The sequence below is a fragment of the Sinohyriopsis cumingii genome, chromosome 6 (genome assembly GCF_028554795.1).
Source record: "Sinohyriopsis cumingii isolate HCF-2022 chromosome 6, ASM2855479v2, whole genome shotgun sequence".
Taxonomy (NCBI): Eukaryota; Metazoa; Mollusca; class Bivalvia; order Unionida; family Unionidae; genus Sinohyriopsis; species Sinohyriopsis cumingii.
In genome coordinates, this window is record NC_142966.1 from 44,006,943 (window position 1) to 44,471,753 (window position 464,811).

At 36.5% G+C, this 464,811-nt stretch overlaps 4 protein-coding genes and 1 long non-coding RNA gene across 8 annotated transcripts; 2 read left to right on the plus strand and 3 right to left on the minus strand.

Moving 5' to 3' along the window:
* Positions 1 to 23,697: 23,697 nt before the first annotated feature.
* Positions 23,698 to 36,420, minus strand: LOC149796824 (glyoxylate reductase/hydroxypyruvate reductase-like). Its single transcript, XM_089960651.1, has 3 exons — positions 36,264 to 36,420; positions 26,529 to 26,804; positions 23,698 to 23,885 (listed from the first exon to the last, which is right to left on the minus strand). The coding sequence occupies exons 1-3, from the start codon at positions 36,418 to 36,420 to the stop codon at positions 23,698 to 23,700; spliced, it is 621 nt and encodes a 206-aa protein (XP_089816777.1).
* Positions 36,421 to 42,448: 6,028 nt separating this feature from the next.
* LOC149796825 (glyoxylate reductase/hydroxypyruvate reductase-like) lies at positions 42,449 to 54,493 on the minus strand. The gene is made up of 3 exons (XM_089960652.1): positions 54,463 to 54,493; positions 53,334 to 53,504; positions 42,449 to 43,296 (listed from the first exon to the last, which is right to left on the minus strand). Exons 1-3 carry the CDS (start codon positions 54,491 to 54,493, stop codon positions 42,650 to 42,652), a joined length of 849 nt encoding a protein of 282 aa, XP_089816778.1. The 3' UTR covers positions 42,449 to 42,649.
* Positions 54,494 to 60,487: 5,994 nt separating this feature from the next.
* Positions 60,488 to 74,048, plus strand: LOC149796826 (uncharacterized). Its single transcript, XR_016421737.1, has 2 exons — positions 60,488 to 60,606; positions 73,226 to 74,048. It is a non-coding gene; the product is annotated as an uncharacterized LOC149796826 (long non-coding RNA).
* A 21,015-nt stretch (positions 74,049 to 95,063) lies between these two features.
* On the minus strand, positions 95,064 to 123,684 carry LOC149796827 (glyoxylate reductase/hydroxypyruvate reductase-like). Of its 4 annotated transcripts, none has more exons than XM_089961472.1 (4): positions 123,620 to 123,684; positions 99,486 to 99,699; positions 98,056 to 98,226; positions 95,064 to 95,694 (listed from the first exon to the last, which is right to left on the minus strand). In XM_089961472.1, the coding sequence occupies exons 2-4, from the start codon at positions 99,691 to 99,693 to the stop codon at positions 95,093 to 95,095; spliced, it is 981 nt and encodes a 326-aa protein (XP_089817598.1). In that variant the 5' UTR covers positions 99,694 to 99,699; positions 123,620 to 123,684; the 3' UTR covers positions 95,064 to 95,092. The 4 variants fall into 4 exon arrangements, with proteins under 4 accessions (XP_089817598.1, XP_089817596.1, XP_089817595.1 ...); XM_089961470.1 differs by lacking the exon at positions 123,620 to 123,684 and adding an exon at positions 104,248 to 104,319; XM_089961469.1 differs by lacking the exon at positions 123,620 to 123,684 and adding an exon at positions 103,976 to 104,152.
* Positions 123,685 to 161,063: 37,379 nt separating this feature from the next.
* LOC149796828 (uncharacterized) lies at positions 161,064 to 436,312 on the plus strand. The gene is made up of 38 exons (XM_089960653.1): positions 161,064 to 161,160; positions 170,143 to 170,238; positions 172,333 to 172,410; positions 175,741 to 175,802; positions 185,618 to 185,775; positions 186,123 to 186,164; positions 192,210 to 192,370; positions 200,911 to 200,969; positions 201,581 to 201,670; positions 203,291 to 203,353; positions 210,892 to 211,010; positions 212,264 to 212,369; positions 214,022 to 214,201; positions 216,764 to 216,900; positions 217,550 to 217,670; positions 220,361 to 220,486; positions 223,488 to 225,555; positions 254,869 to 254,900; positions 254,996 to 255,093; positions 272,671 to 272,716; positions 296,111 to 296,196; positions 339,597 to 339,741; positions 345,316 to 345,452; positions 348,452 to 348,515; positions 351,176 to 351,304; positions 358,892 to 359,014; positions 359,387 to 359,482; positions 368,548 to 368,688; positions 369,314 to 369,397; positions 371,786 to 371,837; positions 376,993 to 377,096; positions 377,757 to 377,918; positions 381,159 to 381,242; positions 384,862 to 385,162; positions 390,003 to 390,202; positions 406,236 to 406,353; positions 423,147 to 423,190; positions 425,750 to 436,312. Exons 2-38 carry the CDS (start codon positions 170,190 to 170,192, stop codon positions 425,864 to 425,866), a joined length of 5,982 nt encoding a protein of 1,993 aa, XP_089816779.1. The 5' UTR covers positions 161,064 to 161,160; positions 170,143 to 170,189; the 3' UTR covers positions 425,867 to 436,312.
* Positions 436,313 to 464,811: the final 28,499 nt, after the last annotated feature.

The window sequence follows — 464,811 nt, forward strand, 5'->3', positions numbered from 1 at the left end:
TTGAAGCGACGAGAACAGGTGAATTAATGCACTGAACTTCGCTTATTTATAGGCGGAGGTAGGATTGAAACGGATTGAGTTCATTCACCAATCCGAACACGCGTTACAGAATTCAGTCAGCCCGCATCCAATCCGAAGAGAGCAGTCTGTGACGTCACGTAGTCTATATAGATTCGCTAGCGCTTGTGTGCAGTCAATCTATGCGACAGTGATTCAACATGACGGAAACTCAGAAAACGATCCAATGGGGTGCACCAGCAGGGGAGACCGCCCAAGGGAACCCGGACTTACTTTCAGAAGAGGTGAATTGGGATTTTGTGGATTTTCTTTCCTCGCAAGAATTTGTTCCGGAACCTTCGTTACCTTCTTCATTACCGCAAGTGGAGAATTTTAGACAGAGACAGAAAGAAGAATTGGAGAAATTTATACAACGACAAAAGGAAGCGGAACAGGCTTTTCTCCTACAGCAACAGCAACAAGAAGAAGAGGTAAGAAAAAAACAACAGCAACAACAGCAAGAAGAAGTAGCAGCAAAGAAACAAGAGGGTGAAAATCAAACGGTCACGGTACTGTTGGACATTTTAGCGGAGTTAAGAAGTCTGAAACAAATGTATCAGACTTCTTTATCACGACCGAAGAGAATACGACCTTCCCGAGCTAAACACGTCAACCCTGTGACTAAGCCTACCGTACCACCCTTAGTGATTTCAACCCAATCATTATCATCATCAACATTACGCAGTCCAGAAGTAGGCCTTGGCCGTGGCAAAGGCATAAGGCAGTTAAAGTTGATTGCTTAAACTCACCCCTTCACCATGAAGAAAAAAGGCCCTTTTCAGGGCCACCCACATTTCTCGAAAAGAAATACAATTTCAATTTGCCAATAACTCAAAAAATAAACCCCACCCATTTTACCCTTATAGTACGTGTCTGTGTATGAGTGCGTGAGTGTACGTTCTTATTTTAAAATCATAACTCAAAGACACTTACCTTATATCATTCATTTATTCTTTTATCCATTTTTTTACAATTCAATTCACAATTCACAACACAACACTTTAATGAAAAGTTCATTGACTTCTTCTTTCTCCTTGTTTAGTCTGTCTGTTTTTTGAATTTCTTCACCGTCTTTTCCTCATTTTCTTCCCTTCTTCTTTTCTTCTTCTCCTGTTTCTTTGCCTCTTGTAAATAGAATTGTCTTTTTTCTTCCTCTTCTTCCTCTGAAGAATCCCTCTCTTCTTCCGAAGAATCCCTCTCTTCTTCTGAAGAATCCTTCTTTTCTTCTGACTCCTCTTGTTTCTTTTTTGGGCAATCTGGAGACCAATGTCCTTTCTCTTTACAATAATAACAGGTATCTTGACTTTTGTCTTTTTTAGTCCCTGTTTTTGTTTTTTTTGACGGTCTGGACACTCTGAAGACCAATGCCCTTTCTTCTGACAGATATAGCAAGTATCTTGACTTTTATCTCGAAAGGAAGGAGAGTAGTCCGTAGGCTGGTCTGAAGAGAATTTTCTAATGACCCCTCGCAAAGCTCTGACGAAACGTTCCATCTGGTTAGTCTCTTCCATCGTTGTGCTCGGCTTGAGAGTGAAATGAATAGTGAAAGGATAAGACACACACCCTTTTATATACGCTGGTCTGCTATGACTATAAAGTAGCTCATGGTGTTTGAACTTGAGTCATTTGACTTTTTGCTTTCAAGATGAAACGATCCCATTCATTCGAGAAGAAAGAAGAAAGTAAGAGGCAGAAACATGATCTATCGCCTCGAACCAGGGCTGAAATCTTGGCACAAATTCATGCCAGTGATTTTGAAGAGGACATGAGTGAACCAGAATTTGAAACCTCTAAACCAAGTTCACCACCCTTAGTCAACCCTGAAAAATACTATTCCATTCGAGAGACGGAAAAGCACTCCTCTAGAAAATTTAGAACCACGGCTTACAAATACACGGTGAAGTTTAAAGATTTCAAGTCCGAAGTACCGTTAGAGAAAGCAGAAGGGTTCATCACCGGAGTGTGGCATTCTCTGCTCACTGCACTCAAGCGACAATGTCAACCCAAAGAAGACGACCGCTTGAGACTTTCCATACAACACGACGGTTTGAAATCCCCTGTTTGGATCGAGTTTAGCACCCCTGCAGAATTGACCGCTTCCAAAGTCATGGACAAGATTCAACACGTGCAACAATCTAATGACCAGTTTGACATCACCGATGGAAAAGCCACATTGGACATGACCCACGTCTCTCCTCCTCAAGGGACCGGACGCAAAAAGATGTTATTGGTGGACGACCTTCGCAACACCAAAACGAGTCTCGTCCGAATTAACAACCCTCATGACCAGATGTGTTTAGCCCGTGCCATCGTGGTGGGACGAACCTATGCCAACAAGAACGACACGGTAGAATGGAAAAGAACCTGGAACACTATTCAACGTTCCGACCGAGCCAAACAACGAAACGAAGCAGAACTCCTGTTACAACAAGCCGGACTGCCCAAAGACACACCCTGTGGCATTCCCGAGATGCAAAAATTGCAAGATGTCCTAGCTCCACGATACACCTTGAAAGTGCACCCTCAAGAAATGCGCGGGCCTCTATTGTTTCGAGGCCAAGATTTTAAGGACGGAAAATACATTCACCTTTATCATCACGATGACCATTTCGATACCATTACCAGTATCACTGGATTCCTGGGATATGTTTATTATTGTGAGAAATGTGACTATGGTTATAATAATCGAGAGCAACACAAACATTGTGGATGGAAATGCTCAGGATGTTTGGCCTCTCCACCCTGTCTGAGCGAAGAACCAGTGCCTTGTTCAACTTGTCTGCGCACGTTTGTCAGCCCTACCTGTTACCAACAACATTTGAAGACGCAAGGTTCACAGAAGAAATGCGCTTGTCAACTGCTGAGATTGTGCCCTACGTGTGGACAAGGCATACTTACCAATAATGCCAAGGCACACGTATGTCGAGGAAAGAAAAAATGTCACATTTGTCACCACATCGTGGACTTGGAACACCAATGCTACGTGCAAAAATACCAACCCCCACCAGAGAAAGAGGACGGTCACAAGAAGAAAGGCAATTTCATCTTTTTCGATTTCGAATGCATGCAAGAGACCGGCATTCACATTCCTAATTTTTGCGTGGCTCATCGAGCGTGCGAGAAGTGCATTCAAGAACCTATCTTCAGTCATTGCCCTCACTGCAGCAAGATTCCTGGAGGACGTGAAAAAATCTTTCGGGGACCGAACACGTTAGCCGATTTTGCACAATGGGTCTTAGACCCCATCGACAAGACGTGGAGCCAAGAGGACATCGAACGTTACGGAGATTGTCATCGTCATGCCACGGTGATGGCTCACAATTTCTCCGGATACGATGGACAGTTTCTTTTGAGGTACTATACGGAACAAGGCACCGAGCGTCCTAAAGTGACTTTGAACGGAGCCAAAATCATTTTCATGCAAGTGGGACAAGTACAGTTTAAAGATTCGATGAGCTATTTGGCCATGCCTTTGAGTCGAATGCCTAAAACGTTTGGAATGACAGAAATGGCTAAAGGGTACTTTCCACACTTTTTCAATACGGAAGCCAATCAACACGCCGTTCTACCCCATTTACCTGAGGCTCACTATTACGACCCCGACAACATGCGTACCGAACAACGAGAAGCTTTCTACGCTTGGTACCAGGCTCACGCTTCGGACCCTTTCGACTTTCAGGAAGAAATGCTAAAGTATTGTCGTTCCGACGTGGACATTTTACGGCGTTGCTGTGGAAAATTTCGAGAACTGTTCATGGAACACGGAGGGGTCGATCCTTTGAAAGAAGCTTGCACCATTGCCAAAGCGTGTTCCTTAGTGTATCGACAACGATTCATGCCTGAAAACACCGTGGCTGTCATCAGTCCTCAAACGACCCACTTTGTCAAACGTCAATACTCGGTCAAAGCCCTACGTTGGTTACATTACTTGTGCGACAAGGAAGACAAGTGGATTCAGCATGCCCGCAACGGAGGGGGCGAAAAGACCATCGGAACATATTCGGTAGATGGCTGGGACTTAGAAAACCACAAGATCGTGTACGAGTTTAACGGTTGCTTATTTCACGGATGTCCCGTCTGTTACCCTGACCGTGGTACTAAAAATCAGTTTTTGCAACGAACCATGGAAGACTTGTACCAGGACACTTGTCAGCGACGCCTAAAGTTAGAACAGGAAGGATACCAAGTGGTGGAAATGTGGGAACACGAGTACGATCACCGTATGAAAACCGATCCCGAGTTTAAACGTCTCGTGGAAAGTTACCAGTTCATGGACCCGCTGAACCCGAGGGATAGTTTGTACGGAGGAAGGACCAATGCCACCTGTTTGCTGTACCAAGCCGACGAAGAGAAAGGAGAAGAAATCAAATACTTGGACGTGTGTTCGCTGTATCCCTACGTGTGCAAATATTGTCGCTTTCCTGTAGGGCACCCGCAATTGCTTACGGAACACATCGACCTGGTCAACATTCGACAATACGAAGGCTTGATCAAGTGCAAAGTTTTGCCTCCCACGAACCTATACCATCCCGTCTTACCTCACCATTGTCAAGGCAAACTGATGTTTCCCTTGTGCCGTACTTGTGCCGAAACGTGCAACCAAGACCAGCCTTGTCAGCACAGCCAGGAAGAACGGGCCTTGACGGGAACCTGGGTCAGCGTGGAATTGTTCAAAGCTCTGGACATGGGATACCAACTGTTAGAAGTGTACGAAATTTGCCACTTTCCCAAGACACAACAGTACCGCAAGGGTGACCCCACGCAGAAAGGCATTTTCGCAGACTACGTGGATGCCTTTTTGAAACTGAAACAAGAAGCCAGCGGCTATCCTTCCTGGTGTCACACTCCCGAAGACCAAATACAATTCAAAGAGAAATACTATGAACAAGAAGGCATCTCTTTAGACCACATCGAGAAAAACGAAGGCAGGCGATCGTTTGCCAAAGTGATGTTAAATTGCTTGTGGGGTAAAATGGCACAACGACCGTGTTTACCCAAGACGGAATATTTGACAGAACCTTCCCGCTACTTCCAGATGATTCACGACAAAACCAAATACATGAAACACGTGGACGTCGTTCGAGAGAATTTGATCTTGGTCAATTACGAAGAAGATCTGGACTTTGTACAAGACGACCCTTTTGGAAATGTCATCATTGCGGCTTACGTGACAGCCCATGCTCGCTTAAAATTGTACGAAGCTTTAGAACTGTTAGAAGAACGCGTCCTGTACTTTGACACGGACAGTTGCATTTACATCCATCACCCGATTCAACATCACCCTAGCATCGAAGGAGACCGTTTAGGAGCCTGGACAGACGAGCATCCCGACGACAAGATTCTAAGTTTTGTCAGTGGCGGTCCCAAAAATTACGGCTACCAATACCGTGACAAACAAGGAGAAGTGCACACGACGTGCAAAGTGAAAGGACTGACTCTGAATTATCGTACCAGTCGAGTGGTCAACTTTGGGGTATTGAAAGAAGCCTTGCAATCGGGAGAGGATGGAAACTTTAAAGTGACCACCTATCAACCGAACAAGATTGTACGTTTACCCACTCACCACATCGTCAGTCGACCCTTGGAAAAAGTCTATCAAATCGTGTACCAGAAGCGAGTTCGACTTCCCAATCATTTCACCTTACCGTATGGACACGTTGGTATAAAACATTGGTTGTAAGATAGTTACCCCACCAGAAAGATGACTTCGCCACAGCAAGAATCGAGTGAGAAACCCGATGAGAACTCCAAGTTCAAACCCTACCATTTTCCAGTCTTCTTACCTGACTATTGTGATTGTGCCCGTCGATTGGACACGTTTCAGAAATGGCCTACGGATAGGGAAGGATTACCTTCTTCGCATGTTTTAGCTAGAACAGGATTTGTCTACTTGGGACCTGAGTCAGGATTGGGATACGAGGTACAGTGTTTTGCTTGCGGACTGAAGTTACGAATGGATCTATGTATCTATAAAGATTCAGCTATTCTGGAACATACTCGATGGTCTCCGCACTGCCCTTACCTTTCTATGGCCTTTCCACCCATCACACTACGGTACAATGTTGACGGTACCTTAGAGACGGTACCTTCCGAAACAAGACATAAAAAACGTAAAAAAGGAAAGATGTACAAGCTGGAGACTGCATTGCGACTAGTATAAAAAGGGGGCTATGGTCAAGATCGATAGTTCATTGTGACTACCAAGACCGAGCGAACAAGATGAATACTTTGAAAAAGACATCGTTTCAGTTTGGGGATTGTAAAAAAGTTGTATCTTCCTCTAGTGTGACTAATATTGGATAGATAAGACCCAGGCATTGCGACGGAAAATGTCCGGAAGGAAACTGCGATTGTCCATGTGGTTACCATTGTAATTGCGTAACGGAGTTTGCAGACGAGTGCGATTGTGAGCCTTGCGATGGGACCGATGCTGTACGTTGTGACCTGAGCGATGCCGTAAAGCATCATGGGAACTTTGTTCTCACTGCCCCTGTCATGGAAAGTGATGCTGTGCGTGTCAAACCTGAGGGATGCGAAAGCGATGCCGCTCGTCCTCTTCGACATTTTACTGGGTTTAAAGGGGAATGTCAACCTTCACGTTTACCTCCCTACGGATGTCATCCAGCCCTGAGCAAACTCCTGTTCCTGTCACCCAACCCTCATCGAAACGAACCTGTGAAAGACGAATATTCGTTCCCTGTGCGTTTGTCGGAATACTGCGACTTTGAAAATCGTCTTCAATCGTTCAAAGGAAAATGGCCAAAGTATCTGGGAGGACCGACCCCCGAAGAATTAGCCAGAGCCGGATTTTTCTACTTGGGCGAAGGAGATAAAGTCAAGTGTTTCAGTTGCGGTGTGTCACTTCACCACTGGGAACCGCAAGATTCGGCCTGCGTAGAACATGCTCGATGGTCACCGAATTGTCATTACTTACCTTTAGTGGGACCGAGACATTGAAGTAACTTCTTACCATAATAATCTGTTCATGGATACTTTACAAGAGAACATTCGTGCTTTGCCTGTGGAGTTGAGAGAACGCATTTACCGAGAGCTGGTCAAAATACAAGTGAAACGTAAAGAACAATTGCATCCGTTACGTCACCGGTGTTTGAACCACTGGTACCTGAAGGCTATACAAGGACTGATTGAGTTGAAAGTGTTCCATTGGACAGACATTGATCAACGACCTCCTGGTTATAAAAAGGAATGGTTTGGTATTGACGATTCTATCTACTACATTGTAAACGTACTGCATCGAATTCCAGAGGAAGAGTTAACGAATTACCAACATCTTGAACACAATGTCAACTTGGTGAAAGAGGAAACTTCTGAACGAATTGTAATGTGTAGATTAGTGACTCAACGATTTAAATTCGACACTGAAGTGAAACCATGTTTGTGCAAAGAGTACATTTCTTGTGTCAGACCAAAGAGGATTTAGTATGACCTATTCATGGATACTTTACAAGAGAACATTCGTGCTTTGCCTGTGGAGTTGAGAGAACGCATTTACCGAGAGCTGGTCAAAATACAAGTGAAACGTAAAGAACAATTGCATCCGATACGTCACCAGATCTTTAACCACTGGTACCTGAAGGGTATAAGAGAACTGATTCGTCAGAAATTCTTTCAATGGTCAGACATTGTTCAAAACTTTGAGGTCGCTAATGATCGACATGTTCATGATTATGGTTACTTCGAGATTCACCTAGTGCAATGCATTGAGGAAGACAAGTTAAAGGATTACCAACATATTTTACGTGGAATCTACTTAGAGGAAGAGGAAACACCTAAACGAACTCTGACGTTTCGGTTACAGTATGCAAGATTTAGATTCCCTACTGGAGAACGAAGATCTCTGGCTAGAAAGTACGTCTATTGCATCCGAAAAAAAGAGAATATAAAAACAGGCTGCCATGCCACGGTTTATGTCACATGTCATCCAACAGATTCCGTGGAAGGAACTCAATGACCATATTCAAACCGTGGATCATTACCATCAATTATTACAAGAACTTTATCCATTCAATTTTGGACGACAAGTGGTGTGTGTCTTAGTGACTTGTTTTCTGGGATTTCGTTTACCAGCCGATTCTTTGTGGACTCTTTACGATCAGTACTTACCACCTCCATGGCCTTAAATGGTCACGAAAAACTCCTTTTGTTCAAAGCCTTGCGTTTTCATCTGGATACTTCTCGACCTCAACAGGAAAAAAAGATTCGTCAACTTTTAGCGACCCAAGACGTGTATGACGATGTGTGTGTAGCTTGTGACTTACACCCTCATTGGACAGATGTTCGTGATTGGAAAAAGGGGGGTTTTGAGGCTTGGACCCAAGAAGTGGCCCAGTATGCACAAGAGTTGTTCAAGGAAAAAAGTTACTTTTCAACCCGTGTTAGTGACGGTGCCAGAAGAACCCGTCACCGAGAACAACCACTCGCTTCAGGACAGGACTGTCATGGACATGCCTGAAAGGTCATTCCGGGAGGACACTTGTGTGACAATACCTCATGTAGAGACTGTAAGAACATTACACACTGTCCCTAGGACATCTTGGTTAACCAAAACATGTTGTACAGACACTTGTTTATATTCCACTTTGATCGCTTTGCTGTGTTTTATATTCCTGTACATCACTATTTGGGTTGTATGTATTTTTGTCTTTCGTGTTCATATTTGAAAAAAAAACATTCAATAAACGTGTTCTGAAAAAGTATATAAACTCTTGTCTTGTTTGTTTTTTCGTGTCACAAGTGACATTTCTCATACCATGGCTACCTCTGCTGTCTCTGCTCCCTCTTCCTCTACTGTCAAAGTCATCGACGAACACTTAGATCGTGCCAGTTGGGAGGCTTTGTATCTTCGCCATCCCTTTAACATGCTCATTGCTGGACCTAGCGGTTCAGGCAAAACCGAATTCGTCAAACGTTTGATCGAACATAAACATCATTTGATCGATCGGCCCCCTCAACGGATCGTGTGGTGTTACAAAGAGTGGCAATCGGCGTACAACCTCTTGCGAGAAAGTCAAGGCGATTCCATCGTGTTTGTGGAAGGCATTCCTAAAGAAGACGATGGCATCGTCTCTGACTCCCGTCTAACCCATTTGGTCATTTTCGACGACATGTTAGGAGAAGACGAAGAAGAAATTAAATTGTGGTTCACGCGCAAAGGGCATCACCGTAATGCCAGTGTCGTTTACATCACCCAAAATTTGTTTCAACAAAGTAAAGCCCATCGCACCATCAGTCTCAATGCGCATTACGTGGTCTTGTTTAAAAGCCCTCGAGATAAATCGCAAGTGCAAGTCTTAGCCAAACAGTTAGGAACGCCTTGGCTGACTCAGGCGTACGACGATGCCACTCAAACTCCACACGCCTATTTACTCGTCGATTTGAAACCTACGACTCCCGAGGATTTGCGATTTCGTACCCACTTGTTTCACCACTGGTGCCAAGACGGAGGGCCTGTCCTGTACACGTCTCCGTCCTCGACTTCATTTCACTCCCCATGAAAAAAATCTATAAAAACCTCAGACCCTTTTTCGTCTGTCTCACACAGTGTGAACATGACGTCCCTTCAGTCGCATCTTCCCGTCAAATTGATTCGTGCCTTGTATGGCATCAGCCGAGAAAAAGATCCACAAACACGAGCCCGTGTCTTAGAAGCTAGTCTCAAAGAAGTCTTACGATGGTTCACGGTGACGGCACGTCAATTACTCCAAGGAATCATTCAGATTCCTCATCAAACCAAACGCTTTTTCGATCGAAACAAAGTCGCTTTGGTCCAACTGGCCGATCCCCGCATCGACACTCAAACCAAAAAACAAATCATTTTGAAACCTGGAGGGAGCGGTACTCTAGGAGGGGTCATCATTCGCTCACTCTTAAGATGGGATCCTAATGCCCCCAAAGTTATCCCCAAGACAAAAGTCCAAGGAAGCCCCAAGAAGAAAAAGAAAAAGACCAGGTCCCCAAGAAGAATAACTTCTCCAGTGGCAGGACCCTCCTCTTACCAGACACCACCACCCCGGAAAAAGAAAAGAAGCCCCCAGAAAAAGAAACAGAGAAAAAGTCCCCAGAAAAAGAAAAGTCCACAGAAAAAAACTAGTCGCAAGAGAGGCACTTCGGCCAGGACGCAACCTTACACTCGCAAACCACGACCTGCCACAGCGGTGACTGCGTCTCCGACAGCCTCACGTTTGTCCACTTCTCCGTTGATGTCACCAGGAACTGAAGAGTACTTGGAGACGTTGATTACACCAAGAACTTCTCCGTTGATGACCCCCAAAAGAACTTCCCCAGTGGCAGGACCTTCCAATTTAGCGGTAGTGGCTGCTGCTCACAAAGTACCTTCTCCCAAAATCAAAGTCCATGAAAGATCGGGCATGTTACAAAGTTTACTGGATTTGTCCAAGCAAGAACTGGCTCGATTTAGTCCGTTACGTACCCCTGCACGACGTGTCATGCCTGTCCTCAAACTGATAAAACGTAAAGACAATCAGTGGCGACGCGTTCCAGTATAAAAAGACCTGTGACCAAGTCGGGGGTATCAGTGAACTTGTAAAAGATGTCACCTCCAAGAAGCCACAAAAGAAAGAGACAAAGGCAGACGCGTCATCCGACAAAGCGCTTAGCCAAGCATCGACGTTACCCTAAAAAAAGACACAGTCGTTCCAAGAAAAAGAGGCGTCAACAAAGGGGAGGATTCCTTGGCGATTTTCGGAAAAACATTGTCACCTTTATGACAAAGCGATAGTCCCAGAAAAAAAGATAAAAGGGTGTGCGTTAAGTCATCGACGTTAGTGTCTGTTCGGTGAATGTCCCGGAACCCACAAGCAAAAATGTCACCCTCCAGAAAACCCCAAGGAAAAAAAAGGAAAGGACTGCCACCACGTTTAGCCAAACATGGGGACATGTTATCTGTCCTGTCCAAAGCTTCTCCACCCCTACGAAAAAAACTCATTCAAACGGCCTCCAAAGAGGTCATCGATACCGTGTGCGAATGTTGTTTGAACGTTTTGAAAGGCACGATCCCTTTGTCCAAACACCAGAAACAATGCTTAGGCAAACATCGTCACGTTCTTCGGAAAATGGTTCAAAAGAAAATTCCCATTCGTCAAAAAAAGAAGATGTTGGTCCAACGTGGAGGCATTTTACCTCTCTTGTTAGGCCCCATACTAAAAGGAGTCTTGGGAACCATGTTGGGAGGACTGATGGGAGCAAGATAAAAAGGCCTTCGGAAGTCCCAAGATCTCAGAATTCATCCCTGACAACCCCATGGAAGGACGAAAACTAGCTTTAGTGCCTTACAAACGATGGATGGAATACCATCGGTGGCAAGAACAACGCACCCCGCATTTACCTCCCAATCCCAATTTGAGCGAGATGTCCCAGTTACAACACGAATTGCAATCCTTGATGGATCGCCAAGATTTGTCCGAAACAGAAAAATCGCAAAAGTACGGTCAACTCTTGCAACGACTGCAACTCTTTCACCAGAAAGCTTTAGACGAAACAGCTCTACCCACTTTGAAAGATTTTAAGACCTTGATGAAAAGTCCAGCACCATCACCAGTACCAGTACCGGTACCAGTGGTCAAGACAGAAAAAGGAAAAGAAGAAGAAGAGGAAGGGTTTCAAACTCCACCAGAAAAAGTACGCAAGTTAACAACACCACCTACCTCCAGAATTGGATGGATTAAAAAGATGATGGCCACCCCTTCTTCCTCACAAGAGAAAAAGAAAGTGAAGACAGAAGTGAAGACAGAAGTGAAACAAGAACCGATATCCCCCGCTCAGACATCCTTCTCCTCTTCGACACCTATTGCCGGTCGCACACGCAAAGCCTTGCAATCCAAGAAAATACCCCAAGAGAAAAAGAGTAGCCTCTTCCAAGAGTGGGTGCCTTATTAACACACAAACACAAAAATGGAAAAAGTCTTAGCCAGCATTTACTACGATCCCTCGCATCCTGCAGGTTACGCAGGAGTTCAAAAATTGTATCGTGCTGCCAAAACGCGGCTGAAAAGTCTCCGTTTACCTCAAGTGCAACGATGGTTACAAGAACAAGCTATCTACACTTTACACAAACCCATTCGACGCAAGTTTGCCAGAAGTCGCACCCGAGTGGAAGGCATCGATCATCAATGGCAAGCCGATTTAGCCGATGTCTCTCATTTGGCCAGCTACAATCGCGGCTACAAATATTTGTTTTGTGTCATCGACGTCTTTTCCAAATTTGCCTGGGTTGTGCCCTTGACTTCCAAATCGAGCAGCGAGTTAGTGCGAGCCCTGCAACGGGTGCTGAAACAAAGCGGTCGTCACCCTCTTCGATGGCAAACGGACAAAGGTACCGAATTTCTGAACCAAGCTTTCCAAAAAGAATTAAAGAAACGTGACATTCATTTTTTTACCACCGAGAATCCCGAAACCAAAGCCAGCATCGTGGAACGTTTTCAACGCACTTTGAAAGAACGCATGTGGAAATATTTTACGCATCACCACACTCTGAAGTACATCGACATCTTACCGCACCTGGTGCAAGCGTACAACCAATCTTACCATCGAAGCATCGGACGTGCCCCGCAAGACGTGACTCCCGACAACGAAGTGCTGGTGTTTGAGCGCCTGTTCGGTACGTCCCCGACGAGGGCTGTCCCCAAGAAAAGTGGAGAGTTGGCCGTAGGAGATTGGGTGCGCATTGGCAAAACCAAACGCACTTTCGACAAAGGTTACTTACCTAACTGGACGACCGAATTGTTTCGCGTCACTGGACGAGTGCATGGCCGTCATCCTGCCGTCTATAAATTGGAAGACATGAACGGAGAAGTACTCAAAGGAACGTTTTATTTGCCCGAGTTACAACGTGTCACCAAAAAAGAAGACGACGTGTACGACATCGAAAGCATTCTCGAACGCAGAACCCGTAAAGTGGTCAAACGACGTGTCAAAGAAGTCAAAGTACGTTGGAAAGGATATCCACCCAGTTTCGATTCTTGGATCGACGCTTCGCAAGTCATCGACTATAAAAAGAAGAAGTGACCATCATGCCCTTTCACACAGCAGACGCAGCTACGTCGACCACTCCTTCTTCCCCTAGTTCTTCTGTGCAAGATTTACAAAAACAACCCTTGTGGGTGTGGTGTGGAGAACGTGTGCCTAAAACGCAAATCGTCTTTTTCTGCCAAATCTTCGTGGTGTATTGTGTCATCGGGGCAGCCATTGCCAATTTGAGTTTGCAACAAGGAGACAAACAATTGTGGACCATTTTATTGAGCAGCTGCATCGGTTACCTGCTTCCTAATCCTTCCCTGAAATTCTCCTCGAACGGGAACCAGGGGAACCTCGTGTCCAGTGCCAGTGTCAGTCACCACTCCAATAACAACCAGAACCCCATTTTGGGCGGAGACACGCCTCTGACGTCCAGTAATATCCCCTCGGACAGCCACAGAACTCTGGAATTATGAGTCACCAAAACCAATTTTACTTGACCTTACCCAGTGACAGTTCCATGGAGGTGTTTCCCCACAACACGTTGTGCTGTTACACGGCCAAATTACCTCAGGCCATCCCCTTAGATCACGAAGCCCATTGGGAAGTGGCTTTAGTGGAAATCATTCACCCAACCCAAGTCCTCAATGTCCTTCCCAATCAAAATTTTTTTCATGTGGAAGTTCATGACGAGCCATTGCAACAGGAGTTGAATAAGAAAGTCATATATGACAATAAAACCTATAATGAGAAAACTCAAAAGTGGACCTACCACTTTTTCATTTCCCCAGGCTATTATTTTAGTGGTCAACATTTGGTCAGCACCATAGCCTCCAGGTTTAATGCCGTGTTTGGGAAAGCTTTGGAGCATGTTAACAAAAGTGTCACCATGGAGTACCACAAAACAGCTCGTCGCTTCTCGATGAAATTTGAGCGGAGTAAAATCATGTCCATTTTATTTTGTCCTGAATTGTTTGACATGTTGGGCGGAGACATGAACCTGAGAATGAGCATACTCAAGAACAACGAATTACCCATCGTTTACGACAACGAGTCTTTTAGCAAGTTATTTCGTACCCCAGTAGAACTGAACCAAGGACTGAATTTGATGTTCGTGTACTCCGATGTGGTGGAGTATAACGTGGTGGGACACACCTCCGTACCGTTACTGCGTGTCATTCCTTTCAAAGTGGATTCTGCCGCGAACGCTGACGAGGAAGGTGGAAACACTTACCACGTCCACCGCGAATTTGTCCATCCTCACTATTTGCCAGTCAGCAAGTCGTATTTGGACACGGTCAACATTACTATAAAAGGAGATCTGGGACAAAATATTCCATTTACCAAAGGAAAAGTCACGGTGAAACTCCATTTTCGAAAACGGTTCTCTCACGATTCGTAAGTAAGTCATGTATCCAGTGTACCAAGGGGTTGCACGACAGCGAGGACACGGTTTAGGAGACATGTTAAAATCGGCCTTTCGTTCGGTGGCCCCGGTGTTGAAACCGATGGTGACACGCGGATTGCACGCCTTGAAAGATGCGGCACTGACGCAAGGCAAAGAATTTCTCCAAAATGTCATCATCGACAAACAAAACCCTAAAGAAGCCTTCATGAGGGCAGGCAAAAATGTCCTGCTGCAAACGGGTAAAGACATTTTAGGCCGACGAAACACACCTATAAATGCCCTGCACGCTACCGAGTCAGGCATTCAGCAAGGACAAGGCAGAAAGAGACGACGAAGAAAACACCCTTTCACCAGACTTCAAGCTAGAAAAGCCAAGAAAAGAAGAACCGTTCGAGACTTAGACGTTTTCGATTATTGAGACACAGAAAAAATGATGCACCGAGAGTCATGTGCTTGTTCCAAGACGGAACTGGATATGTTTGCCATGCCCCCCACCATGATGACGATGCAAGAATCCCAGTGGGTGGAATTTCATCCCGTCTCCTCTTTGACGGATTCCGCTCCCATCGAGTTCGAAATCAAAGGACAACCCGAAGATTACATCGATCTGAATAGCAGTTACCTGTATTTGAAAGTCAAAGTGATCAAAACTGACAACACCAATCCTGGAGCCAATGATAGGGTAGCGCCCGTCAACAATTTCATGCATTCCTTGTTCAGCGAAGTGGACTTGTACTTGAATAACAAACTGGTCAGCAGCAGCATGGATACTTACCCATATCGTGCCTACTTGGAAAATCTCTTGACGTACGGAAAAGAAGCCAAGAATACTCATCTGGATGCTTGCGTGGTATGGAAACCTGACACGGCAGGTGCAGGCACGTTTAGCGACACAGCCCTGACAGAAGATGACAATCCTCACAATGTGGGGTTTAACACACGTAGAACTAAAATTTTGCAAGGACGTAGTTTAGAACTGATGGATCGTTTGCATTTGGACATGTGGTTACAAGAAAAGTATTTACTGAACGGAGTTGATATTCGCCTGAGACTGAATCGTAGCACTGCCGCTTTCCATTTGATGGCCCATGCCAACGAATACAAAACTGTTATCCAAGAAGCCAGACTTTACGTACGCCGTGTGGAAGTGTTACCTAAAGTGGGAAACGACATCAGTCAGACGTTGAGCAGAACGACCGCCAAGTATCCCATACGACGTGTGGAAGTGAAAACGTTCACCATTCCTGTTGGACAGCGATCCATGATCGAAGATCATCTGTTCCAAGGACAGTTACCCAAGCGTTTGATCGTTGGTATCGTCAGGAATTCAGCTTTCAATGGACTTCATAACGAAAATCCTTTTGAGTTTCGACACTCTAGCGTGTCCAAAATCGAAGTCAGTCGTGACGGCAAGACCTTGTGTACACGACCCTTTGAGCCTAACTTTGCCCAGAACAATTACTTGAGATCGTACTTGTCCCTGTACGAAGCCACCGGACAGTTAGGAACCAATACCAGTCACGGTATTACGTACGAAGATTATGCAGGAGGCTACGCTTTGTGGGCTTTCGATTTCACTCCAGACCAAGGCAGCGACGAGGGACATTTCCACCCTATAAAATCTGGCCAGATTCGTGTGGAAATTCAGTTTGCAAATCGAGACCCTGCTGATCCAACGTTGAACGTGATCCTGTATGCAGAATTTGACAATACGATAGAAATCAACAGTTTGAGAGAAGTCATTCTAGATTACTAGAAGCCATGGAAGACTGTTATCCCTCTTTACCTAGTGAAGAAACTTTGGACATGAAATGTGAGGAGACCGTGGAAGGAGAATCCCAAGACAAAGACGAAGAAATTGTCATGATGAAGTCGAGATGGCCAGAACAAGAAGCCCATTTAGTCTCCTGTTTTGCCAAACACTTGGTCGACAAAATGACGGAATTGATCAAGAAAAATTGTTATGGATGTCAAAACGATCATCCCAGTCAAATTCAACACGATAAATGCCTGATGTAGAGTCAAGAAGAAAAATTGGACGAGTATCTGGACGAAGCTTGGAGTCTCATCTCAAACAAAGACGTGTTGCACCAGTGGTATAAAGACTTGCGTGAACATTCTTGTCCACCATTAACCACTCAAGAGATCCATCGTATCGAAGCTCTCCTGAATCAGAGTGAGGAAACAGAACGAATAACCGTTTATTCGTCAGACATTTTCAAGCAAAAAGTCAGGATCGAATTGACGACTTATTATTACCTGTGAAGAAGAAAAAAAACACAAATCAATGGATACCTGGGAACTTTATTACCTTTTGAACCATAGTTCGTATACGGCTTCTTGGAATCCTGTCGTCTGTGCTAAAGATGAACTCCCTCATCGCAAACCTAAAGACCATCAAGCTTACGTGATCAACACGGACGAAAGTCATCTCCCAGGAACCCACTGGGTAGCCGTCTACTTTCCTCAAGAAGGATGTGTGGAATATTTCGATTCGTACGGATTGCCCCCTTTGGAAGACGATATCATCGACTTTATGAGAAGAAATGCTCAAACCACCCGATTCAATAACGTGAAATTACAAGGCACAGATTCCTTGGTGTGTGGACAGTACTGTGTGTATTTTCTGCATCATCGCAGCCTGGGCTATTCCTTAGAACATTTAGTGACTCATTTTGATCCTCGTTCTTCTGCTAGAAACGATGTGAAAGTAGATCGATGGTTTTGTGACCATTATGCTTATCTTTTGTCTCAAGCTAGGAAACGTAGTGTCCATCAATGGCCTAATGATTTCCAACAGTGGAAATCACAATTTCATTCACAACGTTGTCAGCCCTGTTTAAAGTAGATTGTATTTGAAAAAAATTGTTTGATGTTATAGTGTTGGATTATTGTTAAAAATGTTGTTGTTTAGTGTTAAGTGATTTTTGAATAAAAATGTTGTGTTTAGAAAAAATGCCTTTGTCTTTTGTTTAGCTATAAGAATGTTGGATTGATGCTCTTTCATTTCTTACTATCCCTCTCATGAACGTTGCGGCTCGAAAACCGTGTGGGGGATGTTTTCCTTCACGTCCGCGCTTTAACTTTAAGAACCGGGTTGTTCCCAGTCTAGCCATCCATTGTCGACTCATCCTCCTAAGAAGATGTGCTCCAAACTAGCTAAGCTCAACGAAGCCTACGTGAATTTGCATAGGGTCAGACACAGTCTGATACCGAAACCAGAAGAAATAGAGAATGTGAGAATGTTAAAAATCACTGAAGACCTGATAGAAGAGCTCTTCAGAGAAGAAATGAACAGGGAGAAAGAAGAATGGACAGAGAAGTACAGACTTCAGAGACAGCAGCAACAGCAGCAACAACAGCAACAGCAGCAGCAACCTGAAGCTGACAGAGGCTTTGTCGATTGTCGTATCGACACCAAAGAATTCTTCTTCTCTTTCCGAAGAAGCAGACCTATTGCCAGAAAGTCTATCCTCAGAGGACATCGCATTCTTAGAAACTGAAAAAAGAATGCCATAGCAAAACAAAAAACAACCCTTTTCAGGGCTACCCCAATACTCTAGAAAAGAAGTAATGATCCATTTGCCAATGTGTGTAGGTAGAGTAGTGTGAAAATAAACACTAACTCTCTCTTAAAAATGTGAGGGTATGAGTTTGTGTGTTAGTGTTTGTAAGTGATAAAGTAGGTTGGTGTGGATAGTAGATTAAAATGATGTTAGTTTTTTTTTGGCTGTTTGAGGTGTATATTTGGGGTTAGATTGGATTGCCTTGCATATGTGGATAGTCTATTGAAGTGATTTATAAAAAATTTTACAATAGTGATGGGTAGCATAAAAAAGTGAGTGAGTGTTTCTTTTAGGTCCGCGCGTTGTTGTTTTTTTTTTTTGGTTCATGATCTAGGTAATATGAATTTTATGTTATTAGGGGGATGTTTTCCTTCACGTCCGCGCTTTCACTATAAATTGAAACTCGTTCGGCAGTCCAGCTACCCTTGTTGATTGATCAACACCAAAAATGAACACGAGACTGGAGAAACTGTTGGAGCTTCATGTGCATCTGGAATATGCCAGGCGCATATTAAATGAACTGGCCGCGGAAGCCATTGTCGAGGAGGGAAGGATAAGAGAGGAGGAGAGAAGATATAAAGAAGAAGAAGAAAGAAGATATAAAGAGGAAAGAAGAAACAAAGAAGAGGAGGAGGAAAAGGAGAGAAGAAATTTCAAAATCCCAGAGAGCGAAAATTGGGATTCTGAAGCGACATATCCTGCCTCTGCTCTCTCCCCCCAAAAGGTAAAAAGTAACTGGGGGATAAAATGTGTATGTGGCGCCAGGCCTGGAAGGTGCCACCATTAACCAGGTGTCCATGAAGTTCCAAACAAAACAGCCCTTTTCAGGGCTACCCAATACTCTAGAAAAGAAATAACGATCGATTTGCCAATGTGTGTAGGTAGAGTAGTGTGAATATAAACACTAACTCTTTTTTTAATAGTGGAAGGGTATGTGTTTGTGTGATTGTGGGTTTGTGTGAATAGTAGATTATGGGTTTTTTTTACTGTTTCTTAGCGTATGTGAAGAGTATAGTTAGGGTTTTATTATATGAAATGAAAAAAGTAGGGGGATGTTTTCCTTCACGTCCGCGCGTTGTTAGGTCATGATCTAGGTAAGATCAATTTTATGTTTTAGGGGGATGTTTTCCTTCACGTCCGCGCTTTCACTATAAGGACCCACAGTGTTGGTCGTTCGCACCATTCTACGGAATAACGGAAAGAAAATGGTAGCTGTATCTGACCTGTTCAACAACTTGAGACACTGTTATTACTGGATAGTAGATGGAGTATATGTTGTAGAAAGAGTAGAAAAGGAATGGAAATATCCAGTTACAAGGGATTTTGTGACCAGACAAGTGAGGAGTCTGAAACTAGCTATGGATCTCCTTGACGGTATGTTACAAGAAGAAGTGAAGAAAATAAGAGGATTAATTAACCCTCCCTATGTAAGAGTAGGTAGCTTGAAGGAAGCTCTAGATAATACAACATTAGTAAGATGCTTCCTACAAGATATCTTAGTTTGGAGTGAGTGGTCTTTTGTGAAATGGGGTGTTGACCAACTTATAAAAACCGAGGAACTTATGAAACTAGTGCTGACCCAAGAAGTAGAGAACATAAAGGAAAGGTGGACTAAAGAAAGAAAGGAAGAACAGAATAAGAAGAAGAAATTAGAATTCGACCAACTGAATAACAACTGGATGAAAATACAGGCCAAGTTCCGAGCCATGGGTCACCCGGACTGGATACCAGAAACAGAAAAGAAAAAGAAGAAAGGAATGATGGATAAAATAAGAGGATGGTGGAAAAAGTTAAGAAGTTAAAAGAAGAAGAAAAACCCAAAGGCCCTTTTCAGGGCCAGCCATATTTCTCGAAAAGAGATAGCCTTTGAATTGCCTACCCCTTTTTTTTAAAAAATTTTTTTAAAATTTAAAAAAAATCCCATGTTAAATTCCCCTTGTACGTAGAGTGACCCACGATTTATTCCCATGTTAAATTCCCCTTGTACGTAGAGTGACCCACGATTTATTCCCATGTTAAATTCCCCTTGTACGTAGATTGACCCACGATTTTTCGCCATGTTAAATTTCCATTGTACGTAGATTGACCCAGGGGTCCCTGTAATGCTAATTCCCATTGTACGTAGGGTGCCCCACTTCACTACTCTCGGTCGTCTTTAATTACCGCCACTTTAACCCCTAAAAGACAGGGAATCAGTCAAATCTCAGCGCTATCTCGAAGGAGTGATACATCGATAGAAGGGGAAATTGGCTGAAAACTGACGGAGAATTCAGTCATAGCTAAAGGAGGAAAGGTAACATACATTTATGTCTAAAGTATTTTCATACCTTTCAGGAATTCTTTGCACAAATTCCTAGTTTTTCAATTCACAACGGAACATTGGATTTACTAAACGTGTGCACGTTTTTCGATGATAACTTATTTTTTATTTACAATCTGGCAGAAAAGCGCCAGTGACTCAAGCCAACGTTCATCACATGCACTTTACTCTTAAATCATGAATAAAGACGTCGTCGCCTAAAAACATGTCAAAACGTATTTATACTGAGCGAGACAGCCCGCCCATAATTAGCTAGTGTTGGCAGGAAAATCATAGTGCACGTGCTTTAATTGGTCCAGTTTCGCTATCAGATGACTTGTGCCAGACCTAAATTATATTCTGGTAAATAAATTATATCATACTTAATCACCACCCAATACTAACAGCTGAGCTTAGCGCATGTTCAAGTCTGAGGAAAAGATAGCCTCGTTTTCAAAATCTCAACGTCATTGACCAGAATAAATATTCACACTCCTTGGTTTCCTAAAATCTACACAAACCAAATCCGATAATCTGTGTGGATTTTGGTTTTAGTTGCGAAGTACACGTGTGCATTGCTACAAATGATCTACTTTTATCAAATGGAAGACTAACTTGATATACAAAGTTATATATTATATGTGGAACTATTTATTTTTTAAAGAAAGTACGAACTGGAAAACTTTATTACACATGTCATACATCAAACAAAATCAGGAAGGTGTCAGATTTTGAAAAATGAGTGTTTCCCAGTATATTCTTCATCGTACCTTTCTCGCTTTAAAAAAAGAATACGCCTTATAAGCTGTATTAAGCAATCGTCAAACATGAACGAACAAAATAGCTGCTATATCTGTACTTATTCGCACTGGTTCAGGGGTTTTGTTCTGACACCAAGTACACCTAATCTGTGAAAACGAAATTTATTACATGGCTCATGAGCTGTGTCATTTTTGGCTGCTGCATGGACGAGAAGAAAGAATTTGGAAAATCTTATTCATAACTTAGTTTGTCAGCATTCACACAAAATAAACTAAATATTTTATTTCTTTCTGACAGTCTGTTTATCTTTTTCTATCATTCCTTTCTTCCATGTTCCATTTTTTGTCTTCCTTCTAGAATTCCAGGCTAGTAATTCATAGAACATAATGACGGAAACTTTCATCGGAGAGTCAGACGATTGAAATCTCATTTCATCCAAGCTAATTCGTATAAACATTTTATATCAAGAAAAATATAATTCGAAGTTAACTACTTTGGAGACACGGAACCTCGATTTATTCTTCAAAGTCAAACACGTGTCACTGAAAACGTTGCACACTGTCACATCTTTACGTTTATTTGGAAAAATGTGTATTCCTCAAGTGTTTCTTTTTTTTGTACTTCTTTTCCTGCACACTTTTAAAACTTACATTTTAATCGGCACCATATGGCATGCAAATGGTAAGTCCTGTACTAACGTTCCGTTAAATTCTACACACACACCAACACACACACACGTACGGACGGACATACATACATACATACATACATACATACATACATACATACATACATACATGCATACATACATACATACATACATACATACATACATACATACATACATACATACATACATACAGACATTGTTGGCTTGGCTTCGCTTGCGATGATTAGGAAGGGGAATGTCCATGTCTATTGCACGAGCGCTAGTGGCTGACGAGCCCTAAACGTGACAGGCACGTCCGTCCACAGAGGCTGCAGGGGAATGTCTGGGTTGTGGTGGGTGCTGCCGATGGTTCCCGGGATTTTCTTCGCCATCGTTTGTCCTCCACGATCACCCGTCTGTTTTGTTCAAAAGTGGCAGCAGCCTGGTGAACTGTACGTCGCCAGCTTTCACGGTCAGCAGCTTGTGATGCCCATTTGAAGCGATCGATGCCACAGGTGGTAAGGGTCTTTTTCAAGGAGTCTTTATATCTCTTTCGAGGTGCCCCTCTATCACGGTGGCCAGTTGACAGCTCATCATACAGTGCGATCTTTGGCAGGCGATGATCCTCCATTCTGGACACGTGCCCTGCCCATTGAAGCTGTATCTTCATGTGCTTGGCCTCAACGCTGGTGATCCCTGCTTGTTTGAGGACTTCAGTGTTGGTGACGAAGTCACTCGAGTGGATGTTAAGGATGGTGCGGAGGCAGGCGGCTGTAGGTGACCCAGGATTTGGTGCCATATAGGAGGGTGGTCAGTACGACAGCTCTGTAGGCGCTGATCTTTGTATCTCTCTTCAGAGCTGGCGTTGTGTCAGACTCGTTTATAGAGTCTGCCGAATGCGCTGTTTGCCTTGGTCAGTCTGTTGTCTATTTCTTTGTCGATCTTGGCATCAGAGGATATCACACAGCCCAGGTAGGTGAACTGGTGGACTACGTTCAGCTCTGTCTGGTCAATGAAGATGCTTGGTGGTCGGTACTCTTCCTTGGGAGCAGGATGGTGAAGTACTCAGTTTTCTTTAGGTTGACATCAAGTCCAAAGAGCTGGCAAGCTTCTGCAAAGCAGGATGTTACACGCTGTAAGGCAGCTTATGTGTGGGCAGCAAGGGCGTCGTCATCTGCAAAGAGAAGTTCTCTAATCAGTTTTTCCAAGGTCTTGGTGTGGGCATGAAGTCGCCTTAAGTTGAAGAGGTTGCCATCAGTCCGAAGTCGAATATAGATGCCATTTTCGTCATCAAGGTCTTATGCTGCTTTTTGGAGCATCATGCTGAAGAAGATTGAGAACAATGTGGGGGGCTAAAATGCAGCCCTGTTTCACGCCGTTTGCAATGGGGAAGGTCTGTGACAGGTCGTTATTGTTTCTGATTTGACCAAGCTGGTCTTCATGTAGTTGGATAACCATGGTTGGGAATTTAGGAGGACAGCCAAGCTTTTCAAGGATTTTCCAAAGTCCAGTTCTGCTCACCGTATCAAATGCCTTCGTCAGGTCCACAAATGTAATGTACAGTCCTTTGTTTTGTTCTCGGCATTTTTCCTGGATCTATCTCATGACGAACATTATGTCAGTTGTGCCCCTATTGGCTCTGAAGCCACATTAACTCTCTGGAGCATGTTCTTCTGCAATGGTGAGCACCGGTCTGTTTAGCAACACTCTAGCAAGGATTTTGCCTGCAATGGAAAGCAGAATTATCCCACGGTAGTTTGAGCAGTCAGACACGTCCCTCGTGTTTTTGTACAAGGTGATGATGACTGCATCTCAGAGGTCTTGTGGAAGTTTCCCTCGCTCCCAGCAGCAAACGAAGAACTCGTGGAGTTTGGTGTGCAATGCTAGGCCTCCTCTCTTCCATATATCTGGTGGGATACTATTTTTTCCTGTAGCCTTTACTGTCTTCAGCTGTTCTGTGGCTTTAAGTCTCTTGCAGTGTGGGTGCCTCATCAAGTTCCATCTTAGGAGGCTGTTGTGGGATGCGATCAATAGCTGCCTCCTGGACTGTATGGCTAGTGCTGAGGATGGTGTGGAAGAGCTTTGACCAGCGGTTCAGGATTGATTCGTTGTCAGTGAGTAGCTCTTGGCAATCTGCACTCCATAGGGGCTCTGCATTTGGAAGGAAGGACCATATAATGATTTCAGCGCTTCATAGAACCCCTTGTAGTCACCAGTGTCAGCGTACGGCTGGGTTCTTTCTGCCCCCTATACCCCACATACATACATACATACGTACATACATACATACATACATACATACATACATACATACATACATACATACATACAGTGCTACCTCGAAGGTAAGCTAACAATGGAAACAGTTCTATTTGACCATCGTCACGGAATAAATTCATAGTAATTTTGCAGACATCCAGTCACAAATGTTCAGTTTGGAGAGTATGGCAGATTTTATGTACGAATATTTCATATAATAAACAGGAGACTGTGCATCAGTATGGCGGCCGGGTTTCTTTTCTGTTCTTTTTTGTACCTCTGAGTATGATCTCTGGTTCGGATAAGTACAAAGAGATGTGGGGTGCCCATCCAATTATAGATATACAACCAACTCATCCCAAACATCTCTATCCATGACCAATATGGATTCCGGTCAGAGTTATTACTTGCGGTTCAGTACCCTTCCGGTTTAGTATGTAGTCCCAGTCAATTTTAGAGCACATTTTCCTCCCTCTTTTTGTAGGTGATACAAGAGTTAGATTGATGCATTATTGGTATTGATTTAAAGGTAACTGTTTATTCTTGAGAATATGAGTATTATGGGATAGCTGCCTATGTGTATTTTGGCGACAGAACACAGTGAGCAATCAGACATTGATGCTGAACCGGAAATGAAACCTATGACCAGTTGCACGCTGCTTTGTCTAGGGGCGCTTACCAGTAATAATGTACTTTTGAGAGAGTGACGTATGTAAGGTGAAGTTGTTTGCATTTAAAACATTCACAGTGGAGAGTATGTTGGCATACCTCTATGCTACTTTGGTGTAATGTGGCTGACTTTGAATATTGTACTTGTGGAAATTGTACATGATCTAACTAAAATGACTGCTCCCTTGTGCTAAAAGAATAAATTCGGCTAAAGTACACTATCTTTTGCAGCTATTAAAATAGGGAAAATGAATTTTGCCACATTAGACAATACCAGCTTCTGAAAGTGCAATGAATGAATTACCAAATATATAAAATGTAAAAAATGCTATCGGCTCATTTTTACAATTAACTCTGATGTTCAGGAAGTGAAAATGACCGAGTGGAGCTAGCACTTTTTTGAAAGATGCACATCTGGAGTAATGCCAAGCTGTATACTGTAAAACCCATATTACACTCACCAATCATGCACCAAAAAAAAAAGGGAATGATAGGTTCTTTGAACAATATCTAAGATATGCAAGGTCTTTTATAAATAGCCAGTATAACCAGTGAGGAAACCCGGGGAAATTCTTTTTCTTTAAAATTCTAACCATATGCAAAATACAAAACTGTAGAGTGCCACCTTAGAGTCCAGCCTCTGAAAAAGGCCGCATAAAACCTATGACAAGAACTTCACCGTGAGTTCATCTTTGAAGTTATTTTATATTAACAATGCTTTATTAGGATTTGGACACAGCAGAAAGTTCACTACTAAGAAACAAATGTAAAGAATATATAGTAAAAAAGATCGTGGTCTGAGTTCAATAAGCATGTCTAACAGTTGATGTCTGACGTAACTAAATCTTGTACATAACAATCGTCATACACTCGGATCTTTCCGCCAATGATCGGAAAAGATACACGTTTCAAATAATACAGTAGCCGCCATTGAATATACATATCACATATAATCACAGCTTTCATTTCGTCTTTCAAAACGAATTTACTAAACTCTTTGTTTGACTGAACTTGTACAAGTAACTTTTTTATGAAAAAGTCACGAGGTGTTTCATTTGTGAACATTACTATATACCGCAGGTTGTTGGGTCACAAACAGAAGTGATCCCAAAAGTTAGCTACAACAAAAAAGAAGAAAAAATTACCAGAACAAGGTAACTCTGAGTTACGGTAACTCAGAAAGTATTATTAATATTAATTTAAAACTCTATGAGTTAGAATATTTTCATTTTAAAAAAATCAGTCTGATAACTTATCTCTATCGTTCTCTATCACATCTTTCGACTCCTACTTGTCCAGTTAGAAATGATCAAGTACATTTCTGTTTGCTTTTATATCATTCTATATCACACACACACACACACACACACACATACATATACACACACACACACACACACACACAGACTGAACTAAACTAATATATGTTATGTTTAAAGATGTGAAGTTTGACAAAGCTTCAATATTATAGAAATCTGTACATTTCCTATTTAACAGTGGTGTCATTCCGGTGACACAGAGGTGTAAAACTAGAATGTTTGCAAGTCGGCTGAAGAACTGGATATTTCAGAACACTGAAACAGGCAATTTCTCCCCTTTCAGACCGGCAATTATGTTTCGGGCAGTTAGTTCCGTCATGGCGTTTCGGGTGTTCTCTGAAGCACTGGCCATATGTGGGGATATTGTGCATTTCGGGAGGGAGCGGTTCTGGGGTCGTCACATCCAATCCTGCCGCACGTATCTGACCAGTCGTCAAGGCAGTATAAAGGTCATCCTGACTGACCACGGCTCCTCGGGTTGTATTGATGAAGATCGCAGAGGGCTTCATTTTCTTGAACGCCTCCGCGTCAAAGAGACCTATCGTACCATTGGTGAGAGACACGCTGACGATTAAAATGTCAGAGTTCTGTAGCAATTCTTCAAAGGACGCAAATTCTGCACCAGTTTCTTCGGCATATTCCAGTGGCCCAATGTCCCAATAGAGGATCTTCGATGGTTCAAATGCTTTCAGTCTCTTGCCTGTGGCGAATCCAATGCAGCCGAACCCGGCTATCCCAATAACCGACTCCTTTATCTCGACTCCAGGCAGATAAAGTGCGTTTTCCCATCTTCCCCATCCACCGTTTATTACAGCATTAATGCCTGTAAAAAAAAGAGTCATCTTTAAATATCTTAACTTTTAAAACGGATGTCATCGTAAATCGGTATATTTACATGTACTTGCTGTCAGAGAGAGAGAGAGAGAGACTACTTTGGAATTTGCCCTGAGACAAGGAAATCCAGGTGAAAGGGGATTACAATATTTGTTTCTCACGTAATCACCGCCTATTAATACGATTATTTTAATGAGGGCAGTGGGGGACAGGGACGTCATGGGGGGGGGGGGGGGGGGGCTAGGGTATTTGTCGCCCCCCCCCCGCTCGAATTTGCATGTGCTGTAAAATGTAAAATTGATGTTGCCTATATACGAAAATTAACAAGCCCATCAAGTTCCCCCACCTCAAGTTTTGCCCTCTCCCCCCCCCCACACACACAATCAAGGTCTCCCTCCCCCACCGGAAAAAGTTGAATTGACGTCCCTGGTGGTATGACCTGTCGACCCAAAGTTGGCATGTTCTACGCATGAGAAAATAGAAACATGGAGTATTTGATAGTATTACTGTATTGTCAAATTTAATCGATGGATGTCATACGAAAATAACGATAAGTAATTAATATTTTTATAAGAATAACTTATATCCCTCAACAGTGCTACTTTGGAAAAGTTCTGTGGTACGATTTAAGTGCTGGAATATTCTTGGAGAATTAAAGAGCTGTGTTCCTACCATATGTGGTTCACCTTTTCTTCGAAAGAGTTGCAACTGCATATGACAATCTGGTATTGTAATTGATATTGGTTGTAAAATGACCACCATGACCCATCAAACACAATATCCAGCTGAGAACATCGCGAGGAGTCTTCTACTTCGTGATTTTCTTGGAATATTTTATTTTTTGTCCTGGAAATATGGCAAGTGTTGCTATTTTGTGTAGTGAACCATGAGCTAAAGGGAAAAGCGCTTGGACTGAAGAATGAACCACGCTGATTGGTAAGCGAAGACAGTTTCATTGACAATTGCATTATTATGTTTGATTTTTGATTCAATAGGTGCGGATCTGGGTGTTTGACAAAGTTTAAAAAAGACAAGTCTGACATAACACATTTCTGGTTATTGGAACATTTGCCGAAGTTGTTTGGAGAGTTTGGATTTTTGTGGCCAGTGATATTTATATCATGTGCATGGAACGTTTTTTCTTTCAACTTCTTATTTTCTGATATGAATAATAATGGCGGTTTTATAATATGTTTTGAAGTCAAGGTCAAGTTGTTATCGTGGTTTATATATATATATATATATATATATATATATATATATATATATATATATATATATATATATATATATATATATATATATATATATATATATATATATATATATATATATATATATATATATATAAGGTACTCAGCTTTCTTGCCCCAAATGGTGACCGTAAAACTCCATTGCTCTTTAGGCCTAGGTACATCCACATGGGTTATATAGGTTAGGTAGAATGTATGGTCAGGTCACAAAAATCACTGGGACGTTTGTTCTTATCACATTTATAGATACAGGATAACTATCTGCAAATATTGGGTTATGGTACATTCTTCATGTTTCATTGCATGTGTTTTTTAGTTCTCCCCAGGGACGTCATTTCAACTTTTTTCGGGCGGGGGGGGGTGCAAAACTTGACGGGCTTGTTAATTTTCGTATATAGGCAACAGCAATTTTACATTTTACAGCACATGCAAATTCGGTGGGGGTGGGGGGCAAATCCCCTGCCCCCACCCCCATGACGTCCTGGTTCTCCCCTGTCTTTGCAGGGGCGTCAGAGCTGGGGCGGCAGGGGCAGCTGTCGCCGCTCCAATAATTCGGCTAGAAAAAAATATATATACTTAATTTCCACTATATACCTGGTACGAATACATAGGAAATATGCACAAATATGACATGTTATTTGTCTCCTTGGTGATGCGCCTCGGATGCGGGAGGTCGTGGGTTTGATCGCCGGCCGAGTCATACCAAAGACTTACAAAAATGGTACTAACAGCTGCCTCGCCTGGCGCTCAGCATTAAGATGTTAGTGTTGGGACTGGTCGGCCTTGTGTCAGGTTAATGTGACTGGGTGGGACATCATGCTACATGATCTGCGGCATGATGCGCCAGTGCTAGACATCACTATAAATTGCCACATTGCAGACATCGTAGCGATATGACTGGAAAATTGTTAAAGCTACGTTAAAAATCCAAATCACATCACATCACATCCTTGGTGATGAGGGTCGATATTTAAAAACGGACAGTGTATGCGGGCCGTGTTAAACAATGCATGGCCAATTATTGGATTATTGGAAGTGATTAATAATGTTGACCAACGATAAGTAAGGTGAGTTAAACATCGTTCTTCTGTTAAACTGGTTACCACCCGTCCTTTATTTTGGAGACAAAAGAAAGTTGTACCATCCTTACATAAAAGGTTTTACCTTACTTTGATCATGCGTCACTTGATACAACAATCTAAAATTAAGATTCATTCCTTAAATTGCTCTTGCGATGTTAACATGGGTAGTCCGAATCATCCGTTCAGCTTCAATTTCCCTAATAACCGTCCATTTAAAGCTGAATGGTTTAAACTAAAATACCTGGCTTCACTATGATGACGTCATTATATTACCGGGAAACTTGATAACTTGAATGTCAAAGAGCCTACCTTCCCACGCCTCCAAAAGATGCCAATACGTTTTGAGACTGGAGACGCGCCGAATGAATACCCCAAAACGGATACAGATCTTCTGTATCGGCGGAAATACTTTGAGGCAATGGATCTGACTGTTAGTTGTGTCAAAGACAGACTTTACCAATCACGGTAACAGTCTTACCGGCATCTTCTGAAATGTGTTACTGACGATGCAACGTTCACTGAAGATATGGACTATGTCGTTGCCTTACAAAAGGACGACGTTGATAAGATCAACCTTGCAACACAACTAGTCATTATAAGCGTTCGTCAAAAGTGAAGTTGAGGATGTGAATTGACTCGCTGTAAAGAACATTGTTGAAATGATACAAGAGATGAAACCAGCCTCTCGCCAACTCTTCTCAGAAGTTGTAACTGTGCTGACGTTGACCTTAGTATTGCCCGCTATAAATGCCACAAGTGAAAGATCGTTTTCCGCGTTAGGAAGAATAAAAACATATCTACACACCAGCATGACTCAGGAACGCCTTAACGCATTAATGACGATATACATTCCCATACAGGTCACAGACAGCATGGAAATACGTCCCGTCGCAAATGACTTTGTGAAATCTAAGGAAACACGCCAGGTAATTTTTGAGATGTTTTATTTAAATCAGAAGTGAATTGCTAATGTGCTAATGTAAATGTATTGTTTCGATTAAATTTTTCATCAATGTTATTATATGGTTTAATGTATTAAATGAAATAAAACAAAAGAACCGATAAAGTTTTAATTTGAATATGCTCAGAAAGCTCTTAAATGTTCTCTATCCTGTGCTATTTTTTAAGAAAAAAAAAACATTCCTGGGGGAGGACCCAGACCCCCATCCCTAGCAGGAGTGGGAAACCCCCTCCCGAATCCACTCTCTGTCCGTCATTGCCCCAATCTCAAAACTGCTTCGGCACCGCTGGAGTTTGTCTTCGTCTGTCTCTTGTTAATATCTAAAACTTCTAACTTTAGCTCATATCATCCTTCAAAGAGATATCTCCATACATTGTTGTTTCTGTGTTCTTCACACACACACACACACCTCCAATACCCCTAAGTACACGTATTCTTGAAACATAAAGTGTTTAATCAAGTTAATAATGTTAGGATACAAGCGATGATTCATATAGTTTACATGTTTTGTGATCAGCACTGATGGCTTTAGCCGTTCTAGTTTGGATGATACACTTTCATTGACGAGTTCTATTACACAGGTAGACTTCGTGCGTGTCTCTCTGTCTTTGAAGATGTATTTTATGATATGTTACCAATGGCAGAGAGACCTTGAGTTGCTTTACGAGTTATGGGATATGTTACCAATGGCAGAGAGACCTTGAGTTGCTTTACGAGTTATGGAATATGTTACCAATGGCAGAGAGACCTTGAGTTGCTTTACGAGTTATGGAATATGTTACCAATGGCAGAGAGACCTTGAGTTGCTTTACGAGTTATGGAATATGTTACCAATGGCAGAGAGACCTTGAGTTGCTTTACGAGTTATGGGATATGTTACCAATGGCAGAGAGACCTTGAGTTGCTTTACGAGTTATGGAATATGTTATGTCTCTGTCGTTAATGTTTCATTTTAAAACAACTCCGTCAGACACAGCAGAAGACATTATGGGTTTCTTCCCTTCATAAGTAGTTCCTAGGGCATTGACACCATGACTAATAATAATAATAATAATAATGAGGACTTTGTATAGCGCCTAATCTTTAGAAGCTCTAAGCGCTTTACAACATTAGATAACACCTATAAGATAAAAAAACAAAATAATATTATTACAAACACAAACACCATGAAATTAGAAAAACATTAAAAAATAAATATAAAAACATGCTGAGAATATTTCAGGTAGGAAACTTTATTAGGTCTTTAAGTTTGTTCTTGCAGTCGAAATAAGTGAGTTTTGAGAGCCCTCTTGAATGTGATCACTGTGTCTTTGTGTCTAAGTTCAGTGGGCAATTCTTTCCACGTTGCTGGGTCCTGGTATGCAAAAGAACGCTGTCCATATGACTTTGTTTTCATAGTGGGAATAATGAGTATACGATTGTCAGAAGAGGAGCGTAAATGATACAACTGAGCTGAGAAAACCAAACTGAGATAAGAAAAGTAATATTGGCAAATCAGCTAGATTTCTCTGTCACATGGGTGATGTAGTGAATAAGAGACAGAACGCCAATAGTTGTTAAAATATCAGTGGTTACATATTACATTTGAAAACTGAGTTAATGCGGGCTTGACTCAACGCTTCTAAATTACAAGATGTATACCTTATCTTCAAAAGCAACGATACGCCCAAAAGCGTATTGTGAACTATATCATAATACCAAACCCATATTGCAATACGTATTGCAATACAGTAACTCTTAAAGAAAACAATAAAATAATCACTGTAACATTTGCTACTTGGAAAATACAGCATCTAAGTGGTGCTGCCTTTTAAGACTTCAAATAGTATTCAACTGAATATATAAAATTAACATAGAAATGAACGAAGTCTATAAACATCTGAAAGCAGTAAAATTATCAGCAAATAAAACTCTGACTACCATTTCAAGTCTGTGTTTTAATTTGAACTTCACAGTAGCATTGTTCTAAATGTCCCAAAGCATTTGAACTATCTTTTTTATATAAACAAGCCACTGCATATTTTTTGTTTTTGAAAAAAAACAAATTGACATATCGACAATGACTGAACTCAAAGCAGCCCTCTGTGGTAACAGCGTCTTCTGCTGTATTAAAGACTCTTTCCGATGACACGGACGTTGCAGGAGTGCATAACCCTTCCTGGAAAGGAGTGGAAACTTGTACTGCTGAGCTTTCTATCTTTTAAAATGATCCTCATCCAACATTATCAAGGACTCATTCCTGAACAAGACAACTTCAAGTTTCACTCTGTGAAGTCTGGGTTGAGTGCTGTTCATTTAGTATCATTAGGAGCACGACATAAACATCTTATGCAAAGTGAAGTTTATAAATTATTAACTGGATAAATATACCCCGCTCTTTACTTGCCGCACCACCACCACCCCTTAAACTTTGCCCGAATACCCAAAAATGGTACAACGCATCGCGTTTTAGATTATCTTACAATCTCGTGGTACGTGTGTATCCAGGAGAAAAAGAAAATATGGTTCTTGAATTAAATTGGAAAAATCGTGATTCATACACAGATTTGTAAGATGAAAGCAAGACCGCGAAAAATTCGCAGTACAGAGCGGTATGCATTGCTCGAAGGGCAAACCGCAGTATACCGGTATATAGGTATATCATTGCACTACTATTCTACAGTATCCGTACTTAATACCGTCACTATTACCACTAATACGGTTCCAGATAAGCTTGTCAACAACACCTTTTCTGTGTTCTAAATAATGGAAATCCACAGCCAGGCCATGCTATCATTTCGCTGGTATTCCACAGACGGGGTGTTACCCAGTGCGATTCCAGTCTCCAGTGTAACATATCTAGATCACAGTTGGGGGGGGGGGGGGATTTATGGTGCCATCTTGTATACGAACAAAGAAGTAAATTATGAAATAGCGAAAGGATAACAAAAGCGGAATTAATTATTACAGAGGTCACCTCTAAGAAGATTTTCGCAGCTATCAGCAGCCACTTTAAAGATAAATTATCAAGCAGAAAAAGAGTTCAGACTAAAGTTATCTTCTTAACAAATTGTTATCTACTTTCCTCATCAAAGCAGTTTTGTACATTTTTTAAACTTTACATTTTAACTTTTGCCAATACTAAATAAAATTGTATCGGAACTGGAAACTACCTATCTACCAAACTGTCCCCCAGCCACCACTTTCCCACATACCGACCTAACTGTCCCCCAACTACCACTTTCCTACCTACCTACCTAACTGTCCCCAACCACTACTTTCCTACATACCTACCTTACTGTCCCCCAACTACCACTTTCCTACCTACCTACCTAACTGTCCCCAACCACCACTTTCCTACATACCTACCTAACTGTCCCCCAATCACCACTTTCCTACCTACCTACCTACCTACCTACCTACCTAACTGTCCCCCAACCACCACTTTCCTACATACCTACCTAACGGTCCCCCAACCACCACTTTCCTAGCTACCTACCTAACTGTCCCCCAACCACCACCTTCCTACATACCTACGTAACTGTCCCCCAACCACTACTTTCCTACCTACCTACGTAACTGTCCCCCAACCACCACTTTCCTACCTACCTACCTAACGGTCCCCCAACCACCACTTTCCTACCTACCAACCTAACTGTCCCCCAACCACCACTTTCCTACCTACCTACCTACCTAACTGTCCCCCAACCACCACTTTCCTACATACCTACTGTGACAGGGCATAAGAAATATAAAACAATATAAAAGAACACTCTTTTAATTATTTAAGTATGAGATCCTATATAAATTTAATAGAAATCAGATATTGATTCTGTTTTAATTATTTTAAACCGTTGTTCTCCATAAAATGTTAAAGAAGCTAGTATCATTTTCAACTCATAAAGACCAGATTTTTCCGGGTGAAAGTCACGGGCTTCAATTAACTTTGGACTCAGAGCAGAAAAACAGTCCAAACGGACTGTGTGGGTACATTTGATTAATTATGTGAATTTATTTGAATGGTCGATAGCACAATACACAACAGTGTATCATAGTAAGAAACAAAATTCCATAAGCATCCAGATTCAGATCAATGGAAATTAAATAATCCCAAAATATCTCTGAAGGGAGAGTGAGATCTCTATTATTAATGGTATTATTATTAAGGGTAATACAATGAAGAGATCACTATATTATTAAGGGTAATACAATGAATAGATCACTAAATTATTAAGGGTAATACAATGAAGAGATCACTATATTATTAGGGGAAATGCAATGAAGAGATCACTAAATTGTTAAAGGTAATACAATGATGAAATTATACTATTAAGGGTAATACAATGAAGAGATCATCATAGGGTAAACAATGAAGAGATCACTATGATATTAAGGGTAATACAATGAAGAGATCATTTTATTATTAAGGGTAATACAATGAAGAGATCACTAAATTATTAAGGGTAATACAATGAAGAGATCATCATATTAGTAAGGGTAATACAGCGAATAGATCACTATGATAATAAGGGTAATACAATGAAAAGATCACTAAATTATTAAGGGTAATAAAATGAAGAGATCACTAAATTGTTATAGGTAATACAATGAAGAGATCATCATATCATTAAGGGTAATACAATGAAGAGATCATCATATTATTAAGGGTAATACAATGAAGAGATCACTATATTATTAAGGGTAATACAACGAAGAGATCGCTATATTATTAAGGGTAATACATTGAAGAGATCACTATATTATTAAGGGTAATGCCATGAAGAGATCACTATATTATTAAGGGTAATACAATGAAATCACTATATTAATAAGGGTAATACAATGAAGAAATTACTATACTATTAAGGGTAATACAATGAAGAGATCACTATACTATTAAGGGTAATACAATGAAGAGATCATCATATTATTAAGGGTAATACAATGAAGAGATCACTAAATTATTAAGGGTAATACAACGAAGAGATCGATATATTATTAAGGGTAATACATTGAAGAGATCACTATATTATTAAGGATAATGCCATGAAGAGATCACTATATTCTTAAGGGTAATACAATGAAGAGATCATTATATTATTAAGGGTAATACAATGAAGAGATCACTATATTATTAAGGGTAATACCATGAAGAGATCACTAATTATATGGGTGATAGAATGAAGATGTCGCTATATTCTTAAGGGTAATGCAATGAAAAGATCACTATATTTTTAAGTGTGATACAATGAAGAGATCACTATGCTATTAAGGGTAATACAATGAAGAGATCACTATATTATTAAGGGTAATACAATGAAGATATCACTATATTAATAAGGGTAATACAACGAAGAGATCGCTATATTATTAAGCGTAATACAATGAAGATCACTATACTATTAAGAGTAATACAATGAAGAGATCACTATACTATTAAGGGTAATACAATGAAGAGAAGATCAGTATCATTTGAATTCATGGTCAAGCAATGGTCAGTCAGAATATTTACCAGAGATCTGAATACACGACACTATTTCTATGACTACAAGATTTACAACAGATTAATGAAATTCGTGTATTTTAAAGACAGACGACAGTGCCCTTCAATACCGCCTCTCTCCCAGCGTACGTATCGTTTAGATTCATCATATCTCTAGAACAATGTAAAGGAGACTGTTCCAGAGTATGAAAGGCTATGTGGTTGGCCATTCAATTTTGATTGCGATCGTTTCCTAATATATATATATATATATATATATATATATATATATATATATATATATATATATATATATATAGGGAGAGAGAAAGAGAGAGGGAGGCTCAAACATGATTGGTTCGTATACTTGAGATCAGTCAAACTGTCCTTATTCATGAAATCTTTGGAATGGTATACTCAAGCTCATGTTTTAAACCCCGATATTGAATGTTCTTGGGATACATGCAGAAGTTAAGCCAGAAGAAGAGGGACCGCGTTATGATTCAAACTTTGTTCTAATTTAGGCTAGCGACTGTCAAAATTGTAGGACTCGGAACATGAGCTTGAGGGACGCGTATTATTAAACTACCTCAAAAGTCATGATTCAAACTTTATTCTAATTAGACTATCACTGTCTCAAACTGATTCACTAAGACCCTCGGATATTCCAGCTAACAAGCTTGTACTTTACCTTCTTTGAGTCTCTTGCAGACGGCCAGTGTAAGCGCCACATTATACTCAGCCACAGAGACTGTCGAGCTTCCGGGAGTATAGCCAATCTGCACGCCTCTTTTGGCGCACTCTTCCAGATCAATTATGATCCAGACCGACAGACATGGTACCGACATCCTTAAGTTGGGGACCTAATAATAATAATAATAATAATAATATATTCCAAGTTACTGCAGGAACTGACTATATGAAAGTTTACGATTAGAGGTTTTTGTATCGCAGGTTGTTAAGTTATAGGATTAATTGAAATTGTTATAAGATCTTCCTTACAGTATATTGTCTTCACTTCACTGAGACGACTTTCTTTAGAAAATTGAAAAAAAAATAAAAATAAAGATAAACTTTCATTTTGTCCCTCGTCTTGTCGGCTTAAATTAAATGTATGTAATACAAAACAAATTTTGAATGATAGCGATAAACGAAATCTTATCTGAGCTGAAGATACACAATCACTTTTCAGAAGAGCATTCAAACAAACATGTATATGTAAGATTTGCATATAAGGTATACTCATGGAGTTGTCTTGGGTAAAGGAAATTAAAATGTCTTATTTGGTGTTTGAAACGTTACCAATAAGGATATCCAACATTTCAGCCAAACTCAATGTAACTGATTTCAATATTAAGTTCGACCTCTACAATATTATATTTGCTTGACAAGGACTGGAGTGGTATTTGAGCATTATATTTTAGAATCGCTATCTTCAATTTAGAGAGAGAGGACATTTAAAGCTATGCAAAAGAGGAACCACACATGCTTATAAAACAGTGAATTGTCCGATGCAAACTGATATCTCTTTTCTTACGTATAAAACTCAAGAGTCGAAGTTTATAACTTTTCTATTGTTATATTTGAAACTTATTCGCGAATTCGGAACATCTAACTCCTACGCATTGTGTGAATTAAAGTCATATTTACCAGAACATACATTTCAGTCAACATGTTTTATATTCATAATTACAAAGAGCTCATTGATTTGCGTTTTGGACTAAAACGCTACTTTGAGATTATTGTGAATTCGTTGAAAGACATTCTGGATTATACCAGTATGATACACCAAGACAATTCGGCCTATTCAATATTGGAATTCTTTCGGAACACTCTATTCTTTTTGGACTTGTTATAGAACATTTATTATTATTTAGGCTTTAATTAACACAATTGTAAGTTCCTTCTTAAATTTTCACTATGTATCTTAGGACAATAAATGACATGTTAATTTTACTAAACCTTTTGGTTTTACTTCATTCTTTGACTTAATCTGAGACCATCAAGTCCTAACAGATGTGAAAACATCCTTATTAGAAATTTTTAGCAACAAATAAACAATGTACTGAAAACCATAAGTCATTTGTTTATCTAGAAAAAAGTAAAACGAACAGGATCTATTCTGCCAGGTGAATAATGCAACGAAAAAGAAAGTTTGATCCTTGGGTCTGGATCTGGAGACCTCTGTTAAACAATTCGATCGCTCTACCGACTGAACTGGTCTGAGCACGAATTTTTTCCTTATTATGACCGAATACAATCAAAAATATGGAATACGCGTTTAAAATATGCTCAGAAAGTGTATGGGGGGGGGGTCTTACGGGATTTCTCTATAAAATTATATAATTTTGTTAGGTAATTATTCGGAATAAACTGTACATAGTACTCCCTTGCGCTCCCGAGTAAATGTTGCCTTTAGAAAGGGAAGATAACCTATACAATTCAAAAATTGTGCAAGGTGTCTTTTAAGTACAGTTTGTAAATTTTAATTATGTCAGCAATTTCACTTTTAAAACTCTTTAAGAAATTTAGACATGATTCGTGAAAATTATATGAGAATATTTTTACCTATTAAAGATTAATTACGGTGATAAAAACCGACCTTGATAAGTACAACAACACATAAATACTGGCGTTGGCCGTTAAACGTTTAAAAAGAGATGTCCGATTTCCTTGAACAACTCAATTTATGGACTGCACTCATGGTCCGTCTTCTGCAAAGCCCGAATAGTCCCTCTCACAAATGAACCCATTTAGCGTAACAATATGCATGAGAAACTAACCATAGTGAATAGGTTTCATTTAAACAAATTTAAGTTTAAAAGAATACGATTCTTCTGCATTATATTTGCAGCACATTATCAATCGTTAGCGATTCTTTCAAACAGGTTTCGTTTATTCATGAAACTTGTATGCTATACATAAACAGAGAGTAATATCAAAGAATTCTGCGTACAGTGTGAATGGCGCAATTGTGTTACTTGCTGCGTCCAGTAATGCCTGATCTACTCGGTCAGGTGGGTGTACCTTCCGCTCCCCTCACCGCCTCCAGCATCTTGTGTCTTGGCATAAAACAGTTGCCTTCCCATACATGGAAATCGCACGATTCCTTTAACATATTTGCACCCCGACCGTCGGGCGGTATGCCACGGGTAGCATAAACAAAAAGACGTGTATCAAACATATCGAAGAGTAAAGTACTCGCCCTATCTATTATGATTCAAGGTTACGTAAGGGACTATGATAATATGTAAAATCACGAACTAATATATAAACTGAATGTAATGAAAACGTACAGATGATTAAATGTAGGTCGAGGAACCTATGTATGTTGCTTTAATAATGTAGGAACCGTACTTTTCATTGTATGGAGCCTGACGCATATCGGCACACCACAAACTAATCTTGCTCTGCGGTGGCTCAGTATTTCGCGCGCCAGATTGCCATGAAAGCAGTGCGGGTCGAATGTTGCTAAATTCAGGCCGGTTCGGCGACAGTGATACGTCTCGGGACAAGTCACTTTACTTCTGTTTCCGAGGCACGGTATATCTTGTTATGTGCTTTTGTCTCTGTCCCGCTAACACTAATCAACTAATCAATAATCGTCTTTTAATTTCTTCAAATTTTGATAACATGAAAATGGTCTCTTACAATTTAATCCAGTTAATTAATTCGTTCTCGCGCAGCACACAGAACTGAATCTGGACAAGACTGTTGAAAATGGAAACTATTTATTAATGGAAGAAAAAGTCACGGCTAGCAGCGTCTATATATACTTTCTCAACGAACACTGAAAACCAAATATCAGAAAATGAAAATTTTAAATGTTAGACATAAGTGGAAAAATTGCAAAAAGATATTAAAAAGGAACATTTAAAACTTAATTAGAGAAAAGAAAATTTAAAATTGAAAGCATTAGAAATATAAGCTAAAAAAAGGATTGTGAATGAAGAATGAAATTGAAAAATTGAGAAAAAGCTACCAAATGAAACTTTAAAATGAAAAATGCAAAGACTGAAAACGAAAGTTTAAAAACAAATATCTGAAAATGAAATTTGAAAATGAAAAAATTGAGAATGAAATATATAAAAATGCAAATGAAAACTAAACATGAAACTTAAATATAAAAAATGAAAAATTGAGGAACAAAATTTGAAAATAAAAATTAACATTGAAAATAAAAATGAAGTTGAAAATTATAAAATGAAATGGAAAAATTAAACACTGGAAATTAGAAAATTAGAAATGAGAATTTAATATTAAAATCAAGAAATGAGAAATGTAAGCTTAAATTGAAAATAAATTTTGAAAATCTCAGTAGCCAAATTTGTGAAGAAAATGTTAATGAAAGATTAACAAATAAAATTAGAGAACTGAATTTGAAAAGATAATTTGAAGAAGAAAATTTTTTAAAAATTTAAATTAGAAAAATGAAATTTGTAAAACAAAATTTGATTAAAAAAATAATACATGAAAGGTAAAAGAAGAACTTTGATTTCTCAAACAAGTTGAGAGTTAGTGTCATGTTTAATATGAGCTAAACATCAGAATAATTAACAGCTCTTTGATGCCAAAGATGCCATGACACTGAATTGTTTAACCACCCATATGTTTCTTGTTGGATATCGTATAAGTAAATGTGTGGGTATATAGTGTGCAAGAACTCTTACATTTGGTGTGGGTGATAGTGTGTATGCGATTTAATTCCTCTTCTTTTACATCATAGCTTCTTGAGTGATAGTATAATTGTGTTTGTAAGTATAGTTCGTATATATGCCTACCCTTCTTTGTTGGCAAGTGAATGTGGTGTTGATGGATAGTAAGTAACTAAGTATTAGTTGGTCTGACAGCGTATTGGATTGTAAGTATAGGGTATTGGTCGCTCCAACGGAGTGTTAATGATATAGTGTTTGTGTTGAACAGCAAGCAGGTAGCTGGCTACTGGACGGTAAACAATCGGGTGTTGGGAGTCTTGGTGGTATAGTACAGGCTTTGGATAGTAGATAAAACTGCGCGATTGATAGTTTATAGGTGAGACTGGGTCACTTGAAATGGCATATTCGTTCGTAAGTGTAGTTTAAACATTACATTTTCAGCCTGACGGCATGGAGACACAAAGTTAAAGATATGGACATATTTTAACATTACAGTTAATGTTAGTGACCATAGGGACCCCAAACCAAGCATTACATCCTCAATGATAAATTCTTGTCTTTTAAATTAACTTTTGGTCAATAATTATTATATATTAACTACTTACTAGATTTTCGCAAATCAATTCAAGTGGACTAAATATTTTGTATGTTCAATCTTTTTTATCTTTTTATCGACCTTTATACCCTCTAAGGTTTGGCCACAAACAGTGTTGCCATTATATCTGGTTTACAGTTTAGAATTGATGTATATGTTTTACCAGTAATACATATTGTACTACAGGTTAGGCGCAGTATTTTTTTGAAAATAATAGCAACAAAAAATGGTCCTTGATGTGTGGTATTTGAAAAGTTACTGGTTACTAAAAGAACAATTCAATCGTCAACGCCATATATAATTTAATCACTGATATCTTTATGAAGTGCAAATTAGTTTGAAAATTTGCATATGGTCAGATGACGTTCTTGTATATGGACATTTTACAGTAGTACATTCTGTGTCTACCTCAAGAGCTCCAAAAACGCATTTACAACTACTTTGTACAGACTCAAGGGAAACGCAAAGAACAATGGATCTGAATCGGCATAGACTGAATGTTATATGAACACTAATTACTTCGAAATAGCTCACATGGTCAGAGATGGATCAGCTGCAAAGACGTTATAAGATTTGCCATGCCAGATTTCCGTCAACAGTGTCACACCAAATTCCAAGAAAGTCGATTACATTGTTCAAGACTTAGTGGATTATTAAATACTTCTACAAGAACTAATCCCACAGGATTAAAAGAATCCTTTGTATTTTGAACGCCATTTCGTGTGTGTGTGTGTGTGTGTGTGTGTGTGTTAGTATTTGCTTTTTTACCGATAGATCATTTGTGGCAAATTTAGGAACAGTGTATGCAAGGACATGACAACCATTGGGACTTGGACTTTTGAAATTTAACAATTTAACAATTTAAGTACAAGCTGTCGTTCTAGATTTTCTGGAAGTAACTTTGTGGATAGCTAGATAGTGTAAATAATATTCATGAGCTACCTAACGAATCTCTCTCTCTCTCTCTCTCTCTCTCTCTCGTGCAGGTAAATGGTGTTGCATATAGAGCAATCATGTTTTCTTCGAAAAATGTGTCTACCTACATTTCTTGGATAGTTTTGAATGCACTTGTTGCTTGGCATCTGGGTTTTTTCCTTAGAAATTTGTGAATGTTTCATGGCATTTCATAATTAAAATTTAATTTTACTAGGTTGCATCTTTCTCCGAACATGAAAAGCACCCCCCTTTTGTCGGTCAGAACAGACTTTGTATGTCTCTAACAGATAATCGCCCGTGAAAAAAAAAGTTGCTCAGGACGATTCACGCTAACTTTAGGCTCAAACACTTTTCTGTCTGGATACAAGTAAAATGTTCATGGCCGAAAAACGTGCCAGAATATACTTTTCCTGAGCTAGATACAAGCCCTCCAATAATTAAACAGACTATTGGAAAGAAAGGCGTAGATCACGTGATCTAATCCGTTCAACATTTAGTATTTATTTTGATTGTGAAAATATTCAGAAATGTTCCCAAAAGGTAGGCTACAAAGAATGGACCAGAATAAAATTAGTAACTTTGAATTTTGTTAACTTATACAGCAATAGTTATATTTAACACATATGTATGAGTTTGACTATATTCATTTAAAACAATCAATCAATAAACTTTTCTCTATTATTCTTTATTTTTACTTATATTGATCCAATTATAAATGAATGAGTAAATTTCCGTATCAATTTATATCGTTCTATATCACATACACATAATTAAATTCATATCTGTCCCGAATAAAAATGGGAAGTTTGATTAAGATCTAATCCTGTGCAAATCTACCGCCCCTCTACATTTGTTGTTTAAAAGTGGCGTGATTTTGGTGACTGCGAGGTGTCACAACCGAATATTTTCCTTGTCGGGGGCAGAACTCCTGGATATTTCAATACACATTGGAGCAGGCATTTTCTCCCCTTTCAGACCAGCAATTATGTTTCGGGCAGTTATTTCCGCCATGGCGTATCGGGTGTTAACTGAAACACTGGCAATATGTGGAGATATAGTACAGTTCGGGAGGGAAAGCAAAGGACTGTCTCGTGGGAGAGGTTCTGGGGTCGTCACATCCAATCCTGCCGCACGTATCTGACCAGTCGTCAAGGCAGTATAAAGGTCATCCTGATTGACCACGGCTCCTCGGGAGGTATTGATGAAGATCGCAGATTGCTTCATTTTCTTGAAAGCCTCTGCGTTAAAGAGACCTTTCGTACCATTGGTAAGAGACACGCAGACGATTATGAAATCAGAGTTCTGTAGCAATTCTTCAAAGGACGCAAACTCTGCACCGATTTCTTTGGCATATTCCAGTGGCCCAACGTCCCAATACAGGATCTTAGATGGTTCAAACGCTTTCAGTCTCTTGGCTGTAGCAAATCCAATGCGGCCGAACCCGGCTATCCCAATAACCGACTCCTTTATTTCGACTCCTGAGAGATAAAGGGCGTTTTCCCATCTTCCCCATCCACCGTTTATTACAGCATCAATGCCTGTAAAAAAAATAATTAATCATTAATTTTAACTTTCAAAACATATGTCAGGGAGTCAGATAGACAGAGGACGCCCACAGTTGTTGGTTATAATCACTGGTCACATCTGATATTTGAAATCCGAGTTATGGAAGACTGGACCCTAAAGCTTCAAAATTACAAGATGTCTATCTATCTTCCACAGTATTCATACTTGATATCCACCAGTATCATGGCGACTACGATTCAGAATCAGCTTTACAACAGCGAATTATTTGCAATTTAATATATGGTGGCACCTTCCTCTCTTGATCTTTCCTGTGTTCTAACTCTGGAAATCCACAACCAAGCCATGGTCTAATTTTGGGTTGTATTCCACAGATGGAGTGCGATATAAATTAGTGACAAACGACGCTATCTATAATCTTCAGTGGAATAGATCAAGATCACAGTGTGTGTGTGTGTGTGTGAGAGAGAGAGAGAGAGAGAGAGAGAGAGGAAGTTTTCGAAATCGAGTAACTTAGCGATTAAAATAAAAAGCTTCAGACTGAAAGGTTCTCGTATTTATGGTGCCATCTTGCTATTTTGTGTATGAAGAAAAGAACACATGAAATTGCGAAAAGGCAACAAGAACGGAATATACAACTGACCTCCGCAAAAAATTTCATACTTTTTAGCAGTCACTGCAAATACAAATTATCAAGCAGAGAATAAAGCTAGTTCAGATGAAAATTATCTTATCAATGAAATTATTGGTTTCCTTTATATTCAAATCATCCACTTTTGCAATTTGTTTTCTCTTTCTTTATAATATTCCAAACAAAACATTTGATTGGAACTGCAAACCACCTACCTTCCTAACTGTCCACACACACACACACACACACACACACTTCTCTACCTACATACTATGACAGGGCAAAATAAACATAAAGCAATGTAAACGAACACTATCATCTATTACATGAAAGTTTATACTATTTAAACAAAATGTGATACAAAATCAGCGATTAATACCATTTCTTTAATTTTTCTATTAAAAAAATCGTTGTTCTTTAAGACTACGTAAGAATCTAATAAATCTAATATCATTTTCCATTCATTTTCCACTCATAAAAACCAGATTTTACTTGATGAAAGTCACAGGCTTCGATTAATCTTGGACTGACAGGAGAAGAGTCCAAAAGGTCTGTGTGGATAAATCTGTACAAGTGTGTGAATTGAATTCATTGGGTGGATAGTACAACAGACAACAAGATGTCATCATATTACATGTATTGTATAAGTTAAAATGGTAAACATAGTAAGAAACTAAACTACCTATGCATGCAGGTCAATACAAGTTAAATAATCACATAATATCCCCGTGGGAAGAAAGAGATCTCTACATTATTAATGTAATTCTGTGAAGATAAAATGGGAATTTGTATAATTCGAATTCATGTTTAAGGAATACTCAGTGAGAATATTTACAAGATATGTGAATATACGATGCTATTTCCATGACTAAAAGCTTGATAAATTTAAGTGGCCAAATTATTCAAATTTCTAGTACTCTGGTATTCATAAGATCTATGAAACGAAACATGTCTTTTGTTTGTCTTAAATCTGTCTCTACAAAGATGACTCTTTGACCTTGATGCAATACGGGATTGAAGGACAAAATGATATTCATGTTCAAGGAGGTTACAGAGAAAATGAAGTCTATCATGAATTCGTTTATGCGGTGTTACCTACCTATAGGCTTCAACATAGAGTCTGTCAAAGAATGCTCAAAATTGATCAATTTCATTTCTAGATTTAAAAATAGAGATGCTGTCGAGGTAAAAAAATTATCCAAAATTTGCAATATTTAAATAAAATAATGCTCCATTACGGCTTTTAAGAAAATCCATCCAACTTTGAATAAAATTGTCTAATAGTCTTAATTTAATCTAAATTTTACCCCAAAAAATGTCAGTATTTCCGATACCTTCCTTAACCTCAACTACATGGAATCATTCTCAAGGCAATAATATACCCAGTTGACTTTATTCTTTTAAATCGTTTGATAAAATTCATATAACACACACACATACACACACACACACACACACACATCCATACATCCATACATACACACACACACACGCACGCACACACAGTTATATATATATATATATATATATATATATATATATATATATATATATATATATATATATATATATATATATATATATATATATATATATAAGGTGTTTGTCCTTTTTTGCGTCTAATTTCATAACCAATATTTCAATGTTGTAAATCTGTTTACTATCATTGTCGTACGCCCTCAATGCCCATAAGTAAGATTATTTTATTATTTTGTGTTGTCCTCTTCACTTTTATATCTTTTTTTTTTTAAATGTCAGTGACTCTTTCAATGTATTTAATAGGACTAAAGCCCCAACTTTAACATAAGCAGTATAATTTATAACGTAGCAAACAGTGTCCTTCATTTGTTGTAAGTGGGCGGTTACTGACAGAGATACATACAATCATCGACTTTAATGATTCGAGCATGGGCAGAGATTGCAAAATAAATTTAATACACAAACGAAGAACTATCCAGTGTAAGTGAATAGCAAAATACGGTCCAGTGACCAATCTTTTTGAGGGTGTAGTGCCCAACACGATGTATCAATTCATGAACCTCTGTATAACACCTTATCTACATTGTGCATAACACCTATAGGGTCGTGAAGTAAAGGCACAAACTTAATCTATGCACATTAAATGATACATATAGGTTGAAATAAATACATTTGTTGTATAAGTGTGGTAATAACAGAGATGCACATAAAGTCACCAAGCTGAAACGAACATGAACGAAGTTTCAGCAATAACCCAAATTTAACATAAATCAATGAAGCGTGAAATATGGGTCACATTGACCTGATTTTGTATGAGGGTGTAGTACTCATGTTGCGTCTCCTCAACAAGTTTCTAGATTTCATGTATAAATGTATTTGTACACTGTGCACAAAAACCGAGTTAACGCAAAAACGTCACCAAATATGTACAAGTATATGTATATGCAAATTAAGTCCCCAGGGCCCTCCCTGGGTGCGTGTGCTCTGAAACCCATCTAAACTGTTATCTATGACCTAGAAGATAGACTCTGAGGACGCCAACTCCGACGCAATGGACAGTACAACAGCTGTTCTCTATGTGGGGAAAAAATAAATTGATTGCAATGAGAAACAGAGAAAGAAACAGCGAGAGAGGGGGAGAGAGGGGAGGGTGGGAAATAAATACACTACATTTTAAATGACTGAGCAGATAAAATGAGATGCTATTTATTACATCTTTTTAGATTTATCATGCTAAACTGTATATGTACAATGAAAAAAAGCATGGACGTGCGAGCAGACAAAATTAATCAACGGGGGGGGGGGGGGACCACATTAACCTTCTTAACCACCGCTCCACGGATACTATCCAGTATAGTCGTCCGTATTCAGATTGAAATATATTGGTAGGTATACATTCCAAAACACTACACAATTCCTGCACAATATAAATATGTCCCCCAAAAAAGTAAAGCAACATCATATATGAAGGCAAATTTAGGTTGGACTTTTCTGCATTACGAATGCAGTTTAATTCAGCGGTGGAAAATCTATGAAGATACAGTCGAAGTTACATGTAAAAATGTCCCAGATGGTTCCATACATACGGTATGCATTTCCATCAGCAAGATCCGTTAACAACAGTAACTATTTTGACTTCCCAATCTGCCTTCAGAATGGTCCAATGCGTGTAACAAAATGATCTAGTATTTATTGTTCAAATAACATCACTGCATCGCAGATGACAAGGGTAATGGGGTTGAATAAGCAAGAGTATGAATATATTAGCATAATTAGTTGTAATCATGTTATCTTAATAGACCAGAAACATTTCAGTTTAATGAAACCAGGGTAGAGAAAGATGAGCATAAGGGAAATTTAAGTGGCATTGCGGAACATGACATCGTTATTTAAAACTCGACAACAAAGCCAAATAAAATAGGATGCTCTGCGTGTGATGCTTAGGTGTTAAAAATAGTATGAAGAACTCGGAGGTTATTGATAGAAAGAAGAATAAAACCCAAGCAACTCAAACGCTAAAGCATCTTCTATATTTCTATAAATACCCTATTTGTTGCATATATATATATATATATATATATATATATATATATATATATATATATATATATATATATATATATATATATATATATATATATATATATATATATATATGGTAATTTTCCACAGTACGTCGACTATATTAGCTGGCTTAAACACTCAAATTATTTTAGAATTTTAGTCATTCTGGTCATTATTGTGTGTGTGTGATTTGGATTTTTAACGTAGCTTGAACATTCATATCGCTACGATGTCTGCAGTATGGCAGTTCAAAGTGATGTCTAGCACTGGGGCATCATGCCGCAGACATGTAGCATGATGTCCCACCCAGTCACATTATCCTGACACCAGGCCGACCAGTCCTAACACTAACATGTTAATCCTGAGCGCCAAGCGAGGCAGCTGTTAGTACCGTTTTTGAAAGTCTTTGGTATGACACGGCCAGGGATCGAACCCACGACCTCCCGAATCCGAGGCGGACGCTCTAACCACTAGGGCACCGGAGCGGTTGTGTTCATTATTGTAATTAATTCCTATGATAGCAGCATAAATGTAAACTCATATGTTAAGAAAGTTCGAAGTATATTGAAATATATTCACAGGACAACAGCACTACGTTGAAATGTGGTTGGAATTACCCGCCAAAAACCACGCAGGCGACAAAAAAAAAAAGAAGAAAAAAAAAAAAAAAAAAAAACCGACACAATTAGGTAGAGAAAACTGGAAACAAAAGCTCTGGGGTCGCCAGGTCAAGTCCAGCTGCACTAACTTCGCAAGTTGCCAATGTACTGTACAGATTGTCTTGTTTAACTAAATTTCCCATTGGATGTACTGATCAAGACTGCAACCAACTTCATTCTCCTTAGCGCAAGCATGTGCGTTAAAGAGTCCAATAGTACCAGGATTTGGGCAGAGATGCATTCAATATTAATGTGGGACATTTTCAGGAGATCACTTCTTCGCTGGCCAGGGTTCTGACATGATAACCCAATATCTACCCTGTAGATAGGGTTATCGTATCGCACCCATGGCTATCGAAGATGAAGAGATCACTGAAAAATGCAAACTCTGAGAAGACGTTTGGTGGGCAAAGTCCACTGCATCAACGTCCCAATATATGAAGTTTTACGCTTAAAAATCTTTTGAGTTCCTTGTCGTCCCGGGACCCAAATGCTGTCGAATTCAGCTATCCCAATGACTAACAAAATAATTTCCGTCCCCGATAGATAAAGTTTATTTCCCCATGTCGTTGTTTGTGTATAAATCTGCATGTATGTCGATCAGATTAGTGAGGTGGTTGGTGTTGAGCCCTTAAGTCTCGCTCAAATTTGAAGTGGCATTCAGCGGGAAAGATAAAACCGCTGTAGACGAACGTGTTTGACATCTTGATGTGCTTTATTGGTCCAACTACGCTTACACAGCTTAGCTAGAAAAGCTTCCATTATCATAACCCTATGTACGCCTTGGAGGATCTATCAGATATAGGCCTACTGCTGCTTTTCCCAGCGTCGTCTATTGGATTTCATGCGTTGCCTCCTTAATATGTAATCCCAACTAACCATTAGCGTGGTACATTGTACATCGGCTGAAAATGGTGGGGCAATTGACCTAAACAAGAATACTTTGCAAGTTTAACATCGAAAGTATGGATATGTACCAGAGGGACGCAATTACAGGTGTATTTCAATTAACGGTATTTTTTGTGCAAACACGGACAAGCACTCTCGATCATGTAGGAACAGTGTTCAAATTTAACAACTTAATTTTTAATTTTTAAATGAAATTCACAGACCCAAAGCACAAAAATATCTGCTCGACACGCCAATGTGTAGATAGGGTTATCGCATCTGAACATCGGCTAGCGAAGATGACGCTTAACAGATTCTAAACTGTTACCACTGGCAAGTCTTCCTTGCTGATTTTCAGATGTGTCAGCACGTGTTTTGTGCGGAACCGATTAGAATTTGCTAAACTTATAAATTTCTCCAATCTCCCGCCCCTTCTCTCTCTCTCTCTCTCTCTCTCTCTCTCTCTCTCTCTCTCTCTCTCTCTCTCGTTAAACATAAGCCAGTTTAAATTACTGTTCAAGATTAAATTACGTTTTTATTAATTGTAAATATGAAAGGGGTGCCAACGATATTAATGGAAATATGTATTTGATTTTCAGTTTATTATTCGAAACAGCAGATATTAATGTATACCTCAGAAATGTCCCACGCTAATAAACAAATTAAGTTCTAACCCTATATTTTTATGAAGTGAAGCTTGAAAAGAATTTCGGCCGAAAATGGTGGGGGCAATTGACCAAAACAGGGTATTTTGTAAGTTTAACATCGCAATTATGACTATGTACAAGAGGAAGCCATTACATGCAGCGAAATCAGCCCACTACACTACTAAGATCATGGAAAGTTCCAGCTGCAAAGAGCTTTTCTAGATTACTAACAAGCTAATGTCAAGGAACAAATCAACACCACTTCCAACTACCTTCTCTCCAGTCGACCTTCCGGACATGTTTGCAAATTTTTTCCATGACAAAGTACAAACCATTAGAGATAAGCTTGACACCACAATTTATATTGACTCGTCGTCACCACACAGCTGGGATACAGAATTTGAGAGGCAACCATTATCAGCATTTGAACCTGTCTCTATGGATTTCGTACGTACAATCCTGGTGAAGAATGCACCAAAGTCATGTGAACTTGATCCAATTCCAACATCACTGCTGCTTGAGTGCTTAGATCCAGTATTGCCTTCACTAACTGATGCTATTAATACCTCTCTCATTCATCCGGGGAATTCCCATCATTTTTCAAAACTGCCATTGTAAAACCTCTGCTGAAGAAACCAACACTAGACCATAATGATTTAAACAACTACCGCCCAGTTTCTAATCTCTTATTCATATAAAAAATCTTAGAAAAGGTTGTTCTATCCCAGCTTGTATCACATCTAAATTCAAACATTCATTTTAGTAATGTACAATCTGCATATCGCCCTTGCCACAGTACTGAAACTACTCTTCTAAAAGTAGTTAATGACATTCTCTCTGCGTTGGAAAGCGGAAAGATTACAGTCCTCACCCTCCTTGATTTGCCTGCAGCATTTGACATAATAGACCATGATATATTACTTCACCGTCTCCAGCATGTATTTGGCATTCATGATACAGCCTTACTGTGGTTCAAGTCCTACTTGGTCAACAGGACACAAATTGTATCTGCAAATGGAATACACTCCAGCCCATTTGATCTATTTTGTGGTGTTCCACAGGGGTCTGGTCTTGGACCTGTTCTCTTCATTCTGTAGACTCAGTCGCTCTCAAGTGTCATAGATCATCATCCAGTGTCTCACCAATTGTACGCTGATGACACCCAAATATACAAATGTAGCCACCCAACTGAAGTTGATGCTACCATCCAAGGTGTAGAGAGGTGAATTTCTGATGTGAAATCATGGATGACATGTAACAAGCTGCAGATGAGTGATGATAAAACTGAGGCCATTCTGATCACAACAAAAAGATTTTCTCATTCACATCTTTTACCTCAAACAATACATATCAGCAACGCCAACATTAAATTCACACAATCAGTACGAAACATAGGTGTTACTCTGGACAGCACTCTCACATTGCACCAACATGTCATGAACATGTGCAAGGCTGCATATCTTGAGCTGAGACGCATCAGCTCAGTTCGCAAATATCTTTCAGTTGATGCCACTAAAACACTTGTGTGTTCGTTAGTACTTTCAAGACTGGACTATTGCAACTCAATTCTGTCTGGTTCATCTCAGTATCTACTCCAGAAACTTCAGAAAGTTCAAAACACAGCTGCTCGGATCATACTTAGAGTACCACAATCAGAGCACACCTCCCCGCTGCTCTGTACCCTACACTGGCTATCCTTACGATCCAGAATCAAAAACAAAATTTGTTCTCTGTGCTACGTTTCACTGTCGGACTCTAGTCCAACATACCCATCCGACCTCACCCATGTGTACACACCAGCAAGATACTTACGCTCCTCTTCTGACAATCGTATACTCATTATTCCCACTATGAAAACAAAGTCATATGGACAGCGTTCTTTTGCATACCAGGGCCCGGTAACGTGGAATGAATTGTCCACTAAACTTAGACACAAAGACACAGTGATCACATGCAAGACGGCTCTCAAAACTCACTTATTTAGACTGCAAGAACAAACTTAAAAACCTAATAATGTTTCCTACCTGAAATATTCTCAGCATGTTTTTTATTTTTTAATTTTTTTCTAATTTCATGGTGTTTGTTTTTGTAATAATATTATTATATGTTTTTTATGTTATAAATGTTGTCTATTGTTGTAAAGCGCTTAGAGCTTCTAAAGATTAGACGCTATACAAAGTCCTCATTATTATTATTACATGTGTGTTTGAATGAAAGGTATTTGTTCAAACTCGGACCAGCACTGGAAAATGGTGAATGGTGAATGTGACATCCTGTGCTGTGAAGATGTTTTAAGAAGATTGAAACTTTCAAAAGAGACGATTATTTTTTTTTTTTATAGATTTAATGAATCAGTGTATTGTAAGTCAGGACGCAGCTCCCCTTTTATACCGCCATACTCCCAGCATACTCACAATATGTTCATCTTATCACTATAACATTGAAAAGGAGACTGATCTAGAGTATAAAGAGTTGTGTGGCTGCCATCTAAGTACGAATGTGATCTTTGGATTCATGGTATCCTAATGGAGAGAGAGAGAGAGAGAGAGAGAGAACACGATTGGTTCGAACACTTGAGATCGCTCAAACTGTCCTTATTCATGAAACATTTCATTTAAACTCCAACTTTAAATCCTGAAATCGAATAATATTCTTGGGTTACCTGCACGTAATTAAGTTAAGTCAGAAGAATGTGAAAATCGTACAAATGTCATGATTCAAACTTTATTATAACTGAGACGACTATTTACTATTTACTGTCACAATTGTAGGACTCGGAGCATGAACTTAAGCCTAAAAAGTAAAAGGCGACGTGTCTAAGACCCGGCAAAATATAACCATGTTTTCCTTTTTGACTTAAACTACCACTGTCTCAAACTGATTCGCTAGGACCCTTAGAAATTTCAGTTACCAAGATTGTACTGTACTATTTCTACATGTAAGACCTCGACGCTGATATTTATGTTTTGGGCGTCGGGGTCTTACGGCCTAACTAACAATGCTGTGTAGTGTCTTTTGATGTCGACTAACAGCGTAACGAAAGTAAAATTTTCAGGAATATCTCACACAACTGGCAACTAAAATAACGACGCTTTTCTGTAAAGTCATATTGTTTTAGTCAAACTCTACTTACTCTGATGTCTTTTCTCTATTAAATTCAAATTGTCGCACAAGAAAGGGACCTGTTTTCAAGTTTCGTTAGCCTACATTTCAGTTGTCTGGAAAGGAATGAAATCGGGTTACATTGAAATATTATTCTTTAACGAAACGAATAAAAATGTAACCTGTCTATTGGAGTTGTAAGCAAAGTTTCGTTTCGTTCAAGAAACAAATCACCCACACGAACCCACTGAATATACTTCGGCATTCCTCAACTACCGTCGCATTTCAACAAATTCAAATGTATATCAACGGAACATGAACACGCGTCCATTTGCTAGTGTCAGATTTTGATTCCACCAGAATAAAAACAGCACAATAAGAGTATTATTAACATATCAATTTGCTTAAGAGTGTTGATATCGGCTGCCAAGTGTGTGAGCTATTCCTTAAACATTGACTTCTCGTTCCGATGTCAACCGACATCGGAACACGCTATACAAGCCCGTTGCGTGGATAGTAAGACATAGCACTAAAACAAAATAGCATGTGCTATGTCTTACATTGTAGGACTAACACTGTACCTTCTTTGATTCTTCTGCAGACGGCCAGTGCAAGCGCCACATTAAACTCCGCCACTGAGTCTGAAGCCGATCCGGGAGTATAGCCAACCTGCACGCCTCTTTTGGCGCACTCTTCCAGATCGATATGATCCACACCTACAGACATGGTACCGACAACCTTAAGCTGAGGACCTGAAAATAATAATAATAATAATAATAATAATAATAAAAATAAAAATAAAAGAAACGAAGAAACCAAGTCACTGTATGAACTAACGATATGACAGTCTTCTCTATAGGATTATCTGGAATGTATATACGATCTACCTGACAACCTAATGTCTTCACTTTTCTGAGAATACTTTATCTAAAAATAAACTTTTAATTCAAATTCAAAATAAAGATTTGACTTCTATTTGGTCCTTAGTTATGTCTGTTTAATTGAAAATTATGTAGTAGAAAGCATATCGTCTTTAATTATAGCGATAAACACAATTATCATAACTTACGATTCGAGGTCTTAAACTATGAAATAAAAAGAAGCGAAATCAACAAGTGTAGTAATATATACAATTAATTTATTTCTCTAAGTTACAAAGTGAAAATTTAAGAGACATTTACAGTATTGTATGTTAAATCCCAAATAGTTCTAAATGTCCAATCACAAGTCGAAAAGTATAGAACATTCCAACTGAATCCCAACAGTCTTGAATGTCCTTATGTACCAATAGTTTTTTAATATCCTGATGAACCAATAGTCTTGACTGTCGTGATGTACCACAATGCCACAATCGAGAATGACCTTTAATGAGTTCTCAATGATCTCAAAGTACTGTTTTAGTCCAAAAAGTCAATGAGGACTTTGTAATACCAATGAATAATTTAAATAAATAATTCTTATATAATAATACCTGAATACAACTACAAACTCTGATCATAGATTCCCAAAGACTGATATGAATCAGGAATGAGTGACTGTTTCCCATGTCTGGTTTATATACAAATACTCACTTCACCTTCGACGAAATAGATTTTAAGCTGAAAAAACCACTAACTCGTAACACAATTGTCAGGTCTTGAACTCAAATTTAAGAAAACATATTGTTTACTTCTAAAAGGATGACACGATTCATGTAGACAAAACCTCTACCTTCAATCACGGAAACAAGATAAGCACACATTATAGATATCCATAAAATATATCTGAGCCGAAGACATGCACAAACACTTTATATATAAACCATTCACATATGATTCTCAGTATAATGTCTTCCTTTTTTATTGTTTAAGAATATACACATGGAAATATTTCAATAAAGCAACATTTATTGTTTCCGCCTGCTCATGCCGTATGTATGGTCTCATACAATGTTGATAGGCAATGCAATACTGAGGTAGCAGATCATCAGGATGTTTTCACATTAGAGTGTACCTTGTCCTTTTAAGAATTGAAGAATGTTACCGTACTCCTTTGTCACTTATTTTTGTTATCTCTGTACAAATTTGCTATATTCTGATTTGTGGCATCACCATTTATCGTGAAGTGAAGTCATATCTGATTGACATTGAATATGCATGAGAGATATCAGATATGTATATGAAACACGTTTGCTTAAATGCACATTCTGGTAGGTATGGTTTGTTTCAAACCATGTAGAGGCGCCAAATGTTTTAGTAACGAAGACACGCATCACAAAATATGCTCTGTGGAAAAGAAAAACAAACATCTGTACAGACTGGATTTGTTTTATGAAGGAGACGGAGAAATAGGAAATGGAAGTATATTATATACAACTGATCTGAACACTTCAAAACTACGTGTCTCAAAACAGCGTCTCAAAAGCTCGAACCCACGCAGACAGAGGTGAGATGGCAGTGATCCGTAAAGGAGAGCGCTTTAGACCACTCGGCCACTCGGGGCCCCCAACTATTAATAACCAAGATGATAGAATCATTTTTTTTAATGCACGTGCCAACGTGCAATGCACGTGCTATTATGGTCAACAGCATTCTTTCACTCACTCTAAAACTTACATATGCATGAGACGATCTCCACAAACGTATTTTACTAAAAATAGTATTGCAGTCTAGCAGACTGTCAAATGTAAACACGTGTATGTGTGATTTGGATTTTTAACGTAGCTGTACACATTTTTCAGTCATATCGCTACGATGTCTGCAGCGTGGCAGTTTACAGTGATGTCTAGTACTGGGGCATCATGCCGCAGACATGTAGCATGATGTCCCACCCAGTCACATTATCCTGACACCAGTCCGACCAGTCCTAACACTAACCTCTTAATGCTGAGCGCCAGGCGAGGCAGCTGTTAGTACCATTTTTGTTTGTAAGTCTTTGGTATGACTCGGTCAGGGATCGAACCTACGACCTTCCGCATCCGAGGCGGACGCTCTAACCACTAAGCCATCGGAGCGGTAAAACTGTAAACATAATGCCAAGACAACGCATACAACATATATAACATTTATGCTCAATATAACACTGGCTACAACAGGTTTGATTGGAAATTTAAAAAAAACCAAGTTTTACAGAATTAAGAACGCTTCATTTTCAGAAACAAAATCCCGGAAGTGCAAATTCAGGAACAGGAAAAAGGGACACAGGTGCAGAGAGAGAGAGAGATCGAGATCAAAAGGTGGAACCTTTGGAAAATGCTGCTTGCAATGCTGATGAATATTCCTCATCTGCCAATAAATCTTCATTGCAGCAGGATTTTTTGTTAAAATAAAACATTTTTTTTCTATAAAATCCAAGTTTCATTGGTCTGTGATAATCCATGATCAGAGTTTATAGTTGTGTTATTGACATTTCGTAAAAACAAAATATTTATTTCAAGTATTCATTGGAATTGCCAAGTGCTCATCGACTTTAGGTTTTCCTGTGAACTCATTCAAAGACATTCTGAACTGCATCATTGTGTTACGTCAATACATTCAAGACGATTGGAATTCTGTATTTTCGGATTTGTGACAGGACATTTAGGATAATTTGATATCTAGTTCATAATATTGTGTTTCTGGAATTTTCGCTTTGCATTGTACAGAAATATATAACTTCTTGATTTTACTTAAATTGTTGCTTCACTTCTTTCTGGTTACATATTTTAGGACCAATCATTCTAACAAGGTAACTGCATGAACAAAAATATTACGGGCCTATTTTGTGACATCCTGAGATATACTTGTGAAATAGTCTGCAGTTTCCTGTTTTTAAAATAATCTAATACATCCTGAACTTAGGAGTTATCAAGATATGGATATTCCTGTGGTAATCTCTCGTGATTTCTCGTGACGTTTTTCTCTGCAAGTTTCACGACCAAATCGTGAGCGCCTGCAGATTTTTAGCATGTAATAAACAATAAAACTGGAATTTCTTTCATTCAGGACTTTTTTTCTTACACATACATTCTCAATATTTAGAATTCTGTCATTCCCATCTGTGCATAAGGTATGTACATTTGTAAGAAAATAAATTTTAAAAAAATATTTAAAAGGCAGAGTATTGCTATGAAATATATGCAACATGAGTAGGCTAAACTGAGAACATAATAAACTGAAAGTAGCAATTATAGAGCTCCAATTTTGTGGAAAGTATACCTTTTTACTAATATTTTAAATACCTTAAAGGTTTAAATAAAACGTGTATATTATCTTTTAATTTCCCATAAATCTCCTTTTTATACGTAATATTATTACCAGATATATGCTACTACTACTACTACTACTACTAGAGAGAGAGAGAGAGAGAGAGAGAGAGTGTCGTCCCATTCTTCCATTGTTCTATACAAAAAATTAACGTACATCAATTTTATTTTTAAAAAAGAATTCAAAATAAAAAATAAAATAGCATAAGTCGAAGTGTAGTTTTCAGCGATATAGGCCTAATTCGTTATCAAGAAATTAACAGCAGTTATTTCGGGCATGATTGAAACACACAATGGAAAAAGGGAACGCAAAGGTAGTAAAATATGCAAAGGTGTGTGTGTGTGTGTGTGTGATTTAGATTTTTAACGTAGCTTTAACAGTTTTAATCATATCGTTACGATGTCTGTAGTGTAGAAATTTATAGTGATGCCGAGAGCTAAGCGAGGCGGCTGCTACTAGCACTTTTAAACTACGCAGTGGAAATCAACAAACTGTACATTAAAAATGTGTCGTCACTATTTGAACTAAATATGATTTCTGGTGACAAATTTATATAAAAAAAATTAAAAAATATGAATACTTAATTTAAATATCTTATGTTACGTGTTTAGGCTCAAATAAACAGTAACGCAAGAAAGAGTGAAAAATACAATAATTTATTTCCCTGTAAAAATTCTGTAAAAAGGAAAAAATACGAACTTACGGTTTTATAGAATTAAATCCAAAAATAATCCAAGAATAATCCACGAATAAAATTTTAGTAGTCCTAATAACAAAATGTTCTAATGATTTAAAGTTCGAGTCCCGACGAAGAATCCAAGATGGAAGACGATGACGTATGCTGTAATCTGTAGTGCTGCAGTCTACAGTTCCTTGTAGAAACAAGAATTATCACTTCGGTTTTGGAAATCTGAATAAATTTTTATAAAAACTGTCCTTCTTCAACAATTTCACATGAGCACACGTATTTTCCAGGAAAAAAGAATTAATACTTTTGAATCCAAGTAATCTGAAATAACTCCAATCCAAGTAATTTGAAATAACTCCAAACAGCACAAAATACAACTAACAGTGTAAAAGCCCAGATAACTGATAATTTCTCTCAAAAACAAAGGCTATATCGTATTCTAAAACGCAGAACGGGAGTCAGGTGATCGTGTTCCAGAACTTCGTCGAGATTATGTACTTGTTAAAGATCACGTACATCCGGTGTGTCCCTGACGAAAACCAATCATTTTACTCTAAGGAAAAAAAGAAGAAGAAAATGTTTACATCTTAAACACGTTGTCCCATCATGACATCGACAACAACCAATAATTTTAAAATAAAAACAGAACTTATTTACGTGATTGCTAGTAATTTTGAATCAAGGTCAGGATCTAGATCAACACCTGGTGTTTATAAAACGAACAGTCAAGGTTAAACTATTTTCTGGAAAAAGTATTATCTCCAGTGAACAAATTTACATTACAATAGCATGTAATGAAAAATTTAAAAAAAATGTAAAGCTGACAAACAATTGAAATAAATATATATATTAAATCAGATATAATTAAATTACATACACATAACAAATAATAATGCAAATTTAATATAGAAAAAACCGACCTGCTGCGCAATGAAACTTAACATACCCAATGGAGATTTCAGAAGTTAGTAATTTTATTTAGTGGTCATTATCTCAAAATACGGATAAATAATTTAATCGTTATTTTTATTTTATTAATTTAATTGAAAATTGTGATGTTTATGACAGTGACCGACCTGATGCGAAATGGAAATCGGCAAACTCCGACGTACATTAAGTTAAGAAGTATAATTTGAATATATTTACGTTGCGGTTTCTTGTAGAGAAAATTCTACAAATGAAAATGATAACTCATGAAATAATGTTCATTTCTGAACTTTTTGTTAGCATGAAGCTTTGGCGCAATGAAAACAAAGTACGAAGTGGAAAATATTTATTTTTGATGAGTTAATTAAAGTACGCAGTGGAAATGATTTATTTTAGTGAGTTAATTAAAGTACGCAATGGAAACGATTTATTTTTAGTGAATTAATTAAAGTACGCAATGGAAACGATTTATTTTTAGTGAGTCAGTTAAAGTACGCAATGGAAATGATTTATTTTGATTTGAAATGAGTAAATTTACAACAAAATAAAAAATGTGGAACAAAGATTTAATGTATTTCAAGTTTTTATTTTAAACAATGAACAATATGTAAAGTAAAATGTCATTGATTTTTATTTATTTAGTGTCATGTTCCTTAAACTCAGTTTTAAAGTAATTATATGTCGGTCTCCATTTAAGCACAGGCAGATATTTGTAACTAAATTTAAAAAATAATTTCAAAGATATTTTGGAATTAATAAAATAGTGTAACACAATTCCTTGCCTAATCATCATCATCATCATCATCAACAACAACAACAACACACACAAATAAAAAGAAGAGAACATAGTTTAAAGCTAAATGTTCAAAGGAGCATTTTATTTAACTAAGTCAATTATGAACTTTAATGCAAAATTATGTTTTATATTATGCATAACACCTTGAATATACATCTTTTGATGAAATGTTTTTGTTAAACTTCCTTAATTAAACAATCACTTTAATACAAAATAAATTCATTGTCTACTTTGTTTCCATTGCGCTAAAGCTACATACTTTAACCCCAAAAATCGGTAATGAACATTATTTCATGAGTAATTCCGTTGCAGAATTTTCCCCACAAGAATCCGCAACATAAATATATTCAAACCATGCTTCTTAACTTAAAGACGCACTTCTTATCATATATTTCGTAGCAGGATCATACGATAATATAGTTCCATTACGTTTAGTTCAAATAGTGACGAAACATTGTTAATATACAATTTGTTAATTTCTATTGCGTATTATGCTTCCACTGCGTTTCATTTTTAAATTTAGTTACACTGGTTATTTCCCTTGACTACAGCCTTGATGCTTGTTTGCTGAAACCTTCCCATGACTTATCTAAGGCTAATGACATTAACTACAGCAGCTGCCTTGTCTTCAAACTGGCTTAGTTCTTTAGTTTGAATGGTCATACTTTGCTCGTTAATTGTCTTTGCAATCAAATTCAGATAATACCAGTATGTTTAGCTAGGGGCCATCCATTTAGTACGTACGCACAAATCTGGCAAACCTTGGACCCTCCCCCTCCCTTACACATGCGTACTTTTTTTACACGCACCCCATCTGCGTACGTACGCTTGATGCCCCCGCCCCTTCTATAGAATAGCCTAAATTTAATCCACGCAGAAACGATCAAGGATTAATAATATTAACGTGTTTAATAAACAGTCCACCGACGTTTAACGTCTGGCTGCATCAAAAGAAATAACCTGCGTAACTTTTAAACGTTTGTCATGTGTCCGCTAAAATGCAAACGCTGACCTAACCCAGTCGAGCAGGTTACACATATTAGTCAAATTAGTATTGAGCCCCACCCCACCCCCCGTTTCCTATGCGTACGTACATTATCAGTAGCCTCCCCCCCCCCCGCAAGCGTATCCATGCGTACGTATTAAATGGACGGTCCCCTACTGATCATCCACCCTGGAGAGAATTATTGCGAACGCAAAATCATGGAGCTGTCATGTTGGTGAGTATAAACAAGATCGTATTGCATTTTGCCAGATTACGGGACTGCAGTTTGGTGGTAACCACTTGTATAACGATGTCATTAAGAACAAAAGCTGCTTATAGGGGGAAAGGTTTGCAATGTCTGTTTTTACGGTGGTTTTAAGTTGTGAGTGACTAAATGCACATTATGCAGGGTTACTATATAGAAACACAGAAATACACATGTATTTACATGTTCTTGGTGTATATATCGAAGTACACACAGGAATTATGATTTGTTTTTGTTTGAATAATAATATAAAGCAAACTAAAATATGAGTTAAGTGATTATGACACGAATTATTCACTTTTTTCCTATTCATAGGAAAATTCATGTAATGGCGCCAATCGGGCGTACTTGATTTAACAGAAGATTCGACGACATTATATTATATATTTACTTTAACTTTTAATGATACGGTTTTTGATACGTACATATGAATTAAACCGAATTACACTGTCCATTTAAATTTAAGTTGGCTCTATTCCTATATTCAGTAAGACTTTTTCCCCATAATTAAGGTTACTACTCACACAAACATGCCTCAAGGCATACTACGTAAGCAAGAGCAAAATAAGCCTAAGTAGCTTATTTCCAGGCATAACATCAATGTAATGTACCATTTTGTTCAGAACATCACACATAATGATATGAAAATAAGAAAAGTAATTGCATCCATTTTTATATTTGTTTTACGGTAACTCTCTACAGTTCTATATTTTGCATAGAGTTAGAATTTTAAAGAAAAAGAATTTCTCCTTGTTTCCTCACTGGTTATATTGGCTATTTAAAAAAAGATTTTGTATATCTTAGGTATTGTCCTGTTCAAAGAACCTTTGATTGTTGTTGTTGTTGTTGTAGGGTTTAACGCCATTTTTCAGCAAATGATAGGCTGTATTAGTGGTTGAGGAAGAACCCGGGAAATCCCTGGAAAGAACCACCGACCCTTGAGAAGCTACTGGCAAGCTTTCTCACATACCCACATTGGCCGAATCCGAGACATGAACCTGCGCAGACAGAGGTGAGATGGCAGTGATCCGTAATGGAGAGCGCTTTAGACCACTCGGCCACTCAGGGCCCCAAAGAACCTTTAATTCCCTTTATTTTGGTATATGATTGATGGGTTTAATATGAGTTATTAAGTACACAGCTTGGCCTTGCTCCAGATATGCGCCTTTCAGAAAAATGCTAGCTTCATTTGGTCATTTTCACTCATTAAACTTAGAGGTAAATTGTATGAAAAAAAGAGCCTATAACTTTTTTTACATTTTATATTTTTGGTAATTTATTCATAACTTTCAGAAGCTGGTATTGTCCAGTCTGGCAAAATTCATTTTCCTTTGATTATCTGCTAAGGAAATTGTACTTAACACTAATTCAGGCTAAATTTTTTTAGCACAAGGGAAGAGCCATTTTATCTAGCAATGTATTTATGTACAGTTTCCAAAAGTACAGTATCCAAAGAAATGTCAGCCACATTACATCAAAGAAGCAAAGAGGTATGCCAACATAATCTCTACTGTGCATGTTTTAAATGCAAACAACTTCACATTACATCTATCACTCGCTCAAAAGTATGTAATAACTGGTGAGCACCCCTTTATCATACCACCTATGTTCCAGAACAGAATGATCAGCCGTTCATGATACCTGTCCAGCAAAGTACAACCTATTGACAAATGCTATAACAGAGAAAAGTAAATAATCTGTATCAAAATCACTCAGATCATTTTTAATTTTGTTCTATATTACTATTCAAACAAAAAAACAAATAATAATTCCTCTGTGTACACTGATATATATATATATATATATATATATATATATATATATATATATATATACAGAGATGTAAATGCATGTGGATTTCAGTGTGAATTTCAGTCTGTTTTGGTTTTTCAGTGCATTTTGGTGTTTCTATGGCACCCATGAAATGTAGTTATAGGTTATAGCTGAAGACAGTTACCATGGAGTAATTGAGGTACAGGCACATGATAATAGCAACGGGATGAACTTTTTATCTTCAGAATTTTAGAATAAACAAAAATTAAATGTTTATTGCAGAATTCAAATGTGCTGACTTTAAAAATGAATTCCTACTCCTCATATCTTTTCAGATGTATTCACAGGAAGCAAACGCATGTACCGTCCACCATTTTTCATTTTGGTCTGTTTTCAGTGTTTCAGTAGTAACCGCTAAATGCAGATATATGTCATAGCTTAAGACAATTACCACAGAGTACGGGCACATGATAATAGCAACAAGATTTTTTTTTTATTCCTTCAGAATTTTAGAATAAATAAAAAGGAATGTTTGCTGCATAATTTGAGTGTGTTAAGTTTAAAAATGAATTCCTCTTCATCATACCTTTTAAGATAAATTCACAGGAAGCATACTCATGCACTGTCCACCATTTTTAATATAGGTCTATAGGTCTTGGTCACTTTTTGCAAAATATTGACCTCATGTTAATTCAAGCTGAAATTTGCATATTTCTTACATATGGTTATATAAAAATGTTGAGTGAACATTCAACTATAAAAATAAATAGACTTTTCTTATGTTCCAGATACTTCGGAATCCTTTTCTGTGCCTTTTTATCAAGTACCCCTGTGAAGTTCTATATGACTTCCTGTTAGTCGTTGGGGTGGGATGCTCCCAATATTTATTTGAATTACTGAGGAATTCCCACCCTGGCTCGTTTTTGTAGGAAGTGAAATTAGTGATAGAGAGAGGTAAAGCTCCGAGCCCCCAGTCAGCAATACCAACAATTAAATTATTAAGAACACAAGGGTGAAATCCAAAAGAATAACAGTTTAATACATAATACAAATTAAACGATATTAAGTTCTCAACCAATCTACTTCCTCTCGACCATGTGACAACCTATTTCATCACGTGATTTTAGTGTGAGATGGCTTTCCCCTGTACTTGATTTCTACTCATCTGAGTTTACTATGCCAACTGCTTTCCTCCTTCCGGTGTTCTCCGATTCTTCTTGTCCTCCTCCCCTTTTGTCTTCCTTTCTTATCCTCCTTTTCTTTCTCTCTTTCCTTCAACGAGGCTTGTTACCCGCCTAATTCTATTCTCTATTTCTCCTTCCGGCGTTCTCCGCCTATTTCTATCCTGTCTCTCTGAGACTCGGGACTTCTACTCTGTCCCCAAAAGCTTCCTACGAAAAACACAAGGACGTTAGTATTTGTGTTAGCCATTTCGCTCACACTAAATCAACAATCAATTAATCGTCAGATCAAGGTTATCTACATCTTTGGTCACGCATTCATGCACATCGAAAAACTCACGTTCTTATAGAAACAACGTTGCAATAAGAGCGGTATCCTACTTATCAAACAGAAATCACTAAATTGCGTCACATATATATATATATATATATATATATATATATATATATATATATATATATATATATATATATTCTTAATCTCATTATTCTCAACAATATCACAATAATCCGACGCATTTCTGTACTTTACACTCCCACAAGTGTACACAAATATTCAAATATTCATATTATTTAAATTTACACGCTGCAGCCATTTTACAAGCTACCATTTAATTCACAATGGCAAAATCTAGAATATCACATGAATAAATATACTAGTTTACTACGAAGTAACTAAATAGCGAAATACAGTACTAATTCTGACGAGCGAGCAATCTACATAATCTCAGCTCATTTCTCAAGTGCGCATGTAAATTAAACAATACAAGCGTAATTCTACGTGCTAACGATTCTAGTAGGTAAATATACATACTGCACTTAATTACAGTTACAATGCCATAACATTCTGCAACAATTGAGCAAATAACTCACTGACCTTTACGAAGCTTTCTGTCCTTAGAATGTACTAAGAGTTTTCCTGCCAAACCACGAGTGGCTCCCTCGGAGTGAGTATATTCTGCTTTACCAGTACGACGGCTTACAAATCACTAATTCGTTATCAGTTCAAATGACTGTTAAGTTCTGATTCGAATTGATGGCCCCTCCCTTCCTCAGTTCTGATTAGATATCAATTCTACCCCCAGTCAGTCCAGCTTAACAGACGAGCCTCAGGCCATCTGTCAAGCGGAGAGATTTACAATAGCACCGAGGGTCCTTTGTTCTTAGAACAAAGCTTTTAACATCTATATGCGAGCGATAACACCTAACGAAGGGTTCTTGTACAAACAAAATCGCCGTAACAGTGCAGGGTCAACAAACTCATTGCACTAACCCATTCCTTTGTTCCTGACTTACGTAATCACGGGCAGGCAAACGTGACAACCCCCCCCCCCCCATGTTTGTATGAAATACTATATTCTCGAGTCACACACATGTTGAAATTATATGTTGCTGTCACAATTCATGTTGTGTACGAAATTCAAAATAGAACTCATCTTAATATCTTTTCAATTAAATTCACAGCAGGCATTTAAACACATGCACTGTCCATTTTAACATTGGTCTTTGGTCACTTTTTGCAAAATCTTGACCTCATGGTTATTTCAAGCTGAAATTTGCATGTTTCTTTCATATGGTAATATAAAAAACATTTTGTGAACATTCAGCTTTAATAATAAATTTACTTCTTCATTGCTTCTGGTACTTAAGCCTCTCTGTGCCTTTTTCAAGTACACCCCCCCCCCAATCATTTTTGAATGAAATACCATAATGACTAGTCATCAACAAGTTGAAATGATATTTTTCTGTTAAAATAGTTCATAATCATTGCATTCTTGTATATACACTGTACATACATACATACATGCATACATACATACATACATACATACCTACATACATACCTGAAATCACAGTTTAGTAAACAACAATTGCCACTTTGGAATTATAAGATAATTTTGGTCAATTTTCATATCTGTAAATTAGTGTAAATAAGCAAACAGAAATGTAATGATTTACATTTGACCTCTTTTTGCATTTTTTTTAAACCTCTAAACATCAAAATTTTTAATTAAATAGGCCTACCAATGCATCTAGATATCACCTGTCATTTGTAAATACAAGTCCGAGTCAAATCTTGAAAATACATTACACACCAAAAATTTTGTAACACATTTAGTGTAATGAATGAAAATAAGTTTGTATGATCTGATTCTTTGGTATAATTGTCCGCTTTGTCATACAGTGAAGTTTTTGTGTGTTTTGCAACTCAGTTTATGCCGTATTGATGCCATTGTTTACATTTTTTGTACCCACATGTCAGAGTTACTGTTCTTGATAGCATGGGTGACCTATTAAAAGACTAATTCAGGGGCTTTCCGAAAATATTCTCACACATTGTAGCATTATGTTTGTAAAATGATCTTCCAAGTATTTAAAAAGTATTCATATCTCCATGCATGTATTGATTTATTTAGTTTTACTACATTTTCAAAAATGATGTTCTCATTTATTTCCCCAGAATATGTTGTACAAAAGGCCCAATGTCATATTCATGAAGATACCTTAGGGACAATGGGACCTTAATGTTAAAATAGGGTGTCAGTACTATAGGGACAATGGAAATTCAACATGGGTGGGACTGTAGAGGGACAAGCTAAAGTTTAACATAGGTTGGGACTATTGAGGGACAAGGGAAATCGAACAAAGGTTGGGACTATTGAGGGACAAAGGGAAATTGTTATTGTTATAGTGTTTAACGCCATTTTTCAGTGCAAGATAGGCTATACATGGCGGCCAGTATTATTGATGGAGGAAGAACCCAGGAAAACCCCGGAAAGAACCACCGATCCACGAGAAGCTACTGGCAAGCTTTCTCACATATCCACATTGGCTGAGCCCGAGACTCAAACCCACGAAGACAGAGGTGAGATGGCAGTGATCCGTGACAGAGAGCGCTTTAGACCACTCGGGGGCCCCAACAAAGTGAAATGAATAGGGACAATAGGAATTGAACAGGGGTGATGTCAGGGTACTGGACACTGGCAACAAGGTGGCAAGGGGTTGACAAGAATACACATTTCTGTAGGGACAAATAGAGACATGGTTAGAGATAGGGTTAGAGACATATTACACATACATAGATTTATGAACATAAATCAATCACACAAACAACTATACAACTGACTAAAAATTAGGCAAGAGAGAAATAGATATCTTTTCAAGGCAGTGGAGTGGCCCTGAAATGGGCCTTTGTTTTGTTTTTTTTTATTAAAGAGAAAAAATGTTGCACCAAGGGTCTTTCGCATGTTCCATGTCTGATCTGCATCTCTTTGCCTTGCCACCCACCATGGTGATGATGCAAGAATCCCAGTGGGTAGAAGTTTGAAATCAAAGGACAGCCCAAAGATTACATTGATCTGAATAGGAGTTGATTGAAACGGCAGACAATACCAATCTAGAGGACGATGATAATGTAGCCCCCAACAATTTCATGCATTCCTTGTTCAGTGAAGTACATTGTATTTGAATAAGAAACTGGTCAGCAGCAGCATGGATGTTACCCTTACTGAGCATACCTTGAAAATCTCTTGTTGTACAGCAAAGAAGACAGGAACACCAATCTGGATGCTGGCATGGTATGGAAACCTGTCACAAGAGACAAGTTCAACAAAATATCAGAAGAAAATGTGGGATTTAAAGATTGTTGAAGCAAAATTACACCACCCAACAGCAGTTTAAAACTGATGGATCGCTTGCATTTGGACATTGCAAGAAAAGTATTTGCTGAATGGGGTGGATATCTGATAAGACTGAATCGCAGCAGTACTGCTTTCCATTTGATAACTTGTGATGTTACCAAATACAAAACCATCATCCAAGAATCCCGACTCTACGTATGACGCGTGGAAGTGTTACCTAAACTGGGAAACTACATCAGTCACACTTCGAGCAGAACGATTGGCAAGCATCTGATATGACGTGTGGAAGTGAAAACCTTCACCATTCCCTAGAATCAGCGATCCATGAACGAAGATCATCTTTTCCAAGGACATTTACCCAAACGTTTAATCATTGTTATCGTCAGTAATGCAGCCTTCAACGGAGTCTCTCAAAAAGATCCTTTCTTCTTTCAACACTTTGGTGCGTCTAAGATTGAAGTCAGTTGCAATGGCAGTACCTTGTGTACCAGACCCTTTGAACCTAACTTTGACAAGAAGAATTTAGGCCGTACTTGTCCCTGTACAAAGCCACCAGACAGTTAGGGACCAACAGCAGTCATGGCATTTCATACGATGATTATGCAAGAGGTTATGCTTTGTGGGCTTTTGATTTCACTACAGACCAAGGCAGCGACGAGGGTCATTTTCACCCTCTAAAATCAGGCTAAATTCGTGTGGAACTTCAGTTTACAAAACAACTGGAGGAGACCGTGAACGTCATCTTATATAACAAATTCGACAATAGAAATCAACAGTTTGACAGAAGTCATTCTAGACTATTAGAGTATGGATGACTCTTATCCTTCTTTGAATGGTGAATGGGAGGATATCTTGGAAGCAGAACCAAAAGACAAAGACGAAAAGGTGATGGTGATGGCCAGAACTAGAACAACATTTAGTCTCCTTTTTTTTTCCAAACGCCTGGCAGGAACAATTACAGGGTTGACCAAGAAAGATTGCTGTGGATGTCAAAACGATCATCACAGTCAAATTCAACATGATAATGTCTGATGATGAGTCAAGAAGAAAAATTGGATGAGTATCTGGACGAAGCTTGGAGTCTCATCTCAGAAGAAGCCATGTTGCATCAGTGGTATAAAGACTTGCGTGATCATTCCTCCCCTCCATTGACTGCTTTAGAGATCCATCTCATTGAATCTCTCTTGGCACAGAGTACGGAGATGAAGTGAAGAGATGATTACTTGACAGAGATTTTCAAGCAAAAAGTTAGGGTTGAATTGATGACTTATCATTACCTGTGAAAGAAGAAGAAAAAAATGGATACCTGGGAACTTTATTACCTTTTGAAAAACAGTTTGTACACCACTTCCTGGAATCCTGTCTTGTGCGCTAAAGATGAACTTCCTCATCATAAACCTAAAGACTGAAGCTTATCAACACAGATGACAGTCATCTCCCAGGAACCCACTACTTTCCCCACGATGCTTGCGTGGAGTACTTTGATTTGTATGGATTACCACCTTTGGAAGATGACATCATTAACTTTATGAGAAGAAATGACCAGATGACACAAATCAATAATGTGAAATTACAAGGCACAGATTCCATGGTGTGTGGACCATATTGTGTGTGTTTTCATCATCAGTGCAGCCTTGGATATCCCTTAGAACATTTAGTAACTTATTTTGATTGTGACCCTTCTAGAAACAATGATAAAGTAGATAGATGGTTTTGTGACCATTATGGATATCTCTTGTCTTTAGCTAGGAAACATAGTGTACATCACTGGCCAGATGATCTCCATCAGTGGAAGTCTAACTTGACTTCACAACATTGTCAAGCTTGTAAAAAAAAAAATTATTTAAAAAATGTGTTTATGTTATATGTTGGTTATTGGTTGGTTGAATAAAAATGTTATTAAAAAATTATTCTTTGTGGTTTGTTTTAAAACACTTTTATCACTATACATGCTTTTTGACTTCTGTCTATCCCTCGCCATGAGATGAGCTATAGCTTTCCTATCCAAAAACCATAGGGATGTTTTCTATCACGTCTGCACTTGAGCCATATAAAGCAGTGAGGTCTCCAGTCTGACCATCCATTGTTGACTTGTAAACCTGTGAAGATGACTTCTAATTTAGCTAAACTGAATGAAGCCCATGTGAATTTACATCATGTGAGTCAAAACCTGATACCCAAGCCTATCCTGTTGGATAGCCTGCAGCCAGACAGGAACACAATCTTAGACGATAAGTGATTGCCACAACTCCAAACAAAACAGCCCTTTTCAGGGCTACCCCAACAATCTAGAAAAGACACTACTCTATTGTCAAATGTCTATGTTTGTAGGTTAAAAACTAAAAGTGTGCCTATAAACACTGTTTCTCTGGCTTTGTCAAATAGTGTGTGTGTGTGTGTGTGTGTGTGTGTGTGTGTGTGTGTAATGGGATAGAAATGTGCCTATAAACACTTCGTTTTCCAGACTTGTAAGATAGTCTATGTGTTTTTTTGTATGTATGACTGGCAATAAAGTGTGTAGGTTAAAAGGGAACATGAGTGTTTCTGTTAGGTTAGCACATTCCTTATTTTTGGTTATGGTGTGGGTATTGTTAGTTTGTGTGTAAGGGAGATGTTTTCCTTCATGTCCATGCTTGAAGTATATAAAGTGTAACCAGTCTGGCTACCCATCATTCACTAATTAACTTCAAAGAAGATGAGCAGAAGCAGCAAATTGTTGGAACTCCATGCCAGGCGACTCCTGGATGAGCTGGCCATGGAGACCGTTGCAGATAGTGCCAGACTTGAGAAAGAGGAGGAAAAAAAGAAGAAAGAAGATAAATGATAAAGGAGGAAAAAAGAAGAAAAGGAGGATAAATAAGTAAAAGAAAGATAAGATGATGGAATGAGAAAATAATGAGGAAGAAGAAAATGAGAAGAGGAAAAGAGGAGGTAGTGAAGGAGGACAAAGATGACAAAAAGGAGAGGATGAATGTAGTGGAGAAGATAAGGTGTTGGTGGAAAAGAGGAAGAGAAGACAGAAATTAGAAGAACAAGAAGAAACCCAAAGGCCCTTTTCAGGGCCCCTCCATTGCCTCAAAAAGATATCTATTCTCCCTTGCCTAAAACGTTTTTGTTGATTTTTGTGTGTATTAGATTTATGTTCATAAATCTATGTATGTGTAATATGTCTATGTCTCTAATGCTATCTCTAACCATGTCTCTATGTCTCTTTTTGTCCTTAGAGTAACATATTATCAGGTAAACCCCTTGTCACACTGTTCCGCCCAATTGAGGTCAGCTCCTTGCAACAACGTTGCTAGTGTTCAGTACTGTGACATCACCCCTGTTCAATTCCTATTGTCCTTAGACAGTCCCTATACATTTCTTTTGTCCATCAATAGTCCCAACTTATTTCCCCATGTTAAATTCGCATTGTCCCGATAGTACAAACACCCTATTTTAACATTAAGGTCCCATTGTCCTTAAGGTATCCCCATTCACTATTTATACACTAAATATAGACATTTGGATTTGGATTTTTTTTTTTAACATAGCTTTTAAAAAATTTTCAGTCATATCACTATGATATCTGCAGTGTGGCAGTTTATAGTGATATCTAGCATTGAGGCAAAATGCCGCAGACATGTAGCATGATGTACCACCCAGTCACTTTATCCTGACACCAGGCCGACCATTCCTAACACTAACCTCTTGATACTAAGCGCCAAGCGAGGCAGCTGTTAGTACCATTTTTGTAAGTCTTTGGCATGACTTGGCCAGGGATCGAACCCACGACCTCCCACATCAGAGGCGGACACTCTAAGCACTAGGCCACTGGAGCCTAAATATAAACAGTTTACATTTAAACCATGAATACATTAGGATGTAACAATGTCGGCATTTTACATAGGAAAGTGGAGAAAGTTCCAAGGGTATTGCGGTTGCCATTTTGAGAAAATCTATTGATTGCATATGCCCTCTAGCATCATCCCCAGTTCCTACAATTAATACAGGGTAATGAATCTCTCAGGACACTTTCTGACCCTTGTTGACTCTGATCTAATTTTTTTATATTATCTGCGCATTTAGTCACTCATAATTTTCACCACAGTAAATAAGATATTCCACATTTTTCATCCATGTACCTTTAAGTACATTGCTTATTTTGAATAGCCATTTTTACTCATAGTTTATCCATTGCTTTGTGTCAAGTATACCTTGGCAAACAAGTCCACCAGTAAACTTCTGGTCTGTACCGTCTACTTGGGAGTGAATTAAATTATTGGGAATTATGTATATAAACAATGAATACCTAAAAATAAGAACAATTCAAATTCAGAAGTTTATTTTCTTTCGTGATCATTTGGAAAATAAAATTTCATACATTTTTTCAACTAATCAGTTTATTTGCTATATTGTATGTGTATCATAGTGGTCATGACCCTTAACTATTTGCATAAAAGAAACAACTTGGTAGAAATGACTTAAGATGTACCGATTGCATGTTTGCCAGGTTAGGTGGAGATATATTATTGATACCGATGTTTGAAAGACTTGCTCTGTAGAATAACTATTCACTTAAGCTATCACCATCCATTGTAAAGTAGACCAGAAATTTACTGGTGGACCTGTGTGCCAAAGTATACATGACACAAAGCTACGCATAAACTTATAACCATTCAAAGTCAATAATGTACATGTACTTAAATGATACACAGAAGAAAGGTATGGAATGTCTTCTTTACTATGGTGTAAGTTATGAGTGACTAAATGCACAGATAGTATTGAAAAATTAGAGCAGTGTCATCGCGGGGTCAGAGAGTGACCTGCATTAGTAAGTTACCTTGTGTAAATTGGTGAGTGTACACAGTAGTACTCCAAAATCAAGTGCCTGTGGATTGAGAGGTCAGGTTTCAAACCACAAGAGTTGTGTAAGTTGGTTCATTCCTTACAGCATTGTGAATTATATCAGTGTCTCACACTCAGTGAATGTTCCGGTTAGCATCATTATATGTAAGTAAAAGTTAAGCAATTCGTTTTGCGCATGAAGTATTTCAACACCATTCAAATCATCATAGAGTGTAACGTATCTCATTAAATATATGCTAAAGCAGAGTTTTTTATGTTGCCATGACCTGTGGAAGAGATATGTTTTTTAAAAAGTGATCAGCTTTCCTATTTGGCTAAAATCAGCCATTATGTAGTTGCCTCCCTTTGATTTCTTTGTAATATAAAAAATGGAGTCTTCCAGAACTCGGGACAGACATACATGTACACAGACCAGTCTTTTTCAGCATGTATTAACTGAATGGTGTTGTGCTGTATGTTAATATGAGTTGTGTTTAAGAGAGACAAATTCGGTGATTTTAGCTACATTTCCAGACACATGAAAATTCAATGAGATATTGATATCATTCATGATACTGTGTGAAAAAAAGCTACAATCACAAGAGTCTGACAAGCATCTTTCTGACCCCAGAATTTCAAGAAGACTGAAAATGCTACAAATATCTATTGAACAGACACATCTTGCAAGCTTGTCTGAATCAGATTCCTGTTTTTCCAGGGACTTTTTTCTTCCCAGATATCAAACTGTATCAGCTGATTTTGTTCAGTGAACTTTGAGGAAAGTAATGAGGTTGTATAAATGTAGGCAATTTTCTCAAGAATTTATACTTGTGTTTTCATTTTTTTATAAATTGCCATTGATTCTGCTTCAGAGGTCTTGAGGAATCAAGTAATTTTATTGTCTGTTAGTTTTTAAGAAGTACTATTATGATGTCACAACCCTTTGAAAATAGATTGTGACAGCTGTTTGTGACAGTCTTTTGAAAATGGATTGTAAAGCTGAAATTTAGGATCTCTTTTAAGGATGATCATGAACAAAACTTAGATTTGTTTCTAACACTTGTCAAGTGATTTTGGAATGTTGAACTTAAATGCTTATGTTGTATTGCCAAACAGGTAAATAGCCCAATTTGTGTCCATGTTACATGTTGTAATCTTTTTCAGTGGATGGTATCTGAATCATACAAGAGGCAGGGAAGGACGAAGGTTTTTTCTGAGATGATTTGTTTAGAAGATGCGGTTCACTGTACTTCAAGATGGCTAACATTCTTGTTTGTCAACTGAAAATGTGCTATTTTAACAAATGTGGCGAGGGTGGAACCTAACCATCTGACATCATTGACTCCCTCCCAACACCATCTGGATTTCTATACTGAAGTGGAGTAAAATACATCTAAAGCCAAAAGGGGAACAAATGTGGAGATTTTGTCTTACTGGAGGAAATGGCTGTGAGAAATTCTTTATTCTGAAGACCTTGCATTTCTGTGAATCTGCCTGAATTTCTGTATATTATTAGGCCAAACACAAAAATATGTTAACTTTGTTTATATTTACTGTGATTTTTTTGTAAAAATAATAATTTTTATCTATGGGTGAAAGTGTGCTAGGGTTTGCAATGAGAAACAGAGACAATTGAGAACACATTTTTTTGTTTCAACACATTGGGTATGAGTCAGATCATAAACCCACTAATTCTTTTTTATTTGCTACATGCAACAATTTTGCAAGGAAAGCAGAATGCTTTATTTAAAATAAGACCAAACATAACAACTTTGATTTTCCACACCGTAGACCTAAAAATGTATTGTCTTGCTTCATTCTGTCTTAACAAGTTACTGATTGCAAGAAATATGGGCTAAATGATAATTTTGGATCATTTAAACAATTTCACTTCATCATTGTTGTACCACATAAAAGGTATTTTGTATTATTGTTTAGAAAGTTGCCAGCTTTGTTATGTTTGAGATAAAACTCACCATCAAAGATATCCTCATTATTATCAGGGTGTTTTCTTTCCCCCCCCCCTTAATTTATGCAAAAACATCTGATAAAATCAGTCTTTTAAATAATTGTTCTATTTGGTGAACTAATGGAATCTTTTCAAAATATGATACACTATTCTTCCCAGTCCAACCATGGTCACATATTGGACATCATCATTTCTTTCAAGAGAAATTCACATTTTGCACAGTATTTACGACATCAGTGGTGCCTAAAGATTACTAAAATAAGCTTTCAACTGGTAAAGAGATTGATGAATAATATTTTCTGCCAGGCAGACAGAAATTAATGTGAGTTGATCAGCTAAACATGTGCAGGTGATATTGTACCTTAATGCAAATGACAATACGGAAAATGCACTTTGAGTGAAAGTTATGAAGCAACCATTGTATATTGGCTTGTCAGTATGATTGTGTTCATCCTGATACTCATATGTGACTTATTTTCCATCCCATTGTTGAAGATATGTACATACATGTATTTATTTGACTTTAATACTTGGGTTATTAAGTTTTACAGGCATATCCAACCCTATGGGCCACATTATGCTGCTCGCGACCATATAGTCATTTTGAAAATATCCATTTTAATGAATCATTGCATCAGATGATGCCAGGATTCTGGAAGTTGACAGGTGTGAAAAAGATTTTTTTTGTGGGCTTGGTTGGATCTATATGTTGATATCTTAATAAATCATGAAGTTGTTGAAATTGTCAGTTTGTAACAGATGTAGACATAGCAGGAAAAGCAATGTGCTCACTGTGTGTATACCTGATTAGTTATGGAGGCAAGCACATTGTATAAATTAAAAAAAGCATAAGAATAAGGCAAAAGCAAAAGCGACAAACTATTCATTGGATTATCTTGTGAAAGATAAAGATACTAAATCTAGTCTGGCTCCAGACAATACTGTCCCTGCAACTGCTGCTGTAGTTATGAAGATGATCATCATAATGCTGGTGATCACATTTATAAGCTTTAAGGGGCTTTAAGAGCCCCCTGAGTTCCTACTAAGCTTTGCCCTGTACTGATTTGGAACTTAAGTAGCCTGCAAACCCCCAGCAAACATTTTAGGGATTTTCAACACAGTCCATTCTCATCCCATATTAGTGATAAGGAATGTTCTTGCTCAGTGGCCCATGACCTTAAGCATTTTATCTGTTTTGATCCAAAGCGAAATATGGTTGGATGCCCCTTTAATGCTTTGGTTATTTAGCTATGTAATTTTACTTTCTTTTAGCATGGTTTTAAAACTTTTTTTACTTTTCAGAGGCTGTAAGGTTCAGAATATTGTTGTGTATATTTATCTTGTGTGCTTGACCTTTTTTGTCTATGATTGAGGGTTGAGTTCTGACCTCCCTGACTATTGTCTTGTCTGATTATTGTGTCTATCTAACTTTTGTCCTTTTTAAAAAAAATGATGAAACAGATGTTACTTCAGTTTGAGTTCAAGGCCTAATCTTATTTACAAACTCACAATGTTCTGGAAGTAAACTTGTAACCCTTATCCTGCGAATTTTATTGCATCTTAGGTCAAGTGAAAGTAGTAAATAAATGATTCATTCCTGTTTTAAGTTCAGTATATGGAATCATTTACTGTTGTGTTCAGATGTAATTTGAGACAAAACATTTATTTAAAATTATTCAGTGGATTATAAAGTGCTCATTGACTCTTGTACTAAACACTACTTTGGGATTATTGTGAATTGATTCAACGATACTCTGGATTATATAATTATGATACATCAAGACAGTTCATACATCAACATGTTCAAGACTAGAGGTATATCAGCATGTTCAAGATTAAAGGAATTCATTTGGAACATTCTTTACTTATGGACTTGTGATAGAACATATAGAATTTATTCACAATAGTATAAGTTTCGCTTACATATGGAACTTTGAGAATAATTTTTTTTATTGATTTTACTAAACTTTTTGGTTTTACTTCTTTCTCTTATTTTGTTCAAAAAACGATCAAGTTGTTTTTTGTAAATAAATTTATTTCAGAAATAGTTTTAAAAAATTCTCATGTATTTAGATTGATATTACATGTTACCTCTTTTTTAATGCAACTCCAACATCTTTATTGTCACAACGGGTATTCTTGAATTGTCAGCTGTTAATCTTGCATGCAATATTTTTACAGTGATGAAATTTGCATCAAATTGATAGCTTGTGCAAGCTTGTTTTCAGGGGCCTGGAGTGGCCAAGTGGTCTAAGGCCTTTGCTTTTATTGATCACTACCTTCTAACCTCTGTCGACATGGATCTATGTTTCTGGTTTGCTCAAGGTGGGTATGTGAAAAAGCTTAACTGGCTTTTCTTGGGCCAGTGGTCCTTGTCTGTGTTTTCTCAGGTTCTTCTTCAACCATATATAGCCCATCATGTGATGGAAGTTGGTGGTAACCCCACAAGAAGCTTGTTTTCTACTTGACTATGGTTGCATAAACTTGGCCATTACAATATTTAGGACTCTGCAGGCTTGCAGTATAGACCCTCACAAGATTGTCAGCTTAATGCAGGCATGCCTCAAGGTTCCAAATACTAGCTTGCATGGTAACACTTTCTGTGCCAGCTTCATACAAGCTTATGTTGTCTCAAGCTCATATGAAGAGCTTGCAGTTTCAGTTTGGGTGGAATCTTTATTTGTGTCATTGTGTCTGTTTGGATACTTGTGTTGATGATAAGTTAATTTTGTGGGACTTTCGTTTGTGTTGATTTGTATGCATATTTTATTCTTACATATACATGTAAGTACAAAAGCTTTCTTAGTACTTTAACTGTTTGACACTAAATATTGAAGTGGATGTTTCAGTGTCATGTAGTATTTCTTTCATAAGGCTATATTGCATGTTGCATTTCTTTTCCCTCACTCTCATTGACATTAAGAGGTTAGTGTTAGGACTGTTCGGCCTGGTGTCAGGATAATGTGACTGGGTGGGACATCGTGTTACATGTCTGCAGTATGATGCCTCAGAGCTAGACATCACTATAAACTGCCACACTGCAGACATTGTAGCAATATGACTGAAAAATGTGTACAGCTACGTTAAAAATCCAAATCACACACACACACTCTTTTTGAAGTGTGATTTTCATGGACTCTGACAGTTTAGAAGATTATATGATAAGATCCTAGTCATTTATTATTGAATGGGTCTCTCTTGCTTTTTCAATTTGCATTTGGTTTTTTCTTCACATTTTTTTAATTTTTACCAGGGTATGTCAGCATTATGAGGCAGTGGCATAACCACAACAACATCCCATTGCTCGTCCATTTCTAAATGCAGTGGATGATTTATGCCAGGCAAGTTTCAGAATTACTCAGGTAACAGAAAATATTCCCATCATACTTAGGGAACTCTGCCTTATACATACATTCTAGTCATAGATATATGTACATTTCCTCTAATCCTCTCACCCCCACCCCCACCCCACCCACCCACACACTATATGCCTGGTTTACACTTGATTTTCCATATGATTCTATATGGGGGAAAAATGATGCCTGGTAATTATATTTTGATTCCTTTTTTTAACTGTTAGAGAGTTTTTTGAGAAAATATCTGAATTACAGTCATATCAATTTTGTGTTAGACATGCAAATTTGTCTTCTAAAAAATTAACAGATGATTTGTTTTGAATTTCAAGGAACTTATGATTTTGTTGTTGAATGTAAATTGTTTAAAGTCTGTTTAATTTTTCTTTGTTACTGCAGTTAATTGTAGTCCTTATGTTGATCTTGCAGTCCAGTTTTCTTTTACCATTTTCTTTTTAAATCATTAAAGACATAAATCGTTATTTACTCGTTGGCCAATCGAACCATTTATATTCCATATTTTGTTCCAATGCCAGTTCAATGCATTTCTTTGCGAAGGGTTAGCCGTCACTTGTAACCACCTATATTTATCTAGCTCCAAACTGTATCATGCAGCTGGTAGGTTTGGAGTTCTAAGATCAAGGTAGTTGGTAGAAAAATGCCATAAGATGGGCATATAATGTGCTCTGTGGTACTCTTGTTGTTTTATACCTGGAGTAACTGTCACATATCACTATTTTGGGGCCATCTTCAAAATTAAAACTGTGGACTTTTGAGAGCGTCATTCTACATGCTTTTACCATAAACCCATGTGGCACTAATAGGAAATTTTGGGGGCTTTGAGTATGCATCTTAGCCACCCTTGTATATAAATTTCATGAATCTTCAGTGCATGCAGTAATAGCAGTATGGATTTCATAGTGCACAGAGAAAAGAGTGTTTAGGCATGCTACTTTGCATAAGATTTCTTTCTGAAAATAACTATCGGTTTTACTCCAAAATTGTTTTAACAGGAGCAAACAGCAAATTTGTGAAATAGTCTAAGAATTTACGGAGTGTTCCAACTGCTTGGAGCTTCCCAGAAAATGAGACTTTACATGTACAAATCTCATACTTTATTTATTTATCATGTCTTTCATGAACTTAAGAAGTGACAGAAACTTTACAAGGGCTTTTCATTTTCTGCAATAGTAACTTATATCCGTTGAAAAACTAGAAACTGCTAAGGTACCTACTTCCAGACATTTCTTTTCACAGAGTGGAATTTTCTGTAAAGCCAGAATTTCTTCAATTAGAAAAAAAAATGTGTTTGCGTTACTAACCCTAGCACTCCCCCTCCCCCACCGGTTTAAAAAAAGTCATTTTTTAAAAAATCCCGAAATTGATTTGTAGTTTGATCCAGTGCAATAGGAAATGTAATTTTTTTTTGTTTTGGCGTTACCACGGGCTATTTAATTTTTTTCATTTATATAATGGATGTGATAAGTTTTCTTGTCCACATGCCAGAGTGAGAATTTATTCAAGCTATATGTTTTTGGGAGCATGAAATTTTATTTATTTTGGGAGTAAAATATTCCAGACCTCACCCTATTCTGAAAATTGAATGTGCAGTCACTTAGTTCAATGCAACAATTTCTGAACTCATTTTAACCTGCAAATTACTATTGTTTTAAGTTTTACTTTATTTCACTATTTGCCCAGTAAGCCTTACTTGATTTTTTTTAAAAGCTTGTTTCATTAACCCCAATAAACTTAACTTTATTCCTTTAAAAGTAGCTAAGAGTTGTGACCTGTTTAAAATATTTACTTTCATAGTTTCATGTCAATAACCTGGCAGTAAATGGGATTTACTTTGTCCATCAAAGTGTGTGTGATCAGTCTTCTCTGTCCACGCTGAAACACCTTTATAGCTTAACATATTAAAATTAAATTTGCACTATAGATGAACTTTGGATTAGTATGTGTTTACCATACAGATATAGAGATAAGGAACTCGTCCTTGTATTATTTTATTTTACAAGAGAGAGAGAGAGAGAGAGAGAGAGAGATGGAGGGAGGGGTGATAACGTCAACCTTTAAACGATAACTCTGAGATGACCCCCACAAACCAAACAAAAAATTACGCGTTTTATCCACTGCTCCAAAACTGCTTTACTTAAAGGAGAATACATCACTATGTAATAAAACAATTGCATCTCAGTGACGACAGCAGTATTTATTCTTTAATTATCACAAATTAATGTGAAAACATTAACATCTGCTTAAGCCGTTTACGTCTCAAACTGCAATTTTTTTATTTTTTCTGGTGACCTTATTACGCGACAACGAGTTTAATTTTTAAACGACGTAGGTCATAGGTATGTCGAAGTTTGGCCGTTTTTAAACGTGATTTTCAACTTTTTGAGATTTAACATAAACTTAATTTCATCAACGAAAGCGAAGTAAATATTTGAAAATATATGCAGTAGTGCTTCTTAAAACGGTAACGAATCTCCCGACTTAGTATGTGCATCACTATACAATCATTAGTCATTCTTTGAAACCGGGTTTCTTGCTTCCATCAAACTCATATCTTATAGAAAGTAATAGGCGAGATGTATGCACGCAGTAACGATGATATGTTTGTGTTACCTGCTGTGTCCAGTAATTCCCGATCTACTCGGTCTTGCGGGAATACCAACAGACCTTCCGCTCCCCTCACCGCCTCTAGCATCTCGTCTCTTGGCATAACACTGTTACCTCCCCATACATGGAAATTGCACGATTCCTTTAGCATATCTTCACCCCGACCGCCGGGCGGTATGCTACGGGTAGCATAAACAAAAGGACGTGTATCACCCATAGCGAAGTGTAAAGCACTTTCCTCAACTTGTACTCATCAAGGTTACCAAGGTCGCAGATTCACTAAGTAATCGGTCAACCGAATGTAAAATGACACGGTACAGGTGAGTTGATATAGGTCGAGAAACCATAGATGTATGTTGCTTTAAGAATGAAAGAACTGTATTAGTCATTATATGGTGTCTGACACGTATCGGCACACCACAGACTGTTCTGTGCAAATGCTGAAAAAAAGAGGCGAAAATCATGAAATTATATTCACGGAATATTTACCACAACATAGGTACAAGATTACAGTTTTCTTCTTTTTCTTCATATCGATCCGTGGTGGTACCGTGATTTGCGTATATATATATATATATATATATATATATATATATATATATATATATATATATATATATATATAATGTTTACAAAAAATAATAATAAAAATCCCAACCTTTCACTTTCATTTTAAAACCAATGCAATAGGAAATGTAATTTTTTTATGTTTTGGCGTTACCACGGGCTATTTAATTCTTTTCATTTATATAATAGATGTGATAAGTTTTTGTCCACATGCCAGAGTGAGAATTTATTCAAGCTATATGTTTTTGGGAGCATGAAATTTTATTTATTTTGGGAGTAAAATATTCCAGACCTCACCCTATTCTGACAATTAAATGTGCACTCACTTAGTTTAATGCAACAATTTCTGAACTCATTTTAACCTGCAAATTACTATTGTTTTAAGTTTTACTTTATTTCACTATTTGCCCAGTAAGCCTTACTTGATTTTTTTGTAGCTTGTTTCATTTACCGCAATAACCTTAACTTCATTCCTTTAAAAGTAGCTAAGAGTTGTGACCTGTTTAAAATGATTACTTTCATAGTTTCATGTCAATAACCTGGCAGTAAATGGGATTTACTTTGTCCATCAAAGTGTGTGTGATCTTCTCTGTCCACGCTGAAACACCATTTTAATTTGCACTATAGTTGAACTTTGGATTAGTATGTGTTTACCATACAGATATAGAGATAAGGAACTCGTCCTTGTATTATTTTATTTTACAAGAGAGAGAGAGAGGAGGGTGATAACGTCAACCTTTAAATGATAACTCTTTGAGATGACTCCCACAATCCAAACAAAAAATTACGCGTTTTATCCACTGCTCCAAAACTGCTTTTCTTAAAGTAGAATACATCACTATGTATTAAAACAATTGCATCTCAGTGACGACAGCAGTATTTATTCTTTAATTATTACAAATTAATGTGAAAACATGAACTTCTGCTTAAGCCGTTTACGTCTCAAACTGCCATTTTTTATTTTGTTCTGGTGACCTTATTACGCGTCAACGAGTTTAATTTTTAAACGAGGTAGGTCATATGTATGTCGAAGTTTGGCCGTTTTTTAAACGCGATTTTCAACTTTTTGAGATTTAACATAAACTTAATTTCATCAACGAAAGCGAAGTAAATATTTGAAAATATATACAGTAGTGCTTCTTAAAACGGTAACGAATCTCCCGACTTCGTATGTGCATCACTATGCAAATCATTAGTCATTCTTTGAGACCGGGGCTCTTGCTTACATCAAACTCGTATCTTATAGAAAGTAATGGGCGAGATGTGTGCACGCAGTAGCGATGATGTTTGTGTTACCTGCTGTGTCCAGTAATTCCCGATCTACTCAGTCTTGCGGGAATACCAACAGGCCTTCCGCTCCCCTCTCCGCCTCTAGCATCTCGTCTCTTGGCATAACACTGTTACCTCCCCATACATGGAAATTGCACGATTCCTTTAGCATATCTTCACCCCGACCGCCGGGCGGTATGCTACGGGTAGCATAAACAAAAGAACGTGTATCACCCATAGCGAAGTGTAAAGCACTTTCCTCAACTTCGTACTCATCAAGGTTACCAAGGTCGCAGATTCACTAAGTAATCGGTCAACCGAATGTAAAATGACATGGTACAGGTGAGTTGATATAGGTCGAGAAACCATAGATGTATGTTGCTTTAATAATGAAAGAACTGTACTAGTCATTATATGGTGTCTGACACGTATCGGCACACCACAGACTGTTCTGTGCAAATGCTGAAAAAAAGAGGCGAAAATCATGAAATTATATTCACTGAATATTTACCACAACATAGGTACAAGATTACAGTTTTCTTCTTTTTCTTCATATCTATCCGAGGTGGTACCGTGATTTGCATGCTATACTCACGATGCAACATGTGCGGGGTTGAATCATCCATATATATATATATATATATATATATATATATATATATATATATATATATATATATATAATCATGAGAGAGAGAGAGCAGGACGTCGCATAAGCACAATAATGAATCCTTGAAATTTGGGGGATAATTTAAGATAAATATTGAAGTTTAGTTTAGCTACTCATTCGGATAGAAGACTTACCTTTTACAGTTGTATAAAACCAGCCTTGTTGCGGTGCAGGTTTCGTTGAAAACAAAGATTTGTGTTCAAAGTCGGTATTTCGGGCAATTTTCGTGAATGTAGTTATGTACTGTATTCGTCTTCAAACACTCCTCTCATTTCATCCACATGTTTCATAATTTTTTATATTCCATGTACACTATTCCTATTTCAGTACGAATTCTATTTGACATGGTATTAGCCCTCTTGTTAAATTGTCATACGGAAAGACAGCTTTGAGAGAGAGAGAGAGAGAGAGCCAGTATGTACAGTGTCCAGCTTTAATATTTCTCAAAAGAATATTGAACAAAATAAAAAGGTGAGTGGTTTAACTCTCATGTACATGGGTTCAAAAGGATGTAACGCCCAAAAGTGACGAAAATTTACGGAATTATTTGACACTTGTCGCCGATGATGAACACAATCACTCCTGTTGTCTGAAAAGAACACGTCCAACCAAACACGGTGGCAGTGTTAGGAAACTGCCATTAGGAAAAAAGATCAGGTTGTACATTATACATTGTTGAATTAAATGACGACGTTTTGTGCATTTTGTTTCTATCCTTCGTCCTTTTCCTTTTTAAAATTGGAGGGAGGGTTCAAACAAACACTATACATACCATGAATTGTAAGACCCAAGAGACATTGATGCTTAATGTGGAAACAATAGAGCCACTTCCACCAATCCACTAAAATAAGTAACCAGCAAATGGTAACATTTCGTGGAGCTGCGAAAATTGATACCCATCAAAATATATGAATTTAGAGTACAGTAATGTCTCTGCTGTTGTAGGCGCCAAACTAGTATGTTGCTCGACGTTAGATTCGGGAGACCATTCACGCCTCCGAGTTATGGTATTATAGCGAGTGATCTAAAGCGCTCTCCGCTACGGATCACTGCCATCTCACATTTGTCTGCGTAGGTTCGAGTCTCATATTCTCGAGGGTCGGTGGTTCTTTTTGGGGTTTTCCCGAGTTTTTCCTCCACCATTAATACTGGCCGCCATGTATAGCTACCGTGTGCTGAAAAATGGCGTTAAACACTACAGCAACAATATAGTATTATAGTACTTTGAGTCACCGAATTGTACACAAAAATTATTAATAAAAAGCAAATCATCTTTGCTGAACTCGTAAAACAAAAATAATGCATCGCTAAGTTTGCCGAGAACGGAAACACAACAATAATCTTATTACATGCACGTGTAAACATTAGATAAACGTGTCCATGTATGACATGATTTCTTGTATGAACGAATAACTGTATACATAATTGTATGACTTATTTTTAAGTATTTGTGATTGTATAACTGAAATTAGCATTTTTATTCGTTAACAAAATATTTGTGATTTCTCTTTTGGGAACAACTTGAAAATTAACAAATTTGTGAACCGGGACTTCAAGCTTGGAATAATGTTTTGACAACAGCAACAAACAAACAAAACTCACAAAATAAGCAAGAGGTTTTAAAGGTAAATCTACTAAAGTAAACAACAGCGATACAACTTTCTTCATGAAGAAAAGAAATACTCGGCAAACTGTTGTCACCCGCGAAGTAAACATATCCAGGAGGTTGGTGCCCTCTCCCCTTTGAACTGGATAAAATATTGAAGACTGGTGTAAAGCATATTCTCTTATGAACTCTAATTAAGCAAGCTATTATAACCTGTTAACTCTAATTAAGCAAGCTATTATAACCTGTTAACTCTAAGCAAGCTGTTATAATCTGTGAACTCTAATTAAGCAAGCTATTATAATCTGTGAACTCTAATTAAGCAAGCTATTATAATCTGTGAACTCTAATTAAGCAAGCTATTATAACCTGTTAACTCTAATTAAGCAAGCTATTATAACCTGTTAACTCTAATTAAGCAAGCTCTTATAACCTGTGAACTCTAATTAAGCAAGCTGTTATAATCTGTGAACTCTAATTAAGCTAGCTATTATAATCTGTGAACTCTAATTAAGCAAGCTATTATAATCTGTGAACTCTAATTAAGCAAGCTATTATAATCTGTGAACTCTAATTAAGCAAGCTATTATAACCTGTTAACTCTAATTAAGCAAGCTATTATAATCTGTGAACTCTAATTAAGCAAGCTATTAGAATCTGTGAACTCTAATTAAGCAAGCTATTATATAATATGTTAACTTTCAAATATAAAAGTCTTGCTTGAACTGAATATTATCTGCACGTTTTTTTAACGTCAAAACTTCATGAAAACAAAACTTAATTTGTATTGGTCGATATATCTACTGTCGCAAATCTACGTAGTGTAAACATTATTTTCCCGCTGAAATATTTGACACACTAGACAATTTGCAGTCTCTTTTTTTATATATTTGTTTTGTACTATATCACATGGTCGATGACTGAGTGAGCCGTTGCTACAATCTATCTTCTGCGTCCGTTTCTTGCTACAAATTTAGGTTTGTTATGTTTACTAGCCTAGCATTTGCGTTTGTGAACAGAACATAACGAAATATAACACAATTAAATATAGAGCTACAAAATATTGATCTTGAGGAAAATTATCGTACACAAATTTTTGGGTGTAACGTTAGTATTAATAGTAGTACCCTTACTCGTACCTCGTGGACAGGGTACTAACATGAGCATATACGTCTTAATGGAGCAAGCCGGGTGTGATTCACACCCGGCACTCTTTTAGCCTAATAATAACACTTTAAACGTATTCCTTGCATATAATCCAATAAATTGAGTAGTCCTCTTATTTAATACCGGAAGTATCGAAAATCTTTGCAGAAATAGTTGTAAAATCTCGTTTACCTTTTTTAGCCGATATTTTCGTTTAGATCGTCCGCCATGTTATTTCAAATAATGATTACTTCCGTTCTCAGCCTCATTTGTTTGTGTGCCATATAAGGACAATGACGCCTTATTTGGAAATGTAAACAAATCGTAGTAAAAATTTGGCGCCGTTTGGGTCAGAAATTCTGCGCATTAAAAGTAAATACGGTTTATCTGCAACTTTGAAATTCCACCAAGAAGCTATTATTCGCACTTGATTGATAATAATATAGCGTAGAATATCAAAAGTATGGTCTGGCAAGCCTTAGATAGAAAAAGGGTCACGGCGAGAGTCTCGCGTTATCTGTCATGGCGGACAGGACAGGATAAGGTTAGAGTAACCATGCCAATTTATTTTATCGTGTAAAGGCTTAATAAATTCAAAATAAGCCAAACTTATTATACTTACGTAGTTGATTTGTACACTGTTTGTTTTTCTGACTTTAGTGATGATTTTTTTTATTGCTCCATTACATGATATGAGGTCAGTTCGTAGCCTCAACCACAACAAATCAAGTTGAGGCTACGACATCCAACACACCACATACAAGAGTACATACGTTTTGATTACTATCCAAACATACAGCTCACAATCCAACACCCTCTTTTTGATTCCTTTCGAAATTCACACACCACCCCCACAATCCAATGAAATGGGTAGGGGTGTTTACACACACAATATAGATACTATCACACAAGCGGACGGGTAAATATGTAAAAGAGGGGGGATGTAATAGACATAAATTCTCTCAAAAAGAAAAATTAGGGTTTTATGGCCCGTATGGGAAATAAGATATTAAAAGTTTGGGAATTACTATTGATCTACTACTACAAACTGAATTTACACAAGAAAGTTTTCCAGGTGTGGAGTGAAATCAGATCCCAACAAAGCATACCTACTTGCATAATCGTCGTACGAAATGACGTGACTGTTGTTGGTACCTAAATGGCACGTGGCTTCAAGAAGTGCAAAGCTAGAGCTCAAAAAACAATATCTGGACAAAGTTAGGTTCAAAGGTTCGAGTAAAGAACGCTTGGCCAGTTCGGGTGGCGTATTTTTGGACACGTTGTAGTGTTGGAACTAGAAAAGTGTTTTTACCCTGGGCCGCTTTGTTGTCTATGTCAATGAACAAACATTGGGGAAACTGTCATTGGAAAGCATGATCTTGGATCGTTGTCCAGAGGGAATGGTGAAAGTTTTCAGTTCCACTCGTCTTAGAGGATTCTTAAATGTTGTTTTGCCCAGAGTGTGAATGTTGTCGTATCCCGCTTTGGGTTATGCGATGATTGTTTTGTGCTCGTTAGAGGTAGCCATCAATTGGAGCACGGCAATACTTGGAATCAGTCTCATACGTACATCTACACCCTACTATATTTTTGTCGATAGACGTTAAATCCGACTTTGTGAGGATCGTCAACTTCTGCCCACACTGTCAAAAAAGACATCCAATGTGTCAGGTTTTTGTGGCATGTATACATCCAGATGGGTGTTCATCCCTTCTTTTCTGTATGTCAAGAGATTTTCCAGGAACGCTTGGTAAGTGTACGTATCGATGATATTGCTGCCTAGTTTGATATTCAAGTACGAATCCACTTCGCTGAACAACGAATGTATCTTTCCCGTAGATTGGTTTTCTCCACTTGAGAACTTTGATGTTCAGGTACAAGTTAATGTTATTCACCTTGGTGTAAGTTTCGGTTTGTCCTTTGATTTCAAATTTTATTTTGACTGTAGTGGTTAAAGACGACACAGGATGAAGCTCTACCGACTTGGAAGTTTGCATTGTCAACATGGTCAGTGGTATGACAATTGGATCGAGTTCTGATTTAGAACATTCGTAAGAATCTTGGTGCATCAGTGCTATCTTTCTTAGTTGTTTATTAAAAAAGCATAATTTCTGAAGGTTGCTCTTTTTTTTATTCGTCTTAAGAGCAGGTCTAAGAGATACGAAAAGTTTTCGATGTGTCTCTCTACATTGCTCTCCGTTATTGTTGTTGCAGTTTTGTGGTTCTTGAGAAGGTGACTTCTTAGAAGGAGAGAGGTCTGCAGTGTTCCATGGCATGGTGGTCACGTCTACATTTTTTTCACTCGACGACTTGTGAACAGGCAGTCCAAGAATCGAAAAGATATCCTTATTGTAGGATGTCCTTTCCAGCGAACTGTCATTTCTTGGAGTCGATGTTTGGGCACTTTACGTGTTCTTCATAGGAGAATGCGTTCGATATTATACACGTAACGTTCTTTCTTAGTCGCTGGTTGTATCTGAGGCAAATAAACAAAAAGTTTATTTTAACACTTCTCCTCTCGTATCTTCATATTTTATAGTTTTATTTTACCAGTCCGATTAAATCTGTGCTTAGAATTATGTCGTCTAGGATGATTCCTCAAGCTTTCAAAACAACCGCATTGCTTACATATACTATAGACACATATATACTTATACAGTATCAGTCAAGAAAGTTAATTAAAATGGAGAGGTTTGGTTTTTATTTCGACTGGCCGTCATTTAAGTTGACCGCTCCGGTGGCCTAGTGGTTAGAGCGTCTGCCTCGGATGCGGAAGATCGCGTGTTTGAACCCCGGCCGAGTCATACCAAAGACTTATAAAAATAGCACTTGCAGCTGCCTCGCTTGGAGCTCAACATTGAAGGTAATTGTTTGGCTGGTCGGCCTGGCGTCAGGATAATGTGCCTGGGTGGGACATGATGCTACATGTCTGCGGAAAGATGCCCCAGTGCTAGACATCACTATAAATTGCCACACTGCAAACATCGTAGCGATATGACTGAAAAATTATTAAAGCTACGTTAAAAAGAAAATTTTACATGCACACACACACAAAATCATTTGAGTGCTATCTCTTATCCAACTGATCTGTGCAGTTGTACAATGGGAAGTGTATATTTATTACACTCACAAAATACTTAACCTTTAAACGTTTCTTGTCTAATAGTGTACAAGTACATTTGTGGGTATGGTATATGAAAGCACTCCTACATTTGATTGTGTGTGACACTGAGTAGGTGTGGTTTCATTCTGATTCTTTTGCATTCAAGCATCCTTGGGCGTATATATTTATATCCATTTTCGTCGGCTAATAAATGTGCGGATGTTGGATAGTAGAAACTGAGTATTAGTTGCTGTAACATAGTATTTGATTGTAAATTTTTTTTATTTGTTTGTTTTATTTGTTGTTATTTTGTTGGGTTTTTTTTGTTTTGTTTTTTTTTTGTCGCTCCAGCGACGTGTTGATGATATAATGTTAGCATTGAGCAGCAGGTAAACGACTTCTGGAAGTTAAATAACTGGGTGTTTGTTACGCCAACTGCAGTGTTGATTGTATTGTTTGAGTTTTGGATAGTAGATAACTGCGTGATTGATAGTAGGTAAATGAGTGTTGTTCACTTGGTTAGTAAGTGTAGTTTCAACATTAACATTTAGCTAGCGAGCATAGAGACTCACAAAGTTAAACATATGGTCCGTTTTGCATACGGTTCATGTTAGAGGTCATGGAGACCCCAAGTTTTGCATACGGCTCATGTTACAGGTCAGTTTTGCATACGGTTCATGTTAGAGGTCAGTTTTGCATACGGTTCATGTTAGAGGTCATAGAGACCTCCAAAATTCTCATCTTTTAAAGTAACTGTTGGTCAAGAAATTTTATATATTACCTATTTACAAGAATTCTGATTTTCGCAAAGCAGTTTCCGTTTTCGAAATTTTTTGCATGTCCCTCTTTTTAATTTTCTCGAGCTACGTCCCCTGTAAGGTTTGTCCCAGAGCAGTCGTGGCACTATATCTAATTTATAGCTCAGAATTTATAGACTCTTTGTTACGTTTAATAAATATTGTGTTACGAGTCGGACGCGGAATATTTTTCCATAAATTTCTTCTTTTTATTAAGACAATTGTTTGGTAGTAGGTTATACCTGCGCTAGAGCTAGTGGGTAACATGCCAGTACCAATAAGAAAAAAATATTTCACGTTTGTGAGGTTTACTAAAAGAACAATATTGCTTCCTCTAAGACACTGATATTTTAATCACTGGTATCTGAGTGCTATAGAAAAGCCGATTACTATGAAAATGTTAGCATGGTCAAACGATATTCCTGTATATGAACAGTCTAGAAAAGCACATCACGAGTCTGCTCTCTGAGCTGCGTGAACGCATTTACTATTTTCTGCTGATTCGAGTGAAACGCAAAGAAAAACGAATCCGAAACGGCATAATGTTTTCATAATTGGTATCTGAATGTTATAAGAAGATTGGCTGCTTTGATAATGTTCAAATGCTCAGAGATTGATCAGCTCCAACGACGCTGTAAGACTTGCCATACCACGACTTCTGTCATCAGTGTTATACCAAGTTCCATAGAAGAAAGTCGATGACTTTTTTAAGGTTTAGTGGGTTACCAGGTATTTATAAAAGAATTGTTTTCACAAGATCAGAAGATTATTTTGACCTTTGGCACGCCATTTCGTGTGTTAGCTTTCGCTTACAGAGAGATTATTCGTATTAAATTTTTAAACAGTACCCCCAATAACATGACAATCGTTGGGACGTAAACTATTTACATTTAGCATTCGAGGTAGATGATGTTGGATATGGGCCAGTCATAATTTCTTTAAACTCATCGTCATGAAGTCCTACCAACACGACTTGGAGACTGTTTGGTTAATCAGAACGTCTTCGTCGCTTGGCTTCTCGTTTCTACTTGGAAATGTGTGATCATTTCATGGCTAGAGTTCAAATCCAAAACCGCGCAATTTTTTTCTTCTTAATGTGCTATTTTATTTTGAACTGGGAAGGAGGATTATGTGACTGCTTATATTTTTCTGTGTGAATAATCATAAAACACAGCAGTACCTAAAACAATGAATAATGGATACATTTCATCCCGTCGGTGACAAATTTACATATATACTGAGTTTTTCACCACTCTATAAAATACATCCATTATTCACTTGTTTCAAGCTAATATCAGATATATATATATATATATATATATATATATATATATATATATATATATATATATATATATATATATATATATATATATATATAAAACATGGCTTTTAAAGTGTTGGTATAAAGTAATTTGAATTGCTAATACTAATATTGTTGGTATCAAATTGTGATCCGCCCAATGCGCATTAATACACATATAAATATTGTTGCAACAATAGGTTATGCTGCGACAGTAGGACTAATCATAAGCAAAGAAAACAACGAAAACAATATGAACAATCCCTGTTGTCTTAATGAATGAAACATGTTACAAAATTTCATCATAATCATCTTTGCTCCCGTTCCCCTTCTCTCTCTCATAAAAGACAGATACGGGCAAATCTGTGGAGTGAGAGAAAAAGAAAAACTTGCACGAAGTCGGTGTTTTTTTCCGGGGTTTTCCCTGCTTCTTCCTCCACCATTTATACTAGCCGCCATGTATAGCCTATCTTGTGCTGAAAATGGAGTTAAACCCTATGACAACAACAACAACAACATAATCCTTATAATTCCAATTTCGTTCTTTCTTTCGTCAGATCAACTTATTCCATCAACAATGCATTCCAATTTAAGTAGCGCGTAGTTTCCTTTCATTAGCCGCTTCACATTGCCCCATAATACATAACCTGTACAGAATCACAAAAACATATTGACTAGACTCACCATCACATTTATTCAGAAATTTCATACTTTACATCTTAGGTAATGACCTTACATAATAACAGCTGATACGGATTGAACAAGTGTCCTAGATTAAATTTCCAATCAAACCTTAAATCATAATGGATTTTATCAATGAACAACATGGAAATATGAACAAGATGATGCTATCCCTTACTAAAATAAAGGTAACAATTAAATAAATTGTATACAGGAAAAACATTTTATAGCATTCTCAACAGTGTTAATACCTAACAAGATCCGTACAGTGATCTAATGTGAAATTAAACCTGATTACTGTCGCAGTTACGTTTATTCGCAACTTCATACTTGACATCTTAGGCAATGGCTACCCGTGGTGTCAGCACATTTCTTTTCATATAAAAAGTAACAACATTCTTTTTTAATTATAGTCAGTCCTATACAGGAATAACATTTTATATCTTTTCATCAGCGTTAATACAAGACCCTTGCAGCTCGCAAAACCGGCCATATGTTTTGTTTGGTTGCATAGTTGAGTGCTGGAGTGCTCGAAGGACTGTGCGATTAGATCATTGGTTGCTGACATTTATCTGAAGTGAAAGGGGGTTGGTGTTAGAGTCTGATACAGACAGAGCTCGACCACCATTAGCTATATTTTCCAAAACTGAACCAATGAGTTGTTTTGTTCAGTGCTAGGTCTTTGAGTGTAAGTTTTGAGAGACTCCTCACGTTTGTGGTCTGTCATAAACAAAATATTTCTGGTTGCAAACTCAGCATCACTCATAGCTTGACTTGTTGTGAAAAGAGGGAGTGACCAGTATAGCGCTGCAATCCTGATTTCTTGCGGATGTCTGGCATGAATGAGGAGAATTGCTTTGGTTTGACCGGTTTACAAGTATACCATTTGTCATAAGTTCAGATCTTAGTGATTCTTTATGCATAGCGTAAATAAGGCCTTTGCTACTTTGTCGCATTTTGGAAAGTTTTTTTTACAGACTTCACTGGACAAATGTTTGTGCAAGTTGCATACTTTCTTTTGTCTGATGTTTCTTCAAGCTTATCATGAACACCACCTTGATGTTTTTAAAAAACTGTTTCATGATTAAGAGTAATGTACTCCATGCCAGATTCATTTTCAAATTTTAAGGAAGTTGGGGTCAGTTGATGGTGAAATTCTATACCTCTGGTCACAAAACGAACAGCCAGCAGATACCATATTCTGAATCGAAGGGCAACAGAGTCAAATCTTTGAAGATACGCATTGATTTTTCCTAATTCTTCCAGTGAAATCACTTGGTAGTGCTGGTTTGGCCTTAAAATACCTGACTGTAAATTCAATTTCAGTTTTGCATTTAACATTGAATAAGTATTTGTTGAATTCTTTGTCTTTGACAATGTCAGTATCTTTTCCATTGTCCTTCAAGTATCTGTTTATGGCTGCACGAAAGTTTTTCAAGGAATTCTTGTGATATTTTTGCGCCTGATAGGCTGGCATTTTTATGATCCTGGATGAAAAAAAATTGGGTTGGGCCTCTGCGTAGAACTTTTCTAGGTGGCCATTCAGCTCGTCTGGTCTGATTGTGTTGAAGTCAGGTGTGTATCCAATAATTTCAATGCACCGAGCTGTGAGTAAATAGAACAATACTCATAGGAATACAGTTCTTATACTTGGCAAAATCATTTTGAAATAAACATAAAGACAACATGTCCAGCAATTTGTATTGTATACTTATGGTTGGGATTTATGTATGTAATATGGTTACATTAATAATTATATCTTTCAACATTTAAAGTCTTTCAAATTTATACAGAAGCTTTATTTCTTGAGAATAAGAATGGCAACGCAAAAAGTTATGTAATTTCTTTTTCAGTAAAATTAATGACTACACATCCAAAATAATTTAAATTAAGAAAATAATCACTTTTATGGATTGTTATATACATTTTTTAATGCTGTTAAGTCACATTGGTGGAGATGGTAGTTTTACCATTTAAAAACTTTATTCAGTCTTTGAATAATGGTCTCATAAATATTTGTTTGTATTTTTGTGTAAGTCGTCATATTCACACCATGCCACCAACATGTACGCGTTTTTTAAATAAGCAAACAAAATTAAAATAAAAAAATTAAAAACATTTACCACTGAAAACGCCAATGCCCCATTTTGTGTTTCGTTTAGTAGCCTCTGAGTATTTATTTATTTCATTAACTTTTAATTCTTCCTCAGATAATTTCTTGAATCATAGTTTATACCCCCCAGCAGCCTCAAAACTGACTGGCCCAGTTCCCACGCTACTGTTGCTGTGGTGTGATCTGTGAGTGAATTGTTCAATCGCTGTTATTCTGTTTCATTTTCAGTGCTTGTAACATCCATCGCTATATCGTCAAATCCATCTCCATCTGCTTCAATCGCTGCTACTATTTCCTTTAACTCCTTGTCATCTAATTGTTCGAAAACCTCCGCAGAAAACTGCAGCGAAAAATCACCGTAATCGACCATTTTGCTCGACTATGTAACAGGCAGACGAACGCCAAATTGTATAGTACAGTATGCATTTCAGTCAAAGAATATTGGAAAAAGTATTTTAAAAAAGGGTATAATTTATGTTTATTTGCTGAATAAAAAAAATTTAAAAGATGAAACAATATTTTCATAATGACGTGTCTGCAATGTTTATTTATATTGCAAACATTACAAAAACCGAAAGTAGTCCCAGAATGTATCGATGTGTAAAACAATTCCTGATCAGTATCACGTGACCGTTTACAGCCAACTGTATTGCAGAAAATCTGTTTCATTTATAAAAATATGAATAATTTAATATTCAAATGTGTCACTGACTGTGTTGGTGGTAAGGCAGTAGGCAGACCAGGCCTAATCGAAAAACAAAGATGGAGATGGGCAATACATAAATGTATCTATGGTAAATCTTCCTAACAACGCCATAACCTCTCTCTCTCTCTCTCTCTCTGAACCGGACCGCTCTGATGGCCTATGTGTTTAGAGCGTCCGCCTCGGATACGGGAAGTCGCGGGTTCAAACCCCGATCGAGTTATACCAGAGACTTTTTGACTGTTGTGCAATGATGTCTGTGAGTAAAATTTACGGAACGTGGACCAACGGAAGGGGGAAAGAAAGAAATGGAGGACATATAAACAGCAGTATGGTCTGTAGCAATGCCATTAAACCACAATAATGACCTGCTAATTAAATCATAATAATAACTACATTACCAGTAAATACATTTAAATGTTTGTTTTACCTCTTGATGGTTCGTCATTTCGTTTAGTTTATATTTACCACTCGCCAGTAAGTGAATGGATGTGCGTTCAGTGTTCAAGCAGCTAGCCTAACCCTGCTGTGTTTTGTGGTAATCTACTTTCTTCAGTTAAACCGTCTTTCATACTTAAATATGGTGTGTGTTTTATATTTATTTAATCAGTACGAATAAAAATAGGAGTTAAAAAAATAAAGAAACAATTTATCAATTTGCAAAGAAGATTGTAATTTGCCGCATAAGGTTAACAAACTATGTTTGAGCGAACACGCTGTGAAGAGTTCATTCATTCTGTCAATACACAGTATTCTGCATCTATAATTCTTTTGCGTACTCTTTCGGACCATTTCCGGAACAGAGAATCTTAACTGCTTTGGAAATGCAAGTATGTGTAATTGTATGTGATATAAATAAAATATATGTAAAGTATGTACTCTGCATCTTTTATAAGCCACTCGTTCTATAATGATTTTATTACAACGAAACTCGGCAAGCTTCATTTCCTCTTAATGAAACATTTATAAATCTCTGGTTTATTAATGATACATCATACAAAGTAACTATATATATATATATATATATATATATATATATATATATATATATATATAAAGAGAGAGAGAGAGAGAGAGAAATGATATAATGACGTTGATTACCATCGATATTATTTATTCAGACAAGTTATATGTGGACCGGTGAGGGCAAAATATCGCCCTTAATACCAGCAAGAATATTTTTAGCCGTAAGTTCAGCCATTGCACTTCTAGCTCTTTCGGTAGCGGTGCCAATATGTGGCGTTATGATGACGTTTGGTAACGTCAATAACGGATTGTCTTGAGGTAAAGGTTCCGGCGTCGTTACATCCAACCCCGCTGCATAGATCTGTCCTAGCGTTAGGGCCTTGTACAGATCGTTCTGATTCACTACCACACCTCTAGAAGTGTTAATAAAAATAGCCGATTTCTTCATCTTCTTGAAAGTTTCTGCATTAAACAATCCAACGTTCCCTGGATTTACCGAAAGGCAAACAATTACAAAGTCGGATTCCCTAAGCAGATCATCGAAGGTCACATATTCTGCATCTAATTCTTTTGTGTGCTCTTTCGGACCTTTTCCGGAATAGAGAATCCTGGAAGGTTTGAATGCCTTGAGCCTCTGAGCCGTTGCGAACCCTATTCTCCCCATTCCTACCATCCCGATGACAGAGTTTTTCACTTCCTTCCCACACAAGTATTGGGCATTGTCCCACGTTCCCCATCCGCCATTCACAACAGCATCGAATGCTATAGGAAAGTGAATGCACATTAACAAGGTGATACTGATTTATATACAGAATGATAATACGAGTACATCGTCATCCTAACGTGCAGATATTGCATTGTGAAATCTTTCTAATCACGACTGGATACGTATTTGATAAGCAGTGTAAGATAAAATGTTAAAAAGGGAATATCATTTTTATTTAACACAACACATAATTCTGCACAGATCAAAGTTTGTTCATGAAAAATAGCAAATACAATAAAAGTAACAATTCTGTGTAATTCTGACTAGAAATATGATCAGAAATTTATGGGGTTCAGCTGTCTCTTAATTTGGTACCCTGCCCTTCATTCTTCTCTTACCCCTTTCAAATGGAGCTAAACAGAAGCATAATAAAGATCCGGGTACTGGACTAAAGTCGATAACAAACAATCCAATACCAGCTATTTCTCTGGTCTAATGCACTTCGCTACAAAAATTGGAAACTAAGTTGACTCATATGACTGATCACGTGCAATAAAAGAAAACGATGACCACGACGCTCTTAAGAACATCTACAACTGGTACTTTTGAAGCCAAGCAATCAATAAACTATGAAAAATGACAAATGACGTCCAAAAAAAGCATTTTTAAAAAAACAATTCTTGACAGATCTTTGTACCTAGGCATTACTTCCTACACTATATACAAATCAGTGAACACTGTTACGAGTGTGATAAGTATGAAAATGGTATTCTGACAGTATACGTATATAAGTATTTATGTGCACTTGAAAAAATCGCATAAAACTGTTTGGTGAAAAAATCGCATAAAACTGTTTGGTGAAAAAATCGCATAAAACTGTTTGGTTAGGTTGTGATGTAAAAATAACAAGAAGAAAATCAGCAAATATATGCATAATTGGAAAATTATTTTCGCAAAAAAAGTTGGGGTTTTTTGCGATTTGCGAAGAAAAAATCCAAACGCGAAGCCAGTATACTATATTGGTGCTTTCGGACATAAAAAGTGAACAAATTTCATACATTATTTGTTGGGAACATTATAGTCTTAACCTTCTTGGATATTGTACATAAGTACATAAGTACAATATATATCGAAAGTTAATGGTAACATGGGATAAAACGTATAGATTTATATACCATATACTTTATCCAGAGAAAATACTATCTCAACCATCTCCAGGTACTAAACGTCTAGGCCATGAACTCAGATTAAACTCTTCAGTGTATACTTTCCGTTTGCATTCATTTGATGCAATGCATCTAATAAACATAAGAATTCTTGGGTTAATACGCCCATAAAGTCACATACCATTTCATACGTTTATGAACAATATCATTTTCCGTTGCGGGTGTCGGAAATGGTGGTGGTGGCCGAGGGCGAAGGGGTAAGATTTGGGATTTTTCTTTATGACCTGGATGTCTTTCTCTATATTATCTCGGTATATTTTTTCAATTATTATAATAAGTAGTATAACTTACAGATCTTTCCACAAATCAAAGCAAAAGCAATTTTTCAAGCTATTAGAGATCGGAAAATTTTCGACCCAAAACACCCATCTGCCCCATCCCCCGCCAATTAAAAGGTCTGTCCACTGTGACCTTGACCTCTCCAGGCATGTAAACAAATAAGTGCCCGTAAACATCTCGTTCGAAAATTGTGATCAGAAAATGTGCCTCCAACAAGCATAATGCAAACTAGCTGAAATAAAAACGTTGAGCCCCATCAGTGACAGGCAACAGAAAATCTATTGAAATATGCTAAGCAATATTTACTAATCAGTCCACACATTTCAAATTCCTCCGGAAATACAGTCACATTCCCCGAGTTTCAATGTCCCCTCGAAAACTTAAGATTCATAGCTAGCCACATTTCATTTTTCTTTTCTTTTTTATTTTCTTGTAACACTCCATGTGCAAAACAGTAACATTTACACAAAAAATAAACCACATGTTGAGACACATAATCCTGTTCGAGTGCCTGTCCAACTGAATCAACAATTTGGTTTGCTGGAGGACCGTGTGCTTGCCCTTCGGAGAATACTATTTTGGAACTTATAAATTTCTTTCAATGACCATTCAGTTAGAAAAATTAATTAATTATTTTGTTCATTGTTTTGTTAAATTTGTGGTCACAAGTAATTCAATGACATGGGGGGGGGGGGCAGATTTTGAAAAACTTTCGGACAAACTACCACATCTCTAATAGACTTAAAGAATACTGGAAGATAATGCTTTGTACACAATATATACCAGTATCGGTTTGTAGTTACATTGTCGGCAAGATTTGGAAACGGTTTCGTACTTCTTTCATAATCACACACACACACACACACACACACACACACACATGCATACGTTTATACCCCTCTACAAACTTGCCTTCTTTAAATCGTCTGCAAGTACTTAGGGTCAGGGCCACAGTGAGCTCTGCCGCTGCATCCGTCAAAACATCTGGGGTGTAGCCAACTGCTATTTTCCGCGAAGCACACTCTCTGAGATCTATATGATCCAGCCCCACCGACATAGTGCCGACGACCTTCAACTGTGGGCCTGTTAAAAGAGTAGTAACGTTAACAGATACAGAAAATAAAGAAAGATTTCCCTTCGTATCTCCCTCAACCCATTAAACAAAAATCCCAAACCCTAACACCTGACCCTGACCCAAATATTTTCTATTTCAATATTTATTTATTTTATTTTTTTTACAAATTAAACATTCCATTCTTTGAACATCAGTACTGAGTACCATCCATATTTAGACGCCATTTGATTCCTATCAAAAACATTTTTTTCCTCCAAGTTTTAGCAAAATCTACTCGTTTCATCCATCAGAAGATTTTGACCTCTCTGCAAAGATGTATTTAAGTCACACCTAGATCTATAGCGCTGTTGAGTTGATTGCTTGCATCAAAAGGCCGCTTGCCTTTTTCCTGGACAATATTTCCTTTTCTAGACCAGGACACCTAGCTATTTCTTGAGAATATGTTCTTTTTCGTAAGCTTACACCTCTTTATTACACTGAATGTCTGTTATTATCCGATGAGGAACATTCATGCTTTAAGCCGAAAAGTAAGGAAACTTATTTACACACACGCGCACACACATACACACACACACACACACACACACACACACATATATATATATATATATATATATATATATATATATATATATATATATATATATATATATATATATATTACCACATACATTAAAAATAACATGGCATTTAAAGTGTTGGTATAAAGCAATTTGATATATCGATGCTATCGGTATATCAAATTGTCATCCTAAAAAATAATACGCATACATAAACATTCTAGCGACGTCTGCAGTTGATTCCAGATAAATGATGAATTTTCACACATTAGTCATTAGTGACGTATGAAAATAAAGATAAAAAGTATTTATAATCCTCGTTTTCTAAAAGAATTTAATATGCTACACATTTTTATCACAATCCTTTCTAATTTCTGTACCCCCCCCCCTCCGCCCCCATGCATAACGGACAAACTACGCAGAAATGAGGAGTGAGAGAGAAAAGAAATTTTGGCTGGATTTAAAACTTGAAATAGAAATTACACCAAGTAACGTACACGAATATGGTTCGTCGTAACGATACGTGTGCACTTTCCTTGGGATTTATCTACAGTGTTTATCAACGATACAAAATTGCAAACCTACAGGCCTAATCTTCGTTCTGACTATCGAAAGAGAAGAGATACATGAACACAAAGATAGACAGAAGGAAGAAAAGAGAAAGGAAGGATGGGAAGGATATTCGTATTGGTACAAACGTGTATAACCTGCAGCGTCCAGTACTGCCTTGTCCACCCTGGTTGGTGGATGTACCAGCAGACCATGAATACCCGGTACAGCTTGGCGGATTTCTTCTGGCGTCATCTCCCTCTCTTGACTCCATACCCGTAGTTCAACATGCTCCCTCAGTAGGTCGGCCGCTCGGAGCGGTATGCCCCTAGTTACGAATACTGTAGGCCTTGGTATGGTGCTCATTTTTAACTGCAATATGGCGAAACACTTGATGATTTAACGACTGACAAAACGAGAATTTGTTTAGGGGATTTGATGTCTTCAGATGACTATCACTAGGCTTAAAGAGATTGTCCTCTCTGCCCTGGACTTTGCACAAGATGATTGTTCAAATCGAATGCAGATAACAGGCAATGTTACACATGTGGCATCTGAGCTAAAATAAACACAACTTGTACACAGCGACTAGACTATAACTGAATAAATCGTACGCACTCAGTAATAGAACACGACACTAGCGGTGTACGTTTCGTAAGTTTCCGTTACCAATGTCCTCGTATCATTTACCATGAAAATACGTTGAAAAAGATTTTTTGCTACTTTCAGTCGTTATCATCACCTTGTCGTCTTTTCTATAGAGTAACGTTAAGACAATGCAATCGGTAGATAACTCCTATTTATTTAAAGGATGTCGTTTTGATCACGCGTGATATACTATTAACTAAATACCTCTCTCAATTTTTTTTTATATAAATAAAGTGGTGTAAAGGACAGTGCAATTTTGTATTTAACCAAATACAGGAAAGGCCGAAACTACATAAGCTGTTAACACCTTTTTTTATAAATCTTTGGTGTGACTCGGCCGGAGTTCGAACCCCGCGACCTCCAGCACCCCAGCACACACACACACACACACACACACACACACACACACATATATATATATATATATATATATATATATATATATATATATATATATATATATATATATATATATATATATATATATATATATATATATATACTTGAACTACTAACCGCTCCGGTGGCCTAGTGGTTAGAGCGGTCCGCCTCGGATGGGTTCGATCCCCGGCCTAGTCAAACCAGGCTTACAAAAATGGTACTAACAGCTGCCTCGCTGCGCGTTCATCATTAACAGGTCAGTGTTAGGACTGGTCGGCCGGGTGTCAGGATAATGTGACTGGGTGGGACATCATGCTACATGTCTGCGGCATGATGCCCCAGTACTAGCCATCACTATAAACTGCCACACTGCAGGCATCAAAGCGATATGACTGAAACATTGTTAAAGCTACGTTACAAATCCTAATCACATCACATATACTTGATCTATACAAATAATGATCATGCAGTATAAAAATATAAGTAAAAATCATACACAGTCCAAATGGATTTAATAATGTGCGAAAGTGTAAATTAAAAAATATGCATGTTTTCCTTTGATCCCATATATTCGACTTTGTTTTGGGTACAAAAATGGCACGACGGGGTTAAGGGAAATTATTACTGGTGCTATACGTGATGCCTTAAATTATGGCCTTGCGTCGTCAAAAGAGGAACTGTCATGTAGAACCAAACTACTAACCAATATGCCTTCTGGACTGAACATCACCCATGCTACCTATGTTACAGAAAGTACCCCGCAGTGGTGCAAACAGGATATATAGATGTAAAGATGCACTGAAAGTTTTCTTTACGAAGGTACACTGAGGAGGACTATGCTATGATTCCACACCTGTTATGTTGCTTTGGTTATCGTTATCTAGATCATCGCCCACGATGTTATCAAAATGAAACTATTTAATGGAATAACATATATCTGAGTAAAGATATAGAATAGAACAGCACGAGCCCCGTATGTAAAAAATATCAATTTAACCAATTACATAAACAAAATTAATTATACACTTTCACTTAGAAATATAATTGCAAAATGTATGCAAAATGCAATTAGCCATTCTGGTATACCGATCAAGCAAATTTCATCATAGAATCGAGTAACTGATATAAACTCAAATTGCCGGCATGTCAGCATAACCTGATTGTTTCCGGTTCTTTCCAAATCACAGTTAGTGACCGGTCGGACTTGCCATATTTCTTTTGCTTTTCTCTCTCTCTCTCTCTCTCCAACCTCTTCTGAGCATCAATCGTAATTTGGTCATAGTCTGCACTCCTTCCCATAGTGTATCACAGGTATTGAGCTTTTTGTCCATTTGTGCCTTTTCGAGACTCGCTTTTTGTATACAGCCGAATCTCTCTCTTGACGACTTAACGAGAAATACTCGTTATTTTCCGGAGCTAAAGTTTGGCTCCCCACAGAAACTTTTAGCAGTTTATCGAGGGAGAATACTTAAAACCTTGAATTTCGTCTGGAAAACAACCCGCCTCGTTTATTTTAGTTAATCAGACTTAATTTTTTCTAACCGCCAAAAAGTTTACATAGAATAATTATCTCTAGTCCGCCTTTATTAATAACTATTCCTGGACAATTTCATTTTATGACACCTATTTCCAATGTCCCAAGACTGTCTCTGAATTGTGTCAACTTTGTCATCTTCAGCTAATTTACCTTACGATAACATTTTCTTATGCCCCTCCCAAACAAGAAGTTGAGATCAAGCCACTAATTCATTGCGAGCCTAGCCCATATGTCAATCTTTGTGGTTACTTGTCGCACTGACCACGACAAAATGTGCTGCGACAAACATCAAAAAAATGTTTGCGCCATTATATAGGCCTCCTTTCGAAAAGTAAAATCCAGGATTTTCACTCTCCAGAAATTTTGTTGATGTAACCCGAGTTACCACCTAAACGTCCTCAGGTGAACCCTTTACCTCAGACTTCCCTAGTCTGCTTAAACAATCCAGCCCTGCATTCGCGCTTCCTTTGATATACGTACCTCTACCTGGTACTGCTGAAGAAAAAATTACCCTCTCATTAACCATCCATTTGTCAACTTAGCTTGGGCTAAATATGCAAGTGGTTGGTGGTCGGTTTCCGAAATACTTTTTCGTCCATGCAAGTAACGTTGGAACTTAAATATCCAAAACAATAAACTACCAATCATTCTTTCTGAGAGACCGAATAATTGCGTTCTGTAGTCGATAACTTCCCACAATCATATTCAATCAGAAATAAGTTTCCATTTTCCTTGCAATAGCACTGCCCCTAAACCTCTGCTAGAAGCGTCAGTACGTAATACAAAGTCTTTCGTCACGTTTGGTAACTTCACTATTGCGTCTGACGTCAGCCTGCCCTCTCACGCCTGAAATGCGCGTTCACATGCGCCTGTTCATATAACCTTCGTCGGAGCCTTCTTCCTAATCAAGTCGGTCAATAGGCTAGCTATGGCACTGAAGTTAGCAACATACCGACGATAATACTGTACCCTGCCAGTCCCAAGAAAGTTCGAACTTCGATCTTAGTATTCGGTCATACTGAGTCCCTAAGTTGGTCAATTTTAGAGCTATCTAGGGTTAAAGGGTGTGACCTAGGCAGGTTAGTTCCCTGGACCGTACATGGCACATAGACGGTCATGCAGTAAGTCTCGTCTGTCTAAGTCGTTGTAAAACCTTTCTCAGCAAAATAATAAGATCGTCCCAGGCAACTGTCGTTAATAGTAAGTCGTCCATAAAGTTCGAAACTCCCATTCCCCTTAATGGTTCGAATAATTTTTTAATCACGCGGGTGAAGACACTTAGCGCATTCTGGACCCCGCATAGCATGACTACCCAATGGTACGTTCCATCTGGAGTTGCAGAGGCAAATTTTGCTCTGTCTACACATCGGACTGGAATTTGCCAACACCCCTTTGACAGATCGATTTTCGAAAAATATTTCGCGTTGGTCACTCCGGCAAATACAGATTCTGGATCTCATTACATTTTTACCTGAAACTATGGTATCCTGTTTAATTTCCTATTATCGACACAAAATCTGTGAGTGCCGTCCCTTTTCTGTGAGTGCCGTCCCTTTTCTGCACCAAAACAACAGGTGAGCTGTGTGCTGAATAACTTTCGTTTCAATTTCGGACAGTTTCTAATTTCGAATATGGTAGTGCATATGGTTTCAGTTTCACCGGCTTTTAATCCTGTAGCTTAAAAATGAACTCTTCCAAATCCGTCTAGCCAGGTCGTTCTGTCAAGACGCTCGAGTAATCATGGACTCCATCTCCTTATGTTGCTCTCATGATAACGTATCGTCAATAACAACGTCGATGTAGGTTTCTTCCCTCATCAAAGGACAACTAGGAAGTACTTCCGCCTTACCTCCGTTGTTCTTCAGTCACAACTGCAACCACGAACTCTGTGTCTCCCTTTCGCTGAAGTTAATGTGAAACAGTTTCTCTTTGTCTCCTACCCTGATACGGTAGTTCTGTCCGCCCTTTTCATCTGTTACAACGAACGATCCCCTCCAAAACACTTGGAGTTCGTTGTGCTATAACTTTGTCACCCACCTCGAACTGTTGTTATTCCTTCAACTATCTATTGTAATACTTAACTTGATGTCCCCGTGCGTCTTGGAGATTCTTCTGAACCATGTTACAAACTTCATTCAGCTTGTTGCGGAGTTCACCAACATGCTGATATGTTGTTCGTACTTCCTCTGATGCATTTTTATCCGCCCATAACTGTTTCAATACAGGGTTTCCCGGTTGCAACATAGTTACTGAAGGGGCGCTCACCAGTTATTGTGTATATTTGAGAGCGTGACGTATGTAAGGTGAAGTTGTTGGCATTTAAAACATGCACAGTGGAGAGAATGATGACATACCTCTATGCTACGTTGATGTAATGTGGCTGACATTTCTTTGGATTTTGTACTTATGGAAATTGTACATGATCTAAGCACACTGGTAGCTAAAATGACCGCTCCCTTCTGCTAAACAAATCAGCCTGAATTAGTCTAAAGTACACCATCTTTCGCACCTATTAAAATAGGGAAAATTAATTTTGCCTAGCTTGACAATACCAGCTTCTGAATGTGCAATGGATGAATTACCACATATATAAAATGTTTAAAAAAAAGTCATCGGTTCTTTTTTTTTACAATTTACCTCTGAAAGCCAGAAAGTGAAAATGACCAAGCGGAGCTAGCAGTTTTTGAAAGATGAACATATGCAGTAAGGCCAAGCTGTATACTCTATAACCCATATTATACCCATCAATCATACACCAAAATAAAGGGAAATAAAGGTTCTGTGAACAATACCTAAGATATACAAGGTATTTGTTAAGTAGCCAGTATAACCAGTCAGGAAACCCGGGGAAATGTTTTTTTCTTTAAAATTCTAACTCTAAATGCAAAATATAAAACTGTAGTGAGGTACCTTAAAACAAATATGAAAATTTATGCAACTATTTTTCTTATTTTCTCTTTAAAATTCTAACCTTATGCAAACTACGAAACTGATGAGCGCCACCTGACCGTAGCGCTTAAAATTACCTCCTTTATTTCTAATGCGCATGCTCAAGAAAAAATTTCAGTTCCGGATAGTTCAGAATTTGACACCGTTTTACGCTTGGTTAGCGAAACATAACGTCAACAAAGGAAGGACTCTTAGCTTTGCTGCAGATCATTATGGTTAAACCAAATAAATTATGTGTCCAACATCTTTTTTCATACTAGGAAAATAATTATAGACAGTTTCTCTTTGTCTCCTACCCTGATACGGTAGTTCTGTCCGACCTTTTCAATTGTTACAAAGATTTTGTGTCCATACTTACATTATATCAGATAATTAAATATTTACAGTCCCTACTCAAATGATATCAACTAATTAAATTAAATACACTGTCGTATTTATATTATACCATATATTATCCATAATATCAGAGACATTTGAAGAAACATTTCACTTTGCTCTCCGATTCTAAACATTTATTGCACATTTTGGGCTGCATAACTTTAATGAAAACGATCTCAACAATTTGCATTTTTCATAAGTTGATATATCCTTCTTTCTCAGTTATTTTCTCAAGGCTAATAGTTTGTTTGTAACATGAGTTAAGAAAGTTATAGCACGAGTTCGATATGAAAATTATAACACGAGTTCGATACGTCAGCTGATTTGTGATGACGAATATTTTAAACCAGAAAAGTTTTTGTTTTAAAAATGGAACACAGTATTTTAATGTATTCAGAGGAACTTAACAAAGCAATGATTACATTAGTTATCATAATGATAAATGAGTGTAATTAATGCAGATGGAACATTTATTCATTTTTGTCTGTAAATATCGTACAATATTCAGATTAATTAACATACCCAATGACTTTTTATCTTTGTTTCATTTTCATTTTGGTGAGGGGAGGGGTTCTCCCATCTTTAAACAATCAACAAAGTAATTCCTCATATACATATTTTTCTTGCTATGTCCAGTCAAATATATAGCCATGCATTCATTCAGCCTAATATTTAATTGTTTACATTCATTGCTGGTTTTCTCAAAACTTGAAACATCAAGTATCGGACAGTGAATGCAATAACTTTCAGCGTGATTTTTCTTTGCTTATGCTGATTTTTCTTTGCTTATACTGACACGTTGTAATAACTCTCAAATTTGCTGGGGTCTAAAGATAACATTTCTGATTGGCACCAGCAAATTCATCTGGAATAGCCTTCTTCATTATATACTCGTTTTAACCAGAAAAATGTCTATGTAAGATACGTACGCGAACACACATTCATTCAAGCATATACATACCCATGCACCAGATGAAATGAGACAGACAGACAGACAGGCAGATAGGTGAAAACCACAAATGTCATATACATGCATAATGTGTCAAACATCTATATTTCTCCAAATTGGGTACTCTAAAAATTCCAGCCGTTCAAGGAAATAAAATTAAAATAATCATCAAGGAGACTCGTATGTTCGCCTCTCTGTTCAAGTGCGGATGACATTTGTGCATTTGGAGAAAAAAATATAACATTCCTAGATATAACTCAAGTTATTTCATAAAAAAAATATAATGAACATTAATAGAAATGCACCAGTCTAAATCAATAATAAAAGAACCTTAAGAAGTTACAATTTTTTTTCTCGTTATCATTCAACCTCCAGTAACTGCTATGATTAAATCTGTATTCAAAAAAAAAATAAACATAGTTTCATTATTCTTAAAGCGAGATAAATTGCAGTAACAATCTTGTTACGCAGTGATACACTTTCGCACAATCAAATAATACAAACTAGAGCATGATGTAGTAATGGAAAGATGATGAAGTTCTGAAATGGGCAGAGAACATTTATTTGAAAGCTGGGAACAGCGCAAGTTAGTGAAGAAAATAATAATGTAAAAACAATTAATCAAATATTGATAATCTAAAAACAATTAATCAAATATAGATAGACTTTCTTTTCAAGATAGTGAAATGTCGATCTTGCTTGCGGAATGTGAGCGGTCTGTCACATTTTCTTGATCTACATCTGCCATCTTTATTGATTGAACTATCTGGAAATGAGTCGGACTGAGGCGACCTCTGGTGTTTTCAAGGGGAGATAATAACCGTGAAATGGTCTATACCCGTAAACTAATTCAAAAGGTGAAAGTCCTAAACTAGCCTGTGGTACTTCGCGTACGCTAAAAGTATCGCGGGAAGGTATCGGTCCCAATCCCTTGGTCGACCTTCACAAAGCTTTCGTATAGCTTGCTTGAGAGTCCCATTAAAACGCTCTACTAGACCATTGCACTACGGATGATACGGGTCTTAGTCAGGTGTCAAATGGGACAGTAACCGGTCTACATCATACGTCACCTGGCTCACAAACTGCGACCCTGGTTAGTTAATATCTCTTCAAGAACAACAACTCTTCACCAAACTCCTAAAAATCCTCCTCACGTCTACAATAATACCTGGCCATTAGAACTCCCTCACTAACCTGTCTCTTGTCCTCGCCATGCCCATGTGGCACCCAAGTAGACCCTCATGTGCCAGCCTAGGCACTTCTGATCAATTAGCTCTTGACACGGTAACCGGTTTAAACCCTTTCCTTACGTACTGGTACAAGATACCCAGTTTAAACACAAACTTCAATTCGTCGTCTGGCAGTTTCCGTATGGACTACACAATGCTTATCTGCGTACATTGATGAGTGACAAATGTTCCTCTTTAAGTTTTCCCAACTAGCCAGGTGTGTGTGTGTGTGTTTTTTGGATTTGTAACGTAGACATATCGCTACGATATCTGCAGTGAGGCAGTTTGTAATGATGTCTAGCGCTGGGACATCATGCCGCAGACATGTAGCATCATGTCTCCACCCAGTCACATTATCCTGACACTAGGCCGATCCGTCCTAACACAAACCTCTTAATACTGAGCGCCTAGAGAGACAGCTGTTAGTACCATTCTTATAAGTCTCTGGTATGACTCTGCCGGGGTTCGAACACGCGACCTCCCGCATCCGAGGCAGAAGCTCTAATCAATATGCCACCGGAGCGGTCAACTTAAATGATTGCCAGTTGAAACAAAAACCAAACCTCTCCATTTTAATTACCTTTCTTGACTGATACTGTATAAGTATGCGTATGTATATAGTATATGTAAGAACGTTTGTGGAATCATCCTAGACGACATCATTCTAAACACAGATTTAATCGGACTGGTAAAATAAAACTAAAAAATATGAAGATACGAGAGGAGAAGTGTTAAAATAAACTTTCTGTTTATTTGCCTCAAGCAGCAGAGAGGGCGAACAGCCTCTAACTGACTTACTCTCAAATCGTAAAAATAAGCCTTCCTGAAAATCGAAAAAAAAGATCGCGGCAGTCACTGGGGGTGCTGAGACAGCGCCCTCGTTGCTGCTATAATTAAATAAAAATTGTATCAGATAATGCCGCCAGCGCAGGAATCTTACACAGCTAGATTAGCTCGAGAGCGACTAGAAGCAATTAAGAAATATATTCCCTTGAGAGATCCTGTTAAGCAAAAACTACAAGCGCGTCAAGAAGCACAAGTTGAATTCGCTACAGGCACAGGACAATTATTTAAGCCTATCACAACAGTTACTGAAAGAGTTGCATCGGCTACTGAAAAAACAACAGAAAGAACTAAAAACAACAAAAGATTTTACGATATATTCCAGCTGATATAGCTGCAGATCAACTTCCACCTCAGCATCCACCTCAACCACCTCCTCAACTTAAAGGTGCAGAAGAACCAAAAAAGGGGAGGGGGTAATTTCATAGAGAAATTTACTGAAAATGGTATAAAAGAAATAAAAAGATATCAACTAATGAAAACTAGTGATATAGACGAGTTTGGTATGTATGCTGCCGCAAGTTATCCTTCGAGAAATAATTTTTTTAAAACCTGAATATGCTAAGCGTGTAAGTCGTGACGTGCGGAATGATTGGGTGTATAAAATAAACCAGAGTATTAATCAAATAGACAAACAAGACTTGCGTTATAAAGCTTTTTTAGACAGAGTAGACAGATATGATAAAATACAACAACAAAAACAGAACGACGACGACAAGAAAAAGAACAACAAAAACAACAACGACAACAAAAACGAGAACAACAACGACTACAAAAAGAACAACAAATAATAGAACGGGAAAAACAAGTTCGAGTTCCCCTCCCAAGGCGTCCTTCATATACAGAACTGAAAAGAAGGGAACTGGCAGAACAACAACGACAAAAAGAACAACAAATACAAAAAAACTCCACAGCAAAAGTCTTATCAACTTCCACCACCTCTGCAACAAGAAGAAGAAATGTATTATTCAGAAGAAGAGTTTTACGATGCACCTGGCACCGGTGCAACTGGAAGTGGTATTTGAAGTGGTCTTGTTGTTTGTCCTAACAATATCATCGATGACGTGCAACGACTAGAAGTTCTCATAGGAGGAAAACGAGCCGGTAATAATTCTCCGGAAATAATTAATGAAGCAGCTGATATCTGTCGACGATTATTTCAAGGCGGTATCATGGATATTAATGTTTATCGGGAGCTAATTGATGAAATCGCGGACGGCTACCACAGCGATTAAACGAATAACTAACAAATAAGATGATCATACATGACACTCACCGCAAACCCAAGATGGTCTGAGTAGTAAACTCACGATACCTGTTTACAGCGCGTATTACGGGGATGGACATGGCGATGTTGTTCAGGGATTATATACAAGGATAGCTACCAAAGCAGGACCAATCGCAAAACAATTATCAATGAAAGCCATTTATGTTATTCGGGAAAAAGCTCCCGGTGCAACCAGCGACGTTGCTGGTAAAGCGTTCTCAGCAGTCAATGACAGAATAGCACGATTAATACGCAGACGAAAGGTGGTTCAGTAACAAACAGTGAAATTACCGAGAACTGTGGTTATGACCGCGGTTGTCAATAAAATAATAAATTAGGCCAAAAACATATAAAAAACTAGCAGAGTTGGCTGCTGTACCTTCCGCCAAAGAAATAGAAAAAAAATATAACTGCAAGTCTGATAGGAGGAAGTGGTCTTCGTGTTAGACGATAACAACTATAATACAAATGTTCAAGCGTATATCCGACACAGCATTTGACATGGACGCACCAGTTCCCAAAGATGAGTCTGTGCGTGATTATCAGTATTATTCTTATGATGCGTGCACACCAGACGCACGTGGAAGAATTGAATTACAAGTTCAGGACACAAGTAGATATTTCCTACCCTCTGAGGCATTTATCGAAGTTGAAGGTAAACTCACAAAAGCAAATGATACAGCATACGGAGATAACGATTGAGTTGGTCTTGTTAACAACAGCATAATGGCGTTATTTAACAGAGCCACATACTTGATTGATGGAAAGGATATTGAATCATGTTTTGAAAATGTCGATGTTGCCACGATGATACTTGGTCTTGCAAGATACTCCGACGACTATACGAGATCGACTGATCCAACAATGATGCTTGCAAAAGACACAAATGCTCATCCAGAGCACAGAAACGCAACCACGGGTGGTGTAAGAAGTGCGGCTGGAAACGCAGAAACACCTGCAGTAATATCAATGAATGAAAATTATAACCTTGGTTTTGCTACACGCAGAGAAATGTTAAACGACAATGAAGAGTTCTCATGCGTGATTCCACTGACTCATATTTTTGGATTTTGCAGAGATGTTAGAAAGGTTATATTTAGCGCCAAGCACACAGTAGTACTTGTCAGAAAACCCAATGACAAAGATGCGATATGGCATCCTGATCGAGTTAATGATGGTAAAGTAACACTAACAAAACTGTCACTGTGGATGCCAGTAATGACTCCATCAATCGCTGAAGAACAGCGATTACTTTCTTTTATGAACACAGGCGGTAAGTCGTTGTTATCATGGTTTACAATGGCTACAGATAGTGCCCCCGTTAACGCCGCTGGGATGTTTACGTGGCAAATAGCATCACAGCAGGGAGTGACAGCACCTCGACATATATTTATCGCGCTTCAGGCAAATGCAATAGTAAACAATCAACAAAGAAATCCAGTGGTATTTTACACCCTTGGAGTTTCTGATGTTGATTTAAGGATAAAAGGACATCAAGAACCATCTGAAGAAATATTGCTGAATTTTGAGCATAATCATGTTGCACGTGCATATCATCGATTAATGTCGTATATAGGACGTGTTCAAAACATCGATACTGGTTTATAAATATCTCAGCGCGATTTTACAACACTGCATCCGATGTATTACTTCTCGCTGGAACATCTTGATTTATTCAGGCAATCTGTCGTTGATGTACACTTTCGAGCTCGTATAGGAGCTGGTGATGCCAGAGCAATCGCGGTTATACCCAGCGACAAGGCAATGTTGCTTGAAGGCGCTGGTGGCAGAATGAAAATCGTTGACGCACCAGTGGAAAATATGTAATGATTTAAAAACACGATTATTTTATAAATGTCATTATACCATCATGTTAGTGTCAGTCTGACTCCTGCTCAGATTAAAAAACTACAATCCGCATCAATAAAAATCCGGAACCACAGCAACGTTAAAAAACAATCAAATCACAGGCGGTGAAAATAAACTGTCGTTGACGGAACGCCAGCGCAAACATCTTGATAAAGTCAAACAATCCTAAACTGGAATACGACTTAAACTTTCCATCGGAGCCATCAGCGACGCCACTAAAACCGAATGAATCTTTCCGTTACTCGCGAAAATAGCAGCGCTGATATCCGCTAAAGCCCCAGCCGTTGCAAAAGCGGCCGCGTTGGGTGCTGTTGGAACCGCTGCTGTAATGGCATTCAAAAAGCAACGGGAAAGGGCTTAAGGCTTCCAGGAATTCATCCTCGGGGAAAGGGTCTAAGACTTCCAGGAACAATTCGTTTATGGAACCGCTAGCGGTCCTACCGATGTCAAATTTTGATTTACTTGATGCTGCTAAGCAACTAAAAATAACAAAATTTAGAGGCGTTTTATGCGCGATCAGTTACCGCAGCGACCAAACAACACACAGAAGGGTATTATTAATCTCGAAAATAGTACCGTTGCAGGAACTCATTGGGTAGCATACGCGATTGATCCCCGTGGAATTATTTATTTTGACTCGTATGGGCTATCTCCACCGCAGGAATTCATCAGCTATGTCACGCCGTACAAAAGCCCGGTTTGGTATTCAACGCTAACAACACAAATACTAACCGATCCACCAATATGCAGCCGTGAAGCAATCGCTGTACTTGACGCTATTTCAAAGACGCCATCGTTACCACCTCACAAAGTTGTGCACAATTATATAAGTGCGTCGTTTGTGAATAATGGTAGATATTTACGGAAGATCCCGCGGTGATACTACTAAGAGTAAAACAAAAGTTCGACGAAATGGATCTGTCAAATTACGCGACCAAAGATGAACTCGCTGATATCATGAACCTCTCTGGGGTTGACCGAGATGAAGTAGATGTTTTTCAGGATAAATACGGCGTTTTGAAAACGAGCAATATCAAATGGAATGATATAATTCGTAGAGTTATCGGTGCTACCACGGATAATATTCCTGTGTTTACTGAGGGCGGTAGAATCAGAGACTCAAATATATCGTTTATAGCCATCAGAGATGAAATTGCAAGAAGCGTTGCTAATAGTTTGAATAATACCGGCGACACAATGACAGGTGAACTCAGCATGACCGGAAATAAGTGGAATTCCTGATATGGTTAACAAAATTAATCTGATTAAAATTCCTCACAAACAGATCACCTACGTAGCATACACAGTGTCATCAGGATTCTCAACATGGTCACAGCAAAATAATACTATTAAACATACCTCGGAAGTCACTGGTGTGTACAGGTTGTCTGTGTTCAGCGCTACAAAATTTAGTATATACTCTACATATCCCGGGCGGCATTCAACCGATAAGTTTTCTGGGGTTGTGTCAATTGTGTTAAATAGCGGAGACGAAGAAACATTTATACTGGAAGCAGCTGATAAGAAATTAATCGCAACATCTTACTGGTGGTGTCTGGAATTTGTTGCTGAAACGCCTCAATTGGTTACTGTGTAAAGCATAATGGCCGTTCAAAAGATTAGATATGATCAGGTACATCAATGGCAAACAGCGCTAAAAACCATCGTTGACAAGTATACAACGAAACTAAAAAAAAAATACCGAAGACGTGCAGTTCTCATCGATGTTGTTGTATACTCGGTATCTACACTCGTTGCGTCCACCGGCGTAGTGTTATCAGCGCTAAAACCAGTGACAAAATCAGTAATAACAATATGTGTTTCATCATCAGCAACAATTGCTGAGATTTTTAATATTATCGCAAAAAAGATATCCACGTGCACGAGCACAAAATTGCACGATTATGCTTTAAAATTACACACGGCAGCGTACGCGTATTCTAAATTATCGTCGCTGATTTCACCAAGCCTTGACGATACGATAATATCATATTCTCAATTTGACATAATGCTTAAGACATACAATGAAGTAATTGATTTAGATAACTATGATTTGAAAAATGGGAGTTTAAATAATGACAGAACTACTTCAGCAGATAGTCGCAAATACAAATCCGCTGAAAACCACGAAGATATCAGTAAGCTAAACCAACCCTGAATTACTACAGTTGGCCAAATATCAGGTCAAGATCATTTGGCGGTCTACAATCGAATAATTCGTTGGCATTTGCAAATCAAAATAAACCAGATGGAACACCCGATTGGCATGTTGTTGGAATACCCACGGGAAATTATGAGCTCGAACAAATCAATGAAGAATTCCAGCGTAGAACTAAATCTGTTACGGGGAAAAAATCCAAGATAGCCATAAGGGTTCATGAACCAACGCAATTAGCCGCGATAGAGATAAATTCCCCTGATTACGTCGTTGATATATATCAGTCATCGATCAGATCAGTGTTATGATGGCCTCAAGATTCCCCGCCGATACCAGCGGCATTACCTGAACCAACACGTGCTGATTTTACATCGGCGAATCGTTCGTATCATGGAATTACTCCGGAATATATACATTCATATCAGACGCGGAGTTAGGGTAAACGGGACGCGTTTACGGTTAAACCTGATGGCAGACATGTTTGGGTGTTAAACAGCAATGTAGAAAGAGGGTGGAATTATTACGAAAACCAAGTTAAGACAGCTTTTGATTTTATAAACCATCTCCATAAAAACAAAAAGAAAAAATAAGTCAGCGTTTTACCGAGTATCTTATTGATTGACATCTACGCGGGAAGAAATTATCAAACAAATAGAAATTTTAAATCAGATCATTGATGATATTGAATATTTTCACAACAGACTTATAAGTTTAGTTTTTGAAGCATGAAGTGAGCATAGAAAATCTTTCAATGATAAACATAAAATAACATAAGCTGATCTACCGACATTTAAATTTCCTGGATATAACCCAGACGAGTTTTTAAAAAAATCTATCATTGATATGATTGATGAAATTTTCCCTAAATTACTCGCTGAACAGAGAAAGATAACGCCGAAACAGGATAACATTCTCAGATACAACAATGGACAACACAGATAAGGCCGTCATATTTCGCCGGGAATTGTAAATATAACCTCAACAAAATCGCGGTCAATCTCGTATGTGGCGTAATTGATGGCAGCTATCAGACAAGCACAGAAATTCCAATCAGACGCAGCAAGGATATATCTTATATACTTTTACCCCGCAAGTTCCGCCCGAGTATCTGATTGTGCAAGAACCGATTAATCCGGTTTATCTGCGTTATCATAACCCGCTATAATCGCGAACAAATATTAAACTAACTGACCAGCACGGGCACCTGCTTGATTTACGAAATAAAATGCTAAGTCTGAATTTATATGTGAAATCCTAAAAATCTACGATTTTCGAGGATTTTTAATCGTAGAGTGTTGTTCCCCTTGATTTTATCAACGCAAAGTGAACATTACATACCTGAAAAATGCCTCTGACGCGTGATAGATATCAGGCACATTAAAAACAGTAAAAAAAGAATAACCCCCGTCCTTGATTTTTGTCCCCCTGATTTTATCAAAGGGGTGGATATTTTTTAATTGACAAATCGACTAAAATCAGTGAGAAAAAGAGACTAAAATCTGACATACTTTCACTTTCATTTCCACGAATGAGTATAACTTTCATTTTCATTACCACTGACAGTTTCTGACATAATTTTTCTTAATTGTCTTATGCGAGTATTGATGGGGGGGGGGTGCCTCATATTCACGAGTCTGATCTAATTTTTTCTATTGCGAGAGAGAGGGACGAATTCCCTCACTTCACTTTCTTTTACTGTAGCCAACGATTGAAAACAAGGAATTTTGAATTCGTTTTACGAACCTGTATTCTGTTTACGTTCTTGTAATGTTTCAAAATCAGAAATAATTTTATCAGGATTTAGTTTATCAGATATATTTATGCCGTCTTTTTCTAATTTTTTAATAGCAGAAATAATATCTTTGATATTTTCATAGTTCATTATACAGTATATATCTTTAAATTATATTTCTCAACCATATAACACAATTGTGCAAAAGATTACTGAAGAAAATATTTTACTCACCCCTGTAAACTTCAGTCCAGACTGACTAGAAAGTCGCTGATTCTCCGTCTTTATAGTTATACACACAATATTTCCAGTGAGTTATTTTGGGAACTCACACGATGATTCACTGGAAAGTCCAGACTGACTAGGAAGTCGAAATTTTCCGTCTTTACAGTTATACACACAATATTTCCAGTGACTTATTTTGGTAACTCACACACGATGATTCACTGGAAATATTGTGTGTATAACTATAAAGACGGAGAATCAGAGACTTTCTAGTCAGTCTGGACTGAAGTTTACAGGGGTAATTAAAATATTTTCTGTCAATTATCACGTAGACATTTAAATTGTATGATTGCAGCGGTACATAACACAAAAAAAAACAATATTTAATTACAAGCATTCTGAAATCTATCTCCGTTGATAAAATCAAAGATAAAATCAAGAGAACAAAGATAACTCTATCAACCACATTACATATCAGCGGCAGAGTTATTTCCGTTGATCTTTATCAAGGAAGTTGTCCATATCTAACACGATTTGGAACATAACAAAATGAAATCCATCGTTCATACTTGTGTGAAAAAGCCAAATTGGTTATTTTATCTACAACATGTTATACCCCGCGTGACTTAACACCGAAATACTTATCAGCCGTGGTCATTGACTGAAATATTATTTCTTTACCGGTCTCAATATTTATGGATTTAACCGCCCTCCTTGAAAAGGTTTTACATCTACCAGAATTCCCACGTGCAGAATTCTCGCTCCGTGTAATAGCTTGAAGGTTGTTTAAAGAGTTATTGAGTTTTTGTCCGTCAATATGATAGATCACAAGACCGTTTTTGATCCAACCGTGAAAAGTCTCGTACACAAACCTGTGACAGTAATACCTCTTTCCTCCAGCGTTGAATCTAAGATGATTACACCATCACAAAATGCTTCATAATTCTTGATGATTGGATGTAAGGTTTCTGAAAAACAGTCATTTTCAAAAAACAGCTGTTTACTGTTTTCAATTTTCAAAACAACAGCTGTTAACAGCTGTTTTTACTGTTTTTTCCATATTTTCACTAATTTTACAGTCAATAGCTTATTTTTTTGATGAACACCGTTTTATTGTATATCTTTCGTGATAAGTCTAAATCAATATATTTTTACTTCTTATAATAATATTTCAAGAATACAGGTGCATTAAGCGACTTGTCTGAGAGACGCGATCTTAATTTTGTACAGAAATTCGTACAGACCGAAAAAAACTCTTTCACAGTCCGTTGATGTCGGTTTAATGGATAGAATTGCGTTGTACAATTTCTGGAGATTTTCAGTGCGCTGGCCAGAGTTCCTGAAGAGCGTGAATTCGGACTTGAGCCTCCAACTGCAATTGATGATCCATCTTTTTGAAGCAACAAATTTAATTCATCTTGAAGAGACAAGTTCACACTTTCAGCATCATTTGACGATTGTTCGACGACATCTTCTACATCGTTGACTTCAAACAGACGACACGCTAGATTTCCTGCGAAAGTAGACCTGCACACCTGCATTCTGCAGTATGCGCCAAGCCAATGACAGGTCCTGCACTCCACGTGCAGAATGCAGACCGCGATGACTAGCAACCCGAGCAACCCGATGGCCAAGCCCGGCACAACGGTGAAGCCGGCCACGACCACAGAACGTTGGAGCTTCAGTTGTAGTATATTTTTGTTTACAAATTTCCGTTAGAAACAGTAAAACAGTTAGAAAAAAACAGCTGTTTACTGTTTTTTGATTTTGGACGAAAAACAGCTGTTTTACTGTTACTGTTAAACAGTTACCAGAAACCCTAATTGGATGTCGGACAAATTCTTTTTACTCCATTATATATAATATTATTTGTCTAAATTATAATTTGACTTTACAAATCTAGCTATATAATCTTCAGGGTTTCTTATAACTTTATCAAGAGCAGAGTCAACGTTTTTTTAATCGTAATATCTTTTTAGTTCTCTATATCTTTTACCACCATACTGCACACACAGCTGTGTTTTTCCTCTAACTCCAACACCACACCTTAAATGGGTGTTTGGACCAAGACTTCCTCGACGCACGCTTTGTAAATGTTGTCCGCAGAATTCATTTACGCAAGATTTGTTACAAGGAGTTAAAGACCCTATCATCAACCACCTGGATTTATTTCTTTTTTGAGTCATTGTATATATAATATCTTAATTTAAATACTTGTTTTAATATAATATGGAAGAGTTTGGGAGATTATCTAAAATCAAGCCTTGGAAAACTTCGATTCATGAATCCAGATTCGATCTTGACAGAAGAACTCCTGACTTGCAGAGGCGAGCTCTGGCTGATCCGATGAATAATCTGATTAATATTATTCGGGATGCTAAAAAAGAATTTCGCGACGACGGGGCATCTCACGTATTATCAACATTCAAAAGTATACGCGACGACAAAGTCATTGATGCTACAATGAACGATGAGCGAGCGAAAACGATTATCGATTATATCAACGATCAGAAATATTTTTTCAGAATAAAATTTGTTGTATTATCAGAAACAGATTCCGCTGAGTGGATTATCCGTGACAAACGTGACCCTGTCCTTGCTAATGGAGTAACCGCTGTGCTAAGTTAAAATTCCAAGCCAGGAATGCTGACTGGAATTGACAGACCATATTACGCTCGAGCGTATCCTATGACCGCGGTTTTTTTATGGAATTTATCAGCTAAATGATAACCCCAACATTGATGATCTTGCACCAATGAGATTTTCAAAGCTGAACTGTGTAGCCGAAGGAGTAATCGAACATTTTACAAACGCGATGCGTGGAAATGGGTTAACGAACCTACGATGTGAAAAAATAAACAAATGGGCTGAATCGGTTAAGGATACCGGAGCTAAAATAAATGATGTCGCCGAGTTAGGAAGTAAATCAAAATTTCCAATAATAGTAAAACCGATAACTGCAGAGATTTTATACGAATCAAAGAATAAGTCGAAGGGAGCTCCAATTGAAATTATTGATCATAATGCACACGCGTGGACCAGTGCAGTAACAATATTTCCACGAGATCGAATCGTAAGATTTTACTTCGGAGACATGTTTGATTTTATTCACGAAAAAAGTAAAATCGATCCTGTATCAGTATGGCTATTTAAGAGTTCCGATAATGAAAAATATGATCAATTTGTACGACCTAACGGCGAAATATATCGTAAAGAATCTCTTCATGAAGAAATGAAACATCTTGCGCAGAAATTTTCAACATAGAATACTGAGTAATTATTAAATAGTCGTTTTACAGTTCCATCTGTTGCAGCTCACTTTGCAAGAGAGAAAAATTCGTGGAAGCCAACACGATTTGAATTTCTCGAAGACGTGCAGCTAAGCTGCTGTGAATACGGACACGGTGGATTGTGGAATACCAAGTATGACCGCAACGACTTTATCTCGGTTGATATGTTCGCGTGTTATCCATGAAGTTTCCTTGGTTACGGAGAGTGTTCTGGGTATTTTGAAAGATTTGGACACCTAATACACGAGATGACAAGAGTATCGATAAATGGACCCCTACCCGATTTTACTCTGACCGGATTCGCCCGTATTGAGTCATTCCAGTTTGCTAAATGTCTTCATCCTATTTGTTATATTTGGTTTGGTAGGCATTTTTGAGAAAAACGTTGGGCACCAATAGTGCTGTTACGATATATGCTTGATTGTAAAATATTAATATCGTTGACTGTAAGTGAAGCAATTATATCATACCGTCCTCAGACCGAAGTTTGGTTACCACCACCTGATGAAAATAAAATCGCAAAGGATCTTGGCAGAAGAATAATCGGTAAATTTACTCAAGGCGGGGCATATGATCATAAACGACATTATGCACGATTGATCATAGACGATGTTGAATATGATTTTATAATTGTTGATGCAACGAAGAGAAAGATATTTGTAAGTCAAGAAAACGCTTACTTGTCTAATGGAACACGATTAGGTAAAATTGTTGGTTATATTGATGGCGAGTCACTTTCAGTTTACTCATTTAAGATCTTCAATGTTTGCTTATGTTTCTATAAAATTATTATCGATGATAAATAGATTCCCTGACACCGCGGTAAGAGCTGCTACGGATTCATTCCATATCGAAAGAAAATATTCAGAATTACTGACTCAGTTTACAAGTACTGATGCATTATGGGGTGAATGGAGAATAAAACAAGAAATGTTATATAATTATTCTGAATCCGCAGATGTTGCGGTTAAAGATATTTATTACAAAAATAATCAGATATCAGAATTATCGTCTGCGGCATCCGTGTATGATGCAGTATCCAGACGCAAGACGGTCTATCTAAAAGGACCGGGGTTCTGATAAAACAACGCGAGTTACTGAATTATTTCGGCAGAGTTCGGATAACATGGTTGTTTTAACACCTACAAACAGACTCGCAAGAGAAATGAAACAACGAGAAGTGCGATCATGTACTTATCATGGCTTTTTTCGATGGAAGGGTGACATTTGGACTCCTGACCGAATGGACGAGAAATACATTCCAAGGGATAAAGTATGCACAGTATCTAAAGATACATTAAAAATGTTTCTCGATTGGCTGTTATTGAAAAATACAGCTGTGGTCATGTGCGGCGATCATGGTCAACCACCAACGTCTGCTGGGATATCTCCACACGGGTGGCTAAAGAATTTTGTAGATTATTACGAGGAGATAACTGATGATCATAGATTTCTTGATTTAAAATTAAGGGAGTTTAAAAAATTAATCAGACTACAACCTAATAAAATTCAATGTGAAATAATGCGTAAATAATTTCAGAAACTTTTATGATCGATTTTCTGCAAACGTGGAGACCAAATGATTTGATAGTGGCAAGTAGAAATATAGTTTGTGATACACTTCAACAGCGGTTATTTCAGCTGCATAAAGAAAAGTTTCAGATCTACGTGTACCATTGTGTTATAGACCAGCTGATACACGACGACAGAATATCGAAGTTGATATACCAAGACAGACTGAGAAACAATCTCGTATTAAATGATGTTGTCGTAGTTGATGCTAGTGTTTTTGAGGATGCGCTGAGCGCGAAGAAGACTCCATGGACGCTGGGATATGCAATGACAATTCACTCATCTCAGGGGTTAACTATTTCTGATACAGTTGTTGGGATCATCGATGATCGTGTCGAATGGTCAAACTTAGTTTATCTCGCAGTGTCTCGAGTCAAAAGAATATCTCAGCTGCGGAGAATTGTCATAACGTTACAGAAACCCTCGATAAATGTCAAAGTGATAATGATATAGTAAGAAAATATAGCTGGTTATAAACAAAGTGACCAAACAAAAATAATTGAGAATTTGATCTCGATATTGAATTTGTAATAGCGCGAAAACAGCAGCAGAATAATCTTTGTGCTAGCTGTAATTGTATAATGTTGTGGCGATATTCAAATAATGATCCAAGACAATTTACCATGGATAGAAAAAAAAAGTAGTCTTGGTCATACACGCGAAAATGTGATGCTGATCCGTCTTGAATGTAATCGACGTAACGGCGCTAGTTAAGTGATCGCGGTGGTAACTGTGTGTCTTCAGGAATTACTTGTAATTGTTCACGTGTAAATCCCTGTTGAGGAGCAGTTGAATCTAATCTGTAGATTGCGGGTCTACCCGTGGATCTTGCACGCTGGAAATTGTATGTGTCGTATTGTTCCAGATAGGATCAGTCGCTCTTTTTTTACCACCTTCAAGTTCACCGGGTTCATATAAATATCTTACAGTAACATTACCCAATGCTAGTTCTTTTGAAAATTCACGTCATTGTACGGGTATATGTTGTTTTGTGATCGATCTCATAGGTTTCATGTTGGTTGTTCGAGTAATTTCATTATTTAATGCAGCTATTACACTTGGTAATCTTGCAACCCATTCACGAGATCTTTAGTCTTTAATTATTTTCTTCGCATACTGATATCCAAATAACCGCTCAGCAACTGTTCGATTAAATCGCTCAACAATTTCCTGATCACGATGAATTTCAGTATGTCCTCGTCGTATTTTGACGTTATGTTGCTTCATCAACGATGATACTGCGCCCTGAAATTCTTTGCCAGGATCAACTTGTAGCAGCTGTGGCCATCGTAGACCACCACGTTGATAAATTCGTTCAAACGCAGAAGGTACTTCAGTTGCTGTCTTTGTTAATAGCAGCTCTGCTTCCTTGTATTTACTTGCAACATCAACGACAGTTAGCGCGTATTTTTATGTTAACTGACGTCTTCCAATTTTAATAGTATCATGTGGTAAAAATAAAATATCTGCTGATGAACTTTATTTGGCACGCTAACATCAAAATGTGCATGCTGCATTGTTTTAGGCGGTGGTAGATATATTTGCCATATTGCCTGTCGTGCTAACCATTTTCAGCAGTAGAACATTCGTCACCTGCTGCTTCAGCGAGTTTACTAATCGCTGCTCTACCCGTCCAGTATCCTATTGGGCTATAACAAATAGACTCCATTATAATAATAATCGGTTGATTAATTACCAGCTCGGGAAATTTTCAATTTCCTAATGCTAGTTTACCCTTCATCGCAGATCTTACTAACCAATTAGCTAATGATTCTTTGAAAGATTTATTTTTTTATGGAATTTAACGCATGAATTAATTTTACATCTGCAATATGTCTATCTTGTAGATTTTTTCTTTCATAAGCTACATCATGAGCGTGACACGCTTTATCAATGGCATTTGCTGGATACTCACCAGGCCTTTGGTGATCTTGGTTATCAAGTCGGGTACCAGGATCACAATGATTATATCCTGGAAGGTGTTTTTCTCCTGGGTACTTACCCCATGGTGTTCCTGGTAACTTTGTTAACTGCGCGGCAATATCACCTTCCTTTTTTTTAAAACTCCGTCTGTTGAAATAAACTTAATTTTTTGGTACCACATCGTTCACACTTACCCGTAACTGCTGATCTGTTACTTTTTTGTTGTAATAATTGTTAGTCCACTTGTGGGGATACGCGTCCTGCATTTTACACAATATAAATCCATATTATTTATTATATTTCTACAACATGGATGTAATTGATTTGTCAGCGACACGAAAGCAAGAGCCGGTCAAGCATCATGCTGCGCTAACAAATTCTGTCCGAATGATCATAATAGGTCCATCTGGGGGTGGTAAAACGCAACTACTGCTTAATTTGATAATGAGATGGATCAAATGGGACAAGTTGTACTTAGTTGCACCATCAGTTGATGATCAACGATGTTACGATGTACATAATAACTTCAATGAAAACGCAAAGTTGTTGGATGAAAACGGTGATGATGTTATTGAATTTATTACTGACATTGGTGAAGCACCATCTGTAAACGATATTGATGGATTTATTAATAATTTAGTTGTATATGACGATGTAATGCTAGACAGTCAAATCAAGCTCGATTATTTTCTCGAGGAAGGCAAAAAACACAGATGTGATTTATGTCACTCAACGATACACACAAATACCTAAAGTGATCAAACTGCATTATTTTAGCTGTATTTAATGGTGTTGATACACATATTTTGAGAAATATTCATCATACTTGGTACAGCGGAGATATGGACATAATTAAGTTTAGAAATTTATTTAGTCAGGCTCAGTCAACCCCACATGGATTTATAACAATAAACTTACATGACCCACGATCGCGTTATCGTATAGGTCTTGATAAAAAATTTGGATAGTAGCAGCAGCGAGGGTGTTGACTCGGCACCCCCAGTCATCGCCGCGATCTTTTTTTTTGTTGTTGCGATTTTCAGGATGGCTTATTTTTGCTATTCGAGAGTAAGTCAATTAGAGGCTGTTCGCCCTCTCTGCTGCTCCTCAGATACAACCAGTGACTAAGAAAGAACGTTACTTGTATAATATTGAACGCATTCTCCTTTGAACAGCACTAACCACTAGGTCACCGGAGCGGTTAACTAGCTAGGTAGAAAACTATTTATGGGTGAAGTCGTGGGTCTCAGCGGCATCGACCCTGTATTTCCCTTCATTGACCTCGTCTCAACACACGTACATAGGTGCACAGTTCACAGGGTTAGGATGTGGCAATGCATACCTACACTCTTGGATCACATCCTGCGACAACTCCGACAAACATGCTGCTTCTTTCATATACAGCGTGTCCAAGTCAATGTTCACTACCGAGAGCGAATGCTAGCAACTAGACTTCCGCCGTCTCGCCTGTGTGATCTCTAGCCTTCAGGCATGACCTATTTACTATCTACCAAGACCGAATAACTACAGTCAGTAGCACACAGCAGGAGTGGCAACTCACCATTTACCGTACTGATATAAACTTTACTACATTCCACATTTCTACATTATAGCATAAATGTATATCGAAGCAGAAGTGATCATTTTACTGCTAGGTATATATGAAAATCTTGTTGCAAGTCATTTTCAAACATAGTTATTGTAGAGATGGAACAAAAATGTATATTTGCAGCTGAACCCCTTACTTTATACTGTATTTTAGTACGTATTTGCTGATGTGCTTCTTTGTAAATAGTTATTTTGATGAGAACATACATATATATATATATATATATATATATATATATATATATATATATATATATATATATATATATATATATATATATATATATATATATATATGGGGGGGGGGCCGAGTGGCCGAGTGGTCTAAAGCGCTCTCCGTTACGGATCACTGCCATCTCACCTCTGTCTGCGAAGGTTCGAGTCTCGGATTCGGCCAGTGTGGGTATGTGAGAAAGCTTGCCAGTAGCTTCTCGAAGGTCGGTGGTTCTTTCCGGGGATTTCCTGGGTTCTTCCTCCACCATTAATACTGGCCGCCATGTATAGCCTATCTTGTGCTGAAAAATGGCGTTAAACCCTACAACAACAACAAATGTACATATATATGGGGGTGGCGGGGTGGGATTTGGATTTTACACGTAGCTTTAACAATTTTTCAATTATATCTCTACGATGTCTGCAGTGTGACAGTTTATAGTGATGTCTAGCATTGAGGCATCATGCCGTAGCAGGGGCGGATTAAGGCTCACTGGTGCCCTAAGCACTGACAAATCTTGGTGCCCCCCTCCTTTCCACGTACACCTGCGAAGATAACTCTAGGGTGCACCATGATCAAGAAACAGAACATTATGATCAATTTGCACTAGTTTTATCATTTTTTTTTTACAAATCTTCATTCGTTTTTTTTTTTTTCTTTTCACCCTTTTCTCAACTTTGTGGTGCCCCCTTTGGCCCTGGTGCCCTAAGCACGTGCTTAGTCTGCTTAATGATTAATACGCCCCTGTGCCGTAGACATGTAGCATGATGTCCCACCCAGTCATATTATCCTGACACCAGACCAACCAATACGAACACGAACCTCTGAACTTTATCAATAAATAAACAGTTGTATTAATTTTGTATTATGTATCACGACTTTTGTATGTATTCATGATATAATTTGACTTTATAAAATATAAGATTGTACATTATATTTCAGATTTCACTTTTTTTTCAATTTCTTTAAAATTTATCTGTCAGTAGTTAATTAGCAAATGCAAAATGTGTATCCTCTTGCATATTTATTTAAGAATAATTTATACACAACAAAACACAGATCCATTTAAGGTTTTTTTTAATTTTATTATAATTATACTGTTTGCCTAGGAGGACTGTCTGCTGCTACTTATGAAACTGTTTTGGTTCATTCTGTCAGTGAGTAATTCAGTGGCTACTGAATGGCACAACGTGGCTGTACAGAGGTCACAGCTGGTCTGTGAAACTCCCTGACAGAATGTTATGGATAACCCTTGAGTAAAGTTTCTTCAGCGGAAACTGAAGGAGCCCAGCGAAGACTGGGCTGTCAAACGAAGGTTGGGATGACAGCGGCAACTGTGTGGACTTCACTCAATGGTTTAGTTTGAATACACCATATAGTGCTGAGATTAGATTCTTGGGTGAATAAATGGAATGGAATGAAGTGAATGCCCAAAGAAAACATATGTGCAGCAGATGTTATCCCCCAAGAATGTAATAAGTTGGGGAAGCCTTTAGTGTTCAATGAAGAAAAAGAGAACAAAAAATATGTGTACACAACATCAGCATATCAACAGTAATGTAAAAGAAAGGTATACATGTACGTAGCAATAAGTCTATGAATTAGGATAAAATGTCAAGAATGTCCCGGAGTGGTTCCATGCGTGTCTTGGAATATGGCAAAGATGAACTACGGGAATTTGAGAATGGAAACTACTAAGTTATCACATCCAGTTCAGATGAGAAACAATATGATCACATCCATGAAATGGGTAGAAGAATACCACGAGAATACAATAACACATCCAGGAATAATGAAACTGAATGCATGTATGGTTATGAAAATATGGATATGCACAAGTGCCACACAAAGAACACTGGTATCATACGCGTGCAGAACTCCACACATAATGGATAGGCACAAGTGCCACACAAATAGCACTGGTATCACACGCATGCAGAACTCCCAACATAATGAATACAGACACACAATGAACGATTATGGAAACTGGAACCCCACCAATTACATCACATGGTACAGTAGCAACGAACTGGATCCAGAAAAACACATCCAGGATGGAAAAACAGTGTCAGTGTGAGACCTTCTATCCCTGTATGTTGAATGCAGTATGATCACGGTCCCTGTGTATTAATATCCACATCCATGACCATGACCCTCTGCGCTGCCCGAGTAGTACTAAGAGGTGCTAAGAGGTGTGCGAATGTATCTTGTGTAACAATCTGAAGACCACCGGCCCAGAACTTTGATTATATGGTCTTCCAGCCGGGCCGCTGCCGTTGAAGTAGCTGCATCTATACGGAATGAACGGCCACTATACTGGGAAGTGTCCAGTCCCATCTTACAGTAGACAAGTCGCATATGATTAAGGAGCACAACTCTTGATAACGCTTGACCTGTAGCCGTAATGAAAAGTGGGATATATAGCTGAGATGATGAACGTCTCCTGAATGGCATGAAAGTCTTCAGAGCAGAATATGGACATACAGCACGTCCTGTGGCATGTAACTGAATGATCACACCCCTACCAAACGGGTTTGTTTTTGATGATTTTAACTTTAGGAATGCAGTTTCTAGATAGAAGTGCACATCGCCCACGCAGAGATGAATGGTTGGATTGAAGGAATCCCGAATAGTAAATTCCCCACATCTCAGAAATCCGAAGAAAGCAACTGTGCAGACAGTGAACAACAACAAATCTCTGTGTGTGCCAAATACTCCTCCTCGCAGAATCGTACAAATGCTTGTCAGGATATTGTATGTAACAGGCTTGAGCAGTTTTGCAGACGAACCTTGGTTTTGTTTTTATGGCCTGTAGGATTGTGGCAATACACGGCATATTATATCTGTTTGTGGTGAATGGTGATTGCATACCAGCCTGCATATACTTGAAACTAATACCACAGAGGTACAATTTTATTGTAGAATGCTTCAAGTTGAGGGCTCTTGCGCAATGTGTCACAAAGTATATTAAGGTGTTCTCCGTAATATCTGGCAAAAGTTACATGTTTGAGGCAAAACCACACATCAGCATGAAGGTCCTAAAAGCGTTGAATGCAGTGTTATAGGCGATTTGTGCAGCAGAGCTTAAAGCCTGGTTCCATAAAAAGTTTACCTCTTTTTTGAGGTCCATAAGACCTCCTAGGGTGGGGGGTCATTTGCAGGGTTGTAGATCTGCATCAGGAGCCAGTGCATGAAATTTCTGAAATTGAAGGCGGGACAAGGCGTCAGCTTTATTTTTGATAATTCCCGGAGTGTGTTTGGCAGAAAAATGAAAGTTCCAAGAAGCCGCACCCCATGTAAGTTTACGCATTAATTTAAATTATATGCATACATTTTGATCTCCCCTTTTGAAGTATATTCATGTATAGTTCCTCTCTGCAATTTGCATCTAAGTGTATGTAATGATCGAGTCCCCTGACTTTGGTAGATAATCGTATGAGAAATGACACAAACGCACGCCCTGGTAGGATAACACGAGTAGCAAAATTTATGTGGCCCAGTAACTGGAGCAGTTCTCGCTTGCGGACACTTCGTTTGTTAAGAAATTGTTTAATGTAGTTCACAATACGCTCCACTTTATCCTGCGGTAAACGTCTTTGCATTTGCTCCGAGTCCAGAATTATTCCCAAATATTCTGTAACTGTACATGGGCCAATGGTCTTGTTTGGAACTGTAGGAATCTTCAATCTGTTGAAAATAAGAGTCAACAGAGCCATCGTTCTCTCGCCACATGCAGAAGGATGATCTATTGTAAGAAAGTCATCAAGGAGGTGCAAGATGACGTCAATACCATAATTATGTTTTGCTATCCAACAAATCGCCTGAGATAAGGTATCAAATAATTTTGGACTTGAACGTGACCCGAAAGGGAGGCGAACACAAACATAATAATGTCCTCTCCATTTTACGCAGAACAAGTGCCATTGTAAAGGTGCAATGGGAATCTGTTTGAAAGCGTCTGAAATGTCAGTTTTTGCACATAATAGCTCCCTTACCATAACTCTGAATAATTCGAATGGCATCATCAATCTTGACGTAGCTTAGGGAGCATATATCCTTGTCAATAAGTTCATTGATACTTGCATATACATGATCGCCATGGGGAGAGGTCAGGTAAATGATAAGTCTCTTCTTTTTTGAATATTTTCCTTCTGCGATGCCGATAGGACTGACTCTATATTCTTGATATGATGGAGATGGGAAAGGGCCAAGCATGAAACCTTTGGCACATTCCTTTGCCAATAACGGATCCACAATATACGGTTGTTTAGAAGCAGAAAGCAAGTTTTTGCACTCTTTTGTAGGCAAGCGAGTTTTTTGCACCATAGTGTCGAAACCGTGTTTCAGACCGGAAGACAGATATTGAACGAAGTTCTGATCTGGATGATTAAGGAGCTCATGCTGCAATCTGTTAATATCAATGGGGGTGAAAGCATGTGGCGAGAAAGTAGGTCAGATTTGTTGCATCTTATCTGGCACTGATTTGCGAGGGGTGTTGACATTGCGTGTACCAGTGCTGGAAAAACTTTGTAATGGATTATTTGGGCATGCGGCTGCCCCATGCGTTTTGGCCCTGTACTGATTGCAGGTATGTAATAACTGGCAAGTAGTACGGTGGCAACTGCGTATAGAGTTAAAATTGTTACAGAGTTCTTTTCCATCCATCATCTGTCTAGGCCGGCCGTACTTGTCAATATCAGGTTTTTTATGTTGGCTATATTCACTATGGGCGCGGCAGTGCACGTTTTTTTGTGGGCAAAGTCGGTTGGGTGAGCGACAGAATTGCAGATGTTACATGACGTTGTTTTTCGGCCTCCAATCAATAGCTGAAGAGTCGCCTTATCCCTCACAGCCCAGTTTACTTTTAGTTTGTAGTCACGCAGGGCAATAGCAGCTTGGCTGGAGTAGACATTATGGTAGTCATAGAAAATGCCCCCATATACATTGGCAATTTGTATAATGTCGGCCTCGTACATGTCCGATTTATGTCGTCTGTTGGGATAAACTGAACAGATGATTCGTTTAACTTTTCAGAAAGCCGTTACGAACTCACTCAGACTGAGACGCTTAAGTAATCGGGGATCATTCTTCCCAGCCTTGTCATTCTGATTTGATAGATCTGATTCAAAATGTGGTAGCAAAAGAGTAGCAAGATTGACGTGCTTACCCTCGAGAATCTACTTCGGCTGGCTTTCGGATACCACGTCGATTGCTGGTAGTATTTCCGGCGAAACTCCATGGGACTGCATCAGCTGATCGAGCGACGTAGCAGGCTGGGCTACTGGCAATGATGAGAGATGTGTAGAGCCGCCTAAGAATAACTCCGGAGAAGACGCCTGTTGTCGTGCCATGATGTTAGTAATGGAATTATTTAGGTCAGCGATAGAACGCTGAATGGAGTGGATTGATGTCATTATGTTGGCTGGAGACAACCTGTTGTCAGCAATGGCGGCCATGTTGGAAGTAGCCCCTACTTCCGGAATACTACACTGTATTGCTGTTTCCGCTTCATTGAATCCTTCTGCCGCATTAGCATGAGCAATGGTCGCACAATGGCGACTTCGACGTGGAGTTAGCTGTGGAATGAGGGATGCTGCTGCTTCTTCCGACTGACGTATGCTGGGTTGCGAGTGAGGTGGGCTGTTCCTCTCTTGTCTCGGTAAACGATCAACAGGCCGTTAACTCATGGAAGGTGCATTATCCATGTATAGCTGTCTCAAGGGAGAACAGCAGACACCTTAATGCCTATTGATTCTAGTTTCCGCTTTAAGAAAAAAAGAGTAGTCCAGTTGAACAGATTGTCCAAATCGTATGGGACTGACCTCTGCCTTGAAGATCGTGACGCCATTGTTTGTAAACAAAGTAAACTCCCGGAGGGTCCAATGAATGGCAATTAAGCGCCTGATGAAATCCCGGAATAGGAAGATCAAGATAAACGGAGAATTATAGATCCGGTAAGAAAAGTACGTGCTGTGAAAGTTAGTAAAAGATGGAAACACACAGAAAATTTGTAGTTTTTCGACCGAAATATGCGTGCTGTCACTATCAGCTCCAAACTAGAACAGTAGAAACAAAGGCCGCTGCACGTGACAGCTGGGACTGTTTTGATTGGCTGGCAAGTGATGTATTAATACATCTCATGAATATTAATACAGACTATTAGCAAGAATGGTAGTGAGTGAGTCACCTATTACTGTGTATAAACTATGCTTAAGTAAGCACTTAAGCGACAATTCAATATTATTCTAATTTATATCATTAAAAAAATTGTTTATATTTAAAAACAGGTATCATGAGATAAATTTATGTTATATTATAATTATTTATTATATAGAATATTTATTTATTAGTATTAATGTCAGTATCATGCAGATAATAATTTTAATTTATATAACTTAGGTTAAGTGAAATAGACATGCAAATCTCGTAAGAACCAGAACAACTAAACACAAGAAATATATTTAGGCTTATGTTTTCCTTAATTTACATGTGTGTTGGATTTGTGTAGTTTTTATTCATATATATCACGGTATGGTCTCGCTACTTCCTTTCTTTCACTACTCCCTATCACTCAATCCTTCCTTTTCATTATATCTACACGTGGTGTTTTCTATTTTCCTTCTAAATTCCACCATATCTTTAAAAAATTACTCTCAAAATTCTTATTTCCTTTCACATTATAAATACTTTCCATAATGTATCATTACTCGCTATATTCCTTATGCGTACTCGCTGCTCGTGCACGTGGCCGACATGCCCTCACTGAACTCTCCGTACCAATGATCCTTCACAATACAATGGTTCAAAATATCAATATTATCAGTCTCAGCTGCAATGGGCTCCGCACAAATACTTGTAGTAAATTACATGAAATTTATATTTTAATGAAACTGTACCATATTGGTATTTTAATGTTACAAGAAACTCATATTGATAATAAATCCTCTACCGCTGATATGCAAGATAAATTTGGAGTTTGGGCACAAACAGGTCCCGTGGAGTAGCATTGCTAAATTTGAACAGCCAAATAGACTTTTCTAAATATCACACCGATTTTGATTTCTAAATATCACATCGATTTTGATGGTCGATGCATTTGTTTCGACTTAACATTTAATACTATTTTGTAAAGTATTGTTACGAATTTTACATGAATACAAATATATTAGTTTCATATGCAGATGGATATTCTGAGACTATGTTAAGTTCGATGTATCACAAAACAAATGTTCTGTATGATTGATATTATGTACAACGTTCAGTGTATTTCACGATGTCCGCCAGCTTTGTTTTGGAGGCAATTTACGTACTGGAGGCACCTCATATTTCCACTACGCGGTATCTGCAGTCATTATTGAACAGCAATAAACTGTTGATATAACTAGTTTTTACGTAGAATAAGTTATGCTCAACAAGAAAATAATGAACTTACCTTCACCTGCGAGGATAACGCATTAGGATGGTGCATGTTCTAATTTTCCCGCACCACCAACTTGTTTGGAGGCCAATGTTTACTGTTTATACGTGTGACACAAGGATTCTAGTGTTTGACCATACGTTTGCCATCAAGATTGTAATAATATAATTAGCATTTAATGTTTGTTTTGTATCTCAATAATTTAACGATATTTAGTATTTATTGAGTCTTAAATACTTGTTAACAATATGTACTACTTTGGCGGAGTGTTACACTGTGTAGTGCAACCAAAGGTTATAAATATGGGTGTCGCGCAAACCAGTCAGTTTCCCTTCAACCGGCAACGGGTTCGTATACAACTACAATATATTATCGGCTTCCAAAAGTGATAGGGAATGTTATCATTCTCTAAGTAGAAATAATAATATTAGAAAATATACATTCATTTATGCAATATAAAAAATTAATAATAAATTTATGTACTAAGGAAAATCAAAGCCAAAGATAAAGTGTTGAATACTCTTACGTAGGGATATAGGGCTTCCATAACGCTATTTCAGTACATTTGTATGACTTTATATTTTTATCGTAAAAGAAATGGTCACCCGTTTCGCCTGTTAATTCTATTTATTTGAATTCGTTTGTATTGGGATTTTAATGTTACCCCTATAAACATTATAAAAGTATTAGAGTAAATTATATTTGATCAATATTATTATTTAATACTAATTGTTGAGACTGCTGGTTATAAGTATATGTACGTTCTGTTATACTAATTTATTTATTGACTAGGAAGAGAATATGTGAATTATATTATATTGAAGTGTTTATTGACATGTTAAGACTAAAATAAATCCTCTATTTTTCTCATTCAGATTTTATGTTGTTTATTTACTTAGATAAATAATCTCCTCACGGATAAGTAGCTAGTATAAGAAGCCATTATTTCTACAGGGATTTTGTCTGTTATCAGACGACTTACTATGTCCTACCAGTACATTATACTATTGCAGCCAATTCAAAGTCTCAGTTTGAGGATTGCCGAACCATCGAAATAGGAAGAAATTCTCTAAATATAAGGGAGCTTGCGCAGGGAAATTAACCCCGGGGCGGAGCACGTTACAGTATTATTAATATATATGCTTCAAATTCTGACTCTACAAAAGCGATTTCTTTAATACGCTGCACCCGTTTTTATCCGACAATATAACCTCATTATGGCTGAGAACTTCAGCTGTCATAAATTCCTCATTAGACAGAATAGGACTTTTGGAAGAATATAACGACGTTGCAATTCGAAATTTGAAAACCATAATTTTTCAATTTCATGTCATTGATACCTTTCGCCATCTATATTCTTCACAAAAATATATTCATGTTATACTTTTTTTTTAAAGACCCATCCCTCGCTTTTATCTTTCAAAGGGAATAAGAGAGTTTATTTTAGATACACTAATTGTTTCCTTTTCCCAATCCGACCATGACAGTTTTTTCTATCTTTGTCATGTTGCTCTTCGATCCTCTTCTAAAAAGGCTTTTGGAACAGCAATAATTCACTTTTAAAGCATACTGCCCTTTGAACTCTCATCACTGACTGAGAGAGAGAGAGAGAGAGAGAGAGAGAGAGAGAGAGAGTTTTCATACCTTTAACATTTTGGGATGAACTGAAAGCAAACATTAAAGATGAACTTATTCGCTATTCCAAGACTTTTAAAAAATCAGGTATTCGGAGATGAAAGTGCTGAAAAATCTATAACTCTATAATATATGAATATAATACAAACAAAACTATCTCGACCAACTTCATGAGCTATCTATGAAAATGAAAGAAATCCATAATGATTATTATCAAGGTTCTATTATTAGAAGTAAAACCTAAATTCTTGAAAATAATGAAAACCCCAGTCATTTTGTTTTCAAACTGAAAATAAGCTAGGCGAGAAAAAGTGTGTCAACGAGATTCAACACAATAACATTTCGTGTAAGTCTAGTTTAGATATTTTATTATGTTTCCAAGAGTTTTATTCTGAATTACGTACAAATTAACCAATCGATGAAAATTTAGTTGATGAATTTCTTCGTGACTTTCCACACCTAACTGAAGCTGATAACGAACTCATTGTAAGCCCATCACTAAGGATGGAATATGGCTATCAATTAATGGCATGGAAAATAATAACTCTCCCGGACCTTAAGGACTGTCAAAATAATTTTATGTCCCATTTTCTTATTTCTTCGGTGAAAGACTTACCAAGCTTTATGGGGCCCCGAGTGGCCGAGTGGTCTAAAGCGCTCTTCGTTACGGATCACTGCCATCTCACCTCTGTCTGCGGCGGTTCGAGTCTCGGATTCAGCCAATGTGGGTATGTGAAAAAGCTTGCCAGTAGCTTCTCGTGGGTCGGTGGTTCTTTCCGGTGTTTTCCTGGGTTCTTCCTCCACCATTAATACTGGCCGCCATGTATAGCCTATCGTGTGCTGAAAAATGGCGTTAAACCCCACAACAACAACAACAACCAAGCTTTATAATATGATATTCGATACAGGTACCTTATCTGATTCTCACAAACTGTCTCATGTCACTCTTCTTTGTAAAGACCGTCAAAATCCGACCAACATGAAAAACTGGAGACCTATTTTACAACTTAACGTGTACTACTAAATCCTTTCCAAGATTAGCACTAATAAGTTCAGTAAAGTAATGTCAACAATTAATGAGATAGATTAAACCTGCGGGATCAAAGGTCATTCTATATTTGACAACAGTCATCTGATTCGAAATATCTGTGATTACATAGAACAGAAACAACTACAATGTGCCTTTATTTACTTCGACCAAAAAACAAAAAACTTAAACTATTCCTTCGTGGTGAAACTTTAAAATCCTTTGGATTTCACTCTGATTTTATCAAATGGATTTCTGTATTTTACACTCGTTGGATCCTGGATCATAGGATTCAGCGAGCCATCGGATCCATATGAAGACCTCTTGACCACTGTAAAAAAAGCGTAGAGTGAAGTGGTACGGTCGTGTATCAAGATCATCTGGACTGTCAAAAACAATTTTGCAAGGCAGAGTGCGAGGGTGCAGAAGAAGAGGCAGACAGAGAAAGAGGTGAGAAGACAACATTAAGGAGTGGACAGGCATGGGATGTGGAGATTCCCAAAGGGCAGTAGAGAACAGGGAAAGATGGAGAGAACTGATTGTAATGTCACCTGTGGTGCCCCAACGACCTCTTGGGTTATTTGTTTGATGATGACGACGAAGACGATGACGACAACGATGATGATGATGATGAAGACGACGACGACGACGATGATGATATTTTACACTGATCTCTCCTCCATCATCCTAAACAGCCATATTTCGGAACTTTATTTTCTATTTTACGGGTAGTTAGACTTGGCTGTAGTCTTTCTCCCCTCCTCTATGTGCTAATTTATGAACCTTTTGTTGTCAAAATCAGTTCTGATAATGAAAACATTGGAATACATGACAAGGTACAACGGAGACCTGTAAAATCTCTCTGTATGCGGACGATAGTACGGGTTTTCGTTGTGCCGACAAATCCTTTGATAAATATCTCTACTAGGCAGAAACAAATCCAAAAGAGAGGAACCAAAGCTAATTACAGTAAATCAAAAAATGTGATGTATTTAGAGAAATGTCAAGTCACAGTGATCGCCCTTTCGACATATCCTGAATTTACAACAATAACAAAAAATAGTTGGTTTTCTTGTTAGTCACAATTTAACACATGATGATCATTGGCAACCAATTTGGTACACCTCCAAATATCTTATACCTTTATAAAAGCATAAAATTATCCATTGTTTTGAAATTTAATATCGTTAACCTTCTTTCCTGCTTTAAAATGTGATACATCGCAACTGACCAGAAATATATTTACCATCATGTAGAATTCTACTTTCGAGCCCCTTGCAAGAGTTGTCTGTCCTTTGAAAATGGGCGGGTTAAATATAACTAACATGCGATGTAAATTAGGAGCTCTAAGACGTCAACAAAAATTACTTGATGATAACTATTCAGCAAAATGGAAATATTTCACAAGATATTGGATCGGATTACAGTTAAGGTCTTATAACCTAAATTTGAGTTTAAACATATATAAACATACTCTATATCTTCCCCAGTATAAATATATATACACACTCTCTGTGTGTTTCCCAGTTTTACACAAACTGTATTTTTAAAGACTTTACCGAAAAGAACCTCAGTTTTATTTTTGGTACAGTCCCCACCAAAACCTTTTATCAACTAGACCTGAAAAATGTTGCTTTAGAACCAAAATTTAATATTTATATAACATTGATTTCACTAATGTATGGAAAAAATCTGCACAATAAGTTTCTCGATCCAATTACCAGAAATGTGGGCTTCAAAACTATGCACGATATTTTACCAGTAAACTATAAAATATCACCAAGTCTAAATTATGCACGTTTTATTTTTTTAATGTCATTTAGTATATCCCTTACAACATCTTGTGATCAAGTGGATTCAACAACTCTCACGAAACTCCTTCAATAATGTTTCCTATTTCTTAAATTTCGGTCTTCTTCCAAATGAAGCCTTCGTTCCCGGAGCCGGAGTTCGAAAGCCTTTGCCTCCTTCTATCAGCCGAATACAAATATGGCGTCTGGTAAAATTTGTTCGTGCCTACTTTTATAACGAAACTGTCACTTCTAACACCTTTCTCAACTTCGTCCTTCGCGGTCTAAGATGCAGAATAAGAGCAGATTTTCACACATATCACATCGTTGAATTCCTTGATAAATGGTTTCTAGCTGGTCTTTTCTGTTCCTTATACAACTTTGAATTGGTTATTGATTCAAGTCTATGATAAACCTAATCCATATTATCCGTTTCTCATTCTGGTTTCGCCTTCGTGCTGCACGTGCTGCATGATCCAGTCCCACACTTATATTACAGTATCTACCGCTTTGTATTAACGTGTTGCCCGCTACTCACCTCGTACGTTCTCCAAACATGTATAGTTGTTTTGATTTTGTGTGTGACTGCGTGTGTATGACTGCGTATGTGTGTCTATGTGAGTCTATGTGCGTACAAATGTTTGTTCAACATTTTTAATTTACATATTGCACATTCTCCAACTATGTATAATTGTTTTGATTTATATGAGTTCAACACTTACTTTAAATTTCCATATTGTTCCATTTTCCAAACACGTATAATTGTTTTGATGTGTGCGTGTGTGTGTGTGCGCGCGCGCGTGTGTGTGTGTGTGTGTGTGTGTGAATAAGTGTTTGTTCATCACTTACTTATAATTTTCCACATCGTACCTTTCTCCAACATGTATAATTATTGTGATGTGGAATAAGTGTCTGTCTGTCTGTTTGTATCTATGTGTGCATGAATACGTGTTTGTTCAACACTTACTTTTAAAACACAAATTTAACAATATGATACATGTCCTTGTCTGTATATTTTTTCATGTACAATAGTGAATAAAATTTAATGAAGAAAACAAAACACAGAAAATTCGAAATTTTGAATTTATTTATGAATGAATATCATATAGAATTTGTTGACTTATGATCTTTTGGATATTTTGTATTAAGAAGGGGAATCCAATGTGCTTGTTTTAACAGATGTACCATCTCAGAATCAACTATATCATTAGGCTGAAATGAAAATTTTTGCAAAGAATGGGCACTGTCATTAAAGTGTGAAGCGACATGAGATGAAAAAGATTGATCTATATATAAAAAAATTATATATCTGATCTATGTTGGTTCATGCGTTTATATATTTGCTAATTGGTTTGCCCAATATACCGTATGCCACAATTTTTACACGTGATCAAAAAAGTAACATTTGATCTTGCGCAAATAATATCATAATGCACCCTAAATGTTTCTTTGGTATGGCTGCTACTAAAATGAGTATTTTCATTAATGAAAGAACAGTGCGAAAATCTAGATCTGTTACATTTAGTTGATGAACCCTTTTAAATGATATTTTTTTCTTCTTCTCAAGTTTAGAATTAAATAGGAAATCTTTAAGATTCTTAGTCCTTTTGTAAGCAAGTGTAGGTTTGCTTTTGTGTAGCAATGTAACACTTACATTACGCGATAATTGTCACATATCCCATTGTTTATTGATAATCTTACCTTTATTAAGAAAACTTGAATTACATTCAATAACAAAAGGAATGATATGTTCATTTCTTTCTTTCATTTTACACTGTAGTGAGTAAAGTTATGCAAGGAAAGACACTTTCTTGAAAGCAGTATTAATGATGTCAGTTGGATAATTTCTTTTACAAAATGTTGATTTAATTCTGTCAAAGATGATTTAAAAACAGTGTCATCCGAAATAAATCTTCTATATCTTTTCGCTTTGACTATATGGTATTCCGTCTTTGCATGATTTCGGAAGACACGAAGAATATTCAATGTATGGATGAATATTCGTGTTTTAACATGAACCATAGAAGTGATCTCCTTACTATCGTTTTCCACGACGTCTACGCCCGAAAATGATACATTAGTTTTAGACACATTGAATGTAAATTTTATTGTTGGATGTAATGTATTTAAACAGTCTATGAAATAATAAAGGTCTTCTAATGAATGACTCTAAATCATAAAAATGTCGTCTAGAAATCTTAACCAAACATCTCGTTTTAAGAGTCATTTATTTAGAAAGTCATTTTCTAATTTTCCCATGAAAGGTAATACACAAAAAGGTGCCATATGACTACCCACTGCATTGTCCAACATTTGAATATAATTTGTATCACCAAAATTGAAAAATGTTATTTTCGAACACCAGTTTTATAAAATCACAAATATTTTCTTTTGATGGTTTACATGTACTTTATTTTTTTATCCAGATAGTATTTACATGCCTCGATACCATCGTTGTGCAGAGTGAAACGACATCAAGTGCAACTAGCAATAAATTTTCAGTTAATTTCGGCAAAGATTTCAATTTGGTAATGAAATCAGAAATGTCTTTGACATATGAAGGAAGTGATTTCATTAATGGTTGTAAAATATTATCAATATATTTAGATATATTATTGGTATGTGAATTACATGAATAAATTATTTTGTAGATAAGGATTACTTTCATTTTGTGAATATGTAACTGATTGTGAAAAAAATATCTTTGAATTTTAATCTTCTTGTATATTTAAACAATGCTTCTGCTAATTTAATATTATCATGCACTTTAGTGTTATGATGAACCTTTAACTAAAAGCACGTAATCACTGTCAGTTCCAATCCCATTAGATAAATTTAATATCGTCTCTTTCCTCTTTCCCTTTCCGCTCATATTAGCAAAGGCGACGGTCACTTGCCCCCACCCCATCCTACATCGGTTGAACTTAATATCTGATTACTACAAGTTTGTCCCCCCCTCCCTAAATTCCGCGGACGCCCTGCGGAATAGGTTGATTATTATTATTACTATTATTGATCTACATGTTCTGAAGGCTAGTATTATTTTATCACATCTATAGGTACATGTGCATGATGTTATGATATTTGTTTGGGGGTTGGGTGGGTGGGGCGGAGCATCCTTTTATATTTTTTCTCTAAAAACTACAAGGTATGTCCCCCCCCCCCATTGTATAGGTACCTAGAGGTGTTTTGTTATGTTTGGATAAATTCCATATCATACAATGTAGTGTTGATGTTTCTGTTACTATTTAGGGGTTACTTATACTTTTGAAATAAATTGTAATGTTTCTTATCGATTATATAGTTTCTATATGAGTGTAGGGGTTTTGTTCTTTATGGATCTTTTTTTTAAATTGTATCTCTTCTTCGAGTCCCTCGTCAAAGTCGAGTTTGTAGTAATTTCTTTTCTCCTGTTGTTTCTTAGGGCTTCGTTTGGTTTTTGTCTTCAGTCTTTGTTCTGTTGTCATCTTTTCTGAGTAGTGAATAGGGATACTATAGCGTCAAAGGGAATTAGTATTACAGAACATATAGCGTCAAGGGAAATTTAACATGGAGAAAAATCGTGGGAACATATAGCGTCAAGGGAAATGAACATGGAGAAAAAATCGTGGGACTGTTGAGCGTCAAGGGGAATTGAACATGGGAATAGGGGACTGTATAGCGTCAAAGGAATTTAAACAGGGTGGGACTGTAGAGCGTCAAGGGAAATTGAACATGGGATTTTTTTTTTTTTAAATTTTTAAAAAAAAGGGGTAGGCAATTGAAAGTCATTCTCTTTTCGAGAAATGTGGGTGGCCCTGAAAAGGGCCTTTGGGTTTATGTTAATATTAATATTAACATAGATGGCATCTGTCACATCTTCTTCTTCTTCTTAAACTCCTTCTAACTGCAGGTCCATACACAAGTACCCTCTTGAGACATCCTTGTCTTTCTATGTAAACTCTTCTCATCCATAGACTAGTATCTGTCCTATCAACAACAGTCCACTTGGACCGGACATACATGAGCATGTCCGTCCTAAACATCATTGAAGACACAAGGCTGGATGATTCAACTGTGGTCCACATCGTGAGGCGACGAGAACAGGTGAATCAATGCAGTGAACTGCGCTTATTTATAGGTAGAGGAAGGATTGAAACGGATTGAGTTCATTCACCAATCCGAACACGCGTTACAAAATTCAGTCAGCCCGCATCCAATCCGAAGAGAGCAGTCTGTGACGTCACGTGGTCTATATAGATTCGCTAGCGCCTGTGTGCAGTCAATCTATGCGACAGTGATTCAACATGACGGAAACTCAGAAAACGATCCATTGGGGTGCACCAGCAGTGGAGACCACCCAAGGGAACCCGGACTTACTTTCAGAAGAGGTGAATTGGGATTTTGTGGATTTTCTTACCTCGCAAGAATTTGTTCCGGAACCTTCGTTACCTTCTTCATTACCGCAAGCGGAGAATTTTAGACAGAGACAGAAAGAAGAATTGGAGAAATTTATACAACGACAAAAGGAAGCGGAACAAGCTTTTCTCCTACAGCAACAGCAGCAAGAAGAAGAGGTAAGAAAAAAACAACAACAACAACAAGAAGTAGCAGCAAAGAAACAAGAGGGTGATAATCAAACGGTCACGGTACTGTTGGACATTTTAGCGGAGTTAAGGAGTCTGAAACAAATGTATCAGACTTCTTTATTACGACCGAAGAGAATACGACCTTCCCGAGCTAAACACGTCAACCCTGTGACTAAGCCTGTTGTACCACCCTTAGTGATTTCAACCCAATCATCATCATCATCAACAGTACGCAGTCCAGAAGTAGGCCTTGGCCGTGGCAAAGGCTTAAGGCAGTTAAAGTTGATTGCTTAAACTCACCCCTACACCAAAAAAGGCCCTTTTCAGGGCCACCCTCATTTCTCGAAAAGAAATACAATTTCAATTGCCAATAACTCAAACAAAACAACCCATTTTACCCCTATAGTACGTGTATATGAGTGCGTGAGTGTACGTTCTTATTTTAAAATCAAAACACAAAGACACTTACCTTATAGACTTAATTTATTCTTTTATCCATAGTTACAATCCAATTCACAATTCACAACAGATCACTTTAAAAAGTTTATACACTTCTTCTATCTCCTTGTTTAGTCTCTCTGTTTTTTAAATTTCTTCACCGTCACACTCTTTTCCTCTTCTTCCTCCTCGCTTTCTTCCCTTCTTCTTTTCTTCTCCTGTTTCTTTTTCTTCACCTGTCTGCTTTCTTCCTCTGAAAAATCCCTCTCTTCTTCCGAAGAATCCCTCTCTTCTTCTGAAGAATCCCTCTTTTCTTCTGACTCCTCTTGTTTCTTTTTTGGGCAATCTGGAGACCAATGCCCTTTTTCTTGACAATAATAACAGGTATCTTGACTTCTGTCTTTTCTAGCCCCTTTTTTTCTTTTTTGACGGTCTGGACACTCTGAAGACCGATGCCCTTTCTTCTGACAGATATAGCAAGTATCTTGACTTTTATCTCGAAAGGAAGGAGAGTAGTCCGTCGGCTGGTCTGAAAAGAATTTTCTAATGACCCCTCGCAAAGCTCTGATGAAACGTTCGATTTGGCTAGTCTCTTTCATCGTTGTGCTCGGTTAGAGAGTGAAATGAATAGTGAAAGGACAAGACACACACCCTTTTATATACGCTGGTCTGCCATGACTATAAATTAGTCCATGGTGTTTAAACTTGAGTCATTTGACGTTTTGCACTCAAGATGAAACGATCCTATTCATTCGAGAAGGAAGAAGAAGAAAAAAGTAAGAGGCAGAAACGTGATCTATCGCCTCGTACCAGAGCTGAAGTCTTGGCACAAATTCATGCCAGTGATTTTGAAGAGGACATGAGTGAACCAGAATCCGAACCCTCTAAACCAAGTTCGCAACCCTTAGTCAACCCTGAAAAATACTATTCCATTCGAGAGACGGAAAAGCGCTCCTCTAGAAAATTTAGAACCACGGCTTACAAATACACGGTGAAGTTTAAAGATTTCAAGGCTGAAGTACCGTTAGAGAAAGCAGAAGGGTTCATCACTGGGGTGTGGGATTCTTTGCTCACCGCATTCAAGCGACAATGTCAACCCAAAGAAGACGATCGATTAAGACTTTCCATACAACACGACGGTTTCAAATCCCCTGTTTGGATCGAGCTAGCACCCCTGCAGAATTGACCGCTTCCAAAGTCATGGACAAGATTCAACACGTGCAACAATCTAATGATCAGTTTGACATCGCCGATGGAAAAGCCACACTGGACATGACCCACGTCTCTCCTCCTCAAGGGACCGGACGCAAAAAGATGCTATTGGTGAACGAGCTTCGCAGCATTAAGCGTAGCCTCGTCCAAATTCACAACCCTCAAGACCAGATGTGTTTAGCCCGAGCCATCGTGGTGGGACGAACCTATGCCAACAAGAACGACACGACAGAATGGAAAAGAGCCTGGAAAACTATTCAACAATCGGACCGAGCCAAACAGCGAAACGAAGCAGAACTCCTGTTGCAACAAGCTGGCCTATCCAAAGACACACCCTGTGTCATTCCTGAGATGCAAAAATTGCAAGATGTCCTAGCTCCACGCTACACCTTGAAAGTGCACCCTCAAGAAGTGCGCGGACCTCTGTTGTTTCGAGGCCAAGACTTTAAAGACGGAAAATACATTCATGTCTATTATCACGATGACCATTTCGATACCATTACCAGTATCACTGGATTCCTGGGATACGGTTATTACTGTGAGAAATGTGACTATGGTTATAATAATCGAGAGCAACACAAACATTGCGGATTGAAATGCTCAGGATGTTTGGCCTCTCCACCCTGTCTGAGCGAAGGACCAGTGCCTTGTTCAACTTGTCTGCGCACGTTTGTCAGCCCTACCTGTTACCAACAACATCTGAAGACGGAAGGTTCACAGCTGAAGTGTGCTTGTCAACTCCTGAGATTGTGCCCTACGTGTGGACAAGGCATATGTACCAATACTGCCAAGGCACACGTATGTCGAGGAAAGAAAAAATGTCACATTTGTCACCACATCGTGGACTTGGAACACCAATGCTACGTGCAAAAATACCAACCTCCACCAGAGAAAGAGGACGGTCACAAGAAGAAAGGCAATTTCATCTTTTTTGATTTCGAATGGATGCAAGAGACCGGTATCACATTCCTAATTTCTGCGTGGCTCATCGAGCGTGCGAGAAGTGCATTCAAGAACCTATCTTCAGTCATTGCCCTCACTGCAGCAAGATTCCTGGAGGGAGTGAAAAATTCTTTCGGGGACCGAACACGTTAACCGATTTTGCCCAATGGGTCTTAGACCCCGTCGACAAGACGTGGAGCCAAGAGGACATCGAGCGTTACGGAGATGGTCATCGCCATGCCACAGTGATGGCTCACAATTTCTCCGGATACGATGGACAGTTTCTTCTCAGATACTATACGGAACAAGGCACCGAGCGTCCTAAAGTGACTTTGAACGGAGCCAAAATCATTTTCATGCAAGTGGGACAAGTGCAGTTTAAAGATTCGATGAGTTACTTGGCCATGCCTTTGAGCCGAATGCCTAAAACGTTTGGAATGACAGAAATGGCTAAAGGGTACTTTCCACACTTTTTCAGTACGGAAGCCAATCAACACGCCGTTCTACCCCATTTACCTGAGGCTCACTATTACGACCCCGACAACATGCGTACCGAACAACGAGAAGCTTTCTACGCTTGGTACCAGGCTCATGCCTCTGACCCCTTCAACTTTCAGGAAGAAATGTTAAAGTATTGTCGTTCCGACGTGGACATTTCACGACGTTGCTGTGGAAAATTTCGAGAACTGTTCATGGAACACGGAGGGGTCGATCCTTTGAAAGAAGCTTGCACCATTGCCAAAGCGTGTTCCTTAATGTACCAGCAACGATTCATGCCTGAAAACACTGTAGCTGTCATCAGTCCTCAAACGACCAACTATGTCAAACGTCAATACTCGGTCAAAGCCCTACGTTGGTTACATTACTTGTGCGACAAGGAAGACAAGTGGATTCAGCATGCTCGCAACGGAGGAGGCGAAAAGACCATCGGAACGCATTCGGTCGATGGCTGGGACTTAGAAAACCCCAAGATCGTGTACGAGTTTAACGGTTGCTTATTTCACGGATGTCACGTCTGCTACCCTGATCGTGACACTAAAAATCAGTTTTTACAACGAACCATGGAAGACTTGTACCAGGACACTTGTCAGCGACGCCTAAAGTTGGAACAGGAAGGATACCAAGTGGTGGAAATTTGGGAACACGAGTACGATCACCGTTTGAAAACCGATCCCGAGTTTAAACGCCTCGTGGAAAGTTACCAGTTCATGGACCCCCTGAACCCGAGGGATAGTTTGTACGGAGGAAGGACCAATGCCACTTGTTTGCTGTACCAAGCCGACGAAGAGAAAGGAGAAGAAATCAAATACTTGGACGTGTGTTCGCTGTATCCCTACGTGTGCAAATATTGTCACTTTCCTGCAGGGCACCCACAATTGTTCACCGAACACATCGACCTGAAAAACATTCGACAATACGAAGGCTTGATCAAGTGCAAAGTTTTGCCTCCCACGGACTTGTACCATCCCGTCTTACCTCACCATTGTCAAGGCAAACTGATGTTTCCTTTGTGCCGTACCTGTGCCGAAACGTGCAACCAAGACCAACCTTGTCAGCACACCCAGGAAGAACGGGCTTTGACGGAAACCTGGGTCAGCGTAGAATTGTTCAAAGCTCTGGACATGGGATACCAACTGTTAGAAGTGTACGAAATTTGTCACTTTCCCAAGACACAACAATATCACAAGGGTGACCCCACTCAGAAAGGCATTTTCGCCGACTACGTGGATGCCTTTTTGAAACTGAAGCAAGAAGCCAGCGGCTATCCTTCCTGGTGTCACACTTCCGAAGACCAAAAGACATTTAAAGAGAAATACTATGAACAAGAAGGCATCTCTTTAGACCACATCGAGAAAAACGAAGGTAGGCGATCGTTTGCCAAAGTGATGTTAAATTGCTTGTGGGGTGAAATGGCACAACGACCGTGTTTACCCAAGACGGAATATTTGACAGAACCTTCCCGCTACTTCCAGATGATTCACGACAAAACCAAATACATGAAACACGTGGACGTCGTTCGTGAGGATTTGATCTTGGTCAATTACGAAGAAGATCTGGACTTTGTACAAGACGACCCTTTTGGAAATGTCATCATTGCGGCTTACGTGACAGCCCATGCTCGCTTAAAATTGTACGAAGCTTTAGAACTGTTAGGGGAACACGTCCTCTACTTTGACACAGACAGTTGCATTTACATCCATCACCCGAGTCAACAGCACCCTGACATCGAAGGAGACCGTTTAGGAGCCTGGACAGACGAGCATCCCAACGACAAGATTTTAAGTTTCGTCAGTGGCGGTCCCAAAAATTACGGCTACGAATACCGGGACAAACAAGGAGAAGTGCACACGAAGTGTAAAGTGAAAGGATTGACTCTGAATTATCGTACCAGTCGAGTGGTCAACTTTGGGGTACTGAAAGAAGCCTTGCAGTCTGGAAAAGATCAACACTTTAAAGTGACCGCCTATCAACCGAACAAGATTGTACATTTACCCACTCACCACATCGTCAGTCGACCCTTGGAAAAAGTCTATCAAATCGTGTACCAGAAGCGAGTGCGACTACCCAACCACTTTACTTTGCCGTATGGACACGTTGGTATAAAACATTGGTTGTAAGAGGACAGCCACCCACCAGAAGGATGACTTCGCCACAGCAAGAATCGAGTGAGAAACCCGATGAGAACTCCAAGTTCAAACCCTACCATTTTCAAGTCTTCTTACCTGACTATTGTGATTGTGCACGTCGATTGGACACGTTTCAGAAATGGCCTACGGATAGTGAAGGATTACCTTCTTCGCATGTTTTAGCTAGAACAGGATTTGTCTACTTGGGACCTGAGTCAGGATTGGGATATGAAGTACAGTGTTTCGCTTGTGGCCTGAAGTTACGAATGGATCTATGTATCTATAAAGATTCAGCTATTTTGGAACATACTCGATGGTCTCCGCACTGCCCTTACCTTTCTATGGCCTTTCCACCCATGGCATTACGGTACAATGATGACGGTACCTTAGAGACGGTACCTTCCAAAACAAGACATAAAAAACATAAAAAAGGAACGATGTACAAGCTTGAGACTGCATTGCGACTAGTATAAAAAGGGGATATGGTCAAGATCGATAGTTCATTGGGACTACCAAGACCGAGCGAACACGATGAATACTTTCAGAGAAACACAAAACAAGTTTAGACAGGCACAATTCAAGTGTGGGGCTTCGGAAGTGGAATGCGATTGTGAGCCTTGCGATGGGTACGATGCTGTACGTTGTGACCTTAGCGATGCCGTAAAGCATCATGGGAACTTTGTTCTCACTACCCCATCATGGAAAGTGATGCTGTGCGTGTCAAACCTGAGGGATGCGAAAGCGATGCCACTCGTCCTCTTGGACATTTTACTGGGTTTCGTTTTAAAGGTGGATGTTCACCTTCACGTCTACCCCACTACGGATGTCATCCAGCTCTGAGCAAACTCCTGTCCATGTCACCCAACCCTCATCGAAACGAACCTGTGAAAGACGTATTCTGCGACTTTGAAAATCGTCTTCAATCGTTCAAAGGAAAATGGCCTAAGTATCTGGGAGGACCGACCCCCGAAGAATTAGCCAGAGCCGGATTGTTCTACTTGGGCGAAGGAGATAAAGTCAAGTGCTTCAGTTGCGGAGTGTCACTTCACCACTGGGAACCGCAAGATTCGGCCTACGTAGAACATGCTCGATGGTCACCGAATTGTCATTACTTACCCTTAGTGGGACCGAGACATTAAAGTAACTTACCATGTCGTTGACGAAGAAGAAACCAGTTTGGCTAGGAGTCAAATGTTGGACATCACCGAGACCAGTATTTAAACTTCATTTCAAAAACGATATCGAATCATTACCTAAAGAACTGCAAGAGAAGATTTACAAAGAAGTTTGGCAGGGGTTTGCCAGAGTGAAATCTCAATGGGTGACTGTAGAACTTTTGTGCCGAGAAATTCACAAGAGGAAAGTGAAAAAAGTCAACCAGTGTGTTAGATTTCTTTGGGTCAAGTGTGCATTCGTCCTATTGTATTACTCTAGACCGTTTACATCAAAAGAGTTCAGTGACATTCTTGGACGTTATCCTGCATGGCAGTGGCCAGAAATTACTCACTATGTGGATTACTTTTGCTCTAGGAGAAGATTGTGAATTGTACGGACTGACCTATTCATGGATACTTTGCTAGAGAACATTCGTGCCTTGCCCGTGGAGTTGAGAGAACGCATTTACCGAGAACTGATCAAAATACAAGTGAAACGCAAACGCAAAGTTATTCAACCGTTTTTAAATTATGCTCTGTTCCAAAGTATAAGAAGACTGATTATGAGTGGATATTACATCAGGCACAAAGGTAAACGAGGCTAATGGTCACCACCCAAATGGATACTTCGCTAGAGAACATTCGTGCTTTGCCTGTGGAGTTGAGAGAACGCATTTACCGAGAGCTGGTCAAAATACAAGTCAAACGTAAAGAACAATTGCATCCGTTACGTCACCAGATCTTTAACCACTGGTACCTGAATGGTATAAGAGAACTGATTCGTCAGAAATTGTTTCAGTGGTCAGACCTTGTTAGTGAGTTAGTGAATGAACGAAATGTTCATCATTTTGGTTACTTCGAGATTCACCTAGAGCAACGCATTGAGGAAGACGAGTTAAAGGATTACCAACATATGTTACGTGGAATCTGCTTAGTAGAAGAGAAAACTTCTAATCGAAGTTTGAACTGTAGGTTCCAGTATTCTAGATTTCCAGCTGGAGAAGGAAGATGTCTGGGTAGAATGTACGTGTATTACTTCCGAAAAAAAGATATCATAAAAACAGGAATCCATGCCACGGCTTATGTCACAAGTGATTGAACAGATTCCGTGGAAGGAACTCAATGACCATATTCAAACCGTGGATCATTACCACCGATTATTACAAGAACTGTATACATTCAATTTGGGTCGACAAGTGGTGTGTGTCTTAGTGACTTGTTTTCTGGGATTTCGTTTACCGGCCGATTCCTTGTGGACTCTTTACGAACAGTACTTACCATACCCCCATGGCCTTAAATGGTCACAAAAAACTCCTTTTGCTCAAAGCCTTGCGGTTTCATCTGGATACTTCTCGACCTCTACGGGAAAAAAGATTCGTCAACTTTTAGCTACCCAAGACGTGTATGACGATGTGTGTGTAGCTTGTGACTTACACCCCCATTGGACAGATGTCCGTGCCTGGAAAGAATGGGATTTTGAGGCTTGGACCCAAGAAGTGGCCCAGTATGCACGAGAGTTGTTCAAGGAAAAAAGTTACTTTTCAACCCGTGTTAGTGACGGTGCCAGAAGAACCCGTCACCCAGGACGGGACTGTCGTGGACAAGCCTGAAAGACCCTTTCGGGAGGACACTTGTGTGACCTTACTCCCTACTATAGAACTGGTCAGAACATTACCCAAAACATGTTGTACAGACACTTGTGTTTATTCCACGTTAATGGTTATCATGTGCCTTTTCTCCTTGTACTTAAGCCTTTGGCTTTTATGTATTTTTGTCTTTCGTATTCATGTTTAAAACATTCAATAAACGTGTTCTGAAAAAAGTATATAAACTCTTGTCTTGTTTGTTTTCGCGTCACAAGTGACATTCCTCACACTATGGCTACCTCTGCTGTCTCTGCCCCCTCTTCCTCTATTGTTAAAGTCATCGACGAACACTTAGATCGTGCCAGTTGGGAGGCTTTGTATCTTCGCCATCCCTTTAACATGCTCATTGCTGAACCTAGCGGTTCAGGCAAAACCGAATTCGTCAAACGTTTGATCGAACATAAACATCATTTGATCGATCGGCCACCTCAGCGGATCGTGTGGTGTTACAAAGAGTGGCAATCGGCGTACAGCCTCTTGCGAGAAAGTCAAGTCGATTCCATCGTGTTTGTGGAAGGCATTCCTAAAGAAGACGACGGCATCGTCTCCGACTCCCGTCAAACCCATTTAGTCATTTTCGACGACATGTTAGGAGAAGACGAAGAAGAAATTAAACTGTGGTTCACGCGCAAAGGGCATCACCGTAATGCCAGTGTCGTTTCCATCACCCAAAATTTGTTTCAACAAAGTAAAGCCCATCGCACCATCAGTCTCAATGCGCATTACGTGGTCTTGTTTAAAAGCCCTCGAGATAAATCGCAAGTGCAAGTCTTAGCCAAACAGTTAGGAACGCCTTGGCTGACTCAGGCGTACGACGATGCCACTCAAATGCCACACGCCTATTTACTCGTCGATTTGAAACCTACGACCCCCGAGGATTTGCGATTTCGTACCCACTTGTTTCACCACTGGTGCCAAGACGGAGGGCCTGTCCTGTACACGTCTCCGTCCTCGAGTTAACTTCACTCCACAAAAAGATCTATAAAAACCTCAGACCCTTTTCGTCTGTCTCACACAACGTCAACATGACGTCCCTTCAGTCGCATCTTCCCGTCAAATTGATTCGTGCCTTGTATGGCATCAGTCGAGAAAAAAATCCACAAATACGAGCTCGTGTCTTAGAAGCTAGTCTCAAAGAAGTCTTACGATGGTTCACGGTGACGGCACGTCAATTACTCCAAGGAATCATTCAGATTCCTCATCAAACCAAACGCTTTTTCGATCGAAACAAGGTCGCTTTGGTCCAACTGGCCGTACCCCGCATCGACACTCACCAAAAAAACAAATCATTTTGAAACCTGGAGGGAGCGGTACTCTAGGAGGGGTCATCATTCGTTCTCTCTTAAGATGGGATCCTAATGCCCCCAAACTTCTCCCCACGAAAAAAGTCAAACGAAGCTCCAAGAAGAAAACGACCAGGTCCCCAAGAAGAACTTCTCCAGTGGCGGGACCCTCCTCTTACCAGACACCACCCCGGAAAAAGAAAAGAAGCCCCCAAAAAAAGAAACAGAGAAAAAGTCCCCAGAAAAAGAAAAGTCCACAGAAGAAAACTACTCGCAAGAGAGGCACTTCTTCGGCCAGACGCAACCTTACACTCGCAAACCACGACCTGCCACGGCGGTGACTGCGTCTCCGGCAGCCTCAGGTTCATCCACTTCTCCGTTGATGACACCAAGAACTGAAGAGTACTTGGAGACGTTGATCACACCAAGAACTTCTCCGTTGATGACCCCAAAAAGAACTTCCCCAGTGGCAGGACCCTCCAATTTAGCGGCAGTGGCTGCTGCTCACAAAGTACCTTCTCCCAAAATCAAAGTCCAAGAAAGATCGGGCATGTTACAAAGTTTACTGGATTTGTCCAAGCAAGAACTGGCTCGATTTAGTCCGTTGCGTACCCCTGCACGACGTGTCATGCCTGTCCTCAAACTGATACGACGTAAAGACAATCAGTTGCGACGCGTTCTAGTATAAAAAAGGCCTGTGACCAAGTCGGGGGTATCAGTGCTCCTGAAGACTCAAAGATGTCGCCGTCCAGAAAACCCCAAGGAAAGAAAAGGAAAGGACTACCACCACGTTTAGTCAAACATGGGGACATGTTATCTGTCCTGTCCAAAGCTTCTCCACCTCTACGAAAAAAACTCATTCAATTGGCCTTCAAAGAGGTTATCGATACCGTGTGCGAATGTTGTTTGAACGTCTTGAAAGGCACGATCCCTTTGTCCAAACACCAGAAACAATGCTTAGGCAAACATCGTCACATTCTTCGCCAAATGGTTTAAAAGAAAATTCCGATTCGTCAAAAGAAGAAGATGTTGGTCCAACGTAGAGCTATTTTACCCCTCTTGTTAGGCCCCTTACTGAAAGGAGTCTTGGGAACCATGTTGGGAGGACTAGTGGGAGCAAGATAAAAAGGCCCTCGGAAGTCCCAAGATCTCAGAATCGACCCCTGACAACCCCATGGAAGGACGAAAACTAGCTTTAGTGCCTTACAAACGATGGATGGAATACCATCGGTGGCAAGAACAACGCACCCCGCATTTACCTCCCAATCCCCATTTGAGCGAGATGTCCCAGTTACAACACGAATTGCAGTCCTTGATGGATCGCCAAGATTTGTCCGAAACAGAAAAATCGCAAAAGTACGGTCAACTCTTGCAACGACTGCAACTCTTTCACCAGAAAGCTTTAGACGAAACAGCTCTACCCACTCTGAAAGATTTTAAGACCTTGATGAAAAGTCCAGTACCATCACCTGTACCAGTACCACCACTACCAGTGACCAAGACAGAAAAAGGAAAAGAAGAAGAAGAAGAAGAAGGGTTTCAAACTCCACCAGAAAAAGTACGCAAGTTAACAACACCACCTACCTCCAGAATTGGATGGATTAAAAAGATGATGGCCACCCCTTCTTCATCACAAGAGAAAAAGAAAGTGAAGACAGAAGTGAAGACAGAAGTGAAACAAGAACCGATATCCCTCGCTCAGACATCCTCCTCTTCAACACCTATTGCCGGTCACACACGCAAAGCATTGCAATTCAAGAAAATACCCCAAGAGAAAAAGAGTAGCATCTTCCAAGAGTGGGTGCCCTATTAACACACAAACAAACACAAAAATGGAAAAAGTCTTAGCCAGCATTTACTACGATCCCTCGCATCCCTCGCATCCTGCAGGTTACGCAGGAGTTCAAAAATTGTATCGTGCTGCCAAAACTCGACTGAAAAGTCTCCGTTTACCTCAAGTGCAACGATGGTTACAAGAACAAGCTACCTACACTTTACACAAACCCATTCGACGCAAGTTTGCCAGAAGTCGCACCCGAGTGGAAGGCATCGATCATCAATGGCAAGCCGATTTAGCCGATGTCTCTCATTTGGCCAGCTACAATCGTGGCTACAAATATTTGTTTTGTGTCATCGACGTCTTTTCCAAATTTGCCTGGGTCGTGCCCTTGACTTCCAGATCGAGCAGCGAGTTAGTGCGAGCCCTGCAACCGGTGTTGAAACAAAGTGGTCGTCACCCTCTTCGATGGCAAACGGACAAAGGCACCGAATTTCTGAACCAAGCTTTCCAAAAAGAATTAAAGAAACGTGACATTCATTTTTTTACCACCGAGAATCCTGAAACCAAAGCCAGCATCGTGGAACGTTTTCAACGCACTTTGAAAGAACGCATGTGGAAATATTTTACGCATCACCACACTCTGAAGTACATCGACATCTTACCGCACCTGGTGCAAGCGTACAACCAATCTTACCATCGAAGCATCGGACGTGCCCCGCAAGAAGTGACTCCCGACAACGAAGTGCTGATGTTTGAGCGTCTGTTTGGTACGTCCCCGACGAGGGCTGTCCCCAAGAAAAGTGGAGAGTTGGCCGTAGGAGATTGGGTGCGCATTGGCAAAACCAAACGCACTTTCGACAAAGGTTACTTACCTAACTGGACGACCGAATTGTTTCGCGTTACTGGACGAGTGCATGGCCGTCATCCTACCGTCTATAAATTGGAAGACATGAACGGAGAAGTGCTCAAAGGAATGTTTTATTTGCCCGAGTTACAACGTGTGACCAAAAAGAAGACGACGTGTACGACATCGAAAGCATTCTCGAACGCAGAACCCGTAAAGTGGGCAAACGACGTGTCAAAGAAGTCAAAGTACGTTGGAAACGATATCCACACAGTTTTGATTCTTGGATCGACGCTTCGCAAGTCATCGACTATAAAAAGAAGTGACCATCATGCCTTTCACACAGACGCAGCTACGTCGACCACTCCTTCACCTAGTTCTTCTGTGCAAGATTTACAAAAACAACCCTTGTGGGTGTGGTGTGGAGAACGTGTGCCTAAAACGCAAATCGTCTTTTTCTGCCAAATCTTCGTGGCGTATTGTGTCATCGGGGCAGCCATCGCCAATTTGAGTTTGCAACAAGGAGACAAACAACTGTGGACCATTTTATTGAGCAGTTGCATCGGTTACCTGCTTCCAAATCCCTCCCTGAAATTCTCTTCGAACGGGAACCACGGGAACCTAGTGTCCAGTGCCAGTGCCAGTCACCAGTCCAACAACAACCACAACCAGAACCCCATTTTGGACGGAGACACGCCTCTGACGTCCAGTAACCCCTCGGACAGCCACAGAACTCTGGAATTATCAGTCACCAAAACCAATTTTACTTAACCTTACCCAGTGACAGTTCCATGGAGGTGTTTCCCCACAACACGTTGTGCTGTTACACGGCCAAATTACCTCAGGCCATCCCAGTAGATCACGAAGCCCATTGGGAAGTGGCTTTGGTAGAAATGATTCACCCAACACAAATCAAAAACATCACTGAAACTCAAAACACTTTTGACGTCGAAATTCTGGACCCAACAGTGCAGCAAACCATGACGAACACTCCTCAACATAGATCATTTCTTGCGAAGGACCCAATATCCCACAGCAGCAGTGACACTTCTCCTCCTCTTTACGTTTATCGCTTTAAAATTAACTCAGGCCATTATTTTAGTGGTCAACATCTGGTGGAGGCCATTGCTGACAAATTCTATGCAACATTTGACAAAGTTCTGACCGGACTAAAAAAACGTGTCACCATGGAGTACCACAAACAGTCTCACCGTCTACTCATCAAATTTGAAAGTGAGGAAAAAAGTATACGTATTAAATTTTGCCCTGGATTGTATGACATTTTGGGTGGAGACGTCAATATGGTCACGGATAAGCAGACCAAACAAATTCACATAGCAAACATTGACAACAACGGGCATTTTGCAAGGTCTTTTAAGTTCCCGGTAGAACTGAACCAGGGACTGAATTTGATCTTTGTGTACTCCGATGTGGTGGAGTACAACGTGGTGGAACACACCTCCGTGCCATTACTTCGTGTCATTCCTTTCAAAGTAAATTCTGCCACGGCCACTGACGAGGAAGGTGGAAACACTTATCACGTCCACCGCGAATTTGTACATCCTCATTATATGCCTGTCAGCAAGTCGTATTTGGACACGGTCAACATTGCTATAAAATGAGATTTGGGACAAAATATTCCATTCACCAAAGGAAAAGTCACGGTGAAACTCCATTTTCGAAAACGGTTCTCTCACGACTCGTAAGTCATGTATCCAGTGTACCGAGGGGTTGCACGACAGCGAGGACACGGTTTAGGAGATATGTTAAAATCGGCCTTTCGTTCGGTGGCTCCGGTGTTGAAACCGATGGTGACACGCGGATTACACGACTTGAAAGATGTGGCACTGACACAAGGCAAAGAATTTCTCCAAAATGTCATCATCGACAAACAAAACCCCAAAGAAGCCTTCATGAGGGCAGGCAAAAATGTCTTGCTGCAAACGGGTAAAGACCTTTTGGGCCGACGAGACACACCTATAAATGCTCTGCGCGCTACCGAGTCAGGCATTCAGCAAGGACAAGGCAGAAAGAGACGACGAAGAAAACATCCTTTCACCAGACTTCACACGTCTAAAGCGAGAAAGACCAAGAAAAGAAGAACCGTTCGAGACTTAGACGTTTTCGATTATTGAGAAACAGCAACAAAAAAAATGATGCACCGAGAGTCTTGCGCCTGTTCCAAGTCGGAACTGTATCTGTTTGCCATGCCCCCCACGATGATGACCATGCAAGAATCCCAATGGGTGGAATTTAACCCCGTCTCCTCTATGGCCGATTCCGCTCCCATTGAGTTTGACATCAAAGGACAGCCCGAAGATTACATCGATCTGAATAGCAGTTACTTGTACTTGAAAGTCAAAGTTCTAGATAAGGGGGGAGATACTATACTAGACGAGAAAGCAGCTCCCGTCAACAATTTCATGCATTCCTTGTTCAGCTCAGTGGACTTGTACTTGAATAACAAACTGGTCAGTAGCAGCATGGATACTTACCCTTACCGTGCCTACCTAGAAAATCTTTTGACGTACGGAATAGATGCCAAGAACACCCATCTCAATGCCTGCGTGCTGTGGGAACCTGACGAAGCGGGCGAATTCGATAAAACAGGTATTGATGATTACTCCAAATCAAAAGATAGCAATGAGGGATTTATACAACGAAGAAACAAAATATTAAATGGAAAGAGTTTAGAACTGATGGATCGTTTGCTTTTGGACATGTGGTTGCAAGAGAAATATTTGCTGAACGGGGTGGATGTCCGCTTGAGACTGAATCGCAGCAGTGCCGCTTTCCATTTGATGGCTAATAGTGCCGACGTCAATCCCAAAAGCAAAATCGAGGAGGCCAAACTCTACGTACGACGCGTGGAAGTGTTACCTGAAGTGGGAAACGACATCAGTCAGACGTTGAGCAGAACGACCACCAAATATCCCATACGACGCGTGGAAGTGAAAACGTTCACCATTCCTGGTGGACAGCTATCCATGATCCAAGATCATCTGTTCCAAGGACAGTTACCCAAGCGTTTAATCCTTGGTATCGTCAAGAATTCAGCCTTCAACGGAGACTTCACTGAAAATCCTTTCAACTTTCATCACTTCAACGTGAAGAAAATCGAAGTCAGTCGCGATGGCAAGACCTTGTGTACCCGACCTTTCGAACCTAACTTTGATCCCACAAAGATGAATTACTTGTCCCTGTACGAAGCCACTGGACGGTTAGGGACCAACACCAGTCACGGTATTACGTACGAAGATTACGCAGGAGGCTATGCTTTGTGGGCTTTCGATTTCACTCCAGACCAAGGCAGCGACGAGGGACATTTTCACCCTATAAAATCCGGCCAGATTCGTGTGGAACTTCAGTTTGCAAAACGAGACACTGATGTAACGTTGAACGTCATCCTGTATGCCGAATTCGATAATACGATAGAAATTAACAGTTTAAGAGAAGTCATTCTAGATTATTAGAAGCCATGGAAGACTGTTATCCCTCTTTACCTAGTGGAGAAACTTTGGAGATGGAATGTGAGGAGACCGTGGAAGGAGAATCTCAAGACAAAGACGAAGAAGTTGTCATGATGAAGTCGAGATGGCCAGAACAAGAAGCCCATTTAGTCTCCTGTTTTGCCAAACACTTGGTCGAAAAAATGACGGAATTGATCAAAAAAGAGTGTTATGGATGTCAAAACGATCATCCCAGTCAAATTCAATACGATAAATGCCTGATGCTGAGCCAAGAAGAAAAATTGGACGAGTATCTGGACGAAGCTTGGAGTCTCATCTCGGACGAAGACGTGTTACACCAGTGGTATAAAGACTTGCGTGAACATTCTTGTCCACCATTAACCACTCAAGAGATCGATCGTATCGAAGCTCTCCTGAATCAGAGTGAGGAGATGAAACGGTTATTTGTCAGACATTTTCAAGCAAAAAGTCAGGATCGAATTGATGACTTATTATTACCTGTGAAGAAGAAGAAAAAAAAACACAAAACAATGGATACCTGGGAACTTTATTACCTTTTGAACCACAGTTCGTATACGGCTTCTTGGAATCCTGTCGTCTGTGCTAAACCTCAAAACCATCAAGTTTACGTGATCAACACGGACGACAGTCATCTCCCAGGAACCCACTGGGTAGCCGTCTACTTTCCTCAAGAAGGATGTGTGGAATATTTCGATTCGTACGGATTGCCCCCTTTGGAAGACGATATCATCGACTTTATGAGAAGAAATGCTCAAACCACCCGATTCAATAATGTGAAATTACAAGGCACAGATTCCTTGGTGTGTGGACAATATTGTGTGTATTTTCTGCATCATCGCAGCCTGGGTTATTCCTTAGAACATTTAGTGACTCATTTTGATCCTCGTTCTTCTTCTAGAAACGATGTGAAAGTAGATCGATGGTTTTATGACCATTATGCTTATCTTTTGTCTCAAGCTAGGAAACGTAGTGTCCATCAATGGCCTAATGACTTCCAACAGTGGAAATCACAATTTCATTCACAACGTTGTCAACCCTGTTTAAAGTAGAGTGTGAATTGAAAAAAATGTTTGATGTTATAGGGTTGGATTATTGTTAAAAAAATGTTAGAGTTGTTGGTTAGTGTTAAGTGATTTTTGAATAAAAAATGTTGTGTTTTGAAAAAATGACTTTGTCTTTTTGTTTGGCTATAAGAATGTTTGATTCATGCTCTTTGACTTCTTACTATCCCTCTCATGACACTCATTGAACGTTGCGGCTCGAAAACCGTGGAGGGATATTTTCCTTCACGTCCGCGCTTTGACTTTAAGAAGCGAGGTAGTTTCCAGTCTAACCATCCATTGTCGACTCATCCTCCTACGAAGATGTGCTCCAAACTAGCTAAGCTAAACGAAGCCTACGTGAATTTGCATAGGGTCAGACACAGTCTGATACCGAAGCCAGAAGAGATAGAGAATGTGAGAATGTTAAAAGTCACTGAAGACCTGATAGAAGAGCTCTTCAGAGAAGAAGTGAACAGGGAGAAAGAAGAATGGACAGAGAAGTACAGACTTCAGAGACAGCAGCAACAGCAACAACAACAACAACAACAGCAGCAGCAACCTGAACCTGACAGAGGCTTTGTCGATTGTCGTATCGACACCAAAGAGTTCTTCTTCTCTTTCCGAAGAAGCAGACCTATCGCCAGAAAGTCTATCCTCAGAGGACATCGCATTCTTAGAAACTAAAAGATTGCCATAGCAAACAAAAAAAAACAGCCCTTTTCAGGGCTACCCAATACTCTAGAAAAGAAATAACCATCGATTTGCCATTGTGTGTAGGTAGAGTAGTGTGAATATAAACACTGACTCTTTTTTTAATAGTGAGAGTGTATGTGTTTGTGTGTTTATGTTTGTAACATCTCACGTACGTTGGTGTGGATAGTAGATTAAGATGATGTTTTTTTGGTGTTTGAGGTGTGGGGAGAGTAGATTTGGGGTTGGATTGCTTTGCGTATGTGGATAGTCTATTGAAGTGATTAATGAAAAAAATTTTTAGAATAGGAATGGGTAGTATAAAAAAGAGAGTGAGTGTTTCTTTTAGGTCCGCGCGTTGTTTTTGGTCATGATCTAGGTAAGATCAATTTTACGTTTTTAGGGGGATGTTTTCCTTCACGTCCGCACTTTTAGTATAAATTGAAACTCGTTCGGCAGTCCAGCTACCCTTGTTGATTGATCAACACCAGAATGAACACCAGACTAGCGAAACTGTTGGAACTTCATGTGCATCTGGATTATGCCAGGCGCCTGTTGAACGAACTGGCCGCAGAAGCCATTGTGGAAGAGGGAAGGATGAAAGAGGAGGACAGAAGAAACAAAGAAGAGGAGGAGAGAAGATACAAAGAAGAGGCGGAGAGAAGATACAAAGAAGAGGAGGAGGAGAGAAGAAACAAAGAAGAGGAGGAAAAGGAGAGAAGAAGAAGAAGAAATTTCAGAATCCCAGAGACCGAAAATTGGGATTCTGAAGCTATTTATCCTCCCTCTGCTCTCTCCCCAAAAAAAGTAAAAAGCAACTGGGGAACAAGATGTGTATGTGGTGCCAGGCCTGGAAGGTGCCATCATTAACCAGGTGTCCATGAAGTTCAAAAAAAAAACAGCCCTTTTCAGGGCTAGCCAATACTCTAGAAAAGAAATAACCATCGATTTGCCAATGTGTGTAGGTAGAGTAGTGTGAATATAAACACTGACTCTTTTTTAATAGTGCGAGTGTATGTGTTTGTGTGTTTGTGTTTGTGTTTGTAACTGATTAGGTAAGTTAGTGTGAATAGTAGATTATGGGTTTGTTTATTGTTTCTTAGCGTATGTGAAGAGTATAGTTTGGGTTTTATTATATGAAATGAGAAAGTAGGGGATGTTGTCCTTCACGTCCGCGCGTTGTTTGGTCATGATCTAGGTAAGATCAATTTTATGTCTTAGGGGGATGTTTTCCATCACGTCCGCGCTTTTCGTATAAGAACCCACAGTATTCGTCGTTCAAACCATTCTACAGAGAAGATGGCTTCAAACCACCTGGATAAAATGCAAACATTGCAAGACGTCCTGGACAATTTGGGCATGATGGAACAAATGCTAGTGAGACTAAATGAAGACCACTATTCTTATAGTCCCCATCGAGTAAAGATGGAGATTAATAACTTAAGAAAAGTAAAGGACATGATAAGTGGTGTGATGAAAGAAATAAAGGAGGAGAAGGAGGATGAAGAGGAAAGGATAGGGATAAGAGAATGGAATGAAAAAATTGAAAAAGAAGAAGAAAATGAGAAGAGGAAGAAAGAAGAGGAGAAGAAGAAGAAAGAAGAGGAGGAGAAGAAAAAAAGAAGAGAAAGAGTGTAGGAGAGAAAATAAGAAGTTGGTGGAGAAAAAGAAGAAATTAGAAGCAGAAGAAACCCAAAGGCCCTTTACAGGGCCACCCACATTTCTCGAAAAGAGAATGACTTTCAATTGCCTACCCCTTTTTTTTTTAAAAAAAATCCCATGTTCAATTTCCCTTGACGCTATACAGTCCCACCCTGTTTAAATTCCTTTGACGCTATACAGTCCCATATTCCCATGTTCAATTCCCCTTGACGCTCAACAGTCCCACGATTTTTTCTCCATATTCATTTCCTTTGACGCTATATGTTCCCACGATTTTTCTCCATGTTAAATTTCCCTTGACGCTATATGTTCCCAAGGGGGGTCTGTAATTCTAATTCCCCTTGACGCTATAGTATCCCTATTCACTACTTTTCTGGTTTTTGTGCTACAGCTTGTTGTTGTTGTTTTACGTCTTGCTTTTGTCGTTGAATCTGTGGTTTATCTTTTTGTTGTTGTTGTTGTTTTTCTTATACTTCTTTATGTTGCTCTTTTGACTGTTGTCTTTGTTGTTGTTTGCCATCCCCTGTTACTCCCTTGATTTTTTTTTTTTTTTTTTTTTTTTTTTTTTTGCTGTTTTTCTTTTTCTTTCTCTGTCTGTTCATGGTGGTGCTGTTTGCTCTGTGTGGGGAAGCTTGTTAACTTACTAATACGAGTTATTCCTTTTTGTTTCGTCTACTCTTGTTGTGTAGGACACTTCTTCGGCATGTTTACTACCTTCCCGCTTTTATTGCATTTTCTTTGGTGGATACATCCTCTGTACCATGTTTTAACGAGAAATCCATGTAGAAAGAATACTTTTTTCATGGTGTAGAGTTTTTCCCTTTCTATTTCCAAAATTCCAATTCCATTAATTATTGAATATTAGAGGTGTGTATCAATTCTAGCTTTTGTTACTTTAATTTGGAAATTCTGTTCAAAACGCTAAATTGTGGATTCTAATGGTATTTGTAGAGGTAGGTACGACAAGTGCAATTCTTCTGTTCTCTGATTTTCCTTATTATTGGCTGCAAGTCAATATAATGAACATTCACCCAGTAGTGGTAGCCTCGTTTTGATTTTTAACGACCGATATCAGGAACGACCACTCGTCCGAAACATTGGGGAGGGTGTAGTTAGTTTACTCTATAATCAAGCCCAGGGGTTTGTTACAAAGAAAATTTGGAGTATCCGTCCTTGAATCAAAGGATGGGGGTTCTAACCTGTAACAAATGTTACAAATAAAATTCGGAGTATCCGTCCTTGAATCAAGGGACGGGGGTTCTAACCTGTAACAAATATTATTACAGGTTAGAACCCCCATCCCTTGATTCAAGGACGGATACTCCAAATTTTCTTTGTAACAAACCCCTGTGAATCAAGTGAATGTGACTTTAGTTCAGGATTAGAATAATCGTATTAAACCAACGATAAATTTCATTCGCGCACTGCTTCTTACATTTAAAGGGAGATAACTTCTAAAACCCCTCTCTGAGTTCAAGAAGATGGGCCAATATGTCGCAAGGGTCAAATACGAAACTCAAAAGCATGTGTAGGCGTTGTGAAATAACTCTGTATTAGTATGACTTAGTTCCCTATCTCTTTCTGTTTCTATAGGAAACGTTTACCAGTCTGTTCACGTCAATTGGTTAACAGTTGTTTTTACAAGCAAAAATGAGATGAAATACTAATAATCATTGGGAACCAGTTCAAAAATCAGTTCTCGAATACTCTCGTTTGACCTACTTCGTGTAGAATTCGCCATTACTGATCTCTGGCGCCAAACTGGTACACTGGACAAAATTGAAATTTAGTCAGCTTATTATGATTTATATGGTAAGTAATGGAGTTGGTTACAAAGATAAGTATTTCTAATTTTCAATAACATATAGAGGATGTTAATCAGTTACCTATCTGAAAGTTGCAACTAGAACGAATATGTAAATAGCGAAGGATGTCATGGCAGATCGCAGGGTTTCTATCGAAATCACTGAACCGTTGATCAGTATGTTCTTCAGCATAAATTATCCATAAATTCAGGTATCACGCTATATATTGTGATCTAAAACATGTACATATTTGTTTGTATTTTGTATTTCTGTTCCGGGTCCTATACTATATTATCGGTTTTGTTTACAACAGTCAATCAAGAGTTATCCCATAATGGTCACGGTATCATGTGGTCACTTGAAGTTCGGATGTCTATATTGACTGGTCAGCCTTGGCAATTGAATAACATTTTAGGACAGACAACTTGTACTTTTTTAATCATGAAGGAGCCAGATCTTTTTTTATTTATTTAAAAATAACTTTGACATTTTGCCAAAGATACGGCTGTGGTGTAGATCGCTTTGAATGACGTTTGATGTTTTGAATGAGGCGGGCTTTACGTTCTGGGGCACAGTTAGGGAAACATTCCAGTGACGGCACGCAGTTGTTTTCATTGTCACCCTTACTGGTCATGGTCATGGGAAATAATGGAAAGAAAGTTAAATCATCTGTGAAAATGTGAAAGAATTAAAGCACTTTGAAACAAACATTGTCATCATACATACAATTGTTTTCTTAACAGATTTATTTGTGTGTAAAGGTTCAGGCCTTTGAAATTTCTATTGCTGTTGAAGACATTGGATGGTAAAGGCAGAACCACGCTATAAAATTCCAAGTGAGAAGGACTTTTCCACATGATTTAAAGGATGGTAACTCAAATGTAATTCAGACGAAGAAAAAATCATGTTATATCCAACATTACCAAAATTAAGTGCGATTCCATGTCCAAAGTCAAAATATTGTTTCCTTTGGCATGAACTAATCCATATATATTTTAATACTTATTGTTTTAGAAACAATTATGAACAGTAGTCTTTTTGTATTTATTAATCTAGAAATTTAATGCTGAAAATAAATAAAATAAAAGCTTTTTTTGTTGTTGATGGATTATACATTCAGAGGTAAATAGCAAAGGGAGATAATTTGAGTGGCAACTATTTTTTGCAGCTATTTACTGCCACCAATGTGATGCAACCTTGCCCATGGAAATGCATAGTCAACTGCAATCAATAATACAAAAATTTACATCCTTTAACATTATTGCCAGAAATGATCAAATATGAATAATTTACTTATATAACAGAGTTGAAACAAATTATATAGAATCAGTTGAAATGAGTAATTACAGGTTTTTCATAAATATTTTTGCATCATCTCAAGAAACATGTAGTATTTAGTGCAGTCAATTCTATTTGATTTTCATCTGTCATTTTTAATTTCTTATCCTCACAGCTGATGCACTATCTTGTTTTAACCCTTTACCTCATGCAAGCATCTTTGAACTCCTCTACTCTATTCGCATGGAAGCGCCTTTTGACGCCTGCTGTAAACGTCAGCCATTTTTAGCGGGTTTTCGTAGCGCCACCTTTGGGGAAATCCCCCCCATTAGATACCTCATTCATTGCTGTGAATGACCATTACCTTAAATCACGTGGACACTGTTTATGCTCTGGTCAAAATCTGCTATTTAAAATAACTGGGTCATATTCTCCACTCTCCAAAATGGAGGTTGCGGATTTCGTTCAATACTTTTCACGATTAGAATCACAACTATGAAAGCTTCAATAACATAGGTAAAGGCTCTGATATTGATGTAGGTAGCAATTAGTTTTTATAAATTATAAAATTCAGATGACTTAATGATGTAGATGCAGACAAAGAACTTGTAAATTTTGAGTATGAGAAATGGCAGCTATGGTTGGTCATGTTTCACTGACTTGATGGTGAACAAGTTCTCTCAAGATTTTAAAACAAAAAAAATGCTTCTGTGAAAAATAATTACACAGTTATAATGATTGGACTTTACTCTTAAATTTTTCCATACATAATAGATGTGTAGCAAAAATGTAAAATGATTAAAATTGTTGTTAAACATAACATACCCAACACTGCTTAACATTTAACAGGCAGGCCTATGTGTATGGAGTCGAATAGGTAACAGATGTTGTATTTATAGCGCACTGCACTGGGTAACTTTGCTACATGTGTATCGGAGTGCTAAAAAGGCATACACTCTATGAGGTAAAGGGTTAATATTAAAGCTGAACCGATTAATCGGCCATGCTCTTAATCGGGCCGATTAGTAGAATAATTGGTATAGGCAGAAATAGTTGATGCCGATGTAAACAAATTTCAAAAATATAAATTCAGTCATAACATTCGTCTTGACATGGCTTTAATTTTAAATCATAATTAAATAGTGGAAATTAAGGAATAGACATTTGATTTTGGGATTAATTGAAAGACGATATATTCTTAAAAGTAAATACTTTTTAACACGCTGTAAACTGCCACTGATTGTCTGCACACAACAAATTATCAATACCATTTTTGCACTCATCCCAATCACAGCAGCCAATGAGGCCTCGTGTGGCTGTTGAACTTCCAGCATATATATTAGCAGATAGCTAGGCAGATTACATAGCTAGCGAAATTTTGAACTACTACGAACCTATGACACTATAGTTAATCTGTTCTTTAGCCAGTCCTGCAATGCTGCTAATCAACAAATAGCGGTTGCATGCTGAAGCAGCTGAACGCTGACATACAGATATTATGCAGCATTGATATTGCCAGCACAAGCGATGTTACCCCAGCTGCCTCAGCACGCGACTCGCAGCATGGTGCGTGCATCCATCCAGTCACGTGGACAACTTAGTAGTAATTTACTTGATTTAAAGCATCGTTTCAAGAGCGCAAATCGATTGGATTATTAATATTGACTGGCGATTGTTGACTATTAAATATACTACCAAGCCTATGCATAATGTTGAACTCGAACACTCAGGTTTAGTCTGGAATTACTTAAGAGTAAATGCAGTCAATGAGTCCTTAGCAAATTGCACACTTTGCAAAACATGCATTTTCGGAGGTGGAATTGATTCTAAAAACTATACGACATCAAATCTTGTCCTGCACTTGTGCTGCCAGCACATTGTCGAACATAGCCCGTTTCTGGCAGATAACCGCAGCAGCTGCAGCAACTCAGCTTTGACGCCATGCTGGACCAGAAGCAGCCATTTGTATTTGACGACCCAAGAGCTATTAGTTGGCTTAAAGCTGTTGTGGAGTTCATGGCAGTAGATGTGCAACCATTTTCCGTTGTTGAAGATATTGGATTTTGACATCTGATGGCCAAGGCAGATCCGTGCTGTAAAATTCCAAGTCGCAAGTACTTTTCCACATCTTTGATACCTGACATGCATAAGGCGATACAAAGCAAGGTGCACGATTTAGTTTCTGCACAATCGGACCTTAGTTTGATCTTTGATGCGTGGTTAGACTCGTCCATTGGTGTAGCCTTGTTGAGTGTTACGGCACACTGGCTGACAGAAGACTTGTAGCGGAAACATGTGATTTTAGCAGCAGTGCCTCTCGATGAATCACACACTGGAGAATATTTGGCAAGCAAACTGGACAAATTATGCGAGGAATACAACATTCCCAAAACTCAGATCCATGTTCTTCTGCATGACGGAGGTACAAACATGGTTAAAGCAATGTGTCAGGCTGAAATCAACAGCATCAGCTGTTTTGCACACATGCTGCTGCTTGTTCTCAGTGATGGCAATCTGTCTCGGCGAGCTGTCAAAGATGTTTTGGCGCTCTCGCGATTCATAATCAGTTTCAGCACTCCATCCTGGTACAACAGCAGCTCAAAGAGCAGCAGGAAAAATTTGGCGTTGCCCATAAGAAACTCATCTAGGATGTCCAGACATATTGGAATTCTACATACAATGTGTTGGTTTTGTTATATGAACAAAAACAAGTCATGGGTGCTTACGCTACTCTCTATGACCTGCCTAGCCTAACAGCCCAACAGTGGGTCTTAATTAACAATATTGTGGACATGTTAAGCCAAACATCAGTATCCATTATTCTTCCTATGCTGAAAATGCTCCGAATGTTGCATGAAGCGAGTCGAGGTATCCAGACAATGCACCATGATAAGTTGACGTCACTGAACACACGCTTTTCTGATGTTGCCAGCAACAAGAAGCTTGTCTTAGCCACCATCTTGTGTCCACGCTTCAAACATTGCCTATTCAATGAAGAATTACTTGTGACCAGATCCAAAAAATGGCTTAGAGCAGAATGCATCACAGTTGCATCAGCTGACAAGCAGGAGGAGCCCCCAACCAAAAAAAGAAAAACTGAAACAAACGCAACTGGACCATCAATGTCACATCTCCGAGATTTGTTTTCTGTGGCCTGTGATGAACGTGTCCATACCGTCAATGACATAACCCACGTGGATGATGCCATTGATGCGATGCTCAAATTGTATCTAGCCAGCCCTCTGTTGTCACGAGTTGAAGACATATATGGCTGGTGGAACACTCACAGGTTTCATTTCCCCTACCTGGCCAAATTAGCTAGATGCTCTTTGTCTGCACCAGCTTCAAGCATTCCGAGCGAACAGCTGTTTAGTGCCGCATGCCAGATTTTTTCAGATCATCATGGATCGTTACTTGGTGAGAAGGGAAAAATGTTACTGTTGCTTAAATAGAGCCTACCTCAATTAGCCTTTCTGTATTAACTGCACCCAGCGTACGCTGACGTCTAACTTTAGTCTTAAAGCATGCATATTATTAATTGTAATTATTATTGGGCTATCATTAACATTTTTTAGTCATTTATTGAAATCTAGTAATGGCGACCTGCATCATTGAATGTAAGTTAAAGACTAGCTTAACACATTTTCATTCATTTATATCTTGAATTGGCAAACCATAAGTTTTATTGGTGTTAGTTTTAAAGTGTTTCAAGTTTTATGTGTTTGTGTGATCTTTGTTTTCTGTAAATAGCAATGTACTTCTTAACCGGTTTCTGTTTGTTTTTCTATGGGAGTTAAAATTCACTTGTCGCATAAACAACCTTGTTATAACTCACATGGAAAATACCTGCTTGCATCACACTAATAGGTAAGTTTCTGAGCCAGTCATTGTTATAAAACAAATAATAATGAAATGGTCGGTTTCATAATCGGTATCAGCAATTTTATAATCGGCTATCAGCATAATCGGCAAAAAGTGATATCGGTACAGCTTTAGTTAATGTGGGACTTAAGGGACATGAGCTTTCAGGTTAAATATATGTGAATTTATCAAAGAATGCACCCTTCTCCCTGAAACTTGTCTTTTTTGTTCGAACATATAATTTCAGTGATGCAAATATAAAGCATGAAAGTAATCAGACTTCTAAGAGTTTAATTTGGACAAGGTTGTCAAATTATATATATTCCATATTAATAATAACTGGTATTTAGATGCATCCCAACCATTGTGCACAGTGTAATCAATACACTTTTTTGACCAAATTATGTCTTGCACTCGCTTGTACATGTCTTAAGTGTTTTTGGTCCATTAAAACTTTTTTTTGTACAAAGAAAAGGCAATAAAAAGTTGTCATTTGTATTATTAACTCTTCTGTCCTGCATATAATATAAATTTGAGAATATTCTACAACAGTAGACAGACTGCAATGGTTGCCTAAGTGGGTAGAGGACCAGCGTTTTATCTACAAATGTCTTCATGTAAGTCACATGACTCATCAAGGCAAAAAACTCTCAAAATCCAAAGCTATGAGTCTTATTCAAGCCGATGATCAGTTTTCCGTAGTTTTTAAAATATAATTACACCTACATTGTTTAAATACACAACGAAAATAGTAGCTACATAATGTGACAAGCCTATAAGGCAGTTCCATTGCCAGAAGCATCTGAACATTATATATTTGTTAAAAATCTTGAAGGTTTCATGTCATCAGACATAATCTGAGCATATATGACAATGCGTTTATTGTTGGGTATGTCAGTGCTTTCATCTGCTATTGCTGTCACAAATGATGAATTTTGCATGTCACATATAAGACTATCCTCAACTATTGACAGGCTCTCCAGTAACTCTGAACAGGTAGTAGCTGAGTCATACTGATCGGTAGAATACTTAAGAATGCCAATGGCATCAATTTCTTCAGCCGCTAAGTCGTGTATTAAATTAAGAAGAGATTTGTATTTTAAAACCAGGGATGTCTTCTACACTCAGCCAGTGTACACAAGTAGCATGTTCACTGCTGTCTTGTTTGGAAGCGTGTTTTTGTAAAACTGCATTCAAATACATTCAAATCTGCCTGGTGTTGTGGACCAGTGAGTCAGCAGTTTGTGGTCTGGCAACCCAGAATGCCTTGCCAGTGTACTGTTCTGAAAGTTATTGTTTTTTTGCACATTTTGTCATGGTGGTTTTTTCAGCCTCTGTACATATATGGCAGAATAGAAAGGCATCTTAACTGTCACATTCTTCACTCGACTTCTTTTTGAAAACGTTGCCAGCTGTGTTTTCAACCATTGCTGCACAGATCACGTTTTATTTTATGAGTAACCGTTACCTCGTCTTTGGATGATGAAGGCTTCACCAGTTCGATAACAATACTGACAGAGGTCTTGGAAACGCTTAATCACGGGTATTTGGACGCATTTTTTTTAACCTGGGATGCAGAAAATCACTCGTACAGAAGTCCTGTACGTAGATGGCAAATTCAGGGACATGCTAATCCTGCTTCAACCATCTGCTGAGTGGGAAAATGTGTTGATCAAAACATCATTTTAGCTGTGATGATGTTTACAATGAGAAAATTCAGTGGCTGAAAGACCCCCAGATGTACATGTCATTGTAAGAGTACATCTGGAGAACACGACCCAATAGCTTGGTGGCAAGTACAGAGACTTGACTAGCTTCAGAGTGGTGGGAAAATGTACTGATATTTACAATGACTTAATTCAAAGGCAGAAAGACCCAGTGATGTACTTTTGTGTAAGAGTACATCAAATGAACAACTTTACCTTTCATTATTGTGTTCGTTTTCAAGTGTAGCCGAATAGGCAGTGCATGTGACCTCAAAATCAAGACATTTTGAGAGTTAGATAAAATGCTGTTTGCAAATTTGGATAAGTATTTTGGGGAAAATTGGCGAAGATTGTAACGAAATTCCACAGTGCTAGAATTGATATTTCACATGGAACACTATGTGTGATGCTTAGCTTAATGCATGGAGTAAGAGGTTTCTTTGGCCTGACATAATTCACTCTCACTTGAATGGATAAACAATGTTGTATGTTAGTGGTGTAAAGAAATTAGAAAATTAAAATGGCAGCTACTGGTTCCACTCGTCTGGAAATTAGCCACTTCAGGTATGCCCAATATGCTTCTAGTAGGGGACCTTGGATATGAGTGGTCACAGGTTCGAACCCAGGCAGAGTCATACCAAAGACTTACAAAAATGGTACTAACAGCTGCCTTGCTAGGCGCTCAGCATTAAGAGGTTAGTGTTAAGAGTGGTCGGCCTGGTATTAGGATAATGTGACTGGTGGGACATGTGTGCGGCATGGTGCCCCATTGATAGGCATCACTGTAAACTTGCACACTGCAGACATCATAGCAATATGACTCGAATTGTTAAAGCTACTTTAATAATCCCAAAACACATGCAGAGCAGTATACTGTTGTGTAGGAATAGCATAAGAGTATGTTTGTCAATCATTGTACATGTACTTTCATTATTTTCTGTTTATAGCAGCTGTATTTGATATATTTCCAAGAAAACAGATGGTTTTCTTCAATCTGAGAACTTGTCTCACAGATTCATTATGCCAGTTGGGTTAAACTACACATTTTAAAGTGCAAGGAGGAATAACATATGTATAAACCATGCAAACATGTATTTTAAAAAAGACTACAAGAGTTGGTACCCCATCATTACAAATGAATTGGCTGTATTCATTGCATATAGTCAGCCATACAACTACTTGGTTGCATTTTTTGTTCCAATTGTAGCAGTGGAAATAATCCAAGTTTTATATAGGCTTAAGAGTTCACTTTTGACCTACACTATGGATGCCCATTTTCTCCTGGCTCTTTCCCAAATTTTTCGTAGTGGTTTTGTGGAAAGTCTGTACATTCAGTGGTCCACATTCCTCTTAGCCAGGTGACCTCAGGCCCTTACCCGTACAGATCAATGACATTTCATCCTATCCTTGCACATTCAAATCTCTGGCATGGCCACTGTTTGTGAGAAAGTTTGCCTGTAGCTTCCCATGGGTCAATGGTTCTTTCAGGGGTTTTTGCAGGCTCTTCCTTAGCCATATATACTGGTTACCATGTGTAGCCTATCATGTTCTGAAAATGGCCCACCATAAAAAGCCCACTTAAAGTATTATTTGGGATAATTGACACTTTTGCTTAGCATAGGTTCTTTTAGGGATTTAAACATTATGGGTGTAGGGTGGTGGAGTGACTCTAAACCCAGCAGCCATAGAAAAATCAGCATTGAATATGACTTACATGTTGATGTTATGTAGTCTTTTCTGATAGCAGATGGCTTCAAAGATCTGAGGTTATATCGTTGAGAAAATGTGTTGCTCTAAATTTATTGAGACAAATTGAGAAAAATTTGAAATATATGAAATATGCAAGAGCTTTTTCCCATTTCACAATTAAAAAATGTTTTCAGATCTTGTACAGTTGTGCTTTTTTAGTATCAATTTGCGTAAAATTACTTTTCTTTGTAAAGCATTTTATTCCATTTGACCTATTGCAGAGGGACATATCTTTTACATTGCAGCAGGAATATGTAGATTGGCTTATAGGAAAATCTGTTAAAAGTATAAAGGCTATGACAACTAAAATAAAAAGCCTGTATTGTGCATTTCAAATTAGAATAAATTTATGTTTGGTATATATAAAAATTCAGTGTTTTCTTCTCTTTTTGTAGATACCATAGAGGATTTAGCCTTGGATTTGCCAGTCTAGGAAAAGGCAATGTCTCCCAACAAGAACAAGAGGGTAACAAGCAGGGAGGATAGCCCTGGTATGTTGAGGTTAACTGTTATTGAGGCTAAAGTAGTTTAGATGCATCCATCTGTCATCTATGCTTCTGTGACAATTTTGGTCAGACATGTGTGACTGTTAGGATGTGTTGTAATACAATTTTGTCTTGGGTGGTTTCTTAGCAGATAGCGTGGCATTCATAACATATGGTTGGAACCAATATTTTTGTCTTCTCTAGCCAATTGCGATCAAACTCAATTTTGGAATGTTTTTTAGGATATGATTTATTAAAATTATGCCTTGGTTAGTTTAGATTAATCTTGGTGCGAATTGTTAGGATATGCTATTTCAGGGCATCCACGGAACTGGATTCCATAGCCACCAGGTGAGAAAGTTATTATTGATTTCTTCAGAAACAGTGAAGTCAATTTCAATCAGATTTTTAAAACAAAATTGTGTAAATAAATAAACAAATTGACATATATAATAAATTAAACATTGGAACAATAATATAGCCCTTTTTGATCTAGTGAATAAATGTAAGCAGTGCTAGACAATTATTTTGTTTCACTGTAAGATGAGAGAAGAAAGTGATAACTAGTTGCTACATGAAATGCTTTTCATTTGTGAAGAAACGGAGCTTGTCACATGATTGACTGGGATTAGTCTGACACCATTTCAAGTAAATTTTGTAATCTAAGAGCTAACATGCTATTTTTATCTCCTTTGGTTATAGACCTGTGGAGCTTATGGGATGGCCTGTTGTATGCTGTCCATCGATCCGTTAGCACAGGCTTGTTTTTGCTGCTCCTTCTAAACTCATTGGAGAAGACTAAATATGATATATATTTTGTTCTGAATGAAACTGATGGTAATGCGACTTCAGATATGGCTGCCATAATAAACATTGAAAATCCTGTCCCTAATTCTCCTGAATGGATGGTTATATTAGTATGGGGTTTTCAGCTAAAGTCATGTAATGGTGCCTCCAAAATAAAAATGCTGACATCAGTATGGCTGCCACAGAGGCTGATTTGTAAATCTCATCTCTCAAAAATATCAGAAATAGTTTTACAGTTCAGCAGTTGAAAAAAGAAAATGGTCTTAGCCTGAATATAGACCTGCCAACTCTTAACGATTTTGCCTCAAGTCTTACGAAAATTACCCGTAAAATTCAAACTTGCAGCATAACAGCAGAAACTACAGGAAAATGATCATTGCCGAAAAATTTGGATAATTGGTTCATCCGTGTTTTGTTTGGATCTGGGTTTCATCTTAGAATTATTGAAATTAGTCAGGGAACCAGACTAACTTTACAGCATCGTCCAAGATGCTTTAAACTGCACCTATTTGTTAATGCGAAGCGTCTGCACAATCAAACTGTTGATTATAAAATTTTTAAAAATGGCGTCCTGAAAGAGATGCATGTTTAAGATGAAAGGGAAAAGTGTTAATAATCAGCACTGAGGAATAAAAAGAGTATTCAGGTTCTTGTGAATAAAAGCTGGAAAGGACACATTTACGTTTCTTGGACATCATGTGCCAAATTGAGTATGTCTCATGGTGGGAGATGTGATTGGGGAGTTGGAGGCAGTGGAGAGACATTATCAAGAAATCTCCACATTTTTCAAACACGTGAAACCATATAACAAAAAGTCACATGCCTAAATGCTTGATGCTCTTATATGAGTAACAAAGTAAGCACCCAAACAACAATTTATAGTGAGCACCCAAAAGACTGATAATTTTGATTAAATGACGTATGCATGATCTTTGTTTTAACATCGTTTCACTTTCAAATTTTAATATGTTTGACATTTATAATTAGAAGAAAGATTTATACAATCCTGTAACATGGATAAATATATTTTTAATATCCACAATTTAAAATAGGCTTGACAGACCACCCAGCTTTAGGAAAGTTGTGGTCTTTCTGAAAATTGGGTGGCCTCGGGCCAGCTGACCTGTGTTAGTGTTCAACCCTGGTTATGTCCCTGAGCTAGCCACTTTCCTTCAACAGTCTCAGCACTAAGTAGCCTACGTGTTTTAATGTGCCTTAAAACAAAAACAAAAAAAACATACTAAGCTAACAGCAACCTGATTGTCTTATATTCCAATCCTGCTTATTTTGCAGATCCAGAGGAGAGGAGATCCAAGAGAAGGAAGTACAGTGATGATGAGGAAGATTATGGAAAAGATGAAGATAGTAAAGGTGATTCTTAGGGATTATATCTCCCCAGACTTTCATTCTTGGTGGTGGCAAGTAAAGGTTTAATACAGTATAGTTGCTGTGCAAGTTCAAAGGGACATGTACCATGGTGTCATTTATTTATTTGTCAAATGGTTCGACAGGGTATTGAAGGGAAGCTTGATTCTTTAGTGAACAGTAGTGCAGTAAATTTCAAGAATCGGCTTTTTTGTAATGATCTTGCTTGCTACTTACCATCAGTCCTACAAATGAGAAGAATGGAAGTCGAAAACCCTATCATTGCTTGAAACTAGAGACGTAACAGTAATCAGTTGCTTATCTAGTTAGAGCTGTGAATGGGTACCCAGCCAATGATATGAAACCCCGGCTTTTTTGTAATGATCTTGCTTGCTACTTACCATCAGTCCTACAAATGAGAAGAATGGAAGTTGAAAACCCTATCATTGCTTGAAACTAGAGACATAACAGTAATCAGTTGCTTATCTAGTTAGCGCTGTGAATGGGTACCCAGCCAATGATATGAAACCCAGGCAATAAAATGAGCCACCACGTACCCGTTTACCATAACCAAGTTTTCTGCACATGGCCCCTTAAGCCCTTGGCTTGTAAAGGCAGCACTCAATTTGTTTTCAAGTTGACGATCCTTTTGATTGAGTAGTGCATATAATGTACTTGCCAGGTAGAGTTCTGCGTCTTCCGTTTGACTGGAGCCTGTTAGCTTGTTTCCCATGTCATAACTCTTTGCTAGAGCCGTGTGTGATATTTGCTCAGTAGCCAGTAGCAGAGGTTGGTTATTTGATCATTACAAACAGTTGACACGTGATTGTATGCAGCCTTTAATAGATTTTAGAAACTTTATGATCAGAGTGTTACTTAAACAGGCCAAGCTCAGTCGCTACATAATCACCTGCATATGATAGTGAGGCCAAAGAAAGGGGGTCGGATGATATTTACGATGAAAGACCACGACAGCTTACTTGATGGCGGATGATTTTAGAACTTTATCAGACAATGAGGATGAATTCTTGGACTTAGTACCAGTTGAATTTAGGTAGTTGCATTTGTATTATACCAGGAATTTAAAAATGTGTGGACTTTACTTTCATTGCTTATTTTCTAAGACAACTGGAATTAGCATTACGGGATGTTGTGAATTGGATCATTCTGAACTATTTTTATACTGTTATATGATCTATAATTGAATTCATGGATTTATCATATAAATGGATTTAAAATTTCAAGCATTGTGGATTTTAATGGATCTAATTAGAACAAATTGTAAGTTGTTAATTTATTTGTGACATAGTCCTCTCAATAATACAATTATATTTTACTTTTTTATTGTTGATTTTTCTATCTTTCTATCTGTCTATTGATCAATTGATCCAGTTGGGCTTAGTTGAACTTGAAACATTCGACCACTGAAAAATACACTTTTGCATGCTGTTTGTACTAGCGTCAACTTACAACAAAGCAGTTTAGGTTTGTAAACATTTAATACAATTTCACTTTGATTGTGTGCAGCCGGATAACTGATCATTAGGATCAAAGGGTACCCGATACAGTTTGTTTTAAAACTTTCACAACTCTACTTATATTGTGCTAGTTTTACACTGGTGGTATTGCAGCACAGAATAAGATGTGTGGCCTGGACTGTAAGTAAAATAAGAAAAGATTCAAGTAACAACAGCTTTCCTTTATCGTCCTTCTCAGAAATTGCAAGTATAACATTCAGTATGTCTTTAATCTACTGACTGGTCTACAGCATTGATTAAATTCAACTTGGAACTTCCCATTTGCATTGCTAATCGCATGTTATAAATGGTTGTTATACTAAATTTGATTGAAATTTGTGTCCTGTGATGAGCATTATGTTGTAGTTTGAACTTGCATCAAGGAAGTTTTACAAATGTGTGTTGAAACTGTGCTACTTGAAAACCTAAAATAAGCCGATACCTAGATTTGTTCCTCTTCAGATGTTGATTTCGTTCAGAAAATACTGGTATCATGACAATAATTTTTAAAGTTATGAAATATACCAGATTATTGGAGCTGGGAAAAGAGTTAATGGAGATGCCAGTGGGTGATTTTTTGCCAAAAAATGTTGTTAAATAGCAGTTCATTGTAGAGAGACAAAATTAGATGGCTTGCTGGACAGTCACCCTTTCAACGAATGTAGAAAAGGCTGAATACCAAGCCAGATTAAAATACTGAAAATTTAAAGTGTGATTTGGATTTTTAATGTAGCTTTAAAAAAAATGCAGTCATTTCACTACGATGTCTGCAGTGTAGCAGTTTATAGTAATGTCTAGCACTGGGGCATCATGCTGTAGACATGTAGCATGATGTCTCACCAAGTCACATTATCCTGAAACCAGGCCAACCAGTCCTAACACTAACCTCTTAATGCTGAGCACCTAGCGAGGTGTCCACTAGAACGATTTTTTATAAGTCTCGGATATGACTGGGGGGATTGAACCCATGACCAACTGCATCCAAGATAGACGCTCTATCCACTAGGCCACCGGAGCGGTCAATTTAAAAGTACAGTGCAGTTGTCATTTCAACTCTCAAACAATTTCGCCCTGTAGGACCATGTGCTTCAAAATTATTTCTCTATTGGGGTTAAGATCAGCTAAATGAATAAGAAAGAAACTATTGAACTTAAGAAGTAAAGATGTATATTTGATCAAAATACCTCTGTCTGTTGGCTAAAGGGATCCCTGCATCTGATCAAATGGAGCATTTGTAAATGGCCTAAAATGTTGAGTATAAATCACTGACAATATGCAGGTGGTCTGTTTGAAAGTATTTTTGTTCTCTTGTCATGGAAGGGGCCCTGAGTGGTCTAAAGCGCTCTCCATTATGAATCGCTGCCATCTCACCTCTGTATACGTGGGTTCGAGTCTCAGATTCAGCCAATGTGGGTATGTGAGAAAGCTTGCCAGTAGCTTCTAGTAGGTCGGTGGTTCTTTCTGGGGTTTTCCCGGGTTCTTCCTCCACCATTAATACTGGCCGCCATGTATAGCCTATCGTGTGCTGAAAAATGGGTTAAACCCTACAACAGCAACAACTTGTCAAGGATGCAAATGGCTAATAGATGCTAAGTATAAGCCTATCTGTGTTCTGCATACTGGAAATACAACATGTAAATCAAATAAAAGGGCACCACGCATTTTATTTTAATTTTATTTTTTAAATTATGGTAACTGAAAACGTACTGTAAATATTGTGTCTGCATATATGATTGTAACGTTTTGTCTTAGCTATTTGCCATTAGATGCATGTTATACATTAGCCAGTACAATAATGAGTATTTTATTCTTCTTCCAGCTCCTTCCACAAGCAAGAAAACTCCTCTCTCCTCCCACAGCACTCACAATAAACCTGCTGAGGTAATAATTAGAGATTTGATTTTGATTATTTACAGTATTTTCTCATGCTGTAATGTTTCATGAGACAATCAGACTACCAATACATGAGACAGTCACAATACCAATACATGACAATAGAAGAACGAAAAGGAACTAAATGCAAGCATGCCAATTTTCACAAATTTCTTTAATTTTTATGAATTTTTAGAAATAGTTAAGCAACCTTTAGATAAACTCTACTTGAGTATTTTATACAGAAAATTGCACTAAGATTTTCAGCATATTGCTCATGATGTAAGTTAAGTTCATGTTGTCTGAGGATGTGTTAGATCAATATAAACTATGCTATCAGCTCAAGTTCAAGATGTTCCATGCCATTGTTCAATTGATAGTACTTGATCCCTTTGGGCAGAATTGCTTAGATGGAGCCATATAATCAAATTTACTCTGAACAAGTCTTGGTCACTAGCTACATTCATAATGCTGCATATGGGTTCCTTCAGTGTGTTCTCAAATCGGCTTTCACATCATTTCATCTTTTTCAATGTGCATGCTGGAGCAAAATGATGGACAAAGGCATCAAGACTTGAAGGAACTTGCAGTAGTTCCTGTGTTTTTCAAAACAAATTATGTGCTAGCAATGGATAATGGTACAGAGTGGAGTTCTCTCTACACTGAAAGGATGCTGATTTAGATTCTACTATTGGACTGTCACCAAACCTAACCAGAGTGGAACCCAAGTGGTCAAACTTGTGCAAAAACAAAGCCCTTCAGAAGCTCGGAGCTTGATACACCCAAGAATGACATGCATTATACCATCACAAAGAGACAATTGATTAATAATGCCATGTACTGTACCATCACAGACAATTGATTAATATTGCCATGTACCATACCATCACAAAGGGACAATTGATTAATATTACCATGTACCATACCATCAGAAAGCTACAGTTGATTAATATTGCCATGTACCATACCATCATAAAGGGACAATTGATTAATATTACCATGTACCATACCATCAGAAAGCTACAGTTGATTAATATTGCCATGTACCATACCATCATAAAGGGACAATTGATTAATATTACCATGTACCATACCATCAGAAAGGGACAGTTGATTAATATTGCCATGTACCATACCATCACAGAGACAATTTATTAATATTGCCATGTACCATCATAGAGACAATTGATTAATATTGCCATGTACCATACCATCACAAAGGGACAATTGATTAATATTGCCATGTACCATACCATCACAGCGACAGTTGATTAATATTGCCATGTACCATACCATCACAAGAGACAGTTGATTAATATTTCCATGTACCATACCATCACAAGAGACAATTTATTAATATTGCAATGCATCAGATATAAACATCAGCTAGAGTGGAAAATATAAAATACACAGACGTATCAAGTCACCAAAGCATACTAGAAAACAACAACCCCAACCAAACAGCTATCACTGAGAAGTCTTTTAGGCAGTAGCAAGACATTGTCAGATGCCAATGCTGTTACAAGAGCAGAATGCCTTGTTACTTTCTTGTGGAGCTGAAAAAGTAGTTTTTCAAACTATTTTTGTTTTTCAGATACTGTGGAAATAAGTATCAAAATATTCAGTACAAGATGAATATCAGATTTGCAACAAAAAATAAATTGATCATCATTTCAGAGTGAAGTTTACTTGTTGCATATCAACAGTCTGGTTATCACGCCTAGGTGCTTGTAACTCTTATTACAGAATTGGATATTACATATTGTATTGCAGACTCTTGATGGAGGGTTGGCTTATCTGTAAATACATACACTATGAACATTTTCTTGTCATCTTTCCATCCCATCAAATGAAGTCAACATCAAATTTATTTTAACTTAATCCAGAATGTGTACCTGCATTACACTGGTTTTTTTTTATTCCACAATGTAAAGAATTTTAATGTCATGAAAACCAAGACAAGAACTTGTTGCAGACTAGAGCTGGTATGATGCCAGTACTGTATGTACATTTTTATTTGTTCCAGTAAATATTATTTGTACAGTTTGCATATGCATGTATATCCCTAGATTATTAGTTCCCCAAAATGCACTATAAAATAAACATTTCTTAGTCATTTTAGTGTTATTTAATGTGTGAAAGAAAGATGGCTGAAAGGAAAAAACAAACTTGTACAAGTAATTAACCTATCATACAAAAGATTTATGTAAAGATAGAAGGCATGATTGTTTTGCAGTTAATTTATGCAGATGGAGATGGTTTTATACACTTTATTTGATGCTGTCATGATACATATATTTAGAATTATTGACAGTGATGCATGTTATGATACAAGATGGCTGGCAGTAATTGATTTCTATGGACAATTTGTCTAATTTCATTATGAAACATTTGCAGACAAAACTTGCTTGAAAGTCATGTCATAATTGGCATTAATTACAGGGTTTGACATTTACACTAGTACAGTTGCCTGTGGCTAGAACAAATGTTCGGTACTAGCACAAAAACCCAATGAAAACAGTCGGTTCCATCCATTTATGTCAACACATTGTAAAAATAATGAAATTTATAATGAAAATCGAACTCATATAACAGGATACAACCAACTATCTTATTGGTTTTCAGCATGTTGGACTTTGTGAACAAACATGATAGTCAAGTGTCTTAATGGTCAGGACTTTATTAACAAGATCTGATTGGCTGTTGCACATGTTTGCTATAACAAGAGACCTTCTTTTTTGCATGTTATCACTGTGGTCACAGTAATCCCAAATTCTGTTTTTAAAACTTTTTAGAATTTAAAATTTCAATTACCCCATTAGATTCCCAAACCTTGTCAGCATTAATTGGCATAATTTTTATTCTAGGTGGGTTTCTTTTAGGATGAAATGTTTCTATGTTATGATAGAGATGTATTTGATCAGAATTTATTACAAATTTCAAGGTATTAGCTTTCTGGGGACTAGTAATTTTTGGAGCCTACACTAGTCTCCTGAGCTATTTAATTTAACCAGATGTGATATTAGGAGAACATGGACTTGTCCAAAGTGTGGCAATATGGAGTGAGGACTCAGGTGCAGATTTATTAACTTGAATTTAAACAAATATAATGTATTGATGCAAAATTGTGGCATCAGGAGTGGTTTCTCTGCTATAATGGTATTCTGATTTCTGTGGCAAAACTAAATGATTTCATGTAACTGTTCAGACTGAATTTTTTTTCTTTGAAAGCAAAAGTTTATCAGACTTGGATCCCAGAAAATGAGCAAGATCAATGGCAGTTTATGTGAGTCTGTGATCTTGTTCACCAGTGTATCGTCTAGGAGTGTAACACTGAGGGTTAAAAAAAAAAACGGTGTCAGAACTGGGGGTCAGTTGAAAAATGTGAGGGTCAAGAATACGCTGACAAATTTTCATCTCGCCCTAAATCTTTTTTAGCTGAACAAATGAAATTGCAACATGTTTTGTATGCTGTCTGTATCTCGTACTAAAATTAAAAATCAACAAGCACAATAATCAAACAATCATATTAATGCTTATGAAAGGAAATTTACACTCACCATTGATTCATTTTATTTCTTCCTAGAACAGATATCTTGAAATTTGATGCACGAGATTTTTTGCAAATTGTTAATTTATACTTTGTTTTTTCTTCTTGTGTTGTTTCAGTAGAAATGTCACCTAAATGCATGAAATGCAAAAATTTCAAAGTCTCTTATATCGTATGTACTAAGTGTATAAGTGTACATCATTTTTGTCGTGCATTTTGAGTATAATGTAGACAGGAAGTCTGGGCTACAGTATTATAGTTGGTAACATGTTGAATTGCTAATTTGTTTTATTTTCTCTTTTTGGGTCATTCCAGTAGAAATGTCAACTAAATGCATGAAATGCAAAGTTCAAAGTAATAGTCCATACGGCTTCTAAGGAAGGAAAAATAGAAGAAGTTGAGTAAAGATAATTTTGACATCCAAAGTCAACCTCCATTGCGAGTTTTGTGGGGGACACTGGAGTCCACCCCAACCCCAAACTTCAAGTTTATCGCTTGCAATTTCTGACTCATTGGAGGAGTGTCACACACAATTTTTGGCCGCCCAGTAGGTATAAGACCCCCTCCCTCATGTCCAAGGGTAGCCTTCTGGCCTCTGAAGTCCAGACAGTTGGGGTTTGTACTGGATCCATTGGATCCATTTAATAATTCAGCCTTGCCATGACTGGCCATCCAGCTGTCCCAGGATGGGGAATTTTTTGATTAAAGTGTCTGGCCAACTGGGATTTATGGGGATCTGTCTGTTTAGTTGTACCATTGGAAACATATTGCTATGACAGATTTCAGTGAGAAATCTGTCCATCGAGTCAGGACCATGGTGCAGACAGTGCTTGTGATAGCCAGACTTGTATACCATGAGTATCTAGGCTGACCATACGCCAGGAAAACCATCTGGTCATTCTGGCAGAGCTGGACTTCATATGTTAATTGCTTATCCAGGTGGGAGAGTTAGTGACATTTTCAAAGAGGATGGAATTGAGTCATTTTTTTGTGGAAAAATTGAAGTTCAGAGGTAGGCAGCTCTAGAACTGCATGTCCTACTTGCCGCTGAACCCACATAGGAATTTCAAAACAATCAGCCCCTGCCACTGTTGAGGGACGATAAGCAGACTTGAGACGAAGGATCTTTTCTGTCAAATTTGTAATATAGATCAGTTCAGTGCCAGGAGACAACAGACTAACCAAGCTAAAAGGCAGCCATACAGGAGCAGTAAGAAACCATGTTTCTTTACCTCCAGGCCTCCTAACTCTAGACATGGAAACCATTTTCTGCACCACCCACGGACATCCTAGCCACCTCCTGCAATTTCAGGCTCACTGGATCACCCTATTCCCCCAGAACAATGGGTGATCAAAGTCATTTTGGAGGGACTATAGATTTCATTTATTCAACCCCCTGCCCTTTCTTCCACTCTTCCTTTATGGACATACCAACATATCTGAAGAGGGATGTCTGTCTACAACAGGAGATACATTCACTCATTGAAAAACAGGCATTAGAGACTGTGCAAAAACCACAATCATCTGTGTTTTATTCCAGGCAGGTTCTTATGTAGAAGGCAAACAGCAAGTGTAGGGCGATAATCATCCACATTCACCTCAACCAATACATTTCACCACTGAAATTTTAGGAGGAGATGGTGAGATCAATCTGTCTCTCCATCCATTAGGATGAGTATGACATCAGCCTCAATCTGAAATACACAAATTGTCATGTCCCTATCCTATGTGAAGGAATTTTCTGTTTTGTTCATCATGACACAACTTATCAGTTCAGAGTCCTACTTTTTGGCCTCAACATTCCTTGACAAGGTTATGGATTGCTTCATCACCCTGTTCTGATCAACTTCATCTACAATGATGGCAGTGTACCTGGATGATGTCGTTGAGAAACATACAGTAAGTTCTGTTCAACTCCAAGACAGAAACTATCATTTCTTGCTTGTAGATCATATAGACTTTCTAGTGAACTTTGTATCAATTTTATCACCATCCTGAATCTAGTACAACTTCCTTGTGTTCAGGTAATAAGAATCATCAAACTCATCGAGTCCGTTTCAAACAGGACTTGGATTTCAGAGAGAGTTCTTGCAACCCTTCAGATGATTCAATGCAGCAGCAGACTTGAGCCCACATGGCTGTTGCTAGCATAATGGCACCTCTTTTTCAAGCCCTCTTGATCAAACAGTCATGATAATGACTAATATATGATCATTTCTATGTCAGTTGTGCAATCCAGGTTGGCTGATGATGGGGATTCACTGGAGAAGCCCCAAATAGAAATAACAGTATGTACCGATGCCAGCATGTTATGTTTGGGGGCATCCGATGATCAGCCTTGTAGCGACAAGATGGAATCACAAGTTGCCTGCCTCCAGTTCCAGACCCAGAAGCTTGGGCCCATGGAAGATCTGTCAGTCACTTGGTATGAATTGTGGGCATTTGCCTGTTCTCCCAAGGTCTTGGTTCCAAAAGTTGAGAGGTCAGAAATGCAAGATCAATACGTATCTCCAAGCCAGATGCCTCTGATAGCCCCTCTCAGATGGGACAAGTCCTAGGTTATCGATCTAACAATAGATCTGTCCAGAAAGATTCCAGCTAAACCAAATGTTGTCCAGCATCCATGGTCACGGGTGATCCATCCTTGCGCAAACCGTCTTCACACTTGGCTTTTCCCCAGGCAGCCTTGCAAGACAATTTAAGCCATTGATTGTGGAGAGAATCTCAACTGCAAGAAGGCCCTCCAACTTGGGCATGTGTACCAAGATCTAAGAAATGAAATAAATTTGTATTGCATTTATGCCCCTCTGCCCCCCACATCATGTTGCAATAAAATAGATCAACAAAATGCTTATTGGATAATAAAAATGAAGAAACTAACCTTGTATTGTTATCATTTATTCCTCAGTATGAGCATTAAAGAATAATATAAATCCATGAAATCTGTAGATGTAGCATATGCTTCCATACTGTAGCGTGTATAGCTTATGTCCATTGTTTGTTGACATTAACACTGACAAACAAATTGTGTTTGGTTGTGCGCAAAGGATTGAATGTTATCCTACTGAAAAGTGGATTTTAAAAAATTGCAGATGAGAGGAAAATAACCAATATTTTGAAAGACAACTTTCATTCACACATGACACAGAGCTAGGTGCAAAATAACCAAGATTGAATTATATCCAGGTCTACTGAATAACAGTATCTCACACATAAAAATCATTATTTGAAAACACATTCACTTGAGTGCAAGTGACAATCTTTTTTCCAGCACGGGTTTAAAAAGTATCATTAAAGCAAGTTATTGCTGTGTACACTATTTACCCGTAGAATTCAATACTCCTTTGTATTAGTTATAACTACAGATACCAGGCACATAGAAGCCCAGGTGGTGAATAAACACAGCTGGCAGTGAGCAGTAAACTCCTTTAAACTTATTGACAGGAAATCAAAGACTAATGTTATTTTAATTACTTGGATACTTTGAAGCCTTTGTTTTTTTTTAAGATATCAATACAAAGGTTATTTTATTGCAAAGCAAGCTGACAACGGAAGCCAGCTTTGGATTCTTTTAAGCGTGCCATTTTTGTTTTCTTTTTTTTTTTTAATATACTAAAATGGCTGAGATATGAAAGCTAACTTTGGTTCCTTTTCACCAGTTTTCATGAAAATTTTGAAAATGTAACAATGGAACAAATTTTAAAGTGACTCAGTATAGTGCTTCGTGCATGGACATTGATGACCCAGCATCGCCCAGAATATTTGGAGAAAATGTGTGATGAATTTGTCAAAGCAAAAAGAGAAGCAGCTGATTTCGCAAACAAGAGGGAAATAATTGACTGATATATTGAAGATAACTGCCATTCACGTATGATGCGGTGTTAGATGTAAAATAACCAAGATTGGATTATATCCAGGTCAACTATGTGACAGTATCTCACAAATAAAATTCATTATTTGAAAATACATTCTCTAGCGTGCAAGTGACAATCTTTTTGCTAGCATGGGTTACAAAAGTATCATTAAAGGAAGTTATTTCTATATATGCTATATACCTGTTTGTATTAATTATAACTACAGATGCCAAGCACAAAGAAGCCCGGGTAGTGGATAAACTCAGCTAGCACTGAGCAGTTAACTCTTCTTTGAATAGGACATCAAAGACAAAGTTTTTTTATGACAAAGCAAGTCGACTTCGGTAGCCGCCTTTGGATACTTTGAAGCCGGTTTTTCTTTTTTAAAGGATATCAATACAAAGGTTATTTTATTGCAAAGCAAGCTGACCTCAGAAGCCATCTTTGGATTCTTTTAAATGTGCTGATTTGTTTGTTCTTTTTTGTTGTTTTTTTTCAATATCTAAAGACGGCCAAGATATGGAAGCTGATTTTGGTTCTTTTTCACCAATATTCATCGGAATTTTGAAAATAAATTGAATCAGTGGAACAAATTTTAATGTGACACAATATAGTGCATTTATGCAAAGACATCGATGACCCAGCATCACCAAGAATATTTAGAGAAAATAAAATCATGATGAATTCATGAAAGCCAGAAGAGAAGCAGATGATTTCACCGACAATATGATCATTAACATGGATGAAATTCTAGTGTACTTTGATTTCTGGATGGACCACCGATAAGATGGGGGTCAGAAGTATGAGCATTAGCAAGACGTTTGAAAAAAATCTGACTTTAGTCCTTGCAGTTTCTGCTTCAGGCGATGTGTTGCCTCTAACAAATTTTCACAGTATGAGAAAGCTTTAAAAAAAAATATGCGCCAAAAGAATGGATCGTAATTGTGCAGGAGAAGGGTTGTGTTGATGAGATGTTGCTGCAATGGATTAAAGAGTTTTATCTCAAGTACACAGTTTTGTATTTTTTAAAATAATATTTAATTTTTAGTGCATGTTCTGACATGTAATTGTCAAAGGATTTAAAAGGTGTCTTACAGCTCGAAAAAATGTGTCCCAGAACATACAGTGCACAAAAAAATTAATTTATGGTGTCCTAACAAATAGGATGTCCCAGCATACATGGCAAATATGTTAACGTTTTTCTTTAAAAAAATGTTCAAGTAAATTGTTTCTCTGAAAATACTTACCCAATCACATTAAATACCCTCCAAACTGCCCTGCTATGTGAGCACACTTATTAGTATATTACTCAGCTTAAAGCTAGCAACACCTGGTTGTGGCAAGGGGAGGTAATGGGCAAGAATTATTGCTCTTTGAATGAGAGAGACAGGAAAAGACAAATTTTGTCTAACAGTGGAGCTGGATTCATGACGTAGCAGGCTTATATCCATAATGTTAATGTGATTAGGTAAGTATTCTCAGAGAAACACAATTTACTTAAAATTTGCTTTCTCTTACAGAGACAGATGGGGTTGAGTGCCCTTTTTGTCTTGCCTGTAGAGAGTAGGTGAGATATAAGTGCATCACTTTCCTGACATCATTGTGATTATCTTCACACTTAATTGAAGAGCAGTGATATTGTCACTTCATCAGTGATCAAGCTTCTCAAAGCTTCTCCTACTCTGCTTGGAGGCTTTTAATGAAACGTAAATTATATGAGTAATTGGTGTAGATGTGCAAAAAAGTTAACTTTTTTCTCCTGCCAGTTTTGGGAAGAATTGAATTTTAAATAAATTGCTCTATAAAGGATGTTTAATGAATTTAGTTCGTAATTGGTATCTTCACCGAGACCACTTAGAGGATTTTATGTAAACTTTGTAGACTAGATATAGTTGAGCTATATGCACAGTAAGGTTTAGTCTTTTCCACTGGCCTGTTCATTTTTTGGAAAGTATCTTCAAATTTAATGTTTTTGAAAGTCATATTTTGGGAATTCAGTTCATATTATATCTTCAAAATTCTTGGAGGATTTTATTGAAACTTTATACAATTGATAGGTGACTGACAGATGTGCACATAATGGCCAAAGAGTGCAGGAGGAGTGAATACTTAGACTGTGACCAAGTAAAGTCAGCTTTACTGTTTTTGCATATTGGGCAGAATGATAGGCAGTGGGTTGAATATTTCAACTGAGTAAACCCCTGTGCGTTGTCCCAGAAACAGTGCAGTTAATATGGAAATATTGTAGCAGTTTTATAAATGTTCATTTGACTGGTATTAAATTTGTCAATGCCAGTGACAATGTCCTAAACTTTGAAATGCCTTAAGAATTTTTTTTTGTTTTCATGTCATATGTTGGTTGCTTGTGTAATTTGCAGCTTTTAGTTACATTTTGATGCGTGTTTTCCAAATAATTTCAGCTTTTCCGCAAAGACCTCATCAGTGCCATGAAGATGGCAGACTCAGAACAGTTGAATGAAGAAGACTATATTCTTATAGCTGACCAGTGGCGTCAAGATTGGGAACGGGGAGTTCAGGTCCCAGTAAATAAGGAGGGGATACTTCTTGTAGAAATGAGGTATAAATTTGAGCAATATTACACCGTATTTTTTCATTAGATTATAGAGTTGAGAGACCCTACAGAATCCCAGTGTTATTTGTAAGGTCCAAACAAAGTTGTGCAAAATTTTAGTGCCAATACAATAGAAATAAAGTAAAGCTGTAATAATTGAGAGGCATTTGTTATAAATACAACTTTAGATATTTTATCAGTTCATTGTATTAATGTCTTGTGTTGCCTACAAAGGTTTTTGTTTTTTTTTTCTTCTCCATTTTTGTTATCTGCAACTAGTTTTGTTTCTCTTTTTTGTATATTAATGTTGGCATATTTTATATATTAATGTTGCCGTATTTTGTTTTTACCAGGCCAGTGATTGATAAATACTCACTCCCAGGGGATTTCAAAATGTGAGTTAAAACCTTTTGTCTTTTTTTCTTTTTCTTTCTTCTTTCTCCATCCTTTACAAGAATTGGGCTAAGTGGGTAATTCAGTTGTATATTTGATGTTATATATTAACACATTAATCCCTGGAGCTTTTTGTCATTTTCGCCTGAAAATTGAGTAGGAAACACATTTTGAAAGCTATTTCTGAATAGACTTGAAAACACCAAATCTCCGGTGATCTTTCAATAACATACTGCCTAGTTCTGTTAGAAACATCGTTTTTCATTGGCTGTTTGACTCACGCATGAGCAGAAGTGTAAAAGTTGGAATTTTTCTTTATTTTTTTGGGGGGGGGTTGCTAAACGGAGCCATTATTTTTGTATGGAGACCACTCTTTAGGGGGCGCTCACCAGATAATATATACTTTTGAGAGAGTGACTTATGTAAGGTGAAGTAGTTCGCATTTAAAACATGCACAATGGAGAGAATGTTGGCATACCTCTATGCTACATTAATGTAATGTGGATGATATTTCTTTTGGATATTGTACTTTTGGAAATTTTACATGATTTAAGCACACTGCTAACTAAAATGACTGCTCCCTTGTGTTAAGAAATCAGCCTGACTTAGTCTAAAGGACACACGGTACTAATTATACGGAAGAACTGTGAACCAGTCTAGAAATGGGTGAAGAAATAATAGAGTATTTACAGGTTTGGTGGTCCATAATTGGTTAATAATGAAAATTAAAATTTTAGGAAAAATATCTTTTGAGAGCTTATCCTATATGTAATGTAAAAAAATATTGACAAATTTCTACTGATGCAATTTTAGCATCTTTACAGGCTTGACTCAGGAGTACTCAATACTGAAAGTAGCACCTGTTTCATTTGGTGCAGAATCAATAACACGTGTTTCATGCACATGTATGTAAACAAATTGCCGCGGGTCATATGGTGTTCTCCACACATAAGCTTGCACCAAGGTTAGATGTGCACGAAAAATTATAGGTGTCATTATCAGCACCCATAAATTTTAAGTTATTGAATTTTGAATATGATAGTGTTTCCATATGTTTACCATTGGAGTGGAATTAGTACCGTGAGTCCTATATGCGACCTATACCATAATAGGAGCTTGTTGTTTCCATGGTTACCATGTGCATCCAGGGTATCAATTTGGTGGTTTTTACATATGACAATCATAATGGAGTCTTCTTATCATGGTTTGCATGTGATTTTGGAGAAAAATTCTATACAAAAGACAGATGGGGATGGTTTTATACACTGGAGAGTGGAAGTAGATAGCTCAGGCCATAGGGAAAAGAGCCTAGTATGGCCTGATGGCAGAATTTCATGTGATGGTACCCATAGATTGGCCTGTATGGTTAAATACCATTTAACACATGCAATAATTCCCCAAAATGGGGTGGGGTGGGGGAGATTTTATATGTAAGCCACTTATGTCACAATCACTTATGTATCAGTACTGATCATTTAACTTTAGAGACACATTCAGCATATCAAAGCAGAGAACATTGTAAAAATAAGGTCTGTGCACAAAACTGCACATGCTGCATTGCCTCAACCTGTAAATTGAATTATTACATGTCGAGTCACATTGAATATCAATTATACCGGTCTTATTTCTTATCCTAGAATTAAACTCCTTGACACCTATTCTATGTTCAGCATGTTTCTCATATTGGTACATTACATTTTTGGGCAAACAGTATTGGAACTTTTCTGCATTCCTTTTGTTGAGGGAGCAGGGAGGGAGGGATATTTTCACTTAAAATAATAGTTTTCAACCCTTCATTCCCAATATAAGTCTGCAAAAGTCCTATCTGTATTGCATTCTTTACACAGGCAGGTTTTCTTCCCCAACCTCTCTTCATACAGTTGAAACATTCTTGATGTATAACTGCATGGTGAACATACTGCTCTCTCCCACCAAACCAGATCTCTTTTTCCTTCATGTACCAAGTCCCATGATAGAAAACCTTTATACTCAGGGTGTTGCAACTTGTGGTCTCAGAAAACATTATTCCAAATCTCAGCATTTGTTTACTGCATGCACTAAGTGATATGTGTTTTGTTCACCATATATGTTGTTGTGAATAAATGAAAACAAGCTTCGTGTCAGAAATATGGTTTCATATTTGAAACAAAAGCTATTTATAAAACCTACATTGCTCTGTTCTTACCATCAAGTAATAGTAAGGAATCATTTAGCTGTAAATTAGAGCTTGCTATTTGGTTTGCCAAATCAAGGTGTATTACCTCCCCTTTGACTGTAATTGAGTGATTGCAATGTTTGCTTTGTTTCTCTTTTGTTCTATAATGTATGCATTTTTTCAGCTTTATATTAAAAAGTAAGTAATTTAACACTGCTTATAGTGGAAAGTAGCCACAGTAATGATTTTGAGACTTTTTCTTAACTTTTTATGAGCTTTGGGTAAATGTAGGTATATATTTATGTATTAGACAACTTCAATATGCAATTCAATTCTATTACTTAAATTTAACAAGTAGTTTATTCAGTGACAATTGTTATCTGTGTCTGCATATTGCATAGAGACATGAACTTGTCTTGGCATAGCAAAGTTTTTCACACATTTCTCCACCTCCAGCATACTTAATAGCTTGAGTCATAACAGTTTGTGCATACACTTTCTGTCTCCAACATCAATGTCAGCATTATAGGAACTTTGGATAGCTTTTTCAGATTTGTCTCTTGTTGTCATTATGTAACATACCTCATGTTGATGTGTTATTTGGGTTGATACACATTCCCCCTCCCCCCTTGTTGTGGGGAACATTACCAGGCTTGAAGAAATTACTCTGTCTATTCTTTGCTTATTCACCCTTCCCCATAGTTTTATACTAAAAAGTAGCACTGTGTTATTTAATTATTCAGTATAATAAAGCTTATGGAACTCTTCCTTGGCTTTTATACCTTTTTATTAACATTTGGGGGTCATGAATCACATGTGATGATAGTTTAAATAAGTTTGGAATGTCAGCATCTCTTGATGCTTCATGGGTGTGTGTATTTGTTTTAGTCACAAAAGGGCAATGGCCTCTTATCATTTTGACCTGTCATGTGGCACACTTATTTGTTTTGTTTGATTGATGTGAATAGGGATGCACTGTATCTTATTTCTGTGAGAGTCAGCAAGAAAAGAAATGCAGTTTTGAAATTTAAAACATTTAAAACTTGTCTTATAGCCAGTGAGAGATGAAAATACAATGTGTCATGTAATTTGATACCCTGTGATGTCATACTTGCTGATGTCAGCATGTTTGTGTTTCTTTTGTGTAGCATGCATGCCATAGAAAGATAACATGAAGATACAAAGGCAGAAAACAATTATTTTAATAACAAGAATGAGCCATTAATAAGTACAATACAACACAGCAACATGTAATGCGGATGCAATTTAACTATAGATATTGGTATCACATAAAATGCTATTGCACTATTATCCATGCACAAGCATGGCCAATTCTTTCTTACAATTATGCTCTAATATCAAGGAGTAAAATACAACTTTTTCAAAAAAAATTAAATCTGGTTATAGGACACACAGTACTAATTATATGGAAGAACTGTGAACCAGTCTAGAAATGGGTGAAGAAATAATAGAGTATTTACAGGTTTGGTGGTCCATAATTGGTTAATAATGAAAATTAAAATTTTAGGAAAAATATCTTTTGAGAGCTTATCCTATATGTAATGTAAAAAAAATATTGACAGATTTCTACTGATGCAATTTTAGCATCTTTACAGGCTTGACTCAGGAGTACTCAATACTGAAAGTAGCACCTGCTTCATTTGGTGCAGAATCAATAACACGTGTTTCATGCACATGTATGTAAACAAATTGCCACGGGTCATATGGTGTTCTCCACACATAAGCTTGCACCAAGGTTAGATGTGCACGAAAAATTATAGTTGTCATTATCAGCACCCATAAATTTTAAGTTATTGAATTTTGAATATGATAGTGTTTCCATATGTTTACCATTGGAGTGGAATTAGTACCGTGAGTCCTAAAGTACACTATACATAGCAGCTATTAAAATAGGGAAAATGAATTTTGCCAGACTAGACAATACCAGCTTCTGAAAGTGCAATGAATGAATTACCAATATAAAATGTAAAAAAAAGTTATCGCTCTTTTTTATACAATTTACCTCTGAAGTTCAGGAAGTGAAAATGACCAAGTAGAGCTAGCACTTTTTTGAAAGTGCACATATGAAGTAAGGCCAAGCTGTATACTCTATAACCCATAGTACACCCATCAATCATACACCAAAATAAAGGGAATTAAAGGTTCCTTGCATTATACCTAAAATATACAAGGTCTTTTTTAAATAGCCAGTATAACCAGTGAGGAAAGCTGGGGAAATTCTTTTTCTTTAAAATCCTAACCCTATGCAAAATACGAAACTGTAGAGCGCCACCTTATTCCAAATGCCCATCTTATCCTACTTTTTGCAAAGGCTTATCTGTCTGTTTGCAATTCATACTGGTTTTCCTTAGATCTGAGACCAAAAAATCTAAAATCCGGACACTAAGTCTGATTCTGACTTCGGGCAAATTTTGGGTAGAAAAGAGTTGGGTCCATATTTTTATATATTTATCTATATTTTGTAGTGCAACTTGATATTCCAGATTATTTGGTATCATTATAGAGCTACATCTGTCTACCTTTCTATAATACCATCCACTTAAGTGTATCATACATGACCTTGACGCTACAGAGCTTGGCAGTAGGCTACTACCTCCTGTCCAGTTGAGTCTTCCCTAGGGGTTAATGTGTTAAAGAAAAACAGTATCCATTAAGGTGCATTTGCAGTTGAAAAAGCCTCTTGTGAAATCATAAGTATTGCTTGTACCCAATATGTGTTATATTTAATATCAATATCGACTATCTCATATTTTCAACCAGTTACATTTTCCATGGAAGATAAATCTTCAAATATCCTTACTTAAATATGGGCTTTATAACATTATTTTCCACGATGCATGCTTATGGGCTAGTAGTTCTTGGAGACCTACTCTTTATATATTCTACCTTTCGTTATAAGATGCCAAATGAAGTCAAGCTTCACCCGAGGTATGTCTAGGCAGGTACTGGCAGCTGCTTTCCTGACATAAGGCATGTCTAGGCAGTTTGTAGCAGTAACATTCCTTCCACATTGTAATGAGTTGTCTCTAGGCAGGTACTGGCAACCTCTTTCCTGACATAAGGCATGTCTAGGCGGTACTAGAAGCTGCTTTCCTGACATAAGGCATGTCTAGGCAGGTACTAGAAGCTGCTTCCCTGACATAAGGCATGTCTAGGCAGGTAGTTCAAGCTGCTTCCCTGACATAATGCATGTCTAGGCAGGTAATAGCGGCTGCTTCCCTGACATAAAGCATGTCTGGGCAGGTACTAGCAGCTGATTCCCTCCCAAAATGCATGTCTAGGCAGGTACTAGCAGCCACTTTACTCCCACAAGGAATGTATATGCAGGTTATAGCACATCCCTTCCATGAAGAATGTCTAGGCAGGTTACACAAACCACTCCCCTCCCATAAGGCATGTCTAGGCAGGTTATAGCAACCACTTCCCTTCTCTTCCATGGGGCTGGTTCTAGCAGCTTCTTTTCTCCCCTGACATGTGTCTGGGCAGGTTACTGCAGCCACTTCCCTTGGGCTGGTTATAGCAACTTCTTTTCTGCCATGTCATGTGTCTGGGCAGTTTTACCTCTTACCTCCTAAGGCATGCTTAAGCAGATTATAGCACCATTTCTCTTGAAAGAGGCATATCTAAACAGGTTATAGCTTCCTTCCTGTGAGACATGGTTGGCAGGTTATGGCAACTTCCCTCACATGAGGCATGTGCACTTAGCACAGGGTATTTTTATTCTGGACTTTGGATCAGAAGAGGTTTTTGTTTGTAATAGGGCATGTGCAAGAGTTGTGCTGAATAGAATAGTCAGAGTGAAAACAAAAGCATTGGTAGTGTTTTATTTGTCTTTCTCTTGTTTTAATATTGAAATCTGGCTGATTTACAGACCCAAGAAGTATCTACACGATACAAGGGATGAGACATACAAGCAGGGTATCCATGAGTTGACGGGGATGCAGCAGCTTGCGGAACAAGTGGTGCGCTATGATCTGGATGACCTGGATGTTTGCTGGCTGCAGAAAGTCAATGAGGAGAGGGAGGAAATGGGTATATGGCTGAATTCTCTGACTCAGATTCAAATGTGCAATATCATCGGTCTTTACATTTTATGACATTTTTTGACACAATTTACTTTTAACATTTATTATACCTCGTATCACTGTTAGCTGAAATTTAAGTATGTCAGCATTTCTTTTGAGTAATATCTCCCCCATTTACCCTATGTGTTACAAAGGAATAACACAATTAATTAAATTAATTACTGCAATACCTGATTGCTAGTATATACTTGGATTGGAATGTTGGTAAAATCTTGATTGAGACCTGTGCATCATTGTTGAATATTTTCTCCTTTTTTTTGTATAACATATCCACTAAATTACCCATGAATATGTACTTTCAACCAGGGGCCCCGAGTGGTCTAAAGCTCTCTCCGTTACGGATTGTAACAAGATAACCAGGTGGGATGTTTCGGATTGACAAAAGAACATGTTTTGACGACACAGATATATATGGTTTAATGTGGTGATTTATATGAGCAGTAGATTATGAAGATGTGTGCATATTTATAATCCAGATATTGGATTAATTTAACATAAAACACACAGATTCAAAGATGGAAATAAAAATACGAATAAATTAGTTCAGTAACACAAAAAAAAACCCACAGGATAAATGATTCAATAATGGAAAGATGAATATAGTTCACTCAAATAGTAAACGATGTAAGCTTTTTACTGATAGTAAAAATGTATTCGCTCAGGTAGCGAAATTATGTTGCTAAACACAAGAACAGATATACTATCTATCCTTCCAGTCCTGAATGATACACTGGGTCTTACTAACCCAAAATTAGCATACAGCTAATAAAATACATGTATGGAGATACACTCCGTTACCCGTGCACCATATCTGCTTCACAGCGCCTACGAATCAATTTCACAACTGCTACAAACTCCGGACCCTCGGAATACTATGATCACTCGGAACATTAGACCCTCCGGACACTCCAAATATTAGACCCTCCGGACACCCTGGTCCTTTGACGGCTCTACGGCTGGGTCACCTTAGTCACTCTTGACATTAGACACTCCGGACACTAAACATTAGACACTCCGGCACCTTAAACGCTCCGGACAAATGGACGTTCCTACACTCAGACAACACCAGACACCCCGGATATTCCTACCCTCAGACAACACCGGACACCCCGGATATTCCTACCCTCAGACAACACCGGACACCCCGGATATTTATACCCTCAGACAGCTGAAAATATACCCGATACAGTGTACTAAACTTGATACAGACCTAATAACGTAAGGACGTCATACATGATAAGTTATAAAGATTGTATTATTATGGCAATTACCAAATGGCAGGTTCAATAGTAAACCTAACCCTGCTCGATAAGACTATAGTAAACAATTCTTTAAAAAAATTGTAACTTTACATTACCAATATAAATCCTGTACTACGTTGCAACAAGAATAAAAAAAAATGCACGCATTATGCTGTATAAAGAAAACTATATAACAAACATGCAAAGGTAAATATGGTAATACACTAGTATCACTTAAGACCGAAAAATTACCTACCCCTACAGCTGGAGTTATGTGAATCCTTTAAGCAGGCCGCTTGCTGACAAAACCATTAGTATTGTAAAGACCCTTTACATGCAGTAAAGTATTTTTGCGTTTAGACTTTTCATTTTGCCGTATTGAAAGCACCTTGCATGTGTGGCACAGGACGAATCGTACTCACGATTTCGAAATACAATAGACCATATACATAATCACCCTCGGGTATCGTTGTACAGCGAAAAAACGAAAACCCGAGTACATGTATTTAATGAATAACATTTACACCATTCCGTGACAATACCTCCCCCCTAAAAAAAAGTGGTATCACTTTTAAAACAATCACGGAATGTGAACAATGAATCATTATTACAACTTCCAATTTGCAGACCGAACGAAATGATCTGCTAATTACACCCTACTTAAAAAATCAGCTCCCACATTTTCTGATCCTCGAATTGCCTTGATTCGGAAACTGTATGGTTGCAAAGACAATGCCCAACGCATCAATCTTGCATTGGTGACCTTTGCTTTATTCAGGTATAAAAGCGGCTGATGGTCCGTTTGCAAGGTAAACTCACTCCCAAAAAGATACGTATGGAATTTTCCTATTCCCCATACTAAACCTAGGCACTCCTTTTCAATCACAGAGTACTTTTTCTCTCTAGGGAGCAATTTCCTACTTGCATAAGCGATGGGCAACTTCATCCCCCCTTGCGCCTGTGGCAAAACAGCCCCAAGACCCATATCGGACACATCAGTCCTCAGTACAAAAGGTTTATCTATTTCCGGCAACTTTAAAATTGGTGTTCTTACCAGTTTGTGTTTTAGAGCGTTAAACGCTTTTTCCTGGCATACGCCCCATGCAACTTTATTCGGTTGCCCCTTCCTAGTCAAATCCGTTAATGGGCTGGCAATAGCCGAAAAGTTGGGGACGAATTTCCTGTAAAACCCGATTAGACCTAGGAAAGATCTTGTTTTTTTGTCTCTGGTCTAGGGGCATCCCTGATTGCTCCTATTTTATCTGGATGAGGTTGCAACCGGCCTAGCCCACTTACCAGACGTCCCAAACATTCCAGACTGGAATACCCTATGCTACACTTAGTAGGCCTAACCAAAAGATTTGCAATGTGAAGTCTATCGAACAGATCCCGTAATACCTCAACATGTTCATCCCATGTATGCGTGTAAACAAAGATGTCATCTACAAAGCTGTCGACGTTTTCCGTTCCGTTTAACAGTTTGCGCATGAGACGAACGCACGACGCACCGGCATTGACTAAACCGAAAGGCATAACTTTAAATTGAAAAAGTCCTTTGGGAGTCGCGAATGCCATTAACTCGCGGGCATTATCGGCGATGGGTATCTGCCAATATCCCTTGCTTAGATCTAATTTGGAAATGTATTTATGACCTGCCAATTTTGAAAATACACTTTCCATATCTGGCATTGGTTCTGCATCAAATACGGTGATCTTGTTTAATTGCCGAAAGTCGATGCAAAACCGGTTGGTCCCGTCTTTCTTTCTGACTAACACCACGGGGACAAGTATGGGGAATTTGAAGGTTCGATCACTCCCTTGTCTAACATTTTCATCACTTCTTCGCTGATTGTCTCCCGTGCATTAAAGGGTATCGGATATCCTTTAATCCTGATAGGCTCAGTTGTATTCAGTTTGATCTCGTGTCGAATTAGACCCGTACGGCCTGGTTTGTCCGTGAACACATCTGGGTATTTGGACAAAACCTCCATAATCTGTGTATGTTGACCCTCCTATAAATCAGGGCATACATTTATCTGGTCAATACTTTCTTTACCAACGTCCTTGGGGTATTCAAGGGGCATTTCTGTGCTGGAGACGAATTCCGCTTCGTCACCAGACCTATCCTGTATCACCGCTACTCATACTACATTCAAAATCCCTTTATCAATCGTTTGTCCAGGTCTCGCTACGTAGAGTTTAAGCATATTGGCATGAAATGTCTTGGACTTCCCCTCCTCATCAATGATATAATCCATTTCACCTTTCACCTGTCTGACTTCATATGGCCCTTTCCATTGGACTAGCAGCTTGTTGTTATTCGTTGGGAGAAGCACCAACACTTGATCGCCTACGTCAAACTTTTTACTCCGAGTTCCTCGGTTGTAGTACTTGGCGTACCTACGACTAGATTTCGCGAGTTCGTCTTGCGCCATTCGACAAGTACTTTCTAATCTTTCGCGCAAATCAACTACGTAATGGTATGTGGTCTTAACTTCGTCCGTGACCTCGTCTGACCACAGTTCGCGAAGTATGCGCATAGGACCACGAACTGTCCTACCGTACAATAGTTCAAACGGGGAGAAATCCAAGCTTTCCTGAGGAACCTCACAATATGCGAACAGAAGGGCATTCAGATATCTATCCCAATCCTTTGGTCTTTCCACACACATCCTCCACAACATTGCTTCAATGTCCCGTTGAATTTCTCGACCAATCCATTGCACATAGGATGGTAAGGTGTTGTGCGTAACTGTTTAAGGGACAACAGCCTACTAATTTCTGCCATGAGATCTGAGGTGAATTGCGCTCCACAATCCTTAAGAACCTCTTCGGGTACTCCGACCCTGCTGAACATGTCTATGAGCGTTTCGGCTACATGTTCGGTTTCAATTGATGGCAAAGCTATGGCTTCAGGATATCTGGTAGCGTAATCTACCAGTGTCAAGATGTATCGGTTTTTCCGATCTGTATGTGGAAATATTAGTCCTACAATGTCGATGGCTACTCTTTTGAACGGAGTATCTATCAAGGGCATCTGACCTAACGGTACTCTAGTTACCCTGCCCTTAGAGATCGTCTTCTGGCAAACGTCGCATGAGCGACAGAACCGCGCTACGTCGCTATTGACGCCAGGCCAATAAAAGTTTCTTAATACCCTATCCGTTGTTTTCTTTACGCCTAAATGTCCTGCCATACTCGACTCGTGCACGACCTTTAGTACATGTGACCTGAATTTCTGGGGAACCACTAGTTGCAAGAACTTCCTATCCGATGTAGAGTATTCCCTGTACATTAAACCCTTTCGAGTAAGGAATTTAGAGGAACCCCCATTCTTACATTTTCTCACGGTACCCGTTAATGCTTTCTCAGAGGTTGCACGTAAAGACGCGTCACGTTTTTGCTTATTTTGAAATTCTTCGCAGGATACATCAGTAATGGCTTCCGGTACTTTTAACCTACACAAAGGTTTATTTTCCTCCTTTACCTGAGCCCTAGTTTGCACTGCTTGGATGATAGGGAATCGGAAATCTGCTATGGTTGGGAGTCTAGAACCCTGTACATTGCCAGTCGTAAGTTCATAGATCGGGTTGTCTATGCATAAAGCTTCCACAGTCCCGGTCAAAAAAGGTGTTTCTATCATTATCCTTGCAACTGGAACGTGGTCAATTGTCTGGTCAAGCAACATGCAAGGTGACTTAAACCCAAGCAATTGATCATCGCGGGCTAGGCTCCGTTTCACGACTACAGTAGTGCATCCCGTGTCTCGTAGAACGGTGACTTCTTGTCCGTTGACAGTGCCGTTTGCGGTCGGCACCCGTGCCTCTGGAAAAATACACATGCCGATTGATTGGATCACATCGCGACTGGTCTCTGAACGCACCACCGTCCACTTAACTTGCTGGGAAACATTGAGTTTTCCATTTACCGATCTTCTGCCTCTAATGGCTACCACGACTTTCTGGACTGGTCCCTTCCGCTTAGGACAATAGTGGGAGATATGACCCACTTCCTTGCAAATGAAACATTGCGTGTCACTCCGCTTCCCCTGGTTACTCCTACCAGATTTATCAGGTTCCCTGGGTTTTCTGTCTTTGACCTGATTCCCACCTTTGACATCTCGCGTGATGACATTCTGTGAACCTCCCCGAGCTTCGGCAAACAAATCCACCTGTGTGACCATTTCATGTATATTTGTGAAGGACCTTTCCTTCAGAATGAATATAACTCCTTGCCACAAGTTGTTAACAATTGGTCACAAAGCAAAAAATCGATAAGACCCTCAAATGTCTTGACGACTTTACCACATTCCACCCATCGCTGCAAATAATTGCAAGTCCTACTGACAAACTGGGTGAATGTTTCGCCTCTCTCGGGTTTGCTATACTTAAACTTCTTGCGAAACCCTTGCTCGGTTAGTTCATATTTCTTGAGAAGTGCCTCTTTCAACACGAGGTAATTGAGCGAATCAGCCGTGGATAAACGCGAATACACGTCTAATGCTTTACCTTTCAATAACGCGCTAAGATGGAGCGGCCAATCGTCTTTCTTCCATTTTTGTACCGTAGCATACCTCTCAAACCTATTTAGATAACTATCCATATTATCTTTATCGTCTTCAAATGGGGGCAGTTTTGGACCTCTCAGTTTAACATCATGTTCCCCCCCTTTTTTAGCTTGCAATAGCTCAGAATTTCTTAGACATTCCCTCTGCCAATTTCTATCTTCCATCTCCAAAGTTTCTAACTTTTTCCCCTTCTAACTTCTCCCTCTCTGCTTCCCTTTCCCTCTCGGCCTGTTTCTCTAGTTCACTCTTACCCCTCTCTAATTCTATCATTTCCTTCTTGGTTTCCCTTTTTTCCCTTTCTATTTGTTGTTCCCTTTCAAATTTTTCCCTTTCTATTTGTTGTTCCCTTTAAATTTTTTCCCTTTCTAATTCCCTCTCCTTTAATCTTTGGTCCCTCTCCCGGGCTTGTTCTTCACAAACGAAATTTCTAAGGGACTCCCCCTCATAACCAAACTGTTTCCCCAGTTCTACCAGTTCTTTCGTAGAAGACATTTCAAAAGTTTGGTGGTGACCAACCTTAAAGTGCAGTTTTAAACAAAACACGTAATTACCACAAACCGTATTTTCTTTCTCGAAATGCAACACAAATATTAAATAAATACAAAAAATAAAGTAATATTAGGTATCTACCTAACCTCGGTGCTTTGTCAAGCGCGTCTGAAACACACAAAAAGCATACAAATATAGTAAAACAATTTCAGAGCTCTGTTATATCCGAAATGATCCCACTTCTGACACCATTTGTAACAAGATAACCGGGTGGGATATTTCGGATTGACAACAGAACACGTTTTGACAACACATATATGGTTTAATGTGGTGATATATGAGCAGTAGATTATGAAGATGTGTGCGTATTTATAATCCAAATATTGGATTTATTTAATATAAAACGCACAGATTCAAAGATGGAAATAAAAATACGAATAAATTAGTTCAGTAACACAAAAAAAACCACAGGATAAATGATTCAGTAATGGAAAGATGAATATAGTTCACTCAAATAGTGAACGATGTAAGCTTTTTACTCATAGTAAAAATGTATTCGCTCAGTTAGCGAAATTATGTTGCTAAACACAAGAACAGATATACCATCTATCTTTCCAGTCCTGAATGATATACTGGGTCTTACTAACCCAAAATTAGCATACAGCTAATAAAATACATGTATGGAGATACACTCCGTTACCCGTGCACCATATCCGCTCCACAGCTCCTACGAATCAATTTCACATCTGCTACAAACTCCGGACCCTCGGAATACTATGATCACTCGGAACATTAGATCCTCCGGACACTCCAAATATTAGACCCTCTGGACACCCTGGTCCTTTGATGGCTCTACAGCTGGGTCACCTTAGTCACTTTTGACATTAGACACTCCGGACACTAAACGTTAGACACTCCGGCACCTTAAACGCTCCGGACAAACGGACATTTCTACCCTCAGACAACACCAGACACCCCGGATATTTATACCCTCAGACAGCTGAAAATATACCCGATACAGTGTACTAAACTTGATACAGACATAATAACGTAAGGACGTCATACATGGTAAGTTATAAAGATTATATTATTATGGCAATTACCAAATGGCAGGTTCAATAGTAAACCTAACCCTGCTCGATAAGACTATAGTAAACAATTCTTTAAAAACATTGTAACTTTACATTACCAATATAAATCCTGTACTACGTTGCAACAAGAATAAAAAAAAATGCACGCATTATGCTGTATAAAGAAAACTATATAACAAACATGCAAAGGTAAATATGGTAATACACTAGCTATCACTTAAGACCGAAAAATTACCTAACCCTACAGCTGGAGTTGTGCGAATCCATTAAGCAGGCCGCTTGCTGACAAAACCATTAGTATTGTAAAGACCCTTTACATGCAGTAAAGTATTTATACGTTTAGACTTTTCGTTTTGCCGTATCGAAAGCACCTTGCATGTGTGGCATAGAACGAATCGTACTCACGATTTCGAAATACAATAGACCATATACATAATCACCCTCGGGTATCGTTGTACAGCGAAAAAATGAAAACCCGAGTACATGTATTTAATGAATAACATTTACACCATTCCGTGACATGGATCACTGCCATCTCACCTCTGTCTGCGTAGGTTCAAGTCTTGGGTTCGGCCAACATGGGTATGTGAGAAAGCTTGCCAGTAGCTTCTCGTGGGTCTGTGGTTCTTTCCGGGGTTTTCCCAGGTTCTTCCTCCACCATTAATACTGGCCGCCATGTATAGCCTATCGTGTGCTGAAAATGGCATTAAACCCTACAACAACTACAACACCAACTACTTTCAACCAAGCCACAAAATTAGATAATAAAGTTCTTCTCAGTATTGTGATGTTTATAAGATGTGCACAATGACCAGTCAGTGTACTCTCAATATTTTCAGATGAGTTGTGCCTTTATTTTTATACTATATACTCCTTGCCATCATAGGAAGGGTTAGGGTTGTGGGAAGAAAAGGGTACATTTGCCATCCTGCATGATTATTAAAAAAATGGCTTAAGTTAATCCAGTGAAATTAGATATATGTAATTCTGTCTAAATGTAAGAGAGAGAAAGGAAAAAATATTTGACATTTTAAAGTCTTGAAGTTAATACATTTCACTATTTTTATATCTCATCCATTTCATTTTTTGGTACTTTCAGGAGAGGTCCTGATTCATGAATGGACAATGGAGAGATTGATCGAGACATTTGAAAATGATGTAATTACTATTCTTTTCAAACATCACACTGAGGAACGCATATGTTTGGATTATTTATTATTACCTCAGTTATTTTAACCTCTTCAAGCTCTTCAATTGTGGCATCAAATAAATTCTCTCTCTCTCTCTCTCTCTCTCTCTCTCTCTCTCTCTCTCAATTTGCGATGGCCAAATAGCAGATTTCATCGGTGTGTGTGTGTGCATAACTGTAATTTGGTGTGTATAACATGCACCCTGACTTTTGACCCAGAATGGTGTTGGGGGGGAAATGTTTTTTCCTATGTGATATAATACATTACGAAATCTTGATAATTTTTCTCCATTATCTTTTTGTGACAGTCAGCCATTTTGGATAATGAGTGAAAAAGTGGCAATGTTGAAAGGATGTCTTTTCAGTTTTATGGATGACTCTTAAAGGGCGATTTTAGAGTTTGACTTTCTTGAAATAGTCAAGTCTGGCATCAGATCTCTCAGATTCCTCTTGTCATCGTTGCTCTCAAAAAGTTGCTGATGTCATAATCTGTTGTATTTTCTTGCGTTGCTGCATAATAGGTCTCGTCTTCATCTCTATGTTGAAATTAATTAATTAACATTATTGGACTACATTTCAGTGTCATGAGACCATGGAGATGAAGAAAAAGACAGAGGAGGGATTAGGAATAGAATATGATGAAGATGTAGTTTGTGAAGTTTGCAGATCTGTAAGTATCTAGTAGGGGTTTCAGCTGAACTTTTGACTGTTACTTGAATCTTGAATTCATTATTTGGATGAATTTGAGAATCAGATTACTTTGTCAAGCTCTGAACTTCAAACCTGGTTAAGATGGCATATGGTAAAGCTAATTCTAAAATTGATTACAAGTTAAATGGTTGAGAAGTTTATTACCAGAAACCCTTGTAGCCTTTCCAGATAACAAATAGAAAAACTGATTATGAAAGAAATGCAAAAATACTTTTTAAAAGTTGTAGTTGCAAGAACAAGTTGTGACTGACACAAAACTTATAGATGCCTTCAATTGCTAATCAACTTGAACAAGGATAGTGGTTACTTATAAGATCTAATATTTGGTATACATGTTCAGGCCAGTTTTAGCTGGCTTAGCATGCTTTGTTTTGATAACATCAGCTTTAATTGAACATTACAATAGCTGCTTGAAAACAGATTGTTTATTTCCTGCTTAAAAACTTGATGCCTGGATCTTCATATGAATCTGTTTACGATCAACATTAAAACTAATAAGAACTTTTGTGTAACCACCTGTTCGATCAGCATTTTAAGTTTAAAATTTCAGGTAAGCGTCCATATTAAGTATCTGTAGTCTCCAAGAAAATTGTTCAAATCATCTGTCATCATTTGTATAAGACACCAAAGCAATGTTACCATTCAGATAGTTCCGGAAAGGTCACTGACACCAAAACTTCTGGTCATATCATTCAGATAGAGCTATTTTTAGGAAATGTAGCATAATCTATGCCAGTTTTAATATCGCTGCCATATGTGTCATGTTACAATGCAGACATGCACCCTGCTGTTACAAAGTTTGTTTCTGCACATTATCTGGAGTTTTCTGCTATCCACAATTCGCAGATCTTGTGGATGGCTCACGCTTGTGGTAAATAAGCCTATTGATTGGAGAGTCAAAATGTCAATAGTCAGGGTCAGTTTATTGTGATTGAAAGAACAACTGTTTCTGCACCATATCATTGGTTTGTACATCATACACCTGGACTAAACTTACGATGGTTTGCAGAAAGGGGAAGGTAGAAGCCTATTGATACGGGGATCAGAGATAATGATTTCTGCTTAAAAGTTTAAGATATCAGCCATGTACCTTCACCATAGTTTATGGATGACTTGCATGTTGGATAAGAAATCTCTTGATTTTGTGGACAAAAAAATCAGTTGTCATGGACTTGACTGCAACCAAAAAAAAATGGTTTTGATGGGAAAACGTTAGCTCTGGACCATGTACCTTGACAAAAATTACTGGAGGGCTTACATTCAGAATGTGCGGGGAAAAAACCTATTGACTTTGGGATAAAAGGTTTGATGTTGTAGTGACTTGAAAGAGAAATGGGTCTCACAGGATAACTTTTATTCAAGAGTAAGTTCCTTGATCAAACTTTGTGAAAGACTCGCATTTAGGGTAAAAAGAAAAGGGGGTCATAGGAGTTAGAGGTCATGGTAACTCTAATAAGAAAATGATTTCTGCACAGTCGGTTTAATTTAAGACTGCACATCATGGCCAAGGTTGAGGCCATCGTAACCTGTTGTGGAGTTCTCAGTAAAATCATGTTTATCCATATTTTTTTCCCCCTAGCCTGACAGTGAAGAGAACAATGAGATGGTTTTCTGTGATGGCTGTGATATCTGTGTTCACCAAGTAAGTCATACATTCTTGTAATATTGCTGAAGATATATTCTTTGCATAAATTCACAACTATAAAAAAAAAGTCTAGTCTTGTGCATATATGTAAATTTCTCCTTTGATTATAAGACTGATACATCCCAAATCCAGCCCAACAAAAAAACAAAAATTATTCGTTTTTGACTATCATCTAGACAAAGGGAAGATAACTCATGCCCATTACCTTCACATGACATTGCAAAGAGTCGTCAGTTTTAAGCTTTGCTTCCGCGCACAACATTGTATGGAATAAACCGCCAGTTAAATCCAAGCCTTTTTTAGTGTAATATTGAAGCCATCCATTCAAAATTTTTGATTGATATTGATTCATAAACTGGTGGTACACAATATTTTTTATTTGGTACATATTTTGTGAAATTTGTCGCTTTCTCTGACTTGGTGAACATTGTGGTGGACACCTCTACACCCCACCCACTCCGCCTCATACCAATCAGAAGGACAACTACTTCCACCACTATGACTTGCAGATTTGGGGGAGATGCAGAGATGTTGCAGTCACAGTTGGATATGACAGCCTTTAACACCAAATTTTACCTCCGTTTCCATCTTTATTTAGTACCATCTCAGCATCCAGAGCCATACCAGCCATCCACCAGTCCATTTATCCCAATCTGGACACAATTACATAGTTGTCAACCCTCATAAATTTGGCGTGAATTTCACAACCTTTTCAGTGATTCACAGATTCACGCCGCAAGCCTAAAATTCACGAATTTTCCAATTCTCGATTTTAAATCTTAATGAAATAACCAATTTCCCGTTAAGTGCTAGTCGTGATATTTGCAGTTACCGAAATGGTCACAATATTAGTAGAGCTACAGCCGATTAGTACAGCTGGCCCGGTAGCAAGCATTTTAGCCTAATTTAATCTGTATGTATAAGAGTAGTTTTACAAATGCTTTTGAGAGAAACTGGGGTCTAACGGGAATTTGCTTCGCGCATGCATCACTAACACTGATTTGAGTTCCTGTTCAGCATTGCATGTAAGATCTTGAAAATGTCTTCACCACCAAGGAAAATGAAATGTATTGCTCAAAAGGTAAAGTTTAATTTGGAATATATCAAAAATTTGCAGTGCATTCTGCCATTAAATATTGATATACATCATGCTTTTTGCACACAGTATGCCACAAATTGTAGTATTGGGCATGGTGGCAGAGATGATGTGAGGAAGCACATCGGTTGCAAAAAACACATAGAAGTTGTGAAAATTAAGAATTTGCAGATTTCAGCTCTGGAATATTTTAAGCCATCAGTGGAAGACCTGCAAGCTACCAGCACTGAAGCATTATTTGTGAGTTTTCTTGTTGAACGCAATCTACATTTATCAGCTGGAGACCATGCTAAACATTTGTTCTGACAAAAGTTCCCGGACTCGAAAATCACTTCCAAATTTTCCTGTGGAAGAACCAAAAGTGCTGCAGCTCCTGTGCATTCATCACAGCAGCAGTGAAAGCGAAAGAGTATTTTCTCTAGTGAGGAAGAATAAGACAGACTTTAGGGCCTCCTTAGCTGCAAAAAATTTGTCAGCAATTTTAGTCACCAAGTTCAACCAGCAGGCAAGAAGTCTGAACTGTTTAGAAAACAAATTTACAATCAAGCAGTTGCGTAAGTTCAAGTCTGCCACAGTATCATGTCTTGATAAATACCCACAAGAACAAGTGAAGTTTATGAATACCATAATAAATAGAAATGCAGATATATTTCTGCATATATGTAGTGTTTTAGTTTTATATTGCGATCTTGATATAGTGTAGTATTGACGGTCAGAATGGATGGAGTTATTGTCATGGTATTTTTCACTAATTCATGTCCAAATTCATGACTTTTTATCCCTATTTTCACTAATTGTGAGCCTGGAAGGTTGGCAGCTATGCAATTATGGGATCATAGTGACAGATCCAACCATTTAACCAGACAAGTTGCTGTGTGGGTCGCTGGGCATGGGTGTATCGGTGCATGCATGTGTGATCTCAGTATGCAGTCTATCTGTAGAACCAAACTAGCAGTTACACATGCAGATCTTGACAAGGATGGTCACAGAAAATACATCAGTGCAGCCATGCTTAGGACACAACCAGTAACAGAGCTGATCATTTCAATCGACCAGCTGACCATTACAGCTTCTGCACAACCGACAAGCTATCTGACCATTCTTCAGGCTAAATTTTACCTCCTTCCATCTTTTACTCCCATAGATAATTGGGATACAATGGGGCTTGTTCACCCATATTTAGGCATCCCAGTGGCCTGTAAAATTGGCACGTATTTTTCTGATCCAGCCTGTGGTATCGTCTTGCCATAGTAGCCATCCAGCTAGCCCAGCCATTCCAACCCAGATTCTATAAAGGGGATATAGATCTGACCCTTTAGCTAACAATTAAACTATCATATTTGGGACAGGGACAGCAGCATCAAGCCGTCCTTATGGCATGACCAACAGTGAAGCCAACGAATTTGGCTTTGGTACATCAAACAACTGGACCAACCAAATTGCCATCTGCCAGGTACAACAAACTCACCTAGCAAAGCTGGCTTTACCTATTTTCACTGCCTACCTGCAGATTATTAGCAATGGTTCATTTGGCAACAATAACATTTTGTCATCATTACCAAGGGCATGGTTGATCCCAAAATGGAAGCAGATAAGGACCAAGAGTTTGAAGACATGAGCAACAGCCCTTCTCTGATCTGACCATGGAGAATACAGTTTCAAGGGTGCTATTTGAGAAATCTATAAGAGTCCTGATTATGTCTGACAACTCTGTAGTGGTGAATTACCTTTGTGAACTGGGGCACCAAATTGCTGTACCCGTGTGCTGCTGGTTTTAGAATGGTCCATTCATCCATCTGTTTTTCATCTGATTTGTGCACATTGAAGGCATTTGATGTTTGACCTGTTGTTGTTTTGCTACTGTTGCATGATATCTGACACATTCAGGCACCATGGCAAAGGAGATATCGTGTATGATAAAGATCTATCTGACCTACATGCCAATTTTCCTTATCCTGTTTCCAAAATGGAATCTGTCCAGGTGCCTAACGTGTCAGCTCAGAGAGGTTGAGCCAGGACCTTGCTCAAGCTGTCATGATACAAAACCAGGTTCCTGATAGCTTTTGCTTCTGCTTGCAGGTGAGTCAGTTACACGCTTTTCAGTCAATCAGAGCTATCTCCAGTTAGCGACCACTTACAGCTTTTTGTCCCTGTGAATCCTGGAAAACAGGATATTCTTCGTAAGCCCTGCTTTTGTGACTTCAGTAGGTTATACGCTAAGTGTACTCAGACAATTCATGCGATCAAATTCACCACAAGAAATTATAGTGATCTCTGCAAGCCTTACGTTGGAATGCAATGCTTCAATCTAGGACATCATAGAGGCTGTTGACTGGCATCCAGAGTTAACTTTCAGTTTTTATCTCCGGGATTTAGAGGCAAAACCTGAATCTGGTGGGTCCTGTGGCTGCTGCCCAGACGACCACTAGTCCTAATTAAACCAACACTACCTCATAGCTTTGCTGGATTTGTGAGTTAATTTTGATTATGAGAAAACTTAAATAATCACCTTGATAGAGTTGTCACAGATTGCATGAAGGTTGTGTTGCTGTAAGCAGGAGAATGGGTTATCATTAATATAGGGAATCCAAATTTTCTTCTTTTGAAGGATACCCAAAGTATTGCTTGGAGACTCGGCATTCCCTCCTCCAATTACTTATTCTCCTAATATTAATGAGATCAGGGTCTGTATTGAAAAGAAAAAGGACATGTTTTAGTAAATCATGTTTCTCTGAGAATGCTTACCTATTCACATTACTTGAAGACCCTCCCAACCACTCTACTGTGCTAGCATCCTCGTTGATAGTTGACTCTGCTTAAAACTAGCAATGCCTGACAGTGGCGGGGGGGTAATAGATTAGTTATTGCCCTTTGTAATAGACTGGAATGATACATTTTCGTAATTTAATAGGACAGAATTTGGGAGGTAGCGGGCTTATATTCCTAATGTTAATGTGATCTAATAAGTGTTGTAGGAGAAACATAATTTACTGAAAAATTTGCTTTTCACAAGTAGCAAATACCTCTCAGTATTGTAAATTTGCAAACAATCTTTTTCTCAGTCAACATACTTTGATTGCTAAATACACATACATTCATTTATCGGACAGTAATGTTTATCAGTCACTGTTGTTGGTATTTGTGCATTTTATCATCCGATCTTTACTTGACAAGAAACAGATAAATTATTTGGATTTTGTAATGGTTCCTCAAATCTACATCTGTACTCATTCAGGAGAGCAATTTATGAATATGGGGTTATCTTTAGACAGTTATCATACGTGTAATTGTTGTAAGATATGACATTTTTCTGGCATCAGTGGCATCACTGTTATAATTTGATGCAGCACAGATTAAGGTTAGGGAAAGTACATTAATAGGGCCTCGCTTAGTCAAGTCTGTAGATCCCTTTAGTAATAATGTACCCCCTGCCCATCAACAATATGGTTTCTGCAAGCTAACTCTGCTTTGTTGCATGGTTTGTACAAGTTAAATATTCTTTAATTTGAGGGATTGGTTTGAAAACATTGAATTTTGAAAAGTTGGTTTTATCCTTGAAAACCTCGTATTATTTTTAAAAAATTCCCACAATATAACCTTGAATTTATGAGGGAATACAAAACATTCAGATTTTATGAAATCTTTGTTTTAGATTCAGAATTTTTGTTATATAAACATTTTTCAAGAATATCAAATGTATAAAATGTGGTAAAATTGGGTGGATTAAATTACACAACATGGGTAGCAACCAAATAAAAAGCATCTCTTTTCTGCAATAGTGCACTACACTAATTAGTTATGTTTTTTCCATCTACTTTGTGGCCTCGATTGGTCTTAAGTGCTCACCGTTCCAGATCACTGCCATCTCACCTGTCTGCATGGGTTCAAGTCCAAGGCTCGGCTAGTGTGGGTATGTGTGAAAGCCTGTCATTAGCTTCTTGTGGGTTGGTGGTTCTTCCCTGGGTTTTCCAGGGTTCTTCCTCCACCAGTTATACTGGCCACCATGTATAGCCTATCTTGTGCTGAAAATGGCGTTAAATCCTAGAACAACAACAACCATCTACTTTGCAAAATAGAAACAGTAACATCTGAAGAAAGTTTGATTTCTGTAACAAAAACTACTCCTTGGAAAACATTTGGATGTCTTTATAAATTTCAGGCATGATTTTTCTCCATTTTAAAACATAATTCTGCTTTTCTCCTAACTTGAATCAGATTTTTCTTCCGTTTTTTTTTTTTATATCATCTCCGATCCAGTTTTTAAAAACGGTCTGACCGCTCCCATTCTGCAACAACTCTTGTAAATTATTCATTCTATATATTAGTTAGCACATGACTCTCGTAAAGAGTATTCTGATTGGTCAAAGGTTTAAATTCATCCAGTGAATCTTCGTGTAGTGGAAACTAACGGCAATGGAAAGAAAAAGCATACTTGCAGTATGGTGTCCCGAGTTGTTGAGAGAATCCATGACAATAAAAGTTTATATAAAAGTTTTAAAAAAAACATTGAAATGGGAATGGCTGGAGTGAAAAGTTGACAGAAATTTAGTTGGTCAGTTTATAAGAAAACTGAATGCTAGAGGACCAACATTTTGTGACGTTTGCAATAAAGATCTGAATTACGGTAATAGCAGTTGGAAGAGTTTGGAACAGCACCTACAGAAGAAGCTACATACAGAAAAATCGACGCACAGAAGGCATCTAAGAAGAAAGATTTCTTGCATGAGAGAACAGATATAGCCCTCTGTCAGAATATGTGCACTGCACGTTGCCAATACAAGCACCAGCTTGATAGGAAAAAAGCTGTCATTGAGAAGGAAAAAAAACAGTTGCACATTGAGCTAAAAAAAAGTCAGTGGTGACAAAAAGAAAGGCTAAAGAAACCTTTGCCAAAGCGGCAAAAAGAGCTTGACTGCCATATCAACAGGTTGTGTCCATTGGAGAAAAAGACAAGTGAATGTATGGGATTATTTGTATATAGTTGATGTACTTGGGTGTTTATTTTACAGATTTGTTTTGAAAAGAGAGAAGTATAATACATTTGCTGCAAAAATTGAGAAATTATTGTGACTTAATTACGATGTGAACACTGACATGCACATGAAAGAACATCAGCATCAATAGTATTAGAGAACAAATTCATGTGATTAAAACTATTGTGAAATTATTGAACTCAAGTTGAACATTTTTGGTAAGTTTATTAGTTTTTCAAATGATTATTTTGGTTTATTTTATGATCATAAGTTGCACCAGGAGCAGTTTTTCTAGGAGTGTAAAATGCGCTGCCCCTCGAGACCCCATTGGGGAGGACCCCCACACCCCCTTAAAAAAATTCAGCTTTTTTATGGAAGACCGATATCATGTCTGAAACTTACAGAAAATGACATGAAAATCAACTATGTCGGTTTTTATTGAATTTGGTATGCATCTTTATACTGATGAGATATCAGAGGAGTTTTATTATAAGCCTTCTGTGCATTTATATAAAGAAGTTATGGCCCTTAATGGATTTCCTATTTGCTTTCATTTATGCAGCACAACTTTTTCAAGGATTATTGGACTTAAATTTGACATGCAATGAAATATTGATGAGACCTTAACCAACTGAGATTTCCATCCTACCACAACATCAATAACACAAGTTAATATCATTAATACAACCATGTTTTGTCTTGATTTTGTTGGTTTCTGCAGCATAACTTTGTCAGGGATTATAGGATTCAGTCACATGTCACATGCTGCTTCATTTTGATGATGCCTCAAATGAAATTGATTTCTAGCATTCCATGTCATTTACACAAGTTTTGGCCCCTAATTACCCGTCATCCTGACTGGTTTCTGCAACATTATTATATATATGTTGGGTTTCTGTCAGTTTTGTCATGCAGCTTTGTATTGTGAAGACCTGCAGTTAGTTTCATTTCCTGTGATCTTTAATATCACTTGAAGACTTGTGGCTCCTGATTGCTTGTGCCCCTTACTTTGGGTTTTGAAACACAGCTTTTCAAAGGATTGTTGTATTTGAAGCAAATTTGGCATATAGCTTTGTATTAATGACACCTAGACTTAGTTCATTCTCAGTGTTTCACATCATTGATTTGAAGAGCTATGGCCTGTGAATGCCCATTTTATAAATTTGGTTTCTTTACACAGGTTCATCTGTTTAAGATCCTGTTAAGATAATTTTAGTGAGTGTGATCCATTGTTAATAGCTCTAGTTCTAGTGGGCAGGTTTGATTGTTAAAAGGGAAAAGGACAACATCCATAGATCTTATACTGGGTTTAATTTATATGTTGGGTTTTTAGTCTTGGTTCAGCCAGAATTCTTATAAGATTTTATATACAATTTGACTTGCTTAACTGTCAGAGGTAAAGTGGATTGCTTTCTCTTATGGACATATATGATTTGTTTTCTTTCCCTCGCTTTTGCTCACTTCAGGCATGCTATGGAATTCAGAAGGTCCCTGAGGGAAGCTGGCTATGTAGGATATGTGCTCTGGGAATAAAACCAACCTGTATATTGTGTCCTAAGACCGGTGGAGCTATGAAAAGCACAAGGTATGTAGCAGTGAAATGAGTAAGTCTTGTGTTGTCATTAGAAAGTAAATCAAATATAGTCTTGATTACAATGCATTTAATAAACACTTTTGTTTGCTTTTTAAAAGGCAGTCAATAAACAGTGCAGATATTTCATAATCACCTTGGATATACTGATTGGAAGTTAGAATTAAAATTTTGGTGATTTTGCCATTAAAGAAAATAGTTGTTGCTCCTACTTCATGTACTTTTTCATGAAAAATATTACTAAGTCAGTAATCATGGTTATATCTATAACACATGTACCCGAACAAATGTCTTTTCTTGTGTCATGTACACATCTCTTGAATAGCTCTCACGTAAGATCAAAATCAAATTCATTAAAATATTAGAAAAGAGAAACAATGCAGCCAGATTTCCCCAATTTTGTTACTCCTTCTAATGAGAAAAATGGAATGGCAATTATCTGCTGCACATGTAATTGGAACCTTGATTTAACAAGATATGTCGATGTGCTTATTTGATATACATGCACAGATATGAAATGACAGGCAGCTAGTGCTGTAAACTAGTATGAAATTGTATAAAACAAAATTATGGGAGTATGAAATGAATTCACAAATTCAGTGAAGTAAAATGTACGTATAAATTTAATTAAGACATAAGGAATTATGGATTGAACAAAATCATGTTGGCAGTCCTGAGAGATTTGTTGTAAACTGGTTTTGGGCAAACCTGTCCTGTTGGAAGTTCCATTTAGCAGTCACTTTGGCATCCTGAGTGTTTTTGTTAAAAATAAAATTTTTATAGATTTAGCCCAGGGTTTAAATTTTTTACTCTCTACGTAAATACAAGGCAGGCTTACCAGATTGGGAATCTCTGTTTGAGGGGGTACCCTTCCTAGTTAATTGCAGCAGCATAATATATTCAAGATTGGATTGGAAAATAAGGTCATGCTGTGGTGGTGATATATTCCAAGTCCTTTGAATATTTACATGCTGTTTGACCACAGAATATTAGCATGGTTAATGGTCAAGTGAGTGAATAGCAGTTTCTGAATAGAGTTGATTTTTCTCAAAATTATCTTGTATAACAATTCTCTTGCATATTAATGTTATCAATGCTTGATGTAAAGGAAAAGTAACATTTTGTATCATAGATCTTGAAATTCATGTTTTGAGTTTTTTGTGCATATTTCCATTGTTTAATTCCATTCTTCCTTGTTTACAAGATGCACAGCATTTTACCATACCTTGTATAATTTATCTCTTTAGGAGTGGAACAAAGTGGGCGCATGTAAGCTGTGCTATTTGGATTCCAGAAGTTTCAATTGCTTGTGTGGAAAAGATGGAGCCAGTAACAAAGATTTCTCAAGTACCGGTTAGTATTTTCAAATATCTGTATTATCAACAATCATTAAAACAACCTTGCATTCAAAATTCCTTTTTTTTTCTTCAGTGATTACCAAAGATCTTTTTCTCAGATTTTCAGGTATTTAAAGAATATTGGCTTTGAACTTTAAAATAAAACTGTGTGATTTTGAATGTTATTTATGTGTTTGGTTTTGCAGATAATCTCAAATATCTTTAAAATCTTTCAGTACTGACAATTTGAAACACTGGAAATGTCAGCTGAATATTTCTTTCTGATCCATGTCAGTAGAGTGAGTTCTTTGTTTTTCTCAGAGTGTGAGAGTTTTCACTACACTTTTCAAAGAAGCATGCGTGTGTAATTTGGCAAAACGCCATATACAACATTCAACATAATTGTTGCTGATGGTTTAAGGGCACACTAAGGCAGCCAAATTGTGTTGGTATAAATCCTGCAGCCTTTTATTACAAGTCAAACACTCTACCAACTGAACCACCATGGCTCCCTGTTCAAGATAGAGAGGCTTTAAATCTTGTTGTATGTTTTGGTGCAGCCTGTACAGCTACTTGTAAGGTGATGTGACCAGTATTGTTGTGACTTTCAGTTGTAGCATCCAGGTTTCAAAAAAAACCATTGTCTCATAGCCTTGTTTTGGATACATAGAGAAATATAATTGAAAGATGGGTATAAATAAAGAAATGACCAGCAAACTTTTTATTTTGATTTAGAGAAACTTAGTTCTGTAAAGATAATTTCTGTAATGCAAAACATAATAGTCATGCTATTCTATTAGACAAAGAGCATTTCAGTTTATGATGCAGTCAGTCTTCTTTTCTTTTAAAGATTTTTCCACACTCACTGCAAGATAATCTGATAACAATATGTGTGATCTTGACATGTCGTACTAAAGACCGAAGGTGTCTTAAATTTTGCATTGCAGTACACACATAGGTAATTCATTTTGTTGTGTAGCGGTTGCGTAGCAGAGTGATTGCATAATAATTTGTGATGCAATCCGAAGCTGGGGCAGTGATTTTCTCAGAAGAGTGGAGTAATCCAGCAGCATAACTATGAGGCCAAAATATCCTAGTTTGCATGGGAGGGAATAATAATTAATCAAGTTAAAAATACTGGTCCTTTCATTTAGACCAAGATGTTATTTTCTCTATCTTTCCTAAGAATAGTGCTACTGGAGAGCTCTTGATCAGATTTAATAATTATTTATATTATCTGATACTTACACAGTTTATGTTGTGGTCAGATAAATTTAAATGCTTAGACACCAGGGAATCATTACGATTATGGATATCCCTCAAGTGCTCTTTTATTATCACTTGGAATTCCCTTTTAGTCTCACCTTCGTATTGTCCACCACACCTTGTGCAGACAAGTAATTAGATGATATATTGGTCTAAATGGGAGTACAGGCATTTTTAACTCCAAAAACGTTTTAGTTGAATGATTTCCTTTGCTGCATCAGTCTCAGATCACACTGAGTCTAAGACAACAGTAGCAGTACATGAAACACCTTACTGAAAATTGGTCTAACTTGTGGAAAAATTGTCTGCTGTGAAGATCTTGTTACGGATAGCTGGTCTGGAAATCTAGTTAAAAACAATTATTAATATTTACTCAACATAGATTATGATCTTTCTTTGCAGGCCAGTAGATGGGCACTGATTTGTACTATCTGTAAAGAGAGAACAGGGGCTTGTATACAGTGTTCGGTCAAGTCATGTAAAACGGCTTTTCATGTCAGCTGTGCTATTCAGGACAACTTGGAAATGAAAACAATATTGGTGGAAGAGGAAGAAGATCCTGATGATGCTGTAAAATTGAAGGTATATTAGATTTTTGGAATAATGAATTTTAAATATACTTGTTGGCACATTAATTGACCACAGGAGCAATTTATAAGAGTTAGTTCCCCTTTAAACCCCTTCGGTATGTTGGGGCCTGCAATTATCTTCCCATGATATCATTTGATAATAACATGTAAAATCTGCACATTTACTTAAATTATTGCTAGCTTTTATAGAAAACATTAGATGGAAAAGGTTTTGTTCTCTGCACTCCAGTTGTTATATGAATCTTTTGTTGATAAGATCTGGTTAATATTATCTTGGCAGGTCACTAAACTTGCCAGACATTGCCTGATGAGTGCTGATAGACTGAAAATGAACAAATCCACACTCACACACATACTAGAAGGTGTGAGTTGATCATCCTTATGGGTTTTCTTTTAAATTAATCTACTAATCCATATGCCACTTTTTGACAAAGTGATCCATTTAGCTAGTTTAAGAATACTGGTAGTTTTAAATAGTTCTGATGTCATTTATGGGTTTGATTTTAGTCAAGAAACTATCACAAGAAAATGATTATTGCATTGCATGATAGGGCAACATGCTATCTTTTTGAATGAACTTGATGTGTTTTGATTTCATGTGCATTGGAAAACCTATTTATTTATATTTCCTTTGATAGATCCGGTTGAAATTTGATTTATAAATAACAAATCAAGTTTGACATTTAGAATAATCCTTAACATTAAGACTCACTATGTACACTTATTTTATGCAAGGAGTAAGTATGTATCAGTCTCTTGTGATTATCATGTAAACAGTGGATCTTACGGGTCCTACATTTTTTGGTACATTGGTCACGTTTTGACCAAATTCTTCCCGGTGGTTAATCCTTAGAGATGAGTGACTTTTATTTCCAAACACATCTGTCAAGGAAAATGTCACAAGTTATTAACAATTTACTTTTAACTCACCATACAATTGGCAATGTGAATCAAAGCAATCTTTGACAGGGCAGTTGTTTAGAGTTGGCAAATCCCAGATGCATACAGGTATTACAATTAAAATGTAATGGGTACATTAAAATATAAATATCGGTATTGCAATTAAAATGTAATGGGTACATTAAAATATAAATATAGGTATTGCAATTAAAATGTAATGGGTACATTAAAATATAAATATAGGTATTGCAATTAAAATGTAATGGGTACATTAAAATATAAATATTTATTCCTTATTTGTCAAAAGTTGCTTTAAATTGTAAATATTAACATTATGATGTCTGCACAAGAAAATACAAGACTAACCTTGACACTGTTTACACAATGGAAGAAGAAACACTAAATATGGGTTTGATCAATGTCTGTTTCAAAATCCCTGGTTATTTTTCTTGCAGAACATAAAGCACTATCAGTGGAACACAACCTCTTTCTCCCTCTCTTAAATTTTTTTTACATGCCTGCAGGCAAGTACCTTGGAAACTTAGAAGATTGATTGGGTCAAATTTGAACTTGTCATGGTTCAAAGATCTGTAAAGTATATAAACAAATACCTGCCTGATTTTGAAGTGTACTTGTGATTATTGTTATATGAAGATGGTAAAATTGATAAAAGATAATTTCTTTTTGGGGGGTACGCACGCCAAAAATCATTTTCATTCAGGGTTTGTCTGCTTGTGCCTCCATCAGTGAGGATATAGGCAGTCCCTGTGTTCCCAGCTGAATTTTCAGGGACTTTTATCAATCAGCATTCTCGCCCCAAGAACCTGATGATGGATTTTTCCTAACTAACACTGATGCATAATGAATGATTCTTCTTCTCACACTCCTGAATGAAAAATGGTCAGGTTGAAATGGCATATTGTGAACACGTTTGCAGCTTTAAAACTGTAAAATACCCTTAAATAGGACTTAATCAGGTTTATACTGAAATTATTGGGTGTAACCTTTAAATGGCATTTAAACATATCAGTGATCAGAGAACAGAGGTCGAGACCATCGAGGTCAGGCAATACAAGGCATCCAAATTTTGTACTGAAAACAGTCTGTGCAGTGATTCAGATATGAACAGGTCAAAAAATAAAGTTCGCTCTTATCCCCAAGAGTATGGGAGACAGACTAAAAACAAAAATATCGTCTCAAATTCTTTTTTGATTTAGAATTGAGTTTCCTTTCATAAATAATAATGAGATGATGACTTCTAAATAAATTAAAATTACAACAAACTGCTTCTTTCAAACTTGAAAACAGACAGCCAAATCTATACCTTTTGCTAGTTTGTTCAAAAACTAAAACTTAGGCCAATGCATGTTTTAGGATGTAAATGTGTTGCAATTGATGTTTATCTTGATTATTATGAAAGAATGCTCAAGTGGTGACAAATTGGGAAAGTTTTGGCAGTTTGCGGGAACTATAAATGTAGTAGAAGTTTATGTGATGAAAGAATGCAGTCACATGATGAAAAAAGTGTTTCCAGTTTTTTTTTTTTTCAAAACTGGACAACATGATACTACATTCATACTAATGAGAGAAAACGTGTTTCCTACTTTTTTTTAAAGATTAGTCAATGTTATGTTTCCATTTTTTCTTATTGTAGGCTTATTGCCCGAAACATTGTAAGAAGAGAGAACGAAACTCTTCAGAATCGGAAACTGACTCCCCCAGAAAATCCAATAGTGGAACTCCCAGGAAAGATATGACAGAAGAGGAAATTGACCATCTGAGGAAAGAAAAGTGAGATTTGAGAAATATCCTTTGTGAATATTGAATACAAACTATCTTGTGTAAAAAAAATATATAAAAAAAAATTAACTCTTTTTTTACTAAGAATTGAAGTATATTTTGGATGAAATGCCTCCTGCATGAGTTTTTGCTGAATTGATTCTTTAGTTTGCATATATGGCAGCTTTGTAAAGATACAATAGATGCTGGATCCATTACGATTTAATGAATATCTGGCTCATGCTTTGTGAAATTTTAGTGTTTGGTCAGTTTTGATAAATATGAGCATCATTAATGTATAGTGATTAGAGTCTGCCTATCTTGGGGGTCAGCAGCCTACGGCACACGTGGCACAAGGTGGCATGTCAAGAGGTTTTGCATAGCATGTGAAGGCAGCAAAAAATCTCGATTTTAATAGTGTTACTCTCTTATTGGTGACACATGCTTGTTGTAATTAATTTGGAAAAAAGTAAACTAAAATCGGTTGCCGACCCATGGCCTATCTTGCAGTAAGTGGTGTAATATTTATTCACTTTATCTTGTAGATTATTGTTCATCAACATATATGCTAATGCAAGTGCAGATTGAAAGTTTTCAGCCTTTTCATTGATATTTTAATTTGAAAACGTTTTGACCTTATTTGTTTGTTTTTTTTTAACAGGTTAAAGCAACTAACAGAAGAATTCTACAAATGTGTGGACCGTGCAAAAGTGGCCGATAAACTTATGTTAGACCCAGAAATTGTAGATCTTGTATTCATCTATTGGAAATTGAAAAGAAAGGTACGTTGTTAGCTTAGAACTTTATATAACCATTTTGCCAAATATTCTGTGATGCATGAATGTTAAGAAAGAGGAAAATTAACTTTTTTATACTTTGTGATAAAATGGAAGGTCAGTGTTGCATTTATATGTTAAATAATATGTTGAAAAACATAATAGCATAAAGGAAAATGTATTCTATTTGCAGAATTAGTCGCTTGAATGCACCATATTATCATATCATTGTCAGACACCATTAGAGACTGACATCACAAAATCAGTCAATTTACACTGGCTACATGTATCTTGCAGACGAATTTTGTGATTACCTTACTTCCACATTAGGGGCCCCGAGTGGTCTAAAGCACTCTCCGTAACGGATCACTGCCATCTCGCCTCTGTCTGCATGGGTTTGAGTCTCGGGCTCGGCTAATGTGGATATGTGAGAAAGCTTGCCGGTAGTTTCTCGTGGGTCGGTGGTTCTTTCCGGGGTTTTCCTGGGTTCTTCCTCCACTATTAATACTGGCTGCCATGTATATTCTATCTTGTGCTGGAAAATGGCGTTAAACACTATATCAACAACAACAACAACTTCCACATTACAAATTATTTCTATTTTGCCATTCCTGGTGCTAAAGCTAAAATAGGAATCAATACTTTAAACTTCTGTCCCAGACTTTAGTCTTCATTATAAAGAAAAGCAGAGAGTCATATTATCCTAAATTGGGTGTGAATGTCCCAAATTGCCTGTTCACAAATCATGCCACCATAGAAAAAAAAAACCAATTTTTCCTTTAAAAAGAAAATATTTTTATAAACAAATGATGGAATTTGTAGCCTTTGAGAATTTTTGTTGTTGTTGTCCTTTCCATTCTTTTCTGGTAAAGTGTGACATAAGATCGGTGACTGGCATGTAACATGCTTTAATTCAGAACAGTTTAATTTGGTCCTTCCTATTCGTTTCCGGTAGTTTGTGCCATGTGATCAGTTTTGTGCTATCATCCCGTACATTTCTTTTCTTTTGATTGTGTTTTCTTAATGACGTACTGTGTTGATTTTTTTTTTAAATTCAATTCCTACAAATTTGTTTATTTTTGCAAACAATAACTGACAGTCTTTCTAAAAACCTTTCATGTGTGTCTTGACTTTAAAATGTACAAGAATGATGAAAAGAATGCAAAGATCTGTGTATTGTAAATAGTTGTTATATAACTGTACATAGGCATGTTTTGTAATGTTTTTAAATGATTTTGTCATTCTTCTGGTGTCAAGGTGGAAATTTTCTTCGCTGTGGTAAGTGTTCTGAAGGTCTTTAATAGAATCACAAATTTTTTACTTTCTTGTCCCAAATTTCTCTGCAATAGGCATCTCTGGAAAAGGAGTTCATTTAAAAGCAAACATAATTTGAGGTATGGCTAGAGGGGAAACAATGCATCAGTATGATTTTCTTCAACAGTATATTGTATCAGTATCGTTACTGTTGCCAGAATATCACTATACATATTGTTATCACAAGTATGACATACATCAGTGATGTAGTATTATGCTCTGTATCACATGGCATCCAGGCAGTCAATACACAGTTATAAGTCTAGCTTGGTTAAATATTGGGATTGATGAAAATATTTCTCCTGAATTTAATTTTACATGTAGTGTATATAGTATTGCACTGAACACAAAATGACTGTTGCAGTGAACAATTCAGTAATTCATAAAGTCATAGATTTTACCTCAGCAATATATCAGTACCCACCACATTGTAGATATGGTTAATTTTTAAAGTATGAAGTAAATTATTTCCATAAGCACAAGTTTTTATGAACTTCATTTACATTTTTTGTATTTATGAAGGTCTATCAAATTATAAAGGGAAAATTATTAAGGAGTTAATTTTAAGCTCAAATTTACAAGAACGTGCACATTTGCTTGTGCCTCTGCACTTGGATGTTCTTTGTTTTGATATTCCTCATTGTACAGTTTGTGAAGAGACTCCATCCTACTAAACAAAGCACCATACAATGGGCCACAGATTTCACTACCAGAACATCATCAGTGCGTCTGTGAACTGTTGTCGAAATACACACAGACAACCACACTATAATGCTCAAATTATAAAGAATAAATAATTATCTGTAAATGAATACTAAGTATACCTGAATCTTACTCTTGTATCACCACAAAAAGGAGAGAGGAAAAAATGCTCCAAAAATGGTCTTGGACTACATTCATGTGTACTTTAATAGACGTAATAATTTTGACCCCAGTCTATTTATGACATGGCATTTTAGTTATAATATCATGAGCCTGTTTCTTTGTGTTTGTTATTTTTTTTTTCATTTCACTCAGACCCACTTTGCAAAAAACATACAGAAAATATTATTCATATTACCATCTGATTGTGTTGATCCGGTTGTTTTTACTTCCTGTATATTGATCCTGTTGTTTGTCTGATATAGGAGTAAAAGACGGTCACTTTATGGGACACAGCACATATATTCAGCTGCAAGAAATCGTTTAATGTAGTCATTATCCTGTATTTATAGAAATTACAAGACAATACATTTTCATTCACAAATCTAATAACATTCAAATGGCATAGAAATCATCAACCACGGCACTTTGTAAACATAGAAGATACATAGTTAACGTTGATGCAGTCTTCTGTAAGACTACAGTTAGAGGTTTACATTAACTCCTTTTTTTGTCTGTAGACTAATTTTGACCAGCCATTGTTGACTCCAAGGACACAAGAAGCAGAGATATTAGAGAAGCAGCAGGAGGACAGCCTGGTGGCCAGGATGAAGATGTTTGTTCGTCTGCGTCAGGATCTGGAAAGGGTATAACATTTGCTTAATTTTGTGCGTTTAAGAACCCGCAGTAGATAGATGCACAGTAAACATGGGACATGATGAATCCCTTTCCCATACATGTTAAAAATTTGGACACCCAAACCAAATTCTCAGAATATCCAAGTCTGCAGACCTGCCAACCCTTATTTTGCCATTAGTCTTATGGATATGACCCTTAAAAGAAAGACATACTGGAAAAAATGTTAAATTACAGAAATATGATTTTTGCGGTAAAATCCCAAGACTTGCTTGTCTGTGTTTGATTTTGATCCAGGTTTCATATTAGGTTCAGTGGAGTTTGTCAGGGAACCAGGCATACATTACCTCAGATGCTTTAAACTGCTCATATTTGTTTAATGAAAAAACATATGTATGATCAAGCTGTTCATTGAATTTTGAAAAAATGGTGTCCAGCAAACAATAAATGCTCAAGATGAAAGGGACGATAAGCCTCTTAAAAAAAAGGTCTAAAATAGTCATCACAAAGAATGAGAAGGAATGTTTAGGTTGGGGGTGGGATGCAGGAAGGGCAATAATATTCTCTAGATTTGAGTATGCCTTGTGGCAGGAGAGATGATTTCTGTCACCACATCAAAAAAAAGCTAAAAGAATTACATCAGGTTTAGAGCTAGCAGGAAACCTTTGGGCTCCATAGGGTTTGGAACTGCAGTTTGTGAACTGTACTGGATGTGATTAAGGTCTAATTGTACTTGATGTAATTAAGGTCTAATTGTACTTGATGTAATTAAGGTCTAATTGTACTGGATGTGATTAAGGTCTAATTGTACTTGATGTAATTAAGGTCTAATTGTACTTGATGTAATTAAGGTCTAATTGTAATTCACACACATTTTAGTTGAACTTTACTGCATCTGTCTCCAGTCAAACATCTGAACTTTTTAAATGCCTGTTTTCCAGTTTGGCAATAACAGTACATGATATTTTGTTACGTCATACTGAAAATTGGTCTATCTTGTGGGACAATATCATTTACCTTGTTAAGAAGGTTAGGGTTGGCAGGTCTGATTATAGTTGAGGAATGTTGTAGATTATGTGGACTAATGATAAGAATAGACTCAAGGACCCATTTTAGTAGCATATCTGAATTCATCTCTTCCTGCCTAATAGTTATAATTGAAGACAAATGTTGTGTAAGACTATGGAAGGGACCTTGTGCTGAGCATCATAATATCCTAAAATTTGCTTACATCTAATTACATTATAAATGGAAGTTTCTTTTATTTTAATGAGTGATTCCAACTTTTCTGTTTCTCCAGCTTGTATTTTGCCACAAGTTCAGTAGTTTGTTTTAATCCAAACAACATTAGCATTATCAGTTGGAAAGTAGAGTGGATGTACATAGAGGGTTAACAGCACATCAGCACAGACCTGGCTGTGTAGTGCTGAGTAAAAAATTGTGAATGAAAATGTTAAAGGCAAAAACCTTGTCAAGATTCCCAAGATGACAAACCCCTCCAAAAGTAAATATGCACCATGACTGAGAGAAAAGATAAAAGGTACTAATGTTGCAAAGCTTCCTGCAAACAGAAAGAAAATAATAGTAAAAATGGGGTCAACTGCTTAAAATACAATATTACATTTCTATATAAATATATTGAGAGACATTTCTCATGACAAACAGGTTGCCTCTGCTACTTTCAATTACATGCAGGAAGGTACACATCAGACTTTTTCTGCCTCCTAAAGGCTGCAGAAAGTTAGAGTAGACCAGACTTTTTCTGTCTCCTAAAGACTGCAGAATGATATGAGATAGACCAGACTTTTTCTGCCTTATTAAGGTTGTAGAAAGATATGGTGTGGACCAGACCTTTTCTGCCTCCTAAAGGCTGCAGAAAGATGTGCATCCTAAAAGCTATAAAAGGTAATGGAGTTGACCAGACCTTCATTCATTAAACTTTCAAGACTTAAGACTTAGACTGAAAATTTACCTGAAAGATGGATATCAAATATCTCAAAATGTGTGAATGAATCTTCCCTAAACTGTTCAATTGTTAATACTTGTGAAGTATTGGGATATCATTTTATTTTTGCATAGCTAAAGACTTGAGCACTCAAATCTCTAAATCAGTGTTATTTTGGTGTGCATTTCTTGTAACATTCTTGGTAGAATATCTGGGCTCATTACATAGGAAAGGATGGTGAAAATGTAACCTGCCCATAAAATAATTTGCACAGGTTGAAGAACACAGATTCCTTAAAAAAATACAAACAGGAAAGGATATCTTTTCAGTATGATGCCATTAAGATAACATTGGTTTCCTCAAAAGAAAGCATCCACTGCTAGGTTTCTATAAGTCTTATATTGATTAATGTTTCTAAAGGTCTCATATACTTTTCATTGACTTTATCATATTTTTTTTCCACAGAACTGTTATTGCAGTTATCAGAATTACATAATAAATCTTTACTTTGATTATTTATTAAGAGAGGAGCCACAAATCCATCATTTTGCATCCAGTCACATGAGTATAATATGGTGTCGTATCTGATATCATTATGATCACATCATTTTCAGGTGTGCCGTAAGCATTATTTTACAGCCACTAAGTACCTTAATCCAAGAAAATATTCCTTTAAAAATTTTTTTTTTTTTTTTGTAGAGATGTTATTTCTTCTGCTGGAGTTCAGAGTAATATTCATATTCCTTGAAAATAGTTTTTGTGAATTTTAGGACTCCACAATATGAGAACTAGGCATTTCACTGTAGTGGTTGTAGCAGCCAATTTCTGATGATAAAGACTAAAAATGATAGAATAATGAAATAAAAACATTGTTTGCAAATGTGTTTGAGCTAAGAGCCTGTATTGATCCCATTTCAGGAGTAGTGTAGTGATCAGGGTCAAAAGAAAATTATAATATTATTCCCCTGTCATCTAACATTAAAAAATAGGTCTCTGCAAAAATGTTGCCTTCAACATTGATAGTACTTATAAACATTTGTATGTATCTTCTCCGTTTTATATTTCAGGTGAGAAATCTGTGTTACATGGTTAGTCGCAGAGAGAAAATCAAGCGATCCTACAATAGAGTTAGAGAAAACATATTTTATTCTGCCTTGAATGTCCTTATGGACAAAAAGTACAACTTCAGCGCTAGAGAAATTGAAAAGATCATCAGGAAGTTCAGCCCACCCACACACAAAGAGACTCTCTTTCCTGCATCTTCCAAGAAAAGTCCATCCACTGTACAAACAGAAACTGAAAACATCATCTCAAGTGGAGCTAGTTCAGGTGTATTAATCCAAGGGACTTCTCAGTCAGGTTCACTATCTGGCATAAAACACAAAAGGAAGGAAAGACAAAGACTGAATTTTGATAGTGTATCAATAAAAAAGGATATTGTGACCAATGATGCTGCTGTTGGTGTGAAGGAAGAGTTGGTTAGTGCTGAAATAGGTACAATGACAGAGGATGGTGTAGACATCTCAGAAGGAAGAGATCAAGCAAATGTCACATCAGAAGGGAATTCCCAAAACTCTCATTTCAAAGATTTGACTTTAGACTCTGAGAAGAAATCCACCAGCTCAAATCTTGAGGGACCTGTCAAACCCACAAGGGGTAGGCCTCCAAAATCAAGGCTGAAACTAAGACATAAATTAAATAGACCAATACAAGAGAATTTGCACGAGATTATTCCACTTAATGTTAACAATAATTCTGTGATAGCTAGTGGTATGATCGGCACATCTGAAGGCGAGACTCAGGCTCCAATTGATGACTCCGTGGATGAGGAGACTGAGTCTACCCGTATGTCTTTAAGGACTAGAGCTAAAAGAGAGTCAGATTTAAGTCCTGCTGAATCAGAGAATGTTAATAGAGAAACAGGAAACAACGATTCTATTGTAATTAAGAAGGAATTAAAAGAAATGTTAGCCGATGAGAATGATCAGACTCCAGATGTTAGAGAGACATCTCTCGCTTCAAAGAATAGGGATAGGAACCAACGGGATTTTTTATCAACAAGAAAGAAAGCCAACTCATCAAGGAAGGATAGGAAAGTTCTATTGCAAGGACAGGAGAGTCTAAAGAAATATTTCACACCAGTTGAAAGAAACTCGAATGATGAAGCTGAAAATAAAATTGAGAAAAATATCAAAGAGGAAGACAAGACAATAGTTCCTGTTCAGGAAATGAGAAGTTCAGTAGTCTCTGAAGACAGTGCATTGGAAATTATAAAATCAGAGACAAATGAAGATTGCAAGAATGCAGTCATCCTGCGTCATACTCGACGTTCTGTCCCTTTAAGAAATTCCAAATCCATAGTTTTTCGTAGAGGTAGAGTTCAGGAAAAACTTTTAGTGAGAGACAAATTTATTGATTCTCTTCCAAGCTCAAAAAATGTATCTGAACATATAAAAAATGAGTTGAATGGGTACTTGAGAAATAATAAACTTATTGTGTCAAACGAGTTGAGAGAGAAAGTACAGATTCATTTGCTTAGAAAACAGAAACAAAATCACATACTTAATGGATTTCATGATAGGTCCCAAACCAGGCTTGATTCGCTTTTTAGTCCACCCAGAACACTGACTGATTCAAGATCATCCGATTTATCAAGTCCAGATTTTAGGAATAACTTCCGTGTTTTGAATGAACTCTCCCCTATGCGAGATGGTGATGGCAATGTTAATAGAAGGACAGGAAACAGCCCAGGACTGCGATGTCAGTCCCCTCTCTCGGACAAGAAAAACATCCATGAATCAATAACTACACGTAGTGTGAGTAGAAAAATTGATAGGGATTTTGACTCGCTTATTATTGATGGAGTCATGGAAAGGAAACATTTTACTACAAACCATGAAACCTCGCCCACAAGCACAAATAGTCTGCACAGCTCGAGTAGAGTGTTTTCTGGAAGTAAAGTTGAAGCCGACAAATTGTTACTGAGGTCACTCTCGCCAACACAAAGTTCTAAAAGTTATGATGAATCAGACCTTATAGATGTAGAAAATTTGTATGAGGAAGAGTTACCAAGGAGAACACGCAGTCAGTGTCTTGATGAAGATAGGTCACAGTCACCTAGAAATTCTCTGAGATAAAAAAGCTCATTCTCATCTTGTAATCCTGTCTGTGATAATATCACTGTTAGAGAAAGAGCCGTCTTTCTTGCAGTTATAAGTCTTTTCATGAAGGTTTTCTAATGATTAAAAAAGGAATAAGGGTTCAAAATGAACTCGTGGGCATTACCAATATAACTTGTAAAATTACATTGCTTAAACTCGGGCTTGAATATTTTGTTCCTTATTTGCTAGACCTGAACTGTTGGATCCTACACTGCCCATGTCTGCTAGGCATCAGTTAAGAACCAAGTCTGACATGCAGACATTTACTACATTACCTAGAACATAAACAAAACAGAGGAAAAAAACTTAACAAAATGCAAACGTAAAATTCAGAAATCTCCATGCTTTCTAGTTCATTGAATCATTTGTTATTTAGTGTTTTTATTTATTTATTTACCATAAATTAATTTACACTTGTTTTGCAGAAATCTGCTTAGGATCTTATTATTTCTTTCATAGTTTTTATTATTTTACAACAAAATTCTAAACCTTTGCAGCAGAATTGTTTACCTAGAGTAGCCGTATGTTAGATGTGCCTAACATTTTAAAACGTCCAATAATCAGGTAGGAGGGTGGGTCAGCGCTATTCTTTCCTCTCAGGAAGAAAACAGCTGGGGGGGGGGTGTTTGTCATAATTAGTAGCCTCAAACATTTCTTCATGATGCTGGCGTCATCATTAGCAGTGTTCAATTTTTGTTGTTTTAAGGTGATTCATCAATGTATGGATGCAGGTAAAGCTTTTTACAGTTGACTATAAAAGCGAAAAGAACTTGAAATTTCCTCACCACTAGGACTTGGTATCATCAGCTTACTTCCAAAACGATAAAATATCACAATACATAATTTCCAATACAGGACATGTGTATTGATGATACACAAGACATTTTCATTTTTTTTTAAGAATGATAAGTATTGTTATCATAACTGAGATTTATGTTGTGAAAACAGATGCAAAACTAAGGCTAAGATGTTTAGCTCTGCATCACTGTATTGGTTTATTCCTTTATTAAGATCATTTTTAATTTTAAGTCAGACTTTTATTGCAATTTTAATACAGTTAAGAAAAGTTATTTTTTCAGCCTTTGACACTGATTCATGCCTGTTTATCACTATACCTATGGACTGTACATGTTCTGTTATTGACTTTGTTACCTATAGTGGGTATTGCGACTCTCAAAGACAAAGATTGTAAATACAGTGCTAGGCTGGCACTCTTCTTGTACTGAAATTCAATGGTTTAACAAGCATTTGACTGGAACTGACAACTTTCGCTTATTTTCTTGGCATTTAGTGTAAATACACTACATTATTATCACAATCCTCAAATGACGCTTTGGCCAGGCAGTACTCTCTACAAGTTGGGAGCTCAGGTGGTGCCCAAACTTTAAGTTTTACACACGATGTTTTTCAGTAGGGAGTCCTGCTGCTGTGCCTGTTTTCAAGGTAGTGACACCCCTGATGTAAATTCCAAGCAATGCTTGAGTGAACTCCTGATGCTCAGTGAGGCTGGTGTTAATTTTATTCCACAAGTCATTACTTTAATCACAGGATTAACAAGTGGTCAGGTATCACCTGCTCTGCCTTCTGGCTTAAAAGTCGGCACTCATCACACACCTCTCAATTGGCAAGCAAGACAATTGAATGGATTATAAGCCAGTTTTGGAAAATACATAAATCAGAAACTGTTATCAAGCATTAAAAAAAGTTGTTTGCTGGGGAGCAATTCGGTCGAGTTCATGGCTTATCTTTTTCTCCTCCAATGACCGTTATTGTATCCTGGATATAAAAATTAACTATCGTGTCACTATGTAGCTTGAAGAGCAATCTGAAAAGTTTTACTGATGCAACACTAGAATTGTAATTAGCTTTTATGCAGATTTAGATGAATATTTCTGTCTACGTTTATGTACGATTTGCCAAAAAATTAATTCAAGAACCTCAAGAAGTGAGTGAAACTCCATGCTTTTGTAGCCCAAGCCGAAGCATCATCTACGTGGAGTTAATAAAGGCTTAATACCAGTATAGATAAAGGAATATATCCCATAATTCATCTTGTTAAGTGAGGAAAACAGAACTTTTACGAGATGACTTATTTGCGAATGAGTCAACTGCAAACTGCGCAGACTTCATCTGTTGCATAATGTGTCAGGAGGTCTAGATTTGTGTATTTTGTTCGGAGTAATCAGCAGTCAACAAAACAAATCTTAATCTGCTGGTGCCTTATGCAGCGGTTGATCTGGATCTTTGTTATTTGCAGTTTGACTCGACAAATGAGCAAGAAGATACGGTACTTTCAAGGCTAGCATTTTAGACTTGCAGAGTTACACAGCCAGTGTATTTAAAGACGAGAAAAATGCATTACTTTCGTAAAGTTTAATGTGTATTTTGCTTCATTATCCTTTATTTCAAGATGCATGGTGATAACACACTTTATAGAATTTTCAATTACTATTACTTCCATGACTAGAGTACTTTCCCCTATTTTCCTGTTACTTTGTCCTGTTCTAGCAGGCAAGAGAAGCCACAAGCATATATGATTCACCATTATTTGTTTTACATTGTACTGGAGATATGCTGAAATAAAAAAAGTAAACACTAAGGGCACACATTTAAATAAAAAAATGTATATTTATCTCACATGCATGGCATGAACAAAGATGCAGTTATTAGTTTTATTGGAAAACTCTAATAGTTTATATTGTAATAAATACAGTACCACGATTTTATTAGCTTCAAGTTTTTTACTCCTGAAAATCTGATTTTAGGTCTCCAAATTGTGGGGGGCAACTCTCCATTCCGAATTTAGAATGCTTAGTCCCAAGATAAACTTTCCATTGCATGTGACCTCAAAACCTCGGACAGCTGAATGTCTTTTTAAATTTTTTTAAAGTTTACATCCACAAACATAAAGTTTTGCAGTTCTACTCCTATCCAGATCTCTATTAATATCAACTATTAGCAACCTAGTTTCGTTGAAGTCTCTTTTACAAAGGTGTATTCAAGGGGAGGTAAACATAAGCATTCTACCTTTGTTTATTCACTCACTGGCTATTTATAAAGAATGAAGGCAGATGTATGCTTTGCAGAATAGATCTCTTTTTGGTCCTAGTGGAAAGGTCGAGGTCACACAACCATATTTGGAGCAGACTAAACATGAGGTCAAATTTCCATTGAAAACAAATTTAGAAAAGCTAATATCTGACATTTATACAGATGTATCTTAACAATCTAATGATATGAATTGTGCAGACAACTGGACCTACGAAATGTATAACAAGTCAAGAACATGGTTATGATGAAATACATTATTAAATTCGTTGGGATATATTTACAAAGGCTGGCAAGGGCACTATGACTATTTCACTAATAAATAATAGTTCCATACTGAAGTAATAAGATAAAGAAGTAAAATTTAGGTTTGCCAGTGGATTTATCTTTTTCTATTACACTGACCAGACACTTTCGTTTTTTTTATATTCATTACTGGATCAATTATAGCCAGTTAATCCAGTCAGTATGATTATTGCCCACCATTCATGTAGAATAAAGGGAGATTAAAGAATTGTAGCCACAACTCGAGGAGGCGTTTTTTGTTTTAACTCGGCCGTCATTTTCTCCCGGTCTGTGATAGTGTACAGGCCTTGAAATACACATGATTGGTCCATCAGTGAATCATTATGGATGCATTCTGAAGTGACTGTTAAGCAAGCAGAGTACAGAAAGAACGAAAATAATCCACTGGGTGATGCTTAAGAATGTTTAAGAAATGTGTGTGTATATTTTTCAAGTTAAAAGGCATTTCACCTGTATAATAAGTGCAAGAGGATAAAAATTGTGTTTCATTTTGTCAAATTTCCATTTTACCTTTGCACTGTGTATAATGGACTGACTGTACATAAATGCGTAACATTACTGAAACTGGGTTTACAGACTGTTCCATTTAAGTATTGCATGCTAATAAGTGAAAACTAGAAAATAAAATAATTGGAAAAAAAGAATATCACCTTCCAGAAAAATGATAATGGTAGTATCTTGATTAGACAACTGTATCTAAAGGTATTGTCAATGTGCAGTTGAACAGAAATATGAAGATTACAGGTCGTTTTTTTTTATACTTAGTTGCATCATCATTTAATCTTAAAGGAATTAGTCTGTGAATTAAAAATCCTGTCATCAGACAATTTTAAATTAAAGAAATAAAGCCACCTACCCTTCTTGGCATTATGCTTCAGTGATTGCACCAGTGTTTTCTTTCTGGTGACTGGCTTGGTTACATTGATAAATGAAGAAGAGCTTATTATATCTCCTTATCCATTGGGCATTGTAAGTATTCTTCAAGAAGACATTTGTGTGACGAATATCTTTACCTAAGTTGTTGAATGTAAATGTTGTGTGAATTCTTTTTTAAGTGTGAAACTTATTGATTATATATATATATAAATATTTTAGTATTGTACATGTAGAATTTCACTATTGAGAATATTAACATGTACATAATAAACATCTCTTAGAAGCAAAATGAGATGATATTTTATGTATTACGGCCATACTTGTATCTTAAATGACAGAAAAACTGACCCAAAATAAAAGACATAATGAAACCACAAGTTTTTATGGTGATACTCCGTTCTCACACTTTGCTACACAGCCATCCAGTGCACACACACTAGCATACATGTCCAGATCTTCGTCCAAAAAGACACCCGTCTCTGTGCACGTATTTAATGTGCTCCTAAATCGTTTTAATTCTCTTCTACTACAATTACTACTATGGATATTACACGACTTTCAGTATAATCTGCTGCTAAAATTGTCATTCCCTCCTTTATACTTTGTGCAGCATTTGCTTCAGTACTAGTACTGTAGATGCGTTGCATTTATTTACTGCTTCCAATACTCGACTAGTAAATTACTGCTGATACTCGCAATATTAGTTTTTTTTTTTCCCGGCCACCTTCTGCCAGTTGCATGAGGATGGGCATGTTTGGACTATTAAAGAAAAAAAAAAAAGCTATAAAGACCTCCTGTTCTTTGGACTTTAGGGATTAGATTTTTCAAAACGTGATTCGATCTGGTGAAACCAGTCTTATGTTTTGGGTAGATCAAAATTGGACTGACCTACACAAGACTGGTTCAAGCCGGAATGAGAAAAGAATATAATCACTTAAAAGTTGTACATTAACTAATGAGTTATTAAAATGGAGATTATTATTAAGGAGACAGTGAGAATCCTCTTCGCAACGGTCCGGTTTCCTAAGTGGTTAGTGTGATACCAAAGACTTGTAGAAATGGTACTAACAGGTGCCTCGCTTGGTGCTCAGCTTTAAGAGGTTAGTGTTATGACTGGTCAGCATGGTGTCGGGGCAATTTTACCGGTGGGACATGATGCCCCAGTCCCAGACATCTCTATAAACTGCCACACTGCAAACATCGTAGCGATATGACGAAAAAATGATAAAGCTTAAAAGTCTATATCATATACACAAAGAAACATTTTTTTAATATACTAATTTTGTCTTAAAAAGTCAATAATTAGGATATGCACATTTTTTTTTCTTTATTTTTGTTTGAGTCTAGGTATGTGTACATTTTTAATTAAATATTTTGTAACTTAACTGTAATAGAAGTTTTTAGTTCACTTGATAAATTGCTTGAAGAGTTTTTGCGCTTCACCAAGAAAAATTTTGCACATCGATAAGTAAATTTTCAAATCCAAGTTTATGTAACAGTTTATGTACTAGTGTTTTAAAAAAATTCCATTTGTGTTCCATAATAAGTGTTTATGTATCTACTTATCTTGGTTTGAGTCCATTTTTTAGATAATTCCAAAAACGTTTGGTAAAGCAAACCTTTTTTATTGTTTTATTCTAAGCAATGCAGTACTTCACAATTAATTTAATAAACATTCTTCTAAATTCTTGAAATGTTTCGTTTTTGTTCTGATTTTTAATTCCAAATTTTTGTTGTTGGGATGCAGTGTATGCTTCATACATTCTTAGTCATAACTTTTGGTATATAGTTATTTTCGTTGTTAAATCCATGATTAATATGTGTTCTGTTTCATCATACCTTTCCGGTGGCCGCGTGGTTAGAGCGTCCGCCTCGGTTGCGGGAGGTCACGGCTTCGATCCCCGGCCTAGTCATTCCAATGAGTTATAAAAATGGTACTAACAGCTACCTCGCTTGGCGCTCAGCATTAAGACATTAACCAGGAGGTTTTTGTCGTTTTCGTCTGAAATTAGAGTAGGAAACACATTTTGAAAGCTATTTCTGAATAAATCCTAAAACACCAAGTTCCAGGTGATCTTCCAATACCATACTGCCTAGTTGTGTTAGAAACATCGTTTTTCGTTGGCTATTTGGCTCGCGCATGAGCAGAGGGGTAAAAAAGTTTTTTTTTTTCTTTTTTTGGGCGCTCACTAATTAATATGTACTTTAGAGAGAGTGACGTATGTAAGGTGAAGTAGTTTGCATTTAAAACATGCACAATGGAGAGAATGCTAGCATACCTATATGCTACAGTAACGTAATGCGGATGATATTTCTTTGGATATTGTACTTTTGGAAATTTTACATGATTTAAGCACACTGTTAACTAAAATGACTGCTCCCTTGTGTTAAAAAATCAGCCTGAATTAGTCTAAAGTACACTATACATAGCAGCTATTAAAATAGGGAAAATGAATTTTGCCAGACTAGACAATACCAGCTTCTGAAAGTACAATGAATGAATTACCAAATATATAAAATGTAAAAAAAGCTATCGGCTCTTTTTTATACAATTTACCTCTGAAGTTCAGGAAGTGAAAATGACCAAGTAGAGCTAGCACTTTTTTGAAAGGTGCACATTTGAAGTAAGGCCAAGCTGTATACTCTATAACCCATAGTACACCCATCAATCATGCACCAAAATAAAGGGAATTAAAGGTTCTTTTAATTATACCTAAGATATACAAGGTCTTTTTTAAATAGCCAGTATAACCAGTGAGGAAAGCCGGAGAAATCCTTTTTCTTTAAAATCCTAACCCTATGGAAAATGCGTAACTGTATAGCGCCACCTTACCGCACCCATTATTTTCATATCGAGACCACTCTTTATTCCAAATGCCCATCTAATCCTACTTTTTGCAAAGGTTCATCTATCTGTCTGCAGTTCATACCGGTCTGCCTTAGATCTGAGACCGAAAAGTCTAAAGTCTGGACACGAAATCGGATTATGACCACAGGCGAAGTTTGGGTAGAAAACAAATCGGGTCCAAAAATGAGGTTTTTCACTCTGTATTTTGTAGTGCAACTAGACATTCCTGATTTTTTAGTATCATTGTAGAGCTACATCTGTACCTTTCTAGTGCATCTTACATGACATTGACGCTACAGAGTTCGGCTGTAGGTTACTGCCTCCTGCCACTTAAACTCGTCAGCAGGAGTTAATGTGTTAAGAGGTTAGTGTAAGGACTGGTTGGCCTGGTGTCAGGATAATGTGACTGGGTGGAACATCATGCTACATGTCTGCGGCATGATGCCCCCCCCCCCCAGTGCTAGATATCACTATAAACTGCCACACTGCAGACATCGTAGCGATATGACTGAAAAATTGTTAAAGCTACGTTAAAAATCCAAATCACACAATCACACCCACTCTTTTATCATGCATTTTGGACACGACAATGTAGCCAGCGCTAGGCTCCCGAGCCTGCCCTAGACACAACCTGCTGACTTTCCTTATCAGCAACATTGTCTTTCATCATACTTTACATTTCATTGTGACCGCTCCGATGGCCATGTGGTTAGAGCATCCTCCTCGAATAGGGGAGGTGGCGGGTTCGAACCCCGGTCGAGTCATACCAAAGACATAAAAATGGTACTAACAGCTGCCTTGTAGGCGCTCAGCATTGAGAGGTTAGTGTTGGGACTGGTCGGCCTGGTGTCGGAATAATGTGACTGGGTACATGTCTGCGGCATGATGCCCCAGTGCTAGACATAAGCATAAACTGTCACACTGCAGACATCGTAGCGATATGACTGAAAAATCAAAATCACACACACACACGTTTGATTTTGAGGTTTGTTTAATGCAGCCTGTGTGTTAACAGAAATATTAATTAAGTTCATCCATCTTTAAATCTTTCACTAGTATTTCGGTTTTATGTGTACGTATATTTTGCTTTTCAACTGTTTTTATTGTTGGATGGGTCTTTTTTCTTTTTTTCTTTTACGGGCTGGATTTCTGCATTTTGCAGTGTCTTCGCCATTATGCCCTGCAGACGCTTCTCCATTTTCTTTGGTCCAGTTTTTTAAATAAAATTTAAACATTTTTGTTGTTTGAACATCTAAGTGTGGTTTTGATGTCCAAACTGTAATACGTTGTTCTTAAACAGTTGTTCTTTTAATAAGCCTTCTTGATATTTTCTTTTCTTTTCTCACTTCATAAACACCGATATTACTGATGATAGTTTGTATGCCTTGGACAAGTCTTTAACATTGTCCATTATTTTAACTTGTGTTCTTTGTTGACATTTTCCCAAGTCTGCATTGTTCCGAAGTTTAAATAGTCTTTCTCAAAGTCATTGATTGCTTTTCTCTCATTCAAGGTTATGTACTAGTATTTTCCCGTCCAAGTTTTTGGGGAACAAGATTCCTCTGTTGGTCCTAATTTAATCATTCACCTTTACTCGTATAGTATTTTGCATGTAGTGAATAATATACTTTGTCTAGTAATTATAGGTTACTGCATTTGTATGAGAAAATATGAACGAGCTTTTTGGATGGAATACTGCACGACCTCGGGAGTGAAGTATATCCATCCGACAAAACGAGTTCATATTTTCCCATACAAATGCAGTAACCTTTTTATTATATGCTCATTTTCTTATTCTACCTAATGCTCAATTATATTAACAAAATACACTACAAGAAACAAAGTAACTGAATGTATGCCATATTCCAAACTAAATATACAAGCGCAGATTCATCATTACACAACATTATTACTGTGCACATAACTCCGCCCAGATAAATTTGAACTTAGTCGCGCGCTATACATAACTTTCGGGAAAAAATGGCGTGTCTAGTTAAAATTGAAATTTGGAGTCATATTGCGAATGAATGCGCATTGCATCAACTTTTCCATTTGATCTGGAATGAATAGATTTTGATATTTTTGTCGATTCTACGAAATTACGTGATTATGGACTGGATTTATATGTTACATTTCTATATGAAATGCATCGGATTGAAGAAGCGAGAGAGAAGCGTGTTGACATCTGCAAATGTGTTTCTGTTTCTGTCATTGAATGTTTGAAATCATAATGTGGGAAAAATATGAAGTCTTTCAATTACAATTATCAAAAATACGCTATGGAATTTAATGCTTATTTCATTTTGAGTACAGTAAGGAGGATGTAATTGCACGTATATTCAAAATTACAGTACAATTTCGAAATGTGTAATCAAGATGGAGAACCTATGACATGGCTGATGTAATTCGGATTTGCAGAACTCAGAAAGTACATTTTGAGGAAATTCAGGATGTAAAACTGTGAATATATTTTTTGCCATTCTTATTACAGCCAAAGAAGACAGTTTATGCCTTATCATGCATGTTATTTGTAAGGACCCTTTCAGGCGTCTACTGTATAGCTAGCCTAAATCCGAAACATTGTATCCAAAAAGCTAACGCGGAAGGTGCCAAAGCAGCTGGTATGTGGCAGTCCACGAAACATCTGCTTTACTTCATTCAGAAACAAATTTAATCAACCAAAACGTAAAAAGCACTAAGCGAGTGTATATGATTTGTTTACAAATCAAAAGTGCTAGCGTCTGCGTCCATTGTTTGTTTACAATAGAAAGTAGTTCCTTTATGAGTGCAATATGATGTTGCACGCGAGTTCAGTATTGTAAATTATTATATGCTCATGTTTTTCTCCGTTATCTTTTCATTGTCAGAATGGTTCAGTTCAAGATATTTGTATATTTCATCAGTACTAGCTACCTAAAGATTCCCTTCATTATTCTCCAAAAATACATTTTTTAACTTTCGCATGTCTTGAACACCATGCTAATATCTCCTGTGAGTCCCCTTTCAACCGTCAGGTACATGTCTTTATGAGGTATCAAATCTATATTCGCCATATTGTGACAGGCATTTTACTAGTACCCTGATACAGTGTAATAATAGCAGAGGTCTAACTCGGTATGTCATGGTTGACAAATGAAACTCTTCAAACATATCGCACACCATTAATGTCTCCTTCATCACATGTGAATCATGAAGTTTACCTGATGTCTTCGGGTTCAAGTGGTTCATTACATCCTTCACATATTGAAAATCTTCCCCTAAAATAGATTTTCTCTTTAAGTAATAGTAGAATTTATAAATTAACAGTAAGCTGGTTTTCTCAGACTTGACTAAACTATGTACTCGTATGGAAACACGTTTTTCCTAAAGCTAATTTTCAATAATTTTTTTTCAAAATCGTCAAGAGATGGATGACTAAATTTCAAGCTGTCAACACCTCGTTGTTGTTCTTGTGCCATCTCTTGGTTGTATTTTTGCGAAACGATATTTATATATCACCTTGATAGATGATGCTGACTTTTCCATCAGGATCGTTTTCAGTCAGTTTCTTGCTAACAAGTGGCTATCGTACACCTCGTTGTTGTTCTTGTGCCATCTCTTGGTTGTATTTTTGCGAAACGATATTTATATATCACCTTGATAGATGATGCTGACTTTTCCATCAGGATCGTTTTCAGTCAGTTTCTTGCTAACAAGTGGCTATCGTACTTTGATTGTGAAAAAAATGGAGATAAATGAATGTAGTGCTTTATATTTAGTGCTACAAAAGCTAATTACACTTTTGGCTAACCCCATACAGGGCCCAATGAACACCCCTAAAGTTTACAGACCTTCCCACTGTAAAGAACAGGAAGACCATTAGATAATAAAACTCTTGTTTACTGATTTTGCTTAACAACAATATAAAGAATGGGGATATTCTTCTTTTTAACAGTGAAGTTTAAATTCTAACATTTTAAGAATGTTCACATGCTTGTCGCTGTATCTTTTGGCCTTTCCAATGCATCTGATGGGACGTTTACTATTAAACACTTTTCAGTTTCATAAATGTTAGTCCGCTCCGGTGGCTAGTGCGGGAGGTTGCGGGTTCGAACCCCGACCGAGTCATACCAAAGACTTACAAAAATGGTAATAACTGCTGCCTCGCTAGGTGCTTAGCATTAAGCGGTTAGTGATAAGACTGGTCGGCCTGGTGTCAGGATAATGTGACTGGGTGTGACATCTTGCTGCATGTCTGCGGCATGATGCCCCAGTGCTAGAAATCACTATAAACTTCCACACTGCAGACAGCGTAGTGATATGACTGAAAGATTGTTAAAGCTACGTTAAAAATCCAAAATTACACACGCACACACACACGTTAATTGAAGTGTACCGTTTATACTCGCTTATAAGATTAGTCCAATTGCAAACTGCATAGTTCCAGATCTGACGGCAGATCTGGGGTCTTTGGATATTGGAGTAATCAGTAGATCAAACAACATAGACCCTGATCGGCAGGCTCATTTTGATATGGCAGATCGGGATCGCTGTTGTTTCCAGCTTGACTCGACTTATAAGGTGGCGCTCTAGAGTTTCGTATTTTGCATAGGGGTTAGAATTTTAAAGAAAAAAATGTCCCCAACTTTTCTCACTGGTTATACTGGCTATTTAAAAAGACCTTGTATATCTTAGGTATAATTCAAAGAATCTTTAATTCCCTTTATTTTGGTGTACGATTGATGGGTGTAATATGGGTTATATAGTATACAGCTTGGCCTTACTCCAGATGTGCACCTTTCAAAAAGTGCTAGCTTCACTTGGTCATTATCACTTCCTGAACTTCAGAGGTAACTTGTATTAAACAAAGAGCCGATAACTTTTTTTTACATGTATATATTTGGTAATTCATTCATTGCACTTTCAGAAGCTGGTATTGTCTAGTCTGGCAAAATTAATTTTCCTTATTTTAATAGCTGCTATGGATAGTGTACTTTAGACAATTCAGGCTGATTTTTTTAGCACAAGGGAGCAGTCATTTTAGTTAGCAGTGTGCTTAGATCATGTACAATTTCCAAAAGTACAATATCCAAAGAAATATCATCCACATTACATCAATGTATCATAGAGGTATGCCAACATTCTCTCCAGTGTGCATGTTTCAAATGCAAACAACTTCACCTTACATACGTCACTCTCTCAAAAGTACATAATAACTGGTGAGCTTCCCCATAAGCGAGTATATACAATACTCTGTTTTCTTTCACATTCGAATAGCTATATTCCTTCGGCACTTTTAAAACCGATTCCTAAATTCTATGCTGATGGTCTGTCCACATCCCCACTCAGTGTATTTAAACTTTTTAATTCGCATAGAAAAGCATTTATTATCCTTATTCTTTTCATTTATGCATGTTGTTGTTTTTTTTTTCTTTGTTTTTCTGGATGGGGGAGATTTGTAAATGTACCTCTTCGAGTCTTAAATTTGCTAACATCTAGTAGACAGTTGAGTATATCTGCCACTCTCTAAGTCAATTACTCTTGTAGATTTTCCAATTTTACAACAATAACAATAATAATATAACGATAATAATATAACAATAATAATAACGGAAGCAACAACAATCGGCAATAAAAATGTATCCTTTTGGTTGCGAGGCGCGCGTTTAAAGTACCGTTCTGGGAGATAATTAGCATTTCCTTATTCGATTCAGGTGGAAATATTTTTGAAGCATACACGTTTTTTCTTACTAGACGTATGCGACAAAGTAGAAATGTTTGCCACAAGCATGCAAGAAAATTACTTTGATCCCTATTTACAACATCATGCTACAATCAATACACAAATAGAAGAAAAAAAAGCCTTGAATTTAATGTAATGAAAATAGAGAAACTATTTAATCATTTTCTAACAATGGTTTGTCCTTTTTGGTGACAAAAAGTTACTCATTAAGGACATACGAGAGGAAACTTCAAAACTGGCAGGTTAAACGTGTAAACATTATTGAAAGTGATGGGAAAAAATGTTCTTTGCTCAAACACGTGAGGAAGACGGTAGTAATTAAGTGTGCTAAATATTTTAATAGTTGTGTTCTGAATATAACCCATACTTGAAATATCCTGATTTCTAGAATACATGCTGTTCTTTTCGTCAAACATATGGAGAAAATAGAATAAAGTGACCTTGAACAATAAACTTAAAGAGTGAACTTAGAAAGGCCATATATAAAAGTCGTGTGGCACATTATAAATTCAAACGATTCTGGAAAACTTAGAAAAACCAGACTTTTTGTCACCAAGGCCAGAAGACAGTCTATCAGACTTTATTTCTTTGAACGGTACTGTTGCCCCAATGTAAGGACTTTAGATCTACCATCAGATTTTTTTTTTCAATTAAAAGTTCAGGCCGTAACATAGTTCTGATGGAGAGCGATATCTTGATTACTGACCCAACTAATGACAGTTACAATTTCAAATATGCTACATTATGGTGTATTGGATCAGTTGAACTCAGAGATAACACAACTATTCACCCTAACATACAAGCTATTCATGACAATTCAATCTAAAAAAAAACCACCCAACCATCAAATTGTAACCTGTAGTGCCAGAGCAAGTTCCAAGAATTATGAAAGCCTGGATACAAAGAAATCGACAGGTTTTGATAGCATACCCCTAAACTATTCAAATTGTGCACGCTATTTTTATGTCCAGAAATTAGCAAACCTTTTAATACTTTTGTTGACAAAGGTAAAGTTCCAGATCGTCGACAGTCGTCCTAAAACTTGTTATTCATTAAAATGTTTAAAACCTAAAACACTGATCTGAACTCGAACAATCTAACTGAAAACTATATAACCAAAAACACCGCGTTAAACTGGGAGTACACCATCAGACATTTCAACCTTTGTTCATGGAAAACATGCAGAATTTATCCCGTTTCACCACAGAAGACTATGAAGTACCCTGTGAGGACTGTGAAACTCATTAGAATGGATACTGATTCACAACTAACTTTTAGCAAAGAATGTCTAAGATCTGTCAGAAAGCAGCAAGACAAACATCTTGAAACGCCTCAACCACTATTTTCCCACTAATAATAAGCTACAGGTCCGCACATGCTTTATCATGTCAAATTGCAACCATCGTCCACATACTTGTCATTTATGTAGCAAGCAAACCTCGGATAAAATGGGGAAAAAAAGCAGTCGGGGATATAAAATTGGTGTTTGATAACCTTAATAGCTCAAATGACTGATACGAAAAGCAAGCATTCCTACTTGTGACATTTGTAGATTAAGATATATGGCAACTGAAGTATATAAGATACTTCAAAAGAAAAAAATGATCTAGTAATTTGGTAACATTCAAATCTAATATGGGACACAAAAATCTGGCAACAGTACCAAATTTAAAAGACCACAAGTTATGGTTCTCTCATTATCCTGGTGTCATATTTCTTGTCCAATGTATGCTTTTTTTTATTTGCATGCTGCATAGCCGCTCCGGTGGCCTAGTGGTTAGAGCGTCCGCCTCGGATGCGGGAGGTCGTGGGTTCGATCCCCGGCCGAGTCATACCAAAGACTTACAAAAATGGTACTAACAGCTGCCTCGCTTGGCGCTCAGCATTAAGAGGTTAGTGTTAGGACTGGTCGGCCCGGTGTCAGGATAATGTGACTGGGTGCGACATCATGCTGCATGTCTGCGGCATGATGCTCCAGTGCTAGACATCACTATAAACTGCCACATTGCAGATATCGTAGTGATATGACTGTAAAATTGTTAAAGCTACGTTAAAAATTCAAATCAAATCAAATAAAAAATCTAAGCATACTGTTGTACCGTCTTTTAATGTGATATATATATATATATATATATATATATATATATATATATATATATATATACGAAAAAATGCTTTGTAGTATAAGTGCATATTATTTACTGTCTTTTAATATGCCGTTACCGTTTTGCATAGGTGTTACCTACTTAGGCGTCTTGTTATTATTTTCAAACAAAATAATAACAGAGGCGGAGAATAACTTTGACGAAGTGGAATGTGGATATATATATATATATATATATATATATATATATATATATATATATATATATATATATATATATATATATATATATATATATACAGTGTAGCTAATAACATCAATTTCTAAGGAGCAAAAACCGCTTTCGACTCTTTTGAGTCTCTGTTGCAGTCAATTACAAAACAACATTAAACACAAAATTAGGCGCTGTATTTCAAAAACTTTACATAATAGATGTGCGGCCTAGTGGTTAGAGCGTCCGCCTCTCAAGCAGGAGGTCGTGGGTTTGATCCCCGGCCGAGTCATACCAAAGACTTACAAAAATGGTGCTTACAGCTTCCTCGCTAGGCGCTCAGCATTAAGAGGTTTGTGTTAGGACTGGTTGGCCTGGTGTCCGGGTAATGTGACTGGGTGGGACATCATGCTACATGTCTGCGGCATGATGCCCCAGTGCTAGTCATCACAATAAACTGCCACACTGCAGACATCGTAGCGATATGACTGAACAATTGTTAAAGCTACGTTAAAAATCCAGATTGCACACACACACACAACATAATGGAAGTATTGTTTGACAATTTTTTATGTCGTTCTTTTACTCAAAGCCAGATTATTCTCATATTCTTCTGTCATCCAAAACAATGCATTCGAAACATCTCATTCAAAAGGCCATGCACAATACACAAAACTGCACACACGATGAAACATTCAGAAAAGGCCTGACGTTTTGTCTGAACAATGGATGAACTGGCACTTCACCAGAAACCTTATAGCGGAGACAACATGCCGGTCATAAAATGTAGAAAAAGGAAAAGGCTCATTGGATACAATTTATCCTGCCTGCTCTACCATCGAGACATCCCCGAAGTAGGTCAGATCATTCGGAAACACTGGCCTATCGTATAATCGTGCAACACGCTACTTTACATACCAGAACAAGCTGGTAAAAGCGCACCACAGACCGAGAAAACTGTTGAAATGCTGCATCCTGGTCGGAGTAGAATTAACGCCAGTCACAAGCTACGACCAAATTAGCACACACGTGCTCTGGGGAAATTAAAGGTACAAATCTAGTCTGCGTATGATAGAGACCAACACATTCGTTACAACAGCATCGAACGAAAAATTTGAAAAATGAAGCATTGACCAAACAAACTTGTAAAAACAGAGAATGCAATTTATCTCATCCCATCTTAGATTTGCGACCTTTAGGATGCCGGAGAAACCGAAATGCTGGTCAAAAATAAATATTGTCACAGATCTGACTGAATGATAAAGAAGCTGGACATAAATCGATTTGCTGAATGCATTTTTCCTCTGACCATACTTTCGGTGATGTTATACTCTGCGATTGCTATCAACGGCAACGCCTAGGAACACTGAAACTAAACATCCCAACCAAGAAGACTCAAAAAGGGCATACACACGAAAATAAAATCAATATATGTTTTAGAGTTACTTTTTTTTCTCCAATTAAATAATTTATTCTTTTAGTTCCTCATATTCATTTACTTATCTATAATTACTGCCAGTTTTTTTGGCAACTCTTGATGGTACTGTGACATGTAATGGGCGTGAGTAAAGGAATATTTACTATTTCTCTACAAAATTAAACAAGAACCAGAGAAACTATTCCACAATCGAGAAGGAATGTTTAGCTTTAGTAATGGCTTTGCAACACTATGAAGTGTATATTAATTCAGCTCCTTCTCCTATCATTGTACATAGTGATCACAACCTCCTTACTTTCTTTAACAAAATGAAAAAACAAAAATCAGAGTTGGACTTTCATGTTGGAGAAATCAACACTGACAATAGGCACATCAAGGGAAAAGATAACCTGATTTCAGATGCAATGTCACGATAATAGTGTTTTTATATACAGGTATCCTTCTTATATATTTATATAAGGCATCTTTCTTTGTAATTTTTATTATCATATGTATATGTGACTAATGTGTACAAGAAAGCTTTACTGCATAAATCTTTATTTTTCCTCGTGAGGGCAGGTGTTATGTATTGTGTTTTGAACTTTTGGTCCATGAATGTAGATTGCAGTGAGCTATAAATAGTTTGTTCAACTGAGTTTTGTGTTCTATATAATGAACCTGTTTGGGTTAATTTTCTCTTGGATTATTAAGTCAGGTGGGTTGTGTTGCGACATAAGTCACGTAGAGATGAATTGCAACTTACAGTTATAATGGACTCGTGGAGATGAATATAAGGACAGAGTTGAACAATTATTCGAATTCCAAGCTCCTATTTCCTACTATTGTTCTTGTTTAAGATGCATTTGATGTTGTGTTTAGATTAATATCTGTCTGCAGCTGCATTTGATGTTGTGTTTAGATGTAATTTGAGAGGATTAAATTATTTAAATTATTCATTAGAATTACGAAGTGTTCATATGATAATCTGGACAAAAGCAACATTTTGGGATTATTTCGAATTCGTTCCAAGGAATTTTGGACAATGCCGTTTGATATATCAAGGCTGTTGGCTCTTCAAGGATATTGGTACATCAGCACATTCGGGACCTGGAGTTCATTCAGAATGCTCTATTCTTTTGGCCTTGTAGTGGACCGTTTATAATTATGTTGGATTCAATTCAAAATACTGCAAGTTCCTCTTACATTTTCATTTTATAACTTAGAAAATTAAAATATTTGTTAAGTTTTACAAAACTTGTTTGTTTGGCTTTTTCTGTTGCTTAGTTTAATAGTTGAAGACCATAGAGTGGTAATACCAATTTATCATCGAAATTCAACCAAAGGATGTCAAATTTAAAGCAATGCTTCACTTAGTTATAGTCGTGAAAAAGGTTAATAAATTCAACACTTTCTTGTGTGTTTATCGTTTCCCTCGTTTGCCAGATTTGTTTTGCAACTACCTCCGACAATTCTTCAAAGAGAGTTAAACTTTATTTATATATATATATATATATATATATATATATATATATATATATATATATATATATATATATATATATATATATATATATATATATATATATATATATATATATATATTATATATATATAATGTAGTCTCTTAAGGCATGCAGATGGGGGATGCACTGGGCCTATTCAGCATCGCTGAGACCGCAGGGGTTGGAATAGTTGAGTATGTTACTGATAAAGTTTTAGGTTTAAAAACCAAACTACTGTAATATGAAATGCAAAACAAATTAATAAAGATCTAAGAAAGCATTCCTATATGTGGGCATCGCAATTCTAATTTGCAAAACAAAAATTATATTCCTCTATAAATAGTTTCATTGAATCAGAATTACATTTCATTATAAAACAATATCTTAACTGACATGGATCAAACTGACATTTAAAAATTGGGTAATATACCGAGATGGTTTTTTGTTGTTGCGACAAAGGCTTCTTGTTGCTGTTGTTCTGTTTTGATTTTTTTCTTTCGCTCTTTAAAGAAGTGATCACCTTTTAGTTCAAGGTATCGATCACGCGCGTTAAGGAGTGACATGAGTCTTATGTAAAAATCACTGCATTTGATGGTCTCCTGTCAATAGCGCTCTTGAAATGCGACGAAATGTGACATATTGCAAAACATGTATATAAAAAGCTTTCGATATTTTGGATAATAAAAATCTAGATTAACGGTCTTAAAATCTTCCATCGATTACAAATATCTCTGCTGACCCTTAATCTCTCTTTTGGATATACGTTGTAACTGACAAGTAAACTTACAAGATAAAAATTACTACATCTGTGCAACTTTACAAAATTACAAATAAAAATCAACAGTTGTTTTCAACTTAAACTTAACCTCGATTCTGAAATTTAAAAAATTTATCTAAACTTTTTACAAATTAAGTGTTTGACGGCTGTAGGTTGTGCATATTATTTAATGTTAACATCTCAGACTCTCATTTCCCCGCGGATAATGCTAAGGCTAATTGAGATCCTCTCTTTACGGGGACCGCGTTATAGAGGGATACATGCAAATTATATGTTATACTCTCGGATTCAGATATCACATTTGGGAATCATGAGTCATTCCTTGATCCCAAATGTATTTATAACGGATTGATTGATTACACAAGAAGCACAAGAACTTTCTTTAATCTATCTAATCTTACAACACTTATCTACTGGAATAATCGGTGAATAATATATTCATGACGACAGAGCCATTTCAAAATAGAGAGAAGAATGTTAGTTTTTTAAAATTACATTTTAACATTCACGCCTCTATACGCAGTTACCTCTTTTTTAATACAGTATAATACACTACCCAACTACCTAACGAAAAGGGTAGGAGATTTTATATTATACTTACAAACATACCTTCACACAAGGGGGGGGGGGTACCATGCAAACGAATGGGGATAAAATATACACCCACCCTCGAAAACAAGTAAAAGGTATAAGTTGTTATACACATAAAATAAAATAAGGATATGAGGTTATATATTGAACTACAAAAGAATGACGTCCTTAAACATATACAAAAGTTTGGCAAATTAATAGTAACTCTCTTTTCTAGAGATCTGAGTTTCTATGAAAAGGGCCGTTTGGTTTTCTGCCCACCACTCCTTTACCTTAGTGGTTGCATCTTTGTCGGGCACCCCAGGCCGCACATCACTGACGTAGAAGCCACATAAGCCTAATACTAGGTTCTTCTTGGGCCGCCTTCTCCTCAGCATGGATTCAGTCTGTATGCACCTGCTGACGCATTTTCTCATGCACCCTCACATTCAGTCTGCACTGAAGAGCCTCTCTCTCTCTTTCTCCCCTCTCTCTCTCTCTCTCTCTCTCTCTCTCTCTCTCTCTCTCTCTCTCTGTGGTCTATGAGGTACTCCACTCTTTCCATCACACTGATTGCTTCCTTCAACTTTCCTACCTGGCACTGTCATTTTACTTTCTTCTTTATTCTAACAGGATCAGCGACGAATGTCACGACTTATTCACTTATCTTGGATTAGAAATGTTCATCAGGGGATTACATTTTTGTGATAGGGTTTAACGCCATTGTTCAGCACAAGATAGGTTGTACATGGCGGCCATTATAAATAGTGGACGAAGAACCCAGGAAAACCCCGGAAAGAACCACCGACCCACGAGAACCTACTGGTAAGCTTTCTCACATACCCACATTGGCCGAGCCCGAGACTCGAATGCACGCAGACAGAGGTGAGATGGCAGCGATTCATAACGGTGAGCGCTTTAGACCACTCGGCCACTCGGGGGCCCCCGTCGAATAGGTAACAGTACCCATTTGACGCTTTCGTGTATCCAAAGCGTACTATTCAATTGAGGTGTGCAGAAGAGGAAAAGAAGGGATAGCATAGTCGGAGTCGCCAAGTTGCAGCGGAAATATGCTGAAACGCCATGGACATAATATTGGTCAAATTTTTCCCAGTAACTACATCGGTCGGTCCCTAATAACCAATAACGTGCTAGCCACATATATTATTTATGGCGTCATACTAGTTATAAATTGCATTATTGTTTAACATTCAAATTCGAATTTTGTGTAAATAGTGTATTTCAGTACCGGAAATGTACTAGTTCGCAAAGAATCCCGACGTTGTCAAAATGGCGTTGTCCAGAACTCCTTTGAATAACTCACAATAGTTCCAGTATAATATTATGGGACAAAAATGAGCATTTTCTATTTCCACTGAACAGTCCAAAACATGTTTATCCTCTCAAATAATTTATAAATACAACGTGAAACACGTCTGTAGACTAGATGTTACAACAGGAACACAAAAATTTAAGAACGACTCCCATAAATAGGAATAAATCTGATTACCCAGTTCTCTCATTATATACACGTTCAAGAGTCTAGTACGCTTATATGTAGCTATATACCTCACGTGACAGATTTCAAAATACCTATTCATGTGACGTGACACATTCAATAGGAGTTAACTTAATTCTTCTAGGACACCACCTGATATATATATATATATATATATATATATATATATATATATATATATATATATATATATATATATATATATATATATATATATATATATATATATATATATCCAATGGGAAAAAGGACGACACCCGTAAACAAAATTTAATAATAGTTATATTATTAGTAATTGTCAACACGCACGTAATAATCTATTTATAGACCATATGCAGTTTTTACGCTCTTTAGCATATTAGGACATAACATATGTACATACACAATTTCAACTAAAAGATAATCAATAGAATTTACAGCCATGAATAAACATAAAACAATTAGATATACATAACAGTGGATTACCTTTCCAACGCACTTTAACTTCTTCAAGTCGACGTTTGCCAACTTTAAGTATTCGATTGAGAATGCTTTCGATATCGCATACATCGTCTTCTTTCTTGGTTTGTAACTCAGGCAAATTAAAAGTTCCTTCTAACACTTCTCCATTTACGTCTTCCAATTTATAAACAGTGACGTTCCAAACACTTTATTAGACACCATCACTTCGTTTTCAGGTGTCACATCTTCTAGTACATGTCCAGTGAGTGCTACGGTGGTACGATTGATTGTAAGCGGTGATTATACGTGATAACACATCGATGGTATATTTTGGAGTGTGTTGATGTGTAAATATTTCCACAGACGTTCTTTCAGGATTCTTTATAAACGGTCCACAACACTAGTTTTTGTTTCAGAATTTTCAGTTTGTATGGAACTAAAGTAAGTTTTTGTCCTTCCATAAGATCCTAAAGCACAACTGTGATATATTTCCAGAAAAGTGTGACTCTCATCTTCTTTTTCATCGCTCACCACTCCTCGTAAAAGAGATCCAACAATCGATCCTGAGAAAGGGGCAGAAAATCATCCTATCAGCAAGGGTGGAAATCCTTCATGTTCAACAAGCCTTTATTCTTTTGTCTATTTTCCTTTTCATCATTTGGCGAAGAGAGTTCCGAGGTTTTCTCAATCGCTGTTTCCGTATCATGGACAAAGGCAACTTTGCTCTTAAAACATTCAAAAGACATTCACAGATGGGATTGATGATTTCCTTGGGTGCTGTTTGAATGAGTTGCTTTCGCGTCGGTCCATTGGATTTAGTCAGGACTGTCAAAACATCCTAATGGTTAGCTGAAGAGGAGGGAGCTTTTTTATGCCTTTTTTGAGGAATGTTTTGTTTTCTTCTTGAGACGAGGAAGGTGGTATAAATTCCTTGGTGACATGCTGGTCTCCATTGATTGTTGGCACGTTGTATCAACTTCATTATGGCCAGCAGTTAACCATGACATATTTTCAACGCACTAAATCGTATGAGTTCTTCTTTGTAGAAATAAAGATAACATTTTAAGACAAATGTTCTGTATTAGATGATGCCACTCCTTTTTAGCCGCACCAACAATCGTTAACGCTTAACAAGAGGTCTCGCTGGAAAATCAAAAGTACCTTTAGAAATAGGTTTCTATGTTTTCATCAAATTGGGAAACATAGGTCTTAAATCAGGTTTGGCAGGTATCATCAGGAACGAAGAAGAAGTAGAAGTGGAGGAGATGCAGAGCATCCTTGCAGGAACAGAACAACTTTTTCTGGCAGAAGATGTTTTTCTCTTGGGACTTTTCTTCTTCGGTCTTCTTCTTCTTTTTGTGAGAGTGTGAACTTCGTTTTCTTTATAAGCTTCAGCATTTGGATCCCATTTTAGAAGTGAACGAAGAAGGACACCTCATAAATAATCACTTTCATCACAATTGAAAATGAATTGTTTATCGGTTTGAATATCGATTCTTGGATCAGCCAGTCGTGACGATGTACTTTATGGTTTTTTTTATTATCTAAAAAAACAACACATTTTGCTTGATGTGATATTTGATTGGTGCCTTGTAGCAACTGACGTGTAAGTCGTAAACCATTGTTACACATTTTTGAGATCCGCATGTAACAAATATGAACGAACTTCGCATACAGTGCACGAATACATTTGGCAGGACGACGAGGTTGAAAGGATGTCATGTTGAATACTATTAAAAAGAATACATGTTACGATGTTTGTCTAAAGTTGTTTTTTCTTCTCAGACAGACGCCAAAGGTGACGTGTGTGAAGGGGCAAATTTCTGGCGATCTAACAAGGATACATTGGTTGAGACCAGAGAACCATTAATTAGATTTATTAAGACAGGCGCGTATCATATGGCCATACTACCGTGTACGGTAATGTCTTTTAGAGGGAGAATTTTGTTCCTAATTAAGCATTTGTTTATACAGCAGCCCCACGGACTATTAGGGACACAGTAAACTTCATTTTCATGGTAAAGTTGTCACAAAGTGAGAAATCGCAAAACTCTGTTACTCAAACTACCAGGTCAAGCTGACCCCGACTTTGGCGCCTCTGAAAGAAGGCGGCAGAGATATTTGATTCTGTATGGTTAAGTTAGATATGGGGCGTGATTCCCACACAAAATTTCTTGGTCTTAAAAATTGCCACATCGGAAATTTTAATCAGTCTAAGCTTTTCCTGCAAGAGGAAACCCAAGAGTAGGACTCCGTGGGATTTGCAAGAAATTCCTCGTAAAAGAACTGTTGTCCAAAGAGGACTGTTGTCGAAAGGAACCGACGAAATAATTTGCCGATTAGAGGGAGGAACGTTGAAAACAAAGGTAGTGTGACAATTCCATGTAGTGTGACAATTCCATGTAATTTGTTGATGCCATATATCATGCTTTGCTGAATTATTTACTTGTATTTGCATGAATCTTTTTTTCTACATTCGTATAATAATTTGCTTTATCAAGTATAACTGTGTTGAGTTTATGCTTAGGAAGTCGTACATTAATCTTCTTTAGATAAGTTTGACCAGTTGTTTGAATGTCTTGTTTGCATACGAATTAGGCTCTAAAAATTTAATGCATTACATTAGTTAATATGATTACGAGAATCAGTGTGAATTCACCGAATTCAGAAGATTTCACGTATGATTAAGAGTGTGTATTGACTGAAAGGATTTAGTAATTGATGTAATGTATCCCATTTATTCGCTGTGTAAATTGAGGCTGATTCAGAACCCCAGACCTCGCGTAAGGTCAATGCGTAACGAATTAGCCATTTGACTAACTAGAGTAATTATAGGACATGTGGAGTCGATTGATAGCCTTAGCATTTGTCTAACACTGATAGTAAATCTGATAACGAGGGAGAATAATGAAGAATCCCCTGTCTCACAAATAACGGGAAATTTAGGTTGTCTCTATTTATATTGTTTTTAAAAGGAGAATATAGCTCCTGAGACGTATTATCCTGAGACGTACTATTCTGGGACGTATGATGTGATGTTACCCTGAGACGTATACTGAGAAGTATAGAGAGAATTGCAGTGAGACGTATAATCCTGTGACGTAATCCTGCGACGTATTAATTTCTGAAACGTATTCTGAGAGTATCCTGAGACGGATGGTGGAAAGTATCATCCTGAGATCCAAGGTTAACTGAACAGCTACAGTAAAAGCAGAACAAACTGAGGACGAGCAGGTTATGCAATCGTACAAGACGTTGACTCCGATTGTTCACTCGATCCTATGATGAACTAAATCTATTAGTAAACAGATCGGCTGTTTTATTTAAATCTATTTGCGTTTTTTTTTTTTTTGTGCTTCGGTGAAAGTTTAAATTTCTAAAAGCAGAGTATATTCCTGATGTAACGAATTTTTCACAGTTGTTGTATGTAATTGATTAAATTGTTTGTTTACATGTACGTGGGCTCGTGTTGGTTTGTTCTATATACCTGCTCAGATCTCTATCTATTCCACCTATAAGTTTCACCACTTATATTTATATTTACTCGAACCGGGCAATAACATCGAGGGCGGTCAAACCCTAGATAACGAAAACCAAATTAAGCGGGACACCCATCAGGAAACAATCCCCGCCTTACAACGTGTATATGACAGGACCTCTTTCTTAACAATGATTGTAAAACGAATTGGTACGAAAATCTCGAATAGTTTAGAAGTAATTTGATATCGATAAGTAAATACGCATGTGGTGTTCGAATGACATCGTCATACGCATGTGGTGTTCGAATGACATCATCATATGCATGTGGTGTTCGAATGACATCGTCATACGCATGTGGTGTTCGAATGACATCATCATATGCATGTGGTGTTCGAATGACATCGTCATACGCATGTGGTGTTCGAATGACATCATCATATGCATGTGGTGTTCGAATGACATCGTCATACGCATAATTCAGCAAATGTGTTCCTAACTGTTTTGCTAACATGTGCACTTGAGATTTGTTATTGGACTTTTAAACAAGACCGCATGATGGGGATTGAGACTTATGGTGCAATGTGCTTTACTTTGTTGAAATAAATTTGTGTAAAGGAATTAATACTAGCATTACGATGATGTCCTTTTGAAAGTTTAATTTCTTCTTACGCATTCTCCTGACATTTTATGGAAGATAGCTACGTGTGTTTGACTAGCCATTATCCCATCGTCGTCGCAAGGAATGCCTTCTGCAAACGAAATGGATTCTCCTTGATTTTTCCTTCGAGTAATTTGTAAACTGGTTGCCACTCTTTGTAACACCAACACGTTGTGGAGGACGATCGAAAAATTGTGTCACAATGAATCTACGTACCCGCTCCGGTGTTCTGCTCTTCTATGTAGAATTGAGTGATCTCTTCGGGAATGTCATTTCTTCATTCTTTTCTTTATGTACATTACTACGTCCATTTCTACTACTTCAATAAACTTCATGGACTTGTAATATTTCTTCCTCTATTTCGGGTTCTTCTTCTTCTACCGCTGTTTATTAAATAGTCTCTCGAGTCATTGTCCATTCGGTATTGTTCTGTACTAGGAAAATGTCGATTTCGTATACTTTTACCAGAGCACGAAACAGTTCGACACTGACCAATATTTCTGGCAACGAGGTTGGTCTTGATTACACGTTTCAGCACACGTACCACATAAATGAAACACCAGTTTTTCTTCGCAATGATATAGCAAAAAAAAAAAGATGGTATACATTTGTCGGGGGTAACACTTTCAACCCTTCATAATAACCAGTGTGTTCCACGTCAATATGCTCTGTCAGCATTTCCGGTTGGCGGTTTGTGAAATGAGCATATTTGCACTATCAAGGATACAAAGAACACGTCGACGTCTTACAAGAAGCTTGTGTCATTCGTTGGTCCCCAAAACAAACGGTCGCGTGGATTTAAAGGTTCGATATCCACCACATTTCGATCACTTGGTATCCCTTACTTTCTAAATTCAGGGGACGCTGGTATGTTTTCCCATACAGCTCTTCTATGGTGAAGTCTCAGAAATAACTTTCCGTTCGTTGAGAAGAACACATGGGGCATCCATGAAATAAACATCTCTGGAATTCGTACACTATATGGGGCTTTTCTAAATCCTCACCTCCCGCGGAAAGACTTCCAACTTTCTTTTGTCCTGTTTTTAGCATGTTGTATCCATTTTCCTTCACTATCACATAAGTAATGGAGCCAACGCAAATCTTTGGTGGAATATCGACGGCTAACATAGAAATGGGATCGAGGGGGTACGATGGCTAGTTGCTATCTAGTGCTAATATTAGTACCCCATCTTCTACCTCGTGGACGGGGTACTAACGTGAGCATATATGTGTCAATGGAGCAAGCCAGTGTGTGATTCGTTTAGCCTAATATCAACAATTTGAACATATTCCTTGCACATAATACAATAAATTTAATTTATTTGATACCGGAAGTATCGCAAATCATTGTAGAAATAGTTGTAAAATCTCGTTTACCTTTTTCTCTCTCGATATTTTCGTTTATATCGTCCGCCATATTAGTTAAAAAATGATTACTTCCGTTCTCAGTCTCGTTTGCTTGTGTGCCATTGAAGGACACCGAGGCCTTATTTGGAAAAGTAAACAAATTGTAGTAAAAATATGGCGCGGTTTGAGTCAGAAATTCTGCGAATTAAAAGTAAATACAGTTTATCAGCAACTTTGAAATTCCACCAAGAAGCCATTATTCGCCACTTGATTGATAATAACATAGCGTAGAATATTCAAATATGATCTGGCAAGCCTTACATAGAAAAGGGGTGACGGCGAGAGTCTCGAGTTATCTGTCATGGCGGACTCGGTGAGGTTAATGTAACCATGCCAATTTATTTTATCGTGTAAGGGATTAATAAATTCAAAATAAGACAAACTTCTTTCATAACATCATTATACTTATGTAGTAGATTTCTGCACTATTTGTTTTTCTGACTTTAGTGGTGATTTTGTTTTGCTCCATTACATGATATTAGATCCGTTCGTAGCCCCAACCACAAGTCAAGTTGAGGCTACGAATTCGTAGCTAGTTGCTATTGGTTTCATGACTATCTCTCTGCAGATTCAGATTCAACCAAAGTGTTTGCGATTGCAGAAGCTTTCTTCAAGTGATCGATTCCTCCGTGATCCAGACATAATTGCCGAAATTTTCCACAACCCCGGCGTAAAATGAGTTAGTGACATATAAAATAGTTTTATAAAAAATAAAAAAATTCAGTGTCTCTAAGCTCAAGAAGCCTTTTTTTAAAAATAAAAATAAAAAATAAAATAATTAAATACAACTTTCTAAAAGACAGAGATAGTTGGAATCTTGTGTGAGCGTATGTTTGTAAGTCTAATTCGTGTCTATAAATACACTCCTACTTTTTTCGTGAGATGGTAGAGTTGTGTGTTATGTTGTAATCAAATGGCGGCTGCTTGATAGTGGCATGTGTGATAGAAAGTAATAAAAACTCAGCTGCTGAATTTTTAGGCGTGTTTGGAATGTAATATAAATTTTTTAGCATTACATTTTTCCTACATCCCAAGAAACGTTTAAACATGGAAACGGCCTAAAAATATTTTAATATAGGATTACCGCTTGTCCTCAGAGCAGATAATGCTTTGCAACATTTCTAGAGCAGTCTGGGGACATGATAAAGCCTAACTTCAAGTTGTCTTGTCCCAAAGGCGACTCACGCATGTTCACTTATGGACAAGTTTAGCACTGGGCTTCCTTTGGTCCCATGAGTGGCCCTCGTATATTAACCTACTGCGTAATGTTAATTCCCGTATGTCCCCAGAGAGGTTCAGACGCCTACTCATGTTGGTCGGTAAGACTTCAGTCTGAGTTCTTACATATTTTTACATGCGATTTATTTCTTTCTTTGATTTTGTAAGTTGTTTCAATCCCTTTGCTGACTGATCGTGATGCACAGAGCAGTACGTCTGCAAATGGATTTTACGACCGTGTCATTTGCGTGTTATGAGCGCGAATGTATGTATGGCTGATTTTATGCAGTTAACACAATAATTGAAGTAGCGTTCAGCATTATTCATACAAGACGGATTCCAAACATATACTGTAAGCAATCAATACAGTAGTACGTTAAACATATTAAAACACAGTTGTACATGACTTGTGGGAATAAATACATGGACAAATTCTAAACATTCGTGCAAATCAATACAGCATATATATATATATATATATATATATATATATATATATATATATATATATATATATATATATATATATATATATATATATATATATATATATATATATATATATATATATATATATATATATATATATATATATTGTGTGTGTGTGCCGTCACATATACAGTTACACACAATTTAAGATGGATTAATATCATCCATGCATCCTCGTGCATGCAAACATACAAGTAAAAGAATAAACATTGATGTAGGGAGCTAAAATCCCTTAATAAATCAAAACAGCTATAATTGACAAAAATAGGCAGAATGTGGTTTAAAACTTTTTAAAAAGTCAGACAGTTTTCAGAAGCACACAAGCTTGACAAGTATAAAACTTCAGTAAAAGCTATTTGCAAAATTTCATAAAATCTTTGAAAGATGCAGCTGTTTTTTCGTTATTATCATCAGTTTTGAAGTTAAAATTGTGTCTAATCATAAATACAATCTTATCTTGAAAACGTTTTTGTTTGCCTTTGTCAAATATTTCCACAGCTGGCTGTTGTTAAATTGCTGTTAGGTACGAATTAATATCTAACCGAGATCTCGAGATCTGTATTTCGATTAAATGACCGCTCCCTCCTGTTGTCGTGATATAATGATTTTTGCGATGGAGTTGAAAGGAACAGCCAATATTTTGATAGTATGGCGGACACTGTGATCGTATGTAGGACACGATAGCATAACAAGTTGGAATCATGCCGCAACCACCGCCCAGAAAGGTATGTAAATGACTTAAAATATTAAACTTAGTCCACTTCATCTGAAGATTGACACAATCGGATTTTGCAATGAAATGACTCTTTTAAATTTACAGATGAAAGTGACGGCTGCCCTTAAGAATATACACAGTGAACAAGTGTCTAAAATACAAGCCAAACATCAACAAGAATGTGATCTGTTGGAAGACATCAGGTATATTTACTTGCACGTGCTATTAATTGTTATAGTTAGTATTTAATTAGAATAGCTGTCATATTTATCTGCTTCTTATTTCAAGCCATTACTACCCGCCTGCATGCTGCCGTGCCTACGTTGATTGTTGTACTGTAGTGCATCTGTTAGTTCGGCTTCGAGTTTTAAAAAGTTAATATTCTTCATACTTTGTGTTTACTGTAGCCACTCGAAAATCGTGATGGAAAGAAGCATTTTTACGAATGGATCAAGTGAAACAAATATAGTATGATTATGAAAGTAATATTTTGCAAAGATATATTTTGTATTTGCATGCAATTAATATTCCAAATTTATGTATCAAATTGGACAGTAAATCAGTTTGACCAAAGATACAGTAATTTAAGATACCAAAGATACTCTAATTTAAGATACCAGAGATACCGTAATTTAAGTTAGCATGGAGGACATTGAGATGGGAACACACAAACCTAGATTTTGAAGAACCAGAAATGGGCAATTTGGGATATGGGGAACTGGGGAAAAAGAACAATTCAAACTATCAGTTGGGGAACAGAGCAAGTCAAACTCATCAGCTATGGAATAGTGATGTTATCATATACATCCATCATTATCAGGCTTGGTGCTATGACAATATCAGCCAAAAATATAGCTCTGCTGTATGTTATGGCTGTGATATGGGCACTCCACACCCCATCCCTCATGTCAGTTTCCAAATCAGTGCAGTACATGGCATTAATGAAGATAAGCATGAACACCACAATCAGCTGTGTCCTCAACATCAGCACATTCAGTGAACCATGTTTGTCAGAAATAAATAGCAGCAGGCAATGGTCAGTGGACAAAATGAAAAAGAATGTAATATTCCATGAGTTATAATTTTAATAATTGGCCAAATACTTGTAAGGTAAAATATCATCAGAATGCTTTAAATGATGTGATGTTATTCTGGCAGTATTGTATAATAAGTGGTAATATCATGGTACAAGTTTAGGTTCTTGATAATGTTACTCTTGGGAACACAACAATTTTTCCTATGATCACGTTGGAAGAGGACAAACATGGAATATATAGTAAAGAAAAAAGGGCAACAAAATTGAAGAACATCTAAGAAACAAAAAACATTTATAGTATGACAACTAGGGGATAGAATAGCTCATACTGAGTGGGGCTACTGTCACAATAAACAATTAGGGAATAATAGATTTTGGTCAGTAGTCAGGACAGCTCAGACTGCACAACTGGGAAACAGAAATATTAAGCCTGTGGAACATTAAAACTAAGACTATATCAGGAGATGTCTTGGGGAAAAGGACAACTCGGACCATGCCAGATTGGGATTACTCAGAATATATTGCCACCAAGGACAGGATGCCTCAGATTTCAATTGGGAAACTGAACAATCCAGACTTTGGGGATCAGAACAAGTTATACTTTGTAGCAACTGGGGAACAATAACTGCAACAGATTTGGAACCCAGACTTTGGACAGCTGAAGAACAGGACAACACAAATTGAGGAACAGGAATTTCATACTGTGGACAACTCTGCCTATTCACAACTGAGAATAGTCAACACAGACTTTATAGCTAGTGGTTACAGGACAACACAGAATCTGGACAAATGGCAACAAAACAACACAGTCTTTAAGGCAACTGGAGAACATGAAAATCAGACTTTGGACAACTCAGACTATTCATAATTGGGGACAGACACAAATTTTATAACAGTTGGAGCATGGAATGCTTAATACAAGGAACAGTGGGGCAACAGAACACCTATGACTATGAACAGCTGGTAATTGGACAACCCAAACTGCAGTATGAACAAAGGAAACATGTCTACTTGGCAAAAGACAGCGCAGAACAAAGATCAACTTAGCTGGCACCAATTTATCTAGAAAAATTTGAGAAAGTTACAAAGCCAGGGATTTTCCTTTGTTTGTTTTTTTTGAGATTACTGGTATCTCCAAATACGTATTAGTTTGTATGGTGAGTTTTGTCAGTTGAGACCTTAAGAAAAAGTTGAAACTATTTAATGAATAGTGTAATTTAGGTATTTTGGATTTCTTCATCTGAACTGAATTTTCAGGTCAGATTGTAAAACTAAACAGTCTAATTCGATTGGGAATAGGGTCCATATTTGCTGCAAAATTGACCTGAGCAAATCACTGAAAGCATTTGTCACAGTCCAGTTTACCATGTAAAACCACCCGAAATGTCCTTTATCTCAGAGCTAGACTAATCAGTTCAGTATTTAAGTGTGTTGTAGGTTGTCTTGCTTGTCCATGATATGAGTTGTCCAAAAGTAGAAAAGAAAATATCTTGTCTCTTCCTTTTCCATGCCTCCTTCAGACATTTATCAATATGAATTAGACGGCAGTGTGGCTTATTCTTCACATCTTCTAGTGATTGACAGATGCATTGTTATTTGTTTCCATGTATGGATTTTTTTTTTTACATATGCAGTTCATTGGTTATCTGCAAAGTCTTCCCAGATGGATCCATGATTATTGACAGTAATTTTATTCCCACTGTCTCCATCATGTTCCTTTGCAGTGGTTAATCATAACTAATTGTGTCATTACCTGTCACAGGCATAGTGGTTTTCTGGTTTTAAGAAAATGAACATTAGGGTGAAAGGGAAGCTTAAGAGACAGGGAAGTGGTGCAAATGACTCATGCAATGTTTCTACAAGAAGAGTTGGTATAAACAGGGAAATCACACAAAAATAAACAATGATAAAGTAAATGACTAATATTGCACCATGAGTCATAATTTGTCAGGAAGATCTGGTTGTCACAGCAATAGTATTTATTTATGTGAAGCAATTTTTTGTACCCAGCCATAAGATGAAACAGGCAATAACGTCCATGCTCACTTTTTACATGTACATCAGGAAGTTTATGGATCATTACATCCCAGTCAGACATGCAATTCAGTGTGGGTAGCTGTGGTTCTAAATAAATAGATATTTTTTCTGATCCAGAATTAAAGCATTGCATTCCTTTCTTAGGAAATAAAAAGTAATGCCCCCCCCCCAATCCATGATAAGTGAAATGTAAAAGGTCACTTGGACTAATTTTTTAATTGTCAATTAGCAGTGAACTAACACTTGTTGTTTCATAGAAATCTCCAGTTAAATAGCTGCAGCTGATTACTGTAAATTTCACTGATAATTTTTTTTAAAAACTACTTTTAACACATTATTGGTTATATCATGCGGAGGAAATGGGAGCCTAGTGCCTTTCTTATGGGTACAGAGAGGCACCCAGCCCAGGATTACAAATCTGATGCTCTACTAAGTCACAGCTTACACTGAATTGTGTTAGGAAGAATGCCATAAAGCACTGTAACTGATCTCGGACTATTCCTGTTCAAGGAGAAAGTGAGTCATTTGATTTCAGTTTTAAGACAGCTTTAGTTGAAGAAAGAAAAAAAAAAACTCAGTTCAGATTATGGTTAGTCATAGGTTCATGTTCATGGCCAGCATTTTCTAAAATACAGAATCTTTGCCCCCAAATAAGGAACAAGAAAAAACACAACAAATCAAAGAGGTATTTTCATTAGTTGGCATGGAAATGTAACACTAAGCAAGAATTACACTTTTGCCATGTTATCTGTCCATATTTGCATGGACTTGATTATTTGTACATATTTTATGCAAAAGACACCTGCATATAATGAATCATCTAGAAACATTGAGAACTAAACCTAGCATCAACATTTGGAATTCCTATCTTTAATAACATTATCTATGCAAATTATTCATTGTTTGGTGAATAGCTGTAGGGTAGAATCCTAGAAATAATGATTGTTATCTTCAGGGCTATCCAGGCTTCATGATGCATGATGCAGTGTCTATTCTGGGATGCACATTTGTCGGATTTGTTCTAATTTAAAAAAAGCGAATCAACTGATTGTGTGAAAATTGTTCAGTATAATGTCAAGCTCTTCCATTTTATTTCATTAATTTCATCTTATTTTCAGAAAATTCTCATAATTTGCAACTTTTGTGATTTTTAGTGACATGATATTGTGCTTAATGTTTAAATGCTAGAGTGACATGATACTGTGCTTAATGTTTATATGCTAGAGTGACATGATACTGTGCTTAATGTTTAAATGCTAGAGTGACATGATACTGTGCTTAATGGTTATATGCTAGAGTGACATGATGTTGTGCTTAATGTTTATATGCTAGAGTGACATGATGTTGTGCTTAATGTTTATATGCTAGAGTGACATGATATTGTGCTTAATGTTTATATGCTAGATTTCAATGTGTTTGATTTCAGTCTCTTGGTACTAAAGGGACTTTGATTACAACTGACTATACTCACTTAGAGGTCGAGTCAAACTGCAAACAAAAAAGATCCTGATCCGCCATAGCATAATGCAGTCCAGGGTATATGTTGTTTGTTCAAATTATTGCTTCTTAGAATCTGCACTGACCCAGATCTGCTGGTGCATTATGAGATGGTAGATCTGGGTCTATGCAGTTTGCAGTTGGACTCAACTTATAAGCAAGTATATATGGTATGTGGATTAAAGTTGGTACTAAAAATTAGATCTGACAGGCATAGATAAATGTTCATGTTTAGCTGACCTTTGGAATTCCTGGTCATCTTACATTAAATAACCTACATAAGGCATTGTTTTTCTAAAAATGATATGTTCCTATTCATAATTTTTGGGCTTGCATTGGAATGTATGTGTGTGTTTTAGAGTTATTTAACTGCATTTCAGCACACTCCTTGGTATACAGTTCTGAGTAAGTTTATGTGTCTCTGGCAAGTCAGGTCACAACATATAGGGTCCATACTATCCATTTGTTTGTTTTTGTTTCAATGTTTTGTTAGAAAAGTGCTGCAGAAGGGAATTAATTAATCTGGATCTTTCTCTGATTTCACTTGCATCATTATCTGTTATCTTTCTGTATTTTACTTAAAAATTCCAGCTTTCTCCTAATTATTTATCTTTTAAAACAAGTAAATAAATTCTGAATTGTGTATTTCTGCAAGTTTCTTCCTTTATAAATCCTCTTTCGTTGTGAATACAGTCTCGAAAATACATAAGGTTAGCGGTTAACAGAGACTTTTCACTATAACTTAGTCAGCTAATGAGGTAAATCTTTAAATTTTAAATTTACCAAATGTATTGTTTTAATTCAAATCACTAGCCCTTTTAATATATTTGATCACCTTTGGTAATTACTAGTGTCCACATACACTACAAAAAATGTATTCAGGAACAAGGCTATCATTTTGTTACACTTAAAGAACATTTATTTTTTGTAGCAACTCGTGAGGCAATATTATTTGTGTAGCTATTCATATACAGGTCATGCAAAATAATGATCACTCCCAGTGGGTGCCGTCTGTTCATGTTTGGACTGAAAATATAATGATAAAAGTACACTGGTAAGAGAGGGAGCTGGACTCATTCATGATGTTAAAAATAACAGTTCTGATTTTTATCCCGATGAGACAAGTGTAACTGAAATCAGCAGAATATCATAAAGGCCACAGAGTACTTTCCCCAATGTGAGTAAATATTTTATGGTGTGTGGTTAGGTGGAAAATACCTTATATACTTGCTGTTAAGTCGAGTCCAGCTGCAATCTGTGCAGGCCCAGATCTGCCATCACATAATGCACTGGCAGTTCTGGGTCTGTGCAGTTTGTTAGGAGCAATCAGTTGAACAAACAACATATATCTCAATCTGCAGGTGCATTATGCTATGGCAGATCAGGATCTTTGTTGTTTGCAGTTTGCCTCTACTTATAAGTTAGTATATATGGTAGGTAAAAAAGGGGCAGGCCTCCCTTAGTGACTAAAAGGGATTGCAGTCAGTTGCAAATGCTGGTGAATGGAAACAGATGAATACATTGAGTGACATAACTGCCAAATAAATTGAAAATGATAAATTCCTTTTGCTTGACATAGTTCAACATCATTTATGCAGCCATGAATTTAAACATCATGTTGCTAGGAAGAAAGTTGTGATAAGGGAGATAAATGGCACACAACATATGGTATGGTCTCATGAAAAAATTAGATGGGTTGTATCAGCGTACACTGGGACAGTGTTATTTTCAGATGAAAGTCAGATAATCATTGGAAATTACGAACCTATTTATATTTGAAGTTCAGAGGCCTGATTTGTTTCTCTCCAGTCACATTTCCTACTTTAATCACAACTGTCACTTTTTCCAGAGCCTGAACAAAAAATTATGCTAATGAGTGATGCCATCTCACCAGTGTCATTAAGCTATTTCTATGTACATTTAGAACATATTTTAACTCCAAATACTTTCAAGCTATTTCTGTCTTCATTTAGTATCTTTTTCAGCTCCAAACCTTTTAAGCTATTTCTTTGTGCATTTACCGGTAGTACATTTTTAAACTCCAAACCTTTCAAGTTATATCTGTGTACTTTGATTTTGTCTTTATTTCTAGCCATCCACACTTTTTTTTCAGGACAAAGCACCAAACACATTTAAGACATCTGTAAAATTTTGTACATTTATTAGAGAATTTTTTGGAGATGTAGTGTTTGATATTCATCGTTCTGCATTTACATAATTGTTAATTTTTTTAACTGTTATTCATTGATTGATCATCTGTAATGTACACTTTTGTTTCCAAAGGTAACTCCCAAACAGTCAAAATGTACCTTTGAAGTTATACACATATTAGCCGCATTGCCAATGGTGTCTTTTATTATGACATTGTATGCACACATTAAGCCAATGGTGTCTTTCATTATGACATTGTATACACACATTAGTCTCGTGGCCAATGGTGTCTTTTATTATGACATTGTATACACACATTAGCCTCATAGCCAATGGTGTCTTTTATTGTGACATTGTATACACACATTAGCCTCATGGCCAATGGTGTCTTTTATTATGACATTGTGTGCACACATTAGCCTCATGGCCAATGGTGTCTTTTATTGTGACATTGTATACACACATTAGCCTCGTGGCCAATGGTGTCTTTTATTGTGACATTGTATACACACATTAGCCTCGTGGCCAATGGTGTCTTTTATTGTGACATTGTATACACACATTAGCCTAGTTTCCAATGGTGTCTTTTATTATGACATTGTATGCACACATTAGCCTCATGGCCAATGGTGTCTTTTGCTCTAAAATTCTTAAGTTTCAGTACATTTAATGTATGCTTACTCATCCTTTATCCTACTTTTGATTCTGGGACTTGGCTCCAGTGATCTCTTAAATTTGGCACACTTATTAGATGTGAGGTATAAATTTGGCACACTTATTAGATATGTGGTATAAATTTGGCACACTTATTAGATATGTGATATAAATTTGGCACACTTATTAGATATGTGATATAAATTTGGCACACTTATTAGATATGTGATATAAATTTGGCACACTTATTAGATATGTAATATAAATTTGGCACACTTATTAGATATGTGATATAAATTTGGAACACTTATTAGATATGTGGTATAAATTTGGTACACTTATTAGATATGTGGTATAAATTTGGCACACTTAATAGATATGTGGTATAAATTTGGCACACTTAATAGATATGTGGTATAAATTTGGCACACTTATTAGATATGTGGTATAAATGAACTGTTTGCCTTTTACAACTCTTCAGTTACAATGTTTTTACATTTTTATCCATTTGCTTGTTCATCCATCCATCATCATTTTATTGTAATGGTTACATCTTAAAAAAATGAAATTTGGTACAGATATTAAGCTATTGTTGTAGATGTGTCTTTTGCCGTTCACAATGTTTCAGTTATAATATTTTAAATGTTATCATCCAATTATCAGTTCTTCCATCTGTCCATCATCCACACTTTAATTTTTGGGTGATATCTCATGTTGCCCACCACTTCTTGGTGTACTTCGCAAATATGAAATTTGTATATTTGAAATCCTCAATAGAGCCTTCTGTCTCCTTGCAGACTTTGCATGTGGATCTTGATGACGTGGCCTTCTTGTATTTACTTAAATTAACATCACTGAAACCTGATATTTAAACAAAAATATGGATTTTTTTAAGGTTCTGATATGAATTGATTTTTGTTTTGTCAGTTTTGTTTCATACATGCCATAGTCAAGCAGGTGCTTACGTTTAAATTTTCAGCATACTATTTGTTCATTAAAACATGACTACTGAGGATGTTCCTGCAACTAAGGTGGCTACCTGTCACATCAGCATGCTAATCAATGTCTGCAGGTGCTTTAAATCTGATTTCATGGTGTGCATTCTCTCAGTACCATTTATACTCACTTATAAGACGAGTACAACTGCACAGATCCAGATCTGTCAGTACATAATGTGCTGGCAGATCTGGGTGTGTAGAGTTTGTTGGGAGTAATCAGTAGAACAATTAGCATAGGCCCTGATCTGCAGGGACATTATGGTACAGCAGTTCAGGATCTTTGTTGTTTGCAGCTGGAATGGACTTATAAGTGAGTTTACATGGTATATACACAATACTTCAAGCTCTAGCATGGTATGCATTCTATGAGAACTTGCAACATACATTCAAGCCCTAAATTCAAATTTGTTTTCTCTTTAAATTGGATGGATTGATGTGACTGACAGGCTAAGATGCTTCATAGTACTAAATTCTTGAACTTAGCACACATCTATGTAATTTAATAAACCCAATGGAATGGGATTCATTTCCTGCTGACCTGATATGAGAAGCTCTAGCTTTTGTTGTTTTGTATATTGTACAAATTATCAGTTTGTGGTAAAGCAGATAATTGAAGTGCAATTCGAGGCCATCATTAATTATTTATAGATTATCCTTCTGAAGTGGATCAGAACATCTTTTGTTTGAGTGTGCAAAATGTTTGCTTTCCTTCAGATCAACTTCTGTTTATATTTTCATGGGTGCCAGAATAAAAGAAATCGTGTTCTATCAGCTGTTTGGACAAGTTTCTTTCTATTTGTGAACAGTGGTGGAAACTGAAGAATCTTTCATTTCTTTTATATCATGTTAATTGGAAGGTTTAGTTACATATGTTCAATTATGTGTTGTCTAGTTAACACAAGTGGTGATTGACAAAGAATGGTTCTTTGTAATTGGTTTTAAACCAGTCAACAAGGAGTTTTCTGTTTTTAACAAAGTGGTCTTATAACTCAGTAGGCGTAAACGTCAGTATCTACTCCTTCTTAAGTCTTGTTTCATGTCCAGTGTTCAACCAACTCGGCTACCCTGTCATGGTGAGTCAGACTAAGTCTAGAAGTGGGGTTTCATGCATAGGATACCATGCCATCGGCTGTAATATCAGTATTTCATTTATCCTTATTTAATTTTCCAAGACTTGACTTCATTCTTTCTAGGTTCGAGTCTTGGATTCGGCCAGTGTAGGTACGTGAGAAAGCTTGCCAGTAGCTTCTTGTGGATCGGTGGCTCTTTCCGGTTTTTTTTCGCGCTCTTCCTCCACCATTAATACTGGCCGCCATGTATAGCCTATCATGTGCTGCAAAATGGTGTTAAACCCCACAACAACAACAACAACCATTCTTTCTACTTCTGCATAGACTCTGACTATGTACCTGACAGGATTTGGGGTTGTTTTTTTTCCAGCTGGTGAAATTGTCCTGTGCTTACCAAGACTGATGATTAAAGTAGCTTTTACTAATACTCAGCTTCAATGAAATTTATCTTTATAAAAAGATGCTTTAAAGTACCCCACTTTGATTGCACAGAATGTTTGAGCTATGTTGTGTACAGTGCCATCTAGTGTACAAACTAGTTGTATTTTCTGAGATGTTAACATTAATTGTCAGTGTAAATGTTGACTATTTCTCCATAAAGAGCACCGTGTTTTTGTCTTTCTAATATTGTTTTGCCTGTATATGGTGTGACACCTGCGTAGCAAGACCATTTTTTTTCTATTTTTCAGTCCTGTTTACCCTCGTTTACTTTATATAGTGAATTGTGATTATCTATGTTACCAAATAATATGTTGACTGCTCTGGTGGCCTAGTGGTTAGAGCGTCCACCTATGATGCGGGAGGTCATGGGTTCGATCCCTGGACAAGTCATACCAAAGACTTATAAAAATGGTACTAACAGCTGCCTTGCTTGGTGCTCAGCATTAAGAGGTTAGTGTTAGGACTGGTCGGCCTGGAGTCAGGATAATGTAACTGGGTGGAACATCATGCTACCTGTCTGCAGCATGATACCCCAGTGATAGACATCACTATAAGCTGCCACACTGCAGACATCGTAGCAATATGACTGAAAATTGTTAAAGCTACGTTAAAAATCCAAATCACATCACATTACACACCAAATAGTATGTTATGTTGATACTATGCTTTGCATGCAGTCAGAATATTTTTTAACTTTGGTTAGCATTTATCATTGCATCAAACTGATATTCATGGTCTCAGATGAATTTTGGTCAGTCATCATATCTCCTTATTTTGTTATCTTATACAATACACTGGTTATAATTGTCGACTTACTTACACTGGATATAATTGATGACTTACTTACACTGGATATAAATGATGACTTACTTACACTGGATATACTTGATGACTTGCATTCACTGGTTATAAGTAATGACTTATACTGGTTATAATTGGTTATTGGCTTTCACTTGATACAACTGATGACAAACACACACTGGTTATAATTGATGACTTACACTGGTTTATAATTGATGACATACACACACTGTATATAACTGATAACTTACATACACTAGTTTAACTGATGACATACACACACTGGTTATAATTGATGACTTTCTTACACTGGTTATAATTGATGACTATCTTACACTGGTTATAATTGAGGACTTTCTTACACTGGTTATAATTAATGACTTTCTTACACTGGTTATAACTGATGACTTACAGCATGAACATTTATTCCATTTATTATCATTTTAATATTCTGTATCCATCCAACATGGTAGTGATTAAAATAGTGAACAAATTGCCTGTAGACAGTGGTAGATGAGTGCATTATAATCATTGTTGTATAAATGTTGAAAAAACCCACAGCATAATGGATGTATTTATGCTGGTTGCAGAGTTGTCAATAATATTGCATTTAATTCACAATTTCATTTTCGTGTTTAAACAACAATAATTATCAGTAAGGGTCATACCCCTACGCGTCAGCCTTGGATGCAGGAAGTTGTGGGTTCGATCCCCGGCCGAGTCATACCAAGGACTTACAAAAATGGTACTAACAGCTGCCTTGCTTGACGCTTAGCATTAAGAGGTTAGTGATTGGACTGTTCGGCCTGGTGTCAGGATAATGTGACTGGATGTGACATGATGCTGCATGTCTGCGCCATGATGCCCCAGTGCTAGACATCACTATAAACTGTGACACTGCAGACATCGTAGTGATACGACTGATTTTTTTTTTAAAGCTACGTTAAAAATCTTAATCACACACACACACACTCATACCCCTACATTGCTGCATGTTAATGTATCTACTACTATTTGTAAACCTTAAATACTTACCAGTAGTTACTAATATTAGTCAAGTTTAGTCTTTTCATTGTCTGAGGTTTAGTAAGAACTGGCTAAGAGAAAGTGAAACCTAATGATGGCAAGTCATGTGTAAGGAAGTCAATAATTATGTCATCAATTACAGCAGGAAAGCATTGAAATAATTATTGCATCCTGCAAATAATGAAAGAGTCCATTTTTTGTCATTTGGCTGTTGGAATTAAAGTGTTCCTTTATATTTGGTTTTGTTGATTTTTTTGAATTAAAAGTGTGGTAAATTAAAGTGGTATTTGAATTTATTTACATATAATTCCATTTAATTCACTGTTACATATTTTGTATTACATGTACAAACAACACTAATTATCAATAAGGGTTAGACACCTAAATATCATGGTCATTTACTAATATGTCCTGAAATTTTCTGGATCATGGATTGTCCTGAATTTCAGACATGCTTCAGGAGGATTATCCATGGTCTAGCCTGAACCACCTGAAACAATCAGTGAAATAAACAAATCAGGCAGTTGTTGACAGCAAATTTGAATATAGGGTATAATGTCAAATTATGTTTTTCTTAACCTTGCTAATAAAGCAGACAAACCCAGACAAAATAAGGGTTAAGAATAGAGCAAGGTATACAATAGAGAAACGAGGGTTAAGTATAGTGCAAAGAATAAAATCTTGGAAACTGGGTTTGAATGGCCCTGATATAACCTTTGCATCATAGTCTTCATTTTAATAACAGCATGAACATAATGTATGAAATGATTACCTTGATGACATACACTGTATATAATTGATGACTTACATACACTGGTTATAATTGATGACATACACTGGTTATAATTGATGACTTTCTTACACTGGTTATACTTGATCACACACACACTGGTTATAATTGATGACATTCTTACATTGGTTATAATTGATGACATACACACACTGGTTTGTAGATGGAAATGAAATACACAACTCTCTACTCATATTTATACTTTACCTTACATTTCAGAGTGGTTGCAATGAATGTCTGTAGCTCTACTATGATTTTGTAGGGCTGCAGGTGTAAAGTTTCTTGTTTCATTTTCAGAAAATACACCCATCGTAAGGTACAGTGTATCATGTAATGATATTATCCATCTATTCATCCATCTGCTGCAACATTTAGCTTTGTTTCTGCAGTCGTCATGGTCATTGTTACATACAAGAGAAAATGGGTTATACACAGTAAGTTCTTCATTATCTACAGTCACCACACTCTGGATATACCAAACATATGGCTTGCACATTGAGTAAGAAGACCTCTGTTGATTTGAGTTAAATATGGGGTAAGGAAGAACCTTATTGATCTGGTTTAAAAGGTCAACTGTTCAGTTCACTGTCCCTGAAGGATTACAAATGTTTTTCATACAATAACATTAGTTATACATCATATACCTGGACCAGTCATTTTTGATGGCTTATGTAAGGAAGACACCTACTGATTTTATGGTTAAAACATCAGGCTGGTCAGGTTTTCTGTGTCTTGAAGAAGAAAAATGGTTTCTGCCCAGTAAGATTAGTTCCGGTCACAGACCTGGCCCAAGCTTTGTGGATGACATGGACAAGGGTTATAAAGTGCCATCTGTGATACTTTTTGTTTGCAAATTAAATGAATGATCAACATTATTTTCCATATGGGCCACCATTATGTTGTACCCATGATTGCTGTCCTGATATGTAGTGTGTGATGTCATGCCATCTTTTTATATAACAGTTATTAGAAGCTAGTGTCTATCGACTGTATCCCTTTTCTGAATTATTAACCCACATTTGAAAAAAATCTCAACTTTTTTCCCATCTATCTTCCTCCCTGTCTGGCTCACTCTTTCTTTTTCCCTGTGCTATCATATTGATCAAATCCATCCACCTACATGATTCTTGCATATAAAATCCGCCTGTGTATAAAGACTGGTTGTTATATACAAGTTTGTCTATGCATGTAAGAGTAGCTACTATGTCTGGGCTCCTCCCCCCTCTCTTTTCAGTACATGTGTGATTTTGCATTCACAGGCTGACACATCTGAAGTACAAAGTGAGTGATATAGACCTACATGGGCCTCTTGTTTACACTTGCATGTGTCTTTGGTAACTAATATCAGAGTCCTGTGATAACTGTTGTTTCCTAATAGACTAAAATTCTTTGTAAAGACGAATTTAATGAATGTAGTAGTTATTTAAATACAGTAGGTACACATATAAGGAAAGTGAAAGTGAAAGTCGTGGAGATGTGGTGAAAGTGTTCTTCATTCAGAGGGACAGGAAGATTTAAAGAAAATTGTAATTTTTAGACAGTTTATTTCATGTAGTTTGTTTCATTTTGTTAATGTCCTGTGTCAGTAGTTATAGCCAGAGAAAATATTTATATTGAACAACTCAGCTGGTAATCACTGTGTCTCTCTGTATATTTGTCCATCTATTTTGAATGAAGGCTTCAAACTTTGGTCTTTTGAAAGGGTTATATTTGTTGGTACGATATGGTGGTAAAATTGCTAAAGGGAAATGTTTCTCATGAGTGAGTCTTTGAATAAAACTTTTTATTTTCCTTTTGAGATAATATAAATTTATGGGATGAAGAAAGGAGAAGAACATTATTATTTCCTTACATAATTGTTAACTTTAGTATGATATTAAATTCCAGTTTTATTAATTAGAATGTTAATAGGTAATGGCCAGTACATTTCATATCTTACACTGGTGGAATTAATGTCAGATGGCTCACAAAAGACAAAGTGGAGTGGGCATTGGATTATAGGTTTTCTGGTATGGATGGATGGATGGTTGGCTAGATGTATATATGCATAAGTCTGTGACAGTCAATTCATGCTTGTGAAAACTCTTGGACATGACATGCAGACTTTTGTTTGCATTCTAGGATATTTGCACATAAACAAGATGTCTTGATGATGATTAAGGTCTAGTTTTGAACAATGTACATTAAATCAGAATACTTTAAAATCACAAATTAGCACCATAAAATTTAAATTAATAACTAATCCATCATACTTTGTGATATTAGCTTGGGCTAAAAATACTAGGCATTTCATAAGATAGTTCTGCAATATTTATCAATAAATATCTATCATGACACATGACTACACACCTAGACTGACCACATAAGTGGCACCAATAAGCAACAAAACATTCTACTACCCTGTGTCAACAAGTCTCAATAACAAAGTCCCTTCTTTGGAAACCTAAGCTTTGTTTGTGAGTGACTGAGGGCCCCAAGCATGCATAGGTCAAAAATACATGTATCAGGTCACTAAGTGGTTACTTAGCTGGATGTCCTATTGGAGAGACAGAGAGACAGACAGACAGAGAGTGTGTGTGTTTGTGCGTGTGAAGAGCATATTACAATGTACTTTCCAATTATAATTAACCATTGCCTAAAAGATTAAACTATCCCTTGCTATATGTAAAGATAAGTTGTATGCTTGACATAAGTGAAGGGAGACTTGTACTTGTGTGGTCACTTGCATCTTCACTTGCCAAGGATTCGATGTGATTACCCTATCTATGCCATGGCCTATCGATGTGATTACCCTATCTACACCATGGCATATTGATGTGATTACCCTATTTACGCCATGGCATAGTGATGTGATTACCCTATTTACGCCATGGCATAGTGATGTGATTACCCTATCTGCACCATGGCATATTGATGTGATTACCCTATTTATGCCATGGCATAGTGATGTGATTACCCTATTTATGCCATGGCATAGTGATGTGATTACCCTATCTACACCGTGGCATATTGATGTGATTACCCTATCTACACCATGGCATATTGATGTGATTACCCTATCTTCACCATGGCATATTGATGTGATTACCCTATCCACACCATGGCATATCGATGTGATTACCCTATCTACACCATGGCATATTGATGTGATTACCCTATTTACGCCATGGCATAGTGATGTGATTACCCTATTTACGCCATGGCATAGTGATGTGATTACCCTATCTGCACCATGGCATATTGATGTGATTACCCTATTTGTGCCATGGCATAGTGATGTGATTACCCTATTTATGCCATGGCATAGTGATGTGATTACCCTATCTACACCGTGGCATATTGATGTGATTACCCTATCTACACCATGGCATATTGATGTGATTACCCTATCTTCACCATGGCATATTGATGTGATTACCCTATCCACACCATGGCATATCGATGTGATTACCCTATCTACACCATGGCATATTGATGTGATTACCCTATCTACACTATGGCATATTGATGTGATTACCCTATCTATACCATGGCATATTGATGTGATTACCCTATTTACACCATAGCATATCGATGTGATTACCCTATCTACGCCATGGCATAGTGATGTGATTGCCCTATCTATACCATGGCATATTGATTGTTTTACCCTATATACACCATGGCATATTGATGTGACTACCCTATCTACACCATGGCATATTGATGTGATTACCCTATCTGTACCATGGCATATCGATGTGATTACCCTATTTACACCATGGCACATCAATGTGTTTACCCTATCTATGCCATGGCATAGTGATGTGATTGCCCTATCTACACCATGGCATATCGATTGTTTTCCCCATCTACACCATGGCATATTGATGTGATTACCCTATCTACACCATGGCATATCGATGTGCTTACCCTATCTACACCATGGCATATTGAGCAGAATTTCTGTTCTTTGGGTCTGTGAATTTCACTAGATGTGGAGGCAACACATTAAATCAAAATTAAGTTGTTCAAATTTGAACACTGTTTCTACAAAACTGAGACAAGGAGTACACAACTTGAAGGGACTTTTTAGCCGATGTACAATGCCACATGTTATTGTTTAGTTGGCATAACATACTGATGGAGGAAGCTTATGAAATCCAATAGATGCCACGATGACAAAGCAACAATATATCTATTTGATCCACCAAGGTGTAGATAAGGTTACCATATCATAACCTTAGCTAGTGAAGATGGGTCACTTGAGGTAAAGAGAACATGTGTTATCATAAGGGGTAGAGAGAACTTGTGTACTCAATAGAGGTTGTACTTGTGTGGTCACTTGAGGCAAAGAGAACTTATGTACTTAATAGAGGTAAACAGAACTTGTACTTGTGCACATTTGTACATTAATTTCTCTTCTGATCCCCTAACAGAGTGTTGTTATGTTATGGAATGCCTCTGTTTATTATGTTTCTAATATTATAAGTACCTAAGGGACCTCTGTAGTTTGAGAACAGACCCCTCCATCATACAACTTATTCAACATTTTAAATATTAAATCTTACTCCAAACTTGGGCATTTGTTGCCTCTAACAACATCTAGGAAGGTGGGGACCCTAGTAGCAGAGTGATCTAAAGTGCTCATCGTTATGGATCACTGCCATCTCACCTGTGTCTGCCTGGGTTCGAGTTTCTTTCTCAGCCAGTGTTGGTATGTGAGAAAACTTGCCAGTAGCTTCTTGTAGGTCGGTGGTTCTTTCTGGGGTTTTCCCTGGTTCTTCCTCCACCGTTTATAATGACCGCCATGTATAGCCTATCTTGTGCTGAAAATTGGTGTTAAACCCTGTAACAACATCAACAACAAATCTAGGAAGGCATATCGTACTTATTCTATGTTAAATAGCCTGCATGGGAAATATAGGTAAACGATATTTAGATTACTAATTAGGGTTATCAGTCAAGGGTAAGAAGACCACGTAGGATAACAAGATTATGGCAGTGTTGAAATCTGTTGTGGATATTAAATGTGGCTGAATGTGTTATAGAAATGGTTCATCTTAATTTATGTCCTATGAATCTACGTTTTCTTAATTTGGAAAATTGCACTTGTTCAACTTTGTAAATGTATAGTCTCGGTTGTCTGGCTATGGGATCTGATCGGCTTTGCATTAACATTTTTCTTTGGATCTTTGAGTTCTTTTTGCCAGTGATTTGCCATTTTGGACAGAAAATTGATATTGTACTGATTTTAGTTTAACGGTCAGTCTAATATTTTGCCATATTTTCTCTTGCAGGACATTTACCAGACAGAGGTCCATCATTGAAAAGGAATATGCTCAGGTTTGTTCAAACGTTATTGTACCTCCAACTTGACAACATACAAAATTTGAACTAACTAGCCTTTAACCTGTTTAAGTATTCAGGGTTAGCTGGGGTGGTGTCAGTGCTAAAAAAGATAAAACTTGGCATAACCTCCTAGGTTAAAATATTTCCCAGCAAAGGTTTAGATAATTAAGCATTGATCACCATAGTTATTTTGTAATAATTTATGTATATGTAAATAGCAAAGACCTAGATCTGACATCACATACAGTATTTCTTCCATTATAGGATCATGGGCCAGCCTAATACATTTGTTAAGAGAGCATTTATTTTCAGCCAGTGATAAACCCTCTGAAATTTTTTAAAACTTTGTATATAAAAAAATCCAGGTACATGGCATTCATTATATGTGGTAATAGTGCGTATACTGATGTGGGTCTTTGCTTGGTTAATTATACATGGTTTCCCTCACCCCACTGACTTTAGATATTTCTGAAATTTCAGTTCATAGTCTGCATGCTTGTGATTTGTAAACTATTTTAGGATAATTGCATGAATGTACATGTTGAAATGAGCTGGCAGTTTGGAGGCTTAAAATTAATATATTAATATTAAATTAGCCATATGACAATTTAGATACTCAGGTTGAAAAGTTTTCTGAAAGCAGGACCTGATCTCACAGTATTTTATGTATTGACTGATCAGGGTGCATGGTGTTCACACTTGGTTGTTTATAAATGTTATCCCTGCGTTGCTGGCAGCTCAATATGGCAATCACTTGGGTTTCTGTGTGCATGTATATATGTATATATGCATCCATCTGTCTATCCACACCCTCAAAAGATGTTTGATTAAATCAGCGTTAAAGATTTTGCTTTCTAGCTTAATTAAAGGCAAGGCATGTAAAAAGTGAAACACTTTTACAATGATATTTAATAAAATCCTAACTGATATAGAATATCTTGTCCCAGTGCAAACCTTTTGTTGTATCTTCGTAATATCTTGTCACAGTATAAGTCTGTAGTTGTATCTTTATAATATCTTGTCCTGGTACAAGCCTGTGGTTGTATCTTTATAATATCTTGTCCTGGTACAATCCTGTAGTTGTATCTTTATAATATCTTGTCCCAGTACAAACCTGTAGTTGTATCATTATAATATCGTGTCCTGGTACAAGCCTGTAGTTTAATCTTTATAATATCTTGTCCTGGTACAAGCCCGTAGCTGTATCTTTATCATATCTTGTCCCTATACGAACATGTGGTTGCATTTTTATAATATATTGTCCCAGTACAAGCCTTTTGTTGTATTTTCATAATACATTGTCCAGTGTGCAAACTTTTAGTCATATCTTCATAATATCTTGTCCCATTACATAGCTGTAGCTGTATCGCTGCAAACCTGTAGTCATATCTTCATAATATCTTGTCCCACTGCAAACCTGTAGTCGTATCTTCACATTGTACATGTAGCTAGTCCCACCGCAAACATATAGTCATATCTTCAGCATACTGTATCTTGTCCCAGTACAAACCTATTGTTGTATCTTCATAATATCTTGTCCCAGTACAAGTCTGTAGTCATATCTTCATAATATCTTGTCCCAGTACAAGCCTGTAGTAGTATCTTCATAATATCTTGTCCCAGTACAAGCCTGTAGTTGTATCTTCATAATATCTTGTCCCAGTATAAACCTATAGTTGTATCTTCATAATATCTTGTCCCAGTACAAGCCTGTAGTAGTATCTTCATAATATCTTGTCCCAGTACAAGCCTGTAGTTGTATCTTCATAATATCTTGTCCCAGTATAAACCTATAGTTGTATCTTCATAATATCTTGTCCCAGTACAAGCCTGTAGTCATATCTTCATAATATCTTGTCCCAGTACAAGCCTGTAGTAGTATCTTCATAATATCTTGTCCCTGGAGTACAAGCCTGTAGTCATATCTTCATATTATCTTGTCCCAGTACAATGCTGTGGTCATATCTTCATAATATCTTGCCCCAGTACAAACCTGTAGTTGTAGTTGTATCATTATAATATCTTGTCCCAGTACAAGCCTGTAGTTGTATCTTCATAACATCTTGTCTCAGTACAAGCCTGTAGTCATATCTTCAGAATACTGTATCTTGTCCCAGTACAAGCCTGTAGTTGTATCTTCATAACATCTTGTTCTAGTGCAAACCTGTAGTCATATCTTCATTTACTTATGACAGGTTTGAATACCAGAACACATAATTTGCAGGGTTAGATTTATTTGAAAGTGTGGTATGCAGGTTTTTTTATGTATTGAATGAATTGGCTGCATTTAAATGACCATACTGTCTTCTTAGTGTTTGTGTGCCAGAAGTGCAACGAGAAAAATGTGGGCTCAGAAAATACCATCAGACCCACCCAAGTCAGCTACCATCACATGTGTCCCTGGGCAAGGCAGTTTACTCCAGTAGACCTTATCATCAATTCGCAATGCATCAGTTAAAATCTGAGGCTGTTTTTTAAAAATTTTGTCCAAGGAAATGATAAAGAAAAATTGATATATCAAAATGATGATGTTTGAAAAACCTTAGTTTTGTCGGTCACCCAGCAAATGGACTTGCATGTTTTGAGTTTGTGACTCAGTAGTTAACAAAACTTGATCTCCCTCTTGCAACTCATAAGCGATACATACATGCAGAACATGTGAATGCTTGTGCACACACCCACACACACACACACCTACAGCTCCTTTGGCCTAAGTGGTTAGAGCATCCATGCAGGAGGTCACAGGTTCGAACCCCAGCCGAGTCATACCAAAGACTTATAAAAATGGTATTAACAGTGGCCTCGTTTGGCACTCAGCATTAAGAGGTTAGTGTTAGGACTGGTCGGCCTGGTGTCAGGATAATATGACTGGGTGAGATCATGCTACATGTCTGTGGCATGATGCCTTAGTGCTAGACATCACTATAAACTGCCACACTGCAGACATCGTAGTGATATGACTGAAACTTTTTTAAAGGTACATTCAAAATCTAAAACACAGACAGACAGACAGATTTCTGATTGAAAATATTATGATTTATATCAGATATAGTAATTAGTGAGAATCATATTTCCTCATATGGAATTTCCTTTATTAACAAACTAAACACATTACATTTTATAAAAGGGGTTTGTCCTCAGCCCTTATAATTGCAGGTATATACATTAGCCCATTGATTGAGAGTTAGAAACAAAGTAAATCACTGTGTATTAGAGTAGACAGAAGTGGTGTCATTTTGTATACTAAAATATTGTATACTCATGATGCTTTGCAAATTTGTGAGATGTTTTATTTCCTTGACACAAAGTGATCTTGTTTTGCATTGCCATAAAATATCAAATCAGACAAACCACTGATAAATCACCATCAGCTGAGATTGCTTGTTGCCTTTCATACAGCCACTTGATTACTTGTTGCCCTTCGTACAACCACTTGATTACTTGTTGCCCTTCGTACAACCACTTGATTGCTTGTTGCCTTTCATACAGCCACTTGACTACTTGTTGCCCTTTGTACAACCACTTGATTACTTGTTGCCCTTCGTACAACCACTTGATTGCTTGTTGCCTTTCATACAGCCACTTGATTACTTGTTGCCCTTTGTACAACCACTTGATTACTTGTTGCCCTTCATACAACCACCTGATTACTTGTTGCCCTTCATACAACCACTTGATTACTTGTTGCCCTTCGTACAATGACTTGATTACTTTTTGATCAATGGTCATTGATGTAGCAAGAAATCATCCTAGCCTATCAGAGCTTTTGTTTGATAGGTCTATTTTTTATAATATTGATCTTTTGCAATATCAATTAATATTTTTGAAACTGAAGTGTTTAAGTTAGTGTTTGTGTATTCATTCTGTCTGATGTAAGAACCATCATACATAAAGTTCAGTCAAGGCAGGACTTCATTAAGTAGCAGTTTTAGCTTTACTAGTCACAGACCGAAATAGCTTCATGGATGGTCGGTCATCCATCCATTAGCACAAGTTTGTTATTGCTACTCCTTCTAGTCTTAGAGGGTTGTCATGAAACCTTTCACACATGTTTATCTAATTGTCTAGTTGGTCATAAATGAAGATGTTGCAGCATGGACATCCAGTGTGACTGCCACAGCAGTCATCATGAAAATCTTGTATCTTGTTATAGCAACTTCTCCTGAATGGGTGGTCTTATCAACATTGGGTTTTCACTAAAAGACTTTTTAGTTGATCCTAAATGAAACTGTGCCAGTCTGACATTCATTATCGCTTTCACAGCAGCCATATTTAAGAAACCTTGTTATCACCACTACTCATGAACTTAAAGTCGTATTGAAATGAGGTTTTCACCACAAGACTTTTTCTGGTTTTTAGCTGGTGCTTCATAAAAATGATGGTGATCTGATTTCTAGCATTCTTGTTTTCTTTACTCCTCCTCAGTGGATTGTTATATTAACTTGGGGTTTTCATTGATTGACTTCTTATAATATATAGATGGTCCTGAATACAAATGATGCAGATCTGAAATCCAATATGGCCATCCCAGCAGCCATCGTGAAAATCTTGTTGTAACTATACCTCTTGAATGGAAAGTCTTATTGACGGGGAATTTTCGCGAGAAGACTTATAATGTTGGTTCTAAATGAAAATGATGCCACTTAGATATCCAATATGGCCACAAAAGTGTCCATCTTGACAGTCTTGCTACTTTTATCTGGAATGAATGTTTGTTGGTTCTTGATGAAAATTGGATCAACTTGATTTCCAGTATGGCTTCGACGATGACCATCTTGAAAAAAATCTTACTATGACCCCGTCTTCTAGAATCCTGTTCATTTAAGTATTGAGTTTTAACCACACAAATCTATTATCACTTTTCCAAAACAGTAAGTTGGGGTTTTCACCGTAGACTTCTTATAATGTCATGTTGGTCCTAAATTAGAATGGTGCTAATCTGACATGGGGTTTCACCAGATTTATAATTCCTAGTTGATCCAGAATGAAAATTATGGTCTGCAGATATTGAAAAATCTTGTCTCTAATTCTCCTGTATGGATGTTAGTATTGGCATGTGATTTTTACCAGATGTCTATAATTGAGTCCAGTCTGACCTAAATGAATAGTATCAGAAATCCAATATAGCTGTCAGAGCAGGTACTCTGAAAATCTTGTCACTCAAGAATAGTGGAGATAGTTTCAAAACTTAATGAAATATAAGAAATGGTCTTATCTTGTTTTACTTCAGTAAATAGAGCATCATTTTCTTTTAGCGGCTTTTCGTTAAAATTGTTTATAAAAGGCCATTCATATTGAAGAAGACTCATTTGCAGTCATTTATACGTTTCTTTTCTGTATATTATGTTATTGATACTGATGTATTATGTATGGAGACTAGAGATTTCAGATTGCAAATTGAATGGAATTTTATCAAACATTATGTCTTAAAGAAAGTGCATGTACTAAAGTAAAACGTGTTTAGTAAAATCAATTTACATTTATTGAGGAATTTGCATGCTTTGTAAAGTTTTAAGGATATGTTAAATTATGGAAGCAATGGAGTGGGATGCCTGAGAGGTTCCCCGTTAAGGTATTTTGCTGTATACTATACTTGATTAGACTTAGAATTGTAGGGATTTATTCAGTCATTTTCCTAAAGCAGCAACATTTTCTAAAATCACTTAACATGTACACAGTTTGCAATGCGGAGGACGCTTGCTATACGCCAATTCGATTTTCACGCTTTCATATTAACATCATAATGAATAAAAAACATTAAATTTGTGCCACGGTGCTAATGTTTTATACTTTCACTGGCACCATGTGCTGTGATTTCCATGTATCATGTATATACATGCACATATGTCATCATTCACAGAGAGAGCACAGTTAGTTTTGATTTACACCATAACTTTAGGAATGTATCTATGGTGTAAATCTAGTGTCACCATTAATCGAAATTATGCTAATTAATTGAAATGATTATAAAGTCCTTTCCCCTATACTAAACAGCAGAATGCAATTATCGTTTCTATATGGTACCTCACTCAACTTGTGATCGTTTCATTTGCAGTTGTCTTTTACTGTTTATTATGACAGGATTCAGTATGTTTTTGTTGAATACATCTGTCAATAAAGGTAGAACATTCATAGGATATTTGTGATATTGTTTCTACTGCTATGTACATGTACATAGTGACACAAATATATAAAAATGCAGAAAGACGTACTGTGTAGACATGTACATAGGGTTCCTTTATGGGATCTACAGTGACTTAGAAATTGCATGGTTGTATAAACCATGAAATGATGTTTCTTTAAAATGTTACTAATCAAATGTTCTGTCAATAAGTATGTTTTTCAGTGGTATAGTAATGTTGTTGTTGTTGTAGGGTTTAATGCCATTTTTCAGCACAAGATAGGCTATACATGGCGGCCAGTATTAATGGTGGAGGAAGAACCCGGGAAACCCCGACCAATGAGAAGCTACTGGCAAGCTTTCTCACCTAACCACATTAGCTGAATCCGAGACTCAAACTCACGCAGACAGAGGTGAGATGGCAGTGTTCCGTGACGGTGAGCACTTTAGACCATTCGGCCACTCAGGGCCCCCTATAGTAATGTAGCTTATATAAAATAGTATCAGAATATTTACTATATCAACCTGATGAGTAATGTTTTTAATTCGTATCAAAATTAAATTGTTAACAATGGATATTTCTGTTTGGCTCTTTCCCCAAATATGTGTTTCCAGTTGGCTGACCATCCCTATTTTCATTGCTGACCCTAGCACTTAGTCTTTTCCTCCCAGGGTAAAATAAAAAGTAATAATAACAAAATTTCCAAAATTGACTTGTGCATCTAATTCAGCCAGTTTTACACAGTACTTGAAGCGTTTAGTATGTGTGTGTGTGTGTATGTGTATGTGATTCAGATTTTTAACATAGCTTTAACAATTTTTCAGTTGTTTTGTTGCAATATCTACAATGTGGCAGTTTCATATATGACGTCAACATTGTGAGGCATGAGAGTCTGCATGCTGCATGTTGGGTGACAGTCACTTTTTTAATAGTAAACACAACTAATGGTTAAATGTGGGTTGTCATTAGTACCTACAATCCTCTATTTTTCTAAATACTTTAAAAATCAAAATTCATTCAGAATTTTGATTAGTTTCTTTCTTTTATTTTGCACACAGTGATGAAATTTGAGCATATTTGTGGTGTAGAATTACATGATCACTGCTTATCAAGTGTAGTGACTGCTTATCAAGTGTAGTGACTGCTTATCAAGTGTAGTGACTGCTTATCAAGTTTAGTGACTGCTTATCAAGTGTAGTTTATCAGGTGTAGTGACTGCTTATCAAGTGTAGTGACTGCTTATCAAGTGTAATGGGAGATTAGTAACACTGAGATTCTCTTGGAAAACACATACAATCGTGGTTCTATTATGGCTGTATATTTGGTAGATATATAAGTTATACCACATGAGACATTTAAAACCATTTTTTTAAGAATAAAAAGAATATACCATGAGACATTTTTAAGAATAAAAAGAATGTATATGTGTTTTAGCCATAGCAGTATTCCCCAGAGACTTCATGACATGCATTAAAAAACCCAGTTTGTATTTGTTGCAGCACAGAAAATTTCAGTATACATGTATTTAGGAACCTTTCTGCTGATTATGATACAATTTAAATAAATGACTGACTTTTTTTTGCTTCTTGTATTTATTAACATATTTGGAGTCTATAATATCACTGCCATTTGTACTTTGTCATAATCAATCAAATTTTATAAAGAAAAACAATACGCAAGGGCATGCTCAGTAATTTGTGGTACAATATATACTAACTTAACTGCACAGACCTAGATCTCCAATCACAAAATGTGCTGGCAGAGCTGGATCTGTGGAGTTTGTTTGGAGTGATCAGTAGAACAAGGTAACTAGACCCTGATCTGCAGGCACAATATGTTATGGCAGATCATGATCTTTGTTGTTTTGCAGTTTGACTTGGCTGATAAGCGAGTATATACGGTATTCCTGTTACGTTTACAGTTTTGATACATAGACATCATTGCATTTCAGGCACTACTTTTAGTAATTCTTATTTTCAATTAAAATATTACAATTGTTGTAACAGGCATAGACTTTTTGTTTCACCAGAAAATAATTTTTTTGATTAACAAGTTTGTCTTATATGCACATGCAAGACCATTTTTTAAAGGCATTTGCAAGATCATTTTCACAGTAGAAGAGCCTTTTGATGGCCATAAAAAACATCAAAATTAGTCCAGTCCACAAAAGTCACCAAAATTATTGAAAACTGTTTATGGTTATGCAGTGATGCATGCGAGATTAGATTAAGAATTGATTAGATTAAGAAGTGGCACAAAATGGCTGTAAAATGATGACCTTGTTGACACAATTTTGAGAGTTTAAGGCCAAAGGAAGGATATTATTGATGTCTTGTAAGTAATAAAGGGATCAAAGGTGGACCATCATGTATGTTAGTCTTTGATTAAAACTTAATTGACCTTTGGTAGAAGGGAGATAAAAGGTGAGAATGGCCAAAAAATTTAAAAGCAAATCAAAATTTTTTAAATCTGCTGATCAGATGTCTTGGTTCTGTCACATGTCTGCAAAGCGGAACTTAAATTTATGAAGCAGATATGAACAAACGAATAAAATTATTTTACTTATTTAATAAATTTCATTTGGAATGAGCACAGTTGTAAGATTGTATAATTTATGACACGATAAAAAACAACAGAATAGGGCAGTAGAATGAAATATATTTAGAATTCTTTGGTCATTCTCCCTTTCATCATATGATAAAGTAGAAAATATCTGATGGATTTTTCAAGCCTTGATTAAACACATTTTCTTTCCGTTAGTGTATTTCATTAAAGCACTTCTGAATATATGATAGATTTACAGTGACAGTTTTATTAGTGTAAACTCGGCAGAAAAAAATAAGTTCAAGTGTCACTCTTCAGTGCCAGTGATGGCAGATAGGGCCATAACTGGAATACATGCCCAGGCCATATATACAATGTTTAAACTTCTTGAACTCTCTTTGTATATCTAAAAAAACTGATTAGGATGTTGGATTTTGAGGCACTAAACCTATCCTTATTTATCTTTTATATTCTTTTTCTTTCCTCTGTCAGTGGTTTATATACCCTTAGATGAACATTTTCTTTCCTTCCAGTTAAAGAAAGAAACAACAACAAGACACAGGAAAGTTATTACAAATGATTTGAAAGTCCTTCTGGTATCTGAAAATAGATCACTCAATAAGTACTTCTGGTACAAGAAAATAAGTAAATTTTGCTAAGTAAAGACAAAGATGCTTTAATTGGACTTTCATTTGTCAGTTGTCTATAAATCATGGCCATTGATTAGAACTACAGTACATATTTAAACCTGCTATACTGGATACCTATGGGTACATATAAAGGACACTTGTCCTTAAAAGTCAAGACTTATGAATTCCTTTAAGTTTATTCAGGTTTATTCAGGTATATAACTGCAGTGTAAAGGACACATGACCCATGGTAGAAAAATCTTTGGATATATATAGAGGCCCTCACGCTTGTGGTTGTTGTTTTGTCATGGAAATCACAATGACTTGAAGATATGTCATCACTAATTTTGTCATGGTCATTACTAATTTTGTCATGGACATCACAATGGATAATATGTCATCACTAATTTGGAATGGACATCACAGTGTCACAATGACTTGATGATATGTCATCACTAATTTTGTCACAGACATCACAGTGACTTGATATGTCATCACTAATTTTGTCATGGTCATCACAGCGACTTGATGATATGTCATCACTAATTTTGTCATGGTCATCACAATGACTTGATGATATGTCATCACTAATTTTGTTATGGTCATCACAATGACTTGATGATATGTAATCACTAATTTTGTCACGGACATCACAGTGACTTGATATGTCATCACTAATTTTGTCATGGTCATCACAGTGACTTGATGATATGTCATCACTAATTTTGTCATGGTCATCACAATGACTTGATGATATGCCATCACTAATTTTGTCATGGTCATCACAATGACTTGATGATATGTAATCACTAATTTTGTCATGGACATCACAGTGACTTGATATGTCGTCACTAAGTTTATCACGGACATCACAGTGACTTGATATGCCATCACTAATTTTGTCATGGACATCACAGTGACTTGATAATATGTAATCACTAATTTTGTCACGGACAACACAGTGACTTGATATGTAATCACTAATTTTGTCATGGTCATCACAGTGACTTGATGATATGTCATCACTAATTTTATCACGGACATCATAGTGACTTGATATGTCATCACTAATTTTGTCATGGTCATCACAGTGACTTGATGATATGTCATCACTAATTTTATCATGGACATCACAGTGACTTGATATGTCATCACTAATGTTGTCATGGAAATCACAGTGACTTGATGATATGTCATCACTAATTTTATCACGGACATCACAGTGACTTGATGATATGTCATCACTAATTTTATCATGGACATCACAGTGACTTGATGATATGTCATCACTAATTTTATCATGGACATCACAGTGACTTGGTATGTCATCGCTAATTTTGTCATGGTCATCACAGTGACTTGATATGTCATCACTAATTTTATCACGGGCATCACAGTGACTTGATATGTCATCACTAATTTTGTCATGGTCATCACAGTGACTTGATGATATGTAATCACTAATTTTGTCATGGAAATCACAAAGACTTGGTGATGTCTCATCACTTACAGCAATTGAAACAACACTTTGAGACTATTGAAACCAAACTAAAAATGTTAAATTTAAAAATTACAGGAATAACAGTAAAAGCTAGGGTGCTTGTAAAACACATATCCCTAGCCTCCCTGCTTTGTCTTACCACCCACCCACAAAATCTCTGCCTCTAGGATCAGGTCCAGGAGAGTACAAATAGACCCAGGGGACAGTTTTAGATGCATATCTTAATTAGTAGTGTTAAAGTGGTCTTAAATTAAGTAACAGAAAAGGGTGAAAACTAACAAGTTTTATAAAATCCAACAAATAATTTATTTCCCTAGAATACAAAAATGAAACTTGAAAAAGAAATAGTATTTTGAATTAAATCCCAAATAGTCCTAAAAGTACAGTGTTCCAAATGAATTCCAATCTTGAATGTGCTTCTGTGCCAGTAGCCTGGAATGTGGTGATTTGTCGACATTATTGATGTCTCACAATGATATAATCCAAAATGTCCTTGAATGAATTCGCAATTATTCCAAAATAGTAATTTCGTCCTAAAATATCAAAGATCACTTATTAGGTCCAGTGAGTAATTTAAATAACCCCTCTAAAATTAAAACTAAACAAAACTAAGATTGATTCTGCTAAGACTGATGTTAATATATGGAATGAGTAATTCTGTTATCACTACATTTATATAAAGAACTAAGATAATAACAGAACCAGGATAAAGGTCAAAAGTTCATTTCCAGAACATTCTAAGTTGTAAACAAGATCATATCTATTACTAAATATTTATAAAGAACATGTAAAATATCAGACAAACCAGGTTTTTCGCAAGGGGAATAACAGTGTCCTGAACTCAGATCCAAATAATAATCTTACCTACATAACCTACAATCATAGACAAATACTAGCTATGTTATATGTTGTTTACCTAAAGAAAGAAGTTAGGTAGTCCCAAACTCCCACCCTATTTTATAGATAAAGATCAATCACAGAATTCAAATTAAATATGAAGAACAGTAGTTTCATTACCAGTAAGTGTAAGGGCCCTGAGTGGCCGAGTGGTCTAAAGTGCTCTCCATTACGGATCACTGCCATTTCACCTCTGTCTGCGTGGGTTTGAGTCTCGGATTCAACCAATGTGGGTATGTGAGAAAGCTTTCCAGTAGCTTCTTGTGGGTCGGTGGTTCTTTCCGGGGTTTTCCTGGGTTCTTCCTCCACCATTAATACTGGCTGCCATGTATAGCCTGCTGTGTGGTGAAAAATGGCGTTAAACCCTACAACAACAACAACCAGTAAGTGTATATCTGGTTATAGGATCTGAAAAGTTATGACCAAGGGACTAAATTCTAGAGGTAGGGATACACCTAAGGGCTAATATCAGTTGCTCATGTAAATGTGTCTTTTCATGCTCAGTGATTGTATGTACAATTGTATGTTAGAGTCTTGATTGTTTCCAAGTTATGGCCCTGTTCTGATAATTTCCAAATTATGACCCTGTTTCGATAGTTTCTAAGTTATGACCCAGGGGTCAAGTCCTTTGTGGTTAAGGATAGATCCTGGGCCAATGTCAGCTACATGGACAGATCTGTCTTTTCATGTGCAATAAGTGTATGTGTGGTTGTAGGGTGGGAATCTCAATAGTTTCTATGTTATGACCCAGGGAATAAGTCCTAAAGGGTCAGAATAGACCCCAATGCCAAAGTCATTTGCATATCCAAATTTGCCCAAGAAGTGTACATGTAGATTTAGGGTGGGGATGTGAGTGGTTTGTAGGTTTTGACGCCAGGGGTCACAACTGTATTTCTCCCCCTCCCCCGTTCCAATGGCTTCATTCTGAACCCCATATACAATAAAAGAATGTCATTTTGAAAAAGAAATATTACATAATATATATAGTCCATCATAATCAGATAGTTAAAAGTCAGAATATGAATGATAAAACAGAGAACAGTATCTCTTTTGTGAGGCCCCTACATAAATTCTAGACATGCATGTAATGAGTGTATGTGTGTGTCTATATATATAAACACTTTTGCATCATCATCATTATCATCATCAAAATGGTGGATGCTGACTTCAAGTAGATGCATTATACTCTAAAAATATATTTGTAAAATGCCCCTCTCTCTCTTTGTATGTGTGTCCATTCTATAACCAAGACTTCAAATATTTCTATATTTATCGTAAGTACACAATGCAGTAATAGTATTGTATCTGTATCAGTGTTTGTATCATATCCAACAGAGATGTTAAGACATTTTTGTTTCAGATTATTGCACTTGTTACAGGCAAGCACATGTTTTTGATCCTCAATGCATGTTCTTACAAGAGAAGCAAAATCTAAATTTGCTTTAAGAAAATCTAGAATCATCCAAAGATTCCACTTCACAATGCTGGCAGAGGTTCCTTTAAATATTTCATTTTTGGAGAATTGACTTCCGTGGTTGGAAATTTACAAGTCCCGTACATTAAGCCCTAAGTCATACTGTGAACGCTGTAGACCCAGCTCTACAGTCACATATCATTGGAGTAGTCAACATAAAATGATACATAGAATGAACAGTCAAGACTGTAATCTCAAGGTGCATTGTCCAACAGAAGACTGTGTGATCTCATGGTGCATTGTCTAACAATTAAGACTGTGATCTCATGGTGCATTGTCCAACAATTAAGACTGTGTGATCCCATTTGCATTGTAACAATTAAGACTGTGTGATCTCATGGTGCATTGTAACAATTAAGACTGTGATCTCATGGTGCATTGTAACAGTTAAGACTGTGATCTCATGGTGCATTGTAACAATTAAGACTGTGTGATCTCATGGTGCATTGTAGCAATGAAGATTGTGTGATCTCATGGTGCATTGTAACAATTAAGACTGTGATCTCATGGTAAATTGTCTAACAAATAAGACTGTAATCTCATGGTGCATTGTAACAAATAAGACTGTAATCTCATGGTGCAGTGTTCAGCAGTAGATCAGGCTCTGAGCTATTTGCAGTTTCATTTATAGTATGCTTAAACATGTGCACACTTGGTAGTGGAGTCAAATTATTGGTTTCCTTTACTTAACATTTAACCAGACCATTTACTTTAGATTTTGGGGGGCCCTGAGTGGCCGAGTGGTCTAAAGCGCTCTCCGTTATGGATTTTTGCAGAATTGCAACAGAGTGGGTTTTTGGACTAAATGAACAAGACAAACACAATGTGAGAAAGATGGAATTTATGAATGAATTAATAAAGATAAATATATGATGTAAAAATGCAATGATTCTCTCATGCTCTCAACATACGATTTACTCAAATCACTCTTCACAACATTCACACATCGAAAATTAACAAAAAAATATTAAATCAAAACGAAGTACAGATCCAAGAACCCTCATGGACTGCACATACGCCTCAAACAGTATTTTTACACAATAAGAGATTCACATAATCTCAAACATAAATTATATTAAGATTCAAAATAATCTTAAGAACACAACTAAGATTCAAAATAATCTTATGAACATAACGAAGATTCAAAATAATTTTATGAATATAAACAAAAATGCAATGGAACAACAATTGATCCAAACGTATGCTGCTAGACCCCTTGTACAGTCGCACAATTCCTTGGGTTGGTCCACACTCTTATCAACTGCTCATACCCTTTATGAATCCACTACGAGTACAGTCATACATTACACGTACAGACAGCATACAGGACTTTTTCAATTTTGCCACGTCTATGTCCGTGGCACAGACATACGTACATACATACATACGTATCGACAACACGTAGCATTAAATGTTCTGGAAACTCCAGATAGCTCTAAGCAACTTTAGATGGCTTCGGACAGCTTCAGACCACTCTAGTCATATTCACAGTCACATTGACAATCACATTTCATAGACACAATCACAGCGACAGTCACAATCAGCTACAATAACAGTCAGAATCAGCTTCAAACACAGTCAGCTACAAACACAGTCAGCTACAAGCACAGTCAGCTACGAACACAGTCAGCTACAATAACAGTCAGAATCAGCTACAAACACAGTCAGAATCAGCTACAATAAAAACAAATTGGACATAATAATAGTTTCTGTATAATCTCCAGATATATGATAATATTTTAAATCTTTGTTGTAATAAACACATTATTACACGATAAGACATTACAAACTGAATAAGCTTCACATATCAAATAAAATGTAAATTTAACACTTACCCCTATGGTTGGAGAACAATGGAGAGTGTATACTCCTTGACGTGATCAAAAAACGACCAGTGTGGTTTTAGAAATTGGTCTTACTTAAATCCATAGGAGAGTGAGTACAAGTCAGGGTAGAATAACTGTGCATATCATGTTAGTCATGATACCTCGTCACAAGTAATCTCTTTGGCTAGGTACATGTTAATACAGTCGCTTACCTGGAAAAACACATTCACCCTAGATAACGTTGTATGCATGTACAACGAGAAATAGTCAAATTGTTTTAAGACAAAACCAAGTTATTTCTTTGCCTAATTCTGTGACATGGATCACTGCCATCTCACCTCTGTCTGCGTGGGTTCGAGTCTCGGATTCAACCAATGTGGGTATGTGTGAAAGTTTGTCAGTAGCTTCTCATGGGTCGGTGGTTCTTTCCCGGGTTTTCCCGGGTTCTTCCTCCACCATTAATACTGGCCACCATGTATAGCCTATTGTGTGCTGAAAAATGGCGTTAAACCCTACAACAACAACAATGACTTTAGATTTTAACTTTAGTATCAATTTATTGACTGGTGCTTAGACAGTGAACAGGCATATTAATTCTTCCTCATTAATCATTACTGTGATCTGTTTTAATATACAACAGGGTACACAGTTTTTATAGAAGAACATAATAGAATCATAGTATATAACAGGGTAATACATTTTATTAGAAAAACATAATAGCATTGCAGTATATAACAGGGTCATTAATTGTAGTAGAAAAACTTAATAGAATTGTAGTATATAAAAGGTAATCAATTATGATAGAAAAGCATATAGAACTTAATTGTAACATAGAACAGGGTAATCAGTTGTAGTAGAAAAACATCGAATTGTAGTATTCAACAGGGTAAGCATATAGAAGTTAATTGTAGTACATGTATATAACAGGATAATTAATTATAGTAGAAAACTTAATTGTTTAGACATTATTAGCAATCTGCATTGGCTCAGTTGTTGAGTGCAAGACTCTCTACCCAAAGATGAAGGGTTTGAATCATACCCAGCCCAGCCCAGCCCAGTTCAGCTGTCGTGTTTTGGTGTGCAAAGCACTTTCTCTCATTGCCTTAGGACTGAATAGTCTGGAGAAGCTTCCATTAACATCAGGCAACAAAGGTCATACATTAATTACTCATGTCTTTCTTGCTGTTTGCATATTAAAGTTGGTCATCATGATTGATCCTAATTTGTTTTCGATGTCCACCATAATGCAGAGCATATTATGGTACCATGTCCAGACTGGTGCTTAGAAAGTAAACAGGCATATCAATTCTTCCTCATTAATCATTACTGTGCTCTGTTTTAATATTCAACAAGGTAAACAATTTTTGTAGAAAAACATAATAAAATTGCAGTATTTAACAGGGTAATCAATTTTAGTAGAAAAACAATAGAATTGCAGCATGTAACAGGGTAATCATTTGTAGTAGAAAACTTAATAGAATTATAGTATATAAAAGGTAATCAATTATGATAGAAAAGCATATAGAACTTAATTGTAGCATATAACAGGTTAATCAATTGTAGTAGAAAAACAATAGAATTGCAGTATATAACAGGGTCATCAATTGTAGTAGAAAAACTTAATAGAAATATAGTCTATAAAAGGTAATCAATTATGATAGAAAATCATATAGAACTTAATTGTAGCACATAACAGGGTAATCAATTGTAGTAGAAAAACAGAATTGTATTATACAACAGGGTAAGCATATAGAAAAGCATATAGAACTTAATTGTAGTACATGTATATAACAGGATAATTAATTATAGTAGAAAACTTAATTGTTTTGACATTATTAGCGATCTGCATTGGCTCATTTGTTGAGTGCAAGATGGACAACCCAAAGATGAAGGGTTTGAATAATACCCAGCCCAGCCCAGTTCAGCTGTCGCGTTTTGGTGTGCAAAGCACTTTCTCTCATTGCCTTGGGACTGAATAGTATGTAGGAGCTTGCTTAACATCAGGCAACAAAAGTCATAAATTAATTACTCATGTCTTTCTTGCTGTTTGCATATTAAAGTTGGTCATCATGATTGATCCTAATTTGTTTTCTATGTCCACCATAATGCAGAGCATATTATGGTACCATGTCCACCCAGCTGACTGTCCATACATGAGTCTGCCCATATCTTTGCCTATTTTGTTTCTGCACAATAAAATGAATTCTATGAAGTGTGCCATTATTACCCAGCCTAGCTGAGAATTATTGAATCTCTTCATACCATACAAATTTAAAACCATGCCTTGTTCCGTCCATGCAGACTTTTGTAATTTGGAATGATGTAGTCATCAGCATTGAGTACGATGTCAAATCATGCAATTTTAGGGAGATGGAGATACAGACTGTACATGACAAGTAGCAGGGTTGTGACTTTAACTGGTGCGGTAAAAAAAAATTAGTACATGTATGCTCACAAAATTGTGCTAGATACTTATCACGATAATGGCTACAATTAAAATAGCAGGAGATGAAACTATAGTGGCAAAGTTCTCTGAGTCATAAAAATATCCTGTAAATATCAATCTTTATTATAATTTATTTCATATATGCCAAGGATATTTGGTTGCTTTTTAGCACAAATTCACTAACACCACAAATCAATGTATCTTTAGCACCAAATAAATCATACAGTGCCATGTTGAAACTAGGCTAGATTATCTACTCGTCTTTGCATTCTCCACAGACAGACATGTGATTAAACAGGAATTCAGGGCCAGACTTTACAATCGATTATTTGATATTTATTTCTGCATGAGCATAGAACACATCTGAGAAATCATGGAAAATAAAGATATTGAAAAGAAATGAATGCAGACATGCCAACACACTGAATGTATATACTTGTGTTAACTAGTAGGTGAAGTTTTGTTCAGAATATTTTATCTCTTGCATTTATGTATTTCTAGACATGCAATAATCAATATTTTTCTTACTTGCATCCTAAAAACTAAATTGAACAGTTAATTGAAATACTGTATATCCTTGCTTATAAGTTGAGTCAGACTGCAAACAACAAAGATTTTGATCTGTCATAGCATAATGTGCCAGCAGATCAGGGTCTGTGTTGTTCTGCTGACTAATACTAACAAACTGCACAGGCCCAGATCTGCGGGTGCATTGTGCGAAACAGATCTGGGACTGTACAGTTTGCAGTTGGACTCCTAAGCGAGTATATACAGTATATTGATGCATTATAATTAAAATAATACCTTCTATTCATGTTGAAGACTTTTATTGTGATATAGTGTACAAGTGTACAAGTGTACAGGTGTACAACTGTACAAGTGACGACTTATGAAAGGTGATTGTAGACATCTTTTTTTTCGGTGTTCCCTCACTGATAGTCTTCATGACAAAGAGGTAGTTGCTCAAGCTTTAAACTTACGGCACCTTCATCGTGTTTGCATTTTCGTTGCTTTACCATGAAACACTGAAGCTGGAGTCTAATATAATATAGGATGATTCAATGTTTTCATCATAGGTGTAGTCAACAGTTATTTATTCTGATGGTTTTTGAATGCATGTCAGGTTAATATAAACAGAAATGCAGTTGCCCGAATTCTGTCAAAGAAAAGTTATGTACTATTTATTCATTAGTAACCAATATATGGCATGTACTCGCATATAAGTCAGGTCCCACTGCAAAGAACATAAACCCTGATCTGCCATTGCATATTATGCTGACACATCAGGGTCTGTGTTGTTTGTTAAGCTGATTAGTCTTGAAAAACTACATAGACCCAGATCTGCTGGCATATTACGAGACATCAGATCTGGGTCTGTGCAGTTTACAGTTGGACTTGCAAGCGAGAATATATGCTATTTGTGTGTACACTGACTTGGAATAAAAACAAAAGTCGGGGGGGGGGAGATGTATCTGATAAGGACTAATGATAAGAATTTCACCTTTTTAAGACTTGATATTTGCCATTTTTACATATTACCAGCAAGATTTGATGAAATTTTAATTGGTTCCTTTGCACCCAACACTTAGTTAATCAAATTCATGTCTTATTGCTACTAATTTCAAAGTTTTAAATATCATCATTAATGATCCAAACAAAAGAGCAGCCTGACAGAGTTCTCACATCCAGATGAGTCTGATTATTTGATATTTTTTATTGCATTGAAAATCAGATTTCATTGCAGTAATGGGTACACAGTCTAATATTCATGCTTTGGATTGACTTGGCTTTTGTAAACAGTGTAGTCAGAGCAGTATGCAAGATTGTGTTATTTGTATTGATTACTATACATTTAATGGCTTTTGTCCATTGATTATACTTATACACAATCTTGCTGTGTAAAATGTGGACATCTATTGGGATGCCAGAAATCCATATTCATTGATCTCAAGTAGTTTGCTCGTGTAAGCTTGCCAAAGTGATGCCAAAAGCAGTTGTATGTATTGGACACTATTATGATCGGAATCAATTTATCTGATGAACAATGACAAATAATCCAGTTAGTATTTGATAAATTGCAGGGGTTGATTAATTTCACTACAGATAGTCAATGCGTGAGGCAAATATTCCAAAAATACCTTTTACAAGTCCACTCTCACTAACCATATTCTTTCCTCTATCATTGTATCTACCTACCCATCTATCTGTCAGTTTGTCTTTCTATCTATCTGTCTGTCCATCCATCCACCCACCCACCTGTCCATCTGTCTGTCTGCCTGCCTGCCTGCCTGCTTGCATAATTACCTAGGCAGCAGGTTGTATAGATAAATAGGTATCAGGAGGTACTGCAAGACATATAACTTCAAAATATACACCTTAGTCAAATCAAGCTGTGATCATTATACATCAATATATGACCAGGATTTTGCTGACGTGTACTTAAATCCAGTACATACATATATAAATACAACAATTTTTACTTTACACATCTGATGGACTCTAGAAGAAATACGTGGTTTGGCCAGATTCAAAACTTTTCCTGGTTTCATTCCGTCAGCTGCTTCACAGACTCCTGAAAGTTCTCAGCTGAAGTTTATTTACTTGACACATTGCCGAGTTTACTGTTCTCCTGCCTTTAATAGTTTTTTCCAGGATACCTGCTTGCAGAGGATCTTTCTCAACTCTATAATTAGATTCCAGTTTATATTTATCTTGGATCTATTGCTTTCCATCTGTCAGCCAGCCACTAATTAGGCTGAACCTTTCAATGTGAAGGCATATTTCATTCAACTTGTAATTTATTTTTTTTGTTGTATAAATATTTTCTCATTTGTTCAAAAGTTTGAAAGTAATGGAAATTTGCATACTGGTACTTTGTTTCATGTCCAAGTCTCAGTACAGGATTTACTGTGAACTACTGGTAGGTTATATTCATTAAGTCATAATGTTTGTTGATGTGTTTCATTGTTGCTAAATACCACAGTTTTAAGGAAACAACAAATAATAATCAATTGGTTGAGACAATACAGTATGATACACTTGATAATGAAACTACCAATGTTTGCAAAACCACAGAAATTAATACCCTGAAAATAGATTCACATTTATATGTATTGAGTACCATATTGTCTGTAATGTGTATTCCTTCTTTGGAGCCATGGTAACTCAGTTGGTATAGTGTCAAACCCATAATCCTCCGATTGTGGGATTGATACTGGTCAGCTCAGGTTGGCTTGTCATGGTGTCTTCTTGAGATAGACACTTAGCTCCAATATTCTCAGAATGATAATAGCCAATAACATGCTGAAAGTGCTGTCAAAAACCAACCAACCATTGATATTTTTTCATACATTTTTTTTTTCCCCCATGCTTTAGTGGAGGAAATTGTGACACATTCTTCCTTTGTCTGGTTGTTGATAACTCTGTCTGGTAAATCACTGTGCTTGTTGTTGTTCTTGTTGTTGTTGTAGGGTTGAAGACTATATTTTAGCACAGGTAGGTTATGCATGGCTGCCAATCTAAATGGTGGAGGAAGAACCTGGAAAACCCTGGGAAGAACCACTGACCCACAAGAAGCTACTGGCAAGCTTTCTCACATGCCCACATTTGATGCACTTGAGACTCGAACACATGCAGACAGAGGTGAGATGGCAATGGTCCGTAATGGTTAGCGCTTTAGACCCCCCAACTTTGTTTAGAGGTTGCCATTTGCAATAACCAACTGTGAGAGATGATATAGTTTGGGGGCATTTTTTACCTTGTGGCCCTGGGGAGGAGGTCAAAGGTTAAATATAAAATAAATTCCAGTAATATTTTTGAATATTTTTGTCGTTGTCAAACTTTAAACATGCAGCCGTACAGCACAGCATGGAGGACTCACAAAAAATGTAATGAATTTTGGTTTTGACCCTGGGTCGTGGTCAGGAGTGGGTTGGTGTTTGGGTGGTGGAGGATAATATGTACAAAAAAAGCGTGGGTAGATATGCCATGCTGAGCCATGGAAGTAGCCTCATTTTACAAATGACTGTTACTACTCAAGATCAAAAAATAATTAATGGAAAAAGTGAACCAGCAGTTTAAGTCAAATTAATAAAGAATTTATTTCCCTCAATAAATACAAAATAAAAATTCAAAACACACTTATAGTATTGTGAATTAATCCTAAATAATCCTAAATATTCTATTACAAACCCAAACGTATAGAATGTTCTAAATGATTTCCAATAGTCTTGAATGTCCTGATATGCCACAATGATGTATGATCCCGAGTGTCTTTGAATGAGTCCTCAAAAATCCAATTTAGTAGTGTGTATTAATTCAAGTAGTGATGAGCACCTTAGTAATTCTGATGAATATTTGAGTTATTGATTCCTCTCAAATTATATCTGAATGCTACTGAAATAATCCCACAGACTGATCTCATGGCAGGAATGAATACTTGTTTAGAAAGCTTCTCTGTATATGACATAGTAGAATATTCTGGAATTCCCTAGATGCATCATTTCTAAACAGAAGATTCTTTCAGATTGTTTCTAGAATATTATGAAGTCAAAAAACCTATATCTACCTCTTTTTTTCAACTTCCAATCATGGACAGAAAATAGCTATATAAATCTGATATTTTCAAATGAACATTAGCTTAAAGTAAAATCTGCAGCCATGGACAAAATTTAATCACACACTATAGATATACGTAAGAATACATGTACAGTGAATATGCAACAATTAAAATGAATAAAAGTTAGTCAGTCCCAAAAATGTGAAACATTTCAATGAGAAAACAGTCCTGTTGGAAGGATAAGCAAGTTTCAATCAAGAAGCATTTGTCTGTCCTAGAAGTATGCAAATTTCAATGAGTAAACAGTCCTGTCCCAAAAATATGTCAAATTGTAATCAGAAAATAGTGCTATGTCCCCAAAATGTGCAAAATTTTAATGAGAAAACATTTCTCTGTCCCAAAAGTTTGAGAAGCAAAAACAATTTTGAATTTTTATGGATTGATGGTGTATCAAAAATAGAGGGTTGGAAATTACAGATAATACTGTGCTATATGTGATCTGAATATGCCATACCTAATTATTTTGATTTGTAGACTGATTTGATCATACCTCTTATATCATGTGTTTGTGATCTGCATTTCCCATATCTCATTGTTTTGCTACATTGATTTGATCATACCTCTTAGATCATGTGTATGTGATCTGCATTTCCCATAGCTCATTGTTTTGATACATGGACTGATTTGATCATACCTCTTAGATCATGTGTATGTGATCTGCATTTCCCAGAACTCATTGTTGTTAAACGTTGACTTATTTGATCATACCTCTTAGATCATGTATGTGTGATCTGAGTTTGCAATAGCTAATTCTGTTTATATGTAGACTGATTTGACCCCTTAGATCAGGTTTTTGTGATCTGAATTTAGCTCATAGTTTTTATATGTTAACTGCTTTGATGATGTCTCTTAGATATGTGATCTGAGTTTGCCATAGATCATTGTTTTTTATATGTTGACTGCTTTGATGATGTCTCTTAGATCATGTATGTGTGATCTGAGTTTGGTACAGCTCATAGTTTTTATATGTTAACTGCTTTGATCATTCCTTTTTGATCATGTATGTGTGATCTGAGTCAGCATTAGCTAATTGTATTTATATGTAGACTAATTTGACCCCTTAGATCAGGTTTATGTGATCTGAGTTTGACATAGCTCATAGTTTTTATATGTTAACTGCTTTGATCATGCCTTTTAAATCATGGTAGGCTGCAGAACTTTTAGTTAAAGTACCAGAAGGGTGTTGGTAAAGGGAGGCACATAATAGTCTATGCATCCTGAAGAAGAAGTCAAAGAAATATTTATAAGATAAATATTTAAAAGAGAGACAAATATGTCAAGTAATAAAAGCATAACTATATTTATGAATAAGCTCATAATTGTTTTTGCAGGCTTTGTTGAAGTTGACAGGTCAGCTATTGAAGCGGGATTTCCCGGCAATGCCAGACTTGACGTCTAAAGATGGACAAGAACACAGGTTAGGCTTACCAAATCAATTGCTTGTATTATTACTGCTGTTATGTTTATAGGTTACTGCAGATATGTTTATAGGTTACTGCAGGTATGTTTTTAGGTTACTGCAGATATGTTTATAGGTTACTGCTGTTATGTTTGTAGGTTACTGCAGGTATGTTTATAGGCAACTGCTGCATGTTAATGACTACTGTGTAGACAGTATGAATTTTTTTGAACTGTGGCCAATAAGTTTAGGACTTGGTTATGTCAAGATAACAAAGTTCATCCAAGATACCAGATTACGTACATGCAATAACCTGTTTATGACATACTCTGATTTAGAAATCACCATGATTTCCATACAGTTTTGGAAAGGAAAAAAATTGTTTCTTGTCCCAAACATAGTAGCAAAACAAAAATTGTGCAGAAAATTTGTCCTAAAGCAATACAGAGATTATTGACTCCCCCTGCTGCCTGCCTAATGCTACACCTAATATGAAAATAATTCTAATCTTTGATCTGAATGTCATAAATGCCTTTATTCTTCATTTTTTTAATTTTTTAATTTTTTTACAAATAAACCCAAAGACAGTGAAACAAGTTAAAGATTTGCAAGAAGTGTGGATCTTACTTTCTCCAGTGCAGACATCACAGTAACCATTTTTGCCTCTTCTGTGCTTGAAAAATGGTTACTCAAAAGTGATTTTTCAAGTGATAGGTCACTTTGTAAATGTTTAGTGCTTGAATTTCTTGTTTATGGCATGAGCTTTTATGCAGGTCATGTTAGTCGATGGCATTGTACATGCTGAGCTATTGTTTTCATTGATGTAAGTGGCTTTCTCTAATAATAGTGCTCAAGGCAATGGAGTTATGTTTTTTAATGACTTGTAGTCTGCCTCACATTGGGACTAAAACATTTGGTTTGCACTTCTTCTAGTAAGGTTAAAACTGTTATATTGCAAGAGGTGTCAGAACACCAGATGCTTTGTTGAATAATAATTTTATTCACAATTCATGGATTATTTTGGTCACATTTCAATGTTAAAAATTGTGTGATATAACCGTATACATCCTTATTGATGACATATACTGTTGGAAGACAATGTCCATGGGGAAATTTTGTTCAGGTACCTTCTTTTGTAACTACAGTATATGGAGCAAGGTCTAAGTATATCATAAATATATCTTCTCTTTAGCTGCAATGATTATAAATTGATTTTATCATCTTTGTTAGCAAATTGTGAGACGGGTTTAATGTTCCAGCAGGGGCAGTATTTAAAAAAAGACTGTTTGAAAGTTTTATAAAAATGATATGCCATGCTTTTTGGCAGGTATGGCATGTTTATCTTGGCATGTATTTTAAGAAATGGATGCCCTACATTGAGCAACTTGTAGTTTGCAGCATCAGAGTCCTTCAGTCTGTAAACTGGCAGTGTCATTACCAGAGCTCAGAATTTATTTTTAGGTAGCTCCTCCTGCAGGAAATGCCACTTGGAATTTATACTTGTCCTGCATCAATTTTACCCATCCAACACCATAAATAATATTGAATTGGATTTACTTGCCACTTGTCCAATTAGACAAGCATCTTGAAAATGTAACTTTCCCTTCTTCAGTCACCCCTCATAAAAACAAGCAGATGATTGGAATATTTGAGCCAAGATCACTATTAAGTATTCAGAACACATAATTAGGAATTCACTTATTTTCTATTGTCTGGCCATGCTGTATTTCAACTTGGTCATGCTGTTTGCAGTATTTGACATTTATAATATAACCACCTGTAAAATTTTATCAATGAATGTTACATTAGAACCTGACTTCGATACTTATGCATCAGTATGGCGTCATATTGGTATAATTGTGTAACCTTGTACCACATGATTCATATGATCCTCTGTGTGTAACTTGTTTGTACTGCATGATGCAACATGATCCTTCTAGTCATCTCTGCTTGTTGTGACTGGTGGCTTTTATCATGTACATATATTCCTTCAAGATATTTTTAAGAAATGGAGAAAGGTCCAGTACTGCCTATACAAGGCCAACAACCTACCAAGCCAGCCAGTATGGCACACATAAATTGTTACATTCTTTGAAGCATGTTTTGACCTTTCTTCAATACACATTGTTAGCAGGGTTTGGATGTAATGCGCCCAAAGTGTCTATCACACAACATGAAATCTGGGGTATTTAAAGCACTTTTAAAAAAATTATATTATTTTTTACAAACATTTTTTTAACAATTATTAACAATGCTCCGAGTCTTCATTAAAACTCTCAGTGAATGTTTGTGGACATATTTTTCTGGCGCTGTTACTATGTATACTTGCTTAAAAGTTGAGTCAACTGCAAATTGCACAGATTCAGTTCTGCTGTCATATAATTCATCATCAGATCAAGTTTTGTTGAGAGTACACTGTAATTGGTAGAACAAGCAACATTTACCTGGATACGCTAGCCCATTATGTGACAGCAGGTCAGGGTCTGTGTTATTTTTAATTAGACTTGGCTTATAAGTGAGCATATATGGTACATAATTCACATTTAAAGACGAAAAGAAACAGTTAATACTGCTTGAGCTTATTCCACATTTTAATACATTTTTTAGTGTTAATGTTTTAGCTTAAGATGTATGTGATACCTCATAGATTGGTGAAATTTTAGTGTGTGTGTGTGTGTGTGTGATTTGGATTTTTAACGTAGCTTTAACAATTTTTCAGTCATATCGCTATGATGACTGCAGTGTGGCAGTTTATAGTAATGTCTAGCACTGGGGCATCATGCCACAGACATGTATCATGATGTCCCACCCAGTCACATTATCCTGACACCAGACCGACCAGTCCTAACACTAACCTCTTAATGCAGATTGCCAAGCGAGGCAGCTGTTAGTTCCAAATCATAATTTCTGTTAAGATGCCATCATGAAACTATTAAAGGTAGTATGTTACAATCCATCATCTTTTATTCATCCAAAGTGAAATAGTTTCTTAAGTTGCCCTTTCTTAAAAATAATGAACATGTCAGCTAGCATCAAACCACATTACTTTGGGAATACATTTTGAAGAGTTCAGTTTCTTTATTTGTGGTTAGAGCACGTTGTAAAGAGGGGTGATCATTATTATTAAAGGCCATTCATGAGGACATTTCCAGTTAATTCCTTAAGTGATAGCCTAGTGTTTGACACAGGGAACTCAGTAGCACAAAGTCAGATTTAAATACAAACTGCAAGGCACTCAAATTACTTGGTCAGTCTAGCTGTAAGTGGTTCCAATCATCTGTATCTGGAGGATGGAGTGGTTGGATTGTGGATGTCAAATGGACTAGAATGTTGACCTACAGTGGACTGGAATCCCATTCAGCCATTATCGGTGGAGTCAAGTTTCAGCCATGTGAGCCATTTGTGTTGCTTTAGCCTGTATTGCTTTATTATAGTCACTATTTACAAAATTTTATAAAAAAAATGTTGCATATTTCTGAATGTAAAAATTTAAAATGACTGTGAATCAGCATCAACTTTATTCTGGCCCATGCTTGTTAGTACTAGAAGCAGATTTGCTTCCACTTTGAACTAAAGGTTTGCTTGCTAAAAAATAATCCTACAATATAACACACACACCCTAGAGCTCTAGGCTCAGCGATGAAGAATTGGCCTGATATACTCCTTCCAGTGTTATAAGAGGCAAGTAATGGAGGCAGGAGCTGCTGTTGCTCAGAGGTTAATCTGTCAGTCAAATGACTGAAATTCTGTGGGTTCGAAGCCTAACAGATCTGCCTTGGTCAGCTACCATTGTGCATCCTTGAGTAAGGAGCTTTACTCCAGTTGCCATGGCACTAAAAAACCTACTTAAGTTTCTGTGCCACACCAAGAACCAAATTCGTAAGATAATCTAAGTTCTATGTGCTCAGTACTGGCACAATTAATTCTTGACATGTGACAAACTCTTGGAAACCACATGATACATTTTATGGTTAGTCTTATTGTGGCAGATTGGAGATAATTTTGTCAACATTATGTTTGGTATCTTCCATATCTTTTCTCTGTCTCATTCTGTGCCATTTATTCAAAGTTAAACTTTTAATAAAAGCTTTTTGTTTAGGTTCTTCATCCTATATGTTTTCCTATTTAGGGTATGAAACTTTAAACATACATCAGGTTTTATGGACAAAAAGGTTCTTGCCAAAAGGACGTCATGATTACCTTAGAGAGGTACTACTACTACCCATTTTATTTGACTTAGAAGTCCTTTTCAAAGGGATACTATGATTACATTGAAGAGGTGGTACCCACATTTTTCGGCCTGTTTTGATTTGCCTTATTTGGATTGTGGTCTAAAAGATACGAAACATTAGTCCTTTTCAGAATCTTTAAAAGTAATTGATTAAAAAGTAAAAGACATTAACTTCTTATATACCTGACATAACACTCTTTCTATTATTTTATGATATCCACCAATCTCTTCCCTCTTAGTTTCAAGAAAATAAATCAAGTTCTCCATCATCTACCATTACCAGACTCTGTTGGTTGCTTGCAGGGCAAGTAAACCTATTGACTTTAAGTGTCAGAGGTCACAGGTCAAGGTAACAGGGACTGAAAAAAGGAATATGGTTTTCACACAATAACATTAGTTGTATATCAGGTATCTTGACCAAACATTGTAAATTGCTGGCATTTCAGATGAGAAAGACACCTATTGAATTGGGGGTCAGATGATAAAAAGGTCAAGATCACATTGACAGTAAGAACAAAAAATAGTTTCTGCTTGATATTATGTTTGTTTTTTTATCACTGGCACTGACCAGACTATTGATGATTGCATTTGAGACACAAAAGATCCCTATTCATTTTAGGGTAAGAAGTTTGATACTCAAAGTCATGGGGACTGAAAAAGCTAGAAATATGATTTCCACAGAACTACCTAAGTTTTGCACGACACAAGAAAGACACCCGTTGATATTGGATTGAATTATTGTAATCTTTTAAAATAACACATGGTAGGCTTATAGCATACCATGTATGGTAATCTTTTAAAATAACACATGGTAGGCTTATAGCATACCATGTATGGTAATCTTTTTAAAATAACACATGGTAGGCTTATAACATACCATGTATGGTAATCTTTTAAAATAACACATGGTAGGCTTATAGCATACCATGTATGGTAATCTTTTAAAATAACACATGGTAGACTTATAGCATACCATGTATGGTAATCTTTTAAAATAACAAATGGTAGGCTTATAGCATACCATGTATGGTAATTTTTTAAAATAACACATGGTAGGCTTATAACATACCATGTATGGTAATCTTTTAAAATAACAAATGGTAGGCTTATAGCATACCATGTATGGTAATCTTTTAAAATAACACATGGTAGGCTTATAGCATACCATGTATGGTAATCTTTTAAAATAACACATGGTAGGCTTATAGCATACCATGTATGGTAATCTTTTTAAAATAATTTTGTCCTATCTGGAGAAGTGCTTTCCAGTTCAACTTGTTGCAACGGTAAACATTGTTACTGAAGAAAACCCAAATCTCTGTCAATTGCATCTTAAAATCTAAACTGTTTTTGAGAGTAATAGGAAAGCAGTAGAGAGAAAAGGAAAGAGGAAATAAATATAATATACATGGGTAGACAGTTTGGCAGTTGGAATGTGCAAATCAAGTTTGAGTCAAATCTTGATGTGAATGATAAAATATTTTCTTCCATGTGCCTTTGTACAATTTTTTAAATGGGATAAATTACTTCATACACAGAAACAGTATTGTATTACTGTCTATAGTGTTCATTTCTTGCACAGTACACACATTCTCAGGGTTTTTTTTCTCCATGTTTGGTACCAAAGGGGTTTCTTTATATCTTGGAATGAAAAAGGTACATTTAGGGTTAATTTCCATTACAAAAAATTGGATGATGAAAACACAGTTTAAAAATGCTTGCTAAAAGTCCAGGCTGACAGAAGTATGGGTTTTGTATTATTTAAAGTTTGTTGTCATCATCACCATAATCACTATTCATCATCATCATCATTGTCATCATCATCATCATCATCATCATCATCATCTACTAGGAGGTCATATATATCAGGTTCAAGAAACTCCAGACATACCAGTTTTCAAGTCCATAAACCCTCTATAAGTTTCTTAAAATCACATAAAATATCAGTAATGGGTGGTGGTGGTGTGTGTGTCATTCTATCAAAGTTAAAAAAATTATTGTAACTTGCACTTTGCAGTAAAACTTTGCACAAGCGGTTAGCATCAACCTCCTCTTCTTACTCCTTCACACAGTTATTATTATTATTATTATTATTATTATTATTATTATTATTTTGTTGTCATCAGTTTTATTGTCTGACTCATTTGATATTGTTGACTGATGTAACAAAAATGTTTTTACTTCTAGATCGAATATGGAGATTTCTGTTTAAACTTGGTTTTGAATCTTCTATACTAAAAGTCCCCATTTCATTGTTATTATATTTTTGTTGCGATACTTGGATTTAAAAGTATGATCATAAGAAAAGTTGGTGCAGAATTATTAGGAGATTGATGAAACTGCTGTGCATTCAAATGGAGAATCACTCATGGCATTTTCTAACTTTTATGTTATAAAACTAAATGGAGAAAGTGAATACATGAGAACCCTGTTGTTTTTATTTTAAAAAATTTATACATTAACTATTCAAAAATTAAGTGCAGTTATTTGAAATGGTACATGGGGGACCTCGCCCCCCCCCCCCCCATTAAATATAACCTTGTGTAAGATAATATTTCACTATGTCCTACTTGATATTTCTTGTTGTTATTTCCCCCTCATAAATCTCAGAAGCAAAGATTTAATGAAGATGTATGTTGAAAGTTCAAATTTCCGTACCCTGTGTAGGGAGAAGATTGGTGTTTTAGTATTCATATCCATCTTGCTGTTCATTTATTTGATGAATTGCATGAATGACATACATAAATCCTTTTTTTGGTATTTGGAAGGATTGGTAGCAGATTGCTTGCTTGCTTGTAATATGCTTGAAAAAAAATTAGAATGAGCAATTGCGTCTAATGGGAAACCTTTTCATAAAACTTTCTGGTTTGGCATTATAATTGGTTTCACACCAGGCTATGAAAATTAGATTCATTTATTTGATGACATGGATTCATGTAACTTTTCAGGAGTTAAATAATTTGTAAAATTCATGACTATGAAATATGTTAACTGTAAGGTTTATTCATTAAGTAATTATTGAAGAATTATATATTTTTCCTATTTGTTCCTTCCACATGACAGGACATAGAACATATGAGTTTTCCATTTGTTCTTTCCACATGATACAGGACATAAAGCATAGATCTCAAACTGAAACCACCCTGAGGGGCACAATAGGGCATTTTCGATGGCCCAAGGGCCACACCAACTTTGTTATCTCTCATGACACCGTGTAACGCCAATCATTTTGCAGGCCACATGATACGGCTTGGTGGGCCGTGTGTTTGAGACCCCTGACATGAAGCATGTGAGTTTTGGGTTCACTGTTTTTGCCTTTTAAATAATCACAAGGTGTGATGTCGTTTTTACATAGAATTCAACTCATTAAACAAATGCCCTCATTCTTCCATATTAATTTTTTTCCTTTTTTTTAATATCCTCGTTGAAACAGTCACAGATAATTGGAATATTATCATTAGAGTCCCTTTCTTAACATTAAAAATGCAGCCTATGTAAGCTTTAGAACTGCTTTGGCAACCTATGATCAGTCTTTTTTGGGATTATTCAGCTGAGAAGAAATAAATATGTACAGGATATTGCTTATCTTGCAACACTGACCATTTTTGACCCAGGTATTGATGGGATTTTACTGACCAACACAAAACACTATAAACAGGATTATTAGAGGGTTTAGCTACATGTGCCTTTCCCACTATTCAATGGGTGAAAGGCTAGTTGTATGCAGATCAATGATCTACTATCAAGGGAGAAGTCATTTTCAAAGTATTACATTCATTGAAATGCATCTGATCTTACAGTCTGCATTATATATTCAGACCACATTTTAAAAAAAATGTAAGTTTCACTGTTATTATTTTTTAACTTTTTAATTTTTTTTTTAATGGTACAACATTTCCTGAAATGTGTAAATTTGTTCTTAAACAGTATATAATCAGTATTCAAACCACACTCAAAATTTGAAGCTCAATACAACCAGCAGTTGGACTGCTTCAGTAGCCTAGTGGTTAGAGTGTCAGCCTCACATGCAGGAGTCATACCAAAGGCTTAATAAGCTTTACAGCTGCCTTACTAAGCACTCAACATTTCGAGGTTACCGTTGGAACTGGTCATCATGGTGTCAGGATAATGTGACTAGGTGGGACATGATGATATATGTCTGCGGCATGATGCCCCAGAGCTAGACATCACTATCAATTTGCCACACTGCAAACATCATTGTGATATGCCTGAAATTTTGTTAAAGCTATGTTGAAAATTCATATATCACACACACACCCGGCAGTTGTTTGTAGCCACTTGTATTCATCACTGCGTTACTGAGTACTGCAAAGCAGAATGGAGTAGACTAAAGTATGCCATATGTACTCGCTTAAATCCAACTGCACAGACCCAGATCTGCCACTACTTTAACATTAATGTTTTAGCAGATCTGTGTCTGTGCAGTTTTTCAGGAGTAATTAGTAGAACAGAAGCATAGACCCCGATCTGCTGGCACATTATGATTAGGCAGATTGCAATCTTTGTTGTTTGCAGTTTGACTTGTCTTAAAAGCAAGTACATACAGTGTGATTGTTGTCATGTAGTCACATTTACTAAAAATTAATAAACATTGTCATTGTAAAATTTATTATTAATATAATTTAACCAAAGTTGATTCAGTCCTGATTGTTTAATGCTCTGCACCTTGTGTCATAACAAAACCTTACAGACGAAAATTGATTGCTATACACTTTTACAATAGTATCCTACTGCTCCAGTGGCCTAGTGGTTAGAGCATCCGCCTCGGATGCGGGAGGTCGTGGGTTCGATTACCCACCTGAGTCATACCAAAGGCTTATTAAAATGGTACTAACAGCTGCCTCGCATGGTGCTCAGCATTAAGAGGTTAGTGTTAGGACTTGTTGGCCTGGTGTCAGGATAATGTGACTGGGTGGGACATCATGCTATGTGTCTGTGGCATGATGCACCAGTGCTAGACATCACTATAAACTGCCACACTGCAGACACAGTAGCGATATAACTAAAAGATTGTTAAAGCTACGTTAAAAATCCTAATCACAAACTCACACACACACAGTAGTGTCCAGGTACTAAATTGGGTCAAGAAAAGTGGACATTGGGTCTATCATAACAAATAACAAGGTAGTACAACTTTTTTGTAGTACAGTTTTAGTGTGACATTACAACACTCGACGCTTAGGCTGGCTTCATCCAAAAATGACCACACAATTTAACATTGATTTTGTTCTGTGTGTTTATTGTGGTGTGTAAATAATGCCCTTTCAAAGGAATATGGATGTATGAGGATCCAAATAAAGTGAATAATTGCCATTTAAAGGTATGTGTAATTAGATTCTGAAAATTGATATTCGTTACAGAAATAGCTGGTACTGAATGCCCACATGACCTTTTTGACTGGCAGTATTGACAAACCAAATTAAAAGAAGCTTCCTCTCTTAAACTGTTCAGACAATCCATTTGAAATAGCTGCATGTTATACTCCTTGGAACTTCACTGAGGCAGAATATGCCATTCTGTCTAGAAGCACTGCATGGACAAGTCATTTAGTCTAAAGTCTGTTAGCTGTCAACTTCAAACAACTGTTGAATAGCATAATCACAAAGTCAAAGCACAACACAGCTTGTTCAAAATGTTATGATTTGTTTCATCACTACCCATTTGATCTGCAGGAAAATTTAACTAGCAGTCCTACAAATTTATTGAGCTGATAATAATGAAATATCAATTCTTTATAATTTTCAGTGTACTTGATCACCCCCACCCCCAACAAAATACAGAAATAAAAGGAGTGGTTTCACATACAATCATCAGTTATACGGATTGAAACAGATGAAACGCCAGCTAAAGAATCTAGGGTGTCATCCAGAGTGTCATTGCTTTAAAGCTAATGAGTCTAGGGTGTCATCCAGAGTGTCATTGCTTTAAAGCTAAAAAGTCTAGCGTGTTCTCCAAAATGTCATTGCCTTGAAGCTAAAGAGTCTAGTGTGTCATCCAGAGTATCATTGCTTTGAAGCTATAGAGTCCAGGGTGTCATCCAGGGTGTCATTGCTTTGAAGCTAAAGATTCTAGGGTGTCATCCAGGGTTTTGCTTTGAAGCTAAAGAGTCTAGGGTGTCATCCAAAATGACATTGCCTTGAAGCTAAAGAGTCTAGGGTGTCATCCACGGTGTCATTGCTTTGAAGCTAAAGAATCTAGGGTGTCATCCAGGGTGTCATTGCTTTGAAGCTAAAGAATCAAGGGTGTCATCCAGGGTGTCATTGCTTTGAAGCTAAAGAGTCTAGCGTGTCATCCAGAGTATCATTGCTTTGAAGGTAAAGAGTCTAGGGTGTCATCCAGAATGTCATTGCTTTGAAGCTAAAGAGTCTAGGGTGTCATCCAGAGTATCATTGCTTTGAAGCTAAAGAATCTAGGGTGTCATCCAAGTTGTCATTGCTTTGAAGCTAAAGAGTCTGGGGTGTCATCCAGGTTGTCATTGCTTTGAAGCTAAAGAGTCTAGGGTGTCATCCAGGTTGTCATTGCTTTGAAGCTAAAGAGTCTAGGGTGTCATCCAGGTTGTCATTGCTTTGAAGCTAAAGAGTCTAGGGTGTCATCCAGGTTGTCATTGCTTTGAAGCTAAAGAGTCTAGCGTGTCATCCAGAGTATCATTGCTTTGAAGGTAAAGAGTCTAGGGTGTCATCCAGAATGTCATTGCTTTGAAGCTAAAGAGTCTAGGGTGTCATCCAGAGTATCATTGCTTTGAAGCTAAAGAATCTAGGGTGTCATCCAAGTTGTCATTGCTTTGAAGCTAAAGAGTCTGGGGTGTCATCCAGAGTGTCATTGCTTTGAAGCTAAAGAGTCTAGGGTGTCATCCAGGTTGTCATTGCTTTGAAGCTAAAGAGTCTAGGGTGTCATCCAGAGTATCATTGCTTTGAAGCTAAAGAGTCTAGGGTGTCATCCAGACTGTCATTGCTTTGAAGGTAAAGAGTCTAGGGTGTCATCCAGAGTATCATTGCTTTGAAGCTAAAGAGTCTAGGATATCATCCAGAATGTCATTGCTTTGAAACTAAAGAGTCTAGGGTGTCATCCAGGTTGTCATTGCTTTGAAGCTAAAGATTCTTGGGTGTCATCCAGAGTGTCATTGCTTTGAAGCTAAACAGTCTATGGTTTTGTCCAGAGCGTTATTGCTTTTTGAAACTGAAGAGTCTAGGTGTCATCCACAATGTCATTGTTTGAAACTTAAGAGTCTAGGGTTTTATTTAGAGTGTCACTGCTTGAAGCTAAAGAGTCTTAAGGTTTTGTCCAGAGCATCATTGCTTTGAAGTTAAAGAATCTAGGGTGTCATCCAGAGTGTCATTGCTTTGAAGCTAAAGAGTCTAGGGCAACTGTCTCAAGCTCAAGCAACCCTGAGGGCTGCATGAGGGCATTTTCGATGGCCCAAGGGCTGCACCACCTTTGTTATCTCTCTTTACACCTTGCGACACCAATCATTTTGCGGGCTACAGGATATGGCTTGGTGGTCTAGGGTCTAGAGTGTCATCCAGAGTGTCATTGCTTTGATAGCACGATACATTTTGGTGCTCCAACCAATGGTGAATATCAACCATGAAATAAAAGATAAAATGCAGTGATGTTGCAGAATGACTCACACAAGAAATTCAAAACAGAAAAAGGCAAAAAAGGTACAGGATCCTTAAAATACATGGTCAGATTTATCTGTATTCACTGCATACAGTCTTTAAAAAATCTATCACCTACTCAGCTGGAACACCATCACAGATGTAATATCATGCAGGTTAACTCTTAGATGTCCTTTGTGACATGCATGCCAGAGGGTACACTGGGTCTCCTCAACATCCCAAACCCAGAGAGCACTATGACACTGTATAAAGATCAATCATGAAGAAGACTACTCCATTTAAACAAAACAAAGCTTTCAAGCTGAGCCATGCCACGATTGTTTTTTTTCTTATTGTGATTTGTGACCTTGGGCAGGCTGCAAAAATAACAAAATTTAAACCAGATGGAAACAGCATTTATCAGTCATCCTGCTCCGTCAAGGGTAGAGCTCAGATTTTCTTCCATTGTCATTTTGTCAGCTTTTCTTCTGGTTTTGAGCTGCACAGTTAGCATTCATTTTTAAGTATAAGATTCAATTTGCAGTCATGAAACATTTTCTTTTTTTAACCAGGAACAACAGAGAAAGGAAACGTTTGGATTTTGTATTGGTGCATCTTACTCTGAAATGCATTGTGATGCTAAAAGTGCTGGATTTGTTTATTTCATGCTTGAGTGGAATTTTACACTGTTTTGTATCTGGGTCAAATTTTAAGGCAGTAGTAATTATTCATAGGGATGCTAAGAAGTTGATGCCTCTTAAGGAAAAACAACATAATGCTAAAATCTTGACTTTCACAAAGGCAATTAATTTGTATAGTTACTTTTTCTGAAAAATAAGAATGAGTTATAGTTGTATCTTGTTGTAAATGTTGTATTATACTTAAAATTGTTTTTAAGAATTTTCTGATTCATGCTTAAGTTTATATAAGAAAATAAATATCTCAATCCTTGCAGGGGTCGCTACTGGCCCATACATAGGGGCCTCAGCTTGACTGTTTGCTTTTGAAGTTGCATGCGATTTACAATAAAGCTGTTGGCATAGTTACTGCTGAACAGTTTGAATGCTTTTTATATGCCTGCCATATATGTCAGTCCTCTCCATTCCCGCTGGAACTTCAGGCTTTCACTGCAGCTCACCATTTGTCACGTTCTTGGACTATCAGTTTTGTGTCCCACGCAGTCCCCAACTCCGTGTCTAGGGTTCTTTGCCATGTTATGGCTGGTCTTCCATATTTTTGCATTTGCCTTGAGGGTTCCATTTGAGAGAAAGGTGAACTGTGTTGGGTTGGTCTATCCACAGGGTTTGTCCACTCCAGAAGTAGGACATGCCTTATTACAGAAATTGCCTATTATATACTGTGAAGCTGTTGTCTTAGTTACTAAGGTATTGTTTTGAATGCCCTTTTAAAAATGTTTTAGAGACATCTTCAAAAGAGGCAGCTTTTGCTTTGATTTTGAATTTTTGTAAAGATCAGACATTCATACAGGGGGTGGAGGAGGTTCTTCATCGTACAACTGATGTAGGTCATGCCTAATTATCCAATATAAATGAGCAGAAATAAATTGACCAGAATTAAACAAATTCCTACCAGAAATGTACCTAAAGGAAAATAAACTCAGTTATTAGATTAGATGTTGAATAATTACAGTTTATAACTAGTGTTCAGTAGATTACGAAATTAATGGAATATTTAATATTACAAAGCACAAGCAACTTTTCATCTCAGAAGAAATTCTTAGCTGTATATGTAATTAATTTAATGATGAAAAATGTAGTAATGTGTCAAATACTAAAACGAGTTACTATGCTAAGAAAAGGATAGTTAAAAAAAATCAGTTCCCTAGAGAGCCTGACTGGATGAATAATTAGAAAATAACTCTTAGCAGACAAGCATAAAGAGTAATTATGGGTAACTTGTATTAATTTTTCAAAACTATGAAGGGCATGATTATGGACTTTGTATCATTTGCTGAAATGCAGAATGGAGGAGCTGACTGTAAAGAGTTAAGATTATGAATTAAATGGTCTATTTAAATGATCTATTTCACTGTCAAGGCTACAATAAACCATTTCGTAGGGACAGAGAGACAGCAGGGGGGTGTCTTGTTGTATACATTAGGGAAGATGTAAATGTAAAAAGGCGACTTGATTTGGAGTCACATGAAATTGAGAGTATCTGGGTGGAAATTTTTCAAAATAATGCAAAATCTTTCCTAGCTGGTTTCATTTATAGACCACCTTCCTCCAAAGCATTTTGGAATGATAACTTTTTGAAACAAATAGAAAGTGTTCTAGCACAGGAGAAAGAAACATATATACTCGGAGATATAAATAAGGACCTTCTCAATACTCAGATAAGGAACAACTGGATGGAATTTATTGAATCATTAGGCCTAGACCAGCTGGTAAATGAGCCTACAAGGGTAACAGAAAAATCAAGCACTCTTATTGATCACATTTATACTAACCTACCAGACAATGTGGCTTGTGTTAATGTACCAAATGTTGGTCTTAGTGACCACTATCCTACTTTTTTGACAAGAAAGGTCAAATGCAAGAAAAATAAGAAAAATACACATAAAACGATCACTTACAGATCGTTCAAAACTTTTAATGAAGAACAATTTCTCAATGACCTATATAAAGTTCCATGGAGTATGATCCAAAATTTGGATGACATAGATGAAGCCATGAGGGTGTGGACTGACTTATTTATGGATGTAGTATCTAAGCATGCACCACTGAAAGTACATCGAGTAAAGACTGATTTTCAACCTAATTGGCTTACTACTGAAATCCTAGATGCTATGAAAACACGAGACAAATTCAAGGCTATGGAAAACCATGCACAATATAAAGTATGGAGAAATAAAATAACAAGTATGATCAAAAAAGCTAAAAAAACTTATTATCAATCATTACTTGAAAACAAAAAGAGCAACACAAACTCCATTTGGAAAGTCTTCAATGAACTCACTGGAGGAATGCACAAAAAACAGACAAATAAAATTCACTCACTTCTGGTAAATGACACCATAGTCACTGATGAAACTGACATTGCAAATGTTTTCAATGATTTTTTCATCAACATTACCACAAAGTTAAAAGAGCCAGTGATAGAAAACAACTTTAATGAACTGAAAAAGTTCTGCAGCAGTAAAATCTCAAAGGAGGTATGTTTCTCTATCCCACCAGTGTCAAAAAACTTTGTTAAAAAATGTCTCAGTGAACTTGATACCAAGAAAGCTACAGGACTTGATCAGATTGATCCACGACTCATTAAATCTTCTGCCTTTGCTATTGTAGATAGCATAACATTCATAATTAATTTAAGTATTGCAACCTCATCTGTCCCCAAAATATGGAAAACTGCAAAAGTAACTCCTATTCACAAATCTGGTTCTAAGGATGATGCTGATAACTACCGACCAATTTCAATACTACCAAACTTGTCAAAATTGATTGAAAAACATGTCCATGACTCATTCATGTCATATTTAACCAAACACTTGCTGTTACACCCTAATCAATCAGGCTTTAGACAGAACCATTCCTGTGAGACTGCCTTGATCTCCCTAACTGATAAATGGCTTCAGGCACTTGACCAAGGTAGAATAATAGGAACTGTATTTGTAGATTTCAGGAAAGCTTTTGACATGGTGGATCATGAAATCCTTTTGAAGAAACTGAAAATCTACCAGTGTGATGAAAGAACAATTAGATGGTTTACTTCATACTTAAATGAGAGAACACAACATGTTTACATAAATAATGTTCCGTCTGAACCTGAAACAATTAGATATGGAGTACCACAAGGCTCAATTCTAGGTCCACTACTATTCATTTTATTTATTAATGACCTACCACTTTTACTAAGAGACTCAATATCATCTACAGATCTCTATGCAGATGACACAACATTGTCAGACATCCAAAACACAAAGCATGAGCTCGAAATTTCTTTACAGAATGCACTAAACAAACTGGAAAACTGGTGCACATGTAATGGCATGGTGGTAAATACTGGTAAAACTAAAATATTACTTATCTCAACACGGCAAAGAAGGACAAATCTTGATAGTGATGAACTATGTCTGACATGGAAGAATACAAATCTGCAAATAGTCTGTCATGATAGGCTACTTGGTGTTCTGGTAGATAATAACCTATCATGGACTGAACATATCAAACATACCAGTAAAAAAGTCAATTCAAGTTTATGGCTTCTCAGTAGGATAAGACATTTTCTCCCTGAAAGGCACAGGAAACTATTTTATAACAGTTACATACAACCCTATTTGGACTACTGTAGTACAGTATGGGGTAATTCAAATGATAAAAACATAACAAAGCTGGCACATCTTCAAAAAAGAGCATTTGGACTAATATCAATCCAGAAAGAAAGCAAGGAAAGTTTAGCTGGTAGGTTAAAAATATTACCTATTAAAGACCGAATCTGTTTGAGAAAAGCCAAATTAATGTACAGGATATCTCAGAATAGTGCTCCTGAATATTTACAATCACTATTCCAGTATAGGCTACCTGGTAATACTCCCCACCTGCGATCCATGTCTACCAAACAGTATAAAATTCCCAAACCAAATAAGGAGTTATTTAAAAAAAGTTTCCAATACTCTGGAACTCTGCTCTGGAATAGTATTCCAGCTGAGATTAGAAATGCCCACTCTATTTCCTTCTTCCAAACCCAATATATTCAGTGGCTTCAGAGATGCAGCTTAAATAAATAAATTCCTTTGTATGAGGGCCGCAAGGTAGATTAGTTTTTAGCTAATTGTGTTACCCTCTTTAAATAAGGTCATTATTATTATTATTATTATTATTATGGTAATGTTTTTAACCCCTTTCAGCATATTATAATAATAATAATAAATAATATAATAATAAATAATAATGACTTTATTTAAAGAGGGTAACACAATTAGCTAAGAACTAATCTTCCTTGAGGCCGTCATGCAGAGAAATGTATTTATTTTAGCTGCATTGGCTGTTGCATGCAGCGTTCATTTCTTTGCATTTTGAAAGGGGTGCCTTCAATGATGCTGTACCAGCATAATTTAATTTCTTGTATTAATAGTGTTATGCCTTTTCATGTGTGTCTTGTATATGTTTCCTGTAATCACAGTCATTCTGTAAAGTTTGGTTCTTGTAACATTTTGTGTGATGTGTATTGTTACTATAACTTGATGACATCAGTCACAAAGATGGATTTTGTTTGAGTGAAAGTAAATTGTTGATTTTAACCTTGTTTTTTTTTTTTGCATATATTTTCTGTTAAGAGATAAAAAATTAATTAGATCACAGGCTCCTTTTCTGTGTGCTGTAGATAGACAGGCATAAGTCTGAGAACCATGCAGACCAGCAGCTGATTCACTGATGAGTCATCATCATAGATAAACTCCACTCCACAAAGCAGGAGTAAAAGATGACTTGAACAATTTCATCCAATCTCTATTTTTCCAACTCTTTACAGATTTATTGAAAAGCATGTTCAAGGGTCATTTAAGACTTATCTCAGTGACAGCAGTCTTCTCCATGATAACCAATATAGTTTTAGGCAAAATCATTCCTGTGAAATGGCACTGATGTAAATAGTTGACACATGGCTGCTGGCCTTAGATGAAGGAAAGTTCATTAGGAGTGTTGATTTTCAAAAAGTGCTTGATTTTGTTGATCACAAACTTCATGAAAAATTAAAAATTATCTATTTTGTGACACAGCTCATGAATGATTTGCTTCATACCTGAATGCCATATTCCAGAAAGTGACTTTACATAGACATGTATTTGAAAATTAAAGAATAAACAGTGGTTTGCCACAAGGATCAATACTCAGACCAATTTTGTTTGCTTTATTTATAAATGACCTTCTTCTACAGATTGGAAATACTGTATGATCACCAGCTGGTCAATATGGTGATGATAATACTTTCTCTGATAATCTCAGCTGCAAAATTGTATTAAAAATGATCTTCAGATGGCATTAAAGAAGCTTCACATGTGGTGTAAGAAGAATTACATACATGTAAAAACAGATAAAATGAGGATTTCCATAATAACAGCACAGCCAAAAAGAGGAATATTCAAGACAGATTACTTAAGCCATCTTTATAATTAAGAAAAATTGAAAGTGGTTTCCAAGAAAACAATTCTTGATATTGACAGTAAGTTACTTTGGTCTGATCATACAAATTTCATTAAAAAGAAAACAAATTCCTATATTTGGCTATTTAGAAAAATCAAGTACTTCATTCCAAAATGGTACCGTGACTTTTTTTTTATAAGAGTTACATTCGGCCACATTTTGACTATTATAATATATGCAAAAATAAACCTGAAAAATGAGCAAACTGGAAACATTATAGAGACAATAGATGCTTTAAACATACTGCCTTTTCAAGAATGACTTCATCTGTGGAAAGCCAAAATGGTGTATAAAGTTTCAACATGGTGTACACAGGTTCTGTTAAGTTCACCCCAGTATACATGTACTTGCAAAATGATTCTAAATGTAGAGAAACCAGCAGCACCCGAAACCTTAGAATATCAGCTTTTCACCATAGACGTAATGAAATCTAAGTCTTAATCAATGTCATGAGGCTGATCTGCCTCCTCCATTTAAGTTTTGGTATGTAAATATGTGTAATGCATGAGTTGAACTTTGACTAGTGAACAATGATAGTAACTTCATCCATTAGTGTGTTTACAATTTTCACCTCTACTCTGAGTCAATAATTATATATACATAACTGTTTCCATGAGTGTACATGTATGCATGTATGTATATGCACACACACACACACACACATATGAACATGTACATGAGATGAGTAGTGATTGATTGCACTTTGTTAATATCGGTACATATATCTTAGAGGGACTTAAGGTAGATTAGCTCTGTTTTGTAGTTAACTGAATTACTCTCATTAAATAAAGTTATTCTTTCTTTCTTCTTCTTCTTCTTTACCTAATATATTTACAGTAAAATTATGACTATCATAACAGAATTTGTTCAGATTTTTCTTATTCTGATTCGCTGCACTTCGTGCCACCATGGAAGCTATACTTCTAATCTGATTTTGATCAGACATTGAAATTATGTTTATGTCATCAAGATCTTGGATGACTTCATTAGTGGGTAGGATCCATGCATATTAATGACATGATCTTGCATCTCACTTGTTGAGCTTGCTACCTCTGCCATGATCTAATTTTGATCAAACTTGACATGTAATCTTATATGATCAAGATCTCACACAAGTTCATTAATGCACAGGGTCCATACATACTGAGTTTATCTTGGCCAAGCTTATTACCACTCTGATTTTCTGATTCAGTTTTGATCAGACTTGGTAATTACATTGATGAGGTTATTTTGCATCCAACTGGTTGAGCTTGTCAACATTTTAGTGACTCTATTTCTGATGATATTGTAAAAACCCTTGAGGGTCCTACATGTACTCTAACAATAGGATGGAGAGTATTGTGTTTGAAATGATAAAAATATGTGAGTGTATGTGAGTTTCAAAGGTAAGAAGGGTTTAAATGAAAGTTGTGAACAATTGAATGAATTGAAAATAAATTAAAGCTATGATTTATTGTCTACAACTCATTTTCTGAAATTCTAATATACTGGATTGGGGAAGGAGAGGAAGCTGTCGGGTGTGGTGGGAGACAGATATTCTTATAATCTAGGATTTCTGTTTATTGGACATTTTAGAGTGTTTAATTCTGTTTTTAGAAGTACTAACTTGACACATGATTTCTCACTAATCTCAAATTCTGGTACTGACTATAATCATCTGTTGTCTGCCCAACAGCCCAGCAATGAGAGTACACCTCATGCTTATAATCTCCCTGTGTATCCAATGTGACACAATTCAGCCAATCGCTGAAGGCATGGCAAACCATTAACCAATGAATACCATAAAACACCTAAACTAAACCAAACCATCAGAGAAAAGTCTGAATTTATGCAATGATTATGTCAAATTAGACTTTATGTCGGTAAGTTACAATTGTTATTTGTTGGTGTCATGTTAAGAAACTATTGTTTTGGTGGATACTAAATCCTGTTTGCCTTTACCCTTTGTCTTCATCATCCTTTTTTTATGTCAGCAATTTGAAAAGAAACACTTTTTATTTGACATTAGAGAGAGAAAGAAATAGGGGGGAGGGAGAAAGGGAGATGGGTTATCCTATATCTAGCAAAATTTTATATTAAGATGAATGTTCTTTGGGGCTCATGCCTCATGTTCTCAAAACTTCTTTTGGAGTATAAAAGTTTCACAATTTTTAAAGTTCTAAAAGTTCTAACTGCATTCTTAATTAAGTTAATGGTCATTTAGATCGCAGATGCTTGAGTTCCACATTTGTTATAGCCTTGCCACATCTATGGAGGAAGCATGGAATGTTACCCGTATCTCGCCATCTGTCCCATTTCATTGTTATGCACCTCCCCATATCTTTGGAGGGAGCACACAGTGTTCACCCATGTCCAACCATCCAATCCCATCATTATGCCTCCGCCATATCTGCAAAGGGAGCATTGATTGTTAAATCTCACTGTACAGTTATTTGGTGAATTGTGACAAAAATCAGAATAATTCAGTATTCAAGATCTAAATAAAAACTAATCAGTAGTTTTTGTCGAAAGCAATGTTTGTCTGATTTTAATTAAGGTATTAATGTTAATTCCTTTTTACAACTTGATGGATTTTACACTGAACTGACACTACCCTCAACCTTTCATTTTTGACAGTAAAGAGCTATTTCAAATATTTTTCTGTGACAAGGCAGCTAGAAAAATCAATCTTGGTTTTACATATGATGACTCATTAAGGTTGACTGGTATTATTGTAGATTAGCATGCTTCCTGTCACCCCTTAACCATCTCACTTTTGAGATATCTGCCTTAGTATTAGTAGCAGACATACATAAATATACAAGCCAACTTCACTGTTCATTTGCAGCCCAATTATGCATTTGATCTCCAGTGACAGGCAGTCTCTAAACAAACCAACTCATTTTCAAGCCTAACTCAAAGTAAAAGAAAAGGAAGTTGTAGAATTATTTTCTGTGTGAATTTATAGAGGGATGATGAACATCATAAACACACAGCTCTTGCTTATTAGGCTCATGCCTTCTTGCTTAACAAATATGGTGTTGTCAAATCCAAAACTGTCCAATGACCTTACCCATTTCCATCCATCTTTCATATCATAGCTAAGGAGATGACGTAGAGGGTTACCAGTGACCATCCATCACATTCCATTTTGTCAATATGCCCCACATCCTATCATTGGAGGGAGTATTTAGTCCTATCCACCCATTCATTTATGTCTGTCCCAATAACTTGTAAAGTACTTCATGGATTGAAATGAAAGTTGGCATGAGGTTTTACTTAGGAAGACTTGGGTCAGGTTTTTTTCCTGACAGAATGAATTGTGAAATTATGGCCCTGTTTCACTTAATTAGCGATTTTCCTTTCCATATCATTTCTGGCAGAATTGTGTGTTATTATGGCCCTGTTTCACTTAATTAGCGTTTTTCCTTTCCATATCATTTCTGGCAGAATTGTGTGTTATTACAGCCCTGTTTCACTTAATTAGCGCTTTTCCTTTCCATATCATTTCTGGCAGAATTGTGTCTTATGGTCCTGTTTCACTTAATTAGCGCTTTTCCTTTCCATATCATTTTCACTCATTTCTGCTTAGTAACTTTTGACATTACTTAATGGATTGAAATCAAAGAATAAAGATCATGTCAGTGAAAAAACATCCTTGATACACAGCTTTTTGCCTGGTGCTCACATAAGGTGATGTGTTCTGTCAATGTACCTCTGCAACTTGAGCATTCGAACCCATGAACCTTTAATAAGGCGATAGGTTATATTATTAGATCAAAAAAATGTTGCTATGTTGTATTTTTGGGTATATTTTTTTAAATATAAGAACATTAATATACGATATAACAGATGTGATGTGTTTTGTCGGGGAAAATTTAAAACATATTGAATTTATTCTGACATCTCTGCTAAACTTTCTGATTACCAGCTGAACTAATCAAAACATGACATTTTCAGATGACCATAATGTGTATGAAAATCTCATTTTGAAATATATTTAAAAGGTGTATTAGTCATATAGAGCTTTCAGCCTGAGTAAGGTAGGTAACTCATCCCATGTCAGCAATGTATCACTAGCACGTCAGCAGTTCCAATTTGCAATCTATTAATAATTGACTATGCATATGGACAGAGTCATTGATTCATTAATTAGTATTCTGCAAAAGCAATAAGTGTAAAATCCTAATTAGTCTGTATCACTACAGGTCAATCAGCATTAGCTCAGAGTTTAATTTGTTGGACGTGTGACCAGAAGGATGTAAGTTCGGTGAAGCCTTTAGATTAGCCTGGAATGACTACAGTTCTTCAGGGTTTCCACAATGGTCTGGAAATCAGGAAAAGATCTAAAATTTGAAAATTGCTTTTGCAGATCTTGAAAATGTCTGGAAAAATTGAAAAATGACTTCAAAGTCTTGAAAAAAAGTCATAATTTTTCATTATTATGTGATGTTATATTTGCGCTTTGGAGAAGGTTTACTGTATGGATAATATCTTTTATTTTGGATTATGCATTTTTCATATCTTTGCATTTTACTTGCAATTTTATTTTTAAGTATTTTAGCAAACTTCTCACTTCGTTAGATATGGAAATTTTTATAATTTTCTCTGGAAAAGGTCTGGAATCTTTTCATTTTTGTGGCAGGACCCTGGTTGTTGTGCAGTTTTAATGGTTGATGTATCCTTTTGGTAAGACATTTTGCTCCTCGTCCCACAGCATAATGTAATGTAACCTTGAAAGTGTTGCCATGCTGTAAAACAACAATCCAACCCAACACTTTCATTATTTTAATCAATACTATCTATTGTCCTTATTCTTATTGATGTAAATCTTCATAGTTCATTCAAGCCTTTGATGATGGACAAGAATTTCCTTACTGGATATCAAGACCAGAGTCTGGTACACTAACTTTGAGTAATGTATTTCATGGTGTACACCCTTATCAACAAATTAAAACATGGGGCAGAATTATCTTTGATTTTGATATTTTTGTAACATATACAGGCAGGTAACCTTATTAGTGGGTTATTTTTAGGAGATATCTTTTCTTACAGTTAAGACAAACAAGTACCTTTCACTGGAGGAATCCAGTAATGGAATGTTATCATATTGGTTACAGTAATGTTTGGGGGTGGGAGAGGGGAGTGTATAAATCTTAGCCCATAAAAGTTACCATACAATATCCCATATCACAAATAAACTATGTGTTACAAATAATTACATAATAATAATCCACAATCCTTATATTTAGGCCTCCCTTGTCAAGATAAAGGGAACATGGTCTATATTCTAAAAAACCCTTTATGAGCCTCAGCCACAGGTGTGTGTGGGTGTGTTATCTAAAGAAGAAACATTGTGTGAGAGCAAGATCAATCACCAAACAAGCTTAGGTTTAAGATAATTTTGGAGTTAAAAAGGGAAGCTGGCAGAATCTCCTGTCTGATCTCAATTGGTAGCTGTTTTATCATGAAACCTCTCTTCCTTCCTTGTCTTCAGGTAGTATGTAACTAATGAATGTGATACGGGGAAGTTATAGCAAACCGAAAGAAGTCAGTTTTAGAAACCTTGTATCATTTATCACACAGCTCAAGGCTGACATCCAGTCAGATCGAAGATGGTTTGTACTCAATTATTTTCTTGAAAAAGAGGCCTTCAACTGCTTAAATAAGATTATTTTTGTCAAATCATTGAATACTAATTTTTCATCTTGACGTTTGGTAATTTTCATACAGTATGGTTGAAACACTTAAAAAGCATGTCATAACCTAAAGGGTCACATGTTATCAATAAAGAAACCTTGATACAGTCTGATAAATACCATATGAAATAAGTTTTATAAAAAAGAAATTAAGCACAAATGCTTCAAGCATGCAGGGCTCAAAAATGTGTTTGTTCACCTCTTATCTTGCAGGGACACTTACTTGAACTTTTACTTTTCCTGCATCAATTTTACTCATTTTGCATAATACAGGGTATCTGTTTACTGTCTATACTCGCTTATAAGTTGAGCCAAACTGCAAACAGTAATGGTCCTGATCTGCCATAACATAATGTGCCTGCAGATCAGCGTCTATGTTGTTTCTTCTACTGATTAGTACTAACATGCTGCACAGACCCAGATCTGCTAGTGCATTATGTGATATCAGATCTGGGTCTGTGCATTCTGCAGTTGGACCTGACTTATAAGTGAGTACATATGGTAAAATGCCACTTGTCTAATCAGACAAGTATCTGAAAAAAGTGACTTGTCCTGATGATTTTCATGCAGAATGAGGAATGTAGGTCCTGATCTGACACAAAAAAGGATGCAGTGACAAATCTTCCAGTTGGTCTAATTAATTTCAGTCTGACAGATCTGGGTCTAATTAATTTCAGTCTGACAGATCTGGGTCTAATTAGTTTCAGTCTGACAGATCTAGGTCGAAGTAGTTTCAGCCTGTCCTGATCTGATAAAATTTGAGATCTACCTGTGCTTAAAACAGATATGATGTGTACCAATATGAGGTCATGTTCAGCTGACCTTTTGATTCATTAAGCAAATTAGATTCTTCATAGTTTGGAATGTCAAACTCAGAATATATATTTACTAGCAATAACTCTCTCTGATATTTAATACTTCCTACACTTATACCACATTCTTCCTTACTGATGTAATGTTACTTTGATTTACCTTTCAGGTGTGAATTGTCACTATTAATTTAACTTGTCTTTGGGTGCCTTGTTTTTGTTTCACATTCTTTATCCTTATTTGAATGTGGTTTAGTTTTCTAAGGCATGGCGATGTAAGCTTAACTGGTTCAGGTAAATCAATACTGATGAGGTTTTTTTTCTTCAGTCAGGTTTATATTACATTTACATACAAAAATATTCGGTACTTCACAAAAACAGGGATTACATTACTGCAGAATAATATTTATCAAAAAAAATAAAAATATTTATTAATTGTCAGATAACATGAGATTTTATAATATTATCATACAAGTATCACCCTCATTGGAAACATTTCTTCATTATACCTCTTTTTCCATGTAGTCCCCACTCACTTTCCAGGTTTCCTATCAGTCACTGAACTCTTCATTTTATTCATATATGCTATTTTTTTAATACTACCCTCTCAACCAACTAAATCTTTGATAGCTACCAGAGATTGATTTGCATAATATCAAGGTTGAGTTATCTTTTCATTATTTTTTTAGCAGAGTTAAAGATCCTCTACAACTTTTGTACACTGAGACCACTTCTCCATTTGTCATGGATTATTTTTTTTTTACAGTTACTTCTATTTGAATGAATTAAAAATTCGTTTTATACCTGTATAGTTTAATAATATCTTGTTCAGGTCTTAATTTGTATAATTTTCCAGTAATTGCTACCAACATTTTATACAGAGAAATGTGATGTCCCTCAAATAGTTATTATAGTCATCATAATTAGTAATTTCCTAGTTGAAGAAAAAGATGATAATATTACTAATACATGTACTACTACTACTACTGCTGCTACTACTACTACTACCCATCATCAGTCAGAAGAAAAACAAGGAAAATGATGTCAGAACATTATTGTTAATTTTGCCTTTGGCAACTTAAGCCTCAACTTTCTTTCACTCCAATCATTACACATTGCCCCTCCCCCCAGTTTAAATATTGACATAACATTCTTATGTTTGGCATAAGGCCTTTTACCACTGTGGCTATTTCATGGTCAGAAAACATGAGAAACCAACATTAAAAATTAGGCACAAATTATATTATTTTTTCTCCAGGGGAAAGCTCTTTCACAGGTCATAAAGTTTAATTTCATATGTTCACAACTTACTGTTCATCAGAATAATACAATATTTCTTGGTGCAGTTTGCCTCCAAGTTGACCAGAGCAACAGGCCATCTCCAAGGATACAGGTGGCAGACTGAGTTAACTATCAAGGAGGATAAAGACATGTCAGTATAAGATATAAGGAGATTCCTCCCTGCTTCCACGCTTGCTTGCACCAATGGTCCATTAGCATAGTTACTTAATGCACTGAGATGACATATACCCTCAGCCAATAGTGTTTAATAAGTTGTTTGTGAAAATTAGATTTTTTTCATAACGAATGCTGAGCTGAATAAATTTAGTCTTACTGATGCATATTTTGTAATATGGAAGATGTCCGATACATATTTCAACATATCATATGCACCTCATATTTAAATAGTTCTCAAAATATTTATGTAGGAAACAATGAACAAAGGCAAATTGTCGTAGGATTGGTGGCAGTTTACTGCAAACAAGCCTTACCTGACACAGTCATAATATCACAACACTGGCAAGTGACAGACATTTGTTCCACTGTATCTTGCAGTGTTAGGCCAGTACCACATTTGAGCTATACTTATTGAATTGATGTAGCTTGCCTGCTTGTGTTAACATATGTCTGGATAGGCGTTGATTGTTCACCATATTTAAATGCAAACTATACTAATTTGTGGGGATGAAATGATACACCTGTGCCATGTATGGATATCATTCACAATACACAGCCGATGATGTGATACATTATCAATAAACATTTCAGCTTCATGCCCTTTCAATATTTAGAAGGGCAGTCAGTGATAGGTGGTGTTCTTTTATGTGTGTTAACATATTTATTGCATTTCCAGTACCATATTACAGACAGACAGACATTTCCAGTACCAGATTACAGACAGACATAGACATACAGACATTTCCAGTACCAGATTACAGACAGACAGACATTTCCAGTACCAGATTACACACAGACATTTCCAGTACCAGATTAGAGACAGACAGAGATTTCAAGTGCCAGATTACAGACATATTTCCAGTACCAGATTACACACAGACATTTCCAGTACCAGATTACAGACAGACAGCCATAGACATACAGACATTTCCAGTACCAGATTACAGGCAGACAGACATTTCCAGTACCAGATTACAGGCAGACAGACATTTCCAGTACCAGATTACAGACAGACATTTCCAGTATCGGATTACAGACAGACATTTCCAAGTACCAGATTACAGACAGACAGACATTTCCAGTACCAGATTACAGACAGACATTTCCAGTACCAGATTACAGACAGACAGACAGACATTTCCAGTACCAGATTACAGACAGACATTTCCAGTACCAGATTACAGACAGGCAGACATTTCTAGTACCAGATTACAGACAGGCAGACCATTCCAGCACTATATTACAGACAGGCAGACAGACATTTCCACTACCAGATTACAGACAGGCAGACATTTCCAGTACCAGATTACAGACACACAGACATTTCCAGTACCAGATTACAGACACACAGACATTTCCAGTACCAGATTACGGACAGGCAGACATTTCCAGTACCAGATTACAGGCAGACAGACATAGACTTAGTATCATTTTAAATGCCATTCTCTTCCATGACAAGATAGCAAAAATACTTGTTGTCAGTTATTTTAACTCAAGGTCATTACAGGCTGTTTCATTTGATCAGATGCATGGTTCTTGGTCACCATGCCCTTTGTCTTCAGATGCGTGATTCTTGGTCACTGTGCCCTGTTTTGCAGTGCATGAATGCGTGAAAAACATCTTATTATCCAATTCATGTCTTCACCTAAACATAGAAGACTTTATGGTGTTGTCTTCAAAACAGAAGAAATAGTGCAATTTCCTTATGCAAGGAAAATCTCTTCTCGGACAAGTCTGGGTGTGGAAATGGGGATGTATACCAACAAAATCTATCATATTGTACTTCCTGCATATGCAAAACAACTGCCACAGCCACTAGCCATTGTTTTTGTTAGTGAAGAAGGAAAACTAATGTCATTTACATCACCCAATCCCCTCCTATGAAAAAAAAATTGATGCAGAGTGAAAAACTTGTGTTGTTTAAAATCTACCCACTCACCAATTCTGTCCTAATTTTAATTATCCCATTGGCAAAGGTTCAGTCACTGATTAAATATCTCAAAGAGAAACATTCCAGATTGCTCCTCATGTAGGATTTAAGTACTTTAACACATTAACCCCTGGAGGTTTTTGTTGTTTTCGCCTGAAATTCGAGTATGACACACATTTTGAAAGCTATTTCTGAATAAATCCTAATAAATCAACTTCCATGTGATTTTCCAAAAACATAATGCCTAGTTGTGTTAGAAACATTGCTTTTCATTGGCTATTTGGCTCACGCTTGAGCAGAAGGGTACAAGTTGGATTATTTAAATTTTTTTTTGCTTAATGGACCTATTATTTTCTTATTGAGACCACTCTTTATTCCAAATGCCCATCTTATCCTACTTTTTGCAAAGGTTAATCTGTCTGTTTGCATTTCATACCAGTCTGCCTTAAATCTGAGACCAAAAAGTCTCAAATCCAGACACAAAATCTGATTCCGACCATAGGCAAATTTTGGGTAGAAAAGAATCAGGTCCAAAGAATGTGATTTTTTCCCTCTGTATTTTGTAGTGCAACCAGAAATTCCAGATTATTTGGTATCATTGTAGAGCTACATCTGTCTACCTTTCTATAATACCACCAACTTTAGTGTATCTTATGACCTTGACACTACATAACTTGGCAGTAGGTTACTACCTCCTGCCATGTAAACTCGTCACCAGGGGTTAATGTGTTAAATATGTACTGTAGTTCTAATCAATGGCCTTGATTCATAGACAGCTGACAAATGAAAGTCACAATTAAAGCATCTAGTCTTTACTTAGCATAAATGGACTTTTTTTCTTGTACCATAAGTACTTATTGAGTGACCTATTTTCTGATACCAGAAGGACTTTCCAATCATTTGTAACAGCTTTCCTGTGTCTTGTTTTTTTCTCTTTAACTAGCATTTAAACTCGTCATCAGGGGTTAATGTGTTAAAGATCATTTAATAATCACTTTTGTGCAAAGTTTCTCTGTTGGCCATACTTCTTGTGTGTCACTCAGGGAATAAGTTACATTAAGTTTTGATTGGTAGTTATTGTTTACAATGGACTAGAACAAAACATAAACACCAATCAGAATTCAATGTACCGGTAATATATTTTACTGCATGGCACACCAGAAGTTAGCCATCAAATTAGACCCAAGTGGACAAGGGACTAGTCAGAAGAGTCACTTAAAGTAAAAGTGGTTATTAAATAAAGAGTAAAGCACTTCATTATACGTGGGGAACACATTTAGAATGCATCCTTTATGTTGAACATGCAATTGGGATAAAATTAGCATGGAATCACCAGGGGAAGGGACTGGGGAGGGGACATTACAAGTCATGTCATCTTGTGTAATTCTGTGGAAGGCAAGAAGGTCTTGACACTAGTTTTTTTCTTTTTTACTGACAAAAATGAAACATGTCTCATAAGACACCCTTATACAAATGTGTTACTGCCTGTTTGTGTGACATCTGTATCAGATGAATTCTGAATTTAAAGAATAAAAAGGTAAACAACTAATAATGATTTTGACTGCTGAATATTAAACTAACTTGTACTGTATAGGGTAAGCATAATTTTATCACCTCTTGTATCGATATGTGTATTGGTATGACAAATATTTTGATGCATCAGTGTTTCAGTGAATCATTCCACCCTTATAAATTTTAACAGTGTTCTTAGACAGTTCTTTATTTAAAGTAAGAATAGACTCTGGTGCCAAATGCAAGGGTCCTTTCATCAGATTTAAAATGTTATTTATTTATGCTTTTAGTCATCAGTCATAATATAAATTTATATACACCCACCCCATGACTGAGCATTTTATGTTAAATTTTATACATCTACCATAAAGGATGAGCATATCATGCTAACTTTATATACACCCACCCCAATACAGAGCACATCATGTTAAATTTGTACACATCCAGCACAAAGCTGAGCTTATCTTAAATTTGTATACACCCACCCCAATACGGAGCATATCATGTTAAATTTTGTATACACCCACCCCAAGACTGAGCATATGTTAAATTTTTATACACCCAGCACAAGGTTGAGCATATCATGTTAAATTTGTGCACACCCACCACAAGGTTGAGCATATCATGTTAAATTTGTATACACCCACCACAAGGTTGAGCATATCATGTTAAATTTTTATACACCCACTACAAGGCTGAGCATATGTTAAATTTGTATACACCCACCACAAGGTTGAGCATATCATGTTAAATTTATATACATCCACTACAAGGCTGAGCATATCATGTTAAATCTGTATACACCCACCACAAGGTTGAGCATTTCATGTTGTGATGTTTATCAGTCCATTACTAATTTCATTTCTATACAATAACTTGGATATCCATCATCTACTGTGACAGTTACTGAACTTTATACCTGGACCAGACTTTGTGGATGACTTGCACTTAAAGTAAGGAAGAAGTCAATTAATTTTAAGGTCAAAGGTCAGGATCACTATGACTTAAAGAAGATAATTGGTTTTTGAAGACACATTTCTGTCATCTGCATAGATGACTATTAAACATGGATTGTCATTTAATGTTATTTTTATAATGCTCTTGTTAAAAATTGTACATAATAAAAGTTTACCTTTTTTTCTCTTAGACAATTGAAAATGACTCATGATGGCAGGTAATGTAGGAATAAATCTAAGTGTTTAATTTTAAAAATACTTTGAATTTTCAGTTATTACTTTCTTTTTTCAAGTTTGAAATCAATTAATATTTATATGCATGAACTGAATGTCTGTAGCTTGATATATATATTAATGTCAGCTTTGTCAGTTGATAAAGTAGACAGCAATCTTATTTTAGCATGCAGAGTTGTAGAAATATATAAACACATAGTTTTTCATCTTTTCAGACTTAAAGATTGTTATAATTTGCTTGTAAATTAGGAATATTTATTACAATATTATACTTGGGTGTAAATGCATCTTTAAAGCTTTGTGCATAGTTTTGAGATCTAATTTTCTTTCTGTTCTTTGTTGCCTAGTATAAAAAAGATTTATTTTAATTTGTACTTGATATTCGTCAAGTTTTAGCTTATTTTTAGTCAGCAAAATTTATCTAATACATATGTAATGAAGTGATTGGACATAATCTATGAGTGTTCCCTTTGGAAAGAGAGACAGTTGATTCAGAAGTGAGTCCATCTGTGATACTAACATTTGCCATATTTATCTGATGATAAATCTACCAACACCTTTCCACAATTTTGGTAAAAATTGACATCTGATATCCTCATCTGACTATAAAATATCAATCTCTTTCTCCTAAAAAAAAAATTAGATTGCTTCCTGGGGTTGTGATGGTAGCAACACTAGCTGCTACACCATCAGGCTTGTAATTCAAGGATTGTGGTTTCAACACCCACCCAGGCCAGGCCAGGTCACAGATCAGAATGTGTCCTTGGGAAAGGTGCTTGGTTCCCATTTCTGCAATATTATATAGTTCACTAAAATTACTGAAAGTGCCATTAAAAACGAACCAACCAGCGTCAAAATCAAGTCAGTAATTTTCTTTTTTTTGGATTGGATATGATTCAAGATAACTTCCAGCACTGATGGCAGCATCAGCGTTAACATTCCGTGTTAAAATTGTTGAAGCTAGATTGAGTTAGGTTACATTGTGATGTGCAAATGATATTTTTATTCCAATGTATGCTGGATGCTTAAGAGAATCTTGTCTTTTATGTTTCTTTAATGGGTTAGAAAGGGTACATATTAGAAAGGGTACAGATTAATTCTGCTAAATGCTTATAAGAAAATCTAGTAACTTTGACCATCCATTCAGTGTTTGCATTCAAAATTTTTATCATACAATCATTCAGTCGTATTGACCATCTGTTCAGTGTTTATATTCAAATATAGTGCCAAACAGCCATGTAGATATTAAGTTCTTTTATTTCACAGGAAAGATTTATTTGTGAAATACGACTTCAGGGCATTGGTATTCTGACATTCCTGATTCATCCAGTTTATTTCACCAAAACTGATTTTTGGCTTCTTCAGCAGATAATTGCATGGCATAATTTTTAGCTCAACTTGTTGAGACAAGAAGAGCTTTTGAGATGGCCTGCTATCCATAATTGGTCATTTATCATTTGTTAACACATGTTTGTTATCATTACTTCTCTGAAATTACTTGGAGGATTGCCATGAAACTTTACACACACATTCATCCCAAGATCTAGTTGGCCCTAAATGATCCAATATGGCCACCACCTTGAAAATCGTCTCAGTTTTCCTTCTAAAGTGCAAGTCATATTAACATGGGGTTTCCACCAGAAGGCTACTTAAGATGTCTTATTAGTCCTAAATGAAATTCATGCTCCATGGACACAGATATGGCCACCACAGCAGCCATCTGAAAAATCCTATTTGCTACTTCACCTGAATGAATGAATGTTCTCAATGAAAGATTTTGTTATGGTGTCAAGTTGGTCATGAATGAAATTGGTGTCACATTGGTCATTTTGAATATCACATCACTGCTCCATCAGAATGAAGGATAATATCAACATGGGTATTTCTGTGAAAGACTTCTTTTGATATTTAATGGGTCCTAATCAAATATCTGATATCCAGTCTGGCTGCCATTAAGCAGCCGTCATGAAAATGTTGTGTCACTAATCCTTCTGAATGAAAGGTCACAAACACAGGGTTTACAAGAATGGTGCTGCACTTTACATTCACAGTGGTCATCTTGAAAATATTTGTATGGCAACTCCTTTTGAATGGTCATATAACCATTGGGTTTTAACAGAAAGTGTCTGTATGACTTCTAGCTTTCATAAATGAAAATGGTGTAATCTTACATATGGCTACCACAGCAGCATCTTGCAAGTTTTGTGATTGGTACTCCTGGATGGAAAGTCATATAAACATGAGGTTTTCACCTTAAGACTTCTTATGGGTTCCATTTGGTTTTTTAAAAAATTTGTGCCAATCAGACATCCAAAATGGTTGCCAAGGTGGCCATTTTGAGAACTTTTTGGGGCTATTTCTCCTACATAGAAATTTACATTAACACTGGGTTTTCACCAGAAGAATTCTTATAATGGCTGTTTTGTACTAAATAAAAATTGTACTAATCTGACATCCAATATGGCTACCTTAGCAGCTATCTTGAAATATTTTTATTGCCACTCATCCTAAACTGAAAGTCATTTCAACACCAGTTTTTCATCAGAAGACTTCCTATGATGTTTACTTGGTCCAGAATTAAAATGATTACAGCCAGTAAGGCTACCACTGTGACCATTTTTAAAATGATATATAGATGGTCCTAAATCAAGATGGTGCCAATCTTATATTAAATAGAGCTGCCATGACAGCCAGCTTGAAAATCTAATTGCTATTCCTGCTCGCTTGATGGTCTTTTTTGTATGTGGATGTTGCCAATAGTCTTCTAATGACGTCTTGTCTGTTTTGATGCTTATCTTATGTCCACTTTGGCCACCACTTTGGCTGATTTGAATATCTTGTTGCTCAAGAGTACAAGAAATGGTTTTGGTGTTCAGCAATTATAAAACTGCTCTTATTTCCTCAAAATATATTTTGGGCAACGAGTGTCAGTCCATGCAATCGATTTTTGTTGTTATTATGAGGATTAATTGATGTTATCCATTCAGTCAAACCTGTCTAAAGTAGTGCTTTCTGGTTTCTGTTTAAGAAAGGTAAATATTTACAGTCAAAAGTTGGTCAATGGAGCCATTAAAATCTGGCTGTATAAAACAGGTGGTTTTTCATTACAGATGTCCTTTAAGATCAGCATAACCATACTGAATTTTTGCTGTCCAATAGATCACATGATTTTATGCAAAATATTCACACATAAATCAGCTGGATAGATTCAAAATGGCTGTCGTAGCTTAACAGGCAGCTTCTTCTAAATTTTGTGCCATTTCTCATGTTTCTCATGTCACGTGTTTGTTGACTGTTCATCTTCACTGATGGTTTTATCATGCATTTGCTGTTCTGTTGGAGTGTTTTTTCATTTGCTTGTTTAGGGGGAGAACTGTTAGACATTTTCTCAGTCGTTTTGCCCCACTTGTAGTACAACCGTCTTTTGTTTTGAGCATGACGTCATCATATACTTGACAGTCAACCCACTTATGCTGTGATGACCCTCATTAATTGCGTTAAATAACAATTCATTGGCACTTGATGCTATATTGTGCACTAGACTTAATAACCTTAATCATATTTACTTAAATATAAATGGCAGCAAAAATAAGAAACAGCAGGTGATGAGCCAACTTGTTTGGTTACTCAAACCAAGTCGTTCCCACACCACTCCTGCAGAGGCAGAATTGCTGTCATCAGAAAGAACCCCATATTATTCCCCATTTGAACTACACATCAACTTTCATTTTCAAAACAGATTATTTGAACTGATCTAGACCTCACTCACAATGGAACAAAGGTCAGTCCATTTTTTCAGCCTCTACTGCCCTCCTCCAAATCAAGAAAACATGCTGACTGAATCTCTTTTAGGGGTAGTTTCCTTATCTCCTGGAGCATGGAAAGGTGGCAACCAACTTATTCTTGGAGATTTCAGTTTTCACTTGACTGCCCTGGAAATCAATACACATCAAAACTCCTAAATTCTGTTAATATTTTCAACCTTAAACGGTCAGTTAGCAAACCCACAAATAAACATGGATTCTTCATAGACCTGATGATAATATTCAAGTCTTCATTGACGTCCCATGAACTAGCATCAAATCATATTCCATCTCAATGTATCAGTCCCGGTCTAACACTCCATCTCTGTTTGCTGCTTAAAGAAACCTCATTATGATAAATAGAACCCAACTAATGCATGACATCGAAATAAACCTAACGTCTTCATTTTGTTTTATATTTTCATGGTATTTATGTAATTTCATCTCTGTATGTGTTTTTATGTCTTCTCTAATACTGTAAAGCACTTAGAGCTTCTAAAGATTAGGCGCTTTATTAAGTCCACATTGTTATTATTATTATTATTAATTTGAATTTTTGAATTCTGAATGTGCTATAGAGTATAATGAGATATTGTGTCAGAATTTTATATTTATTATTAAATTTAGCCTTTAAACTTTTAATTTCTTTGGAAAGAAATAGTTTTGTTAAAAGAGATTATTTCAGCAGTGATGATGTAATAAGTATTATATGATGCTGAGGTCTGATATGATTTGTATCATGATACATACCATGTATTAATTTCTGTATGTACAATTTATGAGGAGATTGAGACAGCGGCTTTATATGATTTGTGTCTCAATACATACCATGTATTAATTTCTGTATGTACAACTTATGAGGAGATTGAGACAGCAGCTTTATATGATTTGTATCATGCTACATACCATGTAATAATTTCTGTATGTACAACTTATGAGGAGATTATAATACAGAGGCTTGATAATATTTGTATCATTATACTGAGATCTGATTTGTAGATTATGATACAAAAGTCTGATGATTTGTATCATGGTATATATATTGTATTAGTTTGTATATGTACAGCTTGTGAGATAAATACAACAATGGAGGTCTGATGATTTGTATTATGATACAGAGGTCTGATAAGATTTGTTAAATGATACATACCTTTTATCATTATATACATGTACAGCTTATGATGAGATACATATCATGGTACAGTGTTCTGATATAATTTGTATCATGATACATGCCATGTGTGTGTACACCTTACAATGAGATTGACTTGTGTCATCAGAATTTATCATTTCTTGGCAGAGACTCTCCAACTGTGCTAATTTTCTAACGTTGAGTTCAGGATATTTTATATGAACACCATCCATAGTTACATAACACTTTACCACCAGTACATGCCTTGAAAAGTTAATATATGTTCTGTTGTATTTCTTAATTAAAAAAAGAATGATTAAAAAAACTCATTACTGAGTGTACATCTTGATCCCTGTTTACATTTTAGGAGTGGATGTCTCTTAAAACCAATCCAAAACTTTCATGATTTTAATAGTAGGAGATATCATGTCTCACTGCCATTTAATTTGGTGGATCAAATCAGTCTGAAAAACAGATCTTACATTTTTCATTTATTGCAACCATATTGGTAGACAGATTGCATCTTCAAAGAGCAGAGCTATGAAAATAGTCAAATGATGCCAAGACTTATCTCCATGTACATGATTGGGACATCACAGGTGTGTGCATATTATGGTGGCCATTGACCTTGCAAAAATCACCCAAATAATAACTTGTAACCACGCATTTCAGGAGTTGTGTTGAATACAGTAGAAACAATTTTGAAAAATTAAGTCATTCTGCAAAGTAAACTCACTTTCTACTTTTAAGTCTACATTTGATTTCAGATTTACATACCATATATACACACATATGAGATCAACTGCAACCTGCACAGACCCAGATCTGCCATTGCATAATGTACTTGCAGATCTGGGTCTGTGCAGTTTGCTAAGAGTACTTAGTAGAACAAACAAGACAGACCTTGATCTGTAGGTGCATTATTAGGATTAGGATCTGTGTTGTTTGAATTTGGACTCTACCTATAAGCAAGTATATATGGTAATACATTGTATGTATGTATGTATATCACGTCATATTATGCTTATGATGAAGGGTATATGTTGTCATTGTACAATTACAGATATTTCTGAAATGCATAACTATGTTGTTAAAGCTTTACTTATTAACTTCATTTTAAATTCATGACATATGGTAGAAATTGTACATCACATGTATTTAGGACATTTTAGACAGTGCATCAGTCATCATTTTAAAAATAAAGCCATTGTAGTCATTGTTTATTTGTCATATTTTGGTTTCATTTTCAAAACGGACAACATGCATCGGTTACTACTGATACAAAACATGTTTCAAGTAATGAAAGAGATACAGCCATGCCTCATTACAATGCCGTCCATTGGTGCCATAGAGTATACTGCCTTATAGTGAAACAACCATGTAATGAAGTACATTGTACATATAATTTTACTACAATAGTCTATCTTTTGCAAGTCAAACCCTCTGCTGCAGAAAAGTGGCCTAATATACAATATGTAAATCTGTAAACATTACATAAATCACCAGCAGATCAGGGTCAGTGCAGTTTGTTAGGAGTACTCAGTAGATAGAACAAGCACCATAGACCTGATCTGCAGGCACTTTATGCTAGATGAGATAAGGTTATGTATTGTTTGCGGTTTGACTGGAGTTTTAAGTGAGTACATATGGTACATTTAGTCTTTACATTAAGGAATTATGTGCAGGTCTGACTTCATTAAATAAAATGAGATAAATGATAACTTTGAACATGTATTAACATTGATACAGTTGTTTAATGCAGGGCCTACTCAAGAAATTTATAAAAGTTAATGTTGTTGTTGTTGTTGTTGGGTTTAACGCCATTTTTCAGCACACGATAGGCTATGCATGGCGGCCAGTATTAATGTTGGAGGAAGAACCCGGGAAAACCCGGGGAAGAACCACCGACCCACAAGAAGCTACTGGCAAGCTTTCTCACATACCCACATTGGCTGAATCCTAGACTCGAACCCACGCAGACAGAGGTGAGATGGCAATGATCCATAACGGAGAGCACTTTAGACCACTCGGCCACTCAGGGCCCCAAAAGTTAATTAATAAGGCTTACACAAAGTAGGTACCTGTTGTTGGCATCCGTTAGTCTCGAGAGACGATGGAACTGCGCCCATGAGAGATGCCCCGGTTGGTGGTTGTGCAGCGTCTGCTGTGGCTATGTAGTCCAGTGCGGGAGTGGCAGTCCCTGCTGCACTTGCTGCACTTGAAGGTTGTGTCAGGTGTTGGTTGGAGCTGCTTCTTCTTCCTCTGCGAACGTCTTTCATCTGCTAGCAAGCATTGCTTGCCCTCTCCGGCTTTCAGACCAGTGATCAGAGCATGTTGCCAGCTTGATCTGTCTAGAGCAAGCTCTTCCCAGGTGTTGACATTGATATCAAGGGCTTTCATGTCATGCTTACAGACATCCTTGAAGCGGAGATGTGGCCATCCGATCGACCTTTTGCCAGAGGCGGTTTCCAAATAAAGAATATCTTTGGGGATCCGTCCGTCAACCATCCAACGTACATGGCCCAGCCATCTGATGCGGCGTTGGCGGAGGAGTGTGATCATGCTGGGAATCTTGACATGCTCGAGCACCTCGTTGTTTGTTACTTGATCGCTCCAGGTGATCCCGAGTATGCGTCGGAGGCATCACATGTGAAAGGTGCTCAGTCTTTTCTCTTGTGAGGCATACAGAGTCCAGGTTTCACTGGCATACATTAGAGTGCTTAGCACATATGCACGATACACGGTGATCTTAGTGTTCATGGTCAGCTTGCTGTTGTTCCACACTCTCTGCGACAACCTGGAGAGAGTTGTTGATGCCTTTCCGATCCGCTTGCTGAGCTCAGCATCGAGTGAGAGGTTGTTGGTGATGGTAGAGCCGAGGTACAAGAACTGACTCACCACCTCAAGTTCGTAGTTGTTGATGATGATGCTTGGGGGGTCCGCATCCTGAACCATCACGTTTGTTTTCTTTAGGCTTATGGTTAACCCAAACTCATCGCATGCTTTAGCAAAGCGGGCCATCAGGCGCTGAAGCTCAGCTTCTGTGTGGGTGGCTAGAGCAGCATTGTCTGCGAAGAGCATGTCCCTGATGGTTACTTCACCCACTTTGCTCTTTGCCTTCAGTCTTGCCAGGTTGAACAGTCTGCCATCTGATTGTGTGCAGGTAAATCCCTTCTGTGGACGTCCCAAAGGCGTGCTTTAGCAGGACTGCGAAGAAGATGCCAAAGAGCGTGGGGGCAAGGACACAGCCCTGTTTAACTCCACTGCGGATGTCAAAGGGGTCGGATGTTGAGCCATCGTACTGCACTGTGCCTTTCATGTCATCGTGGAAGGACTGGATCATGCTTAGCAGCTTTGGAGGGCAACCAATTTTTGCCAGGATTGTGAAGAGTCCGTCTCTGCTGACCAGATCGAATGCCTTGGTGAGGTCTATAAAGGCCAGGAAGAGGGGTCTGTGTTGTTCTCTGCATTTTTCCTGCAGTTGCCTGACAGAGAAGATCATGTCGATTGTGGACCTCACTGCGCGGAACCCACACTGCGACTCTGGGTAAACTCTGTCAGCAAGCATCTGCAGTCTGTTCAGGATGACACGTGCGAAAACTTTGCCCACAATGCTGAGAAGTGATATGCCCCTGTAGTTGTTGCAGTTGCTTCTGTCGCCCTTGTTCTTGTACAGGGTTATGATGTTAGCATCTCTCATGTCCTGAGGCACTGCACCCTCGTCCCAGCACTGGCAGAGGAGGTCGTGCAGGTGTGTGAGCAGCATGCTGCATCCACACTTGATGAGTTCTGCTGTGATGCCATCCTTCCCTGGGGCTCTATCTAGGGACAGTTTCTCTAAGGCCTTCTTTAGTTCATCTACAGTAGGTTTCTCATCCAGTTCGGCCATGAGAGGGAGGTTTTCAATGGCGTTGAGGGTATCATTGGTCACGTGGTTCTCTTTGGAGTACAGTTCGGAGTAGTATTCCACCCAATGCTCCATCTGCTTGCCCTTGTTGTGGATGGTATCGCCTGTGGCAGACTTCAGTGGTGCTGTCAGTTTCTTCGTGGGACCCATAGCTTTCTTTATGCCATCGTACATGCCTCTGATTTTTCCAATATCTGCTGCTGACTGGATACTCTGACAGAGCTGAAGCCAGTATTCACTGGTACACTGCCATGCTAATCTCTGCACTTTGCTTCTGGTAGACCTGTATGCCTGTATGCCTGTAGTGTTTTCTGACAGGGGGATCACTTGTATTGCAGGTGAGCACTGCGGCGTTCTTCTATGGTTGGCATGAGTGTGGCAGAGTTAGCCTCAAACCAGTCATTGTTCTTTGATTGCTTCTTACCAAAGATCCGTGTGGCTGTGCTGTATACAGTCTCTCTGATGTGATCCCATCTTTCTTTGGCACTGCCGTTGGGGGGTTCTGTGTCAAACGTCTTGGAAAGAGCATAGGTGAATTCCTCAGCCTTGTCTGGATATGATGTCTTGCTCACATCAATGCGTGGTTGACCCTCTTGCCTAGAGCGGTGGATCTTCTTTGGCTGAAGCTTCATTTTGCAGCACACCAGCGAGTGGTCGGTGTTGCAGTCAGCACTGTGGAAGGTACAGGTAAAAAGCACACCCTTCATGGCTGACTGTCTTGTAATGATCAAGTCCAGCTGGTGCCAATGTTTAGACTGGGGATGCCTCCAAGACACTTTGTGCTGTGGCTTTGTCTGAAAGAATGAATTGGTGATGCTGAGTTCGTGGTATGAGCACATCTCTAGAAGGCGCTGCCCATTCTCATTCATCTTCCCAATGCCAAACTTGCCAAGACAGGAGGGCCAAGAGTCATGATCGGCACCCACCCTAGCATTGAAGTCGCCCATTAAAATCAAGTTCTCCTCCTTGGGAATTTTGTTGATGAGCGAGTTTAACTCATCATAAAACTCATCCTTGGTATATGTGGAGGATCTTAGTGTGGGAGCGTAAACACTGATCAGGTTGACAGGCCTGTTTGAGGTGTGGAGGCGGAGGGATAGCAGTCTTCCATTTCCTTGTTGGCAGGGTTCTATCATCCCCAGCAGAGTGTTCCTGACAGTGACTCCAACACCAAACTCTCTGGCTTCATCTGCACTCTTTCCTTGCCAGAAGAATGTGTAGTTCTTTTCTCTGAGGGACCCAGAATCTGGTAGTCGTGTCTCCTGTAGTGAGGCGATGTCGACCTGGAGCCTTGCAAGTTTGTCATTGACATTCCAGGTACCTAGCTTGAGGATTGAAGTCTTCTTTTTTATTTTTATTTTGTTATTTCTTGGTGCAGTACTTGCAGTCCGTTTGTCAGGTACTCGCGTACCTTAAGCCTTACGCACCCAGCAAGGCAGGTGAACTGTGGCAGGACGGCACCTTATTGGCTGGGGGCTGCCCAGTTTGAGGCGGGCGGTAGCTGTCCAGTGAAACATGTTGGTCTCTCCCACCATCAGAAGCAACCCCTGGCGTCTGGCTCTACACCAATCAAGTGGTGACTTATAACCAGTAAACTGCTGCTTCCTGTGTTGTGTCGACGCCATGGAGTGAAGCTGGAGTGTCCTCTCCAGGGCGCAAGCCAGGGCAGGGTGATATGGGGAATCAGCTGTTGCCCATGCAGATTATTCCCCCTCTCCATGCAGCTGATGGATCCAAGGGAAAGGACAAGCCGATACGTCATGGCACCAGCTGTGTTGCAGGAGTTGCCGAGGTGACACTGAAATCAATGCCAAGTTGCCTTAGGGACTCCGTCTCTGGATTTTCTGTTGGGGTTTACTCCCTTAGCCTTTCCCACGAGAGGGTATAGTCGCAAGGCAGTGAAGGTTTGAAATCGGAGTTTACCTTCTCCTAGATGGGCGACCACCCAAGGTTAACGAGCTCCATGTGCCCGAATCATCTGTTTTTGAGGCGCCAGAAGCTCGCCTGTCATCCCTTCTCCAGTCAGTTTAAACAGGTTCCGCCACTCATGAAGGCCTGGAGCTGGATTTGGTTGTCAGAGGCTCTATTAGACGCAAGCCATTGGGAGATTTCCAAGGGAAGTGGGTGCTTATCTCCCACATCCGCCCCCGGCGATGACAACCCTTGAAACCCAAAGTAGGTGCCAAATCTGGCTAAATCGATTAACTGGTTGTAAAGATGGTGGGTGGTGGCGATATATTGAACTACACAAAACAAAAGATTCATTTCTCATTACTAGTAAAGAAAGACACCTGTGTTGTGTTGATGATATTTAAGGGTCTTCATGTTAGACTGTCACATCTTTGTATACTGTTCTGTTACATAACATTATATTGTCTCATTTTTTATAACAAGAACACAAAAAGATCTTTTCTTGATGTCATTGCTGTTCAGGATATTTAAAAGAGTTTCACCGTTGGAATGTGATAGTAATAGGCATTCTATTTCTGACTGTTGTGGTCAGCATTGCAGTATATTGTGGTCAGCATGGAAGTATCAATTCTATGTGCTCACATTTAGCCACATTTTCAGGACATGTGCAGTTGCAGTTCTGAAAGATAGAGGGTGCATTCTTTTCATAATTCTGTGAGTTCGTTAATTTTTTGCAATAAAGCTTACTGATTGCACACTTTTACATTTACAGTGATGAAATTTGATGGCTTTAGTGACACTATTACAGATATGCCGTAGTAAGACAGTGTTCACACCAATGTATAGGTGTTTAGATCATTCTCCAGTCAGAACCTTTCATTTGATTTGTAGGTACACCTTACATTTACTTTATTAAAAGGATTACTTTTAGGTTCAAATTGTTAAAATGATTATGCTAGTTGCTACTTGTACACTTTTTTCAGATGAGTTCAGTAATGAATGAGATCCACACATATTTATAAAGTGATGTTGCATTTGGCTTAGCTTCTTGCCGCCCTGGAGGCCATATATCTGGTCCAGTTTTAATCATACTTGGAATATAAGATTAGCATAAAGATCTTGGCTATGTTTGAAAATGAATGAGATCGAGGATATTTAATGAGGTATTGAATCAATTCATTTGCCATTGAAATTACTCTTACAAGGATCTTATGATGTGAGACAATTTGTACACAGTTCATATGCCATTGAAATCAGTCTTACAAGGATCTTACGATGTGAGACAATTTTTACACAATTCATATGTCATTGAAATCAGTCTTACAAGGATCTTACGATGTGAGGCAATTTTTACACAATTCATATGTCATTGAAATCAGTCTTACAAGGATCTTACGATGTGAGGCAATTTTTACACAATTCATATGTCATTGAAATCAGTCTTACAAGGATCTTATGATGTGAGACAATTTGTACACAATTCATATACCACTGAAAACAGTCTTACATTTGTCTAATGATGTGAGACAGTTTTGTACACAATTCATATACCACTGAAAACAGTCTTACAATTGTCTAATGATGTGAGACAGTTTGTACACAGTTCATATACCACTGAAATCAGTCTTACAAGGATCTTATGATGTGAGACAATTTGTACACAGTTCATGTGCCATTGAAATCAGTCTTACAAAGATCTTATGATGTGATACAGATTACTCATAATTCAAATGCCATTGAAATCTGTCTTTCAAGGATTTTATGAGGTGATGTAGTTTTTGTACACAATTCATATGCCATGTGTATTGAGCAAGAAACATGGAATTTTGTAAGATACATTTCTGACACTTGAAAAGTTTACTCTACCCATTACAATGCAAAAGTAAGGTTCAGCAGTCTGGAGGGAAATTGTAGTCTTCCCATGGACAAGGCTGGCCATTAGTCAAGAACTATGAAGAGTAATTGAGATGTTTTAGATCAATCAATTTTTTGGTTTATGGAAGATCTGTTACCGTAATTATTATACAGCTGATTATGAGAAACTAATAAGGGTTGTGTCTTTTTTTCCTCACAGAACTGCGTTGGCAGTATGGCGTATTATACTGGAAGAGACAGAGAAACTGGCAAAGAAACGGCTGCAGGCAGCTGACATTTACATGGAGAAGATAGCAGAACCAGTCAAGCCACTCAAGGCCAATAAAGTGCAGTGTATGAAAAAGGTAGAGAGCTGTTGGGGCATTGTTTCACTATTTAGGTAGATAACAGACCTCATTTAGGTAAACATTTGTTTTTCAGTCGTCATAGTAAGATTTTTTTGAATTTTTCTTGAGAAGTTTATCCACATTATTAAAATAACCTTAAAGGGCCAGATGTCTGTTGTCAACTAATACTTCACTGCCATTTTCCCTTGTAGATTTTGTTCTTTTCTTTTTTGTAGGATAAAGTTTTGCTTTTGACAGAAAGTTTCTTATACCTTGAAAGAACACCTTTTAAATTAATGACCATGCATATTCTGCATGTGCAGTTTATGAACAGAAATATTGAGTTGGATTATAGTCGTTTGGATTCAGATGTCACACAGCTGATTTAACAGTTTTCAGAATAATCTTTTTATGTTCATCATTATCATTTCATGAAGTAAAAGTTACTTGGCATTTTATTCAGCTTTCATTTCATGTTAGTGTTAACCTGAATTAAAAAAATCAAAGCGGAAAATGATGCTCAGTTATTTCAGCAAAAGCAGTTCTATTTGCTAACACTATATTTAATATTGGAACTATATAGCCATGATTGTGCTTAAGTTCCAGTAAGCCCTGTACAGTCATAATTTTTGGTCTTGATTACACAAAATAGTTGATTGCAACAGTATACACCACTCCAGCAGATGTGGATCACACTTTTTGTAATAGAAAAGAAAAATATAGGCTTTATTTTGTTTAATATGAAGAAATTGTTTTTAATTTGGCAAATAAAAGCTCAGAATGTATTACTTGTTTTTTTGTTGAAAATAGTGTTTAGTTCATAGAAACTGGGAATCATCAGCATGAAATTCACAAATTGTAATCAGAAACGAGATATTTTGTAACATTTTCTTTAACTAATATATTTTTGCAATAAATAATGTATTCTAATGAAATATTAGTCAAAATGAATGTTTGTCAGTGCTTGCTGGTGGTTCCAATTAGGTATTGTCTAGTGTATTGCATTTTTTATCATGATCTTTTAGTTTGGTGTAATTGTAATCATTGTAAATTTCATATTCCTTGATACATTCAACAAACTTTTAATAAAAATGTTAGTGTTCTGGGACAGTGCAACTGATGTGTTAATTAGTACAGACAACTTGGAGTTGTATTAATAATCATCATGTGTTAGTATTGATGAAGATGATTCACCAACTTGAGGAATTATTGATGGGTTTGGCTCCAGCAGTTGATCAGTGTGATTTTTTATATGAGTTATTTGTGTTTGCTTATGTTATACATGCTTTGAGACAGAGAGCCAACATTGGTTGATCAGCGTGATTCTTGATATGAAAACTTGAGTTATTTGTGTTTGCTTATGTTACATATGCTTTAAGACAGAGAGCCAACATTGGTTGATCAGCGTGATTCTTGATATGAAAACTTGAGTTATTTGTGTTTGCTTATGTTACATATGCTTTAAGACAGAGAGCCAACATTGGTTGATCAGGATGATTCTTGATATGAAAACTTGAGTTATTTGTGTTTGCTTATGTTACATATGCTTTGAGACAGAGAGCCAACATTGGTTGATCAGGATGATTCTTGATATGAAAACTTGAGTTATTTGTGTTTGCTTATGTTACATATGCTTTAAGACAGAGAGCCAACATTGGTTGATCAGCATGATTCTTGATATGAAAACTTGAGTTATTTGTGTTTGCTTATGTTGCATATGCTTTGAGACAGAGAGCCAACATTGGTTGATCAGGATGATTCTTGATATGAAAACTTGAGTTATTTGTGTTTGCTTATGTTACATATGCTTTAAGACAGAGAGCGAACATTGGTTGATCAGGATGATTCTTGATATGGAAACTTGAGTTATTTGTGTTTGCTTATGTTACATATGCTTTAAGACAGAGAGCCAACATTGGTTGATCAGGATGATTCTTGATATGAAAACTTGAGTTATTTGTGTTTGCTTATGTTACATATGCTTTGAGACAGAGAGCCAACATTGGTTGATCAGGATGATTCTTGATATGAAAACTTGAGTTATTTGTGTTTGCTTATGTTACATATGCTTTGAGACAGAGAGCCAACATTGGTTGATCAGGATGATTCTTGATATGGAAACTTGAGTTATTTGTGTTTGCTTATGTTACATATGCTTTAAGACAGAGAGCCAACATTGGTTGATCAGGATGATTCTTGATATGAAAACTTGAGTTATTTGTGTTTGCTTATGTTACATATGCTTTAAGACAGAGAGCCAACATTGGTTGATCAGGATGATTCTTGATATGGAAACTTGAGTTATTTGTGTTTGCTTATGTTACATATGCTTTGAGACAGAGAGCCAACATTGGTTGATCAGGATGATTCTTGATATGAAAACTTGAGTTATTTGTGTTTGCTTATGTTACATATGCTTTGAGACAGAGAGCCAACATTGGTTGATCAGCATGATTCTTGATATGAAAACTTGAGTTATTTGTGTTTGCTTATGTTACATATGCTTTAAGACAGAGAGCCAACATTGGTTGATCAGCGTGATTCTTGATATGAAAACTTGAGTTATTTGTGTTTGCTTATGTTACATATGCTTTAAGACAGAGAGCCAACATTGGTTGATCAGGATGATTCTTGATATGAAAACTTGAGTTATTTGTGTTTGCTTATGTTACATATGCTTTGAGACAGAGAGCCAACATTGGTTGATCAGGATGATTCTTGATATGAAAACTTGAGTTATTTGTGTTTGCTTATGTTACATATGCTTTAAGACAGAGAGCCAACATTGGTTGATCAGCATGATTCTTGATATGAAAACTTGAGTTATTTGTGTTTGCTTATGTTGCATATGCTTTGAGACAGAGAGCCAACATTGGTTGATCAGGATGATTCTTGATATGAAAACTTGAGTTATTTGTGTTTGCTTATGTTACATATGCTTTAAGACAGAGAGCGAACATTGGTTGATCAGGATGATTCTTGATATGGAAACTTGAGTTATTTGTGTTTGCTTATGTTACATATGCTTTAAGACAGAGAGCCAACATTGGTTGATCAGGATGATTCTTGATATGAAAACTTGAGTTATTTGTGTTTGCTTATGTTACATATGCTTTGAGACAGAGAGCCAACATTGGTTGATCAGGATGATTCTTGATATGAAAACTTGAGTTATTTGTGTTTGCTTATGTTACATATGCTTTAAGACAGAGAGCCAACATTGGTTGATCAGCATGATTCTTGATATGAAAACTTGAGTTATTTGTGTTTGCTTATGTTGCATATGCTTTGAGACAGAGAGCCAACATTGGTTGATCAGGATGATTCTTGATATGAAAACTTGAGTTATTTGTGTTTGCTTATGTTACATATGCTTTAAGACAGAGAGCGAACATTGGTTGATCAGGATGATTCTTGATATGGAAACTTGAGTTATTTGTGTTTGCTTATGTTACATATGCTTTGAGACAGAGAGCCAACATTGGTTGATCAGGATGATTCTTGATATGAAAACTTGAGTTATTTGTGTTTGCTTATGTTACATATGCTTTGAGACAGAGAGCCAACATTGGTTGATCAGGATGATTCTTGATATGGAAACTTGAGTTATTTGTGTTTGCTTATGTTACATATGCTTTAAGACAGAGAGCCAACATTGGTTGATCAGGATGATTCTTGATATGAAAACTTGAGTTATTTGTGTTTGCTTATGTTACATATGCTTTAAGACAGAGAGCCAACATTGGTTGATCAGGATGATTCTTGATATGGAAACTTGAGTTATTTGTGTTTGCTTATGTTACATATGCTTTGAGACAGAGAGCCAACATTGGTTGATCAGGATGATTCTTGATATGAAAACTTGAGTTATTTGTGTTTGCTTATGTTACATATGCTTTGAGACAGAGAGCCAACATTGGTTGATCAGCATGATTCTTGATATGAAAACTTGAGTTATTTGTGTTTGCTTATGTTACATATGCTTTAAGACAGAGAGCCAACATTGGTTGATCAGGATGATTCTTGATATGGAAACTTGAGTTATTTGTGTTTGCTTATGTTACATATGCTTTGAGACTGAGAGCCAACATAGGGTAAGGTTTTGATTAGAGTTTTTAGGCATACTCATGAATCCCAAATAACCATATGATCAGTAAGCATTGTATATTGATCTCCACACACACACCCCCCCTTGTACCTCTCAAGACAAGATCATGGTCTTTTGAAATTCTTGATTAAATTTTTGGTTGAAGTTTTTCTGTATGGTCACAAGTCTCAAATCCATAGAGGAAGTGATATCATACTTGGACAGTTTAATTAGTAAGCATTGCTCCTTCAACTCCATGACTCCATACAACACTCTCTTTCTTCTAAGCTTGGTCAAGATCATTTGAATTTTTGGTTAAGTTTTGAGGTAAAATGTTTCTGTATGGGTTATAAATCCCAAACCCTTAAAGGGATACCTATCATACTTAGACTCTGCCCTTTCATATGCATGCACCCTTCCATTTCTGTGATTTTCAGGCATGGTCAAGCCAATTTATAAGTCATCATTAAGTTCTTGGTTGAAGTTTTTTTATATTCTGTATGGTCATAAGATCCGAACCCAGGGATACATAACATACTTGGACCATATAACCAGAAAGCACTGTCCTTTCATATCAATACACCAGCTACCTTTCTAGTGACCCTATTGCAAGTTCAAGGTGATTTAAATTTTGGGTTCAAGTTCTTCTGTATGCTCATTAGAGCCAAACCTTGAAATGGTTAGTTGTTATACTTTGACAATAGAGAGAGATTTGCCCTTTCATACCCATGTATCTCAACCTTCCTTTTGGACTCTCATTGAAGGTCAGGGTCATTTTAAAGTCTTGGTTATTTTTTTGCTTAAAATTTTTTTTATGTTCATAAATCACAAGCCCTGCAGCAGATAGCTGTCATACTTATATGGTGGAATCTGTAAGAATAAGCACAGCCCTCTGATATTCATGTACTCTTACCCTACATTTGACCTTTGCATAAAGTCAAGGTAATTTTCAAGTGACAGCATGTATCTGCCTCAGACAGTGGAGCATGTGAAACATAATTATTTGGAATTTCTTGTTAAGTATCACAAAGATGACATGGAAGCACGTTTGTTTCAGATTAAACATGGCAATTGAGACAACACTACTTTCTGCATCAGTGACATGTACATCCAAAATGCATGTCAGTTGCCAGAAGTAGCTGAAATAAATAAATTGCATTAATTGTTGCCTGTGGGGGTCCAAGATGAAGAGAAATCCAGATAGTCATTCCTGTATGTCTTAATATGTGACTGAGTTGGGGTTCACAGTGGCACAGTTGACTGGTGACTGAAAAGTCTGGGTTTGAATCCTGCTTTTGGATCAGTCCAGGATGGCTTCCATTGTGCATCTTTGGACAAACTATTTTACTTTGATTGCCTTGTCACTAATAACCTACTTGTTTCTTTGCAACAAAAGACAACACCAAACTAAAGCAAGCCTCCAGGTGCAGATGTGGCTTATGCAGTGATCCTGCCTGTAAATGTCAAATCTGAATTAAATTTAGTGATCTCATTTTACCTGACAGGTGTTGCCCCAGTTGACCACAATTCAGCAGGAGGTGTTTCAGACTGTCATGGAGCTGTCCAAAGCTAAGAAAGCCTACAGTATTGATGAAAATCTTGCTCATGATGCATGCCTTAAGGCTAGGGAAGCTGAAGAAAAGTAAGACATATGTGTGTTATATTTCATGTAACCTATATATTATCAGGTCTTTTATATCAGACTTTACATCTTTTGTTAAGTGACCTAACTGAATGTGGTTGCCTCTTTTTTTATAACAAAGATGACAGCATTGTCCTATCAAAGAATCTTTGAAAGAACCAGTTTGAGTAAGCTTTTACAGACCCCATTATAATTCCATCAAGCAGCCAAGGGGTGGAGACAGGGCTAGGATTTTCAGAGTAGTTTGTGTCAGTCACTTGAATTTATTCATGAATGTGACAGCACATGGGTGATGAATATGACAGCACATGGGTGACAGCACATGGGTGATGAATGTGACAGCACATGGGTGAAGAATGTGACAGCACATGGGTGATGACTGTGACAGCACATGGGTGATGACTGTGACAACACATGGGTGAAGAATGTGACAGCACATGGGTGATGAATGTGACAGCACATGGGTGATGAATGTGGAGATTTAGATTTTATTAGCCCTGAGCATCCTAGAATGGTTATATTTTAATTATTGTGAATTTATTTAGTTTATTGAGTGTCCAGTTTTGTTACATTTGAAAGCAAGTAATCTTTTGTGAGTTCTTCCTATATTTGCCTTCAGTTGTGATGTGGGTCACATGGACATGATGAAGGTGGGATTCACATTGCTCTGATAGGGATGGGAATCACATTGGTCTGATGAATATAAGGGTTACATTGGTCTGATGAAGATGGGATTCACATTACTCTGATGAGGATGGGAGTCAGATTGGTCTGACGGGGATCAGAGTCACATTGGTCAGATGTGGATGGCAGTCATATTGGTCTGACGGGTTTGGAGTCGAGTTGTTCTGATAGGGATGTGGGACATGTTGGTCTGATGTGAATGGGTGTCATTTGTCAGATGTGAATGGGGGTCAGATTGGTCTAATGAGGATAAGGGTCACAATGGTCTGATGGGGATTGTAGTGAATTTGTTCTGATAGGGATGTGGAACCTGTTGGTCTGATGTGAATGGGTGTCATATTTTTCAGATGGGAAAGGGGATCACATTGATGAGGATAAGGGTCACATTGGTCTGATGGAGATTGGAGTAAATTGGTCTGATGGTGTGGGAGTCATATTGTTCTGATAGGGATGTGATGTGGGTCACATTGGTCTGATGTGAATGGGGGTCACATCTATCAAATGGGAATGTGGGACACATTAACCTGGATGGTGTCACATTGGTCCAATGTTAATGGGGTCACATTTGTCAAATGGGAATGTGGGACACATTGATATATGGATGGGGTCACATTGGTCTGATGTGAATGGGGGTCATATTTGTCAAATGGGAATGTGGGACACATTGATCTGTGAATGGGGTCACATTGATTTGATGGGAATGTGACACATTGTTCTGATGGGTATTTGGGTCACATTTGTCAGATAAGGGTCACATTGGTCTGATGGAGATGGTGGTCACATTGGTCAGATCGGGTTATATTAGTACGGTATGGATGGGGACACTTGAGTTGCATTGGTCAGATTCGGATGGGATCACACATACCTGATGTGAATAGAGGTCACATTGGTTAAATGTGAATGAGGGTCATATTAGTTATTATTATTGGATATTAATTTGTGTGGTTATACTGCGGTCACATTACACCATGAATATAAGTGAATTGATGATATTTAATCAATTGCTTCAACAACTTTTATAACATAATTTAGTTCTACTTTTATGTAAGAAATCTGTTTCTTTCTGATACCATGGAGAGATGCATATGGAGTATGGGAAAAAAGTAAATTTACTGTGGGCAAACAAAATGATAAACTGATCAAAATTTGTGTGAATTTCAAATTGATATAAAGCATTTTTTTCTCATACTGTGTTTATGACACTTTTGTGGCCTGCAAGCAATGAAATCTTGGATGCTGTCTTTAATAACCAATACCCTACCCTACTCCTCCCACCACACAGAGGTAATTTATTGTGAAATTAATTATTCAGCATATTGTCTTGTTACTGTGTGTTTGTCCACATACTTTTTATTTTCCTCCATGTATTTAGAAGGGGCATACTCCTCCTTTCATCCATCCCAAAAGTTTGTGTTTAGGAGGTCTCATTGGAGGGTTATTTGTATTTCAGTAACACATTTGATATAGATTGACATTTTAGAGAAATCAGAAACTGTCAACCAGTGTTTGATGATTCTGTTTGTGGAGTTTTTCATGTCCAACAGCATTTGATGATGCTGTTTGTGAGTTTTTCTTGTCTGTTTAGTTTTTAAGATGAAATTGAAAGGACATGGTGTGATCATCAAAGTCTTCTAAAAGGCTGACTGAGAATGCACTATGAAATCGAGTCAGTCTTAACGTAGCCGAGACTTAATTTATATGTCATCAACGAATGATGCTTGTCATTGGCTGATTCACTTTAATAACTATCTGATACTGTGAAGATTGTGGAAACTTTGTCATCTGATTGGTCACTTGATTGGTCACCTGATTGGTCACTTGTGAGCATCAAAACCAACAGTTATTAAGTTTTGTACACCTTGTTTGATGTGAGTAGACAACTAAGATCTGCCTAGAAGCCACAGTTGCTCAGTGGTTAAGGAAGTTGACTTGTGACTAGAAGAATGGTGGTTAGTTTCCCACAGTTGGGTTACCCCGTTTCTACAGCCATGGTATGTCCCTAGGCAGAGCACTTTACTCCTCTTCCCTTGGCACAACATAACCTTCAAAGTGTTGCTGTACCATCACAGAACCCAGAAAGAGCTACCTTCTTGACCAATCACAATGTGTTACCTATACCACCTAACCAGCTGGTTTTCAGACTTGACCTTAAAAAAAAAATAAAAAAAAAATAAGAGAATTGGCGCAATTTGCAGATCACTGAAATATCTTTTCATACATTCATTCTCTTTAACACAGACTTGGACATGATGATCCTTGATTCATCCAAGAAAATTAGCGTACATGTATTTTCCAATCATTCTGTCTTTTTTCAGGTTAAACAGAAAATCAACAGGCTTATTTCAGTCCCTAGCAAGTCTTCAGAAGAACTTTGCAAAGGTATTTTCATTTTATATAACGGAATTGAAGATGTCTCTGTGTTCTATATACAGTCGATCTCAGGTGCATGTCTTGGACAGTGCCATGTACTAACATGTAGACCGTAACATGCATGTCTATAAAAAATTTTAAAAAGAAATTAAAAAATTATGACAGTGTCCAAGATTTAAGTACACCTGCTTGATTCATATTTCTATTAGCTTTATTTGTACTTAGCTCTGCTTGCCTTTGGCCATAAAGACTTGGGGGGTACCAATTATATGGACAAATGGGAACCAGTCTAGAAATTGTGAACATAAATTAGAGTATATGCAGTTTAGAGTACCATGTTAAAAGTTAAATTTTTGTCAAAGGGATCTTTTGACAGCTCATCCTAGTTGTCGCTGAGAAAAAGAAACTCATGGACACAGTTTTCTATTGATGACATTTCAGTCCTTTTACAGACTTGGCCTTTGGAACACTCATTACTGAAATTGGTACCAGATTCTTTAATTATGGAATTAAAAAATATGTTTCAGACACATGTCGATAAATTGAAATGCCTGGGGCATGCAAATGATTTCATCAGAGACGGATCTGTACTGAAAAATGTAGGTTTGACCATGAGAATTTAGAAATGCAAAGTTATTGCATTTTTAATATCATGGTGTTCTATGGGAGCTGAATTAGTACCACCGGTTCTTTATTTAAAAGTCAGTCAAGTAAGTAAAGGGGCATAAATCATGTTTCTAGGAGGATCTGGTAAGACTCAGAGTGGTAACCTCCCTTGATATATTTACTTTGTAGAACTTCTTTGTAGAAAATACTTATAAAAGATAATTTACTTAAATATTTTCTCAATATATTTTATGTAATTTTTAATCAAATCTCTGTTAAGAAATAAAGAAAACAAAGGATTTAAATTTTATCTGTTACTGTCATTTAACAATATTGGTATTTACTCTTGAGCATTAAAAAAGGGAATAAGTTGATCAGTGTCTTGTAATTGGTCCAGTTTACTGTATCATATTACTTGAACACTTGAAGACATCTATATTCTCATATAGTTAATAACTTATCAGGACTTTTTCACCTTGAAAGCAAACCAATTCTGCCTTGTGTCCACATGAAAGGTTTTCATGTTGATTTTCTAGAACTAAAACTTTAAGTAAAACAAGTTTTCAAAATGTATGTACAAGGTTTTAAATTGTAAGAAATCTTGAGCACTTGGATGTCAGGATAGGGTTGTTTTTGATAGGAAAAGAAAGTAGAGAAAATCACCAACCTTGTATGGGCTATTATTACCTGTCAACATGTCTGAAAAAGGGATCAAATCTGGAACTACAGGACCAAAGTTACTGTTTGATCAATATACCATCCTTGGAGTCAGAGTTTAACTGTCAAGGTCATTGACTCTCTGTAGAAAAATGGTGTACATGCAGTATCTTGAGTTCTTCATTACCAGATTTGACCAGACTTTGTGGCTGCCATGTATTTGATACAGGGACAACATTTTTACTCATTTCAGAAGGTCAAAAGTCAAGGTTACAGCAGGGTTCCCATTCCGGTAACAAATTTGAGTCATGAAAAGTAATTGAAAAGTCATGGAAAATGGTTTTGTCATGGAACATTGTGGAAAAATCATGGATATGACCAAGAAATGAAATGAAAAGTCATGGAATTTCACTCCATTTCAGATTAATTAATTTTCAGAATCATGGCTATGGCACCCTTCCAGTTTGCTGACTTCTATAAACAGAGTTAAGTGCACATTAATCTTCCCTTACTTGTTTGTCAGTCTGTAGTGTTAAAGTAGGTGGATTGGATGGTTGTAAGGGGAGGAGGAAGCCATCTTGGTAGGCTGAATATGTGGTTGTCTTTCCTATCATGTTGATCAATAGTATCATTATTTCCTGTGTAAAGATCCAACTTTCCAGTCTTTTCATGATATTTAGTCATGGAAAATCAGAAATTTGTCATGCAGAAATCATGGAAAAATCATCTTTTAAAAATCACATTTGTGCAGGAACCTGGTTAATAAAAAGAAGGAACAATTATTTCCACAAAACTACTTTAGTTTTCTACCACATGCCATGAATAAACTAGATGGCATCTGAGACAGGGAAAACACTTGCTGATTTTGGAGTTGAAGTGTCAGAGGTCAAGGTCAGAGGGACTCCATGAGGGATAACTGCTTTCCACATTATATCTCAAGTCCAGACTGAACTTGGTCAATGATTTGCATTTGGTACAAGAAAGGTACCTATCAGCTTTGGGGTCTTTAACTTGACCAAAGTTTCTGGATGACTTGCATTTAAGTGAGGAGGACACATACTGATTATTGATTCAGAAGGTCAAAGGTCAAATGTTGTACATGAAAGAAGTATAATATAATACTGTTTACTACATGGTGGGCGATGATATACGTTTCATGGTACCCTTGTTTAATTTTATTTTAATTCCTTATCATGAAAGTGATAGGGCTTTGTGTTACCCATGTCCATTAGGCTGAGTTTTGTGTTTAGGATAGTTGTTAGGCAAATCCATATTCCATAAATACAATTTGTAAATTGCAGTCATATTTCATTAATCATTTATCATCTCAAAGCATCATCAGCAGTATTACTGCAGAAAAGGGTGGTTTTGTTAGAGAAGACCTTTTTATTTTTGTATTCTTTCAGATTAACACCAGGAAGGAGTCCTGTGAAGCCAAGTCGACATCATCTCGTAATGAGTACCTGTTGTCTCTGGCAGCTGCCAATGCTCACCAAAACCGATATTACACTATTGACATCAAGGACTTGATAGAGGTCAGTACACAGCATGCAGCCATTCTGTCTGTATGGACAGTCACCAGGCTGCATCACAGATTCAAATGAAGAATAATGAAATAAGCATGCCTTTGTTTATTTGAGCCCATGTTAGCAACAGTTGAGACAGAGCAGTCACTTTTCCAATGCCTGCACCATTGTTATCATTTTATTTCAAGGTTTTGGTTAAGGTTTTTCATTTGCATATATTTCCTAAACCTTTATTCTCATCATACTTGGCATGAATTATTATAAAGCAGAGATAGATTAATCTGCAATGCATTTTCTTGTCCAAACCACTAAGTATTAATGCTTTCCTTGAAGTTTTTCCATTTGCTTATAATGTATTTCCTAAACTCCTTGATAGATTTCATTGTACTTGGCAGGAATCATTCTTACCAACACACTTATTTGAACCTATGACCTTAGAGTATATGGTCACAAGCATATAAACTTTGCTATAAGGTTTTGGTTGAAGATTTTTCCTTTGCTTTGATGTCCTAAACACTTTGACATTGTTTCATAAATGAGATGAATCACATTGAAGTTGGGACTATTCAGTCTGTGATGTGTAGTGAATCACAATGAAGTTAGGACTATTCAGTCTGTGATGTGTAGTGAATCACAATGAAGTTGGGACTATTCAGTCTGTGATGTGTAGTGAATCACAATGAAGTTGGGACTATTCAGTCTGTGATGTGTAGTGAATCACAGTGAAGTTGAGACTATTCAGTCTGTGATGTGTAGTGAATCACAATGAAGTTAAGACTATTCAGTCTGTGATGTGTAGGGAATCACAATGAAGTTAAGACTATTCAGTCTGTGATGTGTAGTGAATCACAATGAAGTTAAGACTATTCAGTCTGCGATGTGTAGTGAATCACAATGAAGTTAAGACTTCAGTCTGTAATGTGTAGTGAATTACAATGAAGTTAAGACTATTCAGTCTGTGATGTGTAGTGAATCACAATGAAGTTAGGACTATTCATTCTGTAATGTGTAGTGAATCACAATGAAGTTAAGACTATTCAGTCTGTGATGTGTAGTGAACCACAATGAAGTTAAGACTATTCAGTCTGTAATGTGTATTGAATCACCATGAAGTTAGGACTATTCATTCTGTAATGTGTAGTGAATCACAATGAAGTTAGGACGGTTCATTCTGTAATGTGTAGTGAATCACAATGAAGTTATGACTATTCAGTATGTGATTTGTAGTGAATCACAATGAAGATAGGACTATTCAGTCTGTAATGTGTATTGAACCACATGAAGTTAGGACTAAGAGTCTGTGATGTGTAGGGAGTCAATGAAAATAAGACCATTCAGTCTGCAACCTATTTGCTCACAGACATAGAAAATGTTGCATAAAGATTTTAGTGTAGAGTTAAAGACAATTGATTCTGGAAAATACTCACTTATTTCTTTGACCATGAGGGATCAAGGTGACAGTTTGTTCATTTGCTTATATACCCTAAATTCTTAAGGATTTTTTTCATACTTAGGGTGAATTATTAGGAAGCTAAGACAATGTATTTTATGATGTGTGTTCATTAAATATTGACATTCAGTATTGTCTAATATAGAAAGCATCCTGATAGAGATGGTTTTAAAATTTATAAAAATCTAATTTCACCATTAGAGATAGCTGCAGTTACTGAAATTAGAAAACTTTTAAATGACTTATTAAAAAACAGTGAACAACACAATTTTATCAAATTTGACAAAAGTCATTCTGTCACAAAGGACTTTATCAAATTTGACAAAGTCATCCAGTCACAAAGGACTTTCAGTCACTGTTATTAAAATGAGAAAACTTGTGAGAAAAATTCTTTTGTGACCAATTTGACAAAGCATTTTGGCATGAAGCCCTTACAAGTTTGTACATAATTATGCCAATTCACTGTCAGCAATGATGCCAATTCACTATCAGTGATGATGCCAATTCACTATTAGCGATGATGCTAATTCACAATCAGCGATGACTGCCATTATTAAAACTGGAGAATCCTTTAATTGCCTTCTTTAGAAATCCCAGTCAACAGAATTTGACAAAATTTGACAAACATCCTGGCACAAAGGGCTTATAATTTTGATCCACTATCAACATGGCTGCTGTTACTGTAATGGAACAACCTCTTAAGCATTATTCTCCAAAATACCTCCACAGAATTTGACAAAACTTTGATAGAAAAAATTAAAAATTATACAAATGATGCTGATTCAGTATCAGATATGGCTAAAAATAGAAATATATATAGCAACATTAGAAAAAACATATAAAGAATTTGACAAACTCTGAAAGACAGCATTATTGTATCGAGGTCTTTGAATATTGGGTAATTCTTGCTAGTGTGTCATCAGATATGGATAACGGGGTTGCATCAAGGATATGCAGTCATGAAAATCCCCCAAAATGTAAGATTTCTTTCAAATTTTTTAATTCTTTATGTGCAAAGTTGTGCAAAATAGAATTGTGCACATTTTGTTTTGGAGAAGAATGTGGTGTTTTTAAAAATATTTTATTTTAAATGTAAAAATCCCGGTTGTCACTCTGAGTGGACATGTTATCCAAGTATAGTTGTGAATCATGTAACATATTTCCAGTATGTCACATGATCAATTCTGATTGGTTTGTAAGAAAAGCCATGAGAGCTGAGACTAGCATGGCCATGTAACATATTTCCAGTGTGTCACATGATCAATTTTAATTGGCTTGTAAGAAAAGCCATGAGAGCTGAGACTAGCATGGCAGAACAGTGTATTAAATGCCCCAGTGCTAGACATCACTATAAAACTGTCACACTGCAGATATCGTGGCGAAATGACTGAAAAATTGTTAAAGCTACGTTAAAAATCCAAATCACACACACACACACACACACACACACACACACACACACACACACAAGAATCATCTGAATTTTATCATTGTCATGTGAAGCTAAGTCATCCTGTGAAACAAATGACAAGTCTCTTATTGATAATGCTTACTCTGCTGATGTGAGGGAGATGTCTCTAAGAAATCTTGTTTCAAGATTTTCCTTCAGGTTTGTAACAAATTCTGTGCTTGCAGTGTCAGAGTGAGGTCTCTGGCCTTGTCTACTGGTTATTTTTGTCTTTATAGAAATATTTCCCATCAATATGTTTGATGTTATCATCTTGTATCTTCAAACAGTTCCAGTCTTAATCAATACATCATGTTATTGCATAGCAAGTCTTACACTTGTACTAATCAATACATCATGTTAATGCATAGCAAGTCTTACACCTGGGCTAATCAATACATCATGTTAATGCATAGCAAGTCTTACACTTGGACTAATCAATACATCATGTTAATGCATAGCAAGTCTTACACCTGGACTAATCAATACATCATGTTAATGCATAGCAAGTCTTACACTTGGACTAATCAGTACATCATGTTAATGCATAGCAAGTCTTACACCTGGACTAATCAATACATCATGTTAATGCATAGCAAGTTTTACACTTGGACTAATCAATACATCATGTTAATGCATAGCAAGTCTTACACTTGGACTAATCAATACATCATGTTAATGCATAGCAAGTCTTACACTTGGACTAATCAATACATCATGTTAATGCATAGCAAGTCTTACACTTGGACTAATCAATACATCATGTTAATGCATAGCAAGTCTTACACTTGGACTAATCAATACATCATGTTAATGCATAGCAAGTCTTACACTTGGACTAATCAATACATCATGTTAATGCATAGCAAGTCTTACACTTGGACTAATCAATACATCATGTTAATGCATAGCAAGTCTTACACTTGGACTAATCAGTACATCATGTTAATGCATAGCAAGTCTTACACTTGGACTAATCAATACATCATGTTAATGCATAGCAAGTCTTACACTTGGACTAACGGTAGCTATATCAAGATCCTCTCTCTGAAATTTCATGCTCAAGACTGTTGTTGTTGTTGTAGGGTTTAACACCATTTTTCAGCACAATATAGGCTATACATGGTGGCAAGTATGAATGTGGAGGAAAAACTCGGGGGAAAACCCCAGAAAGAACCACCATCCCGTGAGAAGCTACTGGCACTCTTTTTCACATACCCATATTGGCCAAACCTGAGACTTTAACCCACGCAGACAGAGGTGAGATGGCATTGATCTGTAACAGTGAGTGCTTTAGACCACTCAGCCACTTGGGGCCCCTAAAGGCTGTTATAACAGGAATTATATTCATCAGGACACGTGTACTGTGTGATTAAATTTAGCAAGTCATTTGCCTTTGCATCTTTGTTAGCTAGAGAACTAAGAGTCAAAGCAATGGCTTCCTGACACGCATACACAGTTTTTAGGACATCAAAAAAGCCAACCACATGATTTCATATATCTTCTTCACCTTCATTTGAGGGGAATCTAACACTTCCTGCATATGTCTACGTCTGTCTGCTCTCAGTGAAGAGGATTTAAGATAGGATAAAGAGGTCAAAGTTTCTTTGTACTTCTTCATTAGGTTTACCTTATCTCTTGTATGTTGGGAACATAAAGCCAGCTTATGAAATTGAATTATGAAAGGGTGATCTGCTTTAACTGTGCCCCAACACTATTATGCTTCCCTGTCATAAATGAGGTGCCATCTGTCCCCAAGGACATTACCTTTGGCAAGTCAGTATTCCTTGAACTTAGGCACTTCTTCATATTCTTAGTGATATCAGAAGAAGTCTTGCCTTGTATGTCATGGTCCCCAAGAAGTTTTGCCCTGTATGTCATGGTCCCCAAGAAGTCTTGCCCTGTATGTCATTGTCCCCAAGAAGTCTTGCCCAGTATGTCATGTTCCTCAAGAAGGCAATTGCCAGTTTCAAGTGTGCAAGGGTCAACAGTTCTTTTAAATGCTACAATGTTTCCAGTTAGAGATACATATATTGTTTCATCACATGACACAGACAAGAAATTACTTTTAGAAATTGTTTGTCAACTTCATTATCAACATCTTGGCTTAGAACAGTGAAAAACTCCACAGCTGTCTTATCTGATCTGTAATGAGCCTGTGATGACACATTCAGAACTTGGAAATCACAACCATTAAGGGGGCCCCGAGTGGCCGAGTGGTCTAAAGCGCTCTCCGTTACGGATCACTGCCATCTCACCTCAGTCTCCATGGGTTTGAGTCCAGATTCAGCCAGTGAGGATATGTGAGAAAGCTAGCCAGTAGCTTCTTGTGGTCAGTGGTTCTTTCCGGGGTTTTCCTGGGTTCTTCCTCCACCATTAATACTGGCTGCCATGTATAACCTATCGTGTGCTGAGAAATGGTGTTAAACCCTAAAACAACAACAACAACAACCATTAAGTTCCATCATGCTGATAATAGACTCATAATTTCTGAATGTATTTCCTCCTTTGCCATATAACATACAGTTCTCATGGCCTTGGCCATGGCTTTCTCTTTATTGTTAAGCACATGATTGACAACTAACTGGATATGATATCTGACAACTAACTGGATATGATATCTGACAACTAACTGGATATGATATCTGCCTGCATTTTCAGAGTACTTTTAGTGCACCTGTGTTCAGTGCTTTGCTTTGTGACAGCTAAGAGCTGAAGTTCTCATGTTACTGCATCCCTGTTCACTGACAAAAGGGTTTGAAATTTTCAATTTTGAATCAATACAAACTTGACATTGCATGTTACCAGATTCATTTCTTTAGAGACATGAAAATTTTGTCTCCCACTGTTACTGGTAGGAACATGGTTTTGATTGTTCTCTTTTAATGTCAGATTCAGGACTAGCTCTCTCAACAGAACTATAATTGGATTTCTCATTTGATTGTTCACTGGCAACATCTTCCCTTGATTCACTCATATTATTAAAGAAATGAGAAAGTCTCATCTGTTTAGGTGTTTTTGCTATCATTATTATCGTCGTCTGCATGACCACTTTACTCTATGGATGCTTACATTATTGCAGTAGAATTCATGAAGCACTCAAATAACTGGCAAGTATTCATGAACTGCACATATCCCTTTATTTACCAATCAAATGCTTGTTTGTTTTTGATGCTATGCAGGCAAAGTTTGTTCTGCAAATAATGGAGGGTACCAATTTTGATTAATTGTCGTAATCCCGCCAGGTAAAAATTTACATATGGAAACCATGCATAAATCAGCTGGTTATATTTCCTGAAAAGGACAAAACCATAAATAGGCCACTTCCTACACATATTCATCCATACTAATGTGAACATTGATAAGCGATGTAGGACATGGAATTCGGTATGTTTCTCAATATACATGTACTTTCAGAATTGGCGTACACCAAGGGGATTTTGAGATTTTTTCTCCCTCTAAATTAAAATCAACAAAAAAGTACATCCAAGGGATGCACTGGGTCCAAATTTGGGGGACATTAGACAGAAACCTACAGGAAACCCACAGGCCTGCACTCTAATTGCAACACTGATATGTATTTAGCATTAATCTGTAATATACAGAACATATGATTAAGTGTTAGACCGTAATATACAGAACATATCATTAAGTTTTATTCTGTAATATGCAGAACTCAAGATTAAGTGTTATACTGTAATATGCAGAACTCATGATTAAGTGTTATACTGTAATATGCAGAACTCATGATGAAATGTTATACTGTAATAAGCAGAACTCATGATGAAGTGTTATACTGTAATATGCAGAACTCATGAAGTGTTATACTGTAATATACAGAACTCATGATTAACTGTTATACTGTAATATACAGAACTAATGATTAAGTGTTATACTATAATATGCAGAACTCAAGATTAAGTGTTATACTGTAATATACAGAACTCATGATTAAGTGTTATACTGTAATATGCAGAACTCAAGATTAAGTGTTATACTGTAATATGCAGAACTCATGATTAAGTGTTATACTGTAATATACAGAACTCATGATTAACTGTTATACTGTAATATACAGAACTCTTGATCAAGTGTTATACTGTAACATACAGAACTCATGATTAAGTGTTATACTGTAATATGCAGAACTCATGATTAAGTGTTATACTGTAATATGCAGAACTCATGATATGCATTTAATCCTCTTAGCATATATCTATTGCTCTGTCTGAATCTGTTGAATTTTTTGTTTATACAGTATACTGGGAGTGCACCCCCCACCCCCCTTAATCACTACATTGGGCCCCCCTTGGTCATATTGAGTCGAGGCAGGTGCCCACATTTATCAAATTCTTGATGCAATCCAGGATGAAGATATCAACATTAGTGAAGCCTTGAAAAAGCTGTTTCATAACATACACAATCAACATCATTTGAAACAATTTCTTTAGAAAGCTTTCTACTGACCAAAATTTTTTAACCAACTTTTCTTGCCTTTGGCTATTAGGCAGATATCAGCAGGGTGAGCAATCACAGGCCCACTAGGGTCTCTTGTTTTTCCTTAGAAAGTTCCCTGTAAGTAAGTGGGTTATTGAGTGGCATAGATGTATCCTGTTTAAGATACAATACAACATATGTGAGTAGTTTAGTGTTTGATATGTTTTAAAGTTGTTGCACCTTGTTTATTTAAATCTTTCAGGTGTTAGATGGTGAAATATTTGACAGAATAAGGGAATACCTAAGTACCTACAGCACAACTGCTATGGAACTAAGTGCAGAAGAAAAGAGCTCTTATGAAAACATAGCCTCTCAAGCTGACATGGTAGATAAATTTTGATGGTTTCTTCAATTTTTGCGTATTTTATAAATGAAAACATTAAGCTGAAACTGTAATTATTCTTTTTTAATATGTACCTTTAAATAGAAGTAAAAGGCTACTACATTTCATGTACTGAATATATGTAACTATGAGAGTTTTGCTTGATAACTTTATGGCAGTTTTATTGTCACATTTTATTGAGAATTTTTTGGACACCAAAAATCTGATACATTTTATTTTTGAAGATTTGATTTTCAAGAGAGAGAGAGACAAAAGTTGTTATCATGACACCACAGTTTGCAAACCATTCTTCTTTTACAAAATGTGTATTATGCGCACATCTCATCTTATGAATTTATTATTTTTATTTTGCAGATAACTCGGCAGTTTAATCTTCAGTGTTTTCTATATTGTAACCGTATTTTTACGGACATTGTGCAATACCAATTTGATCCATGCCATGACGATAAGGTAAGATTAATTTATTACTGAATTTCAGGTTCAGTGTAAGAAAAAAGTTAAGCTTACCTGTGGTCAAATGGCCAGGTTATCTTCTGGTAGCAAGGCATGCCATATTCTCACAGTACTAAACAAGAATTAAATCATAAGCAAATGAATAATTTACCTGCTAATGAAAGCTTTCTTACTTTTCTATTTATCTTCTATCTCTAAGTGTTGTACATTATTCTAATTCTTTGGGTAAACAATGTCCTAAGGCACCTGCTGTGTCCACCAGCCATCTTGAGGGGCAAAATTATTACTAAATAATTTACATTTTCATCCATATTTTCCCCTTCTGCACCATAACATTAAAGCATTTCATTTCTGAGACAGTTTTTTTTTTGTTCACATTGCCATGGGAACAACGCTGAAAAGAGATAACAGAAGATATCAAAATTGTTCAACCTTTCCATGTATATTTTATTGATAGGACTATCCATAAATTATTTATTAAGTTTAAAATGATATGAATAAACTTTTGTTATTGTTATTCCGTAGAATAAAATGGAGGTTTGACTGATGTAGAACATTATCTTATTAACACCTAAGCCAACCAACTAGGATGTCCCCTGCAGCATACCTGCAGAGGATCACCTAGGGCAGTGATAGCTATATCAATTACTGTATCCCTGAGATTCACTGACAGTACTTTAAAAGCTGAATTTTACAGATGGTATGCTTGAAATAAATTGGATATTTTTGCTTTTTATTCCTTCACTTCAGCAGAAATTTGGCAGTGTTGTTCTCAATAAAATCCTGTAGATAATGGTGTAAATTTCATGCAACATACATAAATAACAACCTTCTTGGTATTATAATCCATACAATCCATTATGAATTCACACTGAATAATTCAAACCTTTAACACCTGAAATAATTTTAAAAAATTGTTAAAGGTAAAAAAAATCTTTGAAAACTTGTGGCAAAAATGGTCATTTATGCTAATTTTTGATGCATTCATGATTATTGAATAATCATTAGCAAAATTAATAATTTTTATCTGATGTTTGCTAACACTAATTGAATAATCATTAGCAAAATTAATGATATCTGATGTTTGCTAACACTAATTGAATAATCATTAGCAGAAGTAATGATTGATATCTGATATTTGCCAACATTAATTGAATAATCATTAGCAAAATTAATGATTGATATCTGATGTTTGCTAATACTAATTGAGGAATCATTAGCAATTTTTTTATTTGATGTTGGCTAACACTCATTGAATAATCATTAGCATATTTAATGATATCTGATGTTTGCTAACACTAATTGAATAATCATTAGCAAAATTAATAATATATGATGTTTGCTAACACTAATTGAATAATCATTAACAAAATTAATGATATCTGATGTTTGCTAACACTAATTGAATAATCATTAGCAAAATTAATATTTGATGTTTGCTAAGACTAATTGAAAAAATCATTAGCGAAATTAATGATTGATATCTGATGTTTGCTAATACTAATTGAGGAATCGTTAGCAATTTTTTTATTTGATGTTGGCTAACACTCATTGAATAATCATTAGCATTTAATGATATCTGATGTTTGCTAACACTAATTGAATAATCATTAGCAAAATTAATGATATCTGATGTTTGCTAACACTGATGGAATAATCATTAGCAAAATTAACGATATCTGATGTTTGCTAACACTAATTGAATAATCATTAGCAAAATTAATGATATATGATGTTTGCTAATGAAGAAGGTATCTGATTATTATGTATCAAATGAGAATGTTTTGCAAAGCAATTACAGTGATCATATAGGTGAGGTCATTTTGTAGAGCCTGCATTGAGATGTAGAAGTCCTATAATAAACACTTTTTCCAGCCATGTCTTTTCACACTACTTGTTACCTATGGAGGGGGATTATTGCCATAATTCTGTACATGTATTTTCTAATCTTCCTTGATGCATTATTGTAAATGGCTGCTTGCAAGTGCTACTTTCATAATTCTGTCAATGGATATTGTATTCTTCATTGATGCAGATTGTACATGGCAGTTTGCAAGCTCTACTTTCCTTCTGCATTATTGTTAGTGGCTGCTTGCAAGTGCTACATTCATAATTCTAGTCATGAATTTTCTATTCATTGATGCAAGCTGTAAATGGCTGCTTGAAAGTGCCTAAATCTACTTTCCTTCTGCGTCATCGTATCTTGCAATTTGCCAACTACAGAATTGATTCTGTAGTTTGTCGTATGGCAAATGCTATGTCAGTTGTTACAAGTTTTAACATTCTATTTATAAACTTGCTACATCACAAGTTACACAAATTGCACCTTCCAAAATCATGACTATAATGTAGCATCAAGCACATTGCAAGTTAGAATAAAGGAAGTTAGCTTAAAATAATGCCTCTGTATGACAACAGATGGCACTGTGACATCAATTTCTTACAATATGACTACTCCCCTGACCCTAGCAACAAGAGGTTATACCACTTTACGGCATGTTTGGGCGTCTTATTTAAAATATTATTCAAATTAAATTACAGCAGCTGATTTCTCAGAGTATTAACATTCGGAAGAGAGATGGCCTGCAAGGTAGCACAAAACAAATTAAATGTATTAAATTGTATACAATTAGATGTATTTACCCAACATTATATTCCTGCTGACCCTTCCCACCCCATTTTATTTGAACATTTTGTCTGTTTAATTTACCGCTGCCGCACGGTGGCAGAATAGGGTAGCCGCTTACAAGCAAGATTTAAGGCCCTAATTTGTTTATATATTCTCATTCACAGTGTTATCAGTTTAGAGCATATTTATTATTTTAGAGTGCAGTTCAGATTCTGCTTTTTGTAGCAGCAAAGACCTCATAAGGTTTGAGCAAAGTGCAGATAATTGCACCTCGAGGCCATACTTTCATTTCTTTTTTATTCATGAGAGAGAGAGAGAGAGAGAGAGAGAGAGAGTACAATACAGAGATGATGATTCTGTTTATTCTCTCAACCCAATGTAATTAAATTTTACTGTTAACCTGCAGTTTACAGTGGCAGTTTAAATATATATATATATATATATATATATATATATATATATGACAAGAATTAAGGTAAGTAGTCAGATTATACAGAATTCTTATATATGTATGGCATGGATGATTATGTATTCTCACTAGTTGTCTGTGACTAGTATGTCATATCTCCATTTTCATTTTAAATCTCTAATTCCAATACAATAGCAAGAGGCAAATGACTTGAAACAAGGACATCACATACAAAGCATATATGCTACAAAAATATGAACTTATTTCTTTATATAAGAAAAGAAATTCTAAGAGTATGAAGTATATTTTCTACATGTAAACATAAAGAACACTTCCATACAATTATGAGATGCTTTATTTCGACAGATATCAAACTGGAAACTACATTTTTTATTATTTAAAATCATAGCCATCCATATATGTAGCAATATTTATAGTACAGATTAGATGATTGATTGTAAGGTACTTCACTGTAAAACATCAGTCTCCTTTGGTAGCAAATATAAAAATGTAATATATTTAATATAAATAACATTGCTACCGCTATAAAAATATAATATATTTAATATCAATAACATTGCTACGGCTATAAAAATATAATATATTGAATATAAATAACATTGCTATCGCTTCCAGTAACCAGCTCAATGTGATGGTATCATTACTGCTACAGTACAGTACCAAAAGTGCTTGATACATTTGGATATGAAATTAATGTAGTAGTTAAAAAGAATAATAACATTTTTTACATGTATCTTCTACAGATTTGATTGTTTTCTGTTAGAAGAGAAAAAAAAGTTTAAATTAAACCGGCATTCATAAAAACAATATTGTTAGATGAATTAGTCTGGAACAAAAATTTTCATACAGGTAGGCAATTATAAGGAACAAATAGAAGAGTAAGACACCCCCCCATCTTTGTACATTGTTCTTATAGATTTATTTGCCAGTCCCTTTTGTTTTTCACTTTCACATGAATAAAACATGAATGAAGACAAGCTTTTCACACAATCTGGCTTTTGGATTGGACATACATTCATCATTGCAAATTCTGAGGAATTAAAACTGTAAATTCTGGATTGGCCAAGACACATTACCTTTTGTATACCACATACATTTGTAAATTATGACTCAAGAACAGTCAGGTTATATTCCCTAGTGTCTGTTTCAAGAATGAATACCCAAAAACATTCCATTACTGGATCTGTATTCAATATATACACTGTACAAAAATGCTCACTTTTTGGAGAATTTATTTTGCGGGCAATAAAAAAAATGTTGTTTGTACTTGCTATGAGAAAAAAACCATGACAAGGATTATTTTTTATTTGCTAATTTGTTATTTCTGATACTTTGACCTTCACAAAACTATTATATTTATAAAACTGAGATGAAATTTTAAATTTGGCCTCTTATCTCTAATGTATGTGCCTTGGAACACTGGATAAGGTAAATTCCATAATTGAAATGTCTTAATCACTCAGCAGAAAGAGAGAGAGAGAGATTCATAAGTTTGTTTATTCACAGAATAATAGAAACCACTAGCCAATTTCTGACTGCATTTGTAAGATATCTGAGCAGAAAGTAGCAGTTACTTCATAAGCCTGCAAGTCATTTTAATGTGAGTTATAGGCCCCCAAGTAGTGTTCCTCAGAGAAGACACATGACTGGGTTTTAGAAATTAAAGCCACATGAGTACCAGTTTGTTACTTTGTGAAAAATGGGGTCATTATGAGAAAATGGAGACACCTAATGTACCTGCTGGTGATGAGTGGTTAGTGAGCAATCAAATTGTTGTTCCTAAGTCACATAGACAAGAAATGCATAGTCTAGCCCATAAAACTCCATAGGCTGGTCATTTTGGTGTCAGTAAGACTTATCACAAGATCCTGAATCATTGTTAGTTGCCGAAAATTAAAAGTGATGTTTATAAGTACCATAGATCTTGTCACACTTGTCAATGGTAGGAAATCCCAATCAGAAGATACATTTGACAAGCCATTTAACAGAAAAATGGTAGACTGTCGGTTCTTTACCTAATACCAAGTCAAGCAACCAATACTTGTTGACCATGATGTGTGTATCCTCAAGATTTCCATAGTCTATTCCTTTAAAGAATATTAAAGCAAAACCTGTTCTAAAAGTTTAGGCAATGTTTTTAACACTTGTTTTCCTCCCCAAATCTGTCAGCAAATTTTATCTTTGATTATTTCCAACAACTTTATTTGCATGAATTAGACATCAAACAGTTTAATTTTTCTATCTGTCACCCTGAAAGTAATGGAGCTAGCTCAAGACTGTCCAAAAGCACTCTCACCTACCCAAGATACATGTATACCATTATATTGAATCAAACCTTAAAAAAGACAGTGATCAGTAAAATCCTGCATTGTATAATTATGGAGTAAGATCAGGAGAGTTTTTTCCCCATATTGGTATTTATCACCAATGAAAGACCCCATGACTACCCTAAAACAACAAAAGACTGTCCCAAAACACCCTCAACTACAGACTACCCAGGATACATGTAGGCAATTAAATAGAATAAAACCAGGTAAAAAGACAGTGATCTTTAAAATTCTACCCTGTATAATTATCGAGTAAGATCAGCAGAGTTTATTCTTTTCTTGATACTTGCTGAAGACTGTCCCAAAACACACTCATCGACCCAGGATACATGTATACAATTATAATAACTTAATGAAATTTGCAGTTTTGGTGCATTCTCTCTTTCTCACTTTGATCATAGACAGCTCACTAAACTGCTTTTATGTTGCAAAGAGCAGAAGAATTAACAAGTCAGAATCATGCGTCACTACATTCATATTTCAAAAATTCTTTAAAGCTTTTTTTTAATCTTTAATGTGACAAAGAGCAGCTGAATAATTAGAACCTAAGGGTGCTATATTTATATTTTTAAAATTCTTGATCCAAATTATTAATTTTAATTGGTTTGATAATGGTAAGAATTATGATAAATAAAAGTAAAATCTCATGTAACATCTTTTATCTCTGATTATTTCCACTTTTAGAGACAAAAGTTTTAAAGGATGCAAACCAGTTTTAAAGCTGTTTTTTTATTTTTATTATAAATACATTCAAAGGTTGAGGTTCTGTACATTAACAATGCAAATTAAGTATTGGAAAACAATTATACACTAAATCTAATACTTCTAATCGCAAATAAACATTTTTATCCTGATACAAACATGATTTTCCATGGTTTGATTATTTTGGTTTTTGCGGCAAAATATGTTCCAAAATGAAGATTGTGATAAGAATAAGAACACCTTAAAGGAATGCTTAATTTTTTTAATGTCATTTTACCTATAAACTTTTTTATGTGCTATTGATGTTGCTCTGAAATATTTTATTTTCGCGAGAGCTTATGTACAAGAGTATCACAGAAAAAGATAGATGTCTGTGAGGTGCGTCAAAATGGGTGACGTACAATACAATCCTTACAACCAGGGTTCGTCTGATGAAAGCTCGTTAAGAAGAGTACAAGGGAATATATCATTGTCATTTCTGATCCTTACTTTGCTAAAATAACTAATATTTCCAGTAATGAGAGATATCACTAAGAAGTAGATTTTTTAAACAGTGAAGGTAAATACTTAAGTGTGTCAAAACGGGGGTTGAAAAAGATGGACCACCCTGCTGTAGTGTAAACATTTTTGTTTTCGTAAGGTGCTATAAATCACTTTGATCTTCGAGGAAGCATATGGTTTTAGAGATGATTAAAACTGTGTTGCTAATGTACACCTTGAAAAAGGAACTGAAAGAGTTATTGACACAAAATGAATGCTGTAAAGCTCCGTGGGGAGCATTCATTATTTATGGTAAAGGAAAAACTTTTGAAATTTAGAGCGCCATCTGTTGTCATAATGCCATGCTGATCTCTAGTATGCCATTATGACAACAGATGGCGACATGAGTTGGACAACAAAGACGATACTGATAAAACTTAGCATTTACATTGTTGCAAGACCTAATCTGTATGAAAACAGCAGTTGGAATTAATGTAATTGTAAAATTTATAAACAGAATATACAAAACTTGTAATAACTGACATAGCGTTTGTCATACTACAAACTGCAGAGTCAATTCAGTAGTTGGCACATTGCAAGATACAATGAAGCAGAAGGAAAGTAGGTCGAAATACTTGCAAGCAACCATTTACAGCTTGGATCAATGAAGAATAGAAAATTCATGACTAGAGTTATGAATGTAGCACTTGCAAGCAGTCATTTACAATAATGCAGAAGGAAAGTAGTACTTGCAAACTGCCATGTACAATTTGCATCAATGAAAATACAATATACATTGATAGAATTATGAAAGTAGCACTTGCAATCAGACACTTACAATAATGCATCAAGGAAGATTAGGAAATACAGGCATATAATTATGGTGGTAATCCTCCTCCATAGTTACCATCATAGCTCAGCAACCTTGATGCATAGTTGGATAAAATTTGGTAGGCAAATTGTATATTATTAATCTGCATTTTAAAGTTTTGTCTTTTCCATCCAATATTGATAGAGTTATTTCCCTTTTTCTATCAATTTTAAATCTCCATCCTTTTAACCAGCATAGCTCAGGAACATTGAACATATTCGAATACAGTTTGGGGTGTACATTCTGTCTTAACCAAAGATGTGTTTTTAATGGGTTTTGTCCCCTTAACTCTGTTTGAATAGAGTTATGGTTCTTGACAATTTTAATATTTTTCAAATAGAATGTTGTTTGTAATTGACATAGCTCAAGAATCATTCAACATATTCTGAAATAGCTTGGTGTGAACATTGTCTTGCATGATGGTCACTCATTTTAGTCTGCATATGTAAATTGTTTTCAAAGTTATTCCTTTCCTTTTCTATTTATTTAAAATCATTTTTATACTATAGTAAAGTTCTATTTATCTAGCATTCTTCATATAACAATTGCTACACTGACAAATATGTTTTGAAACGGTTTTATTTTTGTTGTATTTAATCTTGTCAGTGTGACAGATGAAACTTCCAACTCCAATTTGGTGGTTTGGTAACCAGCATACAGTGAAATACAGTATGCCTTTTATGACCTATAGCACAGGCCTTGTTAGGCATGCAAACATGTACAGTGAAATACAGTATGCCTTTTATGACCTATAGCACAGTCCTTGTTAGGCATGAAAACATGTACAGTGAAATACAGTATGTCTTTTATGACCTATAGCACAGTCCTTGTTAGGCATGCAAACATGTACTGTGAAATACAGTATGCCTTTTATAACCAATAGCACAGTCCTTGTTAGGCATGCAAACATGTACAGTGAAATACAGTATGCCTTTTATGACCTATAGCACAGTCCTTGTTAGGCATGCAAACATGTACAGTAAAATACAGTATGCCTTTATGACCTATGGCACAGGCCTTGTTAGGCATGCAAACATGTACAATAAAATACAGTATGCCTTTATGACCAACAGCACAGACTTTGTTAGACAGGCAGCTTTGGTGCAACAAAGTCCAGCAGGTTTTGATTTCAAATTCACACTTTTTAGAAAAGCAAACATTCATTTTCTCTGTCTTTTCTGTGTTGCTAACTTTTCTTGCTATTTGCTTATTTAGAAAAGCAAACATTTTCTCCCAGTCTTTTCTGTGTTGCTAACTTTTCTTGCTATTTGTTTAGAATGACAGAATGTTTTGTCCACTACCATTTATTTTCCTTGTCCTTGGTGTCTTCTTTTGGACACAAGCATTTCACACACATTAACTCTTTTTATCTCTTCTCATCTTTTGTCTTTTGTAAAATAATAAATGGTCTTTCATTCGCACTTTTCACAGTTTTCAATTCTTCTTTTTCATTCCTTTTTTCATTTCTTTTCTAACAGATTTTACCATATTTGGTGGTATTTAGGGGGCATTTATAAGACTGAATTGTTTATCTGACATCTAATTTCTCTTAACTGATTAATTAAATGGGACCCATTTATATTTGATTAAAAAGACCTAATTGTATTCCTGTTTTATTTGCAGTGCAATAAAGTAATGAAAGCAAATCCTTCAGATCAGACATTAGACAAGGAGGCACGGAAATGGGCCACTAAGATTGCCAAAGAGAATAAGGCAATTAAGGACTATCAGAAAGCTCTAAGGACCAGTCAGACCAGTGAAAAGGTAAAAGACAAGGTCTTTCTTCGTTAGAAATAGCATAAAATGTAAATAAGAGGGTGCTGCTGATGCCATTTGATGTAAGTTGCAACTATAACATTTTGTCCCAAAAAAATTGTTCTAGTTAAGAAGATTATTGCACAAGTGATTTTTATGGCATGCATGGGGAAAAGTTTCCTGGTATTTTTTTTTGACATTGTCCAGTTTTAAAATTTGTTTGTTTAACTTTAATGATTTTTTAATTTTCCCCACAATTTTACACAGTTTGCACTTATTTTTCACAATTTGTTTTCCAAGAAGTTAAAATGGTAAAAGAAAACAAACCATACAAAAATGTTTCCATGTATCTTGTTATCTTCCATTGTTGATAATAACAGTGATATTTCATACCAAATATTTATTTACTGTTTCTTACATCATTGTTTGTAACTTCATAAAAGTTTTGATTGCAAATGTCATGATAATGGTGGTTGTGGTTGAGGTGGGAATAAAATTACATTATCCAGCAGAGACATGTCCATTAATTTAAAGACTGGTGAACCAAAAATGTTATTGTTTCAAAACGGCAAACATTAATTCTTACAAAAATAAATGAATTCACTGAATTTTAATTCATTGACCTTTCTTGTAGACTTCAGATTCAAGCTCAGAAAACAACGGGCAGGATCCAGAGACAAAAACAGAGGAACTTAAACAAAATATCAGGAAAGCAGAGGTATCAGAAAGTTATGGTACAAATTTTGGGAAATATGAGATATGTGCATTTTCATGCCCCTACAAAACATGGGGTGGGTAGTTGGTGTTACCCTTGGCCATCTCTGTCCACCCATAACACCATGGTCTTGAATTAGTAACCCAATTATAGATCTGTGGATGGTAAATTTTACATGTCAAGGGAACAAACTCAAAGTAGGGTCAATGATAAGATTGGCTGTGAGTTGTCCCCCATTGATTTTCTACTGACGATATTATTTGAAACAATAGTTGAAAACACTTTTAAAGAATGTTTGAATTATTAATTAATATAAATTCTCTTTTGACATAAAGTTAATTTAGAAAATAGGAAGATTAGAGCAGCAAGTTTATGGTGTTACAAAATACCATGAATGCCATATCTCTGGAGTCATGTTTTTGTATCTGATCTTGTATAATTAGGATCCATTCAGTGCTCCAAACCATAATCCTTATACTTGGATAATTCTTATGTCTATTTGACCTGACTGCATTTGGTAAGGCCAATGTTACATTGCATTTGGTTAATATCCCTACTATATGGACTTTTATTGAATGGCACTAGGCTAACATATATGGACTTTTATTGAGTCACACTAGACAAACAATCACACTATATGGACTTGTATTGAGTGGTACTAGGCTAACATTCCTACTATATGGACTTTTATTGAATGGCACTAGGCAAACATTTGCACTGTATGGACTTGTATTGAGTGGCACTAGGCTAACATTCCTACTATATGGACTTTAATTAAGTGGCACTAGGCAAACAATCACACTATATGGACTTTTACTGAATGGTACTAGGCAAACAATCACACTATATAGACTTCTGTTGAGTGGCACTAGGCTAACATTCCTACTATATGGACTTTTATTGAATGGCACTAGGCAAACATTTGCACTGTATGGACTTGTATTGAGTGGCACTAGGCTAACATTCCTACTGTATGAACTTTTATTGAGTTGCACTAGGCAAACAATCAAACTATATGGACTTTTATTGAATGGTACTAGGCAAACAATCACACACACACACACTATATATATATATATATATATATATATATATATATATATATATATATATATATATATATATATATGTGTGTGTGTATTCATTATCTTGTTCCCACTTGGCAATATAATGCAGATCAGCAAAATAATGTTAGAATTTTTATTCTGTACACTGAAATGACTTTACATGCCAATTTATAGGATACTTTTTGTGGTTTTGTACACGATCATCTTTTCTGACTTAGATCTTATGGAGAGTCTTGAAAGAGAAACATCTTTAGATTTATAAAATGCATTTTTTTTCAATCTAAAATGTTCTTTTATTCCATTCAGTAATGGTCATATGTGAACCTTGAAAAAATTAATTTCATCCTGGAAAAACCCTGGAAATGACCTGGAAATTTTCTTTAGAAAAGCGTGGGAACCATGCTGCCAGCACATGCCACTTTTACATTTAGTCCATAATTGTAACCATCTCACCGCAGGCCCATGCCACTTTTACAGTTCATAACTGTAATCATCTCACTGTGGGTACATGCCACTTTTACATTTAGTCCATAATTGTAACTGTCTCACTGCAGGCACATGCCACTTTTACATTTAGTCCATAATTGTAACTGTCTCACTGCAGGTACATGCCACTTTTACATTGAGTCCATAATTGTAATTGTCTTACTGCAGGTACATGCCACTTTTACATTTAGTCCATAATTGCAACCATCTCATTGCAGGCACATGCCACTTTTACATTCAGTCCATAATTGTAACCGTCTCACTGCAGGTACATGCCACTTTTACATTTAGTCCATAATTGCAACCATCTCACTGCAGGCACATGCCACTTTTACATTCAGTCCATAATTGTAACCGTCTCACTGCAGGCACATGCCACTTTTACATTCAGTCCATAATTGTAACCATCTTGCTGCAGGCACATGCCACTTTTACATTCAGTCCATAATTGTAACCGTCTCACTGCAGCACATGCCAGTTTCACATTTAGTCCATAATTGCAACCATTTCACTGCAGGCAGATGCCACTTTTACATTTAGTCCAGAATTGCAACCATCTCACTGCAGGCACATGTCACTTTTACATTTAGTCCATAATTGTAACAATCTCACTGCAGGCACATGCCACTTTTACAGTTAGTCCATAACTGTAATCACCTCACTGCTGGCACATGTAACTTTTAAATTTGGTCAGTAATGGTAACCATTTATAGGTGGAAGAATAACAATGTCACAGTTCATAAAGCATCAAACGATATAAATTTACATTTACAAAACCTGAGCATGGAAAGCACTTGCAGCTGCAGATCTCTTTTAACCTTAATTTACTTGTTTACAGACAGCCAAAATGAAGGCAGAAGCCCGAATTGAGATGCTTAGAAGTTCAGATGGTAAGTATGTAGCATTTATAATCAAAGCCCAAGGGATCCTTTCTCAAGTTATAAAAAGTCTGTCCAAGAACAGATATTAAGGGAAATAAATTTGTTGATTGGGATGTTTAAATGGATGATTTATATCCAAGCAATTGTTTTGTCTTCATCCTTCAAAGATTCCAGAGGACTGTAAGAGTCAGTGAGAGACTGACAGTCTTCCAGACTGGATGGTTGTATGTACACAAAGAAATTTCTTATTTCCTAGATGAAAGTGGTGGCAGTCTGATGTTCAGTATGGCCACCGTAGCAGTCATCTTAAAATCTTTCTTATTGTTACTCCACCTGATGACTACTTATGATGCTTGATTGATTCATCCTAAATGCCAATTCATGTGCTGAAGCTAGTTTAACATCCACAGAAAAATAAGGCAGGTAGTTACAGCTCACTCCTTTCTTACAGTAGCCTCCATTTTCAATATAAATAGGCATTAGCATTTTATGCAGTAAGATCCTTTCATCATATTATCAGAATTCAGATTTTATTGAAAATTAGTGTGCTTGCTAAATTGTCCAGAATGTTTCGATTTACAGTTTATGTATATAATTAAACATGTTTACCATACCTTTGTAAAAGTCATTTAGATACGCTCAAGTTACATCTGAGAAAAACTAGATTTTATATGTTCATAACACCAGAAAGGAACTACTCAGGTATTCATGCGCCCAAATTGTATTCTTTGACAATATTTGTAAACAAGGGTTGAAATATAGTTCTGCTTTTTTCTAGTTTAGATTGTTTATTGTTTGTAGAACTATTTTGCAATTATAATAATTTAATTTCATATTTTGCAGGATTCATGAATTAATGAAACTTAAAAATATGTTACTCATTATTTGCTATGGCCATTGATCCAGCAATGTTAATTACAACTATGAAAGCTTCATAAAATATGTAAAATGTGAAGTTCAACTCTTGTATGTCTAAATTTTGTACTTTGGTATGATTCTTGTCCTGGCATCATTGTTATAGTGCAGTTTTTACTATGCTAGAATTTCTATCCAGGCATCATTATTGTAGTGCAGTGTTTACTATGCTAGGATTTCTATCATGGTTTCATTTTTATAGTGCAGTTTTTATTATTCTAGAATTTCTATCCAGGCATCATTGTTATAGTTAAGTTTATACCATGCTAGAATTTCTATCCAGGCATCATTGTTATAGTGCAGTTTGTACTATGCTAGGATTTCTATCCAGGCATCATTGTTATAGTACAATTTGTACTATGCTAGGATTTCTATCCAGGCATCATTGTTATAGTACAATTTGTACTATGCTAGGATTTCTATCCAGGCATCATTGTTATAGTGCAGTTTGTACTTTGCTAGGATTTCTATCATGGTTTCATTTATATAGTGCAGATTTTGCTATGCTAGAATTTCTATCCAGGCATCATTGTTATAGTGCAGTTTGTACTATGCTAGGATTTCTATCCAGGCATCATTATTGTAGTGCAGTTTGTACTATGCTAGGATTTCTATCCAGGCATCATTGTTATAGTGCAGTTTGTACTATGCTAGGATTTCTATCATTGTTTCTTTTATATTGTGCAGTTTTTACTACGCTAGAATTTCTATCCAGGCATCATTGTTATAGTGCAGTTTGTACTATGCTAGGATTTCTGTCATGGTTTCATTTATATAGTGCAGATTTTACTATGCTAGGATTTCTATCCAGGGATCATTGTTATAGTGCAGTTTGTACTATGCTAGGATTTCTATCCAGGCATCATTCTTAGTGCAGTTTGTACTATGCTAGAATTTCTATCCAGACATCATTGTTATAGTGCATGCAGTTTGTACTATGCTTGGGTTTCTGTCTTGGTTTGGGGACCCGAGTGGCCAAGTGGTCTAAAGCGCTCACCGTTACGGATCACTGCCATCTCACCTCTGTCTGCATGAGTTTGAGTCTCAGGCTCGGCTAATATTTGTACGTGAGAAAGCCTACCAGTAGCTTCTCGTGGGTCGGTGGTTCATCACAGGGTTTTTCAGGGTTATCTTGTGCTGAAAAATGGCGTTAAACCCTAGAACATCAACAACTGTCTTGGTTTCATTTTTATAGTGCAGTTTTTACTATGATAGGATTCCCAAAGCATCTTTGTTGTAGTGCAGTTTGTGGTTGAGACATGGTGTTACTCAAAAATCTTGTACAATATTTATGAAAATGTACATAGTGTAATAATAACTTAATGGTGCAAACACTGTTGTTTTTTGTGAGTCTTATCTACTGTCCCTGCAACTGATCATTTCAGTCTAAGTCTTGTCACAACTGTTTGATTCTGTGGATTGTATTTATCTGTTCCCATGCGGGTCTTCAAGAAATAAAGGTTTTTCTTCTTTTGTGTTGCATGTCTTGGAACTTAATTTTTAAGTGAGGGATTATGAAAACCTCTAAAACATTTCTGTGTCAGCTTTTGTCCTCAACTTTCAGGTCAGATACACACAGGTCAGGTCAGATACACACAGGTCAGGTCAGATACACACAGGTCAGATACTCACAGTTACACAATATAACTCAACCGTTGAAAGTCATACCTCCTTTTGTTTGTTAAATGTGAGATACTGTTCACATGGCTAAAGGTTAAGAAAAGTATCTGAAAATATATTTATTATCCACAAATGTCATATATATATATATATATATATATATATATATATATATATATATATATATATATACAGTGTGACCCGCTATAGCGCGCTCCATTATAACGTAAATTTGGGTATTATGCGGTCGTGGCATGGCTCCCGAAATTTCATATACATGTATTTTTCTTGTGCACAAAAACAATTCTTAAAAAGTACTAAAAAAAATTGTTGCATTTATCTCATACACGAAAAAGTATTTTTTGCTTCTTAAAAGTAAGAAGAAAAGGAAAAAAAAAATCATAAAAGTTTATTCAGGGATCGCATAGGTCTTCGCCAATGTCGCAAACTTGGATTGTTTTTCCTTATTGGCTGTAAAACATACCATGTGGCTTTTTTATTTATTGGTGACATTGTTGGCTGTTTAAATTTTTTTATACAACCATTGGTTTGGAGTGCAGAAATTCAGAGGCCCCATGAAAGGAAGCCACAAACTGGATATAAAATGCACTGAAATTTATCTATTGTTACATAAACAAATTCTTTGTCCATACTGACAAACCATCTAAACAGTGCATTGTTATATCATAATCCACTTATCTTGACATCTAGCATGAGTTCTGTATGTTCTGAAATATCCGCTTTTTTGTTGTTGACATTTCTGGTAATGGAGATCAACCAGACAAGGCAATGTCTTGTAATCTATCTTTCATCAGATTTTCGGCAGCTCGCTAGTAATTAATATATTTGCAAAGACTGACATTTGTATATGGATGGTAAGTAAAATTCCTCTTCTTTTCACTCAGAATTAAATCCTTCAGAAAACTCTTGTTTTCTGTAATAATCCCTGTCATCAGAACACCTGCATCTCGATCGTTCATTGACCCTTTGTTAATTTTCAGACGCATGCATGGAAGGCAGCATCATGCTGCTTCCACAAATGTAAAAAAAAAAAAATACATATCTTATTGGTTTATTCAGTAGGCATGGAGGGACAGTAACTAGAATAATCTAAACGACGGCCAATTCCTTGTTAAAAATGTACCCAGATAAAATAGTTTGCTGAAATTTCAAAGGAAACAGATTACTTTTGAAGCACCGACTGTTATGAAAATGTACTCAGCAAATGGAAAAAATACCAGTCTCAATCATGCAACACAATTATTTGATATTTGATGTTGCTGCCACAATAAGAAATGGGCATTCGTTTGGTTCTCCAAAGCTGTCCTTTAGCGGTGACTTCAATAGTGCATGCACCCTTCATCAAAGAAAGTTGACTACAATCTTTCAACAACATCAAAGAACTTTTCTTCAAAGGAAGTCAGTACCAAACTTAAATAAAAGTGATGGAATCTGATGGATATTTGCATTTTCCAATGTGACTGGAACACGTTAACTGTGCTGTGAAAGTTTCCTTTTTGTAGGGAAAAAGTTTTTGCTTACGAACGCTACCAACAGTGGCTTAAAACGCAAACTAACTTTTACTGACTTGGAACATACTTTAAAGTAAATGTTTTTCGTCATTCATTACATGATTGTGTTACATTTTTCCACTGAATTCAGACCAATATGACATGTTACAAAATTAATGAATATTTTAAAAGCTGTGTGTGTGCATATTTTCGATGGAATCACTTGTATTGTGGATTCGATGTATATGATGAAGTTCGCAGGTGAATACATGGTGTTGATACTCTATTCATGCTATACATCAGACATTTATATATAAACAAGATTCATGTATATGTACCAATTCATGGCTCTCTAAATAAAGTAAACTATTATATTATGTCTTCTCTGTTTTCACTACAGGTGTATTTCTCATTTAATATGCATCAATTTAAGATGGTTACTGTGCCGATGAAGCACGTATTTTACCGCCCGCATTTATTACCCCCACCCACCCACCCCACACAATTTTTTTTTGTGGAGGGGTATTTTCTTCAGCTAACTGACTTGGTTGCATATAACACGGTTCGGTCTATAACGCGGTCGGGTTTTATGGCTCCCAACTACCGTGTTATAGCGGGGGTCACACTGTGTGTGTGTGTGTATGTATGCATATATATACATATATATATATATATATATATATATATATATATATATATATATATATATATATGGAGAGAGAGAGAGATGCACACACAGCACTCCTTCATAAAAACATCCTTCATTATAACATCCTTCATCATTATAACTTTGGGCCGTTTATGAGGAAGTTATGGTCATGGATCATTGAGTTCTATGTATATAGCACCTCATAAGGTGAGATCACTTTAAAGTTGTATGCTCTGGCTCTCTTGGACACTGTAATAATTGCGGAGTAATTATATATGAGAGAGAGAGAGAGATAGAAAAAGAGAGAGAGTGTGAGAGTTTGCTCTATATATATATATATATATATATATATATATATATATATATATATATATATATATATATATATATATGATAGACTTGACTATAGAAAATGGTTAATTAATATAATTTGTAAAGGCTATTTGGTTATTACTGTCAATTATTTCAGTGAATGTGGATGAGTGGCTATCCAGTGCTAATCCAGATAATCTAAGTGTGGAAGAAGAAGACCTTCCAAGAACTCCCAGTCGGACTTCCTTAAGTTCTGCAGGGGTGAGGAACTGCAAAAAATATGTTTAGGACATCAAGAACTGTCAAATTAGTTTAATTTGTGGTTAACAATTTGCTTGGACTTTTCTTGTTATTACAAATCATAAAGTAAAAGTCCTAAGGAAGAATGATCCACTTCTGAAGAAAACGAACCCTATCTCATTTGTAGGCACATCACTGTATTTAAGTAACCACTGTATTTAAGTAACCCTGTCTCATTTATAGGCACATCACTGTATTTAAGTAACCCTGTCTCATTTGTAGGCACATCACTGTATTTAAGCAAATCTATCTCATTTGTAGGCATATCACTCCATTTAGGTAACTCTGTGTCATTTGTAAGCATAGCACTGTATTTATTACAAACTGAACTGTCTTTTCTTCGTTTCTTTTAGGGAAAAAATATAAAATCACTGTCCTCAAAAATTCACAACTTTTAATGAAGCCATTCTGTTTGCTCATTATAATTGCTAAATTCTTTTCTTTCTTGAATGTTGGAGTTTACAAAATCATATTTTTACAGCTAATGGGTTTTTAAAAATTATACTACAGTATTCATAAGTTCTTATTTAAGTTTTATCTCAAGTTCAGTCTATATTTCTGTTTGTTTTCTTAACTTGATCTTACATAGTTTTATAGTTCTACTTTTCCGTATCATTTCAGCTTGCCGATGATAATGAACCAACATACACCAATTATGAAGATGATGATGACTTCATAGATGAAACATTTGATGTATTATCTCCTAAAGACAGTTTAGGTCCTAATGGTCTGTCTGGTCAACATAAGCGCTTGGTCAGATGTAAATCACTCTATGACTTCCATGTGAGTTACAGAAAGTATTTGCCTTTAATTTTAACATTAATTAGGAGTGCTTAAGTGAGGGTCCTGCATTGCAGTGTGGGAGTGCTAAAGTGGGGATCCTGTATTGCAGTGTGGGAGTGCTAAAGTGGGGGTCCTGCATTGCAATGTGGGAGTGCTAAAAGTGAGGGCCCTGCATTGAGACATGGAAGTCTAAAGGTGAGGGCCCTGCTTTGAGATGCGGGAGTGCTAAAAGTGAGGGTCCATCAGTGAGATAAAGGAGTGAAAAATTGAGGGCCCTGCATTGAGATTTGTCTCATGGTGTTGAAAAGAGTTATGGCCCTTGACAGTTGATATCTTCATTTGGGATGTTGCTTGTAACCTGATTAGCTCTGCAAGTCTTATGCATATTTGGTTGTCATTTTGTAGGTGAAATGACTGCAAAATGTAGTCGTACCTTTTAAATGTTCATCATTTCAGGTCCAATTTTGATGAAGTTCTTGCCTTTTTCCGTCATTATTGAATCACTTCCACAGCAGATCCTTTAAATTAATATAGTTTTTGAACCATTTAATAGATTCAAATGCAATTTGGCATGAATAGTCTCTTGGACTTAATTTACTTTTTATGGGTTTAGTTTTATATAAAGGAGTTAAGAAGGACCCCTTGTTGCTTATCGTACTGAATTTTGTTTCTGCACAAAACTTCAGTTGTGTCAACAATTCTGGATTTTACGAAATTATTGAAAAGTTTGAAGAAAATTCTGCATTCCAAATTATATAGACAAAATTCTAGAAAGTCAGCATATTATGGGATAAAAAATTTGAACAGAAGTTTTCTGTATGGATGCAGGAAGAGAAGTACTAGTGTTTACAATGATATGATAGATTGGTACATAGAATTTATGTTCTCAGTTTAAAAATGGAATATCCATGACAGAACCACATGTGTCCTTGGCAAAGGCACTTGGCACACATTTTTGTATATGATTTAGCCAGTAACTTATTGAAAGTGCCATTAAAATCCAACAGCATTTGTTCTTACTAGATCTTGATAGGAGCTATGTAAAAGTATGCATAGGAGCATAGGAAGATGAAGTATGGTTGTGTGATTTTAAAATGAAAATATTATCCATTCTGGACATGCTGCCTGGATTCTGAAAGATTTACTTTTACATTCCTGGTAAGCATGGTCAAAGGTAGGCATCTTTGAAATTCACTGAAATTGTTGGATTTTAACCAAATTTGGCAGCTTTTCATTTCTGAGACTTGGAATGAGTTAAATATGCCAAACTTTGTAAGTAAGTTGCACTGGGGCTAGGAAGAAACCTATAGATTTTGGACTGAGAAGATTAGGATCAGAGGGACTTTATCCACATAATAACTTTACTTCTGTACCAGACGTCTTAACTAAAGATGGTAAATGGCTTGCCTTTGAGATACGAAATACACCTTTTGAGTTTTGGGTCAGAGCTCAAGATTGAAATGATTCTAAGAAGAAAAATGGTTCCCCATAATACCTTTATATTTTTTGTCACATACATTAACCGGACTCTGTATGGATTTTATTTGGAGTCAAAGGTCTAGGTCACAAGGACTGTTTGAAGGAAAACTGATTTCCATAAAATGTCTTAACTTCTGTACATCAGGCCTTAACTAAACTTTGTAGATGGTTAACATTTTGACAAGGAAAACAGCTATTTATTCAGTGGTTAAACGGTGAAAAAGTCAAGGAGAGTTAAAGAAAGAAAACTGTCCGCAAAATAACTTCAGTCCTATTGCACAGACCATGACCAAACAGTGTGGATGGCTAGCAGTGGAGACTAGAAAGGAACCTATTGTCTTTGACATAATACATAGGTTAAATTTCACCTATCAACAGTGAGATAAAAAACAAGTTAAATGTATACATCTTTCAGTAACTGAGTGCCCAACTAATGATGTTGTTGTTGTTGTTGTGGGGTTTAACGCCATTTTTCAGCACACGATAGGCTATACATGGCGGCCAGTATTAATGGTGGAGGAAGAACCCGAGAAAACCCCGGAAAGAACCACCGACCCACGAGAAGCTACTGGCAAGCTTTCTCACATACCCACATTGGCTGAATCCTAGACTCGAACCGCCGCAGACAGAGGTGAGATGGCAGTGATCCGTAGCGAAGAGCGCTTTAGACCACTCGGCCACTCGGGGCCCCCCCAACTAATGAAAGAGGGTTTTTAATAAAAGAAGTATAATATGACTGTTTACCACATTGCAGGCATATAATGTGCCATTTTTTCTTATTAATACCTTGAAAAAGTTCTTGTTCAGTGAAATATTGTAGCATTGTCCAGTTGAATTGCTCCCATTGATTGATTAGCCTGCTTCATTGATTATTTCTGTCATTCAGTCATCAATGTTCCCTGAGACCAGATTTAACCTAGGATATAATTTTAATTTTTTTACTGTCATGCCAGTTTTGTAAGCATTGATACCAGCAAAACTGTACAAGAAGGAACTTATATTAAAATTTGGAAACTTGTATAGAATTGACAAACATTATGGTACACACATGCAGTCAGTGTGGCTTTTCACTTAAATGAACAAAAACACAAGGTGTTCCAAGCTACTAGGCATGAAAAAACTAAAATGGTCAGAAGGTCATCAGTTGTGTTCAAAATGTCTGCCATTTTCTATCCACACATTTTTGGAATAAAATGTTAGTTTGGATCCGAAGCCTTTAAGTTGTAATTTGTACTTTATCAAGCTTTAATCAGTGTCGACAGTACAGCCTGCAGCCTGCTATTGTTTCTTAAGCTTTAGTGTAGGTATTACAGCCTACAGGCTGTCATTTGTAGTATATCAAACTTTAATCAGCATAAGCATTACAGGATTTTAAAAACTAGTGTCTGAATTATGTTGATCTTGAGGAACCATAGTAGTTTAATGGTTGGAGAGTCGGACCCAGGATCAAAAGGGTGCAGAATTTAGTCCTGTCATTGGATCATCCTGCATTGGCTACCTTGGTGTGTTGTTGGGCAAGGCACTGTATATTAACTACCTCTGCACTGAGTGACCAGCTAGTGTTGCAGTGCCCTAAAACACTATACCAAACCCAAGCCAGGGAACTTGAAGGAGGAGTAGTTAAAAAAAACAAAAACAAAAACAGCAGTTATTTATACTGAATACATCTTACCGATGATATGTCTGCTAGATTTTTGCTTTGTTGTTATTATTGCCATACCCATCATCATCATCATTATTGTTATTATTATTATTATTCAGGCAAGTAACCCAGATGAGCTCAACATGCAGGTTAATGAAGAGCTTGAGATAATTGGTGATGGGGATGGAGATGGATGGATCAAGGTCAGTATTCCCTCTCAGTTAAATTTCTCTTTTTTGTGTCTTTCTTCTACATATAATACAGTAATAGTTGACTTAGAAGATCACTTTTCTGGAAAATGGCATGTCATGAAAGACCACGTTTCTAGGCTCCAGAATCAAAATGTCCTATATAACCTTTTCTGTTTGTCCATCCAATTCTTGTAACCACCTTAGCTTTTGCACATGGATGACTTGTAACCACCTTAGCTCTTGCATATAGATGACTTGTAACCACCTTAGCTCTTGCACATAGATGACTTGTAACCACCTTAGCTCTTGCACATAGATGACTTATAACCACCTTAGCTCTTGCACATAGATGACTTGTAACCACCTTAGCTTTTGCACATAGATGACTTGTAACCACCTTAGCTCTTGCACATGGATGACTTGTAACCACCTTAGCTCTTGCACATGGATGACTTGTAACCACCTTAGCTCTTGCACATAGATGACTTGTAACCACCTTAGCTCTTGCACATAGATGACTGCCATTTGGTTGATTAATTGCTTAATTAAAGTACCATTTGAAGGGTTCACCTTTTCAGGTCCATTTTGTAAAATCTAGTTATTGTCCCACATTGATCCATCTTAAATTTTCGCTACCGCAGATCCTTGTTAACTAGCATCAATCAGGAATTATTCAACCTATTCCTGTGCAAAGTTAATATTGTCTCATAGACTTAGGTCTGTTTTGATGGATCTTGTCTTATCAGCTACATTTTGAATAGAATGATGAAGATCATTCTTGTGGCTTGAATTGTTCGAGCATCTGCCTCAGATGCAGGAGATCACAGGTTCAAACCCCAGCTGAGTCATACCAAAGACTTATAAAAAATGGTACTAGCAGATGCCTTGCTTGGCACTCGGCTTTAAGAGGTTAGTTTTAGGGCAGGTTGGCCTGGTGTCAGGATAATGTGACTGGGTGTGACATGATGCTACATGTCTGTGGCATGATGTCCCAGTGCTAGACATCACTATAAAATGCCACACTATAAACTGCCACACTGCAGACATCGTAGCAATATGACTAAAATTGTTAAAGCTACATTAAAATATCTAAATCACACACACACACAGTAGAATGATGGCCCTTGACAGTTGATCTTCAGCTGCATTTTGAATAGAATGATGGCCCCTGACAGTTGACCTACAGCTACATTTTGAATAGAATGATGGCCCTTGACAGTTGACCTCTGCTACATCTTGAATAGAATGATGGCCCTTGGCAGTTGACCTTCAGCTACATTTTGAATAGAATGATGGTCCTTGACAGTTGATATTCAGCTACATTTTGAATAGAATGATGGCCCTTGACAATTATCTTAGCTACATTTTAAATAGAATGATGGCCCTTGACAGTTAACCTCAACTACATTTTGAATAGAATGATGTCTCCTGACAGTTGACCTTCAGCTACAATTTGAATAGAATGATGTCCCCTGATAGTTGACCTTCAGCTACTTTGTGAATAAAAAAATGGCCCTTGACAGTTGACCTTGTGTTACATTTTGAATAGAATGATGGCCACTGACAGTTGACCTACAGCTACATTTTAAGTAGAATGATGACCCCTGACAGTTGTCCTTCAGCTACATTTTGAGTAGAATGGTGGCTCTTGACAGTTACATTAGGAATATCTGTAGATGGAATAATGCTTGTAACCTGCATAAGTAAAGAACAGTTCAACATATTCTGATGCAAACATTGACTCATAGACTTACAAGAGCATTATATGGTAGTCATGTTCGTTTTGTTATCAATTTGTCTTAACCTTTTGTGTTAGTGCAAGGCCCTTTGTGACTCTTTTTAGTTTCATGCACAGATCAGCTGTGTTGCATAATATGATAACCTGTAATGAGAAAGTACATAACCTATCTTGAGAAACCATATTTTTTTGGTGGCAGAAGTGGTGGTCTCTTAATACTGTTATTAAAGGTGGTGCTGTACAGTTTCGAATTTTACAGAAATAGAATTTCCCCCGTCATTCCTCACTGGTTATACTGGCTATTTAAAAAAGACCTTGTATATCTTAGGTATAATTCAAAGAACCTTTAATTCCCTTTATTTTGGTGTATGATTGATGGGTGTAATACTGGTTATAGAGTATACAGCTTGGCCTTACTCCAAATGTGCACCTTTCAAAAAAGTGCTAGCTCCACTTGGTCATTTTCACTTCCTGACCTTCAGAGGTAAATTGTATAAAAAAAGAACCAATAACTTCTTTTACATTTTATATATATGGTAATTCATTCATTGCACTTTCAAAAGCTGGTATTGTCTAGTCTGGCAAAATTCATTTTCCCTATTTTAATAGTTGCTGTGCATAGTGTACTTAAGACTAATTCAGGCTGATTGTTTAACACAAGGGAGCAGTCATTTTAGTTAGCAGTGTGCTTAGAAGGTGTACAATTTCCAAAAGTACAATTTCCAAAGAAATATCATCCACATTACATTAATGTAGCATAGAGGTATGCCAACAATCTCTCCATTGTGCATGTTTTAAATGCAAACAACTTCACCTTAGATACGTCACTCTCTCAAAAGTACATAATAACTGGTGAGCACCCCCAAAGTATATATTTCAAGGCAGTGATGTCCTCAAACACTAACTTCATATGCAGATTTCTATGTATTTTAATCACCATCACCCCCCACAGTATGGGTTATGGAGGTACATTGCTATCATGAGGTCTGTCTTCATTCAAAACACTGGCAGCCAGGGTTGGGTCCTCAGTGAAAAAGGTGCTGCTCTGACATCACCACAGTGGCCATCTAGTAAACCTTGGTAATGCTGCTTCTCCTGCACAGATGGTCAAATCGACCAAAAAGGCTTCCTATCTTGTCTGGTTGGTCCTGCATGAAAATATGGCTGATCCAACAACAGTCCTCTTCAAAATCTTGTTGCAACTTCACCTGAATGGTAGGTCATATCGACATGGTGTTTCACCAGAAGACTTCTTAAAATGCCTCGGTGGTCCTAAATGAAAATGATGCCTATTTGACTGCCAATATTACCACCAGGTGCCCATCTTAAAAATCTTGGTTTTGCTACTCCTGGATGGGTGGTTTTACTGACATGGGGTTTGTACAATAACATTAATATAGCAGTATTTAGCACCATAACATCCATCTTGAAAATCTTGTTATCATTAATACTCTTGCATGAATGAAACATTGTTATATGGTTTTCACTGGAACACTTCTTTGAATATTGCATTGGTTCTTTAATGAAAATGATGCAAATCCAACCACATCATAATCCCCAATGGAGATTATAATCTTCAAGTATCAGTGACACATTCTACTATTGAATCTCCCCCCCCCCACCCCCCTTTCAGTTATAACCTAGATTTGTTTTCCTTGGTATTTCACACACTCATTTATATTGTGTTGCATGTGAATGTACCCCAATTACGTGTCATCGAGGGCAAGGTGTAGTACATGTTGGAGGAGGGTAGATATTGATATCAGATTTTGGACAGGTCAAAAGGTCAAAGTTATTGGTTGGTAGATATATCTCATTCATATGAAAACAATGTTTCTGTGGTGGTTATTTATCTAAATAATAGGAATATTTGTTTTATTAACTCTGTTTCAGGCCAAGAATTCATCAGGTCAGATTGGCTACATTCCAGAAAACTACATTGAAAGATACAGGGATGATGTCAGCCTTGCAGGTAGTGGATGTAGCCTGGAAAGTGCTGACTCGTTTTCTGGTGCCCTTTACCCTGTCTCAGCCTCAATTGAGCATGCACATTCTGCACCATCTTTGTACACTGAAAGTCCAAAGTCACCCCCAAAAATGACCAATGACTTAAAACAGGAAGTGACATCATATTCGTCGGGTGACATGGAGGTTCAAGAAGTGACTGCTGATGGCTTAGTCTTACCACTTGAGGGTAAGGCATCTTTGTCACAGCTTAGGGTCTGACGTTTTCTTGTAAGATGAAAACTTACATAACATTTTAAGATTGTTTCATTTCAATCTGATTGGAATATAGATCTGCAAATAACAGGCTTGATAAAGGTTCATGTTCTGCTGAGTTTTGGAATTCTGTTTTTTTTTTTCTTCATGTTAGGTATAGTGATGCATTTCATGTTAAAGAGATTTATTGTTATAAATATAAGTTTTGGGGATGAGTATAGTTGGAAGTGTATAAAAAAAACTCAACCAAAAGGTATATATACAAACTTTGTTGTATTTATATTTGTTCTAGCAATGTGCCAACATTAAATTTTACTTGATTTAAAGATAAGGTGCTCTCTCTCTTTCTCTCTCTCAGTCTCTCATTAAGATCATGTTGGAATAACCATGTTAAATTATTGACGTTTTTACTTGAAATAATCTTAATATGACCTGCACTGAACAAATCTTCATTTTGATGAACAACTGATTTGTGAAAATCATGCTATTCATATCTAAACAATTTTAAAATACCACAGTAAATTAAGTTCATGTTAATGTCTGCTGCCTCTTTATGAAAATGATGGTGGGGGAGGCATAGTATCTGCATTTCCATCCATCCATCCATCCGTCCGTCCATTCATCCATCCATCCATCCATTGTGACACCTATGTATTTGTAGCTTTCTGTCATGCTTCTTCTCGATAACTTTTAATCCTTTAATAGAATACAACTTGATATACTTGTACATCATTATCATCATTAAAAGTTGTGTTGCATACCACATTGGTGGTCATACCCTCGAGGTCAAGGTAAGGGCTCAACATTTAACGTTTTCCCTCAATAACTTTAAACATATTTAAGAGTTGTATTTTCAAGGTCAAGATAATGGCTAAATATTTATGAAGTTTTCCCTCACACTTTCATTTTCTTTTGTAACTTTAATCCCATTAGAGATTAAGGAATAAAGCCTGGTTTATATGTATATTGTTTTGAGAAGTAGTGGTGAACAACATTAGGGGTCAGATGTTTAAGGGCATTGTTATGAGCCATCACACTTTCCATTCTTAGCTATACTTGAATATCCAGTATGGCTGCCACTGTGGCCATCTTGAACATTTTGGACATGTCCTAATTGCCATTCAGACAGTCAATATGCCTGCCATAATGTCCATCTTGAAAATGTTATCACTATTTCTCCTGAATGAATGGTCACATCATCATGGGGTGTTCACTGAAAGACTTCTTATGATATCTACTTGGTTATAAAGGAAGAAGGTGCTGATCCAACTTCTGATATGACTGCATTAATGGCAATCTTGAAATCTTGTTACTTTTCCTAGTTGGATGGTCATATCGACATTGTGCTTTAACCAAAATAAATATTTTAATGTCTAGTTGGTACTAAAGAGAAATTTTGCCAATTTGACATTAGATATGGTCACCATGGTATCCATCTTGATTTTTTTTTTATTGTTTCTCCATCAAAATGGAAAGTCATATCAACATGGAATTTCCACCTGAAGACTTCTTGTGATGCCTTTTTTGGTCTTTAATGAAAATGGTGCCAAGTTGACACCCAGTTTGTCCACCACAGCAGCTAGTATGAAAATCTTGCTATCACTGAAGAATATCAGATGTGTGTGGTTTCAACAATCTGCAGCCAGAAGGAAGAAATAGTCTTATCTTGAATTCCTGGAAATCCTTTTTAGCTAATAGAGAGTAGGTCTCTTTGAGGGACTCTTGTCTCACTTGCCTCAATTTCTGAAACCCCTTGATAGGTTCTTATTGTACTCGGCTTGAATGATTATGAAGCTTAGACTGTCCATTCTTTGACACAATGCTGATTTAATTCTTTTACACATATGCTGGCTTCTTTGACCATGTGGTCAGTTACAGTCATAAAGTTGCATTAAAGTTTGTTTAAAGTTTTATATATAAAATAAACATATTTTCTAAAACCCTCTCAATTTTCTTTGAACTTGAAACACTATGAAGCTAGAAAATTCATTCTGCAGCATGCTGACTTGTTCCTTTGAACTTGTGATCAAGGTCACAGTGTTAGAAAATTAGTATTAAGGTGCTAGTAACGTCTATTTGCTTGATGCCTTGATGGATTTTTTCATACTTGGATTGAATATTTTGAAGCTAAGATAATTTGCTCTGTGACATGCTTACTCAAGCATTTGACCTTCGGGGTTTGGGTCGCACATTTTACAGCAGTGCTATGATTGTGGGATTGCCATGCAAAGTGTTGTTTAATAAATTCTCTGTTAAGAGATGGAGATAAAAAGATTTAAGCATTTTAAATTCTGATTACATGTTATTAGAGGGATATTGGTATTTGCTTGTGATCATAAACTGGAACATGATTATTAATATTTCATTTTATCTTCATCCCTCTGATCTTGTTTGATGTACCATATTTCCTTAACCTTGTGAGCCATCAGCTTTCTTGGTACCTTGATTTCCTTTTTTTTCTGCTTTTTTAATCTAATGCCCTGTGTCTGGCTATTAACTCTTCAGCAGTGTCACATGGGCCACAGTTATATTTCATCATCATATACTTTTGGTGACCTCACCAATGTAAGTGGGAGTGGGGACCAAAATTCACAGAATTTAATTATTGGTATATTGTGTTGAAATAAAGGGATATCATACTCCTCTCACAATAAGGGCCGTCATTATAACATGGTTCATGTTGTAATACCGTACTCCCCTCACAATGATGGCCTTCATTATAACATGGTTCATGTTGTAATGCCATACTCCCCTCACAGTGAGTGCCTTCATTATAACATGGTTCATGTTGTAATTCCGTTCTCCCCTCACAATAAGGGCCTTCATTATAACATGGTTCATGTTGTAATGCCATACTCCCCTCACAATAAGGGGCTTCATTATAACATGGTTCATGTTGTAATACCACTCTCCTCACACTGAGGGCCTTCATTATAACATGGTTCATGTTGTAATACCATACTCCCCTCACACTTAGGGCATTCGTTATAACATGGTTCATGTTGTAATGCCACACTCCCCTCACAATAAGGGACTTTGTTATAACATGGTTCATGTTGTAATACCATACTCCCCTCACACTGTGGGCTTTTGTTATAACATGGTTCATGTTGTAATGCCATAATCCCCTCATAATAAGGGCCTTCGTTATAACATGGTTCATGTTGCAATACCATACTCCCCTCACAATGAGGACCTTCATTATAACATGGTTTATGTTGTAATACCACACTCCCCTCACAATAAGGGCCTTCATTATAACATGGTTCATGTTGTAATACCACACTCCCCTCACAATAAGGGCCTTTGTTATAACATGGTTCACGTTGTAATACCACACTCCCCTCACAATAAGGGCCTTCATTATAACATGGTTTATGTTGTAATACCACACTCCACTCACAATAAGAGCCTTCATTATAACATGGTTCATGTTGTAATACCACACTCCCCTCACAATAAGGGCCTTTATTATAACATGGTTCATGTAATTCCACACTCCCCTCACAATAAGGGCCTTCATTATAACATGGTTCATGTTATAATACTGCACTCCCCTCATAATAAGGGCCTTCATTATAACATGGTTCATGTTGTAACACCACACTCCCCTCACAATAAGGTCCTTCATTATAACATGGTTCATGTTGCAATACCATACTCCCCTCACAATGAGGACCTTCCCCTCACAACAAAGGCCTTCATTATAACATGGTTTATGTTGTAATTCCACACTCCCCTCACAATAAGGGCCTTCATTATGACATGGTTCATATTGTAATACCAGACTCTCCTCACACTGAGGGCCTTCATTATAACATGGTTCATGTTGTAATTCTGTACTCCCCTCACAATAAGGGCCTTCATTATGACATGGTTCATGTTGTAATGCCATACTCCCCTCACAATGAGGGCCTTCATTATAACATAGTTGATGTTGTAATGCCACACTCCCCTCATGATGTGGACCTTCATTATAACATGGTTCATGTTGTAATGTCACACTCCCCTCACAATGGGGGCATTCATTATAACATGGTTCCAGTTGTAATGTCACACTCCCCGCACAATGAGGGCCTTCATTATAACATGGTTCATGTTGTAATGGCACACTCCCCTCACAATGAGGGCCTTCATTATAACATGGTTCTTGTTGTAATCCCACACTCCCCTCACAATGAGGGCCTTCATTATAACATGGTTTTAGTTGTAATGCCACACTCCCCTCACAATGAGGGTCTTCATTATCACTTGCTTCATGTTGTAAGGTGGGTATGGTCATGGATTCCATTTGTAGTAGTAACATTAACTCATTCATTGTATGATGTACTTCATTAACGGGCAGTCTCACTGTAAGACAGTATACTTTGTAGCTTTGTGAAGAGCATTATAAAGAGGGAGTCTGTCTATAACATTATCTACAGTCAAGGGCTACTGAAATGGGGTCTCTAGGGTATTGTTTACAGTTTAAGGGCTACTGACATGGTGAATTTGTAGGGTATAGCTTATAGTTTAAAGGCTACTGACTTTGCTCTTTCTAGGGTAAAGTTTAAGGGCTACTTAAAAGGGGTCTCTAGGGCATTTTTTAAACTTTAAGGGCTACTGACATAATGTCCCTTTAGGGTATTGTTTAGAATCAAGTTGCTAGTCACGTGATATCTCTATATAGCCTAGTTCACAGTTTAAACTTATAAACAGTTTCTCTTAATCCATCAGTTTGCTGAAGGTTTCATTTTAGGGATGCACACATTTTTATGTCTTGTTTAATAAGCTACAGATATGTTAAGTTAATCATATGTTTTTTGTTTTACTAGGCATTTGGGTTCGAGCCTTGTATGACTATCAGGGTAACACAGATGAAGAGTTGTCCTTCAGCGAAGGAAGTCTAATAAAACTACTTCGTAAAGATGAGAACGGAGTTGATGATGGATTCTGGGAAGGGGAGTTTAATGGCCATGTGGGGGTCTTCCCTTCTCTGGTGGTGGAAGAACTTGACAGTGGGAATACCTCTGAGGTATATTTATTTTTGTTTAGGAGGAATAGGAGAATGTGTTTGTCTGTACCATCTCATCATTTTTCATTTTTGGTCACAGAAATGCATTCTGATACTTTATTTATTGCTTTTATTCATCATTTGTTTTATTTTTGTATACCCACCATATGGCAAAGTATGTTTTAATAATGTCTGTTCATCTGTCTCTGTACCAGTTTGTTTCCACATAACATCAGCAGTTATAAACTTTATGGATGGCTTGCACTTGGGGTATGGAAGAACTTTATCAATTTTGGGATTACAAGGTCAGTGTAGAAAAATGGTTCAATAACTTAAGTCCTCCACCATCAACAAATACCAAGCTTTATAAATAACTTGCACATGGGGTAAGGAAGAACCCATATTGATTTCAGAGTCAAAAGGTAAAAGGTCAAAATCACAGTGACTGAAAGAACTTAAATGGTTTCAGCAAAATAACTCAAGTTTTTCATCTACAGCTATAAATCTTTGTAGATGGCTTGCACTTGAGATGAAAAAGAAGCCCTTGAATTTTCATTTATAAAAAAGTCAAAGGTCATAGTCACTGTAACTGAAGGAATAAAAATGTTTTTTACATAATAACATTGGGGCCCTTGAGTGTCTGAGTGGTCTAAAGTGCTCACCATTCCGGATCACTGCCATCTCACATCTGTCTGCATGGGTTCGAGTCTCAGGTTTGGCTAAGGTGGGTACATGAAAAAACTTGCCAGTAGCTTTTCTTGGAGTTGGTGGTTCTTCCGTGGGTTTTCCAGGGTTCTTCCTCATTCAGTTATTCTGGCTGCAATAGATAACCTATCTTATGCTAAAAATGGCATTAAACCTTACAACATCAGCAACATAATAATAAGATTAGTTCTATATCACATATCTAGACCATACTTTGCACATGGTTTGTACATGGGGTAGGTAAGAACCCTATCGATTTCGGGGTCCAAAGCTTAAAGGTCAGGATCACTGAGACTGAAAAAAGAAAAATTATTTTGTATACAAATATTTCATTATCAGTCTTGTACCAAAATGAAGCACAGATATGACTATGATTGGTAATCTTGATAGAAATGGGTTGCTGATTTCTAGCCAGAAATCCAGGTTGGCAGTGAAGAGAAACAAAAATCATGTTACCATGAAACTGAAAACAACACATTTCCACAGAGAAGCATGAAGCTTGCTCTTTCACCATGAACACACCAAGGAGAGGATGAAGGCTTACTTAAGATAAGATTCTTGAAGAAAGTTTCACCTTAAGGTTTATAAGGGAGTTTAGAGAATACCCAAACAACACATGACAGGTTCTGTCTAGGTATTAATGAGCCAGATATCAGTCTGATGAGATTAGAAATATGAAAGTGGAACACCTAAGACTAATATTAAATACAGAACAACTCTTTCCTTGAAAAGGAAGGAACATTTATAAGTAGGAATAGTTTAGCTTGGACTGGAGACTAGGCATTCCAGAAAGGTAAGCACTGCAACAGTAGCAGGTGACTCATGCATAATTTTAAATCCACTCAGTCCTCCTCCACTTAGTTTTTTGAAAATTCTTTAATTTCCACTATATCATGGTTTGGGTACATACTCAGTTCCAGCTATACATTGTTCAGTTCACAATATGGTTCACAATACGGTTCACAATATATTGTGTTTCAGTTCATGCAGTCAGTGATTATGGACCCCAGCCACCATGTTATAACAAATTAGAGTGATCTTTATAACTGCAGTTATAAAAACATTCTATTTTCTAAGTCCTAAAACTTCTCCAACCTAAATTGGCAAATTCATGAAGCCAAATGAACTTACGGTATGACCCAGCATGCATTGTTCATCATGTATTGTATATTGTGCTGAGTGTTTATCATTCTGGAGTCCATATTTCTGATCCAGTTTTGATCAAACTTGGACAGTGGGCTTATTGCATCATAAGCTCTGACAAGTTTTGATGAATGAGATCTACAATAATAATGAGGTGATTTGATTGGCTGACCAAGTTACCAGTCTGGATGGAGGCCTTATTTCCAATCCAGTTTTGTTCAGACTTCAAATATTTGCTCATATATAATTGCTTAACATGGCATCAAGTGTCCTTTTTTTCTTACATTTTCCCATATTTCTAGGGCAACAATCTATTTTCCTCAATTTCAGACATTATATTTTGTATTATTTGGAGGTCTGTGTATGCAAAAATAACAAACTGAAAAAAGTGCAAATATATTATGCATTATACATACTGGTGTCTGTTTTCAAAGTTAATAGTTCTGTTATCTTCAATTTGTGCTCACTTTTCAACATATATTTTATTTCTTTAGGTGTTGCACCCCTGCCACAACCCAGTCCCTTTAGAACTAATGTTGTTTGATATTTCATAAGATTAAAAATAATAATGCTTGGATATTAACTACCTGTAATAAATACCCATGATAATACACTCCCTTCATTTTAATGTTTCCCAGATAACTCATAAAAGCACTTAGATGGGGGGGTGGGGTAGCGGGGTGGATCTAATTTTTTCTTTTAAAAAATACCCACCCCCATTGGTAAATTTGACCTTGATATATTACTCATTTTAACGTCGAAAATGGCAGCTATCAGGATCATGAAATTCACATTTTATAATGATAAGTTTTATATTTTGATCAACTTTCTGTAAAGCAAAAGGGGCCCAGAGTAGTCTAAAGTACTCACCGTTATGGATCACTGCCATCTCACCTCTGTCTGCGTGGGTTCGAGTCTCGGATTTGGCCCATGCGGGTATGTGAGAAAGCTTTCCAATAGCTTCTCTTGGGCTGATGATTCCTTTTTTTGGGTTTTCCGGGTTCTCTCTCCACCATTTATACTGGCCGCTTTGTATAGCCTATCTTGTGCTGAAAAATAGTGTTACACCCTACAGCAACAACTGTAAAGCAAAATAAGTCTAATTACACTGAATAATAATAGGCAATATAACATCAATTAAAATGCTAGAAATGGTTACTGGTGGCAATAATACCAATTAAATAAAATCATGTTAAGTGAAATTTCATGTTTCAGTTTTGTCTTCAGATTTGGTTTTAGTGTAACAGTTGATTGTAGCATTAAAATATCAATTGACCATCACAATAATGCCCATAATATTTTTCTGGATAACCTAATTAAGTGCTGTGTTTTGATCTATGATTTTTTGAAGTGTTTGTTGTATTGTTACAATTGATTAAAAGTAGACCTGCTTTGTATCATCAAATTATGTTTTTAGTATCAGTCCAAGTAAAGGGGTAGATAAATGTTTAAAGGCATGCAAAGAGCACCTCTGGGGGAAATACTGACCATGGTCATATGTCAAGGCAACTCATTTCAATTAGGCATTAAAACACAATTTTAAATATTATGTAAATAACATAATTTAAAAAAATTAATCGGCGGTTTATCCTTCTCATTCTCAACTATGATAATGTATAGCAAGGGATCTAAGCAAAAGGTTTACTCGGTGCATGAAAGCTTTATTTCAGGGTTCATCATGGAGAATTCACTTCACAGTTTGTAATGAATTAAAAATTTCCAAATTGGCACTGAGTTTTTTTGCTAAAGGACAAGCAGAGATGTCAGTTGCTTGCAATGAAATCATTACATCAGTATTTGACTAATATAACAATAAAAGGTTGAGTTTCAACATTGTTGTTTCCCAGAATAAATGTCTACCATTTTTGAAAAAAATAATCTTTTGTTTGTAATCAACAATAACACTAAATGTATTCACATTCACACACAAAAACAATGACATTAAACACAGCATTTTCACTGGTACACATTTGACAAATGTTGGAGACTATTAAAGCAATGTTTTTAATGATTTTTCAGATATTTATTTATACAGAAAAGTGAATATCTTCATTAGAAAACGCTATTTATTGACAATTATTCCCAGTGCAATGATAAAATGAGTTTTCAAAACCATTTAACCCATCCCCACCACTCTTTTCTCTTACTATCGATTTCATTGCTTTATTAATTGTTAATAGGTGCCTTGGCTACTTTATATGATTTGAGAAATGCTCCATAACAGAATCAGAGATTTTAGCAAAACACCTACACCTACAGTATAATCTAGTCATTGAGAAATGAAAAGTTTATCTGATAGAAGATGAACTAAAAGAATGTGTCAAAGTTAAGTGAATTTTGGTACTACCTGATGGTAATGTTGATGAGGAGAGAAGTCAGTCAGTGTGGCAACAAAGGACAATATCAATTCAGAATCAAGAAAGACAGTGATGATTAGTGATCCTGAGTACAACCAGCCTGAGTTATTTATACATGACCCACAGTAACTACAGACAAAAGTTGCAGAGAGATACCAATGAAAGAAAACAAATATGAAAGTAGAAGAAAGCATAAAAAGGCTCCTTACTCTTTGACAAAGAAGAATATTGAGGAAAGAATAAGCAAAGACAAAATTGTTACAATTATAGGAATTGCTAAAACAAGGGAACATTAAGCTAGAACATGCAGTTGCAAAAGGATATATTAGAGGGAGAAGGCTTAGCACAAAGGAAGCATGAAGGAGCTCCACCAAAGTCTGAATGTTTAATAAAAGACATGGACCATGTAAGAGATAGTCAAAGAAATATTGACCAGCAAGAAAGATAGTTGTTGGAAAGAAAAGTGTTCAGGACAAGTGGTCATTCGGCAAACAGGTAACATGGAGCCTGCAGAGAAGCAAATCAAAACATTTTCTGGCTTTTATTTTAAACAGAGCATGGCATTGAATTGTATGCATTTGAGTTCAAAAGATTAAATTAAGCAAGTTCTTATGTGAGTTATGATAAGAATATAATATTGAGGATGTTGAAACCATAACATGTTTTGCTATAAAACAAAATCAGATATGACACCATTGTGGCATGGTCCTGAAATTGTAGTTTCACCAATTTCTAGAAGTACTGCAAAGAATAAACCATGAAGAATAAAGCCATGAGTTATTATTGAACCATGAAGAATAAAACCATGAGTTATTATTGAACCTTGAAGAATAAAGCCATGAGTTATTATTGAACCATGAAGAATAAAGCCATGAGTTATTATTGAACCATGAAGAATAAAGCCATGAGTTAATATTGAACCATGAAGAATAAAACCATGAGTTATTATTGAACCATGAAGAATAAAGCCATGAGTTATTATTGAACCATGAAGAATAAAGCCATGAGTTATTATTGAACCATGAAGAATAAAGCCATGAGTTATTATTGAACCATGAAGAATAAAGCCATGAGTTATTATTGAACCATGAAGAATAAAGCCATGAGTTATTATTGAACCATGAAGAATAAAGCCATGAGTTATTATTGAACCTTGAAGAATAAAGCCATGAGTTATTATTGAACCTTGAAGAATAAAGCCATGAGTTATTATTGAACCTTGAAGAATAAAGCCATGAGTTATTATTGAACCATGAAGAATAAAGCCATGAGTTATTATTGAACCATGAAGAATAAAGCCATGAGTTAATATTGAACCATGAAAAATAAAACCATGAGTTATTATTGAACCATGAAGAATAAAACCATGAGTTATTATTGAACCATGAAGAATAAAGCCATGAGTTATTATTGAACCATGAAGAATAAAGCCATGAGTTATTATTGAACCATGAAGAATAAAGCCATGAGTTATTATTGAACCATGAAGAATAAAGCCATGAGTTATTATTGAACCATGAAGAATAAAGCCATGAGTTATTATTGAACCATGAAGAATAAAGCCATGAGTTATTATTGAACCATGAAGAATAAAGCCATGAGTTATTATTGAACCATGAAGAATAAAGCCATGAGTTATTATTGAACCATGAAGAATAAAGCCATGAGTTATTATTGAACCATGAAGAATAAAGCCATGAGTTATTATTGAACCATGAAGAATAAAGCCATGAGTTAATATTGAACCATGAAGAATAAAGCCACGAGTTAATATTGAACCATGAAGAATAAAACCACGAGTTATTATTGAACCATGAAGAATAAAGCCATGAGTTATTATTGAACCATGAAGAATAAAGCCATGAGTTATTATTGAACCATGAAGAATAAAGCCATGAGTTATTATTGAACCATGAAGAATAAAGCCGTGAGTTATTATTGAACCATGAAGAATAAAGCCATGAGTTAAAATTGAACCATGAAGAATAAAGCCATGAGTATTTTTGTTTTTCTTCAGTGCATTCTGTGTACAATCGCTGTTTAACCTATAGCAAACATGTTTGCTCATTAAACTGACATACTGAAGCAAGCACAAAACTGTGCAGTTATTGTAAAAGATTCTCACCTAAATTTATAAATCAGTTTAAGTATAATGGTACCTGGAAACTTAAAGCTTCTAGCTTGAAGCCCTGGACAGGATTAAGGCCAGTGTTAAACCATTGTTTTAAAAAATAATAAAGTATTCTTATTCGTAGAAGACAAAATTCACTGCTTAATGACTTTGGGACGTACATGTGCATACATACTGAACCGTAAATGGGCTTCATCTTTCCTTAAGTAATTTTATGTTATTTTGTTTTACATTTAGTTCAGACACATAATAATCAATGGCAAAAGGATTAAATATTATACTTCTGTTTAAATATCTTTGATGGAATTATTATGGATACAATGAGGTTGGTCAATGAATTGTTGATGTTTTTACTATTCAATCGATGGACATGTACATGTATGTACCAAAGCATGTCTCTAAATAATCTAAAATATTAAATATGAAGTCTCCATGTTTTTGCTATTTCTCGTATAATATGCATTGATTTAAGGTGGTAATGACATGAACGAAGCACAATTAATGTGCCAGCTCGATTTACCCCCCTTCCCAGGGCATAAGTATTTATCATTTTCTTCAGTTAACTGACTTGTTTGACTTTAGCACGATATGGTAGCACAAAGACACTGTGTGGACCCAAAGCATTGTGTTATTGTGAGGTTTCACTGTAATTGCTGCCTGACTGTTGTAACAAGTATGTATTCAATGTGATCATAGTAACCTATAGTCACATTTTGATGATAATTAAATTTGTCTGAATACTGTAATTAATGTTTTTCCATTTTTAACATTTTGGGAAGAAGTGTTTTATTGGTTTTGAAATGTTTATAATACTAAATAAATTGATAGAGCTGATGAGTGGCTGAGGATGATAACCTGATTCTTCTCTTTTATTCTTTCTTTTATTCCTTCATTTGTCTATATTTTCAAACAGCATTCCTATATTTTGTCAATGAAAGACACTTGGTGTCCTGCATTAAGACCTAGGACAAGTTCAGTAATGGGCAAGACAGGTAGGACAAGCTCAGTAATGTGCAAGACAGGTAGGACAAGTTCAGTAATGGGCAAGACAGGTGTATATTAATGAGGGTATTTTGCAACTGTTTCACTGACCTTGTTACCACTCTGTATTTCTCATCAATAATGAGAAAATGTCATGCATATTAATGAGGTGATCTTGCATCAAATTGGCTGACTTTATTCACATTTCGGAGGTTATAGTTTTGAACTTGTTTATATCAAACTTGGAATATTTGCTTATACAGTGAAAAACCTCAAAAATAAAACCTACAGTATAATGAAATCCCTTCAAGTTGAAATTTCTGCTTGGTCCTGGAATTTCCTTCTTTAATAACATCGTTTTTTCCTAGTAAATCGAAACCCCTTCAAGCAGAAAACCAAAGCAAATTTTTAGTCCAAAATTTCATTTTTAACACTTTTGAAAAAACACTACAAAACTGAAACTCACTTCAAATGTGGGAATGTAATTTAGCTGCAGAATTTTATAAAATATTGGTGGTCCAGAAATGCGCTGTGGCCATATGTTACGTAAAACACGCTCTATACATTAATTGAGAATATTTACAATAAGTAATCGCTGTCATCACCTTTTATGTAAGTCAGAATGTCAAATGGGCATGCAAAGTAAAAACAATATTTGACACACTTACTAATACATATTAGGACCAACAATAGGCTAATTCAGAGGTTTTGCACTTTAAAAAAGGGCAGATTTTAATGTCAAATGTTAATAACTAAATGCTTGTAGATAAGCCAGTTAAGGAAGAGTATGTTCATTTGCTTATTATCTCATCATGATTACTGCAGTTCATTTGAATTTATTGAGCAATATAATTTTTTTTCAAATTTAATATATATACACTTAAACAATCAAGCTTATGGCCTTGCTTTTGATACTTTACCATTGGAGATAGAGTTCTAACGGTAATATTTACTTGATTGATTTTAAAGGTGACAAATCATTACATCTATATATTTAAGCAGCCATGACTTATTTGTCTTCACATGTCAAGATGCCAGAACAGCCAGTTAAGCTTTGTAGGACTGAAGTATCCTTAGGGGATAAAATTAGTGATCAAAGAGTGTAAATTTGTGCCAGAACATCCCTTTTAGAGGGTTGTTTTGCATCATTAAGACCTGAGACAAGTTTAATAATGGGCAAGACTTATGCATACTAATGAGATTTTCTTGCATTGATAGAGCTTATTATGAGTCTGGAGGCTGTATTTCTGATCCAATTTTGATCAGACATGAAAAATAGGCTTTTATCATAATCTTGAATTTGGATGAATTTGATAATGACTGAAATGTATGCATATTTATTAGTTTGCCATCATTACAGTGTATTTCTGATCCAGGTTTGATCCAGCTTGGAATATTTTCTTGTATCATTAGGATCTCAATTTTATGAGCGAGGTACATGCATATTAATGAGGTGATCTTGCATCAATAATGAGCAAGATACATACATATTAATGAGGTGATCCTTGCATCAATAATGAGCAAGATATATGCATATTAATGAGGTGATCTTGCATCAATAATGAGCAAGATATATGCATATTAATGAGGTGATCTTGCATCAATAATGAGCAAGATATATGCATATTAATGAGGTGATCTTCCATCAATAATGAGCAAGATATATGCATATTAATGAGGTGATCTTCCATCAATAATGAGCAAGATATATGCATATTAATGGGGTGATCTTGCATCAATAATGAGCAAGATATATGCATATTAATGAGGTGATCTTGCATCAATAATGTGCATGATATATGCATATTAATGAGGTGATCTTCCATCAATAATGAGCAAGATATATGCATATTAATGAGGTGATCTTGCATCAGATAGGCTGAAGTTAATATCACTCTGGAGGTTATATTTTTTCTCTGATTTTTATGAAACTTGGAATAGTTGCTTGTATCATTAACACCTCAGACAAGTTCAGTAATAAGAAGAGCCCTGCACAGATGCACATTATTGAGATTTTCTTGCATCAGATAGGCTGCACATGTCACCACTTTGGAGGCTGTATTTCTGGTCTGATGATGATAAAACTTGAAATAAGGGCTTATTTCATTAAGATCTTGGATGGGTTCTGTAACAAGTGAAAATCATGGATATTAATGATGTAATCTTCAGTCTGTTTGGCTGATTTTGTTACAACTGTGGAGGCTGTATTTCTAATCCAATTTTGATCAAACTTGGAGTGTTGCTTTTATTGTCAAGATGTTGAATAGTTTAAATAATGAGTGAGATCCTCATATTAATGCAGTGATCATACATTTGATTGGCTGAGCTTGTTAACACTCTGGAAGTTCTGTTTTGGATCTGATTTTGATCAGACTTCAAATATATATGGCTGATTGGCTTGTTACAAGACAAGGCTGTATTTCTGATTGGCTGATCTTGTTACCAGACTAAAGACTGTATTTCTGATTGGCTGATCTTGTTACCAGACTAAAGGCTGTGTTTCTGATTGGCTGATCTTGTTACCAGAATAAAAAGGCTGTATTTCTGATTGACTGATCTTGTTACCAGACTAAAGGGGGGCCCCGAGTGGCCAAGTGGTCTAAAGGGCTCTCCATTACGGGTCACTGCCATGTCACCTCTGTCTGCGTGGGTTCGAGTCCAGGATTCGGCCAATGTGGGTATGTGAGAAAGCTTGCCAGTAGCTTCTCATGGGTTGTTGGTTCTTCCCGGGGTTTTCCCGGGTTCTTCCTCCACCATTAATACTGGCCGCCATGCATAGCCTATCGTGTGCTGAAAAATGGCGTTAAACCCCACAACAACAACAACAACCAGACTAAAGGCTGTATTTCTGATTGGCTGATTTTGTTACCAGACCAAAGGCTGTATTTCTGATTGGCTGATCTTGTTACCAGATTAAAGGCTGTATTTCTGATTGGCTGATCTTATTACGAGACTAAAGGCTGTATTTCTGATTGGCTGATCTTGTTACCAGAATAAAAAGGCTGTATTTCTGATTGGCTGATCTTGTTACTAGACTAAAGGCTGTATTTCTGACTGGCTGATCTTGTTACCAGACTAAAAAGACAATATTTCTGATTGGCTGATTTTGTTACCAGACTAAAGGCTATATTTCTGATCCCATTTTGATCAAACTTGTGTTATGATACCATGGTCTTAAACTAAGTAACAGAAATGAGTTAAAACCAACAAGTTTTGTAAAATTCCAAATATAATTTATTTCCCTAAACTACTGGTACAAAGTGAAAAATTATAAATTACCTACATTACGGTGAATGAAATCCTTAATAGTCCTCAAGCTCTATCACAAATCCATGTATTGAATATACCAAATGAGTTTTAGTGGCATTCCGAGTGATGTTCAGTCTGTTGTGCTGATTTGCCAATCGTCTTGATGTATCACAATGTTATAAATGCCTTTAATTCACAGTAATTCCAAAACAGCTACTAAATCTTAAATTCTTGAACTTTTTGTAATTCCAATGAATAATTGAAGTAAATAAATCCTCTCAGCTGAAATGAACGCAACTATTTGACTCCTAAAACCGACATTTATGCTAGGAATAACTAATTTTCAATAAATCAACATTTATATAAAAACTAAGATATAATACAGAAATGGATGAGAGTAGAATGTTCATTCTAGATCAATCTAACATTAGCAGGTAGCCAATCAGGAATTAGGCTAGCCTGGTTTTTCAAGAAAACCCATGATCTGAACTCAGTTTTCATCAGCATGTTTACTTCTATCCTGAAACTATTTAATATGTTTACTAAAATGACCTCATCTTATATTATAAACCCACAACCATATTTACTAAATGAACCGTACAATCTATAATGATGAAAATTAGCACATGTAATCAAGATATACATACCACTTCCACTCATAAAGAAAAAGAAAGATGTATACAATAAAGCTTTATTTTATATATTAGTCAGACAAATAATTCATATTGCATGTTGTGAATGATACAACATATGTTCAAAATAAAGCAATATAGTACTTATTGAGATGTGAAAGTGCATCAACACTATTTGTGATTGATTAAAATCTGGATCAAATAGAACTGATAGACACAGTTAATTCAGAGATAGCCTTGACCTTAACTTAAACAGGTTTAACTTGACCTTGTCCCACATGACCAAAAAATGTAACACAAGCACAGCAAAACTAACCTTGCCCAATTAATATTCAAATCTGCATCACCAAGCTGATCAAAGAATTTCCAGGAGGTTTTGAAGTGATCTTTCCAGATGGATTATGATGTCATCAGTGTAAACATCAGAATTATCTAGACCAGATGTTGTCATGTTCATTAAACATTGGAAGATTGAAGGCGAACCTTTCATCCCAAATGGTATCACTTTCTATTGGTTTAGTCTGTCAGGAGTTATGATTGCTCTTTCCATGAGTGGAATTTGCCAGAATCCTTTCAAAACGTCAAACTTGTTGACATATTTTGCATTTCTAATTTTGTCAGTGCAGTCATCGAGTCTTGGTATTGGAAATTAATCGGTTTTGGTGACAATGTTCATTTTCCAATAATCGGTACACATATGGTAAGTATTACCTGTTTTCTTTCACAAGAATACATTTTGAACTCCAATTACATTTACTTGGTACTCTGAAACCAGTCTCCATGAAATATTAAATATCTTTTTCAAGGTTTACTGTTTCAGAGAATATTTCCTGTAAGTATGTTGTTGTACATGGACAGTGTCTCCAAAAACTAGTTCAAAAGGACTAAAACCTAAAGACTCTAGAACTGATTCCTAATAGTGAATAACAAATGATCACTCTCATCCCAATCTTTTCCTGTATCAAAGCAATATGACTGAAATGACTGAATCATGTTTTACAAAGTTTGTTGAGATCTTTCCAAAGCCCCTTGACTCTCCGGATGACAGGCAGAAGATTTTAACTGTTGGATGGCTAATTCAGGCATAACTTTCAGGACAATTCCAGATGTAAAATTTGACCCTTGATTAGACTGGACAGATTTGGGAAGGCAAAAACATGTACAACCCTTCTCCCAAACTTCACCAAAGACTCTGAGAAACTTCTGTCCCTTAATATTTTAATCGGGGATAGGAGGATTGGCTAAAAGTGACTGAGAATCTTTTGACATGAATGGTACATAATTCTCCATAATAAAATCAGACTGGGGTTTGTTTGATCCAACAAATGTATTGCTTTCAATACATGACCATGACCTTGACCTCTATGAAATAAGAGTATTTGGAATAGCTCAGTCTTTATTACGTAACTTATATTTCAGCCTGTAGCAATTAGAAGTAATATGCCCTTTCTTCTTACATTAAGTGCAGGTAGGAAGAGATAAGGATTTCTTTTCAGTCTTCTCAGAAGTTTGATTCCTAAAAGTTGTGCCATTTTGAGATTTGGAAGTCCTCTTGTAAGACTGAAATGGTTTTTTACCAAGAACCTGCTGAAAGATTTACTGACAAATGAAACTTTATGAGTCAAGGAATAATCATCAGTTCTGCTAGCAGCATTTTCTAAGTTCCAACTTTTTTCTCATCAGGGTAGGCCTTGACATCACTATGGACACAATTGTTGAACTCAGTATGAGTTGTCTGTGGTTATCACAGTCTTTATTAACCTTCCTGGCTGAGCAGCACCTATCAAATAGTTGGTTTTTTCCCCCCATATAAGCTTGACATGGGTTAGACCAGTTTCTTCTCTGCAGTTCCTAAACGTCTGTCAATTTGCCTCCAGTACCAACTTATAACCCATCAAGATACATTCTGTCAATTTGCCTCCAGTACCAACTCCTAACCCATCAAGATACATTCTGTCAATTTGCCTCCAGTACCAACTCCTAACCCATTAAGATACATTCTGTCAATTTGCCTCCAGCACCAACTTAAAACCCATCAACATACATTCTGACAATTTGCCTCCAGTACCTACTTATAACCCATCAAGATACATTCTGTCAATTTGCTTCCAGTACCAACAACTACCCCATCAAGATACATTCCTTAAGCACATCATAATTAAAGCTTTGTTGTACAGAGAGTGAAGCGTAGACTTCACGAGGTCTGCCAAAAAGTACACTTTGTAATAACAAAGTCCTATGCCCTCACAGAAATGAGGATAATATTGATCTACTTTCTTTTCTTTAAAAGGGGGCACTAGCCTAATATTTCTGGTAATATCAACTTGTCTATAAATGGGGTACTAGTCTAATATTTCTGGTAATATCAACTTGTGTAAAAGGGGGCACTAGCCTAATATTTCTTTTTAACATCAACTTGTGTATAAGGGGGTTACTAGCCTAATATTTCAGGTAATATCAACTTGTGTATAAAGGGGGCACTAGTCTAATATTTCAGGCAATATCAACTTGTGTATAAAGGGGGCACTAGCCTAATATTTCAGGCAATATCAACTTTGTATAAAAGGGGCACTAGCCTAATATTTCTGGTAATATCAACTTGTGTATCAAGGGGAAGAGTATGCTCTACCTGCCAGTTCAAATTCTTTTATTTTAAGTTGCATTTCCCTTTCAACATTTTGCATTTACATTTCTCTAGCATCATCCACTCCTTGCATTTGCATTTCTCTAGCATCATCCACTCCTTGCATTTTCATTTCTCTAGCATCATCCACTCCTTGCATTTGCATTTCTTTCTCTTTCCTCTTTTGCATTTGCATTTCTCTTGCTTCTTTCTCTCTTTGCATTTGCAGTTGCATTATTTCCTGCTGAAGCTGAAGCTTTCTTAACTCTTATTTCCATCTGGTTTTTAACTCTATTAATTTCCTGTCTGAACCAGATAGCAACTCACTAATCAGACTGGAAGCACTTTTATCAAAAATACCCTTTTTCACCAAATAATGCATCAAAATATTTTTATATATTGCTTTCTTAAAGAAACCTTTCCATCAGAAAGATCATAATGTCTGGCAGGCTCAAACAACTTATCCTTTTTTAAGGACTCAAACCCTTCCTAGGTAGGATGTAGGATCTGAAACAAAGTTCTCTGCTTTTGATGATATGGTGAAAGCTTTCTGGTTTCACTAAAGATTTTTTAAAATGTGTGAAATTAATTATAATTTCTCTGAAATGTCTAAAGAATTCATATCCCAGACAAGCCCCCCGTTTTCTTGTTATGGCGCTGTGGTCTTAAACTAAGTAACAGGAAAGAGTGAAAACCAACAAGTTTTGTAAAATTCAAAATATATTTTATTTCCCTAAAATACAAAAGTGAAAAGCTATAAATAACCTACAGTATGGTGAATGAAATCATCACAAGTCCAAAAGTATTGAGTATTCCAAATCAGTTCCAGTGATATTCCAAATAAAGTTCAATCTGTTGTGCTGATGGGCCAATAGTCTTGATCAATCACAATGATAACATCCAAAATGCCTTTAAATTAATTCACAGTAATTCCAATACAGCTACTAAATCCTAAATTCTGAGCACTTGGTAAATAATTAAAATAAATAAATTAAATCCTGAACACTTATTTGGCTCCACTAGACTAATGTTTATGCTAGAAATAACTAATTTTCAATAAATCATCCCTTATATATAAAGAGCTAAGACATAGTACAGAAACAGATGAGCGTGAAATATTAATTCTAGATTAATCAAACTTTGTCAGCAAGGTAAGATACTTTAGCAGGTAGACAATCAGGAATTAGGCCAGCCTTGTTTTTCAAGAAAACCCATGACCTGAACTCATTTGTCATCAATGTGTTTATTTCTGTCCTGAAACTATGTAATGTGTTTACTTAAATGACCTTATCTTAAAGTACAAACCCACAACCATAAAGAAAACTTGTATTTAATGTTATTTACTGAATGACCTTACAATCTATTATCATAAAAATTAGCACACATAATATAGGAATACATAACACTTGCTAAATTGGCTAATACCATTTAAATATATGATGATTTTTATTATAAGCAAGACTGTTGCATAATAATGAGTTGATGTTACATATGATTGGCTGAGATTCTGACCACTTGAGAATGTATTTCTGACCTATTTTGTTAATCAGACTTCGTAAATATGCTGATATCACCAAGATGTTGGATGAATTTTATTATGAGTGAGACGTATGCATATTTATGTGATGCTCTTGCATCTAATTGGCTGATGTTTTTTTTAACCACTCTAGAGACTGAATATTGATAGTATTTTAGTCAGACATGGTAAACAGCATCAAGCTTTTGGATAAATTCTATTATGAGCAGGATACTTTTTTTAAATATAAATCTTTACTTTATCTTTAGAAAGAATTTGTTTTAGATGGATACGATAAAAAGATCAGATCAACTTAATATAAAGTTTGTGAGATAGTTTACATAGGATGTAATCTGACAGTATTAAAGCCTACTTAGTGAAGTGGTCAGTTGTTAAGTTGTAAACTTGGTGAGCAATTTTGGGCCCACTTAGGCCTCATGTTCTTTGTCCTTGTCATCATTCTTATACAGTATATACTTGTGTTAAGTTGAATCCAATTGCAAACAGCATATACCTAGATAATCATCATATAATGCAGTTTGCTAGGACTAATCAGAAGACAAAATAGCATTGACTCGTATTATGCAATTGCTGACCAGGATTTATGATATTTACTTTCTTACACGAGTATATACAGTATTTCAGACATGCTTTTTGGGGCTTCAAACCTTCACTTTTCTTTCCTCTATAATCAGTCTTTTGCTTCTTCTTCCACAGCATTATCTTTCTCCAGGGGAGTCCATCCCTCCAGACTACTTTCCTCCCCCTCCTGTGATGGTAACCGAGGCAACACCTGAGACCGAATTGCCTCCATCATCAATGGCCAATGGCACAGGTTGGTTTCATCATGTACTATGGCCAGACACTATGCAAAGTTCCACTTGCTAATGCAAATTGTGCCAGTATGACATAATATATTGTTGTCATGGTGGCCATCTTGAAAATCTATTCCTTTGCATTAGATTGTATAGCTTATAGATGATATTTACAGTTATTGACAGATATTTCAAATCAATATTTGGCTTGTAAGCCATATTATTGTGAAGTACAGTCAAACCTGTTTGTAATGACCACACAAAAATGATCTTTATAGATGGGTGGTCACATCCTGTTAATGTTCTTTAAAGAAATAATGAGGCATTCTTAGATAGTTGTATAGACAAGGTGGTCTTTTTGTAAAATTCAGAGTTCTGTAAATGTTCTTGAGAGAAATGAGGAGACATTCATAGATGGACAGTTTTGTGCAATTATTAAATCATTTAACAAGGTGAGATTATATGCATGGGATTAATTCAGATAAAATACAAAGGAGGCATTCACTCCTTACACTTCACTTCTTGCTAAGTACAGTACACAAGGTCCACTTGACTAAAACATTGCAAGTTCTGGTTGCATTGAGCAGGTGTTGGCTACATGCAGGCAGACTATTGGAAATTTCACTGGAATTGAAAATTGGTGGCCTGTATAGTATAGCTTTGTATTGCTGCAACTTCATCATGGTTTCCTGCTAATTTGATCTTGTGATGAGCTGTTGACAAATGGCAAAGCAATGGGATTTCTGATAACTCTTAATAACAGAGGAGATGAAGGTATCAGCAAAGAAATGTGTCCTTGCATACTTCATTTTATGTAAATTCATGCTGATATAGAAAGGTTGAGTAGGTGTCCACTGTCACGGAATAACTGGCACTCGAAATAGCCACATGCATACTTTGTGAATTTCTTCAAGACTTGGGGTAGACTAAATGTCACTGTTGGTATATGGCACACTATGGACAGGTTGCTTAATACATTGAATCTGGAAAACCACTGACAAATATCTGTCAGAGCAAATGGGTCTGCTATGGTTAGGTGGTCCCTATGCCAGGTTTGACTGTACTGTCAAAATACAATTACAGTTAAATTCGGACATAAATAAAAATACAGATTTAGAATTTCAGTAGGTAATAGTCTTGCTAACATGCCAAGTTTTTTTCTCCATTTTTCTTATTGCTAAATAAAAATCATGGAATGTATCTTATCTGATGGATGTGCATGGTGTCTGTTTATATAAAGAGCATGGTGTCTGTTTATATGAAGAGTATGGTGTCTGTTTATATAAAGAGCATGGTGTCTGTTTATATAAAGAGCATGGTGTCTGTTTATATAAAGAGCATGATGTTGTTCAAGCAAAAATAGTACGTCTTTTTTTATTCATTGTTATACCCATATTTAACATCATTTAGAAATGTAACCATCAATTTCAATAAAGTAATTTTCAAGGACAAGTAATACTGTCCAGTTATTATTACTTAACTGTTGAAATAGTATTCTGAGTAATTTCAAATGTCAGTATTTGAAGAAAAAAACTAAAAATTCATCATGAGAAAGATATTATGTGGGAATTGGTTTTTGGTTAATAACTGAGTTAAATAGCATGAATCATTTATTTTTCAAATTGGTTTATCTCCATTTCACATCATAGTAAATATGGCATCATACAGTTCTGTAGTTAAGCTCCATTTTTGCTTTAGTGTGAGTTTTATCTATTTATTCCTGGCACAGTTGATTGAGCAGTGCAGCAATGAAATTCATACTGATTACATGTGCATGTTAATTAATATAGTTCTAATTTTTGCCTTTCCGTAATGGTTAATGAGTTTAATTTCATTATGCACCTTTTCCATTCCCTTGCATTTTGATATACATGTATACACCAAGTTGTTTGAACAATTTTCATTTATATTTGCTTTTATGTCAAGTCCAGGTACAAACTGCACAGATCCAAATCTACCATCATATAAGTGCTGGCAGATCTTGATCACTGCATTTTATTAGGAGTTATCATTAGAACAAGTAACATAAACCCTGATCTGGTTACACATGTGACAGCAGGTCAGGGTCTGTTTTGTTTGTAGTTGGACTAAACTTACAAGCAAGTATATATGGTATTCTGTATTGTAAATCATATGTGATGATATTGGCAGTTTAAAAAATTTACATATATTTTGGTGATGTTTAATTAGTGCTCCAAATCCAGAACTGGAATCCCTATAGTCACTTTTCCTTCTGTCCATCAGCCTTCCCTTTCACACATTTTTTTAACTGCGAAAGTTCTGCAACCCTTACATATATCTAGCTGCTATTGGGTAGGTGAATTGTCTTTTAGATGTAGAAGTGCTTTCTAAAGGTTTAATCTTTTCACTTAAACATTTTCATGGAGTTATTGTCCTTTTTGATCAAGTTTACATTTCTGCTACTGCTTATCTTATAACCAGCATAGCTCAGGAAGCAGTCATCATATTGTGATGAATTTGGTAAATATACTGTTTTAGAGTCCTGGGTGTGTCTTTTATAGATTTTGTCTCAACTCCATTTGGAAAGAGTTATGATCCTTGACAGTTAACTTCATGTTTTCACATGGGTTTTGCTTGTAACCATCACAGTTCAAGAACCATTCAGCCTGTTCTGATGCATTCTTGTACAATAGAACCTGTCTTGAACAACCACCACATCTGCTAAAATTCACTGTCTTGCAAGACAAGTAGTCTTTTATGACAGGTTATAACACTGTATAATCAGTAAATCTGCATTGTGAACCTGGTTTCTCATAGCAGTGGTTTTTCAAGACAGGTTTTAGTGAATAAACATTGCCTTGTAGACTAATACATGCCTTGGATTTCATCTTGTCTACTCATTTTGGATCAGAAAGCTTGCCAGTAGCTTCCTTTGGGTCAGTGGGTCATTTTTTTTTTTTGTGCTGGGTTGTTACTCCACCAGTTATACTGGTTGCCATGTATAGCCTATCATGTGCTGTAAAATGGCATTAATCCTACAACAACAACATCAGCTCGATTTTGGACAAGAGTTATGCCCCTTGTCATACCAATTCTTGTTTTCACATCAAAACTTTAAACATTGCTTGCAGCCAGCATTATTCAAGAACCATCCTACATGTCTACTGGCAGATGGAGTTTGGCATGAATAATGTTTTTTTTTTATATCTTTTTATGCCTTTTATGGGTTTTGCCTCATCTACACCATTTGGATGGAGTTGTAGCCCTTGTCAATCAAGTTTACGTCTTTACATGGGATGTTATTTGTATTGGTAATTTAATTTTTTAAAGTCCATCTTCAAATTTTGGTTTGTAAAAAAAACAAGTTCCTTTGCTTAAGTCTAAAGGAAATTGTAGAGAGTGGGGCCCTTTGCAATGCAGCCATCACTAATTGTTTGTTTGCCAATCCCACTTTGGCAGCGACTCAACATAGTGATGGCTTTGGTTTCTGTGGTACATATGTGTCCATACACCTGTTCCTAGCTTAACCTCAGTATTAAAGTTGTATACTGTCCTTTTATTTCGATTTCATGTTATTCCACCCTTCATTATCTGTATTCCTTTACCTGTTATTAGCCTGGTTCATGGGTCATCCTTTGGAATGAGGAATTTTTGTTGTTGTTGTTTTATTTGCAGGGATTACTCATTAAACTTGATATTAAGCTTTGTGTTACAATTTTTACTTTGCCTTTTCTTTAGTAAGGTGGTCAGTTTGTCAGGTACTGTTACCCAGAGTCATTTTACTTGGTCGATTTATTTATCTTGATATATACTACAGCAATTTTTCCCAAATCAGGTAATTGTGACCAACATTTCACACTTCCATGACTTTGGTAAAGTGTTTCATTTACCTCATTTTCTTATGTATTATTGGTAAAGGAATCAGTGTGTAGTTTTGTTTATTGACACATCATAATGGGTCACTAAAGTAGGTCAGATTGACATTGATTTAATGATTAAGTTAATTTATTTAGGTGTTGTGTTTTTGTCGGTTCTCAGGCAGTATTGGCAGGAGAGTCATGGAATATGAGTTGCCAATTAATGCTTCCTTGACATCTGTCTGTTTCAAGCTCATTCATCATCTGTCCATTAACAGTTTGGAATTTGTATAATTATATCAATTTATCTAAACATATTGTTAAGTATATTTCATTTGTATTGTTTGTTAGTTTTTTTTTTCCTCCATCATTGTGTGTTATTTTTATTTGTATTTTGGATTTTACCTTGTCCAAAATCAAGTTCACTGTGTTCCTAACTAGAGACATTAATGATGTTTTTATTTTGGTAAACAAATTATATTTTGCTAATATTTCCTCTTTGAGTGTGGGTTAAAATATTAGGGCCATTGTCAATAGAAGGAAACATTGTTATTTGGGTCTGGGTCATATTTATTGGAATTACTCGTAAAAAATACCTAGTCTAACCGATGTTTACCACATTCTATTTTATAAGTTTAGTAACAGATTGTTAAAGAATGGAAAATTCCATTAAGTCATTGTGTTTCCAGGAAATGCTAATTGTGACCTAGGTCAAGTAGATGGCTTTATGTAAAATAATTCATTCTTGCTTTAACATCTTTAGGCAGAATGCATCGTATTTTTGTGTTCAGTGTTTGATTTGGGATGGAACAATTTATTCAAATTATTATTCTCTGGAATTGCAGAGTCTTTAGTATTATTCTTGGGCAGATACGTTAACTTGAAATTAATAGTGAATTCGAACAACGATACCTTGGATTATATTTATGTGATTCATCAAAAGATTGTTGACACATCATCACACTTTATTACATTGGTACATTAGTGCATTCACCACTACAGGCACATCAGCACCTTCAGCATTGTGTCTTATTTGGAATACCACTGAAATTTTATTAGATCTTTACTCGTTAGGAATGGATATAAAACTTTTTTGGGACTATTTGGGTTTTTATTCATGTTACTGTACGTTCTTTTTAAATGTTCACTTTATATTCCACAGAAGTAAATTATTTGCTGAAGTTTCCAAAATTTGTTGGTTTTCTCTCATTTCTGTTACTTACTTTAAGACAATGGAGTCATAATAATATCTTTAGCAAAACTTGTATTTACAGATCTCCATGGTGACAAAAGCCTGTTGAATAGTTTGATCTGAAAAGGTCAAAGGTCAAGATAGCTATTATCTGACAAAGGAATTTTTTTTGCATAGTAAGGAAACTTGATAATTTTAGGATTATTGCCTTTAACAAAACATGGTGGGTGTATTTTGTACCAATTATTGTATATGTGTTGCAGATGTTTATCTAATCGCATCCAGATAATTAAACCTGTGTTCTGAGCACTAAGCATTATCCTAAACAGCTCATTCAAATCTGAAACTTAAAGCACCCTTTATGATCGTAATTAATGGTTGATACATACATGTATACACTATCTGCCATTTCAATGTTGATTCTTGCATAATTCTTCAACGATAAGTTCTGACTTGCATGCTTGTAATACTTCATGAAAAATCTTCAAGTATTCACTCCAGTCTTCTTAATGTTTCATGTTGTAGCCATTTTTGTTTTCAGTTTTTGCTCAAACTCCCCGAAGACAACAGTCTTACCAACACAATAGCATCCACTCCAAGTCTTCAATAAATCCCAGTTCATATGAGTCAGCTGTCTAGGTACTTGTATGGGCAAATGATGGACTTGTTTATTTCATTGTAAATTTCACTGCGCATGCAAGAAGAGTGGAATTAAACTACTAACATGCATTATATAGAACTAATATCTATTTCATTCTATTACTGTTCTCAAATTTTTTAAGTTATACAGCGAAACTCTGTCGTAGACAATGGTTGGGTCAACAAAATGCCACCAGTCTTTGTACCATATCATGCAATATCCACTCAAGTCAGTAATCAGTTTTAACTGAACAAATTTTGAACTTGTATGCTTTTAAATAACAGTGGGAGGGGCCAGACACAAAACTATGGACTTACTGATACAGTTACCCTCTTGATTCAAATTAATCCAAAAAAAATAAAAAGAAAGAAAAATACATTAAAAAAAAGTTAATACATATTTGTTCAGCATAGAATTGTAATAATTCATGTAATCAATCTCACATTATCCATGATAGTATTTCCATTAAAAGAAATTTGTGCACAAAGTAGTATAATTTCTAAATAAAATTCTGCTAGATCCCATTCAAAACCAAAGTTGTAATTTTTTGCTAATACATTCACTCTAACTTATAAAATACTGTATTTTTAGATCATTCATATTTGCAGGACGTTTTCAAAGGATCTCAATTGTTACTGAATTTTTAAAAAATAAATTAGACATTGGGAGTTCAGAAAAGAAACCTATGTTTAAACTTGAAAATACGTAAGTGGATTTCATAAGGAAGGTCAAGGTTGTTGACATGGTAATGTACTTCAGATGAACAATTCAGTGAGTGTACCCGAACCCAGTTTGAGTCATTCTCCAAAAGACAGAGGAAACAATAAATAAACCCATCATTAACTGAAGCTTGTCTTATAATTATTACTTTGCACTATTGCAGAGCAAGTACAGGGAGTAGTATGTTTAATTATGATAGCAAATCCCTCATCCCTCCACCCCTACAGCTTAAATGGTTCTGTTCCAGTCAGTGTTTACTATTACACTGATAAGAGACATGTGTATATTGAACTGATTCAAGCAACTGTCAGCATTTCTGACAAGAAAATAAAAAGATTTAGAATCAGTTGGAGGGTGAGGTGCATGCATGTGGCAATGACCAAAATTGCTCCTGACAATTTGGACAGTAGACTTGTTTTAATGGGTATACATTATAGCTGATTGAGCTGGCAATAGTTATCTTTTGTTTTCCATTAAAAAGAAAGGTAAATTTAAAAATGTATAAATTCGAGTGAGAGACTTTTGTAGACCTCCATATTGATTGGTGCATTGATGAATATGCCAGATGATGGTGCAAACATCTGTTGGCTATTGTTTACCCTGTACTGAGTAACAATTGTGCACAGGATGCATTGAAGATGATTACAAAGACTTGATGGTTTTATCATTGATGGTTCAGTATCAGTTGGATTGAAAATAATCAACTTTTTTGGAGCTATTTTCAAAAATAATCAAGACACAGTGATTACTTTTTGCCAAATTATTAAATCAAACTCTTGTTTATATTTTAGACTAAAGCCTTGTAGTATTTAAAGAAGTTGGTAAAATTATTGTAAAATTTCAGGAGCCATACCACAATTATGGTATATCTGAATTAGTGGTATAATGAAGTGCATTATAGTGGAGGGTTTCGCTGTATCTGCTCTATGACATCTTCTTGAAGACTAATTTTACTTATTGTTATTAACATATATGTTAACCAAGTTTTTTCTCTAGGATGCATGCTTGTACTAAAAGAGCTTTCTAATGGTTTTACGGAAGAATTTATTGCCTTCTCTTTTTTTTTTCATTTTGAATGATTCCTCATGGTAAGAATGGTGGCTACTTTGGTGAAATATATAGTTTTTTTTAATTATTTCATAAAATAATGTTTAAAACGTGGCTTTTTTTCATCACTACAAAATTTGACATTTTTGGAGCCAGGTTTTATGCATCATCATCATCAAAAAGATCAAAGAGAATTTTTTTTCATATAGTGCTCCACCACATGACTGCAGTTTAAAGCTTTTATTTCAGTGTTAATCAGAGGCCAACCTTTGTACATTTGAAGCCCTTGGTGTGGGCCATTGAGTTCTTGGTAAGTGAGACCATCAGTTTCATCTGCCACCTTTTAAAAACTGTGTCTGGGCCTGCCACCACAGCAAGGAGCGCAGGAGCTGGCATTATACCCATGTGGTCTGATGTTAATCCTTGAGTTTTCATTGTGCTTCCGCTGAGAGCTGCTCCTCTGTTTGAGATCGAACACTCAGACAAATTCAGCCCATTTGTGACTAATCTAGCATTGATGGAGCTGGAATTTCCACTGGCAGTTCTTCTGTCTCGTTTACTTCGGTAGTGATGTGGTTTCATCTTCACTGAGCCAATGAGGGCCAACAACTTCCATTTCATGGCTTCCATCAGTGATGCTTTGCTCATAGGCAAATAAAGATGCACACTTACTGAAGAGAGGGCATATGGACTACAATAACACTAGAAGATTGTCTCAATACAGAACTTGCCAGTAGCTTCTCGTTGGTCAGTGGTTCTTCCCAGGGTTTTCCCGGGTTCTTCCTCCACCATTAATAGTGGCCGCCATGCATAGCCTATTGTGTGCTGAAAAATGGCGTTAAACCCCACAACAACAACAACTCAATACAGAAACAAACTCAATACATTCCACTGTGTCTGCTAAATGCATGCTGTAAAGGTAGCCCCGATTATAATCATTGTGACTAATAACCCAAGCACCAAACCAGCTCCTTACTGCGTGATTTCCCAACCTTGGCAGCAGTTATTGTGCCTGGAACAGCTTGGCTGGCATTCACAATTGCTTTGAACAAACTTACAATGCTGCCACGCTATGTGTCAGCACTTGTACTGATGTTGCGACCATTATTTCTGTTGTGTCTATTGTCACTGCTTTTGTGAACTGCTTCTTTATGCCAATTGACTTCAGACAGCTCAATGATCACATGCCATATAAATAACCAGTCGGGCTTTTAAGACTTCATGAATCCAATATTGTTGATGCATGTAAGAAGGGCACAAGAATACAGAGGTAGTTCTTTTCTGGTGTTATGAACTAATAGCTCCTTGTTGACTGTTTTACATGATCAAGATGCAGTTTTAACCAGTCTAAATGTTTGTTACAAAGGCTTTGTAAAAATTCATAATTACTAGCCACCCTTTTTACTTTAAATGTATAAGATTCCATTATCTGTATCAAACTGCACAATACATTCCTTATAAATTTAGGGAATATGTATGTGTCTTATTAGCATGTATTGCTCCTGTGTATGCATACAATATTTCTTGTGTTGAGGGTTAAAACTGTCAAAATAGTGTTCATTAATTCTTGTTATTATGACAAACCTTAAGGAAGTATAGTTGTTAATACACTTCTTCCTCAATAACTCGTGTGCAATGGGGTCCTAAAACATAGACTGCACTTTAAGCAAGGGCACAAGCTACTGAAGGACCTCAACAGAATTATTTGGGGATGCATCCCCGCTGGACTTTATAAACATGGGGTGGGGGTGATGCGGGTAACAGTGCTGTTTAATGGCTCAACACTTGTTTTTAATTGCATAGGAATTAGTTGCCGCTAAAGATCAAATGAAGTTATTTTCTTGCTTTTTAAATTAACTTTGGTTTCAAGTAGGGGCGAAACAGTTCATCGATATATCGATGCACCGATACTTTTGCTGGAATGATACACATATCGATACAAGAGAGGGAAAATCAATACAAAACATTACTTACCATATGTAAGTTTTAAGTCTTCAGCAGTTATGAATAATTATTATTAGTTTGCCTTCATACTATTTAAATATAGCATTAATTTAAATGCCCCCACCCTAGTTCCATGCTAATTATCTTAACCCAGCAGCATGTTCAGCATCTAGGATACATTTCAAATGTTTTCCACGTGCATAATGAATATAATGAAGTACTTTACTTGTCATTTAATAACCAATTTTATGCGAAGTTTCTACTTTTAATTTGATCTTTACTATTTTGGTCAGTTTGAAAGCTACACTACACCCAGTATAATGTGTTACATTCAGACACTACACCCAGTATAATGTGTTACATTCAGATCTTGTTGGAGGTTACTGCTTGTTGAGGTTAAATAATAACCACCAATCAGCAATCAGTGTGACAGACAGGATGTACTAGCAAAGCAACAGAGAAACAGGTCATTGATATTTAAAGTACTTAAACAGAACTGCTCTCAGGGTGTGTGATTGCATGAATTGTGCAAAATATGTACAAATTCACGCACTTGGAAAATTAGTTTAAGTCCCGCATATTACCATTTTTATTTAACCATTTTTGTCACAACACGTGTTTTTTGAGTAGACACATGTTTACACATCTCAGGTCTTCAATCATGACAAAAATGGTTGTTAAACTAAATTTGATTGGCACATTGTGCCTTGGAACAAGTGTTATGGCATAGTTTGAACCCTCCATGAAGTAAGTTTTACAAATGCACATATAAAATAAGGGCAACCTAGAAAACCCAAAATGACTGATTCTAGTTGTGGTTCATTACGTTTTTATACATCAGTTTAGCCCTGTGAATCATATGCTACAAAACCATATATCCATATCGGGGCTGATATAAACTGAATAAATAAGGATGAAAAAGAAAGAAATTAAGAAGTAAAGATATTAATTTTGAATACCTCTGTCTGCACAAGCAGACTATGGCATTGACAGACTAGAATGCCCTAATACAACATTATGAAATGAGATAAGAAATCTGGCATAGTAGTCGGCAAACTATTGATTCATCACTAAAACACTTGTGTGTTCATTAGTACTTTCAAGACTGGAAACTCACTTATTTTGACTGCAAGAACAAACTTAAAGACCTAATAATGTTTCCTACCTTAAATATTCTCAGCATGGTTTTTATAATGTTTTCTAATTTCATGGTGTTTGTTTTTGTAATCATATCAGTATATGTTTTTTTTATCTTATAGGTGTTGTCTAATGTTGTAAAGCGCTTAGAGCTTCTAAAGATTAGGCGCTATACAAAGTCCTCGTTATTATTATTATTATTATTGTTATCAAGTAAGTTTGTGCTCGTGAAAAATCATATTTTGGAGCAGATGTATCCAAAAGATAATAACTGTGAACTCTGGAAAATTCTAAATAACAGCGACAAAGATCAGTTTCCCAAAATCTTCAAGCTGACAAAGCTAGCTATGCATATGCCCTTTCAGAAGGAAGCACAGACAAATACTCATACACAGACAAATACTCATACACAGACAAATACTCATACACAGATAAGGAACAGATTATGCTCAGGAATAATTGACAGATTAATACTTATACAGCTAGAGGTGACATCTTTTAAAGATTCTGATTTCAGTAGAACTCTGAAAAGTGGAATATTGAAGTGTTAGGTAAATACTGAACCATGACTGTCTCCTCCTCCCCCTTCTTTTCTATTCTCCCCTTCTTTCGGTGACAAAGGGTGAAGTCCCCTTTAAGATAAGATCCGGGCAGCAACTTTCTTTAAATTGTACATAGGGAACGAATTTGGAATTTCTCTTTTTATGCAGAGATATTAAACCAGTAATGAAGGTGCAGATGGAATAAATAAAATTACCAGAGGATCAGCTATTGGGCAGATTTCAAGGAGCTGAAGTTCATCGCCTTTTGTAAAAAAATTCTTTTGCGTCTGCAGGAAGTAGAATGTGGTAGATTTTGTTGGTATACATCCTCATTCCCATGCCCAGATTTGTTCTAGATGAGATTTTCCTTGCACGAGGAAATTGCTTTATTTCTTCTGTTTTGGAGTTAACATCATCACGTTTTCCAAGTTGAAGTTAGACACGAAATTGGTAATAAGATGTGTTCAAAGCATTCTTGCAGTGCAAAACAAAGGACCTGGTGGCTAAAGTGAGTTATATGGAGCCACCATTAAATAGCCTAAAACGTTAAATAAAATTCACTGACAACCAACAGGTAGTCTGTTTGAAAGTATTTTTGTTTTCTTTTCATCGATGAGAATTGCATATAAATATATGATAACTATATATCTATCTGTAATTTGCATACTGGAAATAAAACCAGTATGCCAACATAAAGGACACCACCTACCTTTCAAAAATGGAAAGACCATAAAGTGTATCAATATGTATCATATCGCAGGCTATGTATCTTGAATTGTATCGATACATGGCTCATGGAATCGTTTCACCCCTAGTTTCAAGATGCCCATCCTCAGAAAGAGAAGTTATTAGCATTTTTGTGTATATTAACTTGGGTTTCAAGATTCCCAACCTCAGAAAGATCATTAGGAACTAATCCAAAAGTTTCAGTATGTGTATGTGAAAAGATTGTGTATTGCATCAGTGCTTTTTGTTGTTGATTTTCCATAAACTACAGATGTTTGTTTTGTGGCACTTAATTAGGTTCTCATACATATACTTACAGACATAGCTTTGATGGTAGGTTGACATCTTTACATTTGAATACAAGAGGACATATCACATTTGACACTGAAAGTGAATTAAAAGAGAACTAAAAAAACATGAATTTTACTTGATAAGTCTGATTTAATTAGTTAATTATTTATTAAAGTGATGCAATCTGTAGGCATTAGTGACATTTTCATTGATTGAAATTTCATTGAATATTGGTATTTATAACATACTAAGATTTTGTTTGGAAAGAAAATTGAACAAAATACACAACTTCTTATTGAAAGTTTAGAATTTCATGATGGTGATTCTAATTTCTGGGTACTAACTACCATTTTTCATGATATCAACATTTCTGTCTAGTTTTGATTCCAATTTTCTTCATGTTCAACTGACGAGCTAATTTTTGGGGGTACTGTCTAGTTTTAAAAAATGGGACCCATGCCTGACCTCACATTATAAACAGGTTAGGGAGTTATCAGGGGAGTGGTGTACAGGGAAACCTCACTCTAATGTGATGGTCAGGTGTCCACAGAGTGCAGTTGTGTAATACACTGTCTTGACAAGTCAATTAAATGAGAAAATTGTGCATGATTATCAACTAGGTTATGGTGGAGTGGGACAATGCATAATTGCATAGCTACAAATTAATTAAATTAAACGATAAATAGTGAAAACACATTGATTACTTATTTTGTATTTAATTTTCTACAGACAACGATGCAATTGCGTATATACATTATTGCAAAATGTTCAATTGATTAAATTTTATATGTATTCATGAACTTTTCTCATTGCCTTAGTAACAGGGAATTAGTAATAATTTAATTTCAATGTGAATAAAGAAGCCTAATTTTTTATTGTCCAGGCATTGATAATGATTTGTCAAAATATATATTTTTTTTAAAGATAACATAAGGAAAGGTTGGACACCATTACAGTTCAGTATTCAGGAGTACATGTGTCAAGGTCCCTAAATGGTATCCGTATGTGTGTGTGTGTGTGTGTGTATATATATATATATATATATATATATATATATATATATATATATATATATATATATATATATATACACATACATACATACATATACACTCTATCTAGAATTTTCTCTGCTAGATTCTGTTCACATCTGAATACTTAATCCCATGCTAATAAACTCAAGAAGCTAATGAAACATACACAAAATATCTTTTACGAATTATCTAGGCACAGACAGCTGGGATAAGATTTTAAGACTTTTTTTAAAGAACTTGATGATGAGTGGCTAACATAATGGTAATGCCTCATGAATATGGCAGTCACTTTCATGTTGTGATTTTTTTATAATTATTAAGCCATGCCTGATAGTTGTAACAACCTTTCACTGTGAAGTTAACTTTGTTGAATTGTAGCTACTTAATTAGGTAAGTAAATTAGTAGATTTGTTTAACAGTGGCAGCTTCTGAAGAACAAAACCATATGCTAGTTTATTGTACACATAACAAACTGAAAAACACAAGTTGAAAGAAAAGTGAATGGCTTTTTTGCTCAAGACAAATTAGAGTAACAGTTATCACTTTTTAAAAAGCTTATGCCTTTAAAAATTAACACACTAACAACAAAGTGCAGTGACTTTTGACATAAATAAAATAAATGTTCACCAACTGAAACATTGAACATCTTTATTGATATGAAAGAACAAATTTTTATTCAAGCGTATTTTTCTTTAAAATATAGCACATCTCACAAGATTAACAAATCAAGCTCTTATTTTCTTTGGCCATCAGACTTTGCAGTAATTAATAAATCATTTAGGAGAAACTGGTAAAGAAGTTATAATGACTGTAGAAACCATGCCAAGACCATTATATCTAAATCCATGTTACAGCAAAGCAAATTATATCAGGTTTTCTCATAGTTACCCTTTATGATATTATTATATTATTATTATTACTATTATTATTATTTTTTGATTTACAGCATTTAATTGTCTCTTTGATGTCCAGAAAAAACAGATTTAAATTGTTGCTGCTATGCATCCATCCACAGATAAATTCTGTTATGCAGATATGAGAATGGGATTTGATGTTTCTCCCCATGACACCAACTAACATAATCACCTATTACCATGAATTTTGTTTATTTTTATACAGAGTTTAAGTAATTTTTATTTTTAGATCTTTTAAACTTCACATTGAATTGTTGAAGTCTGCACTATAATCTTTCAGTGAACTTATTAACTGTTGAATAAAAAGTACATTTCTATACCAGCTTTTTTCAGTGAATTTATTAACTGCTGAATAAAAAGTACACTTTCTCAACCAGCTTCTTTCAATGAATTTATTAACTGTTGAATAAAAAGTACATTTCTAAACCAGCTTCAGTAAGCTAATGTAAAAGATGATAATTATGTATATTTAAATTTTGTTGTTTCACTGCTTCAGTTGCTAATAATGTACTGACTTTTTGCTCTTCTTTTTAATGTGATTGTTTGTATTTTGCTTTTTTTTGTTCTGCTTTTGTCTTCAGATTGTTTATTACTTCATAATGATTCATATTTTGATGCATGCATGTAAAGTTTTCATTATGATTAATACTACTTCATTTTCACTCATACTCTTTGATTTGCAGACACTGATTTGCACTTCATATGGTTTAATATGCCACAAATTGATTTTGGTATAAATTAATTTTGTATATTTCTGTTTGCAAAAGACCAAGAGGCTAATATGCAATAAACATTCTTCTTCAGTTAGTGGAAAAGTGAAAGGGTCCCATTGTTTCCATTGATGGATCATGGATTGGGGATGGTGTCCCATTGTTTCCATTGAAGGATCATGGATTGGGGACAGTGCCCCATTGTTTCCACAGAATGATCATGGATTGGGGAAAGTATCCCATTGTTTCCACGGAAGGATCATGGAATGGGGAAGGGGTCCCACTGTTCTACATCAGGAGCATGCAACTGGGAATGGGTCCCATTGTTTCCAAAATGAAGGATCATCAAATAGGGAAGAGATTACACTGCTTTCACAGAAGGCTTATGGAATAAGAAATGTGTCTCATTGTTTACACTGAAGGATCATGGATACGGAGGGGGTCCCATTGTTTCAACAGAAAGATCATGGATAAGGAGGGGTCCCATTGTTTTCACAGAAGGATCTTGGAATAAAGAGGGGATCCCATTGTTTCCACAGAAGGATCATGGCATAAGGATGGGCTCGCATTGTTTCCACAGAAGGATCATTGTTTGCTGATTATTTAAATTACTCATTTTCAGCAGTCATAAAATTAAGAGAAATGTGTACTCCACAAAAATGAGCTAAGTTGCAGTAATTCTCTTCAGTTTTGATGGATATAATTTAGGATACAGTGGACACAGTATACTAAACATGAAATCAGGAGAAATGTATTTGTCTATGGCAGTGTTTAACTTAGACACATTTATTCCTTCTCATGCAACCATGGTGTAATTATTGTAAACAATATTTTCTGTTAACAATCTTGGAAACCACAAAGCACATAGCATTGTGTTGACAAGGATTTCACAGAAATATTGCCTTGTTTATGAGGTCCCTTGTATGAGTTACAATTATCTTTTCAAACAGAAATGAATTGTAGAGGTAAATGAAGGAATCAGATGCAGTTTGTAATGTTTGATGCTGATTTGAAATATGAATACTGATATGGCATGCTGAACAAAATAACAAAATAATGCAACTAATTATTTTTTATTAACTCTACTTGTCATAGACCAGAAGAGCTCATGGGTTGGTCTGTTGTCTGTAGTCTGACCAAACATTTCCATGTGTTTGTTACTTCTTCTAAACTTCCATGTGTTTGTTACTCCTTCTAAACTACTGGTACATACATTTCTACATGAACATAAGGTCAAATGGACATGGTTTCACTAGAAGACTTCTTATGATGTCCAGTTGGTCTTATGATGTCCAGTTGGTCTTAAATGAAAATGATGCTGGTCTGACCTCCAATATGGCAACTACAGTAATGATCTTGAAAATTTTGTTATTGCTACTTCTAAATGGAAAGCCATGTCTTGAAAGTAACATTTTTTCTTCTACTTTCCAAATGGATGGCTATATCAGTATGGGGTTTTCACCAATAGACTTCTTATGATACCTAGTTGATTGTAATGAAAATGATGGCAGTCATACATCCAGCCACAATGACTTAAAAAGCATATCACTGAATGCATGATAATTATGAAATGGGGTTGTCACCAAAGACATTTTAACGTTGTACACATTGCCCTAAACAAAAAAAGGCGCCAAGCCAACATCCGGTATGTGTAATGCTGATAGCTAATCTGAATATCTTGTTATTGCTGAAGAATGTCAGAGATGATTTCAACATCCAACAGTTAAAAGGAAGAAATGGTCTTGTCTTGGATTCCTGAAAATTCTTTTTGCAAAGTAGAGCATCGGTCCCTTTGAGGGACTCTTGTTTTCGCATGAATTTGTTTATTCCTCAATGATGTGACTGATGTCTCTAAGAAGGAACTCAGATGAAAAGAATTTGCCAACACAGTGCTCCTTAAAATAGCCATTTGGTTCAGTGTTTCACAAATTTTATTCATTATCAAATTCATTTGAACAGAGAAACAGACTTGAAATTTCATTGTACATTCACACGATCTCGAGACAGATAATGGTGATTGGGTGATTTCATAGTAGGCTCTCAGTCCTGTGAATGTGTATTGGTAAAATGATAAAAATAAATAACTTTTTTTTTGCAGGTGAGACTGATGCGCCATCCGTGGTAACTGCAACCAAAATACAGGTAATAATGAAAATAAAATTATGTAAGTTAGTGCTAATTCAGTGTTATTAGTGGCTTTTTATTTTCATGCAAAATGGCTGCAAAAAATATGAAGCCCAAATGCAGAATATAACTGTAATATAGATACAAATCTAAGTATCATGAAATAAGGTAATATTGTGCAAAAATTGATATAAAATAAGTGAAAATGACATTATTTGCATGGTATGAGCTGTATGTTATGTGACACAGCTCAGGGTCTATATTGTTTGCAGGTAGACTCGACTTGTAAGCATGCATACATTTTAATTGGATTCTTTTGCTGTGTTTTTACAAATTAGACTTATTTCTGAGAAGGGGCTTTGAATTTTCAAGCAAAATTTCATCGTGTGTGTGAAGTAAAGTTCTTGTCATAGAACTACAACCTTAGCTATGCATCCATCAGATAAATACGTTCAGCTTAGGCCATCCGGCTATTTCATGGAATATGAAGGAAAACAGTTGCATTATATTCTTCAGTAAATGTATGGTGCATTAATAAAATCTGTGTTGGGGTTTGCACCGAGACGAGGAAATCTCAGTCAAAGGATTATAATTTATGTCTCCCTGAAATGCTGGAAGACAGAAAATGTAACCCCTCAACTGCGATTTCCTTGTCTCAGTGCAAACCCCAGTATAGATTACTGCTTTTGTCCAATTTTTTCCACTAGAAGTATAAGAACCGTCTATTTTTGCAATGTACTGTTTGTACTTACTTGTATGTCAAATCCAACTGCAAACTGCATTGTTAACCGGGCCTAGTGCTCTAATTAAAAATTTAAAACTCTTCACTTTCGTTTTATGCATACTAGGAGATAGAAGATGCTGGTAAGTAAACCAGGTTCATTTATTGATATAGGAAGTATCATTTTACTGTGAACAATCAGCTTATAAAATGAAGGTATTGACGTGTTGACTGAGATCCATTCACTTCTGTGTAGGCCTGATACTGCCCATTGTAAACAAATTACAAATTGCCAGTCTAAAAAATGATGGAATTTATTTCTGTTTTTAATATTGAATGATTACATTTAGAAAGGTAAGGTTTTAAATTTAGTACTGTACGTTCAGCTCATTTAAATCTGCAGTGATTTTGAGTAAAATGCACACTTTGACATTATTCAGAGTGATTTATATACATTTTCAAATTGATTAAAGAATTTGTAAGTGATGGGAATGGCTCAGTCACCTGTCCTTGTTGTGATACTTTGAATAAAACAGATGGTGCTTGATTTTGGTAAATTGCTGTTTGTTATAATCAGAATGATATTACATTTTTGGTCCTTTCAAAGCAAAAGCTCATTAATTTAGGTGATCCATGGTCTAATGAAGGTTTTATAACCAATATTGTCTTGCTTGCATGAAGCAAATAGGAGTCAGGACACAAGTCTGACTTTGAAGTAGTGATTGCATTATGGTTAACATTAAAAATTAGAACTCATTTGTGGAAGTCTGTGAAAGATGTATCATTTGTGTGTTTGGCAGGGAAGACAAGGTAGATTGTTTTGCCAAACCCAAGTCTATTAGAAGGATAGATACAGGTATTGTAAGACCCCTCCCTCCCCCACAGCACAAACACACCAGCACAAATTTAAAATGTCTCTTTTTGTCCATTAGTTTGAAGATTTGTTTTTGGCTATCATTGTCTCATTTTTGCACTGACATGAACAATCATATATACATTTTCCACATGTTGCCTCCTTGACAATTCTGAATCTTTTTAAATTGATTTGGAACATGCTCCATCCTCCCAATCACCCACCAACCCCCCTGCCACCTGCCTTGAGCAGCCACCTGGTGTGTCTAGCTATAGTCAAGTTTTTGCAGATGGTGCCGATGTACCTTCCAATATGGCTTCTGTTATTAAACATAGAAAAATCTTTCACACAACCATTGAGCAGAATTTGAGCAAATTTGATATAAAGGATATTTAGCATAAAAGCTTTCATTTTGATACAACTTATGATGATCCACTATCAACAATGGCTGTTGTTACTAAAAATAGAAACACCTTTGAAAAGAAAGCTGAATGGAGTTTGACCAACTGTGGCATGAAGTCCCTTGAAATTTGTACAAAGGATGCTTTTTGACATAAATATAGCTGCTATTAGAAAAAAATAGAAAAATCTTGGAACCCATATGCAAAAACCACATAACAGAATTTGACCAAACTTAAAGGAAAGCATTCTGGCATGAAGCCTGTCAAGTTTGTATAATTTATATCAGTCTGTCATCAGATATATCTGCTGTTACTAAAAATAGAAAAATGTTAAAACATAGCAAGAATAAAATTTCTTGGTTAACTGCCTTTGCATATGGCTTTTAGCTAGAGGTTGGCCAGGTGAGTGATCTCAGCCCACATGGGCCTCATGTTCTGTTACAATAAAATAACACTGATAAGTTATTTTATATTTTCTAAATAATGTCAACAAACAAATGTAATTGATTTTCTATCCATTTATGTATGAATAGGAACTGCAAATGCAATATCAAAATTGTAGTGAAAAATAAAAAGTCATTTTCTTTTTCTTTTCTTCATAGAATCGGAAGCAAGTGAGGTTTAAGAACTTCATTAAGCAACCTGATTTTTATAACCCGGGCCTAATAGATGTGTATGATGTCCAGTTTGATGACAACAGTGAAGAATCATTAGTCTGAAGACAACAGTCAGTGTGTTTCAAGGACACTGTCCATTTGGTCAGCTGTGAGGATTCTGGATCATCATGTATGTCTTCTGTTTGCCCATCTAGTCAGCAGAATCATAGAGCTGCCATATACTTTTTTTTTTAGCAGGAATCATAGATTTGCAATATGGATAGGTTGTTTCACCTTGTAAGTTTTTAATTATCAAGTCTGTGTGAAATACAACATTGTTATTTTCTAATTATGGAGGTACTGAGAATTTTTCTATGTAGTTACCATATATATTCAAAAATCTAGTCCAACTGCAAACTGCACAGACTCAAACCTATCCTTGCATAATGCTAGCAGATCTGGGTCTATGCAGTTTGTTTGGAGTGATTAGTAGAACAAACAAACAACAGACCTTGATCTGCAGGTGCATTATGCTATGGCAGATCATCATTTTTTTGTTGTTTGCAGTGTGACTTGTAAGCTAATATATATGGTATCTCAAATAAATTAGTGTCGATGGTTTCCTTATGATACTTCTTGTGAAGACTTTTGTAAATCTTGTAAAACGCAACTGATTTGATTTTGTCTTGTCATTGACAAATATGACATGGACTTGCATTCACAGCTTAATCATATGTCCGGTAGGTGCCATTTTTTATACCCACCCCCCACTCCCTGCTATATCCATGTCAGAGGTGGAGATGATAGTGTTGCAGGTGTACCCACAATTGTGTTCACACAGTAACTGGTGAAGGACTTTTTTATGCATTCAAACCAAATTTGGTATGAGGCTTTGCTTCAAGAAGGCCTACACTTAGTTTGATTTTCACCATTTTCTGCTAAATTTTATTGGAGTTACGTCCACGTAAAAATTCTTCCTTTGGCTGCATTATATTTTTGGGGCATTCATGATATATGGACAGATTTCTGGTTAGTTTAATATCTTGAATACAGTAGTCCCTCTCCAGAAAAAAATGGTGGATGCATATATGTTATTCATGATAGTCATGTTCATGACAAAATATGCCTTTCTGTATGTACATGTTCAGTTGGGGTCAAATTGCCTGCTCTCTGCTTCATTATAAATTAACTACATATGGATATTTTTATCCACTGTGGCAATAATTACTAGGAACCCTGAAGACCATTGGATCAAAGAACCACAGTAATAGGGGTTAGGAAAACTTACAGGTTCTTATTTGATATCAAGCCAGATAAATAGAGACTGCATCAGTCTTACTATATACTGGTAAATGTGTGTTTAGAATGCACAGGTCATGTACCTTAATTATTGTCTTTCATTATTGTTTCATTGTTCAGTTTCTGTTGATGTTATTCCATTACAGTTGTTACTTTGTACCAATAGAGGATGTATCGGTGATAAGTTTAAATAATAGTTATGAAATAAGTTTAATGATTTCTATAATGAAATGAATAATGTTATTCAGTGATTTTGAAAATTTTTATTTAATATACGAAGTACTATTTATCACATGACAAAAGTGTGTTTTTTTCCCCTTCTTTTTCCCCAAGCCCATATTAGTGACAGGCAAGACAACATTCTCTTCAGGCACCAAAAGTTTTTCCACAATGCTTTGATTGTGGGCTCAATATCCCAGCTTTGGCATTATTTTTTTTTTCTCAAAAGTGTTGAAACAACTTTAAAGTACCTTTGGATGCCCCAGACCTTTTTCTTTGTTTTTAAATAAATGTACATGTTTGCAATGGCTTCCATTTACAGTCCAGGTTATACATTATTTTGACCTGGAACTGTGTGGCACAAGCTTTGTTGTGAAAGGCAATGAAGTAGGACTCACTGCCATTCCAACTTGGTGTATGCAGAAATGTCAGAGTTAATATCATTTGCATCTTGTATTTTTCTTAATTAAAATTTCAAATGAATTCCAATAAATGTTTTTAAATGGTTATATTGTATGTGAAGCAGATTCTTTGTATTGAAAATGTATTCTTTTCTGGTGATACCTATTATTTTTAATTGTCAAAATATATGAAGTTGATTCTTGACCAAAGGTTTGAGTATGTCAAAGGGTTTGGCAATACTGTACTGTCTGTAATTTCATATACACAATTAATTACTTTTTGTCTTAGTGAGATATTATTCCCTCCATGTCTGTGGCAAAGTATCCATTCTCTTATACACCTCTCCCTCGATAACTCGCACACAACAGGGTCCACAAACATAGATCGCACTATACACGACCTCCAAAAATTGAGAAGAAAAAAATTGCTTTGACATCGAGAAAACCATAATGGGTGGGGAGCAGCGTTAGGGAGCTGGGCTGTTTAATGACTAAATCCTCATTTTACAATCACGACGATAAAAAATTGTAATAATGCGCTTTTTCTAATGAAGTTGTTCGTTATTCTGTTTAAATAACATTTTTTTTTCAAAATATCCAACATATGAAAGATCATTCCAACTGGTTTGAACAACCTTCACATGTACGCAAAAAATCTGTGTATTACATCACTGCTTTTTTGTTTTCTTGATGAGTCTGGTTCCTGTAGTGGTGTTTAATAGTATCTTGCCAAATCGGTAGTCCATATTTTGGGAACTAGACTAACTGTTGATACACCACCAAACAAGATTCCTTTTTTTTCTTCAAAAACACGCAACATTTATTTCATGACATGTCTACGTCGAAACTCAATTTTTTATTGTTCAATTAGTACAATGTTAATGTCGTGATTTCAGTGGAAGTAATAATGAAATTTCTTATCATCCCTGAGAATATCTCTAAATGCCAGTTCAAGAATTTTCTGAAACTCGCTTGCCCACAATGGTCTGTATCTGTGAAATCAAGCTCTGTATTTTACGAAGTGTTCATTTCGCTTGGCTGCCTTGTTATCTTTGATCACAGTTTTGAAAGAGTCAGTTAATTTAAGGTAGTTTCTGTTACATACACAATAACGTTTATTACAGTGTTCGATTGATCAAATGAAGTGAGTTCACCTGACATATGACCGATGCCGCTAGGTTTTAAGTTAGTCCGATTTTTGTGCCTTTTAACTTTTCTTTTATTCCACCTCCTTTTTTGTTATTCAAAAGACATAATTAACATGATAATACAAAGGAGGCCAGCTTTTAATTCAGTGCAACAATGCAACAAATACTTCCACAAGTCAGTTATCAAAATACGGTCAGCACTTAATTAGGTTCTCAGAGAAATGCACACGGACATAGCTGTTATGGTAGATTGACACATTTTATGTTTAATTACAAGAGGACACATTGCATTTATGACGATTACACTTAAACGTAACTAAAAGATTGAACTAGAACACAAATTTCAATTGATAAAAATGTATTTAATTTGTATTTATTTATTAAAGTACTGACTCCACTTGGCGTAAGTGACATTTTCATTGATCAAAATTTCCTTACATATTGTTAATTGTGGTGTACTAGGAATGTTGTTTGGAAAGAAAATGTAAAAAATTGTATGAGCTATTTTTTAATTTGATATTTGATAGTGTTGATTAAAATTTCCAGGTCCTATCTATCATTTTCAACGATAAAACGAGCGATACATCAAATTTTCCATTACCAATTTTGATCGCAATTTTCTTCAAGTTCAACAAATAGAGATGAATTTTGGGGGTATTTTCGGGTTTAAAAAATGGGATCCATGCCTGACACCGCATTATAAGCAGGTTTGCGAGTTATCAGGGCACGAGTAATCGAGGGAGTGGTGTAATAAGTATCCTTTGTAGTAATAATAACTAGCAATCTGTATAGTCGTGCTATAGTTAATACCACCCTTCAGGTCAAAGGAATCTACTCAGATTATGTAACTGATTCAATTGTGAAGTAATTGTATCCCTTGGATATTATTCCCCTGATGGAAATACTTTAAACAATAGTAGAATATACTTTGAAAGGAAATCCCTGCTGTAATTTATCAAGGCAATGTTTAAAATGTTATATACATTTTGCTAGTGATATATAAAATTTTAAGAAAATTTGGAATATTATCATAGCGATTATTTAGATTGAGCATTTACAATTGTAAAATGGACTATGAATAGCAGTATCAATGGAGTTGTGTTCATCAAACAGATGTGATGCAAATTGCTATCACTCAACCCTCTAAGCCATCAGTATTTTCAGTACAAATAAGTGTGTAAATTTTAAGCTATTTCTGCGGGAATAAAAATGTAAAATCTTAATAAGAAAAAGTTCACTGCATGAAAATAAAGTACAGAAAATGATTTTAAATAATGGGTATTCTTAGTGTAATAAGAGGATTTGAAAAAGTATATACCATAGTTGTAATTATAAAATTGTATCATAACTAGCACAATGAGTCCTGTTTAATGTAATTATAGACACAATCTTTGTTAAATATGGTATGTGTACGTTTTGTTAATAGTTTATACAGTAGTCTCCAATGCCCATGGTCAACTTTGAACATCTAGTCAGTGCCAGTACAGAATTTATCTATGCATGAAAAATATTGTAGCTTTAATACACAAAACAAACCTAATTGTTCAAAGCTACCAATGTCATTAGCCTCTCACTGAGGCAGATAGATGTGTATTAATAGACAAGTGTTCAGTGCACACACCACAGATTTAAGTATTTAACTCATTTGCCATGAGTTATGTGAACTTATGGTATATCACTGCATGCATCGTCAATCATGTATCAATCAAGATTTGTGATTTTCAGCTTCTCAGTCGCAACTGAAGAGTTTCACCTGATTTGACAAACATCATCCTGGCATGAAGGACTTTCAGGATTGCACCGTTAGTGCCAATCCAAGCCATCATTGCTAAATATAGGAAAACTTTTAAACAACTACTTTCAAACACTGCTCAGTAGAAGTTTATGAAATTATTTGACGGGGAGCTTACTGGCCCGAAAGGCTTTTTTTAAAATGAAGCTGATCTAGCTAAAAATGGAAGATGCTTGAAGTGACAGCCAAAACACATAAGCAGAATTTGACAAAATTGAGATAAGCCATCCTGTAATGAGAGGCTTTGAAGTTGATACAAATGATGCAGATCATCCATAAAATATGGTCACATTAATATAAATGGACATTTCAGTAACTTAACTCAAATGACCATGAATGTGCTATTTCTGTTACATTTGTAGTTTTGCAAAAGACTATTGTTGTTTTGTTCTTGTTGTTTAAAATTTGTAGATAATGCCTTTAATTGGGGAAAAGTCCAATTTTCTTTGTAGGTAAATCATTTTACATGGATTCTTCTTCAAATTCTTGATTTATGAATAATAACATGAAATAAATTGAATCCAGGTATTCCAGTAAATTTTCCTATTTTATATTATTTCATGGCTTTTTTTCCTTTGTACATTATATAGTTTATGACAGCATTATTTAACCATTTTTATAATACTAATTGTTCTAAAGTTTTTATTTGAAATGTGGATCATTAGTATAAGATAGTTATTCAAATCATTGAAAAAAGATACATTTTTATTTAGATCTTATGTGTACATGATGGATATTAGACATTCCAGGGTTCATATTTAGCACAATTTTTCTGATATTCTATGAATTTTTGTGTCATGGAGGATATTAAATATACAGTTGCATGCTAATTATTTTCTGATCTTATAATATATGCATTCAGAATGATTCATTGATCTTTAAATAGTCGGCAACCAATGCCATTAGGAATGCCAGTTGATCTGAGCAAAACTTGAGATCTGATTTCTAAACTGTTGTACATTATATCATATTTCAATTTACCAGAATATTTAATTTCATCGGGTCTTATTTAGCTTTTGAAAGATTTTTAATTACAAAGATTAAGACACTGAGTATATTTGAACACTCAAAAGATTTTTAACTCATTTAGCCATAGGGCCACACGAGCATATTGTATGGCCTAGAATCCATTGCTTGTCTGTAGTGAATCCTATAGTGATTCCCATTTTCAAGGCGTTCTCAAAGACCATTGAACCAGATTAAACAAAAAGTTGGCAGAAAGCATGCTGGACTGAGGCCATTTCAAATTTATACAAATGATGATGATGTATCATAAATTATGGCCACCATTAATACAAATAGAAAAACCACGAAACAACTTGTCAGAATCATCAAAACCACTATCAGAATTTCACGAAATTTGACTGCAACCATGCGTGAGATTGATCCACAATGATCTACTAAAAGAGAAAAGCCTTTTTCTCATAAATCACGCAACTCAATATTGACCCCTCAGATATGGTCATTCTTTTTAATAATCTATAAACCTTTTAACTTCTTAAGAACTGCTCACTCGAATTTGACCATATTTGAAGAAAAAAAACTTTTTTTGTACAAAGGGTTTTGAAACATGCACAAAAAACTCTAAATGATTTCTCAAAAAAACACCATAAGTTGATAAAAGCACTGCATGAAGGTCTTTCAGATTTGTACAAGCAATGCTTATCGATCATAAATATGGTTGCCATTACTAAAAATAGAATAAAACTAAACGTTTTTGTTTTCATAACATTTGCAATCAGCAGTATTGGAAGAAATTCCTACAGAAATCCTGCTTACCCAAAATTCTTCGGCAACTGCTCCTACGTTTAGTTACTAGGCAGATATCAGCAGAGTGTGCGATTTCAAGCCTGTTTGGGTCTTTTCTTGATGCCCCCAATGCAATAGCAGAACTTGAGAAAAGGGTATATTTATTTGCTCCTCTCCATCCATACTGCCATGATGAATCACTTTACTATGATAGCACAAATACCATTAACCACAGAGCAGTTAAATGTTGTGCCCTTTATTATGACCAAAGACTTTCAGGCCATTACAGGATTTTTTTTCAAATTGAACACATGTTAACTTGTTGAGGGGACAAAAAAACTCAATAGAATAGACAATTTAAATTTAGTAGGCATATTTTAACTCGTATGTGGACGACCTGATAATATTTATGAGAAATTCATGAAATTGTTGTATTTTATTACAATTTTCTGTATGTTTTGGCCAAATGTTTTGTAGGGTGGGTGGGGGGAGAAACTTGTTAGCACATAAACAACTTGAGGTAGATAAAGGAAATTTGATATTCAGCTTTGCATAAATATATAGATGACTGAATTATATTTTGATGCCAGTATAATAAACTTGGAAGTTTGTAAAATATTGTTATTTTAAATTGTTTTGGTCATACAAATGCAAATCGTTTTTTCACCTTTATTTTTTAAAGCACTTTACAATATTTATTAAATGAATTTAAAGCTTATGACATCTTGTGAACGGTAAAATGTTTGAGAATATGGACAATTTATGCTGATTAGAAACTTTTTGGGACATGCATCATGCAAACGGGTTGTCATCAGGGTTTTCAGCAGACAATTCTTATCTGATGGGTATGATTGTGTTAAAATATTTGAAGGGTATGATTTTGTTAAAATATTTGATGGGTATGATTGTGTTAAAATATTTGATTTGTATGATTGTGTTACAATGTTTGAGGGGTATTGGATATTCATATATGATGGATATGATTTTGGTAAAATGTCAGATATTCATATCTGATGGGTATGATTGTGTTTAAATGTCTGATGAGTATGATTGTGTTAAAATGTCTTAAGGGTATAATTGTGTTAAAATATTGGATATTCATATATGATGGATATGATTATAGCAGAATGTCAGATATTCATATCTGATTAGTATGATTTTGTTAAAATTCTGGATATTCATATCTAACAGGTATGATTGTGTTAAAATGTCTGATGGGTATATATTGATATTTGATAGGTATGATGGTGTTGCAGTGTCAGATAGTCATATCTTGTCCCTAAGTACACAGATGTCATGTTCTTTTTAACACCTGATTAGATACATTATGTTTAGTAATATTTAATATTGTCAAAATCCTGGACCAAAGGTTGGACAAGGTCATAGTTGTGAAATATACTTGGGACCCAGGAGGGCACTTTTCATTTGGAATAGACACTCATAGATGCAGTTTGGAATCTTGTATCATTTTGATACGAACTCTGAATAATCTGAGTAGCCTAGCATGCATTTTTTAAAATGTGCCTTCCCTGGGTACCTAGGGAGTTTAAATGGGACAGCCCTTTGGTATTTTACTTCCCATCCTACAAAAGTTAGCTTTAAGTGGATGTAACATACATTTTGAGTTCATGTAACAGGTTTGGTAGGGCATTGTGCATGATCTGATCAGATCTGACACCATGCAGATTATTATGTATATACTCGCTTATAAGTCGAATCCAACTGCAAACTATACAGACACAGATCTGCTGTTGCATCATGCGCTGGCAGATCAAAGTCTGCAGATTGTTAGGAGTAGTAAGTAGAACAAACAACATATACCCTGATCTCTATGGCAGATCAGGATCTTTGTTGATTGCAATTTGACTCCACTTATAAGCAAGTAATAATGGTATGTGCTCCATCCATTTTTGAAGAATGGATGCATTTCAAGATCTGTTTTTCATTTATCAAGAAGTAACTGCCTTTTTTTAATCAACACATTTTTTGTTCACAGAATGCCTTATTGGAATAAAGATAATCACAAGGCAGCAAATATCTCCACTCTAATGCATTAGAAAAAGTAAAAGACAGATAGCATATTCTTTATTATAAATAATTACCCTCGCCAAAAAGATCTTAAAAGACCAGGATTTTGTATTCAATTGAAAAATCAAATGCAGATTTATGTAGATCTGCAGTTGCTGTAATATATGGTTTTTTTATCATTTTTATAAATTTTGCATAATACTTCATCATTGTTTGCAGTCTTTTTATGACAATCTTTCATTTTTCTCCAATTATTACAGACAATGTCAGTCATAGTTAATCTGTTATTAGCCGATATCTGCAAAATATTGCCTTCAATTTTTGACTTCATACCTTTGATAGGATATATACGCCGGCTATTGCTTTATTTACTCGCTTATAAGTCTAGTCCAACTGCAAACAACATAGATCCTGATCTGCTGTAGCATAATGCACCTATAGATTAGGGTCTGTGTTGTTTGTTCTGTTGATTACTCTTAAACTGCACAGACTCAGATGGGCCAGTGCATTATGTGACAGCCGATCTGGGTCTATGCAGTTTGCAGTTAGACTAGTCTTATAATTGAGTATAGACAGTATTATTACTGTTCCAATCTTAAGTATGACATTTTTGCTTGCAAAATAATTGAGCACTCTTTTTTACTTTGGAGCTCATTTTTCTTTAGCGAGAAGAAAGTTCTTCTGTGTCATTTGCATGACATTATATTAATGTTGAAGTCTTCCTATATGAAAATTAATCCTCAATGAAATCTAAATTATCAAGTACCTATTAAATTTAACAAAACAGAGTAAAAAATAAAACATGACTGTATATGTGCCCCAGTTTCTGGACAGTTGTTTTGCATCTGACCTAAATACTCCATTTAGGTTTCATTATCCTTGTGATTAATTAATGACTTAGTCTCGCCAGCAGTAGTATTGATTAACAGTCACTAGCGGTAATTGATTGCCATTTTGGAAACAAATGAGTATAAGCAACCTCATCAGAGGCCATGAGGGTGGAACACCTTGATGACCTTCAATTTAACACAGCATAAAGTCTGAGGGGTGCCGATAAATAAACTGAACAGAGAAGGTTCTGTATTTTTTTAAAAATATTTTAAAGAATGGTTTGATATTTACATAGTTTAAGGATTCAAATAGAAAGTTTCAAAACCTTGTCAGCTTTGCACAGTTTTGAAATTCATTAGGTTTCATTTGTGTTTCAAATTTAAAGTAGAGAAGTCTTTTCACCAGTCAGATTGGGTTCTCAATTTTTCATGAGTTTGAGCAGTCTTGCCTACAATTTTCTTTTATAAATCACAATTTAAGATATATGTTGGAGTATTTTTTTGTTGTTTGTTTTTGCAGGTATTAACTATTTCATCATAATTCTTGATACTTGAAGATTGGTCTTCTTGCATTTATTTAGTTTTTGACCTGTTATAATATCAGAATGCCCTTAACCAGTCAATATGTTTCTTTTAAATTAGTGTCCTTAATGTAAATTGAAAACGGAACTATTTGCACCAAGAATGTTCATTTAATAATATACTAGATCTGTGTTTTCTGTCTGCTGACAAATGTAAATGTTAGCATAATTGTTCTTCGGCTGCTGCCAAATTTTTATGTTATTGCTGTTGTTGTTGTTTCAGAGATGTTGTGATTAGTTAAACACTTGTTGATGAAAATATGAAAGCAATCATGTAAAATATCTGACAGATATTCAGTATGTAAATCAGTCTTTATGTTATTAAAATCATTACACAGAATATATGCAATTTTTTTCATATACATGTGAGTGGCATCAGATGACATTGTATAGATTTTTAGAATATTTCAAGATGCCCCTTGCATTACATAGGTGATGTTAGACATTAAGGAAAGTGTATTTACATATGCAATTATAGACAGTATAATAGAATGAAGGTATAATAAATTGATATATACACCACTGTATTTGCTTTTTGTCTTATATATAAAAATGAACAAATTCATGGATTTTCTTTTGGAATTTTTTTTCTCTAACACATTTAAGTAAAATGTAGTTGTCACTCCATCAGCATCGGTACCTAAAATAAAATTTGATGTGAAAATATTAAATCACACGTGGGAGCTTTCTTCAAATTATGGTTTACAGGTCAGCATAATGTTCTACTTAACTCATTTTCAGCAGACTGTATCACCATCATTTGCAGCAGACTGTATCACCATCATTTTCAGAAGGACTGTATAATCTGATGTATATGATTGTGGTGTTACAGTCTGTTGTCAAAGACACTCTTTTATTATGAAACAATATTGACGTTAGAACTGGGTCATGTTAGTAGAAAAATTGTCTAATCAGCTTGTCTCCACCAGCTTCACATGTACTTGATGAATAGGCTGATATAGTTTTACAAACAAAAGGCAAAAAATGGAAATGTCAGCTAAAGGAAAATTTATAAATTATGCAAGTGTTCTTTTTTGGCAAGCAAGGTTATATTGAAACCTGGTTTGTCTGCCTAAACATTTATACTTACCAGGTATTGGGCTCATCAATACACAATCATGACAGTAAAGGTAATACTGTTCTGGACAGTATTTAGGAAAATTTATCATTTTCATTAATAGACAGAAAACTATTTTGTAAAGTCCAGATATTTGCATCAATGATAGTTATTTATTTTGGAGACTGTTCATTTCCATGGATCAACCAAATCATGGATTGGCCAAATTACAGTACATTCTGACCAACTCTTTCAGTTTCATCTGCCACACACAGGCAAAGTAATCCATTTGTCTTAAAATATTATATAAATCAGTATGTTCTATATACTTGGCAAAATTTAAGAAATGAAAACTCCACAAAGTTAAGAACATCAAACCCTGATTCATAGAGTCTTGTACAGAATATTTTCAAGGACTTCCAAAGTTTTCTAGCAGTATTTTGTATATGAAAACTTAACCTTTTCCATTTTATTTTGTTCACTTCCAGTCTTGTATGTCATTTGATCCAGCAAATTTTACCCCATTTTATTTATTTATTATTTTTGGACAGTTCATAAAAATATGAAATTTTGTTATTCAAATGTGATATTTATAAAGTTTTACCATTTTCTGTTCCCTTAGATAAATTGAAGGATTTTTGGAATAAATAAAGGAGTTCACAAGGATTTAAACTAAATCTTGTTAAATTCAAAAAGTTTAGTTATCAGCGCAACTAAACAAATTCAAGGATTTGTCAAGGTTGTATGAACCATGAAAACCCATCAGTAGAGTGACATCCCTGATGCCAAACAAATTGAACCGAGATGGTTGTGCCTATTGTTTACCTGACCTATACATACCTCCTGACCGCTCCGGTGGTCTAGTGGGTAGAGCATCTGCGTCGGATGTAGGAGGTCATGGGTTCGATCCCCGGCTGAGTCATACCAAAGACTTACAAAAATGGTACTAACAGCTGCCTCATTTGGCGATCAGCATTAAGAGGTTAGTGTTAGGACTGGTTGGCCCAGTGTCAGAATAATGTGACTGGGTAGGACATCATGCTACATGTCTGCAGCATGATGCCCCAGTGCTAGACATCACTATAAACTGCCACATTGCAGACATTGCAGCGATATGACTGAAAAATTGTTAAAGCTACATTAAAAATCCAAATCACATCACATCACATACCTCCTGAAGGGTGAATCTTGACTAAAAAGCATCCCTGGTCAGTAGACACTGACAATCAGGTGAGATTTGTCAAATCCCATTGGTCATCAGTTACTTGTGCCTCATCAATATGCTCTGCCAAGAGTCTGCACAAATACCATTTGGTGCCTTTTTACCATTTTAATTACTCAGACATTTCCCTCCTCTTATTAGTTATTTTTGACATTTGAAAGGCAAGTGGAGATGCAGCAATACTTAGGGAACAGCATAAAATATGTACGCCAAAAAATCTTTACGATTTCGATACCCCTCCTGTTACACAGTGTACACTTTTGTAATCCCCCTATGTACACTTATGTGTCACCCCACTTTCCAACAATAGCTGAGACAATCAAACTTTGAAAGATGAAGTTTAATACATTTGTTAAAAAAAGCAGTTTCAAGTTTTAGTGCTATGTAACGAAACCTAACCAGATTGATTTCTAATGCTTGAAATGAAAGCGAGGAAGTATTAACTATAAAATGTAGCTTGAATTTTACACAAAATCGTAATAAAGGAGCTTATTTAACTTGTGTATATTGACCCCCCCCCCGATGGCGCAGAACATTTGTACTTGGTAACAATCATTCCCCATATGCAGGCATGCACTTTTGTCAAACCCCTTCCATGTTAATGTGAGCTATGATTGTCCCCATTGTCACTTGATCACCACCAAATCACACAGCCTATGTTCGAATGCAATCAAATTATCATCAACCTTTATCTTTACAAGTTCTTTGCATCACATGATCTCCACCAAATCACAAAGCCCATGTTCAAATGCAATCAAATTATCATCAACCTTTCCCTAGATAAGTTCTTTGTCGCTTGATCACCACCAAATCACACAGCCCATGTTCAAATGCAATCAAATTATCATCAACCTTTCCCTAGATAAGTTCTTGGTCACTTGATCACCACCAAATCACAAAGCCCATGTTCAAATGCAATCAAATTATCATCAACCTTTCCCTAGATAAGCTCTTTGTCATTTGATCTCCACCAAATCACACAGCCCATGTTCGAATGCAATCAAATTATCATCCTTTCCCTAGTTAAGTTCTTTGTCATTTGAACACCACCAAATCACACAGCCCATGTTCAAATGCAATCAAATTATCATCGATTATCATCAACCTTTCCCTAGATAAGTTCTTTGTCACTTGATCACCACCAAGTCACACAGCCCATGTTTAAATGCAATCAAATTGTCATCAACCTTTCCCTAGATAAGTTCTTTGCATCACATGATCATGAGACCTTTGATACCAATGGAAATATATGCTCTGAGATTGTGGATCATGTGACCAAGTAATATTAAAAATCACCATGTACTGACTCTAAGTAAAGTTTATAAACACTATCATTTTGGATCATTTGGCAGTTTATTTGTAGAGACAAAATATGTTTTGATTGTGATAAATGTGAAGCTAGAATTAAATTGATTTCAGCAGCCATTGAACAGAAAATAATGCTATGTTTCTGCCATCGTTTCTCTGAGGGTAAGACATCAACACTAAAACAGAATGGGGGGGATTCTGTTCCAATGATATGTTACTCTTGCATATCTTGGTAGGCCTTCAGATCGTGTTACTCAACCTTCCCTAGCTGACAAGGATCCTCTTTTCTATGGACATCCACAAAAATCCACACAAAGCAAATGATCTGCAGCAGGAAATATAGTCTCCTCATGAAAAGTGGTTGAGATAAATAAGAAAAACCAGAATAATCTGGATTTTACTCCAGACCTTTCCAAGTTCTCATGTCAGCCCCAAATTCAAAATGGACTTTGATATACTCTTGCACAAGCAACACATTTAGACACCCAAGTACAAACACAAAGACCCACGCAGATCAGTCTTGAATACTGTTTAGGAGGGAAATTGTTCACATCCCAAGTTCTTTATAAGCATCATTAGAGATAATCGGACTTCAGAACAACATACTGATACCTGGATGGCATTATCCAAAAATAGGTGAACAATCTTTTATACCACAACAAAAAATCCAATTTCATCTTTGGTTTGTCCCAGATTCCTTGTCAACAAGGACCCATCCAATCTCTTTTTGTGCAGCACTTCATTCATTTGAGCTTAGAGTTCAAAACTTATGTTACATATATTTGATTTAATTTATATTTGATTTAATTTGTGTTTGATTTTATTTGATTTGATTGTTTGTGGGTTTCGGAATCTATTCATTTTCTTTACATGTCAATGTAATGTAATTTTGTTTACTAGAAATGTGATATTTTCCAGAAAATTCAGTTGAATGTTTCTATAAATACCTAATAATAGAAACAATTATTTCTAATTTTGACTTAGTTCCTGGCCTTCATTGAGGGTCAAAAAAACAACTTTTTCTAGGAGTAAAATGATTGGTTCTTATCAAGGACATACAGGAGCTATGTGATTTCACATGTAAACATGATCACGTCATCCTCTATTTTGCAATTAGGCATTTTCGAAATTGCGAAATACTTAGTATTAATAGTGATGTTTAGAGAGAGAGATCAGAGAGTCCCAGCTTTTAAACACTTGATGTCAAGTTGTTTCTTATGTTGTGACTAGCATTGAAGTTTTGAGTTTTTGAGTTATATGTTAATTTTTCTTCAGAGTATTTGGACTCTAGAAAATTAATTCGTTTCTCTGGAAATATTATTGTATTCATACAGAACTCTTGAACAAGGACTTTTCTTTAAAATTTTATTTGGATTTCCAAGACCAGAGGATAAATTATTGTGTTTGTACAAGGAACTGTAGACATCAACGCATTATAAGCTACAGCATATGTCATCGCCTTACATCTTGGATTCTTCATTGGGACTCGAACTTGGAATCATTAGAACATTTCAATATTATGACCTCAAAAATTTTATTTGTGGATTATTCTTGTATTATTTTTGGATTTGATTCTGGAAACCATAAGTTCACATATTTTTTCATTTTTACAGTATTTTTCCAGGGAAATAAATTATTTGTTATATTTTTCAAAGCTTGTTGTTTTCACTTTTTCTTGTGTTACTGTTTTTTCAAGCCTAAACACATAACTCTTATTAGAATAGTATGTCACCCTCAAAAACATTCCTTAAACTTCACTTCTGTGAGGTCCTCTAGAAGTTCTAAGCATCAATTTTCAACTGGGAAATTTTCTGCTTGCCTTGGGTCTTGTCAGTGCTGGTGCAGATTTTGTTTTGGACCACGTGTTCATGAGAACCATACAAATGAATCTTTTATCCCAGTGATGCCAAAGCATTGCCTACTAAACTAAATGAACAAAGTTCAGACTAAATTTCCTTTCAGCCAACATCCCTCTGCAGAATCAACTGCAGAAATCACACAACTGGCAGTTGTGTCCATCTCCTGACCTCCTTTCAATAAGTAAAAGGGATTTTGTCCCTTCTGGAGTAGTCCCTGCACATCAACCTCCTTGAGATGAAAGTCATTGTTAATACATTTAAATTTTGGCTGGAGATATTATAGGAAAAGGCATCCTGATCCTTTATGACAACTTGGATCGACGGTCTCTGAAGTCAAGAGGAACTAAGCTACAAGATCTGAACCTGCATGATTTTAGATTTTCTCAGGTGTGATTATCAACAAATCTATACTCCATACAGGCCCAATGTACTAGAGGGCTCATCCAAATGGAATAGTGAAAGCCAAGGAAGAGGATATAAGCCTTTCATTAGAAAGAAGCATTTTAATCTGAGACAACTATTACCCATTATCTCCCCTTACCAAGAAAACTCTTACCAATTATCTCCCCTTACTGCTACAAGATTTGAGCCTGCATGATTTTAGATTTTCTCAGGAGGTGTGACTATCAACAAATATATAGTCCATACAGGTCCAATGTACTAGAGGACTCATCCAAATGGAATCAGTTGAATATGAGTACTTCTGGGGTGAACATCTCATGGATCACTTTGTGATGAGGTGGAATGTCACTTCTCAACCTTTGTCTTCTCAGTCCACTATATGAAACCCTGGGCAGTCAGTACTCTGGTACTAAATTGGAATGGTTTTGATGCATACCTGTAATTCTCTGGGTCATTCTGGAACAGTAAATTTGTTAATGAAGTAAATTTCTCTGAGAATACTAACTCAATCACATTAAATTCAATTACGATAATGCGAAGAACTCCACTGCCTGTCAAATACAGCCTTCCCATGATGATGAAATTTCATCTTTCTCATCAATATACCATCTGACAATTGAGAAAACCCTTATCCATTATCTCCCCTTACCACTGCTAGGTGGCTGCCCATCAACCAGATGTTTACCAATTTAAGCTGAGTAACATCAACAATGATGATTCCATTTACAGGGAGGTGTGGGAGGATCTTAACAGCAATATGACTAAGTAGGTACTCTGTTGAATACATTCCCAGATCACGTTAACATTAGGAAGAAAGGAATTGGAAGAAGATGAATGAGCATCCATGGACACCATCTGAAGGAAGATAGGCTGGATTCCCTATATAAAGGCTAAATCTCTCTTAATATAAGGACAGTACAAAACACATGAATAAAAAGAATAACTTTCTCTTACTGAGAAAACATTTAAGCAAACCTAGCAAAAGTACTAAACCCACACCCATGAGCAGGTTGTGGGGACATGAACTCAGTCTGGTGGTCATCACAGTCACAGAACCCACCAGCTTAAATTCCTATCTCTGCAATGCTTTATCTCGGAGATTAAACCTTGAAAAAGTTGACTGTACATGCCATGCCATCTCTGTTGTTGTCTTAGATTAAGATGCTTCTTTCTAATGAAAGGCTTTCACCAAAAGAAAGAGATATCAGCCCCCAAAATCCTTCTCAATGTGCTTCAGGTAGTGCTTGAGAGCATAGACTGGGTCTTACATTGCCACCTTCTCAACATATCACTTGAACAGAGAGAGAGTGAATGACCACCCACTGGTTGACAGCTGACACAACCAATTCCTAATAAGCCAGGTTGCATCGCTTGGACCATAGAACCATTTGATCTTAACCAGAGATAGTTCATCAAAATGGCACACAACTTGCTCACCCTGTATTCTGAAGCTGGGCTGTCAGAAAATTTCTAGCTAAAGGCTCCAACTGATATAAGTTGAACCATGGCAAAACAAAGCAAAAGATTCCTGTTATAAATGGGGTGGACCTATTCCAGTCAAAGATGGCCAGAAGGTCTGAAAGATCCTTACCTTTAAGCATGAAAGTGCAGGAGACCATGGAACAGAAACCACTGATAGTAATAGGAGTCAACTTTTCATCCCTAAAAGCCAGAGAAAAAGTTAGACAGTTGTGGAATCAAGGCACTCAAAGGGACCATATGGTTGACTCTCCACCTGTCACTGAAACCTGGTACTTTCCCATATAAACCTTGAAGGTTTCACTTCCTTTCTACACAAATCTGTCCTGACAAGATTCAGGCATGAAGGAGAAGCCTTGCCAGGCAGGGATGAAATGCTAAATTGTGACTGTGCCCATCTGAGTTGATTGGCCCTTATATAGGTTTTTCCAGGGGGGTATACTATGGGATAAGTACTGGAGATACTGGTGAGCAGTTTGTGGATCCACCTCAGTGCAAAGAGGCCTATCACTGGATGCCTTCAAAGTGTAAAAATCCACTGAAAGACTGACAGATGAACAGATCACTTGATGTGAAGTGTCTGGCTTCTTTTCAACAGTGAGTTCACCTGAGCCTTGAATATGTCTGATCTGGATCATGACCATTTCAGTTCAAAGCACCAACAGAAAGTCCCAGACCAAATGTCTGGTGATTTCATTCACCCATTGGAGAAGGTATGTCACAACCACAGAGTTCTGACATAATAAGAACTAACCCTCCACAGAGTTGGTCCTTGTAGAAAAAATTAAATGCATTTTATTGCCAGAAGGTTGATATGAGGTGAAATCTCCTCAAGCACCTACTTGTTGCTAACCATGGTGAAGCAGGGCCACAGAAGGCTCCCCTACCATATGAACTAGTGTTCATGCAAACTAGTTTAGGGATGGGGCTTTTCTAAACCATGTCAAGAGCTATTGTTTGTCACACCACTGTATCAATGATGCAGAGATTGTTTTATCATTATTAAAATTGATGATCTGGCTGATGAAAAAAGGGATGCCAAAAGACTAGTAAGTCATGTGCAAAGAGTATATGAAAAGACATCTGAGAAGAATAAAATCCACTGCTATATATACAGCAAATCAAGGAATTGAAATATCACTTCATGAAATCCACTCCTTGTTCGAAGTCAACTCTGCAAACTCAATAATCCATGCTATGTGCAAGCAGGGAGACAAAAAGTCAAGAGTGATTAAAAATTCTGTACTGACATGGACAGAATGCCAAGGTGGGGCGACATCTAACCATTGCCAATTCACTAGAAATCCAGTTTGAAATAAAATCGAAACAAGATTGTTCCAGACCGTCACCAAAGATCAACTCCAGACAATTTTTTGAAGAATGTCACCCAGTTTTGTTATGGTCACTGTTGAAGTAGACCTGAACAGGGTGATGCAGTTGATAGTCTTGCACATAACTGGCATAAAATATTCTCATATTTTGTATAATATTCCTTGGAAACAAAACCAAAAAACTTGAGTGAAACCGGGTTGATAATGATGTAAACTATGCACTGATTACAAGCAGCATGATCAAAAAATTCATCCCTCTTCGCTGAAAGCCTGATAAATAATCTGTTTCCATTTTGAGCCTTGGCATGGTATACCAAGTTTCATTCATAATCTCAAACCTTATAGAGGGCAAAAAGAAAGTATGATGGTAAACTTGAAATAGTGACCTTGAAGACCAGACCCTAGTTTGACATGACACACAAATAAACAAAGCTTCATCCCTTAATCTCAAATGACTTGAAATGCAGGTGTGATGGGCAGAGATATGGATGGAAATATGAATACTATGTTCCCAGTTTTATCCTGAACAGGCTGGAAACAATAAATATACTGCATAACTTACTGATATGACAGGGCATGATGGGTACTGCTTCTCTTTGGTTCTTTCAAAGTCTTACTCTAGAACAGAAAATATATCTTTACTTAGCGGTAGCTCAGTTGCAACTACCAACATACATACATACAAGATCTTATGTGTGCATGTACAGAGTTCTGGCAAGTCGTGGGCTCTGAGAATTTCTCTCTCCAGGAAATGTACTAAAGTCATCATCTATTTGGCTTTGGTGTCCAGGTCACTAATTTTCTAATCATATTTTTCTTTTGCGTTTGACATGCCAACCCTGGCCCTGCACAAAAGTGCAGAAGTCCAGAGTGGAACCTTACATTTTGAACTATGTAAGCTTTAAATAAAATACAATATTTACCCAGCCTCTTAACTGATCTTGTAGTAATTATTTTGCAAACATATGCTACTGTGTCAGACTTCCATGTACATGTGTACCTTGTTGAAATGGATATTTTAATATATGAGGGCTCATAGACTTAACTGAGTACAACTTCAGAAAGGGAAGAAACTATATGACGGGTGATATCGAAATACAGAAAACCATTTTGATCAGTCTGGGTCTCTACCCACCCATCTGTTGACCTGTCCGGGTCTCTACCCACCCATCTGTAAGCATTTTACCATATATAATCACTTACAAGTCCAACTGCACCAACTCAGAGCCTTCATTGTATAATGTTCCTGCAGATCTGGATCTATGCAATTTGTTAGGATTAATCAGTAATCCAATCAACACAGACCCTATTTGCAGTTGGACTTGACTTCAAAGTGAGTAATACAGTATCACAGTTTGTCATAACGATCCCAGTAACAAAAGACCTATCAAACCAAGGCAGTGCCCGATCTTTCCAGGATGTTTTCTACCATTTTACAACATCCGCCATCACAATCTCAGTTATTTAATACTTAATTTATCACATGAAATTTAAGCATATTATACCACATGTTCATTCTCTTATGCCAAATGTTCACTCAATCATATAAAATATTCATGTTTAGCTTTGCTTTTAATGTTCTCAAATTCACCGTGTGTTTATACATAAAATGACATTCATAATTTATTCTTTACTTAGAATCCTTCTGAACTATTACATTCTGCAATCTTCATCAAACTTGGCAAATGTTTGTCTTTTCAGCTTGCTGTCACTGGTTTTGTTTGTTGCTGTTTTCTCTTAATGCGAGACAGGAAAAACAAGTCCCTTAGAGATTCCGAATGACTAGTGTAGACATAAATACCACTGAACTGTACATGTCTTTTTACAGTGCATGTTACATTTTCTGGAATGTTACCCTCTGCTTAAGATACAGACACTATGCTACTTCTTGCAGCTGACATTTTTAAATGAGGATAAGATTATATTTAACCTCCCTTTAACACCTACCCTCATTACAATTGACTAAACTGTTATATCCCTTGTGCAGCTCATACATCTAAGTTGCACTGTAATAAAGGATTTGGTAACCTTCATAAACCAATATATCTACCCTCAGTGGCATACTAAGGGGGGGTGCATGGGGGGCTGTCCACCCATGGGTGACAACCAGAAGGGGGGTGCCATCGGGAGAGTTGAAATACCAGTACAAGTTTTCAAACCAAAATGAAAAATTCATCAAAGTAAAAGTTATTTCCTTGTTCACTTATGACAGAACTGTCCTGTTTAAAAATCTACTTGCAAACATAATATATTTTTCTGTGTGTTTACATTTTAAAATTATTTGTGTGGATACCAAAGGAAGGATCCACCCCTGGTGCCAAATACTTTAGGTATGCCCCTGTCAACATTTACCAACAAGCTTCTGGCACAAAGTTGTGGTTTATTTGCCTCACACTTAAAGCAGTTATTTACTTCAACCTAGCATCAATGTAATTTTTTTAAAGCAAATTAGTTTCCCAAGCACACTGCATCAAGGTTGGAGCAAACAGTATTGGCACAGTTATGGTACACAGTTCTGGCAAACGTTTGGCACAGTTTTGGTATACTTACAGTACAGTTCTGGCACAAAATGTTGTATAGTTGTGGCTATTTTCTGGCATTCTTTAAGGGTAGTTTTATAATTTATGATCTTATTGTAAAAAGTACACAAGCTGTCTAAACAATAAAATGAATTCAAAACTTTTGCTTTAATTCTTCCTGGAATTGTTACTTACAAATCTGACTCCAAAACAGGATAAAAACCTTAAAGAATAGGTAATCCCCAGGGTGTTACACCACACTTTTCCTTGCCATGACTTTGAGACAAGGAGCATGGCTATGGTATACAACACAGCATTTATCCATGATATATAACTGACAAAAGTTTCATTCAAATGTCATCAGTGGTTTATTTATTATACTCCAGACAAGGATAAGACTTGCAGAATTCTATTTTCCCTTACATTGACCATGACCTTGAGACTCTGACACAATTGTTAGCAAAGATCTACCTCACTTACAGGTTGATGACCTAAATACTCCAATTCCAAATGAAAAAATTCTGAGATGTTTACTTAAAATCAAACACAAAACCCCTGAACCTGAGATGATACCTACTCGTTTTTATCTTACCATTCATTAACACTCTATTTAACAAAATCTTTGAATCCAGTTATTTTCCGTAAAACAGTGGGAGAAGTATTATGTGTCCTATTTATAAGTGCAGTGATATCCAAACAATTACAGATTATCTGTCCTATTTATAAGTGCAGTGATATCCAAACAATTACAGATTATCTGTCCTATTTATAAGTGCAGTGATATCCAAACAATTACAGATTATCTGTCCTATTTTTAAGTGCAGTGATATCCAAACAATTACAGATTATCTGTCCTATTTATAAGTGCAGTGATATCCAAACAATTACAGATTATCTGTCCTATTTATAAGTGCAGTGATATCCAAACAATTACAGATTATCTGTCCTATTTATAAGTGCAGTGATATCCAAACAATTACAGATTATCTGTCCTATTTATAAGTGCAGTGATATCCAAACAATTACAGATTATCTGTCCTATTTTTAAGTGCAGTGATATCCAAACAATTACAGATTATCTGTCCTATTTATAAGTGCAGTGATATCCAAACAATTACAGATTATCTGTCCTATTTATAAGTGCAGTGATATCCAAACAATTACAGATTATCTGTCCTATATTTAAGTGCAGTGATATCCAAACAATTACAGATTATCTGTCCTATTTATAAGTGCAGTGATATCCAAACAATTACAGATTATCTGTCCTATTTATAAGTGCAGTGATATCCAAACAATTACAGATTATTTGTCCTATTTTTAAGTGCAGTGATATCCAAACAATTACAGATTATCTGTCCTATTTATAAGTGCAGTGATATCCAAACAATTACAGAGGGATATCCTTTATTGATACTTTACACAAGATCTTTATTGATAAAATGAATACTGCTATATGCATGTGGGTAGAAGACAATGGTCTGATTGCCGAAGCACAAGCAGTGTTAAGGAAAAAATACTCTGCATACAACAATATCTTTATTATTAAGGCTTTAGCTCAGAAACATATATCCAAAAGAAATGGCAGATTTTATTGCTTTTTTGTAAACTTAAAGAAAAGTTTTAAAAAACCCATTGTTAAAGTACAGCATGATAAATTATTGTCATCATTAATTACTTCACAAGTGTATGAATGGCAAAATAGTAAACATTTTAATAGATATGTATAGAAACCTGAAAAGCTGTGTTCGAACACCCAAAGGTGTAACTACTTATTTTGAATGTATAAAGGCAAGTATATGTTTTGAGCCCTATCGTGTTTTCCCATTTTATTAATGATTTGATTACACAGCTGAGCTCAAATATAACAGAAGTGTATTTATCACAGATGATATTTATGATAGTTTTGGAATACTTTACACTGATGATGTTATTAATTTTTGCACCAATACATTAAAGTAACTTCAGAACCAAATGTTATTGAACGTTTCTGTGATAAAACTGGTATGATAGATAGTCAATCTTGATAAACTAAAATCATTGTTTTCAGAAATGGCTGATACCTAAAGCAAAAGAAGGTATGATTTTTCAAAGAAAGTCATATTGAATTTGTGCCTTCTTACAAGGAAATGGGTCTATTTTTCACCTCAAAGTTGGTTTGGATGAAAGTAAAGCAGATACTAGCGACTTGGGCAAAGAAAGCAACTTCAAGGATTATGAATTATCAAAAACACCTCAGCTTCTTTAGTGTAGTGGATTCTTTTAAATGTTTGATTCTGTAATAAAACCAAATTACTTGCTATGGATCAGAAATTTAGGGATACGAATTTATTAGAGATACTGAAATTGTGCAATACAACTTTTGCAAACAGTATTTAGGTGTTCCTAAATCTACCAATAATGCAATTGTCTTAGGGAAGTGCGGATAATACCCACTTTGTACCTCACATATTTCATGATATATTAAATACTAGTTGAAGGTTGTAAGAATGCCGTCAACTCGCTACCCACACCAGTGTTATTTAATGTTGAAATGATTAGAGGAAACTAACGGTATCACCATAGCTACTAAAGTTTTGGGTATGTCTGGCAAAATCAGAGTTGAAGACAAAAAATAATTTTCTCACTATTTTTGCTAAGAATTAAGGATTCAACATTTTTAAACAGAGAAGGTGATATTAACAATTCACATAAATAAGTATATGTATAAAATTAGAACTGAAAAAATACCTCTCATGTAGATTATCATATTTTTCATAAGTTATTTGCTAAATTTAGGTGCTCTGTGCATACGCTGAAAATAGAGACATAGGCATAGCAAGATTGAGAGAAATAATCAGTATAGGGAATTATGCCAGAAAAATAATGTTTATTGGGTAGATGATGAATTCCATTTTGTTTGTGTTTGTTCAGCTTATGACCATTTAAGAAAGAAATAATTTAATTAATTGTATTATCTCTATCCATCTGTAGAGCCATAATACTGTTAATATAAGAGATTTTTCTTACTATATCTATTTGGCTTTTTGACATAGACAAACTCTGATTACTCAGTGAATGGTAAATAATACACTTAGATGTAGTAACATCATTATAATACAATGCACTAATTATAGGAAATTAGTATGCTTAATTAGTGTCATCATTATAATACAATGTACTGATCATAGGACATTAGTATGCATAATTAGTATCATCATTATAATACAATGTACTGATTATAGAAAATTAGTATGCATAATTAGTAACATCATTATAATACAATGCACTGATTATAGGAAATTATCTATGCATACTTATGATATACTTAGATGTAGTAACATCATTATAATACAATGTACTGATTATAGGAAATTAGTATGCATAATTAGTAACATCATTATAATACAATGTACTGATTATAGGAAATTAGTATGCATAATTAGTAACATCATTATAATACAATGCACTGATTATAGGAAATTAGTATGCATACTTATGATATACTTAGATGTAGTAACATCATTATAATACAATGTACTGATTATAGGAAATTAGTATGCATACTTATGATATACTTAGATGTAGTAACATCATTATAATACAATGTACTGATTATAGGAAATTAGTATGCATAATTAGTAACATCATTATAATACAATGCACTGATTATAGGAAATTAGTATGCATACTTATGATATACTTAGATGTAGTAACATCATTATAATACAATGTACTGATTATAGGAAATTAGTATGCATAATTAGTAACATCATTATAATACAATGTACTGATTATAGGAAATTAGTATGCATAATTAGTAACATCATTATAATACAATGCACTGATTATAGGAAATTAGTATGCATACTTAAGATGTACTTATTTGTAGTAAAATCATTATAATACAATGCACTGATTATAGGAAATTAGTATGCATACTTATGATATACTTAGATGTAGTAACATCATTATAATACAATGTACTGATTATAGGAAATTAGTATGCATACTTATGATATACTTAGATGTAGTAACATCATTATAATACAATGTACTGATTATAGGAAATTAGTATGCATAATTAGTAACATCATTATAATACAATGCACTGATTATAGGAAATTAGTATGCATACTTATGATATACTTAGATGTAGTAACATCATTATAATACAATGTACTGATTATAGGAAATTAGTATGCATAATTAGTAACATCATTATAATACAATGTACTGATTATAGGAAATTAGTATGCATAATTAGTAACATCATTATAATACAATGTACTGATTATAGGAAATTAGTATGCATACTTATGATATCCTTAGATGTAGTAACATCATTATAATACAATGCACTGATTATTGGAAATTAGTATGCATAATTAGTAACATCATTATAATACAATGTACTGATTATAGGAAATTAGTATGCATACTTATGATATACTTAGATGTAGAAACATCATTATAATACAATGTACTGATTATAGGAAATTAGTATGCTTAATTAGTGTCATCATTATAATACAATGTACTGATAATAGGAAATTAGTATGCATAATTAGTATCATCATTATAATACAATGTACTGATTATAGAACATTAGTATGCATAATTAGTAACATCATTATAATACAATGCACTGATTATTGGAAATGAGTATGCATACTTATGATATACTTAGATGTAGTAACATCATCATAATACAATGTACTGATTATAGGAAATTATTATGCATAATTAGTAACATCATTATAATGCAATGTACTGATTATTGGAAATTAGTATGCATACTTATGATATACTTAGATGTAGTAACATCATTATAATACAATGTACTGATTATTGGAAATTAGTATGCATAATTAGTAACATCATTATAATACAATGCATTGATTATTGGAAATTAGTATGCATACTTATGATATACTTAGATGTAGTAACATCATTATAATACAATGTACTGATTATAGGAAATTAGTATGCATAATTAGTAACATCATTATAATACAATGTACTGATTATAGGAAATTAGTATGCATAATTAGTAACATCATTATAATACAATGCACTGATTATTGGAAATTAGTATGCATACTTATGATATACTTAGATGTAGTAACATCATTATAATACAATGCACTGATTATTGGAAATTAGTATGCATAATTAGTAACATCATTATAATACAATGTACTGATTATAGGAAATTAGTATGCATACTTATGATATACTTAGATGTAGAAACATCATTATAATACAATGTACTGATTATAGGAAATTAGTATGCATACTTACGATATACTTAAATGTAGTAACATCATTATAATACAATGTACTGATTATTGGAAATTAGTCTGCATAATTAGTGTCATCATTATAATACAATGCATTGATTATTGGAAATTAGTATGCATACTTATGATATACTAAGACGTAGTAACATCATTATAATACAATGTACTGATTATTGGAAGTTAGTATGCATACTTATGATATACTTAGATGTAGTAACATCATTACAATACAATGTACTGATTATAGGAAATTAGTATGCAGAATTAGTAACATCATTATAATACAATGTACTGATTATAGGAAATTAGTATGCATACTTATGATATACTTAGATGTAGTAACATCATTATAATACAATGTACTGATTATAGGAAATTAGTATGCATAATTAGTAACATCATTATAATACAATGTACTGATTATAGGAAATTAGTATGCATACTTATGATATACTTAGATGTAGTAACATCATTATAATACAATGTACTGATTATAGGAAATTAGTATGCATAATTAGTAACATCATTATAATACAATGCACTGATTATAGGAAATTAGTATGCATACTTATGATATACTTAGATGTAGTAACATCATTATAATACAATGTACTGATTATTGGAAATTAGTATGCATAATTAGTAACATCATTATAATACAACGCATTGATTATTGGAAATTAGTATGCATACTTATGATATACTTAGATGTAGTAACATCATTATAATACAATGTACTGATTATTGGAAATTAGTATGCATAATTAGTAACATCATTATAATACAACGCATTGATTATTGGAAATTAGTATGCATACTTATGATATACTTAGATGTAGTAACATCATTATAATACAATGTACTGATTATTGGAAATTAGTATGCATAATTAGTAACATCATTATAATACAATGCATTGATTATTGGAAATTAGTATGCATACTTATGATATACTTAGATGTAGTAACATCATTATAATACAATGTACTGATTATTGGAAATTAGTATGCATAATTAGTGTCATGATTATAATACAATGCACTGATTATAGGAAATTAGTATGCATACTTATACTTAGATGTAGTAACATCATTATAATACAATGTACTGATTATTGGAAATTAGTATGCATACTTATGATATACTTAGATGTAGTAACATCATTATAATACAATGCACTGATTATTGGAAGTTAGTATGCATAATTAGTAACATCATTATAATACAATGCACTGATTATTGGAAATTAGTATGCATACTTATGATATACTTAGATGTAGTAACATCATTATAATACAATGCACTGATTATTGGAAATTAGTATGCATACTTATGATGAACACCATATCTAACTTCTTTACACCATGGCACACATTATACTTACTTGTATTTTGTAATATGGGCTGATGTCCTAAATTACTGAATCAAGTATATTATTATTATTATTATTATTATTATTATTATTATTATTATTATTACTGACCTTGAGAAAAGCGGCGTGGCTAGGGTATGTGATACACTGCTTAGTCACAATATACTTGCATAAATATCATGAAAATATTGCCAACAATTAAAAAATAAAAAAGGAAGAACAAGAAAATATCATAACACAATATGTCCAACTTAAGAAGGGTGTATAGAAAGAAATGTCTATCTTAGGAAAGTGTAAAAAAAAAAAAACTTTCTTTACTTTGATGTCTGAATGATAGGACTGTTTGAGTCACAATGCAAAAGATGGACCTTGCTTCTGATGTTTCTGAGCACACAAGAGCAGTCATTTTCATCCGTTGTCTGCTACAGACAGCACATGATGTTCCTACAAGCAGCACATCGTTTTCCTTCAGACACCACATGATTTTCCCACAGACAGCACATAGTTTTCCTAGACAGCAAATGCTTTTCCTAGACAGCACATGGTTTCCCCATACAGCAGATGGTTTTCTTAGATATAATTTTCCTACAAATAGTAGACAGTTTTCCTACGGACAGCACATGATTTCCCTACAGACAGCACATATTTTTCCTACAGACAGCACATGATTGTCCTAAAGACAGCACATGGTTTTCCTACAGACAACTCAAGATTTTCCTACAGACAGCACATAGTTTTCCTAGACAGCAAATGATTTTCCTAGAGATAAAATGGTTTTCCCATACAACACATGGTTCTCTTAGCACATAGTTTTCCTACAGATAGTAGACATTTTTCCTACAGACAATATACATGTTTTCTACAGACAGCACATGGTTTTCCTACAGATAGCACATAGTTTTCCCACAGATAGCACATGGTTTTCTTACAGAACATAGACAGTTTTTTACAGACAGCACATGTTTATCCTACAGACAGCACATGGTTTTACTACAGACAGCACATGGTTTTACTACAGATGGGACATGGTTTTCCTACAGACAGTAGATAGTTTTTATACAGATAGCACATGGTTTTCTACAGAAAGTAGACAGTTTTTCTACAGACAGAACATGGTTTTCCTAAAGACAGTAGACAGTTTTCCTACATATAGCACATGGTTTTCCAACAGAAAGTAGACAGTTTTTCTACAGATAGCACATGGTTTTCCTACAGTTTTTCTAGAGACAGCATATGGTTTTCCTACATTCATTATACAGTTTTCCTACTGATAGCACATGGTTTCCCTACAGAAAGTAGATAGTTTTTATACAGATAGCACATGGTTTTCTACAGAAAGTAGACAGTTTTTCTACAGACAGAACATGGTTTTCCTAAAGACAGTAGACAGTTTTCCTACATATAGCACATGGTTTTCCAACAGAAAGTAGACAGTTTTTCTACAGATAGCACATGGTTTTCCTACAGAAAGTAGACAGTTTTTCTACAGACAGCACATGGTTTTCCTACAGAATGTAGACTATTTCTAGAGACAGAACATGGTTTTCCTACAGACAGTATACAGTTTTCCTACAGATAGCACATGGTTTTCCTACAGAAATTAGTTTTCCTACAGATAACATATGGTTTTTATACAGAAAGTAGGGTTTTCCTACAGATAGCACCTGGTTTTCATCCATTAAGTAGACAGTTTTTCTACAGACAGAACATGGTTTTCCTACAGACATCAGACAGTTTTTCTAGAGATAGCACATGGTTTTCCTACTAAAACTAGATAGTTTTCCTACAGAAAGTAGAAAGTTTTCCTACAGATAGCACATGGATTTCCTACAGAAAGTAGACAGTTTTTTTTACAGAAAGAGCACGGTTTTCCAACAGACATTAAACAGTTTTAGTACAGATAGTACATGGTTTTCCAAAAGACAGTAGACAGTTTTCCTACAGATAGCACATGGTTTTCCTACAGAAAGTAGACAATTATTCTACAGAGAGAACATGGTTTTCCTATAGACATTAGACAGATTTCCTATGGATAGCACGTTTTATTTATAGACAACACATGTTTTTGTTCCTACAGGCAGCATATGGTTTTCCTACAGACTGCACATGATTTTCCTACCAACAGCTAATAGTCTTCCTAGACAACAAATGGTTTTCCTAGACAGCCAATGGTATTCCCATACAGCACATGGTTTTCTTAGACAGCACATAGTTTTCCTACAGATAGTAAAAACTTTTCCCACAAACAATAAACAGTTTTTCTACAGACAGCACATGGTTTTCCTACAGATAGCACATTGTTTCACTACAGATAGCACATGGTTTTCTACATAGACAGTAGACAGTTTTTCTATTGACAGCACATGTTTATCCTACAGACAGCACATGGTTTTACTACAGATAGGACATGGTTTCCCTACAGACAGTAGATAGTTTTTCTACAGACAGAATGTGATTTTCCTACAGACATTATACAATTTTCCTACCAATAGTACATGGTTTTCCTACAGAAAGTTGACAGTTTTCCTACTGATAGAACATGGTTTTCCAACAGAAAGTAGACAGTTTTTCTACAGACAGAACATGGTTTTCCAACAGATATTAGACAGTTTTTCTACAGATAGCAGATGGTTTTCCTACAGAAAGTAGACAGTTTTTCTACAGACAGAACATAATTTTCCTACAGAAAGTATACAGTTTTCCTATAGACAGCACATGGTTTTCCTACAGAAAGGAAACAACTTTTCTACAGACAGAACATGGTTTTCCTATAGACATTAGACAGTTTTCCTATGAATAGCACGTTTTTTTTAGACAGCACATGTTTTTCCTACAGATAGCACATGGTTTTCCTACAGACAGCACATGCTTCTCCTACAGACAGTACATGTTTTGTCTACAGACAGCAAATGGTTCTACATCAAAATGTAGACAGTTTTCCTACAGATAGCATATGGTTTTCCTACAGATAATAGACAGTTTTCCTACAGACAGCAAGTGGTTTTTGTACAGACAGAAGGCAATTTTTCTACAGATAGCACATGGTTTTCCTACACACAGTAGACAGTTTTCCCACAGACAGTAAATGATGTTCCTACAGGCAGCACATGGTTTTCCTACTGACAGCACACGGTTTTCCTACAGATATCACATAGTTTTCCTAGACAGCCAATGGTTTTCCCATACAGCACATGGTTTTCTTAGACAGCACATAGTTTTTCTACAGATAGTAGACAGTTTACTACAGACAATAGACAGTTTCTCTACAGACAGCACATGGTTTTTCTATAGACAGCACATAGTTTTCTTATGGAGAGCACATGGTTTTCATACAGACAGTAGACAGTTTTCCTACATACAGTAGACATTTTTCTACAGACAGCACATGGTTTTCCTACAGAGAACACATGGTTTTTCTACAGACAGTAGACAGTTTTTCTACAGACAGCACATGTTTATCCTACAGACAGCACATGTTTTTACTACAGACAGGACATGGTTTCCCTACATGCAGCAGACAGATTTTCTACAGGCAGAACAGGATTTTCCTACAGACATTATACAGTTTTCCTACCAATAGCACATGGTATTCTTACATAAAGTTGACAGTTTTTCTGCAAACAGAACATGGTTTTCCTACAGACATTATATAGTTTTCCTACAGATAGCACATGGTTTTCCTACAGAAAGTAGAAAGTTTTCCTACAGATAGCACATGGTTTTCCTACAGAAAGTAGACAGTTTTTCTACAGACCAAACATGGTTTTGCAACAGGCATTAGACAGTTTTTCTACAGATAGCACATGGTTTTTCTACAGAAAGTAGACAGTTTTTCTACAGACAGAACATGGTTTTCCTACAGACTGTAGACAGTTTTCCTATTGATAGCACATTATTTTCCAGCAGAAAGTAGACAGGTTTTCTACAGATAGCACATGGTTTGCCTACAGGAAGTAGATGGTTTTTCTACAGATAGCACATGGTTTTCTTACAGAAAGTAGACAGTTTTTCATGAGACATTTCAAGGTTTTTCTACAGACAGTACACAGGTTTCCTACAGACAGCACATGATTTTCCTACAGAAAGAGAGTTTTCCTACAGATAGCACATGGTTTTCCCACAGAAAATGGACAGTTTCTGTACAGACAGAACATGGGTTTCATACAGGTATTAGACAGTTTTTCTAGAGAGAGCATATGGTTTCCTACAAAAAGTAGACAGTTTTTCTACAGATACCACAAGGTTTTCGTACAGTTTTCCTACAGATAGCAAATTTTTTTCCTACAAAAAGTAGACAGTTTTTCTACAGATGCGCATGGTTTTCCTACAAAAAGGAGACATTTTTTCTACAGACAGAACATGGTTTTCCTACAGACATGAGACAGTTTTCCTACAGATAACACATACTTTTTTTTAGACAGTACATGGTTTGTCTACAGACAGCAAATGGTTTTCCTACAGACAGCAAACAGTTTTCCTACAGACAGTAGACAATTTTCCTACAGATAGCATATGGTTTTCTACATACAGAAAATGGTTTTCCTACAGACAAGAGATAGTTTTCCTACAGATAGCACATGGTATTCCTACAGAAAGTAGACAGTTTTTCTACAGACAGAACATGGTTTTCCTACAGACAGTATACAGTTTTCCTACAGATAGCAGATGGTTTTCCTACAGAAATTAGACAGTTTTCCTACAGATAGCACATGGCTTTCCTATAAAATGTAGGCAGTTTTTCTGCAGAGAGAACATGGTTTTCCTACAGACATTAGATAGTTTTCCTACAGATAGCACATCGTTTTCCTACAGAAAGTATAAAGTTTTCCAACAGATAGCACATGGTTTTCCTACAGAAAGTAAACAGTTTTTCAACAGTCAGAACATGGTTTTCCAACAGACATTAGACAATTTTCATACAGATAGCAAATGGTTTTCATACAGTCAGTAGATAGTTTTTCTACAGACAGCACATGGTTTTCCTACAGAATGTAGACAGTATTTCTAGAGACAGAACATGGTTTTCCTACAGGTTTTTCTACAAATAGTAAATGGTTTTCCTACAGAAAGCATATAGTTTTCCTACAGATAGCACATGGTTTTCCTACAGAAAGTAGACAGTTTTCCTACAGATAGCACATGGTTTTCCCACAGAAAGCAGACAGTTTTTCTACAGACAGAACATGGTTTTCCTACAGACATTAGACAGTTTTCCTACAGATAGCACATACTTTTTTAGACAGCACATGGTTTTCTACAGACAGCAAATGGTTTTCCTACAGATGCAGCAGAGTTTTCCAACAGACAGCAGGTGGTTTTTGTGCAGACAGTAGACAGCTTTCCTACAGACAGCAGACAGTTTTCCTACAGATAGCAAATGGTTTTCATACAGACAGTAGAAAGTTTTCCTACAGATAGCATATGGTTTTCTACAGAAAGTAGACAGTTTTTCTACAGACAGAACATGGTTTTCCTACAGACAGTAGACAGTTTTCCTATAGATAGCACATGGTTTTCCAACAGAAAGTAGACAGTGTTTCTACAGATAGCACATGGTTTTCCTACAGAAAGTAGAAAGTTTTTCAACAGACAGAACATGGTTTTCCAACAGACATTAGACAATTTTCCTACAGAGAGAAAATGGTTTTCCTACAGACAGTAGACAGTTTGCCTACAGATAGCAAATGGTTTTCCTACAGACAGTAGACAGTTTTCCTGCAGATAGCATGTGGTTTTCCTAATAGTGATAAAACAATAACTCTGCCCAAGTAGAAAAATACAGAGGTGTATGTTATTCTAGACTATGAGAGTTGTAAAACAAGCAACTGGACAGGGACCCATTTATTTCAACAACACTAACAAAAATTGGTACCACACAATAATAATCACACCACAGTGACAGCTATTGTCAGAATAAATAATTCATGGCTTGAAAATCAATTAACCCAATTGTCAACAGCACAATCTTAATTGTGAAATACTCTTTCCAAAAGGCTGATTTCTGCAGCATTCCTTTTAACACAATTTAACAAGAAGGAGTTTTAAAGATATCAAGATATACCATATAAGTTAATCTGCAAAACCTTAAATGATTTAATACATATCAAAATTGATACTCATTTGGGATAAAAAAATACAAGTATTGATAGGGTTGAAGATGTTTTAATATTTATTACATCTATTATAAACAATAAAACAGCTCAAAATCTTCATTCCATAAGAGGCAAAACCTTGCTTTTACCTTGTAGCCACTACCCAAGTAAAACAATAGACATTTTCTGAAGGATTGTAAAAAATAAAATCACAATTTGGCTAACTTTGAAAGTGTGCATTTATCAACAGTAAGTCATATAATATCTTTAAGAAAATGTTTCCACTAAAAATAAACTGGTCTTGAAAATGACCTACATACAATACTTTAATAAAAAAAGAAAAATGAAAGTCTGCGGGAGAAAGGAAGTGATGATAAAATCATGACAAAATCTTAAAAGTAAGATTGCAGATGGTTTTCACAGTACCTGATTGAAAAATTATCTCAAATTCTTTTGGTCAATTTATTTGTCATAGCATACTGTATATACTCACTTTTAGGACAAGTCCAGCTGCAAACTGCACAGATCCAGATCTGTCATCATATAATGTGCCAGCAGATCTGGGTCTGTGCAGTTTGCTAGAAGTAATCAGCAGAACAAACAACATATACCCTGATCTGCAGGCACATTGTGGATGCAGACATGTAGCATGATGTCCAAACCAGTTATATTATCTTGACACCAAGCTGACCAGTCCTAACACTAACCTCTTAATGCTGAGTACCTATAAGTCTTTGGCATGACTTGGCTGGGGTTTGAATCCTTAACCTCCCACATACGAGGGAATGTTATAAGACAACTCATCCAATATCCTAATAATATAATACAACTAATTCAATATCTTGATGATATAAAACTCTCTGGAAGAGAAATAAAATCTCTAGATCTTGAAAGCAACAAGCTGAGCTAATCAAATACAAGTTGGGTTGGGTAGATAGGTGTTTAATAGCACAGAAGCACATCAATGGCTATTTAGTGCAAAGACATTGAGAATAAAGTCCATTGTCCATTCTTGAACTCATCCAAGAATGTAATGATAAAAGCCCCTATTCCAAGCTGAATTAAAATCAGATTCGAAAATGGTCTCTTTAGTGGTAACAAGCTCAGCCAATCAGATGCAAGGTCACATCTCTAATATGCATGCATCTTGCTCATTATCAAACTCATCCAAGAGTTCAATGATGTAAACTCATATTGCAAGCTTCATCGTATCTGGATTAGAAATATGGCATCCATAATGGTACAAGCAATTCTTTTGTTGGCATATAAACAATGCATGACAGATACAGAACACATCGTAAGCTTGCTTGACTTTATGGCTAAGTGAGCCCAAAAAAAACGGAAAGATAATGTAACAAATGCACAGGTTAATCAAGAAAAGTTTTGGTCATTTCAAGGTCACACAGGTGACTGATAACGAAGCATGTCAGAAATCTATACCTAACAGTCTGTATTTTCTCATTTATAAAGAGCATCCATCTGTGAAAGTAGTGAACTCAATCTGCCAACACATACTTGTGCACAAGTCAAGGCCAACTGTAAACTGCAAAGACACATAATGCTTAAGCAGATCTGAGTCTATGCAGTTTGGTAGGAGTAAACAGTAGAACAAGCAAGATAGACCTTGATCTGCCAGTGCATCGTACAACAGATCAGGGTCTATGTTGGTTGCAGTTGGATTATAGGTGAGTATATTCAGTTATCTGCCTGCAGATCAATATCTATGATATTTCAATTCAAGCATACAGTAAAGTGTAACTGGGTATACACTGTTCACAGTTTTGTGACCATTAAACAAGGATATAAACATTGTTTATGTTTGCATATGATCACCATACAAGGGTCTAGACTGTGCATAGGTATTTGGTCATCATACTAGGGTATTTACACTGTTCACAGTTATGTGGCCATCATACTGTTCAGAATTATATGTCCATCATACAAGGGTCTACACTGTTCTCACTTATGTGGCCATCATACAAGCGTCTGCACTGTTCTCACTTATCTGTCCATCATACAAGCATCTACACTGTTCTCACTTATGTGGCCATCATACAAGCATCTGCACTGTTCTCACTTATGTGTCCATCATACAAGTGTCTGCACTGTTCTCACTTATGTGGCCATCATACAAGCATCTGCACCGTTCTCACTTATGTGGCCATCATACAAGTGTCTGCACTGTTCTCACTTATGTGGCCATCATACATGCATCTGCACTGTTCTCACTTATTTGGCCATCATACAATTGTCTACGCTGTTCTCAGTTATGTGGCCATCATAAAAGAGTTTGCACTATTCTCACTTATGTGTCCATCATACAAGGGTCTGCACTGTTCTCACTTATGTGTCCATCATACAAGGGTATGCACTGTTCTCACTTAAGTGGCCATCATACAAGGGTCTACACTATTCTCAGTTATGTGGCCACCATACAAGGGTCTACACTATTCTCAGTTATGTGGCCATCATACAAGCATCTGCACTGTTCTCACTTATGTGTCCATCATACAAGCGTCTGCACTGTTCTTACTTATGTGGCCATCATACAAGGGTCTGCATTATTCTCAGTTATGTGGCCATCATACAATGGTTTGCACTATTCTCAGTTATGTGGCCATCATACAAGGGTCTGCACTGTTCTCACTTATGTGGCCATCATACAACGGTCTGCACTATTCTCATTTATGTGGCCATCATACAAGGGTCTGCACTATTCTCAGTTATGTGGCCATCATACAAGCATCTGCACTGTTCTCACATATGTGTCCATCATACAAGCGTCTGCACTGTTCTCACTTATGTGGCGATCATACAAGGATATGCACTGTTCTCACTTATGTGGCCATCATACAAGGGTCTGCACCATTCTCAGTTATGTCTCCATCATACAAGGGTCTACACTGTTCTCAGTTATGTCTCCATCATACAAGGGTCTACACTGTTCTCAGTTATGTCTCCATCATACAAGGGTCTACACTGTTCTCACTTATGTTTCCATCATATAAGGGTCTGCACTGTTCTCACTTATGTGTCCATCATACAAGGGTTTGCACTATTGTCACTTATGTCTCCATCATACAAGGGTCTACACTGTTCTCAGTTATGTCTCCATCATACAAGGGTCTGTACTGTTCTCACTTATGTGTCCATCATACAAGGGTCTGCACTATTCTCAGTTATGTGTCCATCATACAAGGGTCTACACTGTTCTCACTTATGTCTCCATCATACAAGGGTCTGCACTGTTCTCACTTATGTGTCCATCATACAAGGGTTTGCACTATTGTCACTTATGTCTCCATCATACAAGGGTCTACACTGTTCTCAGTTATGTCTCCATCATACAAGGGTCTACACTGTTCTCAGTTATGTGTCCATCATACAAGGGTCTGCACTGTTCTCACTTATGTGGCCATCATACAAGGGTCTGCATTATTCTCAATTATGTGTCCATCATACAATGGTTTGCACTATTCTCAGTTATGTGGCCATCATACAATGGTTTGCACTATTCTCAGTTATGTGGCCATCATACAAGGGTCTGCACTATTCTCAGTTATGTGGCCATCATACAAGGGTCTGCACTATTCTCAGTTATGTGGCCATCATACAAGCATCTGCACTGTTCTCACTTATGTGTCCATCATACAAGCGTCTGCACTGTTCTTACTTATGTGGCAATCATACAAGGATATGCACTGTTCTCACTTATGTGGCCATCATACAAGGGTCTGCACTGTTCTCACTTATGTCTCCATCATACAAGGGTCTACACTGTTCTCAGTTACGTCTCCATCATACAAGGGTCTACACTGTTCTCAGTTATGTGTCCATCATACAAGGGTCTGCACTGTTCTCACTTATGTGGCCATCATACAAGGGTCTGCATTATTCTCAGTTATGTGTCCATCATACAATGGTTTGCACTATTCTCAGTTATGTGGCCATCATACAAGGGCCTACACTGTTCTCACTTATGTGGCCTTCATACAAGGGTCTGCACTGTTCTCACTTATGTGACCATCATACAAGGGTCTGCACTGTTCTCACTTATGTGCCCATCATACAAAGGTCTGCACTATTCTCAGTTATGTGGCCATCATACAAGGGTCTACACTGTTCTCAGTTATGTGGCCATCATACAAGGGTCTACACTGTTCTCATTTATGTGGCCATCATACAAGGGTCTACACTGTTCTCACTTATGTGACCATCATACAAGGGTCTGCACTGTTCTCACTTATGTGGCCATCATACAATAACAAGAGAATCAAGGTTTAAAAAAGGAAAAAACATTCAGTAACAATAAAAAATGTAAGCAAAAATAGTTACATTTTGTAATGTAATTTATATCATTCAAAAGGTACAAATAAGCATTCATTTTGTTTATATCATATGTATGAATAAGATAAACTTATCTTAATCAGCAAGGAAAAGAAAAAAATGACCACAAGTAGAATTTAGACCAATTTGTATCTAGTCGAGCATTGTCTAATGATAAACCTAACATCAAAATATAATTTAGACCAATTTGTGTCTATGTAAAGCATTATCTAATGATAAACATGACCTAAACTAGAATTTAGACCAATTTGTGTCTAGACAAATTTGTGTCTATGTAATGCATTGTCTAATGATAAACATGACCAAACATGTAATCATATTTACAATGCATAACCCCCAGAACTTAAAATGGAAAAATTGTTGTACTACTTGTGAGATATATTAACATGTCTATTAAAATTCCAATCAACATACCATAATGCATGACAAGATAAGCATTATGCAAATCATTTCAAGTAACTGGAGTGTGAAGTACAAGTTAGAAAGATCTCATTTTTGTTTCAGTTATTTTGATTAGAGTGATGGACTATCATTTCTTGTTAACTTACACCTTAAGTTTCTTGCTAAAAGGTTACAACAACATATAGAGCAAAGAAGCCTGCTTAGGACAAATTGGGAGATTTGCAAAAAATTTGTCCTGAGTCTTGACATCAAAAGAGGGAGGATTTTCAATGAAAATGGCAAATTGTCATTACAGCAAAAGTCTTTTGACTATCTTATCCCAGTGAGAACCTGAATAGGCCACTATGTG

What these genes read in the sequence shown, in the direction of transcription:
- LOC149796824 (XM_089960651.1), bottom strand. Translation starts at nt 36,420, where the DNA reads ATGTCGGTACCATGTCTGTCGGTCTGGATCATAATTGATCTGGAAGAG. An exon ending in CTGCAAGAGACTCAAAGAAG is followed by an intron (nt 26,805 to 36,263) that starts GTAAAGTACAAG and finishes TTTTTTTTACAG; the next exon opens with GCATTAATGCTGTAATAAAC. An exon ending in CAGCGTGTCTCTCACCAATG is followed by an intron (nt 23,886 to 26,528) that starts GTACGATAGGTC and finishes TTCCAAATGCAG; the next exon opens with AGCCCCTATGGAGTGCAGAT.
- LOC149796825 (XM_089960652.1), bottom strand. Translation starts at nt 54,493, where the DNA reads ATGTGTGCTTATCTTGTTTCCGTGATTGAAG. An exon ending in TCTTGTTTCCGTGATTGAAG is followed by an intron (nt 53,505 to 54,462) that starts GTAGAGGTTTTG and finishes TATTATTTTCAG; the next exon opens with GTCCTCAGCTTAAGGTTGTC. An exon ending in CTGCAGAAGAATCAAAGAAG is followed by an intron (nt 43,297 to 53,333) that starts GTACAGTGTTAG and finishes TTTTTTTTACAG; the next exon opens with GCATTGATGCTGTAATAAAC.
- LOC149796827 (XM_089961469.1), bottom strand. Translation starts at nt 104,137, where the DNA reads ATGTTGCAACCGGGAAACCCTGTATTGAAACAGTTATGGGCGGATAAA. An exon ending in AAGACGCACGGGGACATCAA is followed by an intron (nt 99,700 to 103,975) that starts GTTAAGTATTAC and finishes GCCATATTGCAG; the next exon opens with TTAAAAATGAGCACCATACC. An exon ending in TTGCAGACGATTTAAAGAAG is followed by an intron (nt 95,695 to 98,055) that starts GCAAGTTTGTAG and finishes ACTTTCCTATAG; the next exon opens with CATTCGATGCTGTTGTGAAT.
- LOC149796828 (XM_089960653.1), top strand. Translation starts at nt 170,190, where the DNA reads ATGTCTCCCAACAAGAACAAGAGGGTAACAAGCAGGGAGGATAGCCCT. An exon ending in CTCCCAGGGGATTTCAAAAT is followed by an intron (nt 186,165 to 192,209) that starts GTGAGTTAAAAC and finishes GCTGATTTACAG; the next exon opens with ACCCAAGAAGTATCTACACG. An exon ending in ATGGAGATGGATGGATCAAG is followed by an intron (nt 381,243 to 384,861) that starts GTCAGTATTCCC and finishes ACTCTGTTTCAG; the next exon opens with GCCAAGAATTCATCAGGTCA.